At 38.6% G+C, this 479,653-nt stretch overlaps 8 protein-coding genes and 1 long non-coding RNA gene across 12 annotated transcripts; 6 read left to right on the top strand and 3 right to left on the bottom strand.

Annotated features, from left to right (window-relative positions):
• Nucleotides 1-7,597: 7,597 nt before the first annotated feature.
• Nucleotides 7,598-8,473, bottom strand: LOC129925085 (uncharacterized). Its single transcript, XM_056023437.1, has one exon. The coding sequence runs from the start codon at nucleotides 8,471-8,473 to the stop codon at nucleotides 7,598-7,600; it is 876 nt and encodes a 291-aa protein (XP_055879412.1).
• Nucleotides 8,474-10,647: 2,174 nt separating this feature from the next.
• LOC106057960 (serum response factor-like) lies at nucleotides 10,648-26,510 on the top strand. The gene is made up of 8 exons (XM_013215327.2): nucleotides 10,648-11,071; nucleotides 13,751-14,011; nucleotides 20,789-21,080; nucleotides 22,605-22,712; nucleotides 23,299-23,391; nucleotides 23,662-23,793; nucleotides 23,923-23,972; nucleotides 24,947-26,510. The coding sequence occupies exons 1-8, from the start codon at nucleotides 10,736-10,738 to the stop codon at nucleotides 25,037-25,039; spliced, it is 1,365 nt and encodes a 454-aa protein (XP_013070781.2). The 5' UTR covers nucleotides 10,648-10,735; the 3' UTR covers nucleotides 25,040-26,510.
• Nucleotides 26,511-27,182: 672 nt separating this feature from the next.
• LOC106057961 (glutaminyl-peptide cyclotransferase-like) lies at nucleotides 27,183-41,588 on the bottom strand. Of its 2 annotated transcripts, XM_056024963.1 has the most exons (10): nucleotides 41,043-41,588; nucleotides 38,814-38,972; nucleotides 38,267-38,442; nucleotides 37,446-37,548; nucleotides 35,134-35,292; nucleotides 34,141-34,240; nucleotides 33,294-33,407; nucleotides 31,502-31,673; nucleotides 30,335-30,350; nucleotides 27,183-29,443 (listed from the first exon to the last, which is right to left on the bottom strand). In XM_056024963.1, exons 1-9 carry the CDS (start codon nucleotides 41,136-41,138, stop codon nucleotides 30,344-30,346), a joined length of 1,086 nt encoding a protein of 361 aa, XP_055880938.1. In that variant the 5' UTR covers nucleotides 41,139-41,588; the 3' UTR covers nucleotides 27,183-29,443; nucleotides 30,335-30,343. The 2 variants fall into 2 exon arrangements, with proteins under 2 accessions (XP_055880938.1, XP_055880937.1); XM_056024962.1 differs by lacking the exon at nucleotides 30,335-30,350.
• Nucleotides 41,589-43,324: 1,736 nt separating this feature from the next.
• Nucleotides 43,325-57,749, top strand: LOC106057958 (DNA polymerase eta-like). 2 transcript variants are annotated; one of them, XM_056024961.1, is made up of 11 exons: nucleotides 43,325-43,367; nucleotides 48,884-49,176; nucleotides 49,445-49,579; nucleotides 50,177-50,370; nucleotides 51,517-51,671; nucleotides 52,796-52,899; nucleotides 53,070-53,186; nucleotides 53,277-53,400; nucleotides 53,857-53,922; nucleotides 54,978-55,144; nucleotides 56,043-57,749. In XM_056024961.1, the coding sequence occupies exons 2-11, from the start codon at nucleotides 49,049-49,051 to the stop codon at nucleotides 57,127-57,129; spliced, it is 2,277 nt and encodes a 758-aa protein (XP_055880936.1). In that variant the 5' UTR covers nucleotides 43,325-43,367; nucleotides 48,884-49,048; the 3' UTR covers nucleotides 57,130-57,749. The 2 variants fall into 2 exon arrangements, with proteins under 2 accessions (XP_055880936.1, XP_013070780.2); XM_013215326.2 differs by having other exon boundaries at nucleotides 43,330-43,392.
• Nucleotides 57,750-60,606: 2,857 nt separating this feature from the next.
• On the top strand, nucleotides 60,607-66,537 carry LOC106057962 (cysteine-rich PDZ-binding protein-like). Its single transcript, XM_013215329.2, has 6 exons — nucleotides 60,607-60,846; nucleotides 61,945-62,010; nucleotides 62,398-62,452; nucleotides 62,960-63,042; nucleotides 64,094-64,111; nucleotides 65,060-66,537. Exons 1-6 carry the CDS (start codon nucleotides 60,831-60,833, stop codon nucleotides 65,122-65,124), a joined length of 303 nt encoding a protein of 100 aa, XP_013070783.1. The 5' UTR covers nucleotides 60,607-60,830; the 3' UTR covers nucleotides 65,125-66,537.
• LOC106057963 (kinesin-like protein KIF26A) lies at nucleotides 66,503-374,348 on the bottom strand. 2 transcript variants are annotated; one of them, XM_013215332.2, is made up of 19 exons: nucleotides 374,119-374,348; nucleotides 372,188-372,564; nucleotides 336,597-336,988; nucleotides 333,685-334,419; nucleotides 304,787-305,001; nucleotides 291,323-291,443; nucleotides 253,617-253,906; nucleotides 179,502-179,670; nucleotides 147,018-147,224; nucleotides 146,103-146,196; nucleotides 137,168-137,365; nucleotides 111,974-112,132; nucleotides 110,863-110,958; nucleotides 88,054-88,198; nucleotides 77,261-77,423; nucleotides 72,212-75,036; nucleotides 71,236-71,423; nucleotides 70,272-70,486; nucleotides 66,503-70,169 (listed from the first exon to the last, which is right to left on the bottom strand). In XM_013215332.2, exons 3-19 carry the CDS (start codon nucleotides 336,975-336,977, stop codon nucleotides 70,029-70,031), a joined length of 6,342 nt encoding a protein of 2,113 aa, XP_013070786.2. In that variant the 5' UTR covers nucleotides 336,978-336,988; nucleotides 372,188-372,564; nucleotides 374,119-374,348; the 3' UTR covers nucleotides 66,503-70,028. The 2 variants fall into 2 exon arrangements, with proteins under 2 accessions (XP_013070786.2, XP_013070785.2); XM_013215331.2 differs by having other exon boundaries at nucleotides 374,175-374,348.
• Nucleotides 86,731-87,676, top strand: LOC129925318 (uncharacterized). Its single transcript, XR_008777118.1, has 2 exons — nucleotides 86,731-86,910; nucleotides 87,409-87,676. It is a non-coding gene; the product is annotated as an uncharacterized LOC129925318 (long non-coding RNA).
• On the top strand, nucleotides 339,537-343,620 carry LOC129925084 (uncharacterized). The gene is made up of 2 exons (XM_056023436.1): nucleotides 339,537-339,592; nucleotides 342,129-343,620. The coding sequence occupies exons 1-2, from the start codon at nucleotides 339,537-339,539 to the stop codon at nucleotides 343,618-343,620; spliced, it is 1,548 nt and encodes a 515-aa protein (XP_055879411.1).
• Nucleotides 374,349-447,355: 73,007 nt separating the features above from the next.
• LOC129925083 (collagen alpha-1(I) chain-like) lies at nucleotides 447,356-451,776 on the top strand. Its single transcript, XM_056023435.1, has 2 exons — nucleotides 447,356-447,359; nucleotides 448,682-451,776. The coding sequence occupies exons 1-2, from the start codon at nucleotides 447,356-447,358 to the stop codon at nucleotides 451,774-451,776; spliced, it is 3,099 nt and encodes a 1,032-aa protein (XP_055879410.1).
• Nucleotides 451,777-479,653: the final 27,877 nt, after the last annotated feature.

The raw sequence follows: 479,653 nt of genomic DNA, 5'->3' as shown, positions 1-479,653 counted from the left end.
CGTTATTATTTTCTTTATTTCTTCCGAACAACTAAATATATAGTCTATTCAACGTTAAATGACATAATAAGCTACTATATAATATTTTAATGCAGCATACTTAGGCCTATCCAGTAGTGCAGCAAGGTCCCCTTGAAGCCTTGGCTCAATGATATGATATGTCCGCGTCCCTCTAGTAGTGTGAGCGCAATAAAAACCAAATCGACTCATCCAGATTGTACCAGTACATTTAAAAAACAATAACACAAAAAAAAAAAAAACACACACACACAAACATGAATACCCTTAGCCTACTGCCTACTCCCCTTTTAGGAGTGTCATTACGTTCAGTTCAATTGTGATTTCTAACACGCGATTCATAACATAGATTTCATAGATTTAAACTCTCACAATTAAATATGTTTTTTGTTATTTTTATATATCTTGAAAGCGCCCATTGGGTCCACACTGAGAATAGACATCCCCTTCGCCTGTGATTACTTATTAGCCTATCCTCCGGCGAAAGCTGCAACGCGGAAGGGTACTCCCGAAATCCGGCGGGAATACAACAGGCTCTGTAGAGCCACGAGTGCCTGACGCGTCCAAAACGACCTGGTCCCAAAAACGTCTGTAATATGTACCAAACCCCAGAAAGCTTCTCAATTCATGAATATTCGTTGGGGTAGGCCATTGCCTTACTGCCTCAACCTTGTCGGGATCAGTGCTAACTCCGTCTCCTGACACGATGTGCCCAAGATATTTTACACTCCTTCCAAACAAAGAGCACTTCTTTGGGTTGAGTTTCATCCCAGCGCCTCTTATCCTTTGAAACACCTCCTTCAAATTTGTAAGATGCTCTTCAAACGTCCTACCTAAGACGATAATGTCATCCAGATAAACAAGGCAGATGTTCCAGTTAAGTCCTCGTAAGACACGCTCCATCAGTCGCTCAAAGGTTGCCGGAGCATTACAGAGCCCAAAAGGCATTACAGGAAATTGCCAGAGACCGTTTCCTGCAGAGAACGCCGTTTTCTGTCTATCTTCGGGATGCATTCCAACTTGCCAATACCCGCTTTTGAAATCGAGAGTAGAGAATATCTGTGCTCCTGTAAGCGTATCAAATGTGTCGTCGATTCTAGGTAGAGGATAACTATCCTTATGGGTGACCTCGTTCAACGATCTATAATCTACACCAGTGATGCCCAACCTTATTTAGTCTGCGGGTCATTTTAATTGTTTGCATTCGTGTCGCGGGCCATATCTCCAAAAAGAAAAAAAAATATAATAAGCTTTTTTAAATAGTTTTATTTGTGGAACTACTTACATAAATTAATGTGATGCATGAAGTTTATCCAAAACCATCTTCTGAATATCTGGCTGCATAGATGAAACACCAACTCGGAGCACTAAATCTAGATGTCCATCCGTGAGGCAATTACGTAACTTGGTTTTCACCCGTTTCATCATTGAAAAAGTTTGTTCACACAAATAAGTGCTTGAAAACATTGTGATCATCCTTAGCGCTTGTTTTTGAAGATTTGGAAACGCTTCTGCAGGTAACATGGAGTAGAAGTCAATGGTCTGCATCACTTGAAATTTGTCAAGCAGGGATGTCTGGCTTTGTAAGTCAATCAGTTCGGGGCACTTGACACATCGGCAGCAATCAGATTTTCAAAAATTATGAAAATCTACAAATCTTTCACTGAAATTATTCATCAAGAGCCTCAGAAGTTGGATCATTCTTTCTTTAGGGAAAGACATATTTAGCTGCTTATCATTTTGTAGAGTGGTACAGGTTGGAACAGTGGCGTAGCTACCAATGTGCGGGTGGTGCGGGCCGCACAGGGCACCAAGTGGAGAGGGGCACCAAAATTCCCCCCAGTGTGTATTAATTTCCTATTTCCCTGAGCGTTTCAGTAAAAACGACTAATTGTATGGACATGAACAAACATAAACTACTGTATTTTAAACATGAACTAACGATTTATAAACTAGTCATGTCGCTATTTTGTTTCATCTCCTTGACTATTTATTCCATACAATGTAAGTTATAGAACAGTTTGAATCTTATTTACTAGATTTATTTCGGGCACACGGTACATGCTGTTACTACACTGATCAATGCTCTGTAATATAAAGAAGAAGATAGGCCAACCTTTTTTTTACTTCATTGTTTAGTCCATTGGTTTAATCTAGATATTGAGTTTACAAATATATTTCTAAACTCTAGTTCTAAGCAATTGTCTTAGTTTATTCATTTCTTTATTATTCTTTATAGTTTAATTTTGGAAATAATTCTATTGTATTGTCAATATTTTAAAATAAGCTAACCTTTGTTTTGTACGAGTTTTTTTTTTTTTAAACTAACTAGTTAATTGTAATACTGTAACGTAAACAAAATGATGAACAGTGCTCAAGACTGACTAGGCTGGCTGGCGCCTCAAAACCCTTTTAAGCTCAGACGGAGAAATCGGCATCTCTGGTTCTGTCCGGTCTGGGTAGACTATAAGGGCCCTATACCCAGATCTATCGGGGTCCCTCATTTCCGACCCATCGGTATAACAGAAAATGCCATCTGATGGGTAGGACTTTAATGTAGCTGATGCCAAATTTTGGAGTATGGCAGGTGTTAATCGCCTCTTGGTGGCTCCCTCTTGCCCTATAAGGGACATGTTTATTTGTAAGGCCGGCATTCTCCTCCACGGAGGGCAAGTAGGCTACTAATTCTTCTAATAGGAATTCTATCAGTGGAGAGCCCAGATAATTTTGACAAACTGGCCGCAATGTGGAGGAACGATCGCATTTTTATGCGGTTCCTCTCTCTCCACTGTTGCACTAAGATTGAGGTGGGTAGCCTAGAGTCACCCCTTTTGTAGCGCTCGTAGGCCGTAAGTACCGCCCTCTCCCTCCTTAAATATAAATGGGCCACGTTTGTTAAGATTTTAGCAGCGTTTGTTGGGCTTCTTCGAAATGTGCCACAAATGAACCTTAGTGCCTGTGATTGTACTCGGTCGAGTGATTCGATGACAGTTTTACTAGCATATACTTGAACTGTATAGCGTACTCAATTAGTGATCTGACTGCCCCTAAGTACAATGTGCGTAGCATGTAAGCTTTGGCACCCCACTTTGTGCTGGCCAGCTTTCTTATTAATGCTAACTTCTCCGAGGCTTTTCTTTCAACTTCCTGGACGTGCTGGAGCATTGACAACTTTCTATCCAGGGTCACCCCTAGATATTTTGGCGTGTTTTCACGTTGGAGTCGCAGCCCACCGAGTTGAAGCTCGAATGGGGCCTTAAGAATGTCGATCCCTAGGCTGAACAGGGACCAGGTCGTTTTGGCAACGTTTATATGAATCTGTCATTTGTCGCAATACGAGGAGATGGTTTGGAGGTCTGCTAGTAATGCCGCCTGTATTTGGTCGGCTTTCTTGCCGGTTGACCAGAGGACAATGTCATCCGCATAAAGCAGTTTCTTTGACCGCAGTGAGGTGCATTTCTTAAATTTCTTAAGTCTAAAGAAGCATCGAGACAAATTCAAGTCACATCATTGCCAGAGTCCACCGACTATAGGCTAGCTGTTATTGGGTATGAATTAACTGAACAATTAAAAGCAACAAAGCAAAATGAGACGTTTATCATTGAATCCAGATAAAAATGATGAGGCCGACATCCTGAATGATGAAAAAGAAGAAAATACTTCAATACCGCAGGTTCTAGAGACTAAAGAACAGCACACAAGCATGTCTTTAGTACACTCCTCAAAAATTCATACAGAAGAAGCTGAACCATCAGACAGTGTAAACAATACAGAAAGCAGGATAATAAACTCTAGACTGAACGACATTGGAGATTGGCCTGATGTCATCACAGATAATATTCACATACACCTTGTCACTCAAGGATCTGAAACAGTTCAGCGTATGGACAGTCAATTCAGAAAGGCGTATAGACATCAAGAATCAGCAAAAGGAAAGGAAAGCTTTCAAAGGCTTGTTTTTTTTTTTTTTTTGCAAATGTCTAACGGTGAGAAAGTTCTTAGAAAGTGGATGTGTTATTCGCCAAAAAAAAAAGAATCCTTATTTTGCTTCCCCTGCATACTCTTCTCAACAAGATCAAGTACCGAATCTTCATTTAAATCCAAAGACGGATTCAATGAGTGGTGGAGGTTATCAGAGCTCACATTCAGTCATCGCTTGCTTGGAGGGAGCTTGAAGTTCGCCTGAGAGTAGGGAACAATATTGACAACAAGGCCCAAGATTTGATTATACAAGAGACGAAAACCTGGAGAGTTAGTAAAATTACTATCAAAGTACGATCCACTCTTGAGGGAGCATGTGCTTCGAACTAAGCTTTGTTTTAGACCGAATACATACATGTCTCCACAAATACAAAAATGAATTTATTACAATATTGGGGGATCACGCTAAAAAACAAATCATACAGCAAGTAATACAAGCCAAATATTTCTCTATTATTTTTGACAGTACACCTGACATCTCAAAGCTGGATCAAACTTCCCAAATTTTACGGTATGTTGTCATGGATAATGACGGGGTGCAGGTTCGTGAGTCTTTTGTTGACTTTATCGACACAAAGGACAAGCATGCTGCTGAAATCGCTGAGATGATTCTAGAGAAACTGCGTTCGGATGGCTTAGACATAATGGACTGCAGGGGGTCAAGACTATGATAATGCTGCGGTCATGAAAGGTCAAAACTACGGTGTCCAAAAACGTATTCTAGAAGTCACTATTCATTGCCTGCTCAAACCATTCTCTTAATTTAGCAGAAATTCAAGCTGCTGAAGCTGAAGTCAATTCGGTAATATTTTTTGGTACACTGGACCGTTTACACGCCTTTTTCTCAACTTCAACACACCGCTGGGATATCCTCATCAAAATAACCGGAACTAGCATTAAACGTTTAGATGAAACCCGCTGGAGCGCCAGAGGAGAAGCCGTCAAGGTGGTTAAGGATAAATTTTCTAAAATTATAGAAACTCTGGAGACATTAACTAGCAGAGATGAACATTCATCGACTAGATCTGAAGCAGGTGGATTATTAGTTGCTATTCAATCTTTTAATTTTCTCACCTATCTTGGATTTTGGGCTCCTGTATTAACTGAAATTAATGATGCGCAAGTCTACCTTCAAAAACAAGGATTGTCTATTCGAGACTGCTCACTCAAACTAAAAACATTAGAGACATTTTTAAGTAGTTATCGAGAGAACCTAAAAAACGTATTGGCCATAAGAAAAAGATGCCTGGTGAGAAAAGTGACTACTCTGTAGCCTACTTACACACAAAGAAGAGCTTCGAAGGGAAATTTATTCTACCTTGGACAGGATTGTTCAAGAAATAATCACCCGATTCGAACAACTTCATAATGTAGCAGATTGATATGAATTTTTGTCACCTTCCCAGCTATTAAATCCTCAGGTCGAAATCAATCTCGATAGTATTCCTAGAGACATTGATAAAAACGAATTTCTGCTGGAGCGAAAGTCATCATGATTCGCCTATTTTTGACTCTTGCGGTAAGCGTTGCTACATGCGAGAGAAGTTTTTCCAAACTTAAACTGATCAAGAATTACTTGCGATCAACGATGACAAATTTACGACTCACTAATTTGGCCATTTTGTCCAATGAACAAGAGCTGGTGGGAAAAATTGATTTCGATAAAATTATTGATACTTTTGCGCAAGAAAGCGCGTAAAATTCATTTGTAGTATGTTTATGTAAAAGTGATTTTTTTGAATTAACATTATTTGATTAATGAATACATATTATTTTGAACAAAAAAGTAAGGTTTTGCTATGTTATTAATTAGTTAGTCTTTTTTTTTAGGGGGGGGGGCATCAAGATGAGGTACCGCACCAGGTATCATATACTCTAGCTACGACACTGGGTTGGAATGTGGACAAGATGCACCCTTTCCGCCTGTTGAATGAAGAGTTGCAATTTTGTTTGGAAAGCGCTTTTGTCTGCATACTCATGTGAAATCATTTGTCTTTCCCTTGTAGTTTGGTGTTGAGTTAATTTAGATGTGATGTGATGTCGCATAAAATAGCCAAATCCTAGAATTATGAGGGGTCGTTCAGTTGTGACACTTTTTTTTATTTTTCCGTCATAAATATTTCAATTTCGTGTCTGAAGTCAAAAAAACGTTTTAACACCTTTCCCCGGCTTAACCAGCCCCTCACTTCACTGTGAAATAGAACGTCTTCATGTTCGGACTCTAAAAAGTTATGTGATTCAACGTTCTGTGATTTGATGAAATGTACAGTGTTAAACACAATCATCATCACATGGTCCAGATTCAAAACCTTTCCACAGAGATTTTGTTGGTGAATGATTCAGTAAAGCCGCAGGGGTTCAGTTCCATTTGACTCACCCACTTTTTAAATAACTCTTACTGTCAGTCCGCTGTGACATCCAACCATATTTCTAGCGCCATCAGTAGTCACTCCAACTAATTTATTCCAAGGAAGAGCAAGGTCCTCTATGATGGCTGACACTTCTTTGAACAGGTCTTCTCCAGTTGTAGTCCCCTTCATGCTCCTCATAGCTGCTAACTCCTCTGTTATATAAAAAATTGCTGTTTGTATTGCAAATAAATACCAAGAAATGCGCGGTATCAGTTATGTCAGTGGACTAGTCAGCGGCAATAGAAAACATTTCGAATTCTGCTGCTCTGTCTTTTAATTGTGAATGGAGATTTTTATCCATATTTTAAACTCGCCTTGTAATTTTCATGCGAGAAATGTTGACAGCTTTTACTGCATTCTTCTTTTCAGGACATATTTCTTCCAACCCAGCTAGCAAGCACTTTTTTAAACATTCGCCATCGGGAAAAGTCTTCATTACTCTACTTAAGATGTGATCAACTCTGTAGCTGGAACTTATCGCCGTCTCATTTTCTTGTCTCTTTTTGTTAAATATTCTCGTCAATCCCTGAATCTCTAGTCGTAACTTGGCAATCTTGTCTTCGCGGCTCAAACCAAGAATGCCACCATATGTGTTTATGTGGTTTCATAATGCCTTTTAATCTTTTGTTCTTTAAAAACAGCCACACTTTCTTTACAAATCAAACATGTTGGCATACTATCATATTCCACAAAAAAGTAGGCCTACAGATCTGTCCACTTTTCTTGAAAGTTTCTACATTCAGAGTCCACTTTTCGTTTCTTAGGCTCTCCCATTTCATTAAATCACAAACATTAAACAATGCGGTACCAATCGCTTTGGTATCAAAAGAAAACGACCCAAAATTGTGCATCAATGATGCTCTCTGTTTCACACACAAGATTTCAATGACACGGCTAGCTAAAGGCAGAAGCGGAATTTTCCAAAAATTAAAATTAGCTGTCAAGTCTTATCGTCATTGAAAAAAAACAAACACATGTGTTCTTAGAATTTAAAAAATGTATCAACTATAAATATTAGAATACCAAACAAAAAGATGGAATTCTTCAAGGAAAGAGTGAGAATATTTTTTCAACATTCTAATTTTTAAACTTTTTCTTTTACATTTTGTTCCAATGTTTTGGCGGGCAGATAGAAGCGCGTCGCGGGCCGGATTTGGCCCGCGGGCCGTAGTTTGGGCATCACTGATCTACACAGAATCGCATAGAACCGTCTTTTTTTTTTTTCTCACTAAGACTATAGGTGAGCACCAAGGACTATTGGAGGGCTCAATGACTCCCTGTCGTCTCATGCATTCTATCATGTCCATGGCTTTTTTTTGTTTTGCCAGTGGAAGACGACGTGGTGGATGTCGAATTGGTCTGGTGTTTCCTCTGTCGATACGATGTTGAACCATATTCGTTCGCCCGCAATCTGTCTCATCAGTCGGAAAAATATCATTAAACTCACAAATCAATTTTTCGGCACTGGCATATTGTTCATCCGATAAATTCGTCTTAATCTTCCCCAAGAGCCCTGTAATATGCAGGTGGGCTGATGCAGTGCTGTCCCTGATGATGTTATCATCGCTGCAATTTTGTATCAGGTCGAACGTATAGCAAACAGCTATGATGCTGTCTTTTCTTAGTTTTTTTTCACCCAAGCCAAGGTTCATAACTCTAACAGGTACTTTCTGATCTCTATCAATCATGACCAACGTCTTACCTACGGCAAATTCACTGTAGTTATCTTCCTTGCCCTCGATCAGTGCCGTTCTCGTTTTTGTATGACCAGGCTCCAATTTTTCGTAAAAAATCAATTCAGATTGTGCAGGCAAGCTCGTATCCTCCGTCAACATGATTCTTCTGATTCGACCATTCTCTTCCTCATCCTCATCATTTAGTAAAGCAATCTCTACATCCCCACATGTCAAAGCTCCTCCGCCAATGTCAATAGAAAACCCGAATTTCTGCATTAAGTCGAGTCCTATAATGCAGTCATCGGTTATATTGGCGATCAGGAATTCATGAATGAAGAACTGATTCCCGAGCTCGAATTGAACACTCGTCAATCCTTGTATAGGCATCAACTCACCACTGGCGGTTTTTAAGGAATATGAGTTCACCTTGGTTATAATGTTTTTGTTCACGACCTCTGGCCGAATGACTGATCGAGAAGCACCAGTGTCTAGCAGAAAACGATAATTTTCAGCACCGATTTTGTCTTCTACCTTCAAACTCTTATTCTGCCCCAGCACGGCGACTGGGATGACTGTTGCGGGGGCTCTTATTCTCTGTGTCACCGGTTTCCGCCCCTTGAATGACAGAGTATGACAGAGCGTAAACTAGAGCTTCGCTTGCCCTGCGTTTACCACTAACACTTGTGGCTTTCTTCAACTCAGGGTCTCGAAGCGCATCAATGAAAGCGTCTGTGATGATGACTTCCAGGAAATCTTGTGCGGCGGTTGGGTGCGATGTGCGAGGCGTTCGATGTCTGTCTCTAGCTCCTGTAGTGTTTCATCGGGGCGCTGTTGTCTGGTCTTTAGTTGCACTCGATAGACTTCTTGCAAATGTTCATCCCCGTATCGGAGTTCCATAGCTTGTACCAGAGTGGCGAAGCAATTCGGAGGCTTTTCCTCTTAGAGATAACACAAGGGCTGTGGCTTTCTCTTCCTCACTGTTCCATTTGTTAACGCTGCGTCAAATTGCTTCTTATAGGCTACACGGACCAGGACACGGAACCATCAAATACGGGGGGGGGGGGGGGGGGGGGGGCGGCTTCATTTTCTTGGAGACTTCAGGTTCAAATGTTAACCATTAACAAGTATATACATTTAGTAGTCAATGAGTAACCTATCTTAAAGATAATTTTGGTTAAACATTTTCATAGGCCTACTGATGGATTTCAATTAAGTGATCGTAAAGTAGCTAGGCTGCCTTACTATTTTTTGTCCGTATTTAAAGCAGTGTTTCTCAACAACTTTAAAAATAGCCGGTGAAGGCGGGTATTGCGAGGTGGGGAGTGGGGGTTGGCAGCCCCTCCCTCCGGCGACGCCACTGCTGTAAGTCAATGTAATCTCTCTTCTAGTTTTCGAGCGGTAGCTAAATTTCCTTTGGGACGCTAGCTAAGGACATTTTATTTTTTTCTTGTTTCGTTTTTTATTTAGTATTCAACCACGTTAAGGGGCCTAACCCGGCCTATGTAGCCAATAAATAAATGCCCTATATTTATATATTCTTAAAACATTAACTCCAGGAAGAACCTATTCTAGGGTGGGCTACAATAAACGTCTTCCGAAAGAATGAAGGATCAGAATGTTATAAACACCTAAAGTTCAAACACACAAACACATATATATAGGCCTATATAATTCCCCCCCCCCAAAAAATAATCCTGGCTACGCCCATGTATAGGCTAAGTATTATGTCAGAAATGTTCTTATCGAAGCTAGGAGGTATCTGCATGTGTTTGTGTGTGTGTGTGGGGGGGGGGGATTCGAGGGATCGAGCAATCATGGATTTAAAAAAAAGGTATAATATGGGAGATCTGTGGCAGATCATTAAAACTGAACTAGATTCTAATTCTGTTTGAAGAGATTTTAGGCTTTTTATTTAATTTTGAATCACTGTCAAACCTAGTAAATATTATAGTAGAACAGTGATATGGCATATATTAGTCTACTGTGATTGTATTTTTCTTTAGTAAATGCCATGCACATAGGTACGATTAAGATAGTCCGAAACCTTTGATTCATAAGTTTGTATATGGGAAAATAATCCATATATGGACAATAATTAGCCAAACAGTGTTAGTCATGACAAGATCAATCTTATCGGTGATTTTTTATTAGATTTAGATAGACCTATTATTATAGGTTTCTAAAATTAAAAAAAAGATATTTTTTATTCTAATGTTCGTAAAAACTCGATTGAAGTACGTTATGTTTATATGTAATTAGTTTTTTTTATGTAATTGTCTGTATCATAACAATCATGACAGTAAATGAGGGAGAAAAAAATCAATAAATGAAAATCTATACATCCCTATTTGACCATACTGGCCATATTTGGAAAATCCAATCTTGGGCTAAAAATTCATACGCATGGGAGTTTCACTGAAAAAGTTTAATGATTAGAAAATAAAATAATTTAAAGTTAATGCTACAGATTATTAGAAAAAGCTGTGCATCTTTATATCACAAAAATATATAAAAAAGGTTAAATTTTAAATTATAAATGAGTGTTATATATTATTGCGGATTGATATTTTATTGCGCACTCTTCCCGTTATGGTGTCGGCAACAAAATTAGTAAAGTTTGGTTGTAAACTAGTTTCCTTTTGAGATACAATGCAAAATTTAACCCAATCTGGCATGCCTGGGTCAAAACTCGGTGGAACTAACTTAGCAACAATGAACGGTAATGTAAACAATAACATTTACACCACCAATCATCCAGAAAACTTTATATTTGAACAAGAAGATCCTAGCCTCGAAGATGATGATTCTGATTCTGATACAGTCAGTTTTCAACAAGGACATGGATTTCCTCAAAGTGTTACAGGCTCAGGACTCAAGCCAGGAAAGAAAACAAAAGGAAGAGTGAAAATTAAAATGGAGTTTATTGAGAACAAATTACGGAGATATACAACGTTTAGTAAAAGAAAAACGGGAATAATGAAAAAGGTACTATTAGTAATTACAATTTTCTATTGAATTAGTGACAATTAGTCTTAGATCTAATTGTTTAATTAGATTCTAATTAATTAAATTAGTCTAGAATTCGAAAAGATCATAAGATGATATTAGATCAATTAATCTAGATCTCTAGTTTCGAGTCTAGGACTAGTGACTAGATAGATCTAATATTCTAATAATCTAATTCTAATTATAATTATTTACTAATAGATGATAGTGACACTATAGTAATGTCAGAGGGCTACCCTTGTTTGTCACTAGAGTCAGTGTTACCCCTTGTGGTTAACTTATGTTGTGCCCCCCAAATATAAATCAGATACCTACATTCATTCATTGTTATACAACTGTAAAATGAGGATCAATTATATTTTAAAATTAAGTTTTTATGACATTTCATAAAACATCAGTTATTACTATATTAAGATGATCACCTTCACCTATCCCTTAGTCGGTAGAACGTCGGGGCACCACATATGATCTGTTGACTGTCTTTCTCTATTCCTCTCTGTCATTTGCCTAGTAGAGGGCAGAATCTCTTTCAATGACGGCTCATCCATTCTTTAGTTTATATTCTCATCGCTTTCTATGTCTGCCTCTTTTTCTATTTTGTTCCCTGGAGAAAGATCTTTGCAAGCACTGAGCACCTTTTGAAATGCCATTAAGTTTTAGTTTGCGTTTTTTGGAAGTAGTCAGCAGGTCATCATGGGACCCAATAGCTATTGTAATCCTGTTTCTATTCTCTTCTTTTGTGATGCGTCTTTGTAGTGATACCTAGCATTCTTCTATAGCAGTGATGCCCAAAGTACAGCCCGCGGGCCAGATCCACCCCATGACCTGAGTCCATCTGGCCCATCGAAATGTCGACACAAAGTGTAGAAAATCCCCCCTTTTTAAAAAAAAATGTAAAATGTATCTTTACTTACGTTAGGGACTTAGGGCCCTCAATTTTTCTACTGATGATATGTTTCATGACATTTAACAGTTGTACGTTTATGAAATAGATATAATCTGAGTGTAGAATGTACGTTTTCTACCAGGAAAAGTGAACGGTTCTTTACTTTTTTGTGGAACATGATAATAAGTCAACATATTTGTTTTATAAAGAAATTGTGGCTATTTAAAAAAACAACAACATATAAACGACATTATGAAACAAATATGACGGCATTCTTGGTTTGAGCCGCGAATAAAAGATTGTTAAACTAAGCCTAGAAATCGGAGGATTGATTAGAATATTTACCAAAAAGAGATAGAAAAATGACTCAGATGTAAAGCTAGCTACAATGTTGCTGATATTTCAAGTAGAGAAATGAAGCCATCTTCTGACGGGGGGGAGGGGGGTAAGATACATTTCAAGTATCCCATTAATTAATGAAGCACAGGATCTACGGGTTTCAGGTTAAAATCATTTTTGTAGGCCTACTTTTTATTCATGTGGCCCGCGACACGAGTGTTGGAAATAAAAATGGCCAGCAGGTCGAATTAGGTTGGGCATCACTGTTCTATAGCATCTCAATTCCATTATTAAGATTCTCCTCTCTAGTTCTGCAGTCTGTGCGCAAGATTTGAAGCATACAAGAATGTGGCCATGACCAAGGGTGCAACAGTCTGATTTTAGTGTTAAAGGGCAATGACTTTGTCTTTCCAGATTGTTTTGAGTTTTGTAAGTGTTGCTGTGGCCAATAGTTCTGGTTTGGTTCCTTCATAATTTGTGTTTTTCCAGCATTGATATAATATGCATATATATCATATGCTGCGAAAGTCTTGTCCATATATGCACATCACCAAGTCAGCTAATTCTTTTTCTGTCCCTGCCAGACCATCTATATGGAGATACTTTGAAATGGACATTAGTTCTTTTCAGCTGTTGCTGAAATAAGACTTCTTGGCTGCATTTCCTCATATATATCATATTATAGCTACCTCGGTGATCGTTTCGAATGCACCTAAGCATTGACCTCTTGTTTTCTTCTTGAGTAGTGATTTCTCTTCTGACATTTCCATTTAGTTTCTATTTTTGTTTAATTTATTGAAATACCATGCTGGTTTGATTTCAGTTGCAGTATGAAATAATGTCTCACTTCTTTCATAAATGGTTATGCCTTTAGTTTGAATGTACTCTTGTGTATCGTCAACTTCTTCAAGTACATCTGCCCCAAAGAAAGTAAAGCAAAGAAAGGTAGAATCACAGACAACTGGGAGTTGTCCTGGATCTGCGTCTCTAGTTTAGAAGGATGGCAATGAGCTTCAATAGCGGTCACTTGAAGTCATTCTAACAGTAGCATGTTATTAATTTTTTTTTATGACACTTCATTAGGTTGAATTAAAATATCTTTTTGATGTGTAGGAAGTAGCAATAAAACAAAACATTGTTTCAAAGGTACCCAAAAAATGTTAAGCAAAAAGTATTTTCTGAAAAGCAATATTGACCATATAGATAAAAGTGAATGGTTTAAACATAAAATGTTCTTGATGTTAGACATTAAAGCTGCATTATCATATTTCTGAGCTTGACAAATCCTAATGTTATGTCAATCCCTTTCCAGACATTTAAAATATCAGAACTGATTTCATCAGCATTTCTCAAAACTTCAGTTGTAAATGAGTTGATATGTGACTATTAGTGTTATGCTTTATGGAAGCTCATGATGTTGTACTGTCTTGCAGGCTTATGAGTTGTCTACTTTGACTGGTACCCAAGTGATGTTGTTAGTAGCAAGTGAGACTGGCCATGTGTACACTTTTGCTACTAGGAAGCTACAGCCCATGATTACTAGTGAGAGTGGTAAAGCTCTCATCCAGACTTGCTTGAACTCCCCTGATCCACCTCCTGGATCTTCCACTGGCACTGTGCAGGAACAAAGGATGAATCCCTCAGGATTTGAAGAGACAGACTTGTCCTGTGCTGTGGATGAAGAGCAGAACAAGGTAAGCAGTTTAATAGTCTTGCAACTTTATTGGACAAACTTTGCTGTTCACATCAATCCTATCACATCTTATGCATAACTTTATAACGTATGACTTAACAAATCTTTGTTTAGCTTTTATTGTAGTATTGGATAGGCTTGGCTATAAAAAAACAACAACTGTTAGCAGCTTTTACAAAGATCTTCATTGTAAATATTAAATATATATTGAATTTTTAAAAACTCTTTTTTTACTGTATTAAAGTCTTTGAGTTTATACAATAGAATCTTGAACCTATCAAACTGTACACTATTGGTAATTGTACTGATCACACAACATTCTCATAAATATTCCGCCTTAGCTTCATTCTCTTAGTACACTTCTTAGAAAGTATCTGTGGAACTTCAGTTGAGAATAAACCTGTAGTTAAGTAAGTTATATAATTAAAATTGTTTGAGACTTCCTTAACACACTGCAATTTATTTGCAAAGTATAATTTGGTATTCATGTGCAGTTTAAGAATATTGTGTGTGTTTGATAATTATACAATAGTGTGTGTGTTGTTTGTACATGCTTGGGTTTCTGTGATATTCACATTTAAACAAATTAACATATATATTAAATTCTCATTTAAAATTGTTTATAATATTTAAATTCTACAAATATTTTATGGTTTGTAAAATAAGCAACAAAGTGGAAACAACAAAACATTATAGGAATGGGAGTTTTTGTTGAACACTCAAACTTAGGCACTTATGTGGGTCAGTCACATAGGCCAGTTGTACTCACATATTACCCCATGAATGTTACATCCAAACCTAACACCTGAACACAACACTTCAGCACTGACCTGGCCTTGTTGGCGAACACAAATGTTTGTGCTGGGGTGGTCTTGATACTACTATTCCTACACAGACAGATACTGAAAACTGCCTTATTTATGTATCTGCATTTGCCAGCATTAACAAGTCAAAGCCCAGAAAACAACTGGACCAGGCCTTTAGTAATATCTTAAAGAAAGAAGAAAAAGCTCCAACAGTTAACTGTCAGATCTTTGACACTCCCTTCACTCTACATGAGCTCAGTACTGCCCTAAAAAACCTCAAGTCAAGAAAATCCCCTGGACCCGATAAAATAACAAATGAAATGATTCAGGGACTAGGACCACAGGCCCAAAACTGTATACTTAACTTTATCAACCATGCATGGAAAACTGGAGACATACCACAGGAATGGAGAACCGCAAACATAATATCCATTTTAAAGAAAAATAAACCACCTGGAGACCCAAAAAGTTATAGACCAATATCTCTAACATCCAACATTGGCAAAAATGGCAGAAAAAATGATCAATAACCGACTTTATTGGTGGCTAGAAAGTACTTGCTCACTCCACAATGCACAAGCTGGCTTCAGGAAAGCAAGTAGAACAGAAGACCACCTCTTTCGTTTTATCCAGGACACAGTAGAAGGGTTTCATGAAAACAAGCACACTACAGCAGTATTTATAGATTTGCAGCAAGCCTATGATAGAGTGTGGAGAAAAGGTCTATTTTTGAAGATGAAAAAAATGGGCATCCATGGATAAATGTACAGCTGGATCAGGGCATTCTTAAAAAAACAGAACCATCCAAACCCGATTCGAAGGTGCTATCTCTAGTAAAAAAAAGTTTGGAAGAAGGACTACCACAAGGTTCAGCCCTTAGCTGCACTCTCTTTCCTAATCTTCATGAATGTCCTCCTGGACCTCATTTCGGTCAATAAGGCACTTTATGCAGACGACCTTTTAATTTGGACTACAGAGAAATATCCAGTGCTGACTAGATCCAAACTAAATAGAGCCCTCACAACTATCTCCACATATTCAAAATTATGGAAAATGGAAATAAACAAAGAAAAGTTAGTTTATTCAATCTTTAGTAACAGCAACAAAACAGCAAAAAGAAACTACATCCTAAAAATAGACTCACAGCCAATAAATAAAGAAGAAAATCCAACATATCTTGGTGTAAAACTAGACCAAAGACTGTCTCTAAAACACTTTATGGCAGATTTAAAAGAAAAGGCATCACAAAGATTAAACATAATAAAACACCTAGCAGTCATCATTAGATACAATCTAAAACCAAGCCTTGTGGCTAATTAGTGGAGGTATGAGAACTACTCCCACAGCAGCCTGTGAAATAGACTCCAATATTGAACCTTTTAAGTTAAGGCGCAACAGAGCAGCATTAGAAGCTATTGAGAGATACAGAAGGTTGGAGGACGATCATCCAAATAAATTACAAACACAGAGAAATAGGAAAAACAACACAAAAAAAAAGCAAAGGACTCTGATCCAACTTACTGACGAACTAGCCCTAAAACACCACCTACCCAATAACAGAGAAAAAATTACCAGGTTTTCAAACATTACACCCGGACTAAACTACAAACAACCAACCATCAAAACACATTTACTAAATAACACCTTAACAAAAGAATCAAATCCACTGGAGCTCAAAGTAGGCACGCTTGAAACAATTGAAAGCTATCAAAAAACAGCTGTCCATATTTATACAGACGGATCAGCTTTCAAAGCCACCATCAATGCTGGTCTTGTTGCCTTCCTGGTCTTCCCTAAAAATAAACACTTTGAGATAAGCACACCCTGTGGCGATTACTGCTCAAACTTCCAAGCCGAAATTGAGGCAATTACCATAGCACTACAGACAGTGGAAAACAAATTATATGAAGGAGTGCAACCACCATCAGATATTGTTGTCTTTACAGACTCCCAATCTACTCTGCAAGCACGTAACAGCAGCACCTCAAACAGCCCAAGAGAGTTGACAACACTCATTGTGATAATCCATCAGATGATATCAAAATTAAATATCAATATCACACTACAGTGGATCCCTGGACACATTGGCATCATGGGAAATGAAAAGGCAGATAAACTATCAAAGGCAGGTCCATCTATGGAAAACCAGATAGACCTGTTAACTACCTCACCCTAAGGTCAATGTTAGTCAACAATCACAAAGAGGAGTGGCTCAACCAATGGGCATCAGGAAACACAGGCAGAGCCATGTACAAAGAAATGACTACGCCTAACAAACTGGACAGTATTAACTTCCTCCCCCGCAAAGAACAATCTACAATCTTCCAACTAAGAACAGGACACACACCACTATTAAATTACCACCTGAACAAAATAAACTCCACACAACTCCCCCTTTGCAGACACTGCGCCCACCCCTTTGAAACCATAAACCATATCCTCTTTGAATGCCCCTCCCTAATCCACCTTAGGTAGACCCTACTTCCACTACAGCCCAACATAACCAACACCCTGTACGGCAGTGCTGAACAACTGAAGAAAACAGCACACTTTTTTTCCTTGCCACAGTCTGCAAAAGAGCTCACAGCTCAGCAGCAATAAAGCTGGCTAGAAGAAGAAGAAGAATGTATCTGCATTATGCATAGATTATTAATTTAAAAATTGTCATTAGAATCGAGACTATGTCTGTTGAAACTCTAGACCATTGGAAGCTCGACCGACCTGGAATGAAAGCAATCTGGTGAAAAAAGTTCTAATAGGCTAGATGCGAGGTCGAAGTCCGAGCGCACCTGAGACACCCTCTCATTTTCCTTCTCTCTACCACATCAACCGAGCGGGTGTCCTCCATGAAAACGGTCCCTTGAGAGACTTGTTGATGCTCTTTTCCATCCCCGCCTTTGCAATGAACTTGGTTTTATTTGGCACCCCAACGGGGAATTATGTTTTGCTTTCCTATTGGCTTATCCGTGCCCCCCCCCCTTTTTTTTCTCTCTTTTAGAAACTAGTATATAATAAATACGATTGGGAAAAAAATGTAACACACAATTATAGCCTAAGAAGTGTATTAATGTCTAATTTCTTTAGATCACTGTAGATGTTGTTACTAATGTGGAACCGATTGTTTTGTTTTGGTTGACACGAAACACATCATTGTCCAGTTGATAGGCCTAAACGCTTGTACATGTAGGCCCTATATACATATATAGCTCGCCTTTTGTCAACGTTTCAATGGAGTGTGCTGAAAGTAACATCAAATAGTGGGCAGATATTTCCCTTGCCAATGTCTACATAATTTCCTAGAGAAACGTTGGCTTCTCCATCACGCAAAGTTAGAGAGGGGGGGTGTAGGAACAAAAGCGCTTTAAATGTTGTTAAAAAAGGGTAACAAATGAAAAGTAGTTATGTGTTTCATCTCTTCAAGTAGCTCTGACGTGAAATGATTCAAACTAAGTGGCTGTGTGAATGGCAACACCGATAATACATGTAGGCTACCCCCCTTCTTGCTTATTTACAAATGATACGGCGGCATACGACATAAGAATAGTTTTGAAATATGAATTAATAAAGTGAACTCAACTCCTATGTAATTATGACTCGCATTGGTTTCATGCGGTGTTATTTTTTACAACAATAGGGACCTACATTAGGCTACGCATTTCTTTGAAGCAAGTGTCTCTTAGACACTTAGAAAGTGTACACAAGTTCTCCATGGAATTAAATGTCACGATACATACATACATACATGCATATCAAACTCACAGACAGACGCCTACCCCATCCCTCACCCGTTAGAATGCATGTACCTGCAAGGCAATCTACTTTCTCCCCTCCCCTGCATTGTCTGCTTGAGAAGTGCCCTGGCGTGTTGGTGCTAGCAGAACATGTAGACCTTCCCTACTTGGGGTAGGGGAAAAGATGGTACGGTTTAAGGCAATCTCTTGGCTCCCGTTCAAAGTCAGGTAGATAGGGCTGGCGTGCTCCCCCCCTCTCTCCCATATCTGTACAACTCAAGACGCACCTCTCTCGCCTTAACGGAAAGGTTAACGCATTTCTGCCCAGAAAGGAACACATGCTCCTAGAAAATGGGTTAATGTCTTCCCTTACCTGTACTACAGTGTGCTGTGAGCCTAGCTAGTAGTTCTAGGGAAACTATGGAACTGATCACTGATCGCATTCTCTGCATTTTTTTTTTTTTTTTAATCCATCCTCCTCTTTTATTTGTTTTTAAATCCATCCTCCTCTTTTATTTGTTTTTAAATCCACCCTCCTCTTTTATTTGTTTTTAAATCCATCCTCCTCTTTTATTCTCCTCTTTATGAAAACTGAAGCCATCAATTATTCCCGCCCTCATTTCTGGTACATGGATAAGACTCGGTCCCTACAAGACTTGGTCCCTATAAGACTCGTTGATCACTTATAAACTTAGCTGCTATTTGTCTCGGTAGTGTGGCGTGCATTGGAAACACCCGTGCCGGGACTGTAGTTAAATATACGATTTAGGCCTGCATCTCTAAATATCTCTCTCTATATATAAGCATGCACACAGAAAAGCACTGAATGTAAATAGACCTATAGAATTAAGTGAGGAAATTATATACCACGAAATGTAGGCCTATTTGCTGTGGGAAACATTTGAGCAGAATAACTTTTTTTTTTTAATTTTAATAGTTCTAACACAGTTTAAAATAGTAAATAGATTTTTTGTTAAGGAAAGGGGGAAAGATTCGAGTTGGAATTAGAGGAAGGGAGTAGTCCACCTATTGCACAAGGAAGTGGGGGGGGGGCACTGCTCACCTGTTAGCTCAAGCTATCTCACAGGTTTTTTTTTCTCTCTTTATTCTCTCAACTGTTTCCTTCTCTTTCAGTCTTTCCCAATGTTTCTTTCCACTTTTCTTTGACTCTCTTTGACTCTCCCCTTTCTTTTCTTCTCTCTCTCTTCTATGTCTCTCTCTGTTTCTCTACTCTTTCATTCCCCTCTTTTCACCCTCTCTTGTTTTGTTCTCTGTGTCTGTCTCTCAGCATCATTGAAAGAAAGTGATGTTAAGTTGTAAGATGATATCTGTCACACTTTAGACACACAGCTTCAGCATGACTCATGCATAGCAATGGCTGCTAATGACAATTTGAGAACTGCTAACATTGAACATGACATTAAACTTAGTGTCTGTATGATGAAAGTGTATAGAGATGATTCCCACCCACTAGTTAGTCAATAAACTGTTTATCAAAGTGGCAAGGTGTACAATTAGGCATTACAGTTTTCTTTTTCCTTTTAGTATTTCCTCAGACATTATATGTGTGCTCATTTCTCTCTCTCTCTCTCTTTTTTTTTTTTCATTAAAGTTTTTTTTTTTAAATGTGTGTTTGTTTGATTTGTTTCAGAATTGATAATTTTCTAAAGCCTGTAAAAGCCTTGTCTTCTTTCATTTTGACTTTGCCACTGTCTGTAAACTTTCTCCTATCAGTTTTTGTCTGTGCTTCTAGTGAATTGATTTTCATATTACATTTCTTCTTGAATGTTTTATAACAGACTTTATATTTCATGAGTATAGCCCATGAGAACTACATTTTAACATCAAGTGGACTTGATAGTTCAGATTAATCTTCAATTTTTAAGCAAAATGTTTTTTTTTATACCAATTGTAAAATGTCAAAAACAAAAATAATTTATTATCATTTTGAACACACTTTTGAACAGACTTGTAAATATAAAAAAATGTGTACAGTTTAGAATTACCATCTGTTAGCCAGCTGGATAAGAACAAATTATTTAAGAAGTATCACTTGTATCGACTATAAGAATTTCATTTAGGCTTAAACTCAAGGTGAAAAAAAGCTATTAGACATAATTAACAAAAGAGCTCCCTTCCAATCCCCCAAAAAGGTGTGTGTGTGTGTAGGGGTGGCTGGGTGGGCAGAAATAATTCTATAATCTAATTGAATATGTGTTAATGAATCAAATTTTATTACAGACAGATGGTGGAAATGAGCTGAAAACAGTATATTCCATGCCCAGCCAAGGCAGCACATCTCCAGTCAGTGACCAAATGAACATTTCTTCTTCACCGAGGGGGGATCAATCAGCTTCAGTCACTCATGTCATCAACCAGGTGCCTGCCTATACATTGCAAGCAGCCCCTGTTTTAGCAATAAAACAAGAACAAAGTTCTGTGAAGCCCTTATCTTTAAGCTCTGCTAGCAACATCATTTCAACCACGTCCAACAGTGTCCCGACTATGCAAATACCAATTGTAATACAATCTGGTGAGTGATTGCTGAGCTCATCATATAGTTCTAGTTTACACTTAAAGTCTATAACTTCTTCTTCTTTGTAATTTGTTTGAAGAGTTGAGTCAAAAATCTTGTAGCTCTAGGCCCTCAGAAGCTCACCTTCATGAGTGTCAGGTTTAGGATTTATTTTGGGTTGTTAACTAGCTGTATACTATTAAGGTCCCGGGGTTCAACCTGACAAGAACATCACTCACACACAGTCGTATATACAGTAAACAACTAGGTGAATAGTTTAAATAACAACAAAAATAAATGAATTTTAATTGTATGAAACATATATGTGTATGTACAATGAGGATGATAAATAGACAATATATATATATTAGATATATATATATATATATATATATATATATATATATATATATATATATATATATATATATAATAGGTATATATAAAGATATTATACAATAATTAATTTAAGCACCTTTGCTACTGTTATCAACTTGTCACCCTGGTTTTATGGTCCACCAGACTCTAACCGACGGGTGTCACAAAACTGCCAACCTCGGTAATAGTAAAGTTAGACCTCAGATAATCGCCAATTTGACAATGACACTGGCAAGCGACGCCCACAACTCCAACACTGGCACCCTATAAACGAAATAAACACAATACTCTCAACTTCTACACTAAAAATAGAAATAGTGACAACCTCATACAGCATACAATAATAGATATCACAAACGAATAACTCACCCTAAACAGGGGTCCCAAAAATCCAACTCCAACTGAATAATAAGTCTGAGAAACTGGTACAGACAAATAAAGTTTTACGGGCCAACACACCGTCCGTTACAACCAAACTCAGAGGGTGAACTGCCTCATGACAAAGAATGACCCATAGATGTCACCGGACTTTGTGACGTAGCAAAACAATTCAAAACAAAAAAAATACAAGACACTCTCGCCCTGTACACGTACTACCAGTTGAGGAAATAAAAAAAAAACAGAGTTAGGAGAAAGAAATAGACACTTGTCTATACTACGCGACAATGAGCATGGGCCTATCTGAGCAACTGCTCTGTTTAGGAGGGATCAAAGCAGTATGTAATATGTTACATCCATAGTACTGATGGCTTGTATCCCAAAACTTGAAGACACTAGAGATTAGGCTCAAAGCCGAGCAAACCAGGGAAACTCCCACATATTCTTTCTCACATCAGCCAAGGGGTGTCTGGCATAAAATGGCCCCTTAAGGAATAATTGTCACAATTGTTGATATTGACACGGTTGTTCCATCCCCATCAGTGCAATGGACCTTTTTTAATTTGGTATTTGTAGACTTTGCTGGTGATATAACTAACCACAAAGATAATGACCATAATGCTAATACAAATTTGTGCATTCCACAGGGAGGAATTTAATGGTAAAAGGAAATCCATTTAAAGCGATTTTTTTTCTGAGCTTATCAATGATATTTTATAAAATTAAAGTAGCATGCCATTGTCAGCTTTATGCATTGTTGCTATAGTAGTGTAAATATTTATTCAGGCCAGATATCAATGCTGCAGCCAGGTACTCAGTTACAGGGGCAGACTATTACTGCACAGAATGAGCTCAAACCTGCAGCATTTAGTCAAGTTGTTTCAAATCCTACTAGTGAGTGGTATTTGTTGTCTGTGTGGTTGAACTGACTTTTAAAACTAGTTTTGCCATATTTTTTTAATTTATACTTCTTTATACAGCTATGATCTTTCTCTTGGCATTTCTTTTTTCAATTTTTCATTCTTTATTTATTATGAATAGATTATCATTTCTGATTTCACTTGTATAATAGTATATTAATTAGTCCATTAAACTGTACAATGTCATTCATGTTTGGGTTTATGTCATCACACTTGACACTTTGGATAAAAAAGTGGTAATGAAAACAGGGCATGCATTAGCATTTCTTTTCTTTTCTTTATTTGGACATAATGGGAAATCAAGTGTGAAAAAACAACAACGTTAATGTTGCATTATTTATTTGTTGTTGTTGTTGTTGTTTTTTTCTATAGTTTTCTTGAAATCAGCACTACAGTGGCAGTAACTTTAGCTTTACCCAGATTTATGCCAGATTTTCTTTAACTAAATAAAAGGAATTCTTCACTAAGAAAATAACCAGACTCTAAAATGTTATGCTAATCTTCTGTGTTTATGTATGCTTAGGTACAATAGTAGAAAAACAATGTGTGTCTGTTTCTAGATCAAATGATATCCAGCTCACAGAACAACCAATCTGGTGAACTCAACACTCCTTTACCAGTCAGCACACCATCAGCTATCAGTTTCATGCAAGGTGACATCATTTATTTCTCTATATACTGAGTTAGATTAATCTATCCTTTGGCTACCTCAGCTAGAGATTATTGTTGATAGTACTACTAGAATTTACTGCCCAGTGTTATGTGGCATTCTTCTGAAACAGAAATTAAATATATTGACTTTTTTTTTTTTTAACATTCACAAAATTTTTTTTAGGTGCCATAAAAAAAAAAAAAATAGAAACACTGTCTTTGTTAATTCATGGTTCATTAATATATTTTAAAGTTACAAATTATATTTGCAGGTATGACCCCAGGAATAATAATGTACCAAACACCACAAGGAATTGTGTATGCCACTCCTACAACTCAAAATTTCCATGACCGAACTGTTTTTAATTTTCCACAAACCATGTCACAAACAGACCAAGCTTCTGGTAGGAAATGTTTTCAAAATTGAACTGATAGTATTGTTTTCAATTCTAGTTGACTCAATGCTTGTCTGCGCTCCTTTTTTTTTTTTAGATGGAATTGAAATGTTGTTTTATTTTTTTTGCACATTGCAGGTCAACAGATTTTCACAATACCTGTGCCAGTCTCACTCGGTGCATCCTCGGTATGTTGTAACATTTTATTTGCAAGCTCTTGAACATTATGCTACATTTTTACAAAGCTTGTATCAACTCTGTCTGTCTGGTAAAAAGTGTCTACACGTTATTTCTCTCCCACCCATTCTCGGATCAGGTTGAAACCTTGCACGATTATTCATTGACATAGACAAAAGATGAAATAATAAAAAGAAAAAGTAACCAATTAGATGATTAATTACATGTAATTCATTATTTTGTTAAATAGCAACAAAGAAAACTAATACTTCAGTATTCACTGATATGGTTAAATTTGTTGGTAATGGTATTTCTCCCTCACACATTCTCCGATCAAGTTGATACTTTAAACAATTATTTATTGTGCCTAATAAAACATGAATCAATAAATGAAAATTCTCAATTAGTCAATTAATTTTTGGTAATAAATTATTTTGTTTGATATCAAATAAGAGAAATAACTTGTACATTATTGGTAGATATAGTTTAAGAACAGAGTTCTTCCCCTTAGATAAACTTGTGTTTTTTTGTTTTTTTTTAAAAAGGATTTTCTTTTTATTTTGCTTATTTCTCTTCCTTGAAACGGCTATGCATTTATTGACAGTAATTATTAGAGTGTGCTTATATCAATGAGTCTTGGACTTCAATACTCGTGGGTAGTTGCTACTTTAAAAAAAAACTACTACTATTTCCACCATAATTCTGTATATCTATCTTGTCAATTCTTTTATTATCATAACTATGTCATTCTTTGAACTAGTTTATAGAACCTATGGATGTTCAAATGTAAGGGCTGCTATTTGGAATGGAGGGAAGGGAGTCTGCCTTCTGTTAGTCTCAGCCACTCTGCTTCAATACATTGAGAGAGATTTCTAGAACCTTTTTTTGAAAGTACAATATTATAATTGTTTCTGTTAGTGCTGTACTCAAAGTCAGTGTTACTGATGTTATTGCTTCAATATCTTTGTTTTCCTTTGTGTTACAGCTACTGCACCTGGCTACTGCACAAAGTGTAGATAATAGCCAAGAAGTCACACAAGTTCAGCAACCGCCTCCAGCAAAGAAAGCCAAGAAATGACATCACCCTGTGACTAGCTAGGCTATGTCATGACATATATATTGCCAGTGAGCTATGTATATTTTTATACATGATTATACACAGTTCCAAGAGACTTAAAGAGGCAGCTGATATGAATAATATAAGCTATTTTAAGCTTATGAAACTATTGAAAACTCTTCTGGAAAAGGAGTTGTTTTTATTTTTTTTAATCTACGAAACTTAATTGTACGACTTTAAAGTCTGATGTTAGTTTTATTCATTACAAAGACTCATTTCATCTGAATATCTCATGATGTATTAATGTGCCAACTTCATGCTGTATATAATGACATAATTTATATTTTGCTTTTGTGACAAAACATTTTTATGTACATGTTTGTTAAGTTAATCCTCTTATCAAAAGAGGTGGGTTTTGTTTTAAATGTATTGTCTTGTAAAACAGTGCCTTGATATATTCAATGGCTAATGATGGATGGGACATTAGGATGAAATGCATTTGACCTTTAGGTCTGAAAGTGAGACATCTATGGTTATAGCTGTACTCTTATTTGCCAGAAAAGAATATTACAATAAAAGAAAGGGTAAATAATTCATCTGAAAATGTTGATATTGTCTTCATCAGATGACTACTTAGTCTTGATTAAATGCTCTTGTATTTGTACTCTCTATCAGCTATGGTGTCTCCTTTGTTACACAATTCTTGCAAACACATTTCCTAGGCAACATTTTGCTGTTATTTGATCTGATTTTCTGCTGGACAGGCTTATCCTCTTTTTATTATCTTCTAGTCTTGTTAAGTAAGTCTAAATGTGTTGGCTCACTTTTCTCTTGTGTTATTTTGTTTTCTTATGTACAATGCAGGTACAGCCCTGTGTTTGGTTGGGTTGTATTTCTTCTGAATAACAAGCTACCATAGATATTGCAATAGATAGTGGAATGTTTATACTTTTTCTTCATTTTATTAAAAAAGTTATTTATTTCAAAATTTTTTTTTTCCTTTGTCACTTCCATATGGCAGTGATTGATATTGAGTCCAACCCAAACTTGTTTTCTGATCCTAAGTTTGTAATGAGCAGACATTCATCACCAGGTTTAGTTCATACATTCACTCAGCAGAAGGGAAGCTCAGTGTGTGTGTGTGTGGATCATAAAAATGTCTTAGTGTTGCTTGATGGGCTTTTATTTCTTGAGAAATAAGTATTTAGACACTGTTTGACTGGACTAAATGTTACTTAGGAATGTTAAAAAAAAATATTTTTTGTTCACATTTTCCCAGAAGTTTTTTTGACATTTCTATTTACAAATTCAACTAATGGATGATAATAATAATAATGCTCAACAGATTTGGTCTTTTGTGCTACCCTTCTCTAAATGAGCTCCACACCCACGATCATTAAATCATCATTGAAAATGAGCCTGTGATTTGCAAAGAATAAAAATTTTGGTGATTGTGGTATCTGGCACTTTTCATGTTTTGAGTATTTTGTCAGAAGCTGTGGTCTGTGGTCACATGTGGTCTGCTGTCTAGCACAGACAATATTTATCAATGTAAATACTTTTTTTTTAACAAATAATTTAGCTGTATTTTCTCAACAAGAATCACTATAAGAGAGTCAAGTACATTGAAATACATAATTTTGTCTACTACATTAATACCAGCTTCAAAAAGATCTATGGTTTTGTTTGTTCTGACACTTATGTTCAAGGTCTGGCTCCTTTTCAACCTTGAATGATTCTCATCAAATATCAAAATTAGTTTTTTAAAAATATTTGCTCAATTATTTTTGTCCTGAAACGTTTGTAAAAATATTTTGGAAATATCAAAATAGTTTTTCTAAGTCTTCTATGCAGCAAAGTTGATACTTGGAGCCCTTTCAAAACTCTATTCCCTTAAGTTGCTTATTTATTCTCATGATGAATCTACTGTGTTTTTAATAGGCATACTCATGTTACTATAACACTTCTACCTATCATGGATTCAAGCTTATTTAAAGTAAAAGTTCAAATGTCAAGGCTGGTATTATAAAGTAATAGTTCAAGTAATGAGGCTGGGATTGTAAAGTAATAGTTCAGATGATGAGGCTGGTATTATGAAGTAACAATTCAAGTGATGAGGCTGGTATTTTTTGTAACAGTTCAGATGATAGGGCTGTATTATAAAGTAACAGTTCAGATGATAAGGCTGGTATTATTTTCATTTTGTACTTAGTACTTTGAAGAACAAAACTGTAACAGTTGAAAATGATTGTATATATTTTTACATATTTTTGTATTTATTGGAAGAGTGAAAGATTGTTACATATATTTTGAAAGACTGCTTTAAATTGAATTGATCCCTCCTCTCTTTGACTATGTCTGTCTCTTTCTCCTTTTTTTTATGTAGATATTAGTCTTTCTGTCTACTTGTTGCTACAATTCTAAGTCTACTGTTGATGCTCTGTTCTTGTCAAGGTGCTAAACTTGTTGATGTCAAAACAAATGTGTAAATAATGGTTCCACACTATTTTGGTGTTGAATGTAAATGTTAGATTTGTTGTTATAATGACAATGATTCACCAATAAATCATTTAATAGACCTGAGTTTCTCTTGTTCTTAATGGTTTATATCCAAATGAATAATATAGGTTTTGTAAATAGAAAATAATCATAGTTGCTTTGAGGCAAGAGTAATAGAGAGATGTGTGTTTTACATGTCTTGGATGTTCCTTCAGAATTAAAGATTATTAGATGTTGGCCCAAACCTCATGGGAGACAGTGTGGGATGGCTGTATGCAGGGTTTGAACCATGGACCAACAAGACAACAGTTCAGAGTGCAACAAACACATGACCAGGCTGCCTAAATTAAGGATAATCAACAAAAGTCTGAAAAAAGGAGGCAAAAAAAAAAGATCTAATATGTAAAATATATTTCTTGTTTATTTTTTTCAAAGACAAAACATCAAGTGTGACAGCTTCTTTGAAACAGGTTTGAGTCAATAAACTGTTAATAGTAGGATGTTTGTGCAGTAAGTATTGCTTGTGTTATGTTCATTGTTTAAGACAACCAATTATATTTAAATAGCTGATGCTTTAAACAGTATTTATTTTCAACAAATCAATCAATGTAGGTGAACAGCCAGGGTTTTATACAAATCTAAAACTAATACGTGTCATTGCATTGCTTTCCCTAAATACTAGCTAACAAACTCATGGGAAAGTACAAACTCAAATTAATGCCACTTTGAACATTATGAGCTTTGTATATTTTTACACAACGCTGCCAGTATCAACAGTTTTAAATTATACTGAATTATGGCGATTTAATAAATGGTGGCTATTCGTTACACAACATAAGGTATTAAAAATCATCATGGCAAATAAAAAACATTATAACTAACAAATACTTTAAAAAAAATTCCTTTTTGCACCATAAAACCCACTTCTTTACATTCAAAGTTGATAATAAACTTATGTAGGGTAATTCACTAGATAGTAAATACATGGAGGGTAGTGAAATAGCCTACATGTATTTACTATCAGACACACATGAAGCTTGAGCAAAACCTTAAATGGAGGATATGTGGCTGAGAGGAACAGACGGTTTGGCTAAAGGGGTTTAAGTCCAAAACCAAACCTGAGCAGAGTTGTGTTTGCTGAGCACCTAAATGCAACATGGCAACCTAATCCCAGATACCTCCTCAACTCACTGGTCTTGTCCACAAAAGAGATTGGACCATAGTGGACTGAGCATTCTACAAGTATGAAAGATAAGCATTAAAACAAAAAAAAAGTGTTGTTGAACATGGCTTCTTAAATTCTGATGTTCCTGGGTTTTAGAACAAACAAAAATATGTCTATGTAATTCTATATCTAAGTCTCCTCTCATTTCTCAAAAAGTAAATGGTTGTTTTGTTAATAAAGCTGTTCAGTTCAATGTTGAGGCATAATTGTGCAGTTATTTATGAAACAATTTATTTTATTTCTTGTTATATTCTTGTATTTTTATCTTGTTTTATTCAATATGTTAAACATAATTAACTATTTTAGTCCACTATTTGGTTCAGAATATTTCTGTTCATCATCCTCCTAAAACCTTCATTTAAAATGGCTAAATATATGGTATTAAAATTACAATCAAATAAATTGTAGGCCAACAGATACCATCATAACAAATCTTAAAACTTAATTTTCTCAGCTGATTCTACCAACACCATTAAAGATAAAAAGCAACAGAAATATAAAATCACACACTGGAATGTTTGTGCATGTCATCTCAGTAAAATGTAAATAAATCAAATGGAAAAAAAAAAACCCACACCAGAATTAAAGCTAAAACATGAACATTGAAGAACACAGCAGTTCAATAATAAATAAAAGTAGGTCCAAGGGGAGGTCAACGGATGACAAAACATCTGCAGGCCAATCACAGTTCAGAATTTTTCCTGCTCAAGAAAGAGCAATGGCAAGTTAATAAAAATCTGAATGAAACAAAAAGGAATTTTATAGAAAAATAAAAAAATCAGGCACATTAGTAGTTATGGGACTTGTTCTAAACATCAATATAAGGCATCAGAAGTATTATTACAATAGCATTAATATGAATTATATTTTATTATTGCTGTTAATATAATAAACAACAAACAAGAACTAGCCAACAATAAATTATAATCTACTACTAGTGTAAATCTGTAATCTAAGAAATACAATTCATTTATTGATAAACATAATTACTGAACTCATTGATAATTGGTAAAGGTACTGCATAGTTTGACAAAAAAAATGTATGCTCGTTGTTTGCATATCTCTGGTCTCCAGATTGTTTAAAAAATTAAAAAAATATTATGCTTAAAAAAACAAATTATTAAAGAAAGTGGTACATTTAATAATAGAAATTTAACATGTTCCCAGAACCACAATTATAAATATTACATGCTTATTACATATATATATACATACATACAAACATATATATATATATATATATATATATATATATATACACACACACCTAGCCAAACACTTCTAAAATATGTAAATGTAAATATCAAAGACATTATCTTCAAAAAGATCAAGTTATAGATGTATCTGAATTGTAATAAGGTAAGTAGAGATATGTAAGAACAATTGTTGTCAACATTATTTTGATTGCAGTATATAAACTGATTAAAAAAACAATTATGAAAATAGATTAAACTTTAAATGTATCAACATTTAGATGTCGCTATGAATTTGGTTCTTGATAAATATTTTTTTTTTTCAAAGTCTGTTTTGTATTTTCTTTAGTAACATTTAATCAAATTGAAAAAGATTGTAAAATAAATGACAAAATTTACCTCTCAATGCTATAAGCTATGGAGATCAAACGCAAATGATTGTATTGACTTTGTATTGTTTATAATCTTACATTTTAAAAAACGAATAAGTTTTTAAACTTCTATATATGTGTCGATATACACTAAAAATATCTTATATAAAAATAAATTTAATAATTACACATTTTAAAAGCATTAAATACAACTGATGCAAAAGTTGTTTTTTTAAATAATTAATGCCTTCTAATTTTTTTCTTAGATTTAATGCAACATAATTTAAAGATTGTATGGAGAAAAAATTGTTCTTTGTAAATAGAAAAAGAAATTCTAAAGTTGTTGGTTCCTTTATCAATTACTTGAGAAAATGTGAAGGGAAACATTCACTCAGTAAAAATGCTCAAATTTCAGATTTTTGCCAACTAAATTGGATTAATATTGTATACTTATATATTGCTTTAATATCATAGGTGCATATTTTTTCATAGCTATAAACAATGTTACAATCTAGATGGTTTGACAGCATCTATCTCTATCAAAAATCGACTTCAAGTTTCAATGTCTTTTTACACAAAATAATAAGTAGCAATATTTTCAGATAAAAAAATGTGTACAAAGAAATGTATACAAGTAAGGCAGCGATGCTAAAAACAACAATTATTGTTCCTAAAAAATCAACAAAACATTGAATTGATAGGGCCTTTTGGTACATTACAAAAGATATACTTTTGAAGATAATAAGAAGTTAAAAGAAATTGTAATTATTTGCAATTCCATTTTAAATCCCCTCATCCCATTTCCCACACCCACACCAAATACATTCTGATTGTCCTCCCAGATTGTACAGATTTATGTCTCTTTGATTTACTGGGTGTCAATGAGTTTCTATTTATAACCAAACACTAACACCTACACTTTTTTTCAATACCTTTTTAAACCAAGACTAAATGACTGAAATAAATTGACTTTTTTTTCTTTTCTTTTCATTTTTTTTTTTTGATTGACCAATTTTTTGTGCTGCTTTGAAATATTTTTTTTTTCAAAAATGTTTATATTTCTAGATTTCTGACATTTATTGAAGGTATTGTTTATGATTAGTGTAAATTGTTTTCTTCAAAATTTATCAAAAAATAAAAGAAGAAACGTTTTTAGTCTTAGATTTTTTGTTATGCAATAAATAGATGTGCCTACTTTTTCCGACAACTTCTGGCTTCTGGCTGCAGATGAAGCAGGTTAGACACAAAAACTCTGAAGATACGACTGAAGTCATCAATGAGGTTGAAATCCAGATGACTCCAGTCATCCTGTGGTTGATGCCAGACACTTGGGAAAGGAGTTGATATTAAATGGAGCACCTCCACACCTATAAGATGAAGATGAAACAATTAAGCATACTGATGGAACAGTGGTTCCTAACACACCCACAGAGTAGCAAAAGTCTTCTAAAACCCTGGACTTTTGCAAAAGTTAAATAAAGAGGGTCAAGTTGATAGCTTAAATGTGAATGAATAGCATACAGTACTAGTGTGAGGTAGGTAGGGGCTACGCAGTACATGTGTGTGTCCAACTGTATGTATGTAACTATAATAGGATAATAATAATAATACCACTTAAAGGTGGTACATGTTCTGAATGAAATAATGCACTGCTACGCAGGCATGGAAACAATACTTAATGAGTTGAAACACAAAATATAATATAAACATTTACACTAGTTTCTCCACAGATAATGATTTACTATAATAAAATTAAACTTACTGAAATAATTTTTAAAAATTGGTTTACTATAATCACATTATTCAACTGAGCCTGAACTACTTAAATCTCCCTTTATAGAACTATATTTATCTTCTGGCAATAGTTATACATTGCTCAATACTTGTGATCTAGAAATTCTCAAGCTATTCTAGTAGACACGAGCCCCTTCTAAGACTCGTTGAGTAGTGACGTCACTTGTACTAGTAATAATTATTTAAAACTTCCACGGTAACAAAACATGTAGGAATTTATTTGTGACAGGTCAAACTACATTTGTAAAAATTATATACCTAACATTTTCGCCAAAATGTTTTTCTATAAACAAATTTGTATGAAAGAAATAATAAATTATACATTGAATAAAATAAATTGTATACACATCAATTTATGTAACTTATTACAATAAATACAATTAACACCAAACTGAAGGATATAGGGTAACAGGAAGTTATAATTTAAGAGACTACTCAATTTTCTAAAGTCAACTACATGAGATGAGAACTTTATTTTCATCAATACTATTTTAGAAATATTTAAAAGCCTAATTTTCAAAGTTTTCTTACTCTAATTATCTAGTCCAATTTTTATGAAGTTTATATTAACTCACTCCGTCTGTCTGGGTGGATTCTTTAAAAATCTTTTTTCTCCAACTCCCATTCTTGGATCAAGTTGAAATTTGGTGGTAATTTATTTAGCAAAACATTGCAATATTGACAGATATGACAGTGATTCAACAGTGCTTTCCTTTACTCAGTATAAGCTTTGTTTTTTTTTAAAGGATTTATTTTATTTTTATTTTTTTTTATTAAACTTATTAAGTAGTATAAATCAAGAAGACCTTAACATATTTTTTGTATGATGTCATTCAAATATTTAAATCTTAATAATATTGTGGTGTAGAGTGTAAGGCCAATTATCGCAATCTGGATCATAGAATACTGGGTGAAAGAGCAGACAGCAGACAATCGCACTTCAATCTAGTGAATAATAATTTAACTTTTAATCTATTACTCTTTAAAAAAATCACTACAAAACTACAGATTTTCAGATTTATTTTAAGTCGCAAGTTTAATATTGAAAGTTCCATAATATTTCCAGACCATTTATTAAAAGATCAGATACTTAAGAAGAGAAATACAGCATTCATGAAACAAATTCCGACACTGTAGTAATTATCAATGGGTCTCAAAGACCAAATGCTTCTTGATTAGCTTCAAAACATTACCTCGTCTCATAAATGGAACATGGTCATCCTCTATTCCTCCCCAGCCAATTTGAGATGAGAAAATAGGGCCCTTGTGACCACCAGTTAAATATTTGTTACTGCGAAGATGACCCTCTGCAAAATGAAAGATACAAGCAGAATGATCATTGTCCATTACAAGAAAAAGAACAATGATGAATTTAACCAATTTGTGAAATCTAAAAACAAGTTTTTATGAACTCATTAAATATATCTAGTAAAGAAATACAAATACTTAAAGCACAAAAACTGATGATAAAACAAAAACTACCATGGTGTAGAAAACTAAATAAAAGAGACTAAAAAAGGTACAGCCTTTCGATCGGATATTAACGACAAAAAAAGAAATTCAAAAGTAAGAAAAACATTTTTGATTCTCTTCCTTCTGCTTGACTTGACCAATATCTTCTTCTTCTTCTTCATCGTTCTCATTGTTATGTTGGAGTGTTCATATGACTAGACCAATACATGAGATGAACTGCGCAGTGGTTTCCAAATCAGGGAGCTCTCCATATAGTTTTCTTTCTATTGGGGTGATTTGGGGCCAATGTCTTATACGGGCCTCTTGGTAAAGAGAGCAGTTTTGGAGGACGTGGTCAGCATTCTCTGGTGATACTCCACATGGGGAGATTTCACTGGTTCCAATTTTGAGCTTCCGGTACATGTGTTGTCGCACAACAGAATGCGACCAATATCTGATGTTGTCAAACTTTCAAATCAAATGTGAGTAGCAACTAAGCATTATTTATATGATCTTGTACATATGATCTAAGTACATACTGAACATTATATTAAATCTGGTACATATTATCTAAGTACTGAATATTACCTATTTTGACAAGATGCTTATAAAGTTCTTGGGTACTTTCAAACTGTTGATTAAACTGTGTGTCTGTTGTACCAATTAAATCCAATAAGATAAATTCTCTCTGAAATTTATAACAGATTAAGTTTTTATAAAAAACACAAAAAAAAAAAATACATTACTGATTTGTCTGAAAACATTGTTTCTGCAAATGTAAAGGGCAAAGTGGCTGAGAGGTTAAGTGCTTGGCTTCTAAACCTGGGGTCCTGGGTTCAAATCTCGGTGAAGACTGGGATATTGAGAATTTTGGTATTTTTAGGGTGCCCCGAGTCCACCCAACTCTAATGGATACCTGACTTTCATTGGGGAAAGTAAAGGTAGTTGGTCGTTATGCTGGCCACATGAAACCCAGCTTGTTAACAAAGATGAACTTAACAAGGACTGAAAGGGAAACTGCAAAGTTTGTTTTTAAATAGTAAAATCTGAAACTTATTGTGTGCTAGTCAAAAGTTTGTTAATGATAAGTCAAAGGTTGTGTAAAACAAATAATGAAAGACTGAGTACAATAAACAATGAAAAACCTTTATTTTAACTTTGCCTTGACAGATCAATAAACTTTATCTACATCTAACAGTATATCCCACTAAATAAAGGTGGACAAATAACAAACAAGAAAAATAGAAAAGTTAAGGCTTTTCTTTGAGTCTCAAATGTGTGAGAGCTATCCAGCTGTCTCTTTCAGAGGCAAGAGCTGCTTTCTCTATGCCAGTGAGGGCAAAATGGTGCCTGGTTTAATCTTGCTGCTTTTCTTTCTGCCAATGAGGGCAAAATGTGTCTGAATCGATCTTGTTGCTTTTCTCTATGCCAGTGAGGGCAAAATGATGCCGGAGTGGAACTCTGCTTCCAGGGGCACCACTGCTATGTCCTCCTTCTTTAAGCTCACCAAATCGTATGACATAAAGGAGTTTGTTATACACAAATATTGACTATGGAGCATGAACCTGCCAATATACTCACTATACTTGATATTTTCTTCACATTTGGATCCTTATTGTCACTTTCCCTTTCCCATTTGCTGGCCAGATGTCTTGCACCATAGATAGAGTCTGTAGCGGTCCAGTCTTTAAATGCTTCTTCTCCATCTAAGAAGAGAAGCTGTAGTGTCAGATCTGATACCTGCACCAGAGAAGAGAGATGATCATTATTGCAAGCAAGAATATATTAACTAATAATATAAATGAGAAAATCTAATGCTGTTCCAGTCTCCAGTAGAAAAAATATTTCCATATTAACTTCAACAACTATCAATAAAAAAAATTTGACTAGTGTATCCTTCATGGTTATTTTGAAGTAGTGAACATTTACAAATTGTAAATAAATCTGCACACAACCAATCAGGGGAAGGGGGAGAAATATAGGCTTTCTAGTCAAATGTGAATATTCGTTTTTTATGAAACTCACATCTCTATTTTGCGTCTGTTCCAGCTTCTTAATGTTTTCTTAAGTTGAGAGTCCCAAACAGAGGATGTATATTCCATTATTGGCCTAACAAAGGTTAAATAACATTTAATTTTCTGTTCTTATTAGATTTATAGAAATTTCTTTTAATAAACCCTAATGTTTTGTTTGATTTTTTGATAGTTTCATCAATATGGGGATTCCATGACAGTTTTCCATTTATTATAACACCTAAGTATTTTGCGTTTTTAGTCTGTGTTCTGGTTTACCATGAATAAGATAAGTGGAATTAATTTGTTTTAGTTTTTTGTTAATCTTAATAACTGACATTTTCCTAGGTGGAAAGACATGCTCCAATTTGATTCCCATTTCTGTAATTCATCTAATTCTCTTTGTAAAATTTCTGTATCTTGTGTTGTTTTTATTGTTCTATATATTATGCAATCGTCTGCAAATAATCTCACTTTTGTTCCTGGACTAATGCAATTTGGTAAATCATTTATGTAAATTAAAAATAGTAGTGGACCTAAGACTGTTCCATGAGGTACACATGAGTTTACTGTTTTAGGTGTTGATTTAGAGCCATTTATTATTACAGTTTGTTCTCTCCCTATCAGAAAATCCTTAATCCACTGATGCAATGGACCATCAATGCCAAAATATTTTAATTTTTTAAGCAAACTATGGTGGTGAACTTTGTCAAAAGCCTTGGAGAAATCTAATTGGATAGCATCTATTTGCTCACTAATATCTAAGCCTTTTGAAAAATCAATTTATTCCTATTAGTTGTGTTTCACATGATCTATATTTCCTAAAGCCATGTTGGTATGGAGTAAGGAAAGTATGTTTGTCTAAGTGGTTTATTATGTTTCTACATATTATGTGTTGTAGGATTTTACATGTGATGCTGGTTAGTGATACTGGTCTGTAGTTTCCTGGGTCAGATTTTTCTCCTTTTTTAAATGGGAGGGGGGTGTGACATTAGCTTCTTTCCAGTCCTTTGGTATTCTGCCCTGGTTAAGAGATGCTCATTGATTAGTTCTTTGAGTAATCTAGCTGGAATACCAACAGGTCCAGATGCTTTATTTGGTTTAATGTTTGCTAATAGTTTTTGGATCCCCTTTTCTTGTACTTCTATATCTCCTATGTTGTCTACTTAGTTCAAATTAAGTAATATGCCTTTGTCTCCTGGGGTTGAGAAAGCTGATGCAAAGTATTTATTTAGTATTTATTTATTAGCTTTAGTTTCATTATCATTATGTGTTATGTTATCTTCTCCGTTTAAAGGTACTATGCCTATTGTTTCCATTTTCTTAGACGTAATGTATAACCATAAATTTTTGTTGTTATCCTTAGATATTACATTGTTTATGTATTCACTCTGCAGCTGTCTGCTTACTTTTTGGGTTAGGTTTTTAATTTTAATGTACTTTTTATAAACTCTTTCTGCCATAGTTTCTTTAAATTTTCTATAGAGGTTTTCCTTTTGTTTACAGAGCATTATTAAACCAGCATTTATTTATTTTGTTTGATGTGTATTTAGTTGGTATATGCTTTTCTATTGTTTTTAAGAGTTTTCAATGAAATTCCAGAGGTCATCCACTGGTTGGTTAATGTCTTTTTCTGATAAGAATGTTTGTTGAAAGTTTAATGCACCTTGGTGTAGTTGTGTTAGGTTGCATTTGTTTTAGAGTAAGATTTTTCTTTTGGGTTTTATATTGGCTACTGCTTTTATATGACTGTATTTTAATGATATCATGGTCTGATAGTCCAGGGATAATATTATAATCTACCACTAATCCAGGTCTGTTGATTAAGAAGAGATCTAATGTGTTGTTTAGTTGGTTTTTTAATGACAAAATTTTCCCTACCGAACTTTTATCCGTTGAACCTTTTTCCATTAGACACTGCAGCTGTCTAGCTGTTTCTAACAAGATAGCACACGGGACTGCTGAGTCTGTGGCAGCGACAAATCTTAAGAAGATATCACAAAAGTAAGACATTAAATGATGTTCTGTGCCATGGTAAATAAGCTACGATGAAAGCAGAGCATGCCTAAGTACAAGAATTTTAAAATTTATTTATTCATGTAAAAAATAAAAAGATTTCAGTTTTTCCACACACTGGACCTATAAGAGAGAGAGAGATCCTTCTAATTGTCAGATGTAATACGTTATTAACTGTAATTTTGAAATACAAAGTTGAAGTATAACCTTTAATACATTTTTTTGAACAAACTTGATTTTTATGCTACACTTGCTTAAAATATCATAGAGTTGTTTTTTTTTTATTTTCCTATTCCTTATTGTACTCTCTTAATAATATTTTTTTTTGCCATTTACTCTTGTTAAAATCTTGGAATGAAAGTGTTAAAGTGTGTCAATCTGTGATGCATTTACACCATTCTGCCCCCCCCTCCCCTTTTTTTTTTTTCCAAAGTTCTTGATTGATATAATACCCTGGTAACTATTGCCCACCATTAACTCAGCACTGTATTCTCCAGAAATGTTTAGTTCAAGAAAGGAACTGAAAACAGTTATAAAGTAAATAATTAGTTTGAAGACTAATATCATGATTTGAAAAGAAGATTTGTGGCTCTAGTAATTCATTCATTTTATTAATCATCCCTCTTAAGTCCTAGCTAGTTTAGACAACTTTAACATTGTTATTATTTCTTTTTATTATTACTTACTTCTTATTATCAAAATATTTAGAATCAAAGTGACAAGCCAGAACCACTTTCCTTGGCTTTGAGGGGTCAAATGTAGCTATTATATTAGTAAATTGTTTTGTTCCATACGGTGTGGAGTCTTCAAATGTATCAAGTTCTACTGTCCAGCTAAGTTTCTTCAGGATGGATGTTATGTGCTGCAAACAATGAAAACTTATACAGAGTATGTTTACACAAACCAATGCTTAATACAGAAACTTTGTTTATAAACACTGCAGTCTACTCACTGTTAATTATAATATGGAACAGTTTATCCATCAATGTAAACTTGTATTAAAAAAAAAATGAGGGGATAGATTTGGCAGACCTTACCACAAACATATATATATGAAACTGTAGCCAGAAACATATATATGAAACTGTAGCCAGAAACATATATATGAAACTGTAGCCAGAAACATATATATGAAACTGTAGCCAGAAACATATATATGAAACTGTAGCCAGAAACATATATATGAAACTGTAGCCAGAAACATATATATGAAAATGTAGCCAGAGAACTTACCTCCTGTACAAGTCTGTTTCCCTCCGTTCCTGAAACTCTCTCTACAACTATTGGTTTTAAAATGTCACTTTTGAAGTAATCCATTTCAGACATGTCTCTGGTCAAATACTCAAGTGCATAATCTTTAGTCACCCATCTAAGAGGTCTTTTAGTTGCAGTCTATTAATAAAAATAATAATTAAATGCTTATGAATCTAAAGGCCAGGTAAAAATTCCTTATCTTGTTGAAAGTCAAAGCTAAGGGACAAAAAGTATTGTTACGTCTCTCCTACTATCCAGGCTCTCTTCAAACTGCACCACACAACACAACAAACTTAAAGAACCTCAAAACTCAGGGCTCCAAAGTATCAATCAGTCTAATTTCAAATATATTGCAACTGGCAACAACATTAACACTGTCTATACAAAAACCTTCTCTCTGCTCCGCACTGACTTAACACACCATGCTGGTTCTCGCCTCATCTTGGTCACATTGCGAGGTAACATGAAGTGTCTTGACTCTAACACACTCGCTCTTATATAGGGTCTCTACTGGCTTCTTGAACCTTCTTGACCACTCCAGTTGATCACTTTTGACGTGACTTGCGTGCGTAATATTTACGACACTGGTCCTTGCCGAACTGGCGTGTACTGTCACTGGTCACGGTTGACCGCTCATCCTGCGCTGAACTGTGGTGATTTGGGTAGGCTAAAAACAAACAGCACTACCCCCATCTGTGTCGCCACCAGGTTTATAACAGTATCCATCTACTGCTTCCTAAACCTTTGTGAATAATGCAGTATTTGGCTATGATTTTTAAAATGAAGGAACTTTTTGTTTGCTTTTTTTGACATGTTTCAAATGTTCCTTCAGATTTAAAGATTATTACATCCTAGCCAAAACCTCATACAGGATGATGGGGGATGTTGACGAGCAAGATTCAAAATGGGGACCGTCGAAACCTTAAATCAGCAGTCCAGAGTGTATACCACAGCCATCTTATACATGAATTTCGGTACTGGATGACTTTTAATATAACAGCTAATATTTTAGTCTATGAATATCAAATGAAAAAAAAAATTACACTTTAATATTTTATTAAGCTAATATGTTTATATAAATATAGTGTTAGGCTAACTTATAATATATATATATATATATATATATATATATATATATATATATATATATATATATATATATATATATATGTAGTGAACTGACCACTCCATATTTTCCTCAGAGAGCTATGCACTCCATGGACTCAACACTTCTAGCATTGCTTCCTTTTCATAAAAAAAAGTTTGCAGGCTTTGTCATTCAATGGACAACAAGTAAACCTTGCTCCACATTGAGCTCAGACAAACCTCATGCTTCATTACATTCAAGAAGAACATTAAGACCTAAATTTTTAAAACTATACATTTAGATTATTTTCACCTTTTTATGTCTGTTATGTTCTTTTAGCGCATTGAGTCTACATTCTGTTTATTAACAGCGCTATATAAATTAAATTATTAGAATACTTATTATATTATTAAATACATATTATATGCCTTGATAAAACCATAAAAAAGTTTTTCTTAAGAAGTTTCACTTAAGCATAAGGCAGGTTGTCTGAATCAGAGCACAAATTTACCTAAATTTAAAAGTATTTTTATTGTGTCTCCATATCTATTGACCTATTGCTATTGAAAACTTTAGAATCAAATATCTATATAGATCAATTAATTTGTCTCATAAGCTTTACACATATTTTAAATGAAATATAATAAATATATAGAACCATGTAAATAAATAAAAAAAAAACAACAATATAATTATTTATTTATATATGAAATATTGTTGTAAATATTTTTTCCACATGCGAACTAGCATGATTATGTTTTGCTGGATGGTGTAAATAACCCCAGTGAGTGAGTTAGTATGTTAAGGGACATAAGTTTTGGATTTCTGGATTGAGGATTATTTTCTTTTGAGTTTGTGGCTCAGTGTATGTGAATTCAATTTAAAGTATTGTAAGACTACTTTTTTAACAGGGATTATTGACTCATTGCAACTGGATTTGTGAATCAGCGAGAAGTTTACTATCAGAATGATAACAGCGACTGGGGGATCAATGAGTTCTTTTTTTTTGTTTGAAATTAACAAAAAAGATATGGATAGATCTATATCTAGACTTTATATTGAGTAATTAGGTCTAAATATAAATAATAGAAATTTAAAAACAAAAAATTACTGTTACTCACCTGTCGCTTAGCCTTCGCTGCATAAAGTATGTGGAAATGGGCAATAATGACTAATACAAAAATAGCAACATTCAGGTCTAGACCTATTTTTCTCATTTTTAAGGATCAGTATAGCCTAATCTTTTAAGTTTAAATTATATGATTTTAGTGAAATAGATCTAGACTATAGAGTAGGTCTCAAAATATAGAAGTCTAGATCTAGATTCTAGAATAGATGGACCTTGTACTCTGTTTAAATCTCAATTATATTATATAATATATATAGATATATCTATATATATATATAATATTACACTTAAATTCTAGCAGTATACTATTAGTAAGTATGTATTGCTCTCAGAACTTTTCTTAACTCTTAGGTCTTAGATTATCATTAGACCCCTAGATAGATCTATAAATCTATAAGTATATACATAGATCAAGAAATAGAATTTATTTTAGATGATACTTGAGTTTGAGATAATTAAATCTTTTTTTTTTCAGTTTTAGTCTTTTTTAGTTTTTAGTCAAATTTTAGGCTAGATCTATCTATAATATAGCTAGATAGATAATCATGATAATGTCTAATTTTCTCGTTTCAGAAAAGAGAACTTTCAACTTTCATAATGATAGTTTCTCACTCAGGTCTCAGTTTCTGTGATTAATTTACTGTGATTCACACTGACATTGAAGAGTAAACAGTAACTGAGTAAGTAACAACATTTAACAACAGTTCAAGTTGAAAACATTCTGAATTGTTTGAATAGTCTAGACCTAGATAGTAAGACTAGAAAAGATAATCGTTTGCAGCTCGTTCTAGGTCTATTATTTTAATTGCCTGATCCATATGTTTGGTTTGCTCAGACGAGACATTAAAGCCATAATAAATTATAATAGAGACCGGAGATTTTAACAGCTGCAACTTGACATTATTTATTGCTATATTCGTCATCATAAACTTATAAGAGTAAACAGAAGAGTTACGGTTAATAATAATGAATAGTTTCCCCCAGACAGACAGATTAATATGTAGGCTAGTGGCCTAGGTCAATCTAGTCATGCATATTAACCAATGACTTAAATTCTGCCAAGTCAATGGTTTTCCAGGCTGGCTCATGCAACCCACTCCATGCTCTAATAGCACTGTTATAGCACTGGGCTAGGAAAGAAGGAGCATTTATACACATTTTCCCTAGCATGTGGAGGATCTATTAGATACGAAGATATTATCTCTGATGATATAAAATAAAAATAGACACCAAAAAACGATATATAGGCTACAAATCTTTTTCCCCACATAATGCATTTTGTTTAAAGGTAATAATTCAATAATTAAAAAGCAATCTTTCTAAACTATTTAAAGAGAATATTTTGTCATGGTCCATCGTGCAAATATTTGGGGCCCGTGTAAGGACATAAGCTCGGAGCCCCTCTCACTACTTAGGCCGGGCCTATGTTAATGTTGTTACTGAAAAAGCCTACAGTGAACTTCACTTGAACCTGGGGAAACACTAGAAGCACTATTAATCGTGTTTGAAGGGTATTAATTTGCAGGAACCACAATTTTCTAAAGGAATCTTCTCTCCCTCTCTTTACACCCTTTTTGCTTTGCACACTGGTCTCTCGCGTAGATGCTTAACTTGAATTGAAACAGCCCTCTTTATAACGCCCCCCCTTCCACACACACATACACTTCATGCTTATCTTATATGATACAGACGTTACTTCAAAACAGAAGATGATTACGTCCTACGCGTCATGCACGCAATTTTGGTCAATTAATTCACTTTTCTTTCTTTCTTTCTTTCAAAGTTTTAATAATAAGATTGCTTTTTTTTTTTTCGCAAATTGCGGCGTTCAGGCTGTGAATCTGTCAAAACCTTTTCTTATCAAAAGTTTGTTTGGTAAATGTTTTAGATGTTTCATCGGATGCTCTTTCAGAGTTGCAGATAATATATTAATAGGCCTACTTCCCTGTCCAAGCCAAACCTCTCGCTGGACGACGGGGGATATAACAGTGCAGGGCAGGAGGGTATATATATCATTATGACACCGGGACTACCAAGACGATCAATTGAAAATTGTCCAGCGCGCAAAAAAGCACGACCAGGTAAAAGGAACCTGTGGACGAAATTTCATGCAAATCCGTCCCTCAATTGATTAAATCTCTTGATATATAGATCTACCTAAATAAATTTATGAATGAATGCACCAGATCTCCAGATTAGATAAGAAATACTTTCTAGGCAAGTGTTTTAGAAAGTATATAGTTCTGTGCTTGTTTGGAGTGATTTCCCCTCTATAATAGTCTAGATCTATATTTATACACAATGTTTTCATTTTGCGGTATTTTACAAATTTGTTAGATTATGTAAGACAAAAATTGTACATTTAAGGATTGTTTTAGGCATCGATTGTAAACATTAATTGACACTATTGCGTAATTTCATTAAAATCTAGATCTTGTTCTATCTAGGTCCATATATTCAATTATATTGGGATAAATAGTTCTAGTCATTCTAATCTAGATCTAGATCACTAGAGTAGATCTGATCTAGAATTAGAATTATTTAGAATAGATTTATTATAATTTATATAATTATAATTATTAATTTATTTAAATTTATATAGATCTAATTGATTTATCATGATTTAAGTTTAAGTTATTTATATTAAAATTTAAGATTTAATAATTAAATCTAGATCTAGATTTAAAGTCTCAGTCTAGACTCTAGGTCTAGTACTAGTTAGTATGAATTATGATTTACGCGTAGCCGTAGGCCGTAGAGTAGAAGTCATCAGTAGCCTGAGACTGAGTTAGTAGTGAGTAGGACGTAGAATATTATTATTGAAGTATAGTATAGTATTTGAAGTTATTATTCTAATATTCTAATTCTAATCTTAGTGACTATTCCGAGTAGTCGTCTTAAATTTTAGATCTAAGTCCAAGAAGTACCCTAAGACGCCTAAGTCTCCTAAGTCTAAGTAAAGTAATCTAAGTTGGTCTACTCTAAGTCTAAGTAATAAGACTAATAAAAAAAAATATTCTAATCTTTTTTTTAAAGTAACGTCAACGTCTGTATAAGTATTATTAATTATATAAGATTATATTTATATATATAGTAAGTTACAAAGTAAGTTATAGATCTACTAGTTATATAGGTATAAGAATTAACTTTATTAAGATATAAATTATAATAAACATCTGATCTAGATTCTAGCATTTAATCTAGATTCTAGTTTCTAGAATAATTTAGTATTATTTAGAATTTAGATCTACTAAATATTAATAACTAATGACTATATTAATGAATAATGATCGAGAATTAAATAGAATCTAGATCTATAATTATTATAGTATAATAATTATAGATCTAAATTTATTCTAAATCTATATAATATTATTATAATTATTATTAGTAAGTAGTAAAGTTCCCCTTTCAGACCTTGTGGTCTATAGGGCAGATGATGTAAAGGTCATCTGTTTCTGTGGTCTACGGTTAACGAGGGTGTCATGTGGCCAGCACAACGACCAACCGCCTTTACTTTTCCCTAACTAATGTCAGGTACCCATTAGAGCTGGGTGGACTCAGAGGCGCCCGAAGATCCCGAAATTAAAAAACCCAGTCTTCACCAGGATTCGAACCCCGGTTCGGAAGTCAAGCGCTTTACCGCTAAGCCACCGCGCCTCGATTATTATTATTAGATCTATTCTATATAAATTCTATTATAAAATATATTATTTTTAAGTAATATAGTTCAATCAATTTTAATAAGACTTGTAAGTAGACTAGATCTAGTTACTAGTATAAGTAGTTCCAAAGGACTGTCAATGCCGCAGGTGAAAGTGGGGATAAGCACCCACTTTCCAAGAAATACTCCCATGGCTTGCGTCTCTAAATGCCTCTGACAGTCAAATCTAGCTCCTGGCCTTCACGTGTGATTTTCTAAAAAATCTGGCGGAACCTGTTCTTACAAACTGACAGGAGAAGGGATGAAAGGCGGAACACTGGCGCCTCAAAACCAGTTTAGCTTCGTGTTGATGGGGCATGTCAGCCTAAATAACGCAACCCATCTAGGAGAAGGAAAACTCTGACTCCAAACCTCCACTCTGTGGCGATACTCCCCCGTGTGGGTATCGGGGCTTGGAAATGACCAAGAGAAATAAATAACCCCACTGCCTTTCCACTTGCATTTAACTAAGTGAATAATAGTGGACCTTCCCCCCCCCTCTAGGTGCTTTTTGACGGAGGTCTGGATTGCACTACACCAGACGGAGGTCCTTGTCTCACTACATTGTAATACTAGATATAAATCCATCATGAAGTGTTTTTTTCTGGATCTGGTGAATGTGATATCGTGAAGGGGCCTGGATCCAGGATGTGATGATTCCACAGGGCATACCCAGGGCACAGTCCACTTTAAGCTTTCTACTGCAGAAAAGTTCCATTTTGGAGAGCTCTATGGATGGCGGAGAATGGACCATTGGCCAACCCCACCTTGTCCCATGGATATTTCGGTTACAGTCTTCAGACCTAGATGTTTCCTTTTATGTCAGTATTGGAGAAAATTGCCAAGACCGAAAACTCCCTTAAAATGCGGGGACTATATATTTATATATTTAAAAAAAGCCTGAGGAAACACCCAGCCTACACTAAATGCCAAGGAATTTAACGAAAAATTCATACGAGCTCAGACGTCGCCTCGTAAAAGGTCTGCGCATGGCAGTTTCTTCCAGGACTGCCTGTGATAAGTCAGCTACTGGAAATAAAAAACAGACTAGCAGCAAACACCTAAACCTTTTGCAACTCAACATCTTAGGCCTACAAAACAAGACAACAGAACTCCAACACATACTCAAGAAGCATGATATACACATAGCGCTATTGCAAGAAACACTACTGCCCAAGAAAAAAATAAACATCACAGGCTACACACAGTACAGATGCCTTTGCACCAAATGCCAGGGAATTATGACCCTCATAAGAAACGACACACAAGCCACAGTAAAACAAATACAGAACAATACAGACATCGACACGCAGGAAATACTTCTTTGGAGAGGAGGAACAAAGTACACCATCAAAAAACTACTATTGCCCACCATCATCAACAGCAGAAATAGACATACAACTACCACACTACACAAGGACAATAATAGCTGGCGACTTCAATGCACACACACCTTCCCTAGGCTTCCCACACTGCAACAAGCGTGGCAAAGAAGTAGAGGATGTAACAAATGCCTCCAACCTACACAACTATAGTCTCCAACATCTTACAGCAGCAAAAAAACACATCCCTCGAGGCCAAGTTAAGAAATACAAACCTTTTTGGACACCTGAATTAGATAAATTAGTAAAAGAAAGAAACATGGCCAGGAAGACTATAGAAAAAAACCCTACAAGAGAGAACAAGACAAGGTACAACAAATTGACAGGGCTTATAAGATACAAAATTAAAACAGAAAAAAAGAAAAAGTGGACCACAACATGCGAACAACTAGATCTAAACAAGGATGGTCCAAAGGCCTGGACCCTTCTGCACTGGCTAGCAGGAAAGAAAAAAATAACAAACCCCCAACCTATAAAAGGCACGACATAATAACAGAAAACCTTAAAAAGGCTGAAACCTTCGATAAATATTTTGCCAGCATTAACAAGTCAAAGCCAAGAAAACAACTGGACCAGGCCTTCAGTAATATCTTAAAGAAAGAAGAAAAAGCTCCAACAGTCAACTGTCAGATCTTTGACACTCCCTTCACTCTACATGAGCTCAATACTGCCCTAAAAAGCCTCAAGTCAAGAAAATCCCCTGGACCCGTTAAAATAACAAATGAAATGATTCGGGGACTAGGACCACAGGCCCAAAACTGTATATTTAACTTTATCAACCATACATGGAAAACTGGAGGCATACCACAGGAATGGAGAACTGCAAACATAATACCCATTTTAAAGAAAAATAAACCACCTGGAGACCCAAAAAGTTATAGACCAATATCTCTAACATCCAACATTGGCAAAATGGCAGAAAAAATGATCAATAACCGACTTTATTGGTGGCTAGAAAGTACTTGCTCACTCCACAATGCACAAGCTGGCTTCAGGAAAGCAAGTAGAACAGAAGACCACCTCTTTCGTTTTATCCAGGACACAGTAGAAGGGTTTCATGAAAACAAGCACACTACAGCAGTATTTATAGATTTGCAGCAAGCCTATGATAGAGTGTGGAGAAAAGGTCTATTTTTGAAGATGAAAAAAATGGGCATCCATGGAAAAATGTACAGCTGGATCAGGGCATTCTTAAAAAACAGAACCATCCAAACCCGATTCAAAGGTGCTATCTCTAGTAAAAAAAAGTTTGGAAGAAGGACTCAGCCCTTAGCTGCACTCTCTTTCCTAATCTTCATGAATGACCTCCCGGACCTCATTTCGGTCAATAAGGCACTTTATGCAGACGACCTTTTAATTTGGACTACAGAGAAATATCCAGTGCTGACTAGATCCAAACTAAATAGAGCCCTCACAACTATCTCCACATATTCAAAATTATGGAAAATCGAAATAAACAAAGAAAAGTCAGTTTATTCAATCTTTAGCCACAGCAACAAAACAGCAAAAAGAAACTACATCCTAAAAATAGACTCACAGCCAATAAATAAAGAAGAAAATCCAACATATCTTGGTGTAAAACTAGACCAAAGACTGTCTCTAAAACACTTTATGGCAGATTTAAAAGAAAAGCCATCACAAAGATTAAACATAATAAAACACCTAGCAGTAATCATTAGATACAATCTAAAACCAAGCCTTGTGGCTAATTAGTGGAGGTATGAGAACTACTCCCACAGCAGCCTGTGAAATAGACTCCAATATTGAACCTTTTAAGTTAAGGCGCAACAGAATAGCATTAGAAGCTATTGAGAGATACAGAAGGTTGGAGGACGATCATCCAAATAAATTACAAACACAGAGAAATAGGAAAAACAAAAAACATAACCAACACCCTGTACGGCAGTGCTGAACAACTGAAGAAAACAGCACACTTTTTTTCCTTGGCACAGTCTGCAAAAGAGCTCACAGCTCAGCAGCAATAAAGCTGTCTAGAAGAAGAAGAAGTAGAATATATATATAAGTATAATTCAACTCATTCAATTCATTATAATTCGTCGTAATAGATACTAGAATAAGCTGGGGAGTGTTAAACTTAATATCAAGGAAAAAAAAAAGGAAAGTGTCCATTAGATTATAAGTAAGAAAAAAATTGGTGTAACAGACCAGAAATGCTATAGATACTATTTACATTGATGGTGAACATTGCCTAATACCTCAGAGATATCTAAAAAGATAGCTACTATTTCCTCATAAGTATCTAAAACTTTTGAAAAATTATCACTTAGAGTTAGACCTAAATGTCCTAAACCCATGTTGGTATGGAGTAAGGACATTATGTTTGATCAAACTGTTATTGATATTATTACTACATGTTACTAACACTGAGAAATACAAGTCATCATTCAAACTAACTTTGTTTTTGTTCCCTTGGCATTTAAATTAGTGAATAAATGCTAACCATTAAAGAAGATTACACACTAGGCTAGATTGATGATATTGATGGTGATGACTTTTGATAAGGATTTATCAGCAGTGGCTGAGCTATGCAATATAAGATACGTTGGATGTCCTCAAGGATTTGCCATCATTTGCTATGTTTGTTCTGCAATATCATTAATGTCATCTTTAAATTTTGTTATTGGCAGTAGTGACATCTTTCATATTCAAATCTAATCACAGTATTTTTTTTCTTTGACTTACTTATATTACGGATACAAAACAAGTTTGTTTTTTTTTTCTCTCTAGTCATTTCAAGATAAAAGAGTTTGTTGGTATACCAAAGACCTAATTAAAAAAAAAAGAGACAAGAATAAATTTAAAATTCATTTTCATAGTAGTGAGTGACTAGGTCAAAGATCACAAAACTATAATTGTAACAACTAAATTGAGTTTGATCCTCGAAAAAACAAAATGACGGACAGAATAATTGCCCTTATTGATATGGATTGCTTTTATGTGCAAGTGGAACAAAGATTCAATCCAAGTCTGAAAGGGAAGCCATGTGCAGTTGTCCAGTACAATGCATGGAAAGGAGGAGGGTATGTACTGAAGCTAACAATGTTTCTTTTTTTTTTACATCTTTAGTCTCAATCAAATCAGTTGTATACTTTTAATGAATTTCAATATTTAAAGGTCTGAAAGGGAACTTACTACCAAAACATTATAATATTTGAAGAAACTTAGATTGTCTCACATTTAGTTGAGGGAAAAAAGAATGACCCTTTTCATGTTTACCTCAAGTTGAGATCTTATGACTGGGGGGGGTAAAAGCTTATTCACTGTAACTTTTAATGTCATTGTTTACAGTATAATAGCTGTAGGCTATGAAGCTCGTGCATTTGGAGTAACAAGACCCATGCGTGGTGATGATGCTAAAGCCAAATGTCCAGAGATACAGTTAATAAAAGTTCCAGAAGCTAGAGGCAAGGCTGATCTCACAAGGTTTGCATAACATACACACTCAAAGCTTGTTTGCTTGATTTACTATATTAGGAATGTTCAGGCTCTGAGATTATATTTTTTTAGAACATATACATATACAAGCTTCATAACATTGTTTTGTAAACAATCTGTCATGATCTCGCATTGGGGGAGGGGGGGGGGGGTTCACAATAATTTTTGGTTGCTCTATCCAGAAATGTTATTAAAACATTATAAGATATTATTATGTGCAATGCACAATTGTAAGGCAAATTTCCTCATGGGTAATAAAGATTATTATTATGATTAAGTTGTAGGTCAATTATAAAATATATATAAGGTTGCAAATTTAGTTTTAATGCTTTAATTATAAAACAGCATATATAATTAAAAAACTATTTTAATTTTTATATAAACAATGACTTCTAATATAAAAGCAGTACTACCTGTACTAGAGTTAGTATAATGGTTAGTGAGAAAAAAAGGTTTCAGCACAAACACTTCAAAGTCTACTAATGCATCTGTTGTATTAAAGTAAAGGAAGACAATTTTTGCATTTATAATTCCATAAATTTCTCAATAAAAAAAGTTTTTCTCTGTTCAATTTTGTTTAATCAGGTATCGAGAGGCTGGAGCTGAAGTGATTTCAGTCTTCAGTAAATATTGTTCAAGTGTTGAGCGTGCAAGCATTGATGAAGCTTATCTGGATGTCACTTCTGAGGTTGCACAAAGAATCAATGCATTGAAGGGGAGTCCAATCAATGAGCTTCAGATACCAAACACATACGTTGAAGGCTATAATGGCCCAGAAGGTAAATTATGGGATGAAACAAGAAAAAGGCAGTTTAAAATATAAAGTAAATAAAACAAACATGCTTTTTGGTACTAGAAAGCTCAACTTCTTATAGGACTGGAAAACATTACAATTCTAACACTTTGTACTCAAGTGATTGAAATCATTTTTTGTAACAAATTACACTGTTAAGAACTAAAAAACAACATATGTAACAAAATATGCAACTTAAAGATATACAGAGAGACAGCAAAGCTCATTGAAGCTTCGTTTGAATCTACATGTAATCTTCCTATCACTTAGCTAACCTGCACTTGTAATCTTCCTATCACTTAGCTAACCTGCACTTGTAATCTTCCTATCACTTAGCTAACCTGCACTTGTAATCTTCCTATCACTTAGCTAACCTGCACTTGTAATCTTCCTATCACTTAGCTAACCTGCACTTGTAATCTTCCTATCACTTAGCTAACCTGCACTTGTAATCTTCCTATCACTTAGCTAACCTGCACATGTAATCTTCCTATCACTTAGCTAACCTGCACTTGTAATCTTCCTATCACTTAGCTAACCTGCACTTGTAATCTTCCTATCACTTAGCTAACCTGCACTTGTAATCTTCCTATCACTTAGCTAACCTGCACTTGTAATCTTCCTATCACTTAGCTAACCTGCACTTGTAATCTTCCTATCACTTAGCTAACCTGCACATGTAATCTTCCTATCACTTAGCTAACCTGCACTTGTAATCTTCCTATCACTTAGCTAACCTGCACTTGTAATCTTCCTATCACTTAGCTAACCTTCACTTGTTATATCACTTAGCCAATGCACTTAAATCATTTAAAAAGTTTTTCTAGTTTCATCATTTAATGGGAAAATTAGCTAATAATTCTTTCCCCAAAGATATACATTAAGTGTCGAATTTCATGGAAAAACATTAGAGTAATTTTTAAGAACAGCCTTCATTTAGGCTTCTGTTTTCTGCTTAATCTTGTTGATCAATTTTTTTGTTTTATATTTTCATGTTTTAGAAGTCTTGCTAGGAATCAAACATGTCTTTGCTCATAGCTTAACTAAACGTCTTTCTGTTCTACCTTTTATTTTATTTAAAAAAGGTAATAAAAATGATGTTATACCCATATACATATTTGTTATTTTTAAGGAACAAAAGAATGGCTTCAAAAGATCTACAAGGAAAATGAGTGTTCTGAGTGTGAAGTCAGGTTGGCAGTGGCAGCAAGTCTTGTAGAAGAAATGAGAGCTGCCGTATTCAAAGAAACTGGTTTCACATGTTCAGCTGGCATATCTCACAACAAGGTTAGAACTGTAACACATTGTAAAACTAAAGTGAATTTCAGAACATTCCCGTGATGTCCATGGGGCAGATGATTAAATCTTCTCTATCTGTATGGCTGATGGTTGATGAGGGTATCATGTGGCCAGTACACAGACCAACCTTTTATTTTCCCCAACTAATGTTAGGTACCCATTAGAGTTTGGTGGACTAAAATACCTGTGTCCACAGGGACTGAACTTGGGAGTCCTCTGTTTGGAAACCGAGCGCTCTACCATTCAGTCACTATAAGTCACTATAATCTTTAACACAGTGTTTCCCAAACTGTGTTCTGCGGAACCTATTGTTCAGCGAGCCCTGGCTTGGTATTCCATGAACTACTGAAATATAAAACTAGTAGGCCACCACCGTTCACATGAATTAATCTCACTAAAAAATAAGTAAAGTGTTCTGCTCAGGATGTGTGAATTATTCTGTTAAAGAACAAAGTTTGGGAAACACTGCTTTAACACATTTGTAAGATGTTTTATAAGTAAAGCATAGACCACACATTCAGATGCTTTAGAAGTTTATTTGAGTGATTTCATTTCTATTTTCTCATTTCTTGCTGCATCCCATTCGCTTTATCATTAGGTGACTTCGGGAGTTATCTTTAAGTCTTTTGCTTAGGGCACTTAGGTTAGTGTAATTAAATCTCGATAAATAAATTATCACATCTGAGGCTGATTTTTTTAAATGGGAGTCATCTTTTTTTTTTTTTTTTTTATAGATTTTTTAGAGAAATGGATCTACTCTTGTTGAAACTGTTTCTTCACAATACTTTTTAATTTGATCTCTTATAGTGTTTAGAATTTAAATATATTGTAGCCAAAGCCAGAATCTAGACTAGATCTAGTACACTTACATAAGGCTAGGATGAGTTTAACCAAAACCCCTTAAATATGGACATTGCCTTTCTGCACTTTGTTTTGCTTAACAAGTGCCCAGCAATATTTCTTGAAAAGAACCATAATTAAAAAATGTAAAAACAAAATGTATACAAGTCTGTCTAACCTAAAAGACAAGTTATAAATTTAATGACCGTTCCACTTAATTTAAATTTTTGGTTTACTTTTATTGCTCTAACATTATTTTCTTTTTTCTTCAGATGCTTTCCAAGTTGTCATGTGGTAGGAATAAACCAAATAAACAGACAGTGCTGCCTCACTCTGCAGTGCCAACTCTGTTTTCAGTTTTACCCTTACAAAAAATGTAAGAAATTTGTTTTACTCCCATTAAGTAGTTTATTGTTTTGTTGTTTAGCAAAAACTTTTACTTTTTTTTTTTGGTTTGGGGGGGGGGGGGGGGGGCTGCTTCACATGTTGCTTTGAAAGTTAAATAGAATTTTCTATGTTTATTTTTGTTTTCATTTCAAATTATAGCCGTCATTTGGGTGGAAAACTTGGTGCGTCTTTGTTAGAAATGGGTTTGAAGACCATGTCTGATTTATTACCATTTACAGAAGATGAACTACACAAAAAGTTTGGAGCTAAAACAGGGTGAGTTCAAAGTTTAAAATATAATAGTTCAATAAAAAAGTCTTAAATAAACTTTAAAATGAAATGTAAAAAAAAATTATCTTCTTCCAGGACATGGCTGTACAATGCCTGCCGTGGTTTCAACTTTGAACCTGTATCTATTAGAGAGTTGCCAAAGTCTATAGGTTGTTCCAAACAGTTTGGTGGGCAACAGGCATTAGATACACCAGACAAGGTTGGTACATCGTTCAATGTATTTCTTCTAGTAAATGTGTGGCATCAACTGCTTGAACTGAGTTGTGTTTGATGAGTGCTAAAAGTCAGCACAGAAACCTTCAGCCAGATAGCCCCTTCCCCCACTTGTCCACAAAAAAACATTGGACCATAGAGCACTGAGCATACTCTTGAAGTCAGTTTTAACAATTATCAGATTATTTTTAAGTTGACAAAACTTGTATTCTTTCCCTTTTCTTTAATAGTTTTTTTTCCATTCAACTTTTTAGTTAACGAATGATATTCATTCAAAGTCAAACATCTTGTGTGCTTTAATTAGACTTTTTTTCTCTAAAGATTCATAAAAAGTGCTTTATTTTGTTAGTTCCCAAAATCAGCTATCAACATGTTGGAAGTTGAAGCTTTATATTTAAACTTCACTAAAAAAAAAATCTCATTCAACTTTGTATTTGATCAGATAAAGTTTTGGTTGTCAGAGTTGGCGCAGGAAGTTTGTGAGCGACTGATTCGAGATAAAGAAAATGTAAGTACATTTGATCTTCCATATTATTTTTTTTAATTAACCCATGTTACAGAATATTGGCCATTGTAGAAATAATGTTTTAATTTAATGCTTTAAGACATTTCTTTTAAACTTAAAAACTGCACATGTAAACATTTTTTACTTTTTTTCTTCACTTCCTAATCTTGTTGTTGACGTTTGTGTTTGTGTAGGATTGTAGCTCCAGACAGCTTGTCCAACTTACCCTTGTAGAAACATTTAAAAATAGAAGTGACATTATGAGAAAATAAATGATTAAAAATTCATTTTAAAATTATTGCTTTCACTGTACAATAAACTCACATGGTTCCATCTCCATTACTTGTGAAAATGAAGGTAGGATTTAGAATAATTTAGATGGTTACAAAAATGAAGAATAGTAAGACCTGACAATCCAAAAGAATTCACTCTATAGTAATTGCAAATATTTGAAAATTTTTATGCATATTTTGTAACATAAATTTACAAAATCTTGTTTTTTTAACTTTTTGAAATGGAATAAATAGTTTCAAAATTGATTTTATCATCTTGGATCACAAAACTGTCAGGAAAATATCTCATTGTGTTGATAGTTGTTTTGTTGTTGTTGTTTTTTTCAATTAAATTTAAAGCTAATCAAAATAAAATGATTAGGTTTAAAATTATGCAATTTTACATTAGGCTAAATCTGAATTGTTTGCAATTCAATGCACTGAATAAGAACACTCTAAGAAAACCTTTTTTGTTTATAAGTTATAGGGCATGCCTTCCTTGCTTGCTGTCTTGGTCTGTGACGCTATATACAATTGAAATGAAAGTCTACATAATAAATCAAGTAAAAGCCAAAGGGAATCATTATTTTATATTATTTTGTCTCCAACGTCTCCAGCATTGTCATTCCATCATCACTGTTTTTCTGAACTCAAAATAAACATATTGTCCCACAAGACTTTATGAAACATGGACAGAAATTTTACAAGATTTTTTATTGAGAAATTTGTATTCCCTCATTAGAAAGCAAAATTATTTTCTTAATTAATAAATATTTTTTTTTGTAGAACAAGAGAGTTGCCAAATGTTTGACAGTGATAGTTGGTTTTAATTCTTCCCACAATTCATCTTCCCGTGCTTGTGCTTTGGTGAAATATGAAGCTGAGAAGATTGCATCAGATGCATTTGCTATGGCCAAGCAATTTAGGACAAGCCCTGCTCATACTCAGCAATGGTGAGTAGGAAGTTACAACTCTGACTAAACTGGTTGAAACTTTTGAACACATTTCTGGATGCACATCAAGTGAAACTAAATAAGGATAATTCAGAGAATCAATGTTTGTACCATTTTCCTCGCATATACAGCTCTGTTACTTTGAGATCAGATGTGTACTACGTAAAATACTGTACTCTTCCTTAATCTTTGGTATTGAAGTCTGCAACAAAATATATACAGGTGGGGCTTAGCTCACCCACCTGTCAGTCTTAAAGTGTTTTAAGCTTGGCATTCTCTCTTGAAGACATTTCATTTTTAACAATCTATTTGGAAATTAAATGAAAACCCTTGATTACTATTTTTAGGAATTGGGGGGGGGGATAATTTAATGCTTACAGAGGCTGCAAACTGACAAGAAATAAAGGCAATGATGGTATTTGATTGTCTTTACCATGGTATACAATCAAGTAAAGAAAAGATGTAGGGCCCTGTGCCTCACCTTTGTTGTAACTTTGGTTATTTTAAGTTTTGTTTCGCATATGCATCATATTGTTGTGTCTGGTATTAAGGTGACATGGAGACATGAGTTTAACTTTGGAAATATTAATTGTTAATCCATTTGCATACAGATCTAATTACTGACTAAAATGCACAACACGCTTGATGTGATATGTCTTTCATAATGTCCAAACCATGGCACAAAGTTGTAACTTTATATTTGTTCTTTGAATGAAATAAAACTAGTATGTGTGTGTGTGCATATTTATATATACAAATATTTATTTTGAAATGTGCATCTTAATCTCTCATATTTTAATTTAAGTTCAGCATTCTTGAACCATTAAATCTATGAAAATGTTGTAAGTAATTAATTCAAATTGTAAAACTCACAACTTTTTGCTTCAAATTCCAACAGGTCACCACCATTCACTTACTTGGGCCTATCAGCAAGCAGATTTTCAGCAGTCGCTGGAGATCACCAGAATATTGCCAGCCTGTTCGCTGCCTCTGAGTCCACCACTCAACACAAACCTGTACCATCTGCGACATTCTCTGATGAAGACTATGATCCCACAACATCACAGGTCAAAGATTCATCCCCAGGAATGTCAGGTGTTAAAATAAATAAAACAGATAAAACCAAACAATCCAGCAACTCTTCAAGCAAGAGCACTAAGAACATTCAGAGTTTCTTCAGTCAAAAGTCTAAACAGTTTCAGGAACCGACAGAGACTGAAGGTCACAGTTCATCAACCAAAGCACAAACTAATCAGGAGAATACTGCAGTTTCAAGTGTAAAAAATTCTCAAGCTCATAGTTCAGTGACTAGTGTCAAAAGTGTGGATGAGAAAAGTGATGTGACTAGTCTAAAGAATGTTCCTAGTCACAGTACACCGCCTAGTAAGGAAAATGCTAAAGATCCACCTGTGCTAAGTAGTCAGTCGCCAAAAGGATTCTTTGCTCGCAAATTAAGAGCTATTAAAAATGGGAAAGGCAGTGTCCCTCAAACCTTACCTGGCAGTGTCCCTGAAACCTTACCTGGCAGTGTCCCTCAGATCTTACCTGAAAGAAACAAAGAATCTTCCACCGAGTCAGAGAAAGAGCTAACAGCTAGTGAAGTAATGATGGAACAAGCTACAGACAGAGTCTCTGCACATTCCCCATCAGATATAAGCAATGGTCACTCTGAACAAGGCTCTTCGGCTCATAAACCTACAAGCACTGCCAATGCAGATAACAGTGAAGATTACATGACCTGTGACAAATGTGGCCAGGTTGTCTCAATGTGGGATATGCCAGAACACACAGACTATCATTTCGCTCTGGATCTCCAAAAGGAGTCCAGGCAGCAATCGTCTACTAAAACTGTATCCCATGGATCCACAACAAAAAGGAAATTCAAAAGTCCCTCCAAGAAAGCCAAGGGAGGAAAAAAGAAAAAGGAAGTTGTAGACAAAAGTATCCAACCCTTGACCATGTTCTTTTCTCAAATCATCAATTGACTATTTTTGAGAGCTTACAATTAATTTATTTATCTTCTGAGAAATGCAATTTTATTTATCAAATTTTTTCTAAAACTTAAGAATCATACTAAAAAGAAATATTTTAAATTGACCATTGTCACAGGATTTCTTAAATCATTAAGAAACTTTGGTTTTAAAGTCTTACAAATACTTTATACTTGTACATCTCATTTTAATATACATTTGTTTGTAATTGAGATTATGTTGCACAAGTTTGGACAAAGAAGTTATCCTTGTGAAATTCTTGACTATTAAAAATTAATGTAAATGTAAGCAGATGAGACAATCTTTTAAAAGTTAATTTGCTGGATAAAACTCTGACATCATTGTGACAATGGCAAAGTTTTATTTATGGGCATCATTTTAACCTACCCCCTAGTTTCTACTTTAAAATTGCATGACAAGTGATTGGAGATAGAGACAGTTTATTTTTTATTAGGGATGAAAGTTACATGAAAGGCATAAAGATTTATTTCAATAACCCACAACCTATATAACTGCTTAAAGTTTTGTTTCTATATTTTTGATATGTGATATTTTACATGTAACAAACGTTTCAATAAATTGTTTATACAAATAAAATATTTCCACGTGATTTAGATGATCATTTCTTCTGTATGTTTAAGTTCAGCTGACTAAATGTTTTTGTTTGTTTGATTTTACATTTTGTTGATCATTTTTTTTTATTCCATTCAAACTTTCAATGATAAAAAAAAAGGTGAAACTATTAAATTGAAACACTCTATTAACTATGATGAAACGTTTGGAAATAAATATTACAATTGATATATTTGAATGGGGAGTGGTAACTTATTTAACTTCCAAACTGGGGGTTCTCTAGGTTTAGTCCTGGAAAAAATTCAAAACTGGATCAAAAAGGCGATTGGGCGCCATGCTGACCAAAGCCAGAAAAGTCAACTGTAAAACTATGGCCTTATCATGAATTCCTCAGGGATAGCAAAGGCCTTCCTTTAGGGAACAGTACCAGAAAAAAAGAAGAGGAAAGCGATGGGAAGACATCAAGATTGGACGGGTCTTTTATTGAAATCGATTCTAGTCAAGGCAAAAGATTGAGGAATGGAGAAAGATGGTCGACAGATCATGTGTCGTGGCATTGTCTTAACCCACGAGGTCATGGATCTACATTTTCTGCTTTCTACAGTCTATACGGTCTACGACTGATGAAGCTGGTTGATGGCATATGCCTCAGACGGGACCACCGACAAAGCTGAAATGAGAGTCTACTTTTAGGCCCCTTATATATATATATATATATATATATATATATATATATATATATATATATATTAAATCGATCTCAATCAAAATTGTGGACGTTAGTGGGAGACTGATACACTTTTTCAACTGGTCATTGGAACCTAAGGGACACAGGGTTACATTTTACCTTTACCTATACCTAAGTCTGTTAGACCGTTGGGGGCACCATGCAAATTTCGTCAACAGTCTTTCTCCATTCCTCTGTCTTTCGCCTAAGTTAGAACCTCTTTCAATGGTAGGCCCGTCCATTCTTTTATGTTGTCATTCCATCGCTTTCTCTCTCTGCCTCTTCTTTTTTTTTCCTGGTACTGTTCCCTGAATGAAGGTCTTTGCAAGCCCCGAAGATCTTGTAATATGGTCATAGATTTTAAGCTTGCGTTTTTTTACGATAATTAGCAGGTCATCTTGGGTCCAATCGCTGCAGTAACCCTGTCTCGAATCTCTTGGTTTGTGATGCGGTCTTTGAATGTGCTATCTAGGATCCTTCTGTAGCATCTCAATTCGATTGTCAGAATCCTCCTCTCTAGCTCTGCAGTCAGCGTCCAAGACTCACAAGCAAATAAAAATGTGACCATGACCAGGGAGGGCATCAGTCTGACTTTGGTGCCGAGGGTTAAGCCTTTGTCTTTTCATATTATTTTAAGTTTTGAAAGGGCTTATGTGGACTATGCGATTCGGGCCAGTAGTTCAGGCTTCGTTCCCTCATCTGAGACTGAGACAATATAAGCTCCATGGAATTTGAAGCTGCTAACACTAGTCAGCTTTTCACCTCCAAAACTAATACCCTGTTGGCTATTGGTCATAATTTTTTTTTCGGCATTTATTTGCATACTATATGCTGCGGAAGTCTTGTCAATGCACATCACCAAGTCAACTAGTTCTTCTTCTGTCCCTGCTAGGTCAACAATGTCATCTGCGAAGCGAAAGTTAGTAATTCTTCTTCCTGCAATGCTTACAGTACCTTCATAGCCTACGAGGGCATCTTCCATTATCCTTTCAAGGAAGATATTGAAAAGTGTTGGTGAAAGTAGACAGCTTTGTCTTACTCCAACTGAGGTTTTAAACCTGTCTCCAATATTATTGTTGAACTAGCCTAGGCCTACACCGCACTAGTGGCATCCTTGTAGAGGTTCGGGATAACTTTAATTATGTTTTTATTTATGTTATACTTCTCCATTGTCGCCCAGAGTGCCCCGTGCTATACTCGATCGAAAACTTTATTGAAATCAATAAAGACATGGAAAAGATTCTGTTGGTGTTGGAGGTATTTTTCAAAGAGTATTCTGAGGTTTAGGATTTGTTGTTCTATTGTGCTGCGACCTTGTCTAAAACCCGCTTGTTCATCTGATATATTTTTGTCTGCTATCGGTTTTAGCCGATTTTAGCATATTAGGCCTACTTTGCTGGGATGGCTTATGAGGCTGATGGTGCGGTAGTTTTGACAGAGTTGTAAATTGCCTTTCTTTGGAAGGGTAATGATGAATGATGGGGTCCAGGGTTTGGGCCATTCTCCTGATAGCCAGATCTTGTTGCAAATCATAAGAAGTGGTTTCTCCTCCCGCCTGTAGAAGTTCACCAGGAATGCTGTCAACTCCGACAAAACATTACAAAGGAGTATAAAGCCTTGCATAGAGAACAGCTTGATCCGAGATTGGATGTGGGAGAAATAACGAGTACAAACGTTTTACCAGATAAACCGAGTGAGTTGATATGTAATCTTTGTAAAAAGTGAGGATGAGATACATTTTTCAACCTTTTTTTTTTGGCGGGGGATTTTCTACACTTTATACCGACGTTTCGACTGGCCGGATCTGTCCCGTGGGCCGTATTTTGGGCACCACTGTCCTAAACAAAGGCTTTGTTGGACATTTGTCTTAAATAATAATGTATTAACGCGAATCTCAATTTTAACGTTTTACAATGAAAGGGAGATCAGCTTCATTTTTTTTTTTTTGTACAATAGAATCTAAACTAGATCTAGAAATCATTTGTTATTAGATCTACATTCTACATACTAACATTTAAACATAGTATCCGCGTATCATAGATCTAAGACTCTTTTATTTATCACATAGACAGATCTAGCTATATTATTTTTAGATCTAGATCTATGTCTCTATGTTCTTAGAGTTAGAGTCACTAGACTAGAGTTGACTAGAGTCTAGACTCAGTCTAGAGTCAGAGAGAGTACCGTATTTAATTATTAATTTGTATTTGAAATCTTAATGATTACAGATTGAGATTAAGTTAATCTGTAGTCGATTCACTAAGTTACTGCCTAAAAGTAAAAGTGAGTCTTGGACTAAGATAAAAAATAAATCATAAATAAAGATTTACATTTACATAGATCTAGTAGATCTATATAGTAAGATCTTTAGATCTACGTCGTCATACCAAATAATATGGTTTGTGAAAAGTGTGAGTACTCACAATTACTGTAAATTGTAAATAGTGTATGTAAACTGTAACTTTTACTCACTTGTACTACTACTACTTGTAGACTCTAGAAAATCTAGATCTAGTGGTAACTTTAAACTTAGTGTAAAGTGTTAGGAAAGTCACTGTTTAGTCATTAAAGTCAGTAAAATTTCTAAGATTATAACTTAGTCTAAGTAATCTGAATCTAAATCTAGACTCTCTAACTCTAGACTAGATTATAGAATAGATAGATCTAGTAGATCTAGATTTAGTTCTAGATTTCACTAGAATGACTAGATTTAAATCTTTATGACTATGACAGTATGATACTCATCATACTGTCACCATGAGTATGAGACTCTTTGGCCCACCAGGGAGGGCAAACACCACCCATTGAGTGGACTGTGAGTCTTCATCATGCTCTGGCTGTGATTCGGAAGACAGAAATGGAGGGGTGGTTTGAGTGCTGGGACAAGTCCCAAAAAGCAGGCGGAGTCTGGGAGCGTATGAGGCGCCCTGACCGCACTTCCCCATGATGGAGGCTGTTCAGGTCTGAGCAAGCTGTTATAGCACAGTGCAGGACAGGCCACTTCCTGTTGGCTCATATTTCTGATGGCTGTCGCGGTGCCCCCGCTGCAGAGAAGAAGAGGAAACATTCTCGTATTCCTTTTGACTGCCCCAGACTGCTGATCTCCATCTCGATGGGTCAAAAATTCTACACCTGTGTGGTGACATGTATGCACTACTGGTACGCAAAACAGCAGTGTTTCTGTCCAGGGCTTTTGCAAGAGAGAATTTGAGCCTCTCTAGCCCTCACTCAAATGGAGTTTGATGATGATGATTGATCCATCCACCCAGGTTTGAGTTTCCTTGAAGAAACAAGTTAAATAGCAATATTAAAAAAAATCTTCGAGTTAAAAAACTAAACTTTTAAATTACATTTTGTTTGAAAAACAAAAACAAAAGCAAACATTATAAACATTGAAGTCCAAAAATATAATAGAGTAACATTACATTGTTTGACTATTAATTTTTTTTTTTTTTTTACTTTTTAAGCATTTGCTTTTTGGTCATACTTATCTTTCTACATCCAAATAGGTCAAAAGAAGTTGGGAAAAGTAATTACACCTGATCCATGGAAAGCTGGAGCAAGCAACACCACAGGTAGAGGCTTCTTACTCATTTCTTTTTTGTTTAGAAAATATTTTCAGTTGTCTTATTGTACATTTTTATGATTGCCAATATTGAACTATATGTATTATAGCTTTTATATAGCGCTACTTTCATGCTTATAGCATGCTCAGAGCGTTATGGTCCAATCTCATTTGTGGACCAGTGGTGGGAGGAGTTATCTGGAAGAAGGTTTTTCTTTAGGCGCTCAGTAAAAACAAATCTGCTCAAGTTGGTGTCGAACTTTGAGCCCCCTTCATAGGTAGCCAAGACAAGCCAAGTTCTATTGTTCTTAGCCTCTCGGCAACTAAACAGAAACATGTACACACATATTCACTATACATAGATATATTTTTATACACATATTTTTTTTTTCTTCAGAAAGTGGAGGGCGGAAGATTGGTGAAAACAAAGCTTTAACTGCAAAAAAAAATAGGTTTGTACTCTAGTATTAAATGCAGTTTGGATTACTTCTTTTTTAATGCTATGAATTATTACTGGTAGGCCTACTTATTATTTATTTGTTATCTATATTATAAATGCAAAACCCTGTACAGTTTTTCCCGTCATATGCAGCCCCAGCTGCGACCTACATATTTTGCCATATCCAACTCTGTTGTTCACAGCCATCTCAGACTTCTGTGCCTCTGTGGACTGCATTTAGTGTAAAGAGTGGTATTGGCCTGCGCGAGCCAATAATCACTTTAAAAATATTTTGCACAGGCTGGAGACAATCTTTATATAACTAGCTCTCAAACAAATTAATCTAGCATAAAGTACGGGAGCAAGTCAATTTAACATAATTATCCTAATAGAACTCTAAATCTTGCAAAGGAATTCATGGTTGCTTTCTTGTTCTTGTTTTGATGTATGCATTATAAATAGTAATTCATGTGATCTGAATGTATAAACTGATGACATAATGTTTGTGGTTGTTGTTCAGGTTTAATCCATATCAGAAAGGGTTTGAGAAGTGCAGGATATGTAAAACCTCAGTTCACCAACCTGGCTCTCACTACTGCCAAGGTAATACTTACATTGATATACATCATTGTTACTATGCTAGCTTACAGATGGCATAAAAAGCTGGTTAATTTAATCTGTTAGTTATGAAAAGGAATGTCCAGAATTTAAATCCTGGCAGGGAATTCTCCTGAAGGTTTGATGAGTTCAGTTTATTAGCTTCTTGACATCAGAGAAAGTCAGGACAGATGGTCACTTTACTGGACACATATGATTTTTAATTAACCTTTGGCCACTAGAATATGTGAACCCTACTTCATCTGCCTTGTAGTAGTTAATGTCGCAAAGCTTTAAAATACTTGAGTATAAATGTCATATTCTACTGCCACTATTGATTGTAAAAGTAGATTGTAAATTCAAACTTTTTCATCTTTGGGTACTGATGATATAAAGCTCATCTGTTTCTTTGGCTAATGGTTATTGAAGTGTCTTGTGACCAGCACAATGACCAACTGTCTTATACTTTCCCCTACTAGTGTCAGGTGCCCATTATAATTGGATGGACTAGAACATCCTAAAATTGGATCAGAAATGTGAAATCCCTGCCTTCACTGAACCAGATTCAGAAGCCAAGCGCTTTACCACTCAGCCACTAGCCCCTTAAGGGCACACTAAATGTGGACATTGGTGATCAAAGGTCCCCAACATTGCTTATATAATATAATCTATAATATTTTGTATTTGGGATGAACATATTGGAAAGTCTATCAAACTAGTTGTGAAACTATTAGTGCCAACTAATTCATTTATATTATTTTTTTTTTATAGTAATGATAGCTCTTTGCTTATCATCATTGTAAGAAGATATATATAATCTCAAACTTGAATAAGATTCACAAATCAATTCTTTTTACAAATTATGTTTTGGAATTTAACTCATTCATATGTCTGGCAACATTATGCAGTTATTTCCATTATCATTCATCATGCACATTTTTATGTTTAATTAGATTTTATCTTAATACTATTTTATGTTATGTGATAATTATTTTTTGTGTGTAAACAATCTCTGCTATTTATTGTTTTAATTTTTATTCTATATATTATATTTCAGGCTGTGCTTACAAAAAAGGTTGGTTGATTTTCTTTCATATCAATTTTCCGTTAAGCATTTCAGAACTCAGGGACATGAAAAACTATAACTTTTGAAATATGTCATTTTCTTTTTTTTCTCTCCATCCATGTTTCTGCAATTCTAAAGCAGATTTAATGATGTTGTTATGAATCTAACTTTTAGTCCTGAGTATTTAAATAGCTAGGGCTATTGTTTTATCATTATTTTATCACTACTAGATTTACTAGTATTTAATAGCTCTAGGACTAGATCTAGTTAGATCTAGATGAGATCTAACTTCAAGATGTAGAACCAAATCAGCAATAAGGCCATTTGGCAGACTGGGCTCTATAGCTTAGGTCGGCAGCCAGTCTAGGGCTATCTGTGGTTCACAGCCATCTCAGACTTCTGTGCTACTGTGAACTGCATTTAGTTTAAAGAGTGGTATTGGTCTGCGTAAGCCAATTATCACTTTAAAAATACTCTGTGTAGGCTGAAGGCAATGCAGTAATTAGCCCACAAATTATTATCATTTGAAAAAGTAGATAAGGAAGAAGCCATTAAAGTCTTGTATTAGCTTTTTTAATGTAACACTTCCTGACATTAGCACATCATCCAAACAGAAAGTTAAACAAAGTATAACCGTGTAAATTGTAATGGGGGGGAACTCTTACTTTTTTATAATGAGTATCAAGAGAAACACAATTTAGGATCTTCAATTGTCTTCTAAATAAGTAACTTAGTTGTTTTTTTAACTTAGTCCCTTTTTAACTTGGTCCTATTTTAAATTAGTCCCTTTTTAACTTAGTCTTTTTTTAACTTATCTCTTAACCAAGGAAACAATTTTTAATTCACTAATTTCATGTTACAAGAATCCCCAAGAATACTTTTGTAGTACATGTCCTTGAGCATAGATCTCAAGTTCCTATCTTTTGTAATTAACAATTTTGTATGAATTGTTCCCAGGAATATGTGCAATGTGTGGTAAAAAAGTTTTAGAAACTGCAAACTACAGACAAAGCTCAACATAAAGTTTAGAATTTTTTGAATGAAAATGTTATACTTGTAATTTTGGGAGGATTGGATGAAATAAAATGTAAATATATGTATACCACATTTTATACTATTTGTAAATAGGAATTTAACTTTTTTTTTTTTTTTTTTTTTAAAGTATATAACACATAACGAAGGAGTTATGACACTTTTAGTAGCTAATTAAATGTCTTGAAATCACATTTTGTATTGATGAAGAAATATTAAGTATTAATGCAGCTTCGTGTTTGAAATAATGTGAAGGCTTCAAAGAATTGGACTTGTAATGAAATATATCTTTGAACACTTCATTGTAAAATGTTAAAGATTGATACTGTGAATATATCATAAAATGGTAACTGTTGTTACTTGCACATTTGATTATAATCATTTCTATCAGAATTTGAAAACAATCTTAAATAGAATTGGTCCAAGCAGAGAAACAATTTTGGTTGTTCTAGTTTATTATTAAAATTTTGTTTAAAAAATACTGGGGTATGTTTCATTCAGAAATGAAACTGTTTCTAAGAAAAAGATAAATTATCTCCATCAAGTTTTGGTCCAATGTTGCTTTTATTTGTCTAATTTTGTAAATAGCTATTTTTCTTTTTCTATTGCTGTGCTTTTTTTTAAAATTTAAATTATACTTTTATAATTAAGTTTTTGACAAAGTTACTGACTTTAACAAGCTGCCAAGCAAAACACAGTTTGAACATTGTGGTGTAGCCAGTGTACAGGGACTTATTGATCAACAAATATACCATTGAAGAGATCTTATAATTAGAATCAAATTTCTAAGCTCTTTTGTTGTAGAACAAAGTAATTTTTATTATTTATTTGGCAAAAGTTATTTTCAGTTTGGCTTATTTGACATTCTTTCACTATTTTCTTCTTTTCATATTCTTAAGGTTCTCCACCACATTTCTTGTCACTTTCTCCTCTTCATAAATTATGTTTAAAGAATGCAAACAGCATCATACATCCTAGAACATGTAAAAATAGAGCAGATTACAGTGATTAACTTTTAGTTTGCCAATACATTTTTCATTTCCATTTTGTTAGTTTGATTCTTTATTTAAAAATTTATTATGAAAAAAACCCAACTTTTCTCGCGTAAATAATGTCCAGCTCAAGAAGACCATTCGTAAATGATAGTAGTTAGTTCTGTCTGGTTTTAGGATTTGCAGAAGTTGTCTATCTTTGTATGATTGTATTTGGATATTTACTCACATTGTTTTGGATGAATACACACATCTACTTATACTTTAGATTGATTCATTGAATATACATCAATAGTGTTGATGTTGTTCCACATTTTGTACAAAACACTCAAGCCACAAACTAGACAGATATGTATCACAAGGTAGACAACTCATGGACAAAATAAATTGCACAGTTTATTTACAAAGTCATTTCATAGTAAGGTTGTTATGTTTTGTTTTGAATTTTCCATGAGATGAAAACAAAATGTCAATGAACTGATAAGTCTCTCACTACAGCTGGCACCAAGGGCAGGGTGTCCCAATACTACATGAAGAATTAGACACGGAAGAGAGATGGGGGGAGAAGCATATTATTAGATACAGTCCTTATGTACAAAACAAATCATTTACAGCAGATATGGATATATGTAGAATTGTACTTGACTATTGGATACTCAATGGCGGAACAAAAATGATCTCACTCTACAATACATGATGCAGTAAAATAAACCTTTGCCACTAAATACTTATAAATAGTACATCTTTTTAATGATGGATAACATAATGTTACAGCCAAAGTTTACAGTTCAAAATATTTCTTTTTATGCACACGTCAGTTGTGCTTACACAAAAGTTGAAAAAGTTGGGCATAGGCTCAATTAGATACATATTATTTTAAAATTTAATTATCAATATTTTAAAAGAAAATAAATACAAAGAAAATTAACAGTTTTAATTTAAAAAAAAAAAAAAGCTATTCCTTTTTTCAGTCTGCATTCTTCATTGGAAGTTGTCTGCACTAGAATTCCATTGAAACTAAACATTCTACTCAATGGTAAAATTTAGTGGGAAGACAGAAAATATTTGTAGACTTCTGGTCATCATATGTTTGACTCAGTCATTAGTAACAATATTGCAGTCTATATATACAAGTTGACAATTTTAACTCGCACAATGAAGAACAAATTTCTACATCCTTCAGTGAATATTTGCTTTGAAACAAAACAACAACAAAAAATTTTAATGTAATTTATTGCTTAAAATATATTCATTATAACAGGGAGTTATCTTTATAAAAAATGGAAAGATACAGAATGCTATTATGTCGACCTTGTCTACAAGGAACCAAATATTAAGATACTGACTCTCACTGCAATAGAGGATACATTTTATTCTTCAAGCCTTGAAGTGGCTATCATATATATATAAAAACATTCTTGTTTCTTTTTACCCTATTTATAGTTAATGTGGGAATAAAGGAGAGAGAACAACCCCTTTAAAAAAAAAAGACTCATTTTAAAGTTCTATGGTGACAACTACTGACAACATTGTGTATCAAGAGATAAGTTCACACTTTGACAAAGAGTCTGCTGCCTCCATTTGAACAAAAAAATTTACACATCTTGAATAGTTGAAAATAAAAGTGAGCAAACAATGGTAGAAAGTACTCAATGGCTTTATAAAGTACTTATATATCTTTTTTTTTTTTTTTTTGCTGCATTGCAATACTGAGCAAGCAGGCAGACACATGGACAGACATGTTTAAACTATATAAGGCCTACTACAATCGTGCTAGTGGAGTCTATAAGGCCTACTACAATCGTGCTAGTGGAGTCTTACTATGTTGGTAGATAAGTTTATAACTACTAAATAAGTTTGTTACACAATCCCTTTTATCATTACATATGTTCACCAATTGGAGCTGTATGTTAGAGATATATATATATAAATTAGAGAACCACTGATCAGGTGAAGTAGTCTACATAACATTCAGCCTCTCCTGCATCAGATACAATGTGATCATTATGTACCACTTGTATTATTATAAGAGTAAATAAACATTTATCTGTAATTTAATATCAAAGATTTTACACTGATTATGAAAATCAGTACAAATATTTGGAATAAATAATGGTTTAAAAAAAAAAGAATCTGCATTGCCCCATTGAGCTTAGATTAAAAAAAATGTTTTTCAATGAGAAACAGATGACCATTACATCGTCTGCCCCAAAGATTACAAGGTCTGAAAGGAATTCTATGGCTACTTTTATTTAATTTCTATGAGACAGAGCTATTGTATGTCTACAGACAGCAGTTAAAGTGGTGTATACTTTCATGTTTATCAACGATACTTGTACTTATGCAGTGATTATGTTTCACAATGTTCACTATCGGTACTTGTTACTACAATAAAGGTCAGTTGCAATGTTTTCAGAACACAGTGTGATTGTATTGACTCAAACTAGGAAGCACTAGCCACTGATTAGTCAGTTTGTAAATCACAGAGTCAAGACACATTGTAGTTAACTGCAGTAGAAACATTTTTTTTTCTCATTTCCATTTCAACACTAGAGACACAACAATATTCAATGCTAGGCCTTATTCTTATCCAAACAAGTACATTTTGCTGATTAGGAAATATAATTAATTCTGTAACTTCAAGCCAAGAAAATGATCCTTTGTAATATTTGCTTTTTAATTTTGTTTTCCTTTTTTTTTTATTGCATGTCAGCTTTTTTTTTCCCTTCAGTTCAACCAAATGGCAATGTGATAGTAACAATGCCATTCTACCAAGTGTCTGATTCTGAATTATTTTCAAGCTCTTTGTTATCAGACACATTTTCTAATTATTATTTAACAATACTTTTCCACATTTACCTGACTATTTCACTAAAAAAAAAAATTGTCTTTTTTTCTCCTATTCCATCATCATGATAACTGAAAACCTCACCAGAAAATTGTTTCACTTGCATCTTTTGAAAAAAGTTTATTGTTTTAATTTAAAAAAACAAAATGTACACACAAACAATACTTCTAGACCAGAACTATAGTACAAGCCAAATTAAATAACTACAGCAAATGATATCCTGTATATACACATATTGAATACAGTAACACAGTTGGGTTCTCTAGTACACTGCATATTGGAGTAACAATAACAGCAGTTTATTACTTGGGTGCAGTTTGCATAAATACATAATTAATGAATTTACAAATTTCTTAATCTATTTGCATTTTTTATCTTTTGAATCTTTCTAATTCATGTTGATAAGTTTTTTGATGCATTTAATATGAGAAAAAATCAGATTATTTTTTGAAAACGCAATTTGTACTATTGAAACTGATTATTCTATGTATAAAAAAAAATTACCATTGTGTATTTAACTTTTTTAAGATTATATAAAATGTTAGGTAAAATCAATACTACGTTTACTTTTTTGTTAATTTTGAAAGCAAAGGTAGGCAATTCCTGCAAGTTATTCTATTAAATAGATAACGCCACTAATAGTTTTACTGTTACAATAAAGAGATATGAAGAAAAAAAACAACAACCGCTAGATGCAACTAAATATCTTAATTAAAATAATAAAGAAAAATGTATGTGCAAATTATTGCATAGATAATTTAAAATATTATTACTTTGATTTTTTTGTAAATAAAAAAATCAAGTTTTAATATAAAACTTTGTCAGCATGTTAAAATTTTTTAGTTCAGTTTTAAAGATGTCAAACTATGGTTGTAAACACTTTTGTACTTTTCAGAAATGACAAATGACATATCAGTCATCAATATAACAGTTTCAAAAGTATGAGCTCAGAGTGGTAACTATCTCACATACTGTCCATATCAAGCATGTTGTTCAATATTAAAACACTTGCAGGCACTTGGACTAGTTCTCAATATGTTGGCGGCACAAGATGCTATACGTCTGTTCCCCTTTGCCGTGACTTGCAAGAAAAGCACATAAAAAATTTGCAGTCGAAAGACCAGCCATTTCTCTCCATCATTATCCTGTCTTTGGATTCATCATCACCAGTAACATCTTCACCTTTGGAATTTTTCTGATGAAAGGAAATATTTTATAATGTAACAAAGAATATAGCAAGCATGATTTCAAGAATAAGGAAATAAATGAAAGCTTGTATTCTATCTATATCACTTACTTCTTCATCTAATCGCCTTCTATTTAGTCTTTCAACTTCATCTGGATCATATTTCTTGAGTTCCAGAGGCTCGTCTTTCACCTTATGCAAATGCCTAGTATCAACCCAGGCCTTATGGGTCGGTCCATTAGATCTGCTACCAGCTTGGCTGGGCTGACTGGAAGCTGGGGAACTCTCTGTGGATCGAGAAGGCGCAGAGCGACTTCGTCTAGTTCCTTGGGAGGAAGCAGAAATAAAAGAATTTAGCCATGGAATTAAACAATGAAACAATTATACTAATGAAAAGATTTAGAAAAAACTATATAAAAATTCAATGACAATTAGTTTTAGAAAAGATGTCAGAAAATAAATAAATATGGTTTGAAAACTTAACTTTTAAACATTCTTATGAGTCTTTCTTTAAATTTTGTCAAGATTAAAAAAAAATATACAAGCGGTCAATAAGTCTTTTTTGCACATTTAAATACCAGTATATTATTTGCAATAGATCTGTTAACAGTTCTACCCAACATATAAACATTATTTTAACAAAAATAACCCCAGCAAGTTGCTATCGAAAACTGCTTTTCAATAATAAATATTTTTAATGCTAATAACTCTGTGAGTATAATAATAGTACATTGAGTTACGAAATTTGCTGCACATTTTACTGACAAATACATTTCCTATTATTTATTCAGTGTTTTGCAAATAAAGTTCGTGCATATTATTTTATTTTCTTGGTGGGTACAATTTTTCTAGAGTCTGTATGGGGGTGATTCAGGGCGCTGGTCAAATTAAATCACAATATAATTAATTAACATGATAGTAACTACTCTCTTTTTAGCAAATGATGCCTTGCCAATACAAAACGATTATTGCATCTCATCTACTTTAATCAAACTCTTTAGTGCCTAAACCTAAGAAGTTGGTTTTTTATTCTGTGTTATATTGTATGGTCCTGGGTTTAAAGTTTGACCAATACCTTTTCTCTTTGAACCTTTCTTGCATTCAGAGGAAGACTCACTTCCGCTGTCGTCATGTCCAGATGACGAGCATGTCGCCTCACTGTCTCGCAGCATACTTTCATAGCCACTGCTGGTGCCTCCATGGAGATTTTCTGCCTTGGCACATGGGTGAACATGACCTGGGTGCACTTCTGTACTGATTGTGCTGTTGGTAGAACAATGACAAAGTTCGACATCAAAACTTGAAATTAAAAAAAAAAAATATTAAAATTAAGGATTTCAACTAAAAGGTATTTAGTGTTTCATTAATTGATTAAAAGGGGGAAACAGCTTCAAATAGTTTAATTTAGATTAAGAATTTAACTAAATTATTTAGGAAAGAGATTTAAATTGTGTTTCATCTTTGATGTAAAGGTCTTTAAGTAGAATCATTATTCTATGTAATCATCTTCATTTGGGAAGTAACGTCTGTATTTTATAAGTGATGTGAAATCTGGTAAGAGATTGATATAAACATTAAAAGGACACTCCTTGTACAATCTGTTTTTCTTAGTAACAAAGTATCTTTCACTTTATCAATGATGCCTTCAGGCCTTGCCAATACAAAATGCTTTCCACTCCCACTGTTTATTTGTTTATGAATGTCAGTCTCATGAGCCTTTCTCAAGACAGCATATCTTACAACAGTGGCAATGACTATAAGAAGATAACACAAAACTGATTTCAAGCAATGATATTATTGTTTCAAAACTGCCAAATCTATTGTCAATGTAAAAGAAAACAGCTCATCCCAAAAAAAAAAATTTAACTTTAATATTTGCGATGAATGAAATAAAAAAAAAAAAATTAACATTAATATTTGCGATGAATGAAGTTTACAAAAAAAAAAAAAAAAAAAAGGAATAGACTACTGTTTAAACTGTGATGGCTAGGAATGTAAAATTTCCAGAAATATTTTGGCCTACATCTTTATAATCTCTTGTTCAATCCTACCTGTTGTCGCTTCCATGTCCACTGCTTGAGTGGCTTGGTGTACGAGGCTTTGTGACAGTGGCATAAGGGGAGAGCAACTTCTTTTCATGAGCAACAATACCACTGTCATTTCCACTGTCGGAGTCATTTCCCTTTCCTTTGTGGATAATGTCTGAAAGTTTAGATCTTGCGCTGCTGCCTCCTTTGGGTTCCTTCTCCTTCTTGCGGCCCTTGCTATCTTTGGCAGTCGGGGAAGAGTTTCTGGATGATGAGAATGCTGATGGCACTTTGCTGCTACATTTTTGAACCGGTGATGATGAAGATGATTTTGAGGCATTGGAAACAAGAGGGCTGGATGTTGCGGAGGAGAGAGGTGACACTCCTGATGATGATGAGCTGTTCTTTTCTACCCTGGAAAATTTGTTTCGCATGGAGGGACTGACTACAGGCACTGCAGTGTGTTTCCCATTTGCACCTGCCTTTTGCTGGGAATCTTTAGTGGGCTTGGCGACACAGTATATGGATCTAGATGGGCTGGAAGAAGATGGTTTTGGCAGACCTGATTGTTTCAAGACAGGGGATTGTTTGCTGGGAAGAGGGGGCTTTGTTTTGGTTTGTTTTAAAGAACAATTAAAAGCATCTGATTTTTCTGACAAAGATTGCAGGCTTACATTTTTATCACAAAACGAATCGTCATTGCCTAACACCCCTCTACAAGACTTGGATGAGGTAGTTGGAAAGTCTACACCAGAATCATTATGTCCAGCCTGAACATACATTGCTTCTAGAGAAATGGCCGGCATGGTGCCAAGGTGCCCTTTTGTAAGCATGTCTTCCTCGAAAAATGTCTTCATTAAGTTTGGATTAGATGCACCATCTGGCTTTCGGCTGAGCAGTGGGCGTGACAGTTCTTCAATTTCCTTTTCTAGATCACTGGGTGAAATGTCTCTCTTGGAGTAACTCCTCGCAATGTGCCTATTGATTTGAGCAGTTTGTTTGGATTCTGTGAGTGCCTTAGTGTGCTGCAGAAGCAAGGACTCATTCTCTAAGCAATGCTGATCTCGCTCAGTGTCGTCATGGTTGCTGCAAGACATGCTGCTGAATGTCTCATTGTCCACATCTGCCGCGAGACGTGAGCCATCTTTGCTTCTCATCTTCTCCAAGTGCTCCTCCACTTCCATCTCGTAAATAGACTCTCGATTCACCATAGAAGTATCAAAGCTGCTATCCAAGCTGGTCTCCCCTGCTGTTATATTGCACGTGATATCATTCACTTTGTCCTTACTCACAGCCTCGTTTGCACCCTCATCACTATCACATCTTAATCCATTCTCTTCTGCCATTCTCTCAAAGTCAGAATCATGCTCTGTGTTGGTCTCAGCATCAGTCATTGAAATGTTTGCCGCACTGGCGATGAGATGACTAGCAGCAGGAGTGTCCTGCTCTGAAGAGACTGATTTAATCCACTGCACCACTCGGTGAGTGGGACTAGCCGAACCTGGCAGCTGAGTCTTTTGTAGGCGAACTACGTGGGCGGGGTCAGCCTTTGAGCACTTTCTGGACAGTGCAGGTGAAGGACCAGGTGAATCTACCGAAGACTGTTTAGATGCGCTGATCTTTTTCTGGTCGTGCAGCTTTTGCTTTTTGCTGGACACCATTGGGCTAGAAGAGGCATCTTGTTTTAGATCAGATCGTGTGCTTGAGTCTGAGGTATCTTTGCTGGGAGCAGAATTGCTGCACTGATCATCACTACTATTAAAACTTTGCGGTCCTGACTCAGCCGGAATGACGGCCATGGAAGATTCACTATCGACGCTCAGTGAGCTTTCTGGCCTGTCTTTCACTTCCATGATGTGTTTCACGAGTGCTTGCTTCAAAGCCTTTTCACTAACACCAGCTGACATGCTGGACTTTGGCGGCACTTTCGAAAGATGATCGGACTTGATGCAAGTGTGCATAGGCTGGGGAAGATTGCTTCCAGCTATCATCTCTTTAGGTCCATCTACCCAGTGTTCTTCAGCGTCTACTTTCTTAGAGGCTACCCGGCGAGACAATGGGTCAGAGCGATGGTGGTGATGATGGGAAGAATGTTGGCCATCTGGTGGCCTGGGAGTGGCCGAAAGCACCGACTGTGGCTGCTGTTGTACAACAAAAGCTGGAGGGCCGTCGACCCACATCTCACTGCCACTAGACTCGGGGTACATGGCTGCTCCAGGGCCGTCAATCCACTGTTCGCCCTCGAGGGGCTGTTGCTTTTCATGAATCGCTTTGGCTAGTTCTCTCTGAGAAGCGTGGCAGTGAATTTTCGTGGGCTTTTCCTGCCACATGGCACTGGCCTGTCCAGGCTCAGCAGTTCGGCCATCAGAATTCAGTTTATTATGAGCGGCCATTCTGTGGCCCATTTTCACCAAACCAGGGTTGGGAGAGCCAGGCGTGGGTGAGCCAAGCTTGGCCACGCCTACGCCAGGGGGCGGTGACATCAGCGCCCTTATTGGAAGCCTGGACTCCAAGCTTCTGGCTGAGTGGACACTTCGACCACTGTCAGAGTCATCCCCTGATGACCTTGATCCGCTGGGCCGTCTGGGTAGCCTCGGGTTCGTCCTCGGCACGTGTCTGGGTGGCCCCTCATTATCAGTCAGCTCCCTGTCGCTCAAGGACTGACCGTTGGCTCCCAGATAGATGACCGTGTCGCAAGACTGCTCGCTGCTGGAGGTATAGTCCGGGTCTGAATGTGAGGAAGAATAAAGAACATCCTCCCTGAGAGTCCCCATACGGAGCCCACGATACGGTCGTCTGAACTTGACATCTCCATCCGTGGAACTGTCCTCTGAGCTGGTACTCGAAAACTGAAACAAATGAATACAGCAAAATATTATGCATTTGAAAGACAAAAGCAAATATCTTTTATATATGTAAACTAAAAACAAATGTCTCATGGCTTGCTGGACTTGGGGAGAAAGATGCTCTTGACCTTTCGACCCGTTATGGTGACATTCGTACCCTACGCACAACTTCAGGGTTTTTCTGCAAGGCTTTTGGAAGAGAGGGTTTTAGCCTTTTAAGCTCCTACTTTCTTGGAATTCTATGATAATGATGATAAACAATAGACACTAAACATGTCGACATCACGTTACATAGACTTTTCTACTCCTCCCCCCCCCCCCAATTCTTTATTTCTCAAATTCTGAGTTCAAAGAAAGTGGTTCAGTAGAGAATGCGCTATTATTTTTATTTTCGTTTTTTTCCCCCAGCACTAAATAAGATTATAGCCTGTAGTCTATTGAAACACTCCCCAGCACTAAATAAGATTATAGCCTGTCGTCTATTGAAACACTCCCCAGCACTAAATAAGATTATAGCCTGTAGTCTATTGAAACACTCCCCAGCACTAAATAAGATTATAGCCTGTCGTCTATTGAAACACTCCCCAGCACTAAATAAGATTATAGCCTGTAGTCTATTGAAACACTCCCCAGCACTAAATAAGATTATAGCCTGTAGTCTATTGAAACACTCCCCAGCACTAAATAAGATTATAGCCTGTAGTCTATTGAAACACTCCCCAGCACTAAATAAGATTATAGCCTGTAGTCTATTGAAACACTCCCCAGCACTAAATAAGATTATAGCCTGTCGTCTATTGAAACACTCCCCAGCACTAAATAAGATTATAGCCTGTCGTCTATTGAAACACTCCCCAGCACTAAATAAGATTATAGCCTGTCGTCTATTGAAACACTCCCCAGCACTAAATAAGATTATAGCCTGTCGTCTATTGAAACACTCCCCAGCACTAAATAAGATTATAGCCTGTAGTCTATTGAAACACTCCCCAGCACTAAATAAGATTATAGCCTGTCGTCTATTGAAACACTCCCCAGCACTAAATAAGATTATAGCCTGTCGTCTATTGAAACACTCCCCAGCACTAAATAAGATTATAGCCTGTCGTCTATTGAAACACTCCCCAGCACTAAATAAGATTATAGCCTGTCGTCTATTGAAACACTCCCCAGCACTAAATAAGATTATAGCCTGTAGTCTATTGAAACACTCCCCAGCACTAAATAAGATTATAGCCTGTAGTCTATTGAAACACTCCCCAGCACTAAATAAGATTATAGCCTGTCGTCTATTGAAACACTCCCCAGCACTAAATAAGATTATAGCCTGCCGTCTATTGAAACACTCCCCAGCACTAAATAAGATTATAGCCTGTCGTCTATTGAAACACTCCCCAGCACTAAATAAGATTATAGCCTGCCGTCTATTGAAACACTCCCCAGCACTAAATAAGATTATAGCCTGTCGTCTATTGAAACACTCCCCAGCACTAAATAAGATTATAGCCTGCCGTCTATTGAAACACTCCCCAGCACTAAATAAGATTATAGCCTGCCGTCTATTGAAACACTCCCCAGCACTAAATAAGATTATAGCCTGTCGTCTATTGAAACACTCCCCAGCACTAAATAAGATTATAGCCTGTCGTCTATTGAAACACTCCCCAGCACTAAATAAGATTATAGCCTGCCGTCTATTGAAACACTCCCCAGCACTAAATAAGATTATAGCCTGTCGTCTATTGAAACACTCCCCAGCACTAAATAAGATTATAGCCTGTAGTCTATTGAAACACTCCCCAGCACTAAATAAGATTATAGCCTGCCGTCTATTGAAACACTCCCCAGCACTAAATAAGATTATAGCCTGTAGTGTATTGAAACACTCCCTAGCACTAAATAAGATTATAGCCTGTCGTCTATTGAAACACTCCCCAGCACTAAATAAGATTATAGCCTATCGTCTATTGAAACCCTGTTTCCACTTGTTACAAAGAAAGTGTATCAACATTGATGTCATGCCCTTAACAATAATAACTAGAAATCAGTTCAACATGCAGACACGAGCTACTTTAAAGTCTGCTGCCAGAATGGCTAACATCTGTACACTAAGTACTAAACGAACTAGGGCGCCCCCCTTACCTCCCCAAAACAAAACACACACGCCCTTAAAAAACAGAGGCGGCGTGCCAAAAAAAAAAAAAAAAAGAGAGAGAGACAGAGTTACCTTGGTCCGGCGTCTCTTCATTCTGTGGATGCGTGCCGCTAGCTGGATGACCTGGAGGGTCTCGTTGTAGTGGGGCACGGCTGAAGACACGTGCGCGATCATGCAAGTACGACAGGAGAGGTTGCCCAGGGAATCCCTCAGCAGCTGAGCTATTTTGCTGTCCCTGTGAGTACAAGATACAATGTGTTAGACCATCCGACAGATGGACAAGGAAGGCAAGCAGTTGAGTTGCTCCCATACCACGCATCTAAATAGGAAAGTCTCTATTCTATTAGCTAGGACGTTATTTACTGCACAACTTAGCCACTCAAGATTCGGTGATTAGAATAATTTAGTGTCTAGCTGGGACGGTGTAAATGCAGAAACACATTTCTTTGCTCTATCGATAAATGAAATAAATCTCTTTGATAACAGAGCCCCTCAGCCTTTTACTTGTGACGTCAGCTTCCCTCAGACAAATAAAGGTACTTTAGTTGGAAGGATGGGTAATATATTCAACACATGTTGAGAACCGCGGATTACAAGGTAAACATCAAAGTCTAGTGTTGTTTGGTTTGACTTTGACACTGTAGTTCTACAAAGAGAAACTTATTTTCTACTGAAATAAAAAAAAGTCTAATTACGACATTCAGAATTTTTCATCACAGACTCTTCAGATTTTAGATGAATGTTGAACCATCTGACACAAGACACACTGAAGTTCTAGATTAACCCCCAACCTCTCTCCCTCTTCTTTAATAATTCAATCAATGCAATTATCTCATGAGAGTAATGAAAATAAATAGTTCCATTCACATATAGGACTAAACTACGTCACGCAGAGTATAGAGACATTTCCTTTCGTGACGTAGTTCAACCAATAGACTGACAGAGTTATCTTTCAAATAAATATGTACACCATTGCACAGACATGCGTTCATTAGAATCATTTACATGTAAATACATATTCTTTAGGGAGAGGAGGCGGGTTAAAGCAGTAAATAGAACTATATCAAAAAAAAAAAAAAAAGAATCTAGTATAATTGATTTTCTGTAATCGCCACGAACAAAAATTAACATTTTGTTTAAACTAATTATATAATATGCGTCATTAGAACATACAAAAAGAAGAAACAAAGTCCGGAAGTGGGTCACAGGCCGTGATGTGAGTACCACATGAAAAAAGAAATTATTGAAACCCTCAGTCCCAGGCAACAGTTTGATGGAGAGCGTAAAAAGAGATGAACCGTGCAACGCAGGTGTCATGTCTTCCCACCTGATGCCGCCCTTATCCCCCCCCCCCCTTTTCCCATACACTGACTACACACTCAACAGGCAATGTATGAGCTTAGTCCATCACTAGCAACAAGTATTATACAATGGACATGCATCATTAGCATCACTAGCAACAAGTATTATACAATGGACAGGCATCATTAGCATCACTAGCAACAATTACAAAACACATACACACTAAAATGAAAACACACAACAGGAAAAAAATTACATTTTTGATGAAAAAACTGAAATACAAAGTGTGTGTGTGTGTGTGCGTGCGTGAAATACAGGTAAGAACTATTGTAGATCTACTTTCTTTAACTGTACACTTTTTAAATGTTTAGACTCCTTCACTTCAATAGGGAACAAGTCGCAAAAGACTCTATTCTTGTTCCCCGATTAGTTCCAGTTCTCAGCACCAACTCTTGAACAAACGAATTGAAGTTGGACAGCTCTTGGAGTGGGCGGCAAACAAATCAAACAAGTCTGACTTCATATTGTACATCACATTGAACTTCCTGTTGGAATACAAAATCAGCTTCCATTGGCCGAAACTGAAGCTCAGAGAACTTTTTGTATGTGTGTTTGCTCAAGGTGCGTGTTTGTGTGTGTCTGTAGAGCCAGTTTTATTTTTTTTTTTTACTCTTCCTTTATGCATGCGAAGATTTTTTATTTCATTATGCTAATTGTAAACTATTAAAATTACAAACTCGTTCTCTAGATAGGACGATAGGGAGGAAATGGCGCCAAGTGTGTTTGCGCGGATCAAAGTAGTTGGCGCTCATCCTGAACTAAAGACAAAGGGAGAGCATGCTCTGGGACTGGCAGTGATGAGCAAGCAATGAACAAGTTAGATCATGAAATACCCAGAGGACATATCGCAACTCTTTAATCATATTATGACCACTTCCTGTCCGCAATGATTGAAGCAAACAAAATGGATACTTGGCGCGACCTTCTTTTTTCCCCCCACCCGTCTGTCTTTTTAAAATATTTTTTTAAAATAATGAACTAATATTTGTGGGATGTCTAATCTGGGTATGGACAGTGTGTGTGTGTTGATCAGAAGGTTGCTCGAGTAATGTTGTGTTCTCGTAATGTTACTCTAGCTGAAACTGTATTGGACAGATAGACAGATCAAACATACACACGATGGAAGTGAAGTGACTAAATCCACTACTGTAGATGTCATATTTTAATCCAGAATGGGAACGGGCTAGTCTCAGTCACTATAACGTTGAAGATTTTACTCCAATGAAAGCCAAGCCTCATCGGTCTATCTTTAGCTAAGCTACTGCCTCGCTTTGAATTCATGTGGTCATAAATGTGCGTTCACTGACAGTAGCTTAAAGAGCGTCTCTGCAATTATAAACCATGATTGGCCACAACTTTCCCACTTATTAAATTAATGTTCACTTAGTGCGACTTATGCCCCAACAGGAACGGTAACATTTTGAAGGATTTTTTTAAAGACACTGGTCTGAATCATGGCGAGACTAGGTTTCAACGATGTCGACATTGACCTACTATAAATTTTCATGATGAAGTCTAGGTCATTGTAGCTCATGGCCTGATTCCATTGTTAAATTAAACCTTTTAAATTTTAACTCCTCCCTCCCCAAAAATATTATATCTGAAGTAGTTAGAAAACGAAATTTGAAATCGCATAGTGTTTGACAAATAGCTGTGATTTTTAAAGTAACCCTTCCAGGAGTTTTATTTCCCTGCCCAGTACCTTATCTCGGCTAGACTGGTGAATTTAAGAGATGCAGCTCTAGCTGAGTTCTGTCCTAAAGACTAAAGAAGACTACAGTGCATTCATAGAAGTTCCAGTGTAAGAAAATAATTAATTATTCCAATGTCATGACAGATCAAGCTAACTCGCAGGGGAAAAAAAGAACTTTTTACCTCATTTGTCGAGCATCGCTACATACCGTTTCCATCCTGGCCACCAAATCACGCTCACTGATTTTTAGGCATTAGGCCAGATTTTTATGTTTAACATTCAAAAGAAAGCCAAATAGTCTGGAATCTGCTCATAAGACAAAATACCAACAAACCAAAACATTTTTGGACTAAAAGGAGAGTTAAAAAAAAAAGAGGGGGGGGGGGATTCGATTAAAATTCCATAACCAATAAAGTCTACAGTACGTACATAAGTACGTTTTAATCAAATAAGCAGCAACTAATTTAATACTAAAACTTTTTGATCTTATAGATAACCGAATAACCCAAGGCTTGACTATCCGCATATCCGAAAGAGAAGTATAGACAAAAAAAAATTGTGGTTGCTGCTTTGAGGTTAGGGGCACCCACGAGCTGACGACCATCTTGGCATTTCTCGCGCCACGCACGTGTTTTATCTGACTCTCTGATCATCCTCCCCCCCCCCTCTTTTTTCCACTTCATGCACGTTCCCAGATCGCCCCATCTCCAAGCTATCAAGCTCCTCCACCATCTCGGCGCCCTCCCTCTACATACATCCCCTCCCCCATTCTTCCAACATCTTTCAAGTGGTTCAGTTAGCAGTTCTGAATTTGACTTAAGCCAATGTCAGTTTCAGTGGCAGAAGTCTGTGCTCTTAATATTTCCTTAAAAACATTCACCTCCTCACTCGTAATACTGAAAACTTGTAGCATAAGAATTTTTAAAAAATCGATTCCTCCTTTACGAAGCCGGTGAAGGTCTGATATTTAACATTCTTTTTATTTCTTATAATGATTCTAAATATAACAAGAAGTCTTTCCATTAATCTTACACAATCAAGTTCTTCTATTACAAGCAGCTCATTTCTACATAAAACTGTGCGTAAAATGTTCATTCAACTCTTTCCTGAATGAAAAGACACATTTGAGCCGAGTGCGGGAATATCCGCTGAAAGCGAATTCAAAATAGGCAAATTTAATTGTAATTATATAACATTACGAAAAAAATAATAAAGCGCAACCCAGAGCTTTCAGTGTTCAAAATGAGATAGTATTTTTCTTTCAGAAAGATATTCGTAAACTGTCAAATTTCTATGAAAATCGTTAGAGGTCGTGACGTTGCAGGTGAATGTTGATGCATTCTGTAACGAATGGTCTCGCTTGAATACAAATAATTTATTGAAGCACTCAAGTTAAAAGATACAAAGAACTGAGTCAGTAATCTAAGACGTGTACCTTTAACCCCCCCCCCCCTTACCTCCCATTACGCCAGATCTAAAAAACGAAAAAAAAAAGTCTGATTAATTTTTGCATTAAATAAGTTAAAAAAAAACAACCCACAACCTCTGTGAACTGTGAATAAGTTAGCCATTCAGAGAAAAGGATCACGCCAATGCTTATCAAGCCAACTGACTTCGCCAGAAGACATTTCATCATTAAAAAAAAAAGATTTTATGGTCGACAACTCTCCAAACTTCCGATAACACGGTTAAGAATTAAGGGCCTTTGTGTTTCCCGCATTTGGCATGATGACTAGCCTGGGTCGCTCGCTTGCCTTTATTCGCTCCCTTAAATACATTCATGAGCGGACATCGAGCAGAAGTGAAAAAAAAAAGTGGAAGGGGATAAAAGAGAGAAGGTGTTGGACATCATTGGCTGTCTCCTTCATTCCAGAACATTCCCAACGACTGTTGTCATAATTCGAAACGAATAATCTAAGGAGCTCTGTTGCAGTGTCAGGGCAACCTGACATCCACGTCCAATTTTGCAATGGCGGATCAAAGGGTCGAATCGAGAGTTTTCTACCATCTTGTGATGTCTATTGAGGCCGAGAAAGTTGAAACGTTTGGTTTCATGGTCACGTAGAATGGAAGGAGAACAAAAGAAAAAGGAGGGGGGGGGGTCTAGGAACCATAATAAAATAAGAATATAGGTCAGTAACAGTATACTTGCTCCCCCCCCCTCCAACAGGTCAAAGAAAAGAATATTTGTGTTACACATGATAAAAACAAAAACCTTCACTCAGTCATCCTTATAAAATGTCAACAACTATTACGTATGAACCAGAGGAAGGCCGAGAAAAGATGGGCGTGCTTATGTAAAAGCAAGGCAACAGGGAGTAGGACATTGGCTAAGACAGGCGTCCTAACTGGCAAAAGATCGTCTGTAGCTTCTCATCGTGACACCTCCACGGTAGACGCCGAAGTGAAAGTAGTTTCATCAAGTCTAATTTCTATGTAGAAGCCAAGAGAGTAGTGCAGATAATTCATTAAGATCTAAAAATAGTTCTAGGGGCTTGTTAGGGTCCAGCCCTAAAATAACTGACCACTCATATGTCAAGTTTGGGGCAGTGTTAGGGTCCAGCACTAAAAGAACTGACCACTTCTATCTGCAGAGTTGATCTTAATTAAATGAGGATGTCTAATTTAAAACAGAACGAGAGAGAGAGAGAGAGAGACATTAATAGTCCGATGATGACATGTAGGCGTATCCTTTTATGGGGGTTAGTCACACGTTCGCTGTTAATAATGAGGGGCCTTAAAAATTAAAAAAAAAGGGGGAATGAGTAACCACAGAGGACATTTCAGCAGAGGAAAAAGAGGGAGGACCCTAACGGTCAATCGGTCATCGCTATTTATGATCAAAGCTCTAATTAACAAACTTCAAACCGTGTACAGATCGAACATAAACAAGGCCAGAAGCTTCATGGGAGGCTAGTCCTTCTCCTCTCCCTTATTACCGGTCGATTTGTTGGACCGGTCAGCCTGGCAGACCGTCCACTGGCTAGGAATGAGAAAGGGCGTCTGCCATGGATAAAATACGGCTCTCCCTGTTTGACCCCAAGCTATGACTCAAAATAAAAAATTAATACCCCACCTATTTTTTTTTATTTTTTGAAGAGTGGAATAAATTATAGGGCTAGATCTCTAAGGTACTAGGTTGAAAACACAGGCTGAATAGTTCTAGTGTTATGCAGATGTTGCAATGATTTATTGTTGTTTACTCTTGAACACTTGATTTTTGGATTGAATGTGTAGTTGTGGATGTAAACAAAGAAACATTTGAGTAGAGTGCGGGAATACCCGCTGAAATCGTGTTCTTAAATAGAATGAATCATTTGAGTAGAGTGCGGGAATGATTGCTAAAAGCGTGTTCAAATAGCCACATTAATTATATTTAGATAAAGTATAAGGTCAAAGAAAGTTTTAACGGCGTGGCCAATTTGGTTGCATTTTTGTCCCTCATAGATATACATGAACGTCAAGTCTTTTCACCTAGATGTCTTTTTAAAACAACAAAAATGACCTTATAATGACCAAGACCAAGGCGTGTAGGTAACTAGTACAGAAAGACGAGATAAAAGTTATTCTCAGGTTTTGACAAGATCAAGGGACAAAATGTACAATTCCGTTCACAACGTCCACTGAGAAGTTTTCTAATGATGTAGCAGGTCTCAAGCTAAACCTCACTCAGACAACACAAGCTTGGTTAGGGTCTCAAACATGACCGTGTGGTCAGGGTTAGGGTCTCAAACATGACCGTGTGGTCAGAGTTAAGGTTGGGGTTAGGGTCTCAAACATGACCGTGTGGTCAGTTAACTTACATAGATCAGTTCAAAAAATGTCTTTTGTCTTTGTTAAAATCGTTGACATTTCAGTAAAGGAAGTAGTTGATAGAATCCCTGAGTCATGTGGTAAGTATTTGAAGTAATATGAAGTATTTTACTCTATAAAATAAAAAAGATATTGTGTTTAGGCCATATGATGATGGATTAGTTTCGCTAGTTGGTTGTTGTAACTTATAGCGACCAAGACTCACGGGTTCTGACAAAGTTGGACATATTTCTTGTCAAAAAGCTAACTTTTAAAGAGCTAATCATTAAAACTGATGGACAAAACGCTTGATTGCTAAACAGAGGGGTCTCTGTTCAAATCTCTATCAAGGTTGTAGTTTTTCATTCCTAATGTTGAAGACCTCCATGAGTTGACAAAGATGAGACAGACATAGATGAGACAGACAAAGATGTGACAGACATTCGAAACTTGATGAGGATAAAGACGAAGGGCTACAAGAAGAGGCGTCTCTAGGGTTGTTGTCACTAGTGTCACCCCCACCCCACCCCCCACCACCCACAAAAAAAATGTCCAAACAATCAACATTTGTTGTAGTTGAAAGAACAGATGTTTACAGTCTTCAAAAAGAAAACGCGCTACTAATGAATAGATTTTTAAAAGCTTTATTTAAAAAAGAAATACATACGATACAAACGAAATTGACTCATTATGAAACTATTTCGAATTTCTTTCCAACTCCCACGAGAATGTCAAGTGCTATCTCTGACCAGAGTATCTCTCTCTATAAGTTGTTCCAAATTTTACTATATACATAGTTTACTATATACATATATTTGTTTTAAATTATATTAGATCTACTCCAATCTTTCTGCACCTGCAAGGCAACTTGCTTGGAAGAAATGTTTAGTCAGAAGCCTTCTACACACACGTGATGTAATATAGACCAGAACACACACTTTACAAGGGATCACTTTTTGAGACCTTCAAATCTTGCTACTAGTGATATTTAATTGGAGACCTTCAAATCTTGCTACTAGGAATATTTCATTGGAGACCTTCAAATCTTGCTACTAGGGATATTTCATTGGAGACCTTCAAATCTTGCTACTAGGGATATTTCATTGGAGACCTTCAAATCTTGCTACTAGGAATATTTCATTGGAGACCTTCAAATCTTGCTACTAGGGATATTTCATTGGAGACCTTCAAATCTTGCTACTAGGGATATTTCATTGGAGACCTTCAAATCTTGCTACTAGGGATATTTCATTGGAGACCTTCAAATCTTGCTACTAGGGATATTTCATTGGAGACCTTCAAATCTTGCTACTAGGAATATTTCATTTGAGACCCAAGATCTCGCATCTAGGAATTTTAGTTGAGACTCCAAGATCTCGATACTTGGTAGCCAACATGATAGAGCAGCATCATGGTTCAGGAACCACTGGCACGCAACTTAAACGAGTATTGGCTACAACTATAATTTCTACAACATCTACTATAATGCCTTCCACTTGTAGACTTAGGGTGTGTGTGTGTGTGTGGCTCCAGCAGGAGTAGGGGAGGGCAACAGGTAACATATTCAGAATTCCCTCCCTTCGATGTTGTGCTTAATTAGCAACCACTTGCGGCAAGCTTCAAGTGAAAGCATTAGAATCTCATTAAAAACTATCACAGCACCGAGCCTGCGAAACAAAAATCTCGTTAAAAATATTTTAGTACAAAATTATATTTCGGGTTCGTCCTTCAACGCTGCCAGAATTTCTTTTTAAAAGTGGTTGTGTGTGTGTATAAGTGTGGGTGTATGTGTGTGTGTGTGTGTGTTTGAGCGTTTGTCGGTTTATGTATGTTTGTATCTGCTTTTGAATTATAGTGGCAATTGTCGGGTTGTCCAAAGTCGTTCAATCCCCAGAGAATTGAAACATTAGAATAGAGGCGCCAGAGAGACAATGTACTAGCTCTGGAGTGTTACATCATGTAGGCGTCTTTACACAGAGAGAGAGAGAAAGAGAGACAGACAGACAGAGAGAGACTGAGAGACAAAAGGAAAGACAGAGAGAGACAGAGGCAGAGAAAGAGATAGAGAGAGAAAGAGAGACAGAGAGAGAGAAAGAGAGAGAGATGTGATTGCTGACTTCTGACTTTCAACAAGTGTTTGGAATAGGGACAGAGATTCAATAAGCTTTTACACAAACATTGAACAGAAGGAGAAGGGCCAGACACACGGAGATTACACACATAGGTAGATAGATAGATAGATAGATAGATAGATAGATAGATAGATAAATAGATAGATTGATAGATAGATAGATAGATGGATAGATAGATAGATAGATTGATAGAAAGATAGATAGATAGATAGATAGATAGATAGATAGATAGATAGATAGATAACACACATAAGTACATTGATAAAAATAGACAATATAAGAAGACTAAAAAACATTCGATGAAAGAATTGAAACCACAAAATGACAGATGGGGTTAAGAAACAAAATGTCAGCTGAACCATTAACTTAATTCGTATTCATCTTTCTTTTTCAAATTCTTTCTTTTCACAATTCAATCAACCGCATTCTTGTTCACAGTCTCTCTCCCTATCTCCATTTTTTTGGGGTTGCCAACTCCAATTTTTTCCATACACTTTCCGCTAAAGTAGCTGTTTTTCTTGTTTATTTTTTTTTGTTGGCCTGAAAGAAAGGGTCGTTATTTATCGCTCTTTTAATGTGCGATCACTCCCGATTCGTGACATATTCAATTCGCAGACGTGGGAATGCCTTCCCTTTATTTGTTTCGAATCGCTTTAGAAACCTATTCGTTAGTTGGCATGTTTTGTTAGCTTCTAGGTTTAGTAGATGTGATTTATTGGCGGCAGGACCAAGAGGGGGGTGAGGTAGGGTGAACGCGGGCACGTTGCCCTGCCTCATCGTGGCGCCCGCGTGGAAACGGCCATAAGAGGAAGTGGCTAGGCGAAATGGGTAGCAAAACATGACTCCCGTGGGGATGCCCACGGGTAGACGAGAGTCAACCCATAGCACGGGCGGGGTTGTAAAAAAGTCCCCACGAACACGTCCCACATCCATGCGCTGTTCCTCAAAGGGACCGTTACATCAATGGCGGTTCCCACACAGCTAGCTTGGTACAACGAAGGAAAATGACGGTGGCTCCCGGTGCCCTCGGCCTTCGGCCATGTGCAGCCAAGCATGCGTCGGGGCCAAAGGCATTGGAAACAGCAATGTTTACATAGGCATTGACTCGGGTCCCTCTCAAACAGAACTGTGTTCCCACAGGTTTGTTTTTTTTTTTACTGTTCGGCTGGACGACCAAACATGTTTTTTTTTCAAACTTAGAGCTCGAAGAGCCTTCGGCTCAGCTCTTAGACATCAACAAGGTAGGGTGAAGCATAAGCTGTGCAAGAAATGGGTAATGAAATACTTGTGGGCATAAAAGATAAAGCTATTCAATTAATGTTGGTGGTCGGACGGGACACAGGGTGATATTCAAAATAAGTAAAAATGTATTTTGTATGTACTAAAAGACACACACACACACACACTGAGCAATCTATTCTTCTAACATTATAGTTGACATATAGACATACAGCCTATTTATAACAGCAGTGGCTCTATTCGAGTTGTATTTATCTATATAGTGACGGATATATATATATAAAATCAGCGTAAGATGGAATAAATAAAATAGACTTCTAATAGAGCCTTCCATCTCTATAACACCAGTGGCGTAGCTATGCTATTGTCATCATTTGGGGGACCGGGGGGGGGGCTTGACCTCTTTGGGGACCCTTGCATTCTGCGTAATATTTAATATAAAAAACAATTTCGAACAAGGGGGATTTTCCAATTCTCCCTCCTCCCTCACCCTACTACGCCAGGTGCAGTTTGTTTCTTTATCTTTTTTGTTTTGTTTTTAAAGGTTGTAATGTCAATCAATTTTTGGTCTTCTCCTGAAAAAACAAAACACCTCTGTCCCCTTCCCTCTGTTCTTTTTCGTTGACCACTCGAACTGACAGACTTACCTGTGAGGCACGTGGCGTTGACCATTGAGCAAGGCCATGATGACATTACCAAGAGCAGACAGACTGAGAGAAACATTGTTTGGATCTTTAGACTTGGAGGCTGTCCCGAGGTCAATCAGATGCAGACGTGATCGTCCTCCAGCCACTGTGGACAGACGTAACAAGAAAAATATTAGAAATAATTTAAAAAACAAAACTTGTATTAAGTGTACTTGTATCCATTAGTTTGGACCAGTCTGTATTTCAATGTGTAATACATCTAGACAAACAATGATAGATCTATTCGATTAGAAATATTTGTACCAATAGTTTTTGTTTCGGCGCAATTTCATGCAATTAGCTTTCTCAATACGATACGATTCTATCACTTGTCTAGACTACTCTAGACCAGTTGGGTGGAAAAAAAGGGAGGGGAGAAAGAAAGGGGGGGGGGTACCTGTGTCAATGTTACAGTGATCGCGCTTTAAATGCATTTATATAAAATAAGTTGAACGACCTGAATTCGAACTCGAGGGCTGAAGCCTCATAAAGCCTCCTCAAGCCGACACAGTTGTCACTGTGCCGGTGAAGTGCTTATGAAAAGAGAAGTTTTTATAGTTATATATTGTTAGTTTGAAACTTTAAAGCGGACTCCTATACCTACAAAGTATAAAGGGAACTAATTCAACTTATACTACCACACCAGTCAAGTAAAATCTTCCCTTGTTCGGTAACAAGCAAAAATATTAATTACTAATGGACCTCAATTAAACTAATCGTAAACAAACAACATTTAGCCACGTGGTTCTCTATCTCTTCTATACAAATTACGTAATCAATAAAGGCTGTCACGTGATACGTTTTTAAATTTGTTTTATCAATATTATCACGTGGCTAAATGTTGTTTGTTTACGATTGATGAATGAGGTCCATTAGTTATGTAATTCTTGTTTTATCAGGTAAAAGAAATAATTGTGCAACAATTTCAGCTTGATCTGAGATAGGGTGTGGGAGAAATAACGTGTACAAAATGTTTACCAGGCAAACAGAGTGAGTTGATATAAACTTTGTAAAAATGGTGTTAAAGAATTGAATCAAAGAATCACAAAGTAAACTACCACACACAAATACATGGCGTTAAAAGAAGCACAAAGGTTTGATCTCATTGCATTGCAACATTAGATGTAGCCTTTGTAGTTCAGCATAGCCTGCATATTCAGAAACGAAATCTCAATGTCATAGTCTATTCTCAAACAACTGAGACATAAATAGTGTACATAAATGTACAGTTTTAGAGTTAGGGGTTTTATCTTCGGATTCCTCAATCGGTAGATCTTCTTCTTCTTACATAGTACAGACGTTACTCACAAAAAGAAGACATGTCTTTCTCTTTCTCGCCCCCTCCTCCACCCCAATACACATTTCCTTAATTATTGATAAGAGGAAGTAGAAAACGATTTAAAAAAAATATTTAAAAAAAAAAACTTCAAATGAATTTACAAACTTGTAAAGCTCACAGCATCTTTTAGTCTAAATGTAAAGCATATTTTGTAAACTCAAGAAAGTTTTCAGGAATGTAGTAGACATTTCTTCGTTTCGTCTATATTTTTCCTTCCAGCATTTTTAAAAACTCCACCGGAAGACTTGTGATGTCCATCTTTAATTGCTACATGTTTCAAACAAAAATTGGGATAAGCATTTCAGGTGAAGTGTTACTAGGAAATCAGCAGGCAGTCTACGACGATTTCTTTAGTAGGATTACATTCGAAGAGTTCAGCAAATGATAGAAAAAAAAACTTACATGGAAAAGAAGGAAAAAAAAAAACTTTCCCTGCAATGTAGATCAGTGTGTCTTGAGATCACGGTCTACGGAGATCCATAGACTACGAGAGTGTTATGAGACTATCACAAAAACTCTCCCCACCAGAAATCACTTGCCTAGATTTAGTGAAACTAAAGCACACAAGATCAAACTAAAAAGAATCCAAAAAAATAGATGGAAACACATTAAATAAAGAATGAAAGTGAGCTGACCATGACCTGTTCAAGACCTACACTTTGGGGCAACAAATCTAGACCCAACATTGCAGTAGATACCAGGATTGGAACTCACGACTTCCATGGCAAACACAGATAAAACTGTTGACTAGGAAAATGCATGCTTCCAGAATATCATTATAGTGTCCAAGCATAGACAACTGGATTGGTAAACAATGTCCTTTATCAAACTTTTTATAGCTGAACTATGATTTATTTGAATGTCTTTTTTTTGTAACTTATTATAAGATTAGTTGCTATTTGTTGCTCTACGGATGCTGTACAAAGCGAGTGAACTGTACAGAAGTGTTAGTGAATGAACGGTACTTTGACTACGTGCTAACACAACTCGCGCATGTTCTAATCATGATCAAGGGAGGCTATTACAATCTACTCTCTTAAACAGTAGCAGACGTGAACAAATACAGTTTGACAAGATTTTTATCCTTTCGAGGCTACAACGACGCTTTGGCGGCAAAACTCGCTCTGGGTCCAGTAGAAATTCGATCTGCCATCCCGATCAGGTTTGGACCAATTTAATTACAGGGAGCAAATCAGATTTGGTTGAAAGTGAGACCAACACATTTAGGCAGCCCATCAGCGCGGCTCTCACGTTGTAGTGGAGGCACCAACGTTTAACATCAAGATGTAATGGCCATTTTTTGGAAATGTTTTGTTCGGTAACAAATTACATCGCCAATCATACGCAAGACAAAAAAAAAAAAAAAAAATGCGGCCAGACTGTTTCACGCCATTGTCCACTGTCTATTTAGTTTTCATTTCAAAACATGTTCACTTTGTGTTTTGTCCCAAAGTCTGAACACATTCTTTCTCCCAATTCCCATTCTCGGATCAAGCTGAAACTTTTCACAAGTGTTTAATGTCCATAACAACACATGAATCAATAAAAAAATGATTAATTAATTATATTAATCAGTGGTACCGGCAATTAATTATTTTTTTATATTGAAAAAGGGAAATAAACATTACAGCATTGAGAAATATGACCGTAAATGTGCAGTTCTTTCCATATATAAGCTTTGTTGTTTGTTTTTTAAAAGTAATTTGTGTATGTTGCTTTTTATTTTCCTAGAGAGGTAATAGAAAAAGAAACAAAAAAGTGGGGGGGGGGGGGGATAATTTATAGATCTAGGTTAATTTTAAGCAGGAATGTACGTGATGGTCCAAATTGTGGTCTACTTCAGGTGGTAGTGGAATGTTGGACTTGTTTTGATCAACGATGCCTGGCCTTGTTTAGGACGCTGATCAATGGCTGGGCATAGCTACCACTTACACACACACACACACTGTATCGGTGACTTAGTAGAATATAATCATTGTACTATTATTCCTCTTCCCCCCCCCCCCATGCCCATTTAGTAGCGGTGAAAATAGCAGAAGTAGAGGGGTGTGGGGGAGGGGGGAGAAAGACAACAAATCAACAGGTATGGGTCTACGGTGTTTTATAATCAAACAGCCTGCACCAGACAATATAGATTGCATCCAGATGGTGCAACGCCCTCTCCTCACCCTGCATCTCTGCTTAATTGAAACATGGCGCCAACGGGATGCGCCAGAAGATATTCCTTAAAGGAGCGAAATGATGAAACCAGAAGATGTTTGGCTTCTCATCAAAACATATCATATATCAGATATATGGAATACAAACAAACAGACTCACTAACAAGCGAGTCGCAAAAAGAAAAAGTTGAAATTGAGAGTAGCTACTAATTTACACCCCTCCTCTCCTGTAATACCCCCTCCCCTTTGATTACCCATCATTTGTATTCCTGTGTTGAAAAACAATTCTATGGTCATCATATGTTTTTGTGGCATAGGGAAAAGTGCATCCTAATGTATTGAACATCTTGAGGCATTGGATCTGTTGTGCTGTTTACTACTATATGTTGGCACGTTGAGCTTCCCCTTCAATGATGTACACAAGAAGTCAATGATGTACACAAGAAGTCAATGATGTACACAAGAAGTCAATGATGTACACAAGAAGTCAATGATGTACACAAGAAGTCAATGATGTACACAAGAAGTCAATGATGTACACAAGAAGTCAATGATGTACACAAGAAGTCAATGATGTACACAAGAAGTCAATGATGTACACAATAAGTCAATGATGTACACAAGAAGTCAATGATGTACACAAGAAGTCAATGATGTACACAAGAAGTCAATGAGTCGGCGGCAACTAGAATGAGTTTTGACTTAATGAAAGAATCCCAGGAGACACGTGCAAATTATAAGTGCAGTCGTCACCTATAATGATCTCTGATATCTAAAAATAATCCAATGAGTCAAGAGTCACCAATGATGATTGCTGATATAAAAGAAAATCTAAGGAATCAAGAGTTACATATAATTATCGCTTATGTTAATAAAAAATCCTTAAGTCAAGCTTCATTCAGAGTGATTATTGGTAAAGAGGAATCACCAGAGTTTTATTAAACCATAATCTTAGACAAGTACTTTCCTCTACAAGAGTCATTTTCATGAAGAATCGAACCTCGGACGTTTACTTTAAACTAGTTCCATCGAATATCTATAGTTTTTTTTTTCCAACAGAATATATTCCTTTAGGCGCTTTTCGTTGAGTCTCTTTTGAGTCTCTTCTCGACTTGTGTACTAAGCAGGCAGCAAGATAGATCTAGATCACCAAAACAATATCACCGTAACTTACAAAGATGCAAAACAAATATTTCTATTCTGTTTGTTTGCGAACAAATTGTTCAGTGCTAAGTCTTTTAGCGAAAAACTAAGTACGTGTGTATTCATTTTAGCACACAGCTGCTTTTTTTTTCACTTGAGTACCTCTATTTTTTATTCTTTGCACTCTCTCTCTCTCTCTTCTCTCTCTCCATTCCTCCAAATGTTGAAGTAGAAAAGCTACACTCTCCTTAGTATTTGGATATCCAATGAAAACAAGTGGAAATAAACTTTCTAGCTCAAATAAAGCAAGAATGAAATAGATTACTTCCCCTGAGGCAAAGAGGAAATGGAAACCATGGCCTTCCGATGTGAGAAACTAAATTTCTTTTCGATACGTTCATCAACTGTACTCGTGGTGTAAAGAGTTGGAAATCCTGTTCTCATTGATAAAACTGTACTCATGGTGTAAAGAGTTGGAAATCCTGTTGTCATTGATAAAACTGTACTCATGGTGTAAAGAGTTGGAAATCCTGTTGTCATTGATAAAACTGTACTCATGGTGTAAAGAGTTGGAAATCCTGTTGTCATTGATAAAACTGTACTCATGGTGTAAAGAGTTGGAAATCCTGTTCTCATTGATAAAACTGTACTCATGGTGTAAAGAGTTGGAAATCCTGTTGTCATTGATAAAACTGTACTCAAGGTGTAAAGAGTTGGAAATCCTGTTGTCATTGATAAAACTGTACTCATGGTGTAAAGAGTTGGAAATCCTGTTGTCATTGATAAAACTGTACTCATGGTGTAAAGAGTTGGAAATCCTGTTGTCATTGATAAAACTGTACTCGTGGTGTAAAGAGTTGGAAATCCTGTTCTCATTGATAAAACTGTACTCATGGTGTAAAGAGTTGGAAATCCTGTTCCCATTGATAAAACTGTACTCATGGTGTAAAGAGTAGGAAATCCTGTTGTCATTGATAAAACTGTACTCATGGTGTAAAGAGTTGGAAATCCTGTTGTCATTGATAAAACTGTACTCATGGTGTAAAGAGTTGGAAATCCTGTTGTCATTGATAAAACTGTACTCATGGTGTAAAGAGTTGGAAATCCTGTTCTCATTGATAAAACTGTACTCATGGTGTAAAGAGTTGGAAATCCTGTTGTCATTGATAAAACTGTACTCATGGTGTAAAGAGTTGGAAATCCTGTTGTCATTGATAAAACTGTACTCATGGTGTAAAGAGTTGGAAATCCTGTTCTCATTGATAAAACTGTACTCATGGTGTAAAGAGTTGGAAATCCTGTTGTCATTGATAAAACTGTACTCGTGGTGTAAAGAGTTGGAAATCCTGTTCTCATTGATAAAACTGTACTCATGGTGTAAAGAGTTGGAAATCCTGTTCCCATTGATAAAACTGTACTCATGGTGTAAAGAGTAGGAAATCCTGTTGTCATTGATAAAACTGTACTCATGGTGTAAAGAGTTGGAAATCCTGTTGTCATTGATAAAACTGTACTCATGGTGTAAAGAGTTGGAAATCCTGTTCTCATTGATAAAACTGTACTCATGGTGTAAAGAGTTGGAAATCCTGTTGTCATTGATAAAACTGTACTCATGGTGTAAAGAGTTGGAAATCCTGTTGTCATTGATAAAACTGTACTCATGGTGTAAAGAGTTGGAAATCCTGTTGTCATTGATAAAACTGTACTCATGGTGTAAAGAGTTGGAAATCCTGTTGTCATTGATAAAACTGTACTCATGGTGTAAAGAGTTGGAAATCCTGTTGTCATTGATAAAACTGTACTCATGGTGTAAAGAGTTGGAAATCCTGTTGTCATTGATAAAACTGTACTCATGGTGTAAAGAGTTGAAAATCCTGTTGTCATTGATAAAACTGTACTCATGGTGTAAAGAGTTGGAAATCCTGTTGTCATTGATAAAACTGTACTCATGGTGTAAAGAGTTGGAAATCCTGTTGTCATTGATAAAACTGTACTCATGGTGTAAAGAGTTGGAAATCCTGTTCTCATTGATAAAACTGTACTCATGGTGTAAAGAGTTGGAAATCCTGTTGTCATTGATAAAACTGTACTCATGGTGTAAAGAGTTGGAAATCCTGTTGTCATTGATAAAACTGTACTCATGGTGTAAAGAGTTGGAAATCCTGTTGTCATTGATAAAACTGTACTCATGGTGTAAAGAGTTGGAAATCCTGTTGTCATTGATAAAACTGTACTCATGGTGTAAAGAGTTGAAAATCCTGTTGTCATTGATAAAACTGTACTCATGGTGTAAAGAGTTGGAAATCCTGTTGTCATTGATAAAACTGTACTCATGGTGTAAAGAGTTGGAAATCCTGTTGTCATTGATAAAACTGTACTCATGGTGTAAAGAGTTGGAAATCCTGTTGTCATTGATAAAACTGTACTCATGGTGTAAAGAGTTGGAAATCCTGTTCTCATTGATAAAACTGTACTCATGGTGTAAAGAGTTGGAAATCCTGTTGTCATTGATAAAACTGTACTCATGGTGTAAAGAGTTGGAAATCCTGTTGTCATTGATAAAACTGTACTCATGGTGTAAAGAGTTGGAAATCCTGTTCTCATTGATAAAACTGTACTCATGGTGTAAAGAGTTGGAAATCCTGTTGTCATTGATAAAACTGTACTCGTGGTGTAAAGAGTTGGAAATCCTGTTCTCATTGATAAAACTGTACTCATGGTGTAAAGAGTTGGAAATCCTGTTCCCATTGATAAAACTGTACTCATGGTGTAAAGAGTAGGAAATCCTGTTGTCATTGATAAAACTGTACTCATGGTGTAAAGAGTTGGAAATCCTGTTGTCATTGATAAAACTGTACTCATGGTGTAAAGAGTTGGAAATCCTGTTGTCATTGATAAAACTGTACTCATGGTGTAAAGAGTTGGAAATCCTGTTCTCATTGATAAAACTGTACTCATGGTGTAAAGAGTTGGAAATCCTGTTGTCATTGATAAAACTGTACTCATGGTGTAAAGAGTTGGAAATCCTGTTGTCATTGATAAAACTGTACTCATGGTGTAAAGAGTTGGAAATCCTGTTCTCATTGATAAAACTGTACTCATGGTGTAAAGAGTTGGAAATCCTGTTGTCATTGATAAAACTGTACTCGTGGTGTAAAGAGTTGGAAATCCTGTTCTCATTGATAAAACTGTACTCATGGTGTAAAGAGTTGGAAATCCTGTTCCCATTGATAAAACTGTACTCATGGTGTAAAGAGTAGGAAATCCTGTTGTCATTGATAAAACTGTACTCATGGTGTAAAGAGTTGGAAATCCTGTTGTCATTGATAAAACTGTACTCATGGTGTAAAGAGTTGGAAATCCTGTTCTCATTGATAAAACTGTACTCATGGTGTAAAGAGTTGGAAATCCTGTTGTCATTGATAAAACTGTACTCATGGTGTAAAGAGTTGGAAATCCTGTTGTCATTGATAAAACTGTACTCATGGTGTAAAGAGTTGGAAATCCTGTTGTCATTGATAAAACTGTACTCATGGTGTAAAGAGTTGGAAATCCTGTTGTCATTGATAAAACTGTACTCATGGTGTAAAGAGTTGGAAATCCTGTTGTCATTGATAAAACTGTACTCATGGTGTAAAGAGTTGGAAATCCTGTTGTCATTGATAAAACTGTACTCATGGTGTAAAGAGTTGAAAATCCTGTTGTCATTGATAAAACTGTACTCATGGTGTAAAGAGTTGGAAATCCTGTTGTCATTGATAAAACTGTACTCATGGTGTAAAGAGTTGGAAATCCTGTTGTCATTGATAAAACTGTACTCATGGTGTAAAGAGTTGGAAATCCTGTTGTCATTGATAAAACTGTACTCATGGTGTAAAGAGTTGGAAATCCTGTTGTCATTGATAAAACTGTACTCATGGTGTAAAGAGTTGGAAATCCTGTTGTCATTGATAAAACTGTACTCATGGTGTAAAGAGTTGGAAATCCTGTTCTCATTGATAAAACTGTACTCATGGTGTAAAGAGTTGGAAATCCTGTTGTCATTGATAAAACTGTACTCATGGTGTAAAGAGTTGGAAATCCTGTTGTCATTGATAAAACTGTACTCATGGTGTAAAGAGTTGGAAATCCTGTTGTCATTGATAAAACTGTACTCATGGTGTAAAGAGTTGGAAATCCTGTTGTCATTGATAAAACTGTACTCATGGTGTAAAGAGTTGAAAATCCTGTTGTCATTGATAAAACTGTACTCATGGTGTAAAGAGTTGGAAATCCTGTTGTCATTGATAAAACTGTACTCATGGTGTAAAGAGTTGAAAATCCTGTTGTCATTGATAAAACTGTACTCATGGTGTAAAGAGTAGGAAATCCTGTTCTCATTGATAAAACTGTACTCATGGTGTAAAGAGTAGGAAATCCTGTTCTCATTGACAACATTAATGCACAGTTAGTTAAAGATTGTATTAAAAAGGCGCGATCTATTTGAGTAAGTTGAATTAGATCTAGCTTTGACTTAGTTTGAAGTGTATTTGATCTATTTGAGTAAGTTGAATTAGATCTAGCTTTGACTTAGCTTGAAGTGTACTTGATCTATTTGTACTGCTTTCTTGATTCTTTGCCCGATTCAAACAGCATGCATGATAACATGATAGTTGCGTCCCAAATAAGCCAAAAGTTCAGAACAAATACATTTGATTTGATTGGTTACTTGAAATAACACGTGACTTACATTTTACTTTTTCCCTTGCTACAGATATTTGTTATTTTTAGAGAGAAGGTAATTTTATAAGCTGGCCTTAAATTAAGGAAAGACTAAGAGTGAAAGAGAGAGAGAGAGAGAGCGAGAGAGAGAAAAAGAGAGAGAGATCTAGAAAGACAAATACAAAATAACTATGAGAGAGACGGAGAGAGAGAGAGAGAGACGGAGAGAGAGAGAAAGTATATTAATTCTACAATCGACACTATTAACAAGTTTCGTGTTGCTTTTGTTTTGACATTTCTTCAAATCATTTTGTGCCAGGAAAAACAAAAAACTCAAACTCCAAGGAAATCATTGACAACACCGACAGATCAACAATTTTAATTTCTGCTTTTTCCATTGAATTGGCATTTTAAAAGCGCTATCTCCTTGGACACTAAAACAAACACTTCGTTTATACAATTTAAAAAACATATTCTGAAAGTCTTAATACACGTTCGCTTTCTCTTCTGGTCTATGGGGTGAATGCAAAAGACATTCAACCAACACATTGATCTGAAAACAAGTCTTAAGACGTACGGTAAATAACAAAAAAATAATTAAAGACTCTCAAAGAAAACAACAAGAAAAGAACTAATCATGAAGTTTGTATTCGGAAAAATCTTGACATTAATGACCCCTACTGAATAGAAGCGCTGAAAGTTTGAAACTGGTGTTTCAGAAACAGAAAGGGGGAGAAGGGGGTTAGGATTAAGTCATCTTTATGAAACTTGTCTAACTGTGTCGAGGAATACGTAGCAAGAAGAGGGGACAAGGCCTGGACAACATGCAAACCTTTTTATTCTAACAGTTGAACAACAACAATAACAACAACAAATAAATAACAACAAGTATCGGAGGGATTTTTAACCCCCCCAAAAAAATAAACAAAAACAAAAAGATATTTCTATATTTAGAAAATGTAACTCAAATGATCTTATCTTATCTTATATAATACAGACGTTACTTCAAAAAAGAAGATGATTACGTCCTATGCGTCATGCATATTAACCAATGACTTAAATCCTGCCAAGTCATTGGTTTTCCTGGCTAGCTCAGGCAACCCATTCCATGCTCTAATAGCACTAGGGAAGAAGGAGTATTTGTACAAATTTGTCCTAGCATATGGAACAAGAAATATGCCTTTATCTTTGTGTCTTTCAGAGTATTTTATTAAATTTTGTTTTTGTATTTGAAGATTATGGTTCAGTGTTTTATGTATAATTGCTACTTTACTTTTGAGTCTTCTGTCCTGAAGGCTTTCTAAATTTAGTGATTTTACTAAAGGTGTTACTCTAGTAAAATGTGAATATTCGTTTGTTATGAATCTCACTGCTCTATTTTGTGTCTGTTCCAGTTTCTTAATGTTTTCTTGAGTTGAGGGGTCCCAAACGGAGGATGCATATTCTATTATTGGCCTAACCAAGGTTAAATAACATTTTAGTTTTATGTTCTTATTTGATTTTTAGAAACTGCTTTTAATAAATCCTAATGCTTTGTTTTTTTTTATAGTTTCATCAATATGTGGATTCCATGACAGTTTTTCATTTATTATAACACCTACGTATTTTGCGTTTTTAGTCTGTGTTACTGGTTTGCCATGAATAAGATAAGTGGAATTAATTTGTTTTGTTTTTTTTTGTTACTCTTAACAACTGACATTTTTCTGGGTGGAAAGACATACTCCAATTTGATTCCCATTTCTGTAATTCATCTAATTCTCTTAGTAAAATATCTGTGTCTTGTGTTGTTTTTATTGTTCTATATATTATGCTATCATCTGCAAATAATCTAACTTTTGTTCCTGAAGTAATGCAATTTGGTAAATCATTTATGTAAATTAAAAATAGCAGTGGACCCAAGACTGTTCCTTGAGGTACACCTGAGTTTACTGTTATCGGTGTTGATTTAGAGCCATTTATTATTACAGTTTGTTCTCTCCCTATCAGAAAATCTTTAATCCACTGATGCAGTGGACCAATTAATGCCGAAATATTTTAATTTTTTAAGCAAACTATGGTGGTGAACTTTGTCAAAAGCCTTAGAAAAATCTAGTAAGATAGCATCTATTTGTTCACTATTATCTAAACCTTTTGAAAAATCATCAATTAGTCCTATTAGTTGTGTTTCACATGATCTATATTTCCTAAAGCCATGTTGGTATGGGGTGAAGACATTATGTTTGTCTAAGTGGTTTATGATGTTGCTACATATTATGTGTTCTAGGATTTTACATGTGATGCTGGTAAGTGATACTGGTCTGTAGTTTCCTGGGTCAGATTTTTCTCCTTTTTAAATACGGGGGTGACATTAGCTTCTTATATTTATATTAGTACGAGTGCAAATGGAATAGTAAGTGAATCGTATTACATCCCTACCCCCCCTCCTCGTATCTTACATTACAAAACAGATTTACACAATGGAACTATTTATACCAGTCAAATGTTTCAGTTCTCAAAGACATAAGTGAGCAGTGAAACCTGAAACGTTAATAATAACGAACTGCCACATTTTCGACACATTGCAAAGAGTATTAATTGTCAGATCTAATGAGACTAATCAACGACTCACATAATATCGCTGAAAAAGAACAAAAAAAGAAAGCAGTGTAATACTAACAACATAAAAAATCTGTGAAAAACAATATTTGAAAAATATCGCACAAAAAAAAAAACAACTTCTAAAACCATTTGCAGTAACAAGAAAGTGAGGAAAAGGAATTATGCGTCACTTGATTTCTAACAATAAGCAATAGTAGGCCTAATGTATTTATTCCTAACAAGTGAAAAGAAAATATACATTTGGAAAAGAGTTTTGGAAAAAAGTACACATTTTAAATGAAACACTACAGTGTCAACTATTTTAAACTATTTGAAATTGAAACTTACAAACATTTATCTACTTTGACCAATGTATCAATAAATACTTGCAAAAAGACGAACTACTTTCAGGGATGAAATGAATGCACATAGAAACATAGATTTGGTGATTCAAAAAATCCACAGAAAGAAACGAATGCTCTAGATCGCTTTCAGAGTGTTCAATCTCGTGACGCTCAATTTCAAATAAGTAACACCAAAAAGTGTTCCCAGCACTCTCAAGCTACAGAACAAAATAACGCGCTGTTTGTCAGTGATAGATATGAAGCATTCTAGTTTCACGCCTAGGCTAATAACAAAGTCACATACCGTGGCGGTGGCACCAACATCACAGACAAGTTTTATATCCAGATAGTCCCAGGTCGAAACAGTTGTAGACGCATGTCGCTCACACACACAACAACGGGAGGCTCGGGGACTAGAGATAGGTACTTGGTGGGCAAATACCGTAGGCTCCAAGGTATATTTAACATTTGTACACCGCTCGATGAGGTGCCGGACAAGTGGGGGAGGCGGCGAGAGGGATGAGTGAAGAGGAGAGAATAGACGGCGGAGGCAACAGACTTCCTGCCGGGAAGGGGGAGTATCAACTAGATACCACTGGGGGGTGAGAGTATAATTATATACTGGATGAAAGAGTACGGGGGGGGGGAGAAGACTATTACAGACGGGCATGGGGGGGGGGGGTGTAGAGTTCAGACTGAAATGGAGATTGAATTAAAACGAATAAAAACACAGAGAACAAATCTCAGCATGTTGGAGGAAATAGATGGAAACGCTTGAGTGCAGAGGCGTGTTGCATTGAGGGTAGAAAAGAAGAGGGTACTCAAGGCGTGTGTACGTGTTTTGGGGGGGGGGGTGAGGAAACAGATGGGGGGGGGGTGGCTGATGATGTTGAAGATGGTTCAAGTCCTTGAGATAGCGTGAGACGAGGATGAAAGGTAATGGGGGGGGGGGAGTGATTCTCGCTGGTGCAGAGTGGACAGACCATTGAGGGTGGGGGAGGGAAGAGGAGAACGAGGGTGTAATTGATGACAGAGATAAAGGGCGCCTCATCATCACTGGATAGTACTCGCCCACAACAGAAGGGGGGCGGGCGACAAAACACATCTCAAGGAGAGTGTCAGCGGGTGGTAGAAATGAGAGGCGACTGTTTTTCTGGACCCCGCTCTTTCTTCTCGGTCAGACACTCTTGCGGTCAACCAAAAAAGTGACCACTTCCTTCCTCTCCCCGCTGAAGAATTTATGAGGGTGGTCGGCACGGATGAAGCGATTACCACCCATTAAAACTGACCGCAGCTGACCACTGGGCCGCAAACTCAGAATAAGATAACGCGCTCTTGGCAAGCTTTCTTCTCGGATCCTCCCCCCACCACTTCACACTTCAAGGACGAATGTGACCCAAAAACGTCTCATTTACTGAAGAGGGAGGCGTGGGGGTCTGCTTTACAACAGGAAAACACGAGGTACCTCATCAGGGTCAATGATAGAGGCCGCATCTCCAGCCACGCGTGACTGGCCAGAACAGAGATCAAAGCCATAAAAGAGTACTTGGAAAGAAAAGACCAAAAAGAGTATAGCTATAGAGCACGATGTCTGGCCATCCAAGGAAAGGGGTGGGAAACAATTCTAAAAACTGTTTCAAATCCAAACCACGTTAAAAGTGTGTATCCCGCGTACATCTTATTCGCAATACTCACACTAAAAGTTAATCCCAGTAGTCCGCTCATCATTTACTCTTACAGTAAGAGAGACAAAAGAAGGGAAAACGATATGAAGAAATGTGGTGGCGATATGTAAAGGTCTAATGAGCTTTATTAGCTATTTACACTGACTTATAATTAAACTTGTTTGGTAAAAACATTTTTAGTTTAAAAAGGGGAGGGGTAAGCAAGAGAGAGAGAGAGAGAAAAAAAATGATAATGCCATAAAGTGAAACCTTCCTTACACTCGATTTCCGCCGCTGTCTGTGGCGAGAGTATAATTAGTCAAAGATGTTACGTGGCGACAGAAATTGTGTTTCATTTTAAACGAGTTCCAGCTTATTATCTTTGATTTAATCAACTACTTGGACAAAATGTTTCCCTGTCCGGGTAGTGGTCGTTCTGTGTGTCTTGGGGGAGGGGGTGGCGGCGGCTAGATATTTAAGTTGCTTCAGTAAACTAATTAAAATACCAAAATATCATTATGTTAATGTACTGTGCTAATAAGTGTAGCTCACATTATGAAAAATAGGAGAGTTAATAAAAGGAGTATGTGTTACACACACGCACTCGTAGCCGGCCCCTGTGGTTTACGTTCAGAGTTGTACTCACACATTACGTAATCTAGAGGCTGCACTAGTTTCAAAATGTATAATTTAATAGTTAGACAAATGGTTCTTTACAAAAATGTTTTAGAAAAGGTGTATAGGTAAGTGCATACAGGGAAAACAAAGATCACGAAAAAGAACATTCGGAGACAGCTCCATTGTTTGACAGATGAGTTGTAGAGGAGAAAAAAAAAGGTTGTGGTGTTACTGTTATTTTGTTTCGAGAACCACTGGGCTACAAACACATTCGCTGGTTCATTGTCGATGTTGGATAAAACAAATTGAACATAGCATCTCTATACTTTAAAGAATTAAGTGAAAGAAAAGTATTCAAATGTAAAGTAACTAGAAAAAAACACTGGCTGATGCAGTCTTCTTCTATAAGTATCAAGTCTCTCCACTAGTCTATATTTAATGCATAAAATCATTAGATAGCCCGATGGCGACTTGGACGAAATAAAAAATACTTGGAGTAATCGAATTAACTTATTTCGTTGCTTGGGGTCAAAGGGCAGCAGATCGTCTAATTGGGTTACCGTTACATCAAGGCCAGTAGATGTGACCCAAGGGAACGTGACAGAGAGGGGTGGGGAGAAAATGTTGTACAGAACAAGCAATAGACCTCAAAATGTTTTTGTACATTTGTTATTCTTAGTGCTTCTGGCCGAGCTGGGCTCATCTCCTGCTTTTGGGCCCCAAGTCTTAGCGTTCTCGAAATATTGGGGAGGGGGGGGGGCGGACCTTTTTTGTTGAGTCCTTGACCGGAAACAATTTTTATAGGAATTCCATATGCTTGTGTGAAAGCTATTCAAAAGATCACTCTTATGATTAGTTTCCAGTCTCTTTGTTATAATTATTTATCTCATTATTGTTGGTCGAATGGATGCCGGAAATCTAAATATAGAAAACTGGGCGTGTCTTACATCACCTTATGAGAATCACCCAATCAAAACATTGCAACATAAAAAGGGGTATTTGAAAAAGAAACAAATCAAACGTATCAAAAAAGAAAAACAACAACATATAAGAGCGCGTAGTTTAAGAGGGGACGCCTTTTCCAGCCATTGACCGATGAGACATCGATGACCCCGGGGCCACGGTTTGTCCTGTATTTCTCCAAGACAAATGGACAAATCATGCAAGCATTTCAAGATGGTGCCCGTTAAATGGCCGACAAGAAATGGGTTCCATTCTGTGGCTGAATGAAGCGAAGGCCATAAAACGGAATGAGGCGAAAAGTGGAGATAGGGTTTGAGGAAAAAAAGTGTGTGTGTGTGTGTGCGTGTGGGGGAGGCCGTTGTTAAGGATGGGGAAGTGGGGAAGCAGGGTTGTTGCTAAGGTTGGGGGGGGGGGGACGTTAGAACGGCGCCATGTTTGAAATGGAATGATCTTAAAAAAAGGAAGTAGTTCAGATGACCTAGCCCTACAGAACGATGTTTCTCGTATTTGTTTTAATTCGTTTTCTTTGAACTATTATGATAATAATTTCGATAGTTTTGTTTCATCCAATTCATAGAACTCTAATAACGTAGAGGCTAGGAAAACACAAACCTAAACGTCTATGAATTTTAAAAATTTTTCCCAAAAGCATCAAATTTCTTTCATTTCATCAAAAGTTGACTGAAAGCATCAAATTTCTGTCATTAATTTAATCATAAGCTGACCCAAAGCATCAAATTTTATTCATTAATTTTATCATAAGCTGACCCAAAGCATCGAATTTCTTTCATTAATTTAATCATAAACTGACCTAAAGCATCAAATTTCTGTCATTAATTTAATCATAAGCTGACCTAAAGCATCAAATTTCTGTCATTAATTTAATCATAAGCTGACCTAAAGCATCAAATTTCTGCCATTAATTTAATCATAAGCTGACCTAAAGCATCAAATTTCTGTCATTAATTTAATCATAAGCTGACCCAAAGCATAAAAAAAAAGCTTATGTATAAAGGGGAAATAGTTGATGTCTTCAACCTAAAATGACATCAATGACGTCAACTTTTGTCATCAGCTCGTTCAGTCCAGGGTCCAAAGATGTTCTTAACATTCTACTCTTTATGTCCACTAAAAATGTTTTTTCATTAATGAATTTTTTTAATTACTAAAGGACATTTGGCTAAATCTGTTTTTAAGTATATAAGAGCTATACAACATAAATAGCTAAATTGTTGGTGTATCCGGTGTAAAATAATACAGAAAGTGTTAATAAGCGTTTTAAAAGGTGAGTGATAAGTTTACTGCACTTGTTAATGTTATTAAGTTCTTCTGTGACATACACAATAATATTTAACTATAAAGGTTTAAATACACTTTCCCTGCAGGAATTGAAACTTATTGCATAGCACATGAGGAACTAACCTCATCACTGAGATAGGGTTCAAAGTGTAGCTCAAGCAGTTGTTCGTAGTTGGCAACTGTGAAATTCAATTGAGCGTCCTTGCCCATGTTTAGTTTATCTTGTTATATTTCTATTCCCATATATGTCTATAAAGGCTGTTTGTATTGGACTTATTACAATGCAAAAAATAAATAAATAAAAAGCTCAGCGTTAAATATTTATGTTAATTAAACTTATTTTCATTTTACTGTTAAAATACATTATATATTACATGAATCATTTAATTTTGACACGTGTTTCTGTGTTTTAATTTTTTTTTAGCTGGGTTAAAAAACAAACAAATCGAAACAAGGAGTCGGGTAAATTAAAAAAAAAATGTTAATGTGAAAATAAAAACTAGAACCAGACCAAAGCTAGAAAACAATGACGTTATGGACAAAGGCAAAAAGAAATCAAAATAAAGTTTAAAAAAAACAAGCACAAAGTAAACGAAAAGAAGCTAGAATTTTGTCTTACGAGTGTTTTCTATCTGTCAACATCGACTATCACAGCCTTGATTCCTGTCCATTTTAGTGGTAAGGAGCCCTCCGCCCTGCGAAACAAACTTTTTTTGTTTTTACTGTGGAGAGTGTTGGGTCTGGAACAAAAGAGGTGCGGACACAACGGATGGGAAGAACTTTGCCAGACCAGCATTGAATGCTTGTCAATTTCCTTACAACATTCCATCGAGTTTTATAGGTCACGTCCTGTACATCCATTCATCCTTACATCTCTTTCTTTCTCCTCCTGGCTTCTCTCCCTTTCTCCATCTTTTTTTTTTATCTTGTATTTCCATGTAAGGGAAACGTACTTTATCCATCTACTTCTTCGACACACATGCGCACACCCAAGGGCATTTCGTAAACTTAATTTTTGTTCTCGGCCAAGAAAACAGTCTGGTGAGTGCGCGCGTGCGTGTTTAATTAGTCTTGGCTAAGAATGCAGACGTTAAAAAGTCACGTGATTAACCCCTAAATTGAAGTCTGCTAATAAAGTTTGAAGAACATTTTTTTTAACCGTGTACATATTTGAAGGCATCAGTATACTGAGTGTAATATGGTCATCTCCCTTACCAGAAGTATACTGAGTGTAATATGGTCATCTCCCTTACCAGAAGTATACTGAGTGTAATGTGGTCATCTCCCTTACCAGAAGTATACTGAGTGTAATGTGGTCATCTCCCTTACCAGAAGTATACTGAGTGTAATATGGTCATCTCCCTTACCAGAAGTATACTGAGTGTAATATGGTCATCTCCCTTACCAGAAGTATAATGAGTGTAATGTGGTCATCTCCCTTACCAGAAGTATGATGAGTGTAATGTGGTCATCTCCCTTACCAGAAGTATGATGAGTGTAATGTGGTCATCTCCCTTACCAGAAGAAGTAAATAAACATTTTCATAATTACACTTAGCATTGCACCATATACCTTCGCCATTTTAAAACCCTCCCATTTTAAAACCCTAGCTATCTAGCTACGTAAGGATCTATTGTTGTAGCGAATTCCTGTTTCAGTGCTTAAGTTATTCCAACTGCCCAGTCAGCTGACCACTTTTCTGATGTCCAAAACATTGATTAGTTGACTGGCCAGTCCAGCAACCTCGTTTTTAGATGAGTGTAAATAACAAAACTTTGGATGAACTGACCAGAAATTGAAAGAAATTTAGTAATGGCAGAGCAAAATTAGGTTTAGTCAAATAAATAATACCTGATCCCTTTTAACGAGGAAACAGTGATATAAGAAAGACATATTGTAATTCAAAATACCGTCTGTTTGTGAGTCTCTGTGACAAGATCTTGTCCCTTAGCAAGATATTCAATGGAGACCAATTCTAAACAGTTGCAAATGAAATCCTACAAGAATGCTAGGGACTTACCTTCGTTGTCTATCAGACTTCTGACAGATTATGTATCTACATTGTGAGGCAGACGACACCAGAACATAAATATACCAGACTTCTGACAGATTATGTATCTACATTGTGAGGCAGACGACACCAGAACATAAAAATACCAGACTTCTGACAGATTATGTATCTACATAGTGATATCGGAGGCAGACGACACCAGAACATAAATATACCAGACTTCTGACAGATTATGTATCTACATTGTGAGGCAGACGACACCAGAACATAAATATACCAGACTTCTGACAGATTATGTATCTACATTGTGATATCGGAGGCAGACGACACAAGAACATAAATATACCAGACTTCTGACAGATTATGTATCTACATTGTGAGGCAGACGACACAAGAACATAAATATACCAGACTTCTGACAGAATATGTATCTACATTGTGATATCGGAGGCAGACGACACCAGAACATAAATATACCAGACTTCTAACAGATTATGTATCTACATTGTGATATCGGAGGCAGACGACACAAGAACATAAATATAAGACATTCCACGAGATAGACGTGCACGTGTCACCTCCGTTGCACTAAATAGCTCTGAAATGTACAACATAAACACAGGGGGGGGAACAGACGTGGGGATTGTGTGCGGCTATTCCATCCGTAGGACGCCCTTGCTCCGACAAAGTAAGTTGTGAGCCCCCCGAAAAGAGCAACTTTCTTCTGTCCAGCCATCTCTCAACCAGCACTAAACAACGACGTCACTTTGTTTTCAGGCAGACGATATCGGAGCAGACGACACTCGTCACCGCCTCGCCCAGGAAACAAGGAACAGGTGTGCTCTTAAGTGGGCTGCAGAAGTAAGCTAATGGAAGAGGACTTGGGCTGCTGCAAATTCCTCCCCCCCCCCCCCCTAAAAACAAAAAACCTAGGTCTCCTGATTTTAGGATAAATAAGAAAAAGGTAAGGCATATTTACTAACAGAACAAAATAAAATTGTGTTGACATTGTTGGAACAGGAAATAGTGGGTATGGATCACCAAGAACGAATGGTAAGTATTTAAAGTGGATGTGTTTACAGGACACTTCTAATGTCATTTAGAAACATCGTATTTAGAAGTTTCTCTTTCATTGGCGCTCAGATATCAAACATTTGCTCAAAGTACATTGACGTGGAACTCAGGCACCTTCAGGCACGTGTTGTTGGTGAGTACGACTTGGTTCAGACTGGAGCAAACACAGCAAATAAATGTGACAAACAATGGGAAGAAACGAAAGCTAAAACAAGAGGAAGAGTTATTGTTGTTGTTGTGTATTTAGTAGGATGTTTACATAGCCAATATACACACATAGTACAGAAAAGTTCCCCTTTCAGATCTTCTGATCTATGGGGGCAGATGATGTAAAGATCATCTGTTTCTGTGGCCAATGCTTAACGAAACGAGGATGTCATGTGGCCACCACAACGACCAACCGCCTTTACTTTCCCCAGCTAATGTACTTTTCCCAAACTAATGCTAGGTACCCTTTAGAACTGGGTGGACTCGGGGCGCATTAAAGATCCCGAAAGTAAAAATTGCAGTCTTCACCCGAGGATTCCATCCCGGGACCCTTCTTTACCACGCAGCCACCGCGGCATATATATTGGCTCATTCTCCCCACTATTTCCCACCGCGGTCAAGTAAGAAAATAAAAAAAACAACAACCTTTAAACCCTAACAGTACATGGGTGATGACATTTTTGCAAGCAAGAACAGGTTTGTCTTAACTTAATGGAGGGAGGATGAGAGATGGAAGAAGATTGTAAAAGAAAAGAGAATCGATAAAGAAGTCTCTCCCTTTCTTTCTCTCTCTCTCTCCCTCTTTCTGTGTTGAAAGTTTTACCATTTCACGTTTAAACTTTCAAAGAGTCTCGATTCCTTTGACCTAAGCAGAAAGAGGGGGGTAACACCATTGGGGAGGAGGGGGGGGGAGAGAGCAGAAGGATGCTTTAGTGTTTTGGGATGTTACCATGACAACGAATCAATCAACCAACGGCTATGTTTAGAAAGTTTTCGATGTTTACTGCAGACACAAAGATCCAAGTCCCGAGCCCAGTGACGAGACGAGACTTATCGTACAGGTAGATAAAACTTTCACCCTTTTTTTTTTTTAAATACATGTTTAAAAAAAATCAACTTCTTTTGTAACAAAACAATTAAAAGTAAATAAAAAATTAGTTTTCTAGTTTTCCTATTTACGGCGTTGAATTGTTTGTGCTTTAAAGCAAGCACTTCAAGTCCAGCTTCCAATACAACGTAGTCATGGAGCCTCCTTTACAGGTAAGACTGTACCGTCTAGCGTCAACACTCCACAAAGCAACGAGTTCTGACATACTACATCGTCGCTTCGTATACACAGACTAACAATAACTGAAGAGGACTTGGAATTGATCCGCAGCCTTCTGGAGAAGTGGTTACATGTTTCATTTATAAGCTCAGAGAATTCGTCCAATCTCACTGACTTAGAGTAATAGGAAGTGACGCCCTGTATACTTCAGGAGTCTCTAACACACGTCATAACAGAAGGGGGAAAGGACTAAAGCGGACACTACAAAAAAGAGGCGATATCTTTGTCCTTTGACCACAAATGTTTGTGAAATCACAATGTCCAGTCACTGACAAACAGTCCTACACAAAAAGTCCTACGCAGGACAAGAACTTGTTCTCAGCTTATTGTTGTAGACAATAAACCGTCAGCAGCCAAATAAAGCTTTGTGATAGTGTTCAATCCGTTAATAGAAGGAAAGACATTTAGAGGCCTTTAAAATTAATCGGATTGCAGGAGTAGAAATAGCAAGGGCATTAATAAGTCTTTACACCGAGTTGTCATGATTGTTTTACTTCTCTCCCTTTTTCGTTCCATCCGGATCAGTAGAAGACATTGAGATCCTAGCTAATACATAGGACTAGTATAGTATAGAGACGTGACGTCCGTGTGGGTGCGTGCGTGAGGCGGTTCTGTGTCAGTAGAGGGCGGCTATTGAAACCGAATCTTTAACTCACCTGGTACAAGAAACACGTCTGCTCCTGACAAGTCACCCGGCCGATAGGGCCAGGAGTACAATACTTGGGAGTGGTCCTCTATCTGGTCATATCATGGGAGGAGAGGTACTAGGAGGTGTGTGGGGCTACTCCAGACCAGTAGAGGTACCTTGAAATGGGGCTGGGGGGAGGAAGGCACGTGTGACTAGAGATATCGCCTCAGCACTCGACTATCAACATTTTTATAGTTACTACTACGAAATGTCAATGTCACGGCGACACAAACCTTTATCCCTACCACTCGCCCTTTAACCTTTCAAGCCAGGTTAGGGTTTAGGTTAACCCTATAGTAGCCAAGGTCAACGAATCATGCTAAAAAAAAAACTAGAGAGATCTAACTAAGTGTTTCGTGAATTCTGGGATACATTGTCTTTAAAAAAACAACATCACCCTGAATAATTCATTCGTTTCCTCGGCCACTCCAATATATTTGTTCGTTACATTCTCGCATCGTAAATGTTTGACTGTTGGATCAATGTCTGTCGTACATTTGACTTGATGTGTTGTTTTTTTTAAAGCAGTAATGAAGATACATTAGTCTTTAGTACTTTTCAGTTATTTCTTGCTCAGCTTAGCGCGACGAGAATTTGTTTTAATTTTCTTTTACATTTGTTACATCATACACAATTCCGGTGCTATTTCTGTCAATCACGTGACCCAAATATTTAAGTCAAATTCCTGTTTAGCATTCCTTGCCCCACCTTTCCCTAAATACCAAGAAAAAAATAACATCTGGCAAATGTTGATCTAGAAATGTCCATAATTGTAGACAAAAATCAAGTGGGTCTGTTGGCTGTACGGAAAGTCTAGTGCCAAGACCAACTCCACAAAGTAGGTCAGAAATACAAAGAGTTAGTGAGATACTTACCTCCGGGCAAACCAGCCTTGGTGTTGGATTTCTCTATCCTGTATTGATAAACATTTAATGTGAACAGAATGTTGGAAGATCTGCCTTCGTCCTCGTCTGTGAATACAGAAAACACGACATGTTCACCATAGGCCAGTGCAAATCTAATAGGTTTTCTACACGCTGTTTCCAGAACGAGGCAACTGGGTCACAAGCAAAATACAAACTTACTACAGAGATAATAAAAATAACTCCGGCCACGTGGAGAATCACAAACAGTTTGTAGTTAGAGAGACAACAAGACTCCAATCGTTTTGTGTCTTGAAAATATTTAGTGAACCAGTGGCCTCGTTTTGATTTCAACATGTCGAGGGCAACCATAAACCAAACAAATAAAAATATAACAAGTTTATGAAAAAATTATAAATAAACTTTTTCCTTCACGATATTCGACGGCTGTTTTCAAAATAGTTGTGCATTTCGAATGTTTAGTGAGGTAGTCAAGTAAAAAGAAAATGTTTCTGTGAAACAAGTCAACGCAAGGCACGGTAAGGTTTTACTTGTTTCAAACACCTTTTATACATACAACATTTATCTGAATAAAGAGCTTTGTGTTCTTTGTGAGTATAAAGAACGGCATGTGGGTCAGTTAAGGGTCAAGTATAAAAGTAGAATATGAAAATTAGGAAGGGCATTTAATAAGACCGGGAGCAATTGGCCATCTTGTCTACAGGGAGGAAGGACCATACTGAGGATAGCAGGCTTAGAGGGGGACAACAGGGGGGGGGGAGGAGAATGGATACTCATAGCACGTGACTATGACTCTAATCATTAACATCGTCATCTACAATTGAAACTAAAAAAAAATCACTGTGTTTGGGGTAAACAAAAAAAGGGGCTTGGCTACCAAACGGAGGGGGGGGGCACGAGCTTGTAGCCTTAAGCTTGAGTTGAGTTGAGTTATGCTTAGCGCCTACAGGTCCTCCTCCGTTCTCCACATGTAGACAATAGAGAGTGGACCAAAGCGATAAGAAGCTTCGCTTTAGACAAGGAATACAAATAATTTTACATTTCCTTTTTTTTTTTTTCCTCTGTGAAACTTATTCTAGAAATCAATGTCACTGTTGCTCACCTGTGGTGCATCTCGCGGCCAGGGCGGCGTCCAGATAGTAGGCTGCCTTCTCCGCGGTGGGCGCCCTCAGCTCGCTTTGATTCTCAAGCTGTGTCCCGCAGATGGGGTCTTCCCGAAGATAGACGCTGGGAGCTGTCCCCACACCAGTGGCTTCTGTTCCTGTAGATAAATAAAAAAGACACCACTAATAATAATACAAAGAAACATGTGTGTGTTACTTATTAGCTAATTACCGGCACTAGTGTTTAGACTATGAAGTCTTAAGCCAATGTACGAAATAGTTCAAATCAGAAGTAATGTGTATAGCGTACAATGGCAAAGGACCATCAGTCAACGTGCGATATGGCTATCTTCTTTTTGTATACATGTATATGATTGTGCGTCAATACTAGCCAGTGCCTATAAAAAGGAATGAACATTTCATTTCTAAAACCCCTCCCCCACTAAAGAAAAATGGTTTCGAAAATTACCCCCCCCCCCCCCCCCCCCCCATTCCCGCACTAAAACTAGCTTCTTCAAAAGAAAGGGAAAAAATCACAGACTTGAAGTCAAAAAGAAAGCGGCAGCAATAAACAACAACAATCACAATAAACAAAACTATAATGTTATTATGTAATAGACTGAAAGACGGCAACACAATTCTTCATCACATAACAGAATTTGTGCCGATGATGTCCCTTGCAACTATTGTTAATGTGGGGCAAACAGTCAGCGTGATGTTAGGAAGATCTCTAGGAAGTTGTGCGGGTGCATCCCACGGTTGTTCTAACTGGCAATATCTGCGTGTTATCGGCCCAGTGTGAGAGATGAAACTCTGGTTTCTCTAAGTGTTTTAACACTCGCTAACTTTATGGTTCGGTTTTATGAATACACATCTTTATTGCAAGAGCAAATTACTCACTCGAGTTTTATCAGAAAGAAGGAGTTTACGTTCTTGGGTTATTTCCCTTAAATCCCTTTTTTTTATGCACCTTCAATGGATTTTTTTTTGTTCAAGTGTCGCCCCACATGCAATACTCCATTTTCTCAGCATAGTACTCGCCCTTAGATACTCATAAAAATGTAAAAGTTTGTGGAAAGAGGGGATTCATATCTTTGGAAGTCACTCCAACATGCAGATGTAAACACTCCCCCTCGAGATCGCCAGATGGCGTAACCAGCACCCTCAACATGGAAGCCCTGTGCCTCTTACTAAAGAATAAACTGGCGCCCCGTTAACATTCGGTTACAGGCAGGGAGTGGGGGTTGGAGTGAGCGCGGGAGGCATAGAAGGAAAATATCGGTTTCGAATATTTTTTTTTCTTTTCTAAACTTTTCATGCTGGAGAGCAACAGCAGACGATACAAACAAAATGTGGATAGCTCAAGAGGAATAAAAAGAAAAGAATCTTACTGATGACAAAACTAGTACAGAAATTGTGTAGAATAGAAATACACAACTTCTCATTATTTTAGAGGATCGTAACGTAACAACACATGTTACCATGCGTCAACATGACATCTCGACCAGACCATATTCTCTTACTAACATTAAACATAGATCTAGATCTATATGCATGAAAGGAGCATGTTACAAATAAGGTGGATTAGATTCAATTAGGAGACCATCTGGTCATCCCGGACTCGACAATAAGCAGGACAAAGATATCGAATATTTCTAATTTTCCTCTAAGTAGCGCAGCTTCCATGCGTTCTTTTTCCTTAGAGAAACACAAAGTAATTTGTGCTAACAGCTTTAGGACATCAAAATATCCGAATCATTCCTTGATGACCATCTTGTGGGCAAAAGTGTTTGTACTATAATCTATGCTCTTCCCATTGGATTCAAGACGCGCCCATCTTGAGATGTTATTACCAAAAAAACACCAACCAAGTCATTGTCATAGAAATCTGCAACGTCTTGAACACAGCTGACGGAATCATTTCAGACCAATTATAAGTTGTGGTTAGCACAATGAACATAATGCGCAAGCGGCTTCTTTTGATGAAGCAATACTCGAAGATCATTGTAGGTCCTACTATCCACTTAAATATGAAGCACCATCATAGCTTTAGTCCGTAATTTCACGTTTGGCATTCTTAAGCTCTCAGCGGATATTAAGAGCCCCGTGATACTACTGGGTCGTAGGAATGGGTCGCTGAGAGGTGTAGGTGGCGCATCAATACTTATTAAATTACACACACACACAAAATCTAGAAATTAGTTTGTTTATATGACGGGAGATAAAAAAAAAAGGGGGGGGGGAGACAGAGAGAGACAGAGAGAAACAGATAGAATGAGCGAGAGAGAGAGAGAGAGAGAGAGAGAAACAGACAGAATGAGTGAGAGAGAGAGAGAGAGAGAGAGAGACTGATGGTGAGAGAAAGGAGAGGGAGAAGGGACACATAAAGGAAAGAAGAGCAAGAGAAAAAAAGAGAGGAAATAGTGAGACAGAGGGAGAGGTAGAAAGACACTTTCTGCTAACACAATAGACAGAGGAGACTGAAGGGGAAGACAATAAGAGAAAGTTAGTAGAGAATGAGAAAGTTAGTAGAGAAAGAGAAAGTTAGTAGCTGAGCAGAGAGACATTATCCCGCAGCGAATAGCCAGACACCTATCTGCTCGCCTCAATCACCTCGTTAACTGCTACTTATACCATCCAGTGTAATCTACTTAAGAGTGAGGGCCAGACGGCCCCCCGGGGTGATCCCTCGGGGCCTGCTTAGCGACTGGTGCTGGTCTGCGGGTGCAACGCCACGGTGCGGCTGGGAAGAGGTCCGCTCCTCCCATGGTGCGAATGGGACAGTGGGTCGGGTCTTCTCAGTGTGGTGTCATTAATTAGGGAAAAATAGGTCAATATGGCGAACCAAAGTGGGCCATACAGTCCGCCACAAAATGAGATCAATTATTTGCCCCTATACCATACAGAAACACAAACCATTGATGTAAGTAGTATTGGTTCTCTCTTCCTTCTTCTCTCTCTCTGTCTTTCTTTCTCTCCACAGAACGTCGATACACTTGAGGTTATACTTCAGGTTTACTTGAAGATCGCATGAATACAAAAAGAAGGACAGTATCGTACAGCACAGAACGAAAACTAAAAGTTGAAACACTTTGAATGTATTTGAAGGAACAGGTCAGTAAGTCAAAGAGATGTCAACATGCTGCCTTAAGAAGTGTTGCTCTCTGATGAAGTTGAAACACTTTGAATGTATTTGAAGGAACAGGTCAGTAAGTCAAAGAGATGTCAACATGCTGCCTTAAGAAGTGTTGCTCTCTGATGAAGTTGAAACACTTTGAATGTATTTGAAGGAACAGGTCAGTTAGTCAAAGAGATGTCAACATGCTGCCTTAAGAAGTGTTGCTCTCTGATGAAGTTGAAACACTTTGAATGTATTTGAAGGAACAGGTCAGTAAGTCAAAGAGATGTCAACATGCTGCCTTAAAAAGTGTTGCTCTCTGATGAAGTTGAAACACTTTGAATGTATTTGAAGGAACAGGTCAGTAAGTCAAAGAGATGTCAACATGCTGCCTTAAGAAGTGTTGCTCTCTGATGAAGTTGAAACACTTTGAATGTATTTGAAGGAACAGGTCAGTTAGTCAAAGAGATGTCAACATGCTGCCTTAAGAAGTGTTGCTCTCTGATGAAGTTGAAACACTTTGAATGTATTTGAAGGAACAGGTCAGTAAGTCAAAGAGATGTCAACATGCTGCCTTAAGAAGTGTTGCTCTCTGATGAAGTTGAAACACTTTGAATGTATTTGAAGGAACAGGTCAGTAAGTCAAAGAGATGTCAACATGCTGCCTTAAGAAGTGTTGCTCTCTGATGAAGTTGAAACACTTTGAATGTATTTGAAGGAACAGGTCAGTAAGTCAAAGAGATGTCAACATGCTGCCTTAAGAAGTGTTGCTCTCTGATGAAGTTGAAACACTTTGAATGTATTTGAAGGAACAGGTCAGTAAGTCAAAGAGATGTCAACATGCTGCCTTAAGAAGTGTTGCTCTCTGATGAAGTTGAAACACTTTGAATGTATTTGAAGGAACAGGTCAGTTAGTCAAAGAGATGTCAACATGCTGCCTTAAGAAGTGTTGCTCTCTGATGAAGTTGAAACACTTTGAATGTATTTGAAGGAACAGGTCAGTAAGTCAAAGAGATGTCAACATGCTGCCTTAAGAAGTGTTGCTCTCTGATGAAGTTGAAACACTTTGAATGTATTTGAAGGAACAGGTCAGTAAGTCAAAGAGATGTCAACATGCTGCCTTAAGAAGTGTTGCTCTCTGATGAAGTTGAAACACTTTGAATGTATTTGAAGGAACAGGTCAGTAAGTCAAAGAGATGTCAACATGCTGCCTTAAGAAGTGTTGTTCTCTGATGAAGTTGAAACACTTTGAATGTATTTGAAGGAACAGGTCAGTAAGTCAAAGAGATGTCAACATGCTGCCTTAAGAAGTGTTGCTCTCTGATGAAGTTGAAACACTTTGAATGTATTTGAAGGAACAGGTCAGTTAGTCAAAGAGATGTCAACATGCTGCCTTAAGAAGTGTTGCTCTCTGATGAAGTTGAAACACTTTGAATGTATTTGAAGGAACAGGTCAGTAAGTCAAAGAGATGTCAACATGCTGCCTTAAGAAGTGTTGCTCTCTGATGAAGTTGAAACACTTTGAATGTATTTGAAGGAACAGGTCAGTAAGTCAAAGAGATGTCAACATGCTGCCTTAAGAAGTGTTGCTCTCTGATGAAGTTGAAACACTTTGAATGTATTTGAAGGAACAGGTCAGTAAGTCAAAGAGATGTCAACATGCTGCCTTAAGAAGTGTTGCTCTCTGATGAAGTTGAAACACTTTGAATGCATTTGAAGGAACAGGTCAGTAAGTCAAAGAGATGTCAACATGCTGCCTTAAGAAGTGTTGCTCTCTGATGAAGTTGAAACACTTTGAATGTATTTGAAGGAACAGGTCAGTTAGTCAAAGAGATGTCAACATGCTGCCTTAAGAAGTGTTGCTCTCTGATGAAGTTGAAACACTTTGAATGTATTTGAAGGAACAGGTCAGTAAGTCAAAGAGATGTCAACATGCTGCCTTAAGAAGTGTTGCTCTCTGATGAAGTTGAAACACTTTGAATGTATTTGAAGGAACAGGTCAGTAAGTCAAAGAGATGTCAACATGCTGCCTTAAGAAGTGTTGCTCTCTGATGAAGTTGAAACACTTTGAATGTATTTGAAGGAACAGGTCAGTAAGTCAAAGAGATGTCAACATGCTGCCTTAAGAAGTGTTGTTCTCTGATGAAGTTGAAACACTTTGAATGTATTTGAAGGAACAGGTCAGTAAGTCAAAGAGATGTCAACATGCTGCCTTAAGAAGTGTTGCTCTCTGATGAAGTTGAAACACTTTGAATGTATTTGAAGGAACAGGTCAGTAAGTCAAAGAGATGTCAACATGCTGCCTTAAGAAGTGTTGCTCTCTGATGAAGTTGAAACACTTTGAATGTATTTGAAGGAACAGGTCAGTAAGTCAAAGAGATGTCAACATGCTGCCTTAAGAAGTGTTGTTCTCTGATGAAGTTGAAACACTTTGAATGTATTTGAAGGAACACGTCAGTAAGTCAAAGAGATGTCAACATGCTGCCTTAAGAAGTGTTGCTCTCTGATGAAGTTGAAACACTTTGAATGTATTTGAAGGAACAGGTCAGTAAGTCAAAGAGATGTCAACATGCTGCCTTAAGAAGTGTTGCTCTCTGATGAAGTTGAAACACTTTGAATGTATTTGAAGGAACAGGTCAGTAAGTCAAAGAGATGTCAACATGCTGCCTTAAGAAGTGTTGCTCTCTGATGAAGTTGAAACACTTTGAATGTATTTGAAGGAACAGGTCAGTAAGTCAAAGAGATGTCAACATGCTGCCTTAAGAAGTGTTGCTCTCTGATGAAGTTGAAACACTTTGAATGTATTTGAAGGAACAGGTCAGTAAGTCAAAGAGATGTCAACATGCTGCCTTAAGAAGTGTTGCTCTCTGATGAAGTTGAAACACTTTGAATGTATTTGAAGGAACAGGTCAGTTAGTCAAAGAGATGTCAACATGCTGCCTTAAGAAGTGTTGCTCTCTGATGAAGTTGAAACACTTTGAATGTATTTGAAGGAACAGGTCAGTAAGTCAAAGAGATGTCAACATGCTGCCTTAAGAAGTGTTGCTCTCTGATGAAGTTGAAACACTTTGAATGTATTTGAAGGAACAGGTCAGTAAGTCAAAGAGATGTCAACATGCTGCCTTAAGAAGTGTTGCTCTCTGATGAAGTTGAAACACTTTGAATGTATTTGAAGGAACAGGTCAGTAAGTCAAAGAGATGTCAACATGCTGCCTTAAGAAGTGTTGCTCTCTGATGAAGTTGAAACACTTTGAATGTATTTGAAGGAACAGGTCAGTAAGTCAAAGAGATGTCAACATGCTGCCTTAAGAAGTGTTGTTCTCTGATGAAGCGACTATTCGACTTTAAGTCATCCTTGGTGTCCGAGCGGGACTCCATGCTCAACAGTTTCTTCAGTTTCTACTGTGTGGGAAGAATGTCCTCAGAGAAACTATTTCTCTCTTTCTCCCCTGAGCGTTAATCAGCGGAGTCTCTCCTTCAATGTTAGCATTAGAGTATTTCTTGGAATGTAAAAGAGGAGCATCAACAGGCTTGAAGAGACATTTCTTAGAAGAGCAAGGTTTCAACATTTCTAAGAACATCTGCTCATGAAGGAGCTTGGTAAAAAAAAAACAACAACACTTATTTCTGCTGTTTAATTTATGAGTTTCCACCAGAAGATTGGAAGGATTGAGTTTGATTGATGGATAACAGGAAATTGAAGTTATCAGCAGAGTGAAAGTCGGACATTGCCACACTTTAGGCCAAGGTCTGGCGGACGGAGGACAACCCCCCCCCCCAAAAAAAAAAAAAAAAAAAAAAAAAGGATATATAGCTTGTAGCTCTAGATATGCCTAACTGTAAAAAGGTAACCATAGACCTAGCTAGATGTGACTAAAGTAAATTCTTTGGTAACCCTAGATCCACATATATATATAAATTTCGGTCACAAGAACTAATAACTATAGGAAAATAATTACCAGGGGGTGCGGTGGCTGAGTTGTTAAGCACAGCTTCCGAACCTGGTGGTTCTGGGTTAGAATCTCAGCGAAGACTAGGATTTTTAGGGCTACCGGGGTACCCAACTTCTAGTTAAGAAAGTAAAGGCGGTTGGTAGTTGTGCTGGCCGCATGACACCCTGCTCATTAACCGTTGGCCAAAGAAACTTATCATCTGCCGTATAGATCGCAGGGTCTGAAAGGGGAACTTACTTTACTTTAAATATTTACTGGTTTTTGTTATGTATGGTCTATTAGTTGCCACCCGAAGGCTTCGTGTGTAACTCACAAAAACCATTTAATATATTCCTTCAATAAAAAAAACTCCACTTATATTTCAATATAATGTATATAATTGTATATTTCTATGTAAGATTTCATTTCTAAGAAAACAACTTTTAGGTCAGACAACATTTCGTGATAGGTGCACTTAAGTATAAAGTTGTAAAACTTCAGATCCTTTGAAAAATCAGTGTCATGTCAATACCATGGCATGTGGCATTGCCTCATTGGTCATTTAAAAAAAAAACCTGTACAACTGTAACATTTGGAACCTATCGAAATGATTATTTCTATATGAAGTAGGCCCTATGCGTTTTTTAAGGTATTGGTCATTCGTCAACCACGGTATTGGTTATTGGTCAACAATCAAGGTATTTGTCGTTGATTAACCATCATGGTATTGGTCATTGGTCTACCATGGTATTAATTATTGGTCAACCATGATAGTCAACCATGATTTTGGTCAGTGGTTAACTATCATGGTATAGGTAATTGGTCAACCTGGTATGGTTCATTGGTCAACCATGGTATGGGTCTTTCAGAATGTGTAGATTTGGTCATCGATCAACATGGTTAAAATTCCGAGTCGCATATGATGTAGGAGTGGTAAGATATATATGCATAGAAATGTATTTGGACTCAGTGTATGGCTGACAGTCCAACGTGAACTTCATAAATTAGGAATGGTTATTGCATGTTACAAGTGAAAGTGTTTTTCCTCTTATAAAGTTATCCAGCGTAGTCACGTGACTTGTAACTATAATGACCTAGATATTATAAGTTACACAGTAAAGGTTCAAGGACGAGTGGAACAAACAACTTTTGAGGCTGCACATCATAGTGGAGTACATTTGGTATCTACCGAAGCAAAGAATTTGAAGTTTTATATTACCTGCTTTATATTATATACCTTTGAGATTAAAGAAATGAAGTATACTTTTGTTTGCGTTATAAAGGCAGAGGTGTGTAACATTTACATGTAGTAGGCCTACAGTCACAAAAGAAATGAATTAACGAGATGAGAATAACATTGTGACCTAGTCTATGTTGCATACTGTAGTTCTAGAAGCGCGAGATCCCAACTTTGTTTTTCTATCCGAAAGTAGAACTATGTTTTACACGCTAATCTTTATAATAGGAAGAAAGGGAGATAATCTATCAATATCAATAGTTAAAGAACGTCTTGGCTGGTGACCTCCCTTCACTCGCAAAGCAATAATTTGCGTCTTTTAAATTACAGGTTGCTTCCCCTTGCTCTGATGGCTGTCCACAAAGTTTGAACAAAACATTTTGCTATACAGGTCACCCCCCCCCCCCCCCCCTTTCGCCTCACTCATTACCAAATGAATGTAGACAGTTAAGGGGTTACTGGAGTGCAAAATTTATTTTTAAAATTTGTGCTTTAACTTAATAACTTTTGTTATATTATATCATATGACAACTCAATAAAAAAAAAATATATTGAATGTTGTCTAATGTTTCCGGGTTGCCATGGTAATGGTGGCCATCTTGAAAATAAACAAAAATTAGTTCATATAGGAAAATTCTAAAATTTTTCAATATAGATAAATTTCAAAGCTAAAAATACGTACACCTTAAAGTATAAAGGTGGCTGGAATTAGCTAGCTAGATTTTATACATTTTCCCTTAGTATTGTGCATTTTATGATTTAAAAAAAGGGTGATTTTTTTCCAGTAAAATGCATCCACACTTTTTATCCCAAAAGATCATATATTAAAAACTTCTTCAGCTAAAGTCATTAAAACTAGCTGATTCTCTGTATTATTTATCTCTGAATATGTGTACCAAATTCGACACATTTATCTCTATTAGTTCTAGAGATTTTAGAAATATGTTACAGAGGGGGTAGTGTCACAAAAAATGCATTCACTCAAAAACAGTGAATTTGTATTAAGAAAAAAATATGGAAAATAGTGTTCACCATGCATCATTAAAATACTTTTTTTTTCAATAAAAAATGCTATTTTAAAAAAAATTTTTGATGCCAGCTTATAAAATACATGTCCACCTATTTAATTACACCAAAATTGAAAAATCGATTTTTTACTCAAAATCGACTCCAGTAACCCCTTAAACAAGAAAAACATACACAAATACTTTAAAAGAAACAAACAAAACAAGAAAAAAACAACAACAAAATAACAACAACAACAACAAAGCTTGTACGAAGTGTAATTGTATCAAGTAGTTTGAATCAGTCGTGCAATTAAATTTGTAATCAATCTAGACAAACAATTAATCGGTGCGATAATAATATTTTTTTAACCAATTTATGGATTCTAAAAATAATAATAATCTGAATTTAAAAAAGGGCAGCAAGTGTCAAAAGAAGTTTGAAATATAAATGCAGGACAAGGGGAGACTATTTTGTTTACTCTAAATCGAACAGCGGTCTTTAGATGTAAGTATATACACTTTACATTTGTATTAAGTTTGTATTGTATCCTCGACAAGTACATCGAAAAGAATAGGCTTTAGATTCTATGCGATTTTTTTACAATTCTCTTAATAGCTTACAAACTCTATTGGTGAAACAAATCCTACCTGGGTAGGCACGGATCTCGAAAACGGCTCTAGCAATTTTTATATGTATCTTATAGAAAAAAATACTAGCCAATTAGCCACACAGAAAAAACTCTGGTTTGACCGTTATATTTTTTTTCAAAATATAATCATCTTAAAATTAATTTTGGATCATGTCTTTTTTATTTTCAACACGCGTGAGTGGAATAACAGTTGACATAAAGCATTAGTCGTTCAGGATTCAACATGTTAACGTACCGTCTGGTAGAGAAACATGAGCTGGACATAGTCTGACGTGTTTGTCACGTGGAGGTTAGCTCTGAAATAGGAACTTTAACATTTGAAAACTTCTCGTTCCCAAGGGAAGAAAATGTGAGATTTATGATATAACTCTCTCTTTTGCTCTCTATATTCGTTTTTTCTCTCTCCCTCTCTCTCCATTTCTCTATATATCTCTTGTTCTCTCTCTCCATGTCTCTGTATATCTCTTTTTCTCTCTCTTTCTCTTTCCATGTCTCTTATATCTCTTGTTCTCTCTCGCTCTCTCTCCATGTCTCTGTATATCTCTTGTTCTCTCCTGCTCTCTCTCCATGTCTCTGTATATCTCTTGTTCTCTCTCGCTCTCTCTCGTCTCTGTATATTTCTTGTTCTCTCTCTTTCTCTCTCCATGTCTCTGTATATCTCTTGTTCTCTCTCCACGTCTATGTATATTTCTTGTTCTCTCTCTTTCTCTCTCCATGTCTCTGTATATCTCTTGTTCTCTCTCCATGTCTCTGTATATTTCTTGTTCTCTCTCTTTCTCTCTCCATGTCTCTGTATATACTATTGTTCTCTCTCCATGTCTCTGTATATCTCTTGTTCTCTCTCTTCCTCTCTCCATGTCTCTGTATATACTATTGTTCTCTCTCCATGTCTCTGTATATCTCTTGTTCTCTCTCTTTCTCTCTCCATGTCTCTGTATATACTATTGTTCTCTCTCCATGTCTCTGTATATCTCTTGTTCTCTCTCTTTCTCTCTCCATGTCTCTGTATATCTCTTGTTCTCTCTCCATGTCTCTGTATATCTCTTGTTCTCTCTCTTTCTCTCTCCATGTCTCTGTATATACTATTGTTCTCTCTCCATGTCTCTGTATATACTATTGTTCTCTCTCCATGTCTCTGTATATTTCTTGTTCTCTCTCTTCCTCTCTCCATGTCTCTGTATATATTATTGTTCTCTCTCCATGTCTCTGTATATCTCTTGTTCTCTCTCTTCCTCTCTCCATGTCTCTGTATATACTATTGTTCTCTCTCCATGTCTCTGTATATCTCTTGTTCTCTCTCTTTCTCTCTCCATGTCTCTGTATATCTCTTGTTCTCTCTCCATGTCTCTGTATATCTCTTGTTCTTTCTCTTTCTCTCTCCATGTCTCTGTATATCTCTTGTTCTCTCTCCATGTCTCTGTATATCTCTTGTTCTCTCTCTTTCTTTCTCCATGTCTCTGTACATCTCTTGTTCTCTCTCTTTCTCTCTCCATGTCTCTGTATATTTCTTGTTCTCTCTCTTTCTCTCTCCATGTCTCTGTATATCTCTTGTTCTCTCTCCATGTCTCTGTATATCTCTTGTTCTCTCTCTTTCTTTCTCCATGTCTCTGTACATCTCTTGTTCTCTCTCTTTCTCTCTCCATGTCTCTGTATATCTCTTGTTCTCTATCCATGTCTCTGTATATCTCTTGTTCTCTCTCCATGTCTCTGTATATCTCTTGTTCTCTCTCCATGTCTCTGTATATCTCTTGTTCTCTCTCCATGTCTCTGTATATCTCTTGTTCTCTCTCCATGTCTCTGTATATCTCTTGTTCTCTCTCCATGTCTCTGTATATCTCTTGTTCTCTATCCATGTCTCTGTATATCTCTTGTTCTCTCTCCATGTCTCTGTATATCTCTTGTTCTCTCTCCATGTCTCTGTATATCTCTTGTTCTCTCTCCATGTCTCTGTATATCTCTTGTTCTCTCTCCATGTCTCTGTATATCTCTTGTTCTCTCTCTTTCTCTCTCCATGTCTCTGTATATACTCTTGTTCTCTCTCTTTCTCTCTCCATGTCTCTGTATCTCTCTTGTTCTCTCTCTTTCTCTCTCCATGTCTCTGTATATCTCTTGTTCTCTCTCTTTCTCTCTCCATGTCTCTGTATCTCTCTTGTTCTCTCTCTTTCTCTCTCCATGTCTCTGTATCTCTCTTGTTCTCTCTCTTTCTCTCTCCATTTCTCTGTATCTCTCTTGTTCTCTCTCTTCCTCTCTCCATGTCTCTGTATCTCTCTTGTTCTCTCTCTTCCTCTCTCCATGTCTCTGTATATACTATTGTTCTCTCTCTTTCTCTCTCCATGTCTCTGTATCTCTCTTGTTCTCTCTCCATGTCTCTGTATATCTCTTGTTCTCTCTCTTTCTCTCTCCATGTCTCTGTATATCTCTTGTTCTCTCTCTTTCTCTCTCCATGTCTCTGTATCTCTCTTGTTCTCTCTCCATGTCTCTGTATATCTCTTGTTCTCTCTCTTTCTCTCTCCATGTCTCTGTATATCTCTTGTTCTCTCTCTTTCTCTCTCCATGTCTCTGTATATCTCTTGTTCTCTCTCCCTGTCTCTGTATATACTCTTGTTCTCTCTCTTTCTCTCTCCATGTCTCTGTATATCTCTTGTTCTCTCTCTTTCTCTCTCCATGTCTCTGTATATCTCTTGTTCTCTCTCCATGTCTCTGTATATCTCTTGTTCTCTCTCTTTCTCTCTTCATGTCTCTGTATATCTCTTGTTCTCTCTCCATGTCTCTGTATATCTCTTGTTCTCTCTTTTTCTCTCTCCATGTCTCTGTATATCTCTTGTTCTCTCTCCATGTCTCTGTATATCTCTTGTTCTCTCTCTTTCTCTCTTCATGTCTCTGTATATCTCTTGTTCTCGCTCTTTCTCTCTCCATGTCTCTGTATATCTCTTGTTCTCTCTCCATGTCTCTGTATATCTCTTGTTCTCTCTCCATGTCTCTGTATATCTCTTGTTCTCTCTTTTTCTCTCTCCATGTCTCTGTATATCTCTTGTTCTCTCTCCATGTCTCTGTATATCTCTTGTTCTCGCTCCTTCTCTCTCCATGTCTCTGTATATCTCTTGTTCTCGCTCTTTCTCTCTCCATGTCTCTGTATATCTCTTGTTCTCTCCCTCAACAGCATTTGTACTTCTCACTTTGTTCTAGTCCAGGGGCGTGACTTGATGCGGGGGTGCTGACCACAACAACAGTGTTCTCTGCTTGCACCACTCATCAATTCTATTATAATTAATAACACTAAATGGGAAAAGGGGGGGGGGCTGTTGTTCCTCACCAGACAATTTTTAAAAAAAGTGATTCGACTCACGGCGCCACCAATTATCTTAAAATGTCGCTGCGCGTGTGGTTTGGTGATTTTAAGCCTGCATTTGATCACAAACATGCAACTGTGGGTCAGCTGCAGTGACGTCACCCCCACTTGACCAGTGAGTGCAATGTTTTTCTCAAACACTTTGCCCCCTTCTCCCCCCCCCCCGCCCCCATGTCACACACTCCATGCACTTAGCCCCCCTCCCCCTCTTCTCATTTCATAGCACTATAACATTCGTGTCCGCATAACCATCTGCTAGTTAACGACGTTTATATGGCCGGACGTGTGTCCGGACCGGTCCTTTTGTGGCTCTGTTGTCGGACGGATGGCTTTGAGATTTACAAGGTGGCGGGCGCGGGTCTAATGATGATTGCTTTTGATCAGTGCCCGATAATAAGATCATTTTCAGGGGGTCGGAATCATTTTCAAAGAGAGAAAGAAAATGGGAGATGGGGTGGAGAGAAATAGCTCCGGTGATGACTCAAAACTAACTCACCATGATAGTTTAGCACTTTGGAGGGGGGGGGGAGGACACCTCATCCAGTGAAATGGTGAAGAGAGGAAGGTGGCAAGGGCCAAGATATTTAGGATAAAAAAAAAAGTACTCTTAAGATACTCCTTAAGTACTGTTTGTGTATTGTTCGGCTACGGTACTGTTAAAGTATAGTTAGTGTACAGTTGAGGTACGCGTACTGCATAAATACTGATCAGTGAAGACAAAGTTCCTAGAATGAAACTCCCTTTAAAAGAGAAGGACATTAAATACTGTCTATAGAATGCTCTAGAAAATACAAAGCTATAACAGTATTATAAACCACCGCCTCACAATTTATTGTAATTACACAAGATTACAAAGAGAGTTTGTGATTTTACACAAACTCAAGTGCGCCCCCATCGGGCTCACCCATGGGCATCTGTTTTGGCAAGCAACGCAGCTAAAGAAACAGGTTAAACTACATTCTCATCCTGTTGACACCACAAGACTGGAGAGTTTCCAGCCGAAGGACGGACAGGAGTTGGACTATCTCATTGCCGTCCTAATAGCAGTAGAGTGTAGAGAAAACGAATAACGTGAATATGAAACAAGGGCGCGATGACCGAGGGGTAGAGCGAGTATGTACAAACTTAGAGCCTCGAGATCAATCTCATGAAAGTGAAATACTTCAATTGAACATTAATATTGTCCATGCGACAAAGAATGTTAAGTTTAGAATGAGCGCAAGTTTGAAATCTGAGATTGCAAGGTTCTAGTGATTACGAGCAAGACAACATTCTGTGTTACATATTACGAATGTACACACATGAAATTAATAAAGACATAGCTGTATTCAAAGTTTTATTCATTTAGTGACAGTCCAACGTTATAAGGTAAATGTATGAGCAAATATTTACTACATAAGTGCCGAAATAATAGTAATGATAATAATAATAATCTTTATTATACTTAACATAGTCCTGACAGTCCGACTTATAAGGGACAGGGGGGAGTGTCAGTTTACCGAAAACGTCGGAATTACAAAAAGGTACGTCAAAGAATTTAAACGTAAATATCCAAAAAATTCCATTTATATCGTAAAAAGATTTTGTCTTAGACTTTCATGGACGTACAATAAACTAGAGACGAAACAAACATGTATTTCCGTGTTCACATTCTGTAGTAGAGTACAGCCTAGGCCTAAGTACATACTGTAGTAGAGTACAGCCTAGGCCTAAGTACATACTGTAGTAGAGTACAGCCTAGGCCTAACACATACTGTAGTAGAGTACAGCCTAGGCCTAACACATACTGTAGTAGAGTACAGCCTAGGCCTAACACATACTGTAGTAGAGTACAGCCTAGGCCTAACACATACTGTAGTAGAGTACAGCCTAGGCCTAACACATACTGTAGTAGAGTACAGCCTAGGCCTAACACATACTGTAGTAGAGTACAGCCTAGGCCTAACACATACTATAGTAGAGTACAGCCTAGGCCTAAGTACATTCTACAACCATACATAATGCAGTATATATGAAGTACATTTTACAACCATACATAATGCAGTATATATGAAGTAGATTCTACAACCATACATAATGCAGTATATATGAAGTACATTCTACAACCATACATAATGGTAGTATATATGAAGTACATTCTACAACCATACATAATGGCAGTATATATGAAGTACATTCTACAACCATACATAATGGCAGTATATATGAAGTACATTCTACAACCATACATAATGGCAGTATATATGAAGTACATTCTACAACCATACATAATGGCAGTATATATGAAGTACATTCTACAACCATACATAATGGCAGTATATATGAAGTACATTCTACAACCATACATAATGGCAGTATATATGAAGTACATTTATTGACATCGTTGCCGCGTACAAGTACGGAGTATATCGGATTATTAGGCGGTCGATCGTGTCAAATCAATTATAGTTTTGGTCGATGTTCGAAATTTATGTATTACTAAAAAATGTTTTATGAAGCTTGAATATTTTAAATGTCAGAGAACATTACAGGTCACCACCCTGCAAGTCACCACTCTTTAAGTCACTACTCTTCAAGTCACCACCCTGCAAGTCACCACTCTTTAAGTCACTACTCTTCAAGTCACCACTCTTCAGGTCACCACTCTTCAGGTCACCACTCTTCAAGTCACCACTCTTCAGGTCACCACTCATTTGGTGAGATTTCCTGTCGCCACACTTTTTCCCACATTTAATCTGACCACAAACTGTGGGACGTTTCAAATGTCCACACTCCAAATTGAAACAAAATTGTGTCGTCCAACAAAAACCTTGAGGCCCTCCTGCCCCCTCTTTCCAATCAAGTTCCTCCCTCCTTGAGATTTCAAACGTCAAACTTCCAACAGAATTGGAAAAAAGATTCACAAATTAGTTCCTATGTCACACCAACCAAGTTATCAACGAAACAAAAAGTTGAAGAGGCTCCTACGGACAAAAGAGTTCTCTAAAAAAATGTTCAACACTTTGGGTGATGCAAGGGCGGGGGGGGGGGGGGGGCAGACCCTGTTCAAGTGACTCGTGTTATTAACAAGGCATTTTCTTTACCAATTAATTCAGGATTAGAACATTTTATCAGTAAATTACCCCCCGCCCCCCCATTTTTTTTTCTATCACTTGGAGTGAGTCACATGACATTAAAGGAGGAGCAGGAGAAGGGAAAGAGGGGGGGGGGGAGAGTCAGTTTTGATAGAGACTCTCTCCCTTTGAAATTTCAAAAAAACACCAGTGTCCCAGTTTGATTGGAAGGAGAGAGCTAGACAAATGGGCGGATACACAAGGAGGACTGCGAATTTGGTTGGATGTATACGGCAAGGGTGTAGAAGGGGGGGGGGGGTTGAGTGAAGATGGTCAAACTGGTTGAGCACAAATTAAGTCGAGGGTGAGTAACATGCCATTATAATCCGAAACTGGACTATTACAACCAGTAGTGAAATCTGACAACCATTGTTTTAGTGAGTGAAAGGCGGAGACTTTCTTTAGTGTTAGAGGAGCTTTGAAGTGCATAACCAATAGTGTTTACATTCAACGTTCTGTGAAACTATAATATAAAATAAAATATTGACTAGTTTCTAACTTTCTTGGAAGAAATATAGATGCACCACATGCTATGCTATCCATTCTATGCTAATCAGCAAATGCATGTAAAGTACAACTACCAACGCGTATTTCCATTTCCAATAAAATATTTCTATAATTCCTTTTAAAGATAAATGAAGTATCTAATAAAAGCATGAACCTTTAGAGGAAAAATGCAAAGCAATGTCAAGAATCTGACCAGATAAAAATTCAAACTCAGAATCTTTAGTTCGGCCTCCTTCGGCCATCTATACATCTTCAATGAAATACAATCGAAATCTCCATGACTCGGGTAAGATAAAAACAGTTACCCTTCCAAACTGTGTCAGAGGTGCCAGGAGCACTCTACTCTTTCTTTTCGCTCATAAGATAACACAGGTTAAACCTTTTTTTCCCAAATGAGTGCTTTTAACCTTAATATTAAGTATTACGCAAAATGCTGGGGCCCACAAAGAGGTCAAGCCCCCGGGTCCCCAAAATGATGGCAAATTCTTTGCTACGCCCCTGTTCTGAACCGTAAATCTTTGGTTAAACCACCGACGCTCTACATATTCCACAAATCTAGCATTGTTTTAAACCGCTAGACTGTCTGCAAAAAACTAACTAAATAAATATCCCGAGTAAAGTCACACCCCAAGCAAATTTTAAGATATGCCTGACAAAGATGCCTGAACATGTAGGTTGGTACTTGAGCGCTCTGTCTCTCCACCACTACCATCGCAGAGAGAAGTCGCGAGCACCCAAAACAAATATTTTAAGAACCACTTTGGTAAAGTCTCCAAACTTCCGGCTGTTGTCGAGGGGCTTTTCAAGAGAAGCAACACGTGGAAACAAAACAGATCTGATTGTTCATCACATGGGCGGCCCCAGAGAAGGGGCGATGACGAATACGGGGAAAAAAAGGACAGGGGAGCAGTAATGAATTGGGGGGGGGGGGAAGAGAGAAGAGGTCACCACGAGAGACGCTGGACAGAGAAGAAGAAAAAAAAATCTAATTTGCATTAAGTCCTTGTGCCAATAACGTGAGAATAGGGAGAAATTGAGATGTTGTTAGTGAGCTCCCCTTCAACCTGTTGCCTTGACGGTCAGGACTTGACGGACTGAAGGTGATGCAGGGACGGGCATGTTTGGAGACTGGCAATTGTGTGCAGGGAAGGCTGGAGGGGGGGGGGGGGAGTGCGATTTTGGGAGCGCTCGTGCTCGAGAGAGCAATGGAGGGACAGAGAGAGAGAGAGAGAAAGAGAGGAAGAGGGGAGGAGATAGATATGGAATGAGATGTGAGGAGAAATTAGATGAGCGTTAGAAAGAAACTTTATTTGTTTTTCATTGAGTCACTGAGTCATCGCGCCGAGCAAAAAAAAAAAAATCTCTAGTAAATGCATCGGAAGAATAACTCACAAAATTAGATCTTGTCTCAATTAGCATGGACAGCTTAGCACAAGTAGACTCAGATACGTCTCCATAATAATAATAATAATAATAATAATAGACATAATAAAAGCCAAACAAAAACATTGGATTGGCACTTTAAGCGCCTCAACAGTAGGCCAACTTGACCTAGTGTTGTACTATGTATAAACATAAACACAGTCGCCATGACCACTTCTTAGGAGGACACCAGGAATTGTATCACGTATTGTATACCCAGCATCAGGGGCGGACTGGCTATATGAGCATTCAGGCTAATGCCCGGTGGGCCGGTACCCAAATGATCCGGTAGGACCACAGTAATCATCTTTTTTTTAAATCACGTCTGTATTGTATACGATAAGGGCCGCATGGATGTTACTAAGGCTCGTATTAAATTGTTAAAGGTTTTATTGTATTCTCTTACTAGAGGGGCCCCACTGAGCGACGTATGTATAGTCACTGTATGCATGTGTACAGCTATCGTTACATTATCAAACTGAACAGAATGATTTTGAGTGCAGGTAGACCTAGAATTGAATGTCTATTATATAATATACAATAAATGGGCCGCATGAAATAGAAATGCCCGGACCGAATTTTGACACCCAGTCCGCCTCTGCCCGGCATTATCATCCACTCATGGCATAACATGTATAGCTTGTTACTTATACATGATATTCATGATATAATTAAGAACGGCAGATGACCCAGAGATTTAAAAGAGCAAAGACGTATTTTTGTTGCGAGTTATAATTTGTTTTGTTTTTTAAATCAGTTTCTTTCATTACTATTTGATCTGTATCTCATCTCAAGTGTATATTGTAATAAAAGTTATATCGGTTTAGTTGTACTAGCTGTTTGTAGCTACAAGCCAACGACCCAACAACAACACATACACATCATGACACATCAAGACATTTACATCCTAAAGCTGAAAAGCTGAAATGATGGTATTCACATCATTGCATGTACATCACAAGACATCAAGAAATTTACATAAAGCTGAAATAATGATATTCACATCATTACAAGAACATTATGACGCTGGCGCCATGACAAACAAAATCGTCAAACACGTATCGATACTTTCAGATACTGACATTCACATCATGACATTCACATCATGACTTTCACAGCAAGACATTCACATCATGACTTTCACAGCATGACATAAACTGCATGTCACATAAATGAAATTCAGTTTGTCCTCTACATCAATTTTTCTAGGCAAATATAACAACATATGATGTGTTAGGATGATCTACGTTGATCCAGTCTAACTTTCTAGGATGATCCAGTCTAACTTTCTAGGATGATCCAGAATAACTTTCTAGGATGATCCAGAATTACTTTCTAGGATGATCCAGTCTAACTTTCTAGGATGATCCAGTCTAACTTTCTAGGATGATCCAGAATAACTTTCTAGGATGATCCAGAATAACTTTCTAGGATGATCCAGAATAACTTTCTAGGATGATCCAGAATAACTTTCTAGGATGATCCAGAATAACTTTCTAGGATGATCCAGAATGACTTTCTAGGATGATCCAGTCTAACTTTCTAGGATGATCCAGTCTAACTTTCTAGGATGATCCAGTCTAACTTTCTAGGATGATCCAGTCTAACTTTCTAGGATGATCCAGTCTAACTTTCTAGGATGATCCAGTCTAACTTTCTAGGATGATCCAGTCTAACTTTCTAGGATGATCCAGTATAACTTTCTAGGATGATCCAGTATAACTTTCTAGGATGATCCAGTATAACTTTCTAGGATGATCCAGTATAACTTTCTAGGATGATCCAGTATAACTTTCTAGGATGATCCAGTATAACTTTCTAGGATGATCCAGTATAACTTTCTGGAATGATCATAACTTTCCACTTTAACATTGTATCTCTATGATTGATTGGTGTGTGTGTGTGGTAAGGCTGGAGGTTACTGAGGGGAGGGGGGACGTACATCTACCAGAAACATTCATCAACTAGAAAGTGTGTGGCCTGTCAATGTTCTTTCCCCCGTTGCCAGACGCCACCGTGGTATTAATTTTGTTCACACCCTGATCCCGAGATGAGCACGCCACAGGTAGTGGCACAGACCCAGGGACCATTATTGAACTAGGGTGTTGGTTTAGTGCGGTTAGGTGCAAGTGAAGTTAGCCATAGGAAGAACAAGGGAGAGAGAGAGAGAGAGAGGATGGGGATAGAGCAAGAGAAGAAAAGCGATAGAGAGAAGAGAGAGAGAAAGAGAGAGAATGTGTAAGTACAAGAATGAGAAAGACAAAAGAAAGGCATTAAAAGTGAGTGATCTAATCAGTTTGCAGTTATCAGGCATGATTACACGCTACGGAAGAAAGAGTGATTGAACTTGTAAACAGGTAAACATTTGTGTAAAGAAGGAGAAGAGAGAGAGAGAGAGAGAGAGAGAGAAAAAGAGAGAGAAAGAGAGAGGGAAATAGAGAGAAAGGGAGATAGAGGGGGAAGAGGGAAAGGAAGACAGAGACAAAGAAAGAGAGAGAGAGAGAAAGAGAGAGAGAGAGAAAGAGAGAGAGAAAAAGAGAGACAAGAAAGAGAGAGAGAGAGAGAGAGAGAGCTCGAGAGAGAAAGGAAGAAAGAGAGAGAAAGAGAAAGAAGAAGACAAAGGAAGAGAGAGAAAGGAAGAGAGAGAAAGGAAGAGAGGGAGAAAGAAAGTGAGAGAGAGAGAGGAAGAGAGAGAAAGGACGAAAGAAAAAGAAAAAGACAGAAAGGAAGAGAGAGAGAAAGGAAGAAAGAGAAAGAAAAAGACAGAAAGGAAGAGAGAGAGAGAGGAAGGAAGAGAGAGAGAGAGAGAGGTAAAGGAAGAGAGAGAGAACATATACAGGTGAAGAAGATAGCAAAGAAAAAAAATGTTGAAAGTGAAGGAACAGACACAAACGATAAAAACAACTAAAGGAAAGACAAGACGATAAAGAACAAGAACATGAGATGAAGAACGAAAAGATAAAAAAAGAAAAGAAAAAGATCTAGAAAGAGTAACAAATAAAAACAAAAAGAGAGAACTGTTTACCGCTTACCCTGCAGTTGGTAACACGACTACATAAGGAAAGAGTCATAGTCATCGCTACAAGGAAGTATGGTCACAGCTCTGAGGTCACAGCTATGAGGTCACAGCTATGTGGTAGTAAGTACATAACTATGTGGTAGTATTGCTGTGACGATATTTAGAGAGCCAGATGACAACGATGTCGTGGTTGATGTTACGATGTGATTGTGTTGGTCAGACAATGCCTTCCTGGTGTTCTACTTTTATACAGTTCTCTCTAGTAGACAATTTCAGACTTCTCCAACAGTATCGTGGTACCGGGGCTACTATTTTTTAAAGTACAAACTCCAAACTTAAATCTTCTTTAAATAAATAGATAAAAACTTTATTGCTGGAACCTGGAATCACTTAAACACACTAACATACACACTACAGAAATGTACAATTCAATGTACACACTAACATACACACTAAAGAAATGTACAAGTCAATGTACACACTAACATACACACTAAAGAAATGTACAATTCAATGTACACACAAACATACACACTACAGAAATGTACAATTCAATGTACATACAAACATACACACTACAGAAATGTACAACTCAATTTAAATTCTTTTTCTCTTGTCGCGATCTCTCTTGATAACTGAATCTACAAGTCTTTAAATACTGTCTCTAGCCCCATTCTAGCAAACGTCCAAACAATTTTTACAGCTTACGGAAAAAACAACAAAAACATCATCGTTTTAAATAAACATGTCATTACATGTCAACATCATACAGTCATGACCTTGCGCTGCAAATCTAAACATAAACTTAAAGCAATGGCTGCTTTATGTTACGTGACCATAGCTATGTGGCAGTATGACCTTGTCTATATGGTTTTACAGTCATTTTATTGTGGTGTTACGACGTAGTCCATAATGTAATATGGTTATATTTATCTGGTAGTATTGAGGAGCAGAACACTGGGGTTACATAGTCAAATAAAGTCAGAATGCATCCGCGGAAGGGGGGGGGGGGGGGACGAAAGGGGCGGCAGCATAGATTAACTTTGTGTGTGTGTGTGTTATCTCCAAGTCTGATGGAGAAATTCGATTGGACCAATGAAGAGTCCGAGGCGAGCAGCACTCCATGGTCGAGGTCCGTTTGTCTTGGGCTAACACAAGGTTTGAACATGGTCCTTGGCCCTGGTGAGTGTTTGCCCATTGTAGGAGTACACGTCTGGTCCGCCCCTGGTTGAATGGGCACTAATATCTCCCGAGCAATGCTTTGGCATGGGCGGTGATGTACGAGAGAGAAAGGGGGGTGGGGGTGCATGGTAAAGGATGATGGGCTTGAAATGAGACCATAACGAGAAACACACGAGAGTTAACTCCGTGCAGCATTAGACATTAGCTTTTACCCACCGGCTACGCCCGCCGTTTGGATCAACATCCCTGCTTTAAACGTATGGGCTTCTAATAAAATAAAAATGTAAGTTGTGGCTTTCTAAAATAGGAAAGATTGCATATTAGATTCCTAATTGCAGGACACAATTAAAATATGTATATGTTAGACTAATCATATCTAGCCCTATTGACGATTATCATTAACACATTTTTTTCTTTTCAAAGTCCTTGACCTTCGTCGTTAACGCTTTGAACTCTCTCCCCATTAGTCTGTGCTCAAAGAAGCAGTAGCACATTAACAAAAATTAAAATAAAATATTTGCATCATTACAAGTCTATAGCAGACGATCTCTGAAAGAGACTACTGGACAGCACTCAGGTAGTTTGCAGGACAAAATTTGAGACCCAAAGAAAAAACCCTAAGCGAAGACAGGCGCAGACAAAAAGAAAACTTAGTTCCCTTGGCGGATGTCTGCAATCTGCATTGGATGTTGTCAGGCGTTGTATCGTAGAATTCATACACGCGACACATCATGACATCAACACACACACACACACACGTTTTAATTGAATTGCAAAACACTTGAATGTCCTACTATTACTATTGGCCTCCTTCAGTCGTAAAGCGGCTATGACTTCTGAATAATGAACCATGAGCTTGGATGTATGAAGATAGATAATAACAAAGACTGCTCTACGTGAAGGAAAAAAACAACTAATTGATATGAAATGTTTAGGTTGCATGGCCTTCGTCAGCTATAAGGGAATAGAGAAGACAGAGCTCATTTTCTTTGAGCTGTACACACTGTCGGCCTATATTATTTTTCTATTAAACTTTATAAAACATAAGAAGACTGCATAGAAGATTTGAATACAAAAAAGTTTGAACATAACATTTTTTCATTGCATATATTTTTACTTAAAACAACTCTAATGAGTACCTGATATAAGTTAGGGAAAGTCGTTGTGCTGGCCAAATGACATTCTAGTTAACTGTCGGCCATAAAAACAGATGACCTATAGATCGCATATATACTAACCAGCTATACAAGCCAATCAGAATAAACTCTTGTTTAAAAATACCAAGGTGTCCCAAATCAATTGAATTGAAACAACTTTTTAAAATGTAAATCAAATGATTCCATAATGTCAACGCGTGTATATGAGTTGATTATGGAGTCGTGTTATTTCTGGTATTTCTTCACATTCAGACTATTACTGTCAGTAGCAGAAAAGCCAAAAAGCCATTTAGCGTTTGATTTGTTAGAATATGGCGGCCTGTTTACATTGGATAACCTCAACAGATACAATCTCCGCAGACTCTGTCTCCACCCCCTCCCCAGTCCGCCTTCTGACACCCCCTCCCCAGGCCCAGCCCTCTCCATTGTTGGTGTAGCTAACGGAAAGCAGCTCCTGGGATTCCATTTCATTATTTGGCTACAGATCGGATGACCAGATTACTGACTTGGGTTCTCTCCCTTAAAAAAATAGAAATAGGGTCAGTCATCTTTTAAGTGTTATGCAATGGCGGCGCTTTGGAAGGGGCTGCCGTTTTGTGTGTGTGTGTGTGTGTCGTGGGAGAGAGAGAGAGAGAGAGGGGGGGAGACACGACTGCACTTGGACACGAAGTGACGTCAACAGATGGATGGAATTAAAGTTTTTCTATTACAAATTAGACGAGCTTCACGTGAGATGCACCAGAATGGGGGCGGGGGCGGGGGGAGGTGGGCGCTTGTGAGAGGACGGGGGGGGGGGGGGGGGAGATGAAATGGAAAGGAAATTGGTGAGTGAAATCGAGAGGATGGAGTGAGAATGGGGGAGAGAGATGGGTACAGGGCCGAGGAGGTAGGGAAGGCTTCATTTTTCAATCTGTTTGAACGGAAATAAATTGTGTGAAATAAAATAGGAAGAAAACCTGAAGGCCGTGCAGCGAAGGGGAGGGACTGAGCATCTCAACTAGTCATGGCATTAGTTCTTACGATATTTAGACCAGCTGTGACACGGCCAGAGAGAGAGAGAGAGAGTAAGAGAGAAAGAGAGAGTGAGAGAAAGAGAGAGAGTAAGAGAGAAAGAGAGAGAAAGAGAGAGAGAGAGAGAAAGAGAGAGAGAGAAAGAGAGAGAGAGAAAGAGAAAGAGAGAGAGAGAGAGAGTAAGAGAGATACAGGGAGAGAGAGAGAGAGAGAGAGAGAAATTAAGAGCGTAAAGAATGTTCATAAAGTGGGTGAAATAGAAATAGAGAGACAGCTAATGAGAATAAAATATATTTATCTATCTATAAATTAAAAGAGAGTGAAAGAAAGAGACAAAGAGAGTAAATAAAAGGGTGGGAAAATTAAAGAGAAAAACCCAAGAGAGAGAAGGGGAGAGAAAAGGAGTTGATATATATATAGAGGGTAAAATAAAAAGGGAGAGAAGCAGAGAGAAAGGGAGAGATAAAATACCAATATAAGATCACTCACCTTGGGCAATGTCTATGAGGAGGTCACGAAGTGTCTCTTCTTTGCCTGTCACCTGCACAGCCGAGACCCGGACTGAGAACCTTGCCCCTGTTTTATCCTTCTGTTCGTTGATCAGTTTGAACAGCCAGGCAATGGCGCAGGGCATGATTCCCAGGGTGCTTGGCGACTGGTCACTTCCGGTCATAGTGTAGGTTTTGCCTGAATTAAGAAATAATCGCATTTATTTTTTTCCCTCCTAGTATATATATATATTGTAAAAAAAATAGGTGCCTGTACTCAGTGAGGGATTACCTAACTTTTAACTACTAGTAATAATAGTTCAAATACAAGAAAAGTAATACTGTTTTCAACACATTGAAAAAGGTACCGGTGCGTACCGTTACAAAAAAGCACTGTATATATATATATATATATATTGTTGTAAGCCTGCCTTGCACCAGTGCTTGAGGTGCGCACTAGCGCACTAGTGAACGTAAACAGGAAGAGACTAGAACGGAGATAATAACATTGCATCAGGGATTGTGAAGAGTCTGAATGTTTGGAAACTAAGAAGCCAACTTTTGTGCTGCCTGAAGGTTGTAGAAGGGACCTGGAGCGAAGCGGGGAAGGCTGTCGTTGGTCCACATTCGGGTTGCTGTCTAAAGGACTGGTAAATTAGTAGAAAGACTCTGAGGAAGCTGAAGGATGCTATGTGTTTGTTCTAGTGAATAAACACCTGTATTTATTTCCTGTTACACTGTGTTGAGTTGCATGCCAATTCGTTGAGTGCCTACCCAAGAGTTACAACAATTGGTATCAGAAGTGGGATTTGGGCAGCTCAACGAAAGGAAAGAATGGCAACGCTTAGGAAGCTAGATGAACTTAGCTGTAAACAGTTAAAAGAGGAACTCCGAGCCAGGGAGCTGAGGATCTTCTGTGCCAAAGAAAAAATGAGAGAACGCCTTCGACAAGCCTTGCTGGACGAAGATGAAGATCCGGACTCGTATCTGTTCGAAGTACAACCAGATATCAGAGAGCTCATGAATACCGTGACAGATCAGATGAACTCGTTCCAGGTACAGCTAAAAGAGGTCAACGAGCAGATCTGTACCATGATTAAACAGATAAGTATCAGTACCTCGCTGAACAAGACTGATGATACGTTTGATACCGTGATGAGCAAGACCGACGATCAGATGGCTACCATGTCGACAGGTATAAACAATCCGTTACTCAACGGAGACGCCGTTGATGGTGGCGCTGTCTATGACTGTAATAGTGAGCCGTGCAAGCTTGGCTCCTACGACAAGAATCCTAACATTTGTTGTGAAAGTACTGAGCACAGATCTGATCATGCTATCGTGATTCCTGCCTACACTCAGACGTTGAAAAATAACTGTGATGACGGGACCTCCTCAAAGGGAGAATTCGAGCACCGGAAGACCTGCCAACTAAGTATTTGTCCTGATACCAGTATCAGCAAGAGAAGCGCTGATGGTGGTACAGCAGATGGACACATAGGACGTTGTAAACGTGCCCCACAGATATGTCTTTCAGACAAGCTTAAAGATTATACCGTGTTTGACAACTTGGCCTCCTGGGGGCCCACGGCACATCGAGAAAGCCTGCTGGAGCAACGTGTAAGACAAATGGTCTTGATGACCTACGCTATGACATCCACTGCATCGCTTCTTGCCATGAGTCTGCCGTCGGTGGTAACTAAGAGAAAGGCCAGACAACGGAAACGACTTCCCCTTAACCAAAGGCAGGTCAATTGGAGCAGAAGGAGAAAGCGGCACCTGCAGAGAGCAGTGTGGATTGCTTTGTGGGGAGCACGATCAATGCAATCTGTGACTCCCACTGACCGACCTCCACCTGCACTGGCCAACCGTGAACATGTTTCTTTTCGGGACGAAAAGACTAAGGTGGGGGTAGTGTTGTAACCCTGCCTTGCACCAGTGATTGAGGTGCGCACTAGCGCACTAGTGAACGTAAACAGGAAGAGACTAGAACGGAGATAATAACATTGCATCAGGGATTGTGAAGAGTCTGAATGTTTGGAAACTAAGAAGCCAGCTTTTGGTGCTGCCTGAAGGTTGTAGAAGGGACCTGGAGCGAAGCGGGGAAGGCTGTCGTTGGTCCACATTCGGGTTGCTGTTTAAAAGGACTGGTAAATTAGTAGAAAGACTCTGAGGAAGCTGAAGGATGCTATGTGTTTGTTCTAGTGAATAAACACCTGTATTTATTTCCTGTTACACTGTGTTGAGTTGCATGCCAATTCGTTGAGTGCCTACCCAAGAGTTACAACAATATATATATATATATATATATATATATATATATATATATATTTATATACATATATATTTGTTTTTAAGTATTTCTAAAGGCAAAATGAACTATATATATATATATATATATATATATATATATATATATATATAGTTAATTTTGCCTTTAAATATTTTTTTTAATTAAAGGTTATGGAACTTTTTTTAAAATTTTTATTCATTTTCCAAAAGATTACTTTAAAAAAAATAAATACAAAAAACGAATTTCATGGTATCACAACAACAAATGTAAAAACTTTGTTAAGAAATTGTTCGAAGTTCCCGCTCTAGACACCTTAAAGTCCGCATACATCCCACCTGGGCTTACATTTTACACGAAATGCATGATCTTCGAAGTTTTGAAGATCAAAGCTCTTTATTTCCTAGTTATGATGAGTGTCAGGGTAGGATCACAGTTTTTTTAGGGTATGATACACGGTCCCGAGCTCCCCAACCTGAACATGTAGTGAACACCAACAGCTGTTCAACCTGAACAATATTAATGATAACGAAAGTGTACGTTTAACAATTGAACGAATGTATGAACTATTATGACAGGAGTGATGAATAAATGTCAATAGTATTTACAAAGGAAACACAAGGTATACATATTAGGCAACGAAATGTATCACACCTTACACTCGGTGCCATAATTCAATCACGACACAGCCTACACCCAATGCCTTAGATGCACCAACCATATCAAACAAGACACTGTGAATCAGGCATGACTACAACAGTCCCAAGCCTGCGTCCCTAAATAATAAAAATGAAACATTCCTGGAGATCGCCATCCCCCCCCCCCCCCAAGATCATAGGCAACGAAGTTCGAGCTACGCCATTCAGAAAGCTGTAAAAATAAACGAACTCGCCATCATCTTCGTCGTGAAGGTTCATAAACATAAGAGGTTCAGATCCTTTCTGCCAAAAGTACTGTACACAAAAAAAACAAAAAAAAAAAAGCAAACTGCAGTGCGCGTAGAACTATGCCACCAAATAGAGCATACGACCTGTCCAAACAAAATTCTGCTAGTCTGGGACATACATGGAGGACAGCGTCGCTGCTGAATGACTAACAGATTTGTAGAAAGTAATCATTAATTAATTAATTAATTAATTTAAAAAAAAACACTTCAATGATTAAAATTTGAAATTTTGCATGCACTGAGCAGAAAATTAAAAGGTCACGTGACACTGATGAAGGTCAAGGCCGCTTGAGATAAAAACTCATTAACTCGTTTGGTAAATTTTGGCGCCAAGTCAAAGCGAGGCAACTCGTTCCAATCTGAAGGCAATTTCATTAACGCTCGAACCAACCAACAGTTTCTGTTTTTTTTTCTTTTTTTTTTTATAATTAAAAAAATGTGATCTTCCAGAATGTTGTATGTGATGATGAGGGTTTTAAATAACATCTCATCACTTCGTCTTCTCCTTCATCTCTCTTTCTCTCTCTCCTCCTCTTTCTCTCTCCTCCTCTCTCTCAAGCCTCATTCTCATATTTCCAGTCTTCCAGAATTCCATCACGAATAGAGTTGCAGTGATTGTCATTCTAGACTGTAAGCTGTTAGATCTAGATTTAGATTTCTATTATTTAAACAAAAATATTTCCTCCATAATTTCTACATCTTAAAGAAAATGTAAAATCGTCAAATCTTTTTTCTTCACAATATTAAACAACTTTTGTTTTTATTATATATTTTATATGTCATTTATGGCATATAAGGTAAATCAATTGGCTACAGAACTGATGCGAACGGAGTTTAAGTCCTAACTGAGAGGGGTGGGGGTTACATTCCGCATTCGAGAATGTACTCTTATCTCTAAGGTAGTAGAAAAGTAATGATGATTATTTTTGCTGAGCTAATGTAACATAAAATGAACAGTATTTTTAACAAAAAACAACAACACAACAGTACCTTCTTTCAGACCTTACGGTCTAGAGGGCAAATGATGCAAATGTCACCTGTTTCTATGGCCGACGGTTAATTCTTAATTTTTACCTCATTAAATTAAATTAATGTTTAATTTTTTAACTTGACTTTGAATTATATAAAAAGAGCATGCATTTCCTTTTAATTCTATACCAAATACAACATTTGCTGATAACAAACAACAAAGCTATTGAAGCCCAATCATAACCACGATACTGAAATAGTATTGAGCAAAATGAAGAATTCCTTCAAAACGTGGAAACATAATTACGGAGAGAAAGAGTTAATGAAGGTGTACTGTGGCCAGCACAATAACGAACCAGATTTACTTTCCCAAACTAATGTACCCATTAGAGCTGGGTGGCAAGGGTGTCCCGAAATAAAAATCCCAGTCTTCTCCGAGTTTCAAATCCGGACCTCTCGGTTCGGAACCCAAGCGCTTTACCACTCAGCCACCTAGGTATATTACACCTAGAAAGAATTTCTGCCCTATGATTACCTCATTAGATAGGACATATCAATAGGACATAGGACAACCACTAACGACAAGGACATGAAAAAACTGGAAGTATGAAAATGACGATAATCTTTAACTTAATACGTGAAACCGTAAACTATATCCTCTTTGAATGCCCCTTCCGAATCCTCCTTGGGCAGACCCTACTTCCACTACAGCCCAATATAACCAACACCCTGTACGACAGTGCTGAACAACTGAAGAAAACGGCACACTATTTTTCCTTGGCACAGTCTGCAAAAGAGCTCACAGCTCAGCAGCAAAAAGCTGGTTAGAAGAAGAAAAACTTGATCCGCTTTTCAAAGTACGAAGTTAAGAAACTAGGTATCTAAACAGAGGCGCCCATCGGGGTAGAGGATGCGGCTGCTCAAACTCAAAAGACAACGATATTGAGACTCCTTCGTCACTCTTAGCCCATTCTACAAATAGGCGCGGCGTCTTCAACACCTTGGAATGTACCGTAGTTTATCCATGCTCTAGAGAATGATGTATTGATGAACAGGTTTACCAAACAAAGATTTGCTTATCAATAGTGTTGTTAATATCAATAGGCCTATGTCCTATCAGTGATCTCATGGAGAGATGTGTTGGTGAAACGTAGGGACGACTTGACTTCAGACAAGATTCAGTTCAAAATGTGATGAAATATTTTGGACATTCTCCCGGGTGATTTATTTAAAAATACACCATTGCTTTCTTCTAGTCGGTATATTTAGACATGTTGAAGTTAAGATTTAGACGTTACAGACTTACAACAAAAAAATGCAAAAACATAAATAAATAAATAAACGGGACGGATCGTGGGTTTGTCTGCTGGGTGGCCCACGCCTTGCAAGGGAGAGAATCTACTTGCATTTTTAATTGCACTAGTTCACTCCCCAAAAAGTTCAACATTTAGTCTGTATTATCTCCCCCCGCCCCCCGCTTCGTGAACAACTTGATTAACCTCCGTGACCCCTTTGAAATACCAAATCGTGTTTTTGTTTTCTTAACAGTGACGGGACTGGGGTGAAGACTTCTCGTTTTAAAACATTTAGTTTTCTACTGCAAAGAAATCTTCCAGTCAGATGGGGGAAGATACACAATTGTTTTAACGACGGCCCTGAATAAAAAAGAGAGGGGGGGCGGGGTAATTGATTTCTATATCTCTCCTCATTTACGCCCCCCACCCCCTTTTGTTCTCTTTTTGGACCACTCACATGCTTTTCATTACTTGAATCGAACAGTTTCAACATTTCGATAGGGGCGGCAGGGGGGGGGGGGAGGTCAGTAATGGGGCAGTAAACCCCCTCACCCCCCTCTCCAACTTCAGTCTGACGGATGAATCGATGAAAAAAGGAAATTGGGAGAAGTGGGCGCCAGTTCTCATCGCCATTATCTCCCCTTTTAGCCCCCCTACCTTTTCTACTCGTCTTTTTTTCCATTTCTTTCTTCCATCTATTAACTTGATAAATGCGACCGCCGAGGTGAGGCCGAGGATTATGTCACAAACCGTTTCACTTTATCGCAGCCGATTATAACAATAGTAACGTGGCAGGCTTATACCAAATGGTTTTAATGGCCCCGTAGTAAACTTGACAACCGCCGAAAAAAGGTTTGAAAGGGAAGGGAGGTAATTAAACAATTAAAGGCCGAAAATAACAAAAATACAAGGACTGAATTGACTCGAATCAAACTAAATCGATTTGAAAGCAGATACCGCATTGTTATTCCCATTTTCTGTATATATAATTCTCTACGTCGCCCAACCATGCGGGACACCACGCACGCCGATTCTCTAACCCTCCTCCCGATGTAAACACACTATAATTGGATAGGCTCCACGAGGCCCCATATGGGGGATATTAAATATACTAACATGCAATACCTAATAAGCTTCCTGAGCCCTTCAATTCTCTCTTATAATAGTAGGCCTATATCTATTATAAGAGTATCTAGACTCTAGATCTACATCTAAATATATGTAGGACTACAAGCAATTGTTTTTTTTATTTAAAAAAATGGAGTTAGGTCGATTAGCTTATTTTGATAGCTCCATTCATACTATTTTTACATTCACGCATTCGCTTTCTTATAACATTATTATTTCGTTTAACAGTTTCCAAAACAATCTCAGTGACTATATCGACAGTGATACGCAAATTACGACCCGTGGGTCATATATGGCTAGTATTACATGTTGGAATAGTGGGAGATGTGGTAATAGATTAGTATTTATATTTAAATGCTGTTGGACAAATAGGAAAGGGAGACGACCCAATCTAATCTGAATATCATATCTTATTCCGCTAAAAAAAAAATACAACGCTACATCACTGTGTAAGAAATCCAGAGAATGCTGACCATGTCCTTCAAAACTGTTCTCTTTACCATGAGGCCCGTATAAGACACTGGCCCCAAAACACCCCAAAACACCCCAATAGAGAAAAAACTATATGGAGGAGCTCCATGATTTGGAAACCACTGCGCAGTTCATCTCATACAATGGTCTAGTCATCTGAACGCTTCAACATAAAAATGAGAACGAAGAAGAATAAACATTGTATCCCTTGTTTTGTTTAAATAATAGTTGTAAAAATGGACTACTTTTATAAACTACTTTTATATAAAAACAAATTGCTTGCATAGTTTTACAAATTAAACGTTTGCCTTCCAGAAACAAAAAAAGTTGCTGTTGCACCAGAACTTTAAAAAAATCTAAAATATCATGAGTTTAAAAGGGACGGACAAAAAGACGGAGAGAACACACAAAACCTATAGCGCATATTTCCCTTTCGTGGGCCGCTAACAGGGAGTTGAGCTTTAGAAAACAATACTTTTGACACTGTTTAGCGTTCATATTAAGAGAGAGAGAGAGAGAGAGAGAGAGAGAGAGAGAGAGAGGGGGGGGGGGGAAGTTGAATTTATAATATTCCAATTGATATGAATCATGTCTTTGTCAACACGTGTTTTCATTTTGATTCTTGTCTGCGTGATGGATCATAATTGACCTCTTGTAATTTGATGTGCAGGTCATCTAGGTCAAGGAGCTAGCCACGGGAAACACTCTTTCCTTTATCTCGCTATTTACAGCCCCATAACACTTTTAGTTGACGCTAAGCATGAAACATTGAGCAGTGACTAGATTTATCATTGATCAGTGACTAGATCTATCGCAGAGCAGTGACTGGATGTATCATTAAGCAGTGACTAGATCTATCATTGAGCAGTGACTGGATGTATCATTGAGCAGTAACTAGATGTATCATTAAGCAGTGACTAGATGTATCATTGAGCAGTGACTAGATGTATCATTGAGCAGTGACTGGATGTATCATTGAGCAGTGACTAGATGTATCATTGAGCAGTGACTAGATCTATCATTGAGCAGTGACTAGATCTATCATTGAGCAGTGACTGGATGTATCATTGAGCAGTGACTGGATGTATCATTGAGCAGTGACTAGATCTATCATTGAGCAGTGACTGGATGTATCATTGAGCAGTGACTGGATGTATCATTGAGCAGTGACTAGATCTATCATTGAGCAGTGACTAGATCTATCATTGAGCAGTGGCTAGATCTATCATTGAGCAGTGACTGGATGTATCATTGAGCAGTGACTAGATCTATCATTGAGCAGTGACTGGATCTATCATTGAGCAGTGACTGGATCTATCATTGAACAGTGACTAGATCTATCATTGAGCAGTGACTAGATCTATCATTGAGCAGTGACTAGATCTATCATTGAGCAGTGACTAGATCTATCATTGAGCAGTGACTAGATCTATAATTGAGCAGCGACTAGATCTATCATTGAGCAGCAACTAGATCTATCATTGAGCTGTGACTAGATCTATCATTGAGCAGTGACTAGATCTATCATTGAGCAGTGACTAGATCTATCATTGAGCAGTGACTAGATCTATCATTGAGCTGTGACTAGATCTATCATTGAGCAGTGACTAGATCTATCATTGAGCAGTGACTAGATCTATCATTGAGCAGTGACTAGATCTATCATTGAGCAGTGACTGGATGTATCATTGAGCAGTGACTGGATGTATCATTGAGCAGTGACTGGATGTATCATTGAGCAGTGACTGGATCTATCATTGAGCAGTGACTAGATCTATCATTGAGCTGTGACTAGATCTATCAGCAGATACTAATTGGTGACAAATCATGTACTTACCCAGCTTAGAGTAGCCATAAGTAAACAAACAGCCATCAGCACCTGCAACCACAGCCTGTAAGATTTCAGTCAGGCTTCCAGCACAGAGTTCAGTCTGGGAAAAATACATACAAGGAGGACGAATTAGCTTTTAAAATAACAGAAGGTACAAAAATACTTTTAAGAATCCCATCAAAGCTTATATGATGGAAATAACTGCACATTTAAAAACATATTTCTAAGTACTGTAAGATTTATTTCATTTTAAACTATCAAACAAAATAAATTAATTACCACTAATGAATCAATTGGTTAATTTTTTTTTCAAATGATTCCTGTTTTGTTAGGGACAATGAATAATTAAGCAAAGTTTCAACTTGACCCGAGAATTTAAAGTGAGAGAAATAGCGTGTACAAAATTTGTACCAGACAGACATACATACAGACAGACTGAGTGAGTTGATATAAACTTTGTAAAAATACACTTTCTCTAAATAGTCTCAGCGACCTTGGTCATATATTAACGTGTGCCATATTTGTCGGATTGGTGATATCTAGATGTATATGCAACGTTGGTTCATATCATATGTCACATTAGTGACAGATACTAATTTAATTTATAGAGCGCTATTAAAAAACATAATGTCACATTGGTTAATATATACTTTGTAGGTACTATGTCATAATAGCTTTACAAGTAATACTTCTTTCAGATAATATTACATATAAAATGGTAGATAACTTTTTGAATAAATAGCAAATATTATGTAAAAGATCTGAACACTGTAGATAATCGGAAACTCTAAGCATGATTCAAGAAACAGAAAGGCCAAGAGATGTAAGGGACCACACACAATAATAGACTTCAAAGGTACAGGGCAGTTCCTTCTAAAGGACATCTCCTAGAAGTGTAGCAGAGATGGGAAGGAACCTTACCAAAGAATCATCCGGAGTGTAAACTGAGTCGAAGGCAAACATTTTGGGCACCGCTGCTCCGGCTCTCCTGTTGGCCGAGGTCATATAACCGCTGGCCGTGGGGTCAAATACGGTCACTTGCTTCTTCCTCGGGTCGGGGGAGAGGAACGAGGCACCCTGCTCCCCTTGGCTGCCTGTGGCGTTACATATCTTTAGCATGACCTTGACCTGTGAACAGAACAAGAGATAAGATTCCTCAAATAAAGTTAAACACAATTTGTCAAATGTCTCGTACAAAAATTAGGTCTTTATAGATTACTAGCCGACCGGCGGCATAGCATACGCCGCTATTTTGCAGGGCCGGTCTTAGGCCACTGCAGCCTATGTGACCGAAGGATCCGCACTTTCATGGAACCCGCGCTAATTCAAGGTGTATAAATTATTAAATTAAACCATTTTATAACTTAAAACAGATTTCCCGCGCACTCCTGTCGATTTACCAGGAGCTACTGGAAATCTCCCGAAATTGCAAAATATACGAAAAGGTCCTTAAAATATACGAAAATACATAGAAAAAAATTGTCATTTTGGGGTGTCATTCAATATGGAAAACGTCAATCCTACGCGCTATTAATAAAAACGGCATTATGCATTAGCCGTAATTGTGTAATCAGGTAAAATAAGCTTCTCGCGCCTCAAACTAATGAAGAATTACTTGATGTCAACAATTCTCAAAGATAGATTGTAACATTTGGTAATTCTTGCTATTGAGCGTGATCTATGTGGGAAACAGAATTATTATGATATACGCTAGGCTCGTAAAGTAATTATGTGCGTAGTAAATAATGAATAAAATGCATAGACGAATTTATTTTCTAATATAAACTCTTAAATTTGACTTATTGTCCGCTTCCCTACCCAAACTTGGACCCGCGAAATCCGTTTCGAATAGGGCCCCACAATGCTTAAGTTTAAGTCTGGCCCTGCTATTTAGTGTTTGCAAAATGTTTTACATGTTTCGGATGTTCCTTCAGAGTTGACGATAGTTTACATCCTAGTCCAAACCTCCCGCATGGGATGGGAGCGGGCAGGGTTTGACAGTCCAGCGCGCAGCCATCCGTAGCGAGATGTGAAAACGTGTTCTCCCCCCCCCCCTTTCTTGTGTTTTTTCGTGGGGTGACTATCCGCAGAAATAAGAGAGTGATCTTCACTTTACTTCTTGTTTGACCTTATTAGGGAAGAAGAGAATTATATATATAGATACTATTGGGCACGAACGGACATTGTCCATTTCTGTGGTTGAGTTAGCTTAAAAACAATATTTTAAAATGCTTAAATTGTTGTTTTTTTTTTCTTTAAAATCTTGATTAAAAAAATCCTTTATAACATCTCTTTTAGGTGGGAGTTTAATTCATAGACAGAAATATACAGACAGTCCAACGACATCACCTCGAAATAACGCTTCTACTGCTTCAATCAAATGTAAGCAGAGGTTTCGAAGGACCGGATAACGGCGCGGGCCGGATATGGCCCGTACGTTGTGCATTACTAGCGCAGTGGAATATGTTTTTATTACATAGCATGCCTTATGAATTATGAAAAAAGTCAAGTTCCACTTTCAGACGTTATGGCCTATAGGGCAGATGATGTAAAGATCATCTGTTTCTGTGGCCTACGGTTAACGAGGGTGTCATGTGGCTAGCACAACGGCCAACAGCCTTTACTTTTCCCCAACTAATGTCAGGTGCCCATTAGAGCTGGATGGACTCAGAGGCGGCAAAAGATCCCGAAATTTGGAAGCCAAGCGCTTTACCGCTCAGCCACCGCGCCTACTTCTTATGTCTTATGTAAAAGTTAAACGATCGAGGATTTAAACAATGAGGTAAAAAAAGAGCAATCTATCATAAAACGCCCACTCCAAACACACACACACACACACACACACAAACAATTCATAACATTATTATGGTATAAGCGTTAAGATAGTTTTATTGGAGTCAATCCATGGTTGAATTTAGAGCTTGCTTTTTTTTTTTTCGAAGCTTGAAAATTATTTTTTTTTTTCATTTCTTCCGTCTTTGCTCATCATATTTTTGTTTCTATACAACAACATCAACAAACCAACAACCAAACAACTCTTCCGATGTCCCTGGCTGAATGGCAGCTGACAATGACCTACACAGATGGAGATTCTAGATCCCAGAGATCTCTTGCAGTTTACGTGATGCGCACTATCTAGTGTGTAATGTCAAGGACGGAATAGATTTTTTGTCTAATGTCCTGAAGACATTCCGTGTAACAAAACGCCAGACGTCAACATAATGATCCTGGCGGGAAACATCAGGGGAAATAACTGCATTCTCTCCCTTAATAGCCGAAAATGATTTTAGGTTTTTTTAAAAAAAATTATGATTGTATTTTGTTTCAATGTCGGAATGTAACAATAATACACACAATAATGACAAATATTGATAACAAGGTAATATTAGACAAAGCCATGGAAGGATAAACAATGTATTGATTTCAACAGCAGGTCAATTAGGGCTTTTATATTTTATACTAATACTTAACAAATGAGTTTAAGTGATGATACAATATTATTATTAATATAGTGATAATTATCCCTTTGTTAATTGATTTCGTTAGACCATGAGGTCGTAAGGTCCAGGGGTGTCCAGGAACAGCACTGATAATTGTAACAGGGTTCAGGGACCCAATTATATCAGTGATATGGTTCAGAGGCGCTACTATCATCAGTAATGATACTTTTATTACAAAGCTGTATTTGTCAACAAACATTCTTGAATGACAAACTGATAAATCTTGTAGTATTACGTTCGACCCTCGCCTGGGCATCTCTTCTTTTCCTCGTCCAACTGCATTTCATCGAGAAGCGAACTATTCATTGATAGACTTTGGTTTCCTAGACCTTGGGGGTTGGAAAGTCTCCCGTCTAACTGCACTTCCTCGAGAAGAATCTGCATCAAGTTCGAACTTATCATTGATAGACTTTGGTTTCCTAGACCTTGGGGGTTACAACCTGCACTTCCTCGAGAAGCGTCTGCATCAAGTTCGAACTTATCATTGATAGACTTTGGTTTCCTAGACCTTGGGGGTTAGAAAGTCTCCCGTCCAACTTAACAGTCCAAATAAAAAGGATTGCATGCAGGGAAGGCGAGAAGACGCGTGGGGCGGGGGGAGACGAAAAAAGTAAAAGAGAAGGGGGTGAGGAAATTAGATTTCTGTCGCCATTTGGTGGCACGCGGAGAAACGAACCTTTGCGTCTGCTCTTTACTGGTGATGTCTTAGCCTTACCCCTCCCCTCCCCGTATCTCCACAAGTCTTCCTTCTCTCTTACTTGTAATTTATCCCCCCTCCCTCTCCAGAACGAGGCTGTCCTCGAAGACGAGGTTGAAGAGTTATCGATGAGATGAAAAGGGAAAAGACAGACGAACAAAAAGGGAGAGGGGGGGGGCGAAGGGGAAGAACTCAATGGTCGATACTGACAATAGCCAGGCGAGGCCATGAAGAGTTACCTTTTATGCCTTTAGATCTATGGACACAAAAGAACGCAAATCTTAGGCAGACAAAAAACGGAAAGAAAAAAAAACAGACTTGTACACAGACAAAAAGTCTTTTAAGTCTTGTTTAACTAACTTCTGTCTTTTTTTTTTTTTATCTCGATTCGCTTTCTCCTCCACCACCCCTTTCCCCTTTTTTTAAAAGTTATCCTTTCTGATTTTCAATAGCGCTTTTAGTCTTTCAGATCTCAACGTGGGTGAGGAACGGACAGCACTATAACAATAGTGTCTTGACCGGGGGGGGGGGGGGCGCTTTCAATAGGCCACCGTTGATGTTTCTAATACAGATTATTATTGGCTCAAAAAAAAAAAGCTTCACTAATACCCGATCATCAAGGCAGGAATACGTCAGCTCACACATTGAAACCGAGAATGATCTCACTATCATGAGAGAAATGAAGTTTTATCATTATTATTCTTGTATTACTATGTGTAAAATGGATTGAAGATGTTATTTAATGTGTCACAACATTAATCAGTTCATTTCAAAAACGTCTTCAAAAGTGGGTAAAATTATATAAGGGGCATCATTCTACGTAAGTCCGGCCCTGCCTACGATTTTAGCGCCAACGGATTGTCTAGCTATTTTTCTAGCTAAATAATGCTAAATTTCCAGCTTCTGTACAAGCTAACGCTGTGTATTAATTGTACGCTACCATTAAAATAGTTATTTCCCTTTATTTTCCTGCATTAGACGATCGGATTATGGTTCGTGCTAGTGGATTACTACCTTTATAAACGATTTTATAATTGAGTTCTTCATATGATCTCCCCTTGCATGTGTTTCGTTTTTTCATAATACACATAATTTTGTGTTTTTTTTTTATATTTCAGAATTATGAGACTTCTGATTGATTACCTCCCTTAGTAATTGGTCGTATAGTCGAGCCTCTCTCTGAGCATTGGGTCACTGTAACACCACACCCTAGCCTGTCTATGCACTGTTTAATAGGCATCCACTCTCTGATCGCAGTCTACTCAGGGGCGCGACCCTCGGCACCCGGTAGTCATTAGGACTGACTAGAAACGAATCTTGCTTACTCAAATGAGAGGGCTGAATAGATCTGTGTCCTGTTTTGTATTGTCCTTTTCAGCTCTCAACTTGAGGGGGGAGGGAATGGGGGTGAGGAGACACGAAATATTTGTTCTCTCGCTTGATATCAATTGATTGTTAGCACCCTCCCCATTCCCCACGACCATTTTGTTTTCTGTCATTTATTTACCCCAACCCACTCTCTCCCTCCCAAAAACCTCCACCCTAGTTCCATCCTCAAGAGCAGATCTAAATAAACATAGAAAGTGAACTCTAGTCTTTGCCATAACTATTCCCCGAAATCCATTCCCCCCCCCCCCCATACAGACAACGTTTCCAATTTACTCCCCCCCCCCCAAACACCCACCAACATCGTCGCATCCATAAGGATAAAAAAAATACGATTACTTTCATTGATACTGGCATCATCAGTGTCTGAGAGTCGCCCCTGACTGTCACCATCAACTCGTGCTCACCCCCTCCCCTCCCTCGATCCCAAAGCGTCACATAAATGCAAACGAATAAGCACTCACTCTGGTCAGAGGCGTGACCCGCCTCCCAGCCCCTCCTCGCTAAATACAATTAGATGTGAAAAACAGGAGCACCCCAACGCGATTAGTGATAGCTCATAGAGATCCCAGAGAAAGGTTTATCAGTGTCTGTGCGTGCGTGTGTGTGTGTCTATCCCCGCGTGCGAAGTACGAGAAGAAGGGCGCGACAGGGATAAGGCTAAAGAATGGGGCGGCACACTCTTGTAATGGCCATCCGAAAGTGATGAGCCCTCCCCGGGGGCGAACAAATTAGTGGCCATGTTGTGTATCGGCCCTCAAGGAGTTGGACCGGTCAAGCCGGAGACCAAGCAGCTAATGGCCGTCACGAAGACTCCTTGGAAGATTGCTCATTTACGCTGTTGAAAATAAAAAGGAACTGGACATCGTGTCATGTTAGTGGTCAAGAAATATGTCCTTGTCACGAATATCAAGTTTGGAGAGTAGGTGATAAATATAATTAGTCTTTCTTGTAGCTATAGACTAGTGGCATGAATTCGAAGTGGTCAAGTATTATCCATGGGCAAGTATTGCTAGCGGTCTAGTACTTGCAATGGTCAAATGTTTGAAATGGTTAAACATTTGTAGTGGTAAAGTATTTGAAATGGTCAAGAATTTGTTGTATCAAGTATTTGTAGTGGTCAGGTATTTGTAGTGTCAAGTATTTGTAGTGGTCAAGAAACCGCCAAGCTAATACTTATTGACCGCAACATTTAAAGTGGACAAATGGTATGTAGTATTAACCATTTATAAAACGTAACTGTTTCGAAATGAACTCAACATCACCTTGGACACTTGGTACAAACCACCAGGGATAGTTGACTACTGGCCTAATAGTGGTGTTAATACATATACAAGTAACACTAACCACAAGTTTAGACATTTGACCATCAGCAGCGAATGACATCTCTAAATGTAACCACCAATGGTCACACCATCAGAGCCATTTGACCACAAGTAACCAGTGTACGGATACTAACCATTCAACCAACAACCAGTGACGTCAGTAAATGTTATCACCAATGGTCACAAGAACAGAGCTATTTGACTACAATTAACCAGTGTACGGATATTGACCAGTTTATGGACATTGACCATGCAACCAGCAACCAAAAGAAAGTCAGAAAATGTTATCATCTAAAATTGCCACACCTCCATGGCCATTTGACCACAAGTTACCAGAGTACGGACACTGACCATACAACCAGCAACCAGTGACGTCATTAAATGTGACCACCAAATAGACACTTGACCACTAGCTACCAGGCTGATGGATTTTATACTTACGCCTAGGCTTCACAATCTGATTACCCAGGGACACATCTCTCTCCACCGAGCCCCTTCTCTCTCTCCCTCTCTCTCTCTTGCAGTATTTACTGACAAAAACTCAGACTCTCCCCGTAAGAAGCGTCGACACCAGAGCAAGAATCTAATTATGGACAGACGCTTGAAGACGGAATCGCTGTTTCAATGAATGATGAAGAATCTAGAAAAGCTAGGTACAAGGACAGATGGAAAGATAAATATCTAATGCAATTAATAGGTCAAAAGTGTATTTCCACCTCTTGACAATTGTTCTCTTAGGCTCCCCTTTTTTTTTAATTGCAATTCTATATAGACGTAAATCTATCTATCTATCTATCTATCTATCTATCTATCTATCTATCTATCTATCTATCTATCTATCTATCTATCTATCTGTCTGTCTGTCTGTCTGTCTGTCTGCCTGTCTGTCTGTCTGTCTGTCTATCTATCAATCTATCTATCTATCTATCCTTATCTATCTATCCTTATCTATCTGTTTATCCTTATCTATAGGATTATCCTTCCGTCAATTTTGTCACTCCGTCTTTTTGTTTGTCCATCTCTCTATTCCGTATATCTCTCTATTTCGTATATCTCTCTATTCCGTATATCTCTCTATTCCGTATATCTCTCTAATGCTATCATTGATTTCTCCTAGACCCGCCCCCCTTCTCTATTTACTCTAGTAAGCTGGGTAATGATCTCATTTATTCGTCTCGAGTCAGTCCGCCATGTTTTTTTTCCTCCTCTCGTTCTTCGCAAATATCCAGAGAGTGAGCCCCTGGTCGAGTTCAAACATTCGTGCAGACGACTTACGAGACTTAAGACTTCGGAGCCCCCCCCCCCCCCCCCCCCCCCCCACAAACTCGTCTGAGTTATTTAGTTGGACATTCTATGCAAGGAGCTACTCCCTCTGCTCATTCATTATGCTCTTCCGGTTTTGGTATCTACAGCGTCCTGTGTCAATAAGAGGTGTCTATATGTTGGATTCTTTTATTGTGCAGACGATATATTTGTAGTATGTTTCCTCACCAATCTTCCGCCTTATTAATTTATGTGATCAAGACTTCTGCTAGATCTACATGGTTTTGCTGAAATGTTTTCCACCGTGAGCTATAAATCCAGAAATATTTCCAGACAAACAAAAAAAAAATACTTAGAAGAGGCAATGAGATCAATAAAAACGTCTCCAAGTTGTCGCCCTTAGCCAGAATCACGTGACAATATGGTGCCTTCATATTCGGGGGGAGTACTTGCAGGCAGGTTTAATCTACTCGAATCAAGGGACATAACAAAACAGGGGCAAGTTATAGGGATGAGGAAGATATTGTGCCAGAGTTGTGTGCCTTTGCCAACGGTAGCCGGACCTGTTCCGTTTTATTGGAAGGAAACGGGAGAGGGGGGTTTACTGTACCCTCCAGTATTGAGAGTGAGAATGACCCTATTTCAATAGTAAATTGAATCAAGTTCTATTTCCTCTTTCCACTGCCATGCCCCAGAACGTTCTAGTTTCCACTTTAACTAGATGAGCACTCGATACCACCACAGTGGAAAGGGCGTAAAGGAAAGAAGAAATGACATAAAAAACAGATATGACTCTAAACTAAAGCACCCTGGAGATATGAATCATTTGGTAATAAATATAGCTTGAAACAATAAATGGGGCGTCCACACACATAGGGAACAAGAGGTTTTGAGTTTTCAACAGGAAATATTTGTGTATAGAACAGGCTCCTACTTTTCAATTTAACATAGGATGCACAACTCAGGTTATAGATACATTTCATAGAAGGGTGGTAACTTTGAGTTTTTCATAACATCGCATCGGCGGCCCCTTTTCCACTTGTCTTAATTCCAGCGCTACTTGTGGAGCCACAAGAGAAGTGTTGAGGTACGTGGTGTGGCGGAGGGTCACGAGGTCAGGTTTCAGTGAACACGGGGGAGGAGGAGGCCGCCGAGTTGATTAGTGAGTCCCAATGTACTCACCCCCTTCCCCCAAACCCAACCGAGCAAATAAAAAAAAAAGGTTGACAGATTTATGTCTCTGAGGTGGGGAATAGAAGAGGGGGGAGGGAGGGCTAAGTTATGTACTTAAAACTGGTGTCCAGCATGGGAAGGTGAAGGTCACATCCGAGTACATGGCTTCACAATAAAACTAGCATACATAATAAAGGTCACGAACATGTGGGCTGGAGAAACTCAAGAGTTGATTCATTCCTAAAGAGTTGATTCATTCCTCAAGAGTTGATTCATTTCTGGTATTAATTCTGTCGTAAAGCTTAGGAGCAAACGTTGTCAAGGGATATAAAGTTTTCAAATGATTCGATAAGTTAAAACATAGATGGATACGTTTGACATGTGAAAAAAATGGAGACAGGAAAGACCCTCCCTCACTCTTTATACTGCACACAACACGTGACTTAGTTAAAGAAGAGTCACAAGAAACTTGGCACTGGAAGACCCAGGAGCCAGAATAAATCGGCTACTCCCAGTAAAGGCAAAAAAGTTGCTAAGTCTGATCTTGAACTCGAGGTCTTGGACCTCAGTGATTAAAGGCCGTCGCGCTAGCCACTGTGCTATACAAGTACTTAAAATAAAATACGTTTTTAAGGTTATCTTTAGTTAGTTTCAAATTGGTAGCCATAGACCTAATTCTCTACACAAGGCTCATCTCCCTTTAGCTAGTACAATTTCTATATTTAAAAAAAAAAAAAAATTAAATACGACTAATTGATCAATTAATTGGTCATTTTTTTTAAGATTGATTCGCGTGTCGTCATCGACAAAAATAATTGTGTAAAGTCTCAACTTGATTCGAGAATGGGGAGTGGGAGAAATAACGTATCCAAGATATGCACCAGACAGAGTGAGTTGATATAGGCTTTGTAAACATAGCGGCTAAAAATTGAATACACATAAATATGTAAGAAAAGTTTGGACTATTACTTTATAGTATCTGTTCAGATCTAAAGATGAAAAAGAAGGCTATGTTCTCAAAGGTTGAAACTTAGAAGAGGATCTTATCAAATTTAAACTGTCTTCTCTATTTAGTACTTCTTTCAAACCTTGCAAACTACAGGCTGCAGATGATGTAAAGATGGCTGACGGTTAATGAGGGTGTCCTGTGATCAGCACAACGCCAACAACTATAATATTTATTTTCCCAACTAAAAATTTCCTGAAAATCTCAAAATTCAAATTCCCAGTCTTCACCACGATTCGAACCCGAGCCCCCCCCCCTCCTGAAGTCAAGCACCTTACCACTCACCTACTATGTCCCCAATTAGTACTTTGGTGGAATCATTTAAAGAAGGTATCTCTAACACAAACTGTGTATAGTCAATGAGAGATGACTCCAGGCAACGTGTATACATAGTTTTGGTGAAAGTAATTAGCATACAAAAATAATAATAATTAACAAGTATTGAATCATGTCCTCATCGTGTCTGAAATGTATACCCTCCCCCCCCCCCCCCCCCCAAGCCGGCACATCACACCCAATACACATTTCTGTTTAGTTTATTATGTGTAGCATTAAAAACTTCAACAGCTTTGGGGTGACAACTCCCTTTCAATCCAAGGCGCCAAGTCATCTTTAAACACTTCGAAAACATGTTTACCGCATCAAGCGAATGTGTGTATATCTTTTTGGGGGGTTGTAAATCAGATTGACAAGCAAACTAAAACCAAACAATCGTCTGCTAATAGTTTCTGCTGTCCTACAGTGGCGGGAGAGTTGAAGCCCAAAGGACACGGATTGAACGTCGCGGACCTAAGCAGAAGCACGATGGTCGACGGAGTTCCCAAGAGCCGGTGTTTTGTCATTAGCTGTCGCTTGCACAATTCCAAAACTTTCGCGCGGGACAAGGGGGAGAACTCTGGTCATGACAGCAGACGAAAAAAAAAAAAAAAAAGAAATTCAAAAACATTAAATCCGACCAATCTGAGATTGACTTGCCTTGAGATGAGGTTAAAGGTCAAATGAAAACGTTTTTATATCATAGACGAGGGGTTCTTTTATTGTTATTATTGTTGTTATCATTATCATTATTATTATTATTATTATTGTTGTTCAGGTTAAAAATTCCTCTTTACAGCTTGCAAATTCTTCATCGGATTTAAAACAACAAACAACAACAAAAACCTTAAAAAAAAACCTGGGTAGACACGGATCTCGAAAACGGCTCTTTTCCTAGAAATTGGACAGTCTATCTAATGACTAACTACTTGGCCAAACAGTGCAAGGGAAGACGTACAACAAAGTTTGTTCGAGAAGTTTTTTTTAAAGTGTCTGTCCAGTGGGGAAATGTTTTTTTTTATAAAACTAAAAGCAAATCTACGCACTACAATTACACTTAATTAGGAATCCCCTTCCCACTTCTTTAGACTCACTTTCCCACTTCTTTAGAGTCACTGTCCCACTTCTTTAGAGTCACTTTCCCACTTCTTTAGACTCACTTTCCCACTTCTTTAGAGTCACTGTCCCACTTCTTTAGACTCACTTTCCCACTTCTTTAGAGTCACTTTCCCACTTCTTTAGAGTCACTTTCCCACTTCTTTAGACTCACTTTCCCACTTCTTTAGAGTCACTGTCCCACTTCTTTAGAGTCACTTTCCCACTTCTTTAGACTCACTTTCCCACTTCTTTAGAGTCACTGTCCCACTTCTTTAGAGTCACTTTCCCACTTCTTTAGACTCACTTTCCCACTTCTTTAGAGTCACTTTCCCACTTCTTTAGACTCACTTTCCCACTTCTTTAGACTCACTTTCCCACTTCTTTAGACTCACTTTCCCACTTCTTTAGACTCACTTTCCCACTTCTTTAGACTCACTTTCCCACTTCTTTAGACTCACTTTCCCACATCTTTAGACTCACTTTCCCACTTCTTTAGACTCACTGTTCCCACTTCTTTAGACTCACTGTTCCCACTTCTTTAGACTCACTGTTCCCACTTCTTTAGACTCACTGTTCCCACTTCTTTAGACTCACTGTTCCCACTTCTTTAGACTCACTGTTCCCTAGAAGATAGTGGTTCAGGGCGGGGTTGGGGAAGAGATGAAGGGAAACAAAAAAAAAAGTGATTTTGCAGGTAGAGATCAAATCAACAACTCTCGCTCCCTTTAATCAGAAAATAATTAAGCCTCTCTCGTTACCCTTGTTTAATTTCCTTAGCATCACTGCATCGATATAAATAAATATATAAATAACTAAATAACTAACTAAATACATTGCTGCCCTGGTAAAGTGTCACTGGTGAAAGTACCTGACATTAACACTCGATAGATGGACAACCTACAAGCCTCCTATGGGTGTTGAAAGGCTTCATCAGCCACGGTTCACTTCACTTGCTGAGGCCTCACTTTGAAACATTACAAATGACCTACAGCAGTTGTTGCAGTTCATCTTGGACCGAAAGCCACTCACGCGTGAACTATACAGCAGTAAACAAACACACACCGATACCACAGACCTACTAACTGTATCTACCAGGGATAGTTCCTTCACCCCCGACCCACCCCTCAGCCAGACCGCTCTCACTTTTCTTTCATTTCTCTTTATCAGCACTATCAGGTGCAGTAGTAAACAAGGGACAGGGGCTATTAACACCAGAAATGATCACAAGTAGTCTCCCCTTGAGTTATAAATAAATTCCGACACGGTTCTAGAGTAGGAGATCTTTTAACTTGCGTATGACTAATTAGGCTAGTTTGTTGATAGACCCCCCACCACCTCCCTTTCCTCAGAACCCTATTTATTCTTTCCTTTATCCCGCCTTCCGGCCATTTTCTTTAAAAAAAAAAATGTTCCCTCGTACAAGTATTTGATAAAGTGAGCATTAAAAATTTGTTTGTTTTTCTCTCCCGAAGAGTTTGTTTGTTTCTTCGTTTGTTTGTTCTATTCTCATGTTTCTACAAACACGGTCTGTTGGCCTCGCTTTCAACGTTACACGTCATCAAAAAACGGAGCTCAGCAAGGGGAGATTACAAAAAGGAAAACGAGTAGTGCGAGCGTCGGGAACGAAAGCGGAAGTTTACCTGCAACTGGAATGTATTAGTTAAACAAACATATAGAAGAGTTCACTATGACGAGGTGCATGATGGGTAGTATGTAAATACAGTGTTCACTCACAGTCTCAATGGCTGGTTCCGAAATGGAGTCTCGACCTACATTTTAATTTAAACCATTTTTTAAATGCGTGCACAAGTCGCAATAATCTCTCACATCGCAAACAAACCAATCAATAATAAGTTGATTTCAATCTGTTTTGGGTTTTTAAATCAAACTAAAAATCAATATATTCTCATCTGAATCGCATTATCAAAATCGATTCAATCATTCCAAATCAATACAAAACAATTAGGCAAGCGCAACTGACCTATGTAACAAAGCATCATTCATTAATCAATACATTTAGTTTTAGATCTACGCTTATCTAACTCCCATCAATCACTGGACTATGTAGTCAAGCATGCAGACAGCAGGTCAAAGCGCAGGCCCACACTCGAATCAGTTAGCCACGTGATTTAGAACAACATTATTATTGACTGCATTCCAATTGTCGTAACACATATGCTTATAATCATTTATCACATACATGCAAATAATAAGGTAATTAAAAAGGTGAATAAATCCCTGAATATCTTTTAACTCATCTGCCATTAGGCCTATAAAGATGGACGTGGCTACATGTTCTAACATTTAGAATAGATTATGGCTAGTTTTACAAGGAAAAAAAACAAACCAAGACATTCAGAATAATACATTTGTCGTGATAATCTATAAATAGATCACTAATTAGTGTGTCAATCGCTAACGAAAGCAACAATATTTGTATCGCTATAGAATCTATTAGAAACATCGAATTCAGTTTTTATACTTCGCTGTGAAATATGTGTTTCGTAGATTAGATTTTTTTCTATTTGTTTTTGTTCTTAATTTAATTAGACTATAAAAATAAATAATAGGATGGAATTGGTTTATAAAAAAAAGCCATAGTGAGTCAGCCAGTCAGTCAGTGATACAGGAAGGTTAGTTCTGCCAGATGTCACTTCACTCACTGCCTACAACAATGAAACAGGCTGTACATTTCAGTAGTTCATGGCGTTGACAGTCAACTTCCGTCGTAACCTGTGACCCCCCCCCCTCCTTGTATCTACTTATCATGTCCACACCCCTTCAGAGAGGAGCGCCCCCACCCCACCCACCATTTTCGACATCCTTTTTCTCTCCAACCTAAGGCCAATATCTCCTGAACCTCGGCTGACAGACCAACCAGTGACAGACCAACCAGTGACAGACCAACCAGTGACAGACCAACCAGTGACAGACCAACCAGTGACAGACCAACCAGTGACAAACCAAAGAGTGAAAGACCAACCAGTGACAGACCAACCAGTGACAGACCAACCAGTGACAGACCAACCAGTGACAGACCAACCAGTGACAGACCAACCAGTGACAAACCAAAGAGTGACAGACCAACCAGTGACAAACCAACCAGTGACAAACCAACCAGTGACAGACCAACCAGTGACAGACCAACCAGTGACAGACTGACCAGTGACAAACCAAAGAGTGACAGACCAACCAGTGACAAACCAACCAGTGACAAACCAACCAGTGACAGTGCTGACGAATGACGAATGGATACCAAAAGTTAAACAAGGGTGAATGTCGATGAGTTAACATCTATGGTAGTTTCAGAGTGTGAGTGTGTGAGTGTGTGTGAGTGTGTGTGTGTGTGTGAGAGAGAGAGAGAGAGAGAGAGAGTATCTGAGAGCAGGAATACAGATTTCAATGTCTTAATTTTTTTTGAAAAGACAAGAGATTACCACCAGAAAAACTTGATACAGTCCAAACAGGTTCATCGGACCACATCGGGACGCGATTGTTTTTGTCCCAATAACCAGATTCCAGCATAAACTGTTTCGGTTTCGGTGTTTTAGGGTTCGGTCTGAATAAAAGGATTGATCCGATGGTGCGGTCAGAGTAACTGGATTCGACTGTATGTACAAATCTGAACAAGATCGTACCAGCGAATTCGCGATAGCGCTAGCAGTACCCTCTCCCCCCCTTCTCATTTCCATCCAATCAGGAATCCGCCCTCGCTTAGTGACATTCACTAATGAAACTTTCTATTTGACTTTGTAATAAGACAATTGAGTATGTAAATTATCCCTACCAAGGGACACACACACACACACACACACACACACATGAATATCGACTGATTTCAACCATATTCTCGCATTCTGTAAAGAAAGGAAAGCTTCACGCGCCAAGCTGTAACCATGATCCCTTCGGTACCAACCAGCTTCCGGTGACCATCATCACGTGACTTATGACAAGAGCCGAAACATGAAATGTCGAGAAAAGAATCTTCTGAAGTTCACACGTCTTGCCCATGGCTGGTTCTCTCAAGTCACACGTCTTGCCCATGGCTGGTTCTCTCAAGTTACTCGACACGCAACCGCTGGGCTTCCAAAGTCCCACGAACAGATCTATCAAAAGTTTGAATACCTCAAGATCCACAACTCAAGAAAATCTTTTAAAATAATAATTATTATTATTATAGCTTTTATATAGCGCTACTTTCATGCTCAGAGCGCTACGGTCATATATCATTTGTGGACTAGTGGGAGGGGGTACCTGGGAGAAGGTTTTCCGTGCTGCCTGTAGGCGCTCAGTAAACACAACTCTGCACGAGTCGGATGTCGAGCCTCGAGCCCCCTTTATAGGTAGCCAAGACAAGCCAAGTTCAAGCTTACTTAGCCTCTCGACCACGCTTCCCAACTAAGTCAAATAAACGTAATGTTTAAGAAAAATATTTCACTGTACCAGTTATAGTTTATGAGCGGGAGAGATGTCTGGCTAGCTGCCACTAACACCTTTTCGATTCTTGTGTGGTTTTAACGATTCGAATTTGAAAATAATCGGAATCGAACTGCTTCAGAGGTTTCTGAGATCGACCACTTTGAGATTATCCCAATAGTAAACCGACGTAAAGAAAGCGCGTGTCGGTTAATCTTTCCCAGGCTTAAAAGCAGACGTGAAAAAAAAAGGCGGGAAACAGACGGCACGTGCAACCGTTAGGCAGAAGGGAGATAACTTTTTGTTTCTGACGCGTTCACTCGCAGAAGTATTTATTTAAATGGTAATTTAAACCGGAGTTATTATCCCCCCCCCCCCCCAATCTTTTTATTTGTTCGTTCAGTTCGCATTGTCCAGAGGTTGTTCCTCACTTCTTCTAGAAGCTTCTCGAAACTTTGATGTGTTCTTTAGTTGAAATGTATTTATGGTGAATACCGTAACTATTTTATTGGGTCGGTGCATTGACAAGTGTTTGGTAAACATTCAGCTCAAGAGTGCTAATATTCAAACAATTATGACGAAAATGGCGCGAAAGTGTGTGCTATGAAAGTGTGTGCTACGAAAATGTGTGCTATGAAAGTGTGTGCTACGAAAATGTGTGCTATGAAAGTGTGTGCTACGAAAATGTGTGCTACGAAAATGTGTGCTACGAAAATGTGTGCTATGAAAGTGTTTGCTATGAAAGTGTGTGCTACGAAAATGTGTGCTACGAAAATGTGTGCTACGAAAGTGTGTGCTATGAAAGTGTGTGCTATGAAAGTGTGTGCTAGAAAGTGTGTGCTACGAAAGTGTGTGCTACGAAAGTGTGTGCTATGAAAGTGTGTGCTATGAAAGTGTGTGCTAGAAAGTGTGTGCTATGAAAGTGTTTGCTATGAAAGTGTGTGCTACGAAAGTGTGTGCTACGAAAGTGTGTGCTATGAAAGTGTGTGCTATGAAAGTGTGTGCTAGAAAGTGTGTGCTATGAAAGTGTTTGCTATGAAAGTGTGTGCTACGAAAATGTGTGCTACGAAAGTGTGTGCTATGAAAGTGTGTGCTATGAAAGTGAGTGCTATGAAAGTGTGTGCTATGAAAGTGTTTGCTATGAAAGTGTGTGCTATGAAAGTGAGTGCTATGAAAGTGAGTGCTATGAAAGTGTGTGCTATGAAAGTGAGTGCTATGAAAGTGTGTGCTATGAAAATGTGTGCTATGAAAGTGTGTGCTATGAAAGTGAGTGCTATGAAAGTGTGTGCTATGAAAATGTGTGCTATGAAAGTGAGTGCTATGAAAGTGTGTGCTATGAAAGTGTGTTAGGAAAATGTGTGCTACGAAAGTGTGTGCTATGAAAGTGTGTGCTATGAAAGTGTTTGCTATGAAAGTGTGTGCTACGAAAATGTGTGCTATGAAAGTGTTTGCTATGAAAGTGTGTGCTATGAAAGTGTGTGCTATGAAAGTGTGTGCTACGAAAATGTGTGCTACGAAAATGTGTGCTATGAAAATGTGTGCTATGAAAATGTGTGCTACGAAAATGTGTGCTATGAAAATGTGTGCTACGAAAATGTGTGCTACGAAAATGTGTGCTATGAAAATGTTTGCTATGAAAGTGTGTGCTACGAAAATGTGTGCTATGAAAATGTGTGCTATGAAAGTGTGCGCTATGAAAGTGTGCGCTATGAAAGTGTGTGCTATGAAAATGTGTGCTATGAAAGTGTGCGCTATGAAAGTGTGTGCTATGAAAGTGTGTGCTATGAAAATGTGTGCTATGAAAGTGTGTGCTATGAAAGTGTGTGCTATGAAAGTGTGTGCTATGAAATTGTGTGCTATGAAAGTGTGTGCTATGAAAGTGAGTGCTATGAAAGTGTGTGCTACGAAAATGTGTGCTATGAAAGTGTGTGCTATGAAAGTGTGTGCTATGAAAGTGTGTGCTATGAAAATGTGTGCTATGAAAGTGTGTGCTATGAAAGTGTGTGCTATGAAAGTGTGTGCTACGAAAATGTGTGCTATGAAAGTGTGTGCTACGAAAATGTTTGCTATGAAAATGTGTGCTATGAAAGTGAGTGCTATGAAAGTGTGTGCTACGAAAATGTGTGCTATGAAAGTGTGTGCTATGAAAGTGTGTGCTATGAAAGTGTGTTATGAAAGTGTGTGCTATGAAAGTGTGTGCTATGAAAGTGTGTGCTATGAAAGTGTGTTATGAAAGTGTGTGCTATGAAAATGTGTGCTATGAGAGTGTGAGCTATGAAAGTGTGTGCTATGAAAATGTGTGCTATGAGAGTGTGTGCTATGAAAGTGTGTGCTACGAAAGTGTGTGCTATGTAAGTGTGTGCTATGAAAGTGTGTGCTATGAAAGTGTGATTTGGATCGACTAGTACAGCTATGTTTCTTGTTGTAGATTTCAAACTGGGACCTGACAACTTGAATCAAAGAAAGAAAACATCTGCGAAATATGAGCGCCACGTTCATACTACAGAGAGGGTAGTATTGAGTAGGAATGTTTAAAATATGTCTTGTACTGACTAATACTGTCCTGTACTGTCTAATACTGTCCTGTACTGTCTAATACTGTCTTGTACTGTCTAATACTGTCTTATACTGTCTAATACTGTCTTGTACTGTCTAATACTGTCTTGTACTGTCTAATACTGTCTTGTACTGTTTACTACTGTCTTGTACTGTCTAATACTGTCTTGTACTGTCTAATACTGTCTTGTACTGTTTACTACTGTCTTGTACTGACTAATACTGCCTCGTACTGTCTAATACTGTCCTGTACTGTCTAATACTGTCTCGTACTGTCTAATACTGTCCTGTACTGTCTAATACTGTCTCGTACTGTCTAATACTGTCTTGTACTGTCTAATACTGTCTTATATTATAAGGAAAGTTTTATGTGTTTTTTTTTATTCGCTTTATGATATTCAGTTTTATACTTTTATAATTAGAAATGAAATACAGATGGAGAGACAGAGAAAGGGTGAGGGAAGAGACGGAGAGTGAGAGAGAGAAACAGCCACAGTCAGAAGGGGAGTGAGAGAGAGAAACAGCCACAGTCAGAAGGAGAGTGAGAGAGAGATACAGAAAGAGAAAAACAGAAAGAGAGCTAGAGACATAAAGAGAGACAGAGAGAGATAGAAAGAGAGCGAGAGACAGAAAGAGAGTTAGAGATATAAAGAGAGAGAGAGAGAAAGAGAGAGAGAGAGATGTGTAATTGCATGATCTTATTTACTCTCCTCCATAACATCTCTGTCACGTGACAAACATTCACATTATCCTCCTTTCGGTTTTATCGAATCTGTCATCTTCCTTTTCATCTTCACTGTCATCGCCTGTCATCCACGATGAGTCTTATCAGAGAAACTAGCCCGCAGTTTGGACAAGCACTGCTTTCTTAAACTCATCTGCTGCTGCTGGTGTAGTGGTGGATGATGATGTTGCGTCTAACTACCAGACGTCAACTGACAGGGAGCGACTTAAAATAGTTAAAACATCAATCTCTTTTATTTTAAGAAATATACGAACCAAACTTGGAAAGAGGATGGTGTGACCTGTACAATGATCAAGAGTTAGTTTCTGAAACTTAAGTAGCGGAGCGGAAGTGAAGACTGCAAACTAACGAAAAATGTCGCCATAAAAAACAAATTACAAAGCAAAAGTGTTTAGTAAAGAAACTGCCTGATTCAAACATGTCACGGTCACCCCATTTTAAGGATGTAGTTTAGACACCTTGCTGACTAGCGCAACCGGTAAACACAAGTTTTCCATGTTAAAATACATGAATTACTATGGTACTGAGCGTCTAGTACTCTAGTACAATGTTCATGCTGAGATACATGTACTGTGATACTTTTTGCAATGTATGTCCACTACAATGTGTGTCCACTACAATGTATGTCCACTACAATGTGTGTCCAGTACAATGTGTGTCCACTACAATGTGTGTCCACTACAATGTGTGTCCACTACAATGTATGTCCACTACAATGTGTGTCCACTACAATGTGTGTCCACTACAATGTGTGTCCACTACAATGTATGTCCACTACAATGTGTGTCCAGTACAATGTATGTCCAGTACAATGTGTGTCCACTACAATGTGTGTCCACTACAATGTGTGTCCAGTACAATGTATGTCCACTACAATGTGTGTCCAGTACAATGTATGTCCAGTACAATGTGTGTCCAGTACAATGTGTGTCCACTACAATGTGTGTCCAGTACAATGTGTGTCCACTACAATGTGTGTCCAGTACAATGTATGTCCACTACAATGTATGTCCACTACAATGTGTGTCCAGTACAATGTATGTCCACTACAATGTGTGTCCACTACAATGTGTGTCCACTACAATGTGTGTCCACTACAATGTGTGTCCAGTACAATGTGTGTCCACTACATACAATGTGTGTCCAGTACAATGTATGTCCACTACAATGTGTGTCCAGTACAATGTATGTCCACTACAATGTGTGTCCACTACAATGTATGTCCACTACAATGTATGTCCACTACAATGTGTGTCCACTACAATGTATGTCCACTACAATGTGTGTCCACTACAATGTGTGTCCACTACAATGTGTGTCCACTACAATGTGTGTCCAGTACAATGTGTGTCCAGTACAATGTATGTCCACTACAATGTGTGTCCACTACAATGTATGTCCACTACAATGTGTGTCCAGTACAATGTGTGTCCACTACAATGTATGTCCACTACAATGTATGTCCAGTACAATGTGTGTCCACTACAATGTGTGTCCAGTACAATGTATGTCCACTACAATGTGTGTCCACTACAATGTATGTCCACTACAATGTGTGTCCACTACAATGTGTGTCCAGTACAATGTGTGTCCACTACAATGTATGTCCACTACAATGTGTGTCCAGTACAATGTGTGTCCACTACAATGTATGTCCACTACAATGTGTGTCCAGTACAATGTGTGTCCACTACAATGTATGTCCACTACAATGTGTGTCCACTACAATGTGTGTCCAGTACAATGTATGTCCACTACAATGTGTGTCCACTACAATGTGTGTCCAGTACAATGTATGTCCACTACAATGTATGTCCACTACAATGTGTGTCCACTACAATGTGTGTCCAGTACAATGCCTATCTACCCAGTACTGTTCGATGCCATGCCGTTGAAGAGAACATCTCGTGTGGTCAAAGAGAGAACTTTAAGATCTGACAAGACAATCTACTTATGTGTACAACCAGGCGTCCAGTTTGACTGAGCTCGCGTGTCCATCAATCATCAAGGAGTAGTGACTGTAGCACGAGGGAATCGAATCAAACCGATTGGGAAACGCCCTCATTCAATAGTGAGTACAAATATAAGAAACAAAGATAAGGAGAGAGAGTGAGAGAGACAGAGAGAAAAAAAAGAGAGAGAGAGGGATGGAGGTAAATCAAAACTAATAGTTTTAAAGAAATTGTTTCACATTAGTGACAGAAACTGTGACACTGGTGTCTGTCTGAGAGCATTTAATAGCATTTCCTTCCTGTTAGTAGCTTTCACTGCCTTTTGGTAGAATCCACTGCCTGTTGGTAGCATTTTCTGCCTACTGGTAGCATTCCCTGCATATTGGTAGCATTCATTGCCTGTTTATAGCATTCACTGCTTGTTTCTAGCATTCCCTACCTGTTGATAACATTCCCTACCAGTTGGTAGCATTCATTGCCTGTTGGCAGAAATCATTGAATGTTGGCAGTATGCTTGTTGGTATCATTCCCTGCCTGTTGGTATCATTCCGTCTCTTGGTAGCATTCCCTGCCTGTTGGTAGCATTCCCTGCCTGTTGGTAGCATTCCCTGCCTGTAGGTAGACTTCGATGACTCTTGGTAGCATTTCATGCCTGTTGGTAGGATTTACAGCCTGTTGATAGTATTCCCAGCCAGTTGGTAGCATTTACTGCCAGTTGGTAGCATTCACTGCCAGTTGGTAGCATTTACTGCCAGTTGGTAGCATTAACTGCCAGTTGGTAGCATTTACTGCCAGTTGGTAGCATTTACTGCCAGTTGGTAGCATTAACTGCCTGTTTGTAGCATTCCCTGACAGTTGATAGCCTCCACTGGGTTTAGGTATATGGAAGAATTTGTTATGTTCTACAATACGTTTAGCACTGCATGTATTTCAAATGTGTTCAACAGCATTTACTTTCAAGTGATGGACATAGTTTGTAGATGTAATGTTGGGATTTACTCTCACTGTCTACTAGTGTGTGACAATAGTATAGTTTGATACGCGTATCATATTGCCCTTTATTAAATTTCTTCTACACAAAATCTCAACTTAAGTTGAAAAAAAAAAGTAAAGTTAGAAATAAAAATGTAGAATTATTTATTTCGAAAAATTTTCATTCTCCTATCGAGATTGAATCTCGCACATAAACTCGAACTGCGTGACAACACATTTAATTAAAATTTCAGAAAGATCGCTACATTAATTATTGAATTAATTAACATTAATTTTTGAATAAAAAAAATGGCGCCCATTTTATGATCGATTTATTTAGATGTTAGTTAGGATGGCTGCCTGGTCGTGCGGTTTGCGCGCTGGACTGTCGTTCGGATTTATCGATGGTCCCGGGTTCAAACCCTGCCCGCTCCCATCCCCCGTCGTCCTGCGTGAGGTTTGGACTAGGAAGTAAACTATCTTCAACTCTGAAGGAACATCCGAAACATGTAAAACATTTTACAAACAAACATTTTAGTTAAGATTTATATCTATATTTATATTCGATCTTTCGCCGTACACACACACATATGATCACATTTAATTATCTAGATTTCTTAGCCACATCTGCCTGATGTTATGATGACATCAACATGGCGCGGGAGGACACAGAGAACAGGGAAATTTGATGCAACGAAAAGTGCATTCTCCAAACCTGGGACTATGGGAATTGACTCTGCAACCCCAGAGACTTGGTTCACTTCTAGTTGTCAATAATTGGAATAGTGATTCTTTAAAATCATGAACTATTGTTTTATTCTGATGTAATTGTTTCATGCCTTTTATGTGATTTATTTATTTTGCTTATTCATAGTCTTTGTATAGTAAATCATCTTATAATTCGCTCGCACTAAATACCTCGTTTTTAATCTAACAGAGAGTTAAGCTTACTGAGCCTATTTGTGTGTGTGTGTTTTGGTCTATAAACAAACACACACTTCTTACACACACACACACTAACATGTATGTTTACATTATGTCAAACACGATTCTACGAGATATATGTCACATTTTGGTCAACATTGTCATGTCACATTTTGGTCAACATTGTCATGTCACATTTTGGTCAACATTGTCATGTCACATTTTGGTCAACATTGTCATGTCACATGTTGCGCTCCTGTAACTTTCGGAATGGAAGACATTGTCCTTTAACACCATGTTTCTTTATCATTGGGGGGCTCAATGTGATGAAGTACTGATGTTTTACGAAGGAGATATTTTAAACATAAAACAAATCCAGTGTTAGAAGCGTTTCAATTTCACTAACAATATGTTGAAAATGTGTTGTTGTTTTTTCGCGCCAAAGGAAAACAGGCAAAATGAATATCGTTTACCTCCCTATGTTTCCACATTATCCATGACCAGTGCCTAATTTCCCTTATTTAAATGGTAACAGTTTTTTTTTTGGTACGTCGGCTTACTCAGTTATCCTCCTACTGTATCTACACCAGTCACGTGATCACAGACCCAGCAGCTCAACTTAGAACTTTAATCTACTGCATGCTGCACACATTACAGTAAGTAGTTAATTGGTTACTGCTTACCTTCGGCTTCGATGTAAAGTTAACACATTTTTGTTTTGTAGCCAGGCTGGTATTCCCATTTTTGTGTGGCTCTATTTCTATTAGGATACTTGCTCTATTTTCACTGCAATTTTTTTGTTTCATAATTATTCTTCAATAAAAAAAAATTTCTTTGACAATATTTGATCCATTTCCACTAAAATTAAGTTTTATTTCCATTTTATTAGCTCTAGTTTCACTACATTTGTTCATGCAACATTTCTTTTCTATTCCCACTACATTTGTTCAACTTTCTTTTCTATTCGTAGAACATTTGTTAATCTAACATTTTTAAAATTCTATTCCCACTACACGTGTTCTAGTAGATCTAGCCCGAAAAGAGAAACAGGAGTCTCAAACTAGATCTGATTTGTTCTTAACTGAATCTTTTCCACGACCACAAACCCCCACCCTGGTCACTCCCATGGCTGCATGAGTCAGAACTTCCATCTGAAACATCTCTAATTCCAAACCTTGGTCGGATCAAACTTAACATAATCGCTCAACTGGAGCCGGACCAAAGAAAAAGTCCAAATTACTTCTTTCTTTAGACAAACAGGCAAATTTGAAGAAATCCGGGACTAAAATGAGAGCTACTTTAGAGTGAAGTGAGCAAAGCTTCTCCAATTCCCTTCCACTTCCCCTTGCTGACCAACAAATCTTCTCAACAGCACGCTGTTACCAAATCTGGACCAACTCCCCCCACATCCCAACAGCACGCTGTTACCAAATCTGGACCAACTCCCCCCACACCCCAACAGCGCTACCAAACACGAGTCCCTTCCACTTGAGTGCCCTTCCATTGCAGCAGACGACACCGTCTTGGAAATCAATCCAAACATGGGGACAAACTAAGTGGGGGAGAAATCCCTTTAGCAAGGGCAATTACTCCATCTCTACGGTATTAATTCCAATACGGCCTTTTCCCATAGTTACCATTGTCAGAATTCATTTTTAGAACCCACCCCCTGTTCTCCTCCCTGTGGTTTTAAATCTAAACGTCATTATTTTTCTCGCCTCATGGGAGGCAAATATTGAGAGTAAAATAGATTTCACAAATAACAATATTTTGTTACATTCCATCAGAAATAGCAGAAAGACCGAGGGAGAGGGGTATTCTGGGTGAGCATGTACTGGAATGGGTTATTTGGACTCTAATTTAGAAATTTTGAGTTGCTTGATATTTTAGCCTGATTTGCTTAGAATTTCTGTGATATAGTTTCATAAAATCCTCAGAAAATACATTTCAATAATAACTTTTAAGGGTTTTATTAATGCAATATTTTTTAGGAGTAGTATTTTTAATGTAGTGAAATAGCGTGAAATTTATCATAACATCTTGTTCTGTAATGTTTGTGAGTCTTTGGATTGGCTGAATAGATTCTGATTCTGGCAGTGGAGAGCCAGTGGAGAGCCAGTGGAGAGATTATACTGAGGACTGAACGGATGTGGAAGGGTAGGTGGAGTACGCAGTTGAAGTGAAGAGTTGAAGTGAGGAGTTAAAGTGAAGAACTAAAGTGAGAAGTTGAGGTAAAGAGCTGAAGTGAGGAGTTGAAGTGAAGAGTTAGAGTTAAAGTCAGGAGCTGAAGTGAGGATTGAAATGAGGAGTTGACATGAGAGACTGAGAGACAGGAGGACATGTCTTGAAAAATGATTTCTATTTTGTGGAAATTCTTCCAGATATTATTTTTTTCTTTTTCCATTTGAGTGGCTAGAGTTTGCTTAATCCAAAAACAATGTTCAATGGAAAAAGGAAATAATACCTCTTTTTAGAATATTATATTGCCTAAAACACATAAGACAAAACCGTAAGTTTCATGTTTTCACTTGTCTTGTAATATATATATATATATACATAAGTTACATTTGAAAACTGTTTTATTTTGCCTCTAAAGTAAAGTTCATTTTTGTTTTATAACAAGTTGGTTTAAGTTGCATTCTAGTTCAGTATTAATAAAGATACTACGCCTCTACCAGACTAGCTGGCTGGAGTTACAACCTCTCGATCGTAGGATCACATTTATCACATCTGACATGTCCAGGTCTCATGATAAATAATACAATCTTCTAATATTTACATATTGTACAATCTTCTTTCATCAAATTTGATTAGCGAATGTCGAAAATCGAGAAAAAAAAAATTAAATATAAGAAAAAATTAATGAAAATAATCTAAAAGAAAACTGTTCCCTAGAAGACTATACTTATATTTTTTAATACTGTAATTCACACACAGGGTAAAGTTGGTATTGTGATCTTGATTGGTTAAAAACTTGTTCCAAGATGTTAATATGTATTCAAGTAGTGCTGTGTTTTAAATAGATGTATGACTGATTGAAAGATCTCAAGATTGGAGAGTTATTTCAATAACAGAGACTAGTGGCCATGGACTTGTCAACGGAAAAGAAAATAGCGCTAAAACGCTGTGGTTTTAAAATAGATATTTGGAAATGTGGATATGAAAATAGATATTTGGAAATGTGGATGTGAAAATAGATATTTGGAAACGTGGATGTGAAAATAGATATTTGGAAATGTGGATGTGAAAATAGATATTGTGAAGTGTGAGTGGTAGTGTTGGTAGTAATGGCATATGAGTGTGTGTGTGTGTGTGTTTGAACTGTAAGGAGCTGGGTCATAATGTCTCCTAAGCTGCCATCAGATGTCCGAGGTCTCAGCGGCTGGACACTCGGGAACACAAAAGTGGCCAGGGAGAAAGCAAACATCGGACGCTGGGATTTGCAGCGATGATTCACGCTAATTGGTTGCAACAAAAGGCCAGGCCTCCATTTTTTTCCCTTTAATGTAAAGAGCTACACAAGATCACGTGACCATCCAAACTGAAAGTCTTTAGTGTCTGTCGGAATGTGACCAGATTGCTTATCTCTCTCTATATACAGTCATCTCAACTGACCAGTACCAATAAATGATGACACTAAGTTCAGTGACCAATACGATAACAAAATTGACCCGAGATGTCGTGGAGTCAATCTGAAGTTTCGACCTAGCTCTAGTGGAATAAAACCAATGCGCTATCAACTTTTCCTCTAAAAATAGTAAAAAAAAGTTTTATTGCGAGCAGCCTTTCAGTCGAAATCAAATAGGATGTCCCTAGCTGAAAGAGGTTAAAATGATCTTATAGGTTTGAAAATAATGTAGAACTATATCGGTACAATATCGAACATTTAATGTGTGCGACTCTAGCTCTGTCTCCTAGAGTCACCATGACTGCTCAACACTTGCTCCCCCTCATCTAGCCATGCCGCCCATTGGGCAAAGAACAACAAAAGCCCTACATGAGAAACGTTTCTCTACTTTGATCTAAACAGTGGATAAATAAAAAAAAACTTAGCAAAACATCTATTGATTTCAGTTCTATTGAGCATTCTAGGCTTTCACTCTAGACCACTCTACAAGACATCTAGAAAGTGTCGTAGCCCCTTCACACAGAATCACACACACACACACATTAAGTGTTTCTATCAAAGGGCTGTGTCACACAAACTCCTCAAAACAAGGAGCTTAATGAAAGGAGAGAGGGGGGGGGGGTCTCCCAGAAAACGCGTCCACCGAAACGGATTGGGTTTTGGTGTGAGGGCGAATATTCCCCCCCCCCTTTTTTTATTTAACCTCTCCCCCCCCCCAACAAAAATAAAATGGGAAGGCAGGGGTGTTCTTGGTGTGAGTCTCATCAAAATGGTGATTCATAACTTTTTAAGACACAAGACTCGTAAATGGATTCATTGAGATACCCCACGACGGTGGAAAAAGGGGGTGGGTGCATGGGGGATTGAAAGGGTGCTGTTGCCGGTTTGAATCACATGAAACACCCCAAGGATTGGTATGAGTTGTTTTAGGGTTGAAAAGGGGGGGGGGGATTTTTTTTTCTTCTGCATTTCTGAAAGACAAAGAGCAACAGATGGAAATCTTGTGGAGTCCAAGAATTGGATGAAGAACTCATTGAGGACAACATTGACCAATTCGTTGAAGTATCGATGGTATTATCGGTGGTATTATCGGTGGTATTATCGGTGGTATTATCGGTGGTATTATCGGTGGTATTATCGGTGGTATTATCGGTGGCATTATCGGTGGTATTATCGGTGGTATTATCGGTGGTATTATCGGTGGTATTATCGATGGTATTATCGGTGGTATTATCGATGGTATTATCGGTGGTATTATCGGTGGTATTATCGGTGGCATTATCGGTGGTATTATCGGTGGTATTATCGGTGGTATTATCGGTGGTATTATCGGTGGTATTATCGGTGGTATTATCGGTGGTATTATCGATGGTATTATCGGTGGTATTATCGATGGTATTATCGGTGGTATTATCGGTGGTATTATCGGTGGCATTATCGGTGGCATTATCGGTGGTATTATCGGTGGTATTATCGGTGGTATTATCGGTGGTATTATCGGTGGTATTATCGATGGTATTATCGGTGGTATTATCGGTGGTATTATCGGTGGTATTATCGGTGGCATTATCGGTGGTATTATCGGTGGTATTATCGGTGGTATTATCGGTGGTATTACTTCATTGTTTTAAACAAAGCAACAAGTAGAACGAGGGAGGGTAAGATCGAAACAGAAAAGGGAGCGCGAGTTACGAAGCGCCCTGCTCCATCCTAGCAACAAGAATCCAAATGTCAGCTTCATAAACAAAGGTTGTCAACTAGTTTTACGACATTCAGAATGAGAGAGGGAGGGGATAGGAGCTGTGTCGCTAATGCCATCAACAAGTGTCAGCACACACACACGCACGCACAAACTTAAGTACGCTGCTCATTAGCATTTTGTTCCTCCCCTCTGTTTAAGCCCTCTGGGTGGGGAGGATATTGTAGCTGGAATCGGGCAGGCAGGAGGGCGCTGAAGTTCCGATGTTTTAAATTGTCTTGGGCTCCCCTGGATGTCAAACGATACCCTTCCCCGTCAACGCCACGAGTGGGTGCCATGCTAGTCAAACAAAGCGGTACTTCACACTTAATTGGACGCGATACCCCAGGAGCGGAGACACGAGTTTTGACAAGCAAATTTCAATTAGTTTTCCCATTTCTCTGCGTCCGATGGCATGGTGTTAAAAACCACGCGAATTCGATCTGACCAAGGCGAATGTTAGTGATACACTTGAAAAGTACGCTGTAGTGGCGCCATGACTCCAGAAGATAGCAAGCAATGGCACGAATCCACCCTAAGAGAAGAAAACAAATTCACGTTTTTAATGTATTCCCACATTGGGTGTTCATTTTGTGCCTTTTGTTATTGTGGGGACGATGGTCTCGTGGTTTTTCTTTCTACAAAGATTTAATTGCTTCAAGAACGTAAACCGGTTATTAACAAAGTGTAAACCAAGAGCAGCTTACTCTCATTCAAGTTTAGTGTGAAAATCCCCAAATGTAACGAAGTTAATTCTGTGAAGTGACACCAAAAAATAATCATTTAAAAAATCATTTTTAGAAAATATTTAAAAATAACAAGTGATGGCGGATGTATAGTTTCATGAACACCAACGAACCGGAAATATTACCTTCAACGAATAAATTGTTTTCTTGTGTGTAGAAGCTTTCGTAACAATACCTTTGTATATTTTTGTTATGACAGTGTTGTTAGCCCTGTGCCCAACCCTTGGCGAGCTGCCCCATTCAGCTCTCTGGATAGCTGCCTTTATTGTTGGGTAAGGTGCCCAAGCCTTTTGTGGATCCCCCCACTTCCTGCAAGGCAGCAGGTTTGATTTTGGTCCACCTCGGATATTTTATTTCCCCGGTACCCATCATATCTGGGGGGCATTCCCCTATCCGCCACCTGGGGAGACGCTTGATGGGAGATCAAAAACTCCATAACAGCTTGGGGTTAGGGCGTGGAGACGAATGGCCCAGTAGAGATCTGAATATAGGGATGTGTTGAAGCAGGCCAGAGCCCTCCATGGGCTGTAGTGCCACTTGGACGGATGGATGGATGCTCAATCTTATCATGACACAAAATATGACTTTTAAATCCTCTCCGTGGAGGCAGCGGAAATAGGATTAAGAGTAAGAGATATCAAAGTTGAGCAAGAGAATTGAAGTCGTATCTTTGAAATTGTTGCAACTATCAAACGAAATAAAAAAATTGAAACATAAAAATGTAGTGCGTATAACAAAGTCTGTACCATTAGTCAGAAAACGATCAAATGTCTGCATGACGCACACGCACACACACACACACACACAATAAGGCAACAATTCAGACATCCATAAAAATTCTCCAGATTAGAAATGACACCGGCTCCTAGCGGAACAAGACATAAAATCCTGGTCATTTTATTGTAATTCAGGGTCGTTTTTATTGTGTGGGGGGTCAGCAGTTCCTCGGGCATAGAGCCGATTAATTAGACCAATAAACAGCATCTTCATAGAGCCAAGTAATAACGAGGAAATAGAAAAAAAAAATCAAACATTAAAACCATGACCTTAGCTTGGCATTCTCATAGTGTGAGGGTCATTAATGGGTGAGGGGGCGGTGTGGCGTGGTGGGTGTGGGTGTAGAGTGAGTGTGTGTATGTGTTCGCGTTAGCGGCTTGTAGTTGTGCAATGAAAAGTTTTCAATAGCATCTGTTTTATTATGTCCGTTTAACTTAATCCCATCCGTCCGTCCGTCCGTCCATCCATCCATCCATCCATCCATCCATCTATCTATCTATCTATCTATCTATCTATCTATCTATCTATCTATCTATCTATCTATCTATCTATCTATCTATCTATCTATCAGGATGGCTGCCTGGTCGTGCGGTTTGCACGCTGGACTGTCGTTCAGATTTATCGATGGTCCCGGGTTCAAACCCCGCCCGCTCCCATCCCCCGTCGTCCTGCGGGAGGTTTGGACTAGGAAGTAATTATCTTCAACTCTGAAGGAACATCCGAAACATGTAAAACATTTTACAAACAAACATTTTACTATCTATCTATCTACCCAGCAAATTAAGATTAACCATCCAGCTAATTAGTCAACCAAACACCCAGTCAATGTAGTCAAGCACCGAGCTAATGTAGACAACTGCCCAGTCCATTCAGCCAACCAACCAGCCAAAGACGACAACTGCCCGGCCAATATAAACAATATTATAGCTACATGGGGATATGACTAATTAACGTTAAGGGGAAACAACGAAGTAATATTTTGTATCTTGATTAAGTCTGACTTGGCCTCAACGTGGTTCATACTAAAAAATGTATACTTGAAAAGTTTTGGCAACATAGTCACAGAAGTCTTGAATAGACCCAATGTAAGTGTAGACAGTAGCATGCATGTCTTGAGGAACATATAAAACAAAACAAAATGGAAAACGTGTCTCCAGTATGGTAATGTATTATCAGTTCCTGAGGGAACATGTTCCTATTGAAAACCGTAAGATGGAATTAGAGGGACAAAGAAGTAGAGACGAAATAAGGGAGGGAGGGTGGAGCAGGGGAGAGGACCAGGTTATCTATAAGTTAAGTGATCACGGAATCCAAATTAGAACTGAATACCAATGATAAGCCGACCAGGTCAGAGGGCCACGCGCACAATGCAAATAGAGCTAAGTTCCACAGAACTATTGTGCGGAAGCCAGAAAGTCGTGCAGACGGTAGAGTAGGTATTGGAAATTCCCGATAATTACACATGCATGAATATCTGGTCAACAAGTGTTTGCATAGAACACGAAAGTCTTAATTCCTGTCTAATGATGCTCACAGATCCGTGTATGGAGAGAGAGAGAGAGAGAGAGAGAGAGAGAGAGAGAGAGAAAGTATCCCAATAATGGAAGATATTCAGATTTCAGTTCATCACAGTAATCTGCTCTTTCTTTACACTTTCACTTTTCAGATCACGTGGTACATTTTCTAAGCAAGAAAATACATAAAGAAGAGAAAGCGGTAAGAAGAAACGCGAGGACAGCAAAAAAAAAAAACCCACATGGAAATGAAAAAGAGGAGATTGCGAACAATTAATAGACCAACTAAACAACGTCAAGAACTCTATACAGTAGAACGTCGTTTATCCGCACGTCATTTATCCGGAACGTCAAATATCCGAACAGCCTTTGTTTTTCCTGTTGTTTTTTGTTTTACTTCAGCGATCAATTCTCTCACTAATGGGAGGCTACTACGTCAAGGCTTTGTTCTCCTTTATATTTTACTTGAATTTTATTTAAAAAACATTTTTACCCCCCCCCCCCCTTTCTTTCCGAGAAAAAACCTGGTGAAGCGAATATATAGATCTAGTACACTTTATAATATTATAAATAAAATAATATATAAAATTATAATAATTCCAATGAAAAGTAATAAGACCTAGACTTAAAAGTCGATGCGCAAAATGTTCCTGAACATTTATTCATTAAACTCTTCATTCAGATAAACCATATGTTCGGAAATTCCCGAAAGCGATAGTCCTTACAAAACTTATGTTGAACATAGACCTAGATCTAGATCTCTAGCCAAATTTAAATTTATTTCAATTTTTTTTTTTTTACTTTTCTCAATTGTTACATTTATAGAAAAATCGTTAGAGCCGTTTTTGATATCAGCGTGCAGCTTCCGCCCTCCATGAAGTTATGACTTGAATAGAGGTATTGTAAATAAAATGGTTCTTCAGCGCCGAAAATTGCTAAAAAAAAATGGTTAACTATGATTCAAAGCTTATCTAAACCAAATACAGCAAAGACTCATTTCTAAAAATCCACCATTCTACCTCAGGTGAAAGGAGATTTTAGATTTGTTCTTCAGTTGCTCCAAGTTTAAAACGTGCCAATATGGCGACTGAAACAATTGGTTAATGATTGTTTTAGAACTAGAAATGTATAAATTAAGTGACGCTTGAGAGTTTTGATTTTTTTTTCTTGTTTTAGACAGGTCCGCACTCTTTTCATACATGCCAATTAACAACTGAATCATTTTGAAGGCGAAAACTTGGCGACACAACCTCACACATTCCCCACACGCCAGTCACGAAATATCGTGAGCACTGCTAGTGACGTAAGCATGTCCCAGAATTCTATGCTTTCCGTCACAGGGTCACGTGCTTGTAAGAAAGGAAAAAAAAACTCATTTCGGAGGATTTGTAAGGCAATCAGCGCTGAGCTTTGGCAAGCTACAGACGTCAAAATGTACTGATTGTCTTGACCACCTTAAGCCCACCCCCCACCCCCCCGTCCTCCTTTTTTAAAGCAAAGCACTCCACGCGATGTGGCTTTAAAGAAGAAAAAACCAAAATACATGGGCTCTGAGATCTATTGAAAACCAAAATACATGGGCTCTGAGATCTATTGAAAAACAAAATACATGGGCTCTGAGATCTATTGAAAACAAAATATCAAAAAGAACAAACGAACAAATAACCTACTCACCTTGCCCATGCCAGGATTCTGTAGCCTGCCAACGGTCCTGAGCAAGCATGGTGGGGCAGGTGGTGGGGTCAGCCTGATGACGTCAGAGAAGTTGGTCGGAAAGGAGAGAAGGACCTCCTGGTCCTGAGACTGGTGACGTTTTTTCTTTTTGCCCAGCTTCTGAGCTGCCCTGAGAAAGAGATGACCAGGTCAATACACAATTTATCAATAGGTAATAATTTAGTAAGACAGTTTATCAATAGGTAATACTTTAGTAAGACAGTTTATCAATAGGTAATAATTTAGAAAGAACTAATGTTACCTGGAGAGATAAGAAAATGACTTTAAAAGAAACAAGTGGAAAAAAAAATAGTTAAGTGTTATTAAAGTAAATTTGCTTATTTGACTATCATTGGGCCAGCCACATAGGTTAACTGTCTGGGACACAGGTTAACTGTCTGACAACGCTGGGACACAGGTTAACTGTCTGACAACGCTGGGACACAGGTTAACTGTCTGACAACGCTGGGACACAGGTTAACTGTCTGACAACGCTGGGACACAGGTTAACTTTCTGACAACGCTGGGACACAGGTTAACTGTCTGACAACGCTGGGACACAGGTTAACTGTCTGACAACGCTGGGACACAGGTTAACTGTCTGACAACGCTGGGACACAGGTTAACTGTCTGACAACGCTGGGACACAGGTTAACTGTCTGACAACGCTGTCAGCGAAGACATAGAAGACCTGAACACTGACCTGGAAAGTCGCAACCTGTGGGCAAAGGAGACAGGTCTGTACCACGTGACAACGAGCTATTGGTCTCCCCTGCCCACAGGTTGTGACGTCGCAGGTCTGTCTTGAGGCCTACTCCAACAAATGGGCTCGCTGGGACACAGGTTAACTCCATGACAAAGCCCTCAGGCTTGGCCTAAACGCTAAGATGGCGCATTAAACAGAGCAGCCAAGTGTCCCCTCATTTTGTGAGCGAGAAAAAAGAAATCCTTGCTCACTCCTAGAGTAATGATAACTATTTTCTGCGTTAATCTCAGGCCTTAGGTTTATGCTTTAAACTCTACAGAGATACGTTGTAATCTTCATAGAATACGTGAATTCGTAAACACATAAAGGAACTTCAATGGGATGCTTATCATTTCTGTTGGCAATCTCTCTCTCTAGCTCGTCACTGAAGAAAGCCACTCCCTTCAACGATCCTCTTAACTGCTTACATGTACATGCAATCTAAAGACACCGCTCGTTAATTCCTTCATTAAAACTACAAACGCTTTGACTGGTAACTTTTCAAAACCATTTCGTTCAAAACCAAACAACGGAGCATGGGGGAGGGTGGGGGTAGCTATGTAAAGAAGAGGTAAATAAGCACACTCTTACACTCACACACACACACAAATGTACATAGTACACACACACACACACACACATACACTGAGACATACAAATGCGCATCGCAGCTAAAGCAGCAAGACAAGATGGAGTCGCTGCTTGGAACAGTTAATTAGCTCAAACAGAGCACCAAGACCTTGATGATTCTTGTCTCGTATTGAAGACGAGGCGAGAGATAATTTTTTGTTTGAATACCGCGAGACTTCCAAGCTAGGAGGAAATTGAACTTTGCAGAGTCTAAATTTCTATTTTTTTGGGAGGGAGAGTTAGTGTTCAGAAGAGTTCGAGGATTAATGGGAGTTAATTGAAGACACGTTGGCGGGAATTTTTCAGATATGAAGCAACTTATATGTGTGTGTGTGTGTCGTCTGTAAATGTTGTGCCTGTTGTGTGGAATCATGTGGCTTTCATGCCGTATGGTCCAAGAATGTGTTTCAGATTTGTTTTCTTTGGTATTAAGAACATTAATTAATATAAGTATTTTTTTTTTACGTAAAGTAATTTATAAAAAGTTTGTTGGTGCATAAGTTTACAAGTGTATGTGTATGTTTAGAAGTGTATGTGTATATGTCTAGAAGTGTATGTGTATATGTCTAGAAGTGTATGTGTATATGTCTAGAAGTGTATGTGTATATGTCTAGAAGTGTATGTGTATATGTCTAGAAGTGTATGTGTATATGTCTAGAAGTGTATGTGTATATGTCTAGAAGTGTATGTGTATGAGTGCACGGAATGAATCTGTCCCATGATCGTCGTATATCCAGAATATTTCATTACGTTCTATCTCGTGCACCAAAAACTTCCTGTCAAGTCATGTCAAGTCATGTCAAATCATGTCCAGTCAAGTCATGTCATATAAGTCTAGGTTTTCAAAACAGTATTGGGTATGAAACTAGCAGACATAGACCCAGTTTATTCTTTATCCTTGAGAAGCTTCTATCCTGGTTCTCTATGGCCTATATTTGCATACAGAAGGGCAAGTCGGAAAGAATCAGTAAAATAAGCAAAATAAAAAAAACCAACTCTTTCTCAATGTTGATTTTTTATCCTCTCGCCAGCAAATGTCAGTTTATGTCATGGGAAGATCAAAGTTAGGTTACTGGACATGACAGCCGACAATATCTGACCACAGCTTCGCATTTACTTGAGCCCTAGAAGCATGACGTCGAAGCCCAATCTTAAGCCACAGATGACATATCAAGTGTCGTGTGACACTGGGTCGTATCTTTGGACATAGATGATGACATTTAAGGTGTACGTTATCAAAAGCCTGACATCAGGCTCCACGACATGCCACAACGTTATTCCGGTATCAAAACACCACCACCACCACCAACAACAACAACAACAACATCAAAAGCAAGACTTTTTGAAAGAACACGTTAAACAAACAAAAATGTAAAAACAAAGTTTCGATTGACTTTAAATTAAATGAACAGCATGTAACTAAGGTTGCAGTTTTGCTTTGTAAACACAAAAATAAACATTTCTGAAAAAAAAAGTCTCACTAAACACCTGCTGCATAAGTCTCACTAAACACAAAGTTCCCAAACTACCATCAATGTCTTCTCAGCAACACACATTCCCCCCTCCCCCCTAACCCCCTGTCCCCCCAAACAGCGAACCAGCTTGTAGAGCACTCAAAGTTTTGAAACGATATAAAATGTAAACAATGAAGCAACCAATTCGTCAGTCAGTCAGTCAGTCAGTCAGTCCCTTCCATTTGATATGAATCGAACTTGTCTCAAATTATCAACGTCTGAGCGACAGACTTTAGATGCAATCAATAACGCCCAACACTGAAAGCTGTAAGAGGAGGGGATAGTCCGTGAGGCAGGGAGAGGTTTCCTCACATGGTCAAATAATACAAAATTGTGGGCGAAAATGTAATTAAAAATAAAATAAATTTTAATTATGAGTGTAGTAAAAAAAAAAAAGATATTTAAGCTGTTTGTGTGTGTATGTGTGTGTGTGTGAGAGAGAGAGAGAGAGAGAGAGAGAGAGAGAGAGAGAGAGAGAGAGCGAAATAGAAGAGAGGAGAAAAAGAGAAATCTGTCTGTCTCTCTCACAGACACACACGCTAGGGAGAGAGAGAGAGAGTTAGCTAGAAAAGAAAGAAAAAATAATACTAAAAGATAAAAGGAATACATTAAAGTAATAGAGGAAAAAAAAGATTAAATAGAACGAGTAAAGCAGAGGAAATACTTAGAGAGAGAGAGAGAGAGAGAGAGAGAGAGAGAGAGAGAGAGAGAGAGAGAGAGAGACGCCATTAAATCCGATGCAATAATAATTACAAATGTGTTTTTCTTCACTTAATAACAAACGAACAGAAAAACAGCTAAAGTTGCAGCTAAATCAGAAAACAGCTAAAGTGGCATTTAAATCAGAAAAAAACAAAACAGCTAAAGTGGCAGCTACATTCAGATTTGCGAGACGACAAAAACCTCTCCATCCAGCGAGACCACAATAGAGTGCTAGAATAACACGGCAACACACAATTCGTCCACTCTTATTGTCTTCTCTTGAAATTACTGTTGCCAACATTTTATCAAAACAACAGAAAAAACTTAAAATAAAAAAAACAGTTCTTTGGTTGCCTTCAGGTTTGTTTACGTTACAATAAAGTGGTCCATTATTGAGACCTTTCAAAGCTACATGATGATAGATTGATGACCATCATTACGATGGCCTACCTTTTATATCTAATTAAAACAGAATGTATCATAATCAAGGATAGTTTAAGTTTGAATTAATACTAGGCCTCAGAAAAAAAAGCTATATATATATATCCATGGCTAACTTATTGATTCATCATATATTCTCCCATTGGGTTTGGACGAAAAATTACGAAATTTTTTAGGCTTTTATTTGACATGTACTTTGAACAACTGACAGACGTCATCAATCTCTCTCTCTCTCTCTCTCTCTCACAGACACACACGCTAGGCTAACGAAGCCATACGAATTTGTAATTAAAAATATCACATTACAAAACAATATTCGAGTCTTAAAAACTCAGACTATCCAAAGAAGATTAGTTTTAAAAAATCAAGAAAAAAGTCATCATTCAAAATATAGTTATTTTTATTTATTTATTTATTTATTTTTTGGTTTAAATATCAATCACAAGAAGCTTATTAATTACAAATATATCACAGACACCCACTTGCAGTCACACACTACACTCACACACACTGGCAATCACAAACTACACTCACACACACACACGTACAGTCACACACTACACACACACACACACTTATAACTAAGAACACGAGAATTTATTTTTTTCTGTATTTGTTTCCCTTTGTTTAAATTGTAAACGTGACAAATCGTAAAAAAATGTTGTAAAACAAAAACGTCAAAAGGGGGGTAGGGGTAACCAAGGTCTTGTGTGGCCAGTACAAAACTTACCGCATCGACACAGCCACCTCCCCACACACACGGTATTCAGTTGGAACTGGGGCGTACAGATTCCAGCTAAGATTCTGGTTTCCACTGGGACTTGAACCTGCCACCAATGGATCTTCCTTTTGCCCGCCCCCCTCCTCGCCATCCATCCCGTCTACTACGCCCCCAAGTAATGTGCGTGTCATATATGGCTCTCTTGTGGAATTGGTTCCTGCTCGACCCATGACCTCCCCCCCCCCCCTGACATGATGCTTTATTAAGAGATTATTGATTATCAGATAAGGTCAATACGACCTAATGAGAAGCCTCTTTAATAACCGCCAAATAAAAAAAAAAAATTGTGCAGAAATAGATATTTAAAAAAGTGTTCTGTATGGAACAATTTGTATGTGAGTGTAATGAGGTTTTCATTCGTCATTTACTTTTCCTTGTGAACCATTTGTCCATCCCAGTCCATTGGAAATAGATTCATACCATGAGCGCAAACCAGAGTTTGTTTTTTTTAAACTCCATATCATATTTTAAGAGGCAATACATAATGTAAAGCAATGATGTCCAGCCCTTTTCGGCCTTGGGGCCGTATCAATTTTCTGACACATGTCACGGGCCGCATGATCGAAAAAAAATCAAACGATGGAGACACTGATCACGTGACTTCGTTAAGCATTGTGGACGGAAGCTTAGAGGGCCTGGTTTGTACCGCATCACCGGCCGGATTCGGCCCGCGGGCCACAGTTTGTGCGTCACTGCCGTAGAGAATAATTACAAAGTGAGATTATACTGGGAGTACCGTTTTATGTAGAGGTAGTTGAATAAACACTGGAGTTACTCTCAAATGATATACACTCCATATAGTGAATCTCAAACAAGATTTATGCACTATATAGTCGTGTCGAGATTGATGAAAACATTGAATAAAGATTTAAGATTTGTGAAGACATTCCTACAGTGAGTAAAGAAGCGAAGAACGGACTCCACTATAAATTGAATTCAGGTTGCTATATAAATTATATAGTGAACTCAGATGGTTGTATATATCTATATAGGAATACAGACTTGGTTGTGACTAAAGATTGCTGTACAAAGCGTATATATAACTGGCAATGCTGTACTGTGTACACACCTCTGGCCAAGAGTTTACAACTGCTCACAACGCATGATCCCTTACTCTTTGCCTTGGCCACCAGCCGCTCATCAAGTAGATGGAGATGTTTCTAACATTCATGATGTCTAGACAGAGAAGATCAAAGCTAGGCGAGCTCACTCTGAGGGCTTGCACACACTCTCTGATAGTGCTACTCATGCACTTCACATGAGAATATGCTCACAACGGTGAAGATAGACTCATAAAATAACCTTTCAGTTTTTTTTCAGGAAAAAAAAGTCTTTTTTTTTTTAAAGTTTGAATGTAGCGATGTTTGATTCACAAAGAACTATAATCAAACATTTATATATAAAACAAGGTTACAAAAGACAGTTTGTGTGGAAACACAAACTCAAAATCGGCCCCCGAAGTGGTCCACCCAGGCAGGCTTCAATAATTTCAGAAAGAACATCCGAATGAAATTATATCAAAGACAAATGAGAGATAAGAATGGAGAAAGAAGGTTAACATATCTTGTGTAGTGCCCCAACGGTCCACCACATAAAGGATAGGTGAAAGTGAATGTAAAGTTAGATGTGAACCTGGCCTAACTAGTTCCCCTTTCAGACCTTGTGGTCTATAGGGCAGATGATGTAAAGTTCATCTGTTTTTGTGGCCTACGGTTAACGAGGGTGTCATGTAGCCAGCACAACGACCAACCGCCTTTACTTTTCCCCAACTAATGTCAGGTACCCATTAGAGCTGAGTGGACTCAGAGGCGCCCAAAGATTCCAAAAGTTAAAAATCCCAGTCTTCACCAGGATTCGAACCCGGGACCACAGGTTCGGAAGCCAAGCGCCTTACCGCTCAGCCACCGCGCCTCACCTGGCCTAACTGATGTCTTATAATTGATCTAATTTTTTCAAAAGGTTCAATCTCTTATTCAAATCCTCAAAAAAAAAAAAAAATTTAAAAAAAAATTCATAATGCATACTAATTAGCTTTTTCTCTTTAAAAAAATACTTGCATAACTGATTTTAAAAATTAGATTTTTCGCTTTCAGGAAAAAAAAAAGTAGCCGTTGCATCAGAACTTTGAATGGTCTAAAATATTGTGATGTCCAATTTTCAATATCTTTTCTAGTTTACGAGATCTATACGGGACGGACGGACAGACGGTCAGACATTTCACAAAAAAACTAATAGCGTCTTTTTCCCTTTCGGGGACCGCTAAAAATTTACGATTTATATCATTTGGAACTGTTCTGTGTGCCATTTCAAGAGTCGTGAACCACAAATTGCAAACCCCTGCTATATAAGCCATTCAATATCCAGGATCCACAAATTGCAAACCCCTGCTATATAAGCTATTCAATATCCAAGATCCACACATTGCAAACCTCTGCTATATAAGCTATTCAATATCCAAGATCCACAAATTGCAAACCTCTGCTATATAAGCTATTCAATATCCAAGATCCACAAATTGCAAACCTCTGCTATATAAGCTATTCAATATCCAGGATCCACAAATTGCAAACCTCTGCTATATAAGCTATTCAATATCCAAGATCCACAAATTGCAAACCTCTGCTATATAAGCTATTCAATATCCAGGATCCACAAATTGCAAACCCCTGCTATATAAGCTATTCAATATCCAAGATCCACAAATTGCAAACCTCTGCTATATAAGCTATTCAATATCCAAGATCCACAAATTGCAAACCTCTGCTATATAAGCTATTCAATATCCAGGATCCACAAATTGCAAACCTCTGCTATATAAGCTATTCAATATCCAAGATCCACTAATTGCAAACCTCTGCTATATAAGCTATTCAATATCCAGGATCCACAAATTGCAAACCTCTGCTATATAAGCTATTCAATATCCAGGATCCACAAATTGCAAACCTCTGCTATATAAGCTATTCAATATCCAAGATCCACAAATTGCAAACCTCTGTTATATAAGCTATTCAATATCCAGGATCCACACATTGCAAACCTCTGCTATATAAGCTATTCAATATCCAGGATCCACACATTGCAAACCTCTGCTATATAAGCTATTCAATATCCAGGATCCACACATTGCAAACCTCTGTTATATAAGCTATTCAATATCCAGGATCCACAAATTGCAAACCTCTGCTATATAAGCCTATGACTATTTAACTACACACTACATTGTCAAGTGCATAATATTAAGCTAAGTGTCTCTATAGAAACAGAATCCATTGACCTCTGCATTACCTGTTATTCTCGAGCACTCTGACAGTTACTTGCACTAATTACTTGATTGGACAGACATACAAGCAAACAAGAGAATAAGACAATATTGATGGTGTTTGTGTGCTGCCCTTGTGTTTCAACACATGATTGTAGTAACAGTCGAAATGTCTCGTCCAAACCAAATGCGAGCATTGGTGACGAGCCAGTGAGTGAGCCACAAATTAAGCTTCTTTTCTCTGTAATGTCCTCATCGAAAGAATGATATGTTGAATCTCCAAGAACTTCATATTAAATAGTGTTTTGAATAAGGTTTATATGTATGTGCATGGAACATGATTAATTAAATTTTTAATATGCTTTAATATATTCCTTTTATCTTTTAGTATTACTTTTTCTTTCTTTTCCAACTAGCTATAATACCCAGTGCAAATGAAGATACGTTTATTTTAAATTACATTTAATTACAAAATTATTATAACTTTATACTATAATACACAAAAGGACAAGACTGTCTATTTCTTTATGTCTCAGCACTCTCTAAGTAGTATACATTTGTACAACATTTATAATTATATATATATATATATTATATATATATATATATATATATATATATATATATATATATATATATATATATATATATAATATATATATGTGTGTGTGTGTGTGTAAAAAAAAATTGCTTATAAATTTTAAAAGAAAACTTTCTCTTTAAGAGGAAGATAAAAATATCAGTTGCAACAATTTTTAGAATGATACGGGGGCAATGATGAGATGGATTTTTTTTTTTTTACAATAGCCTTTATCTTTAAAGGATTTTAACGTGACGGTGTTGGGACAGACGGATAACACAAGGCCAATGGGGATTTTTTCATACGAGGGGCGCTAAGTAAATACTTGTTATTGCGTTTGTCAATGTACATTTTAAAAATAGACAATGTTACTTAAGAATGATTTTAAGTTTAAAAAAAGGTCTTGCATGCAATTGTAGAATTCAAAGAAAAATAAACAACAAACTTGTGTATGCACATATCTACAGCGCCCAGTGGAACTGAAAGTTGAAAAAATCTGAAATAAAGGAAAGTAATCTTACAGGAAATAATAATTAGCGCTGTGGTTACAGGCGCTCTTATTCTTATGCGCCCCTCTCATTGAGTACACTACATCAACAATTTTCTAAACCAGCGCCCCAGGGGGCAAGGCATATCTATAGCTGCAAACACACACACACACCCTGCTTGTGTATACAAGTCTGTTAGCGTTTTAAAAAAATGCGGGAATATTTATAACGTAGGCTAAATAAGATTATCATGCACTGTATACTTCATATGGGCGAAGAGAGAGAGAGAGACAGCGAGAAAGAAAACTAAGGAGAAATAGAGAGTGAGAAAGAAAGAGAAAGAGAGAAAAAAAAGAGATTGAAAGAATCAGAAACTGAGGGAGAAAAAACAACAACAACAGAGATATGGAGACTGAGAGAGAGAAAAGGGGGAGAGATAGGAGAAACAGAGAAGAGAAAAAAAGGAAAGTGAAAGAAAGAAAGAAAGAGAGAGAAAAAGAGAAATATATGAGAGAGAGAGAGAGAGAGAGGAGGGGGATGAAAGGAGGTAGAGAGGGGAGTGTGAACACATTTCAAACTACACGTTTAATGAACAACGTGTGCAAAAGAGGGGACAGGACAGAGCCAGGATTAGAGACTCACACCTTTCTCTGGCACACATCAACAAATTAACGTAGGAGAGGGGAGAGGCGGTGCTGGAAATTGAAAGAGGAAGTGTATAGATTCATTCCCTTGACGAGGGTTATCTAACTTTGCAAAGTGTAATGTCTATGCGAGTGAGTGCCCCTTCAGATTAAAATCTCACATCTTTTGCATTTTTTTATGCATTTAAGTTATTATTACACTCCTCTCTCTCTCTCTCTCTTTCTGTCTGTTTGTCTGTCTGTCTCAGTCTCTCATCTATTATTCATCTTTAAGCAGTACCTTACAGTATGGAGTCATTAGTGTTTTAATCTCTATGTTATACAGGGTGCGTCAAAAAAATGTATACACACTTTCAACTGTCATAGACAATTTATTTCCCATTCTACAATGCTAAATTTCTGGACATGGAAAGATTAATGTCCAATGGGAAAAATAAATGTGATTTGAGAAATGTCCAAAGTGGTGGCCTTCAGCATCAATACTACACCTCTCTTTCTTTCTCTATCTATCTCTCAGTCTCCTCATTTTCACAAATACTACACCTCTCTTTCTCTCTCTCTATCTCTCACTCTCCTCATTTTCACGGCCTAACTACCTCTGTTGTCAAAGTCTGTACACCACATCTACCTTATTTTACCTCATCCTTCACCAGTCTTCCCCCCCCCCCCACCCTCTCCTTTCACCGTGTCTCTGAAGCACTCATTCCACTGGAAAGGTGCACGCACGTGCCGACACACAAACCCACGCCTCATCTCTCCCACCCCCCAGCCCACGCTCCTCACCTTCTAATATACTCCCGCTAGGACAGGGGTCGGCAACCTTTTGAGTCGGAAGAGCCAAAAATTACAATTTACAAAATTTCAAAGTTTAAAAAGAGCCACAATTTTTTTCTTGCCAACTAGTACTCACACAAAAAAATTTTTATTGGGAAAAAAAATTCATATATAAGTAGTGTTTTTCACAACAAATCATATATATTTATATATACAGCTCCTCCTTCGTAATCGAAGATGAGCCCATATCTCATTTCCTATGGACTCGAAGATGACTGTAAAGTCCAATCCTCACTTTAAAAAGCCGGCTTTACGTGGCATGGGTAGGTTTGGTCAGTTGCAGTAGGCCTGCTTATTCTCTCAGCTTTTTCTTGGTTCGGCGCTCTTTCACTCTTCTTGCTTCAAATCTTGAGACTCCGAGACTCACAGCTTCATGCCATGAGGAGCGATTGAGAGCTAGTGCTTCCCAGCCATGAAAGTCGATATCGCATTCCTTGAAGGAGCTCTTGAGAGTGTCTTTATAGCGCTTGTATTGACCTCCCTGGGAGCGCTTTCATGCACACAACTCCCCGTACAGAAGTCGTTTGGGAAGGCGATTGTCTGGCATGCTGACCACATGTCTCGCCCATCGAAGTTGGAACCTTTTCACTGTCGCCATGTTGGACAGCTTTAAGATTTCTGTGTCTGGTATATGGTCGGACCAACGCACATTATGGATACTCCTTAGTCAGCGTAGGTGGAAGGAGTTTAATTTTTTGGTGTGGCGGAATATAGGATCCAGGACTCTGATGTAAATAAGAGTGACGGGAGAACCACAGCACTGTAGACTTTCAGTTTTGTGGATATGCTGAGTCCTCTCCGTTGCCACACTTGTCCTTGAAGGCTGCCAAAAGCATCACTGGCACGTGCAATACGGAAGTCTACCTCATCATCTAGGTTGGCGTTTGCTGATAAAGTGCTTTCCAGATAGACAAACGTTTTGACACATCAGATAATATAAATATGGCATTATTAGATAATACTTTTTTTGTCGGTAACAACTAAAGAAGTAAAAATTTACTTACAACTTTAAATAGTACTTCAATAACAAACGATTGAGCAAACCAATTCAATGGGAGCGTTTGCCTTGCATGGTTTTAGAAAGTTAGAATACATTTGGCTCATAACTTGTTTTTAGTTTCAAATACGACTCTAAATTTTCATTTGTAATTTGGCTTCTTACTTTACTGTTAATTGTAATCATGCAAGAGAACGCTTGCTTGCACATAATATGTCGATCCGAAGATAGTCAGCAATCCAAATGCCAACTTTTTCACCTCACTGTAGCCATCTGGAATATTATTTCATGCTTCGAATCAACTCGCGGCATTCCTTTTAAATCTGTCCAATTTTGTTGCGTTACGTACATACATTTCTGGACTTCTAAATTGCTTTTCAACTCTGTAAATTTTTCACCCCACAAAGCTTCACTTTTTTAGATCCATTACCGGTAATTGAATTTCTAGAGATTCAGTATCAATTCCATATTTCTAGATTTGAATTTCGTTACTTTTGCGTTGAGATGATGTACTAGAAATGCTAGAAAGGTTTTGTTGGTTTTAAACTGCTCAAATCTGTCAAGAAATTCATCTTTGATTTTTGTATAAGTGCTGAAGTAATTCGTGTCAAAAGTTGCATTGGTTTTATAACGATACTACTTTAGACATTCAAAATGAAGTAATTGACCGCTCTGAATTTCTTCTGCAAAAAGAATTCATTTTTTTTACAAAACAAATCAATTCTTTTACCAAAACATAGGCTGGGTTTCCCTTTCCTTGCAGTTTTAGATTCAGCTCATTTCATTTCTCTGTTATATCGATCATAAAGTAAATTTTTTGCAACTATTTGTCGTTCTGTAATTCGATGTGATAAATGCCTTTTTCATTTAGAAATGTATTTATTTCTTTCAAGCACAAAGCAAAACGTTTCATCAACTTAAATTTGGAAAGTCATAGCAATTTTTTTTGGTGGGGGAGGGGGGGGAGAAGGAGGTCGGAATAATTAGTCTCCATTTCGTTTAAGAATTCTTTAAACTGACGATGGTAGAGTGCTTTTGACAAAATGCTGTTAATAATCTTCATTACCAAAATTCGATAAAATAAATAATATTTGCTTGTTTAACTTAAGAGCCACAGCTTCACTTCCAAAGAGCCGCATGTGGCTCGCGAGCCGCAGGTTGCCGACCCCGGCGCTAGGAGATCCAAACTCTGACATCAGTGACACTCGAATAAATCCTGGGGGCCCCTAATGCCGCCGAGCCCGTTCTTGGCCCTCACCTTCATTCAGTGTTCAATCAACCCAAAACTCTTCTGCACTTTCTTCATCCTATTTCCTTTGTTTATCTCCCCTGTCATTATCTCCCCCTGACAAACCCCCCCCCCCCCCCCAACCTCTTTAATATTATTTCCCACCCAATGTTCGGCCATGTTTTCTCTCTGTCTAAGCAGATCCGGTTCATTGCCTTGCGAGTCAAGGAGAACAAAAGAGCACAGTCCGAGAGCTCAACGAGATATATTGTTGTTTTATTTCCTTCTTAAGGTGAATGTTAAAGACGATTAAAAGCAAATAGATTCCATCACTGTATTCATTTTCCATGGGGTTTTAAATACTTTTACATAGCTATCAGAGACCCCCCAACCCCCGCCACCACCTCCAAGAATTGGACGTTTAATTGCTAGTTTAATTTGGAATTCGATACTAAATGTCTAAGTTCCTGGTAGTCAGCTTCATTTAATCCATTATCGCTTATTTATTGCACACATTAATCAATGTTAGACCCAAGGAGTTTATCCAAGAGGGAAGCACGAATAACACATACACACTCGCACACACATGCGCATACACTAGTAAAAAAAAGTACACACACACACACCACACACTATAACGAATTTATTGAGCAGCGTCAACTTTAGACCAAATTGAAAAAAAATGAAATATAGAAAAAAAAAGAGTTTGAGTTGCACACCCAAAAACTTGGTAAGACCCCTGCGGGTCCGAAAAAAAACACACATCTAGTGTATAAGTTTAATCTCTCGACCTGACACTTTAGGACTTTTTAAAAATCTCATTACTTTTCTTCCTTATGTTTAAAAGATTTAAAGAAGCTTTAAAATGAATCACGCGGACACAATTCCCATCATAATATTAAAGTTAAAACGCATTCTTCGCGTGCTGTGTTGTTACCACATGTGGACTGTACAAAAACAAATGCACTGCTTCCCTCCTTCCTTCCCTTCTCGTATGATTTAAAGGATCCCCCCCCCCCCGTAGAGAGTGCAGAGACTTTCCCCACCCCCACCCCAAGGGAATTTTTGAATTTCAGAGTCAATGGAAAGATTATGTCTAAGATAAAACTAATGTTTGGTGTTTAAATACACCAAGGCAAACATAGTAAAGCCATTCAGTAAGTCTCAAAATATGAAAACAATAGATCCTGGTTAATAAGAGAGAGAGAGAGAGAGAGAGGACTTCTCAGAAAGGGAAAGGTACCAAAGTGTAAACATATACACATATACTCTTTGGAACGGAAACGAGATTCCCAGCGGCTTGTATTCCTACTCCTCTAGGCTTCTATGACACCAAATGACGTTAAAAAAAAAAGAGATGTTTATACACTCTGAGTTTATGCCCTGAGGCTGATTCTTTTCATTATCGGCGTGCCCTTTTTCCAACGGGCCTGCTAAGTGGAACCATCCCAAAATGTTGAGAAAATCTCTCCGCTAAGCGTCCCATTAACGCCCCAAGGTCTGCTTCCGCGACGAAATGCAAGAGAGAATTCTACGCGCATGAAGCCTAGTGTTTCGCGCCCTTGTTTTGGATGTAAGCTTCCGCCCTTAACATAAATAGTGCCACACACAGACACACATATACAGACTTACCGCAATGAATAAAAAAAAAAGTCACTACGCTTAATGGGAAAGCAAGGAAAACACACACACACACTTTCATGTGACTTAAATACATCGATGGTTACTCTTTTTTCTCTGATTATTTATTTGTCAGAAAGAGACTTATTAGAGAATAAAACTCTATCGCTTTTGACGACATTACATATATGCTGGCGTACGTAAACTATATAATAAAAAGATAAGTCTTTAAATGCAATGTTTTACAAGAGAGAGACTGTATTACAGCTCGCATGCTGACTTCCTTTGCATAGTCTGTACTATTTAAATGAAAATATATCTTAATATAAAATGCTTAATTTTACGATTTTTAAAGAATAAAAAATTGGGATTTAAAAAAAAACGCTGTAGCTAAAAGAATTTCGCTGTAGACAGTAACTCGTGTATTATTTAAGTTTGATGACTTGATCCCATTAGAAGAAATAATTTTCTAGAGTATTCTGAAAACAAAATATGAGCACCACTTGGTCTACTTCCGGTGGTGCCCTAGCTTAAGGCACGATGATGAGTGCAGGATAAGCTTGACATGTATGTCTCTCAGCAAGTTTGAGATCTACTGAGACCTGCGATTTTTATGCCCCACAGCCTTTATGACATTATCAATCACAATGATGCACACAGCGGCGCATACGTATGGAGGGATTAGGATAATCCGAGGACATCTAATGATTCTCCTGGCCGAACTTCAATCGTCTGACACAATGCTAAGCTGTGATCTATGAGACAAGCACACATCGGCAGACCCAACCCCACACACTCACACCCCCACGAAGGGCTTACACACTAATGTATCGTTCTTTCGTCTTTCTCTACCCACCCCCACCCTCGTCCAGTGCCAATCGCGCCTACATCCGGGTCGCTGAATGAGGCGCACTTTTAATGTCCCCCTAGATGCGTAGTTCCGACATTGTAGAATTGGATGGCACCGGCCCGAGCGGCCGGGCCCTGGAGTCCCATAAACCAGACGGCACGGCGCGAGCTAATGTCGCCACTGACCCCTGGACGTTGCGCTGCCCGGGTACTGGGGACATTAGACAAACAATAAATTATGAATAAATATTTCCTAACAGGGTATTCCTTCAGTGGCGATTTCTCTCGGACCAGAAAGCAAACAAAAAGGGGGGGGGGAGTTGTTGTTATGACAACAAGCAACTAATCGTAGTTCTAGTCTCTCAATACACGTTTGTTTTGTTACCGTGACCTTCATAGTTTTTAACGTCCTCCAAATGGCTGTCATCAAAAAGTCCTGTATTGGATTGTACTTGAATTGTGCTGACTTTTTTAAGATAATCAAATCTTTTTTTTTTTGTATGGGCGTGAGATGCAGAAATACGGTAGGTTTAACATAAAAGCTGTATTGATGAGCTGATTATATTATCATATTATCATTGTCTTGACGTAAAACAACACCTGTTGATGACATTGGACGGGAGGGGGGGGAGTGATTTATACCGTCTGCGTTATCTCATCAACATGGTGAGAGTAACAGGGGAACATGTCGTCACAGGGGAACATGTCGTCACAGGGGAACATGTCGTCACAGGGGAACATGTCGTCACAGGGGAACATGTCGTCACAGGGGAACATGTCGTCACAGGGGAACATGTCGTCACAGGGGAACATGTCGTCACAGACGAACATAAGGGTTGAGAAGAAATGCTTAGGTAATTTTTCAACTCAACATAGTGTGCGCGCGTGTGTGTGTGGGTGTGTGAGAGTGTGTGTGTGTGTGTGAGGCAATGGGAACGAGGCCACTAAATGCTAACATATTGATTCCTATCACACTGTTGCGATGTGTTTCAAATGTGTTGAAGACCCGATTAAAATCCAATGTGTTTATTCTAAAATTGATACATTTGTACATGTCTTCCAAGGAATAAATATTGATCGAAATATGTACGTGAAAGATGACCGAGTTCTCAGCCAATAAACACACGTTCATCTACACATTGATATTCACTCTCCTCCACCGAACAGTCTAGGTAGTACAGCCAACTGACACATTGATATTCACTCTCCTCCACCGAACAGTCTAGGTAGTACAGCCAACTGACACATTGATATTCAATCCACCGGACAGTCTAGGTAGTACAACCAACTGACACATTGATATTCAATCCACCGGACAGTCTAGGTAGTACAGTCAACTGACACATTGATATTCAATCTCCTCCACCGAACAGTCTAGGTAGTACAGTCAACTGACACATTGATATTCAATCTCCTCCACCGAACAGTCTAGGTAGTACAGCCAACTGACACATTGATATTCAATCTCCTCCACCGAACAGTCTAGGTAGTACAGCCAACTGACACATTGATATTCAATCTCCTCCACCGAACAGTCTAGGTAGTACAGCCAACTGACACATTGATATTCAATCTCCTCCACCGGACAGTCTAGGTAGTACAGCCAACTGACACATTGATATTCAATCTCCTCCACCGGACAGTCTAGGTAGTACAGCCAACTGACACATTGATATTCAATCTCCTCCACCGGACAGTCTAGGTAGTACAGCCAACTGACACATTGATATTCAATCTCCTCCACCGGACAGTCTAGGTAGTACAGCCAACTGACACATTGATATTCAATCTCCTCCACCGGACAGTCTAGGTAGTACAACCAACTGACACATTGATATTCAATCTCCTCCACCGAACAGTCTAGGTAGTACAGTCAACTGACACATTGATATTCAATCTCCTCCACCGAACAGTCTAGGTAGTACAGCCAACTGACACATTGATATTCAATCTCCTCCACCGGACAGTCTAGGTAGTACAGCCAACTGACACATTGATATTCAATCTCCTCCACCGAACAGTCTAGGTAGTACAGCCAACTGACACATTGATATTCAATCTCCTCCCCCGGACAGTCCAGGTAGTACAGCCAACTGACACATTGATATTCAATCTCCTCCACCGGACAGTCTAGGTAGTACAGCCAACTGACACATTGATATTCAATCTCCTCCACCGGACAGTCTAGGTAGTACAGCCAACTGACACATTGATATTCAATCTCCTCCACCGAACAGTCTAGGTAGTACAGTCAACTGACACATTGATATTCAATCTCCTCCACCGGACAGTCTAGGTAGTACAGCCAACTGACACATTGATATTCAATCTCCTCCACCGGACAGTCCAGGTAGTACAGCCAACTGACACATTGATATTCAATCTCCTCCACCGAACAGTCTAGGTAGTACAGTCAACTGACACATTGATATTCAATCTCCTCCACCGAACAGTCTAGGTAGTACAGCCAACTGACACATTGATATTCAATCTCCTCCACCGGACAGTCTAGGTAGTACAGCCAACTGACACATTGATATTCAATCTCCTCCACCGAACAGTCTAGGTAGTACAGCCAACTGACACATTGATATTCAATCTCCTCCCCCGGACAGTCCAGGTAGTACAGCCAACTGACACATTGATATTCAATCTCCTCCACCGGACAGTCTAGGTAGTACAGCCAACTGACACATTGATATTCAATCTCCTCCACCGGACAGTCTAGGTAGTACAGCCAACTGACACATTGATATTCAATCTCCTCCACCGGACAGTCTAGGTAGTACAGCCAACTGACACATTGATATTCAATCTCCTCCACCGGACAGTCTAGGTAGTACAGCCAACTGACACATTGATATTCAATCTCCTCCACCGGACAGTCTAGGTAGTACAGCCAACTGACACATTGTTCTCTACTTTACTAACACCAGAAAACATTGAGAGTTCTTTTAAGTTTTTGTCCTGGCTTGGAGAATAAGAACTTATTTTTTTCTCCCTTCTTGCTTGTAAGGCAAATATTGTTCAACCCATTTAGATTAGCGTTTATTAAGAAGACGGTGTCTCGGGTTCGAATCCTTCTGCAGACTGGGATTTTATAATTTCGGGATCTTTGGCCGCCATTGAGTCCACCCAGCCCTAATGGGTACCTGACATTAGTTGGGGAAAAGTAAAGGCGGTTGGTCGTGGTGCTGGCCACATGACAATGTCGTTACCCGTGGGTCACAGAAACAGATGACCTTTACATCATCTGCCCTATAGTTCGAGAGGTCTGAAAGGGAACTTTTTAAAGACAAGGCTACCGACACAATTGACTGATCTATTTCAGCATTGTTTTTAAAAAAGATAAACGTCAATATTGACACAGAGAGGAAAAAACCCAAAACAAACCCATCAAGTACTAGTGTATTACTTATCAGGAAAACAAATCAACTTAGCAAAATGTTTACCTAGATTCGCAGTTAGTGGTAAATTAGCAATGTACTCTTTAACCCAGCCAGTTCGTGCGCGAATCCAAGTGTTAAATTACCAGCGTACTCTCCAACCCACTGAACTAGTCGGCGACTACAGTTTTCATTGTAATAGTAATGACGTTATCTGTACACCGGAACAGACGTCATGATCCGTGCCAGAGTCACGCGCGGAATACTTGAAACAGGAAGATGAGTTAAGACTGTTCTTTAGAGGGCGAGCAGGGGTCGGAGAGAGCTAACAGGGGATTATCTCCCATGTATCGCAAATTGTGTGTCGAGTTAATAGAACCAATGTTTTAGCATTTTCAGCAATACAATGTGTTGTATATTTCATTAGTTGTTTCAAGACAATTGTATTAACAAGTTTTCACTCACTCATGTATGAGACCTATCATGTTTGAGACCTATCATGTTTAAGACCTATCATGTTTGAGACAGTATAGAAAGCTGAGTACGCAGCTAATTACAGAGTGGAGTTTCATGACTTTCACCTCTTAGTGAAAACAGTACAGATAGTTTAGTTACTCAGCTCTCTGTACTGTGTACTCAGCTCTCTGTACTGTGTTTTATATCGTCAGAACTAAACAAGTGAGTAAATGAGGTGATTTAGTAAGTTGGCTCGTGGAGGTTTGAGTGATTACATAACTGTATGAGTGGATAAGTGATAAGTGAAGGGATGAGAGAGTAAGCAAGAGAGAGAGAGATAGAGAGAGATATATATATAGAGAGAGAGTGGATGTACTAGTCTCGAGTTCTAGACAAACTATTACATTGTGTCCAGTTGTAGGCGCTGCCAGCTGTAATGATTCCATTGCTAGTTAGCTAAGCCAGTTCTCTAAGAAGAAGAAACCAAAGCTGTACTGGTTGAATGTTATCTCACTACCTTACTTCACACACACACACACACAATGACTGAATATCATTTCTATCAATTGCTTCGTCAGTTTCAAAAGAAAATCCAAGACTTAAACTATCAAATAATTTTTCCTTTTTTTTTCAAACAATCAAATCTTTAAACTTCATATCAGTAGAAGCCACAATTTTATATGTGACCGGTTCTTCCCTTTAGCGTTCTAGTCAGCCACTTTGTACCAGTCAAGGCTGTTGTTTATAACTAAGTTTGACTTCACGCAAGGATCGGGTTTCATGTACCAGCAGACTCTCAGAAAGACAAAATAAACAAAGAAGATGTTTTGTGTTGACGCTGGGAGACCTTGTTACTTGCTGCTGTCAGTGGGACTCTACAAAGGGCATTCCCGAAAGGGTTATCGCCTCACAACAGATGCAGTGCTGCACACTGAAGGGAGAAGTCGCAGATCTCGTTACAAGAAACACATACACACAGTTAAGTCGTTACGAAGTACAAATAATTGAGATAACTCTCTACAAAAAAAAAAAAAAAAATGTTGAGCCTGGAATATTAAGTTGCTTCCCTTTACTTCCTTCTCCTAGTTTTTTGTTTTCTCCTGACCTAGTTACCTTTCTGTCATCTTCAAGAATTTTCTAATAACGTAATATTTGTGTGTGTGTGTGCCGTTGCGCGTGTGAGCTTGTGTGAGTGTTGATATGTGTCGCCTGTCTTCTGTAAATTGGTGAGCGTGGAGAGAAGGAGAAAATAGGAGGGGGTCGGGTTTGGACAAAGTGGAAGAAAAGATCCAGAGCTATTTTGTCCCAGCTTTGGGAATATTAAAATAAGTCAATATTTTTATTCAATTCATTACATCAAGCATTTTTTAGACGTAGCTCTAGCTTTGTCCACACCTCCCTTTCCAAAGTATATCCCGAGCCGAAGCGAAACAAGGCACAATTAGGTAGGTTTAAAGATTTTCTTTTCAAACTGGCCATTCGTCTATATATGTCAGTGGATGTAGATCTACATTGCCGCACTGAGGGAGAGGTTTGGACTAGAATGTAGAACTTATAATCTTCAAATCTGAAGGAACACGTATAACAGAACAAGTTCCTTCCATACTTTCTTCTTGGGCCATCCACAGAACAGTTCCTTCCATACTTTCTTCTTGGGCCATCCTCAGAACAGTTCCTTCCAAACTTTCGTCTTGGGCCATCCTCAGAACAGTTCCTTCCATACTTTCTTCTTGGGCCATCCTCAGAACAGTTCCTTCCAAACTTTCTTCTTGGGCCATCCACAGAACAGTTCCTTCCATACTTTTTTCTTGGGCCATCCACAGAACAGTTTCTTCCATACTTTCTTCTTGGGCCATCAACAGAACAGTTCCTTCCATACTTTCTTCTTGGGCCATCCTCAGAACAGTTCCTTCCAAACTTTCGTCTTGGGCCATCCTCAGAACAGTTCCTTCCATACTTTCTTCTTGGGCCATCCTCAGAACAGTTCCTTCCAAACTTTCTTCTTGGGCCATCCACAGAACAGTTCCTTCCATACTTTCGTCTTGGGCCATCCACAGAACAGTTTCTTCCATACTTTCTTCTTGGGCCATCCTCAGAACAGTTCCTTCCAAACTTTCTTCTTGGGCCATCCTCAGAACAGTTTCTTCCATACTTTCTTCTTTGGCCATCCTCAGAACAGTTTCTTCCATACTTTCGTCTTGGGCCATCCTCAGAACTGTTTCTTCCATACTTTCTTCTTGGGCCATCCTCAGAACAGTTTCTTCCATACTTTCTTCCTGGGCCATGATATCCACAGAACAGTTCCTTCCATACTTTCTTCTTGGGCCATCCTCAGAACAGTTTCTTCCATACTTTCTTCTTGGGCCATCCTCAGAACAGTTTCTTCCATACTTTCGTCTTGGGCCATCCTCAGAACAGTTTCTTCCATACTTTTTTCTTGGGCCATCCAAAGAACAGTTTCTTCCATACTTTCGTCTTGGGCCATCCTCAGAACAGTTTCTTCCATACTTTCGTCTTGGGCCATCCTCAGAACAGTTTCTTCCATACTTTCGTCTTGGGCCATCCTCAGAACAGTTTCTTCCATACTTTCGTCTTGGGCCATCCTCAGAACAGTTTCTTCCATACTTTCGTCTTGGGCCATCCTCAGAACAGTTTCTTCCATACTTTCTTCTTGGGCCATCCTCAGAACAGTTTCTTCCATACTTTCGTCTTGGGCCATCCTCAGAACAGTTTCTTCCATACTTTCTTCTTGGGCCATCCTCAGAACAGTTTCTTCCATACTTTCTTCTTGGGCCATGATATCCACAGAACAGTTCCTTCCATACTTTCGTCTTGGGCCATCCTCAGAACAGTTTCTTCCATACTTTCTTCTTGGGCCATCCTCAGAACAGTTTCTTCCATACTTTCTTCTTGGGCCATCCTCAGAACAGTTTCTTCCATACTTTCTTCTTGGGCCATGATATCCACAGAACAGTTCCTTCCATACTTTCGTCTTGGGCCATCCTCAGAACAGTTTCTTCCATACTTTCTTCTTGGGCCATCCTCAGAACAGTTTCTTCCATACTTTCGTCTTGGGCCATCCTCAGAACAGTTTCTTCCATACTTTCGTCTTGGGCCATCCTCAGAACAGTTTCTTCCATACTTTCGTCTTGGGCCATCCACAGAACAGTTCCTTCCATACTTTCTTCTTGGGCCATCCTCAGAACAGTTCCTTCCATACTTTCGTCTTGGGCCATCCACAGAACAGTTTCTTCCATACTTTCGTCTTGGGCCATCCACAGAACAGTTCCTTCCATACTTTCGTCTTGGGCCATGATATCCACAGAACAGTTCCTTCCATACTTTCGTCTTGGGCCATCCTCAGAACAGTTTCTTCCATACTTTCGTCTTGGGCCATCCTCAGAACAGTTTCTTCCATACTTTCTTCTTGGGCCATGATATCCACAGAACAGTTCCTTCCATACTTTCTTCTTGGGCCATCCTCAGAACAGTTTCTTCCATACTTTCTTCTTTGGCCATCCTCAGAACAGTTTCTTCCATACTTTCGTCTTGGGCCATCCTCAGAACTGTTTCTTCCATACTTTCTTCTTGGGCCATCCTCAGAACAGTTTCTTCCATACTTTCTTCCTGGGCCATGATATCCACAGAACAGTTCCTTCCATACTTTCTTCTTGGGCCATCCTCAGAACAGTTTCTTCCATACTTTCTTCTTGGGCCATCCTCAGAACAGTTTCTTCCATACTTTCGTCTTGGGCCATCCTCAGAACAGTTTCTTCCATACTTTTTTCTTGGGCCATCCAAAGAACAGTTTCTTCCATACTTTCGTCTTGGGCCATCCTCAGAACAGTTTCTTCCATACTTTCGTCTTGGGCCATCCTCAGAACAGTTTCTTCCATACTTTCGTCTTGGGCCATCCTCAGAACAGTTTCTTCCATACTTTCGTCTTGGGCCATCCTCAGAACAGTTTCTTCCATACTTTCTTCGTGGGCCATCCTCAGAACAGTTTCTTCCATACTTTCGTCTTGGGCCATCCTCAGAACAGTTTCTGCCATACTTTCTTCTTGGGCCATCCTCAGAACAGTTTCTTCCATACTTTCTTCTTGGGCCATGATATCCACAGAACAGTTCCTTCCATACTTTCGTCTTGGGCCATCCTCAGAACAGTTTCTTCCATACTTTCTTCTTGGGCCATCCTCAGAATAGTTTCTTCCATACTTTCTTCTTGGGCCATCCTCAGAACAGTTTCTTCCATACTTTCTTCTTGGGCCATGATATCCACAGAACAGTTCCTTCCATACTTTCGTCTTGGGCCATCCTCAGAACAGTTTCTTCCATACTTTCTTCTTGGGCCATCCTCAGAACAGTTTCTTCCATACTTTCGTCTTGGGCCATCCTCAGAACAGTTTCTTCCATACTTTCGTCTTGGGCCATCCTCAGAACAGTTTCTTCCATACTTTCGTCTTGGGCCATCCACAGAACAGTTCCTTCCATACTTTCTTCTTGGGCCATCCACAGAACAGTTTCTTCCATACTTTCTTCTTGGGCCATCCTCAGAACAGTTTCTTCCATACTTTCTTCTTGGGCCATGATATCCACAGAACAGTTCCTTCCATACTTTCGTCTTGGGCCATCCTCAGAACAGTTTCTTCCATACTTTCTTCTTGGGCCATCCTCAGAACAGTTTCTTCCATACTTTCGTCTTGGGCCATCCTCAGAACAGTTTCTTCCATACTTTCTTCTTGGGCCATCCTCAGAACAGTTCCTTCCAAACTTTCTTCTTGGGCCATCCACAGAACAGTTCCTTCCATACTTTCTTCTTGGGCCATCCTCAGAACAGTTTCTTCCATACTTTCGTCTTGGGCCATCCTCAGAACAGTTTCTTCCATATTTTCGTCTTGGGCCATGATATCCACAGAACAGTTCCTTCCATACTTTCTTCTTGGGCCATGATATCCACAGAACAGTTCCTTCCATACTTTCGTCTTGGGCCATGAAATCCACAGAACAGTTCCTTCCATACTTTCGTCTTGGGCCATGATATCCACAGAACAGTTCCTTCCATACTTTCGTCTTGGGCCATGATATCCACAGAACAGTTCCTTCCATACTTTCGTCTTGGGCCATCCTCAGAACAGTTTCTTCCATACTTTCGTCTTGGGCCATCAACAGAACAGTTCCTTCCATACTTTCTTCTTGGGCCATGATATCCACAGAACAGTTCCTTCCATACTTTCGTCTTGGGCCATGATATCCACAGAACAGTTCCTTCCATACTTTCGTCTTGGGCCATCCTCAGAACAGTTCCTTCCATACTTTCTTCTTGGGCCATCCACAGAACAGTTCCTTCCATACTTTCTTCTTGGGCCATGATATCCACAGAACAGTTCCTTCCATACTTTCGTCTTGGGCCATCCTCAGAACAGTTTCTTCCATACTTTCGTCTTGGGCCATCAACAGAACAGTTCCTTCCATACTTTCTTCTTGGGCCATGATATCCACAGAACAGTTCCTTCCATACTTTCGTCTTGGGCCATGATATCCACAGAACAGTTCCTTCCATACTTTCGTCTTGGGCCATCCTCAGAACAGTTTCTTCCATACTTTCGTCTTGGGCCATCAACAGAACAGTTCCTTCCATACTTTCGTCTTGGGCCATCCACAGAACAGTTCCTTCCATACTTTCGTCTTGGGCCATCCACAGAACAGTTTCTTCCATACTTTCGTCTTGGGCCATCCTCAGAACAGTTCCTTCCATACTTTCTTCTTGGGCCATCCACAGAACAGTTCCTTCCATACTTTCTTCTTGGGCCATCCACAGAACAGTTCCTTCCATACTTTCGTCTTGGGCCATCCTCAGAACAGTTACTTCCATACTTTCTTCTTGGGCCATCCACAGAACAGTTCTTTCCATACTTTCTTCTTGGGCCATCCACAGAACAGTTCCTTCCATACTTTCGTCTTGGGCCATCCTCAGAACAGTTCCTTCCATACTTTCTTCTTGGGCCATCCACAGAACAGTTCCTTCCATACTTTCTTCTTGGGCCATCCACAGAACAGTTCCTTCCATACTTTCTTCTTGGGCCATCCACAGAACAGTTCCTTCCATACTTTCGTCTTGGGCCATCCTCAGAACAGTTTCCTTCCATACTTTCTTCTTGGGCCATCCACAGAACAGTTCCTTCCATACTTTCGTCTTGGGCCATCCTCAGAACAGTTCCTTCCATACTTTCTTCTTGGGCCATCCACAGAACAGTTCCTTCCATACTTTCTTCTTGGGCCATCCACAGAACAGTTCCTTCCATACTTTCGTCTTGGGCCATCCTCAGAACAGTTCCTTCCATACTTTCTTCTTGGGCCATCCACAGAACAGTTTCTTCCATACTTTCGTCTTGGGCCATCCTCAGAACAGTTTCTTCCATACTTTCTTCTTGGGCCATGCACAGAACAGTTCCTTCCATACTTTCGTCTTGGGCCATCCTCAGAACAGTTTCTTCCATACTTTCGTCTTGGGCCATCCTCAGAACAGTTTCTTCCATACTTTCGTCTTGGGCCATCCACAGAACAGTTTCTTCCATAGTTTCGTCTTGGGCCATCCTCAGAACAGTTTCTTCCATACTTTCGTCTTGGGCCATCCACAGAACAGTTCCTTCCATACTTTCTTCTTGGGCCATGATATCCACAGAACAGTTCCTTCCATACTTTCGTCTTGGACCATGATATCCACAGAACAGTTTCTTCCATACTTTCGTCTTGGGCCATCCTCAGAACAGTTTCTTCCATACTTTCGTCTTGGGCCATCCTCAGAACAGTTTCTTCCATACTTTCGTCTTGGGCCATCCACAGAACAGTTCCTTCTATACTTTCTTCTTGGGCCATGATATCCACAGAACAGTTTCTTCCATACTTTCGTCTTGGGCCATCCTCAGAACAGTTTCTTCCATACTTTCTTCTTGGGCCATCCACAGAACAGTTCCTTCCATACTTTCGTCTTGGGCCATGATATCCACAGAACAGTTCCTTCCATACTTTCGTCTTGGGCCATGATATCCACAGAACAGTTCCTTCCATACTTTCGTCTTGGGCCATGATATCCACAGAACAGTTCCTTCCATACTTTCGTCTTGGGCCATGATATCCACAGAACAGTTCCTTCCATACTTTCGTCTTGGGCCATGATATCCACAGAACAGTTCCTTCCATACTTTCTTCTTGGGCCATGATATCCACAGAACAGTTTCTTCCATACTTTCGTGTTGGGCCATGATATCCACAGAACAGTTCCTTCCATACTTTCGTCTTGGGCCATCCTCAGAACAGTTTCTTCCATACTTTCGTCTTGGGCCATCCTCAGAACAGTTTCTTCCATACTTTCGTCTTGGGCCATCCTCAGAACAGTTTCTTCCATACTTTCGTCTTGGGCCATCCTCAGAACAGTTTCTTCCATACTTTCGTCTTGGGCCATCCACAGAACAGTTCCTTCCATACTTTCTTCTTGGGCCATGATATCCACAGAACAGTTTCTTCCATACTTTCGTCTTGGGCCATGATATCCACAGAACAGTTCCTTCCATACTTTCGTCTTGGGCCATGATATCCACAGAACAGTTCCTTCCATACTTTCGTCTTGGGCCATGATATCCACAGAACAGTTCCTTCCATACTTTCTTCCTTGGCCATGATATCCACAGAACAGTTCCTTCCATACTTTCGTCTTGGGCCATGATATCCACAGAACAGTTCCTTCCATACTTTCGTCTTGGGCCATGATATCCACAGAACAGTTCCTTCCATACTTTCGTCTTGGGCCATGATATCCACAGAACAGTTCCTTCCATACTTTCTTCTTGGGCCATGATATCCACAGAACAGTTCCTTCCATACTTTCGTCTTGGGCCATGATATCCACAGAACAGTTCCTTCCATACTTTTGTCTTGGGCCATCCTCAGAACAGTTTCTTCCATACTTTCTTCTTGGGCCATGATATCCACAGAACAGTTTCTTCCATACTTTCTTCTTGGGCCATCCTCAGAACAGTTTCTTCCATACTTTCTTCTTGGGCCATGATATCCACAGAACAGTTTCTTCCATACTTTCGTCTTGGGCCATGATATCCACAGAACAGTTCCTTCCATACTTTCGTCTTGGGCCATCCTCAGAACAGTTTCTTCCATACTTTCTTCTTGGGCCATCCTCAGAACAGTTTCTTCCATACTTTCGTCTTGGGCCATCCTCAGAACAGTTCCTTCCATACTTTCTTCTTGGGCCATCCACAGAACAGTTCCTTCCATACTTTCTTCTTGGGCCATCCACAGAACAGTTTCTTCCATACTTTCGTCTTGGGCCATCCTCAGAACAGTTTCTTCCATACTTTCGTCTTGGGCCATCCACAGAACAGTTCCTTCCATACTTTCGTCTTGGGCCATCCTCAGAACAGTTTCTTCCATACTTTCTTCTTGGGCCATCCACAGAACAGTTCCTTCCATACTTTCTTCTTGGGCCATCCTCAGAACAGTTCCTTCCATACTTTCTTCTTGGGCCATCCACAGAACAGTTCCTTCCATACTTTCTTCTTGGGCCATCCTCAGAACAGTTCCTTCCATACTTTCTTCTTGGGCCATCCACAGAACAGTTTCTTCCATACTTTCGTCTTGGGCCATCCTCAGAACAGTTTCTTCCATACTTTCTTCTTGGGACATCCTCAGAACAGTTTCTTCCATACTTTCGTCTTGGGCCATCCACAGAACAGTTCCTTCCATACTTTCTTCTTGGGCCATCCACAGAACAGTTTCTTCCATACTTTCTTCTTGGGCCATCCACAGAACAGTTCCTTCCATACTTTCTTCTTGGGCCATCCTCAGAACAGTTCCTTCCATACTTTCTTCTTGGGCCATCCACAGAACAGTTCCTTCCATACTTTCTTCTTGGGCCATCCACAGAACAGTTTCTTCCATACTTTCGTCTTGGGCCATCCTCAGAACAGTTCCTTCCATACTTTCTTCTAGGGCCATCCACAGAACAGTTTCTTCCATACTTTCGTCTTGGGCCATCCACAGAACAGTTCCTTCCATACTTTCTTCTTGGGCCATCCACAGAACAGTTCCTTCCATACTTTCTTCTTGGGCCATCCACAGAACAGTTTCTTCCATACTTTCTTCTTGGGCCATGATATCCACAGAACAGTTTCTTCCATACTTTCTTCTTGGGCCATGATATCCACAGAACAGTTTCTTCCATACTCCCGTCTTGGGCCATCCACAGAACAGTTTCTTCCATACTTTCTTCTTGGGCCATCCACAGAACAGTTCCTTCCACACTTTCGTCTTGGGCCATGATATCCTCAGAACAGTTTCTTCCATACTTTCTTCTTGGGCCATGATATCCACAGAACATAGGATACATTTTAAACGATCACTTCGCCTCCACTAAACTCAACTGTAACGAACGTTTGATGTTCATGAAATGTTCAGCCAAAGATGACCAAGTGACATGCCACCAGTGTCCAAACAATCCTTTACATTTGACATGACGTCATGAATAATTGAGGATATGTAACGCTATCTCCCATACTCTCTGCCTCCTCCCCCCTCCCCCCACACACACTCTCGTCTATCCTCTTCCTCCCGACTTAACTCACGCTTCACAATTTTATCGGACTATGTAAAAAAAAAATCAGTGATCGCTCTTTGACATAAGTTATTTCCCTTGACACCGGAGCTCTATGTTTATTATTATTTTTTTTTTGTATACTAGAGTATCTCTGTATGCACGTTTCTAATAATGACACTATATAGAAATAAAAATGTGATGACAGTTTCAACAAGCCTGGTATTTAAATGGATTGAACAAGAAAACAATACAGTAAGTGTACGCCGACCTTTCGAAACGTCACACTTTCGGTCTAAACATTGGACAAAGATGGCTGCGGTACCATAGTGTTGTGTTGTGGTACTGTATAGAGGTGTTGTGTTGTGGTACTGTATAGAGGTGTTGTGTTGTGGTACTGTATAGAGGTGTTGTGTTGTGGTACTGTATAGAGGTGTTGTGTTGTGGTACTGTATAGAGGTGTTGTGTTGTGGTACTGTATAGAGGTGTTGTGTTGTGGTACTGTATAGAGGTGTTGTGTTGTGGTACTGTATAGAGGTGTTGTGTTGTGGTACTGTATAGAGGTGTTGTGTTGTGGTACTGTATAGAGGTGTTGTGTTGTGGTACTGTATAGAGGTGTTGTGTTGTGGTACTGTATAGAGGTGTTGTGTTGTGGTACTGTATAGAGGTGTTGTGTTGTGGTACTGTATAGAGGTGTTGTGTTGTGGTACTGTATAGAGGTGTTGTGTTGTGGTACTGTATAGAGGTGTTGTGTTGTGGTACTGTATAGAGGTGTTGTGTTGTGGTACTGTATAGAGGTGTTGTGTTGTGGTAGTGTATAGAGGTGTTGTGTTGTGGTAGTGTATAGAGGTGTTGTGTTGTGGTATCATATAGAGGTGTTGTGTTGTGGTACTGTATAGAGGTGTTGTGTTGTGGTACTGTATAGAGGTGTTGTGTTGTGGTACTGTATAGAGGTGTTGTGTTGTGGTAGTGTATAGAGGTGTTGTGTTGTGGCACTGTATAGAGGTGTTGTGTTGTGGTACTGTATAGAGGTGTTGTGTTTTGGTACTGTATAGAGGTGTTGTGTTGTGGTACTGTATAGAGGTGTTCTGTCATGGTACTTTATAGAAGTGTTGTGTAGTGGTACTATATAGAGGTGTTGTGTTGTGGTACTGTATAGAGGTGTTGTGTTGTGGTACTATATAGAGGTGTTGTGTTGTGGTACTGTATAGAGGTGTTGTGTTGTGGTACTGTATAGAGGTGTTGTGTTGTGGTACTGTATAGAGGTGTTGTGTTGTGGTACTGTATAGAGGTGTTGTGTTGTGGTACTGTATAGAGGTGTTGTGTTGTGGTACTGTATAGAGGTGTTGTGTTGTGGTACTGTATAGAGGTGTTGTGTTGTGGTACTGTATAGAGGTGTTTTGTCATGGTACTTTATAGAAGTGTTGTGTAGTGGTACTATATAGAGGTGTTTTGTTGTGGTACTGTATAGAGGTGTTGTGTTGTGGTACTGTATAGAGGTGTTGTGTTGTGGTACTGTATAGAGGTGTTTTGTCATGGTACTTTATAGAAGTGTTGTGTAGTGGTACTATATAGAGGTGTTTTGTTGTGGTACTGTATAGAGGTGTTCTGTCATGGTACTTTATAGAAGTGTTGTGTAGTGGTAATATATAGAGGTGTTGTGTTGTGGTACTGTATAGAGGTGTTGTGTTGTGGTACTGTATAGAGGTGTTGTGTTGTGGTACTGTATAGAGGTGTTCTGTCATGGTACTTTATAGAAGTGTTGTGTAGTGGTACTATATAGAGGTGTTGTGTTGTGGTACTGTATAGAGGTGTTGTGTTGTGGTACTATATAGAGGTGTTGTGTTGTGGTACTATATAGAGGTGTTGTGTTGTGGTACTGTATAGAGGTGTTGTGTTGTGGTACTGTATAGAGGTGTTGTGTTGTGGTACTGTATAGAGGTGTTGTGTTGTGGTACTGTATAGAGGTGTTGTGTTGTGGTACTGTATAGAGGTGTTGTGTTGTGGTATCGTATAGAGGTGTTGTGTTGTGGTACTGTATAGAGGTGTTGTGTTGTGGTACTGTATAGAGGTGTTCTGTCATGGTACTTTATAGAAGTGTTGTGTAGTGGTACTATATAGAGGTGTTGTGTTGTGGTACTGAATAGAGGTGTTGTGTTGTGGTACTATATAGAGGTGTTGTGTTGTGGTACTGTATAGAGGTGTTGTGTTGTGGTACTGTATAGAGGTGTTGTGTTGTGGTACTGTATAGAGGTGTTGTGTTGTGGTAGTGTATAGAGGTGTTGTGTTGTGGTACTGTATAGAGGTGTTGTGTTGTGGTACTGTATAGAGGTGTTGTGTTTTGGTACTGTATAGAGGTGTTGTGTTGTGGTACTGTATAGAGGTGTTCTGTCATGGTACTTTATAGAAGTGTTGTGTAGTGGTAATATATAGAGGTGTTGTGTTGTGGTACTGTATAGAGGTGTTGTGTTGTGGTACTATATAGAGGTGTTGTGTTGTGGTACTGTATAGAGGTGTTGTGTTGTGGTACTGTATAGAGGTGTTGTGTTGTGGTACTGTATAGAGGTGTTGTGTTGTGGTACTGTATAGAGGTGTTGTGTTGTGGTACTGTATAGAGGTGTTGTGTTGTGGTACTGTATAGAGGTGTTGTGTTGTGGTACTGTATAGAGGTGTTGTGTTGTGGTACTGTATAGAGGTGTTTTGTCATGGTACTTTATAGAAGTGTTGTGTAGTGGTACTATATAGAGGTGTTTTGTTGTGGTACTGTATAGAGGTGTTGTGTTGTGGTACTGTATAGAGGTGTTGTGTTGTGGTACTGTATAGAGGTGTTGTGTTGTGGTACTGTATAGAGGTGTTGTGTTGTGGTACTGTATAGAGGTGTTGTGTTGTGGTACTGTATAGAGGTGTTGTGTTGTGGTACTGTATAGAGGTGTTGTGTTGTGGTACTGTATAGAGGTGTTGTGTTGTGGTACTGTATAGAGGTGTTGTGTTGTGGTAGTGTATAGAGGTGTTGTGTTGTGGTACTGTATAGAGGTGTTGTGTTGTGGTAGTGTATAGAGGTGTTGTGTTGTGGTACTGTATAGAGGTGTTGTGTTGTGGTACTGTATAGAGGTGTTCTGTCATGGTACTTTATAGAAGTGTTGTGTAGTGGTACTATATAGAGGTGTTTTGTTGTGGTACTGTATAGAGGTGTTGTGTTGTGGTACTGTATAGAGGTGTTGTGTTGTGGTACTGTATAGAGGTGTTGTGTTGTGGTACTGTATAGAGGTGTTGTGTTGTGGTACTGTATAGAGGTGTTGTGTTGTGGTACTGTATAGAGGTGTTCTGTCATGGTACTTTATAGAAGTGTTGTGTAGTGGTACTATATAGAGGTGTTTTGTTGTGGTACTATAAAAAGGTGTTGTGTTACTTTATATAGAGGTGTTGTGTTACTATAAAAAGGTGTTGTGTTACTATATAAAGTTGTTGTGTAATGGTACTATACTGTGGTTTTGTTACTATACAAATGTGCTGTGTTACTAGACAGCAATGTTGTGTTACTATATAGAGGTGCTGTGTTACTATATAAAGGTGTTGTGTTACTATATAGATGTGTTGTGTTACTATATAAAGGTGTTGTGTTACTATACAGAGGTGTTGTGTTACCATATAAAGGTGTTGTGTTGTGGAAGTGTACTATACTAAATAATTGTGTGCCTACGTGTACCAATAAGTCGTCTAATGAAACCTTAACTGAAGTTTAAACGCTCCTAAATGCAGACCAAGCAGACCATTGTACTTGGGTAAATGTGAAGTATGGCGTCCATTTGATATGAACAAGAAAAAAAAAAAACTTTCAAAAAACATTTTATAAGGGAAAATCCTACAATTGTTACCATATCTATCTCCCCTTTTCTGTATACAACAAAATTAATTTATTACCACTTATTAATTAACTAATAGGATATTAGTGTAGGATTGATTCATTAATTGTATTCAACAGTGTAAAAATTGTGCAAAGTTAAGATTTGATCCAAGACTGGAAAGTGGGAGAACTAACATGTACAAGAATGGTACCAGACAGACAGACAGACAGAGTGATTTGATAGAAGCTTTACATTTAGAGCCACTAGACACATCACAAGATCTTAAGAAAAGCTATTCCAACATTTTCTACCCCGCCTATACCTGAAAGAGTTAAGCACTCACCACCATCTTCTCCCATTGCTAGACAGTAGTTTCATTTAGTTCGCTTTTCATCCGACCCTCTCCGCAGCCCTCTTCTTTCTCTCTATCTCTCACAATTCTTTGTTTTTCAATCTCTCTTTTGTTTGAATGGATTTGATAAGGATATGATAGAGGGACATGAGGGATACATGAGGGTGAAGATTAAAACTCCAAAAATTGGAATGGAAACAGAGGTGAGGGGAAAAGGGGGAAAAAGAATTTAGACAAAATAGATAGACAGACAGACAGACAGACGGACAGATGGATAGATAGATAGATAGATAGATAGATAGATAGATAGATAGATAGATAGATAGATAGATAAACAGACGGACGAACGGACGGACGGACTGACAGACAGACAGACAGATAGATAGATGCGAGACACACAATTTCAGGAGTCTTTAAAAATGTCATTATATTGAAACCAGGTGACAATAATTTTAAATTAATTGTCTAGGGATTTTATTTCCTGAAACCTACACCTGGTAGCTAACTCAAATGTAGACAAAAGAAAAACAACAAAAACGTTTTACATTCTGCATCATTCATTGCCATGTCGAGAGATATTTGTGTGGCTACAAATAGTTGATATCCTATTCAACTTTGTGTAGTGCTGTCAATTAGGGGTTTATGTGTGTTAGTGTGTGTTTTATATGTGTTGTTGGACGCCATTTTGTAGTATATGTTTTATATGTGTGTTTTTATTTAGTGTGTACTATATGTTGACTGTCATATCAGTGTGTAGCCCATGTGTAATGTCATTGTGTAGTATGCGTATCATGTTTATTTTTATTTAGTGTGTACTGTATGTTGACTGACATATCAGTGTGTAGACCATGTGTTGTCTAATGGCAGTGTGTAGCCCATGTGTTATGTAATGGCAGTGTGTAGTGTAGTGTATTGTGACATGGAAACATCTTCATCAATCAGCCCTCAAAGAACCAATTACTTTTGAATGGTTCGACAGAACCGCCTTTGTCTTTCTTCACTTTATATTCCCCCCCCCCCCCGGGCCGCCCTCGTCTCGTAAAGTGTGTGTTTAATATCGCATAGTTCATTTAGAAAGAGGATAGATCGATTCCTCTGATCATTGATCTATTCAAAAAAGAAAAAAAATCGAGTCTAGGTTCGGACCAAAGCAATTGTCCCCCCCCCTCCCCTCCCGCCCACCTCCACGTGCAGGCAGGCACATCGTTTTTATTTTTTTATTTCTTTTTTTTTTCACTCATTCTCTTCTTCTCTTGGTCTTTACTCTTTCATTTGGAATTGTCTTTGAGAGAAAAGAGGTGGGGGTGGGGGTGTACGGAAGGTTAAAGGTCAATGTGTATGGAGGTGTGGGTAAAAAAAGAAAGGAGGGAAGGGGTGAAGTTTTTGTACTATTAGGGTTTTAAGTTTAGCCTCATCCAATGTCTGGGGGAGGGGGGGGATATTTACTATCACGATGAATGATAAAAGAAAAGAAAGGGAGGGGGGTGGGAGAGTTCAATATGTTCTGATAATAAATGTGATCAATGAGAGATGACTGATTAGTCGGTGATCAGTATTCAATTTCATTTTCTATTGACATTTGACAACACGAGTCATAAATCCACACGTTTTTAGCGTGTCTATATCCTAGTCTTGAACGTAAAATATACATGTTTATAAAGTATTATGCACAAAAGAATTAACCAAGAACACAAAAGAAATTGTTTCAAAGACATCATCACCTTCTCAAATCACATTCCATCGATAACACTTTTATTGTTCATAATAGAGACTGGCATTTAAACTCAATTTCTGCGTTTGTTAGCCCAGTTCTAAGTACACTTAAAATAATATAGAAAGACAAAGGCTTAGCCCTCGGCACCAAAATCAGACTGATGCGCTCCCTGGTCATGGCCACATTTTTATATGCTTGCGAGTCGTGGACGCTGACTACAGAGCCAGAGAGAAGGATCCTAGCAATGGAATTGAGATGCTACAGAAGGATCCTAGGTGTCACATTCAAAGACCGCATCACAAACCAAGAGATTAGAGACAGGGTTACTGCAGCGATCGGACCCCTTGATGACCTGCTAACTATTGTAAAAAAAAACGCAAGCTTAAAATATATGGCCATATTGCAAGATCTGCGGGCCTCGCAAAGACCTTCCTTCAGGGAACAGTACCAGGAAAAAAAAGGAGAGGCAGAGAGAGAAAGCGATGGGAGGACAACATAAAAGAATGGACGGGCCTACCATTGCAAGAGGTTTTAAACAAGGCAAAAGACAGGGAGGAATGGAGAAAGATGGTCGACAAGTCTTGCTTGGTGCCCCAACGGTCCAACAGACTAAGGGATAGGTAAGCTAAAGTACACTTTGTTGTACTTATGTTACAATTCGTATTCATGCTTGTCAGCTGGTAAACGCACCAACAAAAACATTGTTTCTTGGAACCCTTGAGCTACCATACTAACTAAAGACAGCTCCTTTCGAAAGAATCCCAATGTCAAGGACTTCATTCGTTTGGCATGCATAACACATGTGTACGTACATGTGACTACAGCAGACGACAATAGGCAATCTAATGGTCGTCAAGTTTGAACAATTTCTGAACAATGTTAGCCGTAATTGTTTTGAAGACTTGGAACTTACGCTCCTGTATCATGTGTTTTTAGCAATGTATCATGTGTTTTTAGCAATGTATTATGTGTTTTTAGCAATGTATTATGTGTTTTTAGCAATGTCATCTTCTACTGAAAAAAAAAGTTCCTTAGATTACGTCTACAGCCTACGCTATGTTTACGTACACCCAAACTCACGAACTGATGAACAAACTCAATGAGACGCTCACACGCCTCTCTCCCCTCGCCTCCTCCGTGCAAACAAAAAAAATGTCCAGACGTCACCGTGCCTGCAGGGTGTTCCGGAGGAATCTCAACAAAAGCCTAATGACACCAAGTATGCCGACTCAGCAAGCTCTGGCCATCACTGGACTTAAGCTCGACCCAGATTTCCCTCTCCTTTCCTTCTCTCTCTCTCTCTCTCTTTCTCTCTCTCTCTCTCCATCGCTTACAATTTGGAGTCTCCGATTTTTTCCACATTATTTACTAGGAGAGATTACATCCCTTCACGATCATTCTGTGGGGAGTCGCTAAGTCACCGGCGCCCTGTCAACATAAGTTAGTGAAAAGTATGACCGTATTGGGGGAGACAGAACAGAATGTACAGATTTGAAGTCCAGGTTTGTTTTTTTACCCGGCCTTCTAATTTAGGTGACATTCTGCTCTTTCGGCAGTTTTTAAAAAAGATATTTCTACGTTCTAATTGTAACTGAAGCTTTGTGTAATGGTTGTAATGTCTACTTCCAGTTAGGACAGATTCTTTAACCAACACAGGAACACACAAACTCGGTAAAAGTTCAGAAACAATTCCATGGACTTTCATTGATAACCCACCAAAGATGGACGTACAATTGATTCACAATTTTAACAATATTGAGCTCACATTAAAGACATTTGATAACCCAAACTAACAACATAACTCTGATGAGCAGACTGAACCGAGCCAAGCAATTAGCCTCGACAGCAAGCTCACGTTCCTTTTTCTACTAGTTCAAAGGTCTCAAAAGTCCTCCATATTGTAAGACGCAGGATGTGACGTAACTAGTTAGTATTTCTTCCTAACCCTGCGAGAAAATACGAGTGAATGACGTCATTCTTTTTGAAAATGTATTTTTATCAACAAAGTTCAAGGTTAGGCCACACACGCAGGGTAACACGACTTATAACTGTATTAAAAACAATAATTACAAATGATAAGGAAACAATGTATTCCCACTGCCTTATTTCAATAGCATGAAACGATTCGCACGAATTGATAACATTCATCTTTTGTTTAAAATCTCCATTGTTCCTTAACGCTGACAATTTAAAGAAAGTGAAAGATGACTTGGACATTTTTTTGTGGCTCCGTTTTCTAGGAATGACACTCTGTGTGGTGAAGTGGTTGACATGACACTCTGTGTGGTGAAGTGGTTGACATGACACTCTGTGTGGTGAAGTGGTTGACATGACACTCTGTGTGGTGAAATGGTTGACATGACACTCTGTGTGGTGAAATGGTTGACATGACACTCTGTGTGGTGAAGTGGTTGACATGACACTCTGTGTGGTGAAGTGGTTGACATGACACTCTGTGTGGTGAAGTGGTTGACATGACACTCTGTGTGGTGAAGTGGTTGACATGACACTCTGTGTGGTGAAGTGGTTGACATGACACTCTGTGTGGTGAAGTGGTTGACATGACACTCTGTGTGGTGAAGTGGTTGACATGACACTCTGTGTGGTGAAGTGGTTGACATGACACTCTGTGTGGTGAAATGGTTGACATGACACTCTGTGTGGTGAAATGGTTGACATGACACTCTGTGTGGTGAAGTGGTTGACATGACACTCTGTGTGGTGAAGTGGTTGACATGACACTCTGTGTGGTGAAGTGGTTGACATGACACTCTGTGTGGGTGAAGTGGTTGACATGACACTCTGTGTGGTGAAGTGGTTGACATGACACTCTGTGTGGTGAAGTGGTTGACATGACACTCTGTGTGGTGAAGTGGTTGACATGACACTCTGTGTGGGTGAAGTGGTTGACATGACACTCTGTGTGGTGAAGTGGTTGACATGACACTCTGTGTGGTGAAGTGGTTGACATGACACTCTGTGTGGTGAAGTGGTTGACATGACACTCTGTGTGGTGAAGTGGTTGACATGACACTCTGTGTGGGTGAAGTGGTTGACATGACACTCTGTGTGGTGAAGTGGTTGACATGACACTCTGTGTGGTGAAGTGGTTGACATGACACTCTGTGTGGTGAAGTGGTTGACATGACACTCTGTGTGGTGAAATGGTTGACATGACACTCTGTGTGGTGAAGTGGTTGACATGACACTCTGTGTGGTGAAGTGGTTGACATGACACTCTGTGTGGTGAAGTGGTTGACATGACACTCTGTGGGGTGAAGTGGTTGACATGACACTCTGTGTGGGTGAAGTGGTTGACATGACACTCTGTGGGGTGAAGCAACAAATATGGGGGTACAACAGCATAGAAATCTTCACCACCAGCAGAAACAAATTTGGGGGTACAACAGCATAGAAATCTCCACCACCAGCAGCAACAAATATGGGGGTACAACAGCATAGAAATCTCCACCACCAGCAGCAACAAATATGGGGGTACAACAGCATAGAAATCTTCACCATCAGCAGCAACAAATATGGGGGTACAACAGCATAGAAATCTCAACCACCAGCAGCAACAAATATGGGATACAACAACATAGAAATCTCCACCATCAGCAGCAACAAATATGGGGGTACAACAGCATAGAAATCTCCACCATCAGCAGCAACAAATATGGGGGTACAACAGCATAGAAATCTTCACCATCAGCAGCAACAAATATGGGGGTACAACAGCATAGAAATCTCAACCACCAGCAGCAACAAATATGGGATACAACAACATAGAAATCTCCACCATCAGCAGCAACAAATATGGGGGTACAACAGCATAGAAATCTCCACCACCAGCAGCAACAAATATGGGGGTACAACAACATAGAAATCTCCACCACCAGCAGCAACAAATATGGGGGTACAACAACATAGAAATCTCCACCATCAGCAGCAACAAATATGGGGGTACAACAACATAGAAATCTCCACCACCAGCAGCAACAAATATGGGGGTACAACAACATAGAAATCTCCACCACCAGCAGCAACAAATATGGGGGTACAACAACATAGAAATCTCCACCACCAGCAGCAACAAATATGGGGGTACAACAACATCTGAGGAAGCTACGACAACAACACGACCAACAACAAAAACTGCAGCAGAAGCAGCAAGCGTAGGCAGGAAGAACAAGAGGTACAGACTTAGAGGCCCTATGCTCCACACAAAAGCAGCAAGCGTAGGCAGAAAGAACAAGAGGTACAGACTTAGAGGCCCTATGCTCCACACAAAAGCAGCAAGCGTAGGCAGGAAGAACAAGAGGTACAGACTTAGAGGCCCTATGCTCCACACAAAAGCAGCAAGCGTAGGCAGAAAGAACAAGAGGTACAGACTTAGAGGCCCTATGCTCCACACAAAAGCAGCAAGCGTAGGCAGGAAGAACAAGAGGTACAGACTTATAGGTCCTATGCTCCATGAGGAACGCAAAGGAAATATGTTGATGATGTTGACTGTCTTGTAAATCTAACAGACTCTCAATATTGATCCTTCGTTTAGAAATAAAAGCAATGTACATTAAAAAAAAAAACAATCACAAATTTTATTCTGTCTTCATGCGTGTGTGTGTGTGTGTCTTCATGTATATGTGTCTTCGTGTGTGTGCGTGTGTCTGTACACGTGTGGACACTAACACCAACAAGAAATCCTTGAGCTGTCTCCTTGAACATTTGAACAGATTCATTTCACTCGTCGCTTTGATCTAGAGCAGAGTCTGTCTCATGCATCACGTGATGACCGCTCTTCATCTATGTTCTCATATCTCACGAGTACAAGAATTGGTTAGCCTTAGAATCAAGCGTTAGCATTAGGGTTCACAAAGTGTTTCGTAACCATGAAGTCATCAGTGAGAAAACCTTGACCTTTGTTTTGGTTACTGCTCTAACTAGCGTCAAAATTGCTTCTGTTACAACGGCTATAACATTTTCTAAAACTTTATAAAAAAAATAAAAGATTACATTTCCCAAGGACTAGCTGAGATCTGTGTGGGGCGCAGTGGCTGGGTGGTTAAGTGCTTGGCTACCGAACCTGAGATCCAAGGTTCGAATCTCGGTGAAGACTGTGAGTTTGAATTTTGAAATTTTTAGGGTCCATCCAACTCTATTGGGTACCTGACTTTAATTGGGAAACGCAAAGACGAATGGTCATTGTTCTGGCCACATGACACCCTGCTTGTTAACCGTTGGCCAAAGAAACAGATGAGCTTAACATTGTCTGCCCTAGAGATCACAAGGTCTAAAAGGGAAACCTACTTAAGATCTGTAACTAGGACATAATTAATACAACGGATTGATTAATTTCATTGACAGTAGTTTGGTGTAGATAAACTGTGTTCTTGACAATTTCAGATACAAAGTTTGAGATTCACTGGTTAATAGAAAATATTGGGAAGACAACTCTTCCAGTTCTTGAGTTACGTTCTCGCTTAACGTTCGTTCTTTCTTTTACATTAAAGCTGCTGCTGATCTTTGACCCCACGGGCAAACACACAATCAGACCCGCTCGAGCCCAGAGTTCCTCCTCGTGACGTCCCTCGCGTCTATGATGTACACATTTCATTCATGAGTGACTTCTGCCCCCTTGCGAGTTAATGACAAAAAAAAAAAAGGGGAGGGGAGGGGGGAGATAAGATTCATGGTCGTGAAAAAAAAAAGGGGGGGGGCACTTCATAGGTGGAGATGATGTACTTTGAAATATGCAGACGATAGAAAATTTGGGGGCACGGGAAACAGATGGCGCTGTTGTGAGTCTAATAGCGTGGAATAGAGTACACATATTGAAACTAAGGTGTAATCCTGCCTCGCTTTCAATTTTAAATGTGCCTCGCTTTCAATTTTAAAAGTAATGAATGGGGTCAGGGTTGGGGCTAGAGTGATTGTACATTATGAAGTGATCATATTGAAAGTATACTTAGACTCAATAATAAAATACATATGCCGGGCAAACGCATAGAATTGATTGCTACTGATTAAAATGATTTTTTTTTGGTCATGTGTTAGATAATACTTTAAATTGTATCCAATCAAAAACCTCTTAATCATGACCGAGAAATGCCAGAAAGAGGGATTGGAACATGGGCGTCTCGTTGACAGACGTGAGACCTCTTAATGGTTAACCAGGTGATTTGACAACACTATATACAACTGCGTTCACAAAATTTTGTATTTTCAATATCCACTCCTTCCCCCTACACTCTTTATTTCAGAGCCCAGGCGTGAAGAAGTCATTAGCTAACCATGGATTGACTTTTGGACAATACAAAAGGATACCATTTATTAGTATTGTACAATGGACTAGACCCTAAGTAATATACAATGATACAATGGTGCGGTACAGTGAACTAGACCAGTAGTTGGATACAATAATATAATGGTGAGGTACTTCTCAGTCCTCCTTTTTTAAAGTAAGTACTACTTCAGATGTCATGTCACCTGACTTAAGTTTCACTACCTTAACGACACTGTCACTAACGAATCCAATAGAAACATGTCTGACAGACCGGCCAGGATCAAAAGAGAATCTTTTTTGTGTGTTTTTAATTTTCTCTTGTTAATTGACATGGAACTTGACCTTTTGGTAATGAGGGAAATCAATCAGATTGTTTTTTGTATTAGTTTTTACTTTCAATCTTATAAACACACACACACACAGCGCGACGAACATGGCCACAAACTTTTGTTTACAAGAGAATGTTTTTCTACTCACAGGTTTAGATTTGAAGAGCTCTTCAGTAAACTATGTTACAACCAAGTTTTCATTCACTCAGTAGTTCAAAACCTCAAAGACTTGTGATACTAAAATTGTTTAGGATATATACATCACATAGTTAAGTACCGTATTGCCACACACACGCGCGCTCACATACACAGAGATAAGACCTTCAAACAACTTTCCAGTATTGACCAAGTATTGACCAAGTATTGACCAAGTATTCAACAAAGACTAAGACATTTCGCTGTCAATTTCTTTATAATAAAAAGATATATCATTACATACTGTAGCTCAATTTCACTCTCTCTCTCTCTCTCCAGCTAGGGATTTTGGATCCGGGAGGGGGGGGGGGCTCGTTAAGGGCCCTTGCATTTTGACATTCGACATCTTGATATCAGATAATGATGTAATATTTTTTGTGAAATAAAAAAATTCGGACACTTATTTGGGGATCCCTCAGGTGGGGGCCCCAGGGGATTTTCCAATTCGGACCCCTCTTTCCCACCCTAGCTGTCTCTCTCCCTCTCTCTCTTCTTCCTATGTTTATTTATTGCCCTCTCTACTTTAGATTTTTAACTCACTCCGTCTGTCTGTCTGGGTTGAAAACTTGATACATTTTTTTCCTCCCGCTTCCCATTCGAGGACAAATTTAAAAAGAAATAAATATTCACTTAGTGGTAAATAAATAAGTTTTTTTGTACAGAATAAAGTTAGATAAACTTTGCAATATTGAGAGATATGCAGCGATAGAACGGTCATCTCCCTTCACTTAACATAAGCTTTGTTTTTTTTTTTCTTTCTAGTTTGCAAGTTCTGTCTTCAGCTCCTCTAGTGACGTACACTTCATACAAGCAAACACCGAACATTGTGAGCTTTCACAAGAGAGCAACAGTACGAGGTAACAATACGAGGCAACAGAGTACGAGGCAACAGAGTACGAGGCAACAATCTGAGGTATTAGTATGAAATATCAGTACGAGGGAACAGTACGAGGCAACAGTTATGTAACGTAATTGAACAACAATGTTACCACTAGCCTATAAAAATATTTGTTACTCATGTGTTATTTTTCAGTTAAACCTACTAAACATAAACAAAAAGCATTACAGAAACATTTGTTTTGTTTTGAAAGTAAATGTATCTCCGTATCAAATACAAATGTAAAGAATCGCAGAACAAAATGAGTATTGTATCACTGTTTTATAACAAGACAAAATAATACAGAAACATTACAGAACGTTTTCCTTTCTCGCCCCATCCCCCTTCCCTAGAAAAAGGTAAAAAAAAAAATCTCATGAAAGTTTTTGTTTTTGAAACAGTTTTTTTTTTCATAATATTTTTTTTCAACCCACATTTCGACACTTTAGGGTCACGTCACCATTTCGGGACCAGAGACCTTTATAGACTGGTCTTTTAAGAACAGAACAATTCCAAACAGATCGATCAATCAGGGTGATGGGGGCGGGATGCGAAGACAGAATCGATAGATCGATACACTTGACACAAGGTAAACGATGTGTGGAGAAGTGTGTGTGAGTGTGTGTGTTTGAGAACTTTTCATTCTGTACAGGTGTGTGTGTCTAGTCTGAATATGTGTGATTTTTCATTTTATCCGAAAAGAATAAAGTATTTTGTATGCTTCATTCCCACGAGGTGGCGCTGTTAATTTTTTGTTTAAGTTTAAAACTAGAAATATATATATATATAGTACCATTCAATCGCAATAGAGAGATAAGGAAATAAATCATATTATTTTCAGAATTATAAAGAGTTACAGATATCTACTTGATCTAGCCATCATGTGCACAGAACTTGTTTTTAATGCGGAAATGAGTAAAATGTTCAGTGGGTCGAATCATCTCCATACTGACTCGTATCAATGCTTTAAAAAGTAGATCCGTCAAAACGGAAGCGCTTCTTGTAGAGTACATTGCCTTTAAAGTTGGAACACCGGCAGACGAGAGAAATGCTGGGAAGACTTCTCAGAGGAAATAAACGCTTTTAGATCTGTCTCTTGACACCCCTAGGACATGATAGTTCTGCATGACTTTATGACCTATACTGTGTACATAACTGTATTTCTATGTTACAGTGTCAATGATATTTGTCTGTGTACTTAATAACTAAGATAAGATTCTGGTGACAAGCTTCCGATTACAGGCGAGGCTGTCTTGCGGCAGGGGTAATGACAGCTTGACACTATCATATCAGAGTATCATGACACTATCATGTCAGTGTATCATGACACTCTATCGCAACCCCTCCCAACTTTTATGCCATCCTAAAGAAACGAAATCTTTGAGTTGGCATAACAATGAAATAATGCTGTGACATCATAGCGGTCAAGTCAGGACCTCCTCCGCTATTCAATAGCACCATATGGTCAAGTCTGGACCTCCTGCACTGGTCAACAGCACCATAGCGGTCAAGTCTGAACATCACTACTCAATAGCAAAATAGCGGTCAAATCAGGTCCTTATCCACTAGTCTACACTCTTGTTAATATGGAAAATATTGCTCCGTTTAATTAACTACAATTATATTTAAAATTTCCTAACCTGTTTAGAATATGGGGCCCTATTAAGGCATTCTATAAGCCCAGCTAGTATATGCCAGTCCTAATTATTTCGGGTGGATGGCCCTAAGCTATAGAGTGTGTTACATAAACTGCTGTAGGTTACTAAAATAAGCGCGTTGGAAAATCACTGGAATGTCCTGTCAGAAAATCGCAACTACTGATGACAAACAATGCTCTAGTCGTGCTTAATAAAGTGATAGCATCCTGGCTTTTTTTGACATCTTAAAAGACCAGTGACTAAATGATTGATACGAAATGGATTGACCTACATGCCTTTTTGAATTTTTGTCTTCTATTTGTTCACACATGCAATAATGAAGCATTTGAAAGCCAATCTCTTCTTGCTGACTCTCAGTTACCATTACCAAAGTATGCAGACAAACACACACAAATTAGTCGGGCATATTGAATTGATTAATTGATTAATAAATACTCAACTCGCATCTACCATTCGTGCTACAGAAAAGGGAACTTTAACAAGGAACTCGTTCCTCAAGCAAGAACCAGAGTCTTTAATGTCTTACACCTGTCATGTGTCAGGACACTCCCTCTAACATCTTTCGGACCGCCGTGTGTCAGGACACAACTCTATCGCCACGTTCTCCAGATTTATGAAGTGTCGGTGTCACTGTACGGAACTAGAGTTGGCTGCTGTAGGCCCGCCGAGGTAGATCTTGACACGCTGTCCAATCAGATCCACATTCATTAGGCCGTAACGTAATGAAGGAATTAGACTCTCGTCTTGACTTCTAAATGAACACCAGATGAACCGGGGGCTCCCTTTGTCTCGCGTATTGAAAGGACCACGTGACACCTAGCCGATGAGGGGGGAGATCAGATAAATGAGAGGGCCTATGGAGGACGTATTGGGGAAAGCGGTAAAAAGCAGAACCTAAAGATAGACGGAACAGGTATAGGGTAGGTAGTAACTGGGTGAATTATCCGACCGTGTGGCCGTTGTTCCGAAGGACCTGGTCTTGGACGCACAAATATTGACTTGTGAAGAAACGTACGATATTTATAGGTCAATTAAAGCATTCCAAATAGGTCCCAATCAAATAGGTCCCGACCAAATAAGTCCCAGCGCATAGGTTCAATCAAATAGGTCGCGACAAAAATGGGGCCCAATCAAATAGGTCCCAACACATAGGTCCCAATCAAAAAGGTCCTGACCAAATAGGTCCAAAAAGGAGAGACCTTGATCCTGGACACATGTTCCCATCATACGCCCATCCAATGATCATGGTGTCTGCTGACTTCATTAAAGGCCATCGTACTTAAAGAGCTTGGCTTTCAAGCCGGAGATTCTCGGGTTAGAATCCTAGTGAAGACTGGGACTTTACATTTAGGACGCCTCTGAGTCCACCCAGCTTTAATGGGTACCTGACATTAGTTGGGGAAAAGTAAAGGCGGTTAATCGTTGTGCTGGCCACATGACATCCTCATTAACCGTTGGCCAAAAAAAGCAGATGACCTTTACATCATCTGCCCTATTGGTCTGAAAAGGGAACTTTACTTAAGCCATCGTACTGGTCTAACAATCTTCTCGTTAGCCTTAGCTATATAACCTCAAGACAATGTAGTCCATAAGCTGAAGACAATGGTGAAGTCCATAACAAAAGAAACTTTAATGAAACCTGTCACTTTTATTTATCTAACCAGGCATTGCCAGGTAGAGTTGATAGACTCCGAACTTTGAGACGAAAGAGTTTGTGTTTCTCTTAATACTGGAAAGCTTAAACATAAATATTTTTGTTGGTTTGTGAGTGAGAATTGAAACTGACGTGTCTGTGTTTCTACAGAGGCGGGAGAGAGTTAGGTAGAGGTGTGTCCAAGGCTAAACAAAGGGGAGGGAGAGAGTTAGGTGGAGATGTGTCCAAGGCAAAACAAAGGGGCGGGAGAGAGTTAGGTGGAGATGTGTCCAAAGCTAAACAAAGGGGAGGGAGAGAGTTAGGTGGAGATGTGTCCAAGGCAAAACAAAGGGGCGGGAGAGAGTTAGGTGGAGATGTGTCCAAGGCTAAACAAAGGGGAGGGAGAGAGTTAGGTGGAGATGTGTCCAAGGCTAAACAAAGGGGAGGGAGAGAGTTAGGTGGAGATGTGTCCAAGGCAAAACAAAGGGGAGGGAGAGAGTTAGGTGGAGATGTGTCCAAGGCTAAACAAAGGGGAGGGAGAGAGTTAGGTGGAGATGTGTCCAAGGCTAAACAAAGGGGAGGGAGAGAGTTAGGTGGAGATGTGTCCAAGGCAAAACAAAGGGGCGGGAGAGAGTTAGGTGGAGATGTGTCCAAGGCTAAACAAAGGGGAGGGAGAGAGTTAGGTGGAGATGTGTCCAAGGCTAAACAAAGGGGAGGGAGAGAGTTAGGTGGAGATGTGTCCAAGGCTAAACAAAGGGGAGGGAGAGAGTTAGGTGGAGATGTGTCCAAGGCAAAACAAAGGGGCGGGAGAGAGTTAGGTGGAGATGTGTCCAAGGCTAAACAAAGGGGAGGGAGAGAGTTAGGTGGAGATGTGTCCAAGGCAAAACAAAGGGGCGGGAGAGAGTTAGGTGGAGATGTGTCCAAGGCTAAACAAAGGGGAGGGAGAGAGTTAGGTGGAGATGTGTCCAAGGCTAAACAAAGGGGCGGGAGAGAGTTAGGTGGAGATGTGTCCAAGGCAAAACAAAGGGGAGGGAGAGAGTTAGGTGGAGATGTGTCCAAGGCTAAACAAAGGGGAGGGAGAGAGTTAGGTGGAGATGTGTCCAAGGCAAAACAAAGGGGAGGGAGAGAGTTAGGTGGAGATGTGTCCAAGGCTAAACAAAGGGGCGGGAGAGAGTTAGGTGGAGATGTGTCCAAGGCAAAACAAAGGGGCGGGAGAGAGAACTGCTCACAGAGGTCAAAATCAACAAAACCAAAATGTTAGGGTTACAGTTGAAACTGTTTCAATACAAAGGTTACGTCATCATTACGCCTTTCATTGCGTCCATTTTTCGTTTTGCTATTTACATTCAAACTCAAATGTGCTTTTATTTATAAACTAGGAGGTATGGAACCCGCGTCGTCCCGTGTTTTATCTAAGAGATAAAACAAAGTCACAAACTCTGAAGTAAACATTGTATATGTAATATTATTTTCAAATGTTAGCCCACCACACTTCCCGTTTGGTGGCTTAAACCTAACCTCCGACCTCTGAAGGACCTCATGACACACTTCCCGTTTGGGGGCTTAAACCTAACCTCCGACCTCTGAAGGACCTCATGAATGTTCAAGACAAGTTTCATTCAGATATGTCCAACGGAGTTGATTTCTTTAAATAACAATTAGGAAGATCGTGGTATGGAAAGGACAAAGAAAGAATTTGAAGCTAACAGCATTCATTTGTTCTTTGCTTTAATCACATCCTAATTCTTCAAGTCATTAACAACTTAGAGTTTATGTCCTTATTTTTCCCTCTCTTTTTCTCTGGAGACCTTAATGAGATTGTTTGCATTCAGAGATCTAAAAAAAAAAAATGAGGCGCTTTTCTTTTTGTTGCTGAAACTTGTAATCACTTGAAATATTAATGAAGATATAATTAGATATTTTCCCTCGTCTTTGTCTCGCTGATTGACAAGAGAACAAAGTGACTTGTAAGTATCGCCGGACATACGGACTAGATCAAAAGATGGAACGAGTCGGACTGATCAGAAGATGGCACAGAGACATAGGAACATTAGAGTCAGAGTGTTTCTCTTTAACTGTGGATGTGTGTGTGCGAGAGAGAGAGAGAGAGAGAGAGAGAAAGAGAGAGAATATGAAGAGTAAGACATTTGGACTGAAAAATTTGTGGACATAAAAATAAAGAGATTGAAATATCATTATATGGAGGCTTACAAACAAACTAATAGAGAGGAAGATAAAGAGAGAGAGAGAGAGAGAGAGAGAGAGAAAGAGAGAGAGAGACAGGAGAAAGGGGTTAAAGAGAGAGAGAGAGGTGGAGAGAGAGAGAGAGGTGGTAATGGAAACAGACATAAGGATGCATGTGAAATAAAAGAAAACGAGAGCGGGGGGGGGGAGGTGTAAAACACAATCGTAAGAAAAACTAGAAACTGAACGAGAGAGAGAGAGAGAGAGAAGAATGTGTGTGTGGGGGAGAGAGCGAAAGTGAGAGAGTGTGTGAAAGAAAAACAGCTCCACTTACTTCATATTTGGATTCCTTTAATAATCCACAAGACTTCAATCAATAATCCAAGAGTCTGATGGGCAGATAATCCAGGAATACGAAAAGAGAAAAGGGAGATAAGTTTGGAGACCGATACAGAGTCTAGAGTAGCCTCCATTAACACTGACAAGCCATCACTCTAGAAGATTTGTTTCCCTTTTAATTCATCTAGGCTCGGCCTCTGGGTGAGTGACACATTAAAGCCTGTTCTATATGCACGTGCATCATACACTTCATGGCCATGATCCTCCTAGAGACGATTAGGTGAGCACACCTAGTCAGTAGTAATAAGGCCTGTTCAGTTTATAGATTCATCTCTTTCATCGTCCCCCTTTGCAGACAAACTCTCCAGCTAACAGTGCTACTAGGTGTGCATGTATTGAATGCCTATTCATTGACATGAACTATGTTTTATAGGCCAGTGCTTTGGTTTCGAAAGTTGCTTTAAAAAGTTGAAGTGAAAGAGACCGGAAATGTCAAACAGTGTGAAAGGAAGACCTATAAGTGATGACGCAAAACAACTGGGTAGTCAAGAAACTTATGAGAAAAGTGAGTGCTTGAGAAATAAGGTGTAACTAAAAATTCTCCTGCTACGTATAACCTAACCATAACCTTAACTCTAATCCTAGCCCCTAATATCTAACTGAATGCAAGATTTTCCCCATCTGTGAAAAGAAATGGACCATATGCGCAGCCTCTTTATTGCAGCAAGTCCCTTCCCTTTCTATGCACGCTCTTCAGAATGCTGTCTATACAAACAGAAAGTTGTGTACGTTGTTCAAGATAAATGTTTGACTTATTACTAGCTAGCGTCGTTGGTGGCAGAGTGATATAGCGCTTAGCTGCCAATTCGGAAAGGGGGGGGGGTCCTCTAGTTCGAGTCTCGGTATGAAGACATAAGAATTTAAGGACAATAGATCTAGCTCTATTGGTCACCCGACATTTTGTGGGATGAAGTTATTGGTTGTTGAGGTGACCACATGACCTATACGTGAGCAAGTTGTTGAATAAACAATTGATATTTGTGCTTCTCTATAGAGTGAAGTGGAGTTGACCTGGGGAGCCTAAAGTGTTGAAAATACAAATAGTATGAACTCTTAACGCTGGTTTTGAACAACTATACAATCAACTTTCGTTTCATTGGCTGTCCTAATCAAAAGAACTCCAAAAAAAAAAAAAAATCGTATTGAATTTAACATCAGCGCGTATTCGATTTCATGAGATGCAAACAGCACCTATATTCTATACAATAACACCAAAACAACCAAAAAACGATTCTGATTTCCAGCGAAGTGAATGAATATTTACAGCATCAGAATAGATCCAAAGTATTCTAACCACTCAGACACACTGTCAATTTAAATCACGCAACAGAGCGAATAAATGTAAAGAGTATGTGTGCGAGTGTGTGTGTGTGAGTGTGCTACACAACAATCAAATACGGAATCGAGACCACTAGCAGGTCACACCAGAACGAATGTCCTCGGGTTAAAAGATCTGTTTCTGACAGAAAAAAAAATGCAGTGATGCAAAAAAAAAATAATTAAATTATAATTTCACACAAATCCCTGACGACATTGTGAATACAAATATTTGTCCCAAGTTTTGAATATACACTCAAGATACAAAGTTTGCTGCTTACAAAACAGAAATCAGATGTTTTGTTTTGTTTTGTTTGTTTGCAGCCAAATCGTACAAGTCGAAAAGAACCATAGTGATCCAAGTGTGCACGGACAGACCTACTGGTGTGTATCACTTCGTTGTTGTCCCCATTTCACAAGAGACTCGAGGCGAGCGGCTATCGCTCGTGTCCATCTGACATAGAGTTCTGTACAAGAGAGTTCCTGCAAGGGAATCCCTCGTCCTTCTTCTTCTACAGGCCGATGTTTGGGCGCCTGTTGCGCGCTCCCCCTCTCACGCCTTCCCCCCCCCCCCCCCCCACGTGTCTGCGCTCACTCGAGGAAGGAGAGGGGGAAAATACACGCCTTCACACACACACACACACACCTATAGATACATACACGCGCGGGTGAGCGCACACCCCGCTCGCGCGACTGATGCACCGCGGTGGTGAATCCAAGCCACCTCTATCCCTCTTATTCTCACCGTACGCAGTTCCATCATCCTTAGCGCCCTGCCCCACCCCACCGCCCTCCTCCATATCCTCTTTCCAGCACCTTGAAACTGCTTTTTTTGTCCCCCTTAAAGCTAGTTGAGTGCCCTCTTTCTAGCACCCTTTTACGCTCTCACTTTCTCTCGTTCTTTCTCACACACACACACATTCACTAAACTCTATAGTCTCTGAAGATTCGCCTTGTCCGCCCTTCCGTTAGGACAGTTAAGTATATTTCTCCATATCCTCTCCTCTGACCAACGCCTACCATCTTAGTCCTCCCGGGGGCCCACCTAATCCAATAAAACTAGAAAGCGGAGTGAACAAAAAAAAAGTGGTTTGGGGAAGGGTGGAGGGGGTGGGGTCTGGTTGGTGTTGAGTACTACAAGAAATCTTGTCTTGACTGCGTGAGTTGAAAGTCTGGAGGAAAAGAAATCATAAGAGAACCGCGATTTGCTCTTAGCTTTTTTTATGACATTTCTAATGGGAGGACTAGGAGTGAGAGAGAGAGAGAGAGAACCGCGATTTGCTCTTAGCTTTTTTTATGACATTTCTAATGGGAGGACTAGGAGTGAGAGAGAGAGAGAGAGAGAGAGAGAGCGATTGAGTGAGAGAGAATTGGTGAGTTAGTGTGTAAGGGAATAGCCAAGTGAGTGAGTAAGAAAGGGTGAGTGAGATGTTTTGAGGAAACATTTAAAGTAATAAAGTTTGTCAGGGGACAAAGTGTGAGAGCTATATATGTACACAGACAGACAGACAGACGGACGGACGGACGGACAGACAGATAGATAGATAGATAAACATTAAATTGACAATGTCAACGCTAACGGAGTCATAGTCCCTGAACAAGTCAACACTAACAGAGTCATAGTCCCTGAACAAGTCAACACTAACAGAGTCATAGTCCCTGAACAAGTCAACACTAACAGAGTCATAGTCCCTGAACAAGTCAACAATATTAAAGTCTTAGAATCCCTGAACAAGTCAACACTTTAAAAAGCTTGCTTACTTCATTACCGCGCGGTTCTGGGCAGTTAAAATTTTAGTCACAGGTAATAGAACTTTCTCAACAGCTACTTCCTCACCCACAACACTCCCCTCCCCCTCACAGACTAACATCTGAAGTGAAGTCATCTGCTTCAGTAGCAAGCGATGGTGGCAGGGCGCCACTTTGAATGGTGGAGTCAATTTAAAAAACTTTTCTAATTACTTACTGGGGATAGTAGTTAAACTTCTGCCTGGGAGAGGGGGGGGGGGGCTTGGTAGATGGGGAGAGTAAGTACCCAATACAGTTAAACAACATTAAACGACACGTGACCTGCAGACGTGAGGTAGACGGTGATCCCGTTATTCCAAAGTCTTCTTTTTGGTACTTCGGCACTTTGTTGAGTACTACGCCTAATAAGTACAGAGGAAATCAACATTTACTTTATAGATATGTAAACCAACTTGAATCTAATTAAGGAGAAAAAAGAGGCTCCCGAGGGTCTGTTCTGCTCAATTATAGCGCCACACATAAATAAACTCATATGTAGATCGTATTTATACATTACAATGAGTCCCTCATTACAATGAGTCCCTGCGGTGAGAGTGTTAATAATCATACATGTATCTTGTATGCATCAAATGACGCTCTTACTTGTAGACGTTGGATTACTGCCTAGATACAGAAATAAAAAGAATTCCTCTGTACGAAATAAAGAATGAAATTCTTGAAATACAAATCTTGAGAATATTGAGCACTCACAATTAACTTTATTTTATTAATTAATAGTCACAAAAAAGGAGACTGAACAGGAAACTGTAACTTATTAACTGACCAGATAATTATCTTCCCTTGTATAAGTACCCTCTCTAAAATTAGCTTTTCCAATAGACATAAAAGAACAAGAATCTTCTACCAAAAAAAAAAAAAAAATCAGTTTTATTTTTATCTCCCTTGCATTTCTTAGGTTTTACTGTAAGCTGACTGTTGCTTCTCGAAATTTGACACGTGTTTATTGTTTATGCAATTAGAACAACCCCAACCTATTATTACGTGACAGCTACAGACAAGAACATACAATCATTCACAAAAAACAAAAACATTGTCATCTGCTAGAAACAAGAATATGCATCCTTTAGCTACAAACAAAAACACCTACCCAAACGCTACAAACAAAAACACCTACCTAAACGCTACAAACAAAAACACCTACCCAAACTTTGCTAACAAAAACAACTACCTAAACACTACAAACAAAAACATCTACCTAAACACTACAAACAAAAACACCTACCCAAACGCTACTAACAAAAACACCTACCCAAACGCTACAAACAAAAACACCTACCCAAACGCTACAAACAAAAACACCTACCCAAACGCTACAAACAAAAACACCTACCCAAACGCTACTAACAAAAACACCTACCCAAACGCTACAAACAAAAACACCTACCCAAACGCTACTAACAAAAACACCTACCCAAACGCTACAAACAAAAAACACCTACCTAAACGCTACAAACAAAAACACCTACCCAAACTTTGCTAACAAAAACAACTACCTAAACACTACAAACAAAAACACCTACCCAAACGCTACAAACAAAAACACCTACCCAAACGCTACAAACAAAAACACCTACCCAAACGCTACAAACAAAAACTCCAGACACTGACGACTTACTAACTCCAGGGTGAGCACGCATCAGTGAGAAACGTCAAGGTGAGTGCTCAAAAGTAGGAAGTTTGAGCCCTCCACCCCCTAGGCCAGCGGTTCTCAACCTTTTATGCTCGCCGACCCCTTCTTACAATCCCCCACTCTGCCGCGACCCCCTCCCCCCCCCCCACACACATACAGCAATAGAAGAATAGACAACAACAATCCATATTTTCGATGGTCTTAGGCGACCTCTGGCAAATCGTCAATCGACCCCCAAGGGGGTCGCGACCCACAGGTTGAGAACCCCTGCCCTAGGCCAACTTCCATCCCCTCCCGACCCCCTTTGCCGGCGCCCACCAAAAAAAAAAGTGACAGCGGTTATTATTGTAGACCCCACCGTCAGGTAAATGACTGGACCGTTCAGCTCTGGTTGCGACCGAGTACACGGACCAGGTAAAAAGTTGGTCGACGTGGGGTAGAGTTTGTGTGAAGGGGGGGGGGGGGGTTGGGGGGGTGAAGCTGGCACAATTGGTTTAATTACGGCTGTGTCAGCGTGTGAGTTGTCGGAAGTGGATCTTGTCTGACAAGAATGAGTACACAGAGAGAAAGAAACAAGGGTGTGTGTGTGTGAGAGAGAGAGAGAGAGAGAGAGAGAGAGAAAGAGAGGCTCAATGGGAGAAACAGAGAGACCTTGTTAAAGAAAACTACTTTCATTAACATTTGAAGAATGAAGCCATGAAAGAACAAGACAATATGTTCTGATGTAAAGATGCGTGTTTTGGCTTTTTAAAAAGACCATTTCCCAAACCATTTATGATAATTATATATTCTATACTTGCACACACAAAATATTTTTTTCTAAATCTAATCAAAATAATCTGCCCTTAGTCATCAGTTTGTTTTTTAAACTCTTTAACTCTTAAAACGCGTGTGTTAGTTTAGCCTCTAAACATCAGAATTGTACATCTGTTTTGTATGCACTCACTGTAAAACAGCTCAGCACTTCTAGGGTTAAGCATTAAATACATTTAGAGAGAAAACCAAACAAGACAGACATTAGGAAATACATTTGTTTAAAAGACAATATCTCTATTATACAGCTTTAAATATAATAAAATATAAATAAAATATTTGCTTAAAATAGGGTATCGAACCCGTGATTTTGACATGTTAAGATGGGTTTACATATTTTGATGCGTAATTACCAATTTAGCCAACGTGAATTCATATATTTCTTGATTATTTATTGATATTACCATTCTATGGATTTCTAGATCTAATACTAGACCCAGACCTCTAATTTAGAATTCTTAAGATCTAGCCTAAATCTAGATCTCCTTCTCGATCTAGAATCTAGAAGTCATCTATATTAGATCAACGTACAAACTATGACTCAAGTTTAGATATTCTTTCAAACAAATGGAAGCAAATTTAAATTTACTCTATTATCGTCTAACTTCTGAACACTATGTCTGACTACGCCATGTTTGTTTTATTTCTCTAAGTCTAGTCAAGCCAAATTTACATTTATTTTATTTTTTTTACTTTGAACAATTCTAACAATCAAACCAGAGTTTACCCCGTGTGGCCAACGAGCTAGTAATTCTTTTCTCAGCGATATACAGTAACTTTTAAATTTATAGGAAAATCGCTGGAGCCGTTTTTAAGAATCGCGTCTAGGTTCCTGGATCCAGGCTCGTAGATCCAGGTTCCATGAAGGAGTGACTTGAATAGAGGTATTGTAAAAACAACAGAAAGTGCTATATTATATCACTTATATCGCTAGGGTCATAGACTACAACCTACAGACAAACATAACAGACTGAGACTGAGGGGAAACACTGAACTATAGAGACACAATAAATAATCTGAAGCGCAAGGTTGAGATTTTCACACACACACACAAAAACAATGTCAAGGAGGCTCAACGGACCTGGCTATTACTAAGTAAATACAAAAGACTTGGGCTCTAGATGTAATACTATCTCAATGTGTGTCACATATCGTCGTATTAAATGTTCTATGTTAATGCGAGTTGCCAATGAGTGTTTAAGTTATAGAGGATCAGTCTGATGGGTATTCCATAGTGAAATTAGTCTGTGCCATAAACTGTAGAGCTTAGAACATCTGATTTCTGCAAAACTAAAAGAGTGCACAGATCCTATCCTACATCTTTCAGAAAAACACCTAGATTATCAGCACTGTCTTTCAGTTTGTACAAAGGAGACACCCACATCTCTAGCTATTTCTAGTTCATCTGTTAGTAATGAAAGAGCATTGTTGCCAACTAAAGTCAACAAAAACATTAACGATACATAGAAGCTCTAGTTTCCAGTGCTTAAATGTGCACTAAAAGGATTAGATATACGTTTTGACAAGGCTTATATTAACTTACTCTGTCTCTGGACATAACTTGTACACGTTTTTTTTTTCTGCGACACTAGATTTCGGATAAGTTCTTTTTTGGTATCTCGAACAAAGAAAAGAAACTGACTGAGGTGGTGAAATAAGCTGAATTGGTCCCCTTTATAGGTCGCCGCTTTAAAGTAAGTTTGAAACAGTCAATAGATAACTTTTTTTTTTTAATAAATACTTTTAAAAAACGCTTATTTTTTTTTTTAAGTTTAAAAAAAAAATGTTTTTCTGGTTTAATTACATCGCTTATCAATAATTTTGAATTTATTTTGTTACGGAAACACCAAAACTATCATTTTATGGAAACCCTCCCCCCCCCCTCTATCACTGATAGGTTGGTTCTAAAAAATTATGGTATTCTTAAACTATTGACTCTAACGTACGCACACATACAGACACATAGTTTTCTGTTGGCTTTGTCATTCCACAGCTGATGTCATATAGAACTGTCCACAGAATTCATCCCGTATGACGTCATCATCTTTGTCTCTCCTCAAATTTCACACGGTACTAGCAGCACGCGCCCTGAAGGGTCTGCCAACAGACTGAGACAAGGTTGGGTTGGCCTCCACGAGTAGAACGGAGAGCCCTACGTGCTACCTGGGGCCCCCTTCACGTGCTACACGGGGCCCCTTTCACGTGCCACTACTAACGACACGTGTCAAAGAATTATTTTTTTTACCTTCAATAAACAAAAACATTATTTCTGCCGTACTGTTTTGTTATTTTGTAATTTTTTTCTTTCTAGTTCGTGTCTTCGAGGGGCGCCATCGATTTGGGGCGCAAGTAGAAATTTAAAAAAAAAAAGGAATTAAACTCAATCGTTTCACAAGAGGACGCCGGGAGATCTTTGTGTGCGTGCTTGAGTTAACGTGAATGGGTGAGTGAAGTGCGCACGTGTGTGTGTGTGTGTGGAAGTGTGTGTGAGTGACAAGATGCTCGACACGTGAGGTTTAACAAACTGCTGTAGATTAAGAGGTGAGTACTTTCCTAGCGTTAACTTGTGCGCGTCCGTGTGAAGTGGGGCGGGACACGAAAGGGGGAGAACATTTGGGGCGTGAGGGCGGGGGCGCTAGGTAAAGCGATCAGATCAATGTGAGGAAAGCCAAACCTAAGACTCATCACGTGTTTCCGTTATCCCCACTCGAGGTTTGCACGCGAAGGATTTTTTTGTAAAGCTATCTTAAAAAAATAAATGTATAAAAAATATTCATATTTTATATAATTATCTAATTACAGTTTAGAAATGTAAAATTATCATCTTTACAACTAAATAAAATCAGTGATCAAAATATTTGAATATCAACCCTGAGTTTTGAAACGATTACATCCGCTCTATTTAAAGATGAAAGAAAAGTGAAGACATATTTGAACAACTTCTCAAGAAATGCAACTGTTATCCTAATCAACTGAGTTGGTTTCTAATCGCCTATAATAATAATAATAAAAAAAGAACAATAAGAGCTAGTATTTAATTGGCCATGTATTTCCATGAAAACTAATATACCATAATGACTCTTGATAACTAGAAACCCTAAAACATAATACCTGAATAAATGATCCCCAAGTTACAGCCCACGGGCCAAATGCGGCCCGTGACGCAGTGCTCTCCTGCCCCTTCTCATATTGGAGCCAGATCGACTGGACTCGACTTTCTGCGACGATGCGTTCAGTGAGACACAGTTCATGTGGAAATGTTGCGGTCAGTGAGACACATTTCATGTTGAAATGTTGCGGTCAGTGAGACAGTTCATGTGGAAATGTTGCGGTCAGTGAGACACATTTCATGTTGAAATGTTGCGGTCAGTGAGACAGTTCATGTGGAAATGTTGCGGTCAGTGAGACACATTTCATGTGGAAATGTTGCGGTCAGTGAGACACATTTCATGTGGAAATGTTGCGGTCAGTGAGACAGTTCATGTGGAAATGTTGCGGTCAGTGAGACACATTTCATGTGGAAATGTTGCGGTCAGTGAGACAGTTCATGTGGAAATGTTGCGGTCAGTGAGACACATTTCATGTGGAAATGTTGCGGTCAGTGAGACAGTTCATGTGGAAATGTTGCGGTCAGTGAGACACAGTTCATGGGGAAATGTTGTGGTCAGTGAGACAGTTCATGTGGAAATGTTGTGGTCAGTGAGACAGTTCATGTGGAAATGTTGTGGTCAGTGAGACACATTTCATGTGGAAATGTTGCGGTCAGTGAGACACATTTCATGTGGAAATGTTGCGGTCAGTGAGACGCAGTTCATGTGGAAATGTTGCGGTTAGTGAGACACATTTCATGTGGAAATGTTGCGGTCAGTGAGACAGTTCATGTGGAAATGTTGCGGTCAGTGAGACACATTTGTGTGGAAATGTTGCGGTCAGTGAGACAGTTCATGTGGAAATGTTGCGGTCAGTGAGACACATTTCATGTGGAAATGTTGCGGTCAGTGAGACACATTTGTGTGGAAATGTTGCGGTCAGTGAGACAGTTCATGTGGAAATGTTGCGGTCAGTGAGACACATTTCATGTGGAAATGGTGCGGTCAGTGAGACAGTTCATGTGGAAATGTTGCGGTCAGTGAGACACATTTCATGTGGAAATGTTGCGGTCAGTGAGACACATTTCATGTGAAAATGTTGCGGTCAGTGAGACACAGTTCATGTGAAAATGTTGCGGTTAGTGAGACACAGTTCATGTGGAAATGTTGTGGTCAGTGAGACAGTTCATGTGGAAATGTTGCGGTCAGTGAGACACATTTCATGTGGAAATGTTGCGGTCAGTGACACAGTTCATGTGGAAATGTTGCGGTCAGTGAGACAGTTCATGTGGAAATGTTGCGGTCAGTGAGACACATTTCATGTGGAAATGTTGTGGTCAGTGAGACAGTTCATGTGGAAATGTTGCGGTCAGTGAGACACATTTCATGTGGAAATGTTGCGGTCAGTGAGACACATTTCGTGTGGAAATGTTGCGGTCAGTGACACAGTTCATGTGGAAATGTTGCGGTCAGTGAGACAGTTCATGTGGAAATGTTGCGGTCAATGAGACAGTTCATGTGGAAATGTTGCGGTCAGTGAGACATATTTCATGTGGAAATGTTGCGGTCAGTGAGACACATTTCATGTGGAAATGTTGCGGTCAGTGAGACACAGTTCATGCGGAAATGTTGTGGTCAGTGAGACAGTTCATGTGGAAATGTTGTGGTCAGTGAGACAGTTCATGTGGAAATGTTGTGGTCAGTGAGACACATTTCATGTGGAAATGTTGCGGTCAGTGAGACACATTTCATGTGGAAATGTTGCGGTCAGTGAGACACAGTTCATGTGGAAATGTTGCGGTTAGTGAGACACATTTCATGTGGAAATGTTGCGGTCAGTGAGACAGTTCATGTGGAAATGTTGCGGTCAGTGAGACACATTTGTGTGGAAATGTTGCGGTCAGTGAGACAGTTCATGTGGAAATGTTGCGGTCAGTGAGACACATTTCATGTGGAAATGGTGCGGTCAGTGAGACAGTTCATGTGGAAATGTTGCGGTCAGTGAGACACATTTCATGTGGAAATGTTGCGGTCAGTGAGACACATTTCATGTGAAAATGTTGCGGTCAGTGAGACACAGTTCATGTGAAAATGTTGCGGTTAGTGAGACACAGTTCATGTGGAAATTTTGTGGTCAGTGAGACAGTTCATGTGGAAATGTTGCGGTCAGTGAGACACATTTCATGTGGAAATGTTGCGGTCAGTGACACAGTTCATGTGGAAATGTTGCGGTCAGTGAGACAGTTCATGTGGAAATGTTGCGGTCAATGAGACACATTTCATGTGGAAATGTTGCGGTCAGTGACACAGTTCATGTGGAAATGTTGCGGTCAGTCACACAGTTCATGTGGAAATGTTGCGGTCAGTGAGACAGTTCATGTGGAAATGTTGCGGTCAGTGAGACAGTTCATGTGGAAATGTTGCGGTCAGTGAGACACATTTCATGTGGAAATGTTGCGGTCAGTGAGACACATTTCATGTGGAAATGTTGCGGTCAGTGAGACACATTTCATGTGGAAATGTTGCGGTCAGTGACACAGTTCATGTGGAAATGTTGCGGTCAGTGAGACAGTTCATGTGGAAATGTTGCGGTCAGTGAGACAGTTCATGTGGAAATGTTGTCAGCATAACACAAGACTGTTTTTCATCTTTTTACTCTAGTATTGAAACACAATTATAGCAAGCGTTACATGTATCCAGTTTACAGGTCAATAGTGGGACCAGTGACATTTGCCCTTGTGAGGTGCCGACCATGTCCTTCAAAACTGCCTTCTTCATCACGAGGCCCGAACAAGACACTGGCCCAAAACATCACAAAAGAAAAACAAAACTCTATGAAGCGCAGTTCATCTCAGATATTGGCCTTCTCAACTGAACCCACCAACAGAACAATGAGAACGCAGAAGAAGAATTAAAAAAACAAAACAAAAAACGAACTAGAACATTCATCTAGAATGCACCAAAACTTGGACCATGGTCAGTCGTAGATCTTACAGAAGAGTTCATCTTTGTATTAAAAAAAAACACACTGGCATACAAATCGATCATTGGCTATGCTAACAAATAGAGTATGATGTATCGATAATCTATTCGAACATCCCATAGCCTCATCTGTACAGTTTGATTTTCTCTCGTATCGAATACCAGAAATACTTCAGTATCGTTTTTTTTTCGATTGCATGAGCTGGTAGTAATTAAAAGAGTTAGTACAGAAAAAAAGAAATATATGACCTAAGCCATTACTGAGATGACCTAGAGAGTTTAAAAAGGTTGACCTACATGAAGTAGAACTTAAATAATTGAGTAGGTTGAGCAAATTGGATTGAATCTTTAATAATTCACATGTGTTGACCTAATTTACCAAACCAAGGGGAGAATATTCATAAATGAATTCGAGTATTTGAAAGAAGTGCACACTGAATTGAGTTTATCGATAATTTTAAGAAAGAGAACACTGCATTGATTCTAAAGTGTCTTTCGTGTTGTCAACACATAATAATGCACTTAGTCGTAATTTAATAGTCACAAAATTTATGAAGAGTTGTAAGACGTTTTCTCGCTATACAATGTCTAAATATTCGTGAATTGTTGCACCGAATCAATGTAGGATTTCAATTTCTACATTAAGTCTTGCTAAATTGATTTTTTTAAAGTGCCGAAATGTACATTAGATAGAAAGTTTCTTCCTACATAATAAAACTAACACCAACCTTGAACCTCTTCTTTATGAGAACAAAACACCCATCCACCGCCACACACATACATACATACAGATATACGTAAATGACTTATGCCGCTCAACCGTTACACAAGGACTCAAGGTAAAAGCGAAGAATATCTATCTGCTATGTGCCACGCGGCTGCACTACTGACACCAATGGTGTAAGAAGAAAATATTTAATTAATGTTCCTAAAGCCCAAAATCATACTCAAGAAAAACACATCACAACTATTATGGCACTTCTGACACCAATGGCATAACGTTATGGAAAAAAGAATGTACATTAAAGTTCTTATGTCTACATTATTAAGTCATAGGTGGGACGAGGGGGGAATCAACAAACAAGATACACAATGCTAATGTCAAAGACGTTTGTTTAAGAATGTTACACCTGTTCACTTGTGCACTATACTGATAACAAAAGCCAAGATTTGTTTTGTTTTCTAACGTTTTAAAAGATGTCAAATATACGTGTATATCAGGAAGGACCTGGTTTAGACAAGATAGATTGGGTTAGGGTGGCGGGGGGGGGGGGGGTAGAAGAGAGCATAAAAAAAGGCATGCGTAATACTCTAGTTAAGCTACAGAGGTTAGGGTGAGTTCGTATCTCCTGTTTAACCAGATACCTCACCATTATTGTACAGGTAAAACACGAGGGGAAAAAAGGGAAGAAGAGGAGGTTGGGGGGAGGGAGGATAACTCATTTGATGAAGTCCCTCATTTTCTCAGCGGGGCGTAAAAAATGCAGACCAGTATTTCTGTACTCACGAGGAACTATTTCACGTGTAGTAGACTACTAGATGGAAGTGGGGAAGAAAGAAATGACTTGGAAGAGGGAGAGACAGAAGACAAAACCAGGTAAAAGTGGAGAAGGCGGGAGGTACAAGGCACACTGAATTGGAGGCGGGTACAAAACGGAAAGATGTATACCTAACAATGGATCAACTTGGGCGTGTTACAGACGGGCGCCCCCGCGTAAGTGGCGCCCCTATCAGAAATTTGTGTGCGTGTGGCAAGTGTACAGCGTGTCACTGCAACCCTAAACAAAATGTGTACGTCTCGATGTGTGTGAGTGTGTGTGTGTTAGAGTGTCTGTGCGAGTGTGTATAAGTGTGAGTGTGTTTGTATGTGTGTGTGTGTACTAAGCATACTAAAATCTTCCTAATTTTCTCTTTCTCCTATTAAATTCCCCCATCCTCTCCCCCCCCCCTTTTACTTGCTTGTGGATGTTAAAATAACGTGCTCGTGAATCTCTTTACCAGTAGGTTTGAGTTCGATTATCTGATGGCAAGCTTCAATGTGACGTGTGGTATGAATTGTTCGTATGCTAAATGTTTCTCTCTGGTCGAACAGACCCACAACAGTGACATGTAAAGCTCTATCAAGCAAATGTTGGTAGAACAAAATTGATCAGGACACTTTCATTCAACAAATTACAAAGAATAAGACATTGTGTTTCAGCATTGAGGATTTCTGGAGGAGGATTCTTTAAAATAAAATAAAAAAACGGAACGAAACAATGTAACGCTAGTCTTTATCACAATACAGCAGTTTTGTATCACAATGGCTGCCTGGTTGTGTGGTATGCACTATGGATTGACGTCTGGATGGTGCAGGGTTCAAACTCAGCCTGGGCTAGGATATAATCAATTCTGAAAAACACTACTTGCAAAAAAAATTATCAAAAAAACAAACAAACAAATAGTTGCGTCAAGTTTTACACAAAATGTGTTACTTTAAAAAACTATAAATTTATAAACACCTGTCGTTTTTTGCAACGATTTCTTCAAGTCGTGGTATGAACCACAATCGCCAAGCTCGTAAACCGAGGGAAAATCGTTCCGCCGCTGGAATAAAACAAAAAGAAAATGTCGAAAAAACTAAGTCCCACTCAAAATCTACAAAATCAATGCCTGTACAAAAACCATTAGCTTTTGATAATCACATTAAACTCCAATGAAATGGGACATGTAAAATGTGTCTAGAACAGGAGACAGACGGGAAAGGAGATGTAATTGCATCAACTGATAACCCGCAATTAAAATGATATCTGCTTGCGGAAAAAAAACGTTTTGAGGGTTACTGTGGTAGCAGTCACTTTGCATAAAATGTGTTTTTCTGATAATGATAAAGAATGGTTTTATTTCGGTTGTTTAATAATCACTAGCATGAGATGAAACAATTCCCTCTAAGTGTTTGTGTGTGTGTGTTTGACTGTGTGCATGTGAATGATTCAAAGAATGATGCCCTGTAAATGAAATGTACCCGCTAACTGAGTTAAGAACTGATTTAAGAACTGATTTGAGAGCTGATCTGTGAGAACTGATTTAATAAGAGATTTCTTGAAAGACGACCGACTTGAAGGAACGCATTAGAAAAAAAAAAGTGACACTTGAAAGCTGAAATTGTAAATCTGATTCGACCAATAGCAAAGATAGGATCTAAACCTTACACGCCTATCTTCTCTTTTTTTCAATGCATGTAGATCTGTCAATCTATTGAGTTTCTATTATTGTCATTACTGTCACTTTTTCAATGCAGGTAGATCTGTCAATCTCTTGAGTTTCTATTATTGACATTACTGTCATTGTATCTTCTACTTCCTGTGTCTAGTTTGACTCCAACATCTCGCCTTCCTACCCCCGCCCCCAGACGACACTTGACATTTCCACCTAATTACAAAATCCAGGCAACAGGTTTCTCCCCCTTTCCCATTCTCTCTCTCTCTCTCTCTCTGTTGCTCACTGACCCTTCTATCTCTCACTCTGTTTCTCACTGACCCTTCTATCTCTTACTCTCTCTCTCTCTCTCTCTCTCTCTCTCTCTCTCTGTTTCTCACTGACCCTTCTATCTCTCTCTCTCTCTGTTTCTCACTGACCCTTCTATCTCTCTATCTCTCTCTCTCTCTCTCTGTTTCTCATTGACCCTTCTATCTCTCACTCTCTCTCTCTCTCTCTCTGTTGCTCACTGACCCTTCTATCTCTCACTCTCTCTCTCTCTCTGTTTCTCACTGACCCTTCTATCTCTCACTCTCTCTCTCTCTGTTTCTCACTGACCCTTCTATCTCTCTCTCTCTCTCTGTTTCTCACTGACCCTTCTATCTGTAGAGCCAAGAACGCTAGAAAGACAGAGCAGACAGTAGAAAGACAGAGCAGACAGTAGAAAGACAGAGCAGACAGTAGAAAGACAGAGCAGACAGTAGAAAGACAGAGCAGACAGTAGAAAGACAGAGCAGACAGTAGAAAGACAGAGCAGACAGTAGAAAGACAGACAGTAGAAAGACAGAGCAGACAGTAGAAAGACAGAGCAGACAGTAGAAAGACAGAGCAGACAGTAGAAAGACAGAGCAGACAGTAGAAAGACAGAGCAGACAGTAGAAAGACAGAGCAGACAGTAGAAAGATGTTCCATCCAAGTTAGGTGCCAAGGTATCGCACACATTAAGCTTCGAACAAAAGTTGTGGCCCTGAGGTGAGACCCTGGGCTCTTTGTTGCTGCCTGAAGAATCTGTAAAGTGTTAGTTGTGTGTTCATAGGTCCCTCCAGTGTGTGCATGTGGCTGTGACAATCTTGTCAGACTACTACTAGACCTATACAGATACTTTTGTTAAAAAAGATTTTGGTACAAAAAAAAACGTAATTTGCAGTACTGTTGTTGACGATCGTTGACTTGTAGCACTATCCCATGGTCATCTTCGACCACGAAGGAGGACCTATATATATATTCATGGGGTCAGAAGGGACAGTAAGCAGCAAATTCTCTGAGTTAAAAAAAATAGCTTAGTCATCATTACAAAAAAAATGGAAACAAATGTAAAGAAAAACAACGAATCAAAACTAATTACTAAATTGCTTTGTGGTAGAAACACAACTGAAAGAAAAAAGAAAAGAGGTAATATACAAATAGCCCAGTCCATCGTCTCTAGTGACCATATGATGACGTCTGTCGAAAAGCTAATATTGGTTGACCACGGCGAATCTGTGGTCAGACTCTTTGGAGGAATTAAAACCGAGCATGACTTGTATGTTGTCACGACACAGTCACGCTAACATAGTTACGACACAGTCACAACGACATAGTCACGACGCAGTCACATCAACACTGTCACTACAGCTACACCAACATTGTCACAACAGAGCCACTGAAACACTGCAACTGTGCAGCCCACTTACAAATAGAGATCACTCTATGGACTATTCTAATAAACGTGTTCTATTTATATCTCAATTCACATTTCCTTTAGTCTGCACACCGGATTAACCAAAAAAAAAAAAAAAAACAAGAGGGTGCGCAAGTTCTATACTACTGGCGGTGCGAAGCCGGAGTTAAAACAATATCATTACACTGGCTGTAGTGTTCCTAGTCCTAAACTCTCTAGCTCAGCGTCTCATTTTGATTGTGCACTTTATGCAGATCGATAAGGTCCCACTTTGTTCTATACGCGTCACGTGACCCGAAGGTGTGAGCGCTAATGAACATTAAGAGAAAGAAAAAAAAAAGGTTTTCTGCAAAGGGGTGGAGAGGTGGGTCATCATTTGATCATTAACATTCAATGTCTACATAACAGAACGCCATTTCTCGATCAAGCTGATTGCATTCACCAATTAGAACAAAAAGGAGCACAGTTTCCTCAATGCATATACCTTCGCATACACGCACACACACACAATTTGGATATGTTAGCTTCATACAAAATTGCTCCCAATCTGGCCAGCCTTCTGGCGGCGAACAGGTAGAACCACAACAGGAAAAGAGGACCTAAAAAAAAAAAACAGAGCGGGGTGGGCTATAAATCAAGTTGTAAGCTTCTATTGTTCTCTCTCGCTAGCGGACTATTGTTCTAGATCTAGATTTCCATCACAGACTGCTGCAGGGGAGACAAACTCATTCACAGCAGCCGTGGAGAATAGATCCAAGAATAAACAGCCAGCTACAAATAGTTAATGAAAGCTCACCAAAAACAAAAACAAACAAAAAAAGTACATATGAAGGAAAATCAAAACAAAGACATGAGAAACAGATTGACCTGTATGAGCACTGTTTTAAATTGGTTTTGAAAGGACGGGCATTTTGTTCAGGACATGCTCGGGGGGAAGTAGGAAAGATATGGGAGGAGATGGTCATATTAATAGTTCACTATTTTATCTTGACCTCCTAATAAATGGCAGAAGATGACGGTGTACATGGTTCGAATCCAGTGTCGTCGTAATGACATCGGTGTGACAAAAGTCAAAGATTGGCAAAGTAACGTAAGTGACCATTAAAAACACAAACAGTTTGACCTAAGTCATTTAGTCTGGTACAATGACATCCAGATATGGCGACATAGTCAAAACTTAATTCTAAAGTGACCTGATTGGATTTTGTTTTTTTTTTCGAAGTGGATCATTTCTGGTAGGCAGAACTGTGTAAGTCGAGACCCTCTATGTCAAACCAAACAACAAGAGATACACCACTGATTAAAAAGAGATACACCACTGATTAAAAAGAGATACACCACTGATTAAAAAGAGATACACCACTGATTAAAAAGAGATACACCACTGATTAAAAAGAGATACACCACTGATTAAAAAGAGATACACCACTGATTAAAAAGAGATACACCACTGATTAAAAAGAGATACACCACTGATTAAAAACATTGTTTAGGTCGCCCCTTTCCTCTCCCATTTAACATTTGAAACCAGCTCACACCGCGTGCCGCCATTATGCGTTAACGCCTTTGCTGAAATCAGGGAACCGAAACGGACCACGTGCGCAGGGAAGAGGTAAACCATTGAAGGTACAGGCACCGCGACGCCAGCCTGTGACGCATCAATGACGCCCAGGAGTAAGAAAGAGGGGGGGGGGGAGGAAATAGAAAGAAGGCCAGTAAGAGGAGGGGGGAGCTGAGGATTGCGTGAGCCCATAATGCAACAGTCATTGTTTTGTCTGGAGTGAGCACAAATGCCAATTTAGAGTTAGGGTTAGGGTATAGTTTAGAAAACATGGAGAAAAAAAGGGGGCGGGTTATTAAAATGGAAGGGTGAGGTGCTGGAGTTAGGAGAGAAAGGGAGAGATGTGGGGTGGGTTGGCGAGTGGTAATAAAAGGGGGTGTCTTGAGAAGATTCTCGATAGGAAAAGTTTAAAAATAATATGCAGAAATATAAGCACGAGCGTTTTTTCATTGGGCTGTGTGAGTAGAGGGTGATTATGATGTAAAAATGAACAAGGCAGTCAAGTTGAAATAGACTTGTCAAGAGGGTCTCACCTCAACGTCAAGTTTCCTGCAGAGAGGTCAAGTCCAGATAACTCTTCATATCTTAAAATGTTACACGGTACTAAAATGAACAAGAGGGCGCAAGGGAGGGAGACTGGGGCGCCGTCATGGAAGCGGGAAGGAGCGTGAGCACGGGCGTACAAGAAATCGAAGAGGCGCGAACACAAAACAACAGCTCACCTTTATATGAAGGTAATATAGTGCAGCTCAGTGGGGCGGGGCTGGCAAGGTTTCGCTTCACAGACGATAACGGCTGAGCTGCTACTAAGAGTGAAATGAGGGGCCTATACGGAGGACAAAAAAGCAGGGGGGGGGGGGGGTAAAAAAAAAGGCAAAGAGGGCAATTCGACCGAGAGACAATACGGAATTTAAAGGGAGGAAACAGCAATGTTTGGTCGCAGAGCCAGGGTTAACTGTTCTTTGATTGCAAGGTCAAGGTCGCGAGACGTTGTACTTTCAGACCTACACGAGCTGTTACTTAACTCGGGAGCAGACCGTCACCTTACATTTGCGCGCGCGATTATGCAAATGCGTTCTGACGAGGCCTTTTATTTTGCTTTTGAAACACAGCACAATAACTAAACAATCTCAGGCGTTTATCACACTCACAACTAGTTTCCGCCGGTTTATCTGCCCCGCGGTTACAATGAAACAGTTCTCATGAGAGTTATCGGTCTTCCATTTTAAACGACTGGATGCCTTCCGGCGAAAAAAATTTAAATGGCGGACCGGAAATGCACATGCATGAATTGCTAATCCATTGAACCTGCATTGTTACATTAACAAGAGGATAAAAAGAAATTGCAATGTTTTGTGATTTTTTTTTAGTTGAAATTACGGAGACTTTGCGTCGGGCATTAAATGTAGAGCAAACGCGCTAGCTTGCACGTGAGTGTGTTCTGAGCGAGCGCGTGTGTGTGTGCCTGATTGTTAGTTTGTCGTGCGCAGCGCTAGTCTTAGGCCTAATGAACGTGTGAAAATGTCGCGGCTCCATTCGTAATTATAATTAAGGGGAGATTAGTCATTTACAGCATTAATGTTTAATGGTGCAAAAACAAAAACAAAATCGCGCCACTGCAAACACACACTCACAAATACTCACAAACACACACACATTGTATCTAATCGCGCGGGCTTTTCATTTTCTTTAATCCTGAAGTTTGAATGCCACGTGAGAGGCGTGTCGCTGTATGGCATGAACCGCTCGGCTATTTATCAAGAGGGCTAGAGTTCAAATCTCGATTTCAGTTGAGTTGTTTTTGCTGAACGTTTAAAGGCAGGACGGAAACCTTCTCCCGTATGCCCCCTCCCCTCCACGTAGGCGTCATGAAACGAGATTGGACCAGACCGCACTGAGATTGGACCAGACCGCACTGAGATTGGACCAGACCGCACTGAGATTGGACCAGACCGCACTGAGATTGGACCAGACCGCACTGAGATTGGACCAGACCGCACTGAGATTGGACCAGACCGCACTGAGATTGGACCAGACCGCACTGAGATTGGACCAGACCGCACTGAGAGTGTTATAGCTTGAAAGATACACTATGCAAAAGCAATTAAAATAAAATTAAATAAAATAATAATGATAATAATAATAAAGCTTGTCTTAGAGTCCGAACTTTTAGAAGGAGTACAGTATTTCATGTCGCTAAACATTTCATCTTCTCCAGCATGTGTTCATTGTGTTTAAAGTGGCCATTGTGTTTAAAGTGGCCATTGTGTTTAAAGTGTTCATTGTGTTTAAAGTGGCCATTGGCTTGGGCAGCCCAGCACCACTCTCAGATAAAATGTTACAGACTTACATAGAACAAATTAAAATAAAAACCCACATATAAGCACTTTACAGTAACAAGAGCACTCTAGTAACATACCATGATGGTCTACACAGTCTAAACGTCGTCTGTTCAATGTAACAAATATTACTTAGCAATTATTTGAGTTTCCCTCCCAGCTTATGGAAACGCCTAATCGACATAGACGTTAGTGCCGGACCCAATAGATTTAAAGAGTTTTACATTTCTAATTTTAATCTGCATTGGTGCTGGACCCAGTGGATTTAAAGATTTTGAGTCTCTAATTAGCATACAGCCAGTAGCGTTAAACTAGAGATTTTAAAGTCACCAAATGAAATCTAGAGAGGCTCAGCCACTCTGTACACTAGTGCAAAATGTTGATTCGTTTTACTAGCTTTGTTAGTAATGATAGCTGTATCTATGAACGAGAAGTTGCAGATACAAAAAACTAGCCAAATAAAAACTCGGATAACAACAACAACAACAAGCGCAGGCATTACCATTGTCCACCGGTGGTAGATTTAAATTTTGTTTTTTGCCGTCTACGTCTGTCCTCGGCAGCGAATTTTCTTTTGGCCTCAAATGTGTATCCCGCGGCCTACAAGGATAAATACACAATTCTTATTGAAGTAGCTAGGATAATTCATATAAGAAACTTTTTTTTCCAATCGCCATCAGATCTTTGAATGGATCTGTCAGGAAACCAAATTCTTTAGTCAAGTCTCTATCTATAAGAAGCATGAAAGACTTATAGGAGATTATCAAGCTTAAAACATAATCTTTTTAAATGACATTTGCAATTTTTAATACAACCTTGACATTCACGAATCATTTACGACCTAAGTTCTGTATGACTCGCTGCTCGTGTAAATCTGCTACTTGGAGTCACTCTACTTCTGCAACGCTCAGGAGGAGGGAATGTGACACTCCGCTGCTGCAGACTCATTGACTCAAGGTTCTGCTTGATTCCGTTATAGATCAACGCAGATAAAGCACCGCGATATCCACAGCCTCAATCAAAGTTCAACAATTTTTCAAAGGACGCTAGCAGCCGACATCAGATAAATATTTCCCGCCATAAATGACCCCCATACTTGTTCTAACATGCATACACACACACACACAAATAAAAAAAAAAAGAATACTACAAACCATTTATTTTCCATTAACTTCTATTGCAAATCCATAAGTAGAATAAAGAAAGGAGGGAAGGCGGGGGAAAGTTCAAACGTCTGCGCGGTTTGATTATCTTCCTGTTTTCATCGTGTAACGCGCCATTTTATGAACACAATCCACTGCATTCGTTTGAACAAAAGTCCATTAAGATTAAGATAGAAACGATTACAACTAAGCGATTACGCTTTCGTTTGGTTGTTGTTTTTTGTTGTTTCAAATATCGACAACGGCTAATTTGCTCAGGGTATCGATTTTATTGAGCGTATCGAATATCGAGCATTGCATTTCCTTAGAAGCTGTTCTCGTCTGCACTCTAAAATGTTTCCCAAAAGTCATTAGCGGGGCCTCGAGTTCTTTCAGCTTCAAGGCAACATGGACCGATACGAGGAGAATAAGACTTAACACTCAGCAAGTAAAGGATCTATTTGTACACGGCCTGTGTCTCTCTCCTTCTCTTTCCTCTTCTTTTCTCTTCTCTCTCTCTATTTCTCTTTCTCCCTCTCCCTCATCGTTGATTATTATTTTTTATGTTGTGTACAAACTGGCAGACGTGGTTTATGACGTCTGCTCAAGACAAGTAGGTCGTTTACATTGATTGATTGCCAGGGCCTCGTTCGCGTTGGTAGATCAAATACTTCATCGAGTTCTCTATCTCTACTGCCATAAAAAGTCTGTATTGAAGTCAAGGTTCATCTTCACAGATTTGATAATAAATTCGTCTAATTTAATAATAATAGGGTTCTTCGTGAATACTTAGAAGAATAAAAATGAAATGATTTCATTACTTAAACTTACAAACTTACACTTGGTCATAATCTCGATTTTTCTCCAAACTTTGAAATGGATCTATTAAAGAATTATCGTGTCAAATGTTAAAGCGATATTTTTAGTTATGCAGAAAGGTTACTCACTGATATCAGATTGTATTGGTTAATTATTCCAATTAATAGTGTGTTGCGTAAGATCAGTAAAAAACTTTTTTTTTTCTCAAAACGAGGAAATGAGTGCATCATCAAAGGGAGGTGAGTAGGTGTTTCCTAATAAACTGATGAGAGTGATCATATGTCCAACATGGCGGATGAGAGGGAACCACAGGCATATATTAGACCTAGACTGGAAAGGGATATATCTAATACTACACAAACATGTCGTGAAAAACTGCACAAAAATGAAACAAGGCGTTGTCCTATAAAGTAGTTACAAGAAGTAAAAGTTTTTTTTCAACCCTAACCTATGTGACAATAAATGTCTTTATACAATCTAGATTTAGTGATTCATAGTGTGAAATAAGAGCACTCTCGTCTCATAATTATTATTTTCCAATTTTTAGATACATGGATTTCAGATGTCATACACAACAGAAGCAGAAAGAAGGGTGATAATGTAACGGCGCCTGGTGATTATATATGCTCAACCTGCGATCGCAGCTGTGTATCAAGGATTGGCCTCTTTAGTCACACAAGAAGTTGCAAAGGGAAAAGATCGTCTCTCGAGACGTAAAATGCCACAGATTAATAACCCATTCTATTAAAAATCCACAAAACGGTATTGCATTATTTCTAAACTAGAAAACTAAAGATCATTACTTTTCTAAGACGGAAAAGATTGATTGGGGCGACTTCCATACAGCTTGAACAAGAGTTACGTACATAACAATCTGTATGTATATATAGGTCTGTGATCTGATCATTATCGGATAAGAATTTGTTTCCGTTTTCCAGTCTAAGTCTACTATATATATATAGGTCTGTGGAGGGAACACATATTTTAACTTCAATGAACTAATCCTACATGGCGGAGTTCTCTTTAGACTAATGGCTTGTCGAGATCAACACTAGGTATGCAAACTTAGGAGTGTGGTTTCAACACACCACACCCTGTTAGAAAGATTTATTCGATTCAATGTCTCAGTTCTGTGTGAGTATTTGCTTGTCCATAAAGTTATAGGCGGAAAAGAAGAGATCAATAGGTCATGGGGAGCATAAATCATAACAGAACATTCCGCCGGTCTGTTTGCTGGGTGTCTGCGCCCCTGGTCCATGCGCCACAGTTATGGTGCTGGTGATGTTGGTACAACAATAAACTATTCCCTAACGCCAAGAGTCTGGTCATAAGTTTGGTATTCTCCACTCAGCCGTTTTTTGGAAATCATGGTTAGGATCTATTTGCTGAAGGTGGATGTATATGAGGAGGAGTAATTGGGTCAAACTTAGGAGATGCAGCTGGTGGGCTGCAAACAGGTAGATATTTATTATTTTTGTTTATTATGTCTTCACATTGTTGTCATTCTCAAACTGGAGAGTTAAGATAGCCAGCCCTAAAGCTGAGATGAACTATGGATTGGTTTCCAAGGCTCTAGGTAAGAATCTCGATAAAGAATAGGATTTTGAAAATTTATAATTTTTCGGACTCTAAGAGCTCACCCGTCTCTAATGGGTATCATACATCAGTTGGGAAAAGTAAAGGCGGTTGGTCGTTGTGCTGGCAACATGACACCCTCGTTAACCGTCGGCCTTAGGAACAGATTACCTTCACATCATCTGCTCTGAAGATTCTGGTATGGATACTTTCCATTTTTCTGTTTTGTTAATTTTTTTTTACAATTAGCTGTGAATATATTTTTGACCAGATCGTTTGCTAATGGTTAAAGGAGCACACAATTATCGTTCTATGTTTCAGGGGACCTAAAAGCTGTTCCATTAAGACAAGAAACTGACCAGAACGTTTTCCCCACTCAGGGTATCGGTTGAAACACTTGAGCTCCAAGACTCTCGCCTGCTCGCAGACAAGGCAGCACGAGCCGTACGTCAAACTGGACATCTCAATAACAACTGACCAGCGGTGTGTCCGGTACAGAACGATGGACATAATTCTCAAGAAACTTCACATCAAAGGGTTAAATTTCGTTTGGTCAAGACCACCAGTCTATTTTTTTTTTTCACTTTCTTTGATCTGAGTGGACTGAAGGTGAAGTGGACTGTGGTAATTTCAGTACCATTGTTCGATACTTTGACTATTCCTAATATACGACGTCTCAACATTTATTTTCTTCATAACTCTGTGTTGGTCAGCGACAACAAAATTACTGACCAATTAACACAAAATAAACTCAGCCAAGTACTGACCATGAATGATGGACGCTAGAATCAAACTACCACTACTACAAACAACCAGTTGTTCTTTTTTCTGGTTCTTTCTCCACGTGACATCGCTATTTAACCATTTCCACAAAATCCAACCATTTGTTTCATCCTTTCAACCACTTCGCCAACCCTGTACCCCCCTTCCCTTTTAACCACTAACCCCGCGATCCATCTTTCATTTCAAAATGGGAACAAAATTAAATTAAAACCATGCTCTTTTCTCCCCCCCCCCCTCTTTTTTTTCCATTCTTGTATAACCCCCCTCCCACGCCACCAGATCTCTTCCATTTCAGAAAATGTCTACTTGTCCCAGCCTCCCCTTGGCGCGAGACGGAAGTCACATGGCGGTGATGTCAGGAGCGCTCGCTTTCTTTAAGACGGACGGGATAACAAACAGAAGTCGAAGCTAAACAGATTTTCAGAGGTTGGGGATAGAAGCCAGGTTCAATCGTAAGTTAAGATGGCCGTTAGAACTCAATTAGTAGTTGGCCACTGGTGGTCGAAAGGGGTTAGAGAGACAGAAAGAGAGAGAGAGAGAGAGAGAGAAGAAAGAAAGAGGGAGAGAGAAGGTGGCGAAGAAGAGCTTGGAGTTAAGATAGAGAGAGAGAGATGACTGTGTGAGAAATGTAACTTACTTAATAGGAGAGTTTGGTGGAATAATAAAGAGAGAAAGAGAGAGAGAGAGGCAAAACCTAAACCAATTTCAAGAAACAAACAACCAGTTTCTCTCTCTCTCTTTCTCATATATATATATATATATATATATACAAATGAAGAGAGGTATAGTGAGAGATTGATGAATGGTTGAATTGAGTTCAATTTTTGTTGTTGAATGAGTTGGTAGTTAGATGACTTTTATTTTAATATATTATTCTTTGTTTTATTTCTTGTATTGGAAACTATGGTTAGTTGTTTTTTAAAAACTGTTTCAGCATTAAAATCATTACAAAGAAATGGTTTTCATTAGATACTGAATGATATTTGCGTTTTGAAACCCAGGCTCTCACGTGGTTCACACGATAAGGTAAGGAGATAGCAGTGTCAGAGGATTAAGAGGGTAGGATTAATGAAGGATTAAAGTTGTTTACCTGGCGAAAAACGAGACGGCTGCCGACGGCACCGGAGGTGGTGAGCCGGGGCTGGACGTGGAGCTCACAGACGATGGACTCCTGAAAGGCACGTGCGTGATTATGGCACTGTGGGGGTGGGCGTGCCCCGCCCACTGCGGGTGCAGATAGTGCTGTCCGGCGGGCGAGAGCAGGTGAGACGAGGACGAGGAGGAAGAGGCGTCCGAGGTGAACTCTGGCGACCCGGGCGTGTCGTAGTGGCCCTCCGTCGTCTGGCTGGAGCAGGCCCCAGGTATCCGCCCGGCCATCAGCTGTGGATGGAAACAAAAGAATTGTTAGAGAAGCAAACAGAAGGCTTCATAGTCACGTGACTAACACACACAGAGAGAGAGAGAGAGAGAGAGAGAGAGAGGACCAATGAATACAAATTAAAATAAACTTTTGTCCAATGTGTGTGGTTTCTAACAGGTATACCCTATTATATAGTGATGCTACATCCAGTGGGACACATTCAGCCCGTGACACGGTGCTCTCCACCCACAATGCCTGCAACTGCAGAGAGATTCTACCCTAGGACTCACTAAGAAATGGCTTTGTGTTGACTTTAGGTAAATCCAGCACTGCAGATATGACTGGGAACTACTGCAATTATTCAATCCTAGTTTCCCTTGAATAGTGGGCAGACGTAGCTTATGTCTTAGAGGGTCACGAGGCTGATAAGTTGAACAGTTTTCTTGGGGCAGACGTAGCTTATGTCTTAGAGCAGGGGTGGGCAACCTTTTTCAACCGAGGGCCGCATTAATAAAATTTGGGGACCAGGAGGGCCGAATATACATATGATAAATTAAAACAAGAGTTAGCAATTTCTTGAACTAATTTTACGAATTATTTTTTGTTTAAATTTTGCTATTGCCCATTTACATCCATCATTTTAACACGAATGTATAGTAGTACTTAATATGAAGTATATAACTGTTTACTCTCGTGCATAATGTTCCGGAACCATGGAACTAGCTTACTATTTTTTTTTTCTTGTAACTACTGTCAAATTATCTTCAATAAGCATCGACCTGTTCTAACACTTGATACTTTTCAAATAAAAAGAAAAGCTTGTTCAAAGATGAATGTGGTTACTTAAAATGTGAAAGTATAAGTTTCTTAAAGTGTGGATATACAGCTTCTGGCACCCATAAAACTCCCGCGAAGGAACTGACTATAACTTCACTTTCAGGTCATAATTTCCTTGGAGGTATGTCATTTAAAGCTGAGTCAGCTTCTGCATTAAATGGTGAACTGAAGCTATTGAAAACTGGTTTCAAGTTCTTGACGTCTTAAAATTTGTTTTAAAATTCCATAATCAAGGAATCCAAATAAGTCTTGTACTTTTCAACCATTTCACTAGAACAAGTTTCACCTTTCAGCTAAGGTAAAATGATAAAGCCTTAATTTCACTTGCTGGCCTCAAGAAATGGAATAGCTTTGTTTGAAAAGATTTAAGATGCACATACATTTCATGTGCAAACAACAAAATTGCAATGCTTCCGATGATAAACATGAAGTCTGTCTTCAACTCTTCATTAGAAATATTAGGAAAAGGTCACAGACAGTCACAGTCAATGTCCATCAAGGAACCTAACATTTTCTTCCTTGAGATTCCATATTGATTTAATGTTTGGCCAGCGAATACTACTGCGTTACCAAATATCAGAATGTTTTAATTCCAAATCTTCACGAACTTTTATGAACTGCCAGTCGGGGCCGGTCTTGGAGGCCATAGGCGAAGTGAATTTGGTGGCTCCGAATTAACTATAAAAATACAAAATAAAGGGAAAAAAACTAAAATTATGCAATTTATTAAAGACCTAGTGTACTTGGAACAATAACATTGAATTCAAGTTTCGCTGTTCCATCTCTGTAAATCAAAGCGTATTTTCTTAGCGAGGCCCCCAACAATCATGGACTTGGCAGCTGCATACTTACACTATGCCTAGAGACGGCCCTGGGGACGGACGGCCATGTGCATATTATTCTACCGAGAGACTTTGCGACACATTACGTTTGAATTCAGTGTTGTTTTTGTAAACGTTCCAGTTACTAGTTTATGGTTGGGATATTTTCTTTATTTTATTAAAAATGTTGTTTTTCTCACTCAAAGCTCCATCAGTTGTTACCCTTGCCATCTTGTACAAGCCAACCCAACTCTTTCAACACAGTTCTTCATAGCATTCAATAAATACTGGCCTGGGCTTATGTCTTTTACTGAATTTATTGAAATATTGCTATTAAATATAATGTTCGTTTACTTAAAACTTTTTAGAAGGACGTTTAGAAAAAATGTTTCTTTAGCCTCTTCATTATAAGTGATAAGAATCAAAAGTTTAAACAATTTCTATAGATATTTACAATGATTTATTTTTAATATATTTGCAATTTTATATATGTAATGTGTGGGCACACTTGATTTATTTAGATTTTCACGGGCCGCATAAAACACTTCGGCGGGCCGCATGTGGCCCGCGGGCCGTAATTTGCCCACCCCTGTCTTAGAGGATCATGAGGCTGATAAGTTGAACAGTGGTCTTGGGGCAGACGTAACTTATTTTCTTAGAGAGTCATGAGGCTGATAAGTTGAACAGTGGTCTTGGGGCAGACGTAACTTATGTCTTAGAGGGTCACGAGGCTGATAAGGTAAAGATCACTTGCTGTTATAGTTCACACTAAACTCGGGTGTTATGTGGCCCACACAAGGACGCTGATTCATCTTGTCCTTCTCGACCACAAACACCGACATGAATCGACTGACTCAAAGTTTTAGACTTAATCACGTATCACTTGGTACAATTGATATCTACCTTAAAACAATGACGACTGTCATTCATGCTATCTGCTCCCAGTCTAACGTCACTTCCCCTGATTACGTCATCGCGTTCATGAAAGCCTTGACACCATGCTGCACCACTTTACTAATGGATGTGCACACCAAGGGGTGCACCTTTGAACAGTAAATCAAACTTAACGGTACCAAAAAAAAACAAACACGGAAGTACTCAGCCAAAAAAAAAAGGATTCTTGTGTCTATGAAGTTCAATCTAAATAAAAAGATAAAGACAAAGCATGGTTCGGGTTCGTTTAACTTCACAGCTTCAAAAAAAAAAAAAAATATATATATATACATATAGCTGCGATACCTCCTGGTAATTCTACTTTTTGGTTCTTTGCTTGACATTCTTCGCGGCTTCTTGTGATGCGGTGCTGTTCAAATCTAGTTTTTTCCAAAACATGGCCCATGAGCAAACGAAGGTAGGGAAGAGAAAGGCAGAAGTTCAAACACAATTCGGAGACTCCTTTGAATGTCAAGAGGTTGTGTGAACTGGTGACAGTCTGACAGAGTCACGTGCTAATTGAGTCACAGGCCAGCACGTGACTGGGTATACAGGCTGAGCCACAAGTAACGGAATGTAACTTCTCTTTGATTTCATGCCAGCTCTCCGGGCGGACATCTGGCCTGGTCATTTTGTTGCAGGAAACGATGACCAATGCCCACCCATCTCTCACACACACATACACAAGGAGAGGGACAAAAAACAAACTATAAATAGCTTGGAAACAGCAAGATAGAACAGAACTCTATTCTTTTACACTGTGAACTGGATTATTTTTTCAAATCAAATTTATTTTATTGTAACTAAAGCTAGTTATTGGATACACAACTTCAACATAGCTGATGTTTCCGAGACCTTGAGTTACAGAAGGTCTCAACGCTAATTGCAATGTCACAACCTATGGGAATTTGAGACCATTAGACTTGTGACGTGACAACGAGCCCACAAGTTGTGACGTTGCAGTACAGTGTTGAGGCCCCCTAAAACAAATGCTCTCGATGTTTCCGACCTAAGAATAATATTTGATAAAAAGAATAATACAATAGTACTAGACTACTGGTATTTCAGTCATAGAGTTTCGGAGATCACACCTTGTTACAGGTCTTCTACTTAAATCTACCCTGACGACTCTACTTTTGACATGTCCTTCACGTGCCCTCTTTGTCCTTTCCAGATGCAAATAAGAAAAATAAAACAATAATTATAATAAATAATTTTCTTCTATTTTTAACGTTTATCGCCTCGAGTCGATTTCGTCAATTGAAACACAAATCAAGTTAGTTTCGCATGCGGATCATTAATTGAACGAAAAGAATCCTATTCCAGGTGAATGTTTTGTTTCGTATTGTAAAAACTTTAATCTGATTATTTGCTGAAACAAACATTTCTTGCTTGACGTAATTAGTTTGAGCAAACTAGGGATTGGAAGCTATGTAAAAGTCAAATTTGAACTTCTCAGAGATGGAATTTAATGTCAGAACTTTTCAAAGATAGAATTTAATGTCTGAACTTTTCAAAGATAGAATTTAATGTCTGAACTTTTAATGTCTGAACTTTTCAAAGATAGAATTTAATGTCAGAACTTTTCAAAGATAGAATTTAATGTCAGAGCTTTTCAAAGATAGAATTTCATGTCTGAACTTTTCAAAGATAGAATTTAATGTCAGAACTTTTCAAAGATAGAATTTAATGTCTGAACTTTTCAAAGATAGAATTTAATGTCTGAACTTTTCAAAGATAGAATTTAATGTCTGAACTTTTCAAAGATAGAATTTAATGTCTGAACTTTTCAAAGATAGAATTTAATGTCTGAACTTTTAATGTCTGAACTTTTCAAAGATAGAATTTAATGTCAGAACTTTTTAAAGATAGAATTTAATGTCAGAACTTTTCAAAGATAGAATTTAATGTCAGAACTTTTCAAAGATAGAATTTAATGTCAGAACTTTTCAAAGATAGAATTTAATGTCTGAACTTCTCTTGACTTCCTTATTTTCTCGTTGCCCCGTGAGTCGATAATTTAGTGGAGCCATGGATGACCTAAAGGAACGCATTCTTTCCAAGTTTCAGAAGAAGTTTTACACTCGAGGACACACAGATAAAACATGACATAAAAATGTGGTCCATAAATATGTATCATAAAAAAAATCGAAGAACGTATCTTAGATTCTAATCATAAAATTTGATGACACGATGTGGGGCAATGTCATTGATTAGATACAGTGAATCGAAATTGGGGAAAAAAACTTGAATTGCGATCGAGAAAAGAGAGAGAGAGAGAGAAAGATCGAAAAATTGAGAGGTCTGAGCCGGTGGAATATAGGAGCGAGAGAGACCAAGTGAAAAGGAAAGGGAACAAGAGGGGAGTGAGAGGTATAAGAGAGAGACAGAGGATAGAACAGAAGAGAGAACGGACAGACTGAGAAGGAGGAGAAGAGAGACCAAGCGTTGTAAAAGAGATAGAAACAGATGAGAGAGAAACAGAGACAGAAGGGAAAGAGAGAGAGAGAGAGAGAGAGAGAGAAAGAGAAGGTATAAAGAGAGAGACAAGATATAAAGAGAGAAGAAACACAAAGATGTATAAAAGGAAAGATGGTCAAACGCGTACAGATATAAACTTTTCAATTAGCAACATCAAACACACCCACACATTGAAATTCACTCAACAGGCGCTCTCACACACTCACGTTTTAAAGCAAGACAAGAGATGGATAGAAGAGACCTGGTTAGAAGAGAGATGGAGAGACAGAAATATGCAGAACGCGGGAGCAAGTCTGGTGAAAGAGATAAGAACATTACAGGGGCGCTGCCTTAGGGGACGAACAGCGATTTGCATTTGTTCCACTTGTCAACCCAAATTCCATTAAAGGCCGCGGGAGAAGGGGGGCTGGAGGCCTGGAGGACAGCGAGAGACCAGGGTGTTTGTAGTGGGCGAACCTCGTCGTTATATAAATAGGAAAAGAAGATGAAAGAAAAGGGAATAAGAGAGAGAGAGAGAGAGAGAGAAAGAGAGAGAGAGAGAGAGAGGTGGAGAAAAATGTATAAAATGTGTAAATGGGATGAAATTTGGAAGAAAAAAAAGAAGGGGTGAATACGGCGTTGTTTTATCCATGAACCAGTGGATATATAGCTGTGTGTATGGATATATACAATTGTGTGTATGGATTAGGTGAATGTCATAGGCGTGTCTATGTGTGGCTGGAAGGACAGAGGAGGTATATGTTACCGGATCTATAATCAGAATCCGACATTGTATTTTATTCTTATCGCTAGGGAGTAAAAAAAAATTAGTTTGATATTTATGATAACGTTTTTTTTTTCGCGCATTACCTAGATCTGTTTTTTTTTTTTCGCGCATTACCTAGATCTGGGTTTTTTTTCCTCCCATAGAACATGAATACAGAATGAAATAAGTTTGGTTTTTTTTTAGTTTGTCCTACTTAGCAAATGATCGTGTGCATGCCATTTGCCTGGTTGGACAACACTGCCAGGTTTCTTTCTGAAGTTTTGTTTCTATTTATTTCATTTAGAGTTATTACAGAAATAAATTTGTTTTAACTTTTTATTTTATTTCACAGTGATATATTTCTCCATATTTATTCTAGACTCAGTTCCAAATGTTTCTTTCATGTAACGACAATTATCTGCAGTTAATTGAACAGTAAAGTTCTCCTTTCAGACCTCGAGATCGAGAGGGCAGATGATGCAATGCTAATACGTTTCACGAGAGTGTCATGTAGCCTGCACAACTTTACTTTCCACAACGAATGTCAGGCACCCGTTAAAGTTTGGTGGCCCCGGGGGCGTCCTATAAATCCCGAAGTTCAATGTCCCAGTCTTTGCTGAAAATCAAGCCCTGGACCCTTCGTTACGGTAACCCAGCGCTTTATCACGCCGCCAGCACGCTATATCAACTGCAGTATACCTCGTCACGCCGCCAGCACGCTCTATCAACTGCAGTATACCTAGACTCTAATTGCGTGAACTTGTGGCTTAATGCTAAGGCTAGCCTCAAACACCGCTACTGTGTATGTGTGATAGTCTATATAGTGTATACGTGGATGACACGACACCCGAGCATTGAAGAATACAAATAAATATATAGGCCTACATATACTTGATGTGACCAAAGATTCCTTCTAGAAAAAAAAAGAGAAGAGGGGGGGGGGGGAGAAGTTGGAGGGAGGTTTGAATCTCACGAGAAGTGGAACGTCTTTGTAAGTGTATACACAGAAACTTGATGAAAGTAACGGACGGAGCCAATGAGAGTTTGGGATTGAAAACATTTGAATTGACGTCATCATTAAGCACAGTCTTAGTTTAAAGACGACTTCCGGTTCCAACATTTTCATCACCAAACCCAATCACGTGATCACCAAACCCAATCACGTGATAGATTTAGATTTTATTTTTGGATTAAAAAAAGGGGGGGGGGGCGGGGTAACATGACAAGAGCATGCACTTACACACAAGCATATGTACATGACGCTAATTTTAATTGGTCAAGAAGGATGCACAGGGGCAGCATCGATGGAGAAGAGGTGGAGGGGAGAAGGAATGGGCGAGGGCCATGTTTAAAATTTATGAACCAATCGTTATTGACAGTATCAATCACGTGATCCTCAGCTGATGTTTGTTTCGTTTGAATATGGCTGCTGCTTTTTAGTTTTAGTGTCACCCGTTATCAGAATGTCATCTTCTATGATTGTCTGCCTCCACGGGTGTAGGGTGCACTCTGGGAGAGGGCGCGAGGGGAGTTCTTACTCCCTCTGCTGGAAGATGCGAAAGGGTGCACGCCTCTGCATCACCTTCTCTTTTAATGAGGGAATTCATAGAGTCTTTGAGGACAAGAGGGGGATTTTTTTTAAAGTGAAAGAAAAAATGTAAAAGATGAGAGAGAGAGAGAGAGAGAGAAAGAGAGAGAAAGAGAGAAAGAGAGAGAAAGAGAGAGAAAGAGAAAGAGAGAGAAAGAGAGAGAGAGAGAGAGAAAGAGAGAGAAAGAGAGAGAGAGAGAAAGAGAGAGAGAAAGGGAGAGAAAGAGAGAGAGAGAGAGAGAAAGAGAGAGAGAAAGGGAGAGAAAGAAAAAAAGAAAGAAAGAGGGGAAGATGACAGAGTGTGTGAGCTGATGAGTGTGTGCAAAAAGCAGAAAAGGAAATTGTGTTTAAGAGAAAAAGAGAGAGAGAAAGTGTGGGTGAGAGAGAAAGAAAGGGAAAGAGAGAGGGTGGGAAGGAGACTAGAGAGTTGTAAAGAAATAAATTTACAAAATTAAATATTACTTATAAAGCACTACTCTTCTATTTTATAAATTTAAAATTAAGGATTCGATCCCATACAGAGATTATACTACTAGGATGCAACTGGTGAGCACATCAAGCGGATCATAAAAAGAGAGTTGAACCTAAGAGTGAGGGGAGAGGAGAGGTTGATTAAGAAGTTGATAGAAGAGGTTGATAGGGAGAAAAAGGATAAATGTTATATCTTTTTTTTTATACACGATGAAAGCTTGAGTTTTAACCTGCTGAGATATGAACAGACAGACGGACAGACAGACAGACAGACAGACGGACAAACAGACAGACAGACAGACAGACAGACGGACTGACAGATAGACAGATAGACAGACAGACAGACAGATAGATAGATAGATAGATAGATAGATAGATAGATAGATAGATAGATAGATAGATAGATAGGGAAAAAGTTTTAAGTAAAAAAAAAAACAAAAAAACGTAAATGTTAGACTATAACTCATACCTTAACACCATCCTCAACAGTCATGTCCACTGAGTGTTTAGTGTGATTCCAAAACTCTATTCAACTTGTAGAAGCTTTAACACACTGGTTTAAACCATGTTTGTAGAGTACATAAGATGCATGCCTCTAAAGACTTGCAAGAGATCTACCGTTCCAAAGAGCCTACAATATGTTGAAGTCCAATTCTAAACGCTGGCTCCATACCTGACTCAGTGAGCTCTGTTTCAACACCGTGTCTCTACGGAAACTACTCACTAACTCGCACGGTCTCTTTATTTGGCACTATTCACATCGTAGTGAGTACTTCTTTATGAGTTAACAAGCTCACGACTCAGCGACACTCACACACACAATCGTTCACACAATCACACGTTGACAGACCAGTCCCCGTAAGCTTTCACCTGCATGCGCCCCCCCCCCCCAAAAAAAAACCCCACAACAACTCCAGACGTGATTTGACCAACTCCTAAACTGCTCCACACTTTAACGCGAAACGAGGTAAAAATCTATTGATTTCTTGAAGACGCCATCTTTCGATCAGTTTATGGTCCTAATTGAAACTCAGTTACCATATCAATGTGGATTTTTTAAAGATAATCAGAGTAATCTGCTCTTCGATTACACGTTTAAGATTTCGTACAGGTTGTTTCAACAATACAAAGCTGTAAGGGAGAAAGAAAAAGAGAAAACGATACGACCAAACATGGCGGCGATATAATGGAGTCGAAAAAAAAAAAACGTACGAAAATTGAAAGACGAAGATTGGTCGAGTTTTTTTTTTTTTTTTTTTTGTTGAAATAAACAGACAAAGTACACAATGTCAAGGACCCCATAATGAAAGAGAACTGTTACCAATTAAACAATAAAAGTTACTTTAGGCTAGGAAACACAAACTCAAAATCGGCCCCCGAAGAGGTCCACCTAAGCAGGCTTCAATATTTTCAGAAAGACCATCCAAATGAAATTATATCAAAGACAAATAAGAATGGAGAAAGAAGGTTAACAGATCTTGTGTGGTGCCCCAACGGTCCACCACATCAAAGGATAGGTGAAAGTGAATGTAAAGTTAGATGTGAACCTGGCCTAACTAGTTCCCCTTTTAGACCTTGTCGTCTATAGGGCAGATGATGTAAAGTTCATCTGTTTTGTGGCCTACGGTTAACGAGGGTGTCATGTAGCAAGCACAACGACCAACCGCCTATACTTTTCTCCAACTAATGTCAGGTACCCATTAGAGCTGAGTGGACTCAGAGGCGCCCAAAGATTCCAAAGTTGAAAATCCCAGTCTTCACCAGGATTCGAACCCGGGACACCCTGTTTGGAAGCCAAGCGCTTTACCGCTCAGCCACCGCGCCTCCCCAGGCCTAACTGATGTCTTATAATTGATCTAATTGTTTTGAAAAATGCTCACTCAATTATTCGAATTCTCAAAAAAAAAAAAAAAAAATTTTTGCAATAAAAAAAATGTTCAGAAAAATGACATTTATAAGATTGCTATTCATTTTGAATTAGGTCTAACTTATAATGCATACTAATTAGCTTTTTCTCTTTAAAGAACTGCTTGCATAACTGATTTTAAAAATTAGATTATTCGTTTTCAGAAAAAAAAAAGTAGCCGTTGCATCAGAACTTTGAATGGTCTAAAATATTGTGATGTCGGATTTTCAATATCTTTTCTAGTTTACGAGATCTTAACGGGACGGACGGACAGACGGACAGACATTTCGCACAAAACTAATAGCGTCTTTTCCCCTTTCGGGGGCCACTAAAAATGGGCACACAATATTATTTGGCTTATACCAATACGGTGGTTATCAATACTTTCCTATTGAACACTGGATACACACAAAATGACTTATTTAGAGAGCCTGTTGGTTTGTTACATTCAAAGAGGCCCGAAAACAAAATAAAAAGTTCGTGAAACTTGAGTTTCATCCAAGCGCTAGATATCTTTACTCCTGATAGTCGAGCGTTGGGTTCAGAATGGGCAATAGAACGATGGTTGCGATTCAAAGTTAACAGATCAAAGCAAATCCTGACAATGATCTGCTGATAGAGAGCCACAGAGTTTTAAAGTCAACGAAATTTATAATTTTATTCTGACTCGATTTTTTCTACTTTGCTGTTTAGCTTTAAATTTAGATACTATTTGTTAAGAAAGTAAACTATTAACGAGGGTGCCATGTGGGAAGTACATCAGCGCAACGACACGTACTAGGGTAGACATCAAGAGTGAGCAGTCAAGGAGTCACCTCAAAAACCACGAATTTCTACCTAGCTTCACTAGGATTCGAACTCGAGACTTTGTTTATGGAGTCGAGCAGTTTAGCTCTAAGCCAGCCTTTCCCTTTAGTGATATGGTACTTTTACTTTTTTTTTTTAATCTTTAATTCATATCTTAATTCAATGTTGTTTTAAATTAGATTTCAACTCATTTGCATCGCTTTTTTTTTTCCTTGAGATGTCAAGACATACTGAATTGTGTTTCTTCAGAAGATGACATTATTGCCCGACATGGCGGCTCACGCGAGAATATAATTGGAGTTTTGGGAATTAAAATGGAAAATAACAAGGTCAGATAATTAATTTATAATGTATAATCAGTGTGACGTCACAAGGTCACGTGATGTGTTTTTTTTTTAAATTACCGGTGATTCACACCGGATAAAAATATCTGAGCTTTAATTAACACTGACTCGAGATCCATTGATAAAAACGAGTTCTTGTGAGCAGTGGTCGGTGCAGACGGTAAGATATTCTGCAACAAAAAAAAAGGCAATTTCTTATCTGATCTTTTGAGATGAAGAGTTCCCCTGAAATAGTGAACGTTTAATAATATTTTTTACTTATAATTAGTTGTGACGTCAAAGTATTTGAAGTCGTGACATCTCAGAGTTGAGATTTTTTAAAATACGAAACGAAACTACATTTTTTGTTGCTTCTTATGTTTTTATATCGCTGGCCACTGAGAAGGAAACAGAGCAGTGGAAAGATACAATTTTGGCGGTCTGGATGATAGATATTACAGCAAGGAAAAGAAGAGAGAGAGAGAGAGAGCGAGAGAGAGAGAGAGAGAGAGAGAGAGAGAAAGAAAGAAAGAGATAGATAATATAAGGAAGAAAGGATGAGAAAAGTGAGAAGAGAAAAAGAGTGGACAGAATATGAAGAGAAGAGGAGATAAAGAACGAGAAGAAAAACAAAAAGAGAGAAAATTTTTAAAAAATTAAAAAAATACTTTATAAACAAAACAAAGCTTATAAAAAGTGTCAATCAATTAGTTTAGACCAGTCATGTAATTAAATTTGTAATAGATCTAGACAAACAATAATAAATCTGTGATTGAAAATATTTTTACCAATTGTTTTTGTTTAGCGCAATTTCATGCTTTTAGCTTTCTCAATAAGGTCGTTTGAAACTTGTCTGGACCAGATGAGAAAGTGGGGGAGAAAAAGAAGCGGATATCTGGGGGAATGTTACCGTGACCGTTTTTGAAATGCATTTTATAACAAGAAAAAGTTGCTTGACTTGAATTCAAACTCCACGTCTCAACCCTCCTCAAGACAATACGCTAACCACTGTGCAAGTGAAGTGCTAAATGGAAATAAATTTATATAGTTATCTCTTGTTAGTTTCAAACGACCTTATTCTCTACACAAAGTATTAAGGGAACTAATTCAACGTATACCGCGCGAAATCAATCAAGTACAATTTCTTTCCCTCGTTCGATACCAAGCAAAATTATTAATTATCAATACGATACATACGCTACTGTACTTAATTAACTAATAAGTAGTTATTTCATCGATTCGATATTAAACAAAATAATTAATGATCAATAATTAATTGAATAATTTTTTAAGCTGATTAATTTTTGCTCCATAATTGTTTAACGTTTCAACGATCCGAGAATGGGTGTAGAAAAAATATCGTGTTCAATTATCTAAGGGGACGAAACTCTAGATATTAGTAGTATCTGTAAATACTGAAGTGTTAATTTCACTTGCGGGTATCATAATTAATTACCAGTAATTAGTTCACTAATAGCTGTTTTTTTTTAAATGATTCAAGTCTTGTCTATGCCAATGAATACTTGGGCAAAGTTTCAACTTGGACGGAGAATCAGTGTGGGAGAAGTAATGTGTACAAACTTTTTACCAGACAGACAGACTGACAGACAGACTGACAGACAGAGTGAGTTGATATAAGCTTTTTAAAAAGAGCATAGAAAGAAGAAACAAAAGCAGAATTTTAAAAAGCTGCGCGCAGAACCAGAACGAACAACAAGACAGACAGACTTGACAAAATATGAACGAAAGAGTAAAGAAAGAAAGAAAGAAAAATGGAAGCTTTAAAAATAACAAAAAACTCCTGAAGATAAAAAGGAGGCTGGGGAAAGTGAGTGTGTGTGTGAGAAAGAGAGAGAGAGAGAGAGAGAAAACATGCAAGTAGATCCTCCTGAAAATGTTCAAAGTTACCCACCTGGACCTACCCGTAATGTTTACTTTTTTTTTACCTGCGTCTCGCTAAGCGAACAAGTTAAAGCAATACGTCACAGGTGTGATCCAGGTGAAATACACACACTGACAGACAGACTGACAGACAGACTTCTTAGTAGACCGTGATGGAGAGAACCTTATCTCCACGACAAGAAACTTCCTTAACTGACATACATATTTTTTAAAACGATGTCTAATCAAGAAGCTCAAACTGTAATGAACAACAACATCAACAATCAAATGTTGAGGGATTGAAATAATAAAAGCGACGAGAAAGAAAAAAAAAGGGGGGGGGGAATTAGCCGTGGGGGATGTGTGCGCTACGAACTGTCCACGCGATGGTCAAAAGTCCGAAACCTGGCTACAGCAGCCGTCCTGCAGGAGGTTCGGTCAATGGTGTAGCCTTCATTTGTAATGGAATGTCTGATACTCATGACTACTAAATTCTCAAATAGAGTTATTCACATCGGTATCACCATCATCATCATCATCATTATCATCCTCTTCATCATCATCGTTATTATATCATTATCATTATCATTAACATCATCATCATCATTATCATCTTAATTATCATTATTATCATCATCATCATTATTATCGTCATCATCAAATTCCATTGGAGGCTTGTATCCTCCCTTCCGAAAGCCCTAGTCAAAAACCCCGCAGTTGTGCACAATGAATGTATGCCACCAGGTGGCATTTGGTTTGCAAGATATGTCGAAACGGAATTCAGCAAGTCTGGGAGAATCAAACAGAAAATAACACTTCATCCTCCCTTCAGCGGGGGAGCCGTGAGTTTGGCCTGAACAGTGGAAAATATGAGCCAACAACACAATGGCGCGTCCCGCACCTTGCTCAATAGATTGTTCAGGACATTGCCTTCACCAATGGAGAGGTCCGGTCTCGAGTGCTCCGCTGGGTTTTTAGAACTAGTCATTGAAAACATTTTTCCATTTTTAAAAGACTGAAATTAAATGTCTACATGTTTGGATTTTAGAACCTCATGAGTCTTCCTAGCGTCATAGTGGGCTCTACTTCCATTGCATGAGTTCCTAGCGTCATAGTGGGCTCTTCCATTGCAATTCATAGCGTCATAGTTGGCTCTACTTCCATTGCATGAGTTCCTAGCGTCATAGTGGGCTCTACTTCCATTGCATGAGTTCCTAGCGTCATAGTGGGCTCTACTTCCAATGCATGAGTTCCTAGCGTCATAGTGGGCTCTACTTCCATTGCATGAGTTCCTAGCGTCATAGTGGGCTCTACTTCCATTGCATGAGTTCCTAGCGTCATAGTGGGCTCTACTTCCATTGCATGAGTTCCTAGCGTCATAGTGGGCTCTACTTCCATTGCATGAGTTCCTAGCGTCATAGTGGGCTCTACTTCCATTGCATGAGTTCCTAGCGTCATAGTGGGCTCTACTTCCATTGCATGAGTTCCTAGCGTCATAGTGGGCTCTACTTCCATTGCATGAGTTCCTAGCGTCATAGTGGGCTCTACTTCCATTGCATGAGTTCCTAGCGTCATAGTGGGCTCTTCCATTGCAATTCATAGCGTCATAGTGGGCTCTTTCATTGCAATTCATAGCGTCATAGTGGGCTCTTCCATTGCAATTCATAGCGTCATAGTGGGCTCTTTCATTGCAATTCATAGCGTCATAGTGGGCTCTTTCATTGCAATTCATAGCGTAATAGTGGGCTCTTTCATTGCAATTCATAGCGTCATAGTGGGCTCTTTCATTGCAATTCATAGCGTCATAGTGGGCTCTTTCATTGCAATTCATAGCGTCATAGTGGGCTCTTCCATTGCAATTCATAGCGTCATAGTGGGCTCTACTTCCATTGCATGAGTTCCTAGCGTCATAGTGGGCTCTACTTCCATTGCATGAGTTCCTAGCGTCATAGTGGGCTCTACTTCCATTGCATGAGTTCCTAGCGTCATAGTGGGCTCTACTTCCATTGCATGAGTTCCTAGCGTCATAGTGGGCTCTACTTCCATTGCATGAGTTCCTAGCGTCATAGTGGGCTCTACTTCCATTGCATGAGTTCCTAGCGTCATAGTGGGCTCTTCCATTGCAATTCCTAGCGTCATAGTGGGCTCTTTCATTGCAATTCATAGCGTCATAGTGGGCTCTTCCATTGCAATTCCTAGCGTCATAGTGGGCTCTACTTCCATTGCATGAGTTCCTAGCGTCATAGTGGGCTCTACTTCCATTGCATGAGTTCCTAGCGTCATAGTGGGCTCTACTTCCATTGCATGAGTTCCTAGCGTCATAGTGGGCTCTTCCATTGCAATTCCTAGCGTCATAGTGGGCTCTACTTCCATTGCATGAGTTCCTAGCGTCATAGTGGGCTCTTCCATTGCAATTCCTAGCGTCATAGTGGGCTCTTTCATTGCAATTCATAGCGTCATAGTGGGCTCTTCCATTGCAATTCCTAGCGTCATAGTGGGCTCTACTTCCATTGCATGAGTTCCTAGCGTCATAGTGGGCTCTACTTCCATTGCATGAGTTCCTAGCGTCATAGTGGGCTCTACTTCCATTGCATGAGTTCCTAGCGTCATAGTGGGCTCTTCCATTGCAATTCATAGCGTCATAGTGGGCTCTTCCATTGCAATTCATAGCGTCATAGTGGGCTCTTCCATTGCAATTCTTAGCGTCATAGTGGGCTCTACTTCCGTTGCAATTCATAGCGTCATAGTGGGCTCTTCCATTGCAATTCATAGCGTCATAGTGGGCTCTACTTCCATTGCATGAGTTCCTAGCGTCATAGTGGGCTCTACTTCCATTGCATGAGTTCCTAGCGTCATAGTGGGCTCTACTTCCATTGCATGAGTTCCTAGCGTCATAGTGGGCTCTACTTCCATTGCATGAGTTCCTAGCGTCATAGTGGGCTCTACTTCCATTGCATGAGTTCCTAGCGTCATAGTGGGCTCTACTTCCATTGCATGAGTTCCTAGCGTCATAGTGGGCTCTACTTCCATTGCATGAGTTCCTAGCGTCATAGTGGGCTCTACTTCCATTGCATGAGTTCCTAGCGTCATAGTGGGCTCTACTTCCATTGCATGAGTTCCTAGCGTCATAAAGGGCTCTACTTCCATTGCATGAGTTCCTAGCGTCATAGTGGGCTCTTCCATTGCAATTCATAGCGTCATAGTGGGCTCTTCCATTGCAATTCATAGCGTCATAGTGGGCTCTTCCATTGCAATTCATAGCGTCATAGTGGGCTCTACTTCCGTTGCAATTCATAGCGTCATAGTGGGCTCTTCCATTGCAATTCATAGCGTCATAGTGGGCTCTTCTTCCGTTGCAAGAATTCATGGCGTCATAGTGGGCTCTACTTCCATTGCATGAGTTCCTAGCGTCATAGTGGGCTCTTCCATTGCAATTCATAGCGTCTTAGTGGGCTCTACTTCCGTTGCAAGAATTCATAGCGTCATAGTGGGCTCTTACATTGCAATTCATAGCGTCATAGTGGGCTCTTCCATTGCAATTCATAGCGTCATAGTGGGCTCTACTTCCGTTGCAATTCATAGCGTCATAGTGGGCTCTTCCATTGCAATTCATAGCGTCATAGTGGGCTCTTCTTCCGTTGCAAGAATTCATGGCGTCATAGTGGGCTCTACTTCCATTGCATGAGTTCCTAGCGTCATAGTGGGCTCTACTTCCATTGCATGAGTTCCTAGCGTCATAGTGGGCTCTACTTCCATCGCATGAGTTCCTAGCGTCATAGTGGGCTCTTCCATTGCAATTCATAGCGTCATAGTGGGCTCTACTTCCATTGCATGAGTTCCTAGCGTCATAGTGGGCTCTTCCATTGCATGAGTTCCTAGCGTCATAGTGGGCTCTACTTCCATTGCATGAGTTCCTAGCGTCATAGTGGGCTCTTCCATTGCAATTCATAGCGTCATAGTGGGCTCTTACATTGCAATTCATAGCGTCATAGTGGGCTCTTACATTGCAATTCATAGCGTCATAGTGGGCTCTTACATTGCAATTCATAGCGTCATAGTGGGCTCTACTTCCATTGCATGAGTTCCTAGCGTCATAGTGGGCTCTACTTCCATTGCATGAGTTCCTAGCGTCATAGTTGGCTCTACTTCCATTGCATGAGTTCCTAGCGTCATAGTGGGCTCTACTTCCATTGCATGAGTTCCTAGCGTCATAGTGGGCTCTACTTCCATTGCATGAGTTCCTAGCGTCATAGTGGGCTCTTCCATTGCATGAGTTCCTAGCGTCATAGTGGGCTCTACTTCCATTGCATGAGTTCCTAGCGTCATAGTGGGCTCTTCCATTGCAATTCATAGCGTCATAGTGGGCTCTTACATTGCAATTCATAGCGTCATAGTAGGCTCTTACATTGCAATTCATAGCGTCATAGTGGGCTCTTCCATTGCAATTCATAGCGTCATAGTGGGCTATTCCATTGCAATTCATAGCGTCATAGTGGGCTCTTCCATTGCAATTCATAGCGTCATAGTGGGCTCTTACATTGCAATTCATAGCGTCATAGTGGGCTCTTCCATTGCAATTCATAGCGTCATAGTGGGCTCTTACATTGCAATTCATAGCGTCATAGTGGGCTCTTACATTGCAATTCATAGCGTCATAGTGGGCTATTCCATTGCAATTCATAGCGTCATAGTGGGCTATTCCATTGCAATTCATAGCGTCATAGTGGGCTCTTCCATTGCAATTCATAGCGTCATAGTGGGCTCTTACATTGCAATTCATAGCGTCATAGTGGGCTCTTCCATTGCAATTCATAGCGTCATAGTGGGCTCTTACATTGCAATTCATAGCGTCATAGTGGGCTCTTACATTGCAATTCATAGCGTCATAGTGGGCTATTCCATTGCAATTCATAGCGTCATAGTGGGCTCTACTTCCGTTGCAAGAATTCATAGCGTCATAGTGGGCTCTTACATTGCAATTCATAGCGTCATAGTGGGCTATTCCATTGCAATTCATAGCGTCATAGTGAGCTCTTCTTCCGTTGCAAGAATTCATGGCGTCATAGTGGGCTCTACTTCCATTGCATGGATGTCTTCCTTTTTTAATGAAAAGTAATTACTTTAAAAATACGCAAAACAAATGTTTCAATAATGTTCTGTTCTTGTATTGTGGAAGCGATCTCTGATTGGGTGGCAATTGTAACCTTTAAAAGAAAAACAAATTAACACTAAGTAAACGCACAAAACTGTTATTTCATTTACATTTTGCCGCAACTTTACAGTTCAACTCTAGAAAACGTAGTGGATCATGGGAAAGGAAATATGCCGGATGCGCGCTATGTATGCGCAGTCAGTAACTAGAAAGCAAGACAACCCATCATTTAGTCATGCAGTCAAAAAAAAAAAAAAGACGCAGACCATGCCAATGGGAGATAATGAAAACAACATCACACACACACAATGATTTACGTGTTGACCAGACTTCTGCTACCGCCATCTCCTTCCCTGTCCAAAGCCTGTTCACTCAAATCAACACAAATACGACATTTTGAAAGCTAAATCGCGACATTTTTTTTACTTCGTAGTATGTGGGTGAGGCTGTTTTTTTTTTTTTTTTTTGGGGGGGGGGGGGGGGGAGGGGGGGGCAATATATCTGATCACCAATGAAATATAGAAAACCGCCTTTGTGTGTCGGGGAGTGAATTTTGTGATTGGTGTTGATCTGCTCGTGCACAGTGAGTTCAAAGTTATTGTCCCTGAATGACGTGACTGTATGAATAATGAAGATGTTTATAGACAATTGGGGAACACAGACACGAACACAACGGGAGGATTGGGGGGGGGGGGGCGGTAGTTTCATCAGAGTTACTTTCCTTGATATAAACCTGAAACCCGGCAACGTTGATAGAATAGTGGATCTCTGTATCTAGAAGTCAAGAATAGGCCTCCAGTCACTCAGAGAGAATCCAAGAGCTTGATAAGTGATCAAGTTAACTCCCTTCGATGCCATCAATGTCTCACTAGTAGACCAAACTCCATAGGCGATAAAAGAAGAGATGGCGGCAATGCTAATCGTATAGAAGATCACAGGTTCGAACCAAAGCCAGCTAAACAATGCCCGATATAGCAGTTTTCTATGATGTTAGTTCAGTATCATAATCGTTGGCGGACAAGGTTGCACGCATATTGATGGAAACTTATAACAGGAATTGTTTTAGTGTGTTTATTTGTATGTATTTATTTTTGGACCCGACGGATGTTTGGATACATCTTTCCTTTCCATCAATTTACGAGCGATACAAATAACAGAATGTGGTTAGTGTCCCGACAGTGCAATCCTTTCGACCATCCATAAGAGACTGAAAAGTCATTTTTTGCTGATTTTGATTTTCAGAAATCTTTGGGTCTGAATTAGCAAGATGAACGGGTTCTCAAAATCTACCTAGATATAGAATTACAACTAAACCCAGTTTTTTTGTTGTTGTTATTTTCTAGAGATTCATGTACAGAGACAGGTAGAAAGTACTTGGAAACAAAACATATGCAAAGGTGAAAAAAAAAAAAACAGAAAAAAAAACAACAAAAAGTTGTATTCCAGAGATAAGACTTAGAGAAGAATGGGAGGAAGAATCTAACAGGTTCAAAATCACGTGACCTTGTTTCACTTTCTTGTCCCGGGTAGAACAAAACAAGGTCATGGTCGTACTGTGTCCAGGTGCTGACCTAGAGACAGTGTAGAGCCTATGTGTCCAGGTGCTGACCTAGAGCCAGTGTAGAGCCTATGTGTCCAGGTGCTGACCTAGAGACAGTGTAGAGCCTATGTGTCCAGGTGCTGACCTAGAGCCAGTGTAGAGCCTATGTGTCCAGGTGCTGACCTAGAGACAGTGTAGAGCCTATGTGTCCAGGTGCTGACCTAGAGACAGTGTAGAGCCTATGTGTCCAGGTGCTGACCTAGAGACAGTGTAGAGCCTATGTGTCCAGGTGCTGACCTAGAGACAGTGTAGAGCCTATGTGTCCAGGTGCTGACCTAGAGACAGTGTAGAGCCTATGTGTCCAGGTGCTGACCTAGAGACAGTGTAGAGCCTATGTGTCCAGGTGCTGACCTAGAGACAGTGTAGAGCCTATGTGTCCAGGTGCTGACCTAGAGACAGTGTAGAGCCTATGTGTCCAGGTGCTGACCTAGAGACAGTGTAGAGCCTATGTGTCCAGGTGCTGACCTAGAGACAGTGTAGAGCCTATGTGTCCAGGTGCTGACCTAGAGACAGTGTAGAGCCTATGTGTCCAGGTGCTGACCTAGAGACAGTGTAGAGCCTATGTGTCCAGGTGCTGACCTAGAGCCAGTGTAGAGCCTATGTGTCCAGGTGCTGACCTAGAGACAGTGTAGAGCCTATGTGTCCAGGTGCTGACCTAGAGACAGTGTAGAGCCTATGTGTCCAGGTGCTGACCTAGAGACAGTGTAGAGCCTATGTGTCCAGGTGCTGACCTAGAGACAGTGTAGAGCCTATGTGTCCAGGTGCTGACCTAGAGACAGTGTAGAACCTATGTGTCCAGGTGCTGACCTAGAGACAGTGTAGAGCCTGTGTGTCCAGGTGCTGACCTAGAGACAGTGTAGAGCCTATGTGTCCAGGTGCTGACCTAGAGACAGTGTAGAGCCTATGTGTCCAGGTGCTGACCTAGAGATAGTGTAGAGCCTGTGTGTCCAGGTGCTGACCTAGAGACAGTGTAGAGCCTATGTGTCCAGGTGCTGACCTAGAGACAGTGTAGAGCCTATGTGTCCAGGTGCTGACCTAGAGACAGTGTAGAGCCTATGTGTCCAGGTGCTGACCTAGAGACAGTGTAGAGCCTATGTGTCCAGGTGCTGACCTAGAGACAGTGTAGAGCCTGTGTGTCCAGGTGCTGACCTAGAGACAGTGTAGAGCCTATGTGTCCAGGTGCTGACCTAGAGACAGTGTAGAGCCTATGTGTCCAGGTGCTGACCTAGAGACAGTGTAGAGCCTGTGTGTCCAGGTGCTGACCTAGAGACAGTGTAGAGCCTATGTGTCCAGGTGCTGACCTAGAGACAGTGTAGAGCCTATGTGTCCAGGTGCTGACCTAGAGATAGTGTAGAGCCTGTGTGTCCAGGTGCTGACCTAGAGACAGTGTAGAGCCTATGTGTCCAGGTGCTGACCTAGAGACAGTGTAGAGCCTATGTGTCCAGGTGCTGACCTAGAGACAGTGTAGAGCCTATGTGTCCAGGTGCTGACCTAGAGACAGTGTAGAGCCTATGTGTCCAGGTGCTGACCTAGAGACAGTGTAGAGCCTATGTGTCCAGGTGCTGACCTAGAGACAGTGTAGAGCCTATGTGTCCAGGTGCTGACCTAGAGACAGTGTAGAGCCTATGTGTCCAGGTGCTGACCTAGAGACAGTGTAGAGCCTATGTGTCCAGGTGCTGACCTAGAGATAGTGTAGAGCCTGTGTGTCCAGGTGCTGACCTAGAGACAGTGTAGAGCCTATGTGTCCAGGTGCTGACCTAGAGACAGTGTAGAGCCTATGTGTCCAGGTGCTGACCTAGAGACAGTGTAGAGCCTGTGTGTCCAGGTGCTGACCTAGAGATAGTGTAGAGCCTGTGTGTCCAGGTGCTGACCTAGAGACAGTTTAGAGCCTATGTGTCCAGGTGCTGACCTAGAGACAGTGTAGAGCCTATGTGTCCAGGTGCTGACCTAGAGACAGTGTAGAGCCTATGTGTCCAGGTGCTGACCTAGAGACAGTGTAGAGCCTATGTGTCCAGGTGCTGACCTAGAGACAGTGTAGAGCCTATGTGTCCAGGTGCTGACCTAGAGACAGTGTAGAGCCTATGTGTCCAGGTGCTGACCTAGAGACAGTGTAGAGCCTATGTGTCCAGGTGCTGACCTAGAGACAGTGTAGAGCCTATGTGTCCAGGTGCTGACATAGAGATAGTGTAGAGCCTGTGTGTCCAGGTGCTGACCTAGAGACAGTGTAGAGCCTATGTGTCCAGGTGCTGACCTAGAGACAGTGTAGAGCCTATGTGTCCAGGTGCTGACCTAGAGACAGTGTAGAGCCTGTGTGTCCAGGTGCTGACCTAGAGATAGTGTAGAGCCTGTGTGTCCAGGTGCTGACCTAGAGACAGTGTAGAGCCTATGTGTCCAGGTGCTGACCTAGAGACAGTGTAGAGCCTATGTGTCCAGGTCCTGACCTAGAGACAGTGTAGAGCCTATGTGTCCAGGTGCTGACCTAGAGACAGTGTAGAGCCTATGTGTCCAGGTGCTGACCTAGAGACAGTGTAGAGCCTATGTGTCCAGGTGCTGACCTAGAGACAGTGTAGAGCCTATGTGTCCAGGTGCTGACCTAGAGACAGTGTAGAGCCTATGTGTCCAGGTGCTGACCTAGAGACAGTGTAGAGCCTATGTGTCCAGGTGCTGACCTAGAGACAGTGTAGAGCCTATGTGTCCAGGTGCTGACCTAGAGACAGTGTAGAGCCTATGTGTCCAGGTGCTGACCTAGAGACAGTGTAGAGCCTATGTGTCCAGGTGCTGACCTAGAGACAGTGTAGAGCCTATGTGTCCAGGTGCTAACCTAGAGACAGTGTAGAGCCTGTGTGTCCAGGTCCTGACCTAGAGACAGTGTAGAGCCTGTGTGTCCAGGTGCTAACCTAGAGACAGTGTAGAGCCTGTGTGTCCAGGTGCTAACCTAGAGATAGTGTAGAGCCTGTGTGTCCAGGTGCTAACCTAGAGACAGTGTAGAGCCTATGTGTCCAGGTCCTGACCTAGAGACAGTGTAGAGCCTGTGTGTCCAGGTGCTAACCTAGAGACAGTGTAGAGCCTGTGTGTCCAGGTGCTGACCTAGAGATAGTGTAGAGCCTGTGTGTCCAGGTGCTGACCTAGAGACAGTGTAGAGCCTGTGTGTCCAGGTGCTAACCTAGAGACAGTGTAGAGCCTGTGTGTCCAGGTGCTGACCTAGAGATAGTGTAGAGCCTGTGTGTCCAGGTGCTGACCTAGAGACAGTGTAGAGCCTATGTGTCCAGGTGCTAACCTAGAGACAGTGTAGAGCCTGTGTGTCCAGGTGCTGACCTAGAGACAGTGTAGAGCCTATGTGTCCAGGTGCTGACCTAGAGACAGTGTAGAGCCTATGTGTCCAGGTGCTGACCTAGAGACAGTGTAGAGCCTGTGTGTCCAGGTGCTGACCTAGAGATAGTGTAGAGCCTGTGTGTCCAGGTGCTGACCTAGAGACAGTGTAGAGCCTATGTGTCCAGGTGCTAACCTAGAGACAGTGTAGAGCCTGTGTGTCCAGGTGCTGACCTAGAGACAGTGTAGAGCATATGTGTCCAGGTCCTGACCTAGAGACAGTGTAGAGCCTATGTGTCCAGGTGCTGACCTAGAGACAGTGTAGAGCCTATGTGTCCAGGTCCTGACCTAGAGACAGTGTAGAGCATATGTGTCCAGGTCCTGACCTAGAGACAGTGTAGAGCCTATGTGTCCAGGTGCTGACCTAGAGACAGTGTAGAGCCTATGTGTCCAGGTCCTGACCTAGAGACAGTGTAGAGCCTATGTGTCCAGGTCCTGACCTAGAGACAGTGTAGAGCCTATGTGTCCAGGTGCTGACCTAGAGACAGTGTAGAGCCTATGTGTCCAGGTGCTGACCTAGAGACAGTGTAGAGCCTATGTGTCCAGGTGCTGACCTAGAGACAGTGTAGAGCCTGTGTGTCCAGGTGCTGACCTAGAGACAGTGTAGAGCCTGTGTGTCCAGGTGCTGACCTAGAGACAGTGTAGAGCCTATGTGTCCAGGTGCTGACCTAGAGACAGTGTAGAGCCTATGTGTCCAGGTGCTGACCTAGAGACAGTGTAGAGCCTATGTGTCCAGGTGCTGACCTAGAGACAGTGTAGAGCCTATGTGTCCAGGTGCTGACCTAGAGACAGTGTAGAGCCTATGTGTCCAGGTGCTGACCTAGAGACAGTGTAGAGCCTATGTGTCCAGGTGCTGACCTAGAGACAGTGTAGAGCCTATGTGTCCAGGTGCTGACCTAGAGACAGTGTAGAGCCTATGTGTCCAGGTGCTGACCTAGAGACAGTGTAGAGCCTATGTGTCCAGGTGCTGACCTAGAGACAGTGTAGAGCCTATGTGTAAGGTGCTGACCTAGAGACAGTGTAGAGCCTATGTGTCCAGGTGCTGACCTAGAGACAGTGTAGAGCCTATGTGTCCAGGTGCTGACCTAGAGACAGTGTAGAGCCTATGTGGTAATAAACAGGAGCTACGTACAGACACAGCGTCAGTTCTTCTCTACGTCTAGAATTATCGTTCTGTCTCTCTCTCACACACACACACACACCATATTGTGATACCTTCACACTTCCCACATAAACACACACACCATATTTTGATACCTTCACACTTCCTACATAAACACACCATATTGTGATACCTTCACACTTCACACATAAACATACAAACTTTTAAAAATTTCAACGCTAGCCCCATCCGGATCTACAAGAGTGCAGTCGGTGCAGCCCAAGGCATGGACTTCACGGTCCTCGACTTCAAGATAGGGCCTCGCGTTCAAGAGGGGGTCCTCGCCTTGAAGAGGGAACCTCCATATTGTAAGAAAAAAAAAAGCAACTAGCAATTCTAGTTTTATCGAAAAACTGCAAAATGGTTGTCCGAAAAAGCACGATCAGGGCCTCCAATGGCCTAAATCCGACCCGGCACCTTGCCGTTATTTAATTGTTAAAATACATTTATTTCTGTGAAATGAACACAACAGACAATCCTGGATATAAGAGAACTATTGCAATAGGACTGGATAACGAGATATAACCGCTAAGCACAAGGAAAGTCAGTTGTGATCTTGAGCTGTTTTGACAGGGTCAAGATGAAATTGTTGAAAGGGTGAAATGTAGGTACATAATATGTAATGCAACGTGACGAAAATGTGATACTGGGTCTCTGTTCATCGAGTTTAAATAACTATTACAGTTAATATAAAAAAAAAACGGTATAATGTGACTTCTTATTTCTTATTTTCAAGATATATAAATGGTTCAAATGTAAGTGCCTAAAAAGCATATAAAAATAGGCCGGGGTCGCCAGTGAACTACAAATATATAAAAGGAAGACCACTAATGATAACGAGACGACTCGCGACGTAGAATAACCTAACCCTCTTTTTTTTCTGAGCCTCGTTCTCTGTCACCTCGAAAGTTACGTGGGGTAACTCTAGTCTGAGTTGCAGAAATAAAAGAGTTATCTTTCCATGACTTTTTCATCGTGGTGTCCCGCATGTGTCAGGACTGAGTTCTGGTCAGCCTGGGTCTCCTGTTTACTGTAGAGGAGAAGGGGGGCAATTCGGGTTGTTGATTTCAAAACTGTTATTGTTTTGGGTTGTTTTATTTGGTGAGATGTTTGGTTGAACAATGTAACTCATGAGAAGCAGTGTGTTTTGTTCCTAGTCCAGGACAGTTGGACTTTTTTGGATATATATAGTCTAAGTGTGGACTCTAACTATTTTTCTGTATTATAGTGAAAATAATGTAATTAAACATGTTCTATGTCGGTAAAGTGGCATTCTGAATCTTATTTTGTCGTTGTATGTGTCATTATGGTATTACCCAGGACTTGGGTACATTTAACATGACACATACATATATTAGAGAGAAAATGAGTCTTGACAGCATGGATGTGCCACGAATAGAAATATATATATATAAGATGGTCTCTGTTTTGGGCACGATAGAAACTTTCATGTTAAACATTTCACACTTGAAGGCCTCATGATAATCTGATAGCACTCACAGTCATCAGCTCCTACTTCAATGGTTGAAGATCGTACAGAGTAACAGGAAGGAACCAATCCATTTTGGTCCTAAACAAAGTAATGCTGGCTTTTCACAGACAATTTCTAGATGTTGCATTTATGAACATCCATTAATTTTTTGTTAATGTATATTAACATTTTTCTTCTTGGCATTTTGTGTAGGCTGTGTGTTTCCTCAGGATTTAAAAAAATATAATTCCCACATTTTAAGGAAGTTTTCGGTCTTGGCAATCTGCGCCAATACTGACTTAAAAGAACATCTAGGTCTAAAACTATAACTGGAATATCAATAGGACAAGGTGGGGTTGGCCAATGATTCATTCTCCGCCATCCACAGAGCTCTCCAAATAAACTATTTTGCAGTAGAATGCTTAAGGTGGACTTTACCCTGGGTATGGCCTGTGGAATCGTCACATCCTGAATTCAGGTCCCTTCACGCTATCACATTCACCAGTTCCAGGTCCAGGTGGGTTTAAATTCAGTAGTAGGGCGTAGTGAGACATAGAAATCGTCTGGAGTAGTGCAGTCCAGACCTCCGTCAAAAAGCACCTGGGGGGGGGGGGGGAGGTCCACTATTATTCGCTTAGTGAAATGCAGGTGGAAAAACAGTGGGGTTATTATTACTCTTGGTCATTTCCAAGCCCCAAAACCCACACGGGGGAGTATCGCCACTTAGCCCCACTTTCACCCCCAATAACATTACGAATATAGGTAATATATATATATATATGTTAGAGTTTGGTTGATCTAGCGGGGTCCTAACAATTTCGGAAGCTTAAGAATCCCAGTCGCCAGAAGGATTCGAAATCCAAACGCCTTCGGAAAGTCAAGCGCTTTACCACCAAGTCACCGCTCCGCCCCCCCCCCCCCCCACCAACATTACAATACATTTTGATAATTCGCCTTTTCATAATTATTCATTGACCGCTCTAGAGAAGTCTATGTTATTTGAGAGTGTTTTGTTTTAAATTTTGTTTTACACATTGAAGATGGTTCATGTTTAAGAAGAAACAGCATATTTAATTTAAAACAAAAACCAAAACAAACAAACAAAATGTGTTCGTTCTCAGCAGATCAGAAGCAAACTTTGCAAAAAACAACAAAAAAACAACAACCATTAAGCCAAATATCGTCGATGGCGAAGTGGGAATTTCAATAGAGCTTACATTTTATATCTAAACGTGACAGACGAACGGACAGGCTGCACCAAATGTACATTGTAATTTTTTTTCCACAAAAGTTCCGCAAGTGTGCATTGTTATAAAAGTTCGGCCCTTTAGTATTACCACAAATATTTTTCAAATATGTATGCCCACTAAAGTTTGGCCAATATGCATTGGTACAAAAGTTAAGCCAATGTGTATTGCCACAATATTTCAGCCAATATGTATTGCCACAAACGTTCGGCCATTGTGTATTGCTACTAAAGTTCGGCCATTGTGTATTGCCACTAAAGTTCGGCCAATGTGTATTGCCACAAAAGTTCCTCCAATGTGTATTGCCACTAAAGTTCCTCCAATGTGTATTGCCACTAAAGTTCCTCCAATGTGTATTGCCACTAAAGTTCCTCAAATGTGTATTGCCACTAAAGTTCCTCCAATGTGTATTGCCACTAAAGTTCCTCCAATGTGTATTGCCACAAAAGTTCCTCCAATGTGTATTGCCACTAAAGTTCCTCCAATGTGTATTGCCACAAAAGTTCCTCCAATGTGTATTGCCACAAAAGTTCCTCCAATGTGTATTGCCACAAAAGTTCCTCCAATGTGTATTGCCACAAAAGTTCCTCCAATGTGTATTGCCACAAAAGTTCCTCCAATGTGTATTGCCACAAAAGTTCCTCCAATGTGTATTGCCACAAAAGTTCCTCCAATGTGTATTGCCACAAAAGTTCCTCCAATGTGTATTGCCACAAAAGTTCCTCCAATGTGTATTGCCACAAAAGTTCCTCCAATGTGTATTGCCACAAAAGTTCCTCCAATGTGTATTGCCACTAAAGTTCCTCCAATGTGTATTGCCACAAAAGTTCCTTTAATGTGTATTGCTACTAAAGTTCCTCCAATGTGTATTGCCACAAAAGTTCCTCCAATGTGTATTGCTACTAAAGTTCCTCCAATGTGTATTGCCACAAAAGTTCCTCCAATGTGTATTGCCACAAAAGTTCCTCCAATGTGTATTGCCACTAAAGTTCCTCCAATGTGTATTGCCACTAAAGTTCCTCCAATGTGTATTGCCACTAAAGTTCCTCCAATGTGTATTGCCACAAAAAATCCTCCAATGTGTATTGCCACAAAAAATCCTCCAATGTGTATTGCTACTAAAGTTCCTCCAATGTGTATTGCCACAAAAGTTCGTCCAATGTGTATTGCCACTAAAGTTCCTCCAATGTGTATTGGTACAAAAGTTCCTCCAATGTGTATTGCCACTAAAGTTCCTCCAATGTGTATTGCCACTAAAGTTCCTTCAATGTGTATTGCTACTAAAGTTCCTCCAATGTGTATTGCCACAAAAGTTCCTCCAATGTGTATTGCTACTAAAGTTCCTCCAATGTGTATTGCCACAAAAGTTCCTCCAATGTGTATTGCCACTAAAGTTCCTCCAATGTGTATTGGTACAAAAGTTCCTCCAATGTGTATTGCCACTAAAGTTCCTCCAATGTGTATTGCCACTAAAGTTCCTTCAATGTGTATTGCTACTAAAGTTCCTCCAATGTGTATTGCCACTAAAGTTCCTCCAATGTGTATTGCCACAAAAGTTCCTCCAATGTGTATTGCCACAAAAGTTCCTCCAATGTGTATTGCCACTAAAGTTCCTCCAATGTGTATTGCCACAAAAGTTCCTCCAATGTGTATTGCTACTAAAGTTCCTCCAATGTGTATTGCCACAAAAGTTCCTCCAATGTGTATTGCCACAAAAGTTCCTCCAATGTGTATTGCCACTAAAGTTCCTCCAATGTGTATTGCCACTAAAGTTCCTCCAATGTGTATTGCCACAAAAGTTCCTCCAATGTGTATTGCCACAAAAGTTCCTCCAATGTGTATTGCTACTAAAGTTCCTCCAATGTGTATTGCCACAAAAGTTCCTCCAATGTGTATTGCTACTAAAGTTCCTCCAATGTGTATTGCCACAAAAGTTCCTCCAATGTGTATTGCCACAAAAGTTCCTCCAATGTGTATTGCCACAAAAGTTCCTCCAATGTGTAATGCCACAACAAAATTCGAAAGCTATGACTTGGAGAAAGAAAAATGCGTCAAGGGAGATGACTTGGAGAAAAGTTTCAATCAATGTGTGCCAGCGGTTTTTAAGACATTTTTACTTCAGTTTCCTCCCCTCTCTTCCTTTCTTTTGCTTATCGTCTGCCACTGAGGAGGTCGCGAGTGACTCGTGTGTTGATGATGTCCCCTTGGTAATTTTTTTTTCTTGTGTTCCCTTTTTAGTAACAGTTTTGGAAGAAAGGGCGACAACCACGTTTATTTCGGTTACTTGTTGAAATGTGTGCCTGTGTTGTAGTGTCAAAACAACGAACGGAGTCTTGCTGACCTCCCCCCCCCCCTCTCTTTTCATAATGTTATACCACAGCATAGCGTAGTTTTGGTTTTGTTGTTTGTTTAACTCTTGCTTTTAAAGTCAGGTAGCTGATATAGTGACTATGACATGCCGGTTCTCACTATTTTGATGAAGTTATTTATCATGAAAGACACCGCTACTGAAATATTTTAGGTACTTTATATGAAAACATAGTTCATTATATACTAGGCCGAGATCTAGGATCATACATATCATATACCCAGTAATTAAATGGTCAATAGGGCCCAGAAAATTGTACAGTTTTATTATTTATGTTTTTAGAATTTCATTTATTATGTGTCCTCATTAGAGGATCTCCGAGCAGGGCCGGCCTTAGACATAGACAAAATAGGCTGCCGCCAAGGGCATTCGATTGATGTGGGCCTCGAAAAGGACTAAACAATTTGTTAAAAAGAAGAAATAGCGAAACTTGTTGTTAGGGTACACTAGGTTTTATATCAATGGCGTCATTTTGTTGTTTTTCTGTTTATTTTCTTATTTTTCTATTTCATTTGTGTCACCAAATTCACTTCGCCTTGGGCCTCCACTTTTCTAAGGCCGGCCCTGCGCCGAGTAATTTAGTTGCCCTAGCATCGGCACGCCCCTGAATGTTGGTAGCGGGAAGAGGAGAAAAAATCGGTGCGAATCCAACATTTAAGTTCACATTTTGTTCAGAGAACATGGTCCAGGTGAAACAAGTTGATCGAATGTAAGAATACTTTCCTCTTGTATCTGGATTACAATTTCATCTGACGCTCAATAAAAGCCACTGGTTCAAAATACAGGACATGAGTTGGTTCAGTATAGTGGACTTTGTATGCAGTTGTTCAGAACGGTGACCAAGTCAAAAATAGAAATAGAACATTTTTGTTTAAAACCTCGCTTATGTCGAATGAAATTGCATCCATTATTTTGACTCAATCATGTAATTAACATGCGCTGTGACAACTGGCGCACAGGTTGCTGAGGAAAAACGAACAACGCAGGCAGAAGAAAAACGCCAGAAAAGAAAAGCAAGACAAACGACACTAGCTCCAGCTGGAATAACCTGCCCAGTGTGCGGCCGAACATTCCGGGCTCACATAGGTCTCACCAGCCACATGAGGAGGCACAAAACCCCAGTGCAAAGCCCTCAGCCCCCTGAATGACAAAGTGGTCATTATCGAACCACGATGGACGAACTATATATATATTATCAAAAATAAATGTAGTGGATTAGAAATGTTTTTATCAATTGTTTTTTATAGCAATTTTCATGCTCAATGTCATTGTGCTAATTGCCCCATCACATATTTGTTTGTTTGGTTGGGGGGGGGGGGGGGGAGAAGAAGGTGTAGGTGCTGCCTTTGAATTTTTTTTTTGTCAGTCTCTTGACCGTGCCTTATTGATACAGTTATGCAGGCTTGAAGGGCGGATCAGCAATCTCGGGGGCCATTCAACAGTGACAGGTGCCTCTCGTCATTCTGTCAACGGGAGGTGGGGGGGGGGGAGACTTTGTTTTTCACACCCGAAAAGAAATATAAATATAATGTAGGTTTCGTTTAGAGATGAAATAAGTACTGTCATATGTATCTCTGTGTGTACTGTCATATGTATCTCTGTGTGTACTGTCATATGTCTCTCTGTATGTACCTGTCATATGTATCTATGTATGTACTGTCATATGTATCTCTGCATGTACTGTCATATGAATCTCTGCATGCTCTGTCATATGTATTTCTGTATTATCAGTATAATGTGTAAGAAATAGTTACTATTACAAAAGTTAATGAAAGCGGATATAGAATGCAATACAGGTTTTTATTGAGGGATCTCACAGTAAACATTAATTAGCACTTTGTTTACCTTTTGCTTTTCAAGTTGCCGCTTGATTTAAGTAATTAGAATAAAGTATAAAAGAACAAGGAGATTAAAAAAAAGGTAAATTGGCAGACATGTTTAAATAAGCAAAAGAAACGATGTGAAGAAGCCAGCACTAAAATATGGTGCCAACTAAATGATAATAATAATTACTAATTCAGTTGCGAGCGAAAAAAGTTGATTGAAAAAAATGTGAATCTACAGAGCTGAAAATTTCTCCCCCCAAATTATTAATCTATATGGTCAACCGTGGTCCACAGAAACAGATGACCTTTACATCATCTGCCCTATACATCGCAAGGTCTCAAAGGGGAACTATACGGTTGTAAAATACTTCACTTTCTTGTTCTGTATGTCGGATACAAGATTGCTATTTAGCAGCGTGCCTCTATGTGTGAGAATATGTTGTAAGTAGCTTTAACTCAGTGAACCTACGGGATGGCTTACAGAATGCATTAGGAGAGTGAGCACTCATTTTAAAACGTCGCACGTGGAAAATTCCCAAAGGATTAACATAAGTAACGCAGAGTGAATAGAAATTTCCCTAATCTGACGTCAGCCCGGGGAAATTAAAAGGCATACGGGGATTTTCCGATGATTGAGCATTGTAACCAGTAAACGGCATTCCGCGCAGTACACGGGATTTTACAGTAATCTCCCTCGCTCAAGACTGGAAGCCAGCAAATAGTCATTTCTGTCAGGGCCTGTCGGGGAAGTCTGGCGTGACGCATCATTGGCGCGGCTTAGCGCAAAGACGCGTGTCCCAGGCGATGGTCACCCGGAAAGGTTGAGGGGCTACTATTTCGACTGACAGAAGTGATGGGTATATAATACTTGGCGCTCAGACTCCTAGCAGTCATAGTAACAGACTAGCTTGTCTATCACAGGAACGACTGACCCACTATCAGAAATAAATATTGAATAATCCCAGAGCTATAAGGACACTCACTTATAGACCTACTGGCTGAGAGGTAGAGTGCTTGTCTGCTGAGCTAAATGTCATGAGATCAGGTGTTGCTGTATAAACTTTCAAACATTAAAAAGTTGTATTATAACATTGTTATTTTGGCCAAAATATATTTTGTGTACAGCATATGAAATCATTGTAATAAAAGAGTTGCCATTATAGAGAATTCTGGAAGCAGACGACAGAAGGGAATTCTGGGATGGGGAGATGAAACCGGCAGACGTGAGGAACGGAGTTGCCATTAGAAAGAGTTAGTTTGTCAGTAGTTATCATAGAGTCATAAAGTAGTTCGCTTTTGGACAATAACAATGACTATGAGATTTTCATCGCTGCCGGATAACTATAAATAGCTGGCATTTTTTGTGATGCATCCGGTGTAGAAACATCTGACTAAGGTTTGTGAACGTATTGGTGTGTGTGTGTACTAGTTTGGAGCATGTCAAATCAAATCTCAGCTTTGTTGCACAAAGTAATGTTTCATTATTTAGTTGGCCACAGTGATCTTTTCAATATGGCGCCTGTGACTTGATTTACTTTGTTTAGTCTCTCCCAATCTTCCTCTTTTTTATTTATTTTCAAATGTTTTTCTCTAGTTTCCTTACATCGCCACCACATTTCCCCCAATTCTTTAGTCTTCTCGTTCCATGCTCCTGTTTTTATTGCTGATGTAAAAACAAAGTCGAAAGTCGAAGTCTAAAACTAAATCAGGAGATGACTGTCTTCAAAATGTTTCGTCAAATTGTTTCAGTTTATCGGGGGTCGTGGTGGCTGAGTGGTTAAGTGTTTGGCTTCCGAACCTTGGGTCCTGGGTTCGGATCTCAGTGAAGATTGGAATTTGAATTTCGGGACTTTTAAAGCGCCCCTGAGACCACCCAACTCTAATGGGTACCTGACTTTAGTTGGATAAAGTAAAGGCGGTTGGTCGTTGGGATGGCCACGTGACATACTGCTCATTTATCCTTGACCAAAGAAACATGACCATGTGCCCTATAGACCGCATGGTCTGAAAAGGTAACTTTACTTATTTTATGCATTTATCAGGTCCAATGTCAATCTAAACGGAGCTAATTCAATATTGTGTCATGAATAAAATATCTATGCAGGACTCTTTTTAACTCGAGTTTGAAATGAGGAACTCTTAGATACACTTTGTGCCAAAACACAGGCCATTATGACAAGGAGGATTTATCAGGTTTGCTACGCGGGAATGACCACTCTGACATTTAGTTGACATAGTCACGAAACACGTGCGCGGTTCTAGAACACCAGAGCAGGGGCTTAGTCTTCAACCACTGGAGTGGTACACACGAGAAGTATCACATGAACATACAAACTATTATCTGATTAGTAAAAAACATTATAGCCAGATAATATACACGTTGATGATATACAAATAGCTGCATTAATATAATTGATGACTTTTTTGTTGATTAATTTAAAACACTAGTCCAACTCACGATCAACTTTAAATAGCTCAATAAATTGTTTTGGTGGCCAGCCTAGTATTGTTAGAGTCTATATATTCAATTTTCCCGCTTGACAGGGTCTTTTTCTTCTTCCGGTTGTTTATTTCCCTTTTTTTATCTTCAAAATAATAAGTATAACATTTCAAAACAAAATATATATGTAAACTGAGAACCCCCCTTGGCCCATATTTTCTATCACACTTGAGAAAAAGAAATCCACATGCTCCGACAATACCCAGACAATACCCAGATAATGCAAAATTTATTTTCAAAGTAAAAAAAAAATCATGGAAAAATAGAATTTGATGGAAGAGGTGACGTCATCGAATCAAGATGAATCGTTTTCCTTGCATCACTTCCGCTTCTGTTCTTACAATTTCCTTTTAGTTATAATTACTCTCTTTCATTAGAAAATGATAATATCCGAGCAGCAGACAAGAAAATGAACTCTGTCAGGCCAATCCCTTCCCGACCTGATCAAGTAATGTGCATGATATGTCATTTATTATGTATGTACGTACTAGTTTGCAATGTAATATATATGCATTTTATTCCGTTGAACAAAACAGAACTTAAAATAAAGCGCTCTATTTAGAACATCATTTGGTCAGGCATTGCCAGGAGAGAAAGAGGAGATTCTCTGAACTAAAATTACGTTGCCAAAAAAACGCAGTAAAGACAAGAGGAATTTTTGTTTTTTAGTTCAGTGCAGGCTTATATCATTTCCAACGGAGACGAATGTTAGATGCATAATATATGTATGCAATGCTGAGATGAGGTAGAGGAGAGGGGGGGGGGGTCTGGCCGCGCGGGTGCCGCTTTGATTGACCATATCTGATTTGGGGCATTTGGCCATGATTTAATCCCGTTGAGCTGTTGCTAACGACCGTCAACTTTTATGACCGCTGGCCATCGACTGGGTCCGGGACGCTGATTGCCATGATTCGCATCTTGAGAGACGGACAAAATGGCGGCAATCTTTGACCCCTGACCCGTGGCCAGCAGCTCTGAATGGGCTCGAGAAATGTAACGGCTTTAGGGCCGCTCCTACGTCAGCTTTTATCGCTCCAGTGGGGGAAGAGAAAAAAAAAGGATGGTTTGGGTGGGGGGGGGTGGGAGGGTGCATGGGGGTGTACCTTAGGTTCATGTGCTGCTCCTCTACAAGCGACTCGCGCTCAATTTTTTTGGGGGGCAGGACATAATAAAAAATATAAAATGTTGGAGGCAATCAGCGGCCATTGTTGCCTGCTGCCCATTAAAAGATCTGAAGAAGTGGAGGGAGGGGGCGGTTGGGAGATGAAAAAGGGGGGGGCAGCCAATGTACGAGACGGGGGGTTGAAAGTGTCAGTCGACGCCCCTGGTGATCGGCAGTGAGTGCGTGGATGCGTGCGCCAGGTCCTAATGACGGTACAGTCCACTAGAAGAGTTCGAAAAGAAACGGATGGCTGAGTGAGGTGTATAAAAATGGATGGATATATGGATATGAAGGGTGAAGTCAAAGACATGAAAATGGGTGTAGCGCGAGTAGGACGGCGCCATTATGTGGGCGTGTATAGGTTAGTGCGCGTGCTCCTTGTTTGTGACCTGGGTTTTTTTTTCACGCCCTCGTGAGCATGACTGTGCCTATGTATGTAGTAGTGTGTGTGTGTGTGTGTGTTTGTGTATGTGCTTGTGTGTGTCTCAAGTGAAGGAAGTGTGGATACAAAAAAAAAGAGTCATTCAGTCAATGCTTGGATGGATTTTTGGTTGAATCCTGGGAACAAATTTGTTAATCATACTAGAATGGGTAAGTGAGTTGATTAATGGCTGAAAACATGTCAAACAGGATGTACAGTTTGTGATGTTGAGATGATCACATTGAGTTGGAGGGATTGACACTTCGTGAAAACAGAACAAGAGAAAAGTCCAAGCCCCGTAACTCTCTAGGATCTCAATCAATTGCCTAGGTCAGTGAGTTAGTTGTAATCGCAAGAATAAGGTCTAATGTGCAATAAACGCAATATCTGATATATATATATATATATATATATATATATATATATATATATATATATATATATATATATATATATATATATAGAGAGAGAGAGAGAGAGAGAGAGAGAGAGAGAGAGAGAGAGAGAGAGAGAGAGATAGATAGATAGATAGATAGATAGATAGATAGATAGATAGATAGATAGATAGATAGATAGATAGATAGATAGATAGATAGATAGATAGATAGATAGATAGATAGATAGATAGATAGATAGATAGATAGATAGATAGATAGATAGATAGATAGATAGATAGATAGATAGATAGATAGATAGATAGATAGATAGATAGATAGATAGATAGATAGATAGATAGATAGATAGATAGATAGATAGATAGATAGATAGATAGATAGATAGATTGATAGATCAGAAGGAGGAAATCAACGATCTAAGGTTAGTTCCCTTGTTTTAAAAGGCTATGGATGTAATCATAAATCAATCTTGATATCAATCTGAATATTGATTGATTTGATCTACTTTTATTAGGGAAAGATAACTTAAACAAAGTGGTATCTAGACATGTATATTTCAACAGTTACATGTACACAGACTGGGTAATAGAATCAACAAGTGTATTTGGTGGAATAAGTTAAGAGTTCTAGGTGAAGGACAGAATGTGGAGAACTTGGTGAATTTGTTTAGGTCAGTGTACAAGTACTACAGAACTGCATATGTTTAGGTCAGTATATTAGTATTACAGAACTGCATATCTTTAGGACAGTGTATTAGTACTACAGAACTGTATTTGTTTAGGTCAGTATATTAGTACTACAGAACTACATATGTTTAGGTCAGTGTATTAGTACTACAGAACTGTATTTGTTTAGGTCAGTATATTAGTACTACAGAACTACATATGTTTAGGTCAGTGTATTAGTACTACAGAACTACATATGTTTAGGTCAGTGTATTAGTACTACAGAACTACATATGTTTATGACCATCTTTTATGTCTGATCTCTATCCACAAATGTCCTGATATTTTAATATTCTATAAAGCAATGTGTTCCATATTAAGCAACTTTTAGTTTGACTACAGAATGTAGAGGACAAAGCAAAAACAAAACAAAAAAATCCAACTGAGATGTCAAAAAACTTCTTTACAAAGTCTGATGTTTGTTCTATCGGGTTCTCTGAGTCGATTTGTGGATAAAAAAAATTCTTACTAGACATTTCTGGATCTTTTTGCGCAAAGTTCATCGTCTGAGCAAGTTTAGCATTGATTAAATAAATACTAAAATATGACAAAAAATATTTGTTTTCTTTAGACACGCTAAAATTACATGCATGGAAGCTGAGTGGTAACGCTGAGTGGTAACGCTGAGTGGTAACGCTGAGTGGTAATGCGCTTAGATTTCTATTCCAGTGATTTTGAATTTCGTGATGTTTGGGGCACCTCTGATTCATCCCTACCTGACATTACTTTGGGGGGAAAGTGAAAGCGGTCGGTCGTGCTGGGTGCATGACATCCACGTTAACCCTGGGCCACAAAAACAAAGGACTTCTGCCCCAAAGATAGCAAGGTTTAATAGGGTTACATTTTATATGGGAGGGGGGGGGAGGAGCTTATCAAAAAAAAAAGTTAAAAAACTAGTCTTGCGTAATATGAGCACCAGGGGGCGCGGTGGCTGAGTGGTTAAGCGCTCGGCTTTCGATTCAGTGGTCTTGGGTTCGAATGTCGGGGATAACTGGAATTTTGCAGTTTTTAGGGCGCCCCTGAGTCTACCCAACTCTGATGGGTACCTGACTATAGTTAGGGAAAGTAAAGGCGGTTGGTCGTTGTGCTGGCCACATGGTACTCTGCTCGTTAACCGTGAGGCATAGAAACAGATGAATTTAATATCCTCTGCCCTATAGATCGCAAGGTCTGAAAGCGAAACGTAATGTGATCACGTGACCATCAAGTAGCACAACAACAGGCAGAAACTTGAAAACTACTCACCATGGAGTATTTCTTTGGGTTGATGTAAGCTCGCACGTTTTGCTCCAGGTACGCCTGAGCCTGGGCCGCCAGGTGCATGGAGGAGGAGGTGGGAGATGTAGGGTACTTCCGGTTACTGTACCTGCGAATGGAGAAGACAAAAAATAGGTAAAATTTGTTGATGCTGAGGAGAGATCTAAAACCATTAAGATGTGACTTAGAATGTCATTGCACTCTGCCACTTTACCTTCAGATAAGTCCGACAAAAATATAACAATACTAGCAGATACCCGTACTACATTAGGGTTGAAACTTGAAACCCACACATAATATGCGTATACAATTCTTAGGCTATCAGTTATAGTTTGCTAGTCTGCATTATCCCCCCCCCCCAACACACACAAACACACACACAACACACTCACTGCATTTAAATGAAACTCCTCTTCCCTCCAAAAACATTTTTGGCTCTTGGATATTTAGTGAAACAGACAGCACTACAATAACATTGCATAATATTTTTGGCATCTTACAATAGAAGGCCCTCATTCAAAAAATACTACCCGCATTCCAACAGTCTATGTTTGATTGGGACTTCCCGTCATTGATGACAATATTTACATTTTAAACTTTCTCTCTACACACACACACACACACACACACACACGCACGCACGCACGCACGCACGCACACACACACACACACAAACACACACACACACACACAAACACACACACACACACGCTTACATACCAATCTTTCTTTTTTTTTTTTTTGAATACATTTGATAATCACACTGATCTAAGGATAATCTCTCATCGTCACTCTGACAATCATTTAGATCTAGAGAAGAATAAGATTTAGATCTAGATAAAAATAAACACATTTTTAAACAAGATTATAAAGACAATTTGTATGGAAACACAAACTCAAAATCGGCCCCCGAAGTGGTCCACCCAGGCAGGCGTCAATATTTTCAGAAAGAACATCCAAATGAAATTATATCAAAGACAAATGAGAGATAAGAATGGAGAAAGAAGGTTGACAGATCTTGTGTAGTGCCCCAACGGTACAGCAGATCAAAGGATAGGTGCAAGTGAATGCAAAGTTAGATGTGAACCTGGCCTAACTAGTTCCCCTTTCGGACCTTGTGGTCTATAGGGCAGATGATATAAAGTTCATCTGTTTTTGTGGCCTACGGTTAACGAGGAAGCCAGCACAACGACCAACCGCCTTTACTTTTCCCCAACTAATATCAGGTACTCATTGGAGCTGTGTGGACTCAGAGGCGCCTAAGGATTCCGAAGTTGAAAATCCCAGTCTTCACCATGATTCGAACCCGGGGCCCCCGGTTCGGAAGCCAAGCGCTTCACCGCTCAGCTACCGCGCCTCTCCTGGCCTAACTGAAGTCGTATAATCTATGTAATTGTTTGAAAAAGCTCAATCTCTTATTCGAAGGACTAGATAGCAAAACAAAGTTCACGAAAATGAAGTTTACAAGATTACTATTCGTTTTAATTAAGGTCTAACTTATAATGCATACTAATTAGCTTTTTCTCTTTAAAAAACTGCTTGCATAACTGATTTAAAAAATTTGATTTTTCGCTTTCAGAAAAAAAAAATAGCCGTTGCATCAGAACTTTGAATGATCTAAAATATTGTGATGTCGGATTTTCAATATCTTTTCTAGTTTACGAGATCTAAACGGGACGGACGGACGGACAGACGGACAGACATTTCGCACAAAACTAATAGCGTCTTTTCCCCTTTCGGGGGCCGCTAAAAAACGAAAGTCATGCACCAAGATAGTGTTAAGTGCTTAAAGTGGAAAGAAACATAATATTGTACTCTAGACATTTTAAAAGTCGGTTTTAAAAACATATTAGGTCGTAATTGTGAATAAAAATATTTTTTTTGGTAAACTCAACCGCTGCGATTCTTTATCTTATCATATATAATACAGACGGTACTTCAAAAAAGAAGATGATTACGTCCTACGCGTCATGCATTTAGTCATGCATATTAACCAATGACCTAAATTCTGCCAAGTCATTGGTTTTCCTGGCTAGCTCAGGCAACCCATTCCATGCTCTAATAGCACTAGGGAAGAAGGAGTATTTGTACAAATTTGTCCTAGCATATGGGACGAGGAATGTGTCTTTATCTTTATGTCTTTCTGAGTATTTTGATCTTAAAAATGTCTTAGTTGTTCTAAGCTTTAGTTATGTAATAACAGGTTAAAGTTTCTGAAAGTGGGGGATCATCTGGGTCAAGAATTAATACTGTAAGAGATGAAAATTTTGCGATATAGTTTACAAGATTACTATACGTTTTAATTAAGGTCTAACTTATAATGCATACTAATAAGCCTTTTCTCTTTAAAAAACTGCTTGCATAACTGATTTTAAAAATTTGATTTTTTGCTTTCAGAAAAAAAAATAGCCGTTGCATCAGAACTTTGAATGGTCTAAAATATTGTGATGTCGGATTTTCAATATCTTTTCTAGTTTACGAGATCTAAACGGGACGGACGGACAGATGGACAGACATTTCGCACAAAACTAATAGCGTCTTTTCTTTGGGTCATACTAGATGGGTATCACTGATGGATCTTTATTTGGGTCATACTAGATGGGTATCACTGATGGATCTTTATTTGGGTCATACTAGATGGGTATCAGTGCTGGATCTTTATTTGGGTCATACTAGATGGGTATCACTGATGGATCTTTATTTGGGTCATACTAGATGGGTATCACACTGATGGATCTTTATTTGGGTCATACTAGATGGGTATCACACTGCTGGATCTTTATTTGGGTCATACTAGATGGGTATCACACTGCTGGATCTTTATTTGGGTCATACTAGATGGGTATCACACTGATGGATCTTTATTTGGGTCATACTAGATGGGTATCACACTGATGGATCTTTATTTGGGTCATACTAGATGGGTATCACACTGCTGGATCTTTATTTGGGTCATACTAGATGGGTATCACACTGATGGATCTTTATTTGGGTCATACTAGATGGGTATCACACTGATGGATCTTTATTTGGGTCATACTAGATGGGTATCACACTGCTGGATCTTTATTTGGTTCATACTAGATGGGTATCACACTGATGGATCTTTATTTGGGTCATACTAGATGGGTATCACTGATGGATCTTTATTTGGGTCATACTAGATGGGTATCACTGATGGATCTTTATTTGGGTCATACTAGATGGGTATCACAGCTGGATCTTTATTTGGGTCATACTAGATGGGTATCACACTGCTGGATCTTTATTTGGGTCATACTAGATGGGTATCACACTGCTGGATCTTTATTTGGGTCATACTAGATGGGTATCACACTGCTGGATCTTTATTTGGGTCATACTAGATGGGTATCACACTGATGGATCTTTATTTGGGTCATACTAGATGGGTATCACACTGATGGATCTTTATTTGGGTCATACTAGATGGGTATCACACTGATGGATCTTTATTTGGGTCATACTAGATGGGTATCACACTGATGGATCTTTATTTGGGTCATACTAGATGGGTATCACACTGATGGATCTTTATTTGGGTCATACTAGCTGTGGGTATCACACTGATGGATCTTTATTTGGGTCATACTAGCTGTGGGTATCACACTGATGGATCTTTATTTGGGTCACACTAGCTGTGGGTATCACACTGACGGATCTTTATTTGGGTCATACTAGCTGTGGGTATCACACTGATGGATCTTTATTTGGGTCATACTAGCTGTGGGTATCACACTGATGGATCTTTATTTGGGTCATACTAGCTGTGGGTATCACACTGATGGATCTTTATTTGGGTCATACTAGCTGTGGGTATCACACTGATGGATCTTTATTTGGGTCATACTAGCTGTGGGTATCACACTGATGGATCTTTATTTCGGTCATACTAGCTGTGGGTATCACACTGCTGGATCTTGATATTGCTAAATGTTTACCTCATGAGCCTCCGAACGAAACACTAAGTCTTAATTCTAGACCAAATAATCCAGATCCAAGACCAGCAGCTAGGGTGACGCCCATGCCGTTGATCCATACACCTTAACGCCCCCCCCCCCGAACTGAACGTTGTTTTCCTGATCTCTCTCTCTTCCTATCTCTCCTCCCCTCTCTTCCTATCTCTCCCCCTCTCTCTCCATGACCTCCTTATAGATGCAGACGACGTATCGATTTTGTCATAGCGCTGTGTCTCTTTTATCAGTTACAGCTTCGAGGTTCCATCATTTTCTCTCTCTCTCTCTCTCTCTCTCTCTTTCTTTCTATCTCTCTCTCTTTCTTTCTATTTTTATCTCTCTCTTTCTTTCTATTTTTCTCTCTCTCTTTCTTTCTATCTCTCTCTCTTTCTTTCTATCTCTCTCTCTTTCTTTCTCTCTATTTTTCTCTCTCTCTCTTTCTTCCTCTCTATTTTTCTCTCTCTCTTTCTATATCTCTCTCTTTCTTTTTCTCTCTCTTTCTTTTTCTCTCTCTCTCTTTCTTTCTCTCTCTCTTTTTCTCTCTCTCTTTTTCTCTCTCTCTTTCTTTCTCTCTATTTTTCTTACTCTCTCTTTCTTTCTCTCACTCTATCTTTCTCTCTATTTTTCTCTCTCTCTTTCTTTCTCTCTCTCTTTCTCTCTATTTTTCTCTCTCTTTCTTTCTCTCCCTCTTTCTTTCTCTCTATTTTACTCACACTCTCTTTCTTTCTCTCTATTTTTCTCACTCTCTCTTTCTTTCTCTCTATTTTTCTCTCTCTCTCTTTCTATATCTCTCTCTTTCTTTCTATATCTCTCTCTCTTTCTTTCTCTCTATTTTTCTCTCTATCTTTCTATATCTCTCTCTTTCTTTCTCTCTATTTTTCTCCCTCTCTCTTTCTATATCTCTCTTTCTTCCATCTCCCCCTTTTTTTTTTCTATCTCTCGTTCTAAAACACCTTTGCACATCTTTTGATTCTAAACTTCTCTTGGTTCTAAACTTCTTTTCCTTCTAAACTTCTTTTCCTTCTAAACTTCTCTTGATTCTAAACTTCTCTTGGTTCTAAACTTCTCTTGGTTCTAAACTTCTTTTCCTTCTAAACTTCTCTTGATTCTAAACTTCTCTTGATTCTAAACTTCTCTTGATTCTAAACTTCTCTTGGTTCTAAACTTCTCTTGGTTCTAAACTTCTCTTGGTTCTAAACTTCTTTTGGTTCTAAACTTCTCTTGGTTCTAAACTTCTCTTGGTTCTAAGCTTCTCTTGGTTCTAAACATCTCTTGGTTCTAAACTTCTCTTGGTTCTAAACATCTCTTGGTTCTAAACTTCTCTTGGTTCTAAACATCTCTTGGTTCTAAACTTCTCTTGGTTCTAAACATCTCTTGGTTCTAAACTTCTCTTGGTTCTAAACATCTCTTGGTTCTAAACTTCTCTTGGTTCTAAACATCTCTTGGTTCTAAACTTCTCTTGGTTCTAAACATCTCTTGGTTCTAAACTTCTCTTGGTTCTAAACATCTCTTGGTTCTAAACTTCTCTTGGTTCTAAACGTCTCTTGCTTCCAAAACATCCTTGCACTTGTCAATGCCATCATCTCTTCTCGTCCAAATAAATAAAAATAAAAATATATAAAAGAAAACAAAAATAACGCGTTCAATTTCTTTCAATTGACATCCTCTAGGACAGGACATGGATTCTCGATTTATTGAATTAAATTGGAAACAGCTCAAAATGGCTGTGAGCTTTAAAAAATCAGCAGCAAACAAACCAACAAACACTTTTCTACAAACGTGTCTGTTTGTAAGCTGGTCATTGATTTTAATGTTTTAGATATTTCACAAAAGTTTTACTTTGTAAAAGTGTACATTTTATTATGAATACATACTTTGTCTGGACATATAGTTCAACATAAACGTGTCCTTTGAAATGGGAGTCACAAAGTTCTAGAAGATCTACAGTCTTCCCTGCTACTTTTGGAAGACGTATTGAGCATCATAAAGTGTAAGTGTAACAAAACACTGTCATTTAGACTGAGTTTGTTAGTACAAGGACTTATGGTATAGTTATGAATTGGTCTGTTACGGCTTTGTTAAAATGCAGACTTCGGTGTTAGATATTGACTGAATGTGTTTGAATTTAGGATGGGCTCAACATTGTAGGGAGATATTGTTCTACAAATCAACACATTGACAAGAATAATTGACTGCCAATAATGACAGGACACATTCATAATACCCAATGGCAAGGCACATTGACAGAACACATTGATAAGACACATTAACAGGACACATTGACAGGACACATTGATAAGACACATTAACAGGACACATTGACAGGACACATTCTACCAAAAAAAATGTTCTTTCATTAACTGAACTTTTTAGACATTCATTGTGAGTTATGAACAATATTATACATCTTTATACCGCAATTTATACTTTTAATGAATGTAAGTGATCTATGTTTATAAGAGTATGTTATTTGTAAAATACTATTTGTCTCCCTTTGTTGTTTGTATACTACTAAGCTTTACAAGAATGTGCATATTATTTATATTTATTGATATTCTTGTTAACTGAAATGAATGAAAGTGAAAAATATATTATTGGGGCCATTAAAGTAAATCTTTATTTTTTTAAAGGATAGACTATATTTACACTAGATCTGTCTGCTATTTCTCAAAACGACCTGGCAATCTACGGTACCAAAAGGCCCAGACAAATTGCTAGTCATTTCAATTAAAAATAAAAAAGGGGAAGGAACTGGCCACATCTAGGTGACAGTGGTGTGAACTGAAAATGTTTGTCCTTGACCTCTGAACTAAGTGGGGAATTGAAGACTCCTCCATGAGAGAAGCTCTCTCCGTCAGTCTATTTGTTTAGCTCGAGTCTGTCTATTCTACTCACCACTGTGACGGCACAAAACAACAGACTCGAAGAGTGTCCCCCCCTAGACCGCGGGCTTTGCTTCTATCGGAGATCTCCATTTAAGAAACTCACTCCATTTGCAAGGCTGTCACGTCACGCGCAGTTTGATTGGGTGAGGATTGGGAAGTTGGTTTGGGGGAGGGGGGGGGTGAGAGAAATAGAGTAAAGCTCGCCGTGGAAGGTTGGGGGGGGGGGGATACGTTAACAAACAAGATAAAGAAATACAGGCGATAAGATTCTTACTCTCCCCCCCCCCCCCACCATGCCTTGTCCCCCTGCTCCAGGATTGACTTTTCCAAGAGCCGTGGCCAGTCAGTTCATATCTTTAGACTTAGTGGAGACGTGCCCAGGGTTACAAGGGGACAGAATTCGTGTAGCTTTATCTCTTATTTGTATCCTGGAGTTTAGTTTTTTTGACCGGAGTGTGTCATCAGGCCTGGACAGTCCACCAAATGACTGGGTAATGTTTCCGTACCTAATACTATCTTATGAACATTTCCGATTTATATACTGTCTTATTGGTTTTGGAAAGGTGTAATAAAGGTGGAATATAAAACTAGAAAATGTATTCTTAATATATATAACATCAAGAATTAGTATAGCAACAAGGAAGGGAGACATCAAATGATTACAAATACACAACACTTATTTATGAAAGGGGACATTTTTCTGAGACATTATTAATATGAACAGACAACGAAGTACGTTAATGGTATTAGATCTAATCTATCGTTGTGCAGTGAAAGTCAATTATTCTTTGTACGTTTCTATGCAAATATAGGTCTACCTTTTATTCATTCCCTTTTCTCACATTTAAAAAAAAACATAACATGCACACAAACGTGTGCTGCGATCACCACATAACAAACATCTTATCTAAAACAAAATAAGAAATATGAACTAGAAGGGAGTACTTAGACTTAGTGATGGGAACTAAACTATTTTTTTTTAGTTAAACTAAAACTAAGTTTGAACTAAAAAAAAGTAATTAAACTTTTAGTTAATCACAAATTGAAAAAATTAGTTAAACTAAACTAAGAAAATTTAGTTAAACTTTTACTAACTATTTTGACCTTTTTTAAGGACAAAACAGCCAAACATGAAAAATATAAACAAAAACCAATCTCTTTAGCAAAATGTAATAAACATTTATTTGTGCACATGAAAAAAGATTTAAATGTCTTTATGGGATAGATGTAGATCTTAATAGAATCACTAGATCAGACTAGAATGATACTATTATTAGTATTATTGAATGAAATTAGAAGTAATTGTCCAAGTTGTAATATAAGTTACCTTTTTAGAAGTAATGATAAAACTGCATGTTGACTCGCTAACTCTAGAATATTCTGGATCTAATATCTTCTACAAACGAAATGATCAGATTTATATAATCTGGATCTAGAATTAGATCTAGAGCTAGATCAAATAATTAATATTTTAATCTAAAAATAATTTAAGAAATACTAGTTACTACTACTAGATCTAAATAGAGTCTGGTAGATATCTTAGTAACTCTAGAAATATCTAGAGATTTTAGATTATTATAATTATGATTATAACTAGATATGGGTATTTAGATAGAATCTACTCTAGTAGATAATACTAGATCTAGATCTAATAGATCTAGATAGTAGATATAAGTATAGTTATAATAGAAGTAGATGTAGATCTAGTCTGTATAGTGACGACTATTATTAGTAGGCCTATTATAGTCATTAATATTATAGATCTATCATCTTTGCATCTTAGGTCTTAATATAGGCCTAATAAGTAATCTAGATATATCTAGATCTAATCTAGACTCTAATTCTAGAATAGTAGAATCTCTAAACTAATAGATCTATATTATTAACTTATAATTTTAAATTTACATTTATTTAGAGCTAAGACTAAGACTACTAAGACTCTACTTAAGACTAAAATAATTAAATATAGACTATTATGTCTATAGATCTAATTGTAGTAATAGACTAATACTAATAGACTAGACGTCACTAGACTCTAACTTTAGATCTATCTAGATCTAGTAAAAAGTTTTAAAATAAAAAGAGTTGACATTTCTTTTAGATCTATAGTAGACTATAGTAAAGCAAAATTCTTTGCCTGCAGCTATACAGGAACAAACTGGTGTTTAATAAAAAAAAAAGCAGCAAAATGTAGATCTATAGAAACAAGGAATTATCAGGATTTATCAAGCAGCGAAACTTGCTAGAAATATAATGAACACGTTTTTTTTCTCGCCTTTCAAATACCTTGAATTGGCGGGAATAGCGACCATTATAGGGTAAAGGTCAAAAGGCTTTCTAGTGACCTGTGCACCCTCTAGTTTATTCTCCTCTCTATCATTCATTATATATATTCTCAGAATTACATAGATCTAAATATTTATTGGTTTGTATGTTAAAAAAGTTTGTAGAATTTGTAATTAAACTTTTTAGTTTGTAACTAAACAAAATTAATTAAACTAGGATTTTAACTATACTATTTTTTTTTAAATTAAACTTTGGCCTTAACTAATTTTTTTTTAGTTAAACTAAAAGTTAGCAACTTTTTAGTTAACTTTTGCCCATCACTACTTAGACTATTAATTACATTAGATATTCATCACATGGAGTCCACGTTTATCAACAGACAACTAAGTCCAGAGACTAATCTTCACAAGACAGATCAAGTTTTGTTTGTTTTCATTAATCTTGAACTTTCTACCTACTATTTATGTAGATTCACTATTTTAATTACTACTAAGGATTAATCATATTTCAAAGTTTAATTTTAATTCTTTATAATTGAATATTTGTGAAATGTGAAAACTTATAATAATAATAAATATTTAAAAAGGCCACAAAGAGGCAGCAGGGCCCAAAAAAGAGGCAAAGAAAAGAGGCCTAAGGCCCAAGAATTCCTATGATGACAAAGCTAAAATTGCATAGCGCAAATTCTGATGTTTCCTTAAAAAAAAAGCATATGACATAACCACTGCACACTCACACCAATCCCACACACATCCCGCATACCACACCTGCGGATTATAGCAACGACGTAATAATCTAATTAATGATGTAGTCGTCTCTAGTTTTCTATTAAACAAGCAACACTACACACATTCAATCAAACACACCGCACACATTCAATCAAACACACTATACACATTCAATCAAACACACCACACACGTATAACAATAACAACCAAACAACACACAATTCACCGCACATACGCCAGGTCAGAACGTATATTTGTCGAATGTTTGACATGTTTCGGATGTTCTGTCAGAGTGGAAGGTAATTTACTTCCTAGTCCAAACCTCCCGCAGGACGACGGGGTATGGCAGCGGGCAGGGAATGAATTCGGGACCATCGACAGGTCCAAACGAGAGTCCAGCGCGCATACCGCACGACCAGGCAACCGCTACATCACACAAACCACATTGTTGTGGAGGGTCTTTGACTTGTAACACCAAAGTGCTGGTAGACAGCTAAACCGTTGTAGGTAGGCGTATTATATCTTAACTTGATTAAATATCTTGAATAACTTTGCTGTGAAACAAAACTGAATTTAACTTTTATGACAATATAGACATATTTTTACGTGAGAAATCAATGTAGTAGACAAGTAATTATATACAATGGTATCCTAAACAAAATCTCACTCACTACAAAAGCACGTCTTTTCAGTCTGGCGTTCTGGTGTCGTCTGTCTTACTTAAGACCGATGACGACAATTCCACTTATCTAGCATCATTCACAAACAATCACCAAGGCTGGTCTTAGGCCACTACAACCTATGCAGCCGCAGTGGGCCCTGCACTTTCATAGGCCCCCGCGCGAATTCTACTTGAAAATTATTAAATTAAACCATTTTAACTTATTATTAAAGGGTTCCGGGAATTCTCCCGAAACTGGAAAATATATTTTTAAAAAGGCATGAAAATCTCCAGAAATTATTAAAATATTCAGAAAACTCATGCTAATTTCCTTAAAAACAGACAAAATTGTCATTTCGGGGTGTCATTCAATATGGAAAACGTCAATTCTACTCGCGATTAATAAAAACGGCATCGTCAGGTATTATTTACTAAAAATGTAATAATAAGGTGAATTTTAACCAAAACAAGAATTTGATTTCAAATACCTAATTTACTTTAATAGTCACTCGCATATAAATATAGATCTAAATCTATCTCCATCTCTTTAAATGAAACAAACAAACGATATTTTGCTAGTCGATAGATCTGCATGTTTCTCGGCTTTTTGTTGGAAAACTACTATCTACTGTAGATGGCGCGTAAAGTTAACTTGACTGTGATTTTGTACTTAGTAAAGAATTAATAAAATGCAAAAACGAATTTATTTTCTAATAGAAAATCTTTATTTTCACTTATTATCCTTATCCCTACGCAGACTGGGCACCGCGCAATCCGTTTCGCATAGGGCCCCGCAATCTGTAGGATCGGCCCTGCCAATCACTATCCTCTTCCAACCATCACCGTTCAAACACACACACACACTCCAAAACACACATCACACGCAAACTATTAACAGAGTATACTATCAACAGCCACAAGTTTGATAATACAATACTTTGAATCCAAATGCTATTGTATGTGGTTACTGTACATATATATTTCATGAAAAATAATTTTAGTAATTTTGCATCGCAATTATAGCGTCTGGAAACGATAGTGAAATTATATAATATATAATAAAAAAAAATGTAAATCAAATAATTAATCGTAAAATTACAGATTTGTTTTTTGCTCTCGAAATAAGAAATAAAGAAGTCAAAGGGAAGTAACAAATAATAAAATTAACTAAGGAATACAGAGAGGGTGTTACTTCCCTTTTATAGTAAATATTTAAAAAATACAACTTTCACAAAATTAATTAATTTGATCAAATAAAAGGTGGGCCTTTTCTTATAATTTTCATTCAATTCAATTACAATTAAAATCTATTACTATAATAATCCTTTTATTATTAGATAGAAAAAAAAAAGTATGTAAGTTAATATAGAATTTACGTTAAGTTTTGAGTGATTAATACTTTACATTGAGCAATTTATCTCTAATTTATATAATCCTAGATGAAATGAAATATTGACTACAATTATCTCTAAAAAGTTATTGAAATCATCAATTCTTACACAGTGTACTGTGTTTAGAGATGTGAATGCATATTCAGATTATATGTTAAAGCAACTATTTTAGAAATATCTTTTACTTTCATAATAATAATTGAGGAAATGTGTCTTACACTGTGTGTGCATTTCACCAAACAAAACATTAGAACTATATAGGGAGACTTTTACATTCACACAATATTCACCCAAAAGTTACTTGTGAAATGTGTATCTCTATACATTTTTAATTATAAATAAATTTTTTGTGTGTCATTTTGTCTGTGTAATCAGTGCCTTGTATCTCATTTGTGGTGGTAAAGTCAAAAAATACTAACCCTAATTTCTAAAAAATCTTTTTAGCTTTCTTATGCACGTTTCTCTCAAAAAGTTGCCAAAATGGATTTTTTTTTTTTACAAAGTTTATATCAACTCTGTCTGTCTAGTAAAACGTTTGTACACGTTATTTCTCTCACACCCAATCTCGGATCAAGCTGAAATTTGTTATTGCTTTTACTGACAACACGTGCATCAATTTTAATACAAATAACCAATAAGTTAATTAACTATTGATAATTAATTATTTTGTTTGGTATAAGTTGAATTACTCCGCTAGAGGACTCAACTCTGAGTGAACATTTGTTTTTATTATGCATTTAAAAAAACGATCCTGTAAACATTCACAAGATACTCCCTTCACCCCCCCCCCCCAATCCCTTTTCCCAACTGGTCCAGTCACGTGATAGGATCATAGCGTATTCAGAAAGCTAAAAGCTAAACAAAAATAATTGGTAAAAATATTTCTGATCCTAACTAATTGATACTATTAGTGCGGTACTCACATATTTCGAAATGAATAGTATTTTAAAAATGTTTTTGTTGTTTACTAATTGCCTTACTAGCAGCGTTGAAGCTTTTATGAAGGTAATTTTTTTTTAATGTTCAGATTGCTATACCAGACAGTGATACTAAAAATACGGCAGTTATGAGCATCATAGAGCACTGACAACGCCTTTTCGATAAAACTTGACAAAAAATATTATTATTAAAAACCTTAATCTTTGTTATCTGTTTTAGCTGATATCAATGTTTGCTAGAGTAATATTCAACCTACCACACAAGACAGTGCTTAGGTATTTTAAAGTTACAAATTAACTTTGGCTACAAAGAGTCATTTTCTTTGTTTTACTTACAAAAATTGATTCTGTTATTGTATGTAACATTTATTATTTAAAATTATCATTACAGTATTTTTCAAAGTGTTTTATTCAGAGTTATCTTAAATTTACATTAAAAATAAAATTAATAATGAAAAAATATTTTTACAAAATTCAAGAGGAGTAATTATATTTACTAATAGCACCGTGTTAATTCAATGGATAGTCTCCCTTGCTCCAGTGCTCACCACTAATTTAAAAAAAATGTCTACAACAGATCTGTACTCACTTGTTTCTCATGCCACATGAGCCGACCAACGAGGGTATGTTGGCCGGGATGACAGAGCTCTGAGCCAGTTGAATGGACTGAATCATAGCCACTGCCTCCTGCTTCAACTGACCTATGGGCGTCTCACATATCCCACAGTGACCTGTCCTTGAGTACCACCGTTCGTAAGATTCCGGAATAGTCAAGCGGTCACAAATGTTGTCCCCCTTTATGCTCTGTAAGTTTAAAAAAAAATGTTTAAATAAGTAAAACTTTGAAAATATGTTTAAAAAAAAATAAAAAATTATTGAGTGTAATTGTATCAATTATTTGGAATCAATCATGTAATTAAATTTTCATAGATATAGGGGCGTTGTCGAGTGGTTGCGCTCTGGGCTGCTGATCTCGATGGTCCCGGATTTGATCCCTGCCAGCTGCCATCCCCCGGCGTCTGGCGTGAGGTTTGGGTTGGGATACCATTATATTCAAACATCCGAAACATGTCAAACAAAAATATTTAAATAAATTTGTGGGATTGATTTTTTTTGGTATTTAATCTTATTCTTTAGCGCAATTTTCATGCTTATAGAAGGATCAATGTGACCAGTTAGCGGGGGGGGGGGGTGTTACCTAGGAGAAGGGTTCCATGTTGCTAAATTAAAAGCTTTTTTTTTTTTTTTAAATTTTAAAGTCTGGATTCAAGCTCGGGGTCTCAAACCTCTATGATGGAAGGCCAAAGCATTAGCCACAGAGCTGTGCAAGTATTTATATTAAAAAAAAAAAGGTTTTATAGTGTAAGTATAGTTATAAAATGTTAGCAAACGACCTAATTCTATACATAAGGTTTATCTCCCTTTACCTTAATACATATCTATATAAAGCAAAATAATTTGATTACGACTTAATGATAACTAGTTGGTTAGTTTTTTGATTCACTTATGTGCTATTGACAATGGCTAATTGTGTAAAATTTAAACTCGATCTGTGAATGGAAAGTTGGAGAAATAATGTGTACAAGATTCCACCCAGACAGAAAGTGAGTTCTTATAAGGTTTTTAATAACAAAAGTGAAAATAATTTAAGGGTTGAAAATGACATTTATTAAATACATATATTGTATTAATTTATATGCTCTATCAAGCCACGCATGTCACATAATTAAATATAAATAGTTTATTTAAGAAAGTTTCTGTCACCCAAAAACTCGTGAGAGACCCCAATGGGCCGGTTCTGCTAACAAGCACGGAAATTTATAGTAAAATTCTGGATGTACGCAAACTGTCTTTTAAATCTATGTATTATATTATGTATAACATGTATGTGCGTACTATATACATACATTATTTAAAAAAAAAAATCAAACAGTTGCTTTGTATTACCATTAGTAGTTGTTGACAGATTTTTGTTTTAATGAGTCAATTACACAAGAGTGTGTTTGTATGTTTGTTTGATTTATTTTTCTAAGAAATCTCAACTTCATCAATTAATGTGTTAGCTGGAACAATAGATTGACTCTTTCGATTGATGTTTTTTTTTTCAATTATTTTCTGTTTTATTTTGTAAGATATAAACTTTATCGAAAAGTACTTCACGTGGAGACAAAAGCAGATAAACAGGTGACTGACAGTATTCAGGTCAAGGAGGTGAAAAAAGAGAGAGAGACAGAGAGAGAGATACAGAGAGAGAGAGAGAGAAGAAGAAGAAGAAAATGAAAGATAAGAGAAAAGATTATACTAAGTGTTTTTTTCAGATCTAGGTCGTACAAAAAGAACACGTTACTCTGATTTCCTTCTGGTCAGCAGTTCATTGATTGGTTGACCTTCTGTGACACTAGCATGCTCCGACACAAACACACTTCACTGAAACACATATTCGCGCATCATTACTTGAATGATTAAAGTCACACACGCACGCACACACACACACAAAAACAGCCACATTTACTTGGTGGTCATAACTCGATACAACCCAAAGTTTGACCGACGACTCAAAGACTGGGCTTCAAGTCTACAATTGTGTTGCCCATGAATCAAAGTGTGAGAACCGTTTCTAATATATCACTATCGTTGCAGACTTTAGAGATCTACTAAAACTGTGAAGTTAAAATGTATTGGGGAAACAAAGTAGTCTTACCTTACAGGCAGTACCAAAATAGTTTGATCCAAAATGAATTGAGACAATAAAAGATAGTGAAGACTTCAGTGTTTGTCGAGACAAGCAACACAAGGTGTAACTGAAGCATTAGCTTGCAGAACACAAGAAATAACATAATACACAGTGTAGAATCTAGAGAAGCCAGTCACTTAATGTAAGAAACAAGAAAATAGCTTATTATAAATCCTAGAATTCCACGTCCGTAGAAGCAGACGCCTAGAGAAATATAAAGCAATAACAAATTTCCAAAGCCCAGAATTCTTTGTCCGGACGAGCAGACACTAAATGGACAAGGGTTTTCAAGTCCACTGTTTACGGGTGTAAATAAAAAGACAGAATAAATTATCTCCCCCTGTTCATTTCGTCCGAGGAGAAATTAGCATTTTATAACTAGGTAATGAATGTGTCAGATGAGCTGAGTTTGTGACGACTGGGGTGGAAGGGGGGGGGGGCGAGGGCGAGGTATGGGAGGAATGCTAATGCTCTTCACCTTTCATTCATCTACCCTCCACCTCCCTTTTTTTTTTTTTACAACGGAGTCAAGGTGGAATGAGTAGAGAAACTGCCCACTGTCGCGCAACCAGCAGAGTTTTCTCGCGTGATAAACTATTGAAGCGACACCTCAACAAATGAGAGCGATCCTCCACTGACTTTTGCCCACTGGGGAGCCGAGTGGTCACTTTTTTTTGTTTCGCTTTCTCGTCTTGAAGGTGTTGCTGACCCACGGGGCGACATCTGTGTCAAGAATTGAGAAAAATATTTGGAGATAGCATGAGGGCAGTATTAGGAGCTGGGGGTCAGGGAGGGGCGCGAGATAAAGATCATTTCACCCTACTGGCGTGTGGCTAATAACAGGCCCTCTCCGCGCGCCCTTTTGAAACTCACTAGAAACACCACGAGTGTTTAATGGGGTAGAGGTTATTATAGGGATGAATGGTCAGTCCTTCTCCTGACCAGGTGTGACGTCGACGAAAAATTACCCAGGCCTCCGTCCATCCAATCATTCAAGTGGGAGGTGTCAGATGACCAGTAGCTTTCTCGACAGGAACACAGGTGGACAACAGTTTGCCGATGCATACTACTTAATGTGACACTGCGAATGTCCAGGTCACACCACATATCTACCTCTATTAACACTTCCGCTACTTAATAACACTGGGTCAACATCTTTGCAACAGAAACTAACACTAGTGGTCAAACAAAAACAAGTTGAATGCGAAGAGAGATCGTATGAAGGGAGATGACCAGTTTATAGTTTCTGTTGTGTAATGTTAACATGACTTCCAAAAAGCCGATACAAAGAAACAGAACAAGACATACGTTTGCTTTTCACCAATTTTAACTTTTTTTTATGTTTTCTTTTCAAGCTATGAGGCTAGAGGAAATCACTGACTCTTCTAGAGGAGTGGAGAGTGAGCGGTAGAGCGCATGGTTTCCGAACCGGGGTCCGGGGTTCGAATACTGGTGAAGACTGGGATTTTTAATTTCGGGATCTTCGGTTGCCCCAGACCATCCAGCTCAAATTGGTACCCGACATTAGTAGGGGGAAAAGTAAAGGCGGTTGGTCGTTGTGCTGGCCACATGACATCCTCGTTAACCGTATGCTACAGAAACAGATGCCCTTAACATCATCTGCCCTATAGACCACAAGGTCTGAAAGGGAAACTTTACTTTTTTTCTGGGATTTAAACTCGAGCCTTGGTTAGTTCAGCAGCGAATCTGCTTTACATACACATCGGCCACCACAGGGACACTTCCTATAAACACAAGTTCAGGACCTCAACAATGCTGGACGATAGTCTTGGACACACGATACGCTGTTACTATTTAGACCACAACGATAAGTTCATTGTCTGTTAACAGCAGCATCAACTTTGGTCTCCATTTTTGTCTGTTCCGTTGACTATAATGGAGATAGTGATCAACCAATCCTAAAAGCTTTTGTGACATCTAAGCACGTGCTGAGATGTCAACCACTTTTAATATACTTTTTAGGGTCCAACTTTGAACTTTTGACCTTTTAAACTAAATCATAACACATTAGCGGAGTCAGGAACAAAATGTAGATTAGCAGATTTGAATTGCAATATAAAAAGAGACCGACTCTGTTGAATGGGGTTGGAAACACGTGTGGTTGACAACATGTGTGGTTGATCTTATCTTTCGGTAAATAAATTGACCGTACAATTGATGACGTCCTGTTTGCTTGGCTGAGAATGACCGCCATGACCATATGCGACACAAAGATTGACCAGGTGACTAATGCCTTTTTAGTTAGGGCTCAGACATCTCTTGATCCGTTTCTAGTGGACAATTAGTGGCCTCGACCTGTTTGGAACAATCGAATGAACGAGAACATTTTCATAAATGGAGTCTCGAGTGTCTCCGGTGCACAGAACATTGATAAGTTATGTTGCTTAAAAAAAACATATTATAATTTCAATGCACTTTGTAGCTTTGTAGAGTCAAGTTTCTATTCTCTTTCTCTATAGCGCAAAGTTGTTTGTTTTGATTTATTTGGCGACACAGTGAACTTTCAAAAACAAGCGTCTTTTTCTTTTTATCTTTTGTTTATTTATTTCAAAATCCGCAACGTAAACTGTAACAATTACAATACAGTATGTTCGCCCCCAACGCTCCAGGTCAGCGCTTCTCAACCTTTTTGTTCGGCAACCCCTTTTTTACAATTTCTCATAACTCAGCGACCCCCCCCCGAACAGTAAATTTATTTGATACATGAGTATAAGTAACTGTGCTTTCCCTAATGTATAAGTAACTGTGCTTTCCCTAATGTATAAGTAACTGTGCTTTCCCTAATGTATAAGTAACTGTGCTTTCCCTAATGTATAAGTAACTGTGCTTTCCCTAATGTATAAGTAACTGTGCTTTCCCTAATGTATAAGTAACTGTGCTTTCCCTAATGTATAAGTAACTGTGCTTTCCCTAATGTATAAGTAACTGTGCTTTCCCTAATGTATAAGTAACTGTGCTTTCCCTAATGTATAAGTAACTGTGCTTTCCCTAATGTATAAGTAACTGTGCTTTCCCTAATGTATTAGTAACTGTGCTTTCCCTAATGTATAAGTAACTGTGCTTTCCCTAATGTATAAGTAACTGTGCTTTCCCTAATGTATAAGTAACTGTGCTTTCCCTAATGTATAAGTAACTGTGCTTTCCCTAATGTATAAGTAACTGTGCTTTCCCTAATGTATAAGTAACTGTGCTTTCCCTAATGTATTAGTAACTGTGCTTTCCCTAATGTATAAGTAACTGTGCTTTCCCTAATGTATAAGTAACTGTGCTTTCCCTAATGTATAAGTAACTGTGCTTTCCCTAATGTATAAGTAACTGTGCTTTCCCTAATGTATAAGTAACTGTGCTTTCCCTAATGTATAAGTAACTGTGCTTTCCCTAATGTATAAGTAACTGTGCTTTCCCTAATGTATAAGTAACTGTGCTTTCCCTAATGTATAAGTAACTGTGCTTTCCCTAATGTATAAGTAACTGTGCTTTCCCTAATGTATAAGTAACTGTGCTTTCCCTAATGTATAAGTAACTGTGCTTTCCCTAATGTATAAGTAACTGTGCTTTCCCTAATGTATAAGTAACTGTGCTTTCCCTAATGTAGATCTAGAAAGCTCGACAACTGATATTAAAGCGAAAACCGAGGTATCCTTAGAAACAAAAAGGACCTTTATATCACTGGCGGATCCAGGGGGGGGGGGGGCGGTAGGGGCGATCGCCCCCCCCCCCCCCCACTCGGCCGACCCCCCCCCGGGGGCGGGCGAACTTTAGTATAGGATTCACACAATTTGTATACGAATTTATTACTTATATAAAAAATATATACTAATTATTTATATTTCAATCTATTATTAGATTATTTCGCCCCCCCCTCTAGTGTATCGGCCGATTTGGTGGGGTCGGGAAGGGGCGATGGTATCAATCCCGCAACCCTTCCCCCCATAAACTTTCGAGTGGGGGGGGGCGGTCCAATTTATTAGTAGAAATCACAGCTTGCTAACAAAATCAATTAAATATCTATTTTTGTAAGATTTGTTATTGATATTTTAGCCAATCTTTATATTATGTCGTTCCCTGTTTGCCGATTGGTGTAGGGAAGGGGGCGACTACCTCTACTGCCCTTCCCATCTAAACCCTTTGAGTGGGGGGGGGGCGGTCCGTTTTTATAGAAAAATCATAGTTTGTGAACAAAATTAGTTGAATAAATATATAAACTTTATAATATGTCGCTCCCTTTCTGGTATTTTGGCCGATTCAGTGGGGTGAAGGGGGGGGGGGGCGATTGCATGTACTGCCCTCCCCACTCTAGCCCTCTGAGTGCTGGGGGGGCGGTCCTATTTTTGTGGAGAATCATAGTTTGTGAGCAAAATTAGTTTAATATCTATATAATATTAACTACGTATTGATATGTGACCCATTGTATATTATGTCGTACCACAATCTAATCTCAAATAGTATCATTAGTAAATTTAAATGAAAAAGGGTTGTACGAGGTGGGAGGGGCGATACATGCAATCGCATTTCCCCCATCGGACAAATCAATACTTATTCTTTTTGTATTATAGTTAAGAAATTACAAAATTTAAAAAATCTGTCACTAATATAATTTATATATACTATAAATTAAATTCTTATATCGAGTCGCCCCACCCCTATTATTTAATGCCAAATGCAATCTTTAGCAGAAATTATTAAAGGAGCGAGGATTAATCATTTTCACTCTACCGCCCCTTCCCTTTCCAGACAAAGTTTATGTAATTTCCCATGAATTTATCATAATTATTTTAAGAAAGACTTTGCATTGGAAAAGTTAGAATTCAAACAAAATTTTTCAGTATAAGAGTCATGATTGAGATGAGTTCTAAACCCAGATAATCTTTTCTTAGTCGCCTCTTCCCAACATTTACTCAATCTGATATTTTTCTAGTTAAATAAATTTGGGACTATAACTCACAATTAATTTCATAATCTACTTGAATACTATTTATCGAATAATTTTTTTTTCGGTGGCGATCGTCAAAGTAAAAATCTAAGTATGTGGGGTATCCTATCTTTTCAAGGAACAAATCGGTTTTATTTGCAATGTATTATGGGCCTATAAATTCATATTAGAATATTTTTAAAGTACAACATTATTCAAAAGGTCCTGTTTTAATAGTAAGAATAATGAGCTTTAGGTCAGGAGAATGCGTTTCTACAGTAAAAAATGCAAGAAAACGCGATTGGCGTCGGGGCCTCGCCCCGAACTCCATTGATGAATCATGAGCTGTAGATGTCAGGAGAATACGTTTCTGCAGTGAAAAAAGCAAGAAAACGCTTTGACGTCGGGGCTTCGCCCCGAACTCCATTGATGAATGTGAGCTGTACTTGTCAGGAGAATGCGTTTCTGCAGTGAAGAAAGCAAGAAAACGCTTTTAACGTCGGGGCTTCGCGCCAAACTCCATTGATGAATAATGAGCTGTAGATGTCAGGAGAATACGTTTCTGCAGTGAAAAAAGCAAGAAAACGCTTTTGGCGTTGGGGCTTCGCCCCGAACTCCATTGCTGAATAATGAGCTGTACTTGTCAGGAGAATGCGTTTCTGCATTGAAGAATGCAAGAAAACGCTTTTGGCGTCGGGGCTTCGCGCCAAACTACATTGATGAATAATGAGCTGTACATGTCAGGAGAATACGTTTCTGCAGTGAAAAAAGCAAGAAAACGCTTTTGGCGTCGGGGCTTCGCCCCGAACTCCATTGCTGAATAATGAGCGGTAGATGTCAGGAGAATACGTTTCTGCAGTGAAAAAAGCAAGAAAACGCTTTTGGCGTCGGGGCTTCGCCCCGAACTCCATTAATGAATAATGAGCTGTACTTGTCAGGAGAATGCGTTTCTGCAGTGAAGAATGCAAGAAAAAGCTTTTGGCGTCGGGGCTTCGCCCCGAACTCCATTGATGAATAATGAGCTGTAGACGTCAGGAGAATACGTTTCTGCAGTGAAAAAAGCAAGAAAACGCTTTTGGCGTCGGGGCGAACACAAGAGAACCTTATGGCACTGCCCCAGTTGTTTTGTTTTTCGCCGAAGGTTGAGAAATGCTATATATATATATATATATATATATATATGTATGTGTGTGTGTGTGTGTGTGCTGTACGCACATTTATGCATAGGGTTAGGGTTTACTGGGCGTTGGGGTTAGGGTTTGGAAAAAAATCGCCCCCCCCCCCCACTCCAAAGTTCTGGATCCGCTAGTGCTTTATATCAACCCTGACTCTTGACCTTACTGACGACAGTCCAGAGCTTTACAAAACACACGACCAGATGTAACGATACGGTATGCAGTGATGCGCATCAACTAAAAGGTTAAAAATATTTCTGCTGCGACAATTAAAATGTTTGAAATCAACTATGATTCAGTTGTCTGCAACATCTAACAATAAAAATAGTACATTCCAATATTTAAAAAACTGTTTGTGTCAAGTTTTACAAGCTAGAATTGACAGAAAAATCCATATTTACGATGGTCTTAAGCGACCCCTGAAAAAATGTCAGTCGACCCCCAAAGGAGTCGCGATCCACAGGTTGAGAACCTTTGCTCTAGGTCCTATATTTTCTGGAAAAAAAAGTACCTTATGTACGTACTGCACTATTTATAGTTTGACTACATTACTTAATGTATTGAAAATTTTCTGCCTGAAAGATGACTATAGGGTTAATAAACGTAACTAATGATTCAGAAACATTTTGCTTGAACCATCAACCAACTAGATCACAAACATCTCTGCTCAACAAACTAGATCACAAACATCTCTGCTCAACAAACTAGATCACAAACATCTCTGCTCAACAAACTAGATCACAAACATCTCTGCTCAACAAACTAGATCACAAACATCTCTGCTCAACAAACTAGATCACAAACATCTCTGCTCAACAAACTAGATCACAAACATCTCTGCTCAACAAACTAGATCACAAACATCTCTGCTCAACAAACTAGATCACAAACATCTCTGCTCAACAAACTAGATCACAAACATCTCTGCTCAACAAACTAGATCACAAACATCTCTGCTCAACAAACTAGATCACAAACATCTCTGCTCAACAAACTAGATCACAAACATCACTGCTCAACCAGCTGAGTCGAAAAGTAACAAAATATCGGAGGAGAACCAGAACACTTAGAATAAAACCTAACACTTAGAATAAAACCTAACACTTAGAATAAAACCTAACACTTAGAATAAAACCTAACACTTAGAATAAAACCTAACACTTAGAATAAAACCTAACACTTAGAATAAAACCTAACACTTAGAATAAAACCTAACACTTATTAAATAGTTGCTTAGACGGTCACAGACGGATTCAGTCACTGGAACTCCACGTTACCAGCCTTTCAGATGTGCAGACCGGTTAATAAGATGCTCGTGGTCCAATGATGATGGGGAAGTCGCCCGACTTGCCACCCCCCTCAGGCCGCTACTGGACGCAGTGACTAAGACACTTTGCTTTTCAAGCTGGTGTCTTTTTTTTTTTTCTTCTGGCTTTTAAGGGTTTCAGACATGGCTCCACTTACGTGTCCTATTTACTGGCTGTACATTTCAAAGAATGATTTCGCGTGCCACGCTTGCTACGTGTGCCATACTTCACCAGCCCCAGTTATCGAGTCGGCACCGAGCTGTGCGCTCGTGTTTGTCCAATGAATTATAAGACTTGAAATTAGTTTTAATTGTCCATGGAATGTCTAAGTGGGAGTGTGTGGCTCAGCACTATGTTGACATGGCTTGTTCAAATAAAACCATTAGAAAATAAACTTTTTAATCAACTGTAAAAATATAGAGTCAGAGAAACAGAATTGTTTCATCCATTGAGGGAACAAATAAACGGCATGTGGATGAAGTAAGGAAAAAAAATTAAGCTGCGGGGTGGGGGGTGAAGTCGGGTTGGGTAAGGCTTAAGCTCGATGAATGAAAACGACACGGTTCTAATTAATGCCTCGGGCATTTATTCGCATGATTGAACTACACTCAACATGGCGCGCGACGCGAGGCTGACAATGCCTGGAAAGAGAGCAGAGAATGGTGTCCAGCGCGCGCGCGCACACACACACACACACATTTTCTAAAAAACGAAATCGATGAGAAATTATGGGATGGCAACACATGCGCTCTTAAGTCCACACTCTCTGTCCCTTTTCCTGTTTCCTTTTTATTCCGTTTTGTTCGTGTCCAACATCCTGGATAGTGGACATCAGAAATAGATATGACCAGTGCCGAGATGACATCAGTGACATATGTTGTCGTCAAGTATGTCACGTCAACTATCCTCATCCACGTGTCACAAGTCACGTGCAAGCACGACCTATTGATAAAGAGCTTGGATACTCACCTCGGCACGAGGGAGACTTGTATGAACGTGAGACTAAAGACAGTCTAATCAAATCTATTCACTAATAAACGTGAGACTAAAGACACTCTATTCAAATCTATTCACTAATAAACGTGAGACTAAAGACACTCTATTCAAATCTATTCACTAATAAACGTGAGACTAAAGACACTCTATTCAAATGTATTCACTAATAAAACTGAGACTAAAGACACTCTATTCAAATGTATTCACTAATAAAACTGAGACTAAAGACACTATTCAAATGTATTCACTAGTAAAATCCTCTCTGAAGGATGGACATTGTCCATGGCAAGACCTCCTCCATCAATTCAGCCCAACAATTGAAGATGCAAAATACAAATCATAGACGGACTAGCATACTTTAGACTTAGACTTAGGTCCTCCCGCGCCGTTCGGCGCATTGGGCGGCAAGCTGTCTCCATAATGATCTGTCACTGGCAATGTCTGGAGCCTCCTCCCATCTGGTGTCCACTGTTCTGAGGTCCTCCATGAAGGTGTGTCGCCAGGTAATACGAGGACGTCCCTGTTTGCGCTTTCCTCGTTTTGGCTTCCAGGTTATCGCAACTCTTGGTGTGCGTAATTCATTTTGACGTAGAACATGTCCCGCAAACCTCATGCGACGCTCAGTCACAACCTCACTAAGTGTTCGACTCCCAGTTCGGCATAGGATTTCCTTGTTTGAGATCCGGTCTGTGTAACTGACTCCCAAAATCCGTCTCAGCCATCTCTGTTGAGCCACATTTAGTCTTTTCTCAATTTTGACAGATGACTTCCACGTCTCACATGCATATGTAGCAGTTGGAATGACGATTGTGTTGAGAAGGTGTATTTTTGTCTCGAGTCCAATGGCTTGGCTAGTCCAAATAGGCTGCAGCCTTTGGAAAATGCTCCCTGCCTTTCCTATTCGACATGCTACATCATGGTAAGCATCTCCATCATTTGTTATGATGCTGCCAAGGTACGTGAACTTGTCCAGCTCTTCAAGCTTTGACTCGCCAAGTCTGATGGGGACACCCTTTGCCTTATATCCCACTCGCATAATTTTAGTCTTATCCAAGTTTATGCGGAGGCCAATTTTGGGTGCCTCTCTGTCTAGGCTCTCCGTCATTTCTTGAATGCATTTATTTGTAGCCCCGAGTAGTGCAACATCATCAGCAAAGTCCAAGTCCATCAATCGGAGTTGTTCATGCCATGGAATACCAAAGGCAGTCTGGTTCATTGCTCTCCTCATTATGTAGTCGATGGCTAGGAGGAAAAGGAAGGGAGATAAGATGCACCCCTGTCTCACACCTGTCTCGATTGTAAAAAACTCTGTTGTTCCCTCTTCTGTTTTAATGCAGCAACTAGACTGACTGTAAAGGCGTCGTAGGATCTGGACGAATTTTTCTGGGATACCGTATTCTCTAACTATTTTCCATAGTGATTCTCGGTGGACACTATCAAACGCTTTTTTGAAGTCCACAAAACTGATCATTAGCCGTTGTTGGTACTCAAGACTTTGTTCTATGATATTTCGTAAAACGAAAATCTGCTCTGTACATGATCTGCCTCTTCGGAAGCCTGCTTGTTCTTCTCTGAGCCTTTCATCTACAGACTGTTGAAGCCGTCTCAACAAAACAGTGCTGAAAACTTTGCCTGGGACAGAGAGGAGAGTAATGCCCCTCCAGTTGTTGCAATCTGCCAAGTTGCCCTTTTTTGGAAGCTTTACAATCACTCCCTTTTGCCAGTCCTCTGGGACTTTTGAAGTTCGCCAACAGAGATTTAAGAGATCAGTCATTCTGTTAACAATGCACTGTCCCCCATATTTTAGCATTTCTGCTGATATCATGTCTAGTCCTGGTGCTTTGTTATTCTTTAGCACTGCTATGGCCATGGTAACCTCCTCAGCAGTTATTGGGTCTGTCTTGACCTTGAGATCATTGTCTGGAGAGGGGTCCTTGAATATGTAAGTTAGGTCTGGCGACAGTTGGTTAAGGGTCTCTTTAAAGTGCTCTACCCATCTTGCATCCTGTTCTTCTTTGGTTAACAAAGTTTTGCCTTGCTTGTCTTTTATTGGTGCCCCATGTCCACTCTTTGCTCCAGTGAGATCTCGGACAATACGATGGAGGGTTTTTGTGTCATTTCTGCTTGCAGCTGCTTGTGCCTCTTGTCCCTTCTGCTCAATCCAGTCCCGTTTATCTTGCCGACAGCTTCTCTTTACTTTCAGATCTGCTTCCCTATAGGCTTCTTCCGCTAGGCTGCGATCCTGTGTTTCATTTTTCTGATCTCGTCTACGTTTGGCCTCTTTCCTCTCATCTATCAATTTCCATGTTCTGTCTTGTATCCACCGTTCCTTGTATGAGCCTCGCCTCCTTCCGATAACTTCTTCCGCGCACCCAATAGTGGTATCTTTGAAGTTGGCCCACTCTTCTTCAAGGGTCAATATATCTGCAAGAGCCTCAAAGCGGTTCGTTAGTTTCAATTGGAACTGTGCTGCAGTATTGCCGTCTTTAAGCTTCTCTACATTAAATGGGCGGGGTCGTGTGGTTTGTTTTGGTTGGCGTTTCAATCGGAGCTTACATTTGCCACTGACAAGGTAGTGGTCTGAGCCGATATCAGCTCCTCTGCGGGTCCGCACGTCTAACAGAGATGACCTCCATCGTTTGGAGATGCAAATGTAATCTATCTCGTTGAAGGTTTCTCCATTTGGTGATCGCCATGTTTTTTTGTGTATTTGTTTGTGCTTAAAATATGTGTTTCCAATTGAAAGGCTGTTGGATGCGCAGAGAGAAATCAAGCGCTCGCCATTATCACTGATGTTTTCTGCAGAGCCATATGGTCCCATTACATATTCAAAGCCAGTTCGGTTGGGATTGATTTTGGCGTTAAAGTCTCCCATCAGTAGAATTAGGTCGTGAGTAGGTGTTTCATCAAGAGTGGTTTGTAGTTGATTATAGAAATGATCTTTGATGGTATCTTCTGCATCCTCTGTAGGAGCATAAGCTTGGATGGTAGTGACTTTAATTTGCTTTGTTTGGAGTCGAGCTGTAATGATGCGGTCACTGACCGGCTTCCAAGCAATTAGCGCTGAAGCTGCTATTTTAGACATGATGATTCCTACACCACCAATGGGGCATAGGGACGGGAAAATAACACAAACACAACATCATCTAATGTATCTGCTAAACACTTCTGGTAGACGACCTTGTCATGCCTGTCTTGTCCAAGCTGCAGTAAACATAGTATCACAAAAGTCGGTAAACATTGAAGGGGTGTGTGGGGTGGCGAAGAATGCCCAATTACCTAATTTGACTTGGTGAAAACTTTCACCCACTCTTCCGTCATCTAAACGTTCGCCGCCTCTGATTTTTTACGCTCTTCAACCAAGACATCTCTTCGTGAGTTGTTGTAGATGTATACTTAGATTGATTACAAGGCGGTGCTACTGTTTTGAGGGGGGGGGTAAAGTGACGCCCATTCTCTCCCTTTCCTCTTCTCTCCCAATTGCCACTCGTTACCGAATTCAGCTCTTAAGACACTGTCACTAAGGTGTTAGCTCGTATCCATGGAGACAAGGGAGCTAACTGTTTGAGTAACTCAAGATAAACAAAACAAATAGACTAGATGCGCGTCATGAGTTCTCTTCTCCTTGTTTCAACTCTCTTAAAAGGACGGGGTTTATTTTAGTGCAGAGAGAGAGAGAGAGAGAGAGAGAGAGAGAGAGAGAGAAGATACCAATACAGAAGCAGATCTAAAAAAAGAAGTGTTTCAATCAATGAATCAGTCTTTATTCACAGCACGAACTGTCCTGAGAGGTGGAGGGGGGAATGTACCTCTGGCACGCCCCAATTGAATCAGACCTATCAATGTTAGTTTGAAATAAAAAGTCTCATTCCCTGGACTACAAAGTAAACAAACCACAAAGACAACTCAGTGTAACTGTTACGTCATTCTAAAGTACAATTGGGGGGGAGGGGGGGAGTGAAGAAGATCCAACACAAGGCTTCCCCATTCAGAGCACTATCTTTAGCACAGGGGAAGTAATCCAATCTTATCCTATCTATCAGGGTGAGGGTGATGACTTGTATAGGGCAGTTGTCACTCAAAACGTTTGTTGCTTCCGAAGATTTCGGTGATAGTAACTGAAACTGATGAACACTTTTGTGTGAAAATGTGTTTACTTACAGAAATAGTACATAATGAACTAGTGCAGTATCTATACGGTTATTAAAACTAATATCGTCAGGAATAACCGGTTTAACACTAGTTCTAGACTATCTAGTTCTAGCATGCTCTATGACCTCTGGCCAATTTGACCTTTTTTCGAACAGTTGAGGTATCACTCAATAGCCCCTCCAGGGAAACCAAAAAAATCTTCTCGTGATTTTTTTCTAGACAAGTTCCTCAACTCCTGCTACATCTGATTCGTTTCATTATTTTCGATTTACAGAAAAAAAAAAAGACTGCACTGTGAAGTGTTATGGGGAGGGGAGGTTGAAAAAAAAAAGAAGGAAATATATTTTTTTTAAAGTTAACAATGGAAGGGAAGACAACTCTAAAAATGAAAATATTCTATTTTTAGATTACATCGTCATCACAACAATCTTCAAGAAAGAGGTTTCAACCCCCCAAAAATAAAATGTTCACGGAAACTTGTCAAGCGCCCAGCGCCACATCCCTCTTTTACTTCCTGACGATGTTTTCCTGCCCCCCCCCTCCCCTCCAGTCTTTCTGATGTCCATCATGGGACCTGGCTGAGCGATCCTAACGATGGCCAAGTTAACGAACCGGGTGAGCGGCAATCACGCGTGAGCTCACGGTTCTGGGGGGATGATGGTGGGGGTGTGCAGTATTTGATTTTCGGCATTCATGCGAGTCTTTAGCAAGGGGGGGGGGAACAGCAGTGACGAGGTGGAGGGTAAGACTGAGCAGAAAGTGGCAGGGTGGATACGCCATGGTGACTGACTCACGCTGCTACCCCTGACCTCAATATTTTCGTTCGTTGCTACATTAGACTAGATGGCTACTTCCTTTCTCTTTAATAATTACCTTTTTTGAAAACGATAAACATTAATGCGTTGACTGGTTACCTCTAGCTTGGCGTTGAGTTACCCTTGGTAAACGTGGTACGCTACACCAAGATTATTGCACAAATTATTGGCGTCATTGAACGTAAGGACGCTAGTTCTCCCGATCTTATCAGTTCATTCTTTTGGAGAGTTAAGATACAAATCGAATCAGTGTGCCCCGTCGCTCCTGTAATCTACAGGAGTCTGAGGTAGTCCGAGGTAGTCTACGCATTTGACTTTCATCTCAATAGTCTTGAGTTCAGACTGTCCGTCGAAATCCCGAAATTTCCCAACAGTAGGTTTCGCCAGGATGTATTAAAAATCTCCATATCTGAAACAACGCTGGAAACTAAGACCTCAAATAAAAACCATCTCAGGAAATTCTTTACTCAAAGGTTTCAGATTTGGCATCTATCTCTAATATAAAACTACATTTTGCGACATAAATTGAAAAGATACTTTTGCAGCATTTAAAAAGAGTATAGAGTACGTTTCCAAAGATGTTGTTTCTTGGTTTTTAGTACCCGGTACTCAAAATCTGAGACAAGGTGTTTGCCTCTCGTTAGCAAACATTATATCTATATCTAGAATGAGTTTGGTTACCTTAACTTCTCGGTTCTCAGTATTCCGTGTTGACTAAGGGTATACCGACCATCAAAGTACTATGAGTGGAGTTAGTCCGTTAAGGTACGTCACATGGTGTTTTTGGACATATGGACAGGGTGCCATCTATTTGAACTCTGTTACTTAACCACAGCTAAACGTAGAAATTATGAAGACTAACAATTAGATAGATGGACAGACAGACAGACAGACAGACAGACAGATAGATAGATAGATAGATAGATAGATAGATAGATAGATAGATAGATAGATAGATAGATAGATAGATAGATAGATAGATAGATAGATAGATAGACAGACAGATTTCCTATTTTTTACAGTTTGAGACTACTCATAGATCAGCGTGACCTATTCGCGGTGCACGACCGCTTCCCGTTAGCCACAGCCTGGTGTGAAGAAGTGCCACTGCACCCGCCACTCGGCGCCACTCCTTCAGCACCCATCCTGACAGTAGTGACAGCTTGTTCGCGGCTTCCGAACTACCGTCACCGTGGAATAGTGAAATCACTTGACGAGGCCACTCCAGATGGCGAGATGGCCCCCGTAACAGTACAAGTCAACTCGGGGACTTTTCTTGGTGCTACTTGATCTAACACTATTGTGCGATCATTAGCTCGCAGCCAGTAGCGGGCCTTGACGATAGTCACTTCAACAAAAGTACAAAATGAATCACGCCCTCCCCCCCCCCTCCCACTAACTTTCAGTTAGACTGAAGAATTAATATTTGATTTCTAATTAATATTTGATTTTGTTTAGCCTGAATACCTTCTAATGACATGCCAGTTATTCTGCCAATGAACTTTTTCTTATACACATTTTCTGGTCAATATTTTGTTAGCAACATTGTCTTATGAACATTTTGGTTTAAACATTTCCGAATGAATATTTTGTTATGAATATTTTCATATTTCCATTTTCTGGTGAATATTTTCTTGTGATTTTCTTAAGCAAATGTTTTTTGATGAACTTTTGTTAATGGAAACATTTTGTTCAAAATATACACAACCTTGTTTTGTACGTTCACTTTTCTATTTCTTCATTTCCTTTTGTTTGTGATGACTGGTCAACACTTTGATAAATAGCGTAAATATGTTTTTTTTCTGTTTAGTTTAAGTGGCGTTCACAGATTTACCTGAAACTTGTGACAAAGTTATAAACTCTTTTCAACTTTGTAGTTTTGAACTTCAGTATCTAGGTCCCGAGTCCTTCTCTACACACACACACGCACACACTCTCAAAGGAAGTCGAAAAATCAATGAATCAATGACATCAATGACATCAATGCCTTAATCAATCAGTTTGCCAGTGAAATCAATTTTAACTGCGTGTTCCAGGCACTGTCTTTAGTTTAGTGCAAGGCCAACAAATTTCGTGAACGCTTAAAACTTCTAACTTCGCAGACTAATTCAGAGTTACTAAAACTCAATCGGTGCGTCGAATTTTCAATCGAATTCATTAAATTGATTTACAGAATCAACAAATCAGAAGATTATTGGGATTCATTTTTTTTTTTTTTGATAACGCCCCATTTACGGCCTCTCTCTTTATTCGCCGGCCCTGCTAAGGTAAACAGCAAGTTTAAACAACTTTAAATACTGTACATGAAGTTCGTTTAATTAGAACAACCGATTATACAGCGTCCAGATGTAGTTCTAATAAAGGGATTATCCATTTGTGACGTCTACCAAGCCTCTCTCTCTCTCTCGCGCTCACTCTTGGGTTTTCTGCCCCTTTCCTTGCTAATATTTAAACTCCAAATGGAGAACGCCTTTGCACATCTAAATGTGAATGGCTCGGCACATTCAGTGCATCGCCCTGTCTCCGTCTCCATCACGCTGTCAGCACACAAGGAACGTAATCAATTCATTCTGACATTCGATCTCCTGCCCAACACCTTAAGGCTTCCACCCCTCCCCTCTACGGTAGATCACTTTTTTTTTTCATAACTTGACAATATTTCTTCTAGCTTTTGACCGGGTCCCAAGTGCGTGACAATATGACCAGAGCCTTTAGGTGATTGTACTCACAATGCTTGTTATCCTGGACGTATGGTATGCGCTACGACTGTCACAATGGTCCTCAATTTAAATCCTGACCCTGTCTTCCCTTCAATTTTTTGACAACGCTATCCTTTGTCAAGGAACGTTTCAGAATTAGCATTGAAGTCACAACTTCATTCTCTGTAGTTCCTATAGATCGCAACCTCTGTAAGGGATACCTTCACTTTGTTGAAGGTGGCTGCCTTGTCGTGCTGTATGCGCGTTGGACTGTCGTTCGGACTTCTCGGTGGTCCAGGGTTCATACCCTGCCAACTGCCATCCCCCATCGTTCTGAGGGAGGTTTGGACTAGAATGTAAATTATCTTCCACTCCGAAGGAACATCCGAAACATGTCAAACATTTTTAGAAACATTTTTTTTTTTTTTAAATTTTTTTTTACTTTATCCGTAAGTTGATTTCTATTAGTCCACTCTTTGAACTTGTTTCTTCTTGCACTTACATTTATTAGTTGACCTACTTTTTTTTTTGCTTAGGCACCAGGGAATTTTTTATTTTTATTTTAGGTCACGAGTTCAAGCCCCGGTGAAGACTGAGATATGATTCGGGATTTTTAGGACGCCCCTGAAATGACCAACTCTAACAAGTATTGGTACCTGTTTTACTTTGAGAAAGAAAGGGGTTTGGTTGAGCACATGACACCCTCGTTAGCCATCGGCTTTAGAAATACATATCACCTGCCCCGACAGATTGCAAGGTCTGAAAGGGGGACTTTTTTTTGGCCGCTACTGTTACGCGTTGTCAAAGCAGCATCCCGACAAGAGAAAGGGAAATAATAGCGAATGTCATTGCAGGGATGTCTTACTTCCCTTTTGTGTGACACCGCCATTAGCTTGGCCAGGGGGAGGGGGGGGAAGGCTAAAAATAGATACATGTTAAAGATGGAAGGAGTGCAAAATACAAGCAAAAGCATGAAATACAACGGGGAGGGTGGGGGGGGGTGACAGTGACAGGGGAGGGTGAACATATTCCTGAAATTTAGAACCAGAATGGATTTTTTTTTTAAACTCTGATGGACGAAACGAAAATCAATTTTCTATCAGCGGAGACAAGAAGTCTGTATATAAGGGGCAGGTAATAATAGCGGTGCATGAGTTGTTCTCCTTTAGATCACAGATCTCTAGCACTCGCAATATAATCGTTTAGTGTTAGTTGAATTTCAATATTGCCATCCCCGTAAATCTTATATAAACTCACTCTTGTCTGTCTGAAAGTTTTAAATTGTTATTTCTGCAACACCCAAACTCGGAACAAGCTGAAAGTTTCCACAATTATTTCTTTCATCTGGCAACAATGTTCGTAATTAAATAATTCACTATTGGTTATTAATTATTTAGTTTTGTATCTCGAACAAAATAAAGAAATTGTACTTGATTGAAGTGGTGGTCTAAGTTGAATTAATTCCCTTTATAGGTCACCGCTTTAAAGTAAGTTTCAACAAACAATACATAACTATACAATCTTCTATTTCCATATTCACTTCACCTCACCAGCGGAATGGTTCGTATTTCGGCTTGAAAAGCCATGAGTTCGAATTCAGGTATTTCCCCCTTTTTTTTTTGTTTTTATATAAATGCTTTTAAAAGTGATTACGTTTAATTTCTCCCCCCTCCCCCCTTTTCCTCCCATATCCCCACCTGGTCCAGATAAGTGATCAGTGGTAAGTGAGAGCGTATTGAGAAAGCTAAAAGCATGAAATTGCGCTAAGCTAAAACAAAATATGTAAAAATATTTCTAATCGCACAGATGTTGTTGTTGTTGATCAAGATCTATTACAACTATAATGACACGACTGATCCAAACTAATTGATACAATTACACTTTGTATCAGCTTTTGTTTTTTTTTTTAAAGTATATTCTATTTTTTTCTTGTTTACATTGTAGGTTCGGAGGCCATTTCGTAAAGACAAGTTTTGAGAATATAATTTACTAGCCGGAAATAACCCTCGACCTTAATTTGTGTATCACTGATCGAGTGCGTTAGAATCAGATCTAGGTCAAACATGGCGAGATGTTCCCGTAACACTTTTTAATTTTCACACCAAAATTAAAAATAGACTATGAAAATGGGGCTTACCCTCTAGCTGACATATTCATAGCTAATATAAATACTGTGAACATGGGTTTACCCGATTTGCTGAAAAGTTTCATTCATCAATAGAAATAAACTTTGGTAATTTTTAGAATTATGTATAGGACCTTCATGTTGCGGGAGATACACTTCAATCTCCGACACTACCGAGATGTGTTTCATTCCAAATTTTATCAAGATTGATCAGACGGTTTTGATTTCTATACGTAACGTAGTTTTACATACATACATACTCCTTACAGTGTGCTTTATATATTATATATACTTTCAAGGTAAACAAAAAAATTAACATTATTATGTTAAACGTAAATGTTTTTTTTTAATTATAAGTAAAAATTTACTTTAATGTCATCATCATCATGATTAGCTCCCTTGACCAAATCCCTACATCATAATAATAATTAACTATGTTTAGAGTAGAAGACTCTACAATGCTGCAACCTAATCCTATGAAATGGTCACACTATGTTTAATGTGTCGTCTGGGTCTGTCTGAGAGACTCGTGGGCAGCACAGAATCTTGGAAACGTTAGAAAAGATGTAAACACATGATGATTGAGTCATAACACTGTGCTCTAGTTTAGTTCCTCTCATTTTTTTTAACTCCATCACTATATCTAGATATTTTTTTATAGTCTTTTTTGGTCTGTCTATCTGTCTGTCTGTCTGTCTGTCTGCCTCTCTCTGTTTTTTTTTTCTGGCTCTCTACTTCACACACAGTTACACTTTTTTGTTTCTAATTAGTGTGTCCTGTTTATTTTCTCTAATTTCTTTGCTTATTCTCTCGTTTTATTTCTCTTCCTCCTTTTCTTGGCACTTGTCTCGCTCTGCACAAATAACCGAAAAATTCCAAACAAAACTGGAAAAAAAAAAAAAGAAAGTCTATGACACGATGATGTTATCACGTGTCTAATGAGAGATCTTCTGAGATTGTCTACACACGTCGCACATCTCTGTCAATACTCCAGTTGTCATGATCTAAGTTTGCACAATAACCCGACACCTCATAACAGACTTCAACCATTGAGATTTATTTATAGAATAGACACACAGATTTCGGGACAAAATAAGTGAAAATATTTTTTAACACTGAATGCGCTTACATTTGGCAACTGTTGTTTTTTTTTTAATATAAGAGTACGTGATCTCGGGGTAGAAGAAAGTCCCCCTGTCACTGTGGGTAACAGTTTATTGGGGCTCCGCGATAAACCAATCTAGCAATGAGATGGACTTTCCTAATCAAAAATGTTCTATACCCCTCAGACCTGGAGGCTATCAGCGACTTCCAAAAAATCCAAATTTCAAACTTTAGCGTATTTAGAACTCGAATCTCTGGGTAAAACAATTCAACAATTTAGTTCATGGGTCTACGAAAGACTCGATTCAAATCTGAAGGTAAAAAAAAAAAAGACTTGAACAATGTTTATTTCAAAGTCCAACAGTTAAGCGCTAAAAAAGACAAAATGCTTTCGTTCTTTACCCCCTCCCCTACTAAATAAATAAACGAAATAAACAATAGCAAAGGGCGTTGGCAAAACACTGTACAAGAATATTGAATAAATATATAGTCTTTTAGAATGCTCGCCACACACAGACTATATTATGAGAACCTCTGGAAACTCCATCACTATGGATCGATTCACAGGAAAGTGATAGAGAAATCAAATGGTCTTTGTATTTGAAGATATCTATGACCTGAGACTGTACCTCAGTCTTGTTCTCTGCTTAGAGCTCACTGACTGCGACTGTACCTCAGTCTTGTTCTCTGCCTAGTGCTCACGATGCTTTTGTACGTATAGAATGGAAGGGGAGGAGAATAGAAGAAGGAGGAAATCAAAACATTGTCACAGGTGTTGAGGAGAGGGGAATGGTGGAGGAAACAGTAAACGAGGCTGAAAGAGCGGGCAGAGGTAACAAAAAAAGGGAGAGGTGGAAGGATAAAGAGAGAGGGAGAAAGAGAGAGGGAGAAAGAGAGGGAGAAAGAGAGAGGGAGAAAGAGAGAGGGAGAACGAGTTTGAAGAATTATACTCCTCAATAAAAGGGAGGGAATCTGGAAGGGGAGGTAACAAACAAAAATAAACACACTAATCATTAAAGTGATGTAACTAGATCTATCTCCACTGACTGATTTCAGTTTTATACATCTCTTTAGACAAAATAGAAAACAAAAGAGGCGGAGAGGGGACAGAGTGGGTGTGTTTGGTGTGTGTGTGTGGGGGGGGGGTGTGCTATCAACATGCGCCCTGAGGAACAATGTAACAAGTGCTGACTAATTTATAATCCGTAAATGAAGTGGCGTCAACGAGTAGTTCATGGGGCGAGAGGAGCTAAATCTTTCACCAGCAGGGTCCGCCCCAGGCGGTATGACAGTAGATACAGTGTACTGGAAGCATTTTTACTCACTGTTGAGCCGCACGGTGTCAAAATTGTGTTAGTGTGTGTGTGTGTGTGATTGGTTTTTTTTTTTTTTTTTGGGGGGGGGGGGGAGGCATCTTGCAATTTGTCCACGCCACACTGCTGCAGGTTTACAACTAACCAGTACTTGAATTACACCTGGCTTATAACTAAGACAATACCTGCCAATGGCACACGCTCACTGGAATATGACTCAAGAATGACGCACTCTCGTTACGCGCGCACACACACGCACCCGCGCGCAACCTTGGACACGCTCGACCAACAACATTCACCCCCCCCCTTTTTTTTCCACCCGTCTTACCCCCCCCCCCCCTCATCCAACACATAGGCACACGTCTATATTCAATAAGTCTCAATAATCGAAGTCGACATGGCACCAATCAGGAGAGCTGACTGCTTGACAGCGATTATTGCAGCCTTGAGCTCCATTGCCGTCACCAACAGCTGCTAATGACTTTCTGTCACGTGAGATGCACAGCATAAAACTACAATACATTTCATTTCTGCAGGTAAGGACAAAAAAATAATTACGCAATGCGTCAATACGGCATGTCATTATATCAAAAGATTTGTATGTATTTATAGTCAGACTTAATAAACCTGTCTGTCATTGATTTGTATTTTTGTCTTCCCTACCCTGGCTTTCTTATTCTTACATGCTCAGAGGAAACCAAATATAGATTAAGTAGGTCAGATACGTTTTAATGATTTATCCTATTTCATAAATAGGTCATAGCAACCTGGTGACACCGGCGGGCGGGGGGCGCGGATGACAAATTTGACGTCTAGGAACGTAAAGAATTGTTACGCGGATGATTGATCACTCCAGGGAGGAAGCTTTCCTTCACAGTTGATCCCGCGCGCCGCCATTGGGGAACAAAAAAAAAAGAATTACAAAGACAGGTTCACTTTAGCCCTAAAAGCAGCGTGTGTGTGTGGGAGAGAGTGAGTGTGTGTCGGAGTGAGAGAGAGAGAGAGAGAGAGTGCGTGTGTGAGAGAGGGAAAGAGTGTGAGAGTTTAACGCATTACCATGCGAGAAATAAACAAAGTAATTAGAGGGAGTTAATTCATCCTCGTCGTTTCATTGAGTCGAAAAGTCTTTAGTAGATTAGTCTGAGTCAGTGGAGCGTGGGACCAATAGGAGAGTCACACAAGTCTTTAGTAGATTAGTCTGAGTCAGTGGAGCGTGGGACCAATAGGCGAGTCACACAAGTCTTTAGTAGATTAGTCTGAGTCAGTGGAGCGTGGGACCAATAGGCGAGTCACACAAGTCTTTAGTAGATTAGTCTGAGCCAGTGGAGCGTGGGACCAATAGGCGAGTCACACAAGTCTTTAGTAGATTAGTCTGAGCCAGTGGAGCGTGGGACCAATAGGCGAGTCACACAAGTCTTTAGTAGATTAGTCTGAGCCAGTGGAGCGTGGGACCAATAGGCGAGTCACACAAGTCTTTAGTAGATTAGTCTGAGCCAGTGGAGCGTGGGACCAATAGGCGAGTCACACAAGTCTTTAGTAGATTAGTCTGAGCCAGTGGAGCGTGGGACCAATAGGCGAGTCACACAAGTCTTTAGTAGATTAGTCTGAGTCAGTGGAGCGTGGGACCAATAGGCGAGTCACACAAGTCTTTAGTAGATTAGTCTGAGCCAGTGGAGCGTGGGACCAATAGGCGAGTCACACAAGTCTTTAGTAGATTAGTCTGAGTCAGTGGAGCGTGGGACCAATAGGCGAGTCACACAAGTCTTTAGTAGATTAGTCTGAGCCAGTGGAGCGTGGGACCAATAGGCGAGTCACACAAGTCTTTAGTAGATTAGTCTGAGTCAGTGGAGCGTGGGACCAATAGGCGAGTCACACAAGTCTTTAGTAGATTAGTCTGAGCCAGTGGAGCGTGGGACCAATAGGCGAGTCACACAAGTCTTTATTAGATTAGTCTGAGTCAGTGGAGCGTGTGACCAATAGGCGAGTCACACAAGTCTTTAGTAGATTAGTTTGAGCCAGTGGAGCGTGGGACCAATAGGCGAGTCACACAAGTTCTATAGAAGTTGATTCATAACTAAGTATCAGAACTCACACCAGTTCTATAGAAGTTGATTCATAACTAAGTATCAGAACTCACACAAGTTCTATAGAAGTTGATTCAGTACTAAGTATCAGAACTCACACAAGTTCTATGGAAGTTGTACAGACCTGTGACGTAGCAACGAGCTATTGGTCTAAACTGCCCACAAGCTGTGACGTTGCAGGTCAGTGTTCCGACATTCCATAACGATAGGTCTCTGTACGACGTAGGACGTCCTAGGCAATATCTATTGAACGAACTGTAAAATAATAGACTGCATATACTGATTCTCTATCCCTTAAAACATCTCTACAATATTCTTTCACAGACATGACACTGCTATTAACACTGGCATATATACATATTTTAAATCTGTCTTTATTAGAATAGTTTAAACTCAATCACTATTTCGATCACAAAGCCAGCACAGGAGATATCGCCGAAACCTGCCTAGTTCTGTTGTACCTGCTACATTTACATTATTAGAAAAGTTCTCAGTGGACACGAAGGTTATAAAATAAGTTTCTGGACATTTTAGGACAATGCCCGTCCTATATATAACACTCTATTTAGCCCAGACTTTCAAGTCCTGTGTCAACTCTACTATTAACTTGAATATTATCAACGAAATAGCCCCTGGCTTTTACCAAACAATAGTAGCCAATTTCCAAAACATTTCAAGAGAGAGAGAGAGAAATGCCAAGCTCTCCTAAAATTAGTTTTCCCTTCAAATCACTACTCTATAAAAAAAAAAAAAAAAAAAGCTCTCAGCTTCCTTCTGGGAAAAAAATGTTTTTTGTTCCGGAAGTGCTATTTTTGTATTTGTGGTCTCAGACAGAAACGTAAAAAGCCAAAGTAAACAGGTTTTTGATTGGAATCTATTAATAGCCACCCTTCTCGTGTTATTAATACAACGTTTACTCTATTTCAGTGACACGGAGGTCAGTGGACTTTTTTTTATTTCTATAAAGTCACACCTACTTCAGAACAAACACATTTAAAATAAAAGACTTTGAACATAAAAAGATGTTCTATAGATGCACCTTCTACATAACACATGAGGGCTGTACGCTGACAGTTTTTTTTTTTTTAAATTCCATCCATAGTTTGGTTGACTTTATTAATTACATTTCTTTTAAGCTCCTTACTAAGAACACACACACACACACAAAAGGTTTCACAAAATAATTAGCAATTCATTAATTCTATTGTCTTTAAACAAATATTTTTTTAAATTGTCGAATCCATTCAGGATGTTAACCCCTTCAGTGCCAATAACTTTGATCCACTGGGATTTGAAATGCCAACAATTGCACCGAGAGAAGAAAAAAGAGCGGGAAAGTGACGGAGAATGGAAAAGGGTGTAGTGGGGGGATTAGGGGAACTGTTAAATTTGAAAACACATATACGCACACAAGTCTCGCGAGACTTAAGCCAATGTCTCGCCCATTCTCCGTGAAACCATTCGGCAGACCAAACGCCAAACACACACACATACAAAAAAATTAAGCACAAAACAATGGCGACTGTTTAGAAACTTGAGTGTCACGCGGCAGACGGCGGACGGTATTTACCTCCAACAGTTTTCAATGGACACCACAGATGGCTGCTAGTTAAACTAAAAAAAAATAAAAAAAAATGGATACAGTTCACTCTGAAGGTCAAAGGTTAAAATTAGTCGCGCGCCAATCGTACAGTTTGTCGTAGACGTGCACGTGTAGCGCAAGTAAAAAAAAACAACAGCCTCGTTTTGAAACCGCGCGCTCTGCATCGCACTCTGTGCATTATATCCGCCCCGTCACTTCACCACATCTTCCCATTTATTTATATATATTTTTTTTTACGTTGCTTGATCTTGCAGACGCAATAGACTTTTTTTATGACACACATTGTATATTGTCTCTTGTAAAGTGTATGCTGTCACAGTAATGGAAAAGTGGTCAACTCTTTACATGCATTTATTCACATTTTAAAATGTGGAATTGTGTATGACAACGTGAAACTGAATCAAGAAACATCAGAAAAAGGGAGAAGGGTTCCGTGCTGCTCTTTCAAAAACTAAAAAAAAAAAAATTGTTGCTCGTGATTGAATTACAATTCGGGATCTCGAGCCTCCATGATGGAAGGCCGACGCTGATCTATACAAGTACTTATAATAGAAGGTATTATAGGCTAAAATTGTAGAGTTTTAAATTTTAACAAACGACCTAATTCTTTACACAAGGCTCATCTCCCCTTCACTTAGTACATGGCTATATCAAACTAAATTAATTAATTTCTAATTTTTTATTGACTCATATTTTCTCCTCGACAGTGACTAATTGTGTAAAGTTTCAACTTGATCTGAGAATGGCAAGTGGCAGAAGTAACGAGGACGTAAAGATTCCACCCAGACAGAGTTGATACAAGCATTGTTTTAAAAAAAGGCATGTAGGTTATGTTTAGGATTACATAAGAAAGGTGTTAGATTTGTGTTCACTATGCAATGACGTAAACAAAAATTGTGTACTTTACTTTTCGCTGCAATTTTTTTTTTTAAACACGAGGAAAAAATTTGCTAGCAATATTTTCATCTTCCTGTCACTTGTGAACGATAAACACACACAAAGAAAAATAAATTATGCAAAAACGTGTTCACCAAAATGTTTCTCTCTAAAGGGAACATAATATAGATATAGAGCCGTAATCGAAATTCAGCACACTATCTAGAAATTGGCTATCAGTTGCAACTATAAGTAAGCCATGTGTCTCAGACTAATGTGCAATATAGATGTACCCTAGATCTAGATGTAAACTTCGTCTGCAAGACAATAGCGTTACTCTCCAACCCAAAGCATTTTGTTATTTCACGCGAAGGTCTATTTGGACAAGGAAGCGCGTGCTAGGGTGTTACGTCACGCAACCCGCGGCGATGACATTAAGGAAACTCTCAAGTCTTAAGAAATCCCCCCTCCCCTCTTTTTAAAGATGGAGGGCAGCAGGGCAGATCTTTCAGCAAAAAAAAAAAAAAAAGCAATTTTCGGTCCAATATAAACGCATTGAGGACAAAGCAAAAGGGCAACAGGTTCAGGAGTGTGGGAAAACCGAAAAATGCCAAACCAGGAAAACTTCACTGAAAATATCAGACGTATTGAGATTTAATTCCAAAAACTTATAATCGAATACATTATTGTATCTATGACCGATGCGAATATTCGATTTCTTTAAACAAGACTTTTAGAATAAAAATTGAACCTAATAAAGTAGTTGGTCAAGTTCTGTGGCTTCACATGTGGCATTGATTTCTTGAAACGTATACGTTTAAATATTTAGTAAATATTGAATTTAAAAGTGTATTCTGATATTTAAAAGTGTATTCTGATATTTAAAAGTGTATTCTGATATTTAAAAGTGTACTCTGGTATTTAAAAGTTTTGTCTTTCTTTAAATAAAGAAGTCTAAATGCATAAGTAAATGATATTTTTGAGAAATGCGAAGTTAAAAGGTTGTCACACCTAAACCAATCTGATCTCTTCTGATCTCTTCGTGTGGCTTTTTTTTCTGAACGCTCCAATATAACGAGGAAGAAGAAAGAAAAGAAAGTGGATGAAGTGAGAGCAAAGAGAGAGAGAGAGAACAAAAAGAGAGAGAAAGAGATAGAGAAAGAGAGGACGAAAGAAAGGGAGGTGGCAAACTAAATCCCATCTTAGATGAATTCATAAATCTCTAATCAATTCTATTTTATCGTTATTGCTATTTACAGATATTCTTGTGTCTGTTCTTTTTCTAGATCCATTTTAATGATTGTTCACGTTTCAATTGGGAATGGTGTTTCTGTGATCTATTCGTACAAAACCCGCACCACCTAACGTGACCATCACAACGTGACAAGATCACGCTCTATCAGCGTGACAGTTGTCTACGTTAGTGCAATACTTTTGAAAGTCTAAAACAGCCTCTAGCAGTGTGTCGCGATTATTCATTCATCCTACATGCAGTGGTGGACGTACTTTAAGAGAGACGAGGGCATATGAGTTGATCACACTACAGGTCAGAGGTCACAAGTGTCACTTACCTGGGCTAGGTGGTCACTCTCGCCTCCATTGTCAGGAAACATCAATCTTAAAGCCTGGCGTTTCAGCTCCACCAAGCACCCATTGCACTGCTCACAGCATATCCCTCCCTGGTGGTGGATCCTGGCCTCCTGCGCGGTACCTACTCCTAGCTTTGGAGGTGGCGAGAGCACCCGGCGGGCGGCGCAAGCCCCCATCCTGGTCTTCATAGGCAGCACGTCGCTGCTGGGTGACAGGGGCCGCGCCGAGTAGTGCCCGCCAATGTAACGCCCGGCCGAAGGGCTCAGGCACCTGACCATACCTTGATGGGCGTACCTCTTTGTGGGCGATCCGACAATCTGGTCGCTAGAGCTGGGAGAGGCCGGGCGCCCGAAAACGAAAGACACCTCGTCGACCGGGCCCAGAGATCTCTTGACGGCCACCGTGTTGGTTAGCGGGCACATAGTGCCCCGGATGGGGTAATCCTTATCCGAGATGGGCGCCATTTTGTGACACTCCATGCCGGAAGCCGTTTGGTCGAAAGTGGCGTAGAGTGTCTCCTGGGCGCCAGTTTCGCCCTTGTGTTGAGTGGAAGGGTAGCTGCCCGTGTCTCCAACCAATGGACTGGAACTTGTATCATTAGCCATGGCTGAATGATTTTGCTGTTCAGCGTGGTTAGTGTAGTCAACACCTGGAGTTTGAGCTACGGATGGGTCCGTTGACTCACAGCCTATGACGTTCCTGTCTGATGAAGTGACCTGTAGAGAGAGAATGAGAACCTCCTGTAAAAGTGGGTCATTCTTACCCCTCCCCCCCCTCTCTCTCTCTCTCTCACACACACACACACACACACATATTCATATATTTGTTCATTTTATGAAATCAATTTCTTGTAAATTTCTCACTTCTATGACATATATTTCTCAGTTCTATGACATATATTTCTCAGTTCTATGACATATATTTCTCAGTTCTATGACATATATTTCTCAGTTCTATGACATATATTTCTCAGTTCTATGACATATATTTCTCAGTTCTATGACGTGTATCACGTGACCTTATAAGCGCTTCTATTTGAACTGCAGTTTTTGGAAGTCTGCAGCTGTCCAAAATTCGTTTCAGCGACTTGAGGTGACCATGTCTGTCTATATAAATTGACCATTCTGACTGGGTCTACCTCTCTTAGTTGCTTCCAGTCTCTCTCTCGCTGTCTCTCTATCTGTCTCCCTGTCTCTCTATCTCTCTCGCTCGCTCTCTCTGTCTCTCTCTATTTCTGTCTCTCTCTCTCTCTCTGCATCTCTTTGTATAACAGTGTCTCTGTCTCTTGTCTTTCTTTCTTTCAGTGTCTCTTGTCTCTCTCTATTTTTCTCCATGTCTATCTGCATCTGTCACTGTTTCTCTCTCTCTCTCTCTCTCTACATGTCCCGCTATTTTTTGTATGAGTTCTTCTTCTGCATTCTCATTATTATGTTGGAGGTAATGAGATAACTTTATTAATTATTTAAAGGCGATGCCATTTATAAAAAAAAAATACGACTCCAAGTGCCAGAACAATTCAGTCAGTGTCATTGCCAGTGTCACACGTCACAATGTCACTACGAGAACATTATGTCACTGCTATACTAAACGATGTGGCATTCACAAAGACACGGCCCGACCATCAGATAGTCAACCAAGCGTGACCCAGTCTTGCGTGATCAGTCGCTATTATATGAAGCACCCCCTCCCACCATCTTGTCCTGAGCGCTCCACCCTCCCCCACAAAACCAGTGACAATTACAAAAGATGTCGACCTCACGACGGTCTAGCGCGCAGAGAAATAAAATTCACACACACACAATTATAGAACAACAGCGACACACCATCCGCGCATATTGGCATCATGTTATTGAGAAGCTGAGAACTACTGCACACCGGCATCGTCTGGAAACTGATCAGACATCGCCTGGTTACAAATTATACGCCCACTAAAAATGGCTGCTTTGCGAAAAGTCGATGATCAGACCGGAAGTCGTTGTACTGGAAAGATGCGTAAGCCAATCGGAATCGATATAAATTAATTATTACTCTCTAGACCTGATGGGCGACAATGTTTTACCCTCTCAACTTCAGATGTCAAAAAGCACTTCTTTCACGTCTGCGTTTATGGAGTCGAATCTACATTTTTTTATGTGACACTCCAGTCTAGTGTATCGAGTACTTTTGGGGGGAATCGATACTCACAAACATTACTTAATAACGCACTAAGAGAAGGTTAAACAGAAAGACGTAACAAAATAACAAGGAGTCAAGGACCTGGGCGAATCTAAGTATCATCGAGAACGATGTCGATATCTTATAAGAAACAGAAACATTTCTTGGACAAAAAAAAATTAATTCGCGCATCGATACTACATTAGTGTTACTTTGAAGAAGTATTTCAATGACGATATTGAGATACATAACACTTCGTCTCCTGGAGCTCCATAAAAATTGGCTTGTATTATGGGATGTAGTGGCTGAGTGGTTCAGCGCTTGGCTTCCGGACCGAGGCGTCTCGGGCTCAAAGCTCGTTGAAGAGTTTGAACGTATGGAAAGGTCTGAAAGGGAAACATTACTTTTTAAGAACCTGGCAGAACCTTTCCAACTTAGCAGGACCTTTCCTACATAGCAGAACCTTTCTTACTTAGCAGGACCTTTAATACGTTAACAGGACCTTTCCTACTTAGCAGGACCCTTAAAAAAAGTAGGACCTTTCCTACATAGTAGAGCCTTTCCTACATAGCAGAACCTTTCCTACTTAGCAGGACCTTTAAAAATTAGCAGGACCTTTCCTACATAGCATTACCTTTCAGACTTAGCAGGACCTTTCATACATAGCAGGACATTTCACATTTAACATTCAACATTCAAAGTGGCGCTAAGTTATTGAATAAACTAAACTTCAACTGACCTGTTGTCCATTACGCGCCACCGGACGTCCAGTCGGTGGCCGAAGTTTATTTTGAGAGTGACATTGAGTCGCCTGTCCGGTGTCCTGTGCCGCACGACCGTGCCTAGAAGAGATGGCATACTCTCCCTGTCCAGGCCTGGTCGCCCTGATTCCTTGGAGATCTGAAGATCCATTCGAGATGGCCAGGCCGTTTCCCGTCGGTCGCGGGGGCAGTTGGTGATTGGCATTAGGTTTGTCCTTCCAGGATGAGCCGTGCCCACTGTCAGACCGGGGTGTTGACTGAGATGTGTAAACTCCAACCGGCCTGTCTTGTCCGGACGGCGGGGGACGAGCACCATGGTATGTGGGAATTCCCGATCTTATGGGCGGGCCTCTCTCCATAGCTCAGTCGTCTGCAAAGACACAAATGTTCATTTTAACTGAACAGAAAGATCTTGCTAACACTTTCAACTTAGTGACTAGACCGAGTCAGTATTATATCTATATTATAAAGTAGAATGTGAGGGGTATGTATGTATGTATGTATGTATGTATGTATGTATGTTACTTATAGACATCAAAACCGCTTGACCAATCTTGATAAAACTAGGCAGGAATGTTCCTTGGGTACCAACTTAGACCTTAGTGAATGTATTGTAGCCCTAAAACAAATGTAAGACCCTCAAAAAAAAAATAAAGTTGTCCGACTCTATTACAGCTATAGTATTTTATGGATCTAGGCCATGTCTACAATGTTGACATGAGAAAAGATAGAAAGGATTTAGACCTAGATCTAATTTTAAGAAATACACTTTGCGCAGATAGTTTTTTACTTTGACACATGAAAAGACAAAAGAAGATCCATTGATTTCATTATATAATAAAATTAACCTTCAATTTTGTGTTTCAAAAGCATTTTTTACATTAATTAGTTCCTTATATCTGTGATTACAGATTTCCTGACGAACATTCTTTCATTAGACAATTCAGTAATGAATCGCGTACTAAATATTAATTCGTTTAATTGTTTACTTTATAATCCCATCCCTAGATCTAAAACTCTAATTCAACTCTAAGATGATAAAACTTCTCTTCGCACATATAGTTTTATACTTTAACACATAAACATATTAATCAAAGTCCATTCATTTCATATTTTGATCAAATAAACATTCAAATTTGGTTTTCTAAAGCTACATTCGCCTACGAAAGCTGCGAAACCGAGTTGATATAGGCCTAGATCTATATTCATTCATGAATCGCGTACTAAATATAATTTCGTTTAATTGTTCACTTTATAATCCCATTCATTTAACAAAGCTATCGCTCTTTTCGTTTTTAATAGATAAGAATGTATCGACTTCGGGTAAACCCATTTTCGCAAACCTAATTTTATTTTCGTAGCGAAAGAGAAATAACGTGAAAGGATCATTAGCTAAGTTTAACATACATATAAATCCAATCCACTAGATTATTCAAAAGCATTTTTTACATAAATTAGTTGCTGATATCTACAGATTTCCTGGCGAACATTCTTTCATTAGACATTACCAAATGGTTACACATTAACACATCTCTCTTCTGAGGTCTGAGTCTATTTCTAGGCCTAGGTCTAAAACTCTTACTGAACTCTAAGATGATAAAACTTCTTTTCGCAAAGATAGTTTTATGCTTTAACACATAAACATACTAATTATTGTCCATTCATTTGATATTTTAATCAAATTAACATTCAAATTTGTTTTTCTAAAGCATTTTTAATACATTCGTTCGCTGTTCGCTAAAGCTGCGTAGCCGTGTTGAGATAGGCCTATATTCATTCATGAAAAAAAGTTCACGCATGCGCAGCACAGAACTCTAGATTAATGTAGATTTAGATCTACGTCTACCTCAAGATCTACTTTATACTTTATACACATGAACATACAAAATTTAGTCTATTCATCTCAAATTTTAATCAAATATATGTAGGCCTACAAGCAAATGTTTTAATTTGAAAAAAAAATGGATTTAATTAAGCCTATTAGCTATTTTGATTTAATAGCTTCATTCACAGTATTCACACTATTTTTACATTGACACATTCGCTTTACTTATTACATTATTATTTCGTTTAATTGTTTACAAAACACTCTCAGTGACTATATCGACAGTAATGCGCAAATAAAGACCCGCGGGTCGCGGGTAACATATGTCTAGTATATATATATATATGTTTAATGCAGACGTTTTGTTTTAGAAATGTAGTTCTAATTAAATTAATTTCTTTTTTTTTCCCGGTGCACTGGACACTCTGGTCGGGAATCAAGTCAGCATTGCTAATAGCACCACCCTCTAAGAGCATTCTAGAAGGGCGCTAACAATAGCCCGTGAAATTCACGAGCACAAATTAGAGAGTCTGGAAAGGTGGGTTCCCCCCACCCCCAGCCCATTTCTGTGACTTTCGAGCGTTTCCGGAAGATAAATGCAATGTAGAGCGCTGGCTATAACTTGTGATAAATCACCACAAGTGACAAGGTGCATAGTATGCCAACTTTAAATGTAACAAGTACGAAACATGTACCAAAAGCTAGAGAAGTAGAACTTTATACTTTGAAAGAAAGAGAGAGAGAGAGAAAGAGAGAGAGAGAGAAGGAGAGAGAGAAAGAGAGAGAGAGAAGGAGAGAGAGAAAGAGAGAAATAGAAAAAGAGGTAGAGAGAGAGAGAGAGAGAAAGAGTGAGAGAGGGAAAGAGAGATAGAAAGATAAAGAAAGAGTGAAAAAGAGAGAGAGAGGAAGAGAGAGAAATATTGGATAACCTTAAAAGAAAAAAAAAGTTTTATGTTCTACTTAAAGTTATGTGTTTAAAAAGGAGGGACTATAAAATATGTCTAGACCTTGTCCGCCACTAACCCTAACCCTAACCCCTGATATTATCAATAACGCAAACGTCCCGACTGCAAACCCGCACCAGGCAATCGAGATGGTTGAGTCAGATAGTGCGGCAGACATGTTGCCGGTTGTATCAATGTCCTGGACGTAGATGAAATCGCAGAGAGAATCCCACAACAAGATAAAGCCAGGGGCGGCTTCATTGTCTGAAAATTATGGGGCGTTTCGTCGGTGCTGCGAGCAGGGTTAGGCGCTCCCTCTATTGACGCCCCCGTTCACGCCAAGCCGACTTGTGATTGTATCACGTGATGAGGGGTTTAACGGTCGGATGTCACGAAGGGAAGGCGGCCATCACTAGGAATGTTAATGTAGGACTTAACATTGATTTGGCTCGTTAGAGCAAACGGGCCACCCCTTATCCAATTACACATTCTGATATATTGGAAGTTTGAGCAAATGTTAAGTTACAATCTAGGTAACTAATCCGTCTAAAACGTTTTAAAATATTGAAGCATACAATAACTCTCAACGTATGGCCCGATATCTGTTGCTGCAGAAAAAGCTGAAATGTATTATATGTATCCCAGATGTGTATTCTCTTTGTTGTTGTGGACGCTTCTTAACATTTGGTTGCAGATAGCCGGTAGACATCTAAACAGATGTAGGCGTATTATAGCCAAAACTTATACAACTTGAAGTAACTTGTAATAAATTCTTGGTGAACAGAACCAAATAGAACTTTTATTACAATAATAACTTGGGATGCAATGAAATCAAAATGTAGTAGACTTTAGTCATAATGTCAAATGGTATTCTGATCAAAATGTAGTAGACTTTAGTCATAATGTCAAATGGTATTCTGATCAATATGTAACTCACTACAATAGTACGTCTTTTTCAGTCTGGCATTATGGAGTCGTCTCCCTTATCTAATACCACTGACGACAAAGCCATTTATCTTGCACAATTCACAACCAATCACTAACCTCTTTTCACCGTCACCATAGAAACACACACACACACTCCATAACATCTGTGCATCCCATGTATAAATATTTGTCATATATCTGTGTCTAGCTGTATCAATACATGTCATATATCTGTGTCCAGCCTGTATCAATACATGTCATATATCTGTGTCTAGCTGTATCAATACATGCCATATATCTGTGTCTAGCCTGTATCAATACATGTCATATATCTGTGTCTAGCTGTATCAATACATGTCATATATCTGTGTCTAGCTGTATCAATACATGTCATATATCTGTGTCTAGCTGTATCAATACATGTCATATATCTGTGTCTAGCCTGTATCAATACATGTCATATATCTGTGTCTAGCCTGTATCAATACATGTCATATATCTGTGTCTAGCCTGTATCAATACATGTCATATATCTGTGTCTAGCCTGTATCAACACATGCCATATATCTGTGTCTAGCCTGTATCAATACATGTCATATATCTGTGTCTAGCCTGTATCAATACATGTCATATATCTGTGTCTAGCCTGTATCAATACATGTCATATATCTGTGTCTAGGCTGTATCAATACATGTCATATATCTGTGTCTAGCCTGTATCAATACATGTCATATATCTGTGTCTAGCCTGTATCAATACATGTCATATATCTGTGTCAAGCCTGTATCAATACATGTCATATATCTGTGTCTAGCCTAGTGTTTCAATCCCTGGGATTTCAACTTTGGAACATCGTTAGTGGAGAAAAGTCAATTTTTAAAAATATTTCCCTTACAGTTCGTCATAGGCGTTTCCTTGGTTTCAGTTACTAAGTGAATCACACAGCTAGTTCAACTAAATAAATCACACAGCTAGTTCAACTAAGTTAATCACACAGCTAGTTCAACTAAGTGAATCACACAGCAAGTTCAACTAAGTGAATCACACAGCAAGTTCAACTAAGTAAATCACACAGCTAGTTCAACTAAGTAAATCACACAGCAAGTTCAACTAAGTAAATCACACAGCAAGTTCAACTAAGTAAATCACACAGCAAGTTCAACTACGTAAATCACACAGCTAGTTCAACTACGTAAATCACACAGCAAGTTCAACTAAGTAAATCACACAGCTAGTTCAACTACGTAAATCACACAGCTAGTTCAACTACGTAAATCACACAGCTAGTTCAACTACGTAAATCACACAGCAAGTTCAAATAAGTAAATCACACAGCTAGTTTAACTAAGTAAATCACACAGCAAGTTCAACTAAGTAAATCACACAGCTAGTTCAACTACGTAAATCACACAGCTAGTTCAACTACGTAAATCACACAGCAAGTTCAACTAAGTAAATCACACAGCTAGTTTAACTAAGTAAATCACACAGCAAGTTCAACTAAGTAAATCACACAGCAAGTTCAACTAAGTAAATCACACAGCAAGTTGAACTAAGTAAATCACACAGCAAGTTCAACTAAGTAAATCACACAGCAAGTTCAACTAAGTAAATCACACAGCAAGTTCAACTAAGTAAATCACACAGCAAGTTCAACTACGTAAATCACACAGCAAGTTCAACTAAGTAAATCACACAGCAAGTTCAACTAGAAATAAATCTTTGTCTATTTGCCTTATACACGTAACAGCGTGTAAAATATAATTGCCCCAATTACCCCCTCCCCAGTTTGTGTGTGTGTATTAAATTAAAGTATCAACATTCTTATCCCTCCTATCAACATTCCTATCAACATTCCTATCCCTCCTATCAACATTCCTATCCCTCCTATCAACATTCCTATCAACATTCCTATCCCTCCTATCAACATTCCTATCCCTCCTATCAACATTCCTATCCCTCCTATCAACATTCCTATCAACATTCCTATCAACATTCCTATCCCTCCTATCAACATTCCTATCAACATTCCTATCCCTCCTATCAACATTCCTATCCCTCCTATCAACATTCCTATCCCTCCTATCAACATTCCTATCCCTCCTATCAACATTCCTATCAACATTCCTATCAACATTCCTATCAACATTCCTATCCCTCCTATCAACATTCCAATCAACATTCCTATCAACATTCCTATCAACATTCCTATCAACATTCCTATCCCTCCTATCAACATTCCTATCCCTCCTATCAACATTCCTATCAACATTCCTATCCCTCCTATCAACATTCCTATCCCTCCTATCAACATTCCTATCCCTCCTATCAACATTCCTATCCCTCCTATCAACATTCCTATCAACATTCCTATCCCTCCTATCAACATTCCTATCCCTCCTATCAACATTCCTATCCCTCCTATCAACATTCCTATCCCTCCTATCAACATTCCTATCAACATTCCTATCAACATTCCTATCCCTCCTATCAACATTCCTATCAACATTCCTATCAACATTCCTATCAACATTCCTATCAACATTCCTATCCCTCCTATCAACATTCCTATCAACATTCCTATCAACATTCCTATCCCTCCTATCAACATTCCTATCAACATTCCTATCCCTCCTATCAACATTCCTATCCCTCCTATCAACATTCCTATCCCTCCTATCAACATTCCTATCCCTCCTATCAACATTCCTATCAACATTCCTATCAACATTCCTATCAACATTCCTATCCCTCCTATCAACATTCCAATCAACATTCCTATCAACATTCCTATCAACATTCCTATCAACATTCCTATCCCTCCTATCAACATTCCTATCCCTCCTATCAACATTCCTATCAACATTCCTATCCCTCCTATCAACATTCCTATCCCTCCTATCAACATTCCTATCCCTCCTATCAACATTCCTATCCCTCCTATCAACATTCCTATCAACATTCCTATCCCTCCTATCAACATTCCTATCCCTCCTATCAACATTCCTATCCCTCCTATCAACATTCCTATCCCTCCTATCAACATTCCTATCAACATTCCTATCAACATTCCTATCCCTCCTATCAACATTCCTATCAACATTCCTATCAACATTCCTATCAACATTCCTATCAACATTCCTATCCCTCCTATCAACATTCCTATCCCTCCTATCAACATTCCTATCCCTCCTATCAACATTCCTATCCCTCCTATCAACATTCCTATCCCTCCTATCAACCCTATTCAGATTTTTATTTTGCTAAGCCTCACCTTTGACCTCCCCCTAAAGTTCACACCTTAAAACAAGACCAAATGGTTTGATGTCAAATGTTCTGGAAACTATTTACCACTAAAACCGTTATGAATTGTTTATGGACAACTCGACAGACATATCCATAGAACTGTTTCCCAAAGACTTCCTGCGTGACAAAAATGAATGTGACATCTTTGCTGTAGAGATTCCCGCCTACGTCCGATTGGTGTGACAGATTTTTGATACTTTGTGGGATTCTGTTTGCTTCTGGGAAGTGATAGGGTCACGTGGCAAAGTTATTTATAGAATGATAATAAATAAATGAGAATCAGAGAGAAAACAAATGTGTGGTTAAAATGTATAAAAGATAATTGTCAACAGTAGACTGTAGATGTATTTTGATTCGACATGATTAAATCAAAATGTGACCTACAAGAATCAAATCTCTCCCTGGTGATATCTTTCTTGTTTTGTTGATCAATTCTTTTTTGTTTTCTAATTTTTTAGTCTTTCTTTTTTGTTTTCTAATTTTTTAGTCTTTCTTTTTTGTTTTCTAATTTTTTAGTCTTTCTTTTTTGTTTTCTAATTTTTTAGTCTTTCTTTTTTGTTTTCTAATTTTTTAGTCTTTCTTTTTTGTTTTCTAATTTTTTAGTCTTTCTTTTTTGTTTTCTAATTTTTTAGTCTTTCTTTTTTGTTTTCTAATTTTTTTTCTTATTTTCATGAAAACTCTCTCTGTCTCATTCTCACTTTCTCACTGTTCATCTGACTCAATCTCGCACTCTCTTTCTCTCACCGCTCACACATCATCTCTCTCTCTCTCTCTCTCTCTTTGGCTCTCCCTCCCTCTCTCCCAACTACTCCCAACACTCATCAGTCTCTCACTTGCTTCATATTTTCTTTGCTTTTTTCTTTTCCTATTTCCTTCCATCAAATGTCACAAAATAAATTCTATTTGTATGTAGGTAAACGCTTTCTGATTTGTCTCTGACCTCAGATCCTCCTGTTTATCCTAGAGCTGAACTTTGGTTGAACTCCCGCATGCTATAAATAAATTATGCAAATCAACCCGAAAACAAGACTGAATGCATTAAATTCAAGCACGCGGGTTTTATGGTAACTTTTTTGTGGTTTTATATCTCCGCCCAGCACCCGCAGCTCACTACGTTGCACACACACACCCTGCCCCCATACATTACACCCAAACAGTCGCCAAGTCACCTGGAGCAGTTCAAACTGAGGTCATTCTAGTCAGAGCTGTCTGCAATAATGTTTAGAGTCAGATCTGTCTGCAATAATGTTTAGAGTCTCTACAAAATCCAGCAATAGATCGAAATAAAAGACAATGAAAATATTTTCTTAATATTGTTTCAACTTATGGATTCACAAGATTACACAGAGAGTTTCTGTTCTTACACAAACACAGAGACGACCCCCATCGAATTCACTAATAGTTCCACCCCAGACATTGTGGTCTATAGGGCAGATGATGTAAAGGTTATCTGTTTCTGTGGCCTACGGTTAACGAGGGTGTCATGTGGCCAGCACAACGACCAACCTTTACTTTTCCCCAACTAATGTCAGGTACCCATCAGAGGTTGTTGGACTCAGAGGCGCCCAAAAGATCCCGAAATTAAAAAAACCCAGTATTAACCAGGATTCGCTGGTGAAAAAAAAGTAGCCGTTGCATCAGAACTTTGAATGATGTAAGATATGATGTCCGATTTTCATTTTCTTTTTCTAGTTTGAGATCTAAACCGGACGGACGGACGGAAGGACAGACAGACCACACACAACTAGTAGCGGCTATTCCCTTTCGGAAATGTTTTATTTCTTAGAGGATTATGGTTATTTCTCCATTGAAACGATAGTCTCCGGCAACATGGAAGAATTTGTATAACTGAAAATACAAAGACATATTAAACTATTGAACTTCTCCGTTACCTGGACAAACTGATTTCTAAGTCTATTGAACCGTACCTACAGCCCAAGTTCGGTATCTATAGTCAGTATTGACTAGACTTGTTCTAACATACTAGACCTAGTGGCAACCCTCGTCTCTTTGTCACAAAATAAAAAAAAACAAGTTGAATCATTCGGACTCTGGGCCCAAACCATTGAGAGAAGTGTCCATCCGACCCTCCCACCCCCAACACACACACACACCAACAATGGGAAAATATCCGCGAAACGACCTTCCTGTCTGCCTAATTTCCTTGAGAGTACGCCTGGCCAACCACTCGAACCAGTCCAGTGGTTACAGGGCGCTCAGTATTTTTTTTTTACGACCAGATCTGGCCCCCCCCCCCCGGATGAACTGAGACTCCAGGGAATTGCTGGCTGCCAGAAATGGGGCTTTAAGGGAACTCAACGGGCCTGATTTATTTCCAACAACATTTTATGCTCTAGGGAATGTGTGTGTGTGTGTGTGTGTGTGTGTGTGTGTAGTTTCTGTAGGACCAGTTCGATTGTTTCAAAATAAAGAAAGGGGGGCATGAGGGGTATCGGCAGGGGTGATGTTTATATGGAGGAGGGGGAGGGAGTTGTTTTCTTTCATACAAAAAGTCTGAAATGTTGTGTTTTTTTATTGGGGCCCGATGAGATGTTTAAGAAAAGAGTTATCTCTGTTGTTAGTTACAAATTAAGAAGTTCAAGGCCGAACTCAAACGGTACGTGACGTTTTGGCGCCGCCGTTTTGGCCCCGCCGTTTTGGCGACGGGACGTTTTGGCGCGAGCCGTTTTGGCGACGGGACGTTTTGGCGCGAGATATCATTTGACAATAATTTAATAAGCACTTAGCTTTTTTTTTTTTAATGAACCCTTGAATTCCAGCGACTTAGGCAAATAACCATGGTGTCTAAGTATACTTACAATATTTTGAGAAACATGGTACATGTATATGATGTATTCTATTTGTACTTATTATTAGCAAGTGTTTGGTATGTATAGCTGGAGATACCATACAGTCATTAAATAAACCAATGTTAATATAAACAAATAATTGCATCAATTTTTAGTCAATCATAGTTTCATTTTGTTTTTAATTTTAAAGTATTATCTTAAAAAACCTTTTTGAAAATAAAAGTGTGCCTCTTAATAAACACACATACACAAGCCAAAATGTTAATTAAAGAAAATGATGTGAAAAACAAACACACATTTACATTTAGTACGTGAAAAATATGTCTTAACATAAACACTCATGCAAAACATAGATATGAATAATTCTTTTAAAAGAAATAATACAATAAACGTACATAATGTATTTCGCGCCAAAGCGTCCTTCGCGCCAAAACGGCTCGCGCCAAAACGTCCTTCGCGCCAAAACGGCGGCGCCAAAACGTCCTGCTTCGGAACTCAAACCATCTGACAACATTTTGGGAGCCCACATACGGCCAGGCAGTTTCATGTCAACAAAGGGAGCTAATGTGGGCAAAGTGTAAAAGAAAATTTTCTGAAATATTTGAATACAATTTAAACAAAAGATTCTGTTGTTGTTTTTTTCCAGCAAGGAAGACCTGAAACACTTCATATGCAACAATATTCTACCCACCGGCTACGACTGGCATTTTTGTGTGTGTGTCATTGTACATAGTAGTGACTAAGTACAAATGTAAAATCTAAAAGTAATATAATTTTTATCTTTAAATAGAACATATAATTAGAATTATAAAGGTGCATAGAATGAAATGTTACAATAAAAATTAATATTAAATGTTTCCGTCACCCTTCCCTCCACCCCTCCCTAGGTTCAGTTACACAATAAATGGAGAAAATCCTGTAATGCCTACCAGTAGATAAAGTTAAATTTTAATTATTATTTTGTTTCGCTTTTTTTTTTATTAGTATTACGTGAACGAGTTCATAATGAACACACTAAAGCGATCAGTTTATTAAGTATTGAAATTGTTAAATCCTTCTGGGTTTCCACTTGAGGGGGACCCATAGTATTGCACATCATTGATCATTGATTGATAGATGCCCTTGCTGCACAGAAAACACGACGTGAGGCGATATGAATGGAAAATTGTCACTCGTGTATTATCTCGCCAATAAACAACGGTATTATTCATTTAAAAGATTTTTTTTTTTTTAAATTTTACTAATATACTATACCAATTGGTATTTAGACTTGTATATTCATTAAGTACATTATCTCATGTTATGATGTCGAACGTTAAAATGCAGGGGCCCATAGAAAGGTCAAGGTCAACCGAGCCTCCAAATCCCTAGCTACACCACTGCTATTTGACCTTGAGTTTGAATGTTATGACATTGACTAATGAAAAGAGAGGCATAATTCTGACTCAAAGGGGACGCAATCAGGACTGAGTCTTGAAGTTAAGGGGAGAGAAAAGCTTTGACTCTGGCCGCGCAGATAAATGATAATACTAGTGGCGGTTAGCTGAATGCTACAAACCCAAGGGGAGCTCATTTGGTTGGGATACAACTCATTGGAATAAACAAAAAGGAAAGTCTGATTACGTCACGAGGTTATTATTTTATTTTTCAAGTGAGTTGTTTTTAAAGTCTCATAACTGGGTCATTGATCACTGCTTCCGATTTAAGAGACTTGTTTGGCGTTTTGTATTTCACATCAGGTTCATGACTTCAATAACCGGATCTCAAAACACCGATTGGTTTCGACTCCATACCTGTGCAAAGGAGACTTAACAATAAACCACTCGGCCATTTCCCAGTGGAGGACCAGGAAGATCAAGTTTTAAAGGAACAGCAATACAAGTGTGAAATGAAATAACCAGTGGACAGACACTCCTGTTCAAACGAGACCAGTCGTTATAGTATGCACGAGCAATGACCTGCGACATCGCAACCTGTGGGCAGTTTTAGACCAATAGCTCGTCGCCACGTCACACCAGCTTTTGGTCAAAACAGCCCACAGGTTGCGATGCTACATGTCTGTGTTTAGACCAATAGCTCGTCGTCACGTCACACCAGGTTTTGGTCCAAACTGCCCACAGGTTGCGATGCTACATGTCTGTGTTTAGACCGATAGCTCGTCGTCACGTCACACCAGGGTTAGGTCCAAACTGCCCACAGGTTGCGATGTTACATGTCTGTGTTTAGACCAATAGCTCGTCGTCACGTCACACCAGGTTTTGGTCCAAACTGCCCACAGGTTGCGATGTTACATGTCTGTGTTTAGACCAATAGCTCGTCGTCACGTCACACCAGGTTTTGGTCCAAACTGCCCACAGGTTGCGATGTTACATGTCTGTGTTTAGACCAATAGCTCGTCGTCACGTCACACCAGGTTTTGGTCCAAACTGCCCACAGGTTGCGATGTTACATGTCTGTGTTTAGACCAATAGCTCGTCGTCACGTCACACCAGGTTTTGGTCCAAACTGCCCACAGGTTGCAATGTTACATGTCTGTGTTTAGGCCTACTATGACGATTGGTCTTGGTTCAATTCGCGACAGTGAGACACGTGACAAGCTTTGCAAAGTCTATTTTCATCCACATCACGTGACAAGCTTTGCCAAGTCTATTTTCATCCACATCACGTGACCAATCCGATTATCTCAGTATTGACGTGAGTGTATATATTAACTTTCATTTCTACAGACATCACTTCCCAGTAGAGGAGCGAGGTAGCCGTGGGGCCGTGGTCAAGAATATGATAGTGCACCCCCTCCAAACATGTGTAGGTTGAATTTAATAACTACCAATAAAATCTAAAAATACTTTAAAAAAACAACAAGGGAAAGAAAGGCACAATTATTTCCATATATCTCTCTCAATACATCAAGATTTATCTCCCTTTCTTATAAAAATCCAAATTAATTTAATTATCACTAATTAATAAACATTTTTTTAATTGATTCATGTGTTGCCATCGTCAAGGAATAATTGTGCAAAGTTTCAACTTAATCCTAGAAAAGGAACAGGGAGAAATAACGTGCACAAGATTTGTACCAGACAGAAAGAGTTGATAGCAGCTTAGTAAAAAACCAGATCGAATCAAACGGTAGGTATCAATATATTGGCAATAACAAAATGCATTCCAATGCAGGGAGGATCAAACAAACTTTGACCAATATCAGCGCCATTACACTTAATTCAGTTATGATTTCTAAAAAGTAAATATTTGATCGATAGGGGCCCAACGTAAACGTCAATTCTTACAAGCAAAATTCGCTTTTTGTTTCAAGGGTTCTAATAAAAGTCCGATTGCAAGGCACCGTTTGAGCCATGGTTACGCCGATGGTCAATACTATAATGATCTATCTCATCCTCTGCATATCTTTTTGATAATGGTCTGGTATTTATCTAATAATATAGATCTAGAAAACACAATATCATGAACATTTCAAAGATAAAACTACGCCACTGCAATCAGATCAACATCTACATTTGAAATGCGTTTTATTTTTGTGTCGAACTCTTTTGTTCAAGAAACTTTTCAATGTAGGTCAAATAATAACTAACTCGGCACTAGCCTATGTAACATTACTTGTGTTTCTCCGTTACGGAATGGTCGTGTATCATTTCAGCAGATATATACGTCGATATAATTATATATCATTGAAGATGTCTCTATAATAAAGAAAACTTAAGAAGCAGTTTGGTTTTTCTTGTGATCTTATAAATCGAGATCTTTCTACTGTAATAAACTCTTCACAACCACAGTTATTGCCTCGACATCCCAGCATCAGGCATGTATATTATGAGAGAAAGTGGGTTCGAAACGGAAATAGTCTATGCCCCAGTTTAGTCTTCCAAGAAAGCCTAATTGTTTCTTTGAAGAGTCCGAGTCCGAATAAATAGGTATTTTTAACTAGTACACATATAGCTCTGTCTCTACAGTATATATCGGTATATTGTGTTTCTTTGAATAAACAGGCCTTAATCGTAGTAAATAAATAGGTCTTTGTTGTTGTGCATATTAATAAATATACCATTGCCGTAGGACACATCATTAAATAGGTCTCTGTCGTAGGGCACATGAATACATTAGTCTCTCTTTTATTACACCTCAACATCTCAATGTGCATCAATGAAACGCTCGTGGTCAGGGGCGAAGTAGGTGGGAAGAACAATGATAGTGACAGAAATGGACGCTTGAAAAAAATAAGTCAATAATCACTGACATATATTTCCCCGTTTCGGAGTCTTTAAGAGGTTTAGCGTTCTGTCACACCGGCGCACTATCATACGAGCTTACCAAATCACGCAATCGTCTCTGACCAAATAGATGTGACACTATCCCCAACTCTTCACAGACAGAGTAACGAATTATAGAACTCATGGTGTAGCTATGTGCACACAGAAGAGAGACAGGCACTTGTACACTACATACAGGACTATGGTGTAGCTATGTGCACACAGAAGAGAGAAAGACACGTGTACACTACATACAGGACTATGGTGTAACTGTGTACACAGAAGAGAGAAAGACACGTGTACACTACATACAGGACTATGGTGTAGCTATGTGCACACAGAAGGGAGAGAAAGACACGTGTACACTACATTCAGGACTATGGTGTAGCTATGTGTACACAGAAGAGAGAGACAGACACGTGTACACTACATACAGGACTATGGTGCAACTATGTGTACACAGAAGAGAGAAAGAAACCTGTACACTACATACAGGACTATGGTGTAACTATGTGTACACAGAAGAAAGACAGACACTTGTACACTACAAACAGGACTATGGTGTAACTATGTGTACACAGAAGAGAGACAGACACTTGTACACTACATACAGGACTATGGTGTAACTATGTGCACACAGAAGAGAAAAAGACACTTGTACACTACATACAGGACTATGGTGTAACTATGTGTACACAGAAGAGAGAGACAGACACGTGTACACTACATACAGGACTATGGTGTAACTATGTGTACACAGAAGAGAGAGACAGACACGTGTACACTACATACAGGACTATGGTGTAACTATGTGTACACAGAAGAGAGAGACAGACACGTGTACACTACATACAGGACTATGGTGTAACTATGTGTACACAGAAGAGAGAGACAGACACGTGTACACTACATACAGGACTATGGTGTAACTATGTGTACACAGAAGAGAGAGACAGACACGTGTACACTACATACAGGACTATGGTGTAACTATGTGTACACAGAAGAGAGACAGACACTTGTACACTTGTAAACTACATACAGGACTATGGTGTAACTATGTGTACACAGAAGAGAGACAGGCATTTGTACACTTGCACACTACATACAGGACTCAGGTTGGTGCTTTAGTTTGATGTGGACAGGGAAAGGGGGCGCACCGGGAAGTGCGTGGACAAAAAGTGAGTATTACCTCCCTCCACTACGGTCCCCCCATTGTATCGTTATTTAGTCCTGGGAAACCAGCTCCCTGGTGCTAAACGCTTTGCAAACAAGATGTCCACATTACAGCTACGCCCTCACGCACAAGGGAAGTAAATATTAAGTGGCCAGTTCTTTACGAGTCACGCGGAGTTATCTGCCCTCTGTTGTCACAATACCCCCCTCCCCACCCCTCACTATTTTTTCTCCATCTGTCGATCAGTAAGTTGCGAAGTGTTCAGCCTATTAATAGACCAGATGAAGACTACAGGGATGAAACCTTGACTGAAACTGAGAACTTCCAAGGTACCAATTCTTCAAATCAACGAGTCTCAAACTGTGTCCATTGGGATCTTATTACTTAAACGTCTTCATGATCAAACAGTTTCTGGAACTAGTAATAATTAGTATGAGCAGTGCGAGGTTGTTTGTTGTTTTCAGTCATCGGATCACGATAGGATTTAGTGGCTTGCACAACGGTTGGCGCTTGCTAATGGGACCTAGTAGGCCCTAGTATGTCTTACTATGTCTGTCACTATGTCCTCGTTAAAGATTTTATAGTTCAGTGAAAGAGAATACAATCCCTCTAGGACAGTGTTCCTCAAACTTTTTTGTCTGGCGGCACAGTAAAAAAACTACAAAAATTTCGCGGCACACCACGAAGAGCAACAGTTGTTTTATAATACAAAGGAAAAAAAGTATTTTACCTGTTTCGAAATATTACATTTAATGTGAAGGGTTTGCCTGTTGTTGTTTTTTAGAGCAAATGCGATCTAATCGAGGCTTCAGAGTCGACAAACAAACTCGCATTTCATTGTCTATTGTAAGAAGTCTCTCTCTTTTCTTAGATTTGATTTCAGTCAATGCTGAAAATCCAAACTCACAAAACCATGAAGATGTAATTGGAAGAATTATTTTCATTGCTTTTAAACTGCAGGATATAACTTACTGATTGAAATCCACAACTTATCGAGGCTTTTCTCGGCAAAACTTGACTTAAGAACTGCATCAGTTGTCAGATTTGTAGCTTCATTGTTTCCAAATGGATAACTGACCCATCCATATTCATTACTTCCAACTGTTGGAAAGTAATGCTGCAATGCTGACTGCAAGTGTGTCAAAGTGTCCTGAATTTCGGGGGTGATTTCTTTATTTGAAGCAAATTCATTGTAAGTAGGAAAGCAGTCGAAGACTCCTTTCGAGATCTTACTTTGCCACAAAGACAATTTTTTCACCAAATGACTTCAGTTTTGAGGATGCAGTGATGATGGTTTCCGATGGTCCTTGAAGACTTAAATTCAATTAATTTAATTTGTCAAATAAATCAGAGAGAAATGTCACCTTAACCCACCAGATCTTGTCATGAATAGAAAATCCAATGTCTTTTTTGTTTTCAGCCTCCAAGAATGAAATCAGTTCAGCCTTGAGTTGGACGACACGCTTTAAAACTTTTCCCCTGGAGAGCCAACGAACGTTGGTGTGATACAGGAGACATTTGTAGTCTGAATCCATTGCTTCACAAAGCTGAGAGAAAAGTCGGGATGCAAGCGGTCGAGATTTGATGAAGTTTTCAACTTCAATCACTTGATCCAGAGCAGACATCAAATCTTTCGGTAAAGATTTGAAGGAGCTTCTCTGTGGATCATGCAGTGAACAACTAATACATTTGGATTTTCTTGACGCACAAGAGTGACGAATCCCTTTCTATTTCCCTGCATGGAAGGACAGCCATCGGTGCAAACGCTGACACAGTGAAGAGCAAAATGTTTTCGTTCACCACTTTAAAAATATCTTCGCCTTTGGTCGTAGTTGGTAAGTCTTTGCAAAATAAGAATTTGTTGACACATTTTTCATCCTTTATGAACCGAATAGAAGCTAGCAGCTGGGCTTGCCGCTAACGTCAGTGGATTCATCAACTTGAAGAGACCACAGCAGAGACACTTCATCGTCAGTCACGTCGAAGTGTTCGCAGATTTGATCTTGTAAATCTGACGATAAGTCTTCAATTCTGCGCGAGATATTATCATTTGACAAAGGAACTTTTTTAACTTTTTCGGCGGCATCGGGTCCAAGGATAGTTTCAACAACTATTGCTAAAGCTGTACCTTCGTTTGGTTCCTAGATTTTTATTTAACACTTTCTCAGTTTCATTCTTGCTAACGTATTTCTCCATAAATAACAATGAATAAGGTTTAGTGATAACTTGTTATTATTAGCATACACCTAAAAAATTTACATGAAACGCATCGCTTATTATTATAGTTACCAATTCAAGAACTGCTGTGCGTCTGCTAAGGCGGCCTACATTTGAGTCATTATAATAATATATGTATAGTTAAAAAATTCCATAACCTGAATAAATAACAGCCCTTTCCGTCACTATGGAGCGATCCACTACTACTACTGGTCGTTGCAAGTGGAGATGTCATCCTAACGTAAAATAAAAATTTAAGAGTAGGCAGACCTGTGTAACGCCTGCACGTGTGACGTTCTGAAAACTCCCGCGGCACACCTGCAAATCTTCGGCGGCACACTGGTGTGCCTCGGCACACAGTTTGAGAAACACTGCTCTAGGGACTTGAATTTAAAGACTTTGGTTTCCCAGAGTTTCTTCATAAACCCAGCACATGTTGAGAATCAAGCAATGTCGTTTTTAACAAAAGATAAATGCAATCATTCTGTCCAGTCCATCCTCATAGCTTTAGTCTTAATTTTAGTTTTGCCAGGAATAGAGTATACTCGTGACTAAGAAGACATCTAATGACTGGTCACACAAGACAGCGGCTAATTGACGTCTCTTAATTAAAGACAGCACACTATTGATTAACATACACTACGTGCCTAGACCGTAAACAATTGAATTAGAACAGATAGATATTGCTTTTTTAAGCTAAGACCACAAACTTTCTTTGCCTGTTATAAAAAAAAAAACACATAAAAAAGCATTTTAAAAACCCATAAAACTTAACGTCTTCTAAGTATTGGTTCTTTGCATTGAAGGGCACGCCTTAATGCCTTCTATAATGACTCGGTGGCCGGTGTCTGGGCACACACTGACAGGAAATGAAAAGGACTTGAGTTCAAGCCATATTTTAAATCAGCGTACATAGATGCCTGCACACGATGGGTAGGGACGCCTGGGGGGTGGTGGTGTTCTGTCTACTTCTGGAAGTCGATGATAGAATCAATCAATCGATAGATGATAATTAGCTGACGATGTCTACACCAGCACGCGACGTGTTGTCACGCGCGAGTCTCACGTGCCAGACCCAGATGACCATTTGATTGTAACAATACTGTCAACGTCCAGCACAGCAGAGACAATTGTTTTTGTTTGTTGTTTTCCTTTTTTTTTTTTTTATTCAAGAACCGCACATTGTTTCCATTGGACACGTCTGCACTAGTTTTGGTTTTAACCTTTTCTGGCCAAGGTCGTTTAGAACATTTGTTTCACCGAAGCTGTTCACGCTGATACTTAAGGTCATCCTGTTGGCGACTAAACAAATTTAATTTCATTTTTGACAAGACCAAACAATTGGAAAGTAGTTCTAGTTTGATCAAGTTGTATGAAGTAGTGTTCGAAATGTTGACAAAGCAAAGTAAAATATTTCTCTTCAAAGCTTACAGATAGGAACAGAACTTCTAGCGGGAGTAGTTCCCAGCGTTAGGCTGAGTAGTCCTATGAAATACTGCACTCTTGGGACTTGAAGACAAGCATTTTATATTACCTTAATGTATATATCGGTTGATTGTTAATTTTTTTAAAATTCTTAAAAGTTTTATCTAGATCTACAAAACGAAATATCGATCTGTACAGGGCCAATGCAATAAAACGTATTGGGGATAATTTTTAAGGAGGACCCGATTTTTTTTTAAAAGATAAAGTTGTATGTCCTTACGTTATATTTAGTATCACTAAGTCGTACTATAAGCGTGTCCTAATTTTGAGTCAAGAAATAGGAGGGGTGTATCTTTTTTTAAATTTCCGCCATAATATTTTTTAAACAAATATTTACAACCTATTGCCTAATAATGTGTTCCAATTTATCACATAAATAACATATTTTATGCATAGCGAAAAAATAACGTATATTTTATACATAAAAGATGTGTATTGCTTCAGCTTAATAATGTAAGCTAGCGACTATTCCTTCCCTCTAAAAGGCTTTGTAGACAAACTGGGATCGTATCACTTCATTGTATCGGCCAGCTAAGTAGATAAGAAAGAAATGTGGCCATGCTCTTCTTTCAAATGTAACCCAGATTTCATAAATACTTCAGGCGGAGCCTTTCTTCTGTGGGACACACATCTAGTGTCCCTGAATACAACAATAGCCGAAGGTAAGGGGATGGTTAAGGGGAGAGTACGAAACCTAAGGGGAGTAACTATTGACATTAACGATCAGTAAAAAAAAATAATTAAGGACTAAAGCAGACAATTAAATCCAGTAGCTCAAATCTCTCTCCTCAGCGACCCAACTAAATAGTCCTGAAGAAAGAAGCGCATTGTTCCCCATGTCAAGTGGCATCACAGCGGATGTCAAAGACACGCGGTGTCATATGGCAGCTGAGACACCAGTAGACAAACAAGCCCCAGCCGTGACTGCTAGGGCACGTTCTTCCATTCCGCTCCTCGCCTGGACCTCGAGCCGACCGATGACAGGAAGAGGGTTTAGCTCGCAAATGTCGCACTGGAGTTAAATGCTGGAGTTAAGAAGGTCTTACTCCCCACTAACCCCCCCCCCCCCATCAGAATGATGTCTAATTGAGGGGGCAAGAGTGGTCACGCCCCAAGTACAAAGACTTTCTGCTCCCTCCCCACCCCGAGTCTGCGCCAAACAAAAGTGTCTAGCAAGCCAGCTGACGGAGGGGCACACAGTGGTATGATATATCGGGAGATTAACATTTTTGAATATAATCCGATATGTGCGTGTGAGCGTGTAGGGTGGTAGGCGTGAGTCTGGAAGGTCGTGAGTGTGTTTTATCTGCTGTGAGGTGACCTGGCATCGTAGATAGAATAGAGTGTCGGGTTTAACCTGGTCTCTCTCTGTCACACACACACAAACATACATACAAATACACACACACACAGAGAAAGGATTGTTGTCTGATAGCGCAGGGAGTTAAGAATATAATCGCATTTGAAAACTAATTCAAGCATGAGCTATTTACAAGAATAGAGGCGCCCAAAGAGAGGCGGCGAGAGAGAGGCGTCTCGATGGCTTACAATGACTAATAGTACAGAGGCTTATAGGTAGAAGTGAAAACGAGGCTCGGTGACAACATTAAAGGAATTTAATGAGACAGTCTCACAGACACATGACCAGACAGTGATACAATCTCACAGACACATGACCACACAGTGATACAATCTCACAGACACATGACCAGACAATGAGACAGTCTCACAGACACATGACCAGACAATGAGACAGTCTCACAGACACATGACCAGACAGTGATACAATCTCACAGACACATGACCAGACAGTGATACAATCTCACAGACACATGACCAGACAATGAGACAGTCTCACAGACACATGACCAGACAGTGATACAATCTCACCGACACATGACCAGACAATGAGACAGTCTCACAGACACATGACCAGACAGTGAGACAGTCTCACAGACACATGACCAGACAATGTGCTATTAATATCACAGAGTGGTCAAGGTGACCAGATTATTTAGGTGAAGTTTATAGAATAGAATACATTTCGTCTTTCGTCAAAAGCCTAACAACACATTAATATTATTCTAAAACAAAATGACTGGTTTTGATCTAAACTCATACATCTTTACATCTACAAGTCTAGACGTTGTTTAAAACAATCAGAAACAAGTGACAAAATGTGTTTCAAACAAGAGGACAAAGGGAGTTATTGCTGTACACCAACTCCTATGCGGCCCAGAGAGCCAATGGTACATACACATTTTGTCACACATAATTTTAACCAAATGACTTGAAGAAATACAAATTGCATTGTTTTACATTTTAAATAGTGTAAACAGTTTCAACATACACATTTGTCAACGTAGAGTGTACATTAGAACACTCTAAGTCGCTGTGGAATATTTTAAATTCTCTGAATATTATGTTTCATTTGTTTAATACTTTCTGTATGTACAAAGTATTATGATGTCATCAAACACAAGACAAACACTGGAAATGTTTTGATCCTCACACAGAGCAAGACACACGTTATTCATTCATTGTTCATTATGTCGGATTAATTGGATTGCCCCAAGTTCCACATGCTAACAAGTTTAATGTCGTTCACATCCCGAGAAATTCACACACACACAAATCAGCAGGTTATCCATAAACGAGGTCCTTTGATTGTGGATCGCCGAAGAAAGTCATTGCCCCACCAAACAGTCTTCTCAAGCCTGTGACCTCCACTACACGTACTGGATTGTAAATGTGTCTGTTTCATGTTGTCTCAAGACTCAACTATTGTTCTATGTGGTAGTAGACAAACGTCCTCAAGTTTACAGAACGGGCTCCGTCGTCTGTCAGCTTGTCGTCAAACCATGAAGAAGCAATTAGCTCATAATGAATGTTAAAATGCAAAGGGTTTGCTTATAGAATACCAAATGTAGAGTTCTTGCACAACGTAAGAGGTTCCAACTCTAACAAGTACATTGCACAATAGATAGATTTAATCTTTAACTTAAATGTTGGATGAAACAGGACAAAGTGAATTTAAAAACTTGAATGAGTTTTGATGATTTGTAAGTAGGGTCTACAACAGTGGCACCGTCATAGAAAAAATGAAGCCAAGCATATGCATTGGAAGTCCTTGTTATCTCTAATTAAAACAAATAAGTTTAAACCTAAGTTTCTCGTTAATGTACACAGTGAAGTCTGGGTTTAAACTTAAACATTCGGCTTAGAAAAACCTGTCCCAAGGAAACAGTTTGAAAGTAAAAGCAGAAGAGGGGGGGGGGGAGGGCTGGAGACTCGTGTGAGCACTTTAAAACATCCTGACATTATTTTTAAAGGGGAGAGGGGGTTGTTTTTTTTTTGTGTGTAAGTTGGTCAGACTGAAATGTCTGGTGGAGTTCTACCTGGTTAAGACGACCATTGACCAGCGAGAGAAGAGGAAGGGTAGAGAAGGGTGAGGTGGGGAAAGATGGGTTGAGGAGGGGGGAGTGAGTAGATTTAGATTTATGTTCTGCGGTCCAGTGGAGGCGAGCAGCACGAGGCCAAGGTTAAACTGGAAGGTCGAGTTATATATATATAGAGAGAGAACTAGAAGAGAGAGAGAGAGAGAAGAGATAGTGCGAGAGAGAAGAAAGAGTGTGTGAGAGAGAAGAGAATGCGAGAGAGAGAAGAGAGGAGAGAGAGAAGGGGGAGATTATGGAGGAGAGAGAGAGCGACAGATTGTTAGTATTATAAGAATGTTTTTATAATTATTGTAAATATTTTATCTCCATTATCTCTTGTATACCATGTCAAACTATTCCAAACAATTCTGAAGACGAAGGTGAACTAGGATTTAATGTAGGTTTTCGTTGCAATGCTAGAGAAGACATGTACAATAGCAGCACTCTTATCTGGACTATTAAAAAATTATCATTATTATTATCACTTATTTTTCATGAAACGTAGGTTTTTTTTTTTAATTTTGAAACTCCCCCTGCAGTTTCCTCCCTTTTTATTACCCCCCCCCCCTCCTTAGAAAGCTGAATGCCAATGAGACAGGCGCAGAGGAAATACGAGCCTCCGAGACAATAGCTTTCACACCAACAAAGCCAAACACGAGAACCCTTGGAGGAAGTCCCACCGCTAGGCACCAATAAAATTCAAACACTAGAAGAAATATATCGAGGAAAAAAAAGTTTCTTTTCTTTGAACTACAAAACAACGTGTCTCAAGTCATTCAGTTTCTTGTTGGCCAGGCTCTTGTGGGGGGGAATGGAGGGGCACGGAGGTGTAGGGAGAAGCTTGAGGGTCACAACAATAACACCAGCAAATGGATGCACCTGGAGAGGCATGTAGGGTCTTATCTTTCTACCTCACCCTCTTGTAGTCCCCCCCCCCCCCCTCCTATTTGGAATACATTTTTCTTTTGACTTCAAGGATTGGTTTAAAATAGTTGGAGGAGAATGTTTGGTGAGAGGAAGAGAAGAGAGAGAGAGAGTAAGAGAGAGAGAGAGTAAGAGGATAAGACAGAGGAAGAGAGAGAGAGAGGACGAGAGAGAGTAAGAGAGAGAGAGAGAGTAAGAGGATAAGACAGAGGAAGAGAGAGAGAGGAAGAGAGAGAGAGAAAGAGAGAGAGAAAGAGAGAGAGGAAGAGAGAGCGAGAGAGTACGAGGATAAGACAGAGGAAGAGAGAGAGAGAAAGAGAGAGAGGAAGAGAGAGAGAGAGAAAGAGAGAGGAAGAGAGAGAGAGAGAGAGAGGAAGAGGGAAGAGAGGGAAGGAGTGGTGGTGAGCGAGGGAGAGTGAGAGAGAGGGAGGGAGGGAGAAAGAGAGAGAAAGAGAGAGAGGAAGAGAGAGAGCGTTTGAAGAGAGAAAGGGAAGAAAAGCAAAGAGTGATGGAGAGCGAGGGAGAGTGAGAGAGAGAGGGAGAGATAGAGCGCCTGAGAACAGACATACATTATTACTAACGTACACAAAATCTTTTAGTCCCCCTCCCCCCCCCCCACTCCCCTTTCGCTGCCTCTTTTTACACCCTGGCTTTGTCTCACCTCGCATGAACGCACACCCAAGTCTACAACATTAGTCCTATGGGAAAGAGAAGAGAAAACAAAAAAGTACAATGACGTCACGAGTGTAGCTGACAGCGTCCTTGACCCCAACCCAGACTTTTTTTTATTGACCAGAACAAAAAAAAATTCTTTAAACCTAATAACTAAAAGTGACGTGGTTTAACAAAACTGTATTAGTTTGAAAAGGAACTTATGTAACTGTAATAGTCTGAAGCTAAAGTTTTCCTTTCAGATCTTATGATAGATAGTGAAGATAATGAACATGTTATCTGTTTCTGTGCCCCACGGTTAACGATGGTGTCACGTGGCCAGCGCAACAGCCAATCGCCAACTAATGTATGGTGCCCATTAGATCTGGCTGGATTGGAGGTGCCCTAAAGATACAGAAATTCAAAATCCCGGTCTTCTTCAGGATTCGAAAACCCGGGACGCCTCGGTTCTGAAGCCAAGCGTTTTACCACTCAGCCACCGCGCCTCCTGAAGCTTAAAAAAGTTTTTAGCAAAACTATTTCAGTTTATTTAAAGTAAGAGATTTTCTAAGCAGATGTTGACACTATCTCACGCCTGGTCACATAGTTTGGTAAGTTTCAGAAGAGCTTTACTAGTGAACATCTAGATATCCTATTTTATTTAGCGGCAGGAAAGCTACTGGTAAGTCTGAAACTCTACTTTCAAACTTTGGGGAGGACAACTTCTTTTAGATCTTCATAATGTCTTTACACTCTCACAAACACACACCTCACACACACAGAGACACATACACACCCCACACTCACAAAAACACACACAAATACACGCATCCCACACACACAGACACCACACACACGTACCCTAACACATCACAAAAATACACGACACGCACCACACACACACAATCACAAAAACATACGTGCTCCACACACACATACAAAACACACACTCACACAAACACATCACACATTCACACACAAAAGCACCCCATTCACACCACACAAATCACACCAACACAAAAAAAACATGTACCCCACGCAAACTCACAAAAACACACGCACACCACACACACTCACAAAAACATCCGATACACAAACACACTCACAAAAACATCCGATACACAAACACACTCACAAAAACACACCCGACTGACTGTAGAGATACTTTGATATCACAAGTCCAGCCCCTTGACGACTTGACAACAAACAGAAAATTGGTTTTGAATTTGAAAGACGTTCAGGTTACATTATGATCTATGTTTGTCACGTGACTGGGTATGATATATAGCTGTAAGTCTGTGATAGGTCAACCTATGTTTGTCACGTGACTGGGTAGGATATATAGCTGTAAGTCTGTGATAGGTCAACCTATGTTTGCCTACAAATATTTTATCTAGAAAATATATGGTGTAGATCTCTATGATCTTAGAAGTTTCCACTTTGGGTTCGTGTAGAGAGAAACTCTACATTTGATCTCTAACGTACTATTCAATAAGGAATGAGCTAAAAATATGTATCTCTAAATTAATGTATGCATAAAGAAGGTAGAAAAATTTAATTTGCTCTTTCAAAGTATTTACAACCATCGATCATAAATGTCCCTTAATGAACTTCTAACCAAGGTAAAAGATAGAGAAGAGTGGAGAAAGTCGATAGATCTTTTGAGCTGCCCCAACGGTTCAACAGACTAAAGGATAGAAGAAGGTGGTGAATCATAAATGGAGCCGTCCGAAATGTCCAGACAGAAGAGAATCCATTTTGAAACAATAGTTCGGATCTCTTCCTTTAGTTTCTGTTGTTTTAAATATATTATTTTTATTTCAGCTCTCTTGACATCGTCCCAATGTCGAATTTTTTTTTGCTCTGATTATAAAAGTTGACAAGGATACAGACAAATGTGTTAGTGACTACTGTCTGATACAGACAAATGTGTTAGTGACTTCTGTCTAACTCTAAAAGTGCACCACTTTTGAACTAGCCTTTCATTGTCGTTGTTTTCAATTGTAACGTCCGTACTCTGAGGTTTTATTTTTCTTATTCCAAGTTGATTACAAGTGTCTGTGTTTGTTGTCTTGTGTGTGTGTGTGTCTTATCTTAGGAACAATGTTTAAATATACAATATTATTTTACAAAAGAACTCATCTTTCAAACAAAAATCATGTTACAAAGAAACGTATGTTACAAGCTAAGTAACTCGTGTTACGAAAAAAGAAACTTGTGTTACAAACTACGTACTCGTGTTACGAACAAACAAAAACTCATTATAAAAACGAATAATCCAAGAAAGAATGAACAATGTGTAAATTGCAATAACATTTTACAAGAAAGTCATGTTGCAAACAAAGAAACTCGTGTTACGAACAAGGAAACTCGTATTACGAACAAATGTATGAGAGAGAATTTTTGGATCTTAACTTATCATATGCAGGTCAGTGTAGTTAGTACCGTCTAGCAAAACAAGGACGACAACCCAACATAGCAATACTAGTCTAGCAAAATAAGAACGACAACCCAACATAGCAATACTAGTCTAGCAAAATAAGAACGACAACCCAGCATAGCAATACTAGTCTAGCAAAATAAGAACGACAACCCAACATAGCACTACTAGTCTAGCAAAACAAGAACGACAACCCAGCATAGCACTACTAATCTTACACTAAACAGATCGAAATAATTTCTGCAACAATCCTTTTTTTTTAAATTATATCTAAAAATAGAATATAGAATGAAACTAGTTTCTAGCCTTGTTATTTCATTTCTAGATTATTCTGATGTAAGCAAGAGTTGTTCCCCTTTCTTCTCGGGGCTGGTGCAACTATCTTTGATGTTCCTATGTAGTGTACACAAAACATAGGGCTGTCAAATTGACGTACCCTCTTTGATGTACAAAGGTCTCTGTGTGTGTGTGTATGTGTGTGTTAACATTAAGATATACGGTAGGGCTGTACCGCTACAGACTACAGAGGATTGTGTGCCACAGTGATACGGTCCTTGTATGGGCTTAATGCTATGTCTGTTATGTTTTATATTGAAACTTTTTCGATTCATTATTGACTCTGTCTCACCACACATCTCTTCAACTTCAGATTTAGATTTACATCTATCAATAGTAAGACAATGCTTCTGAAGCTTCGATCTGTAGTTATCATTGTGATACACATAGGTTCTTCCAAAGACAAGTCCCTGGTGGTCTACCAACACAGTTTAGTTGAAGCTGAGAACTTTGTGTTGATGTTGTAGGCAAACAAAATGGAAGAGAATGTGGAAGTACATCAGTCAAGACTTTTGGTAGAGGTTAATGTAAGAACGGGAGACAGATAGAGAGAGAGAGACAAAGAAAGGAGAGAGAGAGAGGGCGAGAGAGAAGAGAGAATTCGAGAGGGGAGAGAGGGAGAAAAGAGAGGGAGAGGAAAGTGACAGGAGAGAGAAAGAGGAGAGAGGCAGGAGAGAGAGAGAAGAGAGAAAGAGGAGAGAGGCAGGAGAGGGAGAGAGACAGGAGAGAGAGGAGGAGAGAATAAAGGAGAGAGGGTGGGGAGAGAAGGGGTGAGGGGAGAGAGAATAAGAGAGGAAAGAGAGACAGACAGGAAAGAGGGGGAGGAGATAGAGGAGAGAGTGAAAGGAGAGAGAAAGGGGAGAATGGGGAAGAGAGAGAAGAGAGAATGGGAGAGGAAAGAGAAGGGAGATAGGGAGAAAAGAGAGGGAGAGGAAAGAGACATGAGAGAGAAAGAGGAGACAGAGGGAGAGGAGAAAGAGAGGAGAGAGCTGACAGGGAAAGGAGAAAGAGAAGAGGGAGAGAGAAATAGGAGAAAGAGGAGAGAGGCAGGGGAGGGAGAGAGAAAGAGAAGAGAGGCAGGAGAGGGAGAGAGACAGCGTGGAGAGAGGGGGAAAGAAGAAAGGAGAGAGAGATGAGAGAAAGGAGAGAGAGGGGGAAGAGAGAGGAGAGAGAATGGGAGAGATGAGAGAGACAGGAAAGAGGGGAAGGAGAGAGAGGATAGAGACGGGAGAGGGAGAGAGAAAGAGGAGAGAGAGAAAGAGGAGAGAGAGAGGGGTGAGAGAAAGATTTTTTTTTCACGACAAAGAAATTCATTCTTCCCCCACGAATATCAGACCTGGGTGTCCAGGGTGTCCTGGGGACCAGAGAACTCTGCACGTGGTCCGAAGATTATCAAGACTTAAAAGTTGGGCTTTACTACTGCTCGGTGTTCAGTTTTTAATCCAGTTGATAAGGGATCACTTGCATGGGAATTAACAAGACTAGAGAAGAGTAGCGATCAGGGGGAGACGAGCGTGTTTTTTTTCCATAAAACTTTCTATTGATTATGTCTCTTTGTTTCAGAGAATTGAGTCATAGCTGTCTCTTTCTCTCAAAGATGCCAATAAATCCAGGGGAATCCCCAGCACAAATCCAATAACTTTAGCATCTCTCTCTCTCTCTCTCTCTTTTCTCTCTCTCTCTCTCTCTCTCTTTCTCAATTTCTCATTTTCTCTTGTACCTCTATCTCACCAAACTGCAGTATTTTAAGTTCTAAATATTTTTTTCTCTATCTTTTCTAAATAGAAATACTGATATTGCGAGTCTGTTTTCCCAGACCACAGCGTGAGCTAAAAAAAAAAAAAGGACCTCCGAAAGTTTGACCAGTGGTGAAAAAATAATCAATTGTGAGTGGTTAAGCGCTCGGCTTCCGAACCTGGAGTCCTGGGTTCGAATCTCAGTGAAGACTAGGATTTTGAATTTCGGGATGTTTAGGGCGCCCCTGAGTCCACCCAACTCTAATGGGTACCTGACTTTAGTTGGGGAAAGAAAAGGCGGTTGGTCGTTGTGCTGGCCACATGACACCCTGCTCGTTAACTGATGGCTACAGAAAAAGATGAACTTGAAACATCTGCCCTAAGGGACTGAAACTTTTTGTGCTTTTAGATACTTTGTACATCTCACATTTTAAACTTAACTCCTTCTCTCCTAAGAGAAGTGAACTACAAATGAACACGATTCCGTCGGATCATGGAAAATAACTACGGAAAGAGTTAATCTACAGCAAGTGTTAACAGGGAATGGATGGAGTAGTAAGAGGGAAGGAGTGACAAAAAGAGACAGAGATTATAAAAGAGAGAGGGGAGGGGGGGGGAGATACTTAATTGACAGTTCAAGGATGTCCGCTGTATCTATAGAGTCGCCTTCCTTGCCTAGTCATGTGTCAATGATACATCTTAATGAGGTTACGGGGCGGTCATTGTTCAACGTAGCCAGATGACTGTCCCAATATAAAACAGCTGACTTAAAGCGAAGGGACTATTAGATCAACACACTTCTCCATCGTTCAGGTTTAAAACAACAAAGGTGCGGGGGAGTGCGGGTGTGTGTGGGTGGCAGGGACGACACATCAATGGGGCACGACTAGATTGGCAACACAATTCCTTTCCAACTTTCGCTATCAAATTGTTTTAATGCTAATGATTACATTCTTAGAATAATTAGAACTACAAGTGATGAAAGTATTCTAGGATCTCAATACAAAAAAGATGATGGCCATTAGTTGGCGGAACTTTTGTTGTGCTCGATGATTTGACATTACATGGTTCAAAACTTCGTCCGGATTTAGAATAGGGAAGTCTTGGGTTATTTTGTCGTTACGAGTGGTTGAGGTAAAAAAAATAACAGAAGAATTAGTAAAAACCTAAAGGCCTAAAAATGTTTTAATTAAATTTATAAAACTAAATTTTCAACAAAAAATGATCGTATATATATATATATATCTATGATAAATATTAATGGCGGCAACCAAGACACATACACCTCGCTATTTCTTATTCTAACTCCTGCTATAACCATAACTCCTGTTATAAGCCTAAAACTTGTTATAACCCTAACCCTTAAACCTCATACGAACTCCTAATAAATTCTAGCCATTGTGCTATACTTAAGTGTAATCCAACAATTATCCCAACCCTAAACCTTAACTCACAGCTCTAAACCTTAACTCACATCTCTAGACCTTAAAGAACATAAAAAAAAATCTCATAAATCCCTTTAACAAGAGGGATTAAAACAAACCAGTTTGAAAAATGCAATGTCATTGTTTGGTTGTGCTCGAGTCCTTGTAGAGAACATACACATATTACCATAACATAAAATAGATCCAATTGTCTCTGCGATACATAGAACTAACAGAGCATAATTAGTGGAATTGATCATAATATAAATGCATAAAAATAATAGTTGCTAGACTCCATTACTAAATAATATATCAGCTAACAAGTCCATGTTATCGGGGTGTGCCTCTTTTATCAGACTAATTAAGACAACGCCTAGATAGTCGCTCGCCCAATTAGGCTCAACATTTGAGCGCACGGATCCAGAAACGAAGTCTCGGTGCTCTAAGCTTTTATTTGGGATTTGACGTCGACCCCTGGTTCCTACTAACTAGATCTTGTGTCGTGAGGCTTTGCATGGAGGAGGACGACCCCTGGTTCCTACCAACTAGATCTTGTGTCGTGAGGCTTTGCATGGAGGAGGGTGACCCCTAGTTCAAACTTCAAACCAACTAGATCTATGTGTCGTGAGGCTTTGCATGGAGCAGGGCGACCCCTAGTTCAAACTTCAAACCAACAAAATATTGTGTCGTGAGGCTTTGCATGGAGCAGGGCGACCCCTAGTTCAAACTTCAAACCAACTAGATATTGTGTCGTGAGGCTTTGCATGGAGCAGGGCGACCCCTAGTTCAAACTTCAAACCAACTAGATATTGTGTCGTGAGGCTTTGCATGGAGCAGGGCGACCCCTAGTTCAAACTTCAAACCAACTAGATCTTGTGTCGTGAGGCTTTGCATGGAGCAGGGCGACCCCTAGTTCAAACTTCAAACCAACTAGATATTGTGTCGTGAGGCTTTGCATGGAGCAGGGCGACCCCTGGTTCAAAGTTCAAACCAACTAGATCTATGTGTCGCAGTGTAAAAAGGGTTGGAACTGTTTCTCAATAGCACGAATATGTTATGTAGCCATGGCAACGTCTAGACGCCTCTCCGCCATAAATAAGGTTTGAGGAAATTCAATTCTAAAAAAATGTATTGGTTTTGCAAGGGTTCGAAGCAGAGACCTTTGAGTTACACATTCGAATGTTTCCCCCCTCAGCCACAATGTTTAATGCCCTAAACTGTTCGTCACTTTAAAGATTTGGGTTCACCCTACTATCCATGTCCATAGCATACATTACTTGTGAGATACAAATATGTGTAACTGTGTCGCTAAATGAAGCACTTTTCAATGCGATTATTTATTCAATTAAATTAACGAAGTTTTCTAACTGAATGATCTCTAACGTTTCTGATTGGTTATTTCCCTCTTTTGGCGTTCACGTGACTAATGAGGTCAGAGTGACAAGTTGATGAATGAACCGTTCACCCGAGGAGGAGGGGAGAGAAAGAGTAGATGAGGGAAAGGGAACAAGTAAAGGAAAAAGAAATCAACTGGAGAACGTGAAATGTTTAGATTGCGTTTAAAGAAATGGGAATTTATATCAATAAGTACGTGTCAAGGAAATGCAGAAGATGATAAAATAAACTCGCCATTATTCTGGTAATACTTTCAAAACTACATTCCTCTATCACATTCTCAACTCAGGAAGTAATGATGGTCAGAGAGAATCAACGGAACAAACTACATTACACGTCCATTACACGTCCATTACACGTCCATTACACGTCCATTACATGTCCATTACACGTACATTACATGTCCATTACACGTCCATTACATGTCCATTACACGTCCATTACACGTCCATTACACGTCCATTACACGTACATTACACGTTCATTACACGTACATTACACGTTCATTACACGTCCATTACACGTACATTACACGTACATTACACGTTCATTACACGTCCATTACACGTAAATTACACGTCCATTACACGTCCATTACACGTTCATTACACGTCCATTACACGTACATTACACGTACATTACACGTCCATTACATGTCCATTACACGTACATTACACGTTCATTACACGTCCATTACACGTCCATTACACGTTCATTACACGTCCATTACATGTCCATTACACGTCCATTACACGTCCATTACACGTTCATTACACGTCCATTACACGTCCATTACACGTCCATTACACGTACATTACACGTCCATTACACGTCCATTACATGTCCATTACACGTTCATTACACGTTCATTACATGTCCATTACACGTCCATTACATGTCCATTACATGTCCATTACACGTCCATTACACGTCCATTACACGTCCATTACACGTTCATTACACGTCCATTACACGTCCATTACACGTCCATTACACGTTCATTACACGTACATTACACGTTCATTACACGTCCATTACACGTCCATTACACGTACATTACATGTCCATTACACGTCCATTACACGTCCATTACACGTTCATTACATGTCCATTACACGTCCATTACACGTCCATTACACGTACATTACACGTACATTACACGTCCATTACACGTCCATTACACGTCCATTACACGTACATTACACGTACATTACACGTACATTACATGTCCATTACACGTCCATTACACGTACAGTTCGACTTCCCGAAGACATTGTTTAGCGCATTTCCAATTCTGGACAACATTTACAGAGCTGAGGCCTTACCTTACAGCTATCAAGCAGGTTTACTCTACATTTATCAAGTAGTTTTACCTTAAATGGGCTTATGACAGTAATGGTATATGGTCTTCGTACCAGCTACACAATACCCTCGTCAACACTTGGCTATTTCACTCATCTGATAGACCTTTATATATTAGCTACGCAGAAATAAGGGGCAGAACTTGTGGCTTACAGCATCCCACTTTTCCTAAAAAAAAACATAGCCTAAGTTTTTTTTTTCAGTTTTTTTTTTTGTTTCGCACTCAACTGACCTCCCAGAACAAGTAGGCTACCAGTCTATTATTGTATTTAAAAACTGACAAGCAGAGTTTGGTGAGATGTAAGGGGGGGGGGGAGTGCACAGGTGGGAATGTTTACCTTGAGAAATGTGAATTATGATAAATATAAACATATGCCATGATTGGCTTGTTTCTGATCACGTGGGATTTCGCGGCCTAGCAACATTACGCCGAGTCCATGGTGACGAAAGTGGGCCGAGATTTACATCAAGGGGAAGGTACTCACAATTAAAAAGTATTCAAGCTGTGTTCAATGGTAGCAAAAGAAAAAAAAAGTTGAATGTGTTTAAACACAACCACGGGAGTAGAGCGAGAATAAAGTGTTCTTTCTCGTGGTGTTAATGTTGGCTACAGGCTACCTTTTAGTCCTACCCTCTGACGTCAAGTGTTTGTGTGTATGTGATAGCCTATGAGCGTCATGGCCTTTGCATATTTGCACGTGCAGCCCGCGAGACACATTTGGGTTGAAAAACATACAAATGTGATCATGATGTGACATACAAAAACACAGGACAGTGTGTCGCCCGGACACAACATGCTTCACTGTGACACCTGATCTAAGCAGTTAGTCAAGGCATTATTCAGATCCACAAATTTCTTTCCCTAATATCTGGACAGATGCACACAATATGTGACATATTTCATTTAGATTAACAACAGAGTGAACAGAGTGGGTGTCTAACCTGCCTACAATCTACTTGCAGGCTAAGTATGGGAAAAACAAAAGATGTTAGGCCAAGGGCCCGCCAAGGGGCTATTTCTGCCATTCTTTTGTTTATCAACATACATGACATTACGAATAAGTTGTCATCTTGGCCTATACGCAGTGGATAGAATTTTACAGAGCAAAAACTTAGGTTGTAAAGTTGTTCGGCAATGAATCCTTTTTGGTCCCACCATACTGTTTGCCCAACTTATAAGGCGCCACCTCTGCTTTTTATCCTACTTCCCAGCACTCCACCCCTATTTCTTTTAAATTATCTGTCTTTTTTTTTTTTTTTTTTTTTTTTTAATTTATCATTTCGTTTAAGAATTAGAGTAAGCGTTAGTTTATTCAAATGAAGAACTTGGCGAGAGGTTTCCCTGTCAATATTTGAAAACATGAAGAGAATAAGAACTCCCCCCCCCCCCAGCGATGATCTTGGCACGTCATCTCTCTAACCACTCCACTGGCTTCTTTTTTTTAATGTGGTTGTTAAAGTCGTGTTTTTTAATCCCATCAAACGCATTCCTAGAGACACCTTTCAGTCACCTGTTGACAATAAGTACTGTGTACAAGATACCTAGGTATGTACTGCAAATATATTATCGCTTTCAAGGTAAGATATATTTTTAAAAAAAAAATTGTTAAAGCGATAAATTGTGGATTATTTTTTTTTTAAATACGCTTTAAATTTCGTCTAATCTTATAGTTAGGGTTAGGGCTATAGATCCGATTAGGTCAGAAACAAAAAACTTGTTTCATTTTAACCCAAAAAAAAAAAAGATGTTGCTGAAGGTGTTGGGTGGGAGTACAGGGTCTGGGTGTCTGGGTTTCTGGGTTTAATAAAGTAGCCGAGAATAGTGTTTTCTTTGACATAATGAATTGGTTCTATTGGAGACTTCTAGACTGGAGAGCTAGGAATGGCGCGCTGTTTGGGTAGGCTACTGGTGTATAGAGGGCATATTGATGAGCCTTGGTTTGTATTTGTATCAGTGTACGTGATGTCAATGTGCATGATGTCAGTGTACGTGATGTCAATGTGCATGATGTCAGTGTACGTGATGTCAATGTGCATGATGTCAGTGTACGTGATGTCAATGTGCATGATGTCAGTGTACATGATGTCAGTAGTTTGTCTTCATTACACTGATGTGTTCATTACAGAAGTCATGTTCTTAAATCTCAAATATCGAGCTTCCATTTAAAAACTCGGACATTTCACTCAAAATGCCATTCAATTCTACGTTTCCACACGCTGGTCCAATGTGGCTGGGGGGGGGGTCAGATATAGATCTAGCTGGTCCATTGTGGCTGAGGTCAGATATAGATCTAGATCTAGGTAATTCTTCAACACAATAAATAGCCCATATAGATTTCTAGGTGTTATGACTGCTTTTTATTAACGCTGAGAATGTAAATAAGTAAAAATAAATGGTCTTGTTTTTTGTTAGTCACGTGACAAGTTTTACATCTGCAGTTCACAAATATCATGTGATTAATGTAGAGCTTTTTTTTTAATGACAATTGTTATCCTTTTAAGTGTTAGGTTTTTCTCGTGTCACTTTTGAATAGGCTATAAATCAAAATTAGCGAAACGTATAAAGGAATGGCGGTTGTCGTCTTCTAAATTTATGGAAGGGTGGGGGGGGGGGGAGAAGTAGTAGAGTACAGAGCTAAAAATAACGGAAATATCGCTAGGATAGGTCACCAGGTGCGGCTCGCACGCTTTGCACTCCGTAGCGACGCCGCTGGAGCAAAGCACGAATACATTTTATGCAAATATAAGGCGTGAATAGATCTATTTTTTTCTAAAAGGGGAAAAAGGTGCGCGTACAAAATTAATGCATCCTTCTAGTAAGCGCCGCTGATAAAGTAAACACACATTCACATAGGCATCTTTTTTTTTTTTTGGTACTTTTAAAAGGTAGAAAACTTTTGAAGTTACCTGGCCTCTGATGGTAGACTTCCATGTACAAACTCCAGACTCCCATTCCGTTCCACCGAATCTCGCAATGTATCCGAGGATATAATCCACAGTTCTAAACAAATGTAATCCAAAAAGGTGATCCGTGAAAGAAAAAGATAAGCCAACACTCGAGGGGCGATACGCCCCGGGCCTCACAGCGGGTACTCCTTATCCAACAATCCGACTGCGTGGCGACCTAAAGGTGCTGGCGGTGTACAGCCTGCAGCCTTCGCTCATTACTCCATGGCTGCAAGTTGTAGTCACGTGCAAGAACAAAGTACCGTAGTCCACAAAAATAAATATAAAAATCTATCTCTGGAAATATCCTATTTATACCTACTTTCACTTTCTAATTTCTAAATAAAAATAATGGTATTAATAATAATAAAGGTGCTGATTAATCATATGTGGAAATAAATAGCTTTTGGGGATTCCACACTAAAAATTAATTACAGTAATCACTTTCACGTGTTTTTTTTTTAATTCTATTAACTTTCTTGAACTTACAACACAAATCAATAAGAGAGACAAAGAAGACAAAGCGATATGAAGAAACGTGGCAGAAATTAAAGAAAAGCTTTAAAAAGAGGACGAGAGGTCATCTGAAACTAAAGCAGCGACGTTTTACATTTTAATGTGAGAACTTTATCCCCCAAGAACTTATTCTGGTCAGAAAACTAGATCTCGATCTAGAGATTCTACCTTTCTACAGTGTATAACAAAAAGCAATACGACTTGAAGCCAGGTGTGAGACCTACTTCTCACACTGCCTTAACCTCGGGTCACACTTGACAGACTATGGTAGGGCACTCCAGGAGTCGTACCCTGTTCAATTCACTTATTGGCGATGCGCGCAATCTAGAGAAGATCTTCCAACACTGCCCACTGACACAATGACCTGGACATGATCTTTGAATAACTTATAAGCTTCCAGTAGAATACATTCCACTACAATAAAGAGTCGCATTGTATTGTGTGTATGTGTCAACAAGATACGAATTAAATGATCGATCTAGATAAATAGAATGTCTTATACACACTTAGAGATCTAGAACTTAGTACGGTCTTAGTAAGAAGATAAACTATGCAGCTTTTTCATAGCCTACTAATCAAGATGCTGCTCCACCAAAAAAATACCAGAAAATAAACTACTGTCTATATTCTATACTCTATACACTATACTAGCAGTACAAAACATTCTGAAATACCCTCATGGACTATTCCAAAATATATGCATATAGAACAGAACTATATAAAAGTATTACAACACTTGGTTAAATATGACATATTATATATTTTCTTTTGGTCATATAAAAAGTATAAGATTAAAAACGTTTACTTTCAATGGAATAAATGTTTCATCTATTTTTTTTTAATATACATTAGTAACCAACAGATGCTTCAATAACCTTCACGACACAATCAATTAGCAAGAAAAGCTCAAGGTAAACTCGTGACGTGAGCGACTGGATGTCAAGTTAACCTGAATGTTGAGCAAAAATAACTTTCAACTAGACGCAATGGAAAATATTAAAAACAGAAAAGAAAAAAAGGTAAACGAAACTAAGACTGAAACAAATAATTTGAATCTTTAGAAAAGTTGCAAAGTTGGTTTGTATTCTAGATTCTAAATCTAGCTAATCAATGGGATTATTGAAACACTAGATCTCTAGGATCGAGATCTGGATCTAGAATTGGGGAGGATCAAATGGTTGTCACTTTTCCCTCTCCAAAGCCTAAGTTGAATGCACTGACTATTATCTAGATCTAGAGTCCAGTCCTAGCACAAGCACTATCACAGTTTTCAATTGAATGAACACCACGCCAAAAATAGAATGCAGACATGGATTTTTCAGACTAGGAATTGCACTAATAATCCAATCTATTGAGCGTCAATACTTTCCACGCACATTTATTTTTTCATCCATTAACGGAACTTATTCAATGGAGTAGCATTTGAATGTACCTTTTATTTTGTGAACACACAACAGAACCAGAAGACACACAAAATATTCCTTCCTGTGCCCCCCTCGCTACTGAGTCTTGTTTCTCAACTACACTCGTCCCAGGGCTCGCTACCTCGCCGTCGCGCTACCCAGCGTAGCCTAAAGCAGAGCCTCTTGTCTCCCTTTCACGCCCCTCTCCCTCTCTCTCTAAAAAAAAGAAAAAAAAATCCCTTGTGATCCCAGCAAATCGCGTTCACTAGGATAGCAGGACGAGCCCGCTCGATAGTCTCGTGTATCACAGCCACGCGATCGCTCGCGCACTCATTCAGTCCGTGGAGTTTCACATCTGCTAGTCCAGAAATAAAGTTGGGTGCAAGGAATTTGTTTGTTTTTTTGATTTTTGGTGACTTAGAGCTAGATCTAAATCTAGTACGATTTAGAAAACGGAAAAGGATAAAATATTGCATATTGAACACTAAAACCTATTTGATTAAATATTTATATACCATCCAAGACGTTTTACAAGACATTGAGAATCTCTAGCAATTTTTTTTTGCTCGGAATTTAAAAGAACTTGCCATTTCCAATCTTGTTGAAAAGCGTACAAACAAACTTAGCTCAATTTAGCACGAGTTCTTTATAACTACTAGATCTATTTAAATATTTTTATCTTGGAAGTCGGCCGGTCCGTTGCTATAGATCTAGCCATGTTAAACAAAGAGACATGTGATATATAGACACATTAGACTTCTAGAGACAATCAGTACACAGAGGCCTACCTCAAGACACATTAGACTTCTAGAGACAATCAGTACACAGAGGCCTACCTCAAGACACATTAGACTTCTAGAGACAATCAGTATACAGAGGCCTACCTCAAGACACATGAGACTTCTAGAGACAATCAGTACACAGAGGCCTACCTCAAGACACATGAGACTTCTAGAGACAATCAGTACACAGAGGCCTACCTTAAGACACATGAGAATTCTAGAGACAATCAGTACACAGAGGCCTACCTCAAGACACATTAGACTTCTAGAGACAATCAGTACACAGAGGCCTACCTCAAGTCACATTTATAAATATCTATATCTGTGTATGTTTGTATGGGTATCTTCAATCACAAGATTATATATAAATATATAAGATTTAAATAAGGTGCTCTGTAAATAAATTTAAAAATATTTTAGTTAAATATTTATCAATCAATTATCAATTTTTTAATCTGTCGTCCAAACTTTTTTTTTTATCTTCAAAGTACTTCCTGAGGAGATACACTTACACACACACACAAACACAATTTTACATACATAGGGGAAAAAAACAGATTTTTGGCGCACTCTGTTACTGTTTCTCTAACAGAAAAAAAAAAACAACATCTGTGTCCATTTGTGAAAAGTGTCATTGGTCAACAATCCTTAGTTCGTCAAGTATACCTCACCCACTGGCGGATCCAGGGGGGGGGCGGTAGGGGCGATCGTCCCCCCCACTCGGCCGACCCCCCCCCCCCCCCGAAGGGAGGGCGGACGAACTTTAGTATAGGATTCACACAATTTGTATACGAATTTATAACTTATGTTAAAAATATATACTAATTATTTATATTTCAACCTATTTTTAGATTATTTCGCCCCCCCCCTCTAGTATGTTGGCCGATTTGGTGGGGTCAGGAGGGGGCGATGGTATCAATCCCGCCCCCCCCCCCTTAACTTTCGAGTGGGGGGCGGTCCAATTTATTGGTAGAAATCACAGCCTGCTAACAAAATCAATTAAATATCTATATCCTTGTAACTTGTTAATGATATTTTAACCGATCTTTATATTATGTCGTTCCCTGTTTGCCGATTGGTGGGGGGGGGGGGGAGAATACCTCTTCTGCCCTTCCCACCTAAACCCTTTGAGTGGGGGGGGGGCGGTCCGTTTTTATTGAGAAATCATAGTTTGTGAACAAAATTAGTTGAATTAATATATAAATTTTATATTATGTCGCTCCCTTTCTGGTATTTTGGCCGATTCCGTGGGGTGAAGGGGGGGGGGGGGCGATTGCATGTACTGCCCTCCCCACTCTAGCCCTCTGAGTGCTGGGGGGGCGGTCCTATTTTTGTGGAGAATCATAGTTTGTGAATAAAATTAGTTGAATATCTATATAATATAAACTACGTATTGATATGTGACCCATTGTAAATATGCCGTACCACACTCTAATCTCAAATTGTATCATTAGTAAATTTAAATGAAAAAGGGTTGTACCAGGTGGGAGGGGCGATACATGCAATCGCATTTCCCCCATCGGACAAATCAATACTTTTTCTTTTTGTATTATAGTTAAGAAATTACAAAATTAAAAAAATCTGTCACTAATATAATTTATATATACTATAAATTAAATTCTTATATCGAGTCGCCCCATACCTATTCTTTAATGCCAAATGCAATCTTAAGCAGAAATTAGTAAAGGAGCGAGGATTAATTGTTTTCACTCTACCGCCATTCCCATTTCCAGACAGAGTTTTTGTAATTTCACATGAAGTTATCATAAGTATTTTAAGAAAGACTTTGCATTGGAAAAGTTAGAATTCAAACGAAATTTTTCAGTATAAGAGTCATGATTGAGATGAGTTCTAAACTCAAATAACATTGTCATAGTCGTCTTTTCCCAACCTTTACTCAATCTGATATTTTTCTAGCTAAATAAATTTGGGACTATAACTCACAATTTATACTAGAGTTTTCTTGAATACTATTTATCGAATAAGTTTTTTCTCGGCGGCGATCCTCAAAGCAAAAATCTAAATACGTGGGGTATCCTATCTTTTCAAGGAACAAATCGGTTTTATTTGCAATGTATTATGGGTCTATAAATTCAAATTAGAATATTTTTCAAGTACAACATTATTCGAAAGGTCGTTTTTTAATAGTATGAATGATGAGCTTCAGGTCAGGAGAATGCGTTTCTGCAGTGAAGAATGCAAGAAAACGCTTTTGGCGTCGGGGCTTCGCCCCGAACTCCATTTATGAGTAATGAGTTGTAGGTATCAGGAGAATGCGTTTCTGCAGAGAAGAATGCAAGAAAACGCTTTTGGCGTCGGGGCTTCGCCCCGAACTTCATTTATGGGTAATGAGTTGTAGATGTCAGGAGAATGCGTTTCTGCAATGAAGAATGCAAGAAAACGCTTTTGGCGTCGGGGCTTCGCCCCGAACTACATTGTGAAGAATGAGCTGTACTTGTCAGGAGAATGCGTATCTGCAGTCAAAAAAGCAAGTAAACGCTTATGGCTTGGCCCCGAACTTTACCAGAGAACCTTATAGCGCTGCCCCAGTTGTTTTGCTTTTCGCCGAAGATTGAGAAATATTGCTTTTTTTATTCTCATATTTATATATATATATATATATATATATATATATATATATATATATATATATATATATACATATATATGTGTGTGAGTGTGTGTGTGCGTCTGTGTGTGCGTGTGTGTGTGTGTGTGTGTGTGCGCGCGCGCGCTGTATGCACTTTATGCGTATGGTTAGGGTTTACTGGGCGTTAGGGTTAGGGTTTGGAAAAAAATCGCCCCCCCCCCCACTCCAAAGTTCTGGATCCGCTAGTGAACTCACCCACAACTCAGCAGGCATCGTTGTTCTTTTTTTTTTCCCAAATCACCTTCACCTTTACCTATCCCTTAGTCTGTTGGACATTTGAGGCACCACCATACAAGATCTGTCAACCGTCTTTCTCCATTCCTCTCTGTCTTTTGCCTTGGATAGAATTTCATTCACTGTCAGGCCTCTTCATTCTTTGATGTTGTCTTGCCATCACTTTCTCTGTCTTCATCTTCTTCTTCCTGACACTGTTCCCTGAAGAAAGGTCTTTGCGAGCACTGAGGACATTGTGATGTGGCCATTGAGTTTGCGTTTAGGTTTTTGGACAGTGGTTAGCGGGTCATCGTGACACTTATGATCTTTGTGACACCTATGATCTTTGTGACACCTATGATCTTTGTGACACTTATGGTCACACTTTGTGACACTTATGATCTTTGTGACACCTATGATCTTTGTGACACCTATATCTTTGTGACACCTATGATCTTTCCGTAGCGTCTTAGTTCCATTGCGAGGATCTTCTTGAGATTTGCAGTCAGCGTGATCAGGATTTTGTAATGTCTATAGCTACGTATTTGTCGGTCCAGATTGTCTGGAGTTTTGTACGTGCTGCTGTAGGCTGTGTAATTGTTGCTGTAGGCTGTGTAAGTGCTGCTGTAGGCTGTGTAAGTGCTGCTGTAGGCTGTGTAAGTGCTGCTGTAGGCTATGTAATTGTTGCTAGTAGTTTAGATTTGGTTCCTTCATCTGAAAAATTAGCTCTAACTTATTGACATTTATGAGCTTTTCGTCAGTATATTTAATTTATATTACCACTTACATTATTACTATATTTCGTTTGTTTATATGTATATTGTTATTATTTGTAATTTTGACTGGCTTTTTAGCACTTGTGATTTGCGGCAACAAAAAAAAAGGTAAATTGTTGTCAGGTAATTGCCCAGCCCCTCACCAAACAAGTCCTACGCCCTCTGCGAATGAATGGGTTCTAAAAATAACATATAAATATGTCGTTTACTATATAATTTGAACATTTAATATGATTATTTTTATTAAAATTTGATGTTAGGCCATCTTGTTTTACATATTTTCTGAAACATTGGAACATCTCTAGTTTGTTTTTTAGACTTTGAAATCTGAAGATCTCCTGTTTACTTTTGGGTGAATTGCGATGTCAAAGAATGACCATTTGTTGTTACTATAAAAAATCGATCGTTGTCCAGTCTAAATATCTCTGTAGAAATAGTTTCACAGTTGACTCTAGGCTAGGGAACAAAGAAAGAAAGCGATGTCCGACAAAGTCTTTGGATGGCTGCCGGGTCGTATGTAACAAACTCCTGGACTGTCGTCCCGGTTAGTATTAGTAGTAGTAGTATTAACATCGTTTCAAATTATTTGGTACTGCATTAATGGGAGAAAAAAAATATTGTAGCCCCTACTAATGTCCACTGAAACATTTGTTGATAATGTGGCAGGTCTACAATAGTATTGCTCTCTGATAGGTAAAGAGACTCTTCATGGAAATGTTCAGGGTCTCGAAGATGTTTACGAGGCTGATATGACAATAAAAAAATATTATAATTAAAAAAAACAAAACACGGTTACTCAGTTCCCGAGCTAAGTTTTTATATTTTCTTTTTGTGTCATTTATAGCGGCCCCCGTAAGGAGAAAAGCCGCTAATAGGATTGTGCAAAATGTCCGTCTGTCATACTCAGATCTCGAAAACTAGAAGACAAATGAAAAATAATATTTCACCATGCGATACGGCTTGAAAAGTTTAGGTGCAACGGCTACTGTTGGTTTTCTAAAAGCAAACCGTTTAGTTTATACAATTCATTATGCAAGCGATTTTTTTACATAAATACACCAATTCAAAAACAATTACGTACGTAAATGTAAGAGAGGCAATGTTACAATATGTTAACAAAGATGGACTATTTATTTTTTTGTATTTTCAGTATCACAAAGTCAAATATATTTATAAAATGTACAAGATATGTTCACAACAAATATAAATAATAGTTAAAGGTGTTTTTTTCTGGTCAACTAGCTGCTAAAATTAAAAGAAAACATTTATGTTTGTTTATAAAGGCTAAGAATGCACTTTGTATGTAAATATCACGCACATTTTTTTAAATGGACATTCTGTGCAGCGACTATCGTGCAGTAGCGTAACGCCGCGGCATGATATGGTGCTAAACTAATTCATAAAAATTTTTAAATAATCAGATTTTATTTATTTTGTGTTTAGTGCCCCCATCATGATAAAAGCCGCTGATTTTTTGTTCGTTTTGTCTGTTTGTCGGTCTGTCCGTCATGTTTATATAAAAAAAAACACTAAACGCTAGTGAAAATCTGATTTAACCTTTAATGTTCCTTTCAAAACATTGCAATAGTTTTAAGTATCTATAATAGATTTTTCCGGATGTTTTTGTGAAAAACAAATCAATGCCAACGACTGTTTGTTTGCTGTTTGTTTGCTCTTCCAACTTAGATTATATGTAATGTCCGTGCTATGAACTATGAAGAACTATGAAATTGTTCCGGAAATTGTTTTATTAAAAAAATTTATGTCAAATGATTACTTGAAATAGCATCATTGACTTACATTACCCTTATATTCTTGGACAATACGTTACTATAGGTTTAATTATTGATATGAAATGTTCCGTTCAAATTTATGTTAAATGACTTTTTTTTTTTTCAAAAATATCGACTATAGGTTGTTCAAGATTTTAAAATAAGAAAGTAATTTACTAGAAACGATTATTGAAAAGACTTTTAGACGTATTGAATTTTCTTGCTGAAACATAACAAAAGTTTTTTTTATCAATAAAGAATGTTCCGGATTTAGTTTTGAAAAAGAAATTAACCTACATTACTTAAATTTTCTTACACATCGTCGCCAAAACTGTTTATATGAAAAATCCACTAACACAAATAATTGTTTGAAATCCCTCTTCTCATTTAAGAATATCGGTTGTTCCGGATTTTTATGAAAAACATTCGAACTCTATTTATGTAAAATCGCAATTCTGTCGTACATTAAAATTAATTTTCTAGCTAAACTTTTAAAAATCTAATTATCGTTAATATTATGTTTCGTTTTTAAGGAAAACAACTTCCTAACAAAATATGGTATAAAAACCTATCCACAAGGCTATGGTACATCTAATTTACATACGAGACCATTACAAAAATTTAATTAACAGTATAGATGTATCTAGAATTCTATTTTCTCTCACTATAGATACAAACATCCGGAACAATCTATTATAAATACTTAAAACTATTGCAATGTTTCGGAAGGAAAATTAAAGGTTAATCAAATTTTAATAGCTTTTAGTTTGTATTAGTTTCGATACTAACATAAGGAACAGACAGACTGGCAGACAAAACGCACAAATATATATTTTTAGCATTACATTTAAAAGATTTATTCATATGATGTGATGTAGATTATATAGCATACTATTTGCAGAATATCTTGCATACTATAATGCAGAATATCTTGCATACTTTAATGCAGAATATCTTGCATACTATAATGCAGAATATCTTGCATACTATTTGCAGAATATCTTGCACACTATAATGCAGAATATCTTGCATACTATAATGCAGAATATCTTGCATACTATAATGCAGAATATCTTGCATACTATAATGCAGAATATCTTGCATACTATATTGCAGAATATCTTGATTACTATATTGCAGAATATCTTGCATACTATATTGCAGAATATCTTGCACACTATATTGCAGAATATCTTGCACAATATATTGCAGAATATCTTGCATACTATAATGCAGAATATCTTGCATACTATATTGCAGAATATCTTGCATACTATTTGCAGAATATCTTGCACACTATAATGCAGAATATCTTGCATACTATAATGCAGAATATCTTGCACACTATATTGCAGAATATCTTGCACACTATATTGCAGAATATCTTGCATACTATTTGCAGAATATCTTGCACACTATAATGCAGAATATCTTGCATACTATAATGCGGAATATCTTGCACACTATATTGCAGAATATCTTGCACACTATATTGCAGAATATCTTGCATACTATTTGCAGAATATCTTGCACACTATAATGCAGAATATCTTGCATACTATATTGCAGAATATCTTGCATACTATATTGCAGAATATCTTGCACACTATAATGCAGAATATCTTGCATACTATATTGCAGAATATCTTGCACACTATAATGCAGAATATCTTGCATACTATAATGCAAGATATTTTGCAGAATATCTTGCATACTATATTGCAGAATATCTTGCATACTATATTGCAGAATATCTTGCATACTATATTGCAGAATATCTTGCACACTATATTGCAGAATATCTTGCATACTATAATGCAGAATATCTTGCATACTATATTGCAGAATATCTTGCATACTATATTGCAGAATATCTTGCATACTATATTGTAGAATATCTTGCATACTATATTGCAGAATATCTTGCACACTATATTGCAGAATATCTTGCACAATATATTGCAGAATATCTTGCATACTATAATGCAGAATATCTTGCATACTATATTGCAGAATATCTTGCATACTATTTGCAGAATATCTTGCACACTATAATGCAGAATATCTTGCATACTATAATGCAGAATATCTTGCACACTATATTGCAGAATATCTTGCACACTATATTGCAGAATATCTTGCATACTATTAAATTTTCTTACACATCGTCGCCAAAACTGTTTATATGAAAAATCCACTAACACAAATAATTGTTTGAAATCCCTCTTCTCATTTAAGAATATCGGTTGTTCCGGATTTTTATGAAAAACATTCGAACTCTATTTATGTAAAATCGCAATTCTGTCGTACATTAAAATTAATTTTCTAGCTAAACTTTTAAAAATCTAATTATCGTTAATATTATGTTTCGTTTTTAAGGAAAACAACTTCCTAACAAAATATGGTATAAAAACCTATCCACAAGGCTATGGTACATCTAATTTACATACGAGACCATTACAAAAATTTAATTAACAGTATAGATGTATCTAGAATTCTATTTTCTCTCACTATAGATACAAACATCCGGAACAATCTATTATAAATACTTAAAACTATTGCAATGTTTCGGAAGGAAAATTAAAGGTTAATCAAATTTTAATAGCTTTTAGTTTGTATTAGTTTCGATACTAACATAAGGAACAGACAGACTGGCAGACAAAACGCACAAATATATATTTTTAGCATTACATTTAAAAGATTTATTCATATGATGTGATGTAGATTATATAGCATACTATTTGCAGAATATCTTGCATACTATAATGCAGAATATCTTGCATACTATATTGCAGAATATCTTGCATACTATAATGCAGAATATCTTGCATACTTTAATGCAGAATATCTTGCATACTATAATGCAGAATATCTTGCATACTATTTGCAGAATATCTTGCACACTATAATGCAGAATATCTTGCATACTATAATGCAGAATATCTTGCATACTATAATGCAGAATATCTTGCATACTATATTGCAGAATATCTTGATTACTATATTGCAGAATATCTTGCATACTATATTGCAGAATATCTTGCACACTATATTGCAGAATATCTTGCACAATATATTGCAGAATATCTTGCATACTATAATGCAGAATATCTTGCATACTATATTGCAGAATATCTTGCATACTATTTGCAGAATATCTTGCACACTATAATGCAGAATATCTTGCATACTATAATGCAGAATATCTTGCACACTATATTGCAGAATATCTTGCACACTATATTGCAGAATATCTTGCATACTATTTGCAGAATATCTTGCACACTATAATGCAGAATATCTTGCATACTATAATGCAGAATATCTTGCACACTATATTGCAGAATATCTTGCACACTATATTGCAGAATATCTTGCATACTATTTGCAGAATATCTTGCACACTATAATGCAGAATATCTTGCATACTATATTGCAGAATATCTTGCATACTATATTGCAGAATATCTTGCACACTATAATGCAGAATATCTTGCATACTATATTGCAGAATATCTTGCACACTATAATGCAGAATATCTTGCATACTATAATGCAAGATATTTTGCAGAATATCTTGCATACTATATTGCAGAATATCTTGCATTCTATATTGCAGAATATCTTGCATACTATATTGCAGAATATCTTGCACACTATATTGCAGAATATCTTGCATACTATAATGCAGAATATCTTGCATACTATATTGCAGAATATCTTGCATACTATATTGCAGAATATCTTGCATACTATATTGCAGAATATCTTGCATACTATATTGCAGAATATCTTGCACACTATAATGCAGAATATCTTGCATACTATATTGTAGAATATCTTGCATACTATATTGTAGAATATCTTGCATACTATATTGCAGAATATCTTGCATACTATATTGCAGAATATCTTGCACACTATATTGCAGAATATCTTGCATACTATATTGTAGAATATCTTGCATACTATATTGTAGAATATCTTGCATACTATATTGTAGAATATCTTGCATACTATATTGTAGAATATCTTGCATAAAATATTGTAGAATATCTTGCATACTATATTGTAGAATATCTTGCATACTATATTGCAGAATATCTTGCACACTATATTGCAGAATATCTTGCACAATATATTGCAGAATATCTTGCATACTATAATGCAGAATATCTTGCATACTATATTGCAGAATATCTTGCATACTATTTGCAGAATATCTTGCACACTATAATGCAGAATATCTTGCATACTATAATGCAGAATATCTTGCACACTATATTGCAGAATATCTTGCACACTATATTGCAGAATATCTTGCATACTATTTGCAGAATATCTTGCACACTATAATGCAGAATATCTTGCATACTATAATGCAGAATATCTTGCACACTATATTGCAGAATATCTTGCACACTATATTGCAGAATATCTTGCATACTATTTGCAGAATATCTTGCACACTATAATGCAGAATATCTTGCATACTATATTGCAGAATATCTTGCATACTATATTGCAGAATATCTTGCACACTATAATGCAGAATATCTTGCATACTATATTGCAGAATATCTTGCACACTATAATGCAGAATATCTTGCATACTATAATGCAAGATATTTTGCATACTATATTGCAGAATATCTTGCATACTATATTGCAGAATATCTTGCATACTATATTGCAGAATATCTTGCACACTATATTGCAGAATATCTTGCATACTATAATGCAGAATATCTTGCATACTATATTGCAGAATATCTTGCATACTATATTGCAGAATATCTTGCACACTATATTGCAGAATATCTTGCATACTATATTGCAGAATATCTTGCACACTATATTGCAGAATATCTTGCATACTATATTGTAGAATATCTTGCATACTATATTGTAGAATATCTTGCATACTATATTGTAGAATATCTTGCATACTATATTGTAGAATATCTTGCATACTATATTGTAGAATATCTTGCATACTATATTGTAGAATATCTTGCATACTATATTGTAGAATATCTTGCATACTATATTGTAGAATATCTTGCATACTATATTGCAGAATATCTTGCATACTATATTGTAGAATATCTTGCATACTATATTGCAGAATATCTTGCATACTATATTGTAGAATATCTTGCACACTATATTGCAGAATATCTTGCATACTATTTCACTCAACATTTCGGACATTATCTTACATAATATCTTGCACAATATTTTAATGTGTTTTCCTTTATTAAGCATTTATTTTAAACTAAATACATTACTATGAGGCATAAAACTAAAAACAATAAAATATATTTGACATTTTTAACTTTAATGTAATTAATAAATTAAAAACAAAACAAAACAGTAAAACCTTATTCTCTGAATGAGTCACACAAACATCCAGAAACAAGACTAGGTGAATTTTTTGTTGGAATGCCACTTGACCTAACTTCTACAGATCACGTGTGGTGCCCCAACGTTTCAGGAGACTAGGAAACAGATAAAGTTGAAGGTGATACAAGACACAGAAGACAGCGAGACACTGTGATGAAGACCTCTGTCGTGAATGAATCTTTTACAATATTTACTTCATCGCAGACCGACATGTTTAGATCGCAAGCAGGAGACAGTTCGTTGTTTCTCATACACAGCAGAGACAGTTCCTTGTTCCTCATTCACAGCAGAGACAGTTCCTTGTTTCTCATGCACAGCAGAGACAGTTCCTTGTTCCTCATTCACAGCAGAGACAGTTCCTTGTTTCTCATACACAGAAGACAGTTCCTTGTTTCTCATACACAGCAGAGACAGTTCCTTGTTTCTCATACACAGAAGACAGTTGCTTGTTTCTCATGCACAGCAGAGACAGTTCCTTGTTTCTCATACACAGAAGACAGTTCCTTGTTTCTCATACACAGAAGACAGTTCCTTGTTTCTCAAACACATCATAGACAGTTCCTTGCTCCTCATGCACAGCAGAGACAGTTCCTAGTTTCTCATGCACAGCAGAGACAGTTCCTTGTTCCTCATACACAGCAGAGACAGTTCCTTGTTTCTCATACACAGAAGACAGTTCCTTGTTTCTCATACACAGCAGAGAAAGTTCCTTGTTTCTCATGCACAACAGAGACAGTTCCTTGTTTCTCATACACACAAGACAGTTCCTTGTTTCTCATACACATCAGAGACAGTTCCTTGTTTCTCATACACAGAAGACAGTTCCTTGTTTCTCATGCACAGCAGAGACAGTTCCTTGTATCTCATACACAGCAGAGAAGTTCCTTGTTTCTCATGCACAGCTGAGACAGTTCCTTGTTCCTCATACACATCAGAGACAGTTCCTTATTTCTCATACACAGAAGACAGTTCCTTGTTTCTCATACACAGCAGAGACAGTTCCTTGTTTCTCATACACAGAAGACAGTTCCTTGTTTCTCATACACATCAGAGACAGTTCCTTGTTTCTCATACACATCAGAGACAGTTCCTTGTTTCTCATACACAGAAGACAGTTCCTTGTTTCTCATACACAGCAGAGACAGTTCCTTGTTTCTCATACACAGAAGACAGTTCCTTGTTTCTCATACACATCAGAGACAGTTCCTTGTTTCTCATACACATCAGAGACAGTTCCTTGTTTCTCATACACAGCAGAGACAGTTCCTTGTTTCTCATACACAGAAGACAGTTCCTTGTTTCTCATACACAGAAGACAGTTCCTTGTTTCTCATACACATCAGAGACAGTTCCTTGTTTCTCATACACAGCAGAGACAGTTCCTTGTTTCTCATACACATCAGAGACAGTTCCTTGTTTCTCATACACAGCAGAGACAGTTCCTTGTTTCTCATACACATCAGAGACAGTTGCTTGTTTCTCATGCACAGCAGAGACAGTTCCTTGTTTCTCATACTAATAAGACAGTTCCTTGTTTCTCATACACAGAAGACAGTTCCTTGTTTCTCATACACAGAAGACAGTTCCTTGTTTCTCATACACAGAAGACAGTTCCTTGTTCCTCATGCACAGCAGAGACAGTTCCTTGTTCCTCATACACAGAAGACAGTTCCCTGTTTCTCATGCACAGCAGAGACAGTTCCTTGTTCCTCATACACAGAAGACAGTTCCTTGTTCCTCATACACAGAAGACAGTTCCTTGTTTCTCATACACAGAAGACTGTTCCTTGTTTCTCATACACAGAAGACAGTTCCTTGTTTCTCATACACAGCAGAGACAGTTCCTTGTTTCTCATACACAGAAGATTGTTCCTTGTTTCTCATACACAGAAGACAGTTCCTTGTTTCTCATACACAGAAGATTGTTCCTTGTTTCTCATACACAGAAGACAGTTCCTTGTTTTTCATACACAGCAGAGACAGTTCCTTGTTTCTCATGCACAACAGAGACAGTTCCTTGTTTCTCATACACAGAAGACAGTTCCTTGTTTCTCATACACAGCAGAGACAGTTCCTTGTTCCTCATACACAGCAGAGACAGTTCCTTGTTTCTCATACACAGCAGAGACAGTTCCTTGTTTTTCATACACAGAAGACAGTTCCTTGTTTCTCATACACAGAAGACAGTTCCTTGTTCCTCATACACAGAAGACAGTTCCTTGTTTCTCATACACAGACGACAGTTCCTTGTTTCTCATACACAGCAGAGACAGTTCCTTGTTCCTCATACACAGAAGACAGTTCCTTGTTCCTCATACACAGAAGACAGTTCCTTGTTCCTCATACACAGAAGACAGTTCCTTGTTCCTCATACACAGAAGACAGTTCCTTGTTCCTCATACACAGAAGACAGTTCCTTGTTTCTCATACACAGAAGACAGTTCCTTGTTCCTCATACACAGAAGACAGTTCCTTGTTTCTCATACACAGACGACAGTTCCTTGTTTCTCATACACAGCAGAGACAGTTCCTTGTTCCTCATACACAGAAGACAGTTCCTTGTTCCTCATACACAGAAGACAGTTCCTTGTTTCTCATACACAGACGACAGTTCCTTGTTCCTCATACACATCAGAGACAGTTCCTTGTTCCTCATACACAGCAGAGACAGTTCCTTGTTCCTCGTTTCTCATACACAGCAGAGACAGTTCCTTGTTTCTCATACACAGCAGAGACAGTTCCTTGTTTCTCGTTTCTCATACACAGCAGAAAGTGATCTCTGTATCTCCATGTTAACAAGAAGATGTGTATGTGTTCCTGTGTCTTCAATAGGACTGACACAGATTTATGGTCACGTCATTATGCTAATTATGACCCAGTTTTACTTTTTTTAAAGTTGTCAGGGTTAGTATAGGTCACAAAAATAAATGCCTGCAAATTTTATCTTCCAGTACAGGCATATGTATAAGAAACCAGAACAATATATAAACCCCAAAACAAAAAAAAAAACAACAACAAAAAACTAAGCTTATACGAAGTGTAATTGTATCAATTAGTTTGCATCAGTCATGTAATTAAATCCCTAATAGATCAAGAATAATAACAATAAATCTGTGCGATTAGAAATATTTTTACCAATTGTTTTTACATAGAACAATTTCATGGTCTAGTTTTCTCAATGCACAAAGTTTCTATTAATGGCTTGGACCAGTTAAGAAAAAGGGTGTGGGGATATACAAGGGGGTGTCTGCATAAATGTTTAGGTGATCGCTTTTTAAATGCACTTTATATTTTAAAAAATAACAACAACAGTTGTTCGACTTAAACCCCCTCAAGCCAATACATTAACCACTGTGCCAACGAAGTGCTTATGAAAACAGAAGATTTTATAGTTATATTTTGTTAGTATCAAACTTTTAAGTGAACACCTAATTCTCTGCACAAAATATAAATGGGACTAATTCAACTTAAACTCTGTCAAGTACAATTTCTTTCCCTTGTTTGATACCAAAGAAAATAATTAATTACCAATAGTTATTTAACTAAGAAGTTAATTTTTTTATTGATTCTTTTTTGTGTGGTAAAAGAAATAATTGTGCAAAATTTCAACTAGATCCGCGACATTGGGTGTGGGAGAAATAAGGTGTAGAAACGTTTTTTTTTAGCTGACAGACAAACAGAGTGAGTTGATATAAGCTTTATATAATATTTGGCATTTTGATCAGAACATCAAGAGAGAAATGGAGAGAGAGAGAGAGAGAGAGAGAGCATGGGAGAGAGAATAAGAAAGATAGAAAGAGAGGATGAAGGAATGAAAAAAAAAGAAAGCAAGAAAGTGAAAAAGAGAGCGCGTAAGAAAAAGAGATTGAGAAAGAGACAGAAATATACATTGAGAAATAGAGTAGAGAGAGAACGAAAGAGAGAGATAAAGGCAGAAATATAGAAAGAGAGATAAAGGCAGAGATATAGAAAGAGAGATAAAGGCAGAGATATAGAAATATAGAAAGAGAGATAAAGGCAGACATATAAAAATATAGAAAGAGAGATAAAGGCAGAGATATAAAAATATAGAAAGAGAGATAAAGGCAGAGATATAAAAAATATAGAAAGAGAGATAAAGGCAGAGATATAAAAATATAGAAAGAGAGATAAAGGCAGAGATATAAAAATATAGAAAGAGAGAGATAAAGGCAGAGATATAGAAATATAGAAAGAGAGAGATAAAGGCAGAAATGTAGAGAGAGAAAGAGAGATAAAGGCAGATATAGAAATATAGAAAAAGAGAGATAAAGGCAGAGATATAGAAAGAGACAGAGAGAAGTAGAAAGAAGCAAGCCAACAAAGAAAGCGCGCGCTCGTTTAAAACTGGCAGCAAGCAATCTAAATGGTGTCTTCTACAAACAAAATGTAGAGTCGTTCAACAAATGAAACTGTCAAGAGATGATGACGTCACCAGCACACCTTAAATCCAGAGGTTTTTTTTTTTTCTTTTCTCACAATCTACGCGATTTATAAATTCTTAGAAAAATTGTTAAGTTATTTTAATAAAAAAGGGGGGGGGGGAGGGTGAATCACCAGGATTTGTGTTCTTCTAAAACTGCCGCCTCTGACTCTATAATACAAATATGGCATTTGTGTGTGTGTGTGTGTGTGCAATGTAATAATTCCTACCACACTACACGTTAAAGGCTTTCTCAGTGTTGACCATTCTTAAGTCAGCCCATAGAGAAGATGGACAAGTGATTGTAGAGTTACGATCCAACGTATCGGACATAAAACAGTTCCAAGTGAGACCCCGACCAAAGAAAGAAAAAGGGCCATAAATCTTGGTCTTCTACTAGTTGGTCGATTGGGTAAGGTCACGTGACTAAAATCACTCTCTGGAGTTGTAAAAGAACATTTGTGTGAGCGAAATGAATTGAAGAGTGGAGCGGGGTGGCGTCACGCTGTCTGACTCTTGTAAGACTACAAACATGTCAGTCTTCTGTGCGAATTTAGATCCTTCCACTCTTAGAGTTAGGTCCTGCAACTCTAGATATATCTTCTTACAGTATATAGTTAGGTCCTTCTAGTATAGAATTAGATTCTTGCAGTCTAGAACTAGGTCATTCCAGTCTATAGTTAGGTCCTGCCACTCTAGATATATCTTCTTACAGCCTTCTTACAGTATATAGTTAGGTCTCCTAGTATAGAATTAGATTCTTGCAGTCTAGAACTAGGTCATTCCAGTCTATATTTAGTTCCTTCCAGTTTAAAGTTAGTCCTTCCAGTGGCGTAGCTAGGGTGGGGGGGGGGGTCCAAATTTGAACCCCCCTGGGCCCCCAAATGAGTGTCCAAAATTTGTTTTTACATTAAATACTATGCCATTAAATATATGTCCTAAGAGGTCAAGTCCCCGGGTCCCCATATCTCTAGCTCCGCCACTGGGTCGTTCTTACCTATAAATAGTGATTTCCTGTCTATAACAGGTCTTAACTTAGGTTGTTATAGCTTCCTGTTCTTTCTGTACAGCTTCACTTTTGTTGTGTACAACTAGAAGACTAGGCGATGGGTAACTAGGAGGATTTCATTAGGAAAACAAAAATTAAGTTTTCAGTGGCGTAACTATAGATTTGAGGGCCCGGGGGTGCTTAACCTCTTTAGTGACTCCTGTATTTTGACATTCGATATCATGACATCATGAATTGCATAATATTTAATATAAAAACAGATTTCGGATTTGGGGAGCCCCATCAAGTGGGGGCCCGGGGGATTTTCAAAGTTGGACCCCACTCCCCAACCCTACCAACGCCACTGACAAAAAGTGTACCAACTCGGAAAATTAAAATTAGACGCGTAGCACCTGAGAGCGCACTATTTTGTTTCAAGAAATGACATAAAATATTACACAGCTTAGATTTATAGTTCCAAAGCTTTTGATATTTGTTTATTGAAGGACTGACCACCAAGATCTAATATAGTTGTCTGTAAAAACTGGTTTGTTTAAATATTTTGTTCAATTAACAAACGGGCTCACCGACACAAAAACAATCTCGGCTTCCCCCCCCCCCCCCCCTGCGGTTGACGCTGAAACCAAAATCATGAATGTTGTTTTGACTGCTCTTGGTTTAGGACAGGCATGTCAAACATGGCGTTCGGGGGCCGCATGCGGCCCGCGACCACCTTGCATGCGTCCCGCGGTCCCGCGTGGCCACCTAAAAAATTATCAAATTAATGTTAAACTATTACGCTGGAAAATAAGAGATGAAAAGCTACTTGAATTAAAAAATAGTATTTGTTAAAATGAACAACGAGAGTGAATCTGCAGTGAAAGCAAGCTACATTTTGTCAAACTTAATTGCAAGCCATAGCAAATCATTTAGTGAATGTGATCTTATGAAGGATTGTGTCGTTAAAGCTGCCAAAGTAATTTGTCCAGAAAAGGTGAAAGTATTCAAATAAATAGCGTTATTAGGAACACTGTGGCAGATAGAATAAATGACTGTCAGTCAGATGGCGTGATCAGTTCAAGAACATTGGCTCTCGATGAGTCAACTGATGTAACGGGTGTAGCACATTTGGCTATTTTCATAAGGACTCGTGACAGGAATTCTGAGATACATGAGGAACTTCTTGAGCTCTGTTGTATGCTTAACACCACAACAAGAGAGGATGTTTTTGAGAAATGACAGGAGGTGACATTGCAGTACCTTTGGTAAAGCTAGCTAGTCTAACAACGGATGGCGCACCAACCATGAAATGAAATGGTTTTGATGCAAAGCTACTTTCAAAAATAAGGGAGACTGTTGCTAATTTTAAATTTGCTCATTTTCAGTGCACCATTCACCAAGAAACATTCTGCGTACACGGCTATTACAGTTCCAACATGTCATAAGACCGGTTTCAGTCGCTCTCAATTTTACTCTTGCCGGTGATTTAAATCCTCTCTTATTGTCAATGTTTCTGGATGGACACGAATTAGATTGTGTTCACTACTTCACAGAAGTCCGCTGGCTGACTTGTCACAAAGTATTGAAGAGTTTTTTGCTCTGCGTGAAGAAATTGTATTGTTTCTGAACATGAAATTGTTTTTGAATCTGTTGAACATTTTCAAACTGAAGAATGGGTTCGGGATTTAGCATTTGCAGTTGATTTCACTGGTCACCTGCTAGACTTGAATTTAAAACTTCAAAGTAAAGACAAAATTGTCACAACTGCGTGTAATCATCTGAAGTGCTTTCAAGCAAAATTATGACTGTGGATAAACCAAATATGAAGAGACAATCTTGTTCACTTCTCAACGTGTCAGGAACTAAAAAGATTAAATACGGCTATAACATTTGGTAAATATCTCTTACAAGATTAAATACGGCTATAACATTTGGTAAATATGTCTTACACCTGGAATCGTTATTTTCAATGACCTTTTTCGTGACTTCGTTTCATACGAGCAAGAAGTTTCGTTGTTTATTTGCTTCTGAAAATGCTGCTGATGATGTGCAACTAGAGCTGATAGAATAGCGGTCAGATTCTGTGTTGAAATCGAAGTATATAGAATTGGCTGTGCCAATATCAAGCATCAAGACAAAGAAAATAATACGTAATCAGAGTTAGTAATTTTTAATAACCAAATAGTACAACACATTTAACTAACTAAAGGACAGGTATGCCATTAATTATTGTATTCTATTGCATCATTTCTAATTTACATAAAACTAGTAGGCTGTTTTGCAACTGATTTTTTTACTGCGGCCCCTCAGGTCATAGTAAGTTTTATAAGTGGCCCATACACCACAATGAATTTGACATGCCTGGTTTAGGAGAAACTTTTATACGTATAACAAAAACATTGTGGAATGGGCGGCCATATCAGATTTTCAATCCAGTGGACATACAGGCAACACAAACACAATAGTGTCTTTAAGGTGCCGCATGAAAAACAAAACCAAACAAAAAAAAAAAAAAGATTGACAGAAGCTATAAGAGATTCTCGCGCTTAGACCAAAGCCATGCTCCTCGCCCCCCCCCCCATCTCCTCCAAATTTCCGTGATCTATTAAGACTCAAAAGGATACAATTTATGGCGTACGGTGACCTGTGATCTTTCATGTAAGCCGCTCATGCAAATTGATGTTAAAATTTCACCTGTATGATGAAAGTAGTGCAGGTTGCGATGACATTTCGTAGAATTGTATACTCATGCACACCTTGGGATCGCCTGCAGATTAACATCGCGCCTTGTAAGCGGCCTCTGGCGAAACTCCCATTCGATATGCTGGACTGACTGAAATCGTAGACCTGGCCTGCTTTTCGGAACATGTGCGTGTCTAGGTTGCTGGGGAGGTGGCGGGTAGACCAGTAGATTATGTTACCCATGCATTGAGAAACCGAGCTTTTGGACGAGTCTTAAGTTTCACAGAGGCGAGAACAGCTTACAGTAAGGTCACAAAGAGGTTAGAACTCTACAGCCTCCTTCATTACTGTCAGGAAATGGGAATCGTAGCATATATATCATAGGAATTGTACTTATTAAAATTCATAATAATAGAAATGTAGGTCTGCTCAAATTCTCGTACGATTCCTTCATCTGTATGTAATCAAGAATAAGACAAAATCCTGGTTAAGCGAATGTATAAATCTACTAGACGTTATACTATTCCAAAGATAGGCCTTTAGATCTTAAATCTAGACTTAGAAGACGGTGTGTACAATTTTCCTAAACATTAATTTATTAAACTCCTTAATAAATACGGAAATACCCGAAGACGTATCGTCTGCTAAAGATTAAAAAAAATTTCTAGTCCTTTTGCAAAGTTTAAATTAATTAATTTGTTTTTATACTTAGAGAAATTATAACGGTCAAACTAGATTTTTCCAAGTGTGTCCAACGAGTTGGTAATTAGTTTCTAAAACGATATACATACAAAAAAAAAATAATCCAGGTTAAACGAATGTATAAATCTATTTAAAACTCTAACTGCTAGTCCTAGACTTACAAGACGGTAGACAAAATGGTCCTGGACGTCTATTTATAGATTTCCCTTTTGAATGGAGACAAGCGGGAATAGTCTGGACCAAATTTAATTTTAGAATTAAATATTTCGAAAAACTATATCTTTCAAACTAGAGTTTTCCCCGGTGTGGCCAATAAGCTAGTAATTCTTTTCCAAAATGTTAAATTTCTAAGAAAATCTTTAGAGCCGTTTTCGAGAACAGTGTCCAGGGATTGGCCAAATCCACAATCTTCACTGAGAAAAACTTATCTAACTCATGGTCGCTCTTCTTAACGTTGAATCTTCTGTGTTGATGTCACCAGCTATGAGGCAAAGAGGAGCGTCAATGAGGGGGGTGGGGTGAAAAAAAGAATCAAGAAACAATGACGTTTTGCAGGAAAGGCATCAATCGGCCCAACATACCCATGTCCTGAATGCATCTTTTCAATACAAAGATCAGCCTTCAGAACCGTCGTGGGAAAAGAGGTTGTTTTCAACTTTGACCCCGAGGGATGTGTTTTATATTTTTAAAAAATAAAGCGAAAAGTGAAAGATGTTTCAGTTTGGGATTTTATGTAACTGAATTGTTAGCAACAAAAAACTTTTTAAATATGTCTGTCACGTGGTGTAGACATTGTGGTTGCCAGGGAAGTGGAACTATAGCATAGATCTTCATAACCATAAAGAGTTCAGTTTCTCTTCGGCCCTAGTGATCTATTGGACAGATGATGCAAAGCTCTCATGTTTCTACGGCAGACGGTTAACGAGGATGTCATGTGTCCAACACAAAACACTTTTCCTCAACTAATGTCAGGTACCCAATAGTATTGGATGAACTCAGAGGCGTCCTATGGATCCCGAAATTCAAAAATCATAGTCTTCAACAAGATTCAAACCCGAGACCTCTTGGTTTGGAGGCCAAGAGCTTCGCCACTCAACCCCTCCCCCCACTTACACGGTCCCATAGCCACCACTTTCACAACCACAACCACATTGGGAAACATTATATCCTCTGTCTTCTGAAGGAGTTACTTAACTTTTACAAACACATTAGGACACGTTATATCCTCTGTCTTCTGAAGGAGATACTTAACTTTTACAAACACATTAGGACACGTTATATCCTCTGTCTTCTGAAGGAGATACTTAACTTTTACAAACACATTAGGACACGTTATATCCTCTGTCTTCTGAAGGAGTTACTTAACTTTTACAAACACATTAGGACACGTTATATCCTCTGTTATCTGAAGGAGATACTTAACTTTTACAAACACATTAGGACACGTTATATCCTCTGTCTTCTGAAGGAGTTACTTAACTTTTACAAACACATTAGGACACGTTATATCCTCTGTCTTCTGAAGGAGTTACTTAACTTTTACCTTAGACTGTTAGACCATTGGGGCACCATGCAAGATTTGTCGACCGTCTTTCTCCATTCCTTTCTGTCTTTGGCCTGAGTTAGAACCTCTTTTACCGACATGCTCGTCCATTCGTTTGTGTTGTCTGCCCATCGCTTTCTCTGTCTGCCTCTTCTTCATTTTGCTGGTACTGTTCCCTGAAGGAAGGTCTTTGCAAGCCCCGAAGACATTGTACTATGGCCCTAGATTTTTAGCTTGCGTTTTTTTTTTCACGATAGTTAGCATGTCATCATGGGGTCCAATCGCTGTTGTAACCATGTCTCAATTCTTTTGGTTTGCTGATGCGGCCTTTAAATTTGGTAATATTTAAGAATCGAACTGGCATGAAAAGATCTGAGTCTCATGAGACGAAATGGCATTTGAAGACAGGTTGCTTAGTTTTCTTGTTGTCCCACGCGTAGGCGAGCAGATACCGTCTCTTTAGTTTATCAGCAATCAGATCTACCACAACTCTCTTTCTATGACAAAAAGTGGATATGTTTGGGAAAAAAGGGAGGGGGGGGGCAGGAGTCGTTACTGGTCAATTAGACACCATTCGTGAAACTGTCTGTTTCCTTATTGGCCAGACAGTGGCACGTGACTAACGTAGCAGACGGCCTGCAAAATGTCAATAGAAGAACTCGCACAAATAAGTGGGTCAAGCGCGGCGTCTATCTAACGAGAGGGAGGAAAATCAAATAATCAAAACTAAGGGGCGCCAAGGGCAAAGAGAGCTCCATTGTCCTTTCACCCTACTCCCCCCTTTTTTTCCCCGTTAAGAAAATCGTCTTCTTGGGTCAGTGCTGAAAAACAAAGGCGAAAGCAAATGAAATTCTTGACCAAATAGCAGAGCGTCCTGAGAGAATCTCAAAACACCATCCAACTCTCTCAAGAAGTTTCGCTTGGAAAATATTTTGTTTTTAAAGTGTCTAATATTTGAACAGTTCTAATGGAGCCCTCTAAAGTAACCTTCCCAACACCAACCGATTCTCTTTACAATAAACATTTTATAGATTAAAAAAAAACAAATTAACAATAATGATAATAATAAGGAACTATAATGAATTATATGTTTTCCTTTAACGATGCTCGACCCCCGCTGTGCCAGAAAATGAAAATTAATAATAATAATAATAATAATAATAATAATGATTATAATAATCTGTGGACCGTCCATTCCTCTATGTCTTTTGCCTTGACTAAAGTTTCTTATAATGACGTGCCCATCCATTCTTCGATGTAGTTTTTCCATCGCTTTATCCGTCTGCCTTTCTTTTCCCTGGTACTGTTCCTTGAAGGAAGGTCTTTATGATCTATGGCGTCCTCGCAATACGTTCATGTTGTTAAATTTAATTCTTTTAACTGTGGTCAGCAGGTCATTATGGGGTATCATCGCCACTGACTAACTAATAAGTCTTGACCAGATTAATCTCGATGCATTGGATATTTTAAAAGTAAATTTTGTGAAAAATAGTTTATTTCCTTCAGAAATGAAGATAATTTTAACCTTACAACTTAAGTAGACCTATTTTCTTGCCTGGTCGTGTGGTTTGCGCGCTGGACTGTCGTTCAGACTTATTGATGATCCCAGATTCAAACCCTGCACGCTCTCATCCCCGTCGTCCTGCGGGAGGTTTGACTGCAGATACGCATTCTCCTGACAAGTAGGCCTACAACTCATTCTTCACAATGTAGTTTGGGGCGAAGCCCCGACGCCAAAAGCGTTTTCTTGCTTTTTTCACTGCAGAAACGCATTCTCCTGACATCTACAACTCATTACCCATAAATGAAGTTCGGGGCGAAGCCCCGACGCCAAAAGCGTTTTCTTGCATTCTTCTCTGCAGAAACGTATTCTCCTGACATCTACAACTCATTACTCATAAATGGAGTTCGGGGCGAAGCCCCGACGCCAAAAGCGTTTTCTTGCATTCTTCACTGCAGAAACGCATTCTCCTGACCTGAAGCTCATTATTCATACTATTAAAAAACGACCTTTCGAATAATATTGTACTTGAAAAATATTCTAATTTGAATTTATAGACCCATAATAGGCCTACATTGCAAATAAAACCGATTTGTTCCTTGAAAAGATAGGATACCCCACGTATTTAGATTTTTGCTTTGAGGATCGCCGCCGAAAAAAAACTTATTCGATAAATAGTATTCAAGAAAACTCTAGCATAAATTGTGAGTTATAGTCCTAAATTTATTTAGCTAGAAAAATATCAGATTGAGTAAAGGTTGGGAAATGGCGACTATGGAAACATTATTTGAGTTTAGAACTCATCTCAATCATGACTTTTATACTGAAAAATTTCGTTTGAATTCTAACTTTTCCAAAGCAAAGTCTTTCTTAAAATACTTATGATAACTTCATGTGAAATTACAAAAACTCTGTCTGGAAATGGGAATGGCGGTAGAGTGAAAACGATTAATCCTCGCTCCTTTACTAATTTCTGCTAAAGATTGCATTTGGCAATAAAGAATAGGTATGGGGCGACTCGATATAAGAATTTAATTTATAGTATATATAAATTATATTAGTGACAGATTTTTTTAATTTTGTAATTTCTTAACTATAATACAAAAAGAAAAAGTATTGATTTGTCCGATGGGGAAATGCGATTGCATGTATCGCCCCTCCCACCTGGTACAACCCTTCTTCATTTAAATTAACTAATGAGACAATTTGAGATTAGAGTGTGGTACGACATATTTACAATGGGTCACATATCAATACGTAGTTTATATTATATAGATATTCAACTAATTTTATTCACAAACTATGATTCTTCACAAAAATAGGACCCTCCTTCCCCAGCACTCAGAGGGCTAGAGTGGGGAGGGCAGTACATGCAATCGCCCCCCCCCCCTCACCCCACCGAATCGGCCAAAATACCAGAAAGGGAGCGACATAATATAAAATGTATATATTAATTCGACTAATTTTGTTCACAAACTATGATTTCTCAATAAAAACGGACCGCCCCCCCCACTCAAACGGTTTAGGTGGGAAGGGCAGAAGAGGTATTCGTCCCCTCCCCCCACCAATCGGCAAACGGGGAACGACATAATATAAAGATCGGTTAAAATATCAATAACAAGTTACAAGGATATAGATATTTAATTGATTTTGTTAGCAGGCTGTGATTTCTACCAATAAATTGGACCGCCCCCCCCACTCGAAAGTTAAGGGGGAGCGGGATTGATACCATCGCCCCCTCCCGACCCCACCAAATCGGCCAACATACTAGGGGGGGGGCGAAATAATCTAAAAATAGGTTGAAATATAAATAATTAGTATATATTTTTAACATAAGTAATAAATTCGTATACAAATTGTGTGAATCCTATAATAAAGTTCGTCCGCCCCCCCCTTCGGGGGGGGGGGGGTCGGCCGAGTGGGGGGGGGCGATCGCCCCTACCGCCCCCCCCCCTGGATCCGCCAGTGATTCCAGCTAGATTACTCAAAGAACTATCAATGAGCTAGCCCCAGTGTTCAAAATACTCTTTCAGGCTTCACTTAACCAGGGCAGAGTACCAAAGGACTGGAAAGAAGCTAATGTCACCCCCCTATTTAAAAAAGGAGAAAAATCTGACCCACGAAACTACAGACCAGTATCACTTACCATCATCACATGTAAAATCCTAGAACACATAATATGTAGCAACATCATAAACCACTTAGACAAACATAATGTCCTTACACCTACCAACATGGCTTTAGGAAATATAGATCATGTGAAACACAACTAATAGGACTAATTGATGATTTTTCAAAAGGTTTAGATAATAGTGAACAAATAGATGCTATCTTACTAGATTTTTCTAAGGCTTTTGACAAAGTTCACCACCATAGTTTGCTTAAAAAATTAAAATATTTCGGCATTAATGGTCCACTGCATCAGTGGATTTAAGATTTTCTGATAGGGAGAGAACAAACTGTAATAATAAATGGCTCTAAATCAACACCGATAACAGTAAACTCAGGTGTACCTCAAGGAACAGTCTTGGGTCCACTACTATTTTTAATTTACATAAATGATTTACCAAATTGCATTACTTCAGGAACAAAAGTCAGATTATTTGCAGACGATTGCATAATATATAGAACAATAAAAACAACACAAGACACAGATATTTTACAAAGAGAATTAGATGAATTACAGAAATGGGAATCAAATTGGAGCATGTCTTTCCACCCAGAAAAATGTCAGTTGTTAAGAGTAACAAAAAAACTAAAACAAATTATTCCACTTATCTTATTCATGGCAAACCAGTAACACAGACTAAAAACGCAAAATACCTAGGTGTTATAATAAATGAAAAACTATCATGGAATCCACATATTGATGAAACTACAAAAAAAATCAAACAAAGCATTAGGATTTATTAAAAGAAATTTCTATAAATCAAATACGAACATAAAACTAAAATGTTATTTAAACTTGGTTAGGCCAATAATAGAATATGCATCCTCCGTTTGGGACCCCTCAACCCAAGAAAACATTAAGAAAATGGAACAGACACAAAATAGAGCAGTGAGATTCATAACAAACGAATATTCACATTTGACTAGAGTAACACCTTTAGTAAAATCACTTAATTTAGAAAGCCTTCAGGACAGAAGGCTCAAAAGTAAAGTAGCAATCATACATAAAACACTGAACCATAATCTTCAAATACAAAAACAAAATTTAATAAAATACTCTGAAAGACACAAAGATAAAGGCACATTCCTCGTTCAATATGCTAGGACAAATTTGTACAAATACTCCTTCTTCCCTAGTACTATTAGAGCATGGAATGGGTTGCCTGAGCTAGCCAGGAAAACCAGTGACTTGGCAGAATTTAAGTCATTGGTTAATATGCATGACTAAATGCATGACGCGTAGGACGTAATCATCTTCTTTTCTGAAGTAACGTCTGTATTATATAAGATAAGAAGATGTCACATCTGTGGGACTTACTTGTGTTGACTGTCGATGTTTCAGGGAACTTTGGTTGCGAGGACAAAAATAATGACAACAAATACTAGTTCTGGCATGTTCATCTTTTACTTTTTTAAAATATTTTTTTTTATTAATTTTTAAATGAGAATTTCGTCACTTCCGGTCAAAGTTTGTTCACCCTTTGGGTCATATTTCTGCACGTGCCAGTGAACTTCACGTCTTTTTTGTCTGCTGCTCCTGGGCACACGCTTCTCCTCACTCCCCCCTGAAAAAAACTCCCCCAAGCCCCACTCTTTACTATTTCTTGCCCCCCCCCCCCATCCACACAGTCCCCACACATCTCTCCCCTGTACTTGCTGAAAAAAAAAACACGAAATCCTCCTTGTGTTTGAATGAAACAGCAGACATTAGGGCCTAACAAGAGGGTGGGGATGGAATGGTTGTCTACAAATGGCTTGGTTCCGAATGGACAGAAATGAAAAGACGGGTAAAGATGTTAGCTCAAGAGTAGACAGAAAAACAAGACGCCATTGAATTCTGGGTACTTTGGAGAAGTGTTGTTTCTGCTCGCTACCACCACCCAATGGAAACAAAATCATCCTGCACATTTCGTAGGGGCGCCGGACGCCCTCATTATACCGGCTCTTTTCAACGGCTTCAAAGATCTGAAAATCTCTGCAGTTATGATCAGGCCGGTTGCCCCCGGGCACTCCATCACTTGACACCCCACTCACGCACACACACACGCACATCTTGATTCTAAAGCTATTCATTTCTTCCCTTTTTTTTTTTGTTGGGTACTCAACATTTAATTCTGGCACATAATTCTTTCCATCCAAACCTTTCTTTTTTTTTAAAGGCTTTCCAATGGGCGCAAATTACATTTTTGAACCAAAGTAGCAAGATATGAACAGGAATGTTCACCGTGTTCAAGGTTCACCAAGACTCGGTGGGGGGGGGGGCACTCTCACATACACATACACACACACACTGGTCTGGCACAGAGTAGCTCTACGTATATGTATCTAGCATGGAGAAGTGTGTGGCGGTGGGGGTGGGGGGGGGGAAGGGATCAGAGGAGGACTTAAACACAACCACAGTAATCCGTATCCTGATGGTATTGGTTCGAATCTTTCTCTTTCTTTTGGTAAAGAATCTTTATTTGTGTATCATTCCCGAGACATTCATTGTATCGTTAGACAAAATGCACAGAAATAAAACAACAAACAACAACCATGAATGTAGAAGTATTAGTAATGTCACCCTGACCTGCTAAGGATTTTAAAACTCATGTCCAGAAACACACACACACATATATATATATATATATATACGCACCATGGGCGTAGTCAGGATTTTATTTCGGGGGGGGGATTTTTTTTTCTCCCCCCCCCCCCGCGAATTTTTTTTTAAATATGTATTTATGTGTGTGTGTGTGTGTACATAATCTTTATTGCATTCTGACTCTTCATTCTTTCGGAAGACGTTTATTGTGACCTAGAATAGGTTCTTCCATGAGTTAGTGGAAAAATTGTAGATTTCCCGCAAATACTAGCAAGGGAGTCTGGGGAAGCGCTAGGAGCTCCACCAGCGCGGGGCGAAGCCCCGCCGCCAAGCACTATTTCTGATATTGAAAGCCAACAAAATGCATATTCTGAGGTATCTACAGTGCATTTTCCTGCTATTAAAAAGTTTTATTTCAAAAACCTAATGTGCTATTCTTACTGACTTAGACCCTCCCGCGCCGTTTGGCGCCTTTGCTGTCAAGCTGTTTCCATAAAATTGTAGATTCCCTGCCATTACTAGCAATGGGGTCTGGGGAGTGCCATGAGGACCTCAATGAATGAGTGGCGTCAAGTTGTACTAGGATATCATTGCAACTCTTCTTATGCGTAATTCATTTTGTCGGAGAACATGTCCCGCAAACCTCACGCGTCGCTCTCTTACAATCTTACTAAAGGGTCGACTCCCAGTTCGACATAGGATTTCCTTGATTTAAACCCGATCTCTATAACGGACTTCTAAAATCTGTCTTAGCCATCTTTGTTGAGCCACTGTAAATTTAATATTATTCAATTTCGGCAGATGACTATTCACTGCAGTTTATTAAGGGAGCCCTGCCACTGTTAAAAATGTGTAACCACTCTTGAATACGCTCTTGGAATTAAGTGACTGTAGTTTGCTTTAGATTTTATATCCAAAAGAGAAGTTTTATCGTCAAAATCATCTGTTGGGGGTTTTCCACCTCAAAATGCTCTGTAGGGGGATCTTAAACTCAAAACCATCTGGAGGGGTTTTAAACTTTAAACAAACGTCATCTGTAGAAGAGGGGTTTAAACTCAAAACCCCCGATTGGATTGGCTACGCTCAAATAATTTTAGTGTGTAATTTGCTTTTTTTTTATATTGAAGAGGTATTTTTAGCATTAAACCCCTCTGAATGGGGGTTTAAACTCAAAACCCCTTTTGGCAACGCTCATAGCATTTTGAGTGCGTAATTTGCTTTTTTTCTTACACTGAAGATGTAATTTTTAGCCTCAAACTCCCCTGGCGGGGGTTTAAACTCAAAAACCCTTTGGCTGCGTTCATAGATTTTAGTGTGAGTAATTTGCTTTTATTTATATTGAAGAGGTACTTTTTAGCTTCAAACTCCACTGGAGGGGGAGTTTAATCTCAAAACCCCTTTGACTACACACAAAACATTTTGAGTGTATAATTTGATTTGTTTTTATTATTAAAGAGGCATTTTTTACCTTCAAACCCCGCTGAAGTGGGGTTTAAAAAACAAAGCAAATTATACACTCAAAATGTTTTGTGTGTAGTCAAAGGGGTTTTGAGATTAAACTCCCCTCCAGTGGAGTTTGAAGCTAAAAGTAAAAAGACTTCCGGGGCGCTGCACAGCAGGTGACCTGATTATACCGGACTCTTTTTTCTAATTTTTTCTGTTAATATTTCATGTCATTTGTTACTACTCCAATGTTTCAATGGATGTGCACTGTGTCTTTTGGATTCTAATGTTGGTATGGATTTTAATTTGTCTGGAAACGTGTATTTCAGTGGAGTTCTGTGGTAAGACGCTTAACAGTATGGACAACACACCCGCCATCTTGGAACCTAATAACGAGCCTAAGCCCAAGGCTTTAACCGAACAAATCCCTAGCACAAAACGTAAGAAGAGAGGACGTAGAGGAGGAATACGAGTTAAGTGTAGAAGAAGAGGACAAAGAGGCTTCCTTCCACCCATCGTAACAGGCAATGTTAGGTCTTTACAAAATAAGATGGAAGAATTAACAGGTTGCTGTGAACATCTGTATCAATTTAGAGAGTGTTCCTTAATGTGTTTCACTGAAACCTGGCTCAATGATACGATACCCGACTCTTCTGTTGATCTCGATAAATTTTACGTTTATAGAGCAGACAGAACAATTAATAGTGGAAAGTCAAAAGGAGGAGGACTCGCAATCTATATAAACAAGGAATACTGCAACGCCAATAATGTGAACATCAGGAATAAAATTTGTGACCCTAACATTGAACTTATGTGTGTCACACTTAGGCCCTACTACTTGCCTAGAGAATTCACCCAGGTGTGTGTTGTTGTTGTGTACATACCACCGACGGCTGACACAGCGACTGCGTCGGAAATAATTTTTGATGTGTTACACAATGTACAATCAAAACACCCGGACTCTGTTTGTATCGTAACTGGAGATTTCAACAACCTAAATATCGACAACACACTGTCAAACTATTGCCAGTATGTCTCCCTCCCCACAAGGCAGGGCAGAACGCTCGACAAATGCTACGTAAACATTAAGCAGGCTTACAAATGTAAAAGTTTGTTCCCACTTGGAGAATCTGACCATGCATTACTCCATCTTACACCAAATTACAAACCTACTCTTAAAACTACAAAGAGAGTTATAAAAACGGTCAAGATGTGGTCTGAAGAGGCTGTAGAAAAACTACGAGGATGCATTGAGAAAACTAACTGGGAAATCTTTATTGAGAACTGTCCAGACATAAACGAACTAACAGAAACTGTTACCTCATATCTATCATTCTGCGAGGAGTTAACAATTCCAACAAAAACAATACAAGTCTATGGAAACAATAAGCCCTGGATGACCAAAAAAATCAAACACCTTATTACTGAAAAGAAAACAAAGTATAAGGCTAGCAACGAAGAGTTTAAAAATGCTAAAAATAAACTGAGAAAAGCAATAATTGAAGGGAAAAAAACATACAAAGAAAAAATTGAGAATTTCTTTGCAAAGAACAACTCAAAACAATGCTGGGAGGGATTAAAGAGAATAACAGGCTGCGCCTCAAAACGAAAACAAATTTTAGTGGCTGATGATGAAAAATTCGCCAACGAACTAAATTATTTTTATTCTCGTTTTGACAAAGAAGATTTTGTTGATCTACACAAAGAACTTTTCAACACTCTGTCCAAAGGAAAACAAGAGCCCTACGTCAATTTTGTAACGGAGGATGAAGTGACATTGTTATTTAAAAGAGTAGACGTAACAAAAGCTTGTGGACCAGACAAAATTAGTGGCAAGCTGATCAAGCTATGTGCGGAGCAAATTTCTTCTATCTTCTGTTATATATTTAACCAGTCATTGCAAACGTGCGTAATTCCAAACATCTGGAAAACTTCAGAAATCATACCAGTGCCTAAGAAACCAAAAATAGATTGCTTAAATGATTTCCGCCCAGTAGCACTAACACCTATTGTTATGAAATGTTTTGAAAAATATATCCTTAAACAACTTGTAGCAAAAGTCAATAACAGCCTAGACCCTCACCAATTTGCATACAAAGCAGCTAGAGGAACTGAGGATGCCATTCTATTGCTTTTGGACCAGCTTTATAAGCATCTCGATATACCCAAAACATATGCACGAGTCCTCTTCGTAGATTTCTCCTCGGCTTTCAATACCATACAGCCACATCTAATGATAAACAAACTGAGTAACTTAAATGTAAGCCCTTACTTGCAAGCATGGGTTCTAAACTTTTTAACCCAACGGCCCCAGTATGTTAAAGTCAACAACACCAAATCGTCAACTCGAGTACTATGTACGGGTGCTCCACAAGGTTGTGTACTTTCTCCTGTACTATACACTCTTTACACCAATGACATAAGAAGCATCTATGACTCAGTTAAACTCATTAAATTCGCTGATGATACTGCCATAGTCGGTCTTATTTCAGGAGACGAAACTCAGTATCGAAGCTCGATAGAAGAGTTTACAAACTGGTGCACCGACAACTTTCTAGAACTGAATGTAACAAAAACTAAAGAACTTATAATAGATTTTAGAAAGAAAAAACAAACTATACGTGAACTGCAAATAAACACTACATTTATAGAACAAGTAAAGGCATATAAATATCTAGGCGTTATCATCAACAACAAGCTTTCATGGGAAGACCACCTTGGAACTCAAAGAAAACAGCCCAGCGACTCTTTTTTCTATACAAACTCAACAGTTTTAAATTAAACAAGAAGATCCTTGAGACATTTTACGGCGCGACTGTACAAAATCTGCTAACATACGGAATAAGTTGTTGGCAAGGCAACGCCTCATCTAAACTGTTGCAACGTCTAGAAAACATCATTAAAAAAGCAGCAAAAATTACACTCACAACATTACCACATTTAAAGGAACTTTTTGAACAAACGTGCCTAAGAAAAATCGAAAAAATCTTGGAAGACAACGGCCACCCGCTCCATCAGAACTACGCCAGGTCGTCGCGAAGTGGGCGACTGCTGTCAATCAAAACAAGAACGGAGCGGTACAAAAACTCGTTCGTACCTCACTCGGTCAGACTCTATCACCGCCACTCATTGATCAGGGAACATGAAATGCACCAAGATACCTGTGTGTAGTCGCTGAATGAACTCTTTATGTTGTCTGTTGTATTTATGTGTATTTTTCTGTTGTGTTGTCTTTATATGAGAAAGGAGTCCTTGTAATCACAACAAATTTCCGTAAGGATCATTAAAGCAGTCTTAGTCTTAGTCTTTAAACTAAAAACTAAGTCAAAACCCATTTAGCTACGCTCATAACATTTTGAGTGCGTAATTAACTTTTTTTTATATTGAAGAGGGGGTTTATCGTAAATTTTGGAGGGGGTTTTAAAATCAAAATCTCCCTTAACTGTGCTCTTGGAATTTGGAGATTTTCGTTTGCATTTTTGTTTTGTTTTGTTTTATAGAAGAGGGGGGGGGTTAACTGCAAAAACCCCAAGTAGGGGGTTTAAAACTCAAAACCCCTAGTAGGAGGTTTTAAACTCAAAACCCCTGGTAGGGGTTTTTAAACTCGAACCCCCCTGGTAGGGGGTTTTAAACTCAAAACCCCCTGGTAAGGGGTTTTAAACTCAAAACCCCATTGGTTGTGCTGGGGTAATTGATGGTTTAGTATTAAAATCTCACCTAAAATAAACAAAATCAAAGCAAAAAATCATTCACTAAATTCCGATCCCCCCACCTTCATTTCGGGGGGGGGGGTTCAACCCCCCCCCTGGCTACGCCCATGATACCCACACACATATACGCCCACACATAGACACCTAAACTAGACTGCAAGTAGAACGAATGTAAAAGTACGACGTAAATGCACCATGTCGTTTGCTATTTGATATTCATGTATTCTTAACATAACAACTGCTTTAATGTTTTGATTCTCATCTATTGCTCTTGACCAATAACCTTGATAGATTCAGTCAACTGTAGGCCAACGATGACCTGACAACTTTACAGCCGTTGTAACAGATCTCTTTAGGACGTCTTTGTAACGTACAACACGAGATGACCATTTTTATCTCACTTGCCCTTGCCATGGTCAATAACCAATAGAACTAACAACCAAAGACAAAGACTTTTCTAAATAAGACGTCATGGGGGTAGCCAGAGGGGGGGGGGGGTTGGGGTTCAACCCCCCCCCCCCCCCCCCGAAATGAAATCCCCCCCCCCCTTAGTAGGGTGATCGGAATTCAGTAATTGATTTTTTGCTTTGATTTTGTTTATTTTGGGTGACATTTTAATACTATATCATCAGTTGCCCCAGCGCAGCCAAGGGGTTTTGAGTTTAAAACCCCCTACCAGGGGGTTTTGAGTTTAAAACTCCCTACCAGGGGTGTTTGAGTTTAAAACCCCTATCAGGTTTTTTTTTTACAGTTAAATCCCTCTCTTCTAATAACAAAACAAAAAAAAAAAAAAAGGAAACGACTATCCCCAAATTCCAAGAGCACAGTTAAGGAAGATTTTGATTTATAACCCCTATTCAATATAAAAAAAAGCTAATTACACACACAAAATTCTATGAGCGTAGCCAAAGGGTTTTGATTTTACCCCCCCCCCCTCCTCCACAGTAGTGTTGGAAGCTAAAAAATACCTCTTCAATATAAAAAAAAGCAAATTACGCACTCAAAATGTTATGAGCGTAGCTAAATGGGTTTTGACTCAGTTTTGAGTTTAAACCCCCTTTCAGCGGGGTTTGATGCTAAAAAAATACCTCTTTAATATAAAAAAAAGCAAATTACTCACTAAAATTATTTGAGCGTGGCCAAGCCAATTGGGGGTTTTTAGTTTAAACCCCTCTCCTACAGTTTTCTTTTCTTAAAATTTTAAAACCCCTCCAGATGGTTTTGAGTTTTAAAAAAATTTCTAAAGCAAACTACAGTTACCAAATACTATGACCGTAGCAAAATTGGGTTTTGAATAGAAAAAAAAACAACTCCAGAGATTTTTTAGTTTAAAATCCACAACAGATGATTTTGACGATAAACCTACCCGTTCGATATAAAATCTAAAGCAAACTACAGTCACCTAATTCCAAGAGCGTATTCAAGAGAGGTTACACATTTCTACCAGTGGCGGGGCTCCATTAATAAAGTGCATTGAAAAGTCATCTGTCGAAATTGAAAAACACTAAATGTGGCTCAACAAAGATGGCTAAGATAGAGTCAGTTTTAGAGATGGGGTCTAAATCAAGGAAATCCTAAGCCGAATAGGGAGTCGACCCGTTAGTAAGGTTGTGACAGAGCGTCGCATGAGATTTGCGGGACATGTTCTCCGACAAAATGAATTACGCATACTAAGGGTTGCGATGACATCCTAGTACAACTTGGCGCCAGTAAGGCAGTAAGAATAGCATTTTAGGTTTTTGAAAAAAAAACAATATTAATAAATATAAAAATAGCACAATTTCCCTGGTACAATTTTAATAAATAAAACAAAATAGCACAATTTATCTGGTACAATTTTAGTAAATCTAAGAATAGCAAAATGTTCCTGGTACAATTTTAATAAATAAAAATCGCACAATTCTTTGGTCTTTGATGTAACTTGGTGTAAATATTTTTTGCATTGTTTTTAATACTAACTACTGTACACTATTTTACATCCGGTCATTTCAAATTGCCGGAAATTCACGATTGCCGAAATACAATCCTTGTCCAGGCAATTTACATAATTAGAACTTCGTCTAAATATAAAGGGATATAATAATTGGGATTTGTTCAACATTGTCAATGTATACACATAATTCAATTAATTATTTATCAACAGAACAAACTAATGAAAGGCAAACATTTATCTAACTGTAAGGGATATAGATTGAATTACCCAATTGTACAAGAATATATAATTCATGTTTTAAATGTGTGTTGACTATTGCTTACATTGGTAGGTGGTATAGTACTTTCAAGGTTTATTGTATTTAAAAAAAAATAGTGTAACACTAGGTCAACGCTACAGAATGTCTATACTTGAGTTACTATAGACTTTTACACACATAAAACACGGTAGCACTTGGCTGTTTCAGCCCTGCCAATTACTGCGGCCAAAAAAGTCGCGAGATGGATACTCATTAAATGGCCGGCCTTTGCCCGGATGGTTTATGGCCGATCCACTCCAGGAAGTGACCACAAGTGTCCTCGGCTATGGCTGTTTATGAGTAGACCAGAAAGTGGACAGTAGAGAAATAAAACAAAATAAATTGAGGAGATGGGGGAGGGGTGGGGGAGGTCTTTAGATGATTTGTTTATCTTCATTGGACAAAGCCACGTCGGTGTCATAAGATGTCCAGGCCTTAGAGAAACTGCTGAGTTGACAGATTAGCTTTCCCTTCTGAGTCTTGGAGTTTATGTACCGAGTCTACTTCATCAAGCAGTGAACGTAAGGTGACAGTTAGGTTTAGGTTTAGTTACAATTATGTGTAAGTTAGGTTGAACTTGGGTTTAAATTATGTTTAATTTAGGTTTAGGTTCGGCTAAGATTATGTTTGAGTTAGGTTTAAGTTTGGAGGCGCGGTGGCTGAGCGGTAAAGCGCTTGGCTTCCGAACCGAGGGTTCGACTCCTGGTGAAGACTGGAATTTTTAATTTCCGGATCTTTGGGCGCCTCTGAATCCACCCAGCTCAAATGGGTACCTGACATTAGTTGGGGAAGAGTAAAAGCGGTTGGTTGTTGTGCTGGCCACATGATACCCTCGTTAACCGTAGGCCTCAGAAACAGATGACCTTTACATCATCTGCCATGTAGACCACCAGGTCTGAAAGGGGGGAACTTTACTTACTTTACTTAGGTTTAAGATAGGTTGAAATGATGTTTATATCAGGTTTAAGTTAGGTTTAAAGTATGTTTATGTAAGGTTTTAGCTAGGTTTAAAGTATGTTTATGTTAGGTTTTAGCTAGGTTTAAAGTATGTTTATGTTAGGTTTTAGCTAGGTTTAATCTGATATTACAATCCTCTCCTACTGTGTTCTCATTATCAAGTTGGATAATTCAAAGAAGAAGTCCTAGATATGAGATGAACAGCCCGGCGGTCTCTTCAATGTTTTTGTTTCTATTGCGGTGTTCAGGCAAGTGTCTTGCTCGGTCATTTCAATAAAGGATGCTGCTTTGGAGGACATGGTTGGCATTCTCTTTGGTCATTCCACAAAGCCATGTTTCACTAGATCCGATTTTCATCTTCCGGGGCATGTGTTGTCTCATTCTGTTGTCTCATTCTGTTGTCTCATTCTGTTGTCTCATTCTGTTGTCTCATTCTGTTGTCTCATTCTGTTGTCTCATTCTGTTGTCTCTTTAGGAGGCGAAACCTTCGTTGATCATTAAGAATCGGGCATCGTTGTTCCAGAAGTTTGTTTGAGAACCGCTACCCAGGGCGAAGTTTGTTTGAGAACCGCTACACAGGGCGTTAATCTACACATTCAAATACATAGTCTGATGTTAAGTGACGTTTTTGTTAAGTCTGCCAACACTAAAGAGACCAAGCTCCACACAACTACTGTAGACACTGGTCCTACCCTTACGAAACTGTCAAGTATCTTTATTTAGATTGTCCTTCTGCCAGACCCTATTACCCCAACAGCCTAGTTTAACCCTAACCCTGCTAAGAAGAGTGGAGCAGCTGGGGCGGAGCAGTAGAAAAGAACAGCATGCTAAGTTCCCATGGTAATGACAGCAAAAGAGGCTATAGATAAGCAGCGGAAAAGCTCGCTAGAAGAGAGAGAAGAGTAGGGCCTACCAAATTCTAAAGACCCACACACACATATACACTATTCCTCTACGATTGGCTACGATGCTACATGAAAGGCTTCTCAAATATTACATCACCAGGCACTAAACGAGGGAACCACAGGACGAGAACCGCTGGGTCGTTGTCTGATCGTTGTCTCCGCCTCTGAGTTCAGTGAAGATGGAATCTGGGTCAGTGAGCCAGGCCACAACAAAAGCGCTGATGTTTTCTGGCGCAGACGATATCCTATTATCAAAGAGACAATATTATGAAATAATTTTCATTTCGCCACTGACACGCTAACCTCTGCGTCTGGAATGTCAAGGTCGAATTTTTTTAATCACAGGTAGGCCTTACTTAGATTAGTTGCTCCGTAATCTCTATTAATATTCTGTCATGTACAATATCCGGTTTGTCAGTCTCCTGGAATACTAAGAATTTATTTTGTTTATATAGTGTTGTTGTTTCGTCTTCTCTAACTCCTTGCTACCTATAGCGTACTCAGGGCTTTGTAGTGAGTGAAGTCACAGTACTTGCAATGGATAAAGGCTTTTAGCAAAGTCATAGCTATTTGGTTTTGATCATTAATAACTTTCACTTTGAGGGCGTTCAAGAAAGAACTTAGCTGTTAGTAGGCCAAGAGTGGAAGTTTGAGTTGGCCAAGATTTAAATTTTTAGAAGACCAAGAGTGGAGGTTTTAGTAGGCCAAGAGTGGAGGTTTTAGTAGGCCAAGAGTGGAAGTTTTAGCAGGCCAAGATTTAAATTTTTAGAAGACCAAGAGTGGAGGTTTTAGTAGGCCAAGAGTGGAAGTTTTGTAGGCCAAGATTTAAATTTTTAGAAGACCAAGAGTGGAGGTTTTAGTAGGCCAAGAGTGGAAGTTTTAGTAGGCCAAGAGTGGAAGTTTTAGTAGGCCAAGAGTGGAAGTTTTAGTAGGCCAAAAGTGTAAGTTTTAGTAGGCCAAGAGTGGAAGTTTTAGTAGGCCAAGAGTGGAAGTTTTAGTAGGCCAAGAGTGGAAGTTTTAGTAGGCCAAGAGTGGAAGTTTGAGTTGGCCAAGATTTAAATTTTTAGAAGACCAAGAGTGGAGGTTTTAGTAGGCCAAGAGTGGAGGTTTTAGTAGGCCAAGAGTGGAAGTTTTAGCAGGCCAAGATTTAAATTTTTAGAAGACCAAGAGTGGAGGTTTTAGTAGGCCAAGAGTGGAAGTTTTAGTAGGCCAAGATTTAAATTTTTAGAAGACCAAGAGTGGAGGTTTTAGTAGGCCAAGAGTGGAAGTTTTAGTAGGCCAAGAGTGGAAGTTTTGTAGGCCAAGAGTGGAAGTTTTAGTAGGCCAAGAGTGGAAGTTTTAGTAGGCCAAAAGTGGAAGTTTTAGTAGGCCAAGAGTGGAAGTTTTAGTAGGCCAAGAGTGGAAGTTTTAGTAGGCCAAGAGTGGAAGTTTTTAGTAGGCCAAAAGTTTAAGTTTTAGTAGGCCAAGAGTGGAAGTTTTAGTAGGCCAAGAGTGGAAGTTTTAGTAGGCCAAGAGTGGAGGTTTTAGTAGGCCAAGAGTGGAAGTTTTAGCAGGCCAAGAGGGGAAGTTTCAGTAGGCCAAAGAGTTAGAAGGCCAAGCTTTAAAATTCCTTGATGGAAAAGTGACATTTTCATGACCTACCAATAACAGCAATTACTTCTTATAGAACCATTGATGTCTTCCTACTTTTAAAACATTATGAAGTGCGGAATGAAAACAAAAGAAACACAATTTCAAAAACCTTGACGTTAAATAGACCAGTAAATAAATATTTGTGTATACAAGAATAAAGAAAGCTACAATGTCTAGAACCTTATGGAAAATGATGTCATCTTTTCGTCTCAGATTCTCTTTTTTTCTCTGATAGGAAGCCACGGGAAATACGCAATTGTCTTTGAATGCATTGGGAGCCATCTTTGCCCCTCCCAATCCTGTATCCACAATGCTCTCTTCCTGTAGACATTGTCTTAGGTTGTAGAGATCAAGCCCAACGACAAAAAAATATAGCACAAGATTAATATTTCGTATCAATCCTAGTAATCTTGCTTATCTAGCTCGTAGATTTGATTGTCGGCCTTAAGGATCTTATTAGCCAGGGTTAAATCTACATCATTTTCAACCCTCCACGTCCGGCAGGGGTTTTAACTCACGTAGCCAATCCGATGCTGCAATTTCGGCACCAGGAAGAGCTCTTGGGGAGGGGTGGTGGAGGACTCCTGTATGATTTACGTTCTTGGAGTTAGAACTGGGACATTTTTACCGCCCCGGGGGCTCCCCAGTGGCGAGAGCGCTGCCCAAGATAAGGCACGCAGGCTTGAAGGTGGATATCTTCATTGCATAGAGCAAAACAGAAACTGTTCAATCGGAACTTGTATGCAAATGACGTCATCGTTGCATTCAGAGATGGAGTGGATCAGGGAAATGGGGAAGTCAATCTCGCTGTCATGGAATAAATAATTCATATCTGCAAATTTTGTTTGTAGATTTTTTGTTTGCCCTGGAATAAACTAGCTTCCAAGTCTTTCTGTACTGAGTCAAATACATGTCATGCGGTAGATCTGCTATTGAATAACAAATAAATATTGAAGATGAAATTACTTTTTATTTTTAACATGTAACAAATATTAAAATTGTGTAGATGTGTTTAAATACAATGCACCAATCACATTAATATCCTCTTTTTCTTTATTTCTCACATATTATTAGTGTATATAGGCCTACTTTTCAAACAACATTCTTCGATTCCATATTATCAATTTTTGTTCATCAACTACAGGGGATTTTTTTATCAAAAGTAAACACATTGGGGCCTGGAGAATATCGTGCAAGAAAGACTTGAGGATATTGTGCAAGAAAGACTTGAGGATATCATGCAATAAAGACTTGAAGATATCATGCAAGAAAGACTTGAGGATATTGTGCAAGAAAGACTTGAGAGTATCATGCAAGAAAGACTTGAGAGTATCATGCAAGAAAGACAACTGGTCTTAACTCTTTGCCTTTTTTGATCCGTTCTGCGTCTCACCTCAGAGGACTTTCTTTCAATGAAGGTTCTGTTCATGAGGAAGACATGTTCTAAGTTTGGGTTACACCCTTTCGACCCCTTACATCACTATATTCTCCAGAAAAAAAGTCCTTCCTACATCACGTGACCACAACCTAGTGAGCAGAAACGGAGAGGGGAACTTTTCAAACTGGACTAACATGTCGGTGTTTCAAGTCACGTGACAATAACACATATTTAAACTACTGGGAACAAGTTTCCATTTTCTTTCCGTTTGCCAAGCTAAGTCGTATCTATGTGCAGATCGCTGAATGGCTGCCAACCGGTGAGGCCGTGACAACGTAGTGCCTTGAATTTTGTCCCACCATCAAATTGAGATAAGTACTAGTGTTTTAGTTTTGTTTGCATGGCTTAGTGACCTTCTTGTGCTCAGTCTTATGACAAAATGACCCCCATTTAACTTGACATTTCACTGAAACACAAACATGTTATAAAAAAGTTGTTCGTTTGTCTGTCTGTCTGTGTTTTATGTTTCTATTACAATGCTACGATCAGTCATTAATATGTTGTTTTTTTTTGTTTTTTTTTTTGCGAGAGTTACCATGTAAGGGAGGAAGTGTCATGAAATGTCAACATGTCATAATCCATATGAAGACGAACTGTTATGACATCTCAAGATGTCATTACTGGCTCACTGGAGTTACAAATACATCTCCTGCAACATAACGCAATCAATCGTGTCAAACCACTTACGGTGGCACTCAAAGAGAGAAGTTTTACTGTCAATGTTTCACGTGTCACCCTAAGGCGCATATAATTTGTTTTTATTGAAGATTTTCATAAAATGAATGCATGTCCATAAATTAATTCTTTTTCGGGGTATCCGGCGTACAGAATACGGAAGTATGATCTTCTTCTTCTTCTAGCCAGCTTTAGTGCTGCTGAGCTGTGAGCTCTTTTGCAGACTGTGCCAAGGAAAAATAATGTGCTGTTTTCTTCAGTTGTTCAGCCGTACAGGGTGTTGGTTATGTTGGGCTGTAGTGAGGTCTGCCTAAGGTGGATTAGGAAGGGACATTCAAAGAGGATATGGTTTACGGTTTCGTAAGGGTAGACACAGTGTCTACAAAGGGGGAGTTGTGTGAAATTTATTTTGTTTAGATGGTAATTTAACAGAGGTGTGTGCCCTGTTTTTTAGTTGGAAAATTTTAGATTGTTCTTTGTGGGGAGGAAGTTAAAGCTATACATGTTTGGATTTACTTATTCTTAGATCCTCCCGCCCCGTTCATCGCATTTATGTCTCCATAAATATGTGTCACTGACAATGTCTGAAGCTTCTTCCCACCTGGTGTCCACTGTTCTGAGTTCCTCCATGACAGTTTGAGTAACCTCTTAGAATTTCCACTTCAAGAGATTTCATATTGAGGCTAAGTCCACATAATAGCTGGCTAATAGATAGTACATTAAGTACTAAGAAGATAGTACATTAAGTACTAAGTAGATAGTACATTAAGTACTAAGTAGATACTACACTAAGTACTAAGTAGATAGCACATTAAGTACTAAGTAGATACTACACTAAGTACTTAGTAGATAGTACACTAAGTACTGAGTAGATACTACACTAAGTACTAAGTAGATACTACACTAAGTACTTAGTAGATAGTACACTAAGTACTAAGTAGATAGTACACTAAGTACTGAGTAGATACTACACTAAGTACTAAGTAGATACTACACTAAGTACTTAGTAGATAGTACACTAAGTACTTAGTAGATAGTACACTAAGTACTAAGTAGATAGTACACTAAGTACTGAGTAGATACTACACTAAGTACTAAGTAGATACTACACTAAGTACTAAGAAGATAGTACACTAAGTACTGAGTAGATACTACACTAAGTACTAAGTAGATACTACACTAAGTACTAAGTAGATACTACACTAAGTACTAAGTAGATACTACAATAAGTACTAAGGAGATACTACACTAAGTACTAAGTAGATACTACACTAAGTACTAAGTAGATAGTACACTAAGTACTAAGCAGATAGTACACTAAGGTAAAGAGCAGGCTCGTTGTGTGGTTTTCGCTTCGGTCTTTTGTCACGAAGCTCCGAGTACGAACTTTGCGAGCTTCAAACCCCTGTCGTCCTTTTGGGCTAGTCTATGGTATAATATATAGTCTATGGTATAATATATAGTCTATGGTATAATATATAGTCTATGGTATAATATATAGTCTATGGTATTATATTTAGTATAATATATAGTCTATGGTATAATATATATAGTATATGGTATAATGATCTACATTTGTGATGAACATAGCATTAATACTAGTAGGAGAACTTTAAGTCCATATTTAAATTGTGTATATACATATAAACTGATTAGGTTTATACCCGACAAAGAAAAATGAGCCAAACGGGAAAAAGACAAGGTTCGCCAAGGCAATGTCAGGTTCTTCTTTAATACGTGAAGTTTGCGGGCGGGTCTTCCTCTCGGAGGTAGGATGTTCTAGACACAATAAGAAATGCTACACAGGATTGTCATTTTATCAACTGAAGGCATCTCATTTTATCAACTGAAGGCATGTCATTTTATCAACTGAAGGCATGTCATTTTATCAACTGAAGGCATGCCATTTTATCAACTGAAGGCATGCCATTTTATCAACTGAAGGCATGCCATTTTATCAACTGAAGGCATGCCATTTTATCAACTGAAGGCATGTCATTTTATCAACTGAAGGCATGTCATTTTATCAACTGAAGGCATGTCATTTTATCAACTGAAGGCATGTCATTTTATCAACTGAAGGCATGTCATTTTATCAACTGAAGGCATGCCATTTTATGAACTGAAGGCATGTCATTTTATCAACTGAAGGCATGTCATTTTATCAACTGAAGGCATGTCATTTTATCAACTGAAGGCGACCAAAGAGTATGATTACAATTACATTTAGGATATATAAGTTGTAGCTTAGTGGTTAAGCATTCGGCTTCCGAACCTGGAGTCTTGGGTTCGAATCTCGAAGAAGACTGGGCTTTTAAATTTCGCGATTTGTAGGGCGCCCCTGAGTCCACCGAACTCTAATGGATACCTGACATTGGTTGGGGAAAGTTGTGCTGGCCACATGACACCATGTTCGTTAACCGTTGGGCGTAGAAACAGATGACGTCATCTGCCTCATAGATCGCAAGGTCTGAACTGGAAACTTTACTGTAACTTTAGCAGAGTAAATACACACACACACACACAACTATATACATACAGTCATACAACACACATTTTAAACTCACCTTTCACGTTGACAGCTCGAATGTAGGTCAGAGTGTTTTGAGTACAGCAGCCGTGAATCTAAAAGAAGAAACTATTGACTTGGTATATGGTACAAACAGACTCACAGTGGGTAAATGGATTTTCCTAAAATGCACATCTTTATTATAAGCTTTAAGGTCACACTTCACTGGTTATGAGAGCTCCTTAAATTGTGTAATAACCAGGATTGTATCACGCTTGGGTGAGCAGCGTATTAAGACTGCGTGTTCCAAAGAACACCTTTCCTTAAAACACGACATTTCCCCTTTGAGAGCCTCATTTGAAATATGCGGAGAAAGACTTTGGACATTAAGTCGGAAGTAAAACCCCAAGGCATCCAGACAAAACAAGGGGTAGTTGAGTGGCACTTTGATAATTCACCTTTACCAGTCCCTTAGACCGATGGGGCACCACATAAGATCCGTCGACCGTCTTTCTCCATTCCTCTCTTTTATCAGGATTAGAGTCTATTTCATGGACATGCGTTTTCCTTCTTTGATGTTGTTCTCACATCGCTTTCTTTGACTGCCTAACATTCTTTTCCCTGGAACTGTTCCCACCAGAACGAGTATTAGCGAGTTCTGAGGATGTAGAGATATGGCCAAACAGTCGTAGATTTATATTCATTGGCCAGAAGGTGATCATGGAGTGAGAACTGCTGACATGACAGTAACAAATAGAAATACATATTCATTGCCTCTTTACCTCCAATGTTTGGGTTTGAGACTATGTACTTATTGTTGTTACAGTACTATTGAGACTATGTACTTATTGTTGTTACAGTACTATTGAGACTATGTACTTATTGTTGTTACAGTACTATTACAACGCGCTGCATTCTTTGTAGTGTTAGGTCAGAACTTTGTCTGGCATCATGAACAGATTCTTGGCTTTTAAGCTAGTGGACAGGTTAGACTTATTGCCTTGGATATATTCTTTTGGGTAGACTCTTGTGGGACTCTTTGACCCCTGTTTAGAGTGAGTTGATCCTATAACCCTATGAGTAGTTCTTATGGGGATTCCATTTGTATTTCTAGTTTTAATTTAGACATTAGAATAATTTTGTTTATAGGGTGCTAGTTCGGGAGTATCGGTGGACGTTTCATTGTCAGGTTTGAAGTATCGATACCAGTACAGGATCAGTTGATATCAATAAGTCTTTGTATCTTGCCAATGCTAGAATCTCGTTCATGTTACTATTGCCAGGATACGAACGTATGACTAATTATGTTATACATGACACATCATTCAGAAAAATGCTTACTATTTATTTACTATTATTAGAATAGTAGTGTTTCATTTTAAGATACATATCTGATTTTATATTTCTTTAAATAATGACTGTATACGTACTTTTAATTGTAACACAAAGATATATTATTGCTTTTTTTTAATTATTATTATCATGGCATGAGTATCACAGTGTTAAAGCTGTTTGTTTTAATTTAAATCATCCTCCATACAGTTACTTTAGGTGCGGCTGAGTGTGCATGGTGTGTCCGTCAGACTGAACTTGGGAGAAATATTGTTTTTAATAGAATCATAATAACAATGCAATAATAATACCATGAATCGCAATTGTAATATATATAATATCTATATACACACATATTTCTAGCGTGTTGGCCGATTGGTTGGTTGGGGAGGGAGCGATGGCATCAGTCCCGCCCCTTACCATAAACTGTCGTGTGGGGGGGGGCGGTCCAATTTATTTGTAGAAATCACAGCTTGTTCACAGAATCAATGAAATATCTAAACTTGCTTTAATATTTAAACCGATCTGGACCTTATGTCGTTACCCTGATGGCCGATTGGGTGGGGGGGGGGGGGACGAATACATCTAAACCGTTTGAGTGGGGGGGGGCAGTCCTATATTTTGTGGAGAAATTATAGTTTGTGAACAAAATTAGTTGAATTACTCTATACTTTTTATATTATATCGCTTTCCTCTGGTATCTTGGTGGATTCTGGATGGGTGGGGCGGGGGGGGGGGGGCGATTGCTTCTAATGCCCTCCCTACTCTAGCCCTTTGAGTTTGTGAACAAAATTAGTTGAATATCTATAGAATATAAACTACTTATTGATATTTGAAACCATTTGTATATCATGTCCCACCACACTCTAATCTCAAATTTTATGATTAGTAAATATATAATGAAAAAGGGTTGTACCAGGTGGGAGGGGCGATACATTTAATTGCCCTCCACTCATCGGTCAAACCAATACTTTTGTTTTATATTTTAGTTAAGAAATTGCAAAAAAAAAAAAAATCCGTCGCTAGTATAATTTATATTTGCTATAAATTAAATTCTTATATCGAATCGCCCCACCCCCTATTGTTTATTGCCAAATGCAATCTTTAGCAGAAAATATAAAAAGGAGCGAGGATTAATAGTTCTCACTCTACCGTCCTCTCCCCTTTCCAGACGAAAACATGACGTTTTAAAACAGAAAAGTCAACTATGGCGACAGAGTTTATATGATTGCACAGGATTTTATCAAAATAATTTTAAGAAAAATCATGTTTTGAAACTCTTCAAAGAAATTTGTCAGTATAATAGTAACAATCGAGATGAGTTCTGGACCCGCAGAATTTTTTAACAAAATCTCTCCTCCCACTTCCGAATTTTTTATTTTTTTATTTTTTTTTAGAGCTTTGAATTATAGTTCTGTAACAAAACGAAATTACAAACAGGCCTATTGAACAAAATTTATCCCTTACAAAGCTTTTTTTAAAAATATTATTTTTCAAATATATATATTTTTGGCGGCTATCCTCAAAGCATCTTATTTTTCAAGAACCTATTTGGTTGTATTTGCAATGTAGTAAGGGCCTATAAATTCACATTAGAATATTCACAGAATATTTTTCAAGTAAAACATAATTCAAAAGGTTCTTGAACATTAGATATTTTAGAGCGTTTAGCCATCTATCTGTTGCTGTCAGAACAGGCCTGCTACAAGAGGTCTCGCTTAACATGAAGATAATGACCATAAATAATCCTAATAAAGATATACTTACTCCACTTAAGCCTCGATTGTCAGTCACACTTCAGTATTGGTCCTTGCCCCCAAGTGACAGCTTTTTATTAAATTTGATCTGCTTTTTTTAAAAGGATAAATAATTAACTGAAGATGTCAGAAGATTGGCAGTGAAGAATGCAAGAAACTGCATGGCGCCGGGTTCAGACCGCTAGCTGTCAAGAGAAAAGCCACCAACATGATTCTTTTTTTTTGCCTATATATATATATGTTATGTATATGTTATATATATGTTATGTATATGTTATATATATGTTATGTATATGTTATATATATGTTATGTATATGTTATATATATGTTATGTATATGTTATATATATGTTATGTATATGTTATATATATGTTATGTATATGTTATATATATGTTATGTATATGTTATATATATGTTATGTATATGTTATATATATGTTATGTATATGTTATATATATGTTATGTATATGTTATATATATGTTATGTATATGTTATATATATGTTATGTATATGTTATATATATGTTATGTATATGTGTTTATACATAGGGTTAGGGTTTACTGGGTGTAAGGGTTAGGGTTTGGAAAAAAATCGCCCCCCCCCCCTCAAAAGTTCTGGATACGCTAGTGGTTGAAAGAGGAAATTATAAAGATCAGTGACATACACGAGGATTGAGGGTTCCTCCATTTCTTCCGTCTCTCCTCCAAGAAGCACTAGAACATTTAATATCTAAGCTCCTTTAGGAAGATGTTATCCCCTTCTTTTTGAACGAAACTTAAGTCTCGGAGTTCAAGGGTGTTGTGTAGCTTTCACAATGACCTTGACTTTCACTTCAACTCTGGAAGAAAAGTTAGAACTTTACAACTTCTAAATCACAGATTTCCGATCAGATTCTTCGTTTAAATCTGCGTGAACAACGATCTGTGTGTGTGCATGTGTAACAGAAAGAGAGAGACAAAGAGAAAGGGAGAGAAAGAGAAAGAAAGACAGAGAGAGAGAGAGAAAGAAACAAAGAGAAAGTGAGAGAGTATAAATGTGTACGCTGCAACTTTAACATTACAGAGAGACCATAAAAAATGTGTTTGATCTTATATACAATTATTTTAATGCCACGAACTGATCAGTACGTCTTATCATCTTATTTTCTACTCTACACACAGACGCACCAACACCCACATTCAACATCTTCCTTAGGACTGTATCACGCATGCATAAAATAGCCCGCAATCAAAACTCGATTTTCCCCCTGAAACAGAAAACGGTCACCGGTTAGTTTTCCTTGCTCCATAGATCTACGTCATTAAGTCACCGCCTCCATAGACGCAAACAATACGTACCCTCTTTTTATGTCGCATGTTAGAAGGTCATTAACAGGTTTTAATTTCCAGCAAACCAATTCATAAAAGAAACTAGAATCAAGAGAGAAAAAAAAAATGGCGAAACGGGAATTACCGTTTTCTCATAGCGGGTAATTCCCGTTCGAGAGCGCGGACAAACAAACTCAAAGGCAATGACAATTGTTGGTAAGAAGTAGCTCTTCATGGCAGTAGGGTGTATGGTAAATATACTTAAAGTTACGGTCGAGGGGACATTGTCAAGTGGCCATTCAACGGTACTCCAGAAGAATATTATAGGACGGGGGGGGGGGGAGGTGAAAACGGTCCGCGATTGGTGACAGTTTGTGGATAGAGCCCGGTATGTGACACAGTGGGTGGTCTATACGAAATTGTGATTTTTTTTGGTGTTTGGTCAATTAGGTCAAAGTTAGGTCATAAACAGTACTAGCTTACAAACGTAAGGTCCAGCTGCAATAGCAATTATCATCAAATAAAAATGTTTATCGATATTCGTCAACAAGAGTCATTTATCTATGACGGAATTAAACTATGATCGCACTGATCTATGAACAAACTGACCTACGATGACACTGACCTATGAACAAACTGACCTATGATGCCACTGACCTATGCACAAACTGACCGATGATGCCACTGACCTATGAACAAACTGACCTATGAACAAACTGACCGATGATGCCACTGACCTATGAACAAACTGACCTATGAACAAACTGACCTATGAACAAACTGACCTATGAACAAAATAACCTATGAACAAAATAACCGATGATGCCACTGACCTATGAACAAACTGACCGATGATGCCACTGACCTATGAACTAACTGACCTATGAACAAACTGACCGATGATGCCACTGAGCTATGAACAAACTGACCGATGATGCCACTGACCTATGAACAAACTGACCTATGAACAAACTGACCTATGATGCCATTAACTTATGATGCCACTGACCTATTATTGCACTGATCAATGATGGCTTGAAGTCTGTGTTAATGAATATAAAGTTTAATGAAAATTTAAAAAAAAAAAAAGGTGAGCTAACACAAACTCACAATCGGCCCCCCCCCCCCTAGTGGTCTTCTCTTGCAGGTCAAAAGGCTGCTTTCAATATTTTCAGCAAGAATGAACAACCCCAATCCAAGCTCCGACAATGTATGTATCGAAAGTTTTGTCGAGATTATTCAATTGTAAGGCCGACTGACGACATGATACCACATAATACGGAGATACGAGCGTATATCGATTTTATTATTATTTTATTCTTGATATTCATATGTATTCAACGAACTAATGATTGACAAGATATAGTTCAATATGAGCCTGGCTTATCTGATGTTATTGAGTAATTATCTAATCGTTTTCTAGAGGGCCAATCACTCATTTAAGGTAAATTTTTAATATCGGAAATTTTGCAATCCCTTACAGCACGGCCAAGGTATCTGGCAGTGTTCTGTAGGGTCTGCCTGTCTCCATACAGAGCAAGACCCCAGCATGCATCAGTTCTATCTGTTTCAAGACTAGTCGTATCTTTGAATGTGTTTCTGAGCATCCTGCATTGGTAGAGGTTGTGCTCCACGGTCTCGTCTTCAGCGTGGCAGTGTCAACATATGGGATGTGATTCTCCCGGATCCTAGCGAAGTAGGCTCCTATCGGACAGTGTCCCGTGCGAAAACGTGCCAAGATTGCTTGCTCATCTTTTCTGTTTGGGCGTTTGAGAACTTTCCAGACTTCCCGTCCCGTGCTAGAAAGGTCTACAGCTGTTGTACCATGTGGAATTGATCCATTCACAAATCCTCGCTTTTACACTCTCGTATGTTTGCGGATCCTCTGGTGGGTCTAAAAGCGTTCCTAGCTTCGCCAAACTGTCGGCTCTCTCGTTTCCTCTGATTCCAAAGTGTGATGCAACCCATTGCATCACCATACTTACCTGATGTTTCATTTCGAGGCGCTCCACGCACGCCATAGTTTTTGCCAGTTGTGTAGGCCATGTCTCTGGGCTCTCGAGAGCTTGCAGGCAGGAAAGTGAGTCTGTAAAGAGAGTTACATTGGCCGGTGCCGCAGGAAAGTGAGTCTGTAAAGAGAGTTACATTGGCCGGTGCCGCAGGAAAGTGAGTCTGTAAAGAGAGTTACATTGGCCGGTGCCGCAGGAAAGTGAGTCTGTAAAGAGAGTTACATTGGCCGGTGCCGCAGGAAAGTGAGTCTGTAAAGAGAGTTACATTGGCCGGTGTCGCAGGAAAGTGAGTCTGTAAAGAGAGTTACATTGGCCGGTGCCGCAGGAAAGTGAGTCTGTAAAGAGAGTTACATTGGCCGGTGCCGCAGGAAAGTGAGTCTGTAAAGAGAGTTACATTGGCCGGTGCCGCAGGAAAGTGAGTCTGTAAAGAGAGTTACATTGGCCGGTGTCGCAGGAAAGTGAGTCTGTAAAGAGAGTTACATTGGCCGGTGTCGCAGGAAAGTGAGTCTGTAAAAAGAGTTACATTGGCCGGTGCCACAGGAAAGTGAGTCTGTAAAGAGAGTTACATTGGCCGGTGCCGCAGGAAAGTGAGTCTGTAAAGAGAGTTACATTGGCCGGTGCCGCAGGAAAGTGAGTCTGTAAAGAGAGTTACATTGGCCGGTGCCGCAGTTCCTTCTCTATACGTCTATAACGAATGGTCTCGCTTCATTCACCAGAACGAACGATCACGTGATGCCCATGGATAAAACCAGTGCTTTTTTTGTGACGGTACGCACCGGTTCAGCGTACCGGCACCTTTTTCAATGTGGGGACTAAATTATGACTTTTCTTGTATTTTAACGTATATTATTAATTTATTAGTAGTTAAAAGTTAGGCAATCCATCACTGAGTACCGGCACCAATTTAAAAAAAAAAAAAAAAGCACTGGATAAAACACTCAAAAGTATGGTCACGTGATGTCCAAGTTTTATTCCAATTAGGTCTTAATTTGTTATAGAAAAATGGGGGGAGCATGTGGCATGTGTTGTGTTTGATTGGTGAATGAGGTCCATTATGTTAGCCATGGTTGTCATCGGCTCAATCTTTGAGTTTACTTTCTCGCCTGCACAGATTGGTCATAGTAGTGTGTGTGTGTATTGGTCATAGTAGTGTGTGTCCTGCATGTGGTGGGGGGGGGGGCAAAGTGTTTTTTGACATACATGTTGTAGTTAGACACTTGGTGATTTAGTGATCTGTACTCCCTGGACTCGGAGCGTCCTGTCAGGTTTGACCACCGAGCTATAAATTATCTGGAGTACGCACTCTACGTAATGATTCAAACAAAAAAAAGCCATTGTTCATTTTGTTTGTCATGTGATAAATTATCTATCTATCTATCTATCTATCTATCTATCTATCTATCTATCTATCTATCTATCTGTCTATCTATCTATCTGTCTATCTATCTATCTATCTATCTATCTATCTATCTATCTATCTATCTATCTATCTGTCTATCTATCTATCTATCTATCTATCTATCTATCTATCTATCTGTCTATTCTATCTATCTATCTATCTATCTATCTATCTATCTATCTATCTGTCTATCTATCTATCTATCTATCTATCTATCTATCTATCTATCTATCTATCTATCTATCTGTCTATCTATCTATCTATCTATCTATCTATCTATCTATCTATCTATCTATCTATCTATCTATCTATCTATCTGTCTGTCTGTCTGTCTGTCTGTCTGTCTATCTATCTATCTATCTATCTATCTATCTATCTATCTATCTATCTATCTATCTGTCTGTCTGTCTATCTATCTATCTATCTATCTATCTATCTATCTATCTATCTATCTATCTATCTGTCTGTCTGTCTATCTGTCTATCTATCTATCTATCTATCTATCTGTCTATCTATCTATCTATCTATCTATCTATCTATCTATCTATCTATCTATCTATCTATCTGTCTATCTATCTATCTATCTATCTGTCTATCTATCTATCTGTCTATCTATCTATCTATCTATTTATCTATCTATCTATCTGTCTGTCTATCTATCTATCTATCTATCTATCTATCTATCTATCTATCTGTCTATCTATCTATCTATCTATCTATCTATCTATCTATCTATCTATCTATCTGTCTATCTATCTATCTATCTATCTATCTATCTATCTATCTATCTATCTATCTATCTATCTATCTGTCTGTCTATCTATCTATCTATCTATCTATCTATCTATCTATCTGTCTATCTATCTATCTATCTATCTATCTGTCTATCTATCTATCTATCTATCTATCTATCTATCTATCTATCTATCTATCTATCTATCTATCTGTCTATCTATCTGTCTATCTATCTATCTATCTATCTATCTATCTATCTATCTGTCTGTCTGTCTGTCTGTCTGTCTATCTATCTGTCTGTCTGTCTGTCTGTCTGTCTATCTATCTATCTATCTATCTATCTATCTATCTATCTATCTATCTATCTATCTATCTATCTATCTGTCTGTCTATCTGTCTATCTATCTATCTATCTATCTATCTATCTATCTATCTATCTATCTATCTATCTATCTATCAGTCTGTCTGTCTGTCTGTCTCTAGCTTTGTTTCTCTTTCTCCCTCTCTCTCTCTATATATATATATATATATACTACCTATACCTACAGCATAAATCATTATAAGCACCTCCCTACAACCCCATTCCTTACACCAACTGTCCTCGTAGCACGTATCATCATAGCACGTATCGTTATAGCACGTATCCTTGCTGTACCTATAAATGCAACCCCTAATTTTAGCCTAACTAAACAATAATTTTGTGTAAAAACAAATTTGCTAATTATTTTTAACAAGATTATTTTCAACATATTCTTACCATTTCTTTTTAAATAGATATTAAAAACCTTTTACAATTTGGCCACAAGTTAGGCAATAATCTCGGAAAGACAAACACAGACTAAAACAATCATGTCTGTAAGGGTGAGCTAAAAGTTATAAACTAGTCTGAAATTGTCATTCTGTTTACACACGCGTCTAACGCTCACACTTACAAACTCATGTAATAGTCACACTTACACACGCGACTAACGCTCATACTTACAAACTCATGTAATAGTCACACTTACACACGCGTCTAACGCTCATACTTACAAACTCATGTAATAGTCACTCTTACACACGCGTCTAATGCTCAAACTTACAAACTCATTCAATAGTCACACTTACACACGCGACTAACGCTCATACTTACAAACTCATGTAATAGTCACCACTAGCGGATCCAGAACTTCGGAGTGGGGGGGGGGGCGATTTTTTTCCAAACCCTAACCCTAATGCCCAGTAAACCCTAACCCTATGCATAAACGTGCGTACAGCATATATATATATATATATATATATATATATATATATATATATATATATATATATATCATGGGCGTAGCCGGGGGGGGGGTGTTGGTGTTCACCAATTTAGTGACTGATTTTTTGCTTTGATTTTGTTTATTTTAGGTGAGATTTTAATACTAAACCATCACTTGCCCCAGCACAACCATAGGGGTTTTGAGTTTAAAACCCCCTACCAGTTGGTATTGAGTTTAAAATCCCCTACCAGTGGGGTTCGAGTTTAAAAACCCCTACCTGGGGTTTTAGCAGTTAACTCCTCTCTTCTATAAAACAAAACAAAAAAAAATGCAAACGAAAATCCCCTAATTCCAAGAGCACAGTTAAGGAAGATTTTAATTTTACCCCCCCCCCCGCTAAAATTTACGATAAACCCCCTCTTTAATATAAAAAAAAAGCTAATTACGCACTCAAAATGTTATGAGCGTAGCTAAATGGGTTTTGACTCAGTTTTGAGTTTAAATCCCACTTCAGCGGGGTTTGAAGGTAAAAAATACCTCGTTAATAATAAAAACAAAGCAAATTATACACTCAAAATGTTATGAGTGTAGTCAAAGGGGTTTTGAGTTTAAACTCCCCGCCAGTGGAGTTTGAAGCCAAAATGTACCTCTTCAATATAAATAAAAGCTAGATACTCACTCTAAAATCTATGAGCGAAGCCAAAGGGGTTTTGAGTTTAAACCCCCCGCCAGGGGGGATTGAGGCTAAAAAGTACATCTTCAGTGTAAGATGAAAGCAAATTACGCACTCAAAATGCTATGTGCGTTGCCAACAGGGTTTTGAGTTTAAACCCCCATTCAGAGGGATTTGATGCTAAAAATATCTCTTCAATATAGATTAAAAAAAAGCAAATTACACACTTAAATTATCCAATCGGGGGTTTTGAGTTTAAACCCCTCTTCTACAGATGGCTTTTTTAAAAAGTTTAAAACCCCTCCAGATGGTTTTGAGTTTAAGATCCCCCTACAGAGCATTTTGAGATGGAAAACCCACAACAAATGATTTTGACGATAAAACTTCTCTTTTCGATATAAAATCTAAAGCAAACTACAGTCACTTAATTCCAAGAGCGTATTCAAGAGAGGTTACACATTTTTACCAGTGGCAGGGCTCCATTAATAAACTGCAGTGAATAGTCATCTGCCGAAATTGAAAGACACTGAATGTGGCTCAACAAAGATGGCTAAGACAGATTTTAGGAGTCAGTTATAGAGATCGGGTCTAAATCAAGGAAATCCTATGACGAACTGGGAGTCGACCCCTTAGTAAGATTGTGAGAGAGCGACGCATGAGGTTTGCGGGACATGTTCTCCGACAAAATGAATTACACATAAGAAGAGTTGCAATGATATCCTAGTACAACTTGACGCCACTCATTCATGGAGGTCCTCATGGCAGGTGGGAAGAGGTTCAGACATTACCTGTGACAGATTTTTATGGAAACAGCTTGACGTCAAATGCTCCGAACGGCGCGGGAGGGTCTAAGTCAGTAAGAATAGCATATTAGGTTTTTGCAATAGAACTTTTTAATAGCAGGAAAATGGACTGTAGATACCTCAGAATATGCATTTTGTTGGCTTTCAATGTCAGAAATAGTGCTTGGCGGCGGGGCTTCGCCCCGCGCTGGGGGAGCTCCTAGCGTTCCCCCAGACCTCCTTGCTGTTAGTGGCGTGGAGTCTACAATTTTGCCACTAACTAATGGAAGAACCTATTCTAGGGCACAATAAACGTCTTCCGAAAGAATGAAGGGTCAAAATGTAATAAAGATTATGTCACACACACACACACACATAAATACATATAAAAAAAAATTCGCGGTGGGGGGGATTTTTTCTCCCCCCCCCCGAAAAAAAATCCTGGCCACGCCCATGATATATATAATATATATATAATATATATATATATATATATATATATATATGAAAATTTAAAAAAAAAGCAAAAAAGTCATGTTGAGGCCTTTCTCTTGATAGCTTGGGGTTCTGGGGGAGCACTGTAAACCTCCTCATTGGGGTTCGGGGCAAAGCCTTAAAGCCAAAAGCGTTTTCTTGTATTTTTCACTGCAGAAACGCATTCTCCTGGTATCTACATCTCACTATTTATCAGTGAGGTTCGGGGCGAAACCGCGACGCCAAAAGCGTTTCTTGTATTTTTCACTGCAGAAACGCATACTCCTGACATCTGCAGCTCATTACTAATTATTGGGGTTCGCCAAAAGCGTTTTCTTGTATTTTTCACTGCAGAAATGCATACTCCTGACATCTACAGCTCATTACTAATTATTGGGGTTCGCCAAAAGCGTTTTCTTGTATTTTTCACTGCAGAAACGCATACTCCTGACATCTACAGCTCATTACTAATTATTGGGGTTCGCCAAAAGCGTTTTCTTGTATTTTTCACTGCAGAGACGCATACTCCTGACATCTACAGCTCATTACTAATTATTGGGGTTCGCCAAAAGCGTTTTCTTGTATTTTTCACTGCAGAGACGCATACTCCTGACATCTACAGCTCATTACTAATCAATGGGGTTCGGGTCTTCGCCGACGCCAAAAGCGTTTTCTTGTATTTTTCACTGCAGAAACGCATTCTCCTGGTATCTACATCTCACTATTTATCAGTTGGGTTAGGGGCGAACCCACGACGCCAAAGCGTTTTCTTGTATCATTCACTGCCGAAACGCATTCTCCTGGTATCTACATCTCATTACTTATCAGTGAGGTTCGGGGCGAACCCACGACGCCAAAAGCGTTTTCTTGTATTTTTCACTGCAGAAATGCATTCTCCTGACATATACAGCTCATAAGTAATCAGTGGGGTTCGGGGCGAAGCCCCGACGCCAAATGCGATTTCTTGGATTCTTCACTGCAGAAACGCATTTCCATGACATCTACAGTTCATTATTCATTCATCCTATTTAAAAAGGAACTTTTGAAAAATGTTTTACTTGAAAAATATTCTAATATGAATGCATAGGCCTTTACTACATTGCAAATAAAACTATTAGAAGATACCACACATATTTAGATTAAGACTTATTACTTATGTTAATAATATATACTAATTATTTATATTTCAATTTCGCCATATTTAACTTTTCTGTTTTGAAACATCACGTTTTCTTCTGGAAAAAGAGGGGCGGTAGAGTGAAAACGATTAATCCTCGCTCCTTTTTATAATATTTACTAATGATTGCATTTGGCATTAAAGAATAGGGGTGGGGCGACTCGATATAACAATTTAATTCATAGCATATATAAATAATATTAGTGACAGATTAAAAAAAATGGTAATATCTTAACTATAAAACAAACAAAAAAAAAGTATTGTTTTGTCCGATGGGCGAAAGGCGATTGCATGAATCGCCCCTCCCACCTGGTATAACCCTTTTTCATTTTATATTTACTAATGATAAAATTTGATATTAGAGTGTGGTGCGACATAATATACAATGGGTCCACATATCAATATGTAGCTTATATTATATAGATATTCAACTTATTTTGTTCACAAACTATGATTTCTCCATAAAAATAGGACCGCCCCCCCCACTCAGAGGGCTAGAGAGGGGAAGACAATACAATCAATCCCCCCCTTTACCCCACCTAATAGGCCAAGATACCAAAAGGGAGCGACATCATGTAAATATTATATTTTAATTCAACTAATTTTGCTCACAAACTATGATTTCCTCATTAATGTAGGACCGCCCCCCCCCCACTCGAAGGGTTTAGGTGGGAAGAGCAGTAGAAGTATTCGCGTCCCCCCCCCCCCCAAATCGGCCAACAGGGGAACGACATAATATAAAGATTGGTTAAAACACTAATAACAAGTTTTAATCATAAAGATATTTAATTGATATTGTTAGCAAGCTTTGATTTCTACAAATAAATTGGACCGCCCCCCCACTCGAAAATTTATGGAACGGGGGGCAGGATTGATGCCATCCCCCCTCCCGACCCCACCAAATCAACCTACATACTAGAGGGGGGGCGAAATAATCTAAAAAAAAAATTGAAATATAAATAATTAGTATATATTATTAACATAAGTAATAAATTCGTATACAAATTGTGTTTAATTTTATACTAAAATTCGTCGGCCGAGTAGGCGGGGCGATCGCCCCTACCGCCCCCCCCCCCTGGATCCGCCAGTGATAGTTACACTTACACAAGCGTCTAACACTCAAACTTACAAACTCATGTAATAGTCACACTTACACATTACAAATACTCATACTCCTAGATGTAACCATTAGCATTCGTGTATTCACGTCATTTCTACCTCATTGTTGTTACCCTCGGATGCCCCGTAACGTAACCTCCTATCTTTAGCTGTGTAACTTTATACCCGCAGTATGCATTGACTATATTATACAAACATGGCCTGTTACTGGCTGTTACTGCCTGTTACTGCCTGTTACTGTTTATCTTATGTCTCAGTAGATCGTGCTTACAGAGCTCACCTAAAGATTTCAGTTATACAAGACAGTGGTCCTCAACCTGAGATTCTCGTAGCACTAGTGATTGTACGTGAGTATCTATGTATATCCTCAACACTCAAGATTGCGATGCACAAGGGTAAAATTAAAGGGTAAAAGCTGAAAAGATCCTAGAGTAGTTCTCAAATCATACAAAATGGTAGCTCCGCTGGACTACGATCAGGGTCGGATTTACCTAAAGACACCACAATCTATAGCTTAGGGCCCACATATTATATTTAGCATTCACATGAAATATTTGGATTTATAAAAGGCCCCATATCTCAAATAGTTTAGGGCCCTTTAAAGTATTATTATGGCAATGCCTACGCTATAGCTATATAAGCCAACTGACCACGTGATAGGTGAACTGTAACTAGGAATGTTCTTTTACAGGGGGCACATTTACCATTTACTTCTCCAAGCTACCTCTTAGAGTATTGAGAAATCTAAAAGCATGGAATTGCGCTAACAAAAACAATAGGTACAAATATTTCTAATCGCACTGATGTGTTATTGTTAATCAAGATCTTGTACAAATTAATGTACATGACTGATCCAAACTAATTGATATAACTACGCTTTATATAAGCTTTTAAAACAAGTTCCTTTATAATATGTTTTATTGTTCTAAGTCTATATGGATGGAGTATTCCAATTGAATCAACTACACGTCTACAGACTTGCCCTGTAGCTCAACGAGTGTGTGTTTATAAGTTAAGGCCATAGTAAGATGTGATGCGGAGCAATAAGCGACACATTTCACTCTATAGACCAACCCAGGTAACTGAACAATGCTTCAAGCGTAATAAATACCACTAGATCCTAAATGACCAAACCCAGATCAGTTAATTGTTGTTTTTTCACCGAACTGACCAATCCTTCACATGCACGAATAGTGACTACCTTTAAACAATTAAGTCAGGTGCGTTGCGAGAGGCTGCCACCACTGGGGCATTCCATAAACATGTTTTTCTTTCTAAATGTCTCTATCCGCCGCACGAGACTCTTCTAGCACGTGCTGTGGCACCCAGTGGAGCATAGCTTTCTTTCGTTTGGCTTCTGGCCTGCTGCCCTCTTCCTAAACACCAGATTCGCCCCTGACCCGAGACAGTGTTCATAAAACCAAAAGTAATTTTCGCATTTATTTTCGCTTGTATCACCTGTATCAGGTTCCACCATTCTGTTTTTTCAAAGATCATCAAATTTCGCTTGTGTTTGTTTATCTTCTTTCGCATGGGCGGCTCTCGTCTGCCTAACAGGTCATATAATGTGTGCAGGAGTTATCTCGCTTGGTTACGTCGTACAAACGTGTCTATTCTTTCAGTTGTCTGGTCTTCATGTTCGTGAAAACAAAATGTCATGCAAAGGTAACGTTAGTAGCTTATAGTTCTTGAGGCATACTTCCGCCATGTTGACTTTTAAAAACAAAACGAGTCAAGAAATACACCAACACAGCACAGATTACTTCATGTAGTTACTATGTCCTCTAAAGGGTAAAAAATGTCCCCTTTCAGACCTTGTGATCTATAGGGCAAATGATGTCAATTTCATCCGGTTTTTTTGTGGCCTACGGTTTACTAGGGTGTCATGTGACCAGCACAATGACCACGCGTCTTTACTTTTCCACAACGAATGCCAGGCACCCATTAGAGCTGGGTGGACTCAGAGGCGCCCATTAGAGCTGGGTGCACTCAGAGGTACCCATTAGAGCTGGGTGCACTCAGAGGTACCCATTAGAGCTGGGTGCACTCAGAGGTACCCATTAGAGCTGGGTGCACTCAGAGGCGCCCATTAGAGCTGGGTGCACTCAGAGGTACCCATTAGAGCTGGGTGCACTCAGAGGCACCCATTAGAGCTGGGTGCACTCAAAAGGCGCCCAAAGATCCCGAAATAAAAAGTTCACAGTCTTCACCAGGATTCAAACCCAAGACCCCTGGTTTGGAAGCCAAGCGCTTTACCTCTCAGCTCCCTATACACGAGTTTTATCTAAGCTATTATCGCCCTTTTGGGAACGCTCGTCTTTCCATGCCTCTCGATTGACCAATAAAACTCTTTTCCTTTTGATTGCCCAATGAAACTGTTTCACATAACTCTACTTTAAGCAACCAACTCCTGAAGATCGCCAGTGCCCTGAAGAGTTTTTTTTTTTTTTTTTCAAAAGCACATCTCTCTCTCTCTTAATATGTCATACTAGTGGTGGAGTAGTTTATTGTCGTTAACGGAAACTGAAACGAAAATGACTGAAAACGATATTAGAAATTATTTAATTTAGTGTCATAAGAGAAAGGAATAAAATTTAAACATTTGGTGGTTAGAAAAACAACAAGAAGAAAACCAAAAAAAAAAAAAACAAGCAATGACACCAAGAAAAACTCAGAAAACTTTTCGTATTTACTTTTTGTTTCCGTTCGACACATTTACATTTTCGTTTTTTTTTAACACCTTATCAAAGTTTAGTTTCTTATTTCTTGGGTATTATTTAAAGAATAGCTTTTAAGTTTTGTAAAAGGTTAGCCTTTGTTTACCAAACTGAAACTTTTAACAAGCCTCCAGTATGTTGAACTGTAGATTTGATCCTTGGACAATTCAACAAGCTGGTGGAGCGTTAACTCTCGTAGACTGGAACTCTGGATTGTAGGTAAAGTTTCCTGTGTGCAACATTCACAGCCACATAAATCTAGTGGAGCCCAGTACAACAGGATGACATAACATTCTGAGCCTAACAAAAGGGCGCATTGTATCCCAGTGTTTTGGCTACACTACTGGAAGCCACTTTGACAATGCCCCCCCCCATCTCTGGCCATTGCCCCTCCCTCCACACACACACAAAGATAAATCAGATATTTATTCTCCTCCCCCTCCCCCGCCCGTATTAGTTGACTGTATCGTGACCTCAGAGGTCACATGACTGCATGACTTTCACACAGCAGCAGTACAAAGATAATTTTTTTTAATGACAAATTTTGCCACTTGGCTGGCGATAGACAAGAAATGGGAATGAGATTGTGTTCATTACATTTCTTTCAGCCGCCACCTTCCCATCAAACACCCGCACGCGCGCACACACACAACACAACAAATAACCTTCTTAATGTTCGCACACGCGTCATCTATAAGTAAACTAACTTCCTTTCAAACTTGTTTCAAGGACACGGCACGACTTAAGTTGCCATGGATTCTAAAACTTTAGTTGTCATGGATTCTAAAACTGGAGTTGCCATGGATTCTAAAACTTGAGTTGTCATGGATTCTAAAACTGGAGTTGCCATGGATTCTAAAACATGAGTTGCCATGGATTCTAAAACTTGAGTTGCCATGGATTCTAAAACTGTGGTTGCCATGAACTCTTGCCCTCTCAAATCTTGTTTTTGTATACTTAAATATTTCAAACCCCGGATCCCAAGACGTGAACTTTCTACATTTCTGAAAGGTTCAGTTTATCAAAAAAAAAGCAAAGAGAAATGAAATGAAGAAAGCATCAAAGAATGATCGAACTTCAGACATGTTCTCAACTCAACAAGTATAGCTTCAAAAAATGTTTGGGACAGAAGTGACCCGTCAGTAGATTTCTTGGAGTTTTCCACTGGACACGAAGTTAGGTCATGGTGTTCTGTTATGACATTAGGTGTGATCAATGCTATGCTTAAAAAAAAGTTCAAATCTATGTCTAGTCCTCCCCCCACTCCCATTTTATGCGAATATGAAAAAAAGTAAGAACTTATATAGTTAATTGTCACGTTCTTTGCCTAACACATGACCTTTGACATACATACATACATACATACATACATACATACATACATACATACATACCATACCATACCATATCATGCCATACCATACCATACATACATACATAGATCTTACTTAGACACTACCATACAATACAACAGTAAGTAGTCAACAGTCAACCCATACAAAAATAGAAGCCTACGACACCCAACGTATGACAGGTTTCTGCCAAAACGAAATCTGTAGGGCAGAAGTTAAAAAGGAAGTCGGCGCGATAAAAACCCCATAAAAACACAGAAGACTCTGCGAAGTCACTGATCCAATAAGTTATTGTGACCGGAGCTCCAAACGGACCGACAATAAGTATTCCCCTGCGGTCGATTCGAAAGCTACGCGGGGTTTCCACCAGGTCGACAACAGATTTCTCCCATCGTGAGATTGACTCGGTCCACACGGGCGGTCCGCCCCGAACTTGTCCACCGGGCAAGATTTACGTGAGTTGACGCTGTCTTATTGTTTAGTGAATGGAGAGAAAAATAAAAGGAGGGGGGAAGGCTGGTGTCTAGTCTATGTTTTTATGTCTAGAGTGCTGTCTAGACAAGGTGTTGTATCAAACAGGGACGTGGTGCACAGAACACAACCAACAATTCATTCCTCAAAAGTTCGAAGGTTCGGGTCATTCAGAAGAGTGAAGAAGTCAATAAAAATAAACAAAAAAATAAAAACAACAACTAGATCACCTGTGTTATTAACACAGAAATGAACATTTCAACTCCATGACAAGGCCAGTACTTTTCTAAGTAAATAAACCGCAGGCTTTCTCGTTGGAAGGCATTTTACCTGAAAATATAAAAAGTTGAAGTAATAAGTCGTTGTCACCACAAAACAAATATTTCAAACAAATTGAACAAGAAATCAAAACAGTATGACGTTAACCAATTGAATCAATGTCCCGAGTGAATTTCTAACGTCATAGACTCTACATAGATTGTAGATGGGTTTCAATGGGTTATATTTACCTATTACACATACACACAAACACACACGACATCATTTTTAGATATAATTTCAAATCAATTATTGTTTAAAATTAAACGTAAATAATTTCATATCTATAAATATATCAGCTTAATGTGTGCACCATGTTAACATCTAAAACGTTTGTGGTTTTGTCTAATCAATTACAAGTGTACACAAACGAAAAATCACTACAAAATACATGTACCAGCCATCATGGAGGCTAATTAGTTGGAAGAAAGTTCTTTCTCTTCAGAGTACCAAAAAAAAGTCTTACTTTCTTACAGTGTCGTCTGCTCAACTCTACGTTCCATCAAACGTGGCGCGAAACAGCAAGAATACTTCTCTATGCCAAACATTACGACAAATCGCACTTGCAAAAGAATTGATCTGACAGTCCTGTCAGCAATTGTTAGAAACAACAGCAGAAATATTAAGATTTTCGAAAAGTTGAACGAAAAAGATGTGGAAAAATTGTTGGCAGAGGTGGACAAAAGTGGTGGGTAAAATTAGGTAATAAAGATATACAAATGTGGTTGACAGAGGTGGACAGAGGTGGTTGGTAATGGTAAACAAAGTGGTTGACAGAGGTGGACAGAGGTGGTTGGTAATGGTAAACAAAGTGGTTGACAGAGGTGGACAGAGGTGGTTGGTAATGGTAAACAAAGTGGTTGACAGAGGTGGACAGAGGTGGTTGGTAATGGTAAACAAAGTGGTTGACAGAGGTGGACAGAGGTGGTTGGTAATGGTAAACAAAGTGGTTGACAGAGGTAGACAAAGGTAATGATAAACAAAGTGTTTACCAGAGGTGCACAAATTTGGTTGGTAATGAAAACAAAGTGGTGGACAGAGGTGGATAAAAGTGGTGGATAGAGAGGATTAAACGCTGTTGGGTGATGTGGTCAAAAACAAAAAAAAATCTGGCTTGAATCAATAGTGATGTTTGTTTGAAATAAAATACAACTGAATATTATCATTGAAAGAGAACAGGAGAAAGGTTACGAGAAAGAGAGGAAGAGAGAAAGAAAGCGTCCAGAAAAAAAAAAAGCCGATTTTTTGAGGTGCTTTGGGTGGCAGATCTGAAAAGAAGCTTTGGGTGGCCCCGAAAAAAATGTATAGGGGGATGTGAGAGGTGTAAGAACAAGACCTTTTGAAAGACAGAAACTCTAAAAGCATGTCTGATGTAATCTGTGTTCGGGACAAGCTCATTTCATCTGACGACAGACGTAGACACATTCACGCTCAGTTCACAAGGAGAACGCTGGAGTTGAACATTTCTGACGAGGAAAAGGGGGGGGGGGGCTGGCGGGGATGAGCTTAGATATACGTATAGATCACTGACTTCAGCCATGTTTAGCAACACAACGCTAGTAGCTCTGTATTGAATTGGACATTACCAGATGCTTTCTGTTGACGGCGGGGGTGGGGGGGGGGATGGAGTGATGGTTAGGAAGAATACAGGACACGGATTAATATTATACTATCGATTGTTGTAAGAGTAGATTATTTTGATGGGAAAACAGATTAAACCCTGATTATACTGGTAACTAGCCTGCGTCTTTCATTGGGTTTTAAACATTGTGCTTTTTCTATTTATGATCAAAGTTTTTTTATTCTAAATACTTGATAAGCCCCTATCTAGTTAAGTCACTATTTAGTTAAGTCACAATTTAGTTAAGTCACTATCTAGTTAAGTCACTATTTAGTTAAGTCACTATTTAGTTAAGTCACTATCTAGTTAAGTCACTATTTAGTCGTCACTATATAGTCAAGTCACTATTTGGTTAAGTCACTATTTAGTTAAGTTACTATATAGTTATGTAACTATCTAGTTAAGTCACTATTTAGTTAAGTCACAATTTAGTTAAGTCACTATCTAGTTAAGTCACAATTTAGTTAAGTCACTATCTAGTTAAGTCACAATTTAGTTAAGTCACTATTTAGTTAAGTCATAATTTAGTTAAGTCACTATCTAGTTAAGTCATAATTTAGTTGAGTCACTATTTAGTTAAGTTACTATTTAGTTAAGTCACTATTTAGTTAAGTCACTATCTAGTTAAGTCACAATTTAGTTAAGTCATAATTTAGTTAAGTCACTATCTAGTTAAGTCACTATTTAGTTGAGTCACTAGTTAATTAAGAAACTATTTAAGAACACTTAAAACTCAGATTGGACTCACGTAAAGCTCATATTGAATGCAGACATGACAAGAGTTCTAGCAATGTCAATGTTCGCATACGCTTGACATGTCCGAGTTTTCGCTTTCGATTGGGAGAGGGGGTAAATACGCGGATGACCATGGTATTTGTGCGTAACCATGGTATTTTCTGCGGAATTGTGCGTAAAGTGCAACATTACGTAGATGTAGATTGTAGATACACATTTAGATTAACGTCGTCGCTAGGGTCAGTGTCACCCAGTGCGGTCCCCCAGTGCGGTCCTCCAGTGCGGTCCCCAGTGCGGTCCCCCAGTGCGGTCCTCCAGTGCGGTCCCCCAGTGCGGTCCTCCAGTGCGGCCCCCCAGTGCGGTCCCCCAGTGCGGTCCCCCAGTGCGGTCCCCCAGTGCGGCCCCCCAGTGCGGCCCCCCTAGTGAAGCCATTGCTTCATATTCACGATCTTCTACACAAACGTTTCTGCCACCTGGCTACCAAACCAAAAGTATTCAGCCAGCGGCCCGCGGGTTAAATTCAGCTTGTCTTTCTCTTGCTGTGAGTAAACACACACAAAGAAAAGAAAATTAGCGATTCACGGCTTAAAAAACTCGACAAAAGAAGCGAATAAAGATTAACTCAAATCTCGCGTAAAAAATAAGATGCATAGAAGCGCATCCACAATGCAACACGGCGTGAGGATTATTGGTCAATATCAACCCGCGCGCCAAGGTTAAATATAGTCGAGTGAACTCTTATCACGGCGTTCAGTATATCCGGTACTAGGGGAGGTGAGCCACGTGTTGCAATCTCTCGACGGATCAATTCGTGCTCGATTGTCTTCCCTTGGATTTTTTTTTTACTCGCGTACTGAGCGACCTCAGCACACAAATTATCGCGTAGTAATCCAATTTTCTCCAGTGAGAACTTGGAAACATTGTTAGCGGAAGATGTCCTCATTAGGGCGAGCAGATATTGGTATCTCACACTCACACTAGACTGAGCAGACCATGACCTACATTCTCTCTTGCTTCCTCTCTTGACGTCTGTTTTCTTTTCTACACAGTCAAGTCTCTCTTTCTCTCTTTCTCTTTCTTTCTCTCTCTCTTTCTCTCTATTCCTCTCTCGATTTATTTCCAAGGCGAATTGAGGTTTATTTAACCAAGTACTTCTGGTCTGGCGGAAGTGACGTCTCAAGGGTGCACGTACGGGAAGTGCCGCCATTTTTCGTCATCTTTCCAACAGATTGAATAAATAGAAGCCATTGTTGATCAATCCAATCAGTTTGTTTTACAAGCAGATGTAAACGTCAGCATGTGTAGCAGCTGGTCAACCACAATCAAACCTATCAGACTTTGTCAAACCTTTCTGATGGTTTACCTGTATGTTGTGTTTTTACTCATTCAACTTTACTTATCCCTTAGTCTGTATAAACCGTTGGGGCACCACACATGATTTGTCGATCTTCTTCCTCCATTTCTGTCTGTCTTTTGTCTTGAATAGACGCGCTGGTCCATTCTTTTAATCTTTTCAGTCTTCCCATCCTCTGTCTTGTCTTTTCTTCTTTTTGTTTCCTGGCACTAACCTTGAAGGAAGGTCTTTGCGAGCCCTGAGGACCTTGTGATATGGCCACTTACAAAATACATGTAGGAATCTTGAGTCAATTCTAAAGAAGGGGGATAGGGTAGGTTTGAGTAGAAAACTATAGTTTATTTCGAAAGTTCCAGCTATTATTATGAACTCCCAGCCCTAATCTTTGAGCTTAAGGTCCTAGCTACAACCATTGAGCTCAATACGTCCGAAGCTAAGCTCAAATTTCAGCGCCTGTTCTTTTGAAATGGTGAGCTTGTCTACATGGGTAAAAAAAAGGTTAGCAGCATTGATATTGATATCTATAATATAAAGCAGAAAGTAAGGCGTATGTATGTATGTATGTATGTATGTATGTATGTATGTATGTATGTATGTATTGTATGTATGTATGTATGTATGTATGTATGTATGTATGTATGTATGTATGTATGTATTGTATGTATGTATGTATGTATGTATGTATGTATGTATGTATGTATGTATGTATGTATGTATGTATGTATTGTATGTATGTATGTATGTATGTATGTATGTATGTATGTATGTATGTCCGGCATAGAAATCAAAACCACAATCTTGATAAAACTTGGCATAAATGTTCCTTAGATCATGGCGGAGACCGTAGTGTATGTTGAATTCCCTACCACTACCGTAGGGCCCTAAAAATGAACAAAAAGTACATAGATATAATTGTATCTGTATTTTAAAAAAATGAAACTTTTAACAAATAGGGTAAACCCGTTTTCACATTATTTTATATTTGATATAAATATATCGGATGAACGGGTAAACCCGTTTTCATTCTCTACTTTTATTTTCGTGGCAAAATTAAAAAATGTAAAAGGAACATTTTCCATGTTTAACATAGATCTAAATTCAAACCAGTAGATCAGTAATACCAAAACTAAAGCCCGCTGGCCACGGGTCATATCCGGCTAGTTAATAGATAAAAGGATAGACACTAAGCTTGGTAATCAAGGATTGCAATAAGGGTTTGGCCCTCAAGAGGTTTTCATTTAGGCATTGCTTCGCTCAAAGTAATGTTTAGTCCCATTGAACTCGCCTCTCCAGCGTGTAGCTTTATTTGAAAGCGTCAAGATATTCTTGGCCAGTTCCTTGCTCTTCATTCTTTTCTTCATCTATTGATTTAGATGGACACAAAAATGCACAGACGATGTCAGTTGTCTTGGGTGAGCAGCTTATCCAAGTGAAATAGCTCAACGTAACATAAGGCATGGCCTATACGATGTTTGTTATATCTCACCTTCACGTGCTCTTGTGTTGACTTTGTTTCATCTCATATCTTGACACACGTGCAAACAGAAACAAGGCAAGAACAACAGAGTTACGTAAATCAGTTATGTTGACTCACTAAAGCGTATCTTCTAGTCCACAATAGACATGACTTCAAAAGAGAAGATAATTTGTCCTACGCTTTTCATGTGTCGATCTAGTCATGCTTGTTAATCAGTGACTAAAGCTCTGTAAATCGTTGATTTTTTCTGGCTGATTCAAGCAACCCTTTCCATTCCATGGCACTAAGAAATAAAGAACACTTGTACGAAACTGTCCTAGCATATGGAATAAGAAATGTGCCTCAATCTTTTGTGCCTTTCTAAATATTCTATAAAGTTGTTTGTTTTTTATCTGAAGATCTGCGTTGTTTGCATTATTGCTTTTTCCCTGAAGTGTCTCTAAATTTGTGATTTTACTAAAGGTGTCACTCTAATCAAATGTGAATATTCGTTTGTCATATAAATCTGCTTTAGTTTTGTGAGACATTCCTTTTCATAATCCCGCTTTGTTTGACTGTTGAATAGTTTTATCAACTGGGGAATTCCATATTTTGTCATTTCTAATAACACCTAGATCTTTAGTTTTTAGTCTGTGTATCAGGTTTACCCACCATACTATAGAAACAACCAACCACACCGTCCCACACAGTCCCACACACTGATCACGTGACATGCATGCAGCCATACAACTTTTCCCATCTCCAGAGACCGAGTTGTCTTTGCTTCAGTCAGTACAGACTCTCTGGGCTAAAACGTTCAATTGATGGAACATTTGGACCGGAAAGTTTGGTCAGGAAACTTTGAGGAAATTTCAACAACAAACAAACAAAAAACAACAAACAAGTTTCAAGTCAACAACAAACAAATTTCAAGCCATGGTTCATCTGGTCTAAGTTCATCTGATCTAAGTTCATCTGGTCTAAATTCATCTGATCTAAGTTCATCTGGTCTTGGACTATCTGGTCTAAGTTCAAGTTGTCTAAGTTCACCTGGTTTAAGTTCATCTGGTCTTGGTTCATCTTGTCCTGGTTCATCTGGTCTAAGCTCGAGTTGTCTAAGTTCACATGGTCTAAGTTCTAGTCTTACGTTTTTACATAACATCTATCACGTACATCTATCACGTACATCTATCACGTACATCTATCACGTACATCTATCACGTACACCTATCATGTATATCTATCACGTACATCTATCACGTACATCTATCACGTACATCTATCACGTACATCTATCACGTACATCTATCACGTACACCTATCATGTATATCTATCACGTACATCTATCACGTACATCTATCACGTACATCTATCACGTACATCTATCACGTACATCTATCACGTACACCTATCATGTATATCTATCACGTACATCTATCACGTACATTTATCACGTACATCTATCACGTACATCTATCACGTACATCTATCACGTACATCTATCACGTACATCTATCACGTACATCTATCACGTACATCTATCACGTACACCTATCATGTACATCTATCGATAACACTCGAGGCATGTTTTAAAAACAAACTGCTCAGAGATTTACGACTTTTCACATTATGGATGAATAATTTAGGTCAGTGTGCCGAGAATGAAAGTGACCGGAAATACAAATTGTTATCATAGGAAACAGAAGTCTAGTGCTGGAATGCACATGCGCAGTGATACATTGAACATGACAAAAGGGAAGTGTGTTTCCAGATCTCCCCTTTCCCACAAAAGTGCTTGAACAAATGCTTCTAAGATTGGTATAAGAATACTGGAAGTGTGATACACATAATCAAGCACTTATAATCATAAATTAATTCCTATAATAATCATTGTATCTACATGCGTAATTTTACTGCAACATAAAATTTTAAGATGTTACAAATTCATCAAAATCACAGGAAATACAAAACTTGTCGAGTTGTTGTTTCAGAACTATTGCTGTCACTAAAGAAAAACAAAATCTATTAAGCTAAACATTAACTGCGCAACTAGAGAATAGCTCAGTTTCATTTTCGTGTACACACACGCGCGCACAATCAAGGCATGATTAAAGCTATTCGCCTCTTAATGGCATTTGCTCACAGATCAGCCCAGACACAACCTCGATATCATTTCTGTCCTGAGCAAACGATCTCTGCTGGCAAATTTACCGCATGGGAGAAAATAAAAATCAAGTATCGATTTGAGTTTCCCTATTGCAGGAATCGAGTACATTTATTGACTCCGTGTTTCGAGTGTTTGCAAGAGTTGTGTTTTTTTTTCCCCATTGAGGGCATGAATAACTTTTTCCCGGGCTGTAAATTTGTTACAATTGGAAGGTGCTGAGGAATCGAAGCTTGCCAGATAAGACGTCTGTTTGTAAATATTTTCAATGTAAACTGTTTTATTTTTAGTTTGTTAAATGACTTAAATTTATATTTGTAGTATCGGTAATTAGTTTTCCTAATTAGTAATTAAAGCGTGGTTTAAATTGCAATGCAATCACTGGCTAAGTTTGATCCCCACTGAAGCATAGGAGAGAAACAGAGGGCAACAAGCAGACGATTATGACGTAACATCCTCCAAACTGAAAAAATTTCAAAAGGCCGCCCCCTCTCCTGTATTGTAATGTGTAATCATCACCTAATTGTCTTTATGTTATCTTGCAGTTCTTCAAACTGTGTAGAGCATACTTTTTTTTTTATCCTTGACTGGAATTCATTAGTTTTAAATGATATAGAAAGTTATATCTTTATTCTGCTTCCCTTTAGATTAGAATATTTAGACAAGGACTTTAACCATAGATAAAGGATTAATGCCAAAAACTCTGACCCTATCAAATCCACTAAGTCAAACAGCTAGTGGAGAGAGAGAGAGAGAGAGAGAGAGAGAGAGAGAAAGAAATTTTACACACACACACACACACGCACTCAAACAAACAAAGAAACAAATGAGTAGATCTAGAACATCAAAGAGAACCATTTACTCCAAATAGTTTGGTGCGCTTGTAATAATAATAAAACAAAAAAAAAAACAAAAAAAAAAAAAACACAACTATGTTTTCTTAACATTTCTACTTTTTTTCCACTGGGCGACATCAAGCTTGCAATGTTATAGTCCGACGTTTATATACGTCTGCTAACTTTCATAAGTCAAATGCAGAGCTGTACACGTTTTGGTCAACAATTGTTTGTTAATAATTGTTCCACGAGGTTCGGAAATGACAACTAAAATACTTCTAAAATATTTAGAGAAACACTCTAAAATAAATCAAAATACTTACAAAATACATCCTGTTACCTTAACATACTTCAAAAATGCTCCACTAAATGCTTATAAAATACCCATAAAATACCTTTGTATATTTTTAAACTATTCCAAAGTACCTCTAATATTGTCAAAAATACCTTTAAATACTTCTAAAATACTAACCCTAACTTCTAAAACAATTCTAAAATACTTCTTAAATACTAATCCTGACTTGTGAATTACTTTCTAAAATACTAACCCAAACTTCTAAAATACTTCTAAAATACTTGCGAAACACTTCTTGAAGACTTCTGTTCTTAGAATGGATTCAATCTACAATTCAACTATACCGAACTATACCCATGTTCTGGAGAATGACGTCTCAGGTGCGACTGATTGGTCACCCCTACACTCTCTCTCTCTCACACACACACACACAGAGACACAACCGTAGTGCGATTTTATTTCCTCGTAAAAAGTCATATATTTAGGACTTTATTTAGGAGATGACTTATGGAAGTTAATATTTTCGAGTTTCTCTGTAAGATTCACATTTAGGAGATGACTTTATGGAAGTTAATATTTTCGAGTTTCTCTGTAAGATCCACATTTAGGAGATGACTTTAGGGACTAGATTGAAAAAACAACATGGTTATGTATTCGAGTTCTCTGTAAGATTCAGGTCGCGAAAACTTCAGGCGTCTGGTGGGAGTTATAGAAGTTAAGGCCCGAGTTGGCAGATGTGAATGCCGAAGGGGGGGGGGCACGGCTATGTGGTGAAAATTAGGGCCTTCCAGACAGCCCGAGTCTTGGTCATTACTCACTTTACACCTGGTGTTCAGGTAATTGTTGAAATGTTAATTACTCTCACGTGTCGCTGGTTTAAAAACTCCAGTCCGGCGTCCAGATGACAAATGTGAGAGTTAGTTTATTAGCCGACTTGTAGCGGCGCGTTGTACACAGTCTGTAGTGAGTAGTTGAGGTCAGAGGTGTATAGTCAGGGCAGGCCTTAGGCCATTGCAGCCTATGCGGTCTCAGTGGGCCCCGCTCTTTCATAGGCCCGCGCTAGTTCAAAGTGTAAATTATTAAATTAAACCACTATAATTTATATGTAATAACAGGGTTTTCAAAGGCCAAATATACGAAAGGGTCTCCTTAAATTATTAAAATCTCCTGAAAAATGGAGAAGATTGTCTTTTTTGGGCTGCCAATAAATAAAAAAAAAACAGCATTGTGAGCTTTCATTTAATAAAAATTTATTGTAAAGACAGAAGAATTTTCTAATAAATAAATCTTAATTTTGACATTATGCTGATCCCTATCCACACAAAGCCCCGCGCTATCCCTTTCGCATAGGGCCCCGCAATTGCTAGAAGCGGCCCTTTGTACAGTGAAAGTCTATAGTGAGTAGCTGAGGTCAGAGCTGTACAGTGAAAGTATGTAGTGAGTAGTTTAGGTCAGAAGTGTACAGTGAAAGTCTGTAGTGAGTAGTTAAGTTAGTTATTATTATTATTTTAATGTATAATGTACCTGTTGCATTATTATTACTTTTCTTTTTGTTTTTCTTTTGCTTATTTTGAGTTTGTTATTTGTTATTATCTGTAATGACTGCCTTTGTAACATTTGTGCTTCTGTGGCAAAACGAATCAAATTGTTACATTGTTAACATTCTCAGAGGTGTACACAGGTTGCTGCATATCGGAGGAGAAAGTAAAGGCGGTTTGTGCTGGCCCCATGACACACTCATCAATTGTTGACCAAAGAAAAGTGGACATGCCTAAAAGATTTTACAGTCTTAGTTTATTAAACATCAATCATTGACTCTTTTTAAACGTTTCCAAAGTTCGTTATAAAAAAACATTTTGGCTGCACCAGCACTGAGACTTTTGCGTTATTTTGGTAATAAATGTATTTTTGGCCACTTCACGCTAAGAGAGCTTCCGGGTGTAGGGAGGTTATGGACAGAATGTGACCAAATATACTTTCTGCTTCCATGTTGGAAATAACCAATGGTTGGAAGGTGGGGCAGAGTGGACGCCACAACAAATGATTCTACTCCAGTTGGTGTGAACCCATGTTGTACTGGGAGCTCACAGAGTTGCGGGACATGAAATTCGAATTAATCCCTCTCTTGATAACAACAGATCGCCATTTCTGCTTTAGTAGCCCTACCAAGATGGGTGAGTGACATCTGTGAGTCTCCTCTACTCTATTTAAAATCATTTCACGCCCTACCACAAAGTGACCAAGAAAGTGATTGGGGCGCCATGCGGTCAGATAGGGACGTCCGTAGCGTTTTGAGGAACCGACAAGACTGCAGAGGAACTAAATTAGTCACCAGTTGGGTGATCGAGGAGCATGTAGCAATTACCAGGGGCGGCGACTGATATGACAGAAAGGATTTCTTCAACATCTCGAGCTGCCCAGTCAGAGTCGGCGCTGAATTACTTAAAACTGTGTGTGCGTGTGTAAGTGCATGAGTGTGTGGTTGAGTGAGAAGATGTGACTCTCCACCCCCCCCTCCTCCCTCAGCTAAGAAACAAAGACGAAATAAAAACTATGAATAAATCAACAAAAAAACAACATAAAAGATACCTTTAAAAAAATGAAGCTTACAGCAATGAAATTGTATTATTGCATCAATTAATCTGGATCAATAATGGTATTAAATGTGTATTAGATTTAGACATAATACAATAAATCTGTGAGATTAATAATCTTTTTACCAATTGTTTTTTATTTAGAGCAATTTCATGTTTTTAGCTTTCTGAAGTTTTTTTTTCCTTGTTCGATACCAAACTAAATAATTAATTACCAATAGTTCATTAACTAATTGGTAATTTTTGTTTTGATTCTTGTTATGTCAGTTACAAGAAATAATTATGCAAAATTTCAATTCGATTTGAGATTGGACAGACAGACATACAGACAGATTGAGTTGATACAAGGTTTGTGAAAATGATGTGCTGATAGGCAGGGCCGCCGCTACCTATTGTGTAGTGTGTGCATTGCACGCAGGCGGCCGACTTTAGGGGGCGGCCAAATCATTGTTCCATGGTTACTTTTTTATAAAAAATTAATTAAATAGAAAAATAACACTTAAATATTTTAAATAAATTCTAATTATTCCATTATCGTTTTGAAAATATAAACGACATTCGTACAAAAGAAATTATTTTGGAAGCTAGAACAAATAAAAAAGAGTTCGAGGGATTCTCACGGAATTTTTCCATAAGCGACTGCTCATTTTTGGCTTTGAATTTTCGCAGGTTGTTTGTATATTTGTTTTTGAGTCGAGTAGCCTGCCCTGTAAGTAGATCTATCACCGCTAATTAAAAAGTCAATTTTAAAAACATTTTCACGGGGGGGGGGGCTAATTTCTTTCATATGGAGGGCGCAACGTCCTGATAAAAAGGGATGACGTGGTTATGCAGTTGTTTGATTTTTATGTATAGAGGAGAATCAATATGTCATACTTTTGTTCAGTTTGTGATTTAAAAAGAAAAAGGATGTTTAGATGCTAATCAAGTTCATCGAAGAGATGTACGTAGTGACAATGGTGAAGTCAACGTGCCTAGTGCACATGGTGAAGTCAACGTGCCTAGTGACAATGGTGAAGTCAACGTGCCTAGTGCACATGGTGAAGTCAACGTGCCTAGTGCACATGGTGAAGTCAACGTGCCTAGTGACAATGGTGAAGTCAACGTGCCTAGTGCACATGGTGAAGTCAACGTGCCTAGTGACAATGGTGAAGTCAACGTGCCTAGTGACAATGGTGAAGTCAACGTGCCTAGTGACATTGGTGAAGTCAACGTGCCTAGTGACAATGGTGAAGTCAACGTGCCTAGTGACATTGGTGATGTCAACGTGCCTAGTGCACATGGTGAAGTCAACGTGCCTAGTGACAATGGTGAAGTCAACGTGCCTAGTGACATTGGTGATGTCAACGTGCCTAGTGCACATGGTGAAGTCAACGTGACTAGTGCACATGGTGAAGTCAACGTGCCTAGTGACAATGGTGAAGTCAACGTGCCTAGTGACATTGGTGATGTCAACGTGCCTAGTGCACATGGTGAAGTCAACGTGCCTAGTGACAATGGTGAAGTCAACGTGCCTAGTGACATTGGTGATGTCAACGTGCCTAGTGCACATGGTGAAGTCAACGTGCCTAGTGCACATGGTGAAGTCAACGTGCCTAGTGACAATGGTGAAGTCAACGTGCCTAGTGACAATGGTGAAGTCAACGTGCCTAGTGACATTGGTGATGTCAACGTGCCTAGTGACATTGGTGATGTCAACGTGCCTAGTGCACATGGTGAAGTCAACGTGCCTAGTGACAATGGTGAAGTCAACGTGCCTAGTGACATTGGTGATGTCAACGTGCCTAGTGCACATGGTGAAGTCAACGTGACTAGTGCACATGGTGAAGTCAACGTGCCTAGTGACAATGGTGAAGTCAACGTGCCTAGTGACATTGGTGATGTCAACGTGCCTAGTGCACATGGTGAAGTCAACGTGCCTAGTGACAATGGTGAAGTCAACGTGCCTAGTGACATTGGTGATGTCAACGTGCCTAGTGCACATGGTGAAGTCAACGTGCCTAGTGCACATGGTGAAGTCAACGTGCCTAGTGCACATGGTGAAGTCAACGTGACTAGTGCACATGGTGAAGTCAACGTGCCTAGTGACAATGGTGAAGTCAACGTGCCTAGTGACATTGGTGATGTCAACGTGCCTAGTGCACATGGTGAAGTCAACGTGACTAGTGCACATGGTGAAGTCAACGTGACTAGTGCACATGGTGAAGTCAACGTGCCTAGTGCACATGGTGAAGTCAACGTGCCTAGTGACAATGGTGAAGTCAACGTGCCTAGTGACATTGGTGATGTCAACGTGCCTAGTGCACATGGTGAAGTCAACGTGACTAGTGACATTGGTGAAGTCAACGTGACTAGTGCACATGGTGAAGTCAACGTGCCTAGTGACATTGGTGAAGTCAACGTGCCTAGTGACAATGGTGATGTCAACGTGCCTAGTGACATTGGTGATGTCAACGTGCCTAGTGACATTGGTGATGTCAACGTGCCTAGTGACATTGGTGAAGTCAACGTGCCTAGTGACATTGGTGATGTCAACGTGCCTAGTGACATTGGTGAAGTCAACGTGACTAGTGACATTGGTGAAGTCAACGTGACTAGTGCACATGGTGAAGTCAACGTGCCTAGTGACAATGGTGAAGTCAACGTGCCTAGTGACAATGGTGATGTCAACGTGCCTAGTGACATTGGTGATGTCAACGTGCCTAGTGACATTGGTGATGTCAACGTGCCTAGTGACATTGGTGAAGTCAACGTGCCTAGTGACATTGGTGATGTCAACGTGCCTAGTGACATTGGTGAAGTCAACGTGCCTAGTGACATTGGTGATGTCAACGTGCCTAGTGACATTGGTGAAGTCAACGTGCCTAGTGACATTGGTGAAGTCAACGTGCCTAGTGACATTGGTGATGTCAACGTGCCTAGTGACAATGGTGAAGTCAACGTGCCTAGTGACAATGGTGAAGTCAACGTGCCTAGTGCACATGGTGAAGTCAACGTGCCTAGTGACATTGGTGATGTCAACGTGCCTAGTGACATTGGTGATGTCAACGTGCCTAGTGACATTGGTGATGTCAACGTGCCTAGTGACATTGGTGAAGTCAACGTGCCTAGTGACATTGGTGATGTCAACGTGCCTAGTGACATTGGTGATGTCAACGTGCCTAGTGACATTGGTGAAGTCAACGTGCCTAGTGACATTGGTGAAGTCAACGTGCCTAGTGACATTGGTGATGTCAACGTGCCTAGTGACAATGGTGAAGTCAACGTGACTAGTGACATTGGTGAAGTCAACGTGACTAGTGCACATGGTGAAGTCAACGTGCCTAGTGACAATGGTGAAGTCAACGTGCCTAGTGACAATGGTGATGTCAACGTGCCTAGTGACATTGGTGATGTCAACGTGCCTAGTGACATTGGTGATGTCAACGTGCCTAGTGACATTGGTGAAGTCAACGTGCCTAGTGACATTGGTGATGTCAACGTGCCTAGTGACATTGGTGAAGTCAACGTGCCTAGTGACATTGGTGATGTCAACGTGCCTAGTGACATTGGTGAAGTCAACGTGCCTAGTGACATTGGTGAAGTCAACGTGCCTAGTGACATTGGTGATGTCAACGTGCCTAGTGACAATGGTGAAGTCAACGTGCCTAGTGACAATGGTGAAGTCAACGTGCCTAGTGCACATGGTGAAGTCAACGTGCCTAGTGACATTGGTGATGTCAACGTGCCTAGTGACATTGGTGATGTCAACGTGCCTAGTGACATTGGTGATGTCAACGTGCCTAGTGACATTGGTGAAGTCAACGTGCCTAGTGACATTGGTGATGTCAACGTGCCTAGTGACATTGGTGAAGTCAACGTGCCTAGTGCACATGGTGAAGTCAACGTGCCTAGTGCACATGGTGAAGTCAACGTGCCTAGTGCACATGGTGAAGTCAACGTGCCTAGTGCACATGGTGAAGTCAACGTGCCTAGTGCACTTGGGAGACGATCTTAAGACATGAAAGAGAAAGACTTTATTTGGTGTGATCTAGATTTTGTTTAAATATCAGTTTATTTCATTACTATTAGATCTATATCTCATCTCAAGTTAAATAGTCAATAATAACAGTTATATTGAGTCTTTGTTCCCAAAGAAGTTTGTTCAAGTTATGCAAAGTTTATTTATTAGAAAATATAAAACGCTTTCATCGGTTCAGTTGTACTAGCTGTTTGGACCTACAAGCCAACAACTGACCGACAACGGTAGGGCTAGGAAGCGGCAAACCTGCCACATCTTTAATTATATCTCCAGAAAGAACTTTTTACAACACTTAAAAATTATGTAAGCAATACAATTTCCGAAAAAACAAGTTTCAGTAAAATTTCACTAAGTAACTTTAAATTCTATAATATACACACTGTTCAATTAATAGAAATATAAATTTAAACATAAAAATTGTGACTAAGTTTCTTTTCTTTTTTATTACATTCTTTAAAAAAAAAACTCGCGGACCTCACCGTGAAAACCGTCATCGCTCCTCTGGACTCCAGCTTCTAAAGGGGGCTCGAACGAAAATGTTGTTATCTAGGGAATCGTCACCCGGGAACGTGAGAAACACTGTCTTACTATGTTTTATCTTAAGTCATTGTTTAAGTGACTTGTAATTTGGATTATTTACTTTGTTTTAAACTCAAGAAAAATATTCAGCGCTGAGTTGTTTCATTTGTTGGATAAATGTGTAGTCAGCTCTGAATCCGTGTATGTCAGATGATTGTGGATACAATGCACATCTCTCCAAAATACAATCGTGATATTGAAAGTGTACAGAACGTTGAAAAAGTTCCATTGTTAATGGCTTTTGTATTTCGAGCTTTTTTCTTCGGATTATACTTGAACGTATACAAATAAATTAGTGGACATCTCCGCGTCCAGACCATAGAACACTGTAGTCGTTGAGCAGTCAAAGTGATCGAGAAATTGTATACAGATCATGATCAATTAGCTGTACATTGTAATATACCCGCCGCAGCTCATCAATTACAATCGTTGCAAATACAGGAGCATAAGCGAGTAGTCAGAACGAGATCAGTTTTTAATGTTTATCACAAAGAACCATAATGTCTTATTTCTAAATGCACGTAAGTCCGAAATTATTCTTAGTGCATGGTTCCTAGTTGTACTTGAGGGCTACTACAATTGTGCGAATATGAAAGGGAAAAATGGATTGGTCTACAAAAGATAATTTTATATCAAAGGGCAACAGTGTCCAGCTCACTTTTAGAACAGTGTCCAGCTCACTTTTAGAACAGTGTCCAGCTCACTTTTAGAACAGTGTCCAGCTCACTTTTAGAACAGTGTCCAGCTCACTTTTAGAACAGTGTCCAGCTCAGTCTTTATGGATTGTTTTTTTCTAGAAAAAAAAGTGGGGGCGGCATTTTTAATTTCGCACGCAGGCGGCCACAACCCTCGAGGCGGCCCTGCTGATAGGCATGTAAAGCAAACTGGAATGTTTAAATAGTCTTAGGGTTGGATTGTTGCCCTAGGCTGTGCAACTTATTAGCTCCAGATGGGTTGTATTTGTTTATTGTGCCAAACTGGGGTGTAATTTTCAACAGATACTCCTCCTACAGATACTCCTCCTACAGATACTCCTCCTACAGATACTCCTCCTAGGTATCATTCAAGAGATACACCTCTTTCTATTATAGCTTAAAATTGTAAATACTGTAATAACTTAAGTGAGGCAACTCAACGAGACATAGACGTTTATTTACACGACATCACAGGTACACAAAACAACATCTATCTTAGGCACAATCTCTCCATATTGGCTCTCTCCTTGGGCTGAAATCGTTCTCTTCTCTTCCTGGTGTTGACATCCTTTTAGGTCTAGTCTATCACAGTGCGCACCTTCTAGCACTAGCCTGGATGGCTGTGCGCATTGCAGAGTTATAACAGTATTAAAAATTTAAAAAAAAGCTCCATTATCCGGGAGATCAGTTTTCTTAACTAATACTAAAATAGTAAAACTGTCGTGTGTGAATTAAGTGAATTCAATGCAGAGAAATTGATTTCGTGTGAGTACATGTTGTTTTGGTGTCAGAAGTGGTTTGTGTTGTCCATTAATGCACGTTTGTCTTAGTTCACATAGAACGTTTCCATGTTGAAGATTTCAAGTTCAATAGGAACTTCATGTAGTAAATAATACTAACTATAATACAGGCGTCACCATAGGCATCAGTGTCGGAGGCACAAACTGACAAGTGTCAAATGCTATAAATGTCTCGGAGCTATCGTCTCAGACGAAGGAACCAGACCGGAATTACTGGCACAGCCTAGAGCACAGTCTAGAGCACATAGAGCAGCATCTCCTAATCTGAAGACAATTTGGAAAGACAAAATGTCTATGGAAAAGACTCTAATCTTGACAAATAAAATAGAGAGGAGGAAAAGACTCTAATCCTGACAAAAAAGTGAGGAAAAGAGACAGTTGTCAGATGTGTTGTGCGCCAACGGCCCAACAGACTATGGGAAATGTAAAAGTGAAAGTGTAATTGAGGATTCAGCTACTATCTTGGATCCATAGTTTTCAATTTATTGTTTTGGTTTGTTTTTAATTTTTGTTTGTTTGTTTTGTTCTGAAAATCTCACTCAACGACCCGATGTCTCACTCTCGGCTTAATGCTCAGACACCCACCACTCTGTTCGTCTGCGATCAGCACTCCCCTCCCCCCACTAAAAAATCGCCTTGCCCCCGTCTGTCATTCTGTCCACCTCGCCTCTCTCTTGTTTAAGAGATGTCGCTGTTAATGACACGCACTTAAGACTTTCATGTGACAATCAGGTCCAAGGTATGCGGGACATTAAAACTTCAAATGTCCCGCAACATGTCTGCAGGAAAGATGAAGGGCCACAAGAGTTGTCGGACAAGCTGATTGGAGAAGTGATTCATTTCAAGAGAATTTCTTGGACAGAGACTTACTTTTCAAACGCATTCTTTCTAACTGCGTTACTCATGGTGTCATGCTTTTGAGGCTGTTTTACAAGGAGTTTTACTGACAAGCTGAGTGTTCCGGGTTCGAGTCCGGTTGAACTCCGGTCGATATTTTTCTTGTGATTGACCTAGAGTATACCCATATCTATCAGAAAAACAAGACTTGAACAAAAACAACCGGTCTTGTCCAGTCGATGACAGGAATTTAAAAGTTTAATCGGTGTGTAGCTGGATGTTTAGACAAGGTTGGAGGTAGTTGGTACTAGTTTAGTACTTAGGCAAGGTTAGAGGTAGTTGGTACTAGTTTAGTACTTAGGCAAGGTTAGAGGTAGTTGGTACTAGTTTAGTACTTAGGCAAGGTTGGAGGTAGTTGGTACTAGTTTAGTACTTAGGCAAGGTTAGAGGTAGTTGGTACTAGTTTAGTACTTAGGCAAGGTTAGAGGTAGTTGGTACTAGTTTAGTACTTAGGCAAGGTTGGAGGTAGTTGGTACTAGTTTAGTACTTAGGCAAGGTTAGAGGTAGTTGGTACTAGTTTAGTACTTAGGCAAGGTTAGAGGTAGTTGGTACTAGTTTAGTACTTAGACAAGGTTAGAGGTAGTTGGTACTAGTTTAGTACTTAGGCAAGGTTAGAGGTAGTTGGTACTAGTTTAGTACTTAGGCAAGGTTAGAGGTAGTTGGTACTAGTTTAGTACTTAGGCAAGGTTAGAGGTAGTTGGTACTAGTTTAGTACTTAGACAAGGTTGGAGGTAGTTGGTACTAGTTTAGTACTTAGGCAAGGTTAGAGGTAGTTGGTACTAGTTTAGTACTTAGACAAGGTTAGAGGTAGTTGGTACTAGTTTAGTACTTAGACAAGGTTAGAGGTAGTTGGTACTAGTTTAGTACTTAGGCAAGGTTAGAGGGAGTTGGTAATAGTTTAGTACTTAGGCAAGGTTAGAGGTAGTTGGTACTAGTTTAGTACTTAGGCAAGGTTAGAGGTAGTTGGTACTAGTTTAGTACTTAGACAAGGTTAGAGGTAGTTGGTACTAGTTTAGTACTTAGGCAAGGTTAGAGGTAGTTGGTACTAGTTTAGTACTTAGGCAAGGTTAGAGGTAGTTGGTACTAGTTTAGTACTTAGGCAAGGTTAGAGGTAGTTGGTACTAGTTTAGTACTTAGACAAGGTTGGAGGTAGTTGGTACTAGTTTAGTACTTAGGCAAGGTTAGAGGTAGTTGGTACTAGTTTAGTACTTAGACAAGGTTAGAGGTAGTTGGTACTAGTTTAGTACTTAGACAAGGTTAGAGGTAGTTGGTACTAGTTTAGTACTTAGGCAAAGTTAGAGGGAGTTGGTAATAGTTTAGTACTTAGGCAAGGTTAGAGGTAGTTGGTACTAGTTTACTACTTAGGCAAGGTTAGAGGTAGTTGGTACTAGTTTAGTACTTAGACAAGGTTAGAGGTAGTTGGTACTAGTTTAGTACTTAGACAAGGTTAGAGGTAAATAATAGACTAAAGAAGCTTTGTAAACAGAAGGAAAACCTATATAGAAAATTTAAAGAAACTAATGCAGAAAGAGTTTACAAAAAGTATATAAAAATTAAACACTTAACCCAAAAAGTAAGCAGACAGCTGCAGAGTGAATACATAAACAATGTAATATCTAAAGATAACAACAAAAACAAAGAAATATCAGTATTCTCCACAAGCATTTATTGTTGAAATAGTCGAATTCATTTCTCATACTATTAGTTTGTAAAAGTTTCTATTTTCTACAATAAAGCGTATCCTGCTAAGCTTTCAACAAAGTCAAGAACTATAGATAGATGTTACCACTAAGGAGGGAAGGGAGATTACGGCAGCTAATGCGTGAGCATTGAAATCAGTCATGCAAAACGTTAATTGATAAGCACCTGATTCAGTCACGTGAATGGTACAGATAAAAATATCACGACTCAAGCACGACTGCAGCTTTGCTGTGGCTTTCTTAAGATGCCATGGGGCGAGTCGCGGTAACTAGAGGACAAAATGGCACTCTTGTTACGTCAGCTGATAAGTTATAAATAAACAAAACATTGTTGACTAGAAATAGGTTTTGTTTTGCAAACATGTAAGGCGAATTGTTCTTCAATCTTTTGTTATACTATGCATTACCATCAACCAGCGAGTGTTGTTATATCAGATGTTACTATCAACCATGAGTGTTGTTATACCAGATGTCACTGTCAACCAGTGAGTAATGTTATATCAGATGTCACTGTCAACCAGTGAGTGTTGTTATATCAGATGTCACTGTCAACCAGTGAGTGTTGTTATATCAGATGTCACTGTCAACCAGTGAGTGTTGTTATATCTGATGTTACTATCAACCAGTGAGTGTTGTTATATCAGATGTTACTATCAACCAGTGAGTTTTGTTATATCAGATGTTACTATCAACCAGTGAGTGTTGTTATATCAGATGTCACTGTCAACCAGTGAGTGTTGTTATATCAGATGTTACTATCAACTAGTGAGTGTTGTTATATCAGATGTCACTGTCAACCATGAGTGTTGTTATATCAGATGTCACTATCAACCAGTGAGTGTTTTTATATCAGATGTTACTATCAACCAGTGAGTGTTTTTATATCAGATGTCACTATCAACCAGTGAGTGTTTTTATATCAGATGTCACTATCAACCAGTGAGTAATGTTATATCAGATGTTACTATCAACCAGTGAGTGTTGTTATATCAGATGTCACCATATATCTAATGTCACTATATATCATATGCCACTATATATCATATGCCACTATATATCATATGTCATTATATATCATATGTCACTATATATAATATGTCATTATATATCATATGTCAATATATATCATATGCCACTATATATCCTATGTCACTATATGTCATATGTCACTATATATCCTATGTCGCCATATATCCTATGCCACTATATATCATATGTCACTATATATCCTATGTCACTATATATAATATGTCACTATATATCCTATGTCACTATATATCATATGTCACTATATATCATATGTCACTATATATCATATGTCACTATATCTCCTATGTCGCTATATGTCATATGCCACTATATATCCTATGTCACTATATATCCTATGTCATTATATATCCTATGTCACTATATATCCTATGTCACTATATATCATATGTCACTATATATCATATGTCACTATATGTCACATGTCACTATATGTCATATGTCACTATATATCATATGCCACTATATATCCTATGTCACTATATGTCATATGTCACTATATATACTATGTCACTATATATCCTATGTCACTATATATCCTATGTCCAGACGGTCCAACAGACTAAGAGATGAAGATGAAAACGTGAAGGGGTGAACCCCCAAAAAAACACAATACCTACTTTTGAGGATGATGTAATCAATTTACTTTTGTTGTTGTTGTTGCTGTTGTTGTTGTTGTTGTTGTTGTTGCTGTTGTTGTTGTTGTTGTTGTTGTTGCTGCTGTTGTTGCTGTTGTTGTTGTTGTTGTTGTTGTTGCTGTTGTTGCTGTTGCTGTTGTTGTTGTTGCTGTTGTTGTTGTTGTTGCTGTTGTTGCTGTTGTTGTTGTTGTTGTTGTTGCTGTTGTTGCTGTTGTTGTTGTTGTTGTTGTTGTTGTTGCTGTTGTTGTTGTTGTTGTTTTACTGTTTTTTAACGTGCAGCGATTCTTTTTTTGTTCCTCAAGGTTGTCCTTGCCGGAAGTGATATTGGATGTAAGCACTCCGCTACCTTTAAAAGGTGTCATTCGTCTCATATAGCCTCTGACAATCCAACTCCTGGTCTTCAGGTGCGGATCATATATTGATTCCGGCGGAACTGTTATTACTGACTGGAAAAGGGGCAAAGGTGAGTCTCATTTAGAGCCGTACAAATGACCACACTAAGCAAGCATAAACATTACAGTGAACATTAGTTCATTAAATAGTATATTGAACATTACATTGTGTGCCATTGTTACCAAAGATTCAAGTCTTTTCCATGGTGTACATTTTTGGTAAATTTTATTCCACGCTTTGTACATGAAATTATTTGCGATAAAAACTTAGCTTTCCGTACAATTGTTACTTGTAAATCTCTTAAATGGCCCAAAACTCTTGCAGCGCGACAGGAAGTGACGTAGCGCTATGTTCGATTTCTGTACCAACCAGACGACAATCCCAATACCGATCCGAGGAAAAAATGAGCTGGTCAAGCTACCAATCAGGACCAAGCTGCTAAATATTTATGTCTGGTAAAGCCATGTTCCAGATGTGATTAACGAAAAACTGCCCCCTCTAGACGGGGATAACTCTGTTTGGCATCCACTGTATGGATTACGTCCCTTGTAAATCGCATGATGAGATAACTCAAATAAAAAAAAAAAAAGATTTATTCTCTTGTGGACAATAAACATTGATTGTTCGCCCATTACTGGACATCTGGATCACTTTCGCTCTAATCCCCAAGAGATACATAGATCTCTCTCCCTAGTCCTATTTGTGCTGCCAACTGTTCCTAACTTTTCACCACGCAGACATTCTTTCACTGAGTTGGCAGGAAGAAGAAAAAAAAATCAATCGAATTAGCGCACAACAACAGTGAGTCTGAGCACAGAGTATGTTCGCCGCTTTGTTGGATCTCAGCACAGTTGGCAGACATTAAAGTTTTTTAAACCTGCCTCGAACATGTAACAGCGTTTATCGTAATGTGATAAAATTGTTCATTTACCTACAGGAACCATTGTGGCTTTAACGCGAGAACTGTGTTGTACGTGTTAGATAACATTACATCGCGATATAGTGAGTTCTTTTGAGGACCTGTTCTCATTAGCCTTCACACTTTGTACAAAAACAATACGTTCCATGCTTTGTACAAAAACAATACGCTCCACGCTTTGTACAAAAACAATACGCTCCACGCTTTGTACAAAATCAATACGCTCCATGCTTTGTACAAAAACAATACGCTCCACGCTTTGTACAAAATCAATACGCTCCATGCTTTGTACAAAAACAATACGCTCCACGCTTTGTACAAAAACAATACGCTCCACGCTTTGTACAAAATCAATACGCTCCATGCTTTGTACAAAAACAATACGCTCCACGCTTTGTACAAAAACAATACGCTCCACGCTTTGTACAAAATCAATACGCTCCATGCTTTGTACAAAAACAATACGCTCCACGCTTTGTACAAAAACAATACGCTCCATGCTTTGTACAAAATCAATACGCTCCACGCTTTGTACAAAATCAATACGCTCCACGCTTTGTACAAAAACAATATGCTCCATGCTTTGTACAAAAACAATACGCTCCACGCTTTGTACAAAATCAATACGCTCCATGCTTTGTACAAAAACAATACGCTCCACGCTTTGCACAAAAACAATACGCTGCCCGCTTTGTACAAAAACAATACGCTCCACGCTTTGTACAAAATCAATACGCTCCATGCTTTGTACAATATCAATACGCTCCACACTTTGTACAAGATCAATACGCTCCACGCTTTGTACAAAATCAATACGCTCCATGCTTTGTACAAAAACAATACGCTCCACACTTTGTACAAAAACAATACGCTACACTCTTTGTACAAAATCAATACGCTCCATTCTTTGTACAAAATCAATACGCTCCACACTTTGTACAAGATCAATACGCTCCACGCTTTGTACAAAATCAATACGCTCCATGCTTTGTACAAAAACAATACGCTACACTCTTTGTACAAGATCAATACGCTCCACACTTTGTACAAAATCAATACGCTACACTCTTTGTACAAAAACAATACGCTACTCTCATTGTACAAAATCAATACGCTCCATGCTTTGTACAAAATCAATACGCTCCACACTTTGTACAAAATCAATACGCTCCACGCTTTGTACAAAATCAATACGCTCCACACTTTGTACAAAATCAATATGCTCCACACTTTGTACGAAATCAATACGCTCCACACTTTGTACAAAATCAATATGCTCCACACTTTGTACAAAATCAATACGCTCCACACTCTGTACAAAAATCAATACGCTCCACATATTGTACAAAATCAATACGCTCCACACTTTGTACAAAAACAATACGCTCCACACTTTGTACAAAATCAATACGCTCCACACTTTGTACAAAAATCAATACGCTCCACACTTTGTACAAAATCAATACGCTCCACACTTTGTACAAAAATCAATACGCTCCACACTTTGTACAAAATCAATACGCTCCACACTTTGTACAAAAATCAATACGCTCCACACTTTGTACAAAAATCAATACGCTCCACGTTTGGTTAACGAATGAAAGTAGTTCCTGTTGGAATTAATGTGAAAACTAAACTGTCAGAAATTTCCAACCCTAAGTTCACTCCCTTCTGATGGGTGCCATACATTTGTTGAGGAGGTGAAGAAAGCTAAAGTCTAAGCACCGACTGGCGCCCTAGATCTAAAGAAGTGATAAAAGCACATGGTGCCCCACTTCCATTCCCTCGCATAATGTTTCCCGGGGGTAACAGGAGGATTGACTCTGTCACACAATCTGCAAGACTAAAGTTGTGAATAAAGTTTAGAAAGTCGTTTAATGTGAATCTTTTCCAATGTGGTCTTGCTAGAGCAGCACTCTTTGGTCTCATTTAGATGAAGAATCCACATCTGACTGATTGATTCTACATCTGACTGATTCTACATCTGACTGATTGATTCTACATCTGACTGATTGATTCTACATCTGAAGATTGAGCTAGATCTTGATTCTACATCTGTCTCCTCTAGATTTATATCTTACTGATTCAACTTGGTCCAGATATATCTCCCCAAATCTTAATGATTGAACTAGGTTTAGATCTGTTTCTTCTTGGTCTATATTCTAACTAATGAACTAGATCTAATTCTGTCTCCACTAGATCTAAAGCTTAGTAAGCTTAGTCATTGAACTAAATCTAGTTCTGTCTCCTTCATATTAAATCTCCATGATTGAACAAGATCTAGATCTTAATGAATGTACTAGAGCTAGATCTTAATGATAGAATTAGGTATTGTGTAGCTTGCAGACTCTGTCGCATTCAGAGACAGCATAGCCACGTCACACCTCGGGTCAAACGGGTGCTGGCGTCACTAGTCTTGTCAGTGACTTGAATGCCGTGTAAGTTGAGCTCCGATAGACATGTCACATGTACTCACGCCAAGATGACGTCGGCACGTTGACGGGTGAGCTAATAAACGAAACGCTGGAGTAGGTGCGCCAGTGTGCGGTAGGTCATTAGAGCTTATTTCGAAATAATAGATTGTTAAACGTCCATTCCAAGTTTAGTGAATGCCCAATGAGTTTGTCTTGTTTCTATTCTATAGCTCTGAGAGATAGGCACCAATGCTGATTTACTCCCTATTTAACGCCATTTGTCTTAATCCGCAGCTGTGTATCAAGGATTGGCCTCTTTAGTCACCTAAGAAGTTGCGAAATGAAAAGATCGTCTCTCGACACGTAAAATGCCACAGAATGTCCACAAAATGTCCACAGAATGTCTTAGTGGGCCATTTTCATGTCTAATTCTTATTGATAACCATCCGTCTTCTACTTTGTCTTCCTCGCCTCCAGCCACCAGGTACTGTGCCCTTTAGGATTGTAATTGGAAGCTCTTTTGACATTGTCATATGACCATACTATTAGAGCATGGAATGGGTTGCCTGAGCTAGCCAGGAAAACCAGTGAATTGGCAGAATTTAAGTCATTGGTTAACATGCATGACGCGTAGGACGTAATCATCTTCTTTTTTGAAGTAACGTCTGTATTATATAAGATAAGAAGAAGATACCAACTAAGTTTGTCTGTTTCCACAGTGCTAACGAAGCTAACGACTCTTGTTCAGTCTTTTCCGAGCTTGAAATGTTTGGCAGTTTATGGGGACATTTTATTTCCAATGTCTTTATTGCATTTACTTGGAATTAGATTTTGGTCCTTCTGCGTCAGCCAGCACATTATTTGACGTCAAGCTGACTCCACGGAGATCGATCACTAGCAGCTGCCACAGAGTTTAACATTTCAAAAGTACATTTTGTTTTGTCTTCACATGAACTCCAGACTTTCGGTTGAGTAGCCTAAAGTGTTTCACCAGTTAGTCAGGAAGGTCTTGGAGCACTCTTATGCCGGAACGAGCCACTGTACCCTCGTAACTGAAGTAGAAGTAAGGAAGAGTGAAAGTGGAAGACCACAGAAACAATGTAACCCACGGCTATTTTGTGATACCACTTTAAGTCTTGCGAACCAAAGGACATATGATCGTCAACACAAAGGTCCACGCAGATTAATTTCTACTCCTACAGATGTAGATATCTTTCACAAGCAGCTGTAGGACTTGAACCGCAGCACTCAATGAAGCTGTGAAGTTAATTAAACTTTCCAGTTTCCGGCACAGCGGGCCAAAATTGTATTCATTTTGAAAGTATATCCGCTCCTGGACCTGTTTGCATAAAGTGAGTGCACACTACTGCTGTCAACCAAATTATCTCGTGATTGAAATCCATATTTTCTAAAAACACATATCCCATCATCCCAACAGGTTAACATTTTCAGGTTCCGTTTCCTGTCGTGATCACTAATTGCGGCCATTTTTTTTCCTCCGCGGAAGTGCTGTCAAACAAAATAGAAAATGAAAACAAATTTTTAGAATATGCCTAAATATTGAACACGTGGATTGATCGTATTGTCAAGACAAGATGGAGATAAAACTAAAAACAGATATAATGGCGTGTCTATGGAACAGAAGGAAGGGAAGAGAGGAAAGAGACAGAGAGGGTGTTGGGGTGGGGGGTGCATCAGACTTAGCAAATAATTTTTAGGTCATGGTTGTTGTCGATATAAGTGTTATAAGTAAGTATTTTAGAGTAACATCCCTTGTAACTTGTGTTAATAACCAAGATGGCGTTGTAATAAATAATAAGATTTGTCAATGGACCTCATTCACCAATCGTAAATAAACACATTTAGCCACGTCATAATATTGATAAAACAATGAAAAATACGTCTCACGTGACAGCCTTTATGAATTACATAATTTGTATAGACGATATATAGAATCACATGGCTAAATGCTGTTTGTTTACGATTGGTGAATGAGGTCCATTACAGCTAACACTTAGCATTTTTTTTAGTGATTGGTTTAGTTAAAGGACATGATTGTGTTAAATGATTAGTTTAGTTAAAGGACACGATGGTGTTAAATGATTAGTTTAGTTAAATGACATGATGTTGAATGACTGGTTTAGTTAAATGACATGATGTTGAATAACTGGTTTAGTTAAATGACATGGTGTTGAATGACTGGTTTAGTTAAATGACATGGTGTTGAATGACTGGTTTAGTTAAATGACATGATGTTGAATGACTGGTTTAGTTAAATGACATGGTGTTGAATGACTGGTTTAGTTAAATGACATGATGTTGAATGACTGGTTTAGTTAAATGACATGGTGTTGAATGACTGGTTTAGTTAAATGACATGATGTTGAATGACTGGTTTAGTTAAATGACATGATGTTGAATGACTGGTTTAATTAAATGACATGGTGTTGAATGACTGGTTTAGTTAAATGACATGGTGTTGAATGACTCGTTTAGTTAAATGACATGATGTTGAATGACTGGTTTAGTTAAATGACATGGTGTTGAATGACCGGTTTAGTTAAATGACATGATGTTGAATGACTGGTTTAGTTAAATGACATGGTGTTGAATGACTGGTTTAGTTTAATGACATGGTGTTGAATGACTGGTTTAGTTAAATGACATGGTGTTGAATGACTGGTTTAGTTAAATGACATGGTGTTGAATGACTGGTTTAGTTAAATGACATGATGTTGAATGACTGGTTTAGTTAAATGACATGGTGTTGAATGACTGGTTTAGTTAAATGACATGATGTTGAATGACTGGTTTAGTTAAATGACATGGTGTTGAATGACTGGTTTAGTTAAATGACATGGTGTTGAATGACTGGTTTAGTTAAATGACATGATGTTGAATGACTGGTTTAGTTAAATGACATGATGTTGAATGACTGGTTTAGTTAAATGACATGGTATTGAATGACTGGTTTAGTTAAATGACATGGTGTTGAATGACTGGTTTAGTTAAATGACATGATGTTGAATGACTGGTTTAGTTAAATGACATGATGTTGAATGACTGGTTTAGTTAAATGGCATGATGTTGAATGACTGGTTTAGTTAAATGACATGGTGTTGAATGACTGGTTTAGTTAAATGACATGATGTTGAATGACTGGTTTAGTTAAATGACATGGTGTTGAATGACTGGTTTAGTTAAATGACATGATGTTGAGTGACTGGTTTAGTTAAATGACATGATGTTGAATGACTGGTTTAGTTAAATGACATGGTGTTGAATGACTGGTTTAGTTAAATGACATGATGTTGAATGACTGGTTTAGTTAAATGACATGGTGTTGAATGACTGGTTTAGTTAAATGACATGGTGTTGAATGACTGGTTTAGTTAAATGACATGATGTTGAATAATTGGTTTAGTTAAATGAAATGATGTTGAATAATTGGTTTAGTTAAATGACATGGTGTTGAATAATTGGTTTAGTTAAATGACATAATGTTGAATGACTGGTTTAGTTAAATGACATGGTGTTGAGTGACTGGTTTAGTTAAATGACATGGTGTTGAATTATTGGTTTAGTTAAATGACATAATGTTAAATGCCTGGTTTAGTTAAATGACATGATGTTGAATGATTGATTTAGTTAAACGACATGGTGTTGAATGATTGGTCTAGTTAAACGACATGATGTTGAATGATTGGTTTAGTTAAATGACATAATGTTAAATGCCTGGTTTAGTTAAATGACATGATGTTGAATGATTGATTTAGTTAAACGACATGGTGTTGAATGATTGGTCTAGTTAAACGACATGATGTTGAATGATTGGTCTAGTTAAATGACATGGTGTTGAATGATTGGGTTAGTTAAACGACATGGTGTTGAATGATTGGTTTAGATTAAGGTCATTGTGTTGAATGATTGATTTAGTTTAAGATCATGGTGTTGAATGATTGGTTTAGTTTAAGATCATGGTGTTGAAGGATTGATTTAGTTTAAGGTCATGGTATTGAATGATTGGTTTATTTTAAGGTCATTGTGCTGAATGATTGATTTAGTTTAAGGACATGGTGTTGAATGATTGATTTAGTTTAAGGTCATTGTGTTGAATGATTGGTTTAGTTTAAGGACATGGTGTTGAATGATTTGTTAAGGTTATGGTCATGGTGTTGAATGATTGATTTAGTTTAAGGACATGGTGTTGAATGATTGATTTAGTTTAAGGACATGGTGTTGAATGATTGGTTTAGTTTAAGAACATGGTGTTGATTGATTGATTTAGTTTAAGGTCATGGTGTTGAATGATTGGTTTAGGTTAAGGTCATGGTGTTGAATGATTGGTTTATTTTAAGGTCATTGTGCTGAATGATTGATTTAGTTTAAGGACATGGTGTTGAATGATTGATTTAGTTTAAGGACATGGTGTTGAATGATTTGTTAAGGTTAAGGTCATGGTGTTGAATGATTGATTTAGTTTAAGGACATGGTGTTGAATGATTGATTTAGTTTAAGGACATGGTGTTGAATGATTGGTTTAGTTTAAGAACATGGTGTTGATTGATTGATTTAGTTTAAGGTCATGGTATTGAATGATTGGTTTAGGTTAAGGTCATGGTGTTGAATGATTGGTTTAGTTTAAGGACATGGTGTTGAATGATTGGTTTAGTTTAAGGACATAATGTAGAGTATAAATTGAAAACTTAAGCGAAAAGTATGTACATTGTTTTATGTCGTTTGCTAGTGTTGGTTTCAATGAGGTCATTGTGTCGTCTGCTATCCACTCCTAGCTAGTACGACTCTATTCTAATTTTTTAACGAGTATTTCCGATTCTCATTGATTATATTCGGACTAGCAACTTTGCAAATACGCTAAAAATAAAGATCCGGAAAATGAACTTTTGGAAATCACAAGTCGCTAATCAAAGACATGGAGGAAAAGAAATCAAATGGCTAGTTCCTAATTAGTAACACATTTTCTTCTTCTTCTTCGTTCTCACTGTTATGTTGGAGCGTTCAGATGACTAGACCAATACATGAGATGAACTGCGCAGTGGTTTCCAAATCAGGGAGCTCTGCATATAGTTTTCTTTCTATTGGTAAAAAGAGCAGTTTTGGAGGACGTGGTCGGCATTCTCTGGTGATACTCCACATGGGCAGATTTCACTGGTTCCAATTTTGAGCTTCCGGTAGATGTGTTGTCGCATTCTGTTGTCCCCTGTCCTGAGTCAAAAGATTAGACGTTGATCTTGTTGGGATAGCTTTTAGTAAGCGTCATCTTTCTTTTTATTTGGATGAGAGCTCGTCCATTTCTCATTTATTTTATTTACAATTAATCTCTTCAATTCTTCTGAATAGAGTGCAGAGTTTATTTGAGAGTTAGTTTTCCCACTCTTGGTGAGTGTGTCAGCCTTCTCATTTCCTTCTAGTTGCATATGAGCTGGTATGCATTGAATAACAGTTTTTTGCAGCTCTTCGAGATATGAGATCGTTGTGATTTAAGATCTTTATGATGTGAGATCTTTGGGTGGTGAGATCATTGGGTACTGAGATCTTTGTGACTTGAGATGTTTGTGATGTGAGATTTTGTGATTTAAGGTCTTTGTGATGTTAAATCTTTGTGTTTTGAGATCTTTGTGATGTTAGATCTTTATGAAATGAGATCTTTGTGATTTGAGAACTTTGTGATTTCAATTTTATGTTTACTGTTTAATTAAATGACTATCCTGTATAATGTTCGGTGATATATAGATTCTCAAACAGTGCAGCAGACGTTAGATGAAATCACACTTCACATACACTAGTATTACAAAATACAGATAAATAATTCCAAGGTGAAAGGTCAACCAATATCTCTACTGGTTCTTGTATAGTTTATAAACGCTGTAGAGCGGGAGATTTCCTTCAACCAAAAGTGTAAACATTCTCAAGGCCGGCAACCCACTTCATTGCAGAATGTCTCTCGTCTGCTTCTACCAAAATCTTGCGTCCTTTTCTTGATTTCTAGTTTGTCTTCTACATGAAAAGGTAGGCGCCATGTTGTAGTTTGCCGGAAATTGTCTGTTTTGTAAGATGACTTGGGTCATAACTTGACCTCCGGACCTGCATAAAAAGGATTTTCTTAATAAAACTTAATCATCATGAGCTCAGTGGATATAGATCGGAGTGTGTGTTTTGTAGAACTATTAAAATAATGTAAGGTCAATTGGGTTGGACACACAATCCGATCGCTAATCATTAACTTAAAAACTGGTCTTACTTTACTACAAATGGCCTAAAGATTTAAAGTTTATTCATAATTTTACCACTGGAAGTGCTTTAAAAAACATGATCATTTTGAAACACCCCATTTGTAATAGTGTTTCCCAAACTTTTTCCTTAAAGGAACATTTCGCACATTCTGAGTAGTTAGCGGAACTCTTGCTAAATGTTTTAGAGAGATCGATTCACCTGGTGGCCTACTAGTTTATTATGTCGGTAGTTCGTAGAACACCTATTCAGGCGTAGCGGAGCACTAGAGTTGAAACACTGCTCTCTAGTTACTGGAGTTATGGCAAGACCATTTGCTATAGAAGGCCTGAACACTGACCTGCAGCGTAGTAGCCTGTGGGCAGTTTAGACCAATAGCTCGTTGCCACGTCACAGGTCTGATAGGATGAACATTAAAAAGCGCGGGAAACACTTGTTTGGTGCAAAGTACATCTTTCTAGTAATCTGTGGAAAGTAATCTATGAAATGAACAGTTGCTTATTTGTTGCTGTATATATTGAGCTCTTTAAATTGTATATGCGTGTTAAAAATGTCTGCATTTATAAATCTTTCTAAAACAATTTGGAAGTCTTTTTTTTTTCCTTTTACGACTCGGATGAAAGAGCTTGCTTTTAGTTCACATATGACGTCACTTCCTGCGCTAATTGTATCCAGGATAGGGATGAATAAATAAAGACGTCTGGAGATTGATAGCCAGATCGAGGTAACAATGTCAGGTCAAAAGTCAAATTCATAAGCGATTCGGTTCAATGGGTAGTGGTCAGTTAGAATGTAGGAATAGACCCTTAGAACATTACTGTAGGTCCAAGCCAATCCAAAAGACTAAAAGACTAAAGAATGCAAAAGAAACACCAGGAGTTTGAATACTAATTACAAATTTTTTTACTCATTTAATGTTTTTATTTCTATCATACTAAAGTTTCCATTCTAGACCTTGCGATCTATAGGGCCGATGATGTTTCTGTGGTCCGCAGTTAACGAGGGTTTCTCATTTAGCCAGCACAACGACCTACCACCTTTAAATTTCCCCAACTTATGTCAGGTAACATTAGAGCTGAGTGGATTCAGAGGCGCCCCAAGGTTCCCTAAATTAAAAATCATTGGGTTCCGAAACCGGAACCCCCCTCGGTTCAGAAGCTAAGCGCTTTACCACTCAGCCACTACTATTTAAAATTTTATATCCATCAAATGTTTTTATTTTTATCATAACGCTTTTAAAAATTGTTTTCATTTCCTAATCAGCGCCCTCCCCCTCCCGCCCGTGAAAAAAAAATTACTTTCCATTTGCACACATTTTGTTCTAGAACCAAAGGAACAGAGTATCGATTAGACCAAGAATGTATAAATCATTGTGCAAGGTCTTGATCGTTCTCTGTTACAGGGGGAGACTAACAAACTCAAACGTAGAATTGATTGCCGCCCCTAGTTATTACAAATCAGATTTAGTGCTACCACCTACCCGCTCCTCCCTATATTTGTTCCATTGTTATTTCTATTTTGTTTTGATCTTTCGAGGCACAATTAACACGCGTCTGTCGGCATTTTTTTTTTTCAAACTCCAAAATGTTCACTAAATGCACATTTCTTCGTTCAAAAATTGAACAACAATTTCTTCAGACCAAAAGAAATATAAAAACGATATCATAAAATTCTTAATTGAACACGTCTATTTAAATTCTCCGCTTCAGCTAACACCAAAAGTTAACAAAGAAGACAAAAAAACCTAGTCTCTTTTTAAAAATCTCTTTATCCCATTCCACTATAGTCCAGTGTTTCTCAAACTGTATTTCTTGGAACTCTATAGAGACCTGAGTAAGTTTTCCACGAACTACCTGAAGACCAGTAATTAATGAGTAGGTCACGACTTCTGTTGTCTTTAACTCTTTCTCTCCGTAATTATTTTCCTCATTTTGAAGGTATTTAATCATTTTGCTCATTTGTATATAACTATTCTCCTATGATTAAACTCCAATAACTTTTTTGTTAGTTATCAGAAAATGTTCTATTTGGTATCGACTTATGGGAGAATGCATGCTCCTTTTTACACAATACAAACTAAAGTTTATCAATCTAAAATCAATTTAGTTCAATGGGGGTCAAATCAACGTTGGCATCGTCCATTAGGACAGACTGGGTTAAGTAAATGCAGGAATTAATTTATTTATGATAAGAAAATAAATTCTGTAACATCTCTTGATCTTTAGACTGATGAAGATACTGAATTTAATTTAAAACACAGATACAATAAAACATCAACAATTCAATGATTTCTGGTCGAGTTTTTCTGAAGAGTACCACACTATATTAAAACGTTATTGTGTGTTGTTTAATTTTACTTCAGTTTCCTACAATCTATTTGTGCGACGTGAGTTTTTCTTATCATGTTGCAAAGTCGAGTAGATTTTAAAGTTCGGATGTTTAAAACATATGTTTCAATGATATATATCTATACTATAAAGTAGAATGTAAGGAGTATGTATGTTCCGAATAGAAATCAAAATCGTTTAACCAATTTAGGTCGATTGGATATTTTGATAGCTCCATTCCTACTATTTTTACATTGACGCATTCGTTATACTTATAACATTATTATTTCGTTTCATTGTTTACAAAACACTCTCAGTGACCATATCGACAGTGATACGCAAATTAAGACCCGTGGGCCGTGGGTAACATATGGATAGTATATATATATATACATATATATATTTGTGTGTGTGTGTGTGTATATATAAATAAGTCTTATACTTGACAAAAAATGCCAATTTATAAAATTCAAACAAAAATAAGAAAAGAGTCCCACTAGATACTTAGATTGTGCAAAGTGTTTTATAAAAAAAACAACTTTGGAACCATTGCACTATACAGTCAGCGACCCCCCCTCCCCTCTCCAATCCCTTGATTCAACAGATGTATGAACGAGATAAATTTGAACTTTATTTGAGACATTCAAGAAGACAAAGACAGGAAATAACACAACAAAACATGGCTTCAATATTTCTTCAAAGACGCTTTTTGGTGGTCGATCTAGAAATGTCACTTCAATAATAATACAAGTTATTTAGGTGGGACTCGAAGTGGCGCAGTGGGGTAAGCTATGTAGGGCAATCGGATCTACGATGGTAGCCCTTCTATTGGGTTAGTTTTTAGTTCATTATTATTTTTTTCCAAACTTTCTTAAGTGTTTATGTATTATGTAAAGTATAAGAAAAAAAATGCAATGAAACGGCACAAATAATGTGTTGCTAGTAACAGGAATAATTGTATTATCAGGAAATATACTAGTGAAAACATCATATATATATATATATATATATATATATATATATATATATATATATATATATATATATATATATATATATATATAATTCTCTTCATGGATCAAGAGTTTGGAGAAAAAGTAAAGGAAAGATCACTCTTTTAATTCTGCAAGTCGGACTAGAGTTATCTTACGAAAAAAGGAGGGGGGGGGGAGAACAAGTTGTATTCACCCGTCACAAAATAACAGGGCCGGACTTAACCGTTGTGACCAAGAAGTCATGGAAAGATTCACCCGGGGACAAGCGTTGTGGGGCCCTATGCGAAACGGATTTCTCGGGGCCAAGTTTGGGTAGGGATAAGGATAATAATTGAAATTTAAGAGTTTGTATTAGAAAATACATTTGTCTTTGCATTTTATTCATTCTTTAATACGTTCAGAACTACTTTACGAGCCTTGCTTGTAGCAAAGTCATACAGTATATCATAAAAATGTTATTTCCTATATAAATAATAATGCCGTTTTCATTTATCGTGTAGGATTGGCGTTTTCCATATTGAATGACACCCCAAAATGACAATTTTCGGCTATATATTTCAGGAGATTTGTATGAATTTTCAAAAGATTTTAATAATTTCCAGATATTCCCATGACTTTTTCGTATATTTTGCCATTTCAGGAGATTTCCAGGAGCTCCTGGTAAATCGACAGGAGGCCGCGGGAAATCTGTTATAAGTTGTAAAGTGGTTTAATTTAATAGTTTATACACCTAGAATTAGCGCGGCTTCTATGAAAGTGCGGGGCTGTCAAAAGACGCAAACTAAAACTCAATGACCATATTACAAGGTCCTTAAGGCTAGCAAGAACCTTCCTTCAGGGAACAGTACCAGGAAAAAGAAGAAGACAGGGAGTGCGATGGGAATGCAACACAAAAGAATGAACAGGCCTGTCATTGAATGCAACACAAAAGAATGAACAGGCCTGTCATTGAATGCAACACAAAAGAATGAACAGGCCTGTCATTGGATGCAACACAAAAGAATGAACAGGCCTGTCATTGGATGCAACACAAAAGAATGAACAGGCCTGTCATTGGATGCAACACAAAAGAATGAACAGGCCTGTCATTGGATGCAACACAAAAGAATGAACAGGCCTGTCATTGGATGCAACACAAAAGAATGAACAGGCCTGTCATTGGATGCAGTTCTATCCAGGCAAAAGACAGAGGTGAATGGAGAAAGACGGTCAACAGATCATGTGTGGTGCCCCATACTAAGGGATAAGTCATGGTGAATTTTGTCTTTGATCTGAAAATAAAAATCAACTGTAACGACAGAATAATAACACTAGGCGTATTTTTCTCATTTTTTCTCATATTTTCCTCGGTCATACCAAGGATCAACTTTAAAAGCCACAACAACAGAAAGCTTATGAAACAAAAAATGAAAGTGTTTGACAACAAGAGCTTTATTGATTGAGAACTTCTACAGATCAGCAGGGGCGTGGTTCTACACAGATAGGAGCAACTGTGGAGGTCAACACATTCAGATATAACGAGTGGATATAACATTGTGGTACCCCCCCCCACACACACACACCAGTCTTGTTGGTACCTCAATTCTCACAAAAGTTGCGGCCCCTGTCTCACAAAATGATATTACCATTACAGCATGCTCCCAGGTCAAAGGTCAATCTGATTAGAAACAAAATGTATTCAAGTTTCCGATTCTTCCTCCTCCCCCCCCCCCCCCACCAATATCTCTTTGCTCCAACTTATATATCAACCCTCGACATTAAACCACGTTGAACTTGATCATCCTATCCGTAGTTTCTTGGGTTCAATGAGGGAAGAAGAGGGACAAGACCGGGACGTTTTTTTGTTGTTTTTTTTTTGTACCCGAAATGTTATTTCTGTCAATATTCTCATTTATGATAGAGCAACCCTTGACGTAGTCTATATCCAAACATTTCTTGTTTCGTATCTTGGTTCTAGGCGAATAAATCACTGAACACTTTTCAACGAATTACTTGCCAACTACTTTCTTTCATGTGTCAAGAGCTGATAACTCCTGTTTGTCGTTTGCTGATAGAAATCTCCCGCTATTTACAATAAACTTACAATTTTAATACTGTGCAGTGGTCCGATTGGGTGGTCGGCCTTGTGCCAACTAAAAACTCAGACGTTGCACCTAAGAAAACTTAAATTGACATAAAAAATAAATTATGAATAATCCCAGGTAACGATGTATGTCAGAAGAGAAAAGTCAAACATCTTTATTTTAAGCCAAATAAAATCATTGAAAAGCAATTTAAAATATCAAGAAGCTAATCTGTTCCTCCAATCTACAACTGGGTGTGTCCGACGTCATGAAAAGAACATTTGCATGCTTAGCAGACGAAATGCACTTACTTTGCAGACATATGTAGCTATTTTTAGTGGAAGACCAAAGGTAGATAATCGGACGGTAGACATTTGGTCTGTCGCTTCAAGTCATTAATTGTAATTGATCATATCTTTAAAAAAAAAATACAAACTATGTTTAAGTATAAAGAACGTTTTCGTTTCAAGTAGCCGCCCTTTGATACTGAGCTCTGTGTCAAGACAGTGCTTGCTAATTGTGTAGAATTAGGTCACGTGGTTTGGGAACTAAGTTCTCCAAAGATATCTAGATGGCTCCCTAGACGAAATTACAACCCATAACACTACTAAATTTAATACGTATGCATGTTTTGTAATTTTTTATTCAACAAGAAAAATATTTAAATACTTTTTAAAAAATGACAATACCTCCTTTATATAGCTTATAGAGAGATTATATTTCTCTTTAGAACTAATGACTGTTAGATTTAATTTTGGACTGACAAGACGATACGCACAAATTTCCTCAACATAAATTTATTACACTTTTTAATGAATAATGCCTACATGCGTAAAAATCCGAAGATAAATATATGCTCGATCTCTAGCCAAATTTGAATTAATATTTTTTTAAATTGAAAAATTATAACGTCAAACAAGAGTTTTTCTATTGTTGCCAACGAGCTAGTCATTCTTTTCTCAGCGAGATACATCAACTGTTACATTTCTAGGAAGATCAGTAGAGCCGTTTTCGAGATCCGTGTCCAGGTTCCATGAAGATACGAATTGAATATTATAATAATGAAAAACTATTTCTATCTTCCTGTTGTAACTTCCTAGTGATTCTCCCTAGATGCTCGGGTTTGAGACGAGGCCGAAGGCCGAGCACACCGGGCAAAGTCCCTTATTCCTCCTTTATATCACACCAGCCGTGCGGGTGTCTCGCCCTAAAGCGTCCGCGTCCCCAGTTGAATGGTACGCTGATAGTGGCATTTTTAATGGGGCTCTCTTTCATTCTCTCTCCAGTGCAATTAGTTTTGTCTTTAGGTAACCCAACGAGAGTTCTGTTGTTTTTTTGTTTTTGTTTTGTTTCCTCGTTTCCCGTCTCCTCTAATAACCGTTTCCATCCGGGCGCCACATTGAGGCCGAGAAGCATTGCCCAGGATAAAAGGATAGGTTAGCCATTTTCCACATATAACGATACTAATGTTGGCTGATGAAGGTGTTGTGTGACCACCACAATAATCAGCCGCATTCATTAGCAATTTACTGGTTGAGACCTTCAAGTTTATTTCTACAATCCTGCCTCCGCCAGGACTCGATCCGTAGACTTTCAGATTTTACCATTGCTCTTAGCCACTTGACCACACGGTAAAGTCAATGCTACTTCAAATTCGAAGTCAAACTCAGAAAACTGCGTGCAGTTACCTACTTCCACTTATGGTCCCAGGTCGTAGTAGATCAGTGTTGGAGTGCTGTTGATACACGAGAACATGGGGGGGGGGGGGACACGAAGTAGATTGTGTGTATACGTGAAACATGACAAGGGCAGACAAACACTGTCACTTGTCTTGCGTGTGTGGTGTCTGTCGAGCCGGAAGCTGTTCAGAGAGTAGGTCATGCATTGAATTTCAAACCAGTCCCCCCCCCCCCCCCCCGGTCCTGAGGAGGGGAGGGGGGATGGACAAAGACATTAAAACAAAGACTAGAACGAGCTAAAATAAAAGATATAAATAGAACAACCCAGTGCGACAGTCTTATGTAAGAGAGGGCACCGGGTAAAACAGGTCCACAAGAGTGTCAGGGGGTCAAGACCTGATGCTTGACGGATGAGGCAAGTGTGAGATAGCAGAGAGTTACAATTAGTGACAACGACGGGACATTGTCTCCGACGCGGAGTTCTCACGGGCCAATATGTCCACATTGTGACAAAGCTTTGTCTGACATGGTCTGGTTTACACTGCTTCTCGTGTTACTTGCATAGCTGGGGGGGGGGGGGGAAGCAAGGGGGAGACAAGATTCTGTCATGCGATTGTCTACCTCCATCAATTTTCCCTTTTATGATAAAATAATCTTTATCTTTAGTTGTGCAATGCAAATTCAAAATTCTCTGTCTCTCTCTGTCTCTCTCTGTCTCTCTCTGTCTCTCTCTCTCTCTGTTTTTAGTTGTGTAATTAAAATTCAAAATTCTCTCTCTGTCTCTCTCTCTGTTTTTAGTTGTGTAATTAAAATTCAAAATTCTCTCTCTGTCTCTCTCTCTGTTTTTAGTGGTGTAATTAAAATTCAAAATTCTGTCTCTCTCTGTCTCTCTCTGTCTCTCTCTGTCTCTCTCTGTCTCTCTCTGTCTCTCTCTGTCTCTCTCTCTGTTTTTAGTTGTGTAATTAAAATTCAAAATTCTCTCTCTGTCTCTCTCTCTCTCTCTCTCTCTCTCTGTTTTTAGTTGTGTAATTAAAATTCAAAATTCTGTCTCTCTCTGTCTCTCATGTCTCTCTCTGTCTTTATTTGTCTCTCTCTCTCTGTCTCTCTCTGTCTCTGTTTTTAGTTGTGTAATTAAAATTCAAAATTCTGTCCCTCATGTCTCTGTCTCTCTCTGTCTTTATTTGTCTCTCTCTGTCTCTCCCTCTCTATGTCTCTCTCTCTCTCTCTCTCTCTCTCTGTCTCGGTCTCTCTCTCTCTCTTCTTTTTTTATTTGTGCAATGAAAATTCAAAATTCCCTGTCTCTCTCTCTTTCTCTCACCTAATATTTTTTTCCGAACTACAAAAAGTTATAGACACATTACTTATTCCATATGCTACGACAGGGTCATACAAGTGCTCCTTCTTCCCTAGTGCCATTAGAGAATGGCCTGAATCAGCCAGATAAACCTACGACTTAGCAGATTAACTGATTAACATGCATGACTAGATCGACACGTGAAATGCATAGGACGTAATTATCTTCTTTTTTGAAGTCACGTGTGTAATCTTTAAGATAAACTGAAGAACTAATCTATGTTGAAAAAAAAATCTAGACATAATTTAAAAAGTGGTCCTAACGTTAAGTGACCCAACCCCTCAGGAGAAATCAAATATTACCATCAGATTGGGGCTGCAAGAACGTCAGCTTCTAGTGGCGATGGGGAGATACAAGCTAATAGGGCAGGAGGGCGTCAATGGAGACTTATGAAAGGCGACATTAGACATTACGTCACGAAGTGTCACAAGTAACGACAAACGTCTACCCAATCCCCCCCCACCCCCAAGACAGACACACACACACACACAAGGATCTCTTGACACCATCTTTACACCCCACTCCCCTGATTTCCGTCAAACTGATACTGTCAATAAAAGTGTCATGAAGCGAGTCTATCTAGGACGTATGCCGCAAAGCTACCTGGGGATGAAAGGAACTCACACCGTCCTGCCCTCGGGGTGATGCCCTCAGGTGATGCCATCACCCAACACCTTTATCTGGAGATAAAAATGTCAAAAACAATACGCCTGGTTATCTATCTCTATTAGTTGAAACACAGTGAGCAGCAGAATACAGCACTGCCTGATCTTTCGTTGTTTTTTTTTTCTTTTACCAAGTCTTTTGAGAATTGAACCCAACGGTCTGCATGACAGTGTTTAGGCCTAATAAACCAATAAGTAGTGTCAGTCTAGAGCAGCGTTTCCCTAACTAAGGCCCGCAAGCCAAAAGAAGAGCTGCTTCCGGCCCTCCAAAACTTCTGCTAAGTGTGTATAATGAAACATGCCTTCAATTTGCTGTGACATGGATGTCGTAAATGAATTAATTTTGGGATTGTTTTATATTTTGTTAGGGAGGACACTGAAGAAATGTGTGTACAACCTTGATCTCAGAATGGTAAGTGACAGAAGTAACGTGTACAAAAGTTTAACCAGACAGACAGAGTTGATAAAAGCTTTGCAATGAAGTGTGCGCAGGAGAGAGTTATGAGAGGTATACAACACAAATCATCAGGAAGCCAGGCTGACCATAGGCCCACTGCTGCACAGATGTGGACGTAGAGGTCCTACAGGTACATGGAGGAGGGAATGAAAGGGGGGTACTCAACATTGCCAAGCGACTATATCGTCTGCTGAGACAGTTTGTGAATTTTTTAAAAGTGCAAAGCTCATTCCTTTCTACTTTGACTGTAACAGATTGAGCCTCGATCTATACGTCATCTTAAAGAGTATGTAGGACTTGAATGACATCGTCCCTGCTACTGGGATTCGAACTTCAGCTATTAGATCCAGTACTACGTCGGACACCACACCACTCCTCGACTTGAATGACATCGTCCCTTCTACTGGGATTCGAACTTCAGCTATTAGATCCAGTACTACGTCGGACACCACACCACTCCTCGACTTGAATGACATCGTCCCTTCTACTGGGATTCGAACTTCAGCTATTAGATCCAGTACCAGGTCGGACACCACACCAGTCCTCGACAAAACCTTGACAAATATACCGAGATAGTGGCGACTTCCCTCTAAACTCTAAACAATCACAGATTCTAGAAAATACTAATTCAAAAAATGAAGAGCGTATACTAATTAAAGACCTCTCTATGCGCCTAGTACGCTCCATTAATTGAAAGCCATACCGTGATTAATTGCTTGCCCGGCTCACTTGTAATTATTCCAAATTTGACAAACGACCGTTTTCAGCGGGGTCGTCTGCTGTCATGCTTGCTGTTCAAATCAAAGGAGGGGCGGGACAAAATAAAAAGTATTTGGTGTCTTTGTGTGGCATAGGCGTCGACGAGATTTCAAGAGAGGGAGGATGGGGGCTAATATAATTGCACTATGTCGTAACTCAGCGTCATCTGTTTGTTGCAGACGATCTGAAGGTTTGAAATCAGAAGTCACGTGTTTTATTGCCTGAAGAGTCAGTTCATCATTTTGTGGACTAGCTCTTTGACCCGGCTTTAGCTTGTTACATGAGTTAGGCGGGTAGGGTAGTGGAATGAGTTGGTCTCTTTGACATAGTCACCAAAGGTGCAGAAACTTTCAGTGTAGCCTGTGAAAAAATCTGCTAAAGGCAAAAAGAAAATAAATGCCAATCTCCAACCTGATATCATAGTCAAATTGTTATTTTTTATTATACAACATAGTGATTGACTGATTGATTCATTTATGTACCAAGAGATTTTAGCAACTCCCGAGCGGATTTCCAAGAAATTTCGTGCTCAGGTTCCTTTTACCTTATGGTGCATGCTAGCAAACGTTTTGGCATATTCGCAACCTGATTTCGCAATAACTGCATACTTTCTATTAAATCTTTGTATTTTAATTTCGGTATTTCCCCAAAATGCTGCATTCTTCATATAAATTATAAGCCATAAATACAAATAGCACGACAATTGTTTTTTTGAAAATGCTACTGGGTATAAAACAAAACCAATAGATAATGTTACAAAGACTCACTGCTGCAATACCAGTGTCTTTAAAAACAAGTTCTTTTACTAACAAGCTCGTTTACTAACAAATTCATTTGCTAACAAGTTCGCTTACTGACAGTTTTAATATCTGAAAAAAAAAAGCAAAGGCTGTTTGTCACATGGTCAAACAAAATTCTTGGGTTAAGACTGGTTTTAACAGTAGCGTGACATCATTGCAAGAATTGGTCATTGACCTGCCATTAGGTCTGTCAGCCATTGTGACAGTGAACGACTACTCCACCCTTAAGACATACATCTCTGTTCTGAATTATCTCCCTGTGAGTGGTGACATGCAATGGGCATGTACTCTGAGATTACAAGGTGTTAGCACCCCCATTGACTCGCGGCCCTTGAGTTTCTTATGTAAACAATTAACGTATGGAAATCAGTTGCTTCTAGATTTTTTATTTTTTTTTACAATTTACTTTTCTGTTTCTCC

Source organism: Biomphalaria glabrata, chromosome 3 (assembly GCF_947242115.1).
Source record: "Biomphalaria glabrata chromosome 3, xgBioGlab47.1, whole genome shotgun sequence".
NCBI classification, from domain to species: domain Eukaryota; kingdom Metazoa; phylum Mollusca; class Gastropoda; family Planorbidae; genus Biomphalaria; species Biomphalaria glabrata.
This window is presented reverse-complemented; position numbering and strand designations above follow the sequence as displayed.

Bases quoted from the DNA above. Each gene is read 5' to 3' on its own strand.
- LOC129925085 (XM_056023437.1), bottom strand. From the start codon at position 8,473: ATGCCTATACAAGGATTGACGAGTGTTCAATTCGAGCTCGGGAATCAG.
- LOC106057963 (XM_013215332.2), bottom strand. From the start codon at position 336,977: ATGGAGAGAGGCCCGCCCATAAGATCGGGAATTCCCACATACCATGGT. The intron at 291,444-304,786 runs GTGAGTACAGAT...CTCCATTCGCAG, and splicing joins TCATGTGGCATGAGAAACAA to GTACAGTAACCGGAAGTACC. The intron at 110,959-111,973 runs GTGAGCAACAGT...CTGTATTCACAG, and splicing joins GGCCGCGAGATGCACCACAG to ACGAGGACGAAGGCAGATCT.
- LOC106057962 (XM_013215329.2), top strand. The intron at 62,011-62,397 runs GTAGAGGCTTCT...TTTTTTCTTCAG, and splicing joins TGGAGCAAGCAACACCACAG to AAAGTGGAGGGCGGAAGATT. The intron at 62,453-62,959 runs GTTTGTACTCTA...GTTGTTGTTCAG, and splicing joins TTAACTGCAAAAAAAAATAG to GTTTAATCCATATCAGAAAG.
- LOC106057960 (XM_013215327.2), top strand. From the start codon at position 10,736: ATGCAAAATTTAACCCAATCTGGCATGCCTGGGTCAAAACTCGGTGGA. The intron at 14,012-20,788 runs GTAAGCAGTTTA...ATTTTATTACAG, and splicing joins TGGATGAAGAGCAGAACAAG to ACAGATGGTGGAAATGAGCT. The intron at 23,794-23,922 runs GTAGGAAATGTT...TGCACATTGCAG, and splicing joins ACAAACAGACCAAGCTTCTG to GTCAACAGATTTTCACAATA.
- LOC129925084 (XM_056023436.1), top strand. From the start codon at position 339,537: ATGGTTGAGTCAGATAGTGCGGCAGACATGTTGCCGGTTGTATCAATG. The intron at 339,593-342,128 runs GTAGATGAAATC...ATTAAATTAAAG, and splicing joins GTTGTATCAATGTCCTGGAC to TATCAACATTCTTATCCCTC.
- LOC106057958 (XM_056024961.1), top strand. From the start codon at position 49,049: ATGACGGACAGAATAATTGCCCTTATTGATATGGATTGCTTTTATGTG. The intron at 52,900-53,069 runs GTAAGAAATTTG...TTCAAATTATAG, and splicing joins GTTTTACCCTTACAAAAAAT to CCGTCATTTGGGTGGAAAAC. The intron at 53,401-53,856 runs GTTGGTACATCG...GTATTTGATCAG, and splicing joins CATTAGATACACCAGACAAG to ATAAAGTTTTGGTTGTCAGA.
- LOC106057961 (XM_056024962.1), bottom strand. From the start codon at position 41,138: ATGAGAAAAATAGGTCTAGACCTGAATGTTGCTATTTTTGTATTAGTC. The intron at 35,293-37,445 runs GTAGGGAAAATT...TCTCTGGTGCAG, and splicing joins GTTCAACGGATAAAAGTTCG to GTATCAGATCTGACACTACA. The intron at 34,241-35,133 runs GTGAGTATATTG...TATAAATTTCAG, and splicing joins TGAAGAAAATATCAAGTATA to AGAGAATTTATCTTATTGGA.